The sequence below is a fragment of the Stegodyphus dumicola genome, chromosome 8 (assembly GCF_044657685.1).
Source record: "Stegodyphus dumicola isolate Sdum_Otavi_A_Nest chromosome 8, ASM4465768v1".
In the NCBI taxonomy this organism is placed as follows: Eukaryota; Metazoa; Arthropoda; class Arachnida; order Araneae; family Eresidae; genus Stegodyphus; species Stegodyphus dumicola.
In genome coordinates, this window is record NC_140775.1 from 37,152,102 (window position 1) to 37,728,817 (window position 576,716).

General features: G+C 33.5%; 1 protein-coding gene and 1 long non-coding RNA gene across 3 annotated transcripts; one reads left to right on the forward strand and one right to left on the reverse strand.

The window, feature by feature from the left end:
• Positions 1-48,739: 48,739 nt before the first annotated feature.
• On the forward strand, positions 48,740-317,200 carry LOC118198726 (protein O-mannosyl-transferase Tmtc3-like). Of its 2 annotated transcripts, none has more exons than XM_085821740.1 (21): positions 48,740-48,982; positions 96,222-96,404; positions 103,804-103,940; positions 124,164-124,245; positions 133,667-133,766; positions 144,473-144,588; positions 174,820-174,977; positions 176,516-176,768; positions 217,298-217,440; positions 219,201-219,284; positions 230,024-230,161; positions 232,225-232,318; positions 238,542-238,676; positions 239,451-239,533; positions 239,662-239,734; positions 244,094-244,180; positions 267,987-268,060; positions 275,589-275,709; positions 295,089-295,190; positions 311,622-311,705; positions 316,203-317,200. In XM_085821740.1, the coding sequence occupies exons 1-21, from the start codon at positions 48,857-48,859 to the stop codon at positions 316,491-316,493; spliced, it is 2,664 nt and encodes an 887-aa protein (XP_085677866.1). In that variant the 5' UTR covers positions 48,740-48,856; the 3' UTR covers positions 316,494-317,200. The 2 variants fall into 2 exon arrangements, with proteins under 2 accessions (XP_085677866.1, XP_085677867.1); XM_085821741.1 differs by having other exon boundaries at positions 48,740-48,973.
• Positions 176,428-223,770, reverse strand: LOC146995790 (uncharacterized). Its single transcript, XR_015042544.1, has 2 exons — positions 223,654-223,770; positions 176,428-176,790 (listed from the first exon to the last, which is right to left on the reverse strand). It is a non-coding gene; the product is annotated as an uncharacterized LOC146995790 (long non-coding RNA).
• Positions 317,201-576,716: the final 259,516 nt, after the last annotated feature.

Sequence of the window (576,716 nt, forward strand, 5' to 3'; positions counted from 1 at the left end):
GGGTATTATTCAGTAAATTTCAGAGGCCTTTACATTTCAAGGAGGCAGCAGTACTAGCAATAATATACAATAATATTGTCAGTTATGGAAAGTTAGATATCATTTACTCAGGAACTTAAATGGTAATATAATAACAGTATGTTTTGCATTAATTCTCAAAACAATATTTTCAACATCATGTTTTAAAAGAATAAGGTTTAATATTGTATGTAAACATGCAACAAAAAAGACATCTACAAACTGTTGAACAAGCAGAATTATGACTTCTGTTACAAATTTTAATCTTGATGTTATGTTGATGTATTAATTGTTCACAGACACGTCCATCCTGTTAATTAAATATTATTACCTTCATAATACTATAATCTATTACTTTAAAATTGGCAATTTAAGATACCTCCCCAGTTTTGGCTTGTTCATAGCCATAGTAATGACTGGTTTCAAAGATGGTCCAAGTCCCTAAACCCTAATTTCCCCGCTTCATTTTTGTTTAGATTCTGTGCATATCCAATATTAGGCATTAGAATGTTGAATTATTATTTTGGCAGTTGAAAATAACTGAAGACATCACCATCTAATTGTTTTCCAAAGAAAAAGAATAATTTAAAATTGTGTTCTTTTTATTTGTTTTAAATTTTATTAATTTAATATATATACCATTAAAAATGAATGAACAACAGAAAGAAAATAATTAAGAGAACTGAGTTTTAACTAGTCAACAAATGCTGCTGACAATTTTCTAAACTAAATTAGCACTTTTATAAATTAGTATTTTAAAAAATTTGAAGTGCGGAAATTTTACATTACAGTTTATCACTTAAAAGGGTTAAACTGTAATGTGAAGTTTTCATTACAGTTAAATGTTAAAATTAATGTATTTCTATAAAAATGTTAAAATAATTTAATTGTTTACAACTCTTGCTAAATAAGTTTGGTTTTATTTAATTATGACAAAGCGCACTAGGGCTATCTGCCTAAGGGGAGGGATGCCTTCGTGGAGGACTTTCTAAGGGTAACTGACTCGTATACATGTTACACATGGGGAAAACCACGAAAACACCCATGCAGCCAGCCCGTTTGCGGGATTCGAACCTCAGACCGAAGTACCAGTATTTAGCGACTTTACTTCCTAAATAAGAAAAACAATATCTACTCTTATTAACTCAACATAAACTTGAATGTTGAAAACATAGCAATTCATGTGAAAAATGTGTTTCAACTCTAAAATCTGAGTACTTTTCCTTTATACATTCGCCACGAATAAACACTGTTAGACTCAAGCGATTCTACAAAACATGGCAGTTTGGCGTAATTTGAGTTGTAGAATTGAAATAAAAGAAAAAATTGGCATGTTATTTCAGAAAAAGTCTTATTTTGCTTCAAAACACCTATATTAGAACAATGTTATATATAAATCTAATACATATCTTAAGTCGCGCTTTTGAGACGGGAAAAACGCAAGTTGAATTTCGTTAATCGGCCTAATAGAATGGGAGATATAGAAGTGTCCCTTCTTAGTCCAAAGGGGCTTTGTCCCTGAAGGACTATTGTTTTCGTTTTGCGATTTTGCGTCGGAACCCTATAAACGGCATATCACTTTTCAAATCGTTGCCACTAAATACTATCGCCCTGTATTATATTTGAAGAAATTAAATAATGAAGAATCTACATGTATGTATGTTTCTCGCATTGTGATAAAACAATGGTACCTAGAGCTATCCAAATTTGAATGATGTAATCCTGCTGCGAATATGAAAGCCAAATTTGAAATTTGGAATTTGTTTTATGATCAATTTCATATTTTGTAAAACTTTAACAAATTTTTGATTAACAAACATAGCGATTTAAAAGCGAGCAATGGCAACACTCTACAGGGGGAGTAGGACCTTTTCATCTCCAGCACGCGGAACTGTATCAGAAATTCTAAAGATAGGTTCATTTTAAAATTATTTTGCGACATTGCTGTTGGACTGAATTTTATGTTTTAAGTGCAAAAAACATGATATTTAATAAATAAAAGTAACACACAAAACGTTAAAACAACGCCCCTTTAGACGTAATTTAAAATGTGAAACCTTTATTTATTTATTTATTTTTTTTCCCGCAGCTTACATACTGGGTCGTTCGGTAAGTTCCTGCAGTTTCCTGATGATAAAGCTGGAAACTTCCTTTATTTACACTCATGTCCATAAATTAAGGATAATGCAAAATCAGGCAAAGGAAGAGTTAGAAACGAAACAACTTTGACTTAAGCTCATTTATTAAACAAAAGGTAAAGAGCAAAAAAAGATGCTATAAGTTTGATATTATTAAAACAATTAGCGATTTTTTCTCCCTGGAGCAAATTACAAAAAAAAAAAAAAAAAACCAATTTTACATGGTTGGTATGATTGTTAATACATTGTATGTCTCCCAGACGATGCAATACAGTCCGTACAACGCCTAGGCATGCTGAGTATCAAATTATCGATCTGATCTTGGAGGATATTATACCACTCAAAAAGCAATGCTCTCCGAAGTTCCGGTAGACATGTAGAAGGAGATTGACGGGCTGCAACACGTCGGCCAAGCATGTCCCACACGTGCTCTACTGGATTCAAGTCCGGTGAGAATGCTGGCCTGTCCATACGGGTGATATCCTTCGATTGAAGCCATTCGCTTACGATGTTTGCACGGTGAAGACGAGCGTTGTCAGTCATAAACACAAGTTGTGCGCCCATGGCGCCCCGAAACAAACCTACATATTGTTCCAGAATGACGTTCCAATAGATTTGGCTTGTCATGGTTCCAGTTTGAACATGCAGGTCAGTTCTGGAACCCAGAATAATTCCACTCCAAACGAGCACTCCTGTACCACCGTAACGGTGTCGTTCAATGATGTTTTCTTGGTGGTAACGAGTACCTGGAGCTCTCCATATGAAAGGTCCGACGAGAATCAGACTGCAAGCTAAACCTGGACTCGTCAGAAAGCATCACACAAGCCCACTGCTGCGGTGTCCACAATGCATGCTCTCTACTCCAGGCTAACCGCAGGCGACAGTGAGTTGCAGTAATTGGAACGCATCTGAAAGGTCTATGAGCATATAGACCAATCTGCCCTAAGCGTCTGTACATGGTCTGCCTTGAAATTGTCGTACCAGTGGCTGAAGAGAGCTGACGAGACAGGTCTGAGGCTGTGCTCCGCCTGTTTCTTTTGGCAGGAACTGCTAAATACCGGTCCTCATTCAGCGTCGTTACTCTGGAGCGACCTGTGCTGTAATGTCTACTCACATTACCGTCATCTTGGAATCGTTGCCAAAGCCTGGAGATGACACTCTGGGCAATTCCAAGTTCGTCTGATACTTCCAGTTGGGTATGCCCACATTCCAGATGGCCGATAATTCTACCACGTAAAAAATCATCCAAATGCGTCCTTTGTGTCATAACTATTCGGTTATTGCACCGAAATGCTTATGAAGCACCTGCAAACAATTTTACTTCTTTGCCTGTATTCGCTCTCTTATACTCTCGTCATTGTGACGTACCAACGGTGTCATGTGGTTACTTCTTGAAATTTGCATATGATTCTTGAAGATGTGTAGTGATTTTACAGGTGATATATTTATTTTAGAGGTCGATTTCCGCGTGACTCCGAATTATCCTTAATTTATGGACATGAGTGTATTTATTTTTTTTAAGTTATTAAGTTTTATTTGTAGAGACTTTATTGAAATTCTGTTTGACAGTCTCCATAGAAGTGAACTTTAGAACTAGAATTTCAAAGCGAGTGGAAGAAGGGAAAATTCGAGGCTGGTGTTAATGTCTGGTGGATATTGGGGGGGGGGGGTAAAAACATCCTATCCATGCTCAATAAGATTTAGCATAACACTCATCGAAATGAGGGATTAATCATTGTTAAGATGGAAGGCGATACCTTGAAGATGGGTCAGCTCTGGGCGCTTTGCTTCGATTTCTGCTTTTAAAACTGCAGTTTCGAAATAGCATTTTGCCGAATTTATTGTCTGATTTGGTGATAATAATTCCTAATACACAATTCCTTTGTAGTCCAAAAATTACTTTTTTAGGATGAAGCCTCTCTCTCGATGATCCTAAAGACATAGTCCATAATCTTTTTCTTGTAGGGTTATTATACAATCTCCTCGTTTCATTTCCAGTGCGAACCTTTTAAAAGAAAATCAGTTTTTTTTTTACTTCGTTTTCGAATAAGCATATTCTGCTCTATTCAAACATGGCGTATCTATTTATCGTAACAGCTTACACACCTACTCATCTTCAAATGATCATGTACTGTACCTTTTAGAATCTTTATTCTTTCTGATAGTCCCTGAACTGTATAACGTGGATTTTTAGAAAGGATTTTAGAGGCCTTTGTCAATACAGGATGATCCTCCGGAGTGGACATTATCTTCGAGGGTTTAAATTTCTGCCTTCTAGTTTTGTCATCTGAAGCAGCACTTTATCCATATACATAAAAAGTTTTATAAGCTGTCTGGCTAGCAGTTTTTCCTCTTTTAAAATAAAAGAACATAGGGACAAAAATATGCTTTTAATTTTAACACTGCACTGAAGAAAAAGATGATGCCACAACACACGCTAGAATTATGCAACGTGAGCAGAAAGGATTGTATTTACATACCTGCTTCAATCAAGGACACGTCTTTTCAGCAGTAATAAAATATGGTTACTGCTGAAAGCAAAATAAGTGAAAGAAAACTCGCCTCGATTTGAAAAATCGGCAAAGCTTTCTGGATGATTGATGTAATTTTTATTCCGAAGTTATTTCAAATAGGTAATACAGTCAAAAGTCGTTATTTCGGACACCCATTATCCGGACCTCAAAGCTACAAACTTTCTGCGCATGCGTCCCGTTGACGCATGCGCGTAAGACTTTTACGGCTGAGAATATGCATGTGCGCATGCGCATAAAACGTTTAAGCATGCGCGTTTAATGTATAACGGACGGTATTAAGCTAAAATTATCTAATTCAGTTAATGTTGCAGATTGCGTTGTTCCTTAATCTTCGAATTGGATCCAGCTTATTATTTTTTGCAGACTGTTAGAGCAATTTTAGAAAAGTAAGCTTGAACTTTCGATTATGTCAAATAGAATTTCTGATATATATTTACTATTATGTAAAGGATCTACAAAGCGAAAGTATGCTTCGAAGTCCATCAAACAAAAAGTAGAATTGCTGCGAAAAATGGATAAAGGCATATCCTTTGTTTTTCTAACCATTCCGAAATCTGTTTATCAATATCACGCTGCTCTGCGGGGAAGGCGAACTTCGCGGCGCGCAATGAACTGGAAGTTGATCTGCCAGCACTATCCATATCTTCAGGGCAGATGTTTTTATTCTATTATAGCTTTCGGCTAGATGTTTTCGGCTTATAGTTCATTACTAAATGTAGTATTTCATCTCGATGTACTCTGTCTTTTATATGATTTAAATCAAATTCATTATAAATATCACGAATACACATCAAATAGTTTTCTGTTTGCAATTTTCTAATTTCGACTGTGCGTAATGTATGCTTTACGCATGCGCGCTTTGAAAGAAATGTTTAATAAAGTAAACAAATAAATATTAACCTTTTTTTGTAAATTTTGATACCCTTTAGATCATAATTGTTCTTTATTTCATAAATTTCGGTTTCATATTTTTAATTTTATAATTTCTGACTGCCATCTTACCAGATTTAAACTTATGATCTATAATCCAGAAATATCGATAATCCGGAATCGCCGGAGTTCCCGACGAGTCCGGATTAACGACTTTTGACTGTATTATGAGGTATTTTGTTCCTCCTTTCTGCATGCCTTCGTGGTGTAACGATAGCACATTCGGCGAGTATACGAGAGGTCAGCTTCGAGTCCCGACGAGGGCATTACTCATTTTTCATGTTTCCTACTTCAAAAATACCTAATGTCTGTACCATATTTTGCAAAAAAATAGTAGTAAGTATTCAATAAATTGATAGTTTTAAACATAATTATTTAATTTAATTCGATATTAATCAAATAAATGCATTACAATTTACAAAATATACAGATGATGTTACAGAGAGTATTTTAAACAAAGGAATGATGTCCTAAAAATATGTGAGACTACTACACCAGATGTTTTCACATGAAAAGATGTCATTTAAATTAATGTGCTACATGTAATTTTTATAAGTATACATGCTACTGATAATTTTGTTGGAATTACCATACAGTCAACTTGTTTTAAATTAAAAAGCATAAGTCTGCAATTAATAATAATGTACCTGATTAACTTAATCTATTTAACATTGTGTCATAGATCTTAAATGCTGTTCTGAGTCTTGCACTATCCTTCAGATATGATTAGACAATATTCAACACAAAACTTACTTAATAATACTTAAAATAAAATTAAAACTTACTTAAAATAAATTCAATCAAACCCGAAGAACGGGTTGATTACATGTGGAGTTTTCCACCAGGAACGTAAATTCGAGCAATTTTCTCTTAAAAAGGTTTACACGAAAGCATCCATCCCCTTAAGCAGATAGCGTTCGCGTGCTTCTCCGTAATCCAATCCTAATTTTTATACATTTAATAGTAAGTTGACATACACCTTATTACAGACAAAATAACAACCTTTTTTTAAAGATATTTTTTATTAACTTGTCTGAATTCCCTTTATCTCTTGAGGAGTATAAGAATTTCAGCAAATAAAACTGGATGAAATTTTATACAATGTAACTGATGATTTGATTCAATTTAGAAGTAACGTGAGCTTTACTGATATTTAAATACTTTTTGGCAGATCCCATCCTAAAAGAGGGTCTAAAGATAAATTGATTTTATTTAATTTACAATCAATGAAAATCATTGAAAGCAATCACTGAATGAATGAAAATCACAAAAACTATCATGCATACAATTGTCTCTTACTTATCTCCTGATAAATGAGACAAAATTGCCTACATAATAGAAGCACTTTGAAAGAGTTAACAGTTCTTAAGGGTTTTATGCACTTCACAAAAAAAAAAAAAAAAAAAAAAAAAATGTCAAAATAAAATCTTATTATTCATAAGTATGAAAAGGAAGTAAACGATAAAAGCGGTTTTACCTATTTTCTAGAAGGTCATTAAATCTAAAATATTAATCTATTCTTATTTGTTATGATTAAAAAACATTAAATATGGTAAGCTTAAAGAGCGTGCAAAATCGCTGACGTTTTAATCATAGCAAAAGTCAGTACTAAAAATATTAGCATTAAAATTATGAGACAGATTGAGAAAGAGATGGCCTCTATTTGATTTTCAAGTATATTGGCGCGAGACGAAACCGGCGGTTTTTGCCAAAATGTAGCCAAACTGATAAGAAGAGAGAAATAATGCGTAGCCAGCGGCTACTCTGAGCAGCGACAATGGACCACCCAGAGATCTACAGATAGGCGATTCTCTAAAATGGGGAGGGCATGGATGGTACGACAGTTGTACCAATGCCGGCGTCTGAGAAAGTCATTCTCCTGGTACGACTGCTGTACCAGCCGGCTTCAGAAAGTTAAGTGAAAATAGATCGATGTGCACATGGGCAAGCTAATGTGATGCGCTATGCCGAGGTTGTGCAATTCTGGGTTTTTTTAAAGTGAAAATAGATCGATGTGCACATGGGCAAAGCCGATGTGGTGTGCGATGCCGAGTTTGTGCAATTCTGGGATTTTTTTCTAAGTGAAAATGGATCGATGTGCACATGGGGAAAGCCAGTGTGGTGCGCAATGCCGAGTTTGTGCAATTCTGGGATTTTTGAAGTGAAAATAGATCGATGTGTACATGGGCAGAGCACTACAGACCAGGCTTCCGGCCTCAGGTATAACCAATCGGAATAGTGCCTGACCTGTAGAAATTATCTACTATCTACTTCCGCCACTGCCAGGGCGAGCCCCGCAAACCAGAGGCATTTACTGAGTCTAAGTCAGAAGTTACCGATTCACAGTAATGGTTGTTACAATGGCACCTTTGCAGACGTTGTCTGCTACATGAAAAGATGTAAGTGCTGTACTGAGCTGAGTATTATTCATACGCGCGTGTAATTACAATTGCTCTGATTGTGTAATGTTCCATCGGTAGTAATGGGTTAAGAGCACTGCATGAAATTTAGTACATTGAGTTAGTAAGGTGTCCGGACTTCACTACAAATCGTTATTGGTGAACTTGGCTTAATCTATGCTGCGTATCTGTCCGTGTCACATACTAAAGACATACTGTACATACATACATAGCATGATGATATACATAGCATGAAGATTACATACATAGCATGTAGATTATACATAGCACTAAAAATTACACATAGCATTAAAAAAAATATACATAACATCAAACATTATTACTGTTTTGCTCAATGAACAAATTATGTAACTTACTATCCGCACAAATATTGTACTCATTAGTAGCTGTGCACACAGAATATTATAAACATTAAATAGGTCCTAGCAGCCACACGTTATTTACATATTACATAATATATGCGTTTCATAATATGCGCTTACATAATATATAGGATTATAAGATAAATAATTAAATACTCGAATGCAGAACATTGCAAATTTGAATAGGTAAGTAAATGAATGATACTGAGATACATTAATAACGATTAATAGTGAGTAACTCAAGAATAGTATTTAATACTAAAGCTCATAAGTGCATAACAAAGTTCGCAAATAGTACTATAAGTTTCAAAATTTCTTAATTTAATGCAAAACATACAGCTGTGTTTCAGGAATTTTGTGCGGAAATCGAAATGATGCAACTATCTTATAATTATTAATACTAAGTAAGCGCATGATAAATTCTAGATTAGATGTGCTTGCTTAGTAGGTTACACGATTTGCAACAAGGCATAATTACATAGCAGTAAAATAATAAAGAATATAGGGAAGTGCTATGGCTGACATGACTTAGTGCGCATTTTGATTACATGGCACTTCTTGGTAATATGCAATAAAAACATAAGAGATAAAAATGGCAACATACTGAGATGAATGAGTACTAAGAATGAAGTTTCTGAGTACAGTAAGCAAAGCACAGAATACCATGGTACAATGATTAAACAAGCATGAAATTTTGTACAACTGGCAACACATATTATTGATACGCATACAGGATTTTGCTTACATTACTTATGGCAATGCTTAAATATACATAATATAATACATTCTTAAGATAATTTGCTTATGAAACATACTTATAAGAGTGTCAGTTCATTACTTAATGCTGATGGGAATCCACTTACATATATATACATTGGATTATGTATTTACTACATTCAATTTAAGTGGAAGGCATAAGATTACGATTATAGTGATTAAATTAATATATTAGACACGTTAAGGTGTTGACAACATATACTGTAGCTACAAAATTCAGATTAAAATGAAAGCATATGATATCAATTATAATAATTAAGTTAATACTATAAACACATCGAGGATGATTATTACAGTCAAGTAAAAGTCACATAAAGTGTAGTATTTAAGGTAATACGTTAAATGCATCTAACGAATAGGATAAGAGTATGATGAAAATAATATGGACATAACAGTAGTAAACAGATCTTACTTATCTGGTAGCAGGGTTATGCGCTGGGAGGTATTAGGTGACAAATGAAAAGTGTACCCTGCAGAACTTGATGATCTTGTGAAGCTTAAAGCACGCACCCCTCCGTTCTAGTAGCACTTTTGTCCATTCCCTCCAATATCTATCTGAAGGAGGACGCATGTGGTGCGCCTCTGTCAATCTGCATGTAAATGCATAATGGTCTGGCGTTCCGATTAGTCCACATTCACAGAGAAACGAATTTTTGAAAGTTTAGTTTAAAAGTTTAAATTGTGCTGATTTTTTAAAATTATAGATGAGTTTTATAGCACAATTTCTATAAAGGAATTTTATTTCAATTATATTTCATAATACATCATAGTGATAAACACTTTTGACTCCTTAAAAATTTTTATACATTTAATTCCAATATTAAAATTATATTTAACCGTAATAATTAATTTTGCTTGTATTTTATAGTGATTATTTTTTAAATTTTAGTTCTGCATAAGATTTTCTTTTTATTTACTGGTCATTTAATTTATTAGCTTAAAGGGGCAGTAGCCTAGAAAGGCTGTTACTTTCGAAGCAATATTTTGCGCTGTTTTACTATAAGTGATCGTGTCTCCTTGCAAATTGTTGCAAATAAATATTATCGCCCTGTATTATATCTAAAGAAATTAAATAATGAAGAATCTGCATGAATACATGTATGTTTCTCGCACTGTGAAAAAACGACGGTATCTAGAGCATCAAATTTTCAATAATCTAATCCTCCATCCGAACATGGGCATCTGGACGGCCGAATTTCGAATTTATTTTAATCTATTTCATATTTTGTAAAACTTTAACGAATTTTTTATTAACAAACTTAACGAGATCAGAGCGAGCACTGTACGGAAAATAACAGTTTTATCTCCAGTGCGGAAATTCTAAAGATATGCTGTTTTCGAATGTATTTGGTTTATGGGCGAAGAACATGATATTTAATAAATATAGGTAACACACAAGACTTTAAAAAAAAGGTTCCTTTTGGGTGTAATATAAAATTTGAGTGCTTCTAGATTTTATTTTATCTTTTTTTTTTTTTTTCCTTTCATTACGCTTAGAAAAGTTTATGCTTCGAATTTTATGAATTATTAAAATAACTAACCCACTTTAATGTTAATAATTTAATGATCCTATAATCAAATAAATATGATTGTTTTGTAATGTTATTATTGTTTGGAAAACCACTGCCTGAAAATTTTCATTCAATTTTTTTAAAAAAAGTTATCAGATCTTGTTTAATTTTACTTATTTATTTCAAAGCATCACGTACTATCAATCTTATTTAATTTTACTTTATTTTTACGCAAAATTAAGTTCATAAATTTTGTGCTTAGATTTTTACCGTTTTACCAAAGTAAAGATGTTTTTAGAAGAATTACGCCTGAAAAAAATGCGCGAAATGCAGTAAAAAGTGCTTTAATGAGATATATTAAATCTTATTTGGAAAAAACTGTGGCTTTCATAATCTCATCACTATACAACTTATCACATTTAATAATTAAAAAGAGTTATGTGATACAAACGCCTTAGGTTTCAATGTTAAAGTAAACCAGATCGTCCCTACTCTTTCTTGCCGACATGTCGGTGACGCACACCCCGCCCACTAGGTTAGTCTATTTTTATAAGGTCCATGCTACGGACGCGTCGTATCCTCTTCGTGACGTCATCACGCATTATCACCTCGGATTATCTTGCTATTGCTACGTCAGCCGCATGTTTCGTCCTGTTTGTGTTGTAATCCGGTTTCATGTCCGCGCTTATATATTAACGCAAATCCGCAACGTGATTGCAACATGTAGAACATGTAGATACATGTTAGAATTTCTAGAACATTCTATTTAGTTCAGCAATCACCGCTAAAGGGCAGTAGTCTTTCCCATAGTGCCTTCTGATTGGTACTCGTGGGTACTGACGAAGTTATTAACCATTATTTTTAATTGATTATACTATTTGACTTAATATAGTAGTATTTAATGAAAAACGCTCATGTAAATTTCATGTATTTTGCCATCTATAGCATGCGAAACGTGGACGATAACACAAAGCCGTGCTTTTATCTCCTGAATCCTATTATTTGATCTTATCTATCCGATCGTATCTATCCTCTTTGTTCATCTTTGTGCAGCGGAAAGCAGCATGAGGCTGATGGATTGCGCATAGGGAATACTGTTCCAACTTGCTCAGAACTTTGTACATCCTCGATAATGAATGAATTCATAACTTTAAATTTATTTTGTTTCTATTTTAGGTTAAGATATTTTAAATTTCCCCTGCGTTTAACTTGCAAAAGTAATAGATTTTATAAAAGTAATACGTTTTCACAATTTTAATTTTTTTTTCCCCTGTTTTTATTTTACAAAAGGTTTTTTCCTCTTCAGTTTAATCTTTCCTTCCCGTGTTTTACATTCTTCACATTATTTGTTTTACAAAAGTTGTACTTATTTTCAGACGATTTTTTCTTTCTTTTTACGAACTCGGTCTTTTTTCTTATATTTTACTTCAAGAAGTAATTTTTAATTTTTTTTTCTTTTATATAAAAGTATTTTTTTTAATTCTTTGAAGAATTTTCTTCTCTCATTTCTTTTTTCTTTCTTTTATTTTCCTCTTAAAGTTTTTCTTAATGTTTTAAATACTTATTGATGTTACACCACCATTTCTCGAAGCGTAAAGTTACATATATATTTCTCAGTCTATAAAATTTAAACTGGAACTTACATACATATAATTTCCCTCTAGAGGCTTTCATGGATAATATTTCCTGCAAATTTAAACCAATAAGTACGATGTTCCTTCCATATAGCTTACATAGCACATTATATTTCTTCTCATTTTTTAACGCTACTAGTACTTAAGATATACAAAACTTTCTCTTCTAAAGTATTATACTATTTTTTTGAAACATTATACTGAAACGTCGCGAATTCTCTTTTACGCATCTCATTCTCGTTCAAAGGATTCACGAAATGTGTCAAAAAATGTAAATTTTTAACTTTTTTTTTTCCATTTAGACATTTTGCCTTACATTTAACCTTTATCATTTCTAAAACATATCCCTGTTAATATTTCTGATTCTTTTTTTTCCTAAAAATAAATACAGACTTATACGGATTGTTTAAAGGTCTACTGACTTTAAATTAAGCCTTCTAATTTAGAAATAGTAAATTTTCACAACATAAAATCTACTTGAACTAATATATGGACTTCTCTAGACAGTTTAGTTCAAATACATACGAAACAATATGAAATTTCTTATTATTGTCTACCCAAGTTTAATAAGTACTAACAGCATTTCATTTCTTATTATTTTACAATACAGACATTTACATGAATATATTCAGAACACTCCTTTTTATTGAGCAGAAGGTTTCAGACATATTACAACACAGATTGATTCTTTGAAATATTTTACAAATATATCTTGGATTTTCTTGTACGCATTGTATTTAAATCACCGAACATACGTTAATTTTTGATTTCTATCACCTGAAAACTTCACCCGGATTCTTAATGTGACCCCACCATTTACCGCAGACCTTCATAAACACTGCTATATTTGAAATTAACACAGCCTTATTTTTTTAACAAGCTATAGAATTTTTACTACAGAGAAGAATATCCACATTGTAATGTAATATTTTAAATTCACTATAGAGCCATATTTGTGTAAAACATCTAAAACGAAAGGATGTATGGACAGGGAATTAATGTTCAGTCACGGAAGTGAAACTTTGTCATCTTTTTCCCTACTTAGAATACAAAAATTTCTCAGCTCGGAATATTTTTTTCAAGGAGTATGATCATTATTTTTACAAGTCTCAAACCTTTTTAATATATTCTTTCTAACTTAAGATATGCATTTCAAATTGACAAACACTGAACTCTTACAGCTTTTTGAGAATGATTTTTAAGTTATGATACATAGCAAATAAAATCCTACATAGCAGGGAATACTGACATGAATTTCCAAATAATAATACAACGTAACTTCAATATATTCAATTTAACTGAAGATACGCATTTCAAACTGACATTACTTTACTTAGAGTTCTTACAGTTCTTTGAGTACATCAGATATTTAATTTTTCACAGATATGAGAAACATTTTTGCATAAATACCATACAAAACATATAATATTGACACGAACTCCATATCACGGTCCAACGTTGGTAACTTAAATGAACCTTTAATACATTTTAGTATGAATAAATTTTAAAAAGAAAAATTAAAGTGCAAGTATTCGAATAGAAATGCTTCACAAATTTACATATTAAGCAAACATTCAAGTGAATACTATATATCTAGAGATATTATTTACACTAGTTGGTTATTAGAACAGCCGCAGACGCATAGGAGAGGTATGCAATATCCATGAAAAAACTTCCCACCAAGCTAAAGAACAATAGTGAAATATAACATATAAGAAGGGGGGGAAAATGTCTGAGTATGAAAAACATGAACAAGAAATGAATATTTTTTTCTCAAAATGTGCCGAATGGGATAAGTCAGGAGTAAGAACCTTAACCAGTTTCAGGAATAGGGGCTGAAAAATAATGAAGTATTTTTAATCGTATTTTTTGTCTATAATGCATTTATTTATACTAAAATATTCTATTTGAAGACTATATTCTACACTTAGAAGGAATTTATTTAATCAGAATGATTTCGTTTTCTGAAGATTCAAGTTCAGAAATATTATAACACAAAAGAAAAAAGATTAGAGCGAGAATGAAGTATACCGTAACCAATAAAATTTTTTTTCTTCCTAAAAAAATTGAAATATGAAACTTTTTCCACCAAAAAAAAATTTAAATGAATTTTTTTCGACTTTTCAAAATCAAAGTGGAGATTTTTCTCCCTAAAAACATTAAAGTGAAACTTTTTCGACCTAAAAAAATCTAAATGAATTTTTTTCGACTTCTAAAAATCAAAGTGTAAATTTTTCCCCTTACATTTTGAATTTAACATGGGTTTTCCCATAGACAAAATAAAAGTGGAGATTTTTCTCCCCCAAAAATTAAAGCGAAACTTTTTCGACTTAAAAAATCTAAACGAATTTTTTTTCACGTTTTTAAACTCAAAGTGTAATTTTTCTAACTACATTTTGAAATTAATATGGTTTTTCCCATAGAGGAAATAACACTGGAGATTTTTGGTCTTAAAATATTAAAGTGAACATTTTTCCAATATATTTTTCTGCTTTTCATGCCATTACATTTCCAATGAAATTTGATTAATTGCCAGATAGTTAAATGTTTGTTATATTTTTTCACATCCGAATGCATTTCGTGTCTCACATATGCTCATTACAACCAAGTTAGACGTTAAGTGAATTCTTCCTGAAATACTGTACATTTCATTCCGGAAAGTAACTTCATTTTGAATCCTGTAATGTTTCTTTTTTCCTGCATTCCAAGTAAATTTTGTGCATAAAGTTTTCAGTATCGATGGAAGTTATTTGCGGATGACTTTGATGTTATCGTGTCTCCATAAACCTTTTGAAAACTTTGAGTATTACCATTTTTAATGTTACGGCCACTGATAACCATTGAATTTTCAAATATTTTCTTATTTATCTTTTACATTGCCATGCAAAGATTTGTGAATAAATTTTTATTAAATAGATATATTTTTTTATTTAATAACGTTTTGCATGTTTGGAAGATTTGATTTCAATTGCACTACCACGCTGAATCAGAAAATTAAGAAAAGAAATGTTATTTTCTTATCTTAGTATACTATGGGAATAAAGACTGTTAACCCAGCTCATAAAGAATATTTTCTCGAAGTTACCAAGAATCACTGTCTTGCACTATCATAGATTTTTCTCATGAAGTCTATTTCTTTCTCAAAAGAAGTTTATATAGTAATTTCATTAGAAACATATCTAAGAAAATATCTGAAATTCATGAGAAACATCAGCACCTTGATTTAAATTACTAGGAAACTAAGAATCATTGTTTTGTAAATATGTTTCTCTTTGACTCAAAAGTTTCTTCTTTATCATATTCTAAATGAACAACTAACCATACATAAGTAATATATTGTATTGATGAACCAGGGTTATATTTTATCTTATTGTATTACATATTAAATGACTATGAGAAGAAAGTCATGTTTTCCCCTAAATGCTCATTTTTCAAGTAGAATTTTATTATCACACACATGTGTTTATTGCACTTTTTAATAAAATCTCAAAGGCTGAAATGAGTGTTTCATTACCAGATTTGTACTTTCCGACTTCATTCTACTGAAACGGAAACATTCATAATTTATTACGAAGAAAAATTTGTACATGTTGTACTTTTTGATTAATTTTCATACCACTTGTTTATCTTTGAAAATTTGTTTCCTAGTCCAGTGCTAATATATTGCTAATTTTCGCTTTTTCAGTGCCTTTCGTATGTGACATAAACTCAGTTTACAACCTTTTCTTACTTAACACCTTGCATTGCATTGCTGAACCGGAGCCATGCTTTCATTTTTATTACATATCATGCGAATATTATAAAAAAGGCACATTTTTCCTTCTGTTAGCACAATCTGAACGAGCATTTTACTATTACAGAGACTTCTTTAGTAAAATCTCAACGTGAAACTGAACGTTTCATTACTAATTTTGAAGATTCTGGATATATCCTACTTAAACGTTCATAACTGGTTAGCAAAATAGTTTATACATGTACTCCGTTGTACTCTTGGTTAATTTTAAATTGTTTTTCACCTATAACACTTGATTTCTAATGAAGTATCGAAATGATTATTAACTATCTGCTTTGCAAAGAATTTCGTAGATACATGTGTTCAATACAGAAAAATTTTCTAACTTATCAGTATTATTACTAAAATAGAATGCAAAATTTCCCTAAAAATGTATACATTTATTTCTTCACAAACACGTACAGAATACCCACATTTAATAATTTAATAAGTATTTTTCTATATCAGAACGAAATTTTTTAAATAATGTCATGTTCCATAAAATTTATGAATTTCTGATATCGTTGACGTTTTGCAAACGCTTTGAGAGAGTGTGCTCTCGGTACTCTTTTAAACACTTCGAAACTGTTTTCTCTTTGCTATTAAAAATTATTTTATCTTTGCTATTGATATACGCCAATGAAATCTCGATACGTTTTCTCTTTATTTATCTTCAGCTTATGAATAATTTAAATACTTAAAAATATATTTGTAGATCATTTATGTTGACACTTGTGATAGATTTCCTGGATATGTTTTTGGAAATGTATTTTTTCTCGTGAATGAAACTGATCTTTTCTTAAAATTTTATTATTCAGAGTATTACTCAATTATGACAGAATGCCGGATTTATTCCCAGTATTCAACATTCATATGAACTTCAGTATTCTAAATCTCTCACATAACATTAATATTTCCTATCTATAATAAGAAGACGAATGGAATAAATGCAGGTTATGCAGAGATAAGGTAAAAATCTGGATGTAAAAGAAATTCTTCAGATCTAGGCAATTCAGTAGAATGTGCAAATATTCATCCTATTCGAAGCTTATTATTTTGGAATTACGCAGCATAAAAATGTAAATTTACTGAAAAGAGCTGTAATGAAGTTCAAGTACTCTGCAAAAATCTCGGCGGTAATTATACTAAACTAGTTATATGGAAGATTTCCATAAAGTAGTTCCAGCGAAGAAAGCATGCCAGCAATCTCCTGAAACTCTAAGTGGCCGTTGATCTTCGCTCTTACGTAGAATCTTCAATTCTACTTAACTTTTGTAAGAGCAAAGATCAGGTGCTCACTTAAAGTTTTAGGAGACTGCTGGCGTGTTTCCTTCGCTGGAACTACTTTTATGGGAAACTTTCCATGCAACTAGTTTTGTATAATTATCGCCCAGATTTTGCAGAATACTTGATCTTCATTACATCTGTTTTCAGTAAATTTACATTTTTATGCTATGTAATTCCAAAAATAAGCTTCAAATAGGATGAATATTTGCGCATTCTACTGAATTGCTTAGATCTGAAGAATTTCTTTTACTTCCAGATTTTTACCTTATGTCTGCATAACCTGCATTTATTCCATTCTTCTTATTATTATTGATAAGAAAAATTAAAGTTACGTGAGAGATTTAGAATACCAAAGTTCATATGAATGTTGAATACTGGGAACAAATCCGGCATTCTGTCATAATTGAGTAATACTCTGAACAATAAAACTTTAAGAAAACATCAGTTTCATTCACGTGAATAAAATAAATACATTTTCCAAAAACACATCCAAGAAATCTATCACAAGTATCAACCTAAATGATCTACAAATATATTTTTAAGTAATTAAATAACTCCTAAGCTGAAGATAAACAAAGAGAAAACGTATCGAGATTTCATTGGCGTATATCAATAGCAAAGATAAAATAATTTCTAATAGCAAAGAGAAAACAGTTTTGAAGTGTTTAAAAGAGTACCGAGAGCACACTCTCTCAAAGCGTTTGCAAAACGTCAACGATATCAGAAATTCATAAATTTTATGGAACATGACATTATTTAAAAAATTTCGTTCTGCTATAGAAAAATACTTATTAAATTATTAAATGTGGGTATTCTGTACATGTTTGTGAAGAAATAAATGTATACATTTTTAGGGAAATTTTGCATTTTATTTTAGTAATAATACTGATAAGTTAGAAAATTTTTCTGTATTGAACACATGTATCTACGAAATTCTTTGCAAAAAGCAGATAGTTAATAATCATTTCGATACTTCATTAGAAATCAAGTGTTATAGATGAAAAACATTTTAAAATTAACCAAGAGTACAGCGGAGTACATGTATAAACTATTTTGCTAACCAGTTATGAATGTTTAAGTAGGATATATCCAGAATCTTCAAAATTAGTAATGAAACGTTCAGTTTAACGTTGAGATTTTACTAAAGAAGTCTCTGTAATAGTAAAATGCTCGTTCAGATTGTGCTAACAGAAGGAAAAATGTGCCTTTTTTATAATATTCGCATGATATGTAATAAAAATGAAAGCATGGCCCCGGTTCAGCAATGCAATGCAAGGTGTTAAGTAAGAAAAGGTTGTAAACTGAGTTTATGTCACATACGAAAGGCACTGAAAAAGCGAAAATTAGCAATATATTAGCACTGGACTAGGAAACAAATTTTCAAAGATAAACAAGTGGTATGAAAATTAATCAAAAAGTACAACATGTACAAATTTTTCTTCGTAATAAATTATGAATGTTTCCGTTTCAGTAGAATGAAGTCGGAAAGTACAAATCTGGTAATGAAACACTCATTTCAGCCTTTGAGATTTTATTAAAAAGTGCAATAAACACATGTGTGTGATAATAAAATTCTACTTGAAAAATGAGCATTTAGGGGAAAACATGACTTTCTTCTCATAGTCATTTAATATGTAATACAATAAGATAAAATATAACCCTGGTTCATCAATACAATATATTACTTATGTATGGTTAGTTGTTCATTTAGAATATGATAAAGAAGAAACTTTTGAGTCAAAGAGAAACATATTTACAAAACAATGATTCTTAGTTTCCTAGTAATTTAAATCAAGGTGCTGATGTTTCTCATGAATTTCAGATATTTTCTTAGACATGTTTCTAATGAAATTATTATATAAACTTCTTTTAAGAAAGAAATAGACTTCATGAGAAAAATCTATGATAGTGCAAGACAGTGATTCTCGGTAACTTCGAGAAAATATTCTTTATGAGCTGGGTTAACAGTCTTTATTCCCATAGTATACTAATATAAAAAAATTACATTTCTTTTCTTAATTTTCTGATTCAGCGTGGTAGTGTAATTGAAGTCAAATCTTCCAAACATGCAAAACGTTATTAAATCAAACAATATATCTATTTAATAAAAATTTATTCACAAATCTTTACATGGCAATGTAAAAGATAAATTAGAAAATATTTGAAAATTCAATGACTTTCAGTGGCCGTAACATTAAAAATTGGTAATACTCAAAGTTTCCAAAAGGTTTATGGAGACACGATAACATCAAAGTCATCCGCAAATAACTTCCATCGAAACTGAAAACTTTATGCACAAAATTTACTTGGAATGCAGGAAAAAAGAAACATTACAGGATTCAAAATGAAGATACTTTCCGGAATGAAATGTACAGTATTTCAGGAAGAATTCATTTAACGTCTAACTTGGTTGTAATGAGCATATGTGAGACACGAAACGCATTCAGATGTGAAAAAAAATAAAAAACATTTAACTATCTGGCAATGAATCAAATTTCATTGCAAATGTAATGGCATGAAAAGCAGAAAAATATATTGGAAAAATTTTCACTTTAATATTTAAAGACGAAAAGTCTCCACTGTTATTTCGTCTATGGGAAAACCCATGTTAATTTCAAAATGTAGTTAGAAAAATTACACTTTGAGTTTAAAAACGTGAAAAAAAAATTCGTTTAGATTTTTTAAGTCGAAAAAGTTTCGCTTTAATTTTTTGTGAAGAAAAATCTCCACTTTTTTTTTGTGTATGGGAAAACCCATGTTAAATTCAAAATGTAAGGGAAAATTTACACTTTGATTTTTAAAGTCGAAAAAAATTCATTTAGATTTTTTTAGGTCGAAAAAATTTCACTTTAATTTTTTTAGGGAGAAAAATCTCCACTTTTATTTTGTCTATGGGAAAACCCATGTTAAATTCAAAATGTAGTTAGAAAAATTACACTTTGATTTTAAAAACGTGAAAAAAAAATTCGTTTAGATTTTTTAAGTCGAAAAAGTTTCACTTTAATTTGTTGGGAAGAAAAATCTCCACTTTGATTTTGAAAAGTCGAAAAAAATTCATTTAGATTTTTTTTGGTAGAAAAAGTTTCACTTTAATTTTTTAGGAAGAAAAAAAAATTGTATTGGTTACGGTATACTTCATTCTCGCTCTAATCTTTTTTCTTTTGAGTTATAATATTTCTGAACTTGAATCTTCAGAAAACGAAATCATTCTGATATAATAAATTCCTCCTAAGTGTAGAATATAGTCTTCAAACAGAATATTTTAGTATAAATAAATGCATTATAGACAAAATATAAGATTAAAAATACTTCATTATTTTTCAGCCCCTATTCCTGAAACTGGTTAAGGTTCTTACTCCTGACTTATTCCATTCGGCACATTTTCAGAAAAATATTCATTTCTTGTTCATGTTTTCCATACTCAGACATCCCCCCTTCTTATATGTTATAATTCCCTATGGCTCTTTAGCTTGGTAGGAAGTTTTTTCATGGATATTGCATACGTCTTCATGGATATTGCATTCATGGATATTCCTATACGTCTGCGACTATTCTAATAAATTACATTACCAACTAGTGTAAATAACATCTCTAGATATATAGTTTTCACTTGAATGTTTGCTTAATATGTAAATTTGTGAAGCATTTCTACTTGCATTTGAATTTTAAGAATACTTGCATTTGAATTTTTATTTTTAAAATTAATTCATACTAAAATGTATTAAAGGTTCATTTAAGTTACCATCGTTGGACCATGATATGGAGTTCGTGTCAATATTATATGTTTTGTATGGTACTTATGCAAAAATGTTTCTCATATCTGTGAAAAATTAAATATCAGATGTACTCAAAGAGCTGTAAGAACTCTAAGTAAAGTAATGTCAGTTTGAAATGCGTATCTTCAGTTAAATTGAATATATTGAAGTTACGTTGTATTATTTTTTGGAAATTCCTGTCAGTATTCCCTGTTACGTAGGATTTTATTTGCTATGTATCATAATTTAAAATCATTCTCAAAAAGCTGTAAGAGTTCAGTGTTTGTCAATTTGAAATGCATATCTTAAGTTAGAAAGAATATATTAAAAAGGTTTGAGACTTGTAAAAATAATGATCATACTCCTTGAAAAAAATATTCCGAGCTGAGAAATTTTTGTATTCTAAGTAGGGAAAAAGATGACAAAGTTTCACTTCCGTGACTGAACATTAATTCCCTGTCCATACATCCTTTCGTTTTAGATGTTTTACACAAATATGGCTCTATAGTGAATTTAAAATATTACATTACAATGTGGATATTCTTCTCTGTAGTAAAAATTCTATAGCTTGTTAAAAAAATAAGGCTGTGTTAAGTTCAAATATAGCAGTGTTTATGAAGGTCTGCGGTAAATGGTGGGATGACATTAAGAATCCGGGTGAAGTTTTCAGGTGATAGAAATCAAAATTTAACGTATTTTCGGTGATTTAAATACAATGTGTACAAGAAAATCCAAGATATTTTTGTAAAATATTTCAAAGAATCAATCTGTGTTAGTAATATATCTGAAACCTCCTGCTCAATAAAAAGGAGTGTTTTGAATATATTCATGTTAATGTCTCTAGTGCAAAATAATAAGAAATGAAATGCTGTTAGTACTTATTAAACTTGGGTAGACAATAATAAGAAATTTCATATTGTTTCGTATGTATTTGAACTAAACTGGCTAGAGATGTCCATATATTAGTTCAAGTAGATTTTATGTTGTGAAAATTTACTATTTCTAAATTAGAAGGCTTAATTTAAAGTCAGTAGACCTTTAAACAATCCGTATAAGTCTGTATTTATTTTTAGGAAAAAAAAGAATCAGAAATATTAACAGGGATATGTTTTAGAAATGATAAAGGTTAAATGTAAGGCAAAATGTCTAAATGGAAAAAAAAAAGTTAAAAATTTACATTTTTTGACACATTTCGTGAATCCTTTGAACGAGAATGAGATGCGTAAAAGAGAATTCGCGACGTTTCAGTATAATGTTTCAAAAAAATAGTATAATACTTTAGAAGAGAAAGTTTTGTATATCTTAAGTACTAGTAGCGTTAAAAAATGAGAAGAAATATAATGTGCTATGTAAGCTATATGGAAGGAACATCGTACTTATTGGTTTAAATTTGCAGGAAATATTATCCATGAAATCCTCTAGAGGGAAATTATATGTATGTAAGTTCTAGCTTAAATTTTATAGACTGAGAAATATATATGTAACTTTACGCTTCGAGAAATGGTGGTGTAACATCAATAAGTATTTAAAACATTAAGAAAAACCTTAAGAGGAAAATAAAAGAAAGAAAAAAGAAATGAGAGAAGAAAATTCTTCAAAGAATTAAAAAAAAATACTTTTATATAAAGGAAAAAAAAATTAAAAATTACTTCTTGAAGTAAAATATAAGAAAAAAGACCGAGTTCGTAAAAAGAAAGAAAAAATCGTCTGAAAATAAGTACAACTTTTGTAAAACAAATAAAGTGAAGAATGTAAAACACGGGAAGGAAAGATTAAACTGAAGAGGAAAAAACCTTTTGTAAAATAAAAACAGGGGAAAAAAAATTAAAATTGTGAAAACGTATTACTTTTATAAAATCTATTACTTTTGCAAGTTAAACGCAGGGAAAATTTAAAATATCTTAACCTAAAATAGAAACAGAATAAATTTAAAGTTATGAATTCATTCATTATCGAGGATGTACAAAGTTCTGAGCAAGTTGGAACAGTATTCCCTATGCGCAATCCATCAGCCTCATGCTGCTTTCCGCTGCACAAAGATGAACAAAGAGGATAGATACGATCGGATAGATAAGATCAAATAATAGGATTCAGGAGATAAAAGCACGGCTTTGTGTTATCGTCCACGTTTCGCATGTCATAGATGGCAAAATACATGAAATTTACATGAGCGTTTTTCATTAAATACTACTATATTAAGTCAAATAGTATAATCAATTAAAAATAATGGTTAATAACTTCGTCAGTACCCACGAGTACCAATCAGAAGGCACTATGGGAAAGACTACTGCCCTTTAGCGGTGATTGCTGAACTAAATAGAATGTTCTAGAAATTCTAACATGTATCTACATGTTGTACATGTTGCAATCACGTTGCTGATTTGCGTTAATAGATAAGTGGGGACATGAAACCGGATTACAACACAAACAGGACGAAAAACGCGGCTGACGTAGCAATAGCAAGATAATCCGAGGTGATAATGCGTGATGACGTCACGAAGAGGATACTACGCTTCCGTAGTTGATGACGTATCAACTCACACGGGCTCAGTTCCCTCTCCTCCCGTGAGCTCCACAGCGCCACATGGTCGCAAACCGGCCTTTTCTATCTACTTATAACTGATGAAGAATTCGAAACAGAATTTGAAATAACAGAGGACTATCGAGAAAAGGCTGTTAAGATACAGTTAAAATCGGAGCGATTTCTCGATAATATTAAGAGTAAATTAAACGAAATCTAAAATATATCGTCAGAGAATACTCAGAAATTAGTTACTGAGGAAAATAGTACATGTAAAACTTTGTGCCAACCCCTACCCAAGGTAGAACTTTATAAGTTCGCAGGTGATTTCAAAAATTGGCTTACGTTTTGGAATCAGTTTAAAAACATACATGAAAATAATAACTTAACGAATGCAGACAAATTCCATTATTTGATACAATTCCATTATTAAGGTACGAGTCAACAAATTCCATTATTAAGGTACGAGCTGCCAAGCGTCTGCCTAGGAAATCCCATACATGCTCGATGGGATTGAGATCCGGAGATCGTGCCGGCCAATCCATACGTTCAATATCTCACTCTCTAAGAGCTGTTCGGCAGCTACTGTGCGATGACATGGTGCATTGTCGTCCATGAAAAGGAACTGCGGACCCATAGCGCCTCTAAAAAGACGCCCATATGGAAGAAGAATCTCGTTAAAATAACGGGTCCCGTTGACGGAACCTGCGTCGAAGATGTGAAGGTCTGTATGACTACCAAGCATGATGCCTCGCCAAACGAGAACACTGCCACCTCCATACCTGTCCCTTTCAATGATGTTCGAGGGATGATTGCGGCTTCCCCGCTCTCTCCAGATGAGTATGCGATGAGAATCGCTACTCAGACTGAATCTGCTCTCTCTGTAAAGAGTACTCGTCCCCATTCATTGTCTCTCCAATTCCGGTGTTCCCGGCACCACAGAGAACACCTTCTCCGATGGGCAGGCGTTAGAGGTACACACCGTACAGGGCGTCGTGCAAACAGACCACCACCGTGCAGTCTTCTGGCCACGGTAAAAAGCGATATCGATCGTCCAGTCGCCTGTGTCGTGTGTCTAGCGATTTCTCCCGCTGTCTGCCGCCTGTTTCTTCTGGCCTGTAAGGCAATATACCGGTCATCTGCGAGTGTGGTTCCTCGTGGACGACCACTACTAAACCCCCGGAATACTGTTCCTGTAGTTTGAAATTGTCTCCAAAGTCGTGAAACGATGCTGTGAGCAATTCCGAACTCTGCAACAGTCAACAAAAATTAAATCAGAAGCTAGAGATATTGTAGAATCTTTTCCTGTGACGAAAGAAAATTATCCTTTTGCTATAGAAAGCCTCACTGAGAGATATGACCGTAAAGAACTGTTAATTGATTTTTATGTTCGAGAGTTAATAAAACTTGTTTTGGATAACGCAGCGAAAAAGAAGCAGGATTCTTTGAGTAGTTTGTATAATAAACTTTCAACACAACTTAGAGCTTTGAGCAGTCTCGGTGTGACAACTGATCAGTGTGGAACAATTTTATACCCTCTTGTAGAAAGTGCTATTCTTATTCATGTATTGCAATTATTTGAAAGACAACGAAAAATTACTGAATCTGAACGGAACGTTTCGAGTCTTGATGCAATAATTGAATTTCTGAAAAGCAAAGTTCAGTCAGAAGAAAAAATAAAATTAAGCAGAGTGGATATTTTTTCTGTGTCTGATCGTAAGCACTTGGTAACTAGCCAAAATATTCCTTCCGCGTCGGATTTGATTGAAGCAATACCTTCTTGTTCGTTTTGTTTAAAAGATCATGAAACGCGTAATTGTAAAAAGGCGTTTTATATTCCGTTAGATGAAAAAATGTCTGCGATGAAAAAGAAAGGTTTATGCAGAATATGCTTGGTTAAAGGTCACCTCAGTAATCAGTGTTGATCAAGTGTTAAGTGTCAGATCTGTTTAAAAAGGCATTTGAAATTTTTTTGTCCTTGTCTTGAATGTAATAAGTCTAGTGAAATGCATAACCAGGAAAATGATGAGAAAAAAGAGAAAACAATCGATTCTTTGCATTCGCGTGCTAGCCCACCAGCGGCCGAGCGGTAAAGTCGCTGAACACTGGTAGTTCGGTCCGAGGTTCGAATCCCGCGAACGGGCTGGCTGCATGGGCGTTTTCGTGGTTTTCCCCATGTGTAACGTGTATACGAGCCAGTTTCCCTTAGAAAGTCCTCCACGAAAGGCATCCCTCCCCTTAGGCAGATAGCCCTCGTGTGCTTTGCCATAATTAAATACGCACGCACGCACGCATTCGCGTGCTACGAATGAAGTTTTCCTTCAGACCCTAGTTGTAAACATAGAGGGTAAGAATAAAAGGCGTAAAGTTAGATTAATGATTGATACGGGTAGCTCAAAAGTTATGTTTTAAAGTCTACCGCAGAAGAAATAGGCTTTGACTTGCAATGAGAGGAAGAATTTAGTTAATTATTCGTGTAAATTAGATGCTGTAGACCATGATGTTATTTGTAATGATATTTCAAGCATAAGATACGGTTCTTGGATTCGCGAATTGGGAAATAAAGGAATACGCTTAACTGATACCCAAGGGAATCCAGGCCCTATTGAAGTACTGTTAGGGACAGATGTTGCAGGGAAGTTATTTACTGGCAAACGAGAAGAACTAAGAACAGGTTTAGTTGCTATAGAAACAAAATTGGGTTGGACTTTGATGGGTAAAGTACCTCAATCCGAACATCAGCACAATGTAAATATGACTATAGTTTCTATGTTATCCCAAGAAGACCTGCCTATTTCATCGTTGTGAGACTTAGAATTATTGGGTATCCGAGATCCTGTTGAACAAAAAACTAAAGAAGAGTCGAGTAGAGCTGTTATAGTTCATTTTCAAGAAACAGTTCGTCAATTAGAAAATGGTAGATACGAGGTTGATATGCCTTGGAAGATTGAGCATGCAGTCTTACCTGACAATTATGACCTATCTTTGAAAAGACTCGAATCTACTACGAAGAAATTGGAAAAAATCGGATATCGTGAAAAGTATCATGAAGTGTTTAATGAATGGTTGCAGGAAGAAGTTATTGAAGAAGTTCCCCAAAAGGAGTTGTCTTTACCCGTTGTTCATTACCTCCCACATAGTCCAGTCATTAAGGAAACGTCCTGACTATCTTCCATGAAAATTAGACCCGTTTTTGATGCTTCGGCAAAGCTTCCTAATCAGCCATCTCTAAATGATTGCTTAGAGACTGGAATTAATTTGATTGAAACTATTCCTTCTATTCTAATACGATTTCGCTTACAGGAAATTGGTGTGATTTCAGACGTCAGAAGAGCATTTTTACAGATATCTCTAATTGAAAGAGATCGAGATTTTTTACGCTTTCTTTGGTATGGTGATGATAGTAGAGTGAAGACATATCGTCACACCCGTGTGGTATTTGGTATTACTTGTAGTCCATTTTTGCTAATGGCAGTTATTGGCCATCATTTATCCAAAGAATCGTGGAAAGAAAAATATTCTGAAGAGCTTCTTAAAAAATTTCAAGACAGTTTTTATGTCGATAATTGCGTAACTAGTGTACAAAATAATGCCGAACTAGAAATATTCATCGAATCTGCAACTAATGTGATGAAAGAAGGAATGCTTGATCTCAGAGGATGGGAAAGTTCTGGCATTCCTGCATTTTCAGAAAGTACAACATCACCGGTATTAGGACTGATTTGGGACAAAGATTTAGATACCTTAGAAATAGACACCGAATCTTTGAAATTTGATGACAGAGAAAAGGTAACTAAAAGGAAAATGCTTTCACTAGTTAGTCGAGTATTTGATCCCATAGGTTTCCTTGCACCTGTTATGATCCAGCCTAAGATTTTGCTGCAGGCCGCTTGGAAGAGCAAATAATCATGGGATGATGAAGTGAATGATGAAATAAAAAAAAATTTTAAATGTGGAAAACAACTGAAATACTTCAAAGAAATAAAAATTCCAAGATGGTTAGGTGTGATGAAGGAATCCAATTTAAGTATCCATACTTTTGTCGATGCCAGCAAGACAGGTTATGCGGCATGCATTTGCTTAAGAAGTGAATCCAGTATGGGTTCAGTGACTGTTCAATTACTTCAAGCCAAATCACGAATAACTCCATTGAAGACTATTACTATACCACGTTTTGAATCAATGGCTGCTACCGTAGGTGCTAGGCTGTTTAGTTCTGTGAAGCAAGCTCTAAAACTTCCCAACATCAAGACTTACTTTTGGACAGATTCTTCCACAATTCTTGTGTGGATAACTCGTCGAGAACAGTGGTAGGTATACGTTACAAAGAGAATAAGTGAAATTAGAAAATTGACAATTTCGGAAGATTGGTTCCATATTTCAACTGACCAGAATCCAGCAGACATTTTGTCAAGAGGTTGCGGACCTAGGCAACTTCAGAAACGCAAGTGGTGGCAAGGGCCAGCCTGGTTGAAGAATCCGAAGGAGCAGTGGCCAAAGTCAGCTGTAAATATTAACGAGAAGGAAGTAGAGATAGAGAAACGAAAGTCAGTCATGTCTGCTAGTAACACAGAGCTAGAGTCAATTCCATTACAGTTCGCCAGAAGATTCTCTAGATTTTTCAAAGATGATTAGGGTTATGGCTTGGATACTGCGTTTTCAACCAAAGGCCAAGGACTTAAGAAAATGTAAGGAACTTCAAAATGAAGAATTGTTAAATGCACAAAGGACTATTTTTCGTGTATTACAAAAGGAATGTTACTCTAATGAAGAAACACGAAAAATTTGAAAGGTCTTCTAATATTTGAAGATGAAGAAGGAATTTTACGATTGAAGTCCAGATTGATAAATGAGGAAGAATCGAAAGATTTTATTTCTCCAATAATTCTACCATCGAAACACCTGGCAGTGAGAAGATTTATAGCCCAAGAACATATTGCTAACAAGCATGCTGGGACATTAACTCTACTGACTATTTTACGGGAAAGATTTTCGATAGTGAAAGGGAAAAGAACTGTCCGGAGTGTTATCAAAGAATGCTTAACATGTAAAAGGCAAAAGGTAAAAATCTTGAGGTACCTTTTCCGCCTCTTTCAAAAGACCGAACAGAAGTAGCAGCAGTTTTTCAAGTATCGAGTGTAGATATAACTGGACCTCTGTTGACTAAATCTAAAAAAAAGGTGTGGATAGTACTTTTTACTTGCGCCGTATTTAGAGCCGTCCATCTTGAGCTAATACCTTCACTGAGTACCAATGACTTCATCCAAGCTGTCGCGTTTGCTTACTAGAACTTTACTTCCACGAACGCCCTCTGGCGAAAGAGACTAAAAGTAATCAGTTGAACGGCTGACGCGTCTAACAGATGTATAACGATAGACCGTCTCCGTATAAATTATGCTTGTAATCATTATAACTTGTAAATATTTTGTAGATATCTTTCCTACGAATTAAAATTTCTTAAAAAGTTTATAGCTGTGTTGCGCAGTGAATCGAAGTTCATCATAGAGACGGATATCGACAAGAAGGAAAGAAGGCAGTTCAGGGCAGCCCTATTTAGAAGGTAAGTGAACTTTCACTTATCTATTTAATGATCAAAAAATTTTAATAGTACAAAGTTGATAAAATTTTTTAACATGGCGCCCGAACAGGGACTGCCAGTAACTGCGGTTTTCCTAACTATTGAAACTGTCTAAATTGATATCAGTTATATAGATAATACATAAGCATAAATAATTAGTGAATTGCTGATACTTGTTGAATTGTTGAATATTAAATAATGACGGAATTCATCGATACATTGAAAAGGAAACGCGGCCACATAAGGGCTGCCGTTACAAAATTAATTGGCCGAATCGAAACTGAATTACCAAAAACAGAAGTGAATGCAGAGGAACTAGAAATTTCCTTAGAACTCTTAAATGAAAAATCGAACGAGTTAAAACAAATAGATGCCGATATAGAAAAATTAATAGACATAAATTATCTTGACCACGAATTAAACGGTGTTGACGAATATCGTGAAAGAATAACTACATTTAAATACAAAGCTAACAAAAAATTGAAAGAAATTAATATAGAACAACAAAAATTTAATGTGTTACGAAGCACTGAACAGTTAAGTGAAAGTATTATAGAAAACGTTAAAATCGAAAGTCATAATGTGAAGCTTCCTAAACTTACGATTCCGAAGTTTTATGGCGAGAGCTGCGAATGGCTGACATTTTGGAACACTTTTTCATCAGCCATACATCAAAATAAAACGCTTGACGCTATAAGCAAATTTAATTATTTGAAATCCTTTTTGGGAGGCACTGCTTATAACACCATTGACGGTTTCGATTTAACCGAAGAAAATTACGAAACTTCAGTTAAACTCCTCACAGAACGATTTGGAAATAAAGATGTACTGATAAACGCCCATATAGATAAATTACTGAAAATAAGACCTCTAAAAGATTGTAATGACATTCAAAATTTCCGTAAGTTATTCAATTATATACAGAAACATATTCGATGTCTTGAATCATTAAATATGACCTCAGAAACATATGGAGCTTTATTAATGCCTATTTTGCTTAAAACATTGCCCCCAGATTTGGTTTTGGAGTATAATAAAACAGTTCGGAAATCAAATTACGATTTGAGTCACCTAGTGGAATTTCTTTCTGAGCAATTAGTTGCGCGGGAACGTACATTCCAGACGGTCCAGCCAAAGGCGGCGCCGCAAAAGCATAACAAACTGAGTGAACCCAGACCTATTGCGAAACACACAGCTTCGGAGTTAACGAACGCAAGTTTGCGGGGGGGGACAAACACCATGTGTTTTCTGCGACTCTTCTGATCACGAGTCTATAATGTGTAAACAAGCATCTTTATGGTCTACTGAGAAAAAAAGGGAGAAATGCAAAGCGAAAGGGATCTGTTATCGCTGTTTACGCCCACGGCATCTTAGTTTTATTTGCACTTCTAGAATAAGGTGTGAATTATGTAAACAACGACATGCCACTATAATGTGTTTTAAAAACGAAAACGGAGAAGTTAAGGAAGAACAAATTGAAAATAAGGCCTTAACGAATAATTCATCCTATGAAAGTGTAATCTTGCAAACTTTAATTGCCAATGTTTACGGAGATGGTGAAAGCAATTTTACACGAATAATTCTGGATACCGGAAGTAGCAGATCATATATCAGCACATTTCTTGCGGAGAAATTAAAACTAAAATCTTTAGGTCAGGAAAGTGTGACTCATGGGCTTTTTGGAGGAATAGAAAAAAGGGAAAATCACAACAAGTATCTGATTAAGTTAAATAATCCAGAAACAGGATTCACATGCGAAATGGAGGTTTTGAGCCAAAAAACCATATGCTCACATATTCCAAAATTGGAGGATAGGGAATGCTTAAAGAAACTAAGAGGTTACAAAATTTTTCCCAGTGATGTAACTAATGAGAATTCTTGTTTATTTGAAAAACACCCTAACGAAATACACGTGCTTGTAGGAGCAGATTATGCCGGAAAACTCTTTACAGGGGAAGTAAAACACGTAACGGAGAGTTTAGTAGCGATGAATACACACCTTGGTTGGACAATATTAGGGAGAACGAAGGTAAAGGGAAAGAATTTTAATGAAATTCTTTTATCACTACACATTAGTGACAGAAAAATTTGTGACTTGTGGTCTCTTGATTCTATCGGAATAACTGAACCAGCTCTTTCGCAAACAAAACAAGAAATAGAAAAGGCTACAGAAAATTATTTTATCCGTACTTTAGAAAGAGATGACGCTGGAAGATATCAGGTGTCACTTCCATGGCTTCAAATTCATCCTGAGTTGCCAGATAATAGAATCCTTGCAGAAAAGCGTCTGAAGTCTTGCGTGAAAACCCTTCAGACAAAGAATTCCTTAGAAGCCTACGAAACTGTTTTAAAGGATTGGATAGAAGAAGGAATAATTGAATCTATCGATATTTCGGAGGCAGAAAAGATCAAAGGGCATTATCTGCCACATAGAGCAGTGTTTCGGGAAAATTCGACTACCAAAATTCGACCAGTGTTCGACGCATCTGCAGAGGAGAAAAATTCGGTATCTCTGAACGACTGCCTGGAAAAGGGTCCTAATTATCTTGAATTGATCCCCAAAATTTTGATAAAATTTCGAGAGGGGAAGTATAGAGTAATTTCGGATATAAAAAGAGCATTTCTTCAGATAGGTGTGAATCCAGCGGATCGAGATTTTCTCCGCTTCCTATGGTGGGAGAAAGGACAGCCTGAAAAACTGACTATATATCGGCACCGAAGGGTTGTATTCGGCGTAAACGCCAGCCCCTTTTTACTCGCTGCCACGATTAACTACCATTTGGAAAATGTACCAAAACATCATCAGGAAATAGCTTCAAAGCTAAAGAAAGCCATGTATGTGGATAACTGCGTAGCGAGCGTGGAATCAATTGAAGAATTAAACTCATTTATCAAAGGATCTAAGGAAATAATGGCTACTGCAAAATTTGACCTAAGAGGATGGAAACATAAAAGACTTAAAAATGAAACTTCAATTCTAAACCTTTCTGATAAAGATTATGAAGATGTTGTGTCTGTATTGGGATTGAAATGGGACTTGTTTGACGATACTTTGTCTTGTCACGTAAAATATGAAGAAAACCCTGTATTGAGCAAAAGATCTGTTCTTTCCGAATTGAGTAAAATCTTTGACCCAATTGGGTTTACTAGTCCAGTTACTCTCTTGCCTAAACTGATTCTGCAAGAGTGCTGGAAACAGAAAATTAACTGGGATACTAATTTGCCGAATGATCTAGCAAGGAAATTTTTCACATGGTCATCTCAGTTAAAATATTTGAAAGACAACAAAATTCCTAGATTGCTTCCCAAAATAGACGAAAGTACCACTCTGCATGTATTTTCGGACGCAAGCAAGGACGCGTATGCGACCTGCATTTTCCTTAGACACAGCGGTGAGAGTGGAGTCACTTGTCAATTGATACAATCTAAAGCGAGAGTTGCTCCCCTAAAAGCACTCACCATACCTCGACTAGAGATACTCGCTTGCACTATTGGAGCCAGGCTCTCTCATACAATAAGAGAAGACTTGAAACTAAAAGAGGTTCCAGTTTTTTACTGGACGGATTCCACAAATGCCCTCTTTTGGATAAAACAGAAAGAAAATTGGTCCACTTTTATAGCCAATCGAGTAAATGAGATTCGAAAACTGAGTAACCCAGATCACTGGCATCACATTCCCGGAAAGTTTAATCCTTCGGATTTGCCATCACGCGGTTGCTCTGCAAAAGAATTGAGGAAATCCGAATGGTGGAAAGGACCAGATTGGATTTATCGACCTCCAGAAGAGTGGCCTATTGCAGATGGAGAACATCCTGACTTCGATATAGTAAATGGAGAGAGAAAACGAACTGTGGTTTCAGCCAGCAATAACACGAATGCAGATAAATTTAACCTTTTTGACAATATTTCAAAATTCGAAAAGATCATAAAGGTCGTATCTTGGATCTTTAGATTCATTAAAAATGCTACAACACCACCATCTGAAAGAACTCATGGGAGAATTTCAGTCGAAGAACTAAAGGGAGCTGAAACAGTGGTTTTCCGACTCATCCAACAAGAATCTTTCGAAGGATTGAAAGATAAAAGAATACGTGCTCTAGAACCTATCATGGACTCCAATGGCCTTATAAAAGTGAAAACACGTATCTTTCAGAGAGACGACGATGCTGACTTTCGTTACCCAGTTTTACTTCCCTCAGAACATCCATTAGTATTAAAACTGATCAAATCTGAACATGAAAGGCTAAGTCACGCTGGAGTACAATTCGTTATGTGCGCTTTGCGTGAAAAATATTGGATCATAAAGAGTAGGAAGACCGTACGCAAGGTTATCCAAAACTGTGTACGATGTCGAAGGTTCGACTCTGATTCATATAAGATTCCTCAAGCGTCACTACCTGAAGACAGAATAAGAGATGCTTTAATTTTTGAGATTATTGGTGTTGATCTGACGGGTCCCTTAATTTTAAAAGGAGGCCAAAAAACATGGATCGTCATTTTTACTTGCGCAATATATAGAGCAGTTCATTTAGAGCTAGTCTCATCTCTATCAACTGAAAGTTTCCTGCACGCGTTCAGGCGATTCATCGCTCGAAGGGGTAGACCTGTCACTGTATACTCTGACAATGGAACCAATTTTGTTGGATCAAATAATTTGTTTAAGACCATAGATTGGAATTCTATCTTAGAAAATGCAACAGTTAAGAAAATTGAATGGAAATTTATTCCCCCTTCCTCGCCATGATAGGGAGGGTGGTGGGAAAGATTAATTGGAGTACTAAAGAGAATTCTTCGAAAGGTACCAGGAAAATCTTCTCTGAACTACGAAGAATTGTTGACAATCATTTGTGACTGCGAGAGCATTATGAACAACCGTCCTCTCACGTATTTGTCAGAAGACGTAAAGGATTTAAGAGCTCTCACCCCAGCAATGTTTCTAACAGAAATTCCAGAGACTGGAGTTCCTGAATTAGATCTTTTGGATTCTAAATCCATCAATAAAAGATACCTTTACAGAGCCCAATTGAGAAAAGATTTACGAAAAAGATTTCGATCAGAATATTTAGGGCAACTAAAACAAAGCTCAAAATTCATCCGCGAACCATCTTCTGTGAAAGTTGGTGATCTTGTAATTGTGTCCAACAACGAAAAAAGGATAAACTGGCCCTTAGCTAGAATCGTGGAAATATTTCCATCCCACGACGGACACATTAGATTAGTGAAACTGAAAACTGCACAAGGGGAGATTATAAGACCTACTAAGAACCTCATACCTCTTGAACTCAACTTTACACCTGAGTCAGATATGCAAGTGAGGTACAGAACTCGACGTATGACGAAATCTCAAAAGACTTGAACTACAGGTCAGTTGAGGTCCATCCTCTGTTGATACTGGACCTCAAGGTGGGAGTGTCGCGTTTGCTTACTAGAACTTTACTTCCACGAACGCCCTCTGGCGAAAGAGACTAAAAGTAATCAGTTGAACGGCTGACGCGTCTAACAGATGTATAACGATAGACCGTCTCCGTATAAATTATGCTTGTAATCATTATACAGGGAAGCCCTATTTAGAAGGTAAGTGAACTTTCACTTATCTATTTAATGATCAAAAAATTTTAATAGATAAAATTTTTTAACACAAGCTATGCGTAGGTTTATAGCCAGAAGAGGAAGAATTTCTGTGATGTATTCAGACAATGGTACTAATTTTACAGGACTAAACAACGCTCTGAAACAATTAGATTGGACAACGAAATTCGTTGGAAGCTTAACCCACCCTCCTCTCCATGGTGGGGAGGCTTCTGGGAACGCTTGATTGGGATTTTGAAAGATCTTTTAAGAAAAACTCTTGGACGCTCCTGTTTGTCTTACGAGGAATTGCAGACTCTTGTATGTGAATGCGAATCTATCATGAACAGCAGACCATTAACTTACATATCTGAGGAACAAGAGCTGAAAACCTTGACCCCTCAATGTTTCTTCAGGACATTCCATTAAATGGTGTTCCTGATTTAGATCAAATTGAAAAGACTAATATTGCTTTGAGATGGAGACATATTCAAAAGGTTCGTGAAAATCTAAAACGAAGGTTTAAAAGGGAGTATCTGGGTTTCCTTCGTTCTTCAGTTAACAAAAGGGAAGATAAAATACATGTAGGTGACATAGTGTTAATTAGTACAGATGATAAAAAAAGGCTCCATTGGCTGCTAGGGAGAGTACTGGAACTATTTCCAGGAAAAGATGGAATCATCAGACTTGTGAAACTGCGAACTGAAAAGGGAAACATATTAAGACCAATCCAACGACTGTACCCTTTGGAATTGACACCAAATTACGAGCAAGTCCTATCGGAACCTCAGAAGGTTCCGGAAGTGGTAGCTGAAAAACCTGAGCTTAATACTGACTCTAATGAAACTGTTCGCGTGTCTCGTTCAAGACGAAAAATAAAACCAGTTAAAAGACTGGATTTAGAAACTTCTAAAAAAACTTTTGAACTTTCTGTATTTGAACTCTAAAATATTGATTTCAATTTGCATTCTAATATTTTGAAATATTTCTATTATTGTTATGTACGTTATTGTTATCTCAAAATTGTATGTATGTATTATCATTATGTTATTGTTTTGAGTTTGTATCCCCAAACTCAAGGTGGGGAGAATGTCGCGCCACGATCAAACTGCATAAGAGGTAAGTTTCTCTGTTACGGAATGGCAACGAGAGAGATTGTTGTTCTAAAAAAGATGGATGAACGCATTCCGTTGTAACGATCATTTTTGTGGATGTTGCGTATTGTAAAATGAACCTATTACACTGTGCTAAATAGTATTAAAATGCTATATATTAATAGATCTTTCATCTGATCTAAATTTTAACAAACCGCTCATTATTTTCTCTTATACTCACAATGTTCACGACAAGCTCCCTGATTGGTTACAGAATATTTGTGCATTAACGAGCTGTAATCAGCTTCCTAATTGGTTACTGACTATTTGTGCATTACCTCGCCATTTTAAAATTTTATTATTAATCTCTTCGAATTCCTTAGATTTCATTGGGAATGGATATGTTCCTTTCAAAGATTAATGTTGTTATTGGTAAGTACCAAGAATTATTGGTATCGGAATCAAAAATAATTTGAATTGTCCTTTGAGACCTTATTTTGGCCAACCTAGCTTTCATAATCAAAGATTTATTTATAAATTTTTACAAGGGTCAAAGGAAATTTATGGTACAAGAAGGTACTACTTTGGTAGACGGTTGCACGGATATTTGGCGATTTACGTTGGCGCAATTGTTGGCGCGATTTTTACAATCGTCAGCCATCTTGAAAAACGCTGTTTTTAAGTATAGTAAAGTATTCGAAACTTAAAAAAAAAATAAATATCGTTAAAAGTAATGGATTAATTTTTTGTTGAAAATGTCGTTTTTTAAGATGGCAGGCAAGTGTAAATAAATACATTTACTATGAGTATAAAATACTAAAAATACTAAAGTAAGGTTATTATTACTTTCATATAGCAAAAAAAGAGAATAAAACATTGTGCCAACGTTTAATTAGATTAAAATATTACTGAAATTGAATATTGAATTAAAAACCATCATACCAACATTTAAAAGAATTAGAATATTATTAAATTCAAATACTTTAAAATACGTTATATAGAATGTAATTAACATTAAAAGATATGTGGCAATAATTATCTCGGCAATTTTTGAAAATAGTGTATTAATTTTTTTTTAACAAAAATTGAAGTATACAATTATAAAATAAAATAAAAATATGTGCTTACATTTTTTTGAGTCATTTAACCTGTTTTTTTATTGAAAAGTACCACAGAAGCAATTAGCGAGGTTTCTTTCAAAAATTTAAAATAAATTTTCTCTGACGCTATTAACAATTTATAAATAAATCTTCGATTAGGAAAGACAGATTGGCCAAAATAAGGTCTCAAAGGGCAATTCTTTTATTCCATTACCAATAATTCTTGGTAATTACCAATAACAACATTCATCTTCGAAACGCACATATCCTTTCCATTTAAATTCCGAGGAATTCGGAGAGATGAATAATAAAATTTTAAAATGGCGCGGTAATGCACAAATGTTCAGTAACCAATCAGGGAGCTGATTACATCACGCATAGAATTAAAATTATTTAAATAATCATTCATAATAAAATCATTTTTAAAACAAATGCAAAATTAAATTGTATTTTAATATTTAACAGCCATAAATAATGTTTAAAACATTAGATTAAATTTATAGATATTAATAAAACCAATTACTTTTTTAAGTCATTTAAGTAAGGTGACGTCATTGATTACATCATCCACAGCATAAAATTATATAAAATATTATAAACAACAAAATTTTTATTTCAAATAAAAATGCAAAATTAAATTGATTTTTAGTATTTAGAAGCCATAAATAATATTTAAAACATGGAATTTATGCATAATAAAACACATTATTTTTTTAATAAAATGACAACAAGGTATCGGTTACCATAAATAACTTATCCTGGAATGGGTTTACCATAAGTTCATAACATAATTCAAATTAATCATAACATTAGTTCCCATTCAATTATATTGTGCTTTTCTAAGTACTGCATTATATTCTAACTAGTCTATTAACTTAATTTACTTATTATTTTAATTCTTGCATTAATTATAGTATTAAGTTGGTAGTTATGTAATATTATGTTGAGTTATAAGCTCTACCCTAAGAATATGTGATGCAACATATTGAAATTATGAACATCGTACCGCTATGTATGCTTTAGTATGGAACTGTAAATTAAATTCATAACATTAGTTTCCATTCAATTATATTGTGCTTGTCTAAGTACTGCATTATATTCTAACTAGTCTATTAACTTAATTTACTTATTATTTTAATTCTTGCATTAATTATTGTATTAAGTTGGTAGTTATGTAATATTATGTTGAGTTATAAGCTCTACCCTAAGAATATGTGATGCAACATATTGAAATTATGAACATCGTACCGCTATGTATGCTTTAGTATGGAACTGTAAATTAAATTCTTTGCAATACAGAAACTGGATTATTAGCTGGATTATTAGCATAACATTATAAGTAGTCTTGATTCAACTTGGCATTAACTATTTTATTGAATTACATGCAGAATTTTAGACTTTAGATTTTAGATTTAGTTTATTGATTATATTGAATTATATGTCGTGTATTGCATATTGCACAGAATTATTAATATTGAATTGATCATAAGTATTTTTATACGTTATATTGGTATAACTATATTGTTGCATTGTATCGCATATTGCACAGAATTAATAATATTGAATTGATCATAGGTATTTTTATACATTGCACTTGTATATTTATACTGTTGCAAAATATGTCTTTTTATCCTCAGTATTGTACTGAAGTGTTGCTCTTGTGTATTGTATACAAAGTATTGCATTTAATTTGCTTTAGTTATTAAGAACATTGCCTTATAGGCATCATACTATTAAGAATATATATATTGCACTTCTTTTGAGATACGTACTGAATTAAATATTGTATTAATTATTTTACTAAACTAGCAATTGTGTTAAAATACTGTATGAAAGCAATTGTGTTAAAATACTGAAAAAGTAGTATTTTGGTCTCATTTTGCTTTAAATATTCCATTAAATTATGAATAGTATCATAGACGTAGCTTATCGATTTTATACTGTATCATATGTCTTATATTGCATATTGCATAGAATTATTACCAATTACTTGACAATATGTATTTTTCTACATTGCATTTGTCCATATACTGTCACATACGCTATTTATTTACTCTTAGTATTGTATTGTACCTATTGTTGTGTCTTGTATACTAACCCAGTAAGCATGTTAATTTACCTATTGTATCACATATCTTATGTATTTGCAGTACATTATATTATATCGTATAACCGTATTGTATAATATATATATTAAATTGTGAGCTTCGTATGGAGATGTATCATCTTATATGAAATTGCAATGTTGTGAGCATCGTATACATAATAAAATTGCACTATAAGTCCCGTGCAATACAGGAAATGTGTAGTTGATATCGTAATATAAATAATGTATCATTAATTTTGCATTAACTTTTGAATGATATAGCATCCATTATCTTACGTATTAGTTGTAAATCATATTGTACTGTATACTGTATTATATAATATATACATTAAATTGTGAGCATAGTATAGATTTGTATCATCTTGTATAAAATTGAATTATAAGTTCCCTGCAATACAGTACTGTGTAATATATACTAAATTGTGAGCATCGTATAGATATGCGTCATCTTGTATAAAATTGCACTAATATAGGAAATATACAGTTGGTATAGTAATTTAAATAGTGTTTTATTAACTTTGCATTAACTATTATATTAAACAATATGGCTTATTGATCTTATATTGAATTATCTATCTTGTCTTGCATCTCGTACAGAATCATTAGTATCGTTTTACCTTGTATTGGTATATATCTGTATATGTGTATGTATGTATATATGTGTGTATGTGTGTATATATATATATATATATATGTGTGTATATATATATATGTATATATAGTTGTATAATGCATCCTCTTTACCTTGTATTGGTATTTATATAGTTGCATAATGTATTTATGTATTGTATCCTTGCTTTGTACACTAACTATTGTATTGAACTTACCATCAGTATTAAGATCATTACATCACCGATATTATACTATCAGCATTATTATCAGCCTAGTATATAGCAGCAGTAGCAATTTTGTAATATTTAGCATTGTATCAGTTTGTAGTACTGTTTGTAAGTATTCTAGTAGTAGTTTTGTAGTATTGTAGTATGTAGCAGTAGTAGTTTTGTAATGGTGTTTACTCCTTTGGTTTTCTATTGTTATCGCTATCTGTATGTGTTTTGTTTTAATTATGTCTATGTGATTATAGTATTTATTCAAAACTGGCACTTGCACCTTTGTAATCTTATGCTTTGTCAAAACTACAAATGTATCCTTTATTTATCTATTTATTTTATTTTTTGAGCCCTTGTCTGGCCATGTATTTATTGAACTTTGACTCAATAAATACTAGGCCCGGGCGGTTGGTGTGAACATGCTTCTGGGGGCTTCTTTGGTCTTTTGGACTGCCACCTGAATGGCCTGGTCGCTGGGTTTCGGTGTATGGTGCGAGGCGCCTGTGTGACCCATCTGGCTCAAGAGAGAGGTGGACGTGTTGCATATGCCAATTAACCATTACGGTAAAGGGATGGTGCACACGTCCCCCGTCAACTATCAACTATATTGTGCTTGTCTGTCAATGTAAAACCATAAGTTTGGGACTTACCTGCGTAATAAAAGCTTGGTATTTAAATAGATTTAAGAAGAATAATTTTTATGAACTATGGAATTTATCTGATGAGAGATTTAGGAGTTAAGCATGCTTTTATTTCAGCTCATGAGTCACCGATTTGAAGGAGTTTAAAACTGATATTTCGCAGTTCACCAGGCCACTGAAGAAATTTTCAAATCTTTGTTACCTTGCAGTACAATACAAAAATATTAAGTAATGAAATATGATTAACACTGCCAGATTTCGGTACTCTAATTTAAATGCAAAAATCCTTAAAATTTATTGAAGAAAAGTGGCACGTAAAGGTATAACATTTTTAATATATAGATGTCTCTTTTCCCCAACTACTAACCCCCCTAATCTGGTTGATTTGGTTGCTAACAGAGGTTTTTCTCTCTACTAAACAAATAAGCACAGTGACATCAGAAGAAGTCCACGAAATCCATCGTGGCAAGGTGTGCAAGACTGCAACTGTCGTTAGCAAGAGCCTTGAGCACCATACAGGTGACAGTACGACTTCCGTCATTTCCATCCCCAATTTTGAAGGAGAGCACCTCAGAGGAATGGGTCCGAGTGTCTCCTACTCTTCTTTCACTACCGCCAACAACCTCTACAGAAGATTTTCGGCTCGCCGCATATTTAGAGTGCCCCCATGTCGCACAGGTAGTATACATTTACAAACATCCATGCCTTCTCTGGGATTCGAACTTCGCTATCGTAATAGGCTCCCGTAACCAGTATACCGTCTGAGCGGTAAACCAGTAAGCTTATATCACAATCCATAATGCGCAATATGATGACTATTAGTAGACGCTGAACTCTCAGACTTAGAGCACCGACATTTATGCTTGTAGTGTCATTGTGGAATGGAAAATTTATAATTCTTTTAAATGATGTTTATGAAAGTTTGTGGTGGGGGTGGTGGGGGATAGATAAGATCATTTCTAACTTCATGTAATAGCAGGCTTACAATCATTCTGAGTGAAACTAAGATAGATAGCCTTCTGCTTTGCCTAAGTTAAATAATCCATTCCAAATCCCAGATTTTTGTGACTGTAATGCCAGAGTGGCAGGCGAGTACTTCAATTCTGTTGATCTGAAATTTTAAAACGGAGAAATAATTTCCATGTAGAATAATTATTTTACCAAATTTAAAAATGTACCACTTATTGAAGAAAATATGTGCGAGCAATATACATAGCACAGTATTGTTTGCTAATGCGGGTTTCGTGTATAGGCAAACTGGCAGATATTTAAAATTCAGGGTAAGCGAGCACATATGATGCGTAAACAGAAAAAAGTGAAATCGTATCAATAACTCTCTATTGCTGGAAGGGATGTCTTCAAAAATAACAGCTTTTAAAATCTTAAACTATTATTTGCAATAATTAGCCTCTCAAGTTTAATTTAGTAAAAGCTTCCAAAGTCTTCCTACGTAACATTCTCAAGAATCTTAATCTTAAGAGATTTCAGTTCCAGTTTCAAGCGACTGCAGCTTCCATGTCAAGAATTAAAACTTCTATTACGTTCACTACTTTAACAGCAACGCTTTCATAAACTTCGACTCAAATCCATTGAAACTGCTGTCAGCGAGAATGTTTGCTTATTCGAGCTAATTGTTACACTTATAAGGTGTTTCTCCCGCCTTCCTAGCATGCCTTCGAAGTGTAGTGGTCTGTACGCTGGGCGCGAATTACAGAGGTCCATGGTTGGATTCCCGGCGAAAGCGTCGCTCATTTTTCATCTCTCCTGCTTCGAAATAACCTAATGTTTCTACAGTAGCGCCCGAATTAAAAGGGTGGTGGATAATGATTCTCCACACCCAGGATTTGGTGATTGGATCTCCTAAAATCCCAGTCCCCCTTTAAAAGGGGGAGTATATAAGGTATTTCTCCCGCCTTCGTAGTGTAGTGATCAGCACCCTGGGCGCGTATTTCAGAGGTCCGTGGTTCGATTCCCGGCTAGGGCGTTGCTCATATTTCATGTTTCCTGCATTCCAAAAATACCTTATATCTCTACAACTTAACCTTAAAATCATTCATTTACTATCTCCTGATTCTAATTTCAAATGCCTTAAAACTTGTAATTTTTTTTTTGTGTGTGTGAGTTTGCGTATATAATTTCCATATCGTCGCCCTTATAGGCATAAAGTTTAGCATTCCTGGTTGCTGTATCTTTGGGCTCAAGTTCATATCCCAGAGAAGTCTTGGATATTTGTAAGTGCAGCATAGGGGAACTGAAAACTCTGGGGATTCGATATTCTTTTGAGAAGTCTGGGGACAGGAAAAATTGGCAAGAGACTCTCAGATCTCTTTTCCAGGGTTTTCTCCATTTAAATTGGGAGGGAACTTCGCCATTCTCCAAAGTGTAAAATCGGTTTCCTCCTGTGATGCACCTTGGTAACGTTCTCGGTTATAAAGCAGCTAAATGACCGATAGCTATTGGTTTTCTCTTCAAATGCGTTAAGTTTTAAACTTCCGGGCCATTGGAAATGACAACAATATCTTCATTTCGCTATATCATTGCAATTCATGATCTCAGTAACCTAAAATTTGTTAACTTAAAATTTTCTAAGATTTTTTTATTTTACTTATCTTCAATAACAATTTATTTATATTTTTATGTCGTATTATTTTAATTATAATAAAGCTGTTCAGTTGTACCTGAGTTGTTGCTAGAATAAGTCTACAACCCTACTAGACCTAGCGAGTTATGGCTGTGTCTGAAAACAGTATGACTGAGATTTGCAAAGGCTTAAGCAACCTCTTTATTAAACTGAAATTTAACACAAAATGGCATGACTTGTGATGCAAATAAACCACCACTTGTGGCGGGAAAATTTCATCAATAACAAACACTTAAAATAAAGTTTGATAAAAGTAATCTAAGACTGCGCAAACAGTAAACTAAGCTGGCTCAACTACCTTTACCGACGCGAACGTTAAAAGAATTGGCTACGAAAGAATGTAAAAGACGGGATAATAGGTATTTGATTGAACTAGCAAAAGTTTAACAGAACTACACGAGCGGCAGAAGATGTGTAAAATCCAAAACCCTCAGATTAAATACACTATAAGCTAGTTTGCTCTCTAGTGAAGAATACGGAAAGAAGAAGTAAGGATCAAAATCATAATAATTGGATAATTAATATAAGGACCTTACAAAGCAAAACAATCAACCCCATTCCATAATTAGTGTACTTTTTATTTTTTGCTTTCCTACAAATTATCATACAATAGTTCTGAAATTATTGACTTTTCCGTCGTGAGTGACACGAGGATGAGTATTCTGTGAAGAAACTAAAATTCGATTTTACCTTAAGATTGTTTAAAATAACCTACCAACATAGCAAAGTTTTGAAAATAAAAACAATTAGCCCAAAGGGCGTTAGACCGGAAGGGCTATTAATTTCGCTTTGGCATTTTGCACTGGTTCACTATAAATGTCGGTTCACTTTTCAAATTGTTACCACCAATTGTTTTCAAATTGTTACCATCCCTGTGTTATATTTAAAGAAATTAAATAATGAAGAATCTGCACAAATGCATGTATGTTTCTCGCATTGTGATAAAACAACGGAATCTAGAGCCATCCAATTTTGAATAACGCAATCTTCCATAGAATATGGAAGCCCTAATTTGGAAATTGGAATTTGTTTTATCATCGATTTCATATTTTGTAACACTTTAACAAATTTTCGATTAACTGTAAGGATTATGTTAATTTTATTAACAGTTAAAATTTCTTTCCTGTCAAATTCTTAATTCAACTTACTACTTCCGGCCAGAACGTAGTTTTGGAATCTTTCTGAATTTTAATGCGGAGGAGCGGTATTTAAACCGCGAAGTTTACTTTGAGAGTTAGAGAGAATCAGAGTTTTTGATTTACGCGCGTCTGCCTTTTGGCCACTTTCTCTCTCAAAGCTGTTATTACTCTCGGCTGTACTCAGGCCCTTGCTAAGCTTCGTAGTCAAATAAGTTAAGGGGCCAACTCGATTTGAATCTTGATAGCTTCGGCTATATTTCTTTAGTTAATATTAGTTTTAGTTTAATTCTCAGTATCTTAAGTTCAAGCCCAAGTGTCGGCTTTGATTGTACACTCCAAGATGAAGTTTTGTTAAATCTTATTGAAATAATAAAAGGTTAATTACCCTTCCATCTTGTTGTTTCTTGCCATACGAACTTAAGCGATTATTAGCTAACTAGTTCTTAAGATTTTTCATTTTCTACAGTAAATGAGAATTACACTAAGTGAAAGTCTTACATAACAAACTCAGATTTCAAAGCGAGCAATGGTATCACTGCACGAAAAAAAAATCTCCAGGGCTCGAGACTGAGTATCGGAAATTCTAAAGGTATGCTCATTTTAATATTATGTGATATTGCTGTTGAAGTTAATATTATGGTTTAAGTGCGAAGAACATTGTAAGGTTTATCCTAAGTTGTTAACAGTTATCTTTAGTTAAAGTTACTTTCCTATTCCTGCTAATTTCAGCTTACAAATTTCCGGCCAGAGTGTGTTTGTAGAATCGCGGTTAAATGCAAATGAAGGAAGAGCAATATTTAAAGTCGAAGTTCCGCTGACTTCGTTAGAGAGCCAGAGATTTTGACTAGCTAGCGTTCGCATTTTAGCCACACACTCTAAGCCATTTCTATTTTCGGCCGTATTTCAGGCCCTTGATAGCTTCGCCGTTTAGTTGGTGTTTAAGGGGCCAACTCTTGTAGAATTTTGATAGCTTCAGCTATATCTTTTAAAGTAAGTTTAGTTAAGTTTATTTCTTAGTATTCTTGAGTTCAAGACCAAGTGGAGGCTTTTATGTACGTCCTGAGAAAGAGCCGTCTGTGAACTTTATTTTGAGTAATAAAGGGTAATTAACCCTTCTCAAGTTTGCGTTTCTGTCTACTGAACTAAAGCTATTATTCGCTTACCAGTTCTCAAGGTTCCACACATTTAGCTGTAAATTCTAGGTTGGAACATTACAACATGATATTTAATAAATAAAGGTAACACACAAAAGTTAAAAAAGTCCCTTTGGTCGTAATACAAAATCTGAAAACGATCAGATTTTTTAAAATTTAAATTTTATTTTTTTTTCCTCTACAGTCTAATGAGAAAGCCATGCAGATTAGAGGTGGGCAAAACCGCTCATCTGTGGGATCCGATCAGAACCGTTCCTTCTGAAATGAGTCGTTTCTTTTTATGACTCACAGCTCACTAACAATAAATCTGATGAAAAGATCGGAAACGAAGGGTGAATCAAGAGCTGTTTAGTGTGGATGGAGCCAAGAGCGGAAAGAAGCGAACGAACAGTGGGATAGGGAGTGGTTAGCGAAATCGACCGAAGAACGAACAGAACTGAATGCACTATGGGATCAGAAGAATCGTCTAAATCAAACCCTAACTTCCCGAGCTGATTTCACTTACAGTCTCTAAACTCTTCTCTACATAGAACTAACAACAAAATTATGGAGTAAAATTTTTTCAAAAAGTTAGCTAATGATAAATATTAAAGTCACTTTTAACATGCGAGGATAACCATTCATTTTCCCTCCTTTTCTGGCACGCTTCCAACAAGAGCTCTCGGTGGATAAGTCTTAAAGCACTCAGCTCTTTTTTCCCAAATCAAGCATTCGCTCGCTCGGCAAAGTGAATCAATTCGTAAATGAATACCTGATCTGTATTACTGTCATTCTTCCAACAAGAGTTTTCTCTGAACTGCAAAATATCTATCTCTTCTTCTATCTCTTCTTGGTATAGTGACGACAATTCTTACCTTAGTCTCAGAAAGTAGTCGCCATTCAGTAGTCTCAGAAACAGCACATAGTTTGAAATTATTTAAAATTCCTATTCATCTAACTAGAAAAAGTACTGAACTTTGAAAAGTGCGTAGAAGCACAATTTCTGTTTTCATTCGAATAATATTTAAAAAATTAAACCATTGTTTGTTGCGATGCGAACTGAAATTAAGCAGTCGAAAAGTCCCAATTTTTCCAGCCCAGATAAAAGGCCATTATCGGTCAAAGCGCCACAACAATCTTCCAGTTTAACTGTAAAAGTTCTTTTCCTTCTTTTGCAGAATGGCCGCAGAAAAACAGACTTAGCTTTATTTATGTGTGACTCGCATCTTAGGTGCGTTTCGATTTCCTCTACCTCACTTTGTAAAATGTTCTCACAGTTAAAGTTTGCCAGCGTATAAGATGACACGTCAAGTTGAATTATTTCATTAAAAGTGCTTATTGGTTTAATACCTTGAAAGGTAGTTTCATTTCCTTGTTTTGTAACTTTCGTCTGTTTCAGTTTTGAACAAAATTCAGTACGGAGGCCAAATATGGCCCTTCTAATTACTTAATCCGGCTCGTCATTAAATCCTGTGAAAAGATATTTTCAGTTTTTTCCTACCCGATTTTTTATGCAAGCTACTGAATAACATTCAACATAAGCTAAGATGACTAGAATGCTAGAATGCATGTTCATTTACCGAAAAGTATAGTTCTGTCATTTCTAGCAGCTATAATTTAGAAATTACACAATGGCATATGAATATTGTTAAGATAAAAAGACTGATTACAGAAGGGAGCTTAGGCAAAGAACATTCCTTCTTTAAATTTTGATTCGAAAATGAAACAGTGTACGTGTCAATTACTTTATGACCAATAGGAACAGATCCCGTTTTTGGAAGCAGTTATAATTGAAAAAAAAAAAAAAAAAAAAAAGTATTTTTCTTAATTGCATGTAATTTTAATTATTTGTAATTGTTTTGAAATTTTAATTATTTATAACTGTTTCTAATAGTAATTTTTTAAAAAATTTCTGCCGGGGACGGGTGTTTCCACTCACTCCGCATCACGATATGTAAATAATAACGTAGCATAATAACATCGTCACGGTTTTGCCTAAAAAGCACTAAAAAATCTTTTTGGCCCGCGGTTAAAAATATTTGCCGCCCGTGATCTAACTGAAGGAATCATCAGCGCTGCGTTCTGAAAATCTCTTTGCCTTTAAGATAAATAAAAAAGAAAATATTATATTAGCCAAAGATTTGGAATATACTATCTTTCAATTTCATCAATAAAGTTTTTAAGTGGAAATCAAAAACTGCAATAATAACTAGACAAAGACGGACACAATTTCTAAGAGGATTTTTTTTATTTTTTAACCCTATTAAGGAAAACGGAAGATATAATTAGAATAGTGCATTAAATGTACCGTCTTATTTGAAAAGATACACTTGTTTTTGTTGCCAACAATGTTTTTAATTTCTGTATTTAGTTATATATGATTTAAGGTTAATTTTATTTAAATATATTTTTTTAAACGACAACAATGACTATTATTATTATCAAAAAGAAAAAAAATAATTTTTAGTTTTCTCTTCCAATATCTAAGAAAATCTCTGAGTTCCCACAATTTTGAATTTTTAGAATTCTTCTTGAGTTTGTATATCATTTACAAGTAAGAATAGATTTTTGTTTGCTAAGAGTTCGATCTTGATAGTTCAATGAGTTTCTGTTTAATGTTTAAACGAGTCTGCTTCAAAGTACATAATATATAGCATTAAAATTTTTTTTTACTAATTATATCAATGTTACAAAACTGGAAGATAAATTTAAAATTAAATTATATCAGTTTAAATAAGATGAAATAAAAGTTTAAATAATCAAAACGCTCTTTTATTGCTTTTAAATCTTTCTATTTGTTAAGTAATTAAAGATTGATTGAATGTGAATGATAAATTAAAGATCTTGCATTTAGGCGACTGGCAACACTTTGAGATTGGCTATTTATTAAGAAGCGTAAAAGATAAATTAAAAATTTTCACTCAAACGCCAAACTTGCCTAATCACTAGAATGGTAAATATATGGTAGAGCAAGGAAACATAACGGCAAAAAAAGTTAAATATCTTGCCCGACTAGAAATCAGATTACACTTTCTTCTCTTTCTTTTGTTATGAGAGGCCATCGAATCTAAAATGTGAGAATTCGTATTCCTTGAAGTTAACATATCGATACAAAGAGCTTGGATATTTCAAAATTAGAAAAATAATGTTAGTCTTAGTTTCTAGATGGCGCTACTTCTGCCAGTTCCGTTCGCCTCCGAATTTAACCACGTGCTTTGATATCGAAACTAACTTCTTTCCCCGCCAGACTGAATTTAGTTAGTCTACCGCAGTTACTGAGTCGTGCAACACGTTCTATGATTGCAGTTATTCCATCAGTTATCTGCCGATTAGATAAGAGTTTTCTCCCTCCTAAGGTGTTCCGGCATGTCATGCTTTATATTTTACTTTAGAAGGATACTGAGTTTCTTCGAATATTATTTATTTGGTATTAAAAATATGTGGCATCGCAAGGTGGAAAGTTACAGCGAAAAGCAAGGAAAGGTAAATAAGGTACACGGTTGAGCTTACATGTTTGCATAAGAATTCTTTTGATGTGTAAATTATGTAGGATATTAGGAAAAGAATTAACAAAATATAATTAAAAGATTTAAGTTTTAAGAAACTTAATACATTCTAGTAGAGACAAATGCAGTGAAATTTCTCACAGAAAAACGAGGGAAAATATTTTTAATGGGAAGATATTTTACTAAAAATTAGCTTAGTTGTTTAAAGTCAAAAAGCTTTAGAAAGCAAAATGTTTTGCCAGCTTACGTGTACGAAAAACATATTATACATATGAAGGAAAGTTTGCTTTGTATATGCAAATGATTATTAAGTAGCCAAAGTGCATAACAGTTACAGTTAAAAATTTCTTATACAAAAAATGAGTTAATAGTGTCAATATTCATAATAAAGTATAAATTGGGTACATTACATAAAATAGTAAACAGTATTTAGGAATAATTTATTAGTTATATTTAAGTGAATATTAACGTAGTCTTCCACCCGAATATGTCCACCTAGAAGACCGAATTTTGAATTTCGAATTTGTTTTATGATTTGTGTCATATTTTGTAAAACATTAGTGAATTTTTTATTGACGATCTCAAAGAATTGAAAGCAAGCAGTGGCAACACTTTTCGAAATAATATTTATTTATCTTCATCTCGCGAGACTGTTGCCATTCAAAAACGTATAAGCTATTTATACTTAAGTTTTAATTAACAAACTCGGCTCTATGGAAGCAATGTGTTGCCGCTGCCGGAAATAAGATACTTTTATCTTCCAAGCACGAGCATATTGCTATTCAGTAAAGCCTAAGATATTTTCAAATTTAATCTGGAAGGTTACTGAGTAATAAACTAAATGATTTGAAAGCAATAAACACAGGTCTTAAAACTTTTTTTTTTACTGTTTTATGTGATTAATTTAAATACGCATATATTAAAATTATGAGATGTCTAATAAGAAATATTCAATATTTTTATGAAATTACATTAGCTGGACTTACAAAAATCATTATATACTTTCTAATTTTATAATAACTACTTAAGGCGCATGGCTGTGCAAGCGGCTAGTTTTTAAAGAAATAACATAGCGAATATAAAAAATATGCATGGCATCCTCTAATACACCATGGGGATAAAGATATGCTGCTTTTAAATATTTTTCTGTTGAATATAATTTCATGTGTCGTTAAGCACGAAGAACATGATATTTAATAAATAAAGTTAACACATAAAAAGTTAATAATATAAGGAAAATTGTTTTTGTTTTATTGCGTATTTTTTACGAGTTTAGTGTATTTTAGATTAATAATGTCTGCGATTTCAAAGCAAGAAAATGCAACGTTCGAAATAAAATATTTTTATCATTAATGCTCCAGCCTGTTTGGTAAAATGTAAGACATGTGTTTTGAAATTTTAATTCCCGAACGTCTTGTTTAAAAGCAGTGTGTTGCCACTGACTAACATGAAATACTTTTATCTCCTATCAATTTTCTGTAAAAATTTGATAATACGGTATATTCTGTAGCACTTCGACTTCATCCTTCTTCACTAAAAATATGATTATACATTTCAGACATTACAATGATTGGAAAATATATACGAATTTCGTGACATTTTATAGCGGGATTTATTTAAACGAAATTAGTAACGCATTTGCTGAAATATTTTTACTGCTACGTAAATTTTCATAAATTTGCTTAAGTTATAAAACTATTAACGCTATGATTTTAATATAATTCACACATAGGTACAAATGTTTTTAACGTCTGTATATCGCCCGATTTTTAGATTCCAAAGAAGATGTCAAAGCAATGACTGAATTTTAGGTTCCAAGAAGCTGTCAAAACGGTAGACGTAAACAAAAGCGCCACACAGCTTAGACTATGGGAAAGCTCAAAAGCCCTGCGTCAACGTCAGAGGAAGAAGTCTTCTTCCATTACTTCCTCGGTAGTTGCTAGGAGACGAATCTGTGCGAATTGTTTATGTTTTTTGATTTTAAGCACTTGAATGCAAAGGAAATAACTAAGTTTCATTTGTCACGTTGCTTGGCGAAATACATTTTGCCAATCTTGAGTGCAAGAGGTCGGGTGGAAAAAGTACTCGACTGTATCTCTTTATTAAGTAAATGTAAAAACAAAGGTCACCAAGTAATGCTAATTTATGATGAAATAAAATTATAACAAGTTTTTCCCTCCCACCGTTATAAGGCATTTCTCCTGCCTTCTTGGCATGCCTTCGTGGTGTAATGCTCAGCACACTAGGCGCATATTCGAGAGGTCTGAGCTTCGAGTCCTGGCGAGGGCATTACATATTTTTCATGTCTCCTGTTTCGAAATAACTTAATCTCACTACACCGTTCGACAACTTGTTTTGAAGCCTTCGACAACTTGTTTGTTTTTAATAACTTGTTTTGAATATATTTTTAATATATATTGTTTTGAATATATATCACTTTTTACTTTAATTATGAGAAAATGACTTTAAAATATGAAGAAAACTTTGCTTTTTGTATGCAATGATTATTAAGTAGCCAAAATACATAACAGCTAGTAGATCTGTTTCACAAAAATTGCATTAATAGTGTCAAGGCTCCTACAAAAAATTATCACTTAGGTGCATTACATAATATAGTAAGCAGTATTTATAAGTAATTGTTTGGTGATATTTAAGTAAATTATTTAAAAAGCTCATAATAGGTTTTTCATTTTTCTTTCTTTAATGTATTGCTGTATTTAAAAAATCAATAATAATAAAATTTTTCAATAATTAGCATATGCTATTTTTAATAGCTTTAATAATAAGTAATACGGTATTGTAATAAAAAAAAATAAAGACCTTATGCCAAAAGAATAGAAACAACTTTCGGCCCAAGCTATGCTCGATGCCAAGTGAATGGTAAATTCTATGGTAGCATTACGTAAAGTAACATGTTTCGAAAAATGAAAAGACTAGGCTGTAGATGTTTTGAACGTAAATATCTTAAAGAAGAGCAGTTTGAAATTTGAGTTATCAAATTCTAGTTGCCTGCAAGATAATAGTAATAATAATTAATATTTACATAATTGTTTGGATTTAAATAACTCTTATTTGGATAGTATTATTTTTAATTTCTGCAAATTAATTCTGAAACTAGTGAGTCTATCAGTCAGTTTTTAAACCCACTCAGTTAAGACAATTATAAAGGCTCAGCTCTATATAAGGCGTGAGGAGGCGTGTTCAGCGAAAAGCATTATTTTATAACTCAAAGATTTTCACTGATTGTAAGTGTTATAACGAAAGGTCTTAGCTACTCTTTGGGTATTTCTGAGATTATATTACAGATCAATAAGCACATTAATTGAGAAATCAGTTATTGAACTCATGCTAAGGCTAAGGACCAATACATTCCCTTGAGAATTTAAATGCTATAGTGCAGCGTTTCTTAAACTATTAACCGCGACCCAAATGGTGTCGCTAAGCGAAATATTTCTGTCACGAAATTTTAATTTAGATACGTGAATTCAGAAAAATTATATAAGTAGAAATTAAAGAAATTATATTAGTTATATCAGCATTTTCCAAAGTTTGGGTCGCGACCCGGCACCGGGTGGCAGAAACTTTCAGCTGGGTCGTGGCAAAAATTGTAAAAACACAAAAAATCTATAACATTTTGCTCTAAATTTAATATTTTCAAGTAATGCAGGTGGCAACCCTTTACCACCGTTTCCGGACCGTTTAAATTCGGATACTCTGACTGGCTGATTTCGATTCGTCATTCAGTGCCTTCTCCGGTACATGCGCCGTAAACTCACATGTATCAAAAAAAGGTTATGTTTGAATTTTTGTTACCTATTTTATTTGACAAAAGTTAATATTCATTATTAATAGCAACTTTTATTATTAATAAAAACAATACTTTTTCTTATAAATTAACTATAATCTAATAAACAAATTGTTTTTATTAAAGTTTTCAAACTTTTTACTTCCTTGTATGAAGTAAAAAGAAAGTATTGTAATCGCGAAAAGTTTCAGGCAGCATATTTCAACGAAAATATCCATTTTGACTGCTTTCGAATGCAAGTTAACGATGTTTTTGTGTGATATTTGTACGTAAGGACAGAATAAAAGACTCTTTTCCTCCAAAAAAATTATAAAACTGCTTTAAAATGAATTCTGAAGATACTTTTTCGTAGCATCTGTACGTACGTACGTATCTCGCATAACTCAAAAACGAGTAGTCTCAGAACGTTGAAATTTTGTACATAGGACTACTATAACATGTAGATGTGCACCTCGTATTTTGTTTGCAATCGGCCGCGCCAAACGTATATAAATATATTTATATATATATCCACTCTGTTACTCGGCTCAGCGATCTCAGTTTCTTTACTCTTATATGTTTGTAAATTGTACATTTTTTGCTTTAAAAATGATTGAATTATGTTGTTCTTATCTTCCGGTTAAGGTTTTTATGCCTTTAGTAAATCTGTATGCAATATTTTTAGAATTATCAACAATTTTAAAGTTGTTTAAGTGCCGCTAAGCCTAATAATTTTTTTGATGGCGGCCATTGCTTGTTTACATTTGAAATAGCAGAGTAGTGAATTTGTTGCCAATCTAGAGAAACGTAGTTTCGCAACAACAAACATAACGCCTTCATTTATTATTGCGAATTTAATCATGCTTAATACTTTCTGGAATTTTTTCGAGGAAATAACTGTTTAAGATTTACTTAATTTTTAATAATTTAATTTTTAATAATTATTAATTTAATTTTTAATAATTAGTAATTTTTAATACGGATATTTTGAGTTTTTATGTATTTTTGCCTTGTTGTGAAGTGAGAACTGAATTAATTGAATAAGAAATACTCAATCGTCTGTGAAAAACTAGTTTTTTTTTTGTTTTGTTTGCTTAATTTCTTTTATACATCGTTCTAGCTTTATTATAGTATTTGAATAGAACATGTGGCAACGATTAGATAATTCTTTAAATGATATAAATTTTCTGCATTCTGAGTTATAATATGAACGAAATATAATACTATTAAGTGAATCTAGAGCCAGAGTGTCGCTATGGTAAACAAAGAGCGTGAATTTTAAAGAATGCATTTATTCTATTGTGCTTTATGGGCTGTCGGCGAAGTAGATTTAATTAAATCCAATAAGTTTAAACGAAATGCAAGAAAAAATGCGTATAATTTAATATTCCGTACAAGGAAGTCATGTGGTATACACATCAGATTTTTTAAGATGGATAAATGGTTAATCAAGAAAACCATAGATTTAAATAATGATGATCAACTAAGCACGAGCAAAGCTGAACATCATGATCTTGAAGAAAATGTGCCTGAAGCACCTAAAGCAGTTGATAGTAGTTGAGAGTAGAATCTGATCACCCGTGCGGTTTAGCGCCTAAAGCAGATATATAGCGCCAAAATAACAAGCATAAAGCTACTTGGACTCGCAACCATTGTGACGAATATTTACTCTTTGGGTTCATTGCCGGCGGCAGTCAAAATAATTTGCCGCTATATGTTATTTGCAATGAGCAACTTTCAAATGAAAGTATGAAACCGTCAAAGTTGAAACTGCATTTAAAAACACTCCATTCTGAGTTCTCAATTAATTTTTAACTGAGCCAATTAATTTTTTTACTGATAAGGAAAATGAATTAATTGCTGCTCAAAAAAAAAAAAAAAAAAAAAAAAAAAAAAATGAAAAATACACTCTTATCTCGCCAGTCAAATAAACACCTCACTTTGACATCTTTTTTTTTTTTTTGAAATTTCCAAATTAATAGCTGAAACTGAGTATCCTCATAGTGCTGGAGAAAAATTAATGCTTCCCGCTTTGAAAATTGTCGCAAATAATTTATGCGGAGTAAAGGGAAAATGTTTATTTTCGGCGATACCATTATCAAATAATACAGTTAAACCGAGAATTGATGATTTCGCGAAACATTTATTAAAGAACTAGTTGCTCAAGTAGAAAAGAGCAAGTTTTTTTTCCTTGCAAGTAGATGAAAACATAGATATCTCGAGGATAATGAAATGTAATGTGTTTTGTCTGATATATTGACGAAGACACCATGCAAGAAAATTTTTTGTTTTGTAAAAGGCTACCGACAAGAACGACCTCAAATGAAATTTTTAAGATTACCAGTGATTTTGCCACTAGTCACGGTATTAATTGGATGAAGTGTGTTGGGATAAGTAGCGACGGAGCACATGCAATGGCAGGCTGTCATAAAGGTTTGTTTAAGCAAATTCAAGGATTAGCAATTATTTGTTTATGGGGGCACTGTAGTATCCATAAACAAGCGTTGGCGGTAAAATGGATGCCTTTAAATTTAAACATGACTTTGGAAGAATGTGTCAAGTTTGTAAACTACATAAAGTCTCGTCCATTAAATAGCAGACTTTTTATCGAATTATGCAAGGAAATGGGGAGTGATCATAAACACCTCTTTTTGTATTGCAATTACAAAAGGAAACGTTTTAAAATGTCAATTTGAGCTAAAAGACGAAGCCTTGGTATTTCTGAATGAACACCCACCATCTAAAAAGATGCTATTTTTATATTTGAGGACAGATTTCACGATTTCGAGTGGTTAATATAAAAAGCTTATTTGTGCGACATACTTGCTACATTCAATGAATTAAATTTAAATTTGCAAGGCTTTGGTTTAAATATTTTCAAAGTATCGGAAAAAGTCGCTGCAATAATTTAAACAAATGACTCTGTGGAAACAACGACTTTCAAAAGAAAATTTTAAATCTTTTGAAACATTACATAAATTTATTGAAACCCATGCAAACTACTATGAAGAAGATTTACATCTTGAAACACTATCAGTTTCAATTCAAGAACATCTTTCGGTGCTAATAAATAGTTTTAAAGACTATACTTTCCGGATATTCCTTCAAATAATGTGTGGATTAAAGATCCTTTTTCTGTCGATATTGAAAAGGAAGAAATGTTTAATCTTAGTGAACAAGAAGTTGATTATTTAATTGAAATTTCATGCGACACCGATCTTAAAAAAGTGCTTGAAACTGTACCACTAATTAATTTTTTGTTGCGCTGCCAAAAGGAATATCCAATATTCTTTATGGAAGTATAAACTGTAATCGGATGATTTCAGACTGCAAAACTGATTTTTTTCTTTTAGATTCGCTGACTTCAACAGCAACAATTCGAATGAGTTCTTGTGGATTTATATATCTTGAGTTTTCAAATTTGTTACTGAATTCTCTGGAGTAGAAAAATATCCATTTGCACCGGAAAAATATTACTTTATCAATAACTTATAATATATATGCAATCTGTAGCTATAAAAGTCTGAAAAAGCAGCGTAAATTTGTCAGCAAACGACTTAGATCAATTTATCATAGCACTATTGCAAAAAGTGCTGTTTACACTGGTAAGCAAATAAAAATGACTTATCCTCCCTCCCCCCCTAAAGAAACCTCTTTCCTTTCACAAATTTTCAACTTTTGGTTCGGTGGTTTTATTTAAGAAAAATCGAAGCTACTAACTTACTTTCTGAAATTCTTGAACTACACAAGAATTTTATTTGTAGTAATTTGATATATTCTTTCCACTAGAATGATTTAAATTACAAATATAAAATACTCATTGTGTGAAATAAGGTTTGTGAAATCGATGCACAGTCACAAGGCATGGAAGCTTAAAAATGAAAAATAGTTGAACCTGAAATTTGTATATAAAATTTCTTTGTAGCAAACGCTAGTCAAGATCTATTATGGATTTCATGAGGTTACAGAAATATTAGTTTTATTTAAAGAATGAATTGCATTTTCAAAATTCAAAAGTATCTTTAACTGCTTTTTCGAAATAACGCAGCTGATATATTTGTTAAATTATCATGATAAATGAAATTTTCAAACAGATCCTTAGAAAACATTCTAAAGTAGGAGGGAATTAATCTTTCAGAGCTTGTGTATAACATCATCTAACAAAGATGTAAAAAGGACCAGCTGTTCTGCAAAAATAAGCTACGGGTTACATAGAAAATCTGATATTTAACCACGTCACTGTTTACCCCGAGACAGACTGATCGATTTGAAAAATGTAGGCTGGCGTCAGCAACGGTACGCACTGTTCAGGGTTGAATGTGGCCTGGATCATTACTCCTGAGAGAGATTCTTCGAATCATGATTTTCAGCCCCCAGAATGCAGCGAAAAGAGGTGATTAGTAGTTAAACTGGTCAAAGTCTTTCCACAGCGAAATTGTACCAGGCTCTACAAAGAAATTCACTTTAAAAGACAGGAAATAGGAATGCACTTCTTAATCCCTTTCAGCTGGTATTGCAATGAAAGCACTGCTCATTTGAAAGCCTGCCTTTTAGAGGATCGGCATTGTTCATTTTCAGCTAAGAGACTGGGGAATACAAAAAAATGCTTATCGTAGGTAGGAAGACGATGTTGAAAATCTTTGAATGTGACAAGTGGGTAATTTTCTAAATAGTTTTCAACAGCTAGTGAAAGTGGAAAAAAACATTCTAAGACTAGTTTTAGAAGCAAAAAATTTAGCTTCGGAGAAAAAAAGGATGTAGATACCCAAGTGGTTAAGACCGTTGAATCTGGATGGCTTCCAGATGAGACCGATGAATCTTGGTGGCTTGATGCCAAGTGGTTAAGATTGCTGAATCTTGATGACCGACTCAGGCTTCCAGATGAACGGGCTGGATGCATATGTCACGTGAATAAGAATCTGTTTTCTTTAGAAAGTTTTCCGCGAAGGTATCCTTTGCCTCAGGCAGAAGCGTCTTGTGTGTTTTGCCATATTCAGATAACCTAACCTGTATCTTACATAGCTATATATGCAGATCTATACATTTTCTCTGCAAGTTGGCAAAAGAGTTAAGTATCATTGGAGAACGGTGCAGTAAATGAAATGAGATATAGTTGAGAAATGCCAATCAAATGTTGCATTTATTTCATCTGTGTCTGTATTTGATTTTGTTGAAACAAAATTGCAGACTAAATTTAGTGGTTGCTTTGCATAGGAGATTGTGGGAATCTCAATTCATTTTCGAATTCCTCCAGTCTTTCAACTATTGTTGCGTTCGTACGGGTTCGTAATAGATTGAATGCAGACAGGTCCGATGATAGGTTAATAAATTAATTTTTATCGAAAGAAACGCGTCACAGTTTTGGAACTTTCCACAAAAATACTGAGAACGTTAAACACAGCACAATGAAATGCGCATCTAAAAAAGCAAAGCTCCTTTCGTGATTTCTCAATACTCCGAACTCATGCTGAATTTAACAACTCCCGATACTCTCCCCGGTCTTATATAGTTTTTCCCTGGCTGTCGAGAAATCTTTAGTACCTTCCATTTCTCGAAATTGTTGAAAGGCTTATGAGGACCGGGTACGGTTACAGCTACATATATAGATTAATTACATTTATTCAATCACAGTACGAATTACGGTTATGCATAAACCGGACCATAATGTCTCCAAGTAGTCTCCAAATGTGGGCTACAATTAGTCTCCAAAGCCATCGCCAGCTTGGCGATGTCTCGTGACATCGCCAAGCAATTTAGTGAGATAGCCATTTACTCAGTGTTAAATAGGCTTGCATCTGTGTTGCTACATTTCCAGCAAAGCTTCGCTTCTTTAGATTTTAATGCTACATTATATATATAAAAAATGCTACAATTTCTCTTACAATTCCAGTATGTACAAAATTCGTTGAAAAGCAATAAACACAGTTCTTAAAAATATTTATTTTATCTTTTAGTCTGATTGATTTAAATAAGTATTTAATTCATGAGCTGTCTATTTATAAATATTAAATATTTTTATTAAATTACGCTAACTGTACTTATTAAAATCATTATATACCTCTTTTTTTCTGTGATAAATCTTTTAGGTGGCTAGCCGTTCGAGCGGCCAGTTTTCAAAGATATAATGCAAGGAACATTAAAAGGTGTATGCCAAATTCTTAAACTCTATCGCGAAATCTAAAGATATGCTGTTTTTAAATATTTATGATGTTCTCTTGAATTTTATATGGCGTAACTACGAAGAAAACGATGCTAAGAAATAAAACTAAAAAGACCCAAAAAATATGTTAGCTGGAGTGAGTCCAAGAGCAGATTGGTAACCTGCGATGCTCAAGGAGAGTATAAAAAATCTTAAGAAATCCTGTGGAGCGATGTTAAAATCTGAATCCTTTCAGATTTTCTTTTTTTTCCTTTTGCGTGGTTGTATTTTGCACTATTTATATATATTTTGTTTGTATGGCATGGCTCTGTTTCTCAGTTGATGGCTTTTATGTGTTATGGTTTTAAATCATTGTGTTAGTCGAGTTCACTCAAGTGTCTTTTAGCTTAGAGACAGTAGTCTAACTTCCTTATCTCCTTCCTCTATCATCCCCTTAAAGGGATCTTCAGCTCCAGACTTAAATATTCCATGTGCTTAAATCATGGAGGTAGGAAGTAAGCCTTTTCTACCTCCATGGCTTAAATAATACTGTTTACACTGTGACAGATACGTCATGCTCTATGTGAAATTCACGCCTTACTCGTCAGTTTCATGTTTCATGAACTGTTATTAGAGACTTATCACAGATGTATTTACGAATGAGGAGAAGGTTCACATTACCATCAATGTTTGGTTCCGAAAACGACGTCTGCAAGGAAATGAATAACGCTTCCAGCGCCTAATCGCTTAATGAACGACTAAGTATTCTGTGATGAAAAGTGTTTATTCATATCCCTTAAATCAGTTTTGAAATATTCTATATACTATATCAGTTAAAAATATCGTAAATCTTTATTATGGCAAACAAAGCATTGCACAGAAAAGAATTCAATAACAGAATATGAAACATAATTCATTTAAGCATAAGAAATTCCAAAACGCTATAAAGCTGTTCAGTAACATTTCTTATGAATATGCCGATTACCCCGATCTGACCGACTAGAAGGTTGAGTAACCTTTTTTGCTGAAGCTCACAAGGAGGGATGTGTGGAAAATAAATCATTGCACTTTTTCAGAGAATGATCTCCGTTCGATTGACTGAATGACACTAAATATAACAGCGGGGCTCACTTCCGGGTTCGGTTTTCTGCCACAGTTCATCCATCACCCCATAATCACCACCGTCATCAACTATTATGTTGTCTCCAACACAGACTTTTTCCCATCCCGTTATTGTTACTGCGGGCGTATGAATGGGCATTAGAGAGTTTGTTTACAGCATCGCTAAACAGATCGGGCTTGCCGGATATTATTTAAAAATATAATTTTGAGATTCGGCGATGTTAAATCAATAAAGTTGACGCTACAAAAACAGACCTTATTTTATATTAATATACGCAACTGTAGAACTTCGTAATGAAAAGATTTATTGTTTATTTATTGACAAGGCTATGTATTAGCATTCAAACTATCTAGATATCCAGTAATTTTGACTAATACAACCAATAAAAATCATTTCCAGACACATGTTAAGTCATTTTTATTTATACTATTGTAATTAAAAATATAAGGAAAGATTCATTTAAAATATATAGTGCAAAAAATCGTTTCCAAAGTTGTTACGACTTTTGCCGAAATCAGCCAATAATCTGCATTTCATTTCAGTTTATCGTTTGGAAATTATTAAAGAATTTTTGTTTTCGAGATTTCTCAAATAGCCAATGCAAGGGGTATTAAACTATGTAATGTCTATAAAATTTCAGCTAAAAATGTTTGAAAGTTAAAAAAATGTTTTAATACTTTATCAAAACCACAAGCTGTGAGTCGTAGATTTGTTTAAAGAAGGGAAAAAATACGTTGAAGATGAACTAACGTGTGATAGATCATTTACGTTAATTAATGAGCAGCACTTCGACCAAGTCAGAGATTGGATACTTAGCGATTGTCGTATAATGACTAGAGGCATTATTAAACAGATAGGTTTTACAGACTAACTAAAGACTTCCTTGATCCCATCTGTAAAACGTATGTCACCTAAATTTTGTTGTTGGACGTCTACATTCCGAACTTTATAATTTTTGAAGGCTCGTTGAATTGTCCGAATAGTAGACTAGACGAGGAGTTGTTTAATTTTCAAAGTGCCACTTACATTTGCACGAAACAACAGCCAGAGAGGTCTGCTGTAATATATGTTCGCTTCGGCATCGTTTCCCAGAGAAACCCAACAATCAAAAACCACAATTAAAAACCTGTTTCAGCAGATAACCCCTAGAATTCACAACCTTCTTAATACGCCGACGAAGTTTTCGACTGCCTTTGTGTCTGAGATTATGCTTCTCCATACCTCAGAACACTTTAATGCCACTTCTTCTCTTAAACTCTTAGAACCCTCCATGGCTTGCCTTGAATGCTTCTTCTTCGTCTTTTGATGATCCAGGCTTCTTCGTAATGAGGTCGGCAAAAATTATTTTCGCCTTCTCATTAATCATGTTTTTATTAATAGCGTTTTCTTGCATCTGCTTCTTGTTAATCCACACGAGCAGCAATTTTTCAACATATTCGATTATGCATGGTTGCTGCGCAGAAATTCTTGTGACATTATTTGAAGCTTCCGTCATTGTTTTAATCAATCTTAAACTTGTTTATGAGTATAGTGCAAGTTGCTGATGTAGATCGATTATATGTGCATGCTAGGCCAGCCACATTCACACCTCGTTCTCGCTTCTCAACAATCATGTGTCTGAATACAGCTTTCACAAGCGACACCAAGTTGCTGGATGAAAGAGCGACAGTAAGTTGCTAGCTGGACAGGATGATGATCGACATGCAGGCAGGATTAGCATGTGACGTCACGATATCTCCACGCCGGATGTTCTGTGAAATATCGCTCGTTAATGGAGTCATTTTTTTTTACATTTTGGTTTGCTTAGAGAATTATTCGTTACAAGAGGTGCAAGCAAGATTTGTCTATATTTCAAATTCTAGTTTTGCTTGCTCTTTAGATTTACTTACGATATTTTGTCCGTCTATGTTTGTGTTTTTAAATCAAGTATAGGCTGTAATAAAATTAGCAGGTATATTTTGTTAAATTTGATGTTGTTTTTAACTGTTGGGCTAGATAGATCAGACGAGTATCTTAACCATTAATGAATGAAAAAAACAAATAAAGCAAATCAATCTCAGAATACACAAACGAGCCGCCCAACTGATAGAGTGGCTAGCGTCACTGACTGCCGTCCCGAAAGACCCGGGTTCGAATCCCGGAGAAGGCATAGATGTTTGTACATGTATAGTGTGGGTGCGGCATGAAGAAACTCTAAATACGCGGCGAGCCGATAGTCCTCTCGTGTGGTTTGGTGGAAGAGAAGAGGTGTGGGAGACCCTCGGATCCGTCACCCCGGGAGGCTCTCGATCAGAATTGGGGACGGAAGTGAGCCAAATCGCACTCTCACCTGTTAGGGGCTCAAGGCTGTTGCCAACGACAGGCGTAATCTAGCGCTACCTGCTACGAGGACTTTCGTGGGCTTGGGCTGTCTACGTAAGACAAGGGAGCATAAGCAACAACAACAACATACACAATCGAAATTTATCCAAAAATTAGCGTGCATTATGCTCGACATGTGAGTTAGCTGAAGATAAGGATTGAGTCTTTTGAAAAAAGAAAGATTATATGAAGATTTTAATCAAAATATGACTTGGATCTTGTAAGATTTACCAACTCCAACGTACAGTTTTTCAGAGACCTACTAAAACTGAAGACTTCTTACATTTTCTTATCAATTGATTGAGTCAAATGTTCTTACAAATAGTATTCTTTTAATTAACTAAAGTTTTCGAGAACTTTTCAAGATGATAATGGAAGTTATGTGCGTAGGCATGTCATGCTATGGAGAAAAAACTGTGATAGTTGTACAGAAGCAAGTAGCAGGTAGTCGTCGTATAAAATCTCTTTATTTGAATATAGTTATAAAAAAAGAGTCTGCGCTTATATGTTATGATCCGGGCATTCAGATGCAGACACTTTGTACCTTCTGTACCTTGAGAAAGATAAGAATTTAAACGTGTAAGTTATGTTAGACTTCTCCCTCTCTGAAAGATGAATTTTTAGTATCTGGGTGAACTATAATTTAGCAGTGGCGCACTTCTTGAAAACAGACACATTCATATTATTGAATAAGATTTTAATTTTTATTCTTATGTAACAATAAAAATTAAAGCATTATATAACTGTTCTCGAAAGGATTAATTAGATTAGGTTAGATTAAGTGATTAAAGTCATTGGTTATTGGAATATAACAAAGTCCACAACAGCTATCTGCCAGTGGGATGCCTTCTTGGAGGACTACGTTATTAAGATAAAACACACAAGCGCTGTCTGGCTAAATGGAGGGATGCCTTCATGGAGGGAAAGTGGGTACTAAAAGAAAGTGGTTCATATTCATGTAATACACAGGAAAAGCCACCAAAACAGCAATGAAGCCAGCGCATTCTTTGAGGTTTGAAGCCAAGCTAAAATGTTAATATTTAGAGTTCTTATTTGTTATTGGTGGGCTATTTTGTAAACGAAAGAGATGCAAAAGTATTAATAAAAGAATGTAAAGCTATAAAGGTTATCCAAAAACCGGCCTCATTAAACTTTTAGAAACTGTGGAAATTCTAAAAAGGATATTAATATCAAATTGTTTAAATGGATGGCAACATTATACTACTGTTACTAGTCTCTACATATGTATTGACTCAAACGTATAAAATGGCAAATATCATAATACTACGGTATTTTTCATGCATTCTCCCTCCCATTTTTTAATTTTATCGTCCGAAAATCGAGAGAGGAAAATTACGCGATTTCAAAGGACGCAGTTATAATAAGACCATAACATATTACAAATATTTATGGATAAACTACTGATAACAAATTGCAATGTTCTTTCCTTAAAAGAAGCCTTCATTCCCCAAGAACAAACTCCAGTTTTATTAGCATCACAATATGTTGTAGAATCGTTAGGTATATATCGATGCAGGAACGTGAAAAATGTGAAATGCCATCATTGGAACTTGAAGTGCGCTTCGAGTGCGCTTTCTGTTACATCATGAAAGCATGCGGAAAGGGGGCAGAAAATACCTTATAATGGAATAAGATATCTGTATTTGTATTTCCCTGTAACAGGAACCTCGATCTTTCTTATTGGTGTCTCTACTACAGGCCTCAAACCATCGATAAATAATTAAAGAACTTGAATGTGCAGTTGGTTTGGCGAAATTGTAGCCTGAATCTCAGTTCGTATTTGCTTCTCTGAGATGGGTTGGTTCTTGTACTTGGCAGGTATTAAAATTAACAGGTTCGTCGGGACTTTCAAAGGTTATCTGCGAGGGTTTGTCTTTGTTAGTAAAACGGAAGTAATTCCTACATGCACGAGTCTCTTTTAAAATTTAGTTAAGCTCGTTCTCTGAACGGAGTAAAGAAGAGGAAAATTGAGCGAGTATTTTTAGAATTTTCTGAACCTGGCGCGAAAAGTCTAAAGGGGAAAATACAGGAAGAAAAACAGTGTAGAAAGGATTTCAAATTATGCGTGATTGTTTTTCACTGTTAAAGTTAAAATCCAACAGAAATTATTTGAATGGACTGCTTAAAAAACAGCAATTTTGCAAAGGAAGCTAGTTTTAACTCTTATGGGCTTCAAAATGGAAACAGAGTAATATATTTTTTATTCTTTTTTTAACCTTTCCGTTTTCCATCCTTTTAAACTTTCCTTGTTTGGTTCTCGTTCAGTGGATACGGATGCATTCCAATTTTCCGGATCGTTTCCCGCCCTTTTCCCGTTCCGGAATCACATCTTGGAGGCAGGAAGCCGGCTTCCCTTAACTTGCCGGACAACTGCATTCCCTTATTTGCATTACCATTCTCAAGAAAGATAGAAACTAAAAAGCTGGGAAAGGTTCTAGGAATGTCTTTCGAAGCGGGAAGGGAATTTGTTTTTGATGCAGAAGGGGTTTGATGGATTGGAAAAAAATGGAGCAAAAGGTAGAGGAAGAAAGTTTCCTCAGAGTAGTTTTTGATTCCATTACAGGACATTGCGTTCTTTGCATTTGGTTATAGGTAAATGGTAGAGGAGTGATAGATTCTGCAAAAATTCCATCTAGTTTACCATAAACCACCCGGTACCAATTCTGCATAATAAGGTTGTGTGAACTAAGATTTCGTGATTTGAGTGCTGGAAACTGTCTAGGCGAAGAATTTACGCTTGCATCACTTTATGCAAAGTAAACAACTTATATTTTCTCTTATATTTTCTTGAGTCTTTATTTACAAAATGCTGCATTTCAGATTTTTGCTTATTTCGAGCAGAGATCTCAAATATTCTTTAAGAATTCCTTTGCAGCTTCTACTACTAGAAAATTTTCTGAAAAAATTTCAAAGAATTCAGACATTTTAAAGTTAGATTAGCGGGTTTTCAAACCCTGTGATGCGACTCTCTCCCTCTCTTTATTTCTCTCTATATATAGTGTATTCTTCACTATCCAGGGAAGCAGGGAAGGGATAATTTAAAAACATGGATTATTCAAACTATTAATTTTCATGGATATTGTATGTGTTTATTTCTTAGAAAAGGCAGTAATTTTATTTTGCTTTTAAATATTTGCCAAAATTCAATGTTCGATGGGGGTATTTTATTATCATACTCGAATCACCTTTGTTTGACGAACAAAGTTTATGAAGTTTCCATAACGTTTGAATAGAAGTCATTGCTATTTAATTAATGTAAGTGAGAATATCATCTTCGCTTGGTAATCGAGGTAATCGTGAAACTAAAACCAAGGACGCAATTTTTAAAGCATGCTAGAACTTGCACGTCTTTGTTTTTTACACTCTATATCTGTGCGTGGGTACCGCCACGCACAGATCATCCGCAAACCAGATGATCCTAACCCAGATAATAGAGAGTACAACTGCATATGTAAGATAAAGAATACATAAATCAAAATTCTAGAATGTTAAATGACTATTGAAAATTTTAATTTTCAATAGTTCTTTAACATTCTAGTTTAATTCCGATATTTCTCCTTTCCATCCTTTAGATAACCTTGGTGACACAGCTGATTCGGAACTTAAAGTTAAAATTTTAAACTAAAATCCGAATCCTTTTTAACTAAATCTCCATATTGGAGGCGCATGCATTCTGCTTTTCTTGCGCGAGCTTGCTTCTGAGCTTGCAAAAATTGTTAATGTACGTTTCTCAAAGCAAGGAGATGAGAAGAAGAAATATTCCAACCTATGTTTTGTAATTTGAACATAATACCAGAATGTAAACAGGCTACATTGTATTTTTGCTATAATCTAAACCGAGGTTTTACACTATGTGTATTATTCCATGTATCATCTGTTTAGGGAGGATACAAGCAGGGATAGCGCACTTCCGCTGTCCCTTTAGGAATAACCTGTCACCTCTAGGGAATACTCATATAAAAAATTTCTTTTTAGTAGAGTCAGCTGGCTGCATTTATACAGTCACGAGTCACATTACTCTGGCCATAGATTCAACACAAAGTGCTACCACATATAGACACACGCGTACATGCTATACACATTAAATTTGTTTTAATATTATTATTGTAGTGTTATGTACAATTTTATTCTCTAAATTTATAACACCTAACTTTGATATACTAGTTATTCGTCTTAATTTGATTTGAAATTTTGTATATTTATTTTTTTAATTTTATTTACGTAAGATGAAGAATTTTATGGCTATAAATCGTTAATAGAAATTATGATATATTTAAACAATGCTAAAAGCCTGATACCTTGTATAATGAAATTCTAAAGATATGATCTTTTAAATATTTTGCGATATTACTGTTGGATTGAATTTTATGGTTTAAATGCATAAATAAATGTTGGATTGAATTTTATGATTAAATGATATTTAATAAATAAAGATTAATTAATAATAAATATACAAAACGTTAAAAACGCTTCTTTGGGCCTAATATAAAATATGAAAGCTTTCAAATTTTATTTAATTTTATATTGAGATATACTAACATCGCTTATGTCTGTTGCATAAAGTAGATGTCATTTATTCTTTATTTGCTTCTATGAAAATATTTTTGGCCATCTGTTAATTAAATAGCTTCCAATATCCCGTTTCTGATAACAGAAATAATGTTACCGTAAACTGCAGTATTTGAAATTATATGTATATATTTTATATATAAAACAAAAATTTTATATTTATCTTATTTTTTGCTCGAACTTAATGAAATCCTGATTTAAAAAAATCTCAGCGATTTAAAAGCAATATGTTACCATTCTGCAAAGCATATATTATAGTTGCTGTTCGCACATTTTCAAATTTTTTAGACGATTTTCACTGCACTTATGGAATAGCTTTGCGTTTTAAATGTTCTATTTTAATAGCCCTTATTCTTCACTATCTTTCTACACCATAATTTCTCACGACAATAAATCCATTTGTAGTATCAGAAGAGGTATTTTATCCCATTCCTCTTGAACAATTTTCAAAAGTCCAAGAAGTATTGTAGGTCGACGTTTGAACAATCCGCTTTTTAAAAGTTCAAAAGGTTAAAAATCCATGAGTGATACTTCAGGGGATTTATTAGGGATATGAGTTTAGTCTTGAAACTTGTTTTTTGTTCCATTTTCCCCCAGGAAATCAACAGTGGATTTTGATGTATGATTGTTTGCTTTGTATTGATGCAGTTCTAATGAGAATGTATTTCATATTTTAAAATTGGATATATAAACTGTTCCTGATAACATGCGGAGTTGATCTTAACATTTTTTCCCATTTTCTTTATTTTTAATTTGCGGTTATATGAAAAACCAGCAACAATAATAAATCCCATTGAAAACATTCTTTAGATTCTTTGAGCCATGATTCAAGATTTCTTTCCTCCTCCTTGATGGTAATAAATGGATATCTTTTTATTACGATCAAAGAGGTACACTTTGATGGTAATAAATGGAGTCATTTAAATACAATCAGGATTTATCTATTATGACAATATGTTCCATTGTTGTTAGAATAAATGTTTCTCATAAGGAATTATGAAATGAGATCTGCGTTCGGTGATACGTCGTTAAGAAAGACGATGCACATTACGTTTTTTCTCCTTTTCAAGATTCAAATCTGCATTGATCACTTTGTTTACAACTAACACTTAGCATTTTAATGATTTTGCAACTATCCTTAGACTTAGCAGATTTTCTTTTAATATTAAAGATATTACCTTTGCAACATTCGAAACATTCCGTTTTTTCCTTGGATATGTATTTGGAACAATTTTTCCACTTGAAACCAAACTTTAATATTCTTTTTCTTTCTCGTTAGCAATATAAACCACTGTAGCCCGATCACAAGCATAGCTTTCCATCCATTGTTTCTTTAAAGGCGCCATTTTGCATGAAAACAAAACTGTCGAGTAGCAGAAGATAATTTATACTTTCAAAAATACACTTGCAGTTAAAACAATTTCCAGGTAGACGACTTTTTTATAGCAAAGCAAATTCGTCTAAAAATATGCGAAGAGCTGTTTATATTTATTTTTTTTTTCAAATTTAGTCAGAAAACTCAGCGATTTAAAAGAAATATATTGTCCCTACCCGAAATAAAATATTTTCATCTTCTACTCACCAATGTGCTGCCATTCGACAAAGCATAAGGTAATTAATTTTTCTTTCAAATTTAATTACCTGTTATTAAAAAACTATGCGATTAAATTTAAAAGCAAAAAATTTAGTTGCTCATCTGCATTATTACTAACTGGTATCTGAACTCACAAAATTACGCTTGCTGAACTGATTGAAATCATATTTTTTTTTTATAGCAACTACTTTAGGCCGCTGTCCGCGCAAGCAGCTTATATATATGTATATATATATATATGTGGGTTCTTTAGTTTCAAAATCACAATTCATGTTCAAACAAAACACATTTAATGAAACATTAATACATCTATAAGATCGTTCATCTATTAATACAGAATCTATACCATCTTACATCTATTAATACAAGATCTATATCATCTTACATCTATAAAACAACATCTTACATCTCTTCTAATAAAACAAAGTGGCGAGAGTTCTATCAATTTCACTCGTGCTAACAGCTAAAATTTAGACAGCGCGCGAGGAAAAATATTAAGGATTTAAAATTATGGATTTAAAATCCCACATTCGGCCTTCCTGCTATGCGTCGACCTCGACGACTTTATTCTACTATTGGCATCATAAATCATTGGTCATCTTACATCATCGTTGTCTTCGGTAAAAGAACCATCACCATGAATAAGCCGAAACCTGAAAAGAAATACGAAAGGAAAGGGGAAGATTGTGTGCTAAGGACAATATTGAAAGCAAACATCTTAATTGTTCTTCATCTTTGCAACTATAACATCGTCAATAGTCCCTTCTATTTTTCAGAAAATTTCATCTGAAATGAAAATTATCTTCAATCTTTAACATTTTCGAAAATTTCATTTCATCTTTAACATTAATTGAAAGTCATTATTAGATGAAAAACCACAGTTCGGTTATCAGTTGTATCAATCCAAGTTAAATGTCATAATCAGTATTATTTTATACATCTTCTTCTGCTTGAGTCTATTTTTTTATTTATTCAACGCATGTACTTGTTTTAGTGGGTACTTCAAGATCTCCTTCTTTTACAACATCATAGTAATCATTATTCTTTACTTTGATAATCTTATACGGGCCTAAATACTTTGATTTTAACTTAACATTTGATCCAAATTGTGTTCTTTTGATAGCTACTAAATCATTAATTTCATAACATTTTGAAGAACGTCTTCGAAAGTTAAATGTTTTCTTATTTTCTTCTTGTACCTTAAACAATTGTTTTTTCGCATTTTTTCGGAGCTCTTCTCGGTAAGTTTCAAAACTATTTTGAATTTCTACGTCAATTATTTCTTTTCCAGAAGTATAATCAGTATCTGCTTGAAAATTTAAAACATTCTGTTTGCTTACTCCAGATATAAAATTAACAGCTGATATTGCTTTAGAAAATCTTCTTTTGGGGACAGAAGATTCTTCAAGGAAAGATTTACGCCTCCCATATGACGTTGTCTTATGTTTTGTTGATTTGTAAGTTGATGTTGAAGTCCGCTAGATGGTGTTGGAACAGCATCAGCACCACATAGGTCTCCATAATGTTCCCAATCATCAGCATTAAGAATTTCTCGCAACTGACGAAATTTTTCATCAGTCATACACATCTTTCTTTCCAGTTCTACTTGTTTGTCAGATAATGTCTTCTTCATAATTTCCCTCATGCAATCTTTTTCTAAAGCTAGCATTTCTTGCATGTTCATTTTAACATTTTTAACTTCTTTTTCTTTATCAAACAGGATTTTATCTTTGGTTCTCATCTGAAAATTTGCAGCTTCTACTTCATTCTTTGCTTCTGATAGTTGTTTCTGTAATATTTCTACAGTCTGTTCTGATGCGGAAACTTTTCTTTCCAAAGATCTAACTTGTTGTTCAGGAGCATCCAAATCCATTTGTAAAATAGATTTTTCCTGCTTTAGTTGTTCTTTACCTGTAATTGGTAAACGTCTGTGTCTCAAAGAAATAGGTTGGTCATCTTTTAAAATACTACGCATTTCAATATTAGTAGTAGAATTTCCTTTGGCTCCTCTTCCTTTAAGATGTTCAGATGTACCAGCATCCAGTTCTTTAGCTCGAAGTTTCTCTTGCTGTTTGCTCATTCTTACTATTGATATTTCTGTTTCACCAGCATTATATTTAACTAGTTTCTCAGATTCTGTATTCTTTCTTTTTCTAGAACTCTTTGGCCCTGAAGTGGGTTTTTTGGATTCATTAATTCTTTCATTACTCTTTTTGACTTGCTGAACAATTTTAGGTGGGTTTTTTATTCTTACTTTAGGAATGGAGTTCTTCTCTTCCTCTACATTTTGAAATTTTCCTTTTTCACGTTTAACATCACTTTTCTCTTCCTGAGATACCTTTTCCTTCAATTCATCTAAAGCAGCATCTGTTTCTTCTATAGGGGTTTTCATTTTATTAGGAATATAGCATTCAGTTAAGTGGTTTACTTTGGACTTACATGCTTTATTAATATCCGAATAATTATCTAACGCATCTTCTTGATCTATATTCACATACATTAAATTCGATTAAATTTCATCTTCTACTACTTTCATAGATATCCCGCTCTTGTTCATAATAATTTCCATTTGCGAAAGCAATTCATTTCCAATAACAGCATTTTCTTTCATTGTTCCTTGAGGCACAACATAAATATTTGATTTAATTTCACAATCATCGATTTGTATAGAACCTTTAAAATAACCAATAGGTTTTACTTTATTGTTACCAAAGCCTACTGGAATCAAACTGGAAGAATTAATATTAGGTGAACCAATTATTTTATAAATATTTTCCGATACTATATTTATATCACTTCCTGTATCAATGAGAGCTTTTACTTCTATATTATCTATTGATACAGTTTTATGCATATCATTTAACTGCTTCTTTACAAATATATGATTCACTATGGCAAGATCTTTTATATTCGTCTTATTTTTTATACATTCTGCGGCTACGTGTCCAAATAAATTACAATGAAAGCATTTTTTTCCTTGCTTTTATTTTTGCAAAACTTCTCCACGTGACCAAGATTTCCGCAGTTATAGCAACGAATATTTGTTTTTATTTTACTTTCAAAATGGTCGCGTCTGGTTTTAGAGTTAGGCTTAACGGATTTGTTTTTATCATTATCAAATTTAATTTTTTTCATATATCTTAAGTTTTTCCTGAAATTCTGCCAAGGTTTTACAACCATAAAGAATAGCTTTATTAAATGTAGAATCGTTTATACCATTAATAACATATTCAAATAAAGCAGCGTTTTCAATATTAGCTTTAGAACACATATTTTTAATTACCAAAAAATATTCATATAGCGATTCTTTTTTCTGCATTTTACGTTTTGATAATAATTCATGTAACTGAGCAGAGTTATACTGAACACCATATTCATTTATTAATAAAGCCTTAACTGCATTCCACGAATTAATTTTCGTTTCACTTTCAATAAATAATTTTGCTTTACCAGTTAAAGATCTTTTGGCGAATATCAGTTTCTGCAATTCATTTAGTTTTAACAAATTAGATACATCCTCAAAGTTTTCAATAAATTTGTCAACCGAATTATACGGATTACCATCAAATTTAGAAATCAAAATTTCAATATCATTAAAATTTACATACATATTTGAAAACTGTGAAAACGGAAATTGAACTGACGACTTACTAATATTTTGTTTCACCTCATGATCTTCATCAACAGCAGCAAAAGAAGAGTCGTTGAAAATTCGAGCAGTTGATGCATCGATTGGTGCTACTTTGGTAGACGGTTGCACGGATTTTTGGCGATTTACGTTGGCGGAATTGTTGGCGCGATTTTTCCAATCGTCAGCCATCTTGAAAAACGCTGTTTTTACGCATAGTAAAGTATTCGAAACTTTAAAAAAAAAAAAATAAATAAATAAATAAAATAAAATAAATATCGTTAAAAGTAATGGATTAATTTTTTGTTGAAAATGTCTTTTTTTAAGATGGCAGGCAAGTGTAAATAAGTACATTTACTATGAGTATAAAGTACTAAAGTAAGGCTATTATTACTTTCATATAGCAAAAAAGAGAATAAAAACACCGCTATAAAAACATTGTGCCAACGTTTAATTAGATTAAAATATTACTGAAATTGAATATCGAATTAAAAACCATCCTACCAACATTTAAAATAATTAGAATATTATTAAATTCAAATACTTTAAAATACGTTATATAAAATATAATTAACATTAAAACATATGTGACAATAATTATCTTAGCAATTTTTGAAAATAGTGTATTAATTTTTTAACAAAAATTGAAGTATACAATTATAAAATAAAAGAAAAATATGTACTTACATTTTTTTGAGTAATTTAACCTCTTGTTTATTGATAAGTACCACAAAAAAATCGAAATTATAATTGAATCGGATCTTTTAACCATCTTCATCTGTTATCCAAATATCTCGCACTTCATTGAAGAAGCAATTAGCGAGGTTTCCTCCAAAATTTCCTTTGACGCTATTAACAATTTATAAATAAATCTTTAATTAGGAAAGACAGGTTTTTAAGGTTAAAAAAGGCTTAGCGGCAATTAAACAACTTTAAAATTGCTGATAATTCTAAACATATTGCACCCAGATTTACTAAAGGCATAAAATCCTTAACCGAAAGATAAAAACAACATAATTCAATCATTTTTAAAGCAAAAAAAGGTACAATTTACAAACATATAAGAGTAAACAAACTGAGATCACTGAGCCGGGTAACAGAGTGGATATATATATAAATATATATATATACGTTTGGTGCTGCCGATTGCAACCAAAATACGAGGTGCACATCTACATGTTATAGCAGTCCTATATACAAAATTTCAACGTTCTGAGGCTACTCGTTTTTGAGTTATGCGAGATACGTACGTACATACGTTCGTACAGACGCCACGAAAAATTCTCTTCAGAATTAATTTTAAAGCAGTTTTATAATTTTTTGAAGGAAAAGAGTATTTTATTCTGTCCTTACGTACAGATATCACGCAAAAACATCGTTAAATTGCATTCCAAAATAAAGTCTCAAAGGGCAATTTTTTTATTCCAATACCAATAATTCTTGGTAATTACCAATAACAACATTCGTCTTCGAAACGGATACATCCATTCCATTTGAAATCCCAGGAATTCGAAGAGATGAATAATAAAATTTTAAAATGGCGCTGTAATGCACAAATATTCAGTAACCAATCAGGGAGTTGATTACATCACGCATAGAATTAAAATTATTTAAATAATCATTCATAATAAAATCATTTTTAAAACAAATGCAAAATTAAATTGTATTTTAATATTTAACAGCCATAAATAATGTTTAAAACATTAGATTAAATTTATAGATATTAATAAAACCAATTACTTTTTTAAGTCATTTAAGTAAGGTGACGTCATTGATTACATCATCCACAACATAAAATTATATAAAATATTATAAACAACAAAATTTTTATTTCAAATAAAAATGTAAAATAAAATTGATTTTTAATATTTAGAAGCCATAAATAATATTTAAAACACGGAAGTTATGCATAATAAAACGCATTATTTTTTTAATAAAATGACAACAAAGTATCGGTTACCATAAATAACTTATCCAGCAATGTATTACTCGCCAAAAGGCAAATCGCCAAAAAGTCGCCAAAATCCGTGCAACCGTCTACCAAAGTAGCACCCATCGATTTCACTATTAACAGAAATATTCCTTCTGTCATCCAACATTGCTTCATATTCCTCTATTTGCTGCTTGTAATTTGATCCCGATTCTGACACCAATTTTGTGGGGTCTTTAGTTTCAAAATCACAATTCATGTTCAAACAAAGCACATTTAATGAAACATTAATACATCTATAAGATCGTTCATCTATTAATACAGAATCTATACCATCTTACATCTATTAATACAAGATCTATATCATCTTACATCTATAAAACAACATCTTACATCTCTTCTAATAAAACAAAGTGGCGAGAGTTCTATCAATTTCACTCGTGCTAACAGCTAAAATTTAGACAGCGCGCGAGGAAAAATATTAAGGATTTAAAATTATGGATTTAAAATCCCACATATATATGCATATATAATCAAAAAATAATAATTTAATAAAAATAGTGATTATTACTCTAATATGAAGAACCCATCAGAAATGAAACAATCAAAACAACATAATAAAAAATGAAAATACCATTATGTTTAAAATTCTTTGATGGTGTTTTCAATGGGCAGCTAAAAAATTAGAAAACTACAGCTAATTTTAATTGTAAAACTGTAATTTTAATTGTAAAAAAAAATGTTTTAAAAATTGTTTTAACTATATTTGATGTTTCACTTTTTGCTATAGTTTTCAATTTTTAATGAAAATATTTTGAGTTTTTGTGTATTTTTGTCTTACCGCGAAGTGAGAACTGAACTAATTGAATGAGAAATCTATCTTTAATGAAACTCGAGGAAATAAGTTTAAATGAAATGCAGCAAAAATGCGTATAATGTAATATTCTGTACAAGGAAGTCGTGTGGTGTACACATCAGCTTTTCATTTTTTATTGTTTTCGCATTGTTTTCTACACTATTTTGAGAAATTTTGTAATTAGTAATATCTGTCTAAGGCACATATTTAAGGAAATAAGCCTTTTACGAATGCTATTCATAGGAAAATTAAATGCAGTGTATTAAATGCTTTTGAATAAAGGAGAAAAAAAGGAAAGTATTAGGAAGTAATTTGGCCATTTTTTTCTGCATATTTTGGCATGAAGATAAAAATGAATCATATAATTCTAATTGATAGCTGGTAAGTAAAACAGCGTATAAATTAATTAGGTGATCGAAATAGCATTTGATCAGTTCGATTTGGATACTGTTTCATTTTTTTTTCTACTAACAGTTTCCTCTGAACGCATGGAAAAAATTTCTCACTTCCATTTTTTTCCTATTGATTTTTACTTAATATTTAATTGCCTAAGTGATTCGCTCAATATATAATAAAATGTTATGTTCCTACATAATAATCTTTAAGAATTGACTGAGAATTTTAAACTTTGTTATTGTGTATTTTGTTTCTACATACTTTTATGAATTCGAAGATAAAAAATGAGGTATATACATATTTGCGCAAACTTTCAATACCTACAGACTTTACAAAACTAACTATTTAAGTTAAACTGAAGTGCCCTTTTACTTATGTAATACTGAAACTTTTTATAGCCCAAAAAGGAGGTATTATTCTCGAAATGGGATTTTGCTTTGGTTCTCTATAAATGGCGTATCTGTTTTTAAATTGCTACTATAAAAAATTAAATATTATCGCTTTTAAGATTTGTTTCATATTTTGTCAAATGTTAAATTATTTTTGATTAATAAACTCAAAGATTTGAAAGCGAGCAGTGGCAACACTATTCGATATAATTAAACATTTCTATCTCTGGCTGGCGAGAATGTTACCATTCGAAAAAATTTAAGATATTTAGTATCTTTCAATTTTAATTAAACATTCTTGACTGTATGAAAGCGATGTATTGCCCCTGGCGTAAATAAAATATTTTCATCTTCCGTGCACCAGCGTGTTGCCATTCAGTAAGTTACTTTCAAATGTAATATGGAGGGTTATTGAGTAATAAACTAAGCGATTTAAAAACAACAATGTTCTTAATGTTTTTTTTTTTTAATCTGATTGATTTAAGTAAAGTTCAATGGAAATATTCAATATTTTTATGAAATGACACTCGCTGGGATCATTGATATTATTGTATATTTTTTTATTTTTTATGATAACTATATTAGGCGGCTGATCGCGCAAGCGGCTAGTTTTTGAAGAAATAATACAGTGAATATAAAAATCTGATGGCAACCTCAAACATGCTGTTGGGAATTCTAAAGAATGTTTGTTTTTAAATATTTTGTATTTTTTCTTTTGTTTAATTGTAATCTTATTTCTTTTGTTTTTTACTTCCCTGTACGAAGTAAAAAGGAAGTATTGTAATCGCGAAAAGTTTCAGGCAGCATATTTCAACGAAAATATCCATTTTGACCGCTATCGAATGCAATTTAACGATGTTTTTGCGTGATATCTGTACGTAAGGACAGAATAAAACACTCTTTTCCTTCAAAAAATTATAAAACTGCTTTAAAATTAATTCTGAAGAGAATTTTTCGTGGCGTCTGTACGAACGTATGTACGTACGTATCTCGCATAACTCAAAAACGAGTAGCCTCAGAACGTTGAAATTTTGTATATAGGACTGCTATAACATGTAGATGTGCACCTCGTATTTTGGTTGCAATCGGCAGCACCAAACGTATATATGTATATATTTATATATATATCCACTCTGTTACCCGGCTCAGTGATCTCAGTTTCTTTACTCTTATATGTTTGTAAATTGTACCTTTTTTTGCTTTAAAAATGATTGAATTATGTTGTTTTTATCTTCCGGTTAAGGATTTTATGCCTTTAGTAAATTTGGGTGCAATATGTTTAGAATTATCAGCAATTTTAAAGTTGTTTAATTGCCGCTAAGCCTTTTTTAATGGCGGCCATTGATGTTTACATTTGAAACAGGAGACTAGTGGATTTGTTGCCAATATAGAGAAACGTAGCTTCGCAACAACAAAGATAACGCATTCATTTATTATTGCCAATTAAATCATGCTTAATTCTTTCTGTAATTTTTTCGGGAAAATAAGTGTTTGAGATTTACTTCGTAATTTTTAATATAGATATTTTGAGTTTTTATGTATTTTTGCCTTCTCGCGAAGTGAGAACTGAATTAGTTAAATGAGAAATACTCAATCGTATGTGAAAAACTGTTTCTTTTTTTTTTTTCTTTTTTTTTTTTTTTTTTTCTTTTGCTTAATTTCTTTTATACATCATTCTAGCCTTATTATACTATTTTAATAGAAGTGGCAAAGATTAGATAATTCTGTTCTTTAAATGATATAAATTTTGTGCATTATGAGCTATAATGTGAACGAACTATAATACTGAAGGGGAGTCATCAGTTTTGCGCAACACAAAAAGTGAGAATTTTAGCTGATTTTCGAGTTTTAATAAGTCAAATTTTTTTGTCATACATATATGAAATTTTCAGTATGTCATCTTTATACATAGATGATTATCTTTCTTGATTAATTTATTTACTAGTGTATAAGAATTTGTTTTATAAAGAAAACACTAACTGTATTTTCCGAAAATTTAAAATTTGTACTGAAGCACTGCGCGCAAACTAACAGTAATACAAATTTAGTTACAGTAATAATTTTTAAGTGAATCTAGCGCCAGAGCGTCGCTATGGTAAACAAATACTAGAGTGAATTTTAAAGAATGCATTTATTCTATTATGGTTTATGCGCTGTCGGCGAAGTAGACTTAATTCAATCCAATAAGTTTAAATGAAATGCAAGAAAAATGCGTGTAATTTAATATTCCGTACAAGGAAGTCATGTGGTGTACACATCAGATTTTTTGTTTAATTGTAATGCGAAGAAAACGCTTAATGATAAAGCTAGAAAAACAAAAATAAATAAATAAACAAATAAACAAATAAATACATAAAAAAATAAGATAAAATATAAGAATTAACAAGAGACACTGCAAGAGCAAAACGGTAGAGTGCGAGCTCAGCGAGAGCGTAAAATCTTTAAAAAATTCTTTTGGGCAACTGTTAAAATCTGACAACTTTGAGAACTTTTTTTTTAATATACAGTGGCTCGCAAAAGTGCTCATACAATTTAAGAATTTGTACAAAAAGCGCTGAAACCCGGAACTGAATTTGAATAAAGCCCAATATTTAACAAAGCTCAATATTTTTTAATATCTTCTCCATGAGATTTTGAATAAAACTAAACTATTTTTAATACCGACTTATTTCCTTTTCCTAAAGCTGAAAATGCAAGCGGCATAGATAAAATACACCACAAAAGTGATCGTCCGCCGAAACATTTCCGTAAAATTTTATAAATAAAATCATCGCCTGCCACTTCATTTTATTTTAGCCCAAAGGGGCAATTTGCCCAGAAGGGTATTAATTTCGTTTTGGCATTTTTCGTTGGTTCACTGTAAACGGTCTTTCACTTTTTAAATTGTTGCCACAAAATATTAGAGTCCTATATTATATTTATAGAAATTAAATAACGAAGAATCTGCATGAATGTATGTATGTTTGTCGAACTGTGAAAAAACGACGGTACCTAGAGACATCAAACTAGAGACATTCTGAATAACGTAGTCCTCCACTTCAATATGGGCATCTGAAAGCTCAAATTTGGAATTTGATTTATTACCTATTTCATATTTTGTAAAACTTCAACGAATTTTTGATCAATCAACTCAACGATTTCAAAGCGAGCAATGGCAACACTGTAGGAAAATAATATTATCTCAGGCTCGCGATACTGTGTATCGGAAATTCTAAAGATATGCTCTTTTAAAATTATTTTGTGATATTGATGTTGGATTGAGTTTTATGGATTAAATACAAAGAACATGATATTTAACAAAGGAAAGCAACACACAAAACGTTAAAAAAAAACGCCCCATTGGGCGTAATATAAAATCTTGAAAAACCTTCAGATTTTTTTTTCATTTTGGTGTTCAACAATTCGCTTGGTTTTGTTATTTGCTTGTTTACTTCGTTATATTTTATTTAATATTTAAACATGGGTCGTAGTGCTAAGGAAACAACAAATATCATTCGAAAATTAATAATTTTTTAACATAAAGGTGGGAAATCGATCCGGGATATCGCTGAATTAAATTTTTTCCATTCTACGATACAGTATGTGATAAAACTCTTTAAAGAAGAAAAGCAGATCGAAAATAAAGAAGAGGTCGTCCGGCAAAGTTAACTAAACGGGATCAGAGATTTATAGTTGGAAAATCTGTGAAAAACCCACTTTGAGTGCCACAAAGATTTCTATAGAGTTTTATTGAAAACTTTTCTACTTCAATTTCACCTGAAACTGTCCGACGAGTACTCAGATCAGCTGGATTACACGGGCGCTGGGGTCGAAAACGATTTTTCGTTAAATAAAAAAAATATAAAATAAAAAAAAACCGCTGATTCTTTCTTTCGCAAAATCAATGGTAAATAAGCCCGAAGCGTACTGGAACCATGTCTTATTTGCAGATCAAAGTAAATTGAACATTTTTGGTTCCGATGGGCATATAATTGTATGGAGAAGAAAAAATTAAGAACTTAATCCAAAGAACTTCGTTGGAACAGTAAAGCATGGTGGTGGAGATGTCCTTGTGTGGAGGTGCATGTCAGCATCAGGATTAGATGATTTAGTATTTATTAATGACATAATGAACCATACTGCTTATTTAAATATTTTAGAAGCTAGTTTAAAATTATCCGTTCAAAATTGGGGTATTGTAGCAATTTTATTTTTTATGAGGATAACGATACAAAAGGCATGGGCCATCAAAGTTTGCCTTTGGTGTGTCTATAATTGTCCGCAAGTTCTGAAAATACCACCTCAGTCACTAGATTAAAACCCGATAGGAGGCATATGGAGAGAATTAGACGTTAAACAAAGACACAATATAAAAAAGAAAACCGAACTAAAATCTCGAATGATGGAAGAATGGAGGAATATTGATGCAGATATTACTCAAAAAAGAAAAAGAAAAAAAAAATTTTTTTTTGAATTCTTTACCTAGACATTTGAAAGCTGTCATAAATGTTGCAAGATATCCTACAAAATACTTACAGAAATATTACAATATTTACTAATTTGTGCAGATTTCTTCAAAGTGTCCGAAGACTTTTGTGAGGTAACTTTTTTGTTACATTTTTTATTATATGATTTTACAAAAATAAATAAATAAAATAAACAGACAATAAATAAAAAGACATAAATAAATAAACAAACAGACAAGCATAGATGTCAATAGTATAGATTATAAATGAGACAGAATAAGTAAAGTAATAACAATAAATAAACAATAAAAAGTCTGAAAGCTTCCAGATTTTACATTACGTCCAAAGACGCGTTTCTTAACGTTTTGTGGGTTACCTTTATTTATTAAATATCATGTTCTTTGCACTTAAACTGTAAGATTCAGTTCAACAGCGCTGAAGATAAAGATTTTTTTTTTTTTTTTTTTTTTGTTCAGTGTTGCGATTGCTCGCTTTGAAATCATTGACGTTGTTAATCAAAAATTCATTAAAGTTTTACAAAATATGAAATAGGTACTAAAACAAATTCCAAATTTGGGCTTCCAAATGCTCATATGCGGATGTAACATTATTTAAAATTGGATGACTCTAGGTACCGTCGTTTCATCATAATGAGAGAAACATACATACCTTTCTGAAGATTCTTCATGGTTTAATTTCTTTAAATATAACACAGGGCTGTAATATTTGGTAGCAACTGTTTGAAAAGTGAACCAACATTTAAAGGTTTCAAGGCAAAATGCCAAAACGATATCAATAGCTCTTCTGGATTACCACATTTGACCTCTTATCACCCTTTTGAAGGTTTTTAATTCAAGAGGTACTCGAGTCTGAAATAAATTAATAATAAAATTAAATTATTTTCTATTAAATACTAGAAACTTTTCTTCCTTGAACATGCTTTTCTCCATGAGAGGAGGTCTCGAAATTAGAGTACGAAGAGCACTTATTGGAATGATCGAAATATTCTTGATTCTATAGTTCAAGTTTTAAAACGTAAATAGATTTGTCAAAAATGGTGAAATACAAATTAGTTTTTATAAATTTAATAACTGTTTTTTGAAACTAATTTTCTTGGAAAAGATTTTTGACAAGACCAATAACTTATGCAATATTTTCTGTGTATTACGCTTATTAAATTTGTGAAATTAAAATTGTAACATATGTTAAATTGAATAAGAAAATAGTGTTTATGAAACACAATTTAACAAAAATAACATAGCAATTTGAATTAAAATGTTATAGCCTATAAATGATGGATTAATTGCATTACTGATATATTGTAAAACGTTAATCTTAACTGAATGTGATATAATCGTTATTTATTAATTAATACAATTTTACTAGCATTGTTTATTTTATGTTAGAAAAAGCGAAGAGGAAAAAAATCTGTGGGGCGTAGACGAACGATAAACTGATGTTTAACAATGTTTAACGATGGTTTTAAGGGAAGCTTTGCGCAGAATGTTATTTTTTGATTAATTATTTTATGAACTTACTATTCAGTGTTGCGGAAAGTCTGAGTTATATTGTAAAATAAAACAATAAAACAATTAATCCACCTTCGTTTAATCTTTATTTAATATTACTTATTTATTATTGGTTAATTTTAATTTACTATTATTTATTTGTTATTTATTAACGTTTAATCTTAGTTTAATGTTATCGCCAAGTTTCAAAATGTTTATGCTACCTGAAACGTATGAAACACCGGGCCTTCTATAGAATTATTGTACATAATGCCGGACGATTTTAGGCAAAGTATGAAATATGAGAATTATTACATACTTTCCCTAGGCATTGTATCTAATACCTAGGCATTCTGTAGAATGACAAATACTCTTTAGGCAAAGTATGAAAAAAAATTATGATAAGGCCATTATTTAAAAGACTTTATTCCTCAAAAATACAAATGTTATTTTGAAAAATTAATGAAAGGCTGCCATTAAAAATTATTCCAGATATATAAAAAAAGGCAGTGATTTGATGTTGATCAACATAATAAATTTGTAAGAGGTTTGGTTATAATTAAAGTGACCATAGACCTCTGTAGAACCAGTTCTGCCTATAGGACAGGACTTTGATGAAACTTGGTGTATACGTTATATGGAACATGGGGAAACGATTTCTGCAATATAAAAATAATTCAAACTTTTGGCCACCAAATGGCAATTTTCAAAATTTCCTTGAGCAAATTAGTCAAACCTATAAACGGCCTTGCAGTCAGTGCGAGAAAATCCTTCTGCGTGCCTTTGGCATCGTTAATCATGCCCTTAGACCAAAGATCGAGCTTTACTGAAAAAACTGCTTTATCAGAACGGCAGCAATAGCTTAGTTGGACTGCCTGAATATCGTCGTTTAAAGGGATTGCAAAAAGGGCCCAGGTCGAAGAATAGTTCAAAGAAGTTAGTTATGAAATTTGAAGAGACTAGAGATACGCGTGTGTTGCCAGGAAGAGGGCGGAAACCGGTTGCGAATGAAACTGTCAAAGAGGTTCTCTACTGCTGTGGTGCCTCCAGTTCCTCTTATTCTTCAGCAACTGCTCGATCGGCGTCACGTGAGTTGGCGATTCCTTGGTCGACAGTAAGAAAACTTCTGTGATCCATTTTAAAATGGTATCCGTATAAGATGCACATGGTGCAAATGCTGCAACCTCAAGACCACCAAACACGCTGTGAATTTGCCTGCCGATTTTTGGCGAGAATGGATGTTGACGACGCGTGGCTTTGAAAAATTCTGTGGTTAGATGAGGAGCACATTTCTTTAGATGGAGTTGTGAATAATCAAAATTGCCGCATATGGGAATGTTTCACCTCCTAATGTCCTGCACCAATAACCACTGCATTCTGATTACGTGACTGTATGGTGTGAATTTACTGCTGATTTTATCCTCGGATCGTTTTTCTTTTACACTTTCACTGCTCAAGGTCCTAAAACATGCTGTGTCACGAGTGCATGGTACAGTGAATTCCTTCGACAGCAAGTAAATCCTGCTTTACAGAAACGGTAAAGTTTGCAGACAACTCACTGTCTTCATGCAAGATGGAGAAACTTCCCACATTGGGCGGCAAGTCAAAGAACTGCTTCGTGTTAACTTTGACGAGGAACGTGTAAATATTCAGAGCTTTTCTTGATGCCTGGCTTCCTCGTTCACCCGGTTTAAATCCCTGTGATATCTGGTTGTGTGGATTCCTAAAAGACAGGGTTAATGGAAGAGGAATTAGGACTTTACCCGAGTTGAAAGCCAGCATTAGTCGCCATGTTCCTGAAATACCTCGAGAATTTCTTTCTCGCTACCATTGAACACCCTACAATGTGCTTTGAACACATTATTGATGTCAATGGAGCACACGTTGAGCACATTGTGTAACTGAATAAATTTTAATAATTTTGACAGACCTTTTGTCCTTCTTTAGAGGCCACAATTCCCACTGGTAAACAAAATTTGAATTATTCTTTTATTGCAGAAATCGTTTTCCCATTGTCCATATGACGTATATATCAAATCTAATTAAAATTTAATAAGTAGAACGGGTTCTAGAGGGGTCTCGATAGGGTCACTTAAGTTATAACTAACCTGTATTTTCTATCTGTCTGTGACTGGTAATCAGTATAAATCTACCTGACAACGGAAATTAAATTCGGAAACAATCACGTTTCCAACAATGCCCTTATTAATACCTTTTTGTTTTTTTCTGACAAGGTTCACAAAGGTGGTTGTACAGTTGAGTATCATTACGTGTAACGTTTTTGTATTTGCTTGAAAGTTCTTGCAACATTTTGTCATGTCTACACTGTAAAAAAAAATCTGTAAAGTTACTAAGAAAAGTCGTGGAAACTGGGATGCCATGGATTATTTGAGTAATCAAAACAGGAATGTTCTTAGTAACTTTACAGAGATTATACCTGTAATGGTTACAGATGTTTGACATGTAATGTTACAGGAAGTTATTCTGTAGGCATAACAAAGTTTTTGTATGTTGATTACCGAAGCATATGCCTGTAAAGGTTACAGATCTTTGATCTGTAATGTTACAGGAAATTATCGTGTAAGTATAACATGTTTTTCATATGTGATTTACCAATGTAAACATCTGTAAAGATTACAGGAAATAATAGTGTAAGTAGATCGTAATTTTTTAATGTGAATTACTAAAGGGAATATTTGTAGATTACTAGTGTTCTGCTTGTAAGGTTATTGCAAGTGATTATGTAAGAACATGTATTTTCATGTGAAATTTTAAAGGATATATATGTAAAAGTTGCAGATAATTTACTTAAAAGTTTATCCAAATAATTATGCATATAGAACATATTTGTCTTATACAAAATACAAAAATGATGTATTCCTAAATATTAAATATTTTGATTGTAATATTACTATAAATAATTACACATGTAGAACATATGTTTTATGTGAAATGTCTACAGCTACTGCTTGTAACAAAATATGCTGCATTTATTTATTTGTGGGGAAAGGGAAGTTATGTAACTTTAAATATTAAGTTTTTTTTTAAGGAAAAATACCTTAGATTTTCTAAAAGATATACAACATTTTCTTTCAAAATATTTCCAATGTTAAAAAGAAGCTCAAATTTTATGTTTTTCTTACATCTGCATTACTTTCCTTTATTGAATTTTAAGACATCTCAAAGTTACATATGCATCACGAAATAGCTGGAAAAAAAACTTGTGTATTAGAATTAATGATTTTTTGGCAATAAATTAGTAATGTTCTAGAATTCCCCCGCTGAACACTGGTAGTTCGGTCCGAGGTTCAAATCCCGCGAATGGGCTGGTTGTATGGGTATTTTCATGGTTTTCTCCATGTGTAACATGTATATAAGTCAGTTTCCCTTCGAAAGTCCTCCACGAAGGCATTTCTCCACTTAGGCAGATAGTCCTAGTGTGCTTTGCCATACTTAAGTAAACGAAACCAAATCATTCTCCTTATACCCAACAGTGTAATCTAAAGAGACTGCAATTGGATATGATTACAGTAAAGAAATATTTTAATGAAATTGTTTCAATAAACAATTCTAAATATTTTTTCAAATTCTAAAAAAAATTACTTATATAACTCAACAATGAACTTAAATTCAGTTATCATAAGTTATCCAAAATTATTTTCATGCTTAATTGCATTATTCATTTTAATTACAACATATAATTCTTTTAGGCATAAATGCTTTTTAATCTCTTCTGCTACTGACCATTAATTGAAATAATAGATTAATTAATCGGACAGTTGTACAGGTATTTTTCCAGATTTAAAACTTTATTAATAAATTACATTCTTCTCACTGAATACAAAATTGAAGAATTAGTTAGTCCTAAATTTAATTTTTCAAGTATTCCTTCTACTAAAACATTTATTGCCTACAGGCAGCCAGACAGTAAGCTGAACACTAGCATTTGGCACTAGATTTAAATCCTAGAGAATGGGCTGCCTGTGTAAATGTTTGTGTAACATGAAGTTTTCCTTAAAATATTCCTTTCCTTGGACAGATGGCCCTCTCTTGCTTTGTCATATTTCAAATAATCAATTCAAGCATTTAATGTAGGTATGACTTCACAACTTCGTCCCAAATTCTAACTGAAAAATTGAACAGAATCCCCTGATACTGTGTCTATAATACATGATGAATATAGAATGATCTTAAAAATTTAAGGAAGAAAATATAATGTATTTGGAAATGCCTTGATCCTATAATTATATTTTTCTCTGCTATGCCTAGAAAATTAAGAAAAGAATGTAAAAACTGAAGATAAAGAATTCAGCATTAATAATTGATATGATAGTAGAAATAAACTAAAAATTTTTTAATGAAAAATTGATAATGCATAATGGCTCCTTAAAATTTTAATTTTCTATCCTACTATTAATGGAACTAATTTATCACTATAATCAAAATGACTCAGATTTTCTTTCTTTAACTGATGTCAAAAATACGATGATTATTTCAAAATTCCTGTGGATGATTTAATTGTTCTCAAAATTTTCTATTCATTTATTAAATGGTTCAGATTAATGTTTTTGTTATCATTATTTCAAACGACTTTTTAAATCTTCGGGGAAAATGTTTAAATCTTCATTCAACAAAATTATATTTTTAGATAGATTTTTATGGAATAAAAAATTCTGTAAGATAATATTCATTCACACAAGATATTAACTTAGTATTTGCTCATTACTTTACAAGTATTCGATGAAGCCTTTTAGTGTAACATACAGGTTACATAAGGAACCATTTCATTTTAACGTAATATTCCATAATCATATATTTCAAAAAATATCATATTTTGAAAATATTGGATATTGCAGTGGATTTCGACTTATTCCAATACACAGAATTTGGAATAAAATACAATTCTGTGTATTTTATTCCAATACACAGAATATAGAAACAAAAATAGGTTTATTTTTATTTGAAAACTATCCGAAAGGAAAATAAAATAAAAAATAGGTAAAATTTATATTATTGTCATTTTTAATTAACTAGTTGTGAAGGTGCAGTCCTCTTTTTCTTAGGATTCAAAGCATGGCTCCTAAATAAAGAAAAAATCACATTCGTTAGAAGTACATAACATATTCTAAATTTGTTATGTGACATTTTAATTTAGAATCTCTTCATAATAATTGCATGCACTTGCACATATTCCAAATGATTTAAATCTTTTTTTTAAATTAAATAATTAAATTGCAAACAAGATTCCTTTTGGTCCTTTCATGAAATCATAAATTGCATGTATCATCCATTTTTGAAGCAAAAACAGTACAAATTTAAATAATTCATTTTGCAGAAAATAATTTGAGGTTTATTAGATATTTACTATATTTATTTGTAATATAAAATAAATCTGTAAAGTAGTTTTAATAATGATCAGATTTTTTTTAAGATTAATTTCTCTAGAAATTGAAATGTATTAAGGTAGCACTTCTCAATCTGTGGATCATACAGCTTGCCCTCATGGTCCTCCGAAGTTTCCAAAGGAGACAAAAAAATTTAGTTGAAAAATCTCAGAGTTTAAAAAGTTACATATGACAATCATCTATCACCTTTTCTCGTAAGATAGACATTTTATGAAATTTATTATTGGTTACCCTACTTACAGACTTCCCACTCAGTCTTAGCAGTAAAAGATGGATTTAAAGCACTATAACTGTGGTATTTACCACCATATATCCAAATATACTATCATATATCCACTAAGACTGTGGTCTTACCATCATATATCCAAATATAGAAGAGCCATGCAAGAATTACAAATCCTCCTTCTCATTAATAATCTTGAAATATTAGAAATATAACTTTTCTTCAATGGACTTAATTATGAAATATAACGGATTTTAATTATATATTAAAATATAAGTGTACTAGTAGTAATATATGCTAAAAAATTGCTTTCGAAGGGAACAGCAGCAAGGTGATTCACAAATTATGATAATTCACATAATCTCTATTCGAAAAAAGTTTGAGAAACGCTGAAACAGGAGAATAATTAAATTATGGTTAATACTGGTAATTTCAGCCATATGCTTTAAGCTTGATGATCAACATTAAAAAATTCTCAGAAAGTGTTAGATCAAAAACTACTTTTCCACATAATATGAACTTATACGTAACAGCATTTAATACTTAGCTCACTGGCAAAATATACAAAATTTTGAAATGCAAGTATATATATATAAGGCCAATAATATAGTTATCAACAATTAATGCATGAACTTCAATACTTACACAATTAACAAACACATGAACAACGATGTTACATGCATTCATCCTCTGAATTAATTAGTCAGTTTGGGTATTTTCTATCTTAGATGTCGCAAAAATTGATCGTGGATTTAATATTTTAAATGTTCCTCTCATAGACATTTTAATACTTGTATTTTTTACATAGAGTGTCATCTTTAGTTTTACAGATATTCATTTGTTCACTTATTACGATTAAGTTTTACAGACAGAACAGATGATACCTGATTACATTAAGTGGTATTTAAGACAAACTTACTTACTGGTACTTAACACAGTTGCTAGAAAAATATTACATAGTGAAAGACAGGGTACAAAGTCAGAATCTGAAAACTTATTGACTTACACTAAGCTATTTAATGCTTGAAATATTTATGATTAGATAATATCTTTTACATCATCAATATCTAACAGTGATATGATATACTTTAAGTATACAGTAAAACCACTCTATAACTTTTCCATAATTTTGTACAATTTTGATATTTAATGGAGGTGGTTACTTCACGAAGCATGATTCTCAGTGATAATTAATATCAATGTTTGTATCACCAGAATACTTGACATAATCACTTAAAGAGGTATAGTTGCTAAGGAAGGTTTTTCTATACATCAAACAATGGTTTACATATTTTAAAAAGTATATTTTTCTGACACTGTTATTTAAAAAGTGTATAACTCCTTCTACTCTTAAGCATAAAAATTTGAAATTTTTATGCTTAAGAGTCATTCATTTAGTTGTAACTTACAGGAAGATATCTTAAATGCCTAAAATGTTTTAATTTATGAAAAACAGCAGTTAGAGTATATTGAAGGGTGCTCCCTGTATTATCAAGGGAGCGCAAGTTTGTGCAATTCTCTGATGTTTTCTTAAGTGAAAATAGGTCGATGTGTACATGGATAAAGTCAAGGGAGTGCGCGATGCCAAGTTTGTACAATTCACAGATTTTTTTTAAGTGAAAATAGGTCGATGTGTACATGGATACCGAGTATGTGCAATCTGTCTTCGTGTAGCGGCGGTTTTTGGCACACAAATCGTCGCTACACAAGCCAAAATAACATGGTCAAAGAATTGCACAAACTCGGTATCCATGTACTGCCAAAAATCGCCAAATTTTGCCAAGGGGCACCCATAAATATGCTTTTACCAAAACAAGCTTTAAGGCATACTGTCAATTACATTTTAAATTCCAGTGATTTTTCAACACTAGTTCAAATACTCTAAGCATATGTTTGCATAAGTTACATAACTTTTGCATCAGCAAAATTTATAACTTAGCAAATATGAACTATGAAAAAAAATATTTGAGCTTACCTTGACCCTTGGATTTACTAAATCTATGACACTTTTAACGCCAAAGAAATTCGATGACCGAAAATACGCGATGATTTATTTAATCTGGTTTTAAAATGGGTCATTTTAAGTTTGGCTATATCAACAACATATTACTCAGTATTGTTGGATAGTGAATTTGTAATTCTTTTTCTTTCTTGAAATATATACACATGACAGAATTGGAATAAAAATTTTAGGTTTTTCAGATGAACTCATAGATTGAACTAATTTGTTGAATTTTATCAAGTAGTTCTTAAAAATACAACCAACGATTAATTAAAACCAACTGCAATTCAAATGGATACTCTTTGTCAAAAAGGAGCAGTAGAACTTATTTTAAACATTCAGCAATAAATAGTTTTCTGAATATATTTTTTAGCGTAACGGCAGTTTCAAACTTAATAAAGAGAACAACATTCATTCTAATGAGGATAATTTTGAAAATAATTCACATTAAAATATATCTGAAAGAGATTTTTAAATGAAAAGATGACACAAAATAATTATTTTCAAAAAATACATGTTATCTCAGATATAGAAGAAATTTGGCATTGAGCTGAGTATTGAAATTAATATATGCAACTGACGTATCATTACTAATATTTCCATGATTTGATATTGAATGCTATAACTATTAAATATTAGCAAATGCATTTTATAATGAACTTTGCACCAAAATTTATAGTAAATTTATATGTAAATTTACATTGTAAGTACTAGAATGAATGTTGTACCATTTTATTAATATTTTACTTTTCAACAAGCATAAAGGAAAAAATAGAAATTTTTTTCTTTAATGTTCCTAGTATGTTACATCATAGTTAAAAATATGTCAAAGTCACGGCATTTCGATTGCCTTTTGTAAATGTTGGTTATAATGTAACTTAATAGAAAGTTGGTAAAGACTGTCCTGGATTAAAACTATCTTTAACACAAAAAATAATATACATTGAATACTTTTACAAATATGTAATTGCTATCCGACTATATAATCTTTTAAGGCGAACTTATCGCATGTATTAATGAAATGATATTCCATTTTTAATGTATGTTAAGTTATTTTGTCGAATTTTTTAAATATATTACATTTATTTTTTCTTTTTCGTTGAGATTAATAATAACATACATAGTGTAATAATGCTCTGAAAAATATTCTAAAGCAGTTCACGCTGGGATTAATGATAACATGTATGGAATAATAATGTTACATCTGTCAACAAAATGAAAAATATGAATATTCTAACGCGATATGTTTTAAAAGATACATAAATATTTAACATGAGAAATTATTAGACTATAGATAGAACATTAATATTAAGCTTATTTGTTTTTAAACTAACATATTAACAAATTTGTTTCTGTTTATAAATATGAGCAGTTTAACTGCAGACACCTGCAGATGTAACGAATAAAAGTTGTTATTTTACTAAATGGAACACAAGCTCTGCGATTTGAACTCTAACAATAATTCAACACAGGTTTATTTAGGAGCATTAGAATTATAAGCTAAACATTAAAAGAATTTAATTATAGGTAGTGTAAAGAACATAACAAATACATTACATAAAATTAGTAAAATACACGTCAAACACTATTTCGAACTTACCTCGACCATAGCAAAAATAATGGCTAACATGGCGACTATCGTTGAACTCTCCCGCTAAGACGCTGTTTTTCCACCTTCTTCCTGATTGGTTCTTCTCTCTCAGCCGTTTTAAGCCACGTGATCACACGCTACGGACAAAATCCAAGCAAAACTTCTTGAAAAACTCCTGTAGAGTTTACAGTTTCGTTTGGTTCTGTGTTCGTTACAGGTATTTCCTTCGTAATTGTTCGCATTTCTGTAACTATACAAGACTTTTGTCTGTAAACTTCGAGGTTTCTTTTTACAGTGTATGCTCAGTACTCAAATGAGTTTTCATGAAGTACGCACAATAATTCAGCGTCCGTGACGTAATACTAGAGAGTAATGACGCTTTCTTTAACAGGATTAAATGAATGTAATTTTGTTTTCCACAAACATCACAACCTAGCGATTCAGCAGCCAGTAGTCCCGTGATTCCTTCTTAGTATTCATTTTGGCCTTTTTACATCATTTATTAACTCTGGCTTGGTTCTTCGAAATGAATCAGAAATGTTTTCATACTCTGCCGGTTTGTCATTTGACATTGTAAAGAATGCCTAGGAAATGTGTAAAATATGAATCGTTTCATACATTGCCGGATAGTTTTAGGTATTACATACAATGACTAGGCATTCTCTAGAATGCCGGGTTTCAGAATTTGCCGGTAACCATATATACAAATTTAAAATTGGATGCTTTCTCTACTTTCTAATTTCCCCGTTCTCATTCCTATATAATTCGTATCGTAGAGATTTTCATGCTTTTGCTTATTCGATTCCTTAGATAATCGCAGGTTTACTAGTTAATTAACAACATTATATAAGAATGGTGATTTTGGCATTGCAAAATGTAGAGAATGGAAATACAAGATTGTAGGTTTTTGTGATGTTAAAAATAGCTCTGAACATATATAACTCTTTCTCCTGCTACCTTCCTCTATTTCAAATATCATTTAATCAAATATAATATCATTTGTGATTTTAGACAAAAACTCATATGCAGAAAAATGACGACGTTTTGTAAACAAATTCGTGAATGCGAAATATATCACAGTTTAAAAATTTTTATTAGACTCTAAAATATATTCACAAATTATATTCTTACTTCACCATTTTCCTGCTTCAGAAAGCGAAGCAGACGATTTTGAAAAATGTAAAGACAATAAGTAGTGCAAAGAATAACTACGCTAAAAAAAGAAGCGTTGTTTTAGTTAGAATAAATTATAAAGAGCATTTACATTCCTGATATTGGAAAGTTCTACATTATAAGAACTCTTTCCAATTCTCGTTTTTGATTTTGAAAATATCATGACCGATTTTAAATTTAGAAACTCTATGCAAACTGATAACAAAAGCGCTTGATAAAGAAAATAGTGAATATGATATTTATTTTTGATTTAGAAAAATCTAATTATAATATAAAATAACTTCACTAATTAAGGACTTGCTTCATTTACTGGAAACGCGAAGTAGATGATTCTGGCGTATTTAAAGACAATAAATCGTGCAAAGAAGAATTATGATAAAACGAGTATTGTTTTAGGTGAAATAAATTCGAAGAAACATTTAAATTTCTTTTGTATTACTTCATTAGGGAAAAAATTAACTGATTAGCTGGAAATTGTGAAAGAAGAAAAGGTAGAATAGATTGGATAATAATAAGATTTGATGTGCACGGCATTAATTATTTCTTTAAATAATTGCAGAATGAATTCGGGAGAATTTTTGAGGTGTTGCCAAAATACAACAAGATATATTAATCTTTGCCGACTTTTGTAATTAGCTTTTGTTCTACCACCTTCAACTTTCGTTACTTTTTATGAAAGAATGCTTTTATTAATAACTGTAATTAACAGTTTTGCTACTGACAGGAGGGTATGCGTATGTATACCTCGTTATTTAATTTTACCAAACTGTCATACGTTAGCGTAGAGTAATTATTTATAATTTAGTAAAAAATTCAAATGTTATTTTTCGATAAGTTTATATTTTTCAAAATTTAAGAATTAAAGTATGGAGATGTCATGAATCATACATGCAGGTGCTTTCTTTTAAAAATAAATTAATGTTATCTTTTAAATTTCGAAGTAATAAACTACGTATAGTGAAAGAAAAAATGTGCTGTCAGATAAATGTGAATGCAAATGCTAGATTGGAAATTAATGCATAGAAGTGATAAGAAAATGTGAGCAAATTTGACGAAAAAGAAAATTATTTTTTCCATGAAAATATTAATGTCCTGTCAAAGCTAAATATTTGGAATAAAAATAATTATGTAATTTTTGTCTGCCAAAAAATCATAAATAATTTTTTAATAAGCAGTATTGTAAAGGATCTCTAGGAACGAAACATCTTAACAGCATACGCACTTTCAAGCGTTACTCACATGAAAATTATGAAATAAAGAATTATCTATTAGGAATTATCAAATAAAAGGTAATTATTGCGAAAGAATTTACGAAGTTCCTTGGTATAACAAAGATCTAAGATCATGTATATCCTAAATAGCTATATGTATTTAGGATCATGTATATCCTAAATAGTTATAGCATGTATATTATTAGATATTTAGAGCCATTTTACAGTTTAAGAAGCTGAAGTAAACATATTAACTTCTCAGGTTATTAGTTATTATTTTCATTACTCAGCTATTTATAATTTCAGCCTTTACTAGAACTTCTCTTTTCCGTTTCCTCGCCAGAAACATAAATGGGTTAGAGAGTATTTCAATCAAGGGTTTTGGATTTTAAAACAGAGCGTGTTTCTGCCTCTTACGTTACGTTGTTTCATGCTCTGAAAGATTGTAATTCTTCGCCTTTGTGTCTTTGCTACATAAGTTTAATTGTTAAGCTGATGATGAAGTTGTGAGCGAATTTGAAATCAAATGTGGAGTCTCTGACTACTAGGCTTAGTTTTAAAATTTGAATAAATGATACTTTAAGTAACATTGTTAGAAGTAGTGGCTGATGTTGTAAGCACAAAAAGTGCATTTTTGCGTTTATATTCAAGGTTTGTTTTAATAAAATGTTGTTCTAAACCTTTTCAAGACTGTTGTTAATTCAGGCCAAGCGATAATTCGCTCCAAGTCTGTTAAGAATTTAGAACTTTTATGCTATAAAGCAAATTAAACTCTATAAACTGAATCCTAAATAACGAAATTCCTAAATAAGGAAAGCAAAAGAGAAATGATTACATTAACAGCTCACTGATGAAAGAACAGCTTTGCTCAAGTGTATTAATCAAAAGGAATGAAATAAAAATGAAAGATTCCAATCTTTCATGTTTCCAGATCAGAAAACATGAAAGATTCCAGATCTAAACATTGCACCTGAAAATGTTTTAAGGTTTTTATGCTCTCCCTGAGCATTGCGGGTTACCAGTCTTCCCTTGGACTAACTCCTGCCAACACATATTTTTTGTCTTTTTAGCTTTATTATTAACCATCGCTTTCTTCACACATACGCCACATAAAATTCAAGCTCAAAATCACAGAATATTTAAAAGAAGTACAGCTTAAGGAATTTCTATGCATTTTAAAAAAATATTCGCTTTATTTTTTTTTATAAAATATATTCTCTCTCCTTTCAGCATACCTTCCTGGTGTAACGATTAGCGTGTAACGATCACCGCGTATTCGAGAAGGCCAGGTTCGAGTTCCGGCAAGGGCATTGCCGGGAATAGCCTCAAACAGTAGCCTCAAACAGAATAATATCTCATTATTTCTGTCAAATGAAAAAAAAAATTGAGGATTAAAATTGAAAGATAAATATCTTAAATTTGGCGGAATGATAACAGTCTGGTGCGGTGGAGATAAAAAATGTCTTATTTCGAATAGCGTTGCTACTTCTCACTCTCATATCGCTGAATGTAATTCATTAAATTTGTACAAAATGTGAAATAAATAGAAAAAAAAATTAAAACCTCAGGCTTTGAGGTTCGGGTAGAGGACTACTTGTATTCACAATTAGCTGGCTTTACGTGCCGTCGTTTTACCACAATGCGAAAAGCATACTCAGATACATAGTACATACTTACAGATTCTTCATTATTTAATTCCTTTTAATAATACATGGCAATAAGATTTATTGCAACACCTTGAAAAGTGATTCGGACACAAAAGTGAGTTTAGGTACTAATAGCATCTCTGGTGCTAATAAGTAGAAACTTAAGCTGCTATAAAGTTTTAAAAAAATAATAATAATTAAAAAAGTCTGAAAGCTTTTAGATTTTATATTACGGCCAAAGGGACGTTTTTTAACGTTTTATGTTTGCCTTTATTTATTAAATACCATGTTCTTGGCACTTAAACCATGAACTTCAATTCAACGGCAATATCACAAAATACTTAAAAGAGCACATCTTTAGAATTTACGATACACAGTATCGTGCGCTGGAGATCATTTTTTTTTTTCGTACAGTATTGCCATTTCTAGTTTTGAAATCGTCGACTTTGTTAATCAAAAGTTCGTCAAAGGTTTACAAAATATGAAATGATAATACAAAAAATTCCAAATTTGGGCTTCTAGATGCCTGTATTCGAGTGGAGGAGTACGTTATTCAAAAATTGGCGTCTGTAGGTATCGTTGTTTTTCTCAGTTCGAGATTCATGTAGATTCTTCTGTATGTAATTTCTTTAAGTATAATGCGGCGCTCAATTATTTGGTGGCAACAATTTGAAAAGTGAAATGCCGTTTTATAGTCGACGATGCAAAATACCAAAACGAATTAATAGTCCTTCTGAGCAAATTGCCCCTTTGGGCTAAAAATGAAGATTCAATATTTGAACTCATCAACCATCGAAGTAACCGAAGTCATAATTTCAGCTCTACGGAACTTCACATGCTTAAAGAAACTCGCACGTATGCACCTAAACTATGTGAATAAGCTGTATTTCTCAGATGGTGTATAATTTGGAAAATCTCCGACGAAGATACGATTCATTCAAAATTCATGGTTTAGCATTTAACGCCGGGAATTACTGGGCTCTCATTTACGAAGCCCGCCAGTCGAGACAGCCTGACCAAGAAATTGCCATCTGGAGATATCATTACTCTTACGCAGATATTGAATCAAATTTCGCGAAGAATGGATTTCTTCGGGGGGGGACTCTAATGATTTCTTTAATGTCATACGATATTTCCATTATCCGTTGCCGTATTTCTTTCGCCAGAATGTCGTATCTTTTATTTAAGTAGCTTCCCAGTGCTGTTTAAGTATAATTCTTCTTCGTTTCAGCCGGCAAGAGCTCTGAGTTACGCCCTCCTATGTGCTGGGGCGTGCTTTTGTTACCGCGGCGCCCTGGAGTGTGGGTTCGTCTTCGACGACATTTCAGCCATCCGTGAAAATCGAGATCTCAGGCCAACGAGCCCCTGGTCCAATCTACTCATGAATGACTTCTGGGGCACGCCCATGTATAAGGTAAGTTTTGTGTCTGGATAATTATACTGGCTTCTGTTTTATTAAATTAGTTTAAAATATTAAATACTTGATTAAGTGATTTTAGAAATTACATTGAAATTGCATTTGCATTCAGATCAACAAAACTTCATGCCCAATATAGTAAATTCAAAATACGCCATGAAAGTATACTATTTTAGATTAGTTGTTTTCGTTTTGTATCTCATTATAAAGATATAGAATTTCATGACATCCTTAAAAAATTATCGGACAATGCCCTTAACATTAAAAAATCGTCCCCCAAAAATCAAAAATAATAATATTAAAAACGACACAGTTGACAAAAATGGATTAAAATCTAGCCAATTACATATACCCGTCATTTGAATTTTATTTTTTAATTCCGAATTTTCAACTTAACACAAACATATTACAACTGCATTGGATTATTAAGGGCTCCTTGATGTTTTCAAAAGTAAAAGGTCTTCCGTTGTCAGTATATAAGTTTTTATACCGTGAGAAGCTTCTTTCGACATCTACTTCTACGACAATCTCATTTCGATTCTAAATTTTTAAAAATATACTGCTTGGTACTTTCGAGGCTGAAGAAAAATTTGGCGAAAAATACGTCCCGGAGGTCATTTGCGTTCAGCGCATTCCTGATCCCTTAGTCTCCTTTTAAAAGTTAAAAGATCCAAGTTCATTTGTTAACTTACCGCCGATGGACTATACCAGCTGAGTTAAAAGAAGAAAAATAAAAAAGATTTGATTGAGGTAGAAAAACGTAATCGGCACAGCTGAGAGTGTGGAACTACAAGAAAATGTCCTTTGGAAAAGCTTTTACCCATCTACATGCAATTCCTTGAAACGGAACGTACAGAAAATGTTTTAAAGAGGTAAGAAATGCCGGTGTGGAAAAAAATTCTTAGAAGTGACAGTCACACCTAATGTATGGAAAAAGCCTCTCGACGTGCACATAAGGACTAGCAGATTATATAATAAGTTTTCTGTGGATAGGACATGCGAACCTAGTAAAAATGAGATCAGAGAAGTTCAAACAGTGTTATTTCAAAGGTAATTTTGTTTTCCAGCTTTTTGTTTTCTAGAATATGCCTCAAAATGGTCTGAAATTACCACAAAATGCCATGAAAAGCCAAATATACTCTTTAAAAAATGCTTTAAAGAGGAAAATTCTCAAAAAATGCAAAAAATTGCATATATGATTAAATTTAGAACTTTGCTCATTATTATTAGTAAGCTCATCGAGCAAAACATTAGATATTCTCTCTTGAAGAAGAGAAACTTATTAGAGTGTAGGCACCTAGAGACCATCCATTTGGCTTAAAATCTACAGATACGTGGATATCGTCATTCAGCATCATTATGGAATCTTCTTCCAGAGCTTAAAATTTAATGATTCGTTGAAGCATCTGACCTGTTGATTGAAAATATTTGAATAAAATCTTAAATAGATCTAAATCAGAACTTTGATGGAGAACAAAGTTTTGGTTTGTTTCATTATGGCAAAGCACTCGGCAGCTGTCTGCCTAAGACAGGAGAGATACCTTTGTGGAGTACTTTCTAAAGCAAACTGGCTCGTATACATGTTACACATGGGGAAAAATCGCGAAAACGTCTATGCAGCTAGCCTTTCCACAGGGATTCGAACCCCAAACCGAGCTACCAGTGTTCAGCGATTTTACGCTGATGAGATCGGAGAATAAAGGAGATAACAGACACTGACAGAATGTTCATCATGCAAAGCTATACGTACACGATGAACCCTAATGATGACAGCACGATCGGGTTCCCATTTGTTATCTTCGAACGCAGAACATATTCTTTGAGGTTAAAGGATTATAAATGGTAATCTAATAGTATCTTAAGGTGATGAGCTAGGTTAGATTATTTTTAAAATGGCAGAGCAGACGAGATTTATCTACCCTAGATGATGGATTGATGTCTTCATTGCGGAAAAATGACTTCATGAAAATCCTTTCTGAGAGAAATCAGCATATAGAGATTAATGTTACATAATGAAAAAAAAAAAAAAAAAAAAAAAAACAAGAAACCAAACCATGCAGCCAGACTGCTGTTCGGCTAGGTTCCAACCTGGATCGAACTACTAGTATTCAGCGGTTCTAACCGCTTGGTCGTTAGTGGGACTGCAAAGTGATGGGCCGATTAATGCCACAGGCATATGGGAAGCCTAAGGACACGTTCATTGAATAAAACTGGTATTGTGGGATAATATTTGCATTTTATATGATATGAAAAGATTGAATAAAAACTTTTATAAAGATGAAAATAAAAATTTTTGAGCAAAGAAGAATTTAAATGATATTTTCCAAATTTAACCAATAGAAATAAGTCAATTGCTAGAAGAGTAGTTTGTTTCAAAACTCCGTTTATCAAGATTAAATTTCTTTATTTAAAAAAATAAGTGATTTTTTTGAAAAGTTAATATACAATAATTAATCATGCAAAAAAAAAAATTCCAAAAAAAAACAAATAAGTTATTTTACGCAAAGAAATCAAGGAAAAAATAGTTTCTAATTAACTGTGATTTTATTTATTTATTTTATTTTAAATTTTAATATTTATTTCGAAAACTTATTTCGAATAACTACATACATAACACTGCACGAAAATTGTTTTTAAATTCTTTTAAAATAAAATAAAAGTTACGATAAAATGCAATATTTCTATTTTTATCGCTATTAACAATTCTCCATTTCCTTGGGCTTAAAACACACTAGCCTTGGCATTAACGGTACTGCGACTAAGATAGGATATATTTCGGTATAAAAAATTTTAGAACGAACAATAGAAATATTTAATGTATTAACTCATTCGGAGCATTTTGTTTATTTATTTGTTTATTATTTTTATTTATTCATTTATTATACTTTTTTTTCCCGAAAAGTGGAAGATGAACTGTAAAGCTTTATTAAAAGTTTTAACATTTTCTAATTTATTTTACAAATTGCCAATTCATTCGTGTAAGGATTTTCTTATTTCATGTAACAAAATAGACACAGTTCTATTTCGTCCCACTGATGTATGGTGGTTATTACAAATAAATGTTTTGAAGGATTTTTTGGAGTTAAAAACAATGAGCTCTAAAGTCTTCTGTTTGAAATGTTTCTGAAAGTCACTCACATGAAAGCTGCTGTAACTGAATTTGGCTGTCAATGGTTGCCAGCATTCTTTCCATGGAAGAATGAAAATGACTTTCACTCTTTCATGGAAAGCCTTTTCATTCTTTCCACGAAACGAATTTCCATTGAAAATATTCCATGGACGTCTTTTTGATATAACTGAGTTATCGAAGGTTATTAACGTTCTTTCCATGGAAAGAATTCCATGAACTTTTTTCATGGAAAAGAATGAAAAGGACTTCATTTATTACCTTTTTCACGTGGGCTTTAGAGACTCAGTTTGTATGTCCATTTATCAGCTATTCAGGCGTTCCGCATTAAGTACCGTATTTTAAGCCTCCATACTACATTATATTTCTTTCAGCTTTATTTAAGGTTATAATGGGACATATACAGGGTTTGGACAAAAACATGGAAACGCCGAAATAAAAATATATTGCTGTAATTAATACGCTGTAGGAAAACTGTTGGTATTCAAAACTACTTGCAGTCTTCTCAGAATAAAAAGAGGTTTTATATACTTTCTTGAGAGTCGCTAGTGTACCATTTTTCCTGTAAACCGTTGGCAGATTCAGTTAAAGATGATGGCGGTGGACAGCGCTCACACAGATTTCTCTCCAAAATAACCCACAAAGGCTCAATAATATTGATATCTGGTGATCAGAAAACCAATTCTGGATGATATGAGCTGAGTGAACAAGATCGTCTTGGAATACGGCATCATCACTGGGGAACAAAATTTGTGCCATGGGATAGACGTGATAAGCTAAAAGGTCACACAATCCTTGGCAGCAATGTGACCTTGCATGATACAATGATGGGTCCCATGGAATGCCATAGCATGGCTGCCCAAACTATGACCGAACCCCCGCCATGTTTCACTCTCGGCAAGCAAACAGTGTCTATCATTCGCTTGGGTAAGATAACTCACTCATAAGTTGGAGACAGTGTAAAGCAAGACTCATTCTACCAAATGATAGTCTTCCATTTCTCTACAGTCCAGGATTTAGGATTTTGGAACCACTTTCTCATCTTACAGGCATTTTAATCACGGATGACTGGCTTTTAAATTGCAGCTTGCCCAAAAATACCCTGCTTGTATGTCCCAGCTCTCAAGAAAAAAGTTAATGAATGATATTATGCGGGATAGCATAATCTGCGTTGCAAACAAAGTGAAACTATCTTTCGACTATTTGTGGAGATGTTAATTTTAAGCAAAAGGTTTTGAATAAAGGATCATGATCTTATTTGATTTAAAATTAATACATGTCACAACGCATTTATTTGCTAGACGTTTCATCGTCTGAACTCCTTATCAATAAGATTTTACGCAGTCAGTGTTTCCAAATAATTCAAACAATCCAAACCGACGCTATGGTCAGTCTAATACAGTTATCAAAAATATAATTTTATTAATGTGTAAGATTCTCAATAGTGTATTTCTCAGTTACTGTAGAAAGTGTCGAATAAGAACTAGTTAGCAAATAATCGCTTAAGTTCGTGTAACAAGAAACAACAAGATGGAAGGGTAACTAACCCTTTATTATTCCAATAAGATTTAACAAAACTCCGTCTTGGAATGTACAATCAAAATCGACACTTGGGCTTAAACTTAAGAGACTAAAAATTAAACTAAAACTAAGATTAACTAAAGAAATATAGCCAAAGCTATCAAGATTCTAATCGAGTTGTCCCCTTAACTCTATTTGACTACGAAGCTCATCAAGGGCCTGAGTACGGCCGAGCGTAATAACAGCTTTGAGAGAGAGAGTAACCAAACGGCAGACCCGCGCAAATCAGAAACTCTGATTCTCTCTAACTCTGCAAGTAGACTTCGCGGTTTAAATACCGCTTCTCCACATTAAGTATTCAGAATGATTCCGAAACAACTTTCTGGCCGAAAGTAGTAAGTTGAAGTTAAGAATTTGACAGGAAAGGAACTTTAACTTAAAAAATTTAACTATTAATAAAATTAACATAATCCTTACAAATGTTTCTAGGAATATTAGGGCTGGAAGAAAAATGTGTGTTCCAATAGATATTACTATATCGAAGGAGGTTGTAGCTTTTACAATTCAGATAAACCTTTCCACAATCATTTTCTATGAGTGAGCTTTTTGAATACAGTAGTCTTGATTTTTGATTAAAAAAAATCTTCTTTTGTTCCTGAAATTAAAATAGGGCATGTATGATATTTTAAGAAAAGGTAAATTAATTTTATCTTTCTGTGCAAGGAAAAAGGACCATAATATAATTACTAAATGTCCAATTTCAAGTTTTTTTAAGAAGATTCTTTTAAAAATGAATGCTGTAGTTTTGGGCAACGACATACATATATGTTTATTTTCCTGCTTTATTTTAGCTCAGAAAATAAAATTCTTAAAAAAAGACTCTTCAGCATAAGGGAAAATGTATAATTATATAATTGTAAATTATATGATAAGGTAATTCAGTGTATTAAAAAGTATTTTACAAAAGAGCTCGAAGATAAAAAATGTGATTTACTAGGAATTTAGACTTTGCTTATCTTTCCTGACTATTGTAGGTGACATTAAAAAGAATGAGACAAATTTTTTGCTTAGTAGTAATGAAGTGCTTAAGTTTTGGATACAAAAATATCCTCTATTTTCTCTCAAATGATAATTTGCTGTGAAAGGGAAGTCTAGTTTTCTCAAATTACGACTAGTGCCATTAATGATATCAAATGATAATTTCGAGTGCAATGTCACTGCTTAGATTTATATTCAGTTGTTTTACTAATGATTTTGCTTTTTCAATTTCACTTTGCATCTTATATTTCTTTCAAAACGTTTCTGTTACAGATCTGCACTAATCGTTCGGAGCAGATCTTTAAAATCGAATTCTGTATTTGGAAGTAAAAAGATAAACTTTCTTGGAGTTAAGATCTCCTTTCTTGGACGCTTTGACACTCTGTGAAGTTCCCCCTTGGGACGGGATTGCAACTTCCGGCATCAAAAGCTAAACACTGACAGTAAACAAAGGAAAGAGAAGGTGCCATTAAATTAATATAACTACTTTTAGTGGCTTCAAAAGAATGATTGACATGTGATTTAACAACACCTGAAAGCAATGAGTAATGCAGTAACGTGATGGGGGAAAGCACACTGGGTAGGAAATTATTCAGGCGTTTTGGGCGTCCAAGCCGATGTCTGAATGCTCGGGCGTTTAGGGCGACTTCGATGCGAAAGAGTTAAGTTTATGATTCTGCTATGGACAATTTTCAGCCTTAAGGCTGATGCAAAGTAATGCTAAATCACAAAAATTATTCCTTCTTGAGAACATCTCATCTCCCTCTAGCACCAAACAAACGGTTTTCTTCTCAAAGGTTTAACCAACGGTTTCCTTAATGGTCTTAACAAACAGTTTTCTTCTTAATGTCTTCATGTAACTGAAATTTCTAGCAATATATTTGTTCTAACAGTACAGAAGTGTCATTCATTCAAACAATTTGCCATTAATATCTATTTTGGAATTTACATAATTTTTGAATATTAGATGGGCGCGATTTTTGGGCCGCTCGTAATTTATCAGGAATTGTCAAAGAGTGGAAGTTTGACTCTATGACCGTTGAATTCTTAGTGGATAATCGTATTGACATGTTTGACTTTCAGTGGATCACCGCCTCGACATATTCAACTCTTAGTAGATCAACGTATCGACTTGTTCAACTCTTAGTGGATCCTCGTATGGACATGTTCAACTCACTCATAGTGGATCACTGTATCGAATATAGTAGCTACGAAACTCAGTCAGATACTACTGCCATTCTTAATCTTAGTACATCCATCATAATTATACTATCTTCTTGATGACTTTTCGTCTTTCATTTGCAAATGTCTGACGTGTATTTAGAAAGAAAGAAGAAATGGCAAGAAAACTAGACAGTTAATTATAGGCTGTTACTTTACAATGGGCACTTCAAGAATAGTTACAATAATATAATATGTAAAGTACGAAAATTGGCACGATTGCGTAAGATAATAGAGCGCTTTAATTGTTTTCCCACTGCATTTCAACTTAGGGTACTTTTGTGAAAGGCGCACGAACGAATATGCTGAATTAAGCTGTAGTTTCAAATGAGATGAAGAAAATAAGCACTGTGTGGTCGTGATGACACACATTACGATTATAAATGAAAAGGGTAAAGCGGAGCTTGAAATGTTTTAAAGTAAAAATCTGTTTTAAAGTAAAAGTCTGCGAAAGAAAACATGTCTTACTACTTTGTTTTTTGTTTATAGGAACAAAGCCACAAATCCTACAGGCCTGTATGTGTTTTTACCTATAGACTCAACTACCTACTGCACGGACTGAAACCCTTTGGCTATCATCTCGTGAATATTGCACTGCATGCATTAGTTTGCTTACTGTACAGACGGTAAGTCCATTTTTACATATATATCTAATACGAATCGTAAAAAATGAGAAGATTGATTACAAACATAGCTAGTGGTATTATGAAATAGTTCGGATGAGAAAGTTGACAAAATCTTTACTTGCGTGAATTTTTCCATGCAATACGAAGGTGTCTTGGAAGGTGTCTACATATCAAACTTATTAAGAATTCTGTAATCATTTTGGTTTTCACACATTTGCTGGATTATTTGAAGAATATGGAAACAGACTTATAAAAATGCTAAGTTCTGAAACGCCGAACGTGAATCTTGTAATAAAGAAAACTGAATAGAAATTCAGAAATCAAAAATCTTTTTAAGTGTCGAAATCCCATGTTTCTAGTTTTATCATATTTATTAATTTAATACGAGCGCAGTCTGAAATGTAAAACTGTAAACAAACACAATATGAATTTATAAATATATGAAACGAAAACTTATCGCCTTAGACCTTGATGTGATGTTACTGTGGGGCCCTGTTTAGTCCTATGCCCTGCTTTAACCATTGCTAGACTATCATCCCCTTCCTTTCCATACTCGAAAAATACATGTATAGTTATTTTAGATTATTTCAAATGCGTTTTATAAATTAAATAATAAAAAACCAAAATTTGATTTATATTTTTATATTCATAAACTAACTCTAAATACTTAACAAGTAAATAAAATGCTGACCGCATTTATAGCATCATTAAAATTATTTATAAATATAGTATTTACATAATCTAACGTTTTAAATGAGTATAAATATTTATACACTTTTCAGAGGAAACATCTTCGAGAGGTTAACTGTTTTTACGGTTTACGGATTTCAAGAACAGAAAAATCAAAGCACCGTAAGCGCTTATGTGCTTACAGTACTTTCTGAACTGTTAGCTTTATGAAATATGAAGTACTAACATTTGATGAAAATATTTGTTGTGAGCCTCGTGTGCATGGGATCCAGCAAAATAAATTTAGAACTACTTTTGTATAATTAGCTATTTTTTCTATTACATAAGTACTTAAATCTCTGTGTCCCGTAATTTTATGATAAATGATATCTTAGCAATTGTTTTCTACCATTTTATCCAAACCAACTCATTTATCATACTTTATCCACTTAATTTTTGAGATAAGGAGTTTATAAAGTTCTGAAGTTACTTTAAAATAGGTACTTTAGGCTGTAACCACCCACTCTCATTTACGAGGATAACTTTCATCGTCATAACCGCATAGAAGGAATTAGAGGATTTTAGGAATTTTCTAATTCCCTAAAATCCTCTAATTCCTTCTAAGGGAGTTGTTAAACTAAAGTGTGTCTATCACGATAAGATTGCAGTTCAGTTTTTATTTAATATCACGGATTATATATTTTTTAATTAACCTTTTCTTTAAATTCTTTCACACTTTATTATTAAAACATTAGTTTTAAGTTTTAGTTTATTTCGTCAAATTTACTTATGTTATGCCGATTCTTGTTACCTAATGTTTTACCCCAGATTAACCAGGATAATATCACAGACGACATCCACAGTTAACTCAACTGCAATTAACCAGAGGGCAGTTAGAAAGCACAGGGAACAGATATTAACAGGTTATATCCCAGAAAAATACTAAGAGGAGCGTACTTGCATTTTTAAGCAGTTTAATCTGAAAAACAAAATTCGCTACTTAAACTAAAATAGCAGTTCAAACAAAAAGAACGCTGTAAATAACGAAAGAACCATAATTTGGCATAAAGAAACCAAGTTATTAATGATACTATTGTAAAATTCTGTAAATAGTTAAATCCCTTTGGTCTAATTATTGCTTTTGTGTTTTGTTGTGATATTTTGTATATTATTTTATTTATCTAATATTTTCCTTTTGGTTATCAGCTTTAAAGTTTATTTTATCTAATTGAGTTTATGATCTCATGTTTTGTATATGAATTTTTCGTCTTGTTCATAATTGTAAATCTCTCAATTTTGAGTCCAATAATGTTTAAACTGCAAAAAATAGCTCCATTAGAACACGAGATATGGACAAAAAACAAAAACGTTTCTGCTCGGCTTTAGCAGCATTCAGCCATTTCTCTCTAACTTAGCTACTTTCTTGAAGATTCGGGTAAACGCATTGAAGTCTATGAGCGATTTTTTCCCGAAGCTTCCAGTGCAGTACTATATAAACTCGGCTTCGAGACCCAGGAATATCAGTTGTTAATGAGCTTTGAGTAATTAGCATGCCACGTAGACATCAAAATAACATCAAGCCGAAAATCACGAAAATCAAGCCGAACATGACGTCTAATATACCTAGAAAAGTTACCCAGCGAAATGCAAATTATGTAAGTGTTCCAGGTAGCAAAGCAAGAAATAGTACATCCCAGGAAAAGCTTCCTGAAAATCCTAGAAGTAATAAAACTTTCCATGGTGCAAAAAAACTAAAAAGAACTCCATAAGCATGCTCAATGCCTTCAATCGTATATTTAAAATATACAAAGAAGTTACAAAATTGTTTTTGATTGCCCCATATTTGATGTCATTAGAATTAGAGCTGCGCGAATTGAAGAAATTTGATGTTTGGAAAAGCATATGGATAAACTATTCGTTATAATTAGCATTTTTGAAGGCATATATAGTGGCAAACTGACCCATAGCCAAGCGGGAAGTTTTTTTCGTTTAGTGCATATTTTTATAATTCAAAAGTATTTGAATTTTTTTCTTGTTTAATTAGTTTACATTTAGTGAATTTCATATTTGACATCTTCTGATATTTGTATAGTCCTCCTATTTATGCCCTGTATTTGTATCTTAATTATTCTTGTACTTTCTCTGACAATGCATGTATCTCCATTCTTCTTTTCCTCAATTCAGCTTTCGATAGCTCAACAGCAAAACATTCTTTCTTTTTTAAGCATTTTCGAAGATCTGTATTGTGCTCCTAGGATATATTGCTTATGCTAAAATTTACTGTATTCTGAGCATTAACTTCAATAAAAAAAGTTGTCACAACTTCAATATTCAAATCCAGTTCACACCAATGTATTCGAAAGCATGAGTGTTTCGGTAGGGGTTGGTCTTAGGAACTGGACACCCTGGTATTGCACCGGTTTGAAGGAATCTCTGGGTATTGCGGTTCAAAGAGAGCTAGCTGAAATCTAGGTTTACTTTGCCAGTGACTTGGGGGAATTAATGATATTTCTCGTGCTTTAAAGAGTAATTCCTTATTGCTTCTGTTCTTCTTGAGCTAATTTACACAAATTTAGTTCTCATTCTGCTCATTCGGAATGATTAAATAAAGAGACAGCCAGGAGCACACATTTCGCAACATTATTAAAGAATTACAAAAGAACTTGAAGAATTACATCAAATAATGTAAATTGAACAACATTATTCAGTTTACAAAAGAACTTGAAGAATGTCATTGAGTTACTGAGTTCATACTCACTGAAAAAACAAAGTCGGTTAGAACTTTTTGTTTATTGGTAGGGCTCATGTCGCAAAAATCATCCGTTATTCCTGCTAGTCTATTGCTTTTTTATAATTTTTTTCCATTTTTGTATTTTATGTTGACAGTTTTGCTTGAAGCTGATGTTTTGTGACAATAATTTTTCCATTATTCGCCTATAAATAAGTCTGTTTTCTTATACAGTGCATTTTTAATCTGTCCTTGTTTAATCAAAAGTTAATTTTAGTCGCTTTGACACTTGTAAAATTATGCAAAAAATGAGTAAAAACAACGTGTGTGCGACATATCAGCATTATTCACGTCAATGTTCCGCCTTTTTATCACAAAGCAGCATTTTCAGATTGATAAAGCGACATTTTCGACATCCGTACTAAAAAATTTAAATTTCATAAATCTGAATTATTATTTTTTATTTCTTTCACTCTTATAATTCTCAGCCAAAAATATATTATTCATTTAATGAATAATTTATCAGCACTGAAATCATCCGGAACAGCGTAACGGTTCTCAGAAATAAAGGTTTTATTTTAATTAACAAAAGAATATCGGGAAAATGCAATTTTAAAGAAGACTTTTGATCTTTCACTAAACAAATGCGTGGTTTTCTTTTTTACGCTCTGCACCAGGATATTTATTCCATTTGTTTACATATTTCGCTTCCAAAGAAAGCATTTGAAAAGAATCTTTGAAATGAAAGACTTTTGATTGAGAAATCGGCATTGATTCGTGAGTATGTAATAAAAGATAAATGCAGATGTAAAGTTCTAAATATATTAAAATTAATTTCTAAAGCATGATGAATTGAATGCTTTTTTTCCTGAAGGATGAAAAACGTTTTGATGCGAAGGATTTTATGAATATAAATTGGAATAATTTCTTATGTAGAACAAATTCTACTGGTATCAAACTCAATCAAAATTGTCGACAAAGATTATTATTGTCAAAAGTTAATACTATTTCAGTTTAGTAAATGTATACTTAATTTTGTTGCAAAAAGATATGACAGCTTCACAGATGTCTGCATTTTTTAAGACTGCATTTTTTAAGATATTTTATGTGTAGAAAACATTTGCACATACAGAAGTGTACACGAGAATTGCATCACTCTCATTTTCTGAGTACAAATTCGCAAAAACGTCTTAAAAGGATTGATCGATAATGCAAACTGCATCAGCTGTCAGAGGAAATGAATTTTTTTTTTGAGTGAGCAAGTGACCCACTACCAGTGATTTGGTTGGCCTTACAGTGTTATAAAACTGCCGTGGAGAGAAGGTTTGCTATTTCTACATCTTGGGTCTTTGCTGACAAAATTCCGTCAAACTGTTTCAGTAAACAGGAAAGCCGCAAGTGGATGCCGAAAGTAATGCATGCCGCTCAGGAAAGAAGCCTGTATTTAGTATAAAATGGCATCCAGTGGCCTAAAATGGGCCAAACAATATGCGAAATAGACTTCTGAGCAATGGAAAACAGTTATATTCTCAGATAAATCGAAATTCAATCTCAACGGTCCGAATAGTTAGAGGGTATTTCGTCACCGAGACAATGAAGAATTTAACTCTGATTGTGTTATGTGTGGTCTTGGGATGTTTTTCTTACCAATAGAATGGTTGACTTGAATTTATCCAAAGTATTGAGAATGTCCAGGTATGCAAAGAATTTTGTTGAAGAAATCTTAACTAGTACTCAAGACAATATGTATCTATCTCTGTGTGCATTTTTCAGGAGGATTCATCAGCATGCCATAGATCCAAAGCGATAAGGTTTGGTTTGGTTATGTGATTACGGCAAAGCGTCGAGGGCCTAGCTGCCTGAGGAGAGGAATGCTTTCATGGAGCCCTTTCTAAGGGCAACTGGCTCGTATACACGTTACACATGGGGAGAAACACAAAAACGCTCTTGCAGCCAGCCTGTCCGCGGGATTTGAACCTCGAACCGAACTATCAGTGTTCAACGACTTTACCGCTCGGCTCTCCAAAGCGGTAAACATCACATGCATGAACAATACATATCTGTCACATTGCATAATTTGTTTACTATTGTTACTTCTATGTTACTTTTCCAGTCCCATAGTTAAAAAATTATTGCAGACTATAATATCAGTGTTCTGTACTAGTATAGAACACTATAACATAAGTCATATACAATAGGTGCTACTGAAACATCATCACTGTGTAATTGAAAATTCATAGCATTTAGTATGTACAAGCCAATACTGAAATGGTGCATAGATGTTCAATATCAGTAACTATATTTCAAGAGTAATTCATGTGAGCTGATATTATAGCAAGACAAGTATACAAATGTAAATGGAGTTGGGTTGTGTCATAAATTAGCAAATTAAACCCAGTAAATAGAGAATATTGGTCCAGTGTAAAACTTAAATAAAATTAAATCCAAAACAAAGTAACTAAAATCAAACTAGCGTTTATTCATGGTGATACATTTAAGAATACAAGTTACATTTTAAATTGGTGTTGAGTGGTCATCTAAATATCTGAAAAAACAACGGGAAAAATAATTTGTAAATCATATCTTCTTTAACATATATAAAATTTCACAATTCGCGGATGGGACCCATCATACAAAATATGGATTATTTGCTACAGGGGAAAACAATGACAGGATAACAATCTCGTCGCAGGGAATAATTACTATGCGTAGGGAAAAGCATCTGTAAGAAGAAAAAAAAAATAGGAGATAAAATTAGTCAAAGGCAACCGTTTCGGAGGCCAGGCTCCCCTCCTTTCTGCCGCTTCCAACCGGTAGGACACCGGTCTTCCCAAATCCACAGGTCATTCTTGAGTCAGGAAATAAGCAAGGATTATTGTATCAGTTCGCCTTTCTTCTGTGCAGGTTGTTTAAACGTTCGTCACATCCTCGTCTCCGAAGCTGCTGCCCTCCACGCTGTACCGTAGAAGTGTCATCTTTTTGTCTCAAGAACTTCTAACCGAAATTTCTTTTCTCCGTCTCCCGCTGTCGTCCAAACTGCGCAGCAACTTTTGTACTCGGCGAGATCTTGAAAAAATTGGCGAAGTATGATGATCGGAAGAACGCCAAGCTCAGCAACCCAAACTAACGAAGCATTGAAATCTTCACGGGAAGGGGTTTCCCGACTACCAGAATTTGGCGAACGACGCAGTTCAGTGGTGCAGCCTTCAAGGTCACTATCAACTGAGTCAACCTCCTCTCTGCTGATGTAAGGGGGGAAGCACTAGCCTCGCCCGGGGTGCAACTCCAATATGGCGAGGAACCTATTCGACGACTTTTCACTCCCGAAAACAATCTTCCCATAGAACATTTCTATGCTAGAGATGTCACAGCAAACAGGGTCACGTTTAAGTAAAAACTCCAGATGATGCAGTCCTCAGAACATGTGTTAAAACTCTTGGCAGAAGAATTTCGGGGTGCAGAAAACTCCAGATAAGGAATTCTGAGAAACAAATTCTCAGCCGACAACTTTGGATGTGAAAAATTACAGAGCCAGTGAATAGTTTTTCAACACAATAAACGAATTTAGTGCAGCAAAAATTAAACTATTATTTAACAATTAAGTTCATTAGAATATCAACACCATATAAATTGTTTCTACAGAAGAAATTAAGTATACACACTCATTATCCAGACTGAGTTTCTTTTACAATTGATTTACCTTCCCACCAGTCAGAAAATATGAATTCGATTAACTTTAATAGAAAGAGGGGTAAAAATTAAGTTACCTCAAATAAAATTAAAAAAATTAAATTTACATACCAAAAGTTCAGCAATAAAACTTTGAAATATTAAAAGTTAAACAACCTTAAGGGTCAAAAACCACAAAATTACAAAAACAAGAAACGTAAGTCCCTACATTCAAATTAAAATAAACAACTTCAACTTAAGAAAACTTTTAAAGCAACCAGACCTAAATTTAAAGTTTATAAAAAGTTACAGTTTAAACTTAAAACCAAATTTAAACAACTAAAGCAAAAAATTAATAACTTCAATTACTGATCAAAACTCAATTAAGTAAGTAAATAAAGCTTGAAAATAATAACAATTAATACATAACATCAGTACCTCGATATGGCCTGGTAAGAGTCAGGATTTAAGTTCGATTGCACACCTAACCAGATGAGCCGGAAAGTCTTGAACAAGAAACCCGAGTTCCCTGAGAAAGCTAAGAAAAGCACTTATCCAAGTCTGGTACCTTGAAATACCGCTTGAACATATCCGAAAATTAATTTTACGTATTAATGTCCAGTCGTGGTGCAGGCGTTATAAAGGGATAGGGGTGTCTCCACTAAATATTAGTGGCAGCTGATGTTGTTATTGCATTTCATTATATTTTTATTTGTGTTAGTTGAATTGCATTTTTTTATTTTGCTAATATCCATATTTGATAACAGTAGATACTGAAGTTGAATAAGGACTTTTTTTTACAATTTGTGTTAAACGCATTTTTTATTTTTTAAATTTTCCTTTATGAAATAAAATAAATATGGTTTATTTATTATTTCAACTGTGCGGGTATTTTTGTCTACTATTTGCAGTAGTTTATGATGATAGTATGCAGTGTAATGACTGCTATGCTGCACACTATCATCATAAAAGCCTCACATGCTGCAAAGAGTGCCAAACACTCTTTGCAGCATGTGATGAACTTCGCTTAAACCATATAGAAAGTAATATCCAGACATCTGTAGAAATCCTACTATAATGAAAAGAGTATCTTGAAAGATTCCATAAAAAATGGCAATGATATCAATGTACACTGCGGGAAAAAATTGGAATTCTCTACCTCCCGTTCTACTGGGCCTATTGACGAAATTCAAATTGCTTTTTCATGTCTCGAAAGCGCAACTTATAATAAATATTAGATTTATATACAGCATTGTTCTAATATAGATATTTTGACACAAAATCGGACTTTTTCTGAAATAACAGGTGACAGGTGAGAGCAGGGTCCGGACACCCGGGCGGCTTTCACTGACTATTCGGGTATCGTACTGTCCGCAACTGTCCAGAAAAAGAATATTGCAAACAGGGGCAGATGGTGGAAAACGGGTATTGCGGTTTCCTGCAATAACGATGCTTATTATTCAATATAAAGTTACTTACATCAAAACTTGCTGTTACTATGTTGAATTACCACAATAGTAATACATCGTATTACATTATACATTAAAAATGCACTATTATAACAGTCAACGCAGGGACGATAAATTAATACGTATAATAATAAAATTTCTTGAACTCTACAGATATTGCAGAGCGGTATCCGTCGTCCTTTCAATGCTGCTTTTGGGAAGCAGCACCTGTATTTGCTGCGCATCTATGTTCTGCGCGGTTTGCTTTGCGAGGAAGTCCGCCTTCTCATTTCCCTGGTGCCCAAAATGAGTTTTAATCCAAGGTATGTGGAGTGGAGATGCCGACGATCTAGCTCTCAGGAGTGCTTGGATTTCTGCAATAAGTGGGCTGGGATGATAAGGATTCTTTATTGCAAAGATGCCGATTGGCTGTCGGTGTAAATGCGAAAAGAATTTTTGGCTGTTAGTGGCTGCATAAGACAGCGCATGTTTCTGGGCTGCTGCTTCTGCCTGGAAAACAGAGTTGTTTCCTTTCAGTTTCCCTTTCCATGCTGCGAGTGTATCCCCTTGCCTCTTGGCGAAGAAGCTGCACCCCACTGGTTGCCAAGCTTCGAGCCATCTGTATAAATGCATACTTTTGAGTTATCCTCTCTGCAGGCGATGTGGTCGGTATGCGCATGCACTCCTCTGCCTATTCTGCGGTTTGAACTAGTCGTACTGTTCTTTTTTCTTCAAAGTATGCAGGGATATAATGCTGTCCCCTGTAAAAAGAATGCTGCCTTAATAAGGTGACTTGCGTAATCGCTGCCTCTTGTTCCGCTTTAATGTGAAGGGGCACTATGCCCGCGAGCACTACTGCCGCCATCGTTGCCTTTGTAATGGAAAGTGCATAAGGTCTTTGTATGCTGCTTAGGACTTTCAGTTTCCTGGAGCTCATTGGAGTCGCCCAGACTGCTGCTGTGTAGGTTGCTATTTTTTCAATTACGGTACAGTACAAGATTTTCAAGATGTGCGGTCGGAGACCCCAATCTGCTCCTTTCATCCTCTTTAGATTTTTGGCGACAGCGTGGATCTTCAGTCTAACCACCTTTTAGATGCGGGATCCAGGTGAGTTTCTCGTCTATTGTGAGGCTCAGAAGCCTCAGTTCTTTTATCCTTTTAATTGTGAACCCTGAGTTTTATCACCGGATTTCGGACGACCGTCTGCACCGGCTTGTGGATTACCAGGTATTTTGATTTAGTGTCCGAGATGGTAAGGCGCTTGGTACTGCATAATTTGGGAAGAAGCTCTTTCATTGATGTTCCTCTGAAGCTCATCACGTGTTCTCCCACAGACTACGAATATGGCGTCGTCCGCAAATGCCACCACTTTGGTGTGATCGTGATTTCTGAAATGATATGCCAATTGTTTTCCGTATTTCGATTCTACGGCTCATATTATGCCTAAATTATTATTAATATTAAGTACTTTTCCATTTTGCCAGCGCAAGCCATAAAATCATCAAAAACTTACAACCGATACCAAACGAAATATCCTCGCTGGTAATCTTTTACGCCTCATTTTCAAAGCAAGTCGCAGCCATTTCTTATCAGATTGATTGTTTCTTTCAATACTGGCATACAATTACATAGAAGTTTTACCCAGATAGTTCAATTTTATATCCTAAGGCCATTCGCGGTAATTAAGTGAATTACGATGCAATCACACCACTCACCCGAAGGCGAAAATATTGAAAAGGCAAAGTCAAGGGTTAAATTCATCAATTATAATGAAAATGCACTAGCGAAGTAAAGCACTGCGATTTTAAATAATTTCGGAGTAAGCTATTCGTACGAATTGAAATAATTCTCGCATTTAAACTGGTATGAGATAAGGTCACTTGGGGTCACGTGATAAGAAACGGCGAATCAGGATGTTGTACCATGAAAGCATATAAATTCTTAAATTAATGTCTTTTTACAAATTTATTGTCTTTTTACATAATTGTAAGCGCTATTAAAATGTTCATAACCTTCAAACTAAAAATTTCTTAGAACTAACATTTTTTATGCGTACACTGTGTGTTGTCGCCAATAAAGATTGCTTGGCGAGATTTACGCCGGCGAAACGGAAAAGTACCTATTATTATCATTATTATTATTATTGTGTATTAAATTTTGTAAACTTTGGAAAAAACTTTGAAATTTACTGAGAAATTCAAAAATTTATCTTGGTGCATTTTTTTCAGTTTACGCGAAGAATAATTAACTTGGCGAACTTCTGAATTTATGGTAACCTATTTTCCTTTCCTTTTTTTCATTGTAGACGAGCGGAAAAAAAAGTCATTGTTCATCCCTTCAAATAATTTTAACAGAGTGATAAATGAAACACGCTTTAGAGATATGAGAAACACAAGTTGAGGTTTCGTCAACCGGCTCGGTAGAACGTTGATATAGAACTGTCCCATTTTTTTCGCAGTGTATAAATGGGTAACTTTAAAAAGTTCTGGTTTATTGTTAACAACATTCCTCAACAAACAGGATCAGGTCACAGATAGATATGGATATAGAACTAGATATACCTGCTCGTAATTTTTACAGTTTTATCTTTTCCGCATTGAAGCAAATTAGGCGTTCAGTATAGTTTTTGAAGATAATTAGTAGAAAGCCATACACAAGAAACATTAAAGTGGGATTTCAATTTAAAAAATTACGCAAAACAAGTGTCCGTGGCTGTAAATCGTAAAAATATGAAGCATATGCCAGCTAGAATGCTTCGAGATTATACTCATATTTTAGGATACATAAACGTATTATACGTTTTTCCCTCTCTAAGTATACACGCATATTTCAGAGCAATGCGCTTACGAAGACTTAGAGAAGAAGTTGAAAATAATATTAACACACTGTTATTTCAAATGCCACAGAAAAGAAAAATGTATTTTATGTTTAAATTAGATTAAAAGAAACTGAGATGCGATTTAAGTAAAAAACTTGAAATCGTATAATCTTCCATAAATTACACTCTGAGCGAATAGAAATGTGTATTTTTAGAAAGCTTTTTGCGCCGAAAGAAATTAGAAAATTCAACTTTAAAGTATTTTTCTTCTTTAATGGTAAAAGATTGCGTCATATACTAATTTAATCTACGTACTTAAAAATTAATGAAAGAAAACTGTGGTAAGAAGGAAGTGTTTGGAATTTCTAGTATACAATATATTTGATATAAAAAGAAACAGCACTTATTACTTGGTACATGAAAGTTACATTCAGGGGTATAGAACTGTCCCATTTTTTTCGCAGTGTATAAATGGGTAACTTTAAAAAGTTCTGGTTTATTGTTCTGGTTTATTGTTAAGATCACAATATTAACTCCTTCAAAGTTTCAATACATGCTTTGCTGTTTTTGTTCAACGTAAGTAACATATTCTTCGAGTCAAAATTGGGCTAAACTGAATTTCAAAGCAAAACAGGTTTGTTTGCGTTTCAAGGGAACAGTGACACGTGTTCCTCATCTTTATTAAGCAAAAATAATTCATATCCTTGTTTATTTGTAGGAAATATGTCGCTTAAATAGACAATTAAAATGAATAAATCACAAAATTAGGAAACAACTATAGTATGTATATGCACTAAATAAATTCAAAAAGAAAGAGCCAAAGAGATTTCCAATAATGCTTAATAAAACATCTCAGAATGTGCTATTGGTTTCATTTAGCATCTTTTATTCCACTTAAATGAAGACAAGAAATTGTTGCTGATCGGTAAAATTTAAGAATTTTCAATCATTTATAAATAATTTAATTGTTCTTAAAAACAATTTTGCAATAAGTGTTATTTTATACCGTTAGTATAATAAATAAATAAAGCTCTCATGGTTACGATTAGTGATAAGTAATTTTCTAGTATTCAATAATTTGCGTTGCAAAATTTCCAATTTTTGTTCTTTGTGTCTACTATTTTCTGCATCAAAAAATAAAATATAAATATACTCATTAAATCTATGCAAATTGTAGAACTTTTTATATGTTTTTCTGCTTTTAAATGTGTTCAAGCAGTAGTTATCTTTTTCAAAAAATATTTTTCTTTTTTAGTGTTTCTCTGATCATTCAATTCTGTGTTAAAAAAACAAATGTTCATATGTCAAAGATTTAAAAACTGGTTTTTAAATTAAATTAAGTTCATTTTAAATTAAATGTAATTTTTTTTATGACAGTGGAAGATAGTCTGATTTATTTAATATAGATGTGCTCAACGGCACAGGAATTTACTATTTTCAGGGGGGTGGAGGCGGTCAACCTTTTATTTAGCTGTTAAATATTCAATTTTAGTTTATGAATATAAAAAAAAAACTGTTATTCAAGTTTCGGTATTTGTCAATATTTTCTATACCTTTTTCTTGCTTAATTTATAAGAAAAGTATTAAAAATGACCTAAATAGAAATAAATGCATGTGCACTTTTTAAGTTTTGTAAAGAAGCGGAGAGGGTAGGGTCTTCTAGCAATGGTGAAAGAGGTGCTTGGAATAAAAAGTTTGAGAATTACTGATTTACTGGTATAAATCCTCCCCAATTTGCTAGAATCCAAATGAAATTATTTTTATTGTTAAGTGTTTGTTATGAATAGGCTTACGGTTCAAGTCTTGAAGTGTTTCGCAGGTTGACTATGACCTTCATGTGTTTCATGCAATACCCCCAACCAAGAAAAAACTGAAGGAACTCTTGCGCGCATCAGATCCATTTCCAACATCCTAAGTCCAACTTTTACACCTTAAACCCCTCATGATCTTCGAATATGTGACTGTTGCAAGAATTGGAATATTTTATTTATTTTAAAAGCAATTGCTTCCAACCTTTTACTGCTGACTACATAATATAGCTGCTTTGGAAACTAGTAAGCAGAGAGTTTGTGTTGCCACAAATATTTTTGTAATTTAATCCTCTTTGTGACAAAATATTCCGCCATTTTTCCACCTTGCGCGCATGATATTTTAAAAATGGCTAATGGTACATACTTGAAATTGGATGGAATTCTTTATATGTGCACTATTCTCTAACTGAACCAACAATTTGATGAATATTGAAAAATTTTATGGACGAAAACATTACAAATTTTTTTAATAAAATACATTCTATAAACTCAACTCAAAATAAAATAAAAATTTAACATGAAATTCTTAGAATTTTAGGTTCACAGTAGTTTCCAAATGTTGTAAAAGCTATATATTAAATATGGAATTAAATTATGGAACAGAATGTTTTAAACTGTGCGCGCAAGTTGGAAAAAGGACGAAAAATGTTGTCAGAAAGCGGATTAAATTATAAAACTATTTGTGGCAGCACAAACTTTCTGATTACTATTTCAGAAAGCAGCTATATTATGTAGTCAGCTGTAAAAAGTTGGTAGTAATTGCTTTAAAAAAATAAGTTAGCCCAATTCTTTGCAACAGTCACCTATTCGAACATCTTATGGGTTTTAAGGCGTATGAGTCCCCTTAAGTCCTTACAAGAGCAAAATGTGGAACCTGTCGATGCAATAAATTACACTGATAAATTAATTGACCTTTTAATAAAAGTCAAAGTTTCAATATTGCGTCTGCTAAATTAAATACATTTTCTCTTAAAAACTGTAGCTTGCAAACTATGCGCAAAATATCCCTCATCTTGATAAGTATGGTTTGCTTTGGTTTATTTGTTTGCTGCGAAACACACGAGGTCTCTTTGCCTGAGGAAAGGGATGGCTTCGTGGAAGACTTTCTTTGCGAAAGTGGTTCTACATACGTTACACACGGAGAAAACCATGAAAACGGCCATGCAGTCTGTACGTTCGCTGGTGTTCGAACCCTGGACAGAGCTATCAGTGTTCAACATGTTAGCCTATCGGCCGTTGGTAAAACAGGAGAAGCCCATTTTTTAAAAATTGAGAAAGAGTTAACGATAAGTGATGCAGTTTTTTGCAAGTATGCTCCAGTAACTGCGATAGATGTCGATAAAAGCTTCTGATGATAAAAAAAAAGTTGTTTACTGACAAGAGAAGGTGTTTCACTTTCGAAAACATCAGAAAACACTTAATAATTCAAAGCAATTGTAATGCATTTGTGTAACGCTGAAAATTCGGAAGAAAATTAACATTCAAGTGACAGGTATGTGTAATTGTTTCGGCTTTAATCCATTTGTCAATGTTTGTCAACTGCGTCATTTTTTTATATTATTATTTCTTATTTTTAGCACACTTTTTTATTGCTAAATCAATAAATATTGAATATATTATGCTGTATAGTAATAAATATTGAATGATTTAAAGTAGTTTTTTTTACATATCTTTTTTGTAATAAAAGCGCTTAGTGATTAAATTCCCATTTACTAGTATGATATTTATCACAGACATAAACAAAAAAAGAAAATAAAAATTCAATATGATATCGGTTTTTCTGAACAACCTAACCATTTCCAATGGAAAAGCTAAAAATACATAATGATAAAAATTCCCCCTTGTTAAGCTGGAGACACAGAAATGGATGTCATTTCGAGAGCTACAAGCATATCGATCAGGTCATTCAAAAGTTCTAAATTTTCCTCTTTTGGATCTATATCTGGTGTACAGAATTCCGATATCTGTAGCATGCAAACGACCCCTTTTACAATATGATAAATTTCGATGTACTACTTTGAAACTTAGTCTTATTTTCGGAAGTATCTATATACTTTCGGGAATTCATATTTAATGGATATATGTGGAAACATAAGTTCTAATGCTGCTGAACTGTACTTGGAGGTAAAGGCAATGGTTACATTTTAAGAAATATATACCTTATTAGTTTCAATTAAAAAAAAACTGATTGCCTTTTCCTCCAGTAGAACCTCGATTATACGAAACACTATGTATCGAGATTCATTAAGTCTTATCTGCATGCATTATTAAGAAAAATACTAAACAAATTCTGGTAGTAAAGCAGAAGTATAATGAGCAAAAATTCCTCGAAGTCCTTCCATAGCTAAATGGTTCATTGTAGAAATTAAAATTAGGTGAAACAGTAACGACAGATTAGCAGAGATTTTGAATAAAATGTAATTGATTTCAAGGGTGATCAGACATAGGCTCTTCTTTGTCAGGAGCAAAAATATGTTTGATAAATTCAAAAAGATCGATTACTTAAAAAATCTGAAAGGAGAAAAAAAACCAACTTCCAATCTGCATAGACTTTTAGTAAAACTCTATCAGTTTTGAGGATGATCAAACATAGGTTCATCTCATATTGCAAGAGACACACGCCGATGTAAAATTAGACAAAGCAGAAATTTGTTTTGGCGCAGATTTTGAATAAAACTCTATCGAGTTTGATGGCGATCAGAAAGAGGTCCTTCTTCTTCTGGAACAAAAACAGTTTTTCAAAATGTGAGGAGCATATTTTATTTGGAAAGCAATAGGCGTAATAAAGTAAAATCGAATGTAGCGCCATCTGTTGAGAAAAATGACAATGAAACATGAAACATTACGATATTAGAACTCTGGAGGCGTTAGAAAAGAATGAATTAAATTTATGTTATTATCTAATTTTTGCTAATGTGAAAAAAGTCAAGAAAAACCAGTTTGCCAACTGAAGAAGCTTTATTTTAGCACAAACAAATCAAAACTGTGAATAAATTTCCAGCTAAATTTGTTATCGAAGGTTTCTTTATTTCTCCTTTTTGGGTATAAGATGCGTGTTCCTTGGTCCGAAATATCACCATTCTTTTAGTTTGACCGATATATCTCAAACTACACTGACAAGACATGCTATAAAGTTTCCAAGAATTGTGAAACAAAGTTGAAAAGGGAATCTTTAAAAATCGGAGAACGAATTTTGTTGATATGTGAGAAAATGACCTGATAGTTTAACGTCTGCAGAATCTGTGAAATTTTAAATGTTTTCTTTTATGGTCATTGATTAGGCTTAAAAAAACTTTGTCTTCTCATCAAAGAAGACGTTTCGCTGTTAGAAATAATATTAATAACCTTGTCTGAAAGTTCATATTATAAATCACAACTTCTCAATAACTCGAAAACTCTTATAAAGTGTAGGACGGTAGCTTTATCTCACATCTCTACAATTGTTTCAACACCTTCGCCACAAAGGCGGGAACTCTCACTTCTCCAAAGCGAGAACACACTCCGGGTTTTTCCCATTTTGCACAGCACTGCCTTCTGGAGGCATTTTATACATTTTGCAGTTCATATATCAGGGAGGTAAGACTGAATATTGTCTTCATTTTATTTATCCATCTATCAACTATAAAACTGCACGGATTCTACAGAGCTTAACTTTGTATGGTTTCAAAACTTTGTACTAGTCTTGTATAAATATGTATTGGAAACCTTGCAAAGAATCGTAACTATGAGGAAAATTCGAACACAAATTCATCAAATCAAACTAATTACGCAAATGCATGTCAAAATAAACAAGATATATAATTAATTTGTAGAGACATTAGGTATTTTTGGAAGCAGCCAAAATTGAAAATGAGCAACCGCTTTCCCCGGGAATCGAACCGCGAACCTCTGGAATACGCGCCTACCGTGCAGACCTCCACACCACGAAGGCATGCCAAGAAGGCAGAAGAAATACCTTATCTACTCCCCCTTTTAAAGGGCGACTGAGGTTTTAGGGGACTCAGTCGCCAAATCCTGGGTGTGGAGAATCATCATCCAACACCCTTTTAGTTCGGGCGCCACTGTAGAGACATTAGGTATTTTTGGAAACAAGCAAGATTGAAAAATGAGCATCCGCTTTCGCCGGGAATCGATCCGCGCCTCTGGAATCAATCCGCTTTCAGCGTGCGAAGGCGGGAGAAATACCTTCTAAATTAAAAAGTATGTTTATTTCAGATCCTTCCAATATTATTGCAAATCATTTCTTCCCTTGCCTTTAAAATCATAATATCGCAGTTTTTTTCAAATTTAACTATTATCTACTTGACGATGGCGCTATATTCGTTTACTTTTTGTTCCTCTCACTGATTTGCCTATAAATATGATTGCTGCTTCTTAATCAACCCTTTTGCTGCCTGCGTCAAAAAATTAAGTCTCCCACTGTACGATCGAAACGTTGAAAGTCGCTGTGGTGCACGAGCGTGTTTTGTAATTAAGTCTCTTTTTTTTAGCGAAATATTTCGTTCTTGCATATGTTATTTCTTGTAATATAAACAGAAAATTCTAATACTTATAATTAAAGTAAAATTTTTTAAAATGAACTCATGTGCAATATTAGGGATAATGATTGTATTAGCATATTTAAATTATTTCAGGTCAATAATAAAGTAAAAATCTTATGAATTTAAATATGTGTCTGTTAAATCTTATTGTCATATTTACATATAAAATTTTATGTCCTTTACTACGTGAAACGTTTCTAAATTCTGAACGCGCATGCTAAGCCTCGCAGGTTTTCATTCGTAAAGTAAAATAATAAATAATATTCGTAACAACAAGGGTAATATTTAAGCGATTTCATTCAATAAGGTTTCGCAGCATTCTGACATAATTTAAGCGTATTTAAAATGTCAGACAAAAGCTCCATTTCTGCGTATATAAAATGATACGGTGGGTCTTTGACACTTCACTTCCGTAACACATTTATTATGATCGGCTAAGGGAAGAAAATTGAGTATGTATCATATATGACACGCTGGAAGAGAAGATGTTAAATATTCGGAAATGTTTTCGTTGTCATCATGTTGAAAGTATTTCGCCAAACATAAGAATGTATTTTACCAAATCAGCAAGTTTAATTTAGTAGTATTTTAAGTTCTATTAAATTATTCACTTGCCAGTAACTTTAAACACAGTGTTTTGGAACTTAAAATCTTCTGAAAACTAATATGTACGTATACTAATTTACAATAAAAGTATGTAATGAAAATATAAAATGAAATGCTAGAAGAAATAGCCCACCTTTTTCAGAAGCCTACCTTTGGCTTTGATTACAGCTTCTGTTCGCTACGTTATAAAGATTCTCGCGTGATTGGAAATATTTTGCAAATACTGAAAGTGATGTAATCTGAAAAGAAGTCCACAGTTCTGTTAAGTGGAATAATCGTGGATCCTATTCATGAATAGTTCACTATTCAAACCTCAGATATGCTCAGTTGAATTCAGTTTTAAGATCTTTGGAGGTTTTTTCACGATGCATCCCTCCCGTGACCGATGTGGCAGCATATTATCTTATTGGAAGTTTTCAGAACCTGTAGCATAAATTTGCCGCAGAATGTTAATGATGTCTTTTTACAATTTATATCGAATAGGAAATTCTTCGATTTCTCCCAATATAGCCTAAAGCGACGCCAACTAAAGATATTGTATTCACCATCATACTTCTACCAGCTGTCTAGAGATTATCACATTGTAAGATTGTCCAATAACACCAAACATGTACATATTCCTTTGTTAGAAATAGTTATATCGCGCTTCATTAGAACTAGCGACATTTTATCAGTTTGTAGATACTTAGTGATGACGTCCTGCCATCCAAGAAAAGTGTGTAACTTGATTGGCATCTTCAAGGATCTTCAAATAGATCTTTAGCTGTCAAAGCTAGTACGATGCAAAGAACATCGCTTACTTTTTTGGCACGCGTCTAGGTATCAGCGCTTGAACAGCCGGTCAGTTGTTGGAAAGTGATTCTTGTTTATTGCAGTAAAAACATGCCAACGATAAGGGTTTAGGAACTTGCAAGAATTGCTTTTAGAGACCATAACGTCAGTTGATGGTAGACTTATCTTGCATTTATATATAGTCTAGGTACGCATTTGCCATAGATGTGAAAGAAGTACCCGGCACATCAGCTACTATCGAGCATAAAAAAGCTCATGAATTTGCTGTTATAGTACGCTAATATTTATAATTTGCCTTCTAGAGTCATTAGGTTACTTTTAAAGCAGAAGTGAGGAAAAATGAGCAACGACTCTCAGCGGGAATCGAATCACGGACTTCTGGAATACGCGTACAGCGTTCAGAGCACTACACTACGAAGGCATGCTAAGGAAGGCGGGAGAAATACCTTATATACTCCCCCTTTTAAAGGACGATTGTCGTTTAGGGAACCCAGTCGCCAAATCCTTGTGGTGAAGAATCATCATTCACCACCCTTTAGTTCAGGGCGCCACTGTAGAACCATTAGGTTATTTTTAAAGCAGGAGTGATGAAAAAAGAGCAACGCCCTTGCTGGGAATCAAACCACGGACCTGTGGAATACTCTCCCAGCGTGCAGACTACTACACAACAAAGTCATGCTAAGAAGGCGGGAGAAATACCTTATAGCGTTTTTGAAAATCCATTGAATCGCCTTGTTTATTCAATTTCCGTTAGCCAATGTAATGGTGCATTGCCACTTTTAACACTTCGCTAATCCGATAAGAGCTTTGCCTAAGTAGGTATGGGAATGTTTTAAGGTCAGCATGTGAGAATTAACGGATAATTTTATAAAGGTTTATACGAGAAAAGGATGACAACAAACTTATGCTCACCCATATCAATTCAGCTGGCATTGAAGTTTAATTCAGCAGAGTTTATGGTTAACAGAGATAAAAGAGTAATCCATGCGGTTAAGATTTTATATTTTAATCTACTGCTAATATTGAGTAATGAATAGAAATCGAAGATATGAACAAACTTCTTAGTGCTTATGGACAAGTTTCATTTTGAACAATAATTTTTCAAGAATATTATTGATACATTTTTATATTCTTCTCTTAGGATGTGTGCTATTATAGTGCCAGAACGAACAGCATTTGTTGCTGCCATGCTTTTTGCCGTCCACCCTCTGCATACAGAAGCGGTAAGTATTACTAGCTTTAACATCATTCGTCTGTATAATAGTATTCCGTATAAAATTCTCAGCACATGTATGTAACGTTCCCGGGGTTTCATATGTATATGCTTTGAAGATTTTGCCCCGATCTTGGAAAAGGGGTAATGTAGTACATATTATTTGTATTAATATGACGATAAAAATTATCTATGGTTGGAATATTTTCAATTTTTGCTGCATTTTTTTTTCTGAAACGTTGGGCTGTTCTCACCGGCGGCTGCTTTCTATTGATTTCTTATTTTCTTATATTTATAGCAACCGTATGTCATATGTCAATCACTTGTATCATAATATACAGCAAAATTTACATGTTACGATATAGCAAAATGCATCACCTAAGATTTATTGCCCTAAAAATGTAAATAAGTAAAGATCTATGATATAAATCAGCAAATTATTCAAGCAGACACTTCAGTGCAAAAACGATTTCTGTGGATTTATCGCCATAATGAGGAAAATAAATAATGCACATAAAAAAAAAAAAAAAAAAAAAAAAAAAAAAAAAACAGAGATTTCAGATATTATTAGCGGTCGCTCAAGACGGTTTGTTAAGATTTTTTACCCTCTCACTGGGCTCGTAGTCTACCCGTCTTCTCGTATACTCACGCTTACTAACCCACCCTTTATTTTAACTTTATCGTAAGCATTGTTTTCTTCGTACTTATGCCACATACATTTCAAGAACAAAATCACAAACTTTTAAGCTGCATAACAGTATATGTTTAAAATTCCGAATGCAATGTTAAATGGTGTGGCATATAGTTTAATCTTTCTGTAGTTCTTTATGTTAAATGGTGTGGCATATATTTTCAATCTTTTCTTAGTTTACCACATCAATATTCAGTTTTCTTAGTAAGATATCTAACAAAAATATTTTTTTTGTCATTTTATTAACTTTTCAAGTGTTAACTTCGTTTATTAAATACCACGTTCTTCGAGCTTATGCCACGTAAATTCAATTCAACAGCAAAATCACAAAATATTAAAAAACAGCATATGTTTAGAATTCTCGATAGACAGTCTCGCATGCTGGAGATATAAAAGTATTTTATTCCACACAGTGTTGCCACTGCTCACTTTCAAATCTTTGTTAATTAAAAATTTAGTTAAGTTTTACAAACTATGAAATAAATAATAAAACAAATTCGAAATTTAAAATTCGGTCTTCCAGGTGCGCATGTTCGAGTGGGGAACATTAAAATTGAAATTTCAAAGTTAGATAGCTGTAGGCAGCGTCTTTCTTTCGCAATGTGAGGAAAATACTATAGTCTATATATACTACTATAGTCCGATCATCCTGCTTTTTTATGCCTGTACTACAATACCTTTGTACTGTATTATATTTATACTGTTACATTAATGTACTGTTATTAATGCAGAAGGGCCGCATAAACTGTATGTTCATAGCAAATGGCAAAGTTCGGGTGTTTTATTCATCAACTAGAACCTGGGTCTATATGAAATAATAATTAACAAAGTCGTTGAGCTATCACACCGGTATGTCTAGTTTCAGTTACTTGGTAAGTCTTCAGTCTTTGTGATAGTCTTTTCTACACCGACACAAAGACAAAAAAAGATATTCGTCTAAAAATGCCTCTTCAATTTTTTTAGTATTTATAGTAACCAGTTGTATTCAATCCAGTAAATTAAAGAAGTTATCACGTATATATATTTGGAAATTTTGCGTCAAAGATGACCATAATTCTGTGATCAATGCTAGACAGAATTAACTTTTCCCTCACTAATCCTAATCATCTTGCTTAAAATTGTTGTAAATTCAAATTGAAAATTCAAAAACATCGGAAGCAATATCACTGGAAAATGTAGAACGAAAGTAAATAGAGTTTAAATGTCAATCATCGTCTTTTATTTCAGTTGGAGATGGAGGGGCATACTAAGGCACTACTAACGGTTACCAAGTATTGTCCCCCAACCATCGTTAACTTCTGTTAGATATAAAATCAGACACGTTTCAGGCTTAGGAGATTTTTAACAGAACATAAATAAAACAGATAACAAAAAATTAAGACAAGCCAATGATAGTTGCACATTCGCATTGGAGTGCCAATTTCTGCCAAAAATACAACGCAAAGTTGCTGTTTACTTAATTTTCTAATCAACGTAATTCAGGTTTTCTTAGAGGAGTACACCAGAAAGAAAGCAGCAGAAGATGAGTTTCAAAGTTTTCTATTAACTCCACTTCTATTGATCCTAAAGAATTTAAAATAAGAATTATTCGTTAACATTCAAAAATCGCCAAATTTGAAGGTTGGTTTGGCATGCTTTATTTTAGCATCGCAAAGTTTTTGAGGGCTATATGCCTAATCAAATTTTAAGGGATTTTACGAAATAGTACCAACATGTCGTCAAACTGAAATATGCTAGTTTCTTGGCCAAACGTGAGAGTTTTGAAAACTATATTTACAATTCTGTCTGCCTGGAAGGTACAGTGAAAACTGACTAGCCCAAAACCGAAGGTGTAGGTCTGGTTCTTCCTACATTTTTCGGCGATTACATGACATTAAACAGAAAGGAAATTTGATGTAAACAGATTTGCATGTAGACAGATATACAATAAATTTGAACATGTATCGTATAACGAAATGTGCGCAGATCAAACATTTTTAGTACTGGGATTAGAATTTGAATGATTCTTACTTCATTTTCATAAGCTACTCATTTTGGTATTTACTGTAATTTAGAAATACAACGTTTTGAAATCCGATGGATCAGTTGTAATAATGCCGCTTAATGATACGAATTAAATACAAACAAATATTCATACCACTAACGAAAATATATAATTCTTCTCTAAAACTGCTAATATTCTTTCTGTTTCTAACTCCAACGAAAGAAATTCTTCAAATCCATGAAACCTTAGCCGATGGAATGCCTGTAATGACATCGGGAAAGATTTTTGATTCAATTTCACGCATCGTAGGCTAGGGAGAAAAAAGTCCAGGAAACGATTCCGATGAGATTACGATCGGTTCTTTTTTTTTTCACTTTTTTTCGGGTGCTCAAGATAGGTGGAACCTATAATTTTCTTATCTTTTTAAATCAAATTATCAACAAATGTCGCGAAGCGAGATAAGTATGTGAATGTTCGGATAATCTCATAATTAACTATTAAAGTATAGTCATCCAACTTAAATTTATTAAAGTGGTTACAAAGTTTAATTTCTAGTTTAATAAAGTTGCTTTTCCCCCCTTTTCTTTTCTTCTGGTAGTATTATAAGCTGATTAAGTCTGTAAGGATCCTAAGTTTTACTAACGTTTATTTTATTTTAAAACTGTACTATCACTTTTTATTTTCTACTTCCGGCCAGAATTAAATGCTTTAACTTGTTTATGCAAATTGTCTTGCTAACGCCCAAGTATTTAAGTTGTGGCTTTTTGCCAATAGTGAGAGAGAGAAGGAGATTTAGGAAGCGAGCCGCTTGCCACTGCAGGCTTACGAGTTTTTCATTCGGTTGCTGTTTGCCTTTAAGGCCAGAGGCTTAGCCCTCTTGATAGTTGAAAACGTATTGTAGTTTCAGCAGCTTGGAGTACTACATACGTACTCTTTTAAATAAAGGCCAGTCTTAGTGCTAGGCATTTGTATACTAATTCAAAGTCAGCTTTTAGTTAGCGTTTTAGTTAATAGTTTTATATTTTCAAGTTCAGACCACAAGTGGTAGGTCTCTGTATCCCGAAGTTCGGGAGTATCTGTAAAGTAATAGAGAATAAAGGGCTTCGTATACCTTTCCTGCTTGTGTCGTCTATTCCACGCAATCTGGAACAGAGCTTTAGTAAGCTCACTGTTCATATTCAGGATACAGTATGTTCCCGAAGCAAGTGAAGAGACATACGTCTCCTGACAAGTCTATCTACTCAACAAACCATTTTTAGTTAATCAGGTTTACGGTGAAAATATTATCAGAAAAATAATTAAAAATCAATTATTAAACTGCGAGTTTACTGCGGTTTTTATTCTGTTTGGTTTCGTAATACATTCAAGTTTTGGTAATACATCCTTGTTAGGGTTGACTGAAAATGGAGCAGCCCTTGCAAACTATCTGCGAAGATCACGCCTAACCTTTCCCTTCTAAGGACGAATGACATTCAACTTAAACAACGGACATTCAACCTATGATTTCGCCGAGTCAGTTGCACATTTACTTTTAATTATTAATTTATGTATAATTTAAGGTTTGACAACAATAGAAGGGCGAGATTTAAGTTACAAGGAAGAATAAAATGAAGATATTTTATTAGATATTGTAATCTTAACACAATTATGTATTTTTATTGGACTGTAGGCTCCTTTTAAATAAGTAATATTGTGATAGTTACCTGCAGTTTGTCCCTGAATTCCTTTTATTTATTATGTTTTTACTGTAACCGTATACTTCGGAAATAAAGTTATTCGCATAATTTTTCCCTCTCGATTTTTCGAGCGATAAGATTAGTAATAAAAAGGAATAAAATGAGGAAATACGAATATTACTCTAGCAAATTTCTTTCTGTTCCCGCTCTTGAAAGAGTCCTAAAAAGAAAGAACGACCTTTCAGATATTTCAAACATTCAAAACCAAGTGACGAGGGTTTTCCATGGGATATCGAAAGAAGATTTTGTCCGTGATGTTAGAGACCATAGAATCGCCGTCAACGATGCATTTCAAGCAACGAATTTTAGTTAAAAAATATAAAGTTACTGATTTACTGTGTTTTATTTATGAACATATTGACTGAACAGTTTTGTCATACCTTGCATTTCAAAAACAAATTCTGAGTACTTACGTAATTTTTTTATACTACCTATTTTTAAAATAATATGGGTTTTCATAATTAACAGAGTGCAAATGTATTAAAGACAATAAAGCTGCACTATAATATTGACTATAGTACATAATATGTTCGGTAAAAGAAATGTGAGATATCTAGTATGTTTTCACTTAGTTCAAAATAACAACACATTTAACTATTTCAACATGTAGAATTTTAAAACGTATCAAACATGAACTTCAATTTATCATACATTTTAGAAATTTAAAACTTACAAATTATACCTTAAAATTGTTTTTAACATTTTAAAAATTTTATTAAAATTTTTCTCTAAATTTTACAATTATTGTCATAAACATTTACTTCAAAAGGCGTAGTTATCAACATGCTACGTCTACTTGCTTTATAAACTATATCAACTTGCTATGTCTTTCTCCTGTTATTACAGAAATACCTCTTAATTAAACACTTATTTCACTGAAGATTGCAAATAATTTTTGTTAACTAGATTTAGCTTTGGAAAACTGCGTGATTTGGGTCTATAGACACTCATATGCATAAACAAATTTTCATTGCAATTGACACATTTAAGAAAATATGTTTAATTTCGATTTTGTGGATATACTAAAATAACGATGCACAAATGATTGCAACATGCAGAATAGAATTTAATGCACTTATATCTGTGCCGCTCATAGAGAGATTTAGCCTCAAATGCACACAGAATATCTCAGGGCGCCAGAGATGTAGAAAATAAACTTAACAATCTTTGCCCCACCTGAATGCATATTTTGAAAATTTAATTGCATCATAACCAAATTCATGATATGGGAAGAACAAAGTAGGTAACGAGCTTTTGAGTTTTCTTGAAGAAAACTTGCTTTATTCCATGTTCCTCATCTTTCAGTTGTTTTCATTATCATATGGCTGTCCACGGCAATCTGCAAGAGATAATATGTAGTCAAGTGTCGTATTTACTCGTGTAGTTTTCCCTTTATGCTTCCTTGTGTGAAGTAAAGGAATTATTGTATTCGCGAAAAATTTCGAGTATCATATTTCAACAGAAATATCCATTTTGACCGTTGCCGAATCCATTTGGACGATGTTTTGGCATGGACGTAAAACGTTATAGTTTTGCATATGAGACAGCTAAAACATCTAATTGTGTCCTTTTTATTGTAATCGCTAGTACCGAATGTATATGTAGGCTGTCTGAAAAGTTTCGGACCTCAATTTGTAGACGGCAACTCAAGTCAGTCGAAATGGAGGTACTTGTTTCGACATCACTTGATAACGACGAATCAAAATTTCAGCTATTTTGAACGCGAAGGTTTTGTTTTGACAATTACTTTTGTGAGTTGATGTGGTTGTTTCTGCAAAAATGGAAAACAAAATCGAATATCGTGCTATCATTAGATGTTTATTTTTGAAAGGTTATACGCCTACTCAGATTAAAGAGGAGTTAGACACAGTGTACGGGGACTCTGCACCATCATTTACTACTGTGAAATTATGGGCAACTGAATTTAAACTTGGCCGTACCAACTTGGATGACGATGAACGTTCAGGATGGCCAAAAACTGCAACCAATGAAGAAAACTTCGCTAAAATCCACCAAATGATGTTGATGACCATCGAATCAAGGTTAGAGAGATAGCAGAAACCATTAGCATGTGCAAGAACGTGTTTGTCACATATTAAACCAAGATATGGATATTTGCAAGCTGGCTGCTCATTGAGGTGTCGCGTTTGCTCCCTTTGGACCGAAAACGTGTCCGAATGAATATTTGCATCGTTCTGTTGGCGCAATAAATCTCAATGTTTACGACTATTAATCACTACAGATGAAACCTGGATTCATCATTACAGCCCAGAAGCAAAAACACAGTCAACGCAGTGGACAGCAAAGGGAGAATCGGCTCCAAAAATGGCAAAAACTGTTCCTTGTGCTGTGAAAGTGATGGCAATAGTTTTCTGGGACAGTCATGGGACTGTTTGAATAGATTATATTGAAAAGGAAAATATTCAAAAGGAAAAACCATTACCAGAGCATACTATGCAACGCTATTTAAAAAGATGAAGGCAGAAATACGGAAAGACGGCTACATTTGCAAAAATTGAAAAAAAAAAAATTGTTTCACCAAGGCAATGCTCCATCTTACACCTCAGCGGTTGCAATGGTGAAAATCCATGAATTACGATTTGAACTACTTGAACACACGCCCTATTCGCCAGACACGGCACCAAGTGACTTTTTTTTTCCCGTAAGCTAAAAGAAGCACTTGGAGGACAACGATTTTCGTTAAATGAGGAGCCATTACAGAGAAAGATTCCACATATTATTTGAGCGAGTTAAAAGGAGGAGAGCATCGTTGGAAGAAATGTATAGACTTGCAGGGAGACTATGTCGAAAAATAAAGGTACGTTTAGAGAAAAAGGTATCTTTTTCCTTTGTTAGATCAGGAACTTTTCAAACAGCCTACCATATATATATATATATATGTCTACCCGCTTTACCCGGCTTAAAAGTCCTTACCCGGCCTTTATTTTCGCAATCGTTGGTTGTAGTCAAATCCTTCCAATTGCAGAAGTGTTTTAAATGACGAAAATATTCCCGTATTGCCAATGTAAAATTAAAGAAAATATACTTTTCGGCAAGTAACATTATCTAACTTTTAATGCTGTTCCCCGTTTCCCTATACATATGACTGGGAAAGATTTATACTCGTTATGAAAAAATAAAACCGTAAGAAGTTTGACTCTCGTACGACAAAAATTCCTCAGGATATTTAACTTCAAAATTTGTAATTTTTGATGTCATTTTCAACTTGTCTTGACAGATCGGTTGGAATAATTCGAGGAAATAAATTTAAATGAAATGCAGCAAAAAATGTGTATAATTTAATAGGCCTTACAAGGAAGTCATGTTGTGTCCGCATTTCTTTTTTTTTTTTTACTAATTTTACTGTACGAATATTGAGAGCGGTAAATTATGCGAATAATTTAATTTTCAGAGAGCGCTGTTACAGTAAAAACAGAACGAATGAAAAGGATTCCTGAATAAACTATCGGTAACTATCAGAATATTATTTATTTAAAGGAAACCTACATTGCAATGTAATGACATATTGACATTAACATTTGCAATAGCTAATAAGGTAGTTAGTTCTAAGCACTGGCCCCCCAGCCCACCTAGCAAGCGAAGACTGCCATATGGCTATGAAGGAATAGGCCAGTTCAACAACAAACGAACGTTAAATAACGGAACATAACAAAAATAAATGGTTAAATAACGGAATAGAAGAAACTTAATAAACATCTAGTGATAGGTTGCAAAGCTAATATAAATACCAGATATCATACTGTCACAAAATCTGATAAGGTATCTTCATTTCTACTTCTTGTATCTTGAATCTCGTTCTCTCTTGTTGCTGTCAACTGCTACTCTGCAACTGTCTCTCCTGTTGCTTCAAATCGTTTAGTGTTGCTGGAAATGGTTTTCTGCGCCGTCTTTTATACTTTCAAGTCATCGCTATCGTCACTGTTCAGTCTACCTTTCCACGTGCTATGATCTTCAGAACCATAAAAATGTTAGACATTCCCGTTTGTTTGAAGAAATAGACTATTATTGCTTCATTAGTCTGAGACCCTGCACAAAAAAACGTACGAGAATCACTGCTTGGACGTATTCATTTTTAAACTTTAGGGAAGCTTATTTTCTGATTATTTTGCAGAGAGAGAATACATGAATACTCAATGGAATATCTGTAACCATGTTTTATAAGAGTCAGTAAACAGCTGTACAATTTGCATAATAACAATACTCAACATTCTCTTTTGTGAGTACGCAGTCAAATAATGCTTCAGAAATCATTTGAAAACCAACGGAAACAAGTATAAATACTAAAACAGTGTTTTTTCTTTGTTTATAGCAAATGCAAATTTAAAGCAGGTACGCACTTTAAAATCGCGCACTTCACTCTCAAGTTTATGATAAAATTAGCATTTAGAATTATTTTGTTGTATATTTATACATGTTACAGTGTTCAGCTAACAGAAACGTTACAATGTTCAGCTAACAGAAACAAATTAATGTATTACTTCATTTTTACGAAATTTCTTTTAGAATATATACATTAGGAGTAATTCTTGAACTTAAGGCAACCAGTTAACAATTTTAGTTGAACCGGAGGGGGGGGGGGAGAATGGGTATATTTTTTTCGACAATTTAGGCACCAAAGAAGCTAGTACAAATTTTAATTAATAACTTACTTGTTGTTTACCAAACTATTTCTGGAGATTATATTATCAAGTTCATTTACCAAGTTTCCCCACCACCATTCTCTCTAAAGAACTTTCTTTCCGACAAATTTTACATGACTTTACTCTACGTAGACACGATAATCACAAATGTTCACTCCTTACAATGGATTTGAAACTCGGTTTTGATGATAAAGCTGTTTCCATTACCACCACACGGATAGCAATTGTCCTAACGCTTGCCTAGTATTTACCACGTATTATTTCCACAATATTAAGTAATGCATGAAAATGTATTTGAATGGTTTGATTGCTATTTTACATGTCATATAAAATATACATATAACTTACTTTTCTTGCAGGTGACGGGAGTTGTGGGACGGGCTGAAATTCTTTCTTCTTTCTTTTATCTGTTGGCATTCCTTAGTTATGCTTCAGCAGCTTTCAAACGGAACTCTACAGGTGAAGTTATTTATCCGTTTCGAGTTAAGTAACATAAATTCTTTTTTCGAAGAGTTGTAAACTATCGGATATTGTTTACTTTCTACTTAATAAACAGATTTAATACTTAACACTACAGCAGTATTTACAGTTTGAAGTTTTATTCAGTAATTGTATGCTTACGTGAAGACAATCTGAACATATATAAAAAGCAGAAAGGTTGTAAAATAAAGTGAGAGATAAAATATAGACGCAAAGGGGTAACAAACGTACTCTACACACGGAAACGGCCATCATGCTGCTGTAAGCAAAAACGGATTAGTCAGAAAAGATGATGTCCATGTATGCGTCCGTGTGCATCACACTGAACGCCCCATCATATTAAACCTCTCCATCATATTCCTATGCTATAGTGACAAAAAAAAAAGCTGAAGTATTGGTCGTTTTGCTGAGTAATGATCATCCGTGGCGTTGTGTATGTAGCACGTTGCGCAATTCGCGCGGATGCTTGTTACTGTGCAACATACCCAATCTATTGATCTGGGGTAAGTGATACGGCTGCACTATCCCTAATTGTGATACGGGGAAAATCTCTATCATCTTGGCCATTAAATAATAGTGGCCGTTGAGATCCTGCATCTCGCTGGCTGTGTGTGTCCTTGCTGAAATCGTCTGTTTGCAAATTCCGGCAAGAGTCATTTTATTTTACTGGCGTGGTATGATAATCCGCAGTCCTGGAAGGCTATGATTCACCTGCGATCGAATTCTGAAACGTGCTGGTGTGAGTCCCTTTTTAAGCAAAGCATAATACAATCTTTAGTGCGGCCTTTCCCAAAAACGAAAAGGAAAAAATAAAAATAAACGTAGTTTAGGAATGCATTTCCAGTCTGCATTTTCATATTGTTTCGCGGTCTCGTTATTCTTGCCTGTAATGTACGCAAACTGTGAAATGTTAATCATTTGCATATCTATAGCATGGCATATATTTCGCGCAAATTTCAAATTTGTTATGGGTTTCCCTTATGATAAGAAGTACACACAATTTTATTTATTAGAATCATTTGCTACTGTAGCAATTAATACAGGATATTCTTACGGTACCAATCTCAAGAATATGCTTATATTTAACAAACGAAACGGATATTCATGAAATTTTCTTAAAAAAAGAGTAAAGCATTGTGAAATGAGGCAAAAAATACCAATCTCGAATCAAGTACACACAGTGTAGAAGTACAAAGTACATCCAACGTTTATCCATAGTTAATGTGGGTATAATTTATTCGCACTAACTACACTCATGTCCATAAATTAAGGATAATTCGGAGTCACTCGGAAATCGAACTCTAAAATAAATATATGACCTGTAAAATCACTACATACATCTTCAAGAATCATATGCAAATTTCAGGAAGTAACCAGATGACACCAATGGTACGTCACAATGACGAAAGTGTAAGAGAGTGATATATAAGGAATACAGGCACAGAAGTAAAATTGTTCGCAGGCGCTTTATAAGCATTTCAGTGCAATAACCGAATAGTTATGACACAAAGGACGCATTTGGATGATTTTTTACGTGGTAGAATTATCGGCCGTCTGTAATGTGGGCGTACCCAACTGGAAGTATCAGGCGAACTTGGAATTGCCCAGAGTGTCATCTCCAGGCTTTGGCAACGATTCCAAGATGACGGTAATGTGAGTAGACGTTACAGCACAGGTCGCCCCAGAGTTACAACGCCGAATGAGGACCTGTATTTGGCAGTTACTGCCAAAAGAAACAGGTGGAGCACAGCCTCTGACCTGTCTCGTCAGCTCTCTTCAGCCACTGGTACGACAATTTCAAGGCAGACCGTGTACAGACGCTTAGGACAGATTAGTCTATATGCTCGCAGACCTGTCAGATGCGTTCCACTTACTGCAACTCACTGTCGCCTGCGGTTAGCCTGGAGTAGAGAGCATGCATTGTGGACACCGCAGCAGTGGGCTTGTGTGATGCTTTCTGACGAGTCCAGGTTTAGCTTGCAGTCTGATTCTCGTCGGACCTTTCATATGGAGAGCTCCAGGTACTCGTTACCACCAAGAAAACATCATTGAACGACACCGTTACGGTGGTACAGGAGTGCTCGTTTCGGGTGGAATTATTCTGGGTTCCAGAACTGACCTGCATGTTCAAATTGGAAGCATGACAAGCCAAATCTATCGGGACATCATTCTGGAACAACATGTAGGTTTGTTTCGGGGCGCCATGGGCGCGCAATTTGTGTTTATGGATGACAACGCCCGTCTTCACCGTGCAAACATCGTAAGCGAATGCCTTCAATCATAGGATATCACCCGTATAGACTAGCCAGCATTCTCACAAGACTTGAATTCAGTAGAGCACGTGTGGGACATGCTTGGCCGACGAGGTGCAGCCAGTCAACCTCCTCCTACATGTCTACCGGAACTTCGGAGATCATTGCTTTTTGAGTGGTGTTATATCCCCCAAGATTAGATCGATAATTTGATACTCAGCATGCCTAGGCGTTGTACGGACTGTATTGCATCGTCTGGGAGACATACAATGTATTAACAATCATACCAACCATGTAATATTGGTTTTTTGTAAATAGGTTTTTTGTAATTTGCTCCAGGGAGAAAAAATCGCTAATTTTTTTACTAATATCAAACATATAGCATCTTTTTTTGCTCTTTACCTTTTGTTTAATAAATAAGCTTTAGAAATAAGTCAAATTTGGTTTGCTTCTAACTCTTCTTTTGCCTGATTTTGCATTATCCTTAATTTATGGACATGAGTGTATTTACATTACTCATTACCGCAAGACCCAGCAAGAGACTTACAAAGTATCTTGAAAAATGTTTTGGAGTTGATGTTTTATGCATCTATGAAAAATTTAGAACAGTTGGTGCCTTACTCATTCTCGATGATTTGGAAGAAGGTTGCCTTTCGAACTTATAAAAATTTGTTTTTACGAATCCTGGATGATTATGTGTGGTCTGAATCAAATATACACTTGGTACAAAATATTTGTGCATAATATCTGAAAGGATAGTTAATGCAAAATTTCTTTAATGTAAAATTTTATGCAAAGTTTTTTTTATCTTACCTAAAGTTCTATACTCTCCATAATTCTTTTTTTTTTGTTGTTCCTTTACCCAAAGTCTATCTGTATAGAAACTGTTTCATTAAAATTTCAATTATGTGAAGCTAGATAATGCAATGTAAAGTTACTCTCTGCAACATGCCTTTATGCAGAAATTCTTTACATAAAGTTCTTTTGTGCAAGATATGAAACTCTTATCTAATCATCAATTATTTAACAATACAGAACTATTATTAGTCTGCTGACTTTGAATACATAATACAGTTTTCTATTTAGTTTGGTCCACATGTTTTCTCTCCTGTACTTGAGAGGTAGTTCATAATCGCGTCTATTTTTTTGCTTAATTGTTTATTTTTTATTGCATAATTGATATATTCGCAAATATTGGTTTCTGGAAGCCTTATATGATATTTACTTGTTGGCGAACAACTGCTGAGGAATTGATTTGGCTTACCCTTTTCCCCACATATTTATATATCTAAAAATACAATATTTCTTTCCTGGACCTATGTGGGGAAGGGGCCATGGCCTGTTTATATGGCGATTAAAATAAGCTTGTTCTGTATTAACTTGTGGAAGGAGATAATATAGACATTTCCCAGTTTCTTCGAATTGCCATTCATCTTCCCATAGTTGTTTCTGTAGAAATTTACGACTGAAATGAGATTTCGGCCGAGACCCATCTAAAATTTTTCCTTCATGACAAATTATTGCCAATTTTGCTGCTTCGTTCGCCAGAACGTTGACACTAACGCTGTGCCATCTCATGATCATGTGTTTATGCTGCATCGCCTGAAAATATGCTCTATGAAGTCTTGCGCTCGGCTATGCTTGGAAATTGGTAACGAGAGATTCAGGAATATCTCTAATATCGAAATGCTTCTCGTAGTGCAAGATACGCAGTTTTATATACATATATATATACATAATAATTTATTTACTAATATTAATTTATTAATTAATAATATTGATTATATTATCTGTATATTTACTAAATAATATTTACTAAATTTACTAAATAATATTGATTATAATATAATCAATATTATTTAGTAAATAAATTATTATTAACTTACTTTGCAGCAATTGCGCAAGTAGTAGAATAACTCGATTTCGCACTAAGTGAATTTAGATCATACAACATATATATATCTATATCTATCTATCTATCTATCTATATATATATATATGATAAAATATTAATAATTTTAGTCAAATTCCGACAGCATTAATTTGTACAATGTAATACAAAATATGTAAAAAAATCAAATTAATATCGTAATATGAAGCAATTTAAGTACTATTTTACAGTATAATTGACAACAGGATATGTGTAGAAAGAAAGTTTGCAATTTTATCTCAGACATTGTATGGTGTATTAAATAATAACATCAGAAATCCATTGCATTTTAATATTTTCAAACTTCTGAAAGATTTGATTATGGCTTGGAAAAAAAGGTATCTCTTGTACTGAAAACATGATGAAATTTCCTCTGAGATGTATCTGTGCTTATTTTTGCTTATATGGGAGATTGCAAACTTCGCATGCTATTTTGGTGCTTTATAATATCTTATAACTACTATAGCGTGCAACCTAATTGGGACAAAGTGGCGTTTTTGATAATTAATGTACACGTACCTTCATATACAGTGATAATAATAAAATTAATAGGAAATATATCCTCCCTTAGCAAAAATGACCTCTAGAATGCTCTTAGGGATTGAGTTTTACTAGTTTTGTGTTTATATTTTCTATTTCTTTATCATAGAACCACACTTTTACAGCATCCTTAATCATTCACTCTTTTGTCGTATAATCCATTTTTCTAATGTTTTTCTAAGATGACCCCTGAGAATGTGCTGCAAGTTTTCGATCATATTTAAGTCTGGTGAATTTCCAGGCCAATTTAACACAATGAATTTATTTTCCGTCATGAACCTTCTGACAGATTTCGAATTGTGGCATGTTGAAATGTCGCTGCAAATGCTTTTAACAATGGCACAATCCTTGTTTCAAAATTTCTATATACTTCGATGAATTCGTCATTTCGTCAATAGGACTAGACTTCCAATCCCATCTGCAATGAAAAAATTCCAAAGCATTTGTTTTTAAAGACATTTTACGGTTTGTTTGATATTGAGATTTATGATTAACCCTTGCAACGTCTAACAACCTTAGTTATGTAACCTTAGATATGTAATATACGAGTCTTGTCACTGAAAATGATATTTTTCTGGTCATTCAAAGATTTGTACTTTTTGCCCAACAATAATCACTTTTACTTCATTTAATCCGTCAAAAGTTGCTTTTTAATTGGCTTTTCCGCCTTTTGATCAGCAGTGAGAACTCTACGCCGAAAATTTGAAAGAGCATTATTAATACCAGTAGACAATAGATCTCTTTCAAAGGTCTTTCGTAAGTTTCCGTTGGATTAAGAATGCAGTTTCGAAGTAAGAACCGTTCAGATTTTGGAGTTGTTTTCATTTTCCTTCCACATTCGTCTTTCTTTCATGCGGAAAATGATCTAGTTTCAAGGCATATTCTCAGAATTCGGGAAATGTTCACTTTTCAACACCAAGCATGGAAGCAATATTTTTTGCAGTCATGGATGTATGACTATTATGTGCGATAAGCGTGCTCTCTTTCTAGGCGTTATATCTATTTTTAGTTGTACTAAAATCATTGAATGCGACATGTATTTCAAATGTGCAAAAGTTACTTCATTTTCTCATAAAAATGACATTAAAATAACACATTAATCCTAATTTATTGTTTATTTATTTTAATTTATTTAACTTGTAGTTTTAATGAGTCGAAAGCAGACATTCAGGAGACATTAAGGCAGATAAATCTGTCTTGAGGAACATCCTTTGAGGAAGCTGGGAACCAGCTTAAAACTCTATAAGAAAATCGCTTTGTCCCTTTTGACTTGTACACTGTAGTAGCTCTTCAGAATTTTAGTCACATACGTATTACGGAAACAAATCGTATTCAGTATGTAATTTGTTTAAATAGAAAAATTGCTTATGTCCATCTTATGTAATGAAGAGTAAATATTATTATAGTATTTCGTTTTTAAAATTGACTAGTAGGTAACGCAACTTCACTTTTTTTCAGATATTATTAATAACACACATTGTTCATTCGATGTACAATACGCATGATATATTTTATTCAGAGTGTGCCTGACACATTTTATTTAAAACGATTTCAGACCTGCATTTTTCCAATCTATTTTTTTATCCATTTCTTAAATTTATTTTAATCCTTTATATATTTATTTAGTTCAGAAGTTTATAGGGTCGAACAGATTATTTATTTATAGCTAAAAATGTGGATTAACTAAATTAACAGAGTATTTATATAAAAGCTTTTAAAGCTTTTCTTTAAGAAATTTCTCATCTCGTTTTAAATAGAGACGGGAAAAAAGTTATCATAAACATTTAGAGAGGAAATACATTTTAAAATATCAGTTCCAGAAATTTTAACTTGCCTTAGCAAATTGCTTTTACATCAGGTAACGTTTTTTTCGTGTAATGGAAAGAGAAGTTTTATACTTGACAAAATAGTGAGACATTGCAATAGCATTCCACGGTACATTCTCTTCACTGCGCCATGTAAAGAAATCCCAGCATCTGAGAATATATTCCATGAGAGAAATAAAGTAATATATAAACAATCCCTGGAAAGTTCTTAAATAAATCTTTTGGAGTTTCAATCCCGTTAAGAAGAGGATCAGGTTTATGCTTTCACAATCTCCGTTGGACACAACACTCAAGAACTAATACCTGTCACGTGTTATAAAATATGCAAATTTTGGACGAGACGCAGTGATAATCCGGTAAGTGGATTCCGGCTAATGACGTAATTTTGTATCCAGAAACTGCATCGGCCAAACAGAAAGTCTTTCCCTCTCTTTTTTAGCCGAATTTTTAAACTGCTTATATCAAACTAGCAAAAAAGTGTGCCTGGAGGGATTTACTATTATTTGGAGGTTATGGGCATTCTGGGGGATACGAGAAGGATTTCTAATACCCTTTTCCTTCCAGAGAGAAGAAATTTCTTAGCTTCTTGAGACTAGATCTCTTCACCAATATTTGATTATATATAGTAGAAACGCTATAGCAAAATTTCTAGCTATAGCTATTACAAGTTTTTGTTGCAGTATATGGGTCTTTATTGAATTACATCATGCTATCAACTTTAACATGCCCATATATATTTAATACCTGTGTAAATTTTGCTTATATTTATTTTTTATATATAATCTATAAATTACTGGCAGTGTATGAATATTTTATGGCATACTTAGGTATTTTATAAGATGTATGGCGTTTTCACTAAAGAATTAAATATGAGAATAATTATACACTCTTCCTATGCATTGTGTATGCTATACTTAGAAGTATATATACCCAGTGTATGCTATACCTAATGACAAATGCTATACCTAGAGGGCCAAATGCTATTAGGGAAAGCATGAAAAAATGTCATAATGAGACTATTATTTAAAAGACATGCATTCCTCAAAAACACTAATGTTTTTTGATGAAACACAAATGAAAAAATGCTCAATCATAAAAATTTCCTGCGCTTAGGAAAAATCTCATCTCCATTTTATACCAAATGAAGAGGTTTTAAAACTAACTACATGAACTACAACCGAAATTTCAAGAGCTTTCCTACTTGTAACAGTCACCTATTGAAATAATTTGACATTAATAGTCCAGTTTGTAATTTCCACAAGTTTTATAGGCGCGACTTATGTATCACCCTTTAGTATATGCACCAGTCTAAATTGTACATGCGTGTTCGCGCTTATGGTTGCTATTGTCCTAGGAAGAAAACTGTATATAATTTATGATTAATCTATGTTTCATTGTTTAAATTTATGCTTCACATAACCAGAGCCGAGGCAGTGTATGTGTCGCACTCAAGAAGATAATATTTAAGCTAAATTTTAGATTGCAATATATTCTTCAAGTAGACACATACATCTGTATCTGTGGATATTTATCAGATAAATATAAAAATGTAAAATCTGAAAGTTTTCACATTTTATATTACGCCCAAACGGGCCATGTTTTCATTTACAGACGCATACATGTTTCGAGAGCATTTGAGCTAACGCCGCTTCGTACTGAAAATATTTAAAAACAGCATACTTTAGTAGAATTTCAGATAGGCAGTTTACCGCGCTGAAGGTAAAAATAATTTATGCTCTACAGTTTTTCCACAGCTTGCTTTGAAATCGTTGAGTTTTTTTAAATAAAAAATATGAAACAGACAATAAAACAAATCCAAAATACCAAATTCGGACTTCTAGGTGCTCATATTCAGGTGGAGGGCTACGTTACTCAAACTTTTATGGCTCTAGGTACCGTCGTTTTCTCATAAGGAGAGAAACATGCATACACATTCATGCAGATTCTTCATTATTTAATTTCTTTAACTGTAACTGTAACTTGTGTAGAGCAAGTTTCATGTCCAATATTCTTCAAAGAAATTCCACTTCTTTTCCGAATGATTTTCAAAGAGTGAAACTTCATCAAGACAAACTTTGAAAATTAGTCATACTTTGAAAAATAGCTTTGTTTGTCTTTCTTTTGTTTCTTTGTTTGTCTTTCTTTAGTTATTCATACTTTGAAAAATAGCACTCAGTCCTTGAAAAGATAAAGATTGATATAGATTTTGCATATATATCTTTTTTAGCATATTCCTGCAAAATTCTCTGACGTTTCACTTATGAAGTACTGAGCATGCATTCTCTCGAAAAGAGCTCTTTCTAAGCGGAAACCTACCACAATTGATGGACTGTCGAAAGTAGTGGAAAAGGAATGGAAATCAATACCCCTGGAAATTTTGCAGATAGCCCTTCTATCATAGAAATCAATATGCAGACTAATGATCCGGGGAAAAAATGTTTACCAAATCGAAAATTTTAAAAAAGCACCATTTACATTTTCAACATTAATGGAATGGCCTGGAAATCGTTCTAAAAATGTGTAAACACCCTTTGTTTACACATTTAGATAAGGAGGTACCAACAACTTTGTAGATACCTCCTTACCTTGGCACCTCTAAGCGATCGCTTAAATTAACATAGTGTTCAAAATGGTTTTGCGCATAAGTCTTTAATGGACTAAAATGTTCCTGCAGAAGAATAAAAAGAAACCAATCATTAATTATATAAGGTCAAGGTGTGCTCTGGTGGAAGAGGACAGATCGTTAACTTATGACCTTATTTAAGCATTTAGAATGTCGTGTCTAATAACCGAGGAGATTATTCTTCCAATATGTTACCTTGAATATCCTGGCATACGGAGTGTTTATAATTTATTCACCGAGTAAAGATGTATTTTACATAATACAGAATGAGAGATAGAGGAAAAGACTGACTGAGGTTTACTTAGCACTTCAGAGAATTTTATATTAATATACTTCAACATGAGCACCATTAGTTGCTCGGAAAAAATAAAGTCTGTTTTCGATTTCTCTCCAGAGGTTATTAAACATTTGCGGAGTCACAGTAGCTGTTTCTACGGCGATTCGAGTTTTTAGTTATTCGATGCTGTGTATCTCTGCAGCAGAAACTTGGTTGTCCAAAAAAGAAGTCTAGTGGTGTGCGGTGGTGAATGGAGTGGGCATGAAATTGGTCTACAAAATTGGAACAAATGCTCTACCACTCTAACGATATGGGAATGTTTCATCAAGCATCACATATACATGTGTAGCCCAACGACAGGCGGCCTCATCCTGTTGGAAAAAAACTTTTGGCTGCATTTCTTCTAATTACGGTAAACAATCTCAGCATATAAAAATAATCATCCAAATTAATTTATGACCCCGAGAAAAGAAGGGACCAATCGCTTTATTATGAATTAATGCTCATCAGACATTAACGTAAGGGCTACCTCGCTCAATTCCTCTTACAAAATGAGGGGTTTCTGTTACACAAATCTCTCCTCAAAAACTCATCCTCATTACTGATGCGGTCAAGATTGTCTCTAAAAAAAATTCCTTACTAACGGTTTGATTTGTTTATCTGCAATTTATACTGAATCAGTTTGAACCGATCATGAACAACTTTATGAACACTCGACCTGGGAATTCCAGTTTGTTGGCTGGATGGTGAATCGATTTACTGCGACTGCACACAAATACATCTCGAATATGGAGGAAACATTTCATCACTGATGCTTGGCCAACCTACTCTTTGTGCGAAACACGTTCGGTTTCTCGAAATTGTCTTAAATATCTTTTGATTTATTGTTCCGTTGGTGGAGGTTTATTAAATTTATGTCTGAATCGCCTTTAAACTCTTTTAGGAGATTTCGTTTCCCTTAATCAAAGAATGCACTTCACTTTTTCTATACATTGCGTCATTATATCTATAAACAAACAAATTCTGCGTTGCCATTTCCAAAAATTAGAGTAAATGAAATTCCTTGAACTAAAGATTATATCGATATAAAACATTCCCTCATACTTCAAAAAATTACGTTGCAATTTAATTTTGTTATCCGGTGATTAAATTACGGACACCTGTATTTCATTTATAGCAGTCTTTTGTGTTTTATTCTCAATCTAAATCTCGGATGATTATTTTTGTCCTTTTATAGATTGGTTCTGGTTCGGCTGTAGTTTACTTTTCGTCGCTTTAGCTACATTTTCCAAGGAGCAGGGTATCACCGTCGTGGGCATCTGCTGCGTCTACGACGTTTTCATTCTGCACAAGGTAAGACACTATTTTAAATTTTGTATGAAATAATAACTCGTTTTGGACATGTATATAAAAGGTTTAGATAAAACACACAATCCTTCAAGTCGCAATCAAATTATAAGGTATTTCTCCCGCCTTCTTGGCATGCCTTCGTGGTGTGGTGGTCTGCACGCTGGGCGCGTATTCTTAAGGTCCGCGGTTAGATTCCCGGCGAGGGCGTTGCATTTTTTTCATCTCTCCTGCTTCCGAATTAAAGTTAATGACTTTACAAAATATGGAATCATTAAAGTCTCATTGTAAAATATTGGATCATCGATGGAAATTTTTATACGTTTCTAGATATTTACATAACTAATAACAATACTCGAGAAACTTTTGCGCATGTACGTTTAAGTACCACTGGTTGTAACTTGTGACTTGTTTAGCATAGAGACATAGATCTCTTACAAAAAATCAACTACAAAGTGGATTTTACGCATAAACATGTAAAGCTGCTTCTACTTCCTACGAAGTACGGCATTCATGTAGTCAGATATTACTTCTCGGGAGTTTTTATTTTTATTTTTATTTATTTTTTTTTTAAATACCCTAGTCCGTTTCTTACGAAGACAGAACCATACAATTACCTAATAGATCAAAAGTGGGACAAGTAGTGAAATTTTGCATGTGATACAATATGAAACGGTTTTAAGTATAAATTAAGTAATATAAAAAATATATTGTGCTTAAATTTCATTGGATAGTGTAAATAAAACTAATTCAAAACTGTCTGCGACTATTTCAGTATAGATGTATAGTACTTACTTGCGAGGATATATACATACATATATGTGTGTGTGTAAATCAAATTACTAATTTTAATTTGTAGTAGACCTTTATTTCTGCTTTATAGTTTGGTTACTTCAGTTTTCTGTCCTAAAAATAAAAATTTCTGATAATAAATCATTCCAAATTGATTCATTTCAAAATTAATGTTACTTACATGATTTGTATATAATGTTGGTGACGTAGATATTTAAGTAACGTTTCAATCAATAATAATGTAAAATTTGTGAACCAAAATTTTAAGTTAACAAATCGAAACAAAGAGCAACCAAAACTAAATCATATTTAACCAGGTATTGCGTATGTTTCATGGACATGTCTCATTCTCTCTGCTGTTTCCTTTCTGCTATCTTGCTGTTTCTTGCTGTATCACCAATTTCTAAATAATTACATTATATATACACATTAAAAGAAACAGCTGTAAAATTCAATAAAAAGTTCATGTGCTTTTTTCCAGAACAGCAAAAACGTAGTATAGTAGAATAAATGACTTGTGACAGTCATTCTAAATAGCGAAGCATATGATAGGTGCACAAAGTGTGTCGCAGCTTTTACAAGTAGTTCGTCGAAAAATTCCTTTTTCAAAAATCATAATGAGATCAGTGTCGACAGCAGATAGTCGACAGAATATTTAACTGACATGCGCATTTAGTCGACAGCAGCTAATCGACAAAATATTTAACACACACGCGCATTTAGCCGACACGAACAGTTAGCTGCAAAAACATTTAGCCTACACGGTTATTTAACGGACAGGCCGACACGGATATTTAGCTTACAGGACATTTATTTGACACAGATATTTAGCCGACAGGGCACAAAGGAGAAGCAGAGCTTGGATATCGAAAGACTCAAATTTCAAAAGATCAAACACATTAGATAAGGTTACAGTGAGCTGAAATGTAAATAATAGAAGTAAAGTGAAAACATAAGTTTGGAAAGTTTCTTAAGTGTGAGAATACCTATCACATTCGGGTAGCTTAACGAAGAATCTGCACAAAATTCGTTTCAAGTAATAAATGCAAGTAAAAATAAAATTGATGAAATGCTAGTACAAAAATTCAAATACAATAAATAATACTAAATAAAATAATAATATACTGAATAAAAATAATCAAGAGACTATAATTTAACAATAAACTAGCTTTTACAAGGAAAATTATGTAAAACAGAAGAAGGGGGAAATTATACGAATATTTTTAAAATTTTCAGAACCTAGCGCTTGAAAGCTAGGAGGAAAAAGTCACGAGTAAATATATTACCTAAAAGTTGTACTTTGGATAAAAATGATATTTTAATCTCTGCTTCTAGATCACATTCTGCAACTTTTTTACACTTTTTAGAGTTTAGGCCCTTATCGTAATCCAGGTTTCTATTAACAAAATCCAGAGACAAGCAAAATGTGTGACATTTTATCATAAAGAAAGTTCAAATGACTCAGAGCATAAGAAGATCTAAGCCTTCTTTTTGTTATGCTAATGGGATTTGACAGCTTTACTTTACGTGTTTTTTTATCCGTTAGCGACAACAAAAGAAAAGGAGCCGAAACAAAAACTGTGTATATGTCATAATAATACGATTCTTATAAAAAGACGCGTTGCACAAAGTTATGCCAATGAAGCAAAGGTCTTCGTGGGCAGCAAAGGTTCATACAGTGTAATACGTATTGTTGCGCAATACGGATTAATTAGGATTTCCTTGAGACACTAAGCCAGGTGAACAGAAAAACTATTTAGAAGTATTACGTCTCTTTTAAATAAGATAAGTAACTCTAAGTAGCCCAGGATAAAAAGATGAGACGAAATTTTCTTTTACTCATCAGGAAGACTATACTTTCCATTTTCGTCATAAAGCGACTGCTTTATTATTGTTATATTTGAAAATTTTATTCCAGAATCTGAATAATATATTTTTAATAGTTTTCAAATAAATTTTTTGCAACAAAAATTAACAATAACACCTCGAGTTACGTTCTCATGACTGAAACCAGGCTAAAAAATCAAATTTTTCGAGAAAAAATATGAAATAGAATTGTGATTAGATTCTAAAACGCTATTCTTGATTTTCTAAGGAGTTTTTAGCACCAGATGCGGAAACTCACTTTTTGTCTGTATCACGTTTGAGATTGAATCACTTTTCAAATTGTTACTACGAAATGTTATCGCAATGTATCTCTTAAAAAATGAGAAAAGTTAAAAAAACTTGTGCAAACAGCCTCTGTATATAAGAGCCAGCTTAAGATATATATAAAATTCTACGTAACAAGTCTATTGACTACAGTATTTCTGCACTTGCAATGATTTTGAAACTAAGCAATTTGGTATAAATATATTTCGACTGAAGAAAGCAGTTAATTTATTGAATGTATTAGTTGTGCAAAAATTAAAAACTTATTCCTAATGATTCACTCAAGTGAATATTTCACATTCACTAGCAAACTAAAGAAAATATAATAAAATCTGAAAGGTTTCAGATTTTAAGTTACGTCCAAAGGGGCGTTTTTTAACATTTTGTGTGCTACCTTTATTTATTAAATATCATGTTCTACGTACTCAAACCATAAAACTCAGTTCAACAGCAATATCGCAAAATAATTTTAAAGTGAGAATATCTCTAGAATTTCCCGATACACAGTGTAGCACGCTGGAGATAATTTTTTCGTACAGTGTTGCCATTACTCGCTTTGAAATCGTTTAACAAATTTTTTGAAGTGTTACAAAATATGGAAATGATAATAAAACAAATTTCAATTCCAAATTAGGGCTTACAGATGCCCATATTCGGTGGAAGATTACGTTATTAAAAATTGGATGGCTCTAGGTATCGTTGTTTTATCACCGTGTGAGAAAGATACATACATTTATGCAGATTCTTCATTATTTAATTTCTTTAAATATAATACAGGGTGATAATATTTTGTGGCAAAAGTTTGAAAAATGAACAGACATTTAAAGTTTTCAACGCAAGATGCTGAAACGAAATTGATAGCCCTTTGGACTAATAACTTAAGGAGGAAATTGTACATGTCGTTAGTCGTCTCTATAGGCAGATATCTGAGAAAGTGATTATTAATTTCATCGAGAGAGTACGATGCTGTAAAATAAGTTGTGGAAAACATATGGCAGACATTATTGTTTTTTAAATCGGAATATTTACCTGTTCTAAGTATGTAAAAATTATTTTTCATTTTTTAAAAATAAAGTACTTTACTGAGAATATCGAATCCGGTGCTTTTTTTTGGGGGGGGGGACACTCTTTATCTACATCAACAGTTCACAAATTTTCTCATCACAACACACTGTATTCTATAATCCTCTTCGAAGGACGCTATTTTATATTAAACTTCCGTTTTTCGTGCGGCACACTTTTAAAAAAACCGCGGATCTTCATCATTTCATCATGATCTTCCAAAGTGCTGTATTTAAATTTTAGTGCAAGAACCGCTGAATCTGTCCACCCAGCAACCTAAAAAAGTGCTTCACAAAATTTGCTATTCTTTCCCCACAGAACCATGGTGGCAGCACATAATATAATATCTAGATGATTTTCCAGCAATCAAATTTGGTATTTTCCCTTGTCCGCTGGCAACAAATCTCAACTACATTAATCAACCAGCAAGCACGCCGGGAGAAATTTACACCGAAGTTTCGATCATCGGCTTAGCGTGCGTTACTCAGAAGTTTACTTAATGAATTACCATACAAGACCTAATATATTACTGTAGTTTAGCTTCAAGTTTACATCCTGGTCCTGACGTTAAGTGCTGGTCGTAAGTGCGTTATTAAATGCTACTACTTACTGCAACTTCCTCATGAATATTTAAAGTACGAAATTTCAGCAAATATGTTTCCAGCCCTTCGCTAGTTTCTATATTCGTAATATGTGTAACATGTTATTAATACAAAAAAAAGGAAAGCATTTCTGATTTAATTTTCTTCTATTAGATATAATGTATACTTCAGTAAGTTCATAAAAATATCGAGTACTCATATGTGATGCTGGAAGGGTCTGTAAATTAGAAAGATTTTGAGGTTAATCTTGTTCTCAACTGGAAATATTTACAAGAGCAAATTCAAATTCATTGTTTTTCAGAACGTAAGCAATGATTTATTTATCTCAACTAACCGCTGGTACTGCTATTTGTCTAAACTAGTTATCATAAATAAGAAATATATATGTATATGTTTTTAAAGAGGCCAACTTATATAATTTCAAAAAAGTATTTAATATATCTTTTTGGACATTTTATGACTTGAATGCATGCTTATTTAGATCAATCAGATTAAAAAGGTGTTCTGAAGAAGTGCGTGTATTGTTTTAAATCGCTTAGTTTATAACTCAATAATAGACAGATTAAACTTGAAAGTTAAATATCTTATCGTTTACTAAATGGCAACGCGCTGGCACTGCAAAAGATAAAAGTATTTTATATTAGACAGTGGCAGCACATTGTTTTTAAATAGGCGAGTTCCTTGATTAAAAGTAATGTATTACACTTTCGTGAATGGCAGCAGTCTAGCTTACTGGTTGGTTTGGTTTATATAACTATGGCAAAGGATGCCTTCATGGAGGAATTGTTAAGGGAACTAACTCGAGTACACGTTACAGTTGGAGAACAGCCAAGAAAACGCATATGCAGCCAACCTATTCGCCAGGATTCGAACCCTGGCTTGCTGAGGATCAATATGCTTTACTTTGAACAGTGTTGCCATTGCTCGCTTTCGAATATTTGAACTTATTAATAATCCAAAATTCACTACAAATAAATAAAATAAGAAAGGTTTCATATTTTAACGATCGCCTAAAAGGGCAATTTTAATGTTTAAAATGATTTATCAGTAAAGATTATCGATAGAGATGACCCAGGTGAAACAGCGAAGCATTTTATAGGATATTCGATAAATATGCAATTAGACTAAAAGTTATGTATCTTCTGTACATTTAAAAAGAGAAAAAATATGCAATATAATTATATAAAAAGATCTAATGTTTTAATTAGATATAGCATGAATTAAATGCATTTTTATTTAAATCAATTAGATCAAAAAATACAAAAGTAAATTTCTTAAGAACTGCGTTTAGATAGTTTAATTTCTTGAATAATAACGAACAGCTTTAATATGAAAGAATAATACGTTACGTTTTCCGAATGACAACAGGCTCGAAAGAAAAGTGTAACAATGTGAAATTGCATTTCGAGGCCAGTAGCCCTTTTCGGCTAATGAAAAAGAAATTCGAAATTCAAAATTTCAGGTTTCGAGGTGCACGTGTTTTGAGTACCTGTAGGTACTCAAAATTTGGTGGCTCTAAAGGTGTCGGCGTTTTCGACATTGTGAGAAACATACAGAAATACAAACCAAATGCAACATCTCCTTCATTATTTAGTAGTAGAGAAGAGATAGCACATTTTTTTTTTCACTTTTTTAGTCGAAAAGAACACTTTGTCCCTGAGAAACTATTGCTTTCGTTTTGCGATTTTGCGTCGAATATTATATTTGAAGATATTAAATAATGAAGAATCTGCATAAATGTATATATGTTTCTCACATTGTGATAAAACAACGGTACTTAGAGCCATCCAATTTTGAATGACGCAATCCTACTGCGTATATGGGCATCTGGAAACCCAAATTTGAAATTTGGAATTTGTTTTATTATCAATTTCATATTTTGTAACACTTTAACGAATTTTTGACTAACAAACTAAAATATTTCAAAGCGAGCAATGGCAACACTGTACCGGGGGGTGGTAAACATTTTAATCTCCAGCGCACGAGACTCTGTATCGGAAATTCTAAAGATATGCTCATTTTAAAATTATTTTCAGATATTGCTTTTGAACTGAATTTTATGGTTTAAGTGCAAAGAACATGATATTTAATAAATAAAGGTAACATACAAAATGTTAAACAAACGCCCCTTTGGACGTAATGTAAAATCTGAAACCTTTCGATTTTTTTTTTAATTTATTTATTTTTTTTTATTAGCTCGTCAACTAGTTTGAAAACTACTTTCAAGGAGATAATATTGACAAGTTCACATGGATATAAGGCCGTTCCAGAGCAATATTTTATCTGAATTCACTTCTGCAGAAGAAATTCTTACTGAGCTCTCTTGTATAATAATATACTGAAGACAAAATTTGCATTGATTCACTATAAGCGTTGTTTCACTTTTCAAATGGTTGCTTCCAAATATTATCGCCCTGTATTATATTTAAAGAAATTAAATAATAAAGAATCTGCATAAATGTATGTTTCTCGCATTGTGATGAAACAACGGTACCTAGAGCCATACAGTATTGAATAACGTAATCCTCCTCTTAATATGGGCATCTGGAAGCCCAAATTTGAAATCTGGAATTTGTTTTATTATTGATTTCGTATTTTGTAAAACTTTAACGAATTCTTGATTAACAAACTCAAGGATTTCAAAGCGAGCAATGGCAACATTTTTACCTCCAGCTCGCGAGACTGTGTATCAGAAATTCTAAATATATGCTCAATTTAAAATTATTTTGCGATATTGCTGTTGAACTGAATTTTATGGTTTAAGTGCGAAGGACCCGAAGGTTTAAGTGCGAAGAACCCGAAGGTTTAAGTGCGAAGAACCCGAAGGTTTAAGTGCGAAGGTTTAAATAAAGGTAACACACAGAACCTTAAAATTACACCCCTTTGGGCGTAACATAAAATCTGAAAGGTTTCAGATTTTTTAATTAGTTATTTTTATTTATTTATTATTATTTTTATTTTTTTCTAAAGCCCCAAAAGTGGCTATTAGTCTCAAACCGCTCCTAAATATTTAAAAGTATGCGATGGAATCTTAAGAAATTATTTTTTAATTTTTTATTCTGATTGAGTTAAATAAAAATGCACCTAATTCATGATAAACTAATTAAAAACATTAAGTATTCGTACAGAATTATGTTACATATTTTTAGTTACTTAATTTAAACTTAAAATAGTACGTTTTCATTAAAAAACAGTGTTCATTTAAACTTACACTAAACATTCGACTTATAATTAGATTAAAAGAAACATGATGCGGACACCTCATGACTTCCTTGTACGACTTATTAAATTATACACATTTTTTGTTGCACTTCATTTAAGCTTATTTCCTCGAATTAATCTGACTTAATTAATCAATACCTCAAGGCAGGCCGAAAATGATATCAAAAACTGCAAATTTTGTATAAAATATCCCGGTCGGTTTTTGTTATTTGCGAATCAAACTCCTTAAAATTTTACTTTTTCATAACGAGTATAAGACTTTCCCAAATATAAGTACAAGAATTGGAAGACCGCATTAAAAGTTAGATTTCGTTATTCGCCCAAAATAATTTTTTCAAAATTTGAAATTGCTCAAACATGAATATTTTCATCATCTAAAATACTTCTGTAATTAAAGTATATATTTACGATCGACGATTGCGAAAATAAAGATAGGGTAAAGGGGTGGGTATATATATATATCTATATAATATAATTTTTGTATTTTCGTTTGCAATATAAAGGAAGCTGCTCAGCTAGATAGTATAGCAGTTCTATTTCAGCATTCTACCGCTAATTGTTTTTGAGTTATGCGAGATACATACGTACAGACGTCACACAAAATGCATTTTGCATGCGTTTTGGAATAAAGAGTACTTTATTCTGTCCGTACGTACAGACGTCACGCAAAAGTTTAGTCAAAACGGATTCGGGAACGGTCAAAATGGATATTTCTGTTGAAATATAATAGCCCGAAATTTTTCGCTATTACAATATTTCCTTTATTTCACACAAGGAAGTAAAAAGCTACCAAGTGGAAACCATGAGAGTGTCACGTACTTTTGTATCTTACTTTTAATGTCTTGAACTGAACAAGGAAAAAGGATACACTTTCATTTTCACTGCGAAGAATGTGACATGAAAAGAACGGAACCGTTTACAGTGAAACATTTGCATGTTATCTGCAACAGAGGAAATGAAATACGTGACAAGCATAAGCTCAAGCAGCAAAAGAGGTGAAGGATTCGGTTTAACCAAGGTTAAGAAATTTATTTTCGAAGGAGTATGGGGGAAATTTGACATATACTTCCTTCAGACAGTTTGCTCTGCTTATTTTATGTTACTCGCGGTCACGTTACGGAATACTCTTTGGGATTGTTTTCCAAATCAATACAGACAAATGCGCTTATTTGGCAAGTATTTGCAAAACATAGTTTTAAATTATCTTGATCTTTAGCAGATAATAGTGAGCGATAATTTATTAACAAATTTGAAATTTAAAAGTATTTTGGGAAAAAAAATCAATACTCACATTCGAAAGAAATAATATCCATCAAAATTAAGGGAAACAAAAGCTGAAAGGATTCAGATTTTAACGTAGCACCAGAGGATTGGCTAAGGTTTTTTTATGCTTCTAGCGTCGAAGGTTATAATTTTTTGATTGGAATCACTACTAGTAACACAATAATTTTTCTTTAAATGTTTATTATCAAGTCACCGCTTTCTTCGCCTTTACGCCATGTAAAATTCAAGTGAGAAATCACAAAATATTTAAAACAGCACATCTTTAGAACTCCCGATGCAATACATCTTTTTGTATCCACTATATGATTAATTTGAAAACTAGCCGAACAAGCGATCAGCCGCTTAAAAGAGTTATCCTAAAAAAGAAAAAGTATATAATGATTTGATAAAAATTGAAAGAGAAATATTTTACATTTGTCAGATGGCAATAGTCTGGTGCGTTGGATATTATTTCGAACATTGTTGCTACTTCTTGCTTTCATATCGCCGAGTTTGTTAAAGAAAAATTCGTTAAATTTGTACCCAATAGGAAATAAATTATACACAAGCCAAATTTGAAATTTAAAATTTGGGTTTCAACGTACCCCAGTCTGGGAGGATGACGCATCGCATTGTGAAAAAAACGACAGAACCTATAGAGCCACGGAATTTTTAGTACAAAAAAAATACATGCATGGAGACTCTTCATTAATTAATTGGCAACAATTTTGGAAAATGATTCGGATGTAAAAGTGGTACAGCCAAATGTAAATTTAAATACTAATAGCACCGTGCTAAAACATATAGGACTGATACTCACATTCGAAAGGAATGTCAAAATTAGCTGAATACATCGTTACGGTGAACAAATACTGAGATTTTATGTGATTTACGCAAAGTATATATCACTTATAAATTTAAGAAATTTCATTAATGGCACCAGAAGTACGAGCGACATCTTGGCGACACAGAAATGGTCTTAAATACCTTGGATAGACATGTCAAAATTCTCAGTTCCTTCACATTAAGCCTAATTTTCAACAAACCTGCAGAGGAAGAAATTTTGCTGGTCCATTTTTGTGCATCGAACATTCTAGAAATCGATGTTTCAACTCCTCTCGCTTGATCGTGGTTGCCTTGAACAGAGATGTCAAAATTATCAGATAACCAAGAAAGTTCGCGGAGTTTTCGTTATTCATCAAAAACGGCCCACGAAAATCGTGAACACCTATTTTATTCCTCAGAATATTCGCAATTAACTTTAGTTACATGTTAAAAAAATCTTTTTCTTTTTTTAATTCCTGAAAGTGTGATAAATAAAAACGTGAGTCCTAAAATTGTTATACAGCTTTTGGGGCACTCCGGTTTTCGGAACTCCTGTTCCTTCATGTGATTATCCATGACCAAAAGTAGGTAATAATGAAGATGGGGCCATGTCTAGGGGGTAAGGTGGTCGAGGCAGAACTTCTCAGCTCAGTATTTCGATCACCTCTTTGGTTGCTTTTGCCGTATGAGGTCTGGCATTATCGTGGAGGAGAACTCTTATGCTGATTGATGCTAGCTGCTTCTGGTGCAATGCAGCTGAAACTATTTGTAGGTTTGACGAATAGACATCGGATGTTATGGTTTTTTTCGCTTTCTAAATTTTTCTAGTGGAATATGTCAGCGTTTATCCACCAAGCACTCAGTATTACCTTCTTTTAATAAATGTCCTGTTTAGATGCCAATGAGACTGAGCAAAAGGTCGACTGGTTTAGTGACCAATGACACCGAAACATAAGTAGACCAATGATGTTTCCTCATCCGGTTATCATACATGATCCATTTTTCGTAACATATCAAGATTTGGTCCAAGTACGAAGCTGTTAAAGGTTCGAAAGGAAAGAGAAGCCGATGTCCAACGGTTGGAACTTGTTCTCCTCGGACAAGACGGAAACAACCCACTAGCTTAGTTTCCATGTCTTTCCAAGGTTATGAAGATGTGTTCGAGTGTTTACATCAGATACTTGAAACCTCCTGGAAGGTTTGATGAGGATTCTGGATTTTTTCTTCCAGCTGGACTTTGTCGACGGTGGATGGCCGACAAACACGAGGCTTGTCTTCAAGCCTCTCATCTCCAGACGAAAATCGGCTGAACCACTTTTGAGCAGACCTTTCACTCACTGATATCGCTTCAAGCACGTAGTACATTCTTTAACAACCTCTGCATTTAACAACCTCTGCAGCTTTATTTCTTAATTTGTACTCGTAAAGGAAAATAGGCGTAAATGTTCTCAGAAACCGCACGAACATTCTTGGTTACCTGGTAATTCCTTCCTAAGAAACCTATTTTTTAAGGAAACCGCAGAGGATGAAATCTTGAGAAATAAGATATGTACATTTGTAAGGATCTTAAGTTTTACTAACGTTTATTTTATTTTAAATCTTTACTATCACTTCTTATTTTCTACTTCCGGCCAGAATTATAAGCGTGAAGGATTTTATGCAAAGTTTGTCTGGCGAACGCCAAGTACTTAAGTTGTGGCTTTTTGCCAAGCAAGAGAGAGAGGAAGCAGTGAGTCAACGCAGGCCACTTACCTTAGAAGTTACGCAGTTGCTGTTTGCCTTCCAGGCCAGAGGTTTTAATCCTCTTGATAAATTAAACGTATTGTAGTGTTCACAGTCTCTGTGCTACATACGCTTCCCGTTATTATAAGGCCAATCTTCCACGTGTATTATTCTAAAGTTAAATTAGAGTTTAGTTTTATTTTTATACTTTTACGTTAGACCCCGAGTGGCGGGTCATTGTATTCCGAAGTACGGAAGTTATTGTATATAGAGAAAAATAAAGGGTTTTGTATACCCTTCGTCTGTATCCTGTCTACTTACCACAATTAGTGAACATAGCTTTAGTAAGCTCTCTGTTCCGAGTCAGGTCCTTGTATGTTCCCGAAGAAGGTTAGAAGGAACATTGATCCTGATAGTGGCGCCCAACGAAGAAGAATAACCATGGCCGAGTTTCAAGAAGAACCTGTGCTGCCTGCAGAAACGGCTCAGAATCCAGAAATGCCAGCTGCCGCCCTGGAAGGATTCGGTTACATCGTCCAGACCATGCGCGCTTCGATGAAACCAGAAGCAACGTTTAATGGAAACTCACCGGTAACCAGTTTTTTGGAAAAATTGGATGACCACTTCATGCTCTACCCCGTGCACGAGTTTCAAAAAGTTACCTTAGCTACCAGCGCTTTGAGGGGCCAAGCGCTTAACTGGTTCAAATGTATCGGCAGAAGTCTCTTGGGTCAAGCAGGAAGTCCCACCTATACTTACGAAAATTTCAAGACTGCCCTACTAAAAGCCTTCCCTGTTGTAAGGGATCGTGCGAAATTAGAAACGGAACTTTTTAGTATATATCAACAAAGAATCGAAAACCTCTCGAGCTTTATTTTAAGAAAAATTCACGTTTTCAAGCTCTTGTATGGAAACCGTCCGGATCCTGAAATAATTCAAGTGATTTTGCCGAGGTTACTGCCCCAAGTGCAAGACTTTATTGAATTAAGAAATCCGACTACACTGGAAAAGTTATTTGAGCTAGCAATCCAGTTTGAAAGTAGAAGAACGGCGGACGTCGAAAGAAGACGCCAATATCAACAGCGAAACCAATTTGGTACGCCAAGACTACAACAAACTCAAGCACATGGCTACGGAGAAAAAGCGAATCAGTGGGCAAGGAAACCCGAGCATTCAAAAACAGCCGGCGAACGTCGACAGTTCAATAGCAACCCAGGAAAAAAGTCTCAAGGCCAGTGGAAAAAGAAGGAAAGCACGGAAAGGAAAAATAATTTAAACTAAAACGGATTTCTGCGGACGAGAGGGTGCGGAAATCCGAAGGCCACGAAAACCCCTCTTCCTACAAGTTAAATACAGTAATGGTGAAAAATTTGACTCTTCCGAAGATTGAAGTCTTGGTGAATAATATCCCGGCCACCGCACTCCTGGATACCGGTGCGCAGTGTTCCTGTGTGGCAGAAGAGTTTTTTAGAAAGTATTTTCGCAAATACCGCATATATAATGCAGATAATACGACAGTATTAGCGGCGCAAGGAGAAAAATGTAAGTGCGTAGGTAAAGTACCTTTGTATATCCGTATCAAGGACGAACAAGTAAAGGTGATGTTTTTTATAGTAAAGAATCTGCAAGCACATTTGATCTTAGGAATAGATTTTCTTTCAGAAGGACAAGCTACACTGGATTTTAATGAAGCGTCCCTTAAGCTGACAATGAAACCAGTGCGTGTAGAAAAGGCTGAACCGCCAAGGTTAAATCTTGACCACCTGCCTAATGACGAGCAAGATAGAATCCGACAAGTGGTAAGTGAATTTGCTTCGTTATTTAGTGATATTCCAGGATTTACTCAGGTTACTAACCATAGTATTGACACCGGAGATGCATTGCCAGTTCGTCAAAAACCATACCGGTATGATAAGAATAAGGAAAAAATTATAGAAGGGCATATTACCGATATGCTACGTAAAAAGATCATAACGCCCATCTCAAGTAGTTATGCTAGCCCGGTGGTTTTATGTAAGAAAAATAATGACTATCCTTTGGAGCATCCAAAAAGGTGGAGATTCGCTATTGATTACCGTAAATTAAATTCCATAACGAAATATCCGGTATATCCGTTACCGATCATAGAAGAAATTTTAAGGAACATAAAATCAACCAAATTTATGACGACTTTAGACTTAACGACTGGTTATTTTCAAATAGGGGTGAGGCCTGAGGACGTGCCTAAGACTGCTTTTATAACCAAGTCTGGCACTTATGCATTTTTTGCGTATGCCGTTTGGCCTTTCAGGCGCCCCGGCAACATTTCAGCGATGCATGGACATTGTGTTAAGACCTGTTCTTGGAAAGTCCACATTTATCTATTTAGACGATATCATTATTACTAGTGATAATCTCGACCAACACGTACAGGATTTAAGACAGCTGTTTTCTTTATTAAATGAGGCCGGTCTAAAAGTTAATGTCGAAAAGTGCAAATTTGCAGCCCCTGAATTAAAATATTTAGGTTACAAAATATCTCAAAAAGGGATCGAGACAGATGAATCAAAAATAATCGCTGTACAAAAGTATCCGACTCCAAACACGGCAAAGAAGCTCTCTTCTTTTCTAGGACTTTGTTCATATTATAGGTCCTTTATAAAAGATTTTGCGGCTATCGCTGAGCCATTGTTAAAATTAAAAAGGAAAAAGGCAAGATTCTCGTGGACGGCCGAAGCCAATAGTGCGTTCGAAAAATTAAAGCAAGCATTAACGCAAGCCCCTGTGTTGAAATTTCCTGAAAAGGATGAGAATTTAGAAATTTCAGCGGGTGCTTCGGATTATGCGGTAGGAGCGGTACTTTCGCAAAATCAGCAGCACGTGGCATTTTTTAGCCGAACTTTAAATCAAACACAAAGAAACTATTCCGCGACCGAGAGAGAGGCACTTGCAGTTCTGTTAGCAGTGCAAAAGTTCCGAGTCTATTTTGGAAAGGCGCCGATAACAGTATACTCTGATCATGCGGCGGTAACTAGATTGTACTCAGGGAAAAATTTATCCCCAAGGTTAATAAGATGGGCACTCAAGCTGCAAGAATATAATCTGGTAATCAAGCATACCCCTGGAAAGGAAAATATCGTAGCAGATGCCCTATTAAGGATTAAAATAGACGAAAAAGGCAATACCGTAAAGATGGCAATGCTGACAGCATGTACAATAAATTCCCGAGAAACTGTAATAACCGAACTGGGTAAGGATCCTGAGTTTGGAAGTATTTATGAGTATTTGAAGGATCCTGAAAATTTTAGCCACCAAGATATTGTGGCGATAAGAAATAGGGCGGCCCATTACGAACTAATAGATGGTCTATTATTCTATACAAAAACTACGAATTCCAACAACGAATTTCGACCTGTTATCCCAGCTAGTCTTAGATTAAATATCCTGCAGGAGCTCCATGACAGCCCTTTAGCTTCTCATGCTGGTATTCGAAAAACTATCCAACGCGTACGCGAGGCAGTCTACTTTCCTGAACTGTAAAAGTTAACAAGGGCGTATGTCCAGTCCTGCCCAACATGTCAAGCCGTTAATTATATTAATTTCCGCCCGGCCGGGTTTCTAAATAGTATTAAATCCGAATTTCCAAATGAAATAATTGGCATCGATTTATTGGGCCCTTTCCCAAAAAGTCAGTTAAATAAAAGTCGCTATCTCCTTGTTATGGTTGATCATTTTAGTAAATGGACCGAAATTGTTCCCTTAAAACGAGCCTCCGCGAAATTAGTTACCGATTCTATTTTAAATAAATATATTTTAAAATACGGGGCGCCCCTAAATGTTATATCGGATAATGGTCCTCAATTTGTAAGTAATATACTTGAAGACATGTGCCAAAAACTGGGCATACGTCATTTAAAAATGGTCCCGTATCGGCCGCAATCAAATATAGCGGAACGGGTCAACAGAAATATAGTGAAAATTATCCGTAGTTATGTTAAAAATTTTCATTAAAGCTGGGATAACTATGTCAATGAATTTGCTTTCGCCCTTAGGACCGCAAAACATGATACAACGGGCAAAACTCCTGCTGAGTTATTTCTAGGCAGAAAGATTATAACGCCGTTAGATAAATTATTTAATGTGTAACAAAGAGCCCCAGAATTTAAAATGGGTGATATAGAAAAACTAATAAAAGAAGCAAAAAAGAATACGGAAGTAGCACAAAGAAAACAGAAGCTATATTATGATTTGAAACGACGAGGAGTAACTTATAAAGTAGGGGATGAAGTTTTAAAAATTAAGCATTCACTTTCTTCAGCACCAGAAGATAAAACTGCCAAATTTTTTCCACGATTTGAAGGACCATACGTTATAGAAAAAATAACTCACGCTGTTGTAGTGTTAAAAGCCAGAAATGGTGAAACCTGTTCCGCAAACATTGATCAAATCAAGCCCTACTTCGATCGTAATAAAATGCAAATCTTTTCAGATCTTTTGCAGGATCCGGCACGGCATACACCACAGGTACAAGTTCCAGAGGTGGAAAAACCACAAGTACAAGGGCAAGCCAATGAGAGACAGAAGCAAGTGAAAAGACAATTGCCCCGCGGAAAAATTGAAGGTAATAAGAAAAAGAAGCCGTTCCACCGTCCAGAAAACAGAGTTCACGAACACACCCAGAATGAAGAAGGGAGAAGGACGACGTATGTGAAGAGGACCAGGAGAAATGACGGCAACTATAACCCGGCTTTAAAACGGAAGATCTACTCATCCGACAGAACTCTCCGCAGCAAAAGTCGCCGAACTGCGGAAGGGCCATCAGCGGCGGAGGAAAAAGTACAAGGAAAGTTTGAACGGCCAGCAACGAGGTCCAAGCAAGAACACGGAAGAAATTTCCCGGTTCCGCCAAGACCAGCTGCCATCAAACGGCAAAGACCACAAGCAGAGGAGAAAAGGAAAGTATTCAAGGGTAGCCGTACTGGTGAAAAAAGGAAGCTTCCAGAGGAAAGCACTGAAGGGCGAGCCCGTAGAAGAAGGAGGATAAACCAAACTACTATCTGCAGTACCTTTAAAGACTGGGCCCAGAAAAGGATGTCCGAATATTACAAAGATAAGTAAAATTTTATGTTACTTTGCAAACTTAAGTTAATCTTTCATTCTTACTGCAAGTGGCAGATTTCAAGAAGTTTTACCTCATGCGAGGTCTACCTTTATCGCCAAAAGGGCGAGAAATGAGTTGTGACCGATTTTCGTATTATGTTTTTCAATTACTCGTGCGTAAAACTAAAGTTGATGTATAATAGCGTTGTGTAAAAACTTAAATATTGTAAAAAGTTATTGTATAAATTTTATTTAAAACATTCTAGCAAGAGAGAAGTTTTAGTCTGAAAGACTTTTTGAAATGTATTATTTCAATGTAGAAAGAATTGGCACTTGCTTTGAAAAGAATAGAAGTTAACAATGTACTACTAATGTATGTTTTCAAATCTGTAAAATTAACGGCATGTTGATATGTTCTTATATACAATGTGAACTGTTATTTTTAAATGTTAAGAAATACCGTGATATGGTAAAAGTGAATGTAATGTTAAAAATTTGTTATTCGTGTGACTGTAAAGACTAAATCATGGCGAATATGTGTTAAAGGTTGAATGATGTAGTTAGGCTCTCTGACGCTACACTTTAGAGTTAGCCACTTTTAGAATAGTACCTCAGGGTTTAGAGTTGAAATTAGGGTGTGTTACGAGGTCTTGGTATGTTGAATTTTAACATGTTAGTGTTTTGATTGTAGGAGGAAGTGTGGCACACGTAGACAGAAACACATTCGTGTTTGGTGTTCTTTTACAACACATGTCAGAGAGCACGGGGAGAGATAATTAAAATAGTCATGAATGAAATAAGAATGTTAAGAGAAGTATATTCTATATGTTATTTGCAATGTCATTGTGTAACATTTCATTAAACTAGTTTTCCTTCCAGATCTCTGGAAGGAACCAGAATTGAATAAAGCTCCTGTTTAGATGCAGTACAGATGAAAAAAAGATTGTTGTATATCCTGGGAGCTGCTATTGTAACAAATTTCTTTCTTTTAAATTTTCTAGTTTCTAGCGAAGTTATGTTTGTAAAAGATTGGCCTCGCGTTAGATTCTAGAGCTAAAAGTTTTCAACAAGGTCGTTTTAGACCTCAGTTTCAAACTAATTAACTCTGGCGGGAAGTATGTAAGGATCTTAAGTTTTACTAACGTTTATTTTATTTTAAATCTTTACTATCACTTCTTATTTTCTACTTCCGGCCAGAATTATAAGCGTGAAGGATTTTATGCAAAGTTTGTCTGGCGAACGCCAAGTACTTAAGTTGTGTCTTTTTGCCAAGCAAGAGAGAGAGGAAGCAGTGAGTCAACGCAGGCCGCTTACCTTAGAAGTTACGCAGTTGCTGTTTGCCTTCCAGGCCAGAGGTTTTAATCCTCTTGATAAATTAAACGTATTGTAGTGTTCACAGTCTCTGTGCTACATACGCTTCCCGTTATTATAAGGCCAATCTTCCACGTGTATTATTCTAAAGTTAAATTAGAGTTTAGTTTTATTTTTATACTTTTACGTTAGACCCCGAGTGGCGGGTCATTGTATTCCGAAGTACGGAAGTTATTGTATATAGAGAAAAATAAAGGGTTTTGTATACCCTTCGTCTGTATCCTGTCTACTTACCACAATTAGTGAACATAGCTTTAATAAGCTCTCTGTTCCGAGTCAGGTCCTTGTATGTTCCCGAAGAAGGTTAGAAGGAACATTGATCCTGATACATTTTGCAAGGCATGGGATGGATCCATTCTTGTATGTCAAATGTTTTGGAAGTCGATTTTTCAACTCATCTCGCATGCTCTTGGTGGTTGCCTTGGATAGAGATGTGGAAATTATCAGTTCTTTCACATTAAACCTGATTTTTAATAAAACGCAGAGGAAGAAGTCTTAAGAAATAAGAATAAGGAAATTTCACGGTTTATGGAATAGGTCAATTTTTGTAAATCGACTGTTCTGAAAGTCGATGTTTCAACTCATCTCGCGTATTATTCGAAAAGAGAGACGATGCTTCATTATGCTTTTGGAAGGTGCGAAACCTCAGAGCCCTTCTTTACGATATGTTCAGTTTAAAGGATGAAAAGGTCTGCAGCATGTCCGAGTACATAATGAAGTTAATACTACAGCATGTGCCGCTTAATGTGATCACGTTTGTCCACGGTTATTTTGATAACATTACGCGATGAGAAAAATATCCGTAAAAACAGCAATGGAATTTAACGAATTTAATGTAAGTACAACAAGAAACAACTGAATAAGTAATTTCACAACATTTTAACTAAGAAAATGCAAAATGTTTTTATGGACTATTCATAATAATACATACTTTTAATGCTAAAGTACATTTATGAACTGTTCATAGCATTTCTGGAAGTTATTTGATCGATGCTATACCCGTGTTCTTAATATTCATAGGGCACTGGAAGAGAACATGCAAATGTAAAATCAAAATTAGTCAAGAGAAAAAGGAACTTCGTTTACGTTTAGAGCAGGTGCTTTTAAGGATTTTTTTTCTAGTAGAAGAATAGAAAAAATTCTGCACAAATGTTTTTGCTTCTGAAGAAAAGGGACTTTGTTACCGTCGAAATAACTAGAATTATTCAAAATCTACATCAAACTAAGGTTAGGTTTTCGGCTAATCTTAAGTGGTTGACTAAAATCTAAAATAAGCTGTTTGGCCACTTTAATTCCTTACTTAGAGACATTTTTCTGACAGTTGGCAATTTTTGGAATCAATTTTGAATTTATTGGGTGAGTTTCTTTGTATTTTTCTACACAAACGTAGTTTCTACACAAATGGGGGTATTTTGGCAATTCTACAGCAAATATCCAAATGATAACAATAATCGCGATCGCATTAAGCGGCATCAAGAAAAATTGGCCAAATATTCTGTTCCTCATTCGCCCATCCAGTCCATATTTTTAGGATATGTTTCGGATGAGTCTAGGATATATTTTCATATTACTCATAGATTTTTAGGGTCCTGAATTTAAGGTTTCTGAATTTTTAGGGTCCTGTATTTAAATAAAACAGCAAGAATTGGCGCATCCGAAGGTTTGAAGGATAATGCCTTAGTGTTCGTTTTGCCTGTTGCAGTTTTATGATAAGCATTCAGACAATTAATACAGTTTTTTTCACATTTCAGTTCAAATTTCACCAAAGGTAGTCAGATGTTTAGGGTATTTGAAATATAATTAAAATTTCGAAATATAATTAAATACCATTGGGAATATCTTTTAAACTACTAATTTAATTAATTATGACTAAAATCACCATTTATTTATTCAATTAATTGTTAATAGATCAAAAACTAAATTAGTTTGTTAATCCTGAAATTACAGAATTTTTAAATTTATCACTTTAATATTATTGATAAAGTAATAAATTAAAGGGATGGCACAGTGCTAAATTGTTATAAAACAATTATAGGAAATTATTATAACATATGTTTTCTAAATTTACTTATTAGTCACAAAGGCGCTATAAATCTCGAAACTCATTTCATTGTTCGTGTCACTTTTCAAATTATTGCAACGAAATATTATCAAAAGTACTATTAAAAAAAGTAAATAATGAAGAATTTGTATTTATATATGTACGCTAATCGCGTCGGGGTAAACGACGGCACCTACAGCACCCGAATTTTTAATACAGGTAAATTCTCCCCTCAAACAGGGTCAGCTCGCAGCCCGAATTTTTATTTTGGTTTTTTATTTATTTTATATTTTGTACAAATTTAACGAACTGTTTAACAAAATGAGCGATTTGAAAGCGAGAACTTTCAACACTGTGCGAAATAAAATATATTATATACGGCTCGCCAGACTGTTGCCATTCCGCAAAATATAAAATACTTCGTCTTTCAATTTTAATCTACAAAGTTAGCTATTTGAAAGCAATGTACTGATATTTCCTGAATAGAATAGTTAAATGCATCAACGTGTTGTAATTCAGTAAAGCGTAAGATGTTTTTACTTCCCCACTACTTCTGTTAACCGCAAACTTTTGTTACTGAAAAGCAAAAAAACGCAGTTCTTAAATATACTTTTCTGCTTTTTAACTTAAATTGATTTAAATTGATTGATTTAGATAAAAATGCTTTTAAATCATGAGATGTCTAATTAGAAATATGAAGTATTTTTATGAAATAACACAACTTGGATTAATTAAAATCATTATATACTTTTTCATTATTTCCTTGTACGAAGTAAAGGAAGTATCGTAATCACGAAAAATTGACGGTACCATATTTCAACGAAAATATCCATTTGGACCGCTATCGAACGCAATTTAATAATGTTTATGCGTGACATCTGTACGTATAAACAGAATAAAGGAATCTTTTCCCCCCATAAAATTATAAACCTGATTTAAAATGGATTCTAAAGAGACTTTTCCGTGGCGTCTGTATGTACGTGCGTATGTATGTATGTCTCTCGCATAATTCAAAAATGAGTACCTTCAGAATGTTGAAATTTTGTATATAGGACAGCAATAGAATATAGTTCAGCACCTCCTTTTTTGGTGGCAAACGGCCGCACCAGAAGTAAATAAATATATACAGTACAAAGTCCGTAATCCGGACTCGTCGGGACTTCGGCAATTCCGGATTATAGATCATCAATTTAAATCTGGTAAGATGGCGTGCACAGATTATACAATTAAAAATATGAAACCGTAATTTATGAAATAAAGAGCAATTATGATCTAAAGGGTATTGTTTTGAGGTCGCTGGTTCTACAAATGTTAAAGGCAACTTTACAACAACAACCAATTTTATTTTGTGGACTGTAATATAACTAAAAATCAAAATCGAAAACGCTGAATTCCCGAACATACGGGATCAAAAACCTGTCTGCTACGCTAGGAGTTCGAATCTTAACTAACTGAAATTGCGCAGAAACAATGCGCTGTACATAACTTTCATTGCCGCGTAGAAGGCAACAGGTATCAAATTTTACAAAAAAAAAAAAAAAAAAAAAAGCTTAATATTTATTTGTTTACTTTATTAAACATTTCTTTCAACGCGCGCATACGTGAAGCATAATGTATGCCCATTCTTTAAGCGCATGCGTTAAGTTTGTGCCTTTGAAGTCCGGATTATAGATCATTCCGGATAACGGACGTCCGGATTAGGGACTTTGTACTGTATATACATATACCCACTCTGTTATTCGGCTCAGTGAGTGACTCTTACCTTCCGGCAAAAGCCAGTAAACGGCTAGAACCCGCCATCTGGCGGGGGAAGAGAAATGTTAATATAACACTAATTTTAATGTTGACGACTAAACTATTCCAAAACAACAAAATACGTATTTTCTGAATCTTAACAAATTATCAATTAATGACACCGTACATTAAAAAAATATTATCATATTTTCAATATAATTATTACTAAAAGATTTTGCCCTTATTAAACTGAAGAATAATTGCCAATAATTAAATCAGTTAATTACTACTTAAAACCAAATTAAGAATTGCACAAAAAGTATAATAAGAATTGTATGTTTTAAAAGATGACAAAGATTTAAATTTTGGGTTTTTCGATTAGATATTTAAATTATGATGGCAAAATTCGGTGAAAAATACTAAATCTGCTTCGTAAAATTAATAGCATGAATTAAGGCATGTTGAGTAGTTAAATCGTAAGTTAATATGTAACTTTAATATCTTGTCGCTGGACAGTATTTGCAATTTCAATTCTGAAACAGAACAACCATCACTTTCCTTACTACAGTATACAAAAACACTTTCTCGATAAATGTGCTCGAACTCTTCTTCGTAAGTACTTGCTGCGGCTATAAATACACCCCAATAAAGCCGAGCCGAAAATACTTACTCCGAAGCATGAAATACAAAATTTTAAATATTTACTTCGGCGCTGGAACATGGAGAAGAAACAATTAAGTGAATAAAAGTTCTATCATCGGGGCCTCAGCCCCTCAACATATCCCTTTCTGGGACTTAATTATGCACGATTATGCCACAGAATCTTCTCGAAGAGCATTTCCGACGGAACCTCGCGGGCCATTTCCCCAGATTTCTTATCGAGCGACGAGGAAGGTTTCTTATCGCATTAGGCTAATGGAAGCGCCAAAATTGGGCACAAAGAAGTTATTAAAGGCGGGGCCATAACGCTTCAATGTCATTGAAGCATTTTCTATCTTTCAGCGAGACTGAAAGCTGCGGAAAAATGCTTTTTGTTTGCGCCTTTCATGGCCTGACTGTCTCCCGCCGGTTGAGTTTAGTTGTTAGGGAGCTTGCCTTTCTTCGAAGTTATTTTTATTATGAATATATGAAATGATACTTAGGTGTTTCCAAACTGCTGTTACCATTCTTTCTGGAAACTCTATTGTTTTGACAAAAAGCTTAGTGATATACTACTGTCACCCAAATATATCGAAGATGAAATGAAAGAAACCGTTTGCGAAGGTTTTACAGAATTTTTGCAACTTTCAACCACATTTGCTAACAATTCGAATTTTATTTACTTTTGTTGTTCGTAAATAAATTCGTTTTTAATAAATGCAAAATTTTTGGTCTGGAATTTAAATTTCCTGAAATGGCAAATGTAAACTGAGGACATAAATTAATTTGCTTTCGCAATACGGTTTCTGCTACCAAACATTTGATGTGCTCTTAAAAGCTTTTAAGACAGTGTTTCTTATTAACCTTTTTAGCACAATGAAGCACATTAAAAGTTTTAAATATGTCACGGACACCTCTGTGAAAAAAATTGCTTAAACATTATTTATTACAAAATATATTCTGTTTTATTATTTAATTATTTTAACATTTTTATTTCAATAGTATAAAAAATTTGAAGAAATTAAAATTTTTAATGTGAAGGCTGTTGCTGCTTTTCCTTGATTAACAGATTGAATTGAGGGATGGTTTTCGACAAAGCAACGCGCATATCATGTTCGACATTCAGTCCATTTCAATGTTTTGTATTTAGTGTGACAAGTGTGGAAAATCCCGCTTCGCAAAGATATACTGTAGCAAACGGAATAATGGCTGTCATAGCTCGTTTTACAAGCAATGGGTAGGCTTCTCTTAAAGAGGACCAAAACTCTCCAAGAGTTTTTGAATCGAAATCCATTTCTAACAAGGTTTCCAAATCAATTAGCTCATCTTTGGCAAGGTTCATGTCATTGATACAGTCAATATCACAAAGAAAAGGATTACGAATCCACAACTCATCTTTTATATCCATCCGAATTGAAATATTTTTCAAATGAAACTTGAAGTACTTCTAGGTGTTCAAAGATTTCATTTTACAAGTTATTCAATAACAAACTATCTTTCCGAGATCCATTTTCAAAAAGAACTTCGTCCAACATTTGAAAGTTTGCATATATCCCATTTGAATTCTAATTTTCCAAAGTGACATTTTCAATAAAAATGCCTGTAGTTTCTCAGTGGCATCCATAATTGTTGTAACAGGCCCTTGAATTGAAAGACATATATTTTTCATGTGGTTAAAAATGTCTGCCAGGTAAGCCAATTTACATATAAAATCTTTTTTCTTGAAATATTCGAAGAGTGAGTTATCGTTTTCTTCTAAAAAAAGTGATACTTCTGTCTTCAACATGAAAATTCGTTTCAAAACCTGCCCTCATGACAGCCAGCGCACTTCCGTGTGTTACAGAAGTACCTCATGTTTTGCGTTCATTTCTTGACACAGTGTTTTAAAAAGACGATAATTAAGAGCTCTACTTCTAATAAAATTCACAGTTTTAATAACTATTGACAATACTTCTTTTAAGCTGGTTGGAAGAGTTTTTGTAGCCAGTGCATGTCTATGTAAAATATCAATGTGTAACAATAATATTAGGAGCCTCTTTTTTTACCAAATGGGCAAAACCAGATTTATTGCCAAGCATCGCAGGTGCTCCATCCGTACAAAGTGAATGAAGTTTTCGTTTCCAGTCGAAGTCGTGTTTGGAAAAGAAAACATTTAAAATCGCTAAAACATCAATTGCCTTTGTAGTTTGCAAAAGAGGCTCACAAAATAAGAATTCTTCTTTGATAGTATCAGCAGACACGTAACGAACAAAAACAAGACGTTGACTACAATTCAAGATGTCTGTAGTTTCATCCAGTTGCATACTAAAGGGAAATGGCGATGCTTTCAATTCATCGATGATCTGTTTCAAGATATTAATTAAGATTAATTTAGAACTTTTACCTGTTTTCAGGTATCTAGAAATATAAATTAATTCATTATGTTTGAAAGCTACTGGGAATAGCCAAATAGCGAATTCAGAAATCGAAAGGCAACAACATCTCTACAAGCAACAAAATTATCCAGAAAAACTAAAATTAGTTCAAAATTTAAAATTTAATAATTAAATAAAAATTTAATAATTAAATAAAATTAGTTCAAAATAAGTCAAAATTAGTTCAAAATGAAGCAATGGGGGGTTTTAATTTTGAGTTTTTGTACCAAGTTTGGAATATTTCAAACAATTTTATAAGTGCAGCAAATCTTTTGCTACAGGACACAGGTAAGTATGTTATTTATATGCTGTCTGAAGATTACTGAAGTACATTCATTGGAATCTATTATAGCAGATGTGGCGTAAATGAAAATTTTCACTAAAAGTTTTCTAAATATTGCCTATATTTCAAAATATTAATGAAAATTTCTGTAAAATCCCATTTAAATTCATAGTTTTATATCCCATCTTACTCAGCTCAATAATAAATTGGAAGGCGCTTGAAAGAGAAAACAAGACTAAAAAGACCACGGCAAATTCGGTCCTAACGGCAGTAACTTTATACTATATTTTCTTCGATTATAGCAGAATCACGAACTTCTATTAACTGGCAAAAATATTACTAACAAATATTTTTTGAATTTATTGCCACATCTGAACAGCAATTCGTAGAAATAGAGCTTAACTGAGTGCCCAGTATTTTTATAAAACAATTTCCCCTCTCTTTTTTTGTGTTGTAACTGGTCACTTACAATGCTCTTTTTTGCAAATGTTTTATGCTGGCAGATGCCGTCACACGTATTTTGCTGCCACGACATTTATGATTTTTCAATGCACTGATCCATTTGTGCAGAAAAAAACGTGGGTTTTTTCAATATACATATAATCATGATAGCTGTAGTGTTTTAAATCATCACAACCTCGAGCGCATACCTTTAAATAACCATATCTGAAATTTCATTTCGGTTGGTTGAACGGAAAGGTCGCTAGGGGTTCATACCTTCCCTCGCTAGGGGCAAGATTTTTACAATCCCCCTGAATATGTACATATATATATATATATATATATATATATATATATATATATATATTTATATATGTGTGTGTGTATGCGTAATTGAATATAAAAGATTATAAAAGGTGAACACATTATTAACTTTGGAAATTTGAAAATACTTTTTTTATTACTCATTTTGATTTTATATGTTCCCTTTCTATTTCCCTTTCTATTTTAACTTATTTATAATTATTTTGGAATGAGTCTTTCCATTTCATGCTTGCTTACGTAAACCTTCTGCATTTAGACAGCTCCACTTAGAAAGCCCTTCACAAAGCCATCCCCATCCTTAGGCAGATATTCCTCGAGTGCTTTGCCATAATTAAATAAACCAAACCAAAACGCAGATCCAGAATTTAAAAAAAGTTAATAAATGCCACAGCTACTATTGAGTACTACTTTTTTCCCCTTCGCTTTGCTGGTGCTAAGATCTGTCGCCTGCTGTTCCGCATTGTTCTTTGTCTGAAAAAAAATGTGATATGCTACAAAAAGTTGTGAGGTATTTATAGCACCCTTAATGATGTGCAAAGGAGACTATGTGTTCTGAGAATTAGTCATCAAGAAATAAAATTTGATATGCTACAAAGAGTTGTGAGGTCTTTATAGCACCCTTAATGATATGGAAACGAGAATATGTGTTCTGAGAATTAGTCATCAAGAAATGAAATGTGATATGCTACAAAGAGTTGTGAGGTCTTTATAGCACCCTTAATGATGTGCAAACGAGAATATGTGTTCTGAGAATTAGTCATCAAGAAATAAAATATGATATACTACAAAAAGTTGTGAGGTCTTTATAGCATCCTTAATGATGTGCAAACGAGATTATGTGTTCTGAGAATTAGTCATCAAGAAATAAAATATGATATACTACAAAAAGTTGTGAGGTCTTTATAGCACCCTTAATGATGTACAAACGAGAATATGTGCTCTGAGAATTAGTCATCAAGAAATAAAATATGATATACTGCAAAAAGTTGTGAGGTCTTTATAGCACTCTTAATGATGTGCAAACGAGAATATGTGTTCTGAGAATTAGTCATCAAGAAATAAAATGTGATATGATACAAAAAGTTGTGAGGTCTTTATAGCACTCTTAATGATGTGCAAACGAGAATATGTGTTCTGAGAATTAGTCATCAAGAAATAAAATGTGATATGCTACAAAAAGTTGTGAGGTGTTTATAGCACTCTTAATGATGTGCAAACTAGAATATGTGTTCTGAGAATTAGTCATCAAGAAATAAAATGTGATATGCTACAAAAAGTTGTGAGTCTTTATAGAAATCTTAATGATGTGCAAACGAAAATATGTGCTCTGAGAATTAGTCATCATGAAATAAAATTGTGTCTTGTTATCTACGCCAGCATCTGCAAGTTTCTTCTTTTAATATGTTTTCCATCTGTATATCAGCCTTCGGGAGTTTAATCGAGAGAATTCCTGGAAAGTACTGGCTAGGATCTGTACTTATGCAGTCTCAACCTCGGGATATATAATTGTTCACAGGACTGGGAAATGAATTTCGTCCCACAATACACTCGAAACATGACTCGAAAATATTCACTTGCGAAGCACAACAGGAAATAATTGCAAGGAGAATAACCCTATAATTAAAAATTATAACTAAAATTATAAATAAGTGTAATCTGCACATTCTTCCTCTACATCGCAGGGGTGGTTAAACTACATGTCAGTAAGAGCCGCATGTTGGAATACAGAAATGTTCGAGAGTCACAACTAGATTTTCGAAAAGAGTGTATATTTACATCATTTTAAAAGCAGTGAAACAGGTTTCAAATGGAAGAAAAAAACATCTGATTCTAAACAACAACATAATGACAATATGCCTTCAGCATGTGATGATGCGAAGTTCTGTGGTGCTTTCTTTCCTCTAATTATAGCTTGATGCAGTAAAAATTACAGATTTCGGTTTTTAAATACTCCAACTTTTCCTCAGTACCTTCTTGAAAATGTTGATCTATCACAGCTTTGTAATGATTAAGAAAATTTGAGTTACTCTTAAATCTGTGCCACAGCTACTCAAATCGTTTTTCTGCTACATCAAAATTATCCCCTAGTTCCTCTGCACCCATGTTCCATGGCAAGGAAGCCGTATACATCAGCTATCCTCAAATTTTGCGGAGTCTCCGTATTTTCTAAAGATAACAAAGTCATATAAGCTGTGACTATCATTAGATTTATTAGAAATTCTCAAAGCTTCCAGTTGTCATAAATATCTCAACAGTTCGGACGCCGAATGAACTTCTAAATTACTTTTAACGTGTACCGATTTCTGTAGGATATTAAAATGTTTCTGATTCATTTTATGTTTCCTCTCATATACCACCTTAATTTAGTTTCTACCGCTACTGATGATTCAGAAATTCGGCAAACCGTTCGTGTAAAGCATCTACGACCAAATCTAACTTTAAAAGATTTCTCTTACAGAATTGTTTCATAGAACCACTGCAATATTTTAAAAAAATTTTTGAATAACGTTATTGAGTTTGTAATTAAAAAGAAGTAAAATAAAATAATTACGTTTAGATTAGTTTCACTTTTCTAATAACCTTGTAAAAATAAATTTTAAAAAAACTTTCTTTTAGACACTGAGTAGTTTTAGTTTCCCATATTTCATAAATATACTTTATTTGTGTAAAAGCCGCACCGCTTTCCTGAGAAAGCCATGGCCACCCTCCAAAACTGATTCAAATGAACTCCAAAACTGATTCAAAGACCCAAATCACTTTACTGAGCGAATTTATTCCACCGGAGTTGTAGATCTTTTACTGTTAACCGACAGCTCTTGTTGGAAGCATGCCAGAATTAGAAATTTACCCTATCTAGTTCACGAAGTGATTCCCATAACTGAGGAACAGAATGCCTGTTGGACGAAAAAAGAGCGGAAGGAAGTTGAAATCTTGTCAACTTCCCATTTTAGGAGAGCAAAGAATGTTTATCCTCCCATTTTAAAAGTAAACTTAATTTTTATCATGTCTCAACATTTTGAAAAATTTTTATTTAACATTTTTTTGTTAGTTCTGCGTAGAAAGGAGGTTTTCGTAAAACTCAAAACCACAATTGAAAAAATCAGTTCAGGGTCCCCCCCGCCATTTGACTGATTCAGTTTTTTCTATCCCACGGCTCTCTTGATTCTTTTCGCTCTTTGCTCCAAACTCGCTAACCGGTCCCGATCCCACTGCCCGTTCAATTCTTTCTGCTGTTCGCTCCATCCTCGCTAACCGATCTCGATTCTTTCCTCGTTCCGGATCTTCATCAAGGTGAGTGAGCAGAGAGTCATAAAAAAGAAGCTATTTATTTCAGTGAGCGAACGGTCCTCCTCCGACCCCGTGGTTTTTTCCATTTCGACTGGACAGAAGTCATGTAGCCAATATTGGCTCACTGTCTATGACTATGACCTCCTGAATTCCCATGATTATTCGCATTTAAGGATTGGGGATAAGCGGAATTTATATTATTTCTGAAGAAGAGAAACGACATCATTTTTCTTTTTCCGAAACGTAATGGAGTTTTTCATCTAAATAAAGATACGAAATTCCTTCTCATTTAACACTTCTTCTATAAGCAAACATGCATTAAAACATATTGGGAGTGCTGAGAGTGGTACATAGTAGATTTTTTCCTTCATAGGAGAACTTTGAATAACAAAAAATTTGAATTTCTCTCTTTCTGTATACGTAGCAGGATAGATGAACGATGGACATCAACCTATGACACATGAAAAAAGCAAGATGAGATAAATGTGTGATGACAATGATAACTTCTGCGTCATATCTTTTGGTGTCTTCGTCACATTAGGCCGTTCTTGTCTTCGCACAACGATGGAGAGAACCACAGCTACATCTAGGAAGATAACCTCACGGATAGTTACTACAATATCCAGGACGACTGCCACATGGGAGAGGTCACAAGGAAGATACCTAGCTCTGGCTCCTACAAGGGATTAAATATGGTTGCACTTCATTTTCTTTCCACACTACGCAGACGCAAGGAGGAATGCAAATTTCTTACAAACCACCTATTTGCTATTCCTACAAAACAACTTAAAATTACGTATATGCTTTTTAAGTTAAGTTACTGAAAAAAGACCTTCTTCAGGTTTCTTATAATAAGAAGTATGTGTTACTGAAAGTATACTTAAAAGACTACTGTATTTAAGTTTCATGTGACTGAAAGTAGATAGGATTTCAGTTGCAGCGAACAACTGAAAGGATTGTTTATCATTTTATGTTATCTTTTAGGTCAGATTACCAGACTTAATACCTCGAGTTCTTCTGATGAGCGGCAAGAGCTACTTGAAAGAAGCCGGATTCCGAATGGGTGTCCTGGCAGCTTGGACTTTGTTTCTGCTCACAGTTCGGCTCAAAGTTATGGGAGTTCAGCTTCCAGTTTTCACGAAGTAAGTTGTTTTTCCTTTTCATTATTATTGATTTATATTGAGCAACTTATGTCGAAATCTAAAAATAAATAGTAATTTCTTTAAACAAATATAACTAACTAAATTATGCAAAAGTTATTTCAACAATTTATTGTGTCATCCGGAAAATTTTAAAACATCAGAGCGCGTTTCCCTACATTAATTTTGTTACTGCTCGTAACGAAGTGATCTTGATTCTACCTCATAAGGAAAAAAACCTGATGTGGTCAGCATATAACTCATTTCCAGCCAATTCCAATTCATAGTTAAAAAGCACGTTCCATTCCGGCAAGCTACGATATGGAATTGGAGGATTAGCAACGTGCTTTAAGTAACTATCACTTTCGGTTATCGTATGTAAAATAAAATCCAGTTTGTTTATACATTTTATACTTCAATGTTAATTATAAGTACTATTCATTTTTTATTGTTCTACATTTCCATACAATGGAAGATGATAATGATATGTGCTCATGTACACTCTGCACGCAGAAAAAACAAATAAAATAAAATAAAAAGGGGCAGTTCTATATCTCCCGATCTACTGGGTCGATTGACGAAATTTAGCTTGTGCTTTTCATGTCTTGAAAGCGCGACTTAGGATATACATTAAATTTAAAAACAGCATTGCTCTAACAGAGATATTTTGATACAAAATCGGACTTTTTCTGAAATGACATACCTATTTTTTTCTATGTTTTCACTCTACGACTTATATTACCGATATGACATATTGGAACTGATTATGAAAAGTAAGCTTTACAAATATCGGATTCTTGAGCAAAATATTTATACAAATGAGTTAATTTTGAAGAGCTGTTTTCTTCAGCAGTACTTACTACTGACACAGTAAAATATTTTATGTTTTCATGCTTTACACAATAGTTAAAAACAATTATTAGTTATTTTCTTAGTTTTTTAGGTCTTCCATTGGTTATACTTTGATTCTGAAGAATTTGTGTATGGATAGGGATATGGTGATGTATAGTGGACGGCCATTGTTTAACCGTAGGAAATGAGTGTATTGCACAGGCGCACTAATTATGCAAAGAACTACACTTCACAGGGTCCACAAAGGACCCCGTCAGGTGTTGCTAGGAGTTGCTTTGTTTTATGCTGTGTTGCATAACGCAGTGCATCTTTTAGACAGAAGTTCATTATATTTATGAGTTCCATTCTAAGTTTTTTGTTCTTGATACACTATCTTATAAAAGGATTTATTTCAGTTCCTTCTGAAGGAAGGAACTTAATGCTCAATGCTTTGAACTTTTCTGGCACATGCTGTTGCTCCTTCAAATGGATTTAACGCCGTGTAGTTGTCTAGCATTGAAAATTTTTTGTCTGTTATGGCTAAGATAAAATGTTTAAATGTTGCTGTCAAGGCGCCCTAAGCCGTATAAAATAGGCATTGTAAAATATACTAGAAAAGCAATGTTTTGAATACGAACATATTATTGCAGACAAATAAATTATTGATGATTAACAACTGAACAATGTTTTTCAATTTTACTATGTTTCAGATTCGACAATCCAGCAGCAGCAGCTGAGACTCCGACACGACAGTTGACGTTCAATTACCTGGTCGCCCTTAATGGTTGGTTGCTTTTGTATCCCAGCGACCTCTGTTGTGACTGGACAATGGGCAGTGTGCCTCTGGTTCGATCCTTGAGTGATCCCAGGAACCTGGCTACTCTGGCTGGCTATGCCACGTTGGGGGCTATCTTGTGGAACAGTTTGTGGGTGGATGACAGCCGGTCTCGTGTTCTTCTCATGGTTAGTTCTTTTAAATCTGTGCCTGTTAAATAATATATATTTAACTAAACAGATTTTTATAGAAAAAAGCGTTTTTCTTAGAAAGGGTTAAAATATCTAAAATAAATATCTTAAATCTTAGAATATACAGTGGGGTTTAGTATTACTCATATGCATGGTAATGCAATATGTTTTAAATATTTCTTTTGCATTATGTAGCTGACATAGCTGACAATATACAGCAGTATATTGCTTCATAACTTCTAAAAAAGCACAACAGTGTTCCTGTATGCTCTTCATTGAGAGTCTACAAATCTACGACTAAATCAACGAAGAAATACAAAATAAATCTACAAAGAAATTATTAGTGTCTCAATGAGATTTTGCTCACTTTGCCTTCAAAATAAATAAGTAAATATCAGTAAGAGGAAGATAAATATCTACATAAGATTTCGAAAACCACCACACGTGTTACACATTCAGAGAGATTAGAATGCAACGTTGCACTCACAACACCTATCTTATGCACACGTCAACTATCTTAGGTTTACATTGCCGTTTTCGCTTTCTCATAATTGTTTTTATACAAAAAATAAGCATAAATACTTTTACACAGTTTAAAATTTGAAATAACGTCACCCATCTTACATTCATGTCGCCGTTGTATTCATTCTCACTATCATTTCTTATTAAAACCGTTAGATAAGGTTATGTTCATTTAATCTTTAGAACAGTGTAGAACTGTCCAGAAAATTGTAGAAATTTAAAGCAGAATTTTATGGAATTTTTTTTTCCGAATATAAAAATCTCCTTGAACTAGAATAAAAGGGAAATCATAGTCCACCTTAGATTTCGAAAAATCTACCTTCGTCTTTCTAAAAGAAGACTTCATTCTGCGTAAAGCTCGGGCAACGCTAGCTACTTTAGCTAGTATTGAATAAATATTACAGTTCCTTTTTTCAAGCAATTTGTAACAACACTCATTAATAAAAAATACAGTATGTAATTTTTACTCTCATGATTATTCTGTATAATCTATTTAGCATGAATTGGTTATTAAAAATTTGTTACTCTAATGTTTCTCGTCTACTTCTGAGGGTACTTTGCAATAAAACTATTTATATTCTTGACAAAATTCATCAAAAGTGCTCCCTTTTCCGAACCAAGCAAACTTAATACCCATGACGTGGAAATCGAACAAATGGTAATTCAGCTCCACCCTTTTAGAATAGCCTCTAAATAGATTCTTTATTCCTCTGAAGATGCATGTTTGGCATCACCATTTCGAATGCATGTCCGGTGAATCGAAAATTGAATGCATAGACACATAAATTGGTATATTCAGAATACGGGTGTTTCGGATGGAATATTAAAGCCTTCTCCGTTATCACAGGTGAAACGTTCTGTGAAGTGCACTCTATAGTCATTGGAATATCCTTTGTGAGTTGGACAATACAATAAGTTTCCTGCAAGAGATATCAAACTATTTTGCCTGTGCAATACATTTACTAAGAAAATGAGTTTAAAAGTTTTCATTTTGGCAGAGATAATTATTAAATCAATATGAAATTTTATTATGTTCACTAAATTTATTTAAAAAATTTCATAAGCTTTACATAGGGATGCAAGGACCATATTTGTTCAACAATCGTACCAACACTGTGAAACCGTAACTGTACCGTGATACCGACTTCTAACCTATCTGAATTTCTTGTTTTGAAAATAAGGTCTGTTAAGAATTGATTGAAGTTTAAACCGAGAATTTTGTTTGATATAAGGCAGCTATTACATGCTGTTATGAACTGAAAAATTACTGTTGAAATCATTGAACTTTTCGTCGGATAATGCATTTACTGGAGAAGTATGTTCCAAAAAAGTATAACTGTTCTTGATTATCTTCCTTACTCGTCAGATTTAGAGTCTGCAGTCTAACTTCTGTTTTCGAGATGAAATCCTCCTCCTTAATGAATTGCATCGTTTTCAGAGTGCAACAAATTCTTAACGGTCTGCCAAATAACGCATACTTTATATAGAGTTGTTTCTCTTCTCAAAACAAAACTGTGCTAAATTTTTTTATGTTTTATATTACCGCTTTAAACTATTCGAAAAAGACACTAAATTAACTCTCATTAATTATTTGCTGTCAGTGTTATCGAACGGTTATAACTACTGAAATGCATTAACATAATTTGAACTTTTTTTTAAAGATTGAAATTATTTTAGTCTTTTAGAATTTTTTCGGTGTCAGGACACTGAAGAAATCCGTAGTGCTCTCACAGAAATTTGAACTACGGATCTCCCAAATAAGCGTCGAGTATATTTGCAGTTAGAGCTCGAAGGGATGTGGAAAGGGCGGAGAAAATACCTTATATACTTCGCCTTTTACAGAGCGACTGGGGATTAATGGAACCAATGGCGAAATTCTGGTGTTGACGAATTATCGTCGACAGCGTTTTTAGTTCGCGCGCCACCTGTAGAGTATTGTAGAATTCTGTCGATGTCAGAAAAATGAAAATATCCACAGTGCCATTGCTAGGATTCGAACTAAAGACCTCCCGAATACTCGTTGATTGTGCTTTAAATTACACTACGAAGGCACACGGAAAGAAGGAAGAAAATACTTCAAAATTATCGAATTAATGTCATCATCGTTTCATTGTTCTCCGTACCAGGTAATAGATGAGATTACTGAGGCTTACGTTGCACATCTGGAGAATTATGAAGAACAACTGAAACTTCATTACTGTCATCTCTGTGAAATTCTTGGATCAGTTTCGTAAAATTTTAAATTAGATGTTACTGTTGTCTTTTCAAAGCAAAATAAATGGTAAATAATTATCATTTCGTTTACGGAATGCTCATGAATATTTCCATTAAAGGGCTGAGTTTTTTGCATTTCCCTTCAATAAAGTTTAGTTAATTAGTTTTCTTTTTAGCATAATTTATTTATATGAACCATAAAAGGAAACATTATGGTCACACATGAAGCCAAAGCCAACGAAACTTGTTATTCTTGAAAATGTGTAACATCAGCAGCATTATTAGCATATATTTTTGTAAGATATAGTTAATCATTCGCTTATTTTGCTCTTGATGTGAATATTTAGTTCTGAATTTCATATCAATTTTCGCATATATTTCTTTAAGTACGGAATATTGATGGATTCTTTTTTTAATCTAGGGTAAATCTGAATTTATCATAGCAGTGTTGTCTAATGATAATCGTGAATACTCTCAGGAGTCATTTGGTGTATGAGTCATATGGTGTTTGATAAGTCATGCACTCATATGATGTTTGAGTTATTATTGCTAGCCATGATTTGTTGATGTTTCTTTGAATAAGCGTTCCAGATGATTCTAAAAAGAAATTAACCATATATTATAAAAAATAAGGACACGCAGCAAAATAAATAACTCTAAATAGTTCAAGAATTAGGTGGATGATAAGAAATTTCTCCTTAGCGCACCCCATTAGTGGCCGAATGCTTAAGACAGCTGAGCACTAACTGTTCCACCTACTTTCGGTTCTAACCCAAGCGAACGAGCTGGCTGTATGGTTATTTTCCCCATGGTTAACGTAAGACGTGTCGTTTTCTCACAGTAAGTCCTTCCCGAAGGCATTCTTTCTATTGGGCAGATAGCGTTAATGGCTTTATCTTGTTCAAATAATCTGATTTAATCTCCTTAGCGCATAAGAAATACCATCAATTCCAAAAATCATCTCCGAGTGAACTCTAAAATTCAGCCAGTTCTTGTTAAACCACTAGCTCACAGCTCATTAAAAACTGACTAGCCCTGGGTCTTGGAGTTATATTTACATGGTGTTGCACAGTTTTTGAACGCTTCAGGGCAAAACCAGTTACAGGGCTTCAAAAATGCATTTTCCCAAATCTATCAAAACTTCGCCAAATATCGCTACGTTGGAGCAACTATCGGTACGTCGCCAAATATCGCTCCAAAGCTCTATCAGGATCATTTAACCTTATATCTCGCTTTCTAGTTGAGATATTTGGCAATTTAAGCATTGCAAGATTCAAAATTGAATGATCTACAGTTTTATTCAAAGTATAAACACTTACGTATAAAATATGTGGCCATAAACTCAACCACACACCTGTACAAATAAAACCTAAAATTATTATTTTGAATGCAGCAAACAGTTAAATAATTAAATAAAACAATATTCAGTATTAGAATAATATTCAAAAGCAAGAATGCAAGAAAATGAATTTAAATATTTACAGAAATTTACAGCAATATTGTTTCGTAATAACTGAAAACATTTTAGACTAGAATAGAAGAGAAACACGCTAATGTGACAATCAAAATCGTAAAAATAACCTTGTATTTAGCGTAAGTATAATGAAACACTCAATCGATTTCGAGGGCAGCTAAAGGTCCCTCCTCATCAGGAGAAAGTAATACCTAGAAAGAAGAAAATAAAGGAGAAGGAGTCTCAGAAACACGTGGTCCTTATCAGCACTGCACGTGGTTAAAACTGGATATATCTGGATTGCACGTGGTTGTGCAGTGCTGATAAGGACCACGTGTTTCTGAGACTCCTTCTCCTTTATTTTCTTCTTTCTAGGTATTACTTTCTCCTGATGAGGAGGGACCTTTAGCTGCCCTCGAAATCGATTGAGTGTTTCATTATACTTACGCTAAATACAAGGTTCTTTTTACGATTTTGATTGAAAACATTTTTTGTTTACAGCCAATCTATTGTGCGATTTTTTAACGTTTAACTTCGGGTAAGCATTGATTCCATGAGCATACTGTAGCTTCAATAACGCATGCGTGGGCTTAAAGGTTAAGTATAATCAATTCCATTATTTTTACCTCCCCTAACCTAAGGAAGGTATGTTTTCGGTCCAAAATGTCGGTAGTGAGTATTCAGAGAATAAGCCTCATTTGGCTCCCTCACGACATGATTTACTATTTTTATAATGACTTATGTCTGTCCGTGTATCTGTATATGTGTGACGATTTTTTTCGTCCACAACAACTCTTATATGAAGCTTCCAAAATTTTTTGTTTCCTGTCCATATAAAAGTTTATTAATGTTCATTCATGTAAAAGTTTATTTGCTTGGGGAAAAATTGGACAACCGGAAGTAGACCTTTGAGGAAGCTCGTGAAAATTTTTAATCGAGAACAAAAAAGGCATTTTATTTGAAACCCATACCAGTTTTTAATGAAAAACTATATTAAAATATAATCCAAAACTTTTCAGTTATCAGTTTTCAGTTTAGTATTTGAAACTTTTATATTGATGGGACCAACACATTAGATTTTGGCTAAGATTGATAAACCAGAACTGATACAGTACTTGAAGCTCTGAGCAGACCTTCGTAAAAAATATATTATGAGATAATCCAAAATTTGTCGAAATTTATTTAAAATGGGTATGTGATTGAGAACAAACTATTGTATTCATAAACAATAAATGCATTTGTAGAAGTATGCTAAGTGCAACGATAATAAACTCACTATGAAAACTCTAGTTATGAAACAGTTAAATATATTAACCTGAATTCATAACTCTAGTTATGAAGCAGTTAAATATATTAACCTGAATTCATAACTCTAGTTATGAAGCAGTTAAATATATTAACCTGAATTCATAACTCTAGTTATGAAGCAGTTAAATATATTAACCTGAATTCTGAATTTCGTATTTTTTTCAGTTCTTTCGTCGAATCACTTTTCAAATAAAAGATGCTACCAGCAAATATTATCCTTAAGTACTATTACAGCAATGAATGCAATAATATAGGAAATACAAAATAATATTGCGAGTGTAAAAGAAATGTATGGCAACACTAAACACTCTATCAGGAATTCTAAAGCTATGCTGCTTAATTTATTGATTTGTGAATCCAAAACGCTATATGAACACCGGAAGGCAAACTATGATCGAGGCGATATTTTCACATCAAAGTATGAGAACTGAATTCTACAGATCTCGTATAGTTATCACTGTCCATTTTATGGGAAAATAAAATAAGAAGTGTTTATAAACAACATTAAGTCATAAATTTTATAAACAGATTAGATTTTATTTACAAACAATTAAATTTAAGTAACAGTTTGTTGAGACATTAGGTATTTTTTTTGGAAGCAGAAGAGATAAAAAATGAGCAACGTCTTCGCCGGCAATCAAACCGTGGACTCTGGAATGCGCGCCCAGCATGCAGACCACCACACCACGAAGGCATGCTAGGAAGGCGGGAGAAATGCCATATAAGTTTACTTAGAGCTGTCTACTATTCGGCGAATTCTATATTCTTAATATGAAATTTTCTGGGATTCATGTCCTGAACGCATTAAGGTTTTTTTCTACGCGATATTTTCCCAAGCAACAAATTGGACTGAAATAATTATATTTCATTTCATACTCATATCCAAACTCATGCACCCGGGGACAGACATGTAATACAAATGTGTCACTCCATCCACGAAATTTAGAGACCCGGCATTCGTTACGAGTGAATACATACCGAAGAATTAATCAGTCGTTGTTGTCATTTTTGTCGGAAAGCAATTTAATTTCGCTTGACATTTTACAAAACTAGGAAACGAAACCTGTCTGGAAACAATTACTGCTCAGCTTACTGTAATTAATCACGTGACGCTGAAGGCCAACATAAATTAGAATCCTCAGCTTCTCGTTACGAACTTAAAACGACGTGCATAGGCTCGAAGCACACACACGGGGAATGTTTTCACACAAGTTTGAAGTAGAATGCAATTAAGTAGGATTGATTCAAATATTTGATTATGCTAATAGTTAAAAACCCAATATTAGGCTTCATTTGCTTTAAACATCTTAACCGCAATTTACGTGGGTGTAAATTATCAGCTGGGGTAGACTTTTGTTGGCTGTCTGAAGAGATAAGTAAAATGGTACTCAACGTAAGTGGAAAATTGTTAAATTGCAAATTAATTTACTTCGCAAGCTTAACAAACATCGTAAGTTGTTTACTTTGAGAAGAAGCAAAAGTTGTTTCGTGTACGAGAGGAGTAAATGTTAATTAATATTGTTCAAGAAGTGAAAGTATACTGTTTTGTTCCGCATTGTGTAACAAAATTTAATGAAATGCGCTTCAAGTAACAATGTTAATTAGGGATAATTACTCTTACAGCTAACCGTTAATTAACGGTAGGGTTTCGTGCATCCGACACGGTAGGAAATCTGCTTATAAAATATCGCTAAAATGAAACGAAACTACCACACTACCAAATGCTTATTGCTGATATGTATCATTAATTTCCGATTAACACGCATTTTATACATTACTTTTAACTTCCGATTCCTTAAAGAAGCAAATATTGTGTTAAATTTAAATGACCAATCAACGTACTTATTGTCCTGTCTAACGTTCAAAGCCAGTTTCCCTACCCAGTGATCTCTCCCAAATAATATTTTTGATACCTTGCTATTGATGTTAGAGTTTTCAAGCGCACGGAGAGAAGTAAATATTTTCACTACTCCAATGTTGATTACTAAATCGCTGGGGATTTACAGAGAGAACTAACCTCTTTTGAGTGCTCAGTGATCTCTCTCATATTGTTAGCCCAGAAGGGCTATTAAATTCGTTTTGGCATTTTACGTCCATTCACTATAAACGGCGAATCACTTTCCAAATTGTTGCCACCAAATATTATCGCTCTGTGTCATATTTAAAGAAATTAAATAATGAAGAATCTGCATACATGTATGTATGCTTCTTGCACTGTGTGCACTTGTAAAGCGACAGTATCCAGAGCCATCAAATTTTCAATAACGTAATCTTCCACCGAATATGGGCATCTGGAAGTCCTAACTTGGAATCTGGAATTTGTTTTATTATCGATTTCATATTTTGTAACACTTCAACAAATTTTTGATTAACAAACTCAACGATTTCAAAGCAACCAATAACAACACCGTAAGAAAAAAAAATTAACTCCAGCGCGCGAGACTATGTATCGGAAATTCTAAAGATATGCCCATTTAAAAATTATTTTGCGATATCGCTGCTGAATTTAATTTTATGGTTTAACCCGTAACAGGGGAGATCAAATATTGGGACATAACCGGGGAAGTGCGGTCGCACAGACCGCGTCTCGTTATGGTTTAAATAAAATGTTTTAATCAAAATATTAAAATTTTATTTTACCCATACATTCTATAAACACTTATCTTCGAACAGAAAAAAAATATTTAAAAAAGAAATCAATCAGCACTAGGAGCATCTTTTCTGCAACATGAACTATGTTGCAGAAAATTTGCAAGTTTACCACATTTGCAAGTGGTTTTTATGAAAAACCACTTGCAAATGTAAATTATGCAAAACAAACCAGAATAACTATTATTTTTTATGAATAGTAATTATTTTCCATTAATTTAACATGTGATAGATCATTCAGATGAAAAATACAAATATTGTAGAAACATAAAATATGACAGTACCTTACTATCAGTAATACCATTGTGTTCTTGCGAAAGATATCAACTTACTCAGCATATTCTTGTGCACATTCGTGACATAATTTTTGTGTACTCACCAAACAAACTGGCATTTTACAGCTTACGCATAAATACGAAATTTTCAGTTCTTTCTTTTTCTCTAATATTTCGTTTGTGAAAAGGACTTCTCAAACTTCTTTAGGATCCGTATTTTCACCCAATTTTCTATATGCTCTTAATCCTGGAAGATGAATTATATTATATTATGCGCGAGAGTTCTCACATTTCTTTGAGGTTCAATAGGTGACCACTTGAAGCGGTTCCTCCCATAATAATATTTTATAGATGAAATGGATTCAGTCTCTGGTTCAGTGCATTCATTGTCAGATTCAGAAAATTCTGATGTCGTGGAATGCGAACTTTCATTTGCAAAATCTTCTTGGCATTCATTTTCGTCGCTAAATTCACTTTCCACTTCATCAAGATTTCTTTACAGCATTTCTGCATAACGCGAATTAGAAGGATATATGATATTTCTCAGACCATACCGCTCTCAGATAATGGAGTAGAATTTCACAATGAAGCAGGCGCAAAAAAATGTTAGCCAATATGTGAGAATTATCAAGGCCACAAAAGGAGAAGCTAGCAGTAGAATCCACTCAATCAGACTAAATATAGAATAGGGGTGATAGGAACAACACCTGTAGCGGTCTCTGAAACCGCACCACCCCAGTTACGGGTGCCAAGGACATGATATTTAATAAATAAAGGTAACGCGCAAGACGTTAAAAAAAACACCCTTTTGGGAGTAAAATAAAATCTGAACGCTTTCAGATTTTTATTTTTATTTTATTTATTTATTTTATTACTGTTATTTTCGAAACATATTACTTGTAAACGTAAATATTGCACAGATAAGTGCATCCAGTCACACATATTTTGTTTCTGTTCGTCTTTCTGAATCATATTAACTAAGATGCTAAGGCTAGAAATAATAATTAAAGTAACAATAAGTAATATCTAATATAAACTAAAGTTGGCAAAGTTTAGTTTATATTAGATAAGCTCTTTAATTAAAGCTCTTTAATCTTAAAGCTCTTTCAAATCGCAAAACGAACATCAAAACAAATTGCAGAACGAAAATCATAAAATTAGATCATAATATATGATATCAAAATGATTACAACATCCTATTGATTGCATTACTGAAATCTTAAATTTAAAATATTAAATAATAAGAATAACATCTTAAGTTTTTTTCAAAATAAAAGTTTTGAAACTTAGGGTACCGTTTTAAATTGCTTTACAAATCGTTGCCACCTACAGCTTCAAGCCAAAGAATAATTAAATTAAACGCTTTGATATTTTCCAGTATTTTCAAATATTGAATTAACAGTTGGCATAATATTTGCAAATAAACATGTCTGAATTAACAAAAAATTTGGAATCTTCTTTTACACCTCCGAGCAAAAACAGTTTTTACAGATGATTTTCAATATCCATGTGCTTTCAACAGTTTACATCGCAAATATAAATAGCATACGGAATATTTAAAGGAAATGGAAACACTTAACAGTTTGTAAACGCGAATATTGATCAGATGACTGTGCCTACGGCACTCACATTTTTTTCTCATTAATTATTTAGTCATTAATTATTTAATATTAGTCATTAATTAAGACAGTCATTAATTATTAGCCCAAAGGGCATTAAACCAAAAGGGTTATTAATTTCGTTGTGACATTTTGCCTCGATTCACTTTCCGCGTTGTTTCACTTTTCAAACTATTGGCACCAAATATTACAGCCCTGTAATATATTTAAAGAAATTAAATAATGAAGAATCTACATAAATGTATGCAAGTTCTGGCATTGTGATAAAACAACGGTACCTAGAGCCATCAAATTTTGAATAACGTAATCCTCCAGCGAATATGGGAATCTGGAAGCCTTAATTTGGAATTTGGAATTTGCTTTATTATCTGTTTCATATTTTGTAGACATTAAAGAATTTTTGATTAGGAAACTCAACGATTTCAAAACGAAGAATGGCAAAACTGTAAGAAAAAAAAATTTATCTTCAGCACGCGAGATTGTATCGGAAATTCTACAGTTATGCTCATTTTAAAATTATTTTTGAACTGAATTTTATGATTTAAATGCGAAGAACGTGATATTTAATAAAGAAAGTAACACACAAAACGTTAAAAAAACGCCCCCTCGGGCGTAATGTAAAATCTGAAAGCTTTCAGACTTTTTTTTTTTTTTTTTTTTTTTTTTTACAAACACAGTATACAAAAGAAATGGAAATCTTGCAATCGACCTATTATACTAAGTTAGAAACTTATGTTATACCTGACACTCTTGTCAATAAACGTAACCTATTTCAAAATGCTATTAAGAACTACAATTAAAACTAATTTATCAAGGATTCAACATTTTATGATGATGAACATGTACTGTTAAAATAAAGAAGCAAAATCAAAGATCTTATGATTTATCGATTGGTAACAATTTCTTGTCCAAGTAAAATTCGTTAAATGAAAGCAGTAATATTTCTACGGTGTGCTAATAAAAGGAAAATAAAGAAAGTCTTACAGGAGAAAAAAATGATTAGCAGGAAGTCCAAAATGTAAGCTCTGCTTCTAATCACAAAATAAATTATAAAAGGAGTCTAACAGAAAAATAAAAAAGCTATTTAATAACAACATATGGAAATGTGTATAGAATTTATAGTTAGACTTAGTTTTTCGTTAAAAGTTTTATAGAAAACACTTAGGCATTTCGTGTTAAACTGGTTGGAGACAGCCTTCTTCAAAAAGTCTTCCGTCATAAATTGTTATATGGGAAATAAAACAATCTTCTAGAGTTAGTAATAATCTATATACATATAAAATATTTGAAGAATCGGAAAAGTGAAACGGAAAATAAGAGGCTGTATATTTCATTTATAATGTTTTAAACATTAGCCGAAGAATTTACATCAAACTTCTTTTACGTCTTTCTGCCATCCCAAGAACAAATGGCAGAAATATTTTTCTTTAATCTTATTCTTTTTAACTAAATGTTCTTGGCTAAATGATTCTGGACGTTATATGTGAAAACCATAAAATATTGGAACCACGAAAGAAATTCGAATTTTAGCTCTAGGTAGATTTACAGAGTCTGAGCCATAAGGCGAACGTAAACCTAGAAGATTTCGATTTTCCATCCACCGTAAATCAAAAGCTAAGAATGCAAGATCTAACTGAATTTCTTGCTTTTTCCACGGCCGGTAGTTTGAAGAAAAGGAAATTTGCCGCCGTTTCTACTTAATCATATGTCGTAGTCTTTTGAAAAAAAAACATAAAGTTTAGTGCATCAAGAAGATCATTTGATGTGTTATAATATTTGTAATACGTTACTCTACCACAGCATTAATTATTCACGTGATTTGGAGATGTTGCCATTGCACGGTCGAGTAAGTAGACAATTTCGAGGGTCTTTATTCGACATAGTTTAAGACGCTTATTTTATTTTTCAAATTATAAGTGTAATTATTTAGCAGTCTGAGAGAAAACATACTCCTTAACATTTTTTATTTTCATTTTATTTCTGACACTAACTAATTAATATAATTTTTAACACATCTAGTAATATACTGAAATTGTTATGATATATCCAATTGGTAACTTTATATACATTTGCAGCATTATTATAATTAATAAATGATGTTGGTATTTTGATAAGCAAACTTTTTATTTAAGCAATATATCTATTCTTTCGATGAAATATAATTCATTTCATTAACGTAATTTATAATATATCCAACTGATAATTTTTTATGAACATTCTGCCATATTATTTTAACTATTAAAAGGCTTCTAATAGTGTATATAGTTCCCTTCACACACTATTCTGCTGAGTCCTAGGGTTATATGCAACTCTTCTATGGATTCCGAAAATCAAAATTCGAAAACTATTTTAAATGTTATATGGATACAAAATAGAGAATCTAAAATAATTTAATAGATGATTTTTTTAAATTTACGATATTGAGTTATCTCTAATACAGTAAGTGGTTTCAAATTTTTAGAACTATTTCGGTAAAGAATTTTTAAAAAGCAAATGCTTTGAATAAAAATTTCTCGCAACAGTTTATTATTTGGAATAAAATACCATCTGATACTTTTAAATTTATTCTTCTTTCAAAATGTCTTATATAAACAAGCTATGGATTGAGGGTTTTTTTTTCGCTTTTTGAAGAGAAATGTTCCCTGTCCATAATATCAACAATTTAAAAGCTGTTTAAGTGCAGTGAAACCTAATTTTTAAATAACATGGCGGAAATATTTGTTTACATTTGAAACAGCAGAATAGTAGATTCGTTGCCAATCTAGAGAGACTAAGCTTCACAACAACAAAGATAACGCCTTCATTTATTATTGCATATTAAATCATACTCCCGGTAAAGCAATTTTGAAATGTCATGGATTAGCAGCTCTTCGCTTCTCATTTTATTATATAAACACGTTTGAATTTGTTTAGTGAAAGCAACGAAAACATCGTGTACAAGTTGTCCGGGAGATTCGTTCTGAAGGCGAATTCTTCTTAAACCATTTTATTATCGTTGATAAAACATGAATAAAACATGATGTACAGAAACAACAATGAACTACATAGCATTCGATAGATGAAACAAGATAAAATAGACCATGACATACTTAGTCGAAAATTAAGATAATATTGAGTATTGTCTTTGATTTTTAGCTGTTGCGCATTGAGCATTTCGATTAACTGGCTAAACATTTAACAAATATTTATTATTTGAATCATTTGCGTCTTTTGCATGAAACAATTGTTAGGAAACTACCTGAATTGCCGCTACACAGCTCATGGATTTTTCACTATATTTATGCACTTATTCATAATTACATAATGCTTTTCTCATTCGTGAATATTTGGTCAAATATTCAATAAATACGAATCCAAAAGCCCCCTATTCATTCCATTTTGCATTGTGTGATTTTTTCTGGTTTTAATGGCTGCTTTGCGATCATTGCCTTCGGCTTGATAGGTGGGATAATAGATGACTTAAAATTTAAATGTGTTTCCCAAACAGGCCTTAACTTAACTTACTTAACAGGCATTTGCTTTACAGGCTAACTAACAGTTGCTTACTAACTTAACAGGCATTTGCTTTATTATAATTCCAAAAATGTCTACTTTGTAGCCTGATTCCTTTTCTTCCAGTATTTATATTGGTATATATATTTATATTAGTTTAAGCTTAATTGCATGCATACTATTTAAGGTGCACGACTGTATATTTAAATGTATCATGAAAAACATTTGAAATGTATATATATATATAGAGAGAGAGGTCGCTTAGAGGGGTAAGTCGGTGCCTCCAAATAAAATGCAAAGAATCTCTAACATATTGATGTTATAAAAATTGAAGCAATGAAAAGCGTGGGAAGGGATGTAAGGTAAAAATAGTTAGTAGATAATGTTCTACTATTGCAAAATGTTATGCAGTGATGCGAAATTTATTTTTTTGCTTGTCTGATGGTTTTGTCTCAGTATAGTAGAGTTCCAACTAGCTAATGTTATGTAGACTGATTAGGGCAACTATGAACTCGTATAAATTGGAAGAATAGTGATTATAAATCTGGAATGTTGGTTATAAAATATCTGGTTAGTTTTCTTGTTTAATATGGTATGTTACATTTAAACTTCCTTTCACGGCTTTAAAACTTTCATGATATGTTATGGCAAATTAAAATATGCTGATGCGTATGTTTTTGATAAATTACTTAATACATAATATAATAGTTATATAATAGTCTATATAAATAATACATTAGTTGGGAAAATGAAAGTTATATTGCTATATTTTAATATAAGTGGCTTATCGAACATCAAAATTCTAAATAAATAATAAAAAATAACCAGCAACAAATCATTTTGTAATACATTTAACAGTTTTTCAGTTTTCTTAAAAATGTTCTTTATTGTTTTTTTATATTAAAAGTGCCCTATGAGAAGTTTTTCGGATTTTCTGAATGTTACGTTACACTATACTATCTTGGATATATCATCTCTATCCCTAAGCGAGTCTTAACACTGCGGGAAATATAATGTGTTTTCATCTTCCATGCCCTTCACGTATTTCTCAATAATGCCATTCGGTAAAACATAAAGTAGAATGTTTATTTTATCTTCCAGATTTAATTAGTGTATGATTGTTTAGCAAAATAAACTGTCTGAAAACAACAAGCATATTATGTTAATGGTTTAAGATTTTATTTTATTTTTGTAAAAATATATATAATTGATGTCAATTAAAGTACATTGAAATACACTATCTTAATCAATAAAAGATGTTAGACAATCCTATTTTCTGGTTATATAAAACCTGCTGTCTGATCAAATGTCGTTTATTTAGATGAGAAATCTTCAGTCTATTTTCTGTGCGTTTATTAATATAAGAGCTCAAATAAATCATAATAAAAATAGTAGAAAAGCTATTTTGGATTATTAAGAAGCTATTTTGGAAACCACAATTAATTAGAATTTCAATACACTATCGAAACGTATGTATGTTAAATAAAATTGTAACATTATTCTGTTACAATTGAGTTAAGTTTCCATCTTAATTTGGTTATTTCCCCTTTCTATCATAAATATTGTAACATGATTTTAATAAATATTTCTGATTGCTTTAATTGCAAGCTCGCTCTGTTATGGAACTTTTATACAATGCTAATCAGCATGTCCTTAGGTAATGGAAAAATAAAATTTTCACCCACTAACAATGAAAATATATGCAATCCAAAAGTCAACCAAGAGTAATTAAGCGGAATTATAATTTTGCTGTTCTTAATCTAATAATAATATTGTAATTTTTCATCTTCTCACTCTTTTCTCGACTGCTAACATGTCGTTCGCCATTTCTTATCTGTTACCACTTATATTTATGTGAGTATGTAAAAAGTAAACTAATATTTCTAAAAAACAATTGCAGGGCTTGTTCCAATTTAGCTGCTAATGCGTAATGAATGTTATAATAAGAATAAAGAAGTGTTCAAGCCAGCATGACTGCATTTTATATTTAACCATCTAACTATATCATCAACCTTTACGAGAGCCTAAAAAGTTTCATCATAAATATATTGTTCCTTATATTACACACCTAGGCGCCTAAAATAATTATAAAAAGAAAACTTAGTCAAATTTTAACGTACAATTCACTGTATTTCGGTAATGGTAAGTACTAGAAAATGAGATTTTATAGGTAAAAGGATTGGTCATTTGGAAATGTCAATAAACACATGATCCGTTTGCTTAACTGCAACTATAGCCACCTTGCTTCCACGATACGAGTGCACATCTATTCTATTCGATTGAATTTAGCTCTCAGGATCGAAATTATACAGCAATATTTCAATAAGAGACATAACTCCATGGATTCTTTTCTCGACAATCCCAATGGAAACGTTGACAAAGATCATCACACACGTTCTTCCTGATTTGTATCATCTTCTTGTCAATAGCTGTGCATCCTAGTCGGTACAAAGTTTTCTGTATCACGAATCGTTGGATTAGCGTCAACACAGATCATTTTGCAGCTTCTGGTTAACGATCCATCAGACCTGGTCCTGGGAATAGAAATCACATACCTGAAGTCTCTGAAGTCATCAATATACATTATTTCGATTCATCATGTTGGTAACAGCTGCTATATATAGACTGGTAATAGTACTTACTACGAATTCATGCAGCCATCCTCAGCAGTGATCTCAAATAGGCAACCTGCGAGCCACATGCGTCCCACGAATAAATTTCAGTTAAATATTTCTTACAAATACAGTGTTGCAAAAATTTCAGTACTTCAGTTATTTGAAGTTCGAGTTTATATTAAATCCATTTCCATTAAAAACGAACATGAGTAATGCAGCAGAAAATCTATACATTGCGTTAATTAATGTTTTAAGTGATATAAATCTCTTTAAAAGATTTGAAGATACAGATTTGATTAACTTTCACTTGTACTTGTCAAAAAATAAATATGCCGAGCTAGGAATGCTTGCCCTAAGAATAATCCATTTGTTTGGGAGTAAATTTATATATAAACTGTGTTATTATAGTTGAAAATTAATAAGAAATGGATCCAATTGACCGATGAGCATTTTTAATCCGATAAGATTATAATTTTAGTAATTTCTATCCAGTGCTTCAGACTTTATCAGAATCGTAATGTCATTAATGGGCAGGTATAATAAGTAAATAAAGAAGTTTATGATTATTTACATTCAAATATATTTATTTATGCGTATAAGAAAAATAATGACTAAGAGAAAGATTCTAGTTTTTCATTATATATTCTCAAGATTTTTCCCGCCTGTGGAAAAGTTGAAAAGTTTTCGTAATTTATTTAACTTTGGTTTAAATAAAGTAAGTTATTTAATAATTAATTAAACATCTTATAATCATTTGAAATAAATATCTGTCTGAAAATCTAACATTTATCTGTCAAATTACAAACTGTAAAGAAAAAAATGCCTTGCAGTTACTAAACTTCAGATTTCAGGTAGAAAATAAATTAAAATTCGATTTTTTTCCTTTTGCGATATTATTACTATTGTTTATGTAATTTCTAATAGATATTTAGTAAGAGAATTCAATCTTTCTTTTATTTAAAATATTTTTAATAAAAAGCTTAGTCGTGTTTAAAGAAAAAAACTGGCCCTCATTTGTTTTCAAATCGGGCATTCAGCTCGCATGAAATTTAAATGTCCTATGTTGAATGGAATTCGATCACAGCACCGTTAGAGTAGTGAGGTCTCATATTGATCAACCATGTTGGCTTACTTGCTTTCGGTTAAGTTATGTGATAAAATACTAATGCTTCTTACCTGTAAAATTTCTTTTCTCTGACTCTTACAATTGCAGAGATTCTGTGGATTGTGCGATACGTTTTGACCAGACTTTGTATACAAGGACTTTATTAAGTTCAGCTTGCATAAATTCACTCATTCCGCTAATAATTAATAATGTTTGAAATAAAAAAACTAATTTATGGATTTTGCACAAAATTTTGCACATTTTTCGAACGATTTCGAGGCCGTTTATTTAATGAATGAAACGTAAAGCGTATTTTTTAAAATGTTCGTTATGATAGCCTTTTCTATGGGCTATAAGTCTGCATTGTAATTTACATGATAGAAGGGCTTTTCGTTAACTTTCCAGGGATATTGATTTCCATTCTTCTTCCACTACTTTCCACAGTTCAACAATCTTGGTGGGTTTGCGTTTCGAAAGAGAGAGAGAGACCCTTTCAAGACATTAGAAAAGTTATATATGCAATTCGCTATATCAGTCTTCCTTTTTTCAAGGAATGCATGGTATTTTTCGAAGCATGACTTGTTGCATTGTCTTGGTGAAATTTTGTCATTGGGATAAAGAAATGGAATTCTTTCTGTAAGTATCGGACTAAGATTCTCTCTTAATAGTACGATGAGGTGATTTTAAAATGTTTTCCTCTTTCCACTGAAAAAGAATCTTGTGACAATCCTAGACCCCTTACTGAATCTTTCTTTGCGTTGAGGAACAATGTCTGTACACTTTTTTCTCTTCTTTTCGATAATAAATGGACCTTTTTTAATTGCAAACTTTTAAGTAAACCTATGCTTCATCAAGAGTTACGGAGTATTTCCATTTATCTCCTGCTAATTCCCATACAGGATTCTACAAATTGTGTTAATCCTCATGCCTTGGCAAAAGCTGATGAACGTTATGTTTGTTAGCTTTTTTAAGTTATAAATTTTGGTTCATTATTTTACATATTGTTGCTACAGATGTATTTAAAGACTTTGCAACTGATCTCTGGATCGGATTTTATTTTGTTACCAATGATTTTTATTTACAAATATGGAAAAAGTATACTCTAAACATACGTATTCGTACTTTTTTTCGTATACTCGTTTGGAGTCATTTTTTCACGTACAAGTAATGACTGGCGGTGTTTCCCTTTCCGATTAATGTTGCGCACTTTGCACTTAGGAATTTCAATACACCGCGTTTCACAATATTTTTGGAATACGGAAATATTTCTCTTCGAAAAGCGCAAAAACATAGCCTTGAATCCATAGCTCGTTTAAAAGTTATATTTTGAAAGAAGTACAAGTTTTAAAGTAAGCGAAGCAATTTTTGATTTCAAGTAATAAGTTATTGCTATAATGTTTTTCATAAAATAGTTTTTTAAAACTTCATTATCGAAATCTTTCGAAAAATGTGTAAAACCGCTCTGTAAATCGTTCAGTTCGTTAATCAATAACACATAGAGAATAAATTTGAAACAAAATTAAATATCTTATATTTTTGCCAAAAGGCAATACACTGACGCGTAGGAGATAAAAGTATTTTGTTTCGGGTAGTGACAACACATTTCTTCTAGGCGAAGTTTGTTGATTACATTCGAAAGACAACCACCTTACACTTTAAGGAGGGACAAAACATATCTTTTTAAATCGCTAAGTTTTCCAATTGAATTTGAAAGGCACTTATGCTTTGCAGATTTGCAGCACGAAAAATTTAAATACCTGAGTTTGTTAATCAAAAATGCAAAACTCCATTCAGAACATAAAATAAATTCGAAATTCAAGTTGTGGGCTACGGAGTCGCCCAAATGGTATTAATGGTTAGGAAAGCCTGACTGCGACACCGAAGGGCCTGGATTCGAATCTCGGAGAAGGCATGGTTGTAACTGTCCGTCCCTTCATAGGAGGCGATTGTAGTCCACCTATTAGATGCCTCCATAATAAAGAGACCACCACATCTGGCCTTGTAATAGATTAATGGAGTGTGTTATACTGAACTGTTCACAATCTGTCATTGTAAAAAAAAAGTGGGTTATTTTGGGGTGGAATATTATGTGTGCATAAAATTTGGTGACTCTAGGTAACATAATGCGAGGAAGATACCTACCTACATACGTAATTTTCATTATTTAATAATAAGAAATAATATTGCCTTTCATTGTTCTACTTCCTCAAATAAACATCTGCAATAAATATAATGCTCGAAATTGGATAAAAATCATTGCCACTTCAAATGCCGAAGTACGAACCCGTCATTGTAGAAATCGATTAAACGAGAGAACTTCGCCATAATTCTTCCCTCACCCTCTTCACGTCCACGCTGGCATTTCCGAATTTAGTTTTGCGCCCATCGGTTTGTCTTCGTCAGTCTGCTTCGCAGAAAGAGGTGATAATTTATAATGGGATCAAGTGCACTGAGAAATGCCATAGGGAGTGAAATTTTCGAACCTTCGACATGCTTTAATCCCTCGCCTCGCTTCCAGGAACACTGGTTGGATTTCATACCGATAAAACCCCGCTTTAATCCATAGCTACCCCATGGGAAAATTTATTTGGCAGTCGGAGATGGAGGTAATAGGAATCGATAAGTCTACTTTCATGGCACGGATGTGATAAATATCACTAGCATTCCTAATACTTCTAACTCGTTCCGCTTTATAAGGAATGATGTAGGATTTTATAAAGCGGGTGTAAACAAGCGACTAAATGAATTTACGTTCAAATCTTCTATGAATAATCTATCAGTTTTATTTCAATATTTATTCAGCCTTCTTTCATTACGTGTACATGCTGTGCAGTTGAATATTTGGGATCGTTTATTTAAAATACTATTGAGTTATTTTATTTTATAACTTCGTTTCGAACCAGACATTTTGCTTTTAATATGATACAGACAACGGTGAATGCCATTATGATATACTGCTGAATGGCTTATTAAACAATGACAAGGAAGAAATTGACAATTTATTGCAATTAGTAAAATCGCACAACAAAATAATATCTCTAAACGGTTCAGCGAGAATGCGGGCATTAGATGAATTTTCTCAGCACACGAAAAGTATCCTAAATCCCCAATATCACTCACGGAGGGAACCTTAAAGTGGAATTCAGCTAAATCTCATTGCACAGCAATCTATCAGACCTGAGTATCAACTCCGTACTCCCGATTGTCGAAGCCTTATTTGCATGGCGTTGCACGGGTTTCTGAAAGTTTATGGGAAAATTGGTCGTAGGACTTCAATAATACATTTTCCCGAGACTTCTAGCAAATCGCCAAATTGACGGTAAATTGCCAAATGTTGCTAAGGTTCCTCAGGAGCGTTTTTATTCATACCTTACATTCTACTTGAACTATTTTAACAATTTAAGCGATTGAGAATTGAAAGGTATATAATCGTATATAAGAAATAAAATTTATATATACACATAAATTACAAACAAAATAAACCCTAAAACTACTCTTACCTTAAATGCAAGAATTAAACAAATTTATAAATAAAACCAATGTCCATAGTATGACAACGATATATAAATATAACAAATGGAATCAAAAGGATTAAAATATTTACAGAAATTTACTACAATATGTTCCGATGTAACTAAAGCATTAATTAGACAATTTAACTAGGCAGCTTAATCAAGTTTCCGAATTAGCTTTTGCTTAACTGTTTTCGCCGAGTCACATTTCAGTTGAATCTTGCGTTAAAGTTAAAATTCTTCGAGCATTTAAAACGAAGCGTCGAACTTAGAGGTTTCGTTAATTTAAAAAACTTCGAACTCTCGTTAAACTTCCATCGTAGCTAAAATAGGATACATCCTTCCGTGTTGATTTACTCGTTAAAAATAATTTTTAGCCTGATGCCTGTTCATAGTTAAAAAAACGATTTGCTAAGGCAATGAGATCCATAATCAGCTGCTGATAACTCTGCTTTAGTTGCTACTGTTGGGATAATTTGAGCTGATTTAAGAAAGTGTCACATTCATTTGTGCATACTCTTGTAGTGTAGGTGTTTAGCATGTCCGGCCAGTCCTGAAAAATTCATGGCTCGAATTCCGACGAGAAGAGAGTGGCCGAAAGTTACGATTTTCTGGGGCAGTCCTGGTGTTTGACGAAAACATTTGTTGTTTATTCATGTATCAATGAAATAAAATTTTCGGGGCGTCGGTTTGTCCCGGCTTTTCTTTTTCAAAAGAAAATCTATTTTTGGAACTAATCTTTATTGCCATGTCGTGATTAGTCCTTCTGCCAAATTCCAAGACATTTCAGCTATAGATCGATCTACAGATGGCTCTGAGTAGTGTCAGTTAAAAAACAAAAACCTGTGTATAATGATTTTAATGAATCTAGCTAGTTTTATGAAATATAATTTCATAAAACATGTAGCATTTCTAATTAGGTATCTCATAATTTAAATGAATTTTAATTTGAATTAATCAGATTAAAAATTTAAAAAATAATAATTCTTAAGAACTGCGTTTATGGCTTTTAAATCGCTTGGTTTGTTGATTAGCAACTGACAGATCAAATTCGAAAGTTAAATATCTTATGCTTTTTCCAAATGGCAAATGTTGGCAGGCTAAATGTAAAAATATTTGATTTTTGGCAATGGAAATATACTGCTTTTCAATAATCAAGATCGTTGATTAAAAGCGAAAGCATTTTGACAAATGGCAACCAGTCTGATGGCCTTGAGATAAAAATGTTTGATTTCGAACATTTCAAACAGATGTTTGATTTCGAGATAAAAATGTTTGATTGCTGCCACTCCTTTCTTAAAATCGCTAAGGTTTTTAATCGAAAAGTTATTAAAATTATACAAATGCGAAATAAATTTTTGAAATTTCGAATTTCAGAATTTGGGTTCCGAGATTAACATGTTCGGATGGAGAGATGCCGCCATTTTTTCACTATGATATAAACGAGATATATGAGAAAGATATAAACGTAAATACATACAGATTCTTCGTTATTTAATATTAGAGATAACATTACGAATTCTGTATTCACTCATTTTCTTTCTATAATATGACCTTTAAAATTATGATCTCGTAAATCCTCCGTTTTTGACGTAAGAAAACAGCACACGTACATCTTAGCATATCACGTTTTAAAATAAATTTAAAATAAACTTATACCTCTTTTTTCGTGTCTAGACTAGTTTTACTACACGCCCTATTTATAATTTCTTTCTGCAAGGAATAGCACGGATTTTATGAGCTTTCCGCTTGTAGTAGTTAATTACTCTTTCCTCTACAACAAAACAGCTATGTCAGTTTCATTTCTTCTAAGATCGTTAAATCGGCTAGTAGGTGCTATAAAACGACAGCCACGCAAGCCGGAGCGTGGGCGTTTATTATTTCCTCAGGGTAGTTTGGGAAATTCTGGCAGCTAGAGTGAGTAAAAATTGCCTCATAGATTGGATAAATGTAGTGAAACATTCTTAGCAAATACATAATCTGTAATTAAATATGAAATTACAATAATTTCATCTGTAATTAACGTACATGTTACTATTTTCCCTTTGAAAAGAAAATCACGCCTGTGAAATCCAATAAAATCTTAAATTGTGCGTAGATGCATTTAGCTAATCAATGTTTACGTTTAGAGAGTGCCATACTTTTTTTCATATATAATTGCTTACTATTTATATTTGAGATGCAAATTGATGAAGATATCTGGAATTGCTCCCAATGTCTCCACCTGTAAAAATTTTTACTGCCTGGAGTTATAAAAAGGTTTCAAAATTTTGGTTAATTTTTTTTTAGCCCAAATGGGCGTTAAAACACAAGGTCTATTAGTCTCGGGACGGCATTTTGCTTCGAACCTCTTTAAATGTCTAAATCACTTTTCAAATTGTTGCCACCAAATATTATCGCCCGGTGTTATATTTTAATGAATGTATGTATGTTTCTCGATTTGTGAAACAATGGTATCTAGAGTCATCAAATTTTGAATGACATAGTCCTCCACTGGAACATGGGCACCTGGAAGCCCGAATTTAAAAGTTAAAATTTGTTTTATTAATTGTCTGTTTCAAATTTTGTAAAATTTTAATGAATTTTTGATTAAAACCTCAACAATTCCAAAGCGAGTAGTGGCAACATTATTTTTATCTCCGTCGCGCAAGACTGTCTATCGGAAATTCTAAAGATATACTGTTTTAAAAAATTTTTAGTACAATGTGGAGCCCACCAGCGGCCGAGCGGTAAAGTCGCTGAACACTGGTAGTTCGGTCCGAGGTCCGAATCCCGCGAACGGGCTGGCTGCATGGGCGTTTTCGTGGTTTTCCCCATGTGTAACGTGTACACGAGCCAGTTTCCCTTAGAAAGTCCTCCACGAAGGCATCCCTCCCCTTAGGCAGATAGCCCTCGTGTGCTTTACCATAATTAAATACACACAATGTGGCATTAGCCCAAAATTATGATGTCAGGGTTTCCCTCCCCCAACAACAAAATTTATACAAATTGTTAACAAACAAAAATACCAACTCGGTATACAAAAAATACTAACTCGGCACTCGTAGCCTGCAAAATATCAAAATGTTTCATTTAGTAGTTAGTTTTAGTTTTTGTACTGAGGATGGCAACTATCTGTAATGCAGTTTAAAATGATATCGTAAGTTTTAAGACTTTTATTTTGGAAAATAGGTTAATTTATTATTTTTATATATTTAAAATCGTGAATTTTAAGATTGCAATAATACATTCCTTAGAATAGAGCCGGAAAAAGGGTGAGGCAGTAGCCTGGGGTGAATCATTAAAACGGTCACCAAATTTGTTACGGAAAATTAGAAATTCATTTTAAAAAATAAATTATGATTGTTAACATTAAACTCTGGAGAACATCAAGCATTGTTTTAAAATATTGCATTTTCTGAATATGAAAGTGGACAGTTATAGATATTTCACGGCATATGGGGGCGCGCATTTACTTCTTAGGTGAAAAAATATCTAATTACGGCTCTGCCATAGGATGTTATTATTGTGTTCTAATTTGACGATTTGTATTGTGTGAATTACTTTGATGTTGGTTTTAAGACATTATGAGATTAATGTGCTTCAGAAGATGAGTTGCTCACGTTAGCTATTGTCTACTTTAGTTATTATTTATTTTTTCTTTAGTTATTTTCAGCCTTAACAGTGACGTCAGCATCTTGGTTAATATGATTCACAAAAGTGAAGAGAAAGGAATAGCGAAGAGAGCAGACCAGCGAAGAGGTAAAAATGTGTGTGGTTTGGCTGCATTCAGTTGATCAATATTTCCGTTTAAAAATAATGTTCTCGGAAATAAGAGTAATCAGACACTATCCGAGAGAAATCATTGAAGAGTAAAAAAAAAAAAAAAAAAAATAGTTCTCCGATTTAGCATCAACAGTGCACAGTCAAAAAAAGTTAATTGTCTCCGTGCGCTCGTCGAGTTAGCATCAGTATTAACATATGAAACGAGTTCTTTGAAACAGATCATTGGGGGACTGAAAACAAGCGTTAAACTTTGGGCAGGACAATAGGCACATTGGTTGGTCATTTTAATTTAAAACATTATTCATTTCGTTAGAGAATCGAGGGCTTATTAACAGCAGAATGCTCATAGGTTCAAAAAATTAATTATATAACAACAGCCCACGCTTCTGTAATAATATTAATTTTAAATCAAATTTAACAATTTTTAATATCAAAACCGTTTTCATAATAATTGTCGAACAAAATTGCTAAAGGTATATACTGACTAAAAGCAGTGTTGGGGTACTGCGGTAACGGACATTATGAAGAACCAGTTCTTGGTGTTTTTTCTTGCAAAACTATGTAAGAAGAATTTTATACGTGGGAAAGATGGAGTTTAAGGTGGGTTGAAACATAATTTGGAATGGAAATATTGGTAAAAAAATTCGCAGATTTCTTTTGACATAAGAAACTTATAATTTTTCACTCGAATCTTGGGACATCTACAGCCGGATATTAGTAGTTCGATCCAAGTTCTAAAAGGTCTGGCTGCATTGGAATTTGTGGCATGGTTCTCCCCGTGTGTAAACTGAATTTTGAACCAATTTTCCTTGAAAACGTTCTGCAGGAACGTTCTTCCTTCCCTTTTATTCAAGAATCGAGTGTTTTCCGTAAAATAAATAACTCAACCCAATTCCTGATCATTCATCAAAGACAATACCCATTTTAATATGGCACTGTATGGAGTATAGCTGTATTATAATGTAGTTACTGGAGCTAAATCTAAAATCAAGTTGTAAAACGACTCGTACTTCACTAAAAGTGATAGATTTCACAATGAAAACTTTGAATGTTCATGGGTTGAAACAACTAACTCATTAAACGGTATTTGTTTTATCAATTAAAGTGACAGAACAGAATTATCTATATCCTTCTATGCATGCACCTCGTCTTATCTAAAACTAAACTTTTTTGAACACATAACAGCCAAATCCAATATGTCTGCAACGGGCTCCGAATGTGTTTTAAAACCAAGAGAATCTTCATCACTCGACTCATCATCTACGAACAAAATCATAGGCTACAATTTATGACGATATTGTTGTAAAGTAACTTTCTTTACGTATTTCCAAGCAGGAGACAAAGTAAACTTGGCATCTTTTAGTGTAAATTGTTTTTGAAAATCACGGATATGATCTTCAGAGTTCACACATCGACTCATAAAAAAGAATCGGTAGTGCAGCTTTATATTCTGGTTAATTTCTCAGTTCATTGGTTGGACAAGGTTCGTAACGTTGAGCGCCAGATACACAACTTAAATGTTTGTGTATCTGGCGCTCAACGTCCTAATTTAAAATTGTTTGCCCATTACGTCTTTATCTCATAGGCTTAAATTTCGGATTTAAATTTAGATCTTCGAAAGTGCCGTTTTGATATTAGCGGTTATCTGATATGCATTTGACCGCAGTTTTGTGAATTAAATTTATTTGAGTTTTTATTTTACTAGGAACTTGTGCAGTTAGTCATCTAGAAGAGTTATAAAACCTAAAAAACATAAAAACATACAATGATTCTAACGAGTCCAGTTAGTTGTAAGGATTATGTTAATTTTATTAACAGTTAAATTTTTAGTTAAAGTTTTTTTCCCGTCGATTCTTAACTTCAACTTACTACTTCTGGTCAGAACGTAGTTTTAGAATCACGCCTGAATACATAATGAGGAAGAGCGGTATTTAAGCGCTTTCTGTCAACTGACAACCGCCTCTTTTGACCGCGTCTGGCATCCAGGGCTAATCTATAAGCTACTTCATCTCGGTTTCCCCAGAAATCTGATACTCATTATCAAGTCCTTCCTTGAAAATAGAACTTGCACCGTTGGAGTTGGAAATGCAACTTCATGTGTCAAAAATATTTACGCAGGTATTCCTCAAGGGTCAGTTTTAGGCCCGCTTTTTTACATCATCTATACCAACGATTTCCCTTGCTTTTCCGAGGATACAAATGTTCTCGCAGCCAGCTACGCTGATGATACAGCGATAGCCACCAAGTCTCTAAACCCAGAGTATGCCTTGTCAAGAATTCAGGCGAAAATCCCTGCTATTGAGGGGTGGTGCAGTCGCTGGAAAACGTGCATTCAGCCAGAAAAGTCCAAGATTCTACTCATTCGAAATCGCAGACAGAGGAAACGGGTCAGAACTGAGGTTAAACTCTTTGGCAAAATCATCCCTACAGTTGATAAAGCTAATTACCTGGGAGTTACCCTTAACAAGAACTACAATTGGAAGGATCATATGCTTAGAGTAAGCGGAAAAGCACACGGGATCATTTTCAGGCTTTTTCCTCTCCTAAAGAATGAAAACCTCACCCTCAGACTGAAAAAGAGGATTTATGAAACTGTCATCCGACCCATTCTCACGTATGCTTCCCCAGCCTGGGCAAACTACAAAGCAAACGAAATTAGCAAACTCCAAGTGCTTCAAAATAAGGTGCTAAGAATCATCACAAAAGCTCCTTACTATGTTCGGAATAGGACTCTCCACTCCGACTTGAAAATAGATACTATTCAGGACTACCTCAGCAGAATAAACAACAACTTTTTTAATAATATTATCAATGTGAATCCCGCTAATTTCACGGACATTCTTATCTACGAAATCCTGGCTGAAGACAAAAACCTCCGCCCATTTGCCGCCCACCTCTTGAGTTCAGAATTCTAAGTTCCAGTTTTTCTGGTTTTCAAGCAGCATCAATCGGGGTCAGTTTCTGGGAGGGTGACCTCCCACGTGACTGGCTCCGACGAATGAACAGTTAGTATTCGGGCTATCCTACACAGGTCATCCGAAGTTTCTTTCTCCGGCCCCTGCTTGGCGGATTCCATCCAAGATGTAGCAGTACAGGAGCAAAGTGCTTCTTTTTCTCTTTTTCTCTCTCCAGCACACTTCTACCTCCACGAGAGAAAATTTCTTTCAGGTTTCTACTCTGTCAGGCCCCACATGGGATCACATCAGGAACTGGCAAGAGCAGGACTTTAATTTCCTGCTGAAAGCCAGTATAACCGCAAAGTTCCAAAGTTCCAAAGACAACCGCCTTCGGAAAGGTAGGGAAAAGAACACCAGAGCGCATCGTCTAAACAAGTCTTTAGCAATTTTAGAAAAATTTGGGCTTCGACTATACACGTCTTAAACTTTTTTGGAGCGATTTTAAATTCGTGTAAAGACGTCTAAAACATTTTTAAAGGAACCCTGAAAACGTTTAAACACGTCTTAAGCAGTTAAAGTTCTTTCCTGTCAAATTCTTAACTTCAACTTACTACTTCCGGCCAGAACGTAGTTTTGGAATCATGTCTGAATACATAATGAGGAAGAGCGGTATTTAACAGCGAAGTTCTACTTGCTGAGTGAGAGAGAATCAGAGTTTCTGATTTGCGCGCGTCCGCCTTGTTGGCTAGTCTCTCTCAAAGCTGTTATTACGCTCAGCCCTTGATAGCTTCGCAGTCTATTAGTGTTAAGGGGCTAACTCGGTTAGAATCTTGATAGCTTCGGCCATATCTTTTTAGTTTAGATTAGGTTTAGTTTAATTCTTAGCCTAAGTTAAAGCCCAAGTGTTGGCTTTTCTTGTACACTCCAAGACGGAGTTCTGTTAAATCTTATTTGAATAATAAAGGATTATTTACCCTTCCATCTTATTGTTTCCTGTCACACGAACTCAAGCGATTATTCGCTTATCAGTTCTTAAGATTCTTCACGTTCAACTGTAACTTAGCATTTACGAAGTGAGGAATTCTAGTGGCGCCCGAACTAAAAGGGTGTTGGATGAGGATTCTCCACTCCCAGGATTTGGCGACTGGGTCCACTAAAAACCCAGTCGCGCTTTAAAAGGGGAGTATATAAGGTATTTCTCCCACTTTCCTAGCGTGCCTTCGTGGTGTAATGGTTCTGCACGCTGGACCGGTATTCCAGAGGTCCGTGGTTCTATTCCCGGCGAAGGCGATTGCTCATTTTTCATCTTGCCTGCTTAAAAAAAATCCTAATGTCTCTAATGTTAGTTCACAAAAGTATTATATTTCTAATTAGACATCTTCTGATTTAAATGAATTTTTATTTAAATCATTTGGATTAACAAAAACAAAATATATTCTCAAGAACTGCGTTTATTGCTTTTAAATCGCTTAGTTTATTACTCAATAGCCTTCCAGATTATCTAACCAGATTAAATAAGAAAGTATCTGATCTTTGCCCGTACGCTGGCACGTGGAAGATAAAAATATTTTAATTCGAGCCACGGCAATACATTTCTCTCATAGAAACCAGTTTGTTAATTAAAAGTGAAAGATCTTACAGTTTCACGCGTTTGTGGAAAATTGTTTTATTTCGAACAATGTTGCCATTACTCGCTTTCAAATCGCTGAGTTAGTCAAAAATTCTTCAAATTTATGCACAAAATAAAATATTAAATCAAAAATAGTTTCGAAAATCAAAATTCCCTCTTCGAGGCGCACATGTTCGGGTAGAGGTCTATGTGCATTTAAATTTCTGTGGTTGTAAAGGTGCCCTCGTTTTTTCACAATGTGAGAAAGATACAAACATACATACAAACAAATTCTTAATTATTTCATAATATAGATAAGTATTCGTGAGAATAAATAACTGGAGTATTTAGTAGGATTTTCGCGAATAATGCATGAATTTTATTATTTGTATAATTGGTAAAGTCTGAAAGTTTATTAAAAAAGTGCCTGACGCAATCAAATTTTTTTAGCTTGGTCCTCAACACTCCTTCTCTGCCTCTAAGATAAGCAATGTCTACCCCCCCTTTATCGAGCTCTTCTCAACTACAAAGCTGGAAAACTGTGATCTAAAATAATGAACGAAATCTTTCCTTGTTAACGTATTCCATGATTGTTTAAAGTTGGCGAAAGTTTTTTTTTTTTTTTTTTTTTTTTGACGTAAGAATTCTTTGGAAAAAGAATGAAGATGTTTGAGGTGTAAGGCTTTTTAGAGTACTTTTCAAGTTTTTAAATTATTATAAGGATTTTTTTATAAGAGATTAACAGAAGTAGCACGAAAGAGCTATTTTAACGTTGAGAAAAACATTTTGGTCTAAATATACTTAACATAGATATAATCAACATTCGCTTAAGTTTTCGGTCCTAAAAGAGATTTTTTAAATTTTGTTTGGTCGCATTGTAGAGAACTATTTACATTTTCTGATGCATTAAATGAAAAACAAATATTAATAGTAGTCTCGCCAGGATTCGAACCACAGATCTTTTATTTGCGAGCTAGACACGCTAACTACTTTCTCACAAAGATTTGTCTTTTCTGTTGATAACCAAGCTTTCCAGCGTCTAAGGGGTAAAGTCGTTGACCACTGAAAGTTCAACTTGGGCTCGATTTCAGGAAAACGGGCTGGCTGCATTGGCATTTTCGTGAAATGTTTCTTCATGTGTAACGTAGATGTGAGCCAATCCACCTTAGCATGTCCTCCACAAAGGTATCCCTTTCCTTAGGCAAGTAACCCTTACGTGCTTGTTCGTAACCAAGTATACGAAATCAAACTTTGTTGAGTATGCTGCACCAGTGACTAATGTTTCAACAGCTGTATATTGATGAGATCGAAACCAGGAAAACGCACTGGTTGCAAGATTAGTTATCAGTGGTTTTTCGCATGCGTAATATCATACGAGGCAGTTTTCCATGGGAAGTTCTCCACGAAGTCATCCATTCCCCCTTAGAACAGACCTACATGGAGTGATTTACATATGCAGATAAACTAATCTTATTGGTTACCTTGAACTTTTGGAAGTCGTCATAAAAGCATTCGGTTAGTTTTTCAGACATTTCAAGTCCCTGATATTTTGCCCAGAATGCCCATACTTTTAAATTTAGGCTTCTCCTCATCGAAATCATTTTACGTTTAGATTCCTCTTCATAGGTGGCTCACATTCATTTCCGGGCACTCGTACTTTTTAAATTTATTTTCATAGATGGTGTACTCTATTGTGTAACATAAAGTAAATTTTTTCCTAATATGTATATGATTTCATGCTTGTAACAAATTAAATATTGTCAAAATAGTATTTCGAATGAAATAATTTATTCCAGAAGTGTTAACCAATAACTCACAATATAATTCGTCCACTCGAAAGTTTTCTCAGGCGATGTTTCTTGTCATATTTTTTTAATAAAATTACGTAACAAAAATTGCCCTCTGGATTTGTAAATTATTACTTATTTGGCAAAATATGTTAACAGTTCCGTGTCTGAAGTGAACATAATTAGACGTTTTAAATTAACTCTACAAGTTAGCCTTGTTCAAAATTTAATTATTCACGATTTTAGAAATATGATAAAAGTATTAAAAAATTCTTTGATACAAAAAATTAATCTTTGATGAATTAAAAATGCTTGAAATTGCGTGAAACTGTTCAAAATGCTCTGAAGTCTGGATCACATTCCATGGTAACACAAAAAACTCGAAGATTTATCCTACGAAAAATCACATGAGACTTAAAAAATTAATGCTATAAAACTTGCAGCAGAATTGGAAGAACGGCTTTGCAGTAAATGTTAACCCTGAACCTGTTAGAAGAGTCATTATGGCACATGAATAGAAAGGGCGATCAGCAAGAAGGAAATTCTTCGCCAAGAATAAAATAAGGAAAATACTCCTCGCTTTCACAAAATCGTTAAAACAAGTGACGCATTATATTAGAGCAACGTTATTTTATATATTGGGTTAAAATGCAATACCTTTTAGTCAGATGGAGAAATTACTGTATGGCCAAAGCCGATGAAAACCTGATCCCCCAAAACTTGCTGCCCACAGATAGACGTGTAATGGTTAGGGGATTTTTCACTAGCTATAGGATGGGAAATTTTCTCTTTATAGAAAATAATATGTGTCAGTATAAATATATAAATATCTTTAATGAAAACATGAAAGCATCTTCAGGAAAACTTCGCGAAATATATTCAAATTCCATCAGAATAACGATCCTAGGAAGCAATAAATGTTCGATGTAATTATACAACTGTCATAAAGTTATCAAAACTTCGTATTCTTCAGACTTATCGGGAATATATGGAAACATGACATTTATTCGAAAGCTTTACGAAGAACCATCTTTAAGGAGAAATTGGACAAAACAAGCATTCTTACGTGAAAAAGTTATTTAATCCATGTCTACGAAAAGTGTAATTTAAAATAAACGATAAAAATGAAATATTGATTTTCCCGTTATTTCGTATCTTTATTAATTATAAACTGTTTGTTTAAAGTGTCCAAATACTTTAATATTTATGTGAGTTAATTTTCGGAAGGTTTTCAATAAATTAATTTTTGTTTAAAACAAAAGTGTTTTGAATAGTTTCTTCGAAACAAAAAGATTTTAAAAAGATGAGCATAGGTATTTATGAGAAAACAATAGTTGTTTCTCTAATGTTTAGTAACTGATATTCATTAATAAATTTGAAAAACACGAGTGTCCGAAAATAAATATGAGCCACTGCATATCTTGTTTTGGAATGATATTTTAACGCTTGACCAAAATTCACTTTGATCTTGGTATCGGATCCTGTTTTGCTGTACAGAATGATTTCTTTATTTTAGACATGATAATTGTGTCTATTGAGAAACATAACACATGGTGACGGCGTCCGGTACCACATAAAATGCTAAAGAAAACTTTATATCACCACGCACATACTTTTTCAAATTTCATTGAGACATCTGAAACTTACTGAAACTTTGCACTTCTTTTTTAGTAGCCCTTTATATAAATTATTGCATTATGTTTAATATTATGCAATTTTATTATTTCTAACAGGATGTTTCACTTCAGAAAATGATGCATTCAAGTTCTAAAATTAAAAAATTTATAATTTGTATGCATGTTACGAATATTTCTTGAGTCTTAATGAACAATATAAGCTCATATAAGAGGCCTTGTAAAATATTGTACAACACTACAGATTATTTCTAAATGATTCACTTTATTACGCAGATAACGTTCTGTAATAATACAGAAAGTAAATGAAATAACTTTTGTCTCGCAAATTGACAAGTAACATTGGCTTTAATGTAATATAAACAATTACGAATGATATTTGATATTAGGTTATAACGATGCAAGAACGTAAAAATATACAGGATCCTCGCCGGAATTCGAACTCCAAACCTCTCGAATAATGCCCCTCCTCTGTGCTTCTACTTACTTCACGAAGATATGCGGAAAGAAGGGTGAAAATACATTATAAAGTCTTGAAAATATTATAAAGTGTTCATATTAGAATATGAACTGTACATTTTGATGAATATGGAATAAACATCAAGAACAATAGCAAGTCTATTTAGTCATTAAAAAAATGAAATGAAATAAATACCATAAAACTGAAAAATAGACTTGTTTTCGTTAAAATTGTTGTATGCGTACGGGTTTGTAATGGATTAATTCCACACAGAACCTAATGACAGCTTAATAAAATGTATTTCCCCAAAAGAAACACTTTATATTTCTGGAACTCCATGCAAATAAAACACTCGTACAGCTCTTCTCAGAAGGACAGCATAATCAGCATTTACCACTTCAGACTAGTAACAGTGTTAAGCGCCTCTAAACAGCAAAGCTCACACGGATGTCTCCCAATACTTCTGTTACGCAGAAAAAAAAATAAAATTACTTTTAAACTAAACTTTTAAACTGACTTCTTAACTATTTGTATCTGGTGCCGTGACATAAAAGAGAAAACTAAGTACTCTCTTTCAGATAAAAAGAAACTTATTCTGACACTTTATAATTTTGGTGATTACAACGCTACTTGATGTTGCGCAGAATTCTACGTAAATCATCAACTTAAAAAAATAAGGTTTAACAGACATCAACTCCTTAAATCAGAGAATGATAACAAAATATTCTCCCTAGTGTTTCGGTAAAGATCAAAGATTATCTATCAGAACAAAATGCGAAATGCACTTCCACAACAAAATCATCAGTATGCTACAATAAAGATAATTCATCTCATTACAATAAAGCTAATTCAGATCTCCAACGTGAAAACATATAAATTTCAACACAAATTTAGAGATAGCCCTAAAACCAATTTCATTTAAAATACAACTCAGAACTCTTCAAAACACCAGGGAAAGATAAATCTCACATTAAAGAAGTCTAATTACCAATTCATATAAATTAAGCCGATCGTATAGTCACAAAGGCCCACCAGCGGCCGAGCGGTAAACTCGCTGAACACTGGTAGTTCGGCTCGACGTTCGAATCCCGCGAACGGGCTGGCTGCATGGGTGTTTTCGTGGTTTTCCCCATGTGTAACGTGTATACGAGCCAGTTTCCCTTGGAAAGTCCTCCACGAAGGCATCCCTCTCCTTAGGCAGATAGCCCTAGTGTGCTTTACAGTAATTAAATACACCACACCACCACCGTATAGTCACAAAACTCAAAAATTGATTTTTGTACTACCGCAATATGATTACCCAGGTTCGAATTGAAAATAACCTATATTTCATATGGGTGACCTACAGTAGACCACAGGATAAAACTCAAAGTAAACATACACTAATTAAATCAATAAGCACATTTATTAAATATTCCAAACAGTATAATTTTAAATAGCTGGCCAGACTACCCCTATAAAACATTTTTTTTTTGTAAAAGTTACTCATTTCATTTCAATCTCATTTTTAACATTATTCAAATTCATACAAATATCATAGTGAAAAACCTCACTGTTATTAATCTTTTAAACATGTACTCAAGAATTTAAACTCATGACAATTAAAGATTTAAATCACATAACTAACACTTTCTCAACTATTAATTGACTGATTAACAGCAAATATTCGAATTTTAATCTACATAAAAATGTCAGCTAAGCTATATAAAATATATAAGTTATATAAGCTATATAAATATATAAGCTATATAAAATATTATATAGCTTATATATAGCTTATTATTTAATATATAAGCTATATAAAAATGTCAGCTTTAGAATTTAACACTTCCAAAATCCTAAAAATTCATTGTTAAAAAAAGGCAAAATTGAAAATAAAATAAATCACTCACGGTTGGCTAGATCATCGCTCTCTAAAACCCCAAAATCTGAAGACTCTCACGTAGAAACAATATTCAGTTGATACTTAATTATTTGACAGAACCACAATCAATCTGACAACTGTTCGAGACAGACACGGTTGGCTATTTCATCTCTGTCCAAAAAACATGTCTGAAGAAACACTGTTCTACCGATACGTTGACAAAACCACAGTCGGATTGACGGCTCGAGACACTCACCGTTAGTTATTTCATCGATGTAAAAAAAAAAAAAAAAAAAAAAAACAAGTATGAAGTTTCTGAAGTCGAAAACACCATTCATTCGATACGTGATAGTTGATAAAACCACAGTCTGATAACGGTTCGAGACATTCACGGTTAGCTACTTCATCCATGTCAAAAAAACAAGTATGAAGTCTCTGAAGTCAGAAACACCGTTCAGTCGTGACAAAACCACAGTTTGATAACGGTTCGAGACACTCAAGGCTAGAACTATTTCAACGCTAGAAACTTACAAGAAAGTTTACTCAACTATTTCAACTGCAGGCTATCACTTTTTCGAAGAAGGGAAAAGAGTTCATCTTTTTCAATAGTGGAACAATGATTCTCACCAATAGATCCCTTGCGAGAAGTTCTATCTGCTACTCTTAACTTAAATATGACTGACAATTCATGCGTGGCCGGAACGGCTGGAAGAGAAAACGCGAGATCTAGCCCCAACTCCGCTAACATAGATGACGACAAATGTCACGATGATAGCCACCAAGCGATGGACGGGTCCCCGAAACTCACAGACATCGGAAGGCATTAACAACCTTTAACCGCCACCGCGCGCTCCCTCCACTCCGAAAAGTTGATAAAGTCTATCAGGAAAAAAAATGTCCCTGCCTCACGTGCAGTGGCTTTTGAAAACTCGGAGACGCTCAATACGTACCGCCTCTAAAATCACCATTGGCTCAAACATTAATAAAATTAAAAATAACCAATTTCAAACCAAAAACTTGAACTTCCTCTAGCCAAATAGAACAGAGACAATAAACAAGGACCAAAATTCGAAGAAATTCAGACTCCTAACAAAATGACGTACCCTTTCCCACGAAAACCAGAAAGAATGTTTTCAATCTTAATTCAGTTAAACTTGCGACACCGGTAAGTAATAAACACATCATCCAGTTCTCTACTTCAGAAAGGCCTAAATACTTTCTCGCCTCCACACCCTAAACATGTGGTCAACCCCGCGAAAAGAGGAAATTGCAGCTGGGCAGTCCGACCTCAGACCTCCCAAAAGAAGCTGCCGCGTGAGAAACGGAAATACACCCGCGCCCTTTTATCTTTATCACATCTTTAGCTAAACTTAAAAGAGCTTTGCCGTAAACGAACGAAAAGTTTAAGCAAAACTAAATATTAATTCTTAAATAAGAACATTACAAATTCATTATTCACAGTAAAATAATATAATCACTAAGAATTTCCTATGCACAATAAAATAATACGTAATAATTGTACACAACAAAATAATACATAACATTTTACATAACACTCCGAAGTCAACTCTGAACTATAAACTGAGACCTAATGCTGTCTCCGGCCTTACAGAATTTTCTTCCCTCGGCCGCCGAGAAATTTCCAGTACCTTTTATTTTTCGTAATTAATGGAAGGCCATATATGATTAAAGTTACACATAAGGGCTGGATGCATACTCAGGAATCAATTACGGTTGTTCAAAAACAGAACTAATTATAGTTATACATTCTACAGAGACAATGACCATATTCGAAAATTTCTTGCCTAAGTGAAGATCTTGTTTAATTTTTTTGCTATTTTAAAACCCTTTTATGCCAAAGATTTTTTGGGCAATTTTATTCATTATTAATGAACTTATATCGCTTAATATAAAAGGTATAAATTCACTTTAAGCGTCAAAGTGATCATGCTTTCCAAATTTGCTAAGTAAATTAATGTCTCGTTTATGAGACACTGGGCATATGTGTAAACAAAATGCACCTGCACTCGTAATTGAAAGTTCAGTGTTGCAAATCATTAATAATAAGTAATGGTTAATATAAATAAATTCGATTATATTATTCAAAGCGATGATAATTTTAAGAACATTTTACATATTATAAACAATGGAAATGTAAAAGCAATAAATTAGAAACAATTATTTTTCATGAAATTGTTGAAAGCCTTTATCATGCAGTCCAACTTCATATTTTCACATTTTCTTGTGCTCTTAATCTGAACGCTAAGCATATTGCAGTCGTGTTTTACTTACTTAGCTGTGTTAACAATTGTGTGGCCTATTTGGTCGAATCAAATTTCATTGGTCACACGCTTAGTCTTCTTTGTTGAAGTGGTTGTTTTTCCAGGTTTGGGAAGCATTCCAAATTGTTTGAGATAGCTCTGTGAAATGGTGCTGCGAAATTCTAGTTGATCCATTGTGTTTTGTTTCTTGGCAAAACATGCAATGGATGAGCCATGAATTTTGAATTGAATACACCTGTTTTGAAACTTTCAATTAAAAATATGGTATTAAAAACATTAATCAAAAAACATGGCATGTAGAAACCACCATTTCTTTCCACGGAATCTAATGCGATAATTTGAAACATTATCATCCATTCGATCCGGTACCTCCCATAAACTTGTTGTATATGATAATCACAATCTCCTGTTTCTCAGAATCCGACCAGCGTGTGACTGAACTTATGGATTTACTCTAGTACAATTTGAAACTGTTCTAAGAACACTGTTGTCTTTTGAATGTACAATTATTACACCAGATGACATGTCTTTTTGTAATCGATAGCACCTCTTTCTTTTTTCTCTTAGATTTTTAACGATTTCAACCGGATAGTTTCCAATCCTGTTTTCTCTGTGTGTACCTACAACCGCAAATCCAGAATCTGACAATTCCTTAGTGAGCTTAATGGAAGCTTATATTTGCTTTAATTAAGGTTAAGTATCTGAAATAATTTATCGAAGTTTTCCAGTAAATAATAATTAGAATTTTTTTATATACAAAAAATAATATAAATCATATATTCGTTACAATAATATGCGTAATCTAAAAAAAATTACCTTTCAAGAAAAAATTAAAAATCGATATTTTTGACAATTTTACGAATATTTTTTCTGCACACACAAAGATATTTTAGCAAATATTGTAGAATTTAAGTATTTTGTATACAATAATAGTAATAAGAGAATAGATTTTGAAGTATTATCGTATAAAACATGCATATTTCGAATAAAAATGCGTTTAGGTTATTGATAAGACGATAAAATCTTTTAGGCTTAATGCACTCACAAATGTCTAGTGTCCTATAAACAGGACGCCAAAGATTAAAACATAATTACAAAAAAATTATATTTTTATATTTGCAAAATAACTTTGCAGAAGCTTTTTGTGATCTATTTTATGCAAATCATTTTAAATGTTTTTAGTTTTATGAATAAGAAGTTAGCAAAAAACGCTTACTTCCTGTGGCTACCCATGTGTCGATGCTGAAATGTTTCCTATAAAAGTAACTCGTTCTAAAAGAATTTTAATGTCCATCTAGTGGTTTCATCTTTTGCTAACAGTAAGAAGAATCCTCGGGGACATGAAAAATTGCTTTGGGTAAAGGATGTAAGCTCTAGAAGATTTCCTACACAGGGATTTCCAAGCGTCCCATAATTTAGCCACTGGGCATAAATGGGTTAAGATTGTAGAATCATTAAGTTTATTTCGGAACAGGAAACACCAGAACTGGGAAGCAATTTTCGTTCTAAATGCTTAGTAAGAAAATGTAAAAACGCAGATTTGAAGAGAATCACTTTATTATTACTTAACCTTGGACAGTCATTAAGTTTGTCAAAGCAGAGGCATGAAAAAGTAAGCAATGCCTTCGCCGAGACATGAAATATGGATTTCACGATTGTTAGTTGGACGTGCTTTCAGTTAAACCGCGAAGGCATTCGGCAAGGAAGGAGAAAATGCCTTATTTTTTCTCCCATTTTCCGAAAATGGGACCCTGTCGACAAGTCCCGATCATCCAATGCATTTTAGTCGCGCACCACTTATAATGCCTTTTTAGAATTTATTTGAAGCCGGAAAGGAAGAATTGACAATAACCTCACTAGGATTCAAGCTCCGCATCTTTTGATTGCTAGCCTGACGTGCTTCCAATTCATCACGGTGGCACGCGTAATGAAGGAGAAAACTTCTTTCACCTTGCTTACCGCATGTGAATACCATGATCCTTATATGCTATAATCATGTCCTGTTAAAATATGGAACCATGCCTTATGTGGGACATCATTCAATTTTTTAACTGGACATGATTTGCCTTAATGTTCATCTCTGTCATGTCACATTAAGGAACCCTCTTTTGTGTTCCCTTTATGACTGTGGATAAATCATGGACATTATAACCCATAGACAAAGAACATATAAAAGCGTACTTTAAAATTGTTTTTCTCTAAAGATTAAACTTTGTTAGTCAAATGTTTATCAAAACATGCATAAACAGTATTAATAATAACTCGAAGGAAAACATTTCAGCTTAGTCTTATTTTCTGTCTCAAATCTAAAGGCTAAGATCTAGAAATTTTTGTTGGTTACACTTTTTAATTCAAAGGCATTTGTAAATAAATGTTAATTTTTCAGTCTAACATTTATTTCAAATAATTCTTCTGTGTTGAATAAATCTTTAAATTGCTTACTTTTAACTTCAAGTAAAAATAAATAAATTAAGAAAACTTTTTCAGTGGGTCAAAAATTAAGAATAAATAATGACGAATTATTACCTTTCTTTTATTTAATAAATTTTACTTTGACGCACGTAGGAAAAAATACATCTTTTTGTATGTAAGCAGTTAACTTCTTTCTTATTACAGCTTTCAGCTGCAACATTTCATGGCGTTTCTATTTAAACGAAGTTTTCACATTTGGAGAAAAAATTACCAAACTTCCTTATTTTTATCGGAATAGCCTGGTGTTTGTTTTTTTAACTTATCTTTAGCTGCTGGAGAAAATGCTCACATATAAATATTCCCAGAAAAAGTGATTAATCTTATACAAAATTCGTAACTTAACTAATTAATTTCTTGACAAGTACGAAAAAAGTTTAACAAGTCTGTATTTTAAAATTTTTTAATAAGATTTGTATTGCAGTGTAAATTAATTAGCTCCACTTGAAGATTATTTGGGACGTTATTCCCTTTCACTTTTAATGGTAATGAAAATAATGTAAAATGTGACTCAAAATCATTAAAATCTGAAACATTTCTTCAAATATTCTTACTATAATAAATAATGTCATAATAATTCTAATTAATTTAAAGGAAATGTATTCGCGGGCGGGCTGCACAAAATTGTATCAGAACAATTTTGAACCGCGAGTTTCAGAACACTGGCTTAAAGGCCAAGAGCCAAGCATTTGTAAATAAATAAATAAATATCACCTCCCTCAATGTACAGTTTTAATAAGTTCCGTTCCTCAAACTGGTGATTTGATCAATTTCTTGCAATAATTTTGGTCCCAATAAGCTTAATGCATAGTAGATAACGAATTGCTGTTAGTCTCCATTTCTTTTTTTCCTATTCTTCCCCATTTTTATTATGTATTATATTTTATAATCATCTAACCTTAATAATTTCCATCATTGTAAGGAATTTTTATCGGAAACAGTTTTTGTTTGAAAAACTGACTGTTTTTATGATTTTCCAACCCTTTCTTTTGCAGAGCCTCGCCATGTGTGCCTTTCCATTCCTGCCAGCGTCAAATCTGTTTTTTCCTGTGGGCTTTGTAGTGGCGGAAAGAGTGCTGTATGCCCCCAGCATGGGATTTTGTCTTCTAGTAGCCCAAGGAGGCAGCCTTCTAGCAGCGTAAGCTTCGTTTTAAATCAAAATATGACTGTGATACTTTATGTACTCGTAAAGTATGTCTATAATTAACTTAGACTTAAGTATGCTCTCCAAAATTGCTATCATGATTTTCTAATTATCAGATCAGATCTGATCCAAAGTCAAATCGCAGATCAAATTGTTTGAAATGCTTAATTTGAACAGACTTTTTCATTAAAAAAACAGTGTGATATTTAGTATACATCTATCAAAGAACTTCCTGCAATTTTTATAAAAACTGTTCTAATTTTACGATCAAAATACATTTTTTACAAATCTTTCATTTCTTTAAAAAGACGCTAAACATTGCGTCAGTTTGGCAATTTATCACGAAATTTATGTTAAAAGCAAGTGCTCTTGGCAAATATTCGAGTGACAGTTTGATCAAATATGGTGTACAGTGGAATCTCGAGATTCGATCACCTCTGCATACGAGAAATTAGAGATACGAGGGAAGTATGAGCGAAAAATTTGTCTCTAAATACGAATATTGATTCGAGTAACGAGCAATGATCCAGGCTGTTGGTATGCGTGGCGCTATTTCCCGATCCGGCTCGACTCGGAGTATGCCCTAGTCAAATTACTCAGTGGTATTTGATCTACGTGTTTCTGCGCTTGTGAGTTAATTGTTTTTTTACATTTAATGTGAAAATAATTATTTCACGATGCCTCCCAAGAGGATTGTTGCTTCAGGTAGTTCTGCAAATGAAAAGAAGGAAACCATGGGCCTTTGAAACTAATAAAGAAATCATACATAAACATAAACGTGGTTAAGAGTGGCGGAATTGGCGTTCTGCACTATTCTGAAAATGAAGGAAAAAGTTAAGAAACTTGATGTGGCCAGAGGAGTTACCGTTACTTCCAAGCACCATCCAAAACTAGAAGATGTTGAGAAGCTGTTGTTAGTGTGGATTAACAAGAAGCAGTTAAAAGGTCGGTGTCAGAAGCTATCATTTGTCGGAAGCTATCATAAAGGTAAACTACGATTATATTATTTACCAGTGTAATTTTTATTAGAAAAATTTATTTTTATGTTGATATTTTTGAGGGTGCACAACGGATTAACTGGATTTCCATTATTTTCAGTGCCGAAGTTTGTTTCTATATACGAGAAATTCGCTATACGAGCTCAATGCTGGAATGAATTAAACTAGTATCTCGAGGTTCCACTGTACATAAACTTGGCATTTGGGGGGGGGGAGTACGAATGTAGTTTATCAGCAATACATCTTTTTCTTAAGAGCATAAAATATATTTTAACAATTGCTATAATAGTGGTTACATTAATTATATTTTTGCTTTGTTTCAACTATTATTCTCTACCACCAATAAAAGAAAATTTCGCATATTGGAGTTTTTCGAATAGGAGTTGTCTGTATATGACATTGCAAAAGCGAAATGAAGAGCGCATTTCAAATGAAATATCTCGAAGGCAGAAAAATAACGAACTCAGATAACAAATCTGAAAGTCAAGATATAAGTGTCCTTTTTTTTATTACTCTATGCCCCGAAGTAAAACGTTTTTGTTTTGGCGCCGGAAGCAGTTTCTTTTTACAAAGAAATGAATTACTATTCTCTTTTACTTATTCTCTTTTACTTGCTTGAGTTTCAGAACGCTTCCTGCCCATGAAATATGCTCAGAAATTTTTATGTGCGTATAATAAACTTACTCTTCAATGTTCCACATTTTCCTTTTTACATTACCAAAATAAGGAATAAAATAAATTTGTATCATTTTACAGGCGGCGGTCGACTTTAGTCTGGAGTAGCATGTTGGTTCTTTTATGCATACACACAGCGAAAACGATGCGACGCAACACAGATTGGTAAGACTTCAAATACTTTTTTAATAGTTGAAAATTCTAAAATTCATTTTTATGAAAATAAAACTTTACTTTGCGAAGATGATGTCCAGTTTAATGCAGAATACAGAAGAGAATAACAACGAGTTTGTAAATTATCAGGTGATCATTTAACATATTTAGCCCAAACGAGCTATTAGCTTCGAAACGTGATTTTGCGTTGTTTCACTTTCCAGTATGTTGCCATTCGGCAAATTATAAAATATTTCTCTTTCGAATTTGATCTGTGTGTTATGGATGAACAAACTAAGCTATTTAAAGGGAAAAATGCATTTTTTAAGAAAATATTTTTTTTTTTAACTTTTGAATCTAATCCAGTAAAATAAAATGCATTTAATTCATGATATATTTAATTTAAATGCGTTAAATACTTTTTAGAATTGCATTGTGTGTGTGTTTTATTTTAATGTGTTGCTTCACTTTTCATTTGAGTCTATTGCCATTATTAATTAACAAGCTAAGCTATTAAAATAAAACCGAGCAATGTCAACACTGTACGGGGGAAATATTATCGCCAGCGCGCGAGACTGTGTACTGGAAATTCCAAGATATGCTCATTTTAAAATTATTTTGCGATATTGCTGTTGAATTGAATTTTATGGTTAAAGTTCGAAGAACATGATATTTAATAAATAACGGTAACACACAAAAGTTTATTAAAAAACACCCCTTAGAGCGTAATGTAAATTCTGAAAGCTTTCAGATTGTTTTTTTTTAATCATTTTTCCTTTAATTTTTCATTCTCTAGAGCAGGGATTTTCAGCAAGATCTGAGAGATAATATTTTAATCTTTTTAAATAAATAATTATTTAAAATTAACATTCATGACTACTGCGCGTGTAAAAAACACATTTCCTGCGCATACGTCGATAACAGATTTGCAGTCCATTTTGGTAATGTCAGTAGCATTTTGGAATATCAGTAGAAGTTAGTTCCGAAGTTTCCTAGTTAATTCCGAGTGCATTCTATAGCCATTCTGTATTCGTACCTTTCTCATTTCTTTTCTGTCACTAATAAATAGTGAGTATGCTTATTTTATACGACTTATATTTTGTTATTTTTCTTCCAATCAACTTGATTAGTTGATTATTTCTAATCAACTTGATATTTAGGTTATATTTCTTAAATTATAATTAACGTTTATGATGTTAATCTGGAGAAAAAGGAAGGTATTGTTCCAACTGGCGATCTACCGAATTTCGTTAGTTACTGAATCAGTTAATTTTATACTAGATGGCACCACCTCTTTCTCAGACTATTTTGTTAGTAAAAGCAACGTTTATGCTTATCGTTTTTTTCTCAAGCAATTTTTTCTTTGAATTTGGGAAGAGTTTTTAAAATGCTGTCTTGAATCTTTGTTATCAATTTACTCTCAAATAAACTTCACGTTTACATTACAAATACTAGTTTAAATGAGAAGCAAATGAAATAACTGTTATCTTAAGCGCTAACAATGTTTAATTTCTCTCTCTTAAATTCCTTATATCTCTTTTTAATACTCGGTTTACAACAAACTGTTTGTAAAAAGGTTTTGAAAACTCTAAATATAGCAGTACAAAACCGGTTGTATTTTGTCTTCCCTCTTACCTATTTCATTCACTATATGCAATATGATGCATATCCATAACATTTAGGGGCTCCCTTTTAGTTATATTAATATCGAGTAATTCATTGAATAGTTAAACCAGCTAATCTAATTTTAAAAACTATTTCACACTTTTATTCGCCCACTGAAAGTTTTTTTTTTACGCAGCATAAAACAGAGCAAAAGAAATATATTTTGCAAAACGTAAAAAATATTAATAAGTAATAATTCTGATCATGAAAATTTTGAATAAAATGGCGGAAGAAAAAAAGATGTGTAAAAACAACAATTTTAGTGACGCCACCTATCAATCCGTAAAGTAACTACACAGTTAAGTAAAGTAGATCGCCTATTGGAAGAATACCAAAAGGAATAATGAATACGTGAAGTTTGGTTTCACTTTCAACAGAACAACTGATAATGCGCAAAAGTCGTCCCTCCCCCACTGCATAGTTTGTGGCACTCTCTTTTCAAACACAAATCTTAAGCCGGAATGCTAGGACATTTCAACAACCAGCATGGTGGTGCAGATTTCCAAGCCATGATGTTGAATAATTGAAAGCTAAAAGAGTTTGATTTGACCAAAGAAGTTAGAATAGTTAAGTAAACATGACTTCCCAAAAGTGAAGCAAAAATAAATGCCAGCAACGATAAGTCACGACTTATCATGGCCGCCATACAGCGAACGGGTATGACTTTGAAACATATTGTTAAATAAAATTACACTGACTTTGAGAGCAAATATTAACGTCCGCAAGCCCAGAAAAGTGTCTTTAGGCATAATGTGCATAAAGTACCATTGAAGGTTTCACGGTTCTACCAGGTTTTACCATTTATACATTAGTCTTAAAGTTAGCATTTACGCATTTCCATATACGTAGATGGGAAAATTTTCGTGACGTCTGTACGTACCTACGTATGTATATATGGTGCATAACTCAGAAACGATTAGCCGAAGAACGTTTAAATCTTGTATAAGGAACTGCTATAATGCCTAGTTATACTATATCTTGCCTTTTCGTTGGAATCGGCCACACCAAACGTATATATATATATATATATACGTATGTATAATTCATAATAATTTATAATAAGAAAACTTTCCATATACCATCTCCTAGGAACACAAATTCAATTTAAAACCGTGAATGAAAAAAAAATTAGTCAGAATTTAAATTAGTATTTTAAATAGAAAGTTGAACTTCTTGTTTAAAAATCTGCTAAGAAAAATCTTAAATAGCAAAAATACCAAAACCGAAAGTAAATTCTACGTATATATACACACACACTCATACATATGTATATAGGCGTTAGTATATATACTAAGCCTTTTATCCGGCTGTCTGTTTTTTTGTTTTGGTAAATTTTGCATTTTTGGCTTTAAAATGTTAGAATTAGGATGTTCCTGTGTTCCGGTTAAGGTTTTATAATTTTAGTTAATCTGCATGCAATAGTTGTAGAATTGTCAAAAATTTAAAATTTTAAACGGCGCTAGACCTATCGAGGCCGCCATTAGCTTACATCTCAATCTCTTAGTAGAACAATGAATTAAGTCAGTTGGTGCACCAGGTTCAGTGTTTTTCTACCCAGTGGGAAGAAATTAATTTTCAATTTTATGCACCGAAAATTTTGTTTTTTTGTCCGTTGGCCGCAATGCAAGTTTTTCCTTAAAAACTCTAATTTTAATTGCAAATAACCCAGGGATGCACTGGTGGAAAAAAATGCGGTAAGTGCATGGGTTGGGTCTGTGAGATTCATTATACTTTACATCAGATATATCGTAGTGCATCATTTTAAAGTTAAAACAACTTTATCTTCGTTTAATTTATGACATTAATATCCTCAAATAGACCAACAAAATAAATTTTTATATTCTTGTGAACTTCTTTTTACAAGGTACCTTTTTAGACATTACATTGAAAACAAACACAAAATAAAATAGTTAAAATAAAGTAAACATTTGATAAAGGTATTTTCAATTGTTGATGAAAAGCTGACTCAGAAAGATGATTCATATTTCATTTTTACGTTCACTACAAAAAACACAGTATACTCTAAACAAAGATATTTTTTGCACTGCTCGCACATGTATTGGGTTTTTCTGTCCTTAGAATAGGCACATCAGCCCCTTTTTCCTGTTTCATTTCGATGTTCAAACTCTGCAACTGTTCCTGACAATTTTTGTGCAGCAGTATGAATGTTCCTTGGAATGTTTTTTGACATTTATCTTTTTCTTTACAATGGTCATCTGCGAAATGGTACATTAGTTTTTTAAAACTTTTCTTCTGTTTTTGGCTTTAGCCTTGTCAGATGCATATGATTTGTATATTAAATATAAATTATAAGCTGCCATATTTAGTATGACATAAAAGACGACCATTGACCAATGTTTCGTGTTTCGAGCAACAACATTAAAAAATGCCACTCTCTCGTTGACACAGTCAACACCACCTTTTGTTTCATTACAAAAAGTTATGATTTCAGGTTTCTTCTTGTCATCCATATTTTCGTCAATATTGTCATTATGATGCATGGATGACAAGAGGATCATTGTTTTACTCCACTTTGGAACATATGAAACTAAAGTCATATCATCTTAAAATCCGAACAAATTCCTCAAACAAAGGTCAAATCATCGGGATTATTGAGATTTAAACTTTCGTGAAGTCTTGCAAATACATAAAAAAAGAATTGCGTACCACACAAATTTAGAAAAATGAAATAAAACGAAATTTTGAAAAAACTTACATATTTGAACTGGTTGGGTCTTACAGACCCAAGACAATTAATACGATGAAATAACTCATCTTGAAATCCCAACAAACTCTGAAAGAATCTGCTTTGTTGGCAATGTACGTGTTAAATGACGTACTTAAATATAGGAAGGTAGATAGAACATCAGCGGTGCAGCTGCTGCCACCTGTCTTGAAATAATGAAAAACGCATTGTGTATGGGTCTCACAGACTCAACACGTGCAATGGCGGGTAAACTGCTTTTAACTGTATTCGTTGTTTTAGACTTTTCTGTATTTTTAACAAACTGCTTTTAACTGTATTCGTTGTTTTAGACTTTTTCTGTATTTTTAACAAAGTTAACTGCTTTTAACTGTATTCGTTGTTTTAGACTTTTCTGTATTTTTAACAAAGTTAACTGCTTTTAACTGTATTCGTTGTTTTAGACTTTTCTGTATTTTTAACAAAGTTAACTGCTTTTAACTGTATTCATTGTTTTAGACTTTTCTGTATTTTTAACAAAGTTAACTGCTTTTAACTGTATTCGTTGTTTTAGACTTTTCTGTATTTTTAACAAAGTTAACTAACTGCTTTTAACTGTATTCGTTGTTTTAGACTTTTCTGTATTTTTAACAAAGTTAACTGCTTTTAACTGTATTCGTTGTTTTAGACTTTTCTGTATTTTTAACAAAGTTAACTGCTTTTAACTGTATTCGTTGTTTTAGACTTTTCTGTATTTTTAACAAAGTTAACTGCTTTTAACTGTATTCGTTGTTGTAGACTTTTCTGTATTTTTAACAAAGTTAACTGCTTTTAACTGTATTCGTTGTTTTAGACTTTTCTGTATTTTTAACAAAGTTAACTGCTTTTAACTGTATTCGTTGTTTTAGACTTTTCTGTATTTTTAACAAAGTTACTGCTTTTAACTGTATTCGTTGTTTTAGACTTTTCTGTATTTTTAACAAACTGCTTTTAACTGTATTCGTTGTTTTAGACTTTTCTGTATTTTTAACAAAGTTAACTGCTTTTAACTGTATTCGTTGTTTTAGACTTTTCTGTATTTTTATAATTTTTAACAAAGATTTTTTGAGTTTTTATGTATTTTTGCCTTGTCGCGAAGTGAGAACTGAATTGATTGAATGAGAAATATATCTTTAATGAAATTCGAGTCAATAAGTTTAAATGAAACGCAGCATAAAATGTGTATAATTTAATAAGCCGTACAAGGAAGTCATGTGGTGTACACATCAGATTTTTATTTATAAAATTATCTTCCTTTCATTAAAACAGCTGGCAGTATTCATACTTTTTCTGTAGGTATCTGAAAAATCAAAATAATAATTTATGGAATGATGAACTTATGCTCAGCGCAAACTTTGGGTGGATTTTGAAACTGAAATCGACGCCAACGCTTCGTAATGAGAAAGATTTTTGTTGTCTTAACTTCCCATGACTAGAATTGATTTTCCAAAAGATAAACAGGTATTGCAAAAGATTTTCGAAGTTATTCCGCTCTTCTAATTAAATTTCGTCTTGCCAAATAAGCCTTATTATACAAAGCAGAACAAATTGCATTTCCGGGCCTCTAAGCAAATATTTCACTTTCGTAAATCAACTTATTGTAAAGGATCATTCAGAAGTATTTATTTTATATTTGAATAAATTGAAAATCAGTCGTCCTTCCTCACTGCTATTGAGAAATATGCTTTGATTCGCGAACTAGTAAATGGCTTTCATGATTTTCATTCACTGGAATTAATAAATGTCGCTAATTATTCTAGTAACACAGTTTACATGTATTAGGATAAATTTCAAAGTCTTGATATCAGTCAATAAAATAATCAGAGTTTCCTACGAATTTGTATGGAAAATACACATAATTTCCAAGAATTCCGGAAATGAAGGAAAGAAAATGAGCCTTATTATGTAATACAATACAGCAAGTTCTAATTACTAATATAACATTTTATACACTGGGAAACCAAAAGAATTATATGATTGGTACAGTCATATTGATATATGTCTTTATCTGGTTCAGTGATATACACAGTGTCCATAAATTATTCTATTAAAGATATATTTTAAATAATATAGAATAACTGATAAGGATAAAAGATTTACCTGACTTTTTTTAGTAAGTCAAAGATTTTTATATTCAGGCACTTCAACATGAGCACAATTAGTTGCTCTGAGAGTATCATGCCTATTATCGATTTTTCTCCAGAAGTTATTGAGCAATTGCAGAGTCATAGTAGCTGTTTCTATAGCGATTTGATTTTTGAAGTCTTCGGTGGTGCAAATTTCTGCAACATAAGAGGCCATAAAATTAATCCATCTCTCTCTACCAGTCCAACGATCTGGGAATGTTTCATCAAGGACTAAGTATACATGTGTAGCTCAAAGACAAGTGGCTCCATCCTGTTAAGAAAAGAAAAAACAAATGTTTGGCTGCTTTGGTCTCAGCATATCGAAGTAATTATCTGAATCAACTGATGGTTTCAAAATGACCAGTTACTCTGTTATGAGTTAGTTCGCATCAAACGTTAACGTAAACGCTATCTCGTCAATTTCCCTTACAAAATGCGGATTTTCTGATCTCCGAATCCTACAATTATGTCAATTAACCTCTCCTCAAACATAAAATGTTGCTTCATCACTTAGTACGATTTTCTGAAGAAACTGACCATTTGTAGGACTAGCTGCATGGCTGGTTTTCATAGTTTACCCCGTGTGTAACAGGAATACGAGCCAGTTGCTTATAGAATGTTCTACACGAAGGCAGTCCTTACCTTAGCAGATAGCCGTTGCATATTTTACTATATTCAAATAACCTAATCCAAACAAACACAGGTATTGCTACCAACCAAACAAGGCTGCATAGAAAAAAATACCAGGGCCGCAAATGAACCTAGTTTCTTCTGAAAAGAAACGGAATTAAATCCTGAAACTGTTTATACTTATTATTACTTACTGTTTATAATTGACTTATGAAAATTCTTCTCCAATCGTAGAATCAAATTCTGATTCCCCAGAGCCCATTTTAAGTATCATCTCTATTAGGATTTTCCAGCTAATGTTAGTCGGTCTTCCTGTTTTAAAGTGCCCTATTCAGCAATTAAGATAAACTTTGGGTGTTAATGTTACTCTTATTATGCAGTGAAGTCTTTTTAAAGCAACCACCTTCGATTTCAGGTCCATTTTGATTTCCATGAAGTTGGTCTGTTTACAAAGCAAGACCATCGCTGATCTTGTGAACATTTATTTGATTACATTTTAAAAAATACTAATTACCCTCAAAGGGTTTCATTCTCTTCGGAGATGGTCGTCTTGAGAAGTTTCATTGTATCTATAGTGATAAAAACTTATGTTTTGATACAGAGTTGGTAATTTCTTCAATAATAATCAGTCATGGAGTTTCGTCATGTTTATTTAAACATAATCTAGAGAATAATTAACGCAATGAAGTAATAAAAATGACAAGGTGAACAAGAATATTCGTGAAACTTGTTAAGATAATATAAGGATATTATTATTATTGTGTTATTTAGAAATTTTTACCAAATACGAGATATTACAGCAATATAATTTCTATTATTTTTACCATTTTTATAATTATTGCTACAACCATCTTATGAATTCTGTTCGTCAGGGATCCGATTTACATACGAATCCTATTTTTAAAGATTCTTATGAACGTATTGTCGTATTATAATCTACTACTGTCGTATCGCATGCATAAAGTGTACCCGGAATGACTTAAGTTTCATTTTAATTGCGCATGTCCAAGGAATTGCTTATAAAGTTCTTTAGAAGTTATTACGACTTGCGTCGACATCTGACTACGATACTTAGTTAATTCCTTTTATCATTTGTAAATAAGTTCGTTTTTAATAATTAGAAAATGCTTTTACTTCGACGATATTCCATGGGGGTGGATTATTTTAGTAAAGAGCATATATTAAATTTTATTTTCGCATTAGAGTTTCTGCTGTAAAACGTTTAATATATAGCAGAGCACATTTGAGGACGTAATGTTATCAAAAACGATATAATTTTGGTGGTTTAAGATTTTTTAAATGTAGAAAACACATCAAAGATGAATTACACTCTGATAAAACATCCACTTTAACCAATGAGTCGATCAGGTGAGAGATGTCGTGCTCAGCGGTCATTGTTTAACAATTAGGAATATTATTAAATCAGTTTCCATATCATCTGAATTATAACGAACAATTTTGAAAGCTCATTAATGAATGGCGCTTGAAAGGTAAAGCAATCCTGAAAGTCCAGAAGTCATCAAAAGAGAAGAAGCCATATTCAGCTAAAACTCAATATTAGTGACTGTTTTCTCCAATTTTCGTGGTATTGTATATCTTGAATTACTACCAATTGGCCGAATTCTTAAAATAAAAAGAATATTACTTGAATGCATTGTGATGTTTGCATGGAGCAATTCTTAGAAAACGACTGAAATGTGAAGAGGTAACTCGGGGATTTCACCTCAGTAATACACCTACTGACTTATACGTTTTCGTTTCCTTAGTATTTGGTTCAAAATTGAAGAGCTTTTGCTCCGCAAGCTTCGGATTCATCTTATTAGGTGATACCGTGAGATGGTCTCCCCCTCACCTCCAATGGATTAAACTGACGCTTTGTAGTTCAGTAAAATAAAATTCGCTTGGAATCTCGAAGAGGTTTTTCGAAAACGAATTTAAAGTAAGCTTCGAAGATTGAAAAAAAAACTGACGCATAAGTGCGTTATTGTCGAAGGGGATTTCTTTGTGGTAATAAATATTAATCAATAAATTGAAGTTTTGTGTTTATTAAACCGTTCCTAATATTTTTTAATCATAGTAGTATTTAATTTGTAAAGAGAGGACTGTTTACATAGAGCAGTACCCCAAACAAATAATAGCGTAGACCAGAAATCATCTGATTTTCAAGAAATGCAGGTATTTGTTTCTTTTTATACACATTAAAAATTGTAAAATATCTTTATTTCCGTGAAGCGCATTTCGAAGAAAATTCTCTTTTCAACTATTTAGAAAAACGAAATTATTTTTTATTTTCTGAGCAGCTACGATATGTATTTTGGATTAAATAAAGCAAAATAAGTTGTTTTTAGTTCCACATGCTTTAAAATAAACACATTTTATTTACTCTACTGTAAGCAAAAACTAAATTATTTACATCTGTACAAATGCTTTTGCAAGATAAAATTCCCTATGTACACAGAAAAATAATTATCAAAGCACTGACACATTTGTTTGGTCAGTTTTTAGAAACGGAATATGGTTAATCAATAATGCCTGGAAAATGGTTAATGAAATAAATAAATAACGGTACGCTTATATACAGTATATTTTCACTAAACATTATGGGCTGGGTATTTGTCAAACACTGTAGACATTTGTATGTAATAATATAAATTAAATTAATAGCCTCTTAAGTACGTATACTCTTAAATATATGCATATTCTGCGGTGGAAATCTGTTATCATAGTGTCATCATGTTATATTATTCAAATCAATGTAAAAATTACAAATTTTAAATAGATTAGCGATAAGCTTTAAACTATTTTGCCTAATTAGACAGACTAGCTACGTGGATAGCTGGAGTTCTATTCTCTTTAGCAGACCGTGCACACGATTCAAAAATTCTTCGTAGCTTCATCAGACATTTCTTTAGTTTGATTAATATATTTTATCTTTGATTCCAAACTTCCCATCGAAAAAATTCTAATACGTAGTCAGCTAAGTGAGGAAGATATACTTGGTAAACAAATAATAATTAATAGATATGCAAATGAACTGTACCTAAGCTTACCCCCTAAGTGCACATCGACATCGCAACCGAGGGAGGAGCTTCGAGTACGCACCAATGAACATCTGTCGCTCTTTTGATGTTAAATTTTTGAAAGGCATTGTTTTTATTTTATTTCACATGTTTTTCGCAAATATCATGAGTATCACCCATCATGGATTTGTAAATATGACAGTGAAATCTTCATAATTATTTTACATTATTTTACATTTGATCTAATTTTGAGTTGGAAATCTTCCCGAGAAATCCACGATGCTTTATTTATTCTGTAGCGAAAACTCGGCGACGAAACATTTTCAAGCATCTGATTCACATATCAATACAGAAAATACTACTGGAAGCCCAAGGTCCGTTAGAGAAGCTCCTCCCTCGGTTGGGATACCGATGTGTACTTACCTATAATGTTTACCGCAATATTTAAAACTCATAACCCAAAGATTGTTGCAATCAAATTGTACCTTTTATTAAAGTTTATAAACTAGAAATGATTCATTTTTGTTGCTTTTCTTAGATGTCATAGCCTGTAGTACTGCTTTTTAAACCTGTCGTCTTCCTATCTAGGCAGAGCGAATATTCACTATTCTTATCAGGTCTTCAGGTAAACCAAAGGAATGCTAAACTGTACAACAACGTTGGGCATTGCTTGGAAACGCAAGGAAAGCATGCAGAGGCTTTGAGTTATTTTCATACAGCCATAAGGTGAGATGACTTTTCCCAACTTATATTTCTCAATTTATAAACGCTTGATCCTCTAAATTGTTATTTTTCGACAAGTTTGCAAAAATACGGTGAAGAAAAACCCCGAATTGATATTGTATTAGGAAACGTAAAATTACCATCATTTTATAAAATCATCGTTTTGCGTTTCCTCTTCTCACCTGTTAAAGCAGTATGTTTCTATCAGGCACCTCCGCAATTTAATAATCAGTTGATCATAAACATCAACATCAGTTGATCAAACAATCGTAATTAGTTATTTTCAGTAAACCTTTTCGCAGCGTGTACTATTTGCCGAACGCTATTTCGCATACACGTTGTCTTAATCGTTTCCACTTAACTTGTGCAAGTTAGAATTTCATTCATAGCGGCACGCACAGAGTTCTTTCAGCAGCGACAATGCTTGCTGGCAACAGGTCTGGCCAGACGTTATCAGCAATTTTAAAGGATTTCCATCGAAAGAAATCGTACAAATTGCAAACGCAATTTGTGGTGAAAGATTTTTACACATGGAAAGAAGACGTCATATTGATTCGAATACAGATATAAAAGGATTATCCCGATAAATAAAATATATAAAAGGATTATCAGTCATTATCCCAAGCAAATATTGCTAGCTTTTTAAAAGATCATTGTATCACATACTTATTGAACAGTAATAAAAATCCTTTCAATTAACATTTGTTTGTTAAAAAGGATGGTTGTAACCTTCCTTTTAATTACATCAATATTTAGTTTTTAATTATACATATTTTCATTACCTGAATTATAACCAAAGACACAATTTCACAGGACGTTAATTTCGCAGAGCGCGATTTTGCCATACACGTGCAATATCAATAACGTAACTCTCGCGTTCGTCAGTGGTTTACTGTTTGAAAGATAAATTCTAGTTTGGAAAGATGCATTATCCTCTGTTACTTCCTTGTATAAAATAAAGGAAGTATTGTAATAGCGAAACATTTTGGGTATCATATTTCAAAGAAAATATGCATTTCACCCGCTCTCGAAATCATTTGAACAATGCTTCTGCGTAATATCTGTACGTACGGACAGAATAAAGGGACTGTTTTTGGCAAAAAGGATTGTAAAATGGATTTAAAATGGATTCAGAAGAGATTTTTTCCCTTGACGTCTGTACGACGTACATACGTACGTATGTATCTTATTTAACAGAAAAATTAATAACCGTAGAACGCTGAACTTTTGTATATTTGATTGCTATAATATGTAATTCTTCACATCACTTTTTCGTTGCAATCGGCTGCACCAATCGTATATAAATATATTCCCACTCTGTTACCTGGATCAGTGCACTTAGTTTATTATTCTTATATGTTGTTAAATTGCGCATTTTTTGCTTTAAATGTGTTTGAATTATGTGGTTTTCATGTTTCGGTTTAGATTTTTATGGCTTTAGTTAATCTGCATGCAATTATTGTAGACTTATAAACAATTTAAAAGGTTAAGTGGATAGCTAAACCTAATGAATCGCCATTTTACATTTGAAACTCAAACGAATAGTGAATTAAATTTCTGCAATTTCAATGTCTTTTTGCCCAGTGGGACGAAAAGTAAATGTTCATTCTTAATGCACCGAAAATTCTTCCTTCCTGCACGCTGGCCGAATTCCTTATTTTTGTCTAGAAACTCTTAATTTTAATTGTAAAAGTTATTTTTGAACTGTTTTAACTGTATTTGGTGTTTTGTGTTTTCCTGTATTTCACAATTTGTAATGGATTTTGAGTTTTTGCTTTTCCGCGTAGTAAGAACTGAATTAATTGAATGGTAAATATGAATGAAAAAATTCGAAGAAATAAGTTTAAATGAAATGCATCAAAAATATGTATAATTTAATAGGCCATACAAAGAAGTCATGTAGTATTCACATCAGATATTTTTTGTTTTATTAACGGTACATTTTTGAGAGGTATGTGAAAATACGACAATTTTATATAAAATTTTCTATTTCGAAAATGTAACGGAAGCTGATATCTGAGTAAATAACAATGCTTTATGGCTGAATATTAGATTTTACTCTTTAGAGTGGAGCCGGATGACATTGGAGCTCATATCAATGTTGGAAGAACGTATAACCATCTTGGAATGTATGGAGAGGCTGAAAAATCCTTCAGAAAGGTAAAACATTTACTGACTTTCGAAAATTTTCTTTTTTCTTGAAAAAATATCGTTGAATCTTTATTATGGTACTCAAAAACGTATACTACCAGCTATTGAAATAAGGTAAAAGAAAAGTATGATGGCGAGCATTGCTTGAAAACGAGGAAGTTCTTTTCAAAAAAATCGAAATACAAAATGTTGTCTTCACCTTACATTAGGAATTTTTGGAAGCAAGAGAGATTGAAAAATGAGCAACGCCTTTTCCGGGAGTCGAACCACGGACCTCTGGAATACGCGCCCAAAGTGCAGACCACCACTCCACGAAGGCATGCTCGGAAGGCTGGATAAATACCCTATATACTACCCCTTTTAAAGGGCGACTGGGGTTTCTAAGGGACCCAATCGCCAAATTCTGGGTGTGGAGAATCATCATCTACCACCCTTTTAATTCGGGCGTCACTGTAGGTACATTAGGATTTTTTGGAATCATGAAAGACGAAAAATGAGCAACGCCTTCGCCGAGAATAGAACCACGGACCTCTGGAATACGCGCCCAGCATGCAGACCACCACACCACGAACGCATGCTAGGAAGGCGGGAGAAATACCTTATAACCTTTTAGTTACTTGTTTATAAAAACATTTTAAGTTATAAAATAAACTTTTATTTAAAACTCGTATTAATGAACTGAAAGGAGAAACATAATTTATCATATAGTTTGATGGGAATAGGAGATAAAGTTATTCTCTTTATAAAATTCATTTGCACAAATAATAAAAGCGTGGGTGACTAAATAACGAAATCTAATGATTGAATTGTCCTATTAAAATCACAAGCCATTATCTTTATAATGTTATTAAAGTCGTTCCATGCCTTTTATTCGTGAAATAAAATTATAGATAAATTTTGTAAAGAAAATTACTTAACTCCTGTCCCCATTAAACTGTGTCATTTATTATTTTTGACTTTTATGAGTTCTAAGTAAAAACTTTAGTCTCAATTACCCATTATCAATGAAAGTATTGAATTGAAAAATCGTTTTTTAGCAATGCATTATCACTCTTTTGCTTCCAATAATTCTGTTATTACTAATTATGTTATTACGAAATATATTACTTCCAACTTTAAAAATATGTACATTATATTGTAGAAACATTAGGTTATTTCGAAGCAGGAGACACGAAAAATGAGCAATGCCCACGCCGGGACTCGAACCTCGAACCTCGGGCCTGTCGAATACGCGCTGAGTGTGCTACCGTTACACCAAGAAGGCACGCTAAGAAGTCGGGAGAAAAACCTTATTATATCTGTCACAAAAAGTTTAAAAATTTGATCTTAGGTTACCTTAGACGAAGAGTTCGCATTTTTTGCATCTCGACTTGAATGAGAAAAGTTAGAAATGACGCTGCAGATTTTGTTGCTAATAATTTTAAACGCTAATCAATCCTCCAACTCTTATTATCTCATTTTGTGATTAACAAAATGAAATGGATATTAAATGCAAAATTTGTTTGTAAAAAGGCAGGGAGAAAGCAGAATTTATAAAAGGTGGAGGACTTTTAGAGTAAGCTTAATTTCTTTGCAAATAATTATTTCTAACAAATGGAAGATAATTAATAAATAAAATCAATATTAAAGATAAGTATACAGACGCAAAGGAAATAGTGTGACAAACAATGGCATCATAACTTTGAAACTGTTTTTTAAGCTAAGGCGCGACACCCAAAGAACCACGAAGTCTGCTTAGTACAGCAGTCATTGGTGTATGTTCTTTAAAAAATGTAAAAAAGTTACCCTTTTAATACCTTGTTATCGTTCCTTTAAGTAAAATGGCAATAGATTTGTTTTATAGTCTGTGAGAATTTGAAAACTTTATTATTTATTGAACAATTTTTAGATGTAAAACAACTGACAAGAAATAGTCGAAAAAATAAAGCGTCTTTCGAAAATTCCCCCAAAAACTCAGAAATTATTTTGAAAATACCAAATAAATTTCATTTCATGGATTTCGTTTCTTTATTTAATGGTGTTGATAGTAAAATTCTTAGATTTTAGATTGTTCGTTAAACGAAGATGTGTACGAATATACGTTTCAAACGTTAAATCAAAACTGTTAAATTTAATCTGAAAAATTAGCTTCACCACTTTGTATTGCGATCCTTAAACAGTATATGCGCAAACATTTGAGCTCGATAGCCAAGCAGAAGACATTTTAAAATCTTTCGACATCTTTCGACTTCTCGACATCTTTCGAATGCAGCAACATGAGCTAAATAAAAGCTTCAAATGATGAATTAAAAATAATTTTCTTGTATTTGTCACAGATAAGCATAACTGTATACGTTTATTTTCCTCTCCGGAAACCTAACCAAAGCAATTTGCCTGGCGATGCTATGTAGAAATTTTAAGGTAGAAGGTATTTTTTTTCTGCCTTAGCTAAAAATGATTCGTTTGCGAACAAAAGGCTTTTAAATGTAATTGCTAATAGCTATAAGGTTTTTAAAATTTTACATCGACTCTTGCTGGAATTTTTCTACTGTTGGCTGCAATTTAAATTCAATAAAGGTTAACTAGCCATATATTTGTAGAATTGTAGAATTTGCTACATTATACAGAGGGTGTTTACGCAATTTTAGAAAGATTTCGGTAAAGAATTAAAAAAACATATGTTTTAGAATAAAAATTTCTGAAAACAACTTATTATCTAAAATGAGAAATATCCTCCACTAGGCTTACATTTAATCTTTTTTCAAAATCTCGCATTTAGACACGCTATGAATTGAATTTTTTTTTTGCTTTCCGAAGACAAATCCTTTAACCGACTATTCCATAATTAAAAAACATTGTGAAATGCATGGTATTTAAATTTCTCAAAGCAAAATAAATAACATTATTAATCGTAAAGGGAAACACCATAATTTATCGCTTCGACCTGAAAAGAAGACTCCAAGAAAATATCTTAAATAGGTACATGCCGCTTCTAAGGTTTCTGAAATTAAATCGTTAATAATAAGAGAGAAACCGCTGTCGCACACATCAATTCAATCATCATCAATCAATACATCTGCACCATATAAATAAAATAATAACCAAGATTTACAACTTTAAAAGGGTAAAAAATATAATGTTCAACAGCTTTTGCCGACGCATGAGGTTCAATGAAAAACAATTTCTAGAACTTATGACACGAAATATGAAATATGAAAACTATTGAGTAGCAGATAAAAGGAAACACATTGTAACTCTTGGTGAAGCATGAGTTTACCTAAATGAGTGCCACGAAATAAGGTCTAATTATAACTGAAAACGAACCGAAAAATTGTACAAACCTGATTCCGTCAATGCAAAGATAGTTTGAATGACAATGCAAAAGTCATACTTCGAAACATACCACTGCATTCCTTGAAAAAATAAAGACTGATATTGCATATATATCTTCAGCATATCCTAGCGAAGTTCTGTGATGTTTCACCTATTGAAGCCTTGGTGTTTTGAAAAAAGCTGTTTTCTAAGTGCAAAACATTCACGATTGTCGGACTTCGGCAAATAGTGGAAGAGAAATGAAAATCAATATCCCTGAAACCTTTACGAAAAGCTCTTTTATGATGAAAATCACGGCGCACAATTATAGTCCAGAAAGAAGACTTTAAAAAATGGCCCCAAAACTGTTCTGAAAGTGTGTAAACACTCTCTTTGCATAACTGTGTTTTACATAGGCATTTTTCCTATTACACATAAAAGTCTTTTTTTCCCGTTAATTGCAATTACAATAGACAAATTTGCTTGAAGATCAAAGTAATCAAAATTTGAAGTCAACATATTTTAATGTTCTAAATAAAGAAAGAGCATCTTCATCATATGAAGTGAAAAAGTAAAATGACAAATTTTAAAGATAACTATTTGAGTTACATGTTGTTACTGTTATTAATGTGAGATGGTATTAGCGCGATTTCAAACGTTCTGTGCTTGTGTTTTGCCTTAAGTAAAAATGCACATGAACGGTGTCATACGTAACATAGGGGCCGTATTAAAAATTCCTGTATGAAAATAAAATAAATTTTATCAGCATTGAATTACTAATTAAAACATAAATTTATTTTATTTTTATTTCTTTACTATTATACTATTTCATTATCGCCTTTGTAAAGACAGCTTATTCACTAATAAGCGTACAGTAACAATATCTTACCAGTGGAAATGTGTTAACAAGTGTTCATATCACTATTCTTTTTTTTTAATTTCTAGTTTCAGATTAGAAGACAACTGTAGTCAGAAATACAAACAGAAGAAACAGGTAATGAAACTAAAACTACAGTAAATCTATAAATCTTTCATCCTGTGTCGAGCTTTACAGTATTTCTCCCGCAAGTGCCCCGAGCCCAATGCAGCGATTCAAAAGGTTTGCGTCTATTTCCTCACAAACGTTGCATAATTGACAAAGAGGACGTGGCAGAATTTTTATACGATATATATGCTTGGAGAGGAAATCATAGCCAGTAGCGAGGCGAAAGGTGGCAACAGATCTGTCCTTTGGCCATAGTGGAATATTTGTGATTTCCTCAATCCATTTCTTTTCTTTGTTTGCCTCTTTGATGTTTTTCCAATAGTACCCTATAAAGATCTTTTAATTAACCGTTTGGCGGTATAAAAAGGAATTGGTTTATCTGTTATTTAAGCAATTTTGGTTGCCTTCTTTGACAGGGAATCAGCTATTTCATTACCCTGGAGTTCGCAGTGGGCTCGTACCCATTGCAAAGCAAACTCTTTATGGTTTTCGATTGAATCATGAAGGTACAGACGAATATTTAAAATTTCAGCTGAAACAGGAGCTTCATAAGCGATACATTTTCTTTAATATACAAAGAATGCTCCTCCGAGACTAAGAAACGAGACAAATCAATTATAGCCTTGCAGGTATTCGAACGACAGGTTTTGGAATACTCGAAGGACATGATACTAGTTTAACCGCAAGAACACATGGGCTTGGCGATAATTCCTTACAGTTTCCTCCACTAAAAGGCAAACGGGAAGAGAAAAACAAGACTCAGTCGGCCAAATCCAGGTGATGAAAAAGCCATCCATTATATTTAGTTCAACCCTATTTGTAAATACATGCGTTTAATATTTGGGACCGAGAGATGTGAGAAATCAAATATGTATGTCATCTCTATGATTTAAACCATCGACCTTCCGATTGCCAGTCGGACGTGCTAATACGAACGATGAAAAACGATAAATTCTTACAAATCCATCTACCCATAATGTTTAATTCACATGTTGTATAACTATAAAATATATCTCTCATTGTATACTATTAATTATATTATAAATATTTGGTGATAGTATGAATGAAGGATGATGGACGGAATACTCGATAACAATGGAAAATGCGTGAAAGTACCTGACTTCTGAAAATGCTAAATTGTTTATTTTAAGTATTAATAACGAAGAGAGTTTCGTTTAGTGTTAACCTTTTTAACTTAAAAGAATCAAGTTGTCGTCTTTAGTAATCTTATTTTAGTCTTTTGTAATCTTAAAACATTCAAGTTGTCGTTGCACGACTAGTGGGAAGCGTTATGTCGCTCAGTCCAGTCCTTGATGTTTGGAGACTCCAGAATTTCTCAATCCCTAAATTCTGCTGCTGGTGTACCAGTTCTGGCTGCATCCCTGATTTCCTGCGACCAACGCCGTTTCCCTATCTTATTTTCCTCTTTGCCATTTAACTTTGTGCTTCTCATCTTCTACCATTGTTTTCCAAAGCAGTATGGACTGCCTTTTGTCATCGCGACTCAGACGCTGTTTTCCTTTAAAATAATGAAGTATCACTTTGCATACCCCACGAGGTGCGCAAAACTGATACTTTATACACCAAAAAGAGTAAGCTTTGTATCTCTTGTGATTGTATGACTGAACATGTTATATTATATTATATTACATGAGGTAAAACTTATAATTAATTTCGTCTTAGGGATACACAGTCAAAAAGGTTTGGAGGGAAACTAATAAGGTTTGGAGAGTTAGAGACTACTTTAGAAGACTATATCAGTACCTTTCTCAGATTTTCCACGACTTAACATTCTTATTACATGTCCTATCCCAATCCGGTTTCTGTACTTGATTTCCTTTACTGAAGTCCTATAAAAGAATGGTCTTAAGGAAGATTATTAGGCTTTAAAAATTAATTTGTAAATGTACTTTTTCTTTTCTGTTTACATTATAATTCTTGACTTTTCTTTTTTAGGCAAAGGACTTGCTACCACGACCGCCCTTCGGCGATGGGTATGAAGCTCGAGTCGCTCCAAGTCATTTAAATGTGTTCCTGAACCTCGCCAATCTCATTTCCAGAGATGGAACACGACTGGAAGAGGCAGACATGGTGAGATTCAGATACCTTCCTTAACACTCCTTTAGATTTGTCCTCTATGATAATAATATTAGTAGCAATTCACTAAGTAGCATTAACATGCGAAATATAACTGTTGAAATGAGCTATTTCTAGCACTTATAAAGGTAACAAAACTTGACAGTAGCCTACATTAAAGCAATTTTCAAACTGAAAGCAATTAAAGCCAAAGATTAAAGGGTCAGCACTTTTTAAATACCCTATATTTTGCTTTAACCAAGACAACCTTTGTTATACTGTTAAATAACACCTTGTATATTTAACACCTTGTATATAATTAATACAACGTTTATAAAGCACCTTGTATATTTAACAATATACAAGGTGCTTTATAAACGTTCGTCATGGCTTTATTTTTGTATTGCAATAGTCATGGCTGCATTAATATTAACTATGTTAACATTAACCTTTCCCATTTTATCATGATGTGTAGGTACACACGTCGCAAAAAAATATTACAAATTAAGCAGTATTTTTAAAAAACGTTATTCTTATTAAATTTAATTTTTCAAGTGATAAATTAAAAATAGAGAGTTTAAGATAAATTTAGAGCCATTAGGGTTTTTAAAGTAGGAGATGTGAAAATTGTGCAATGCCCTTGCCCGGAATTCGAACCTGAACCTCTCGAATACGAACCAAGTGCTCCTAATTATATCACGAAGGCATGATGGAAGGAAGGAGAAAATACCTTACAAAATCGTTCTCAAGTTTTCGATTCATAATTAGTTTCTATGTTTTCTTTGTCAGCTGTACCAGGAGGCAATACGTATGCGATCTGATTACGTCGAGGCTTACATCAACAGAGGAGACATACTTATCAGATTGAACAGGTTGGTATGAAAGCTGTGTCATTTCTTAGCTTGATTCAATAGGTTTTAGTTGTTTCCTGTGTTCTGTGCTGTACATCGGGAAGGAATTATTTATATGCTAATGAGATATTCATTACTTTTATTCGCAGGACTCAAGAAGCACAGAGCGTTTATGAAAGAGCATTGCTGCTCGATGAAGCTAATGCAGACATCCATTACAACGTAAGCTTTTCTCTTTCTATTCATATATTCGCAAGGATTAATTAAATGTTCTTAAATCCATATGCATGGTATACTAAATGAGACAGGATGGTATAAATGTAAAGCAATAAAAATTTAGGATTCTGTTTTGAACAATATCCAATGTTTCATGCAAGAGTGCATCGCTTGTTATTTGTTTCGTGATTAGATGATAAGTATTTTGAGTAAAATTCCATGATCTCTATTTCTTTAGTAAAGGTTTTCAATTTCATAGCTCGATATAGCAAGCGTGGTCATTCTTGTATTTCAGCACCACGAATTAACTTACAGAGTTAAATTAGAAAGCGAGGAAAATCAAGCTGAAGTGTACTTATGTATGTTTTTGCGTAGTAAGCAAACAGTTTAAAAAACCAAGAACCAAGAAAAATGGACTAGGCAAACGGCAAACGGAAAAAAAAGGCAAACGGAAATCGTTGTCTGACAGAATCTCTCAGATTGTCAAAACAGAAGATGACAAGCAGAAAGAATGACAAAACAGAAGATGGTTTTCAAGTGAGAAAACACAAACAAACAATAAGTGTTTTCAGCAAAGAACACTATCAAAATACTTAATTAAACCGTAGTTTTGCTGTTATTTATTACTTCAAAATATATATTTTCGAATATTTAAATAATAATTATATGTGCAACGACTTTTTATTTATTACTCTTCATGTGAAACAATGGTAGTAAGACAAACGCTGTTTCTCAGTAAGCATTTGAACACAGTATCTGAAAAGATCAGCAGGTTTCATCATATATTCTTTTAAAGGACTTCAAGAAGGCTATCCAGAAAACTTTGTAAGGGATAATGGAGGGATGAGTCGATCAATTCGAAAAATTTTCGGAAGCGTCGGGGACTGTAGGAATTTTATAATGGTGCCTGTGTCTTTATAAGAAGATTTTCCCACGATTCCTCATAAAGACACTCTGATATAAAGGTGCTAGCACCTTGATATCATAAATTGATAAAATTTTCTTTCTTCAAGTTATAAACTAAATCTAATAGTGGTACTGACTTCATAAGCATGCTAATGCATTTATGCATCGTTGAGGTTCTAGCCCGCTTATGTAAAGGTTCCGTCACCTTTATGACTGAGATTTCTTCAAGGCAGAAATTATGATAAAGCTGCGGCATTTTGATTTAAGTTTCTTTATCTAAATACTAAAGTAAACTTCACAGTGATGCAGGCATCTCGTTAACTATTCACTAAAATTAAACACCAAATGTCAAGGCATTTTGTTGAAGTTTGCATTCTTCTTGGTGTTAACCGAGCTTCCTTAAGATGCCGGTAACTCCATATAACTTGATGAACAATGGCTAACTTGCAAAAGCTGCCGACATCTTAATTTAAGTTGGCGACTGTTTGATCTTTAAAGAAACATCTTGAAATCTTGATGGAGGCTGAATTCTTCATGATATATGCTGAACTTCATAAGGGTGTCAGCAGCTTCTTACTGTTGTACATTTATTCCTTCTTCAACAATGGTCAGTTTGCATTAAAGTGCCGGAACATTTAAGCAAACTGGCCGCGTCGATCACACCACCCCCATCTGCCCCTGTTGGTAACGACAGCTTTGATGCGATCAACTCAATTCCAACCCTACGGCACAACGTGTTTGGAAAACTTTTTGCTTGAAACATTCCTCCATAGAAAGGTATTAGCACATATTAAATTAGAGAAATGCTATCAGAATGAGAAACTAATCTCTGAGGAAATGTCTATAGAAAACAAAGTGCATAAGTGATCTAACTAAGTGTAAGGTTGCCACATCCTGATGCAACCATAACTAGTCTTTATCCTCATTCAGCATTTGTAACTGGGGAGCAAAGGAGCTTTGCACCACTTTTACATAATATTCACCCAGTGCTACTTTCACTAATTTCTCAATCATCTGTGCAGAAAAACCATAATTTGACTAAAACCCTACTCAAACACTGAATGATAAAAAGCATTTACGTAACTACTATTTTACATATGCAGTCATAAATAAAAACAATTATTTGCTTACGGTAGGATTTTATCACCACGCTATTAATTTCTGCCGAAGGCTTAAGGACAGGAATGTGATTCACTTAAAACGCAAGCCTGGGAGAGAAATTCTGGTTTCCAAAATGAGTTTCAGTTTGTTTTATCTGGATTGGCTAAAGCATGTATGCCAATTAATTGCGAAAGGGCATTATATAAGAATCATGTGATGGTTATTTATTTTGAAATTAAGTTGTTTAGAGAGATTTATTATCAGCAATCAGTATTTAAGGAGAGAAAGGAAAAATATCAAAATTAAAATTGAAGGTTAAGGGAGAATTGCAAATTTTTTTTATTTTGCATACATGTAAGATAAAAAAATATGTAAATCAGCTTTATAATTTAATTTATTAATAGCTTCTTAATTCCTCATTTCTAATTCTGTAGGGTTTCCCTTATCTCAATTAAACAGTTATTCAAATTCGTGTTATCTTTTCTGAACTCCTCAACTTACCCTCGCATTTCCTCGCCAAGATGAAAATTTAAAGTGAAGTGAAGTGAAGTGAGTATTTAAACGATCGAATCTCGGAGTTTATTCAAAGCGTGTTATCGCTAGCCAGCGCACGTTACATGTCTGTTCTTTCTGTTACGCGGAGTTGCTGATACTCCTTTCTGCCATTTAAACAAGTATCGCGCCGGGTAGGTTGTTGAGATAAACTAGTTAGCCTTTAACTTAAATTGTTGGTCCAGCACTACACTTTAGCTCTGAATTTATTGTGTGATAACGTTTCTTAAGCTCCACCGCAAGTTTTCGGTGTTATTGTAAGCATGAAGTACGTGCCTTTTCTGTTCAGAGTTTGACGAATAATAAAGAGATATTTTAACCCTTCTTCTGTGCTGGTATTCTTTACGCGTGTGCGAGACGTCGCTAGGTTCCTTAGTAGGATCTAGTAGAGTTTATGTTACCTGGCTATTTCCTCTTCTTCTAAAAGTTAGTAACAACATTACTGGACTGCGTCATTTCTAGATTAATCCATGCCATAGCCCTCGTAACGCTCATGACATAGTTATTTCGGAAGCTAAACTCTGAGAACTGAAACATTTCTGACTTAAACCAAAACCTTTCTCTTAACAGACTGTCAAACTGGATAAATCAGCACTTTAGCTTCTCTCTGTGTGCTCCTTGGAAGAAATTTCGCTGTTCCCTCTTTCTCTACCTACGCTTGCTAGCTTAGCGACGACTCTGGCTTAGCTGCTTCTATTAAACATGTAATGCGTCATCATCAAAATGGTTGGATGCAGATTGGCCCCATTGTGATGTGCTATGCCATAGGGCGATCAGCAAGTAATAAAGAAATATTTGGATTATCAAGTAATTATTTTGATTCGTCAAAAGTTCTCCTCATCTTCTACAATGTAATTGATATTTTCAGTGATGATCTAACCTCAATCCGCTCGCAACTGCAAAATAACTTCTTCCCTAGTCTCGCACTTATCTCTCATCAAATTACTGTAAAGAACTAAATTATAGCATCACACATATATACACTGATCATAGGCTAATTCTGGATCATCAGTTCATCGGCTAATTCTGGATACAGAAAAGCAAGGATTTTTGTAGAAGAGAGATTTCAATTGATTTCAATGTTCCTTCCCCCCTGACGAAGTGTCACTGAAGTTGATTGAATTCCTCTTTCATTTTGTTCCTTTTTCTTTAAATATTTTAATTGGGATATTGCTTGTTTAAAAGTTTTGGTTTAATTTTTTTGTTGTATTTATAGGGCTATTTGAAATTTATTAATTAAGAATTTCAATTTTTGGTCTTTGTGAAAAATTAGTTCTAAATTTCTTACTTTATGTCTATATATATATATATATACCTGGAAATAAGATTCTAAACATATCTTTTTCTCTAAGTTTTATTCCTAAAAATTCTGAATAAATTTTAGAATGTGAAAATATATAACCTGGAAATAAGATTCTAAACATATCATTTTCTCTAATTTTTATTCCTAAAATTTCTGAATAAATTTTAGAATGTGAAAATATATAACCTGGAAATAAGATTCTAAACATATCATTTTCTCTAATTTTTATTCCTAAAAATTCTGAATAAATTTTAGAATATGAATATATATATATATATATATACTTGGAAATATGATTCTAAACATATCTTTTTCTCTAATTTTTATTCCTAAAATTCTGAATAAATTTTAGAATGTGAAAATTAATACCTTTCCTTTATTCTTGTGCCCAGTGCAGTATAAGCTGCTCTAAACCATAGTCGTCTTAATTCCTAACTGTATAAATTACATATTACTATTTTTCTCCATACCTACTGATTACATTTCATTAATTATCTTTCTAGCTGGGAGTTGTTTTCCTGGAACAAAGAAAAACAGATTTGGCGTTGCTTTCTTTCGAAAAAGCGCTGAAAATAAATCCTAAGCATGAGGTAAGCCGACGCATTAATTATCTTTGGAAAAAATTAAGCCAAATTTAAATAAAATAGAAAGGTGGAATTCTCTAGATAATTCATTTTTTCTTTTCTCATTCCCTAAGTTTTGATAAAAGAAATAAACGTAACTCTCTACAAATAAGAAACCATTCTGTTTGATTGAAATCTGCATGCCAAAAAGCAATTAGTTTAATAGTTAATGAATCAAAAAGTTAATTAGTTCTTTTTAATTTAATTAAAAATAACTAATGAAATAATAATTTTTCTTTTTAATGTCCAATCCAGATTTAATTTTTTATTTCTAGCTTCTAATTTAATAGTAATTATGTTCGCAAGTGTATCAGTAAATGGTATAAATTCACCTTGGAAACGAAAGAGCAAAACTTGTACTGGATTTACTTCGAAGAGTTTTGTAAGATGGCGTAATTTTAATTTTGATATGCTAAAATTTTTTTATTCATCTATCTATAGTCTTCGCTCATCAGTCTCCTGAGATAATTTGCTCAGTATAAAAAAATATGATGCAATTTTTTGTTTTATTTTCGTAGGAAGGCACTTGAGAAATATAAATAACCAGAATGCAGACATTTATAAATAATAATCAAAGCACTATATAAAACCCTCTGCTTACATTCTATAGATTTTATTAACTGCAGAGAGTCCCAATAAAAGCGCCGGATTTAATGTGCCCGAAAGAATAATTTATTCTTAAAAAATGAAAAATATTTTTTCATACTTACACCGTGTAAATGCTCCGATTTAAGAAGGTTGCGTTTGATTTCACATGGTAACATTGGCATTTTTTCACTGCCAGCTCATTTTACTGCTTAGATGACATGGAACACTACGCAAAGGTTTGATCTGGTTCATTTGATAACGGCAAAGCAAGCTATCTGGCGAGATGCTTTCGTGGAGAACTTTTCAAAGAAACCTGGCTCGTATCCATGTTACACATGGAAAAAACCTCGAAACCACCTACGCAGCCAGCCCATTCCCCCCATTCTCGAAACCGGGTCGAATTACCAGCATTCAGGGATTTTACCGATCGGCCACTAGTATTGCCCGCTACACGGGGGAACAGAAAGTTTTGATTGTGAAAATACATTGCAAGAATGGAGAATATTATGAATAGACTGTTAGAATGTTTATAAGGTCTAGTTACATCTCCCGTCTTCTTAGCATGCCTTCGTAGTGTAGTGGCCAACACGCTGGCCGCGTATTCCAGAGGTCCGTGGTTCGATTCCCGGCGAGGGTGTTGCTCATTTTTTACATCACCTGCTTCCGAAAAATTCTTAATGTCTCTACAAGCTTTATGAAATCTTTGGCCGTGAAAGGACACCTAATGAAACAACAGTTCACTGACTGACAAAGAAATTTGACAACACAGTTTTTTCACAGATATTCAATCACCACGCTCGCGATCTAACCGGTTTGTCGAAAACATAGCTAGTTTGCGTGACAGTGTTATTGTTGTCTCCAAAATTCCGAATTTAAAGAGAAACAAAACTGATTGTGGCATTACCCACTCCAACAGGCATATGCGCATCTAGAGAGTGCGATGTTGCAGAACACGTCATGAAAGACATAATGAAAATATAGCTAGTTTGCGTGACAGTGTTATTGTTGTCTCCAAAATTCCGAATTTAAAGAGAAACAAAACTGATTGTGGCATTACCCACTCCAACAGGCATATGCGCATCTAGAGAGTGCGATGTTGCAGAACACGTCATGAAAGACATAATGACAGACACAGATTTTAATTCTTAAACTAGTACAACATTTACTTGTAAATACGTACAAATATTTTCCATTTCCTAATAAAGTATTTTTATTGGGCATATTAAATACGGCGCTTTTGTTGGAGCATACTATATCGTATCGCCTCTACTGCCTCTGTTACACTAATAACCAATTTTACGTTGATATTTGAAAGATGCATTAAAGATTTAAGTTGCCGGTAATGATAGTCGAGTTCTCAAGGTCATTCTTAAGGTCACAGGTTTGTCTCTTTCGTTCTAGATGGAAAAACATTATGTCCCTTTTAGTTTATGTTTTTCATACAGGAAAAGTAGCTTAACAACCGGAAATGTAAAAATTTTTTATTGCAATTTGGAAACTTCATGTTACAGCCTTAGATCTTGAAGAGTTTATCTTTCGAATTTCAAAAAGTTTTAAAATTAGCGAAGAAAAATTATAAAATTTTAAAAGTTCATATCCAAATTGCAGTTTAAAATCTGAAACAATTTCGATTCAAATAATAACGAAGTATCTCAATTAAAAATTAATCTCTCAAAAATTAAAGTTATAAAGCATAAAATCATATACGAGTATTTATTATGAGTTGTTCAAAATAGCAATTCTAGATAAAGGCAAAATCTTGCTACGATGCTCTTTCATCATATAGAAGATTGCGCACACACTTGTTTAATACATTTATCGTTCGAAACATATCTGAGCATTTTCTTCCCTGTCTATATGCTCGGATATCAGATCATTCAGTTAAAAGGAATAAACACCTGTAATAAATTAATTCAAGTTTTTTTAATTAATCTGATAGTGGAATTTTCAACTTTTTGAAAAATATTTAGCCTAGAATTTTATTATCACTCTATGTAAAAAGTGTTTTACGAAATCTCAAAACTATAGCTGAAAGAAATCAGTTCAGGGAGATAGCGTTTGATTGAATCGAACCTACCCATCAAAATACTCGTTCGAATTTTTTCGCTCCTCGCTCCAACGTCGCTAACCAGTTCCGAACCCACTGCTCGTTCGATTGATTCCGCTCTTTCTTCCATTCTTCCTAAACGCTCGGTTCTGATCCGGTCCCATAAAAGTCCCGTTTTTCGCATCTCTATGATAAATGTACTTCTTGATCCCGAATTCTAATACGCGAATCTTACTGATGTACAATTTAGACACTCCTGAATTATACTAATGACAGCAAGCCGCTAAAAAGCCACTATCAAGTAATATCAAAATATTTTTAAAAACGCACATTGTTTTTTAAATGGCTCGCCTTTTTTTATTCTGTTAAGTATAGACGAAAAAAATAAAAAAAGAAACTTTTATCCAGTATAGATCAATTGTAGCTTTCTATTTTCATCGGATGTGAATTTATTCGAAACATAAAAGTACCAATTCTATCAGAAGTTAAAAACAGTTGGAAAATGTTTTTGAAAGTAGATAAATAAAATTTTACCACAAGCACTTTCACCCACTTGAGTCTGATTTCTCGAGACTACGTCTCTCTGAGCTATTTATCTTCATACTCACGTGTGAAGACAGATTCTTTCCGATTGTAACCTTTGCTTTTGTTATTCTTAGAACGCGTCAGGATTGAAAGTTTCCAGAAAACCTTTTCCTTTAAAATGGAAACTGTTACTTCATAAAGAAAAATGTTTACATATCTCCCAGTATTGTCATTTGTTATCTCCAGCAATTTATCTTCACATCACAAAACTTAACACACAAACGAAATGTAAAACGAAAAAATGTGAGGTTCGATATGTCCCCAAAAGTAATGTATTTTTCGAAAATAAAAAGCAATTACAAAAATGGCGAGTGTCATGTGCAGTCAATCAGGAAGCCTCCGACAATCTTTTGACGTGAAAGTGCAGTTAATGAAACAACAGTTCGAAGATTATTCAATAAATCTGAGAACACAGTTTCGGCAGCAGACATAAATTCGGGTCCGTGACACTTAGCCGACGGGACACTTAACCGACATCAGTTAGCCAACAGGACATTTAACCGACACGTACACTTAGCTGACAGGACATTTAGACAACACGGACACTTAACCGACAAGTACACTTAGCCGACAGGACATTTAGCTGACACGGACACTTAGCTGACAGGACATTTAGACGACACGGACACTTAGCCGACAGGACATTTGGCCGTCACAGAGAGTTCGCCGTCAGGACATTTAGCTACGGGACACTTAATTGTCAAGACATTTAGTCAACAAGATACTAAGCCGACAGTGTTAACTGACACTTTGTTGTTCACTGGCACGTACCCAATAATTATTAAACTATTAATTACAAAATTTCTCGACTTCTCCATAAGCTCAATATTTAAGCTATTTTTTTCACTTATCAGTAAAATTCATTTTTCGATTCTTAAGAATCTCATATGTGCTGTTAATTATTGTGTTAATTTAGCATTGCTTGATATGTATCGTGTTGTTTGGTGTATATTGACCAAATTGAAAAAGCGCTGAAATTTCTTCTCAGAGAATATGACTGAGATTTCGAAAGAAAAAAAGAATTTTTTTAGCTAACTATGGCGGTCACTTAATTACATTTTAATATGGGATCTTCAAAAATTATCCGTAAAGCTTCTTCATTTAATCAACTGGGTTCTTTTGAACACTTTCACATCATTAATAATTTTCTTGTTTACTTAATGATATAAATTTTCTAATCTCGCTCTTCCAAATGCTTTCAAATTTATAATACCTTTACGTTTCAATTACTATTTTACTCAATACATCATGTTACTTTCTTTCCCTTACAAAATCGTTTCGCTCCTCCCACTAATGAAATTTTCTTTCTCTGTCATGAAAAATCTGAATAATGCAAAAATTATTGTTATTCTTGAATTATACTTTTTATAGAAACATATGGTGATGAAGGGTTAGTTTAGCAAATATATCTTATTTTGTTGTTAAAAAGAATTTTAAAAAGTGAGTTTTTAAGACAAGTAAAGGTATAAATTATTTATGACCTCTATAATGGGCTGTTCAAGTTCATTCTTGAGATAAAAATTCTGTAACATTTTTTATTGACCACTTGTACCTGCTCCGATTTCCTGTCTGGGAACTAGCTGATAGTTGACACTCTGATTGTCCTTAGGAGATTAGATCAATATAGCGTTATAAGTCGAACTGGGCTAATATGCATAAGCAATTAGCATTTAAGCATTAACCACGCCTCTCTCTTAAAATACTTACTTAGGTTAATGTTTATAGTACTAAACTGCTACTTAATGTTTAATTTAGAAGTAAAATATTCTTTAAAGTTTTGTTTTATTCATAACTTAATAAAAAAATACATTTCTGTAAAAACTACATTTTCACTCTTCATATATCGAAAACGTTGCTGATATGAAATTCCAGAAGTGGGAAAATCTCCGAAGAGAAACCGGAGGAAGCTGCAGAGGGCGGGGCCACAAACTAAGCAGGGTGGAGCAAAGAGAGACATCCTGAAAAGTCACCGTAATGTAGTGCCATATATCGAAGCTAGATTTAACTAGATCAGTCAGTCATGTAATTAGATAATATTATGTACTCTGTTTTAAAATTCGCGATGTGTAATTTTCAATATAGTATGTTATTGAAAAGACATAATTATTCATTTTAATATAACATATTAATGTTTTTCTTATAAAATGTAACTTTTCTCAATATCTGTTAGAAATGTATAGATTTTCATTTCATTTTTCATTAATTTTATTTTTTTTTCTCTTTCATTCCTTCCCTTTCTCGTTTTCGGTTTAGCTACATGGTAATGGGAAAATTTTTGGTGCCCATTTTCCTGAATGCATTTATAAAGTTCTAAACTAAAACCGCAATTTTCATTAGAAAAGACTGGTTCATTGGAAGAGACTGGTTATACACTGGTGTGCAAAAATTAAGGACGAGACGGTTTTTTCAATATAACTTTGTACAAAAGCTTTCCAAATCAATACATTTAATACCGTAAGATCCCCAATACGTAAGGACATGAGCAATGTAAGCAACACTTACTAAAAGAGAAATCAGAGGGATAAAAAGAAGCTTTATTGAAAAAGTAGCATGGAGCGCAATGCGACTGAAGGCCGAAACATCCCTGTGATGGGTGTCCAGCAAGAAACATCCGGTCTTTAATAGGGGATATGATCTCCCCTGACTACTAGGCAGGTTTCACAGCGTCTGCCCATGCTGAGAATGAGGGTGTGAATGAGTTGTTGAGGCATTGCTGCCCATTCGTCTTGCAGCGCCAATCGAAGCTCCGGAATCGTTACTGGTGTAAGGTACGAGCTGCCATGCGTCTGCCTAGAAAATTCCATACATGGTCGATGGGATTGAGATCCGGAGATCGTGCCGGCCAATCCTTACGTTCAATATCCTCACTCTCTAAGAGCTGTTCGGCAGCTACTGTGCGATGACATGATGCATTGTCGTCCATGAAAAGGAACTGCGGACCCATAGCACCTCTAAAAAGACGCACATATGCAAGAAGAATCTCGTTACAATAACGGGTCCCGTTGACTGAACCATCGTCGAAGATGTGAAGGTCTGTACGACTACCAAGCATGATGCCTCCCCAAACGAGAACACCGCCACCTCCATACCTGTCCCTTCCAATGATGTTCGAGGGATGATTGCGGCTTTCCCGCTCTCTCCAGATGAGTATGCGATGAGAATCGCTACTCAGACTGTATCTGGTCTCATCTGTAAAGAGTACTCGTCCCCATTCATTGTCTCTCCAATTCCGGTGATCCCGGCACCACAGAGAATGCCTTTTCCGATTGACAGGCGTTAGAGGTCTGCCGCCTGTTTCTTCTGGCCTGTAAGGCAATATACCGGTCATCTGCGGGTGTGGTTCCTCGTGGACGACACTACTAAACCCCCGGATAGCTGTTCCTGTAGTTTGAAATTGTCTCCAAAGTTGTGAAACGATGCTGTGAGCAATTCCGAACTCTGCAGCCACACTTGTCACACTGCGGCTTTCCTCCAACTTCCCAATGATTCGACTTCTCGTAAAAGCATCCAGATGTGGTCTAACAGATTGATTATTCGCCATTTCTCGCTGAGTCAGCAACTCGGTGTGATTTTAACTGCTATACGGCGTGCAATCTCTTTGCCAGAAATACTGATCTTACACCGACAACATGCTTTATACTACTCAGACACTCCCCCATTACGTCTACCTGCATATCTGCGCATGTGCTACCGTACATCCCCTTACTTAATCTCCTGATTGGTCTTTCTGTCCGCTCTGCCTCTTCTTTCAGCTGATATGCTATTTTTTCGACTTCGTTCTTAATTTTTGCACACCAGTGTATATTAAGTAAAACGGTCCCTCTATTTCTGTTAGGCCCAGCAGCGGCCGAACGGTAAAGTCACTGAACACTGTCAGTTCGGTCCGAGTTTCGAATCCCGCGAACGGACAGGCAGCATAATTATTTTCGTGTTTTTCTCCATGTGTAACATGTATACGAGCCAGTTTTCCTTAGAAAGTCCTCCACGAAGGTATCCCTCCCCTTAGGCAGATAGCCCTCTAACTCTGCCGTAATTACATATACCAATCCTACTTCTATTAGGTTGCCGCAGCCCACGAGGTATGAATTCCAGTGCTGGAGCTCTATCCCAGATTAATAAATATGCGATACCTAACGTGTAAATAGCATTCTGAGGGTGTAAATAGCATTTTAGAAAAAAGCGTAGTCCCAGTGTGGCGAGGATTAGTGCGAATCACTCTACTTTCTGACAGGGAAAGGAAATTTCATTAGTGGAAGAAGCGAAACGACTTTATACGGGAATGAATTTAGTATGATGTGTTGAACAAAGTAGTAATGAAATGTGAAAGTACTAGAAATCTGAAAGCATTGGGAGGAACAAGACTCATTGTTGGCTTAATGTCCTGACAGTTAGCTTTCTATGTCGGCAATATATCCTTTCGGCTAAGTGTCCATGTCGGCTAAGTGTCCGTGTCGGCTAAATGTCCTGTCGGCTAACTATCCTTGTCGGCTAAATGTCCTGTGCTAAGTGTCCGTGTCGGCTAAATGTCTTGTCGACTAACTGGTGTCGGTTAAGTGTCCCATCGGCTAAGTATCCGCTACCGCATAAATTCACCATGCTTTCAAACCAGTAGATCTGCTGAAAACATCGCAGTTGCATATGTCACTGTTGTTGCATGTCTCCACCCAAAAAAAATCTCGAATTGAATCAGTAAAATAACTTAAAAAACTAAACTGAACGTGTATTAGCCACTTCGATAGAGAGATACGTGAAAAAATTGATTACGAATGATACGAAATGATTACAAAGATCAGAACAAGCTCACGACGTTCATCATGCAAGAAGTCAAAAGCTCCAGCCGTTGGCAAGAGCCTTGAACACGATATAGGTGGTAGCCCGGCTTTAGCTCAGTTACGCCCCCATTATTGAGAGACACCACCACTTAGCCCTAACCTCTCAAGAGGACTTTCGGCTCTCTGTATATTTAGAGTGCCGCTATGCCGTACAGACATTATACGTTAACAAACATCCATATCTTCTCCGAGATTCGAGTTCCAGTCAAAGTCACTAACCACTATCCCGGTTGGGTCTTAGAACAACTCATGGAGAACATATGAATGGCATTGTTCTTTATTCTTAAATTAAAACATTTATATATTGTAAGCTCCTAAAAATATTTTCTATTTTCAAAAAAAAAAAAAAAGTATTTTGCTGGGCGTATTACACCTAACACTTTTACTGGGCACAATCTAGTTGCGTTTTAGTCTCTCTGGTAATTTCTAAATAAATAAGTCAGAGAAAGAAGAAGAGATAAATTGTTTGCTGGATTTAAGCTAAAACAATTTTTACAGATGAAGAAAATCATTTGTAAAGTCGCGCAAGGGAAAATAAGCAACGCCCTCGCCGGAAATCGAAAGGCGTACCTCTGTAATACGCGCCCAGTGTGCAGATCACTGCACTATGAAGGCATTCTAAGAAGTTGGGAGAAATACCTTATATACTCCCCCTTTTAAAGGGCGACTGGGGTTTTAGGGGACCTAGTCGCCAAATCCTGGGTGTGAAGAATCATTATCCACCACCCTTTTAGTTCGGGCGCCACCGTAGAGTCATTAAGTTAATTGGACGCAGGAGAGATGAAAAATGAGCAACGCCCTCGTCGGTAATCGTACCGAGGGCCAGGAATACGCGCCCAGCGTGCAGACCAGTACACTACGAAGGCATGCTAAGAAGGCGCGAGAAATACCTTATAATAGCTTTGATTTGCTTAACAAAAGAACTAATAGCATGAATAACGAAACAGCTCATTTAGCAACGATTAATAAGTTTTAGCAAATATGCATGTAACTGACAATAGCATATCGATATGGGACTCAACAAATGGCAGATAACTCGAAATTAATTTTGGAGCCTCAACAAGTAGCACGGTTGTAGTATTTACACTCGCGTGCGAAATCCGTTGAGAAGAATGTTCGTCTAGTACAAGGATAGTCAACTTTTTTATACCTACCGCCTACTTTGTAGACGTTTTATATTTACTTATCGCCAACCTTTTCCGCAGTAACTTAATTTGATGCAACTGCAAAGTAATTTTTTGAGTGAAGAATTAATAAAAACAATATGGCTAACATACAAAAAATGATAAAAAAGATAAAAAAGTAACAAAATGCTGCTTAAGTTGAAGAAAATAAAAATTAAATGTAAACATTTTTAATTAACCGTTAATGAGAACCTCGGGTTTGATGCCGAGAAACTAAATATTTGATATTCCGGTTGAACTTTCCCGAGAAACAATTGAAGATCTTTTTTGGAATTATTCAGACGATGTTTCTCTGATCATGATTATGATTAACAGCACTAAAGCCTGATCCTTCACATGAGGTAGGAAAAGGTATCCAGAAATTAATTATAATTCTCCACATGTTTAGATGTAACGAAGACCTTTTTTCCCTATTTAGCCAAAGGTTTTCGCATCCACCACTATCAAAACTATATCTACTTTCCGCATGATATTTGAGTTTTACAACACAGCAACTAAGAGATAGTTACACAACAACTAAGTGAAACGATAAAGTCTTATAAATGTATGGAAGTAAGAGAGTGCTGAGCGCTGTTACAGAACTGAACTTTCACGTGTTCATCCATGTATATATGCATCCTTGTATGTGTGAGTGTGTTTTGATCTTGCATGATCGTACCAAAACGTCTACCGTCCAACGCGAAAGCGTTAATAAGCTTAAATCGCCCACTAGTGAATGATAAGGACCAGGCTAACTATTTCTGATTTACGTCTACAATAGATACGTTTTAAATAGATTTATAATTTTCTCTTTGCTTAATTATTCCCATAATATAATAATATCATCATAAATAACACTCAATATATTATCTATCTTCATCTAAATGTTCTCTTTCCTGATGTTTTTCTTGCCGTGGCTGTTGCATGTCATGTTACTCCTGCTACTCCTCCTGTTGCGTTTGTTTATATTTTTCTTTCTTTTTTATTTAATCGTTGGGCGTCCGTATCATAGTGTTGTTGATTTTCTTCTTTTCCTTGTTCCCATGGCTGATGCCATGTAATTCTGCGATTCCACAGAAAGCGTTTCGTCCTTTTTTAAAGAAATTCGTTAATGTAGGCATTTTTTTCCAGAAAGATGTTACGCCTTAATTAATTAAACCTTAATTTAAGCCTTAGATAGCCTTAGTAATTTAAAGCTTAGTTCACTAAGCGTTAGTTAAGCCTTAGATAGCCTTAGTTAAGCCTTCGTTAAATTTCTAAGTATGAAATTCAGAAGAAAGCGGAATAAATTTTATTTACATTATAATAGTGTTTTACAATCATAATTTCTATGTATGTGCCTTCCGTGTTTTAGGCGTAACACCTTTGTTCTTGCATTGCTAACGTTAAATAATAGAAGCACTCCAAAGGCAGGACGCCCGGTGAGCACCCAACTGCTGGCGTTATCAGTTATCACAGCATGACTAGACGACGTCTCAATTTTGATTGGCTGTTGGATAAATTCGTCATGAACGCCGTTCTTAAATGCGGTTTAAGTAAAATTGTAGCGGTGCGTAGCGGACGATACAGGTGACTACTTGAGACGCCAAATATCACGAAAGGTGTGTAGTACATACTGTCATCGCAGAGCAGGTTTAATATCATCATACCTCAGAGAGAAGAGCTGCAGGCGAAACATTTTTCTCAACTCCATAAATATCCCAGATATGTGCATGCGCAATTGATCATCGAGCGCAAAAGTTTCGACCAGAAACAGTTCTTACCCCGTTCTTCTCATTCTAAATAGTGCTGAGAGAAATGCGTTTCTCGGAAAAGTTTCTTATAGCTTCCCGCATCGTTATGTATGATAGCCCCAACAGAACTGAAGATTTTTCAGATCAGAACCTGCAAAATGTTTCGAATTTCTAATCTAAATATAATTGCTTTTGATGCTTGTAAATCAAACGTGGTTAATAAAATAATACTTACTACTTAGATAGTTTTGTCCGTCCTTACTGCTTACCTTCTTGGTATAATTGAAAGCACATTCGGTTGGCAATCCAGAGGTCCGGAATTCGAATCCCAATAATGGCATCGCTGATTTGTCATGCTTCTGCTCCAAAATTAACCTAATGATTCTACAAATGTTATCCGAATTAAAATGTGGTGATAGATAATTCGCCACTGCTTGGATTTGGCGATTTAGTCTCCTTCCCCAGTATCCCCTTACCGACTTCGTTAAGAGAACGGTTTCCAAAATGTTCTCTTTCTTAATTCATGTGATTTTTTATGAATGTAGTGAAACGTAATAATTAATAAAGTGAGTAAAAATTCATTATTTTAAGAAATTTATACCAAAATTTTGCATCGAAATAAACAAAAATCTCAACCTCCACCAACATGAAAATATTGATGATAGGAGCTTGTTTTTGACTTAATGTTAAGTATGTTAACATAATATACAGTGAAACAGAATAATCGGAACATATTGATTCACTAATAATATGCGGCCAAAGTTGTTAGTCAACACTCAGAAATTAAAAAAATAGACAAGTTATTTAAAGAATAAAGGTATAATTAAAATCCTCGGAGGTTAATGTTTTAATTTTTATTGCACAACATGCATAGTTATGTACAAAATCTGTGTGCGGAATTTTTAATTATTCTGTGATGAACTTTTAGATTTATTATAGTAACCGTGAACATAAAATATTAAAAACAATTAGTTCAACGTTACACAAAAGAAAAAGATCCATAACTGAATATAAATAAAACAGTAAGTTTGATACATTGTTCCCAAATGAAAATTTTAAAAAATCTATCGAAAATACTTTGCCACTTCTCCAAACATACTGAAATACTTAAAATCATTTAGTTTAAAAATAACACAGAAAAAGGAGGAAATTAGAGCTTTTATTTGTTTTTCAAACTTCAGCTTCCGGTGTGACGCGCAATTACTTTTGGCTTTTTGTTCCCTCAGAAAAATTGGTATATCGCCACTTCTAACCAAAATATCCAAAAATGAAAAGTTTTTCTTACAGCTAAGAATAAGGCCTTTAAAAATATGAAATAAAAAATCAAGCCAAAATCGGCCTTTAAAAATATGAAACCAAAAATCAAGCCAAAATCGGCCTCCTGAACGAGGTCTTTTAACCTTAAATTGGAGATAATGTAATGAATTTTTTCCTTTCTCACGGCTTGCCTTTGTGGTGCGGTTGATAATTAATTTGGCTAGCAGTCACCAGATTCGGATCCCGGGAAGTGTATCGCTGATTTTTCATATTCTTTACTCCAAGATAAATCTAATGACTCTACATAGTATTTAGTGTTTTATTCCATATATTTTATTTCCTTAAAATCAAAAATCTTCCTTTTCTTAGTAGTACTGAAATTAAGGCTTGCGCTTTCCATGCATCTTAAACAAGAAGAAATGTGGTCTATTCGGCCTAATAAATTATTTATTAAAGAAATCTTAGTTTGGTTTACAACTAAAAGTAAAAAAGTACATTAAATATACTCCGCTTTACTATACTGAGTATTTTTATAGTTATGAAGAATAGAAGCAATAATAGCCGCAAATAAATGGATCGGTATATTTTTACTCACTTATTATTACTTATCAAATTAAAAATTTGTTTTAGCATTTTCATTTTCTTTCATTCGCAAAATGGTTTGATAAGTATACTTCCCTTCCAGATTAAAAAATAAGTAAAACTCCACTTTTCCAACTAAAATTGACGAAAGTGCCATTAATTTCCATATGTTAATTAAATTTGGAGAATGGCTCTAGAAATAGCAGCCCACGATAATTTTATAAGTACAGAATTTTTGAATTAATTTCACGAAAATATAATTAATCTTCCGAAATCGCATGACATCTTGCCTTGGAAAGTTCATTAAGAGCGCATTTCACATTAGTCACCGCGACCGTTAACTTTGTTCATTGGTTTTCAGATTTTTATTTTGTTATTTCCCCTTGTCGTATGAATTTAATTTCTGCCGTTAGTTTCTGAAACACGCTTCCACAAGACATCGTACTTTTCTAATGCATTTGTTAGTATTACAGGAAACTGCATGTTACTTAATTGGAAACTGCAATATGATCTATATCGATTTTTCATCTCGCTACTTTGTTCCATAAATAAAACTTCCAGGCAAAATAACATATATTAAATCATGTCGAATCCATGTAAATATAGCAAAATCAACATTAGCTATACGCTGTGTATTTTATTCTACGGTTACAGATAGAAGCAAGGCCAGCATTCATGCATTTTCATAAGCGTATTAGGTATCGCTGACCCTAACTAACTGTGAAATTTCCGTCCCAGTTAGAATATCTCGAAGAGAAATCAAAGGATCTTTCACGCCTCTTTTCCTTATTACCAACCACTCTAGAGGACATTTTAACTGCCCAAAATTTTGAATGCCTCTTAAGTGCGCAGACACGAAACGCTCACAAATATTCCTTCTTCAGAATTCGAATCTAGTACCATCGTTACGCAAATCAGTGTTACTAACCGCTTTGACATTTTATGTGCAATACTGGTGCAATTTTTATATCATGTCACACTAAATGCTTTTCTGAACGGTATAATTTCTTGTCTATACTGTAAATATCTACCTGTAAATAATCCTAGGAATTCAATGCAACAAGTATTGGTTTGTAATTTTGTGAATCTTAATTATTTAGCTGTGTATCCTTTGTTTAACGTATAATATTGTAAGAGTCTAGGCTCGTTTAGCTAGTTGGAAAAGTCTAAGCTTGTATAACTCTGGTTGGAATTGTCTAGGCTCGTAGATTTTTATAGTTATAACAGTATAGGCTCGAATAACTCTAGTTGGAACAGTATAGGCTCGAATAACTCTAGTTGGAAAAGCCTCGGCTCGTATGACTGTAGATGGAATAGTCTAGACTCGTATAACTGCAGCTGGAATAGTCTAGACTCGTATAATCTAGTTGAAATAGCCCAGGCTCGTATTAACTTTAGTTGGAATGGTCTAGGTTCGTATATTTTATTTGGACTAGCCTAGGCTCGTATAACACTATATGCAATAGTCTAGGCTCGTAAAACTCTGATTGGAATAGTCTAAGTTCGTATAACTCTAGTTGTAACAGTCTAAGCTCGTACAACTTTAGTTGAAATAGCCTGGGCTCGTGTAACTCTAGCTAGAATAGTCCAGGATTGTAAAACTCTAGTTGGAATAGTCTAAGCTCGTATAACTTTAGTTGGAATAGTCTAGGTTCGTATAACTCTAGTTGAAATAGTCTAGACCCGTATACTGTAACCGTATAAATGCAGCTTTTATTACGTTGCATTGTAAATATTCATCTTAACATCACTCTACGAGGATAATACAAATGATGCTTCGCTGAGTTTCAAGAATCGTCTATGTGATAAAATATCTTTTCACTTTGTTTGATATGAACGTTTATGACATGATTCATTGCAAAGTGGAAACAATAAACACATCTAGGCATATTTTTGAACTGAAATTGAGGAATCAGTTTCTAAAACTTGGAGGGTTATCTAACTATGTGCTGTTTTTCGACAAAAAAAATTACAGTTTGAATGTTTCAGATTACAGTCTAAAGAGTTTATTATTAAAAGCTATAAAAAGTTCCTAAATATTCTTTAAAAATATAAAAAGAATAAACAGTCTGATCTTGGCCCACAAATATCAATTCCAATAACTGGTTTAATTTAAGCTTTATGATAACCTAACAGTTAAAGAACGAGTTTCCCAGAAATTGAAAATATTGTACACTCTACGGGTTCCTGGATATCTCTTTAAATAATCACTCAATCTGAACGAGAAAAATTAGAAATTTATTATAATTAACAAGGACACAGAAAAACAATAAATAGCCGAAAGAGAACGCAGATACTTCTGAGTATTATAAGAAACGCCGTTAAATTATTCATATCACTCTCACGGTAAACTCTAATACGAAATTTAGCTTTCCTTCAACTGCAGTTTCTCAGACCTAAGTTTTTGTTTGGTTTCGATTTTTTTTTTCATATAGGGCACTAGCCATATTTAAGCTTTCACCACTACTAAGGCCAGAGGTGGTGGTCATTTTATTTTGGAGGAACCTAGTAGACAGCCACCGTTACCTCTTATGAGGGAACAGACAATTTATATCCATGGCTTTCTCCGGGATTAGAACCCCAACTCTTCGGGGTCGCAGTGGGCTCTTCTAATCACTATACCGTCTGGGCGGCTCTCAGACTCCTAAGTACCAATTAACTTCTTGATACTTTGCTGTTACGCTAATTTTAGCGCATACGCTATTACTAGCACCTTAGCGAAATCTCAGTAGGAAAAGCATGCCTACGAATTCTAAACGAAGATCCGAAGTTAGAGAAATGCAGGAAGCAAAAGATATAAAATGAATCCCAAGCATCGTGGATAAAATGGACTCTTGCCAATGAGGAACATAATTTTTCCTCACAGAGAGCTGAAGTTATCTCCAAACAACTAGGGGTGAGAGCCACGAGCAAGTGTTGTGTAAGTCATATTTCAGACCTCACAGAGAGCATAAAAAGTTCACCGATCATTTGTTATGGAGAGAAATTATCTGATAGCGTTATAAAAATTAGGTGAATGATTTTATGATTTATGGAAATCTTAATTTTTATTTGATTATGAATTATTTATTTTAAGGCTTTAATTTTGGGGAAAAACAGATGCTTCTGGAAATATTATTTAGTTTAAATGAATATTATTTATTTTCTTTTATTTGCAAATCTTGTACAAACTTTTATTCATTGTGAAAGAAGCAGGGAAAGGGAGGCAATTTTCGCCAAGTCATGATTTCGCGCGCTTTGTCCTTTAGAATGTTCGAGAAAGAATTTTCATTGTTAGTTGACCTTAAGAGAGGAAAGTACGTGACCAAAAAGGTCAAAGGTTGCTACTTGTCTTTCAATGTAAGTCATTCAGTTTTTGGCGATTGAGGGTCCGGTTGTTGGCTAAGTGAAGAAGGGCGCGCATGCGCGATCACCCTTATTTCCGCATTCTGGAGTTGAAAACGAAGATTTTGCCATAATTAAGGGGGCGATAAGTGAAGCCATAGTGGAAGCCCGTTTTGTGAAGGAGACGAAGGAAATTCGAGTTGGATTCACACTTACTCTTGACTCACTCACTCTTGGACTCGCGGACTTTCGGGCTTGCTGGACTTGTGGACGTTGCTCTTGAAAACCGGCTGGAAAGAGATCGACAATATGTAGTTCACTACGAGAGATGTTTCCCGGCGGGGAGCGGCAAATATGCTCCCCGGCCGCGTTTTGGGTTAAGAGGCGACTCTCTCTTGCTGACTGGCGGGTGGAACTTACTTGGGACGTTACTCGTGAAGCTTGCTCTTGGGATGAGTAAGAACAGGCGAGCCGTATTTGCCTAGAAAAAACGTTTCTGGCCTGAAGCTGAAAACACTCTTCCGTGCGGCGTGCTGGTAAAGAGGCGAAATTTGAACGAGTTACCTGCGTGTGGACTTTAGACTTTCAAGACCAAGCGGATAGCCGTCCTGGGCAGCAGTGCTCCTGTTTCTGTTCTACAGTGGAAAAATAACACACCAGTGTAACGATGAGCCCGGTCGACCTTCAAGATGTCCACTCAAGATATGTTATATATATATATATGTATATATATATATATATATATATTTTGAACTTTAAATCCTCTTACGGCAGAATTTAACATTTGGTGCCGTGACCTCTGCTTAGTGGGGGATCAGATCGAGAATTGAACTTGAATTTTCCTATTTTTAGTAATTTACTGTTTTAATGAAGGAGTTAAGTCTATGTGCTAGGATTAATTAGAGTTTTTGATTTGTGTTTGCTTATTTGTTAATACGAGAGTGATAAATTTTGAAAATGTGTGTAAATTTCAGGAATTTTGGACTTTAACGTTAGGCAATCAGAATTGAACTTTAAAATTAGGAAAAATATATTTTTTAATGTAGCAGAATAGGTACTGTACATTTTTACTGTTGAAAATCCTTGACTGTTTTCTGGATGTATACTTTTGATTTCTGATTTCTGATACAAGATGGAAAATGAATTATTTCACGATAATCCTATGCTATTTGTGTATCCTTGTATAAAGTTTCGAGTGCTTGTCTTTAAAAACTGGACTCATTTTTTGAGCACTTCTAAGAGAAAGAGATTAAAGACTCTAATTATTTTACTGAATGAGACAAGCCATAGCTATGCGTAGCTAGAAAATTTTTTTTGTGTGTGTTTTTGCTAATTATTTAACCTAGAATCTTGTGAAATGTGTAATGGTGAGGGGTAACGTTAGAGAAATTTTGATTTTTTTTTGACTTAATTGAATAATATTTTGTGAAATGTATGTAATGTTTTCATGATTCTCTAGAGTAGTATATTATTGCTTTTTGATTTACAATGTTTTGATATGATTCCAGTATATTGTGTAATGTGTTAGAAAATTTAATTTAGTATTGAGCAATGAATTTATAAGTTCTTAAGGCAAAATGATACAAATGAATGAGTTAGAAAAATTGAAGATTTTTTTTTCAATTGCAAAATTCTGTTTTAAAGTGAACATGGGTTAGATTTGAATTTTAGCCTGAGATCAGCAATAGTGATGTTTGCATACTTAATTTTTTTTTTTTGGATTGAATTCTTCAGCTTGAGTGAAGTTCTAATTAGTTTAATGAGTCAGAGTAATTGAGATTAGTTATCTTCTGAGTTTTAAGTTTGTGAAGAGTTGTCATGTGAGAATTGTTTAAACAGTAGAAATTGAGTTAGTCTTGTGAATTGTAGAAAGGGAATTTTAATGAGAATTTTGTGACAACGAGAATTTGTTTTGTGAAAATGTTTGAAATAAGTTTGAGAAGATTAGTTATTTTTGCTCTGTACTCATGTGTGGGAATTTTCTGTTGATTTCAAGTAGTTTGTCTTGAATTTGCTAGTGAATCGTAATAGATTTGATTTGAGTTATTGAATTTTCTTTCTTGGTTGGACTTGTTGCTGAATTTGGAGTTAATTCTTGTTTTGGCTTAAGTTTTGTATTTGAATTGGTAGTAACAAGATAGTTGTATCAGGTTTTTGTTTTGTTTTGGTGGTTTCTGCCAAGGTCCGTAAAATGTAAGTTCTCTGACGTTTAGTTTCTGTGGAAGAATTGAGATTTCTGTGGTCATAGGAGAATAGTAGAATTTGAGTTATGGATTTCATTTGTGTGATTTTTAGGGATTTTTGAGTTACGAGTTATGAGTATTTTTTTTTTTTAGTTTAGCACTTTTGAGAACTTTGCATTTGTTGCTTGCAGTTAGGTCTTGCGTGAAGTTGTAATGTCCTGAAAGCTCGTTTTATTGTAAATACTTGCACTTCATGGTGGCACTTGACCTCTTACACCGGGAGAAACAGGAACTTGTTATCTGAGAAAACTATTGTTGTATCTTTTTCATTGTGTTGGTTCAGAATTGTAACGTTTCAGTCAGCGCACTTTTCTTTCCGAGATTAGAGATCTTTTGTTCTCTTTCAACGTGTCTGGAGGTTTGCTTGATACGTAAAGTTTGAGTCTGTCATTTATAATACAGCGCTTTTCTCAGCTTACATGGACGCGGTAAAGAGTTACTTTGTTTCTTTTGTTTGGGTGGAGGTGTTGCTGAAGGCTGCTACTTAGGTTACTATACAACGTTTTGGAAGAGTCTGATGCAGAATAGATCTCAGTTTTTGCCTAAAATTGGGGGGTTGGTTTTGAACACTTTTTTGATTTTTGATATTTTATTTAGTGTTCTAGTAACGTGCTTCAGTCCAGCTTTGATTGATTTCTTTGACTAGTTGAAATTTTTTTTTGTGGACCTAATGGATTTTTAGAATTACTGAAATTTTGGTTGTCTTACTAAGGGGACTTAAGTTTGGTGTTGTTACTCACTAGTGTTTACCGTGAGGTTTGAAATTTTTAGCGGCACTTCACTCTTGCTGGTTGATTTTTTTTTGGCTTGATTTGAATTACAGTGAAATATTTTTGACTTGATATGGTTTAACGTAATGACTATTTGTGTATTTGTCTAGGTTATGCAGTTTAAATTTTTTTTTAAGTATCACTGATCTCATTGCTCATTTGAATTATTTACGAAATTTTTACAGTTTAATTGTATTTTCATTTTATGTGTATATGTGTATCTTGGTAGTATTTGTTTGTAAATATTGGCCAAACGTTATTTTGTATATGCATTAGGTTGTATTATTATTATTATTTTTTGTGTGTCTTGGATGAAATTCTAATTGGTATTTGCACAGCGTATTCTGGATGCTATTTTCGGAATTGATTTTGATTGGATTGAATTTTTGGACAATCACGTTTTCTTTCTTTCTGATTTTTTGTGTGGGGTATTTTCGGCTGGTTCCAAGGTTCCTTGTGTTGTAACGTTCTTTTCTTTTCTAATGCTTGGCCCTGATCAGGCCGCTTCTGTTCTTAGACGTGATTGTTTGGGATTCATTCCGGGAAGTTATTCAATTTCGTAGTACTTAAGGGGGTCTTTACTCCTTATTTGAATACGTTCATGTGACATATTTTATTTGGAATTGTTTGAATTATAAGTGTGTTTATTTTCTCAGGAATGTATTTTATGTATCTGCGGCGCGTTGATTATCTTATTTTTATTTATTTATTTTTTTTTTTTTTTTTTATTTTTTTTTTTTTTGGTGTGAACAATTGGATTAGATTATTTCTTTCTTCGGGTGTGAGTATCCGAACACATTCAGTGGCTTATCTATCGTAAGGGAAAAATTGACAGATAAAGTCTTCTTCAACTTTGAAAGAGTGATTGTTCTTCCTTGGTCGAAGGTGAGACGTAGGAGGGTGAAATCTGGTTTCTTTTAAGGTCAAGTTCCTCTACTAAGGAGTATTGTGGTGCTGAGTTCACATTCCGGGGTTGGTTGCTTTCATTTTCTCGCGTTGAAGGCTGCAGGGGGGAGTTTGTTAACACAAGGATTTCTAACTACAGGATTTTCCCTCGCTTGCATTGACAACTCCGTACTCATTTAATGAACTCCATGATTGTGCTCAGCAGAAATTGTCACAATAGTAGAATGTGTTCGACCTCAGGTGAAATTGTTTATATTAATGGACTGAAGGGAAAGAATGAATAGATAAATAAACATTCAGAAATGTGGCCACACAGAGACTGCAACACTAATGTGATGCAATGGAAAAAAAAAAAAAAAAGAGAAATTCTTTTTGTCATTATTGATTGATCTTAGACATATTTTGTTTGTGATTAACGCCTTATTTTTATTTTTATTTTTGTATGTGTTCTGAGTATTTCTAGGTTTAATTAATTAAGTGATTTAATTGATGTTTTTGATTAATTGTTTTTGATGATCTTCCTTGAGTATTTTAATTAGTAATTGCTTTGATTAATCTTGTTGTTTTACTTGCACATTGTGGACTTGAAATTTAATGTGTCAGTAACGTCACTGTTACCAAGGAGTCGTGTGAAATATTGTTACATTATGTTATTCTTTAGCCTTATTGCACAGTATGAGTCATGGTATTTCAAGAAGTGTCTGTCTGCTAAATTTTGGTAAACCAAAATTTAATTCCTTAGGGGAAAGGAATGTTATGGAGAGAAATTATCTGATAGCGTTATAAAAATTAGGTGAATGATTTTATGATTTATGGAAATCTTAATTTTTATTTGATTATGAATTATTTATTTTAAGGCTTTAATTTTGGGGAAAAACAGATGCTTCTGGAAATATTATTTAGTTTAAATGAATATTATTTATTTTCTTTTATTTGCAAATCTTGTACAAACTTTTATTCATTGTGAAAGAAGCAGGGAAAGGGAGGCAATTTTCGCCAAGTCATGATTTCGCGCGCTTTGTCCTTTAGAATGTTCGAGAAAGAATTTTCATTGTTAGTTGACCTTAAGAGAGGAAAGTACGTGACCAAAAAGGTCAAAGGTTGCTACTTGTCTTTCAATGTAAGTCATTCAGTTTTTGGCGATTGAGGGTCCGGTTGTTGGCTAAGTGAAGAAGGGCGCGCATGCGCGATCACCCTTATTTCCGCATTCTGGAGTTGAAAACGAAGATTTTGCCATAATTAAGGGGGCGATAAGTGAAGCCATAGTGGAAGCCCGTTTTGTGAAGGAGACGAAGGAAATTCGAGTTGGATTCACACTTACTCTTGACTCACTCACTCTTGGACTCGCGGACTTTCGGGCTTGCTGGACTTGTGGACGTTGCTCTTGAAAACCGGCTGGAAAGAGATCGACAATATGTAGTTCACTACGAGAGATGTTTCCCGGCGGGGAGCGGCAAATATGCTCCCCGGCCGCGTTTTGGGTTAAGAGGCGACTCTCTCTTGCTGACTGGCGGGTGGAACTTACTTGGGACGTTACTCGTGAAGCTTGCTCTTGGGATGAGTAAGAACAGGCGAGCCGTATTTGCCTAGAAAAAACGTTTCTGGCCTGAAGCTGAAAACACTCTTCCGTGCGGCGTGCTGGTAAAGAGGCGAAATTTGAACGAGTTACCTGCGTGTGGACTTTAGACTTTCAAGACCAAGCGGATAGCCGTCCTGGGCAGCAGTGCTCCTGTTTCTGTTCTACAGTGGAAAAATAACATACCAGTATAACGATGAGCCCGGTCGACCTTCAAGATGTCCCCTCAAGATAAGTTTTATTTTTTTTGGTGTGTTTGAACTTTAGGCAAGTTTTTCAAAAACGTCCTTAGCAGTAAAAACAACGTCGAATCTAAAATTTAACTCTCAGGCTTAAATTGTTTCCCTTTCCTTTTTTTAAATTACCAGACAAACCTTAAGTTTTTTGTGAATTTAAATGTAAAGACTCTCAGATGAGGTTAAGATTTTTCTTATTGTGATGTAATTGAATAAGCTGATAGTTAATCTGGAACCCCTTACAGTATGTTTTCTTTATATATTTAATATGAACTTTTCCTTTATATCTTGTATATGTTTTATGTTTTCGATCCTCTCACGGCGCGGTCCCGGGATGCATTTTTTTTTTCACAACGCAAAAATGCTGTACACGTTTCACTATACGATCACTAAAAGCTTGTTAGTAGGCAAATTCTTAAAGTTTAGTTTTCCTCCCTAAGAGGAAGAAGAAACCTTTTCACGGCAAGTAGTTTCATATTGAACATTTAACATATAGGAATTTCAGATATAACATTAGATGTCTTAACAGATAAGTTATTTTTTTTTTGTGTTTGAATTCTCACGAAACTTTTCTTCATAACACATTCAGGAATGAGAGCGGTTATCAGGCTATGACTATCAGGCTCAAATTATGGATGTAGGAGAGAGCTGAAGAGATTCACTTCTGGTTGTTTCTAGTCGTATTTATACAATGTAGCTTACGCTTCTGGACAATACAGAAAAAATCATATTCCTAGGGCCTTGAAAAATTATTATCTGAAAATTTCCAGAGAGCCGCCAAAATGTTAAAAAATTGCCAAATACCGTTAACATAGACACAAAAATTGTGGCCGAGTCCCGTCAAATGTGTTTTAGGCACATAGATTGCGTTCTAGTTGAGTTAATTTAATAATTTAAACGCTATTGAATTCAGAATTAAAAGACCTCAAATTCTGCATTATGCATGATTCTGCATTACACAAAAATCATTCGACCACAAATTTAATTGCACCCATTATAATTCATAAAGCTATTATCTTTAACGGGAAAATTAAACCAATAAATACATAAAGCAATACACGATATTACAGCAATGCTCATAAACAGTTAAAAAGATTTAAATATTAACATAAATTTACAACAGTATAAAACATAAGATCTTTTATTAAAAATGTAATTTAAAATGTTCAAAATTTCAAAATTAAAGGAAATAAAAAAATTGCACTTACAGCATTTCATCGTAAACTGACTCTAAATGGAGACTTGTGCATGTGTTTAATAAATAGAATACTTAATTATTCAATAAATAGTTATGTATTTATTTAACCGGTTCGCTTGTGCATGAGATTTACCAAAAAACGATTTAAAAAAAAAGGTTTCCTTCATATAGCGAAACTGACTAGCCTGCCAGGTCATCAAATCCGTGAAACCAAAATAATGAACATCTCTAAAAGAGAGTTATTATTCTTTTGAATTGTTTAAATAAACAGACAGAAAGGTACACGTGAAAAAGTTTTATTATTTTCATCAATGATATGTATGCTCTTTATCGAAAGTTAGTAGGTTACTTAAATCTGAAATGTATATCCATCGCGTCTTAATTATTCATTTCTGCGACTTTTGACTAATCATAATTTCAATATCAGTGAACATCCAAAATATTTTAGAATGTTCCAGTCTGATCACAGGTTTTATTCATTGTATAGTATCCCTAGAAAGAATATATCATACAAAATTGTTCCTGGGAAATGTAACGATTTACCTTAAAATAATTAAATTATAATTTAAACTTTTATAAATCTTTTTATTTATATCGCAGGTTTTTTCGTGGGAAGCCGACTTTGAACCAAATTGTATTTAGCCTGGCAAAATGTGAAAAAAATGCAATTCTTATGATTACCTTATGATGTGTATATTACATCTAGTCTGAAATTTCTGTTTTATTTCCTCAGCAAGCTCTTCTGAATTCTGCTATTCTGATTCAAGAAACAGGAGGACCACATATGAGGAAAACAGCTTACCACAGGTAAGCTGACTTAATGCTTTCATGGGTTAAATAGTTTTATAGTACATGGTTTTAACTGGTTTTTGTTTGTTTGTGTCTTGAAATTAATTTCATTAAGAATTAAGCACCATGTACACATACAGATTTCTTTTAAATGTTTCATTTAAATACAAATATAGTAAAAAAATATTCCACAAGAGTATTTTCCAAAATTCTATATAGCATTCTAACTTTTTTATTTTAGTTTATATTTATTTTATTTAAAATTTATTTTAGCTAAATTTAAATTAAATTAAAATTTTTTAGTTGTACTTACTATTTAGTTGAATGTCTCATACATACCCTTCTTTAACAATAAAACTCATTATCTTAGAATTTACATTTTTATACCATTGGATAGTTCGAAAAATAATTCTCAAATTAATGTTTTCCCTTTTTTTTTATTATTTTAGTAATCGTGTGCAGTGTTTTATTTATTTTTCAGTTGCTAACTATTAAAGTTTTTCTTTAATCAAACAAAGCCCACCAGCGGCCGAGCGGTAAAGACGCTGAACACTGGTATTTCGGTACGAGATTCGAATCCCGCGAATGGGCTGGCTGCATGGCCGTTTTCGTGGTTTTCCCATGTGTAACGTGTATGCGAGTCAGTTTCCCTTAGAAACTCCTCCACGAAGGCATCTCTTCCTTTAGGCAGGTAGCCCTCGTGTGTTTTAGCATAATTGAATAATCCAATCCTTTAATCAAACGATTTTATTCTTAATTGTTAGTTGTACTCCTGTGATTTTAAGTGCTCGGATTTTCTAAATCAAACATAGATTTAATTTATTTAAAATAAATTTTTTGCCATAGGACAGATCGAAATACAGAGAAGGAATGCAATTGCATATATTTCTTTGTTACATTGATTACAAAGAAAAATTTTCCTTATTTAAAAATGTAGATTTGATTTTTTGCACACTTTTTCGATTTTTATAGAAGAAAATGTATAAAACTAAATGCATTAAAAAGTTTTCTTATTTACACCGTTTAAGCTAAATGCACTAAAATGTAAAAAATATCTTTTGACTATAATAATGTTAGTTGCTTAAGTATTAACGAAATCATCTTAATAGAAGTCGCCACATTTTCAGAACGTGTCAAAATCTGGCAACCAGGCGCATAACCATTTTCCAGGTAACCATGCTCATTATTTCAGTCAAGTAACGTCGCCATTTTCGTATAGGTTCTTTTTGTTGGATTCCAAATTACAGACTTTGTTGTAGACAAACTGTGTTATTTTTTGCCTTAAACAGAATTTTAAAGTATGTGCTTGTGGAATGAAAGAAACTAGCTAGGAAAGAAGCAACATTTCCTAAATAATATAGTGTTTTGCAGCAAAATCGTAAAGTGAATAATGATGAGATTCGCTTGGTAGCTAGTGCAATGCCTAGTTTGTGCAATTCTCTGATGTTGTTTAAGCAAAACAGATTGATGTGTACACGGAAAAAACAAACACTGCAAAAAAATTACAGAAGGTTTTCGCAAAAAATGTTTTGATTGCTTAATGTATCGTATATTCCTTATTTAATAATTAAAATTTGTATTTTATATTGCTAAAGAGTCTTTTCAGGTAAATATCGATATTTCAGCTACGTCGCAGAAATCGCTAACTTGTACCTGATAACGTTTACCTTTTCATCTAAGCATTCCCAAATTACTCCAACAAGTTTGCGATAATATCTAAGCATCTGGTATTTAAGTCATATGCAGAAAAATAAAATCATGGGGCATCCATAAACAAAATGTACTGGAACATTAACAAAGAATTACGGCACTATACGGAAAGGGAAGGATGATTCCATGGAGAACATTTTAAGGGAAACTGACTCGTATCGACGTTACACATGAGAATAACTACGAAAACGCCCATGCAGCCAGCCTTGTCCGCGGTCATTTGTGGACAGAATAATTGATTGCCTAAAGCGCTAATGTCAGAAGCACTTGAGAGCGTTATTATGTTTATTTTTAATATTCCTGCCATAATAGCGTGTATGGATTTGTTGAAGATTACCATAATGAAAAGTGCAAGTCCCCCCCAAAAAAACAAGAAATAGAAGGGGGAGAAAATAGTAGCTGAGAAAAACATTAAATATCACATACAGACAGTATCAAAATATTCAAGCGCTAGGTTGTCGCAGGGATGAATGTGTCATGGATATCTTTCTGAGAGAAACTGGATCATATCGACAGATATGCTGCACCATCTTACTTGTGTTCCAGATCGATTTAGCTAGCTCACTTGCAATCAAATTATGGTGTCATAATGCATTCTGTTAAAGAATTTCTAAGACAAATAGACACAGAATATCTTTAAATTTATTCTACCTCACCGCTTGTAAAGTTTAAATTAAAATGTACAATGCAAAACTGACAGTCACTTTCACCTGTCAAAATACGAGTTTTCTTCCAGCTGCAAATAATTTCAAACTATTTAATCTATTTACAATCAAGAAGTAGAATAAACTCAAGGGTTACAAGCTTCGTTTGTGACAAAGATTCAAACGTACAACTTACCAACCAAAACTAACTTTTTACAAAACGGTAGTTACGTATTATCCCGTCGACCCTCTAGTCTAGTTACCAAAAACAATGAAGGTTGGCGGAGATCACGTCAAAGTTGAGCCAAACGTTCATGCGAAATTCTGAACACGACCTGATGCCTCTTCAATTAGGAAATAATCAGTTTTCAACCCGTTTCGTTTTTTCATTTCCTAAAAAAGGTTTTGTAGATTTCTAATATAGTATAACTCGCTTATAATAAGCGTTGATTTAACGATTAAGTCGGCTTTAATGAGGAAATCAGAAGTATTTGTTTGGTACAAAGTTGAATATATAGTAGTACAGCTTGCTTTCAAGGAGCAAAACCCGGTTATTGCGAGCAATATTTTTTTGATTCATAAAACTTCTATTGATTTCCATTTCTCAGCTCAGCTAACCTTTTCTTGAAAACATTCCTGTAACATTCCGAAGTCAACCAGAAGTTCGTGATGAATCATAAATCCTGCGAACACGTGATGTCGTTCTTGTGTCTTTTTAACTTGAGAAATGCACGTGTGAGGGCATCCTACGATGAACTTGAGAAGACTGAGGTCGCTGATCGGACGGCCGTTTTGGCTGATCTTTGGAATATGGTAACTGGTAGTTTGGCGACATTTTGGAAGCGATAAAGGTTACTACCTAGGACTTTAGTAATAATGTGAGAAGTACTCAGTTCCGATTACGCATTATTTTGTGTGAGGGAAATGAGAGATCATGAGATATGTCATGTGACATTAATGGACGAATTACAGTTCTTTAATCTGAAAAGGGGGGGGGGATTTGGAAAACTGTAGTACTATATTATTTTGTATTAAGCTTCATTGTGTGTTGTGTGAAATAGTGGAAGTGTGCGTGCCACGTAATGAACATTCTGAAGATTAGGTAAGTTAGTATTTTTAATCATTTGAGGATATTATTTTAATGCATTGTTCTAAATGTAAGGAGTAAATAAATTAATATGATATTATTGGAAAATTTTTATTAGCAATGATTTAGTTTAAAGTAATTAGGATTGTAATCTAATTTTTATTAATTTAATGTATGTGCTTATTTATATTTTAAGTAGTGTTTTTTAATTTAATTATATTTTAATTTAATGATCGTGATTTTGTGAGTTATATGTTTGTAGTATTTTGGAATACGTTTGAGTAGAATACGTTGAGTATTTTCATGCATTTTCGTGAAATTTTTCTAATTTATGTGGAAAAAGCAGTGTACATGGATGTAGTGAAGAGTGTGTGCAATGCCATTTTTGTGCAATTCTGGGATGTTTTTTTAAGTAAAAATAAGTCGACGTGTACATGGTTTATGCGTATGTGTTATTGTGAAAAACGCGCAAGGAGTTTGCGATTGTGCGCTTTTTCCCAATTTTGCAGTTAATATTTGTCATGATTAAGCAGTTTTGTTACATAAAATTTCTAGCATAAGTGTAATTCGGCTAGTAGATTGTTGAAAAAAGTGTTCAGTAAATAAAAAGAAAAGAAACATGTCTTTACTTCGTGAAGACAAAATGGCGGCGAAAAAAAAAATAGAGGGTTGCTGTAGCAGAGTTGTTCGCCAAATTTTCGCCAAAAAATCGCCAAGTTACCATAATCCAAAGATCAGCCGAAGTTTTCTCTGCATAGGAATGGCAGAGTAGGGGACTTGTATGGAATTCATTCTTTGATCTGTAATCATAGATTACTCTCGTTAAATTTTCCCTGACGAAGTCGAAACTTAAAATTTTATCTATAGGCCGGAGTAAGAGGACGGCGTAAAAAATTCCAAAATCTGCAAAACGTACAATTTATCTTTTGTATTCTTTAAACAGTGTTTAAAACACAAGAAAAATTAAAGGCTGCGTCCGATCAAAATAGGAATGATTGTAAATGTTTAAAGAAATATGCTAAAGATGATCTGCTAAAGAGAACCACGGTCGAATAGGCGTCGAATGTGCTGACCACTACACTACGAAGGCATACTAAGAAGGCGGAAGAAATATATTGAAGCAGAAAGATTTGCTAAACAACTTGGCTATACTTGTTCGAACGGATGGCTTGATCGATTCAAGAATAGACATGGGATAATATTTGCAAAAATTTTTGGTGAAGCAAAGTCTGTAAACATGGCGGATATCGCAACATGGATGAGTCCAAAGTTGCGAGTCATTAGAGTCAAAGAAAGATGTACAAAAGATGACATTGATTAAGCGGGCATTTTCTACAACGTAACCGCACAGTAAACTTTTAAATTCAGGGGTGAAATGTGCATCGGTGGCCAGCTCTCCAAAAATCCATTGATAGCTTTAGTATGTTCCAATACATCTGGCACTAGCAAGACGAAATTGTTGGTTATTAGAAATCCAAAAACACTAGATGTTTTAAGCATGTAAAATACTTCCTGCTAATTATGACACAATAAGAAAGCCTGGATGACTTTGGACGTTTTCATAGAATTAGTTTCAAGATAGGGAGGGAAATTGAGGAAAGAAAAACGTAAAATTTTTCTTTTAACTGATAATTGTAAAGCGTATTCCGAAATCACTGGATTTACAAACATCAGGATTGAATTTTTACCACCGAATTTTACAAGTTTTATCCAGCCTATGGGCGAAGGAGTCAGCATGAATTTTAAATCAAACTTTCGTAAGCATTTGATTTTGATGCTTCTGGATAGATGGGAAAAAATAGGGACAAGCTTTAGTGCTAAGGTAAACGTACTCGAAGCGAGATGTTAAATGAATGATGCACGGAAAAACGTTACATCAACACGCATTACCAATTGCTTCAGTAAGCCTGGAGTGGACATTTCTAAAAGAGGGGCAAATCCTTCAAGAAGAAGAAAGGTAATAGATACCTTAAAAAATTTGGAGGGAAAAATAGATCTCAGGGTACCCTGTGGCGAAAATAGGCGATTTTTTGGCACCATTCCTGTTTACGTGCCACGCCCTTCCCAGTAAAATGCAATAAAACACAACCAAAGGAAAAAATATATAATCTCAATCATTTGCATTTGAAATGAAACAAGGAAATAACATAAGACTAAAAATACATGTTATCTAATCTACAAAAAGAAAATATCGATTTACCTTACTTAGAAATTTCTTTGTCTGTGGTATGGGGCAAACAGAATTTCTTAACAGCATCCGAAAACTGTCTAAAATAATCTGAACTAGAATCTGTATAAACTGTCGCCACATAGATTCACAAAAATAAGAATAACAAATATACTCGCTAGTACCGGACTGTCGGACTTCGTAGTGTCGGACAAACACATTCAAAGCCAGCTGAACGATTTTTACGTTCGACCACACACATTTGTTTCGTTCAAACAGGATACTTATAACGATTACTGAGTAAACCTTCATTTACACACCAGTCAATTATTTCTTTTTTCCCATTCGTTTCAAATCGTACAGAAACTTCAGATTAATCTTATCACAGACAGTCATTTTACTGTGTAAAGCACGAAATAAGCAACGTACTTCTTAAGTGACATCCAACGCGAAAATAAGCCCTGAGAAATCAAAATCACCGCGATCACGCATTACAACTACACACGTCATGATAGGGCTTTCAAATCCTACAAAGTTTTTAAGTGCTGTGTCACGTTTATACAGGCGCAAAATCGTCAGTTTTCATGGTATACGAGACAATATGTAAGTACACACAAAACTAAGTAATTCAAAATCAGCATCAAAGTCACCAGTAGAAAGCAAAACTTTACATGGCCGGGCATTTGCGGTAGAAAGACGAAACCTCTCACCGACCCAACTATTCGTAATTCTTCTTACTTTATAGAAAAAACTACTTGCCACTCAAATCTACATAAGCACTAAAATGAGCGAACCTCGGGCAAAATAAGGTAAATAGGTAAAATTAACTAACATTTTGTTCGTAGAACTTAAACATAAATGCCACACTCTTAATCACTTTGCATTAACACTGCGCATTGCACTGCACTTTGCACTGCGCATTTTGCACTGCGCATACATCCCGAGTAAAGTAATCGCGGTTAATGTTATCATTCGAATATTGTTATCGAATTGTCGAAGTCATGCCTATTTGTATACGAAATCATGGAAGTTCTTGACATATTGCGATCAATAATTCGGCTAATATGGCCAAAATTTTACAGAATGAGTTTTCTTAAACTGAAGTAAAGCCGCCAGATAAGGTGACAATAGATCATAAAAATTAGCAAGTAACAAAGAAAAATCGTCAAGTAGGGATTAAATTGCCAAATAGCTTGCTTTCAATTTTAACCAACCCTTTAAAACTAAGTGAAAAAAGCAACCTTAGTTTGGCATATATTTTGCGCAATATTATCGATTCTAATGGAGATCAGACACAGGTCCTCTTCTTCAGGAGGAGGGGAAAACAAAAAATCTGAAGAAATTCTTCCCCTTTTCCTTGTTTCTGAAAAAAATCCATTAAACATCTACAGAGTTTACTTTTTAAGCCTAAATTTAAATTTTACATTGTCATGTTCTCTTTCAACGAGGAATGCTTTCCATGTATCAAGAATAAAGGTTCATTAAAATGTCATGAAAATACCCATTTATATGTTTCTGATTATATTTATGTAAAATTAGTTAAATTCCACTGCTACGTATTTTGAACTTCATTTTTTTCTCGTTGTTTAATATCAAAAATAGTCACGGATAAATGTGATCACATAGAGCGGCGTCTACTGTGTATTGTTAAATTTACGCAATTAGTGCAAATTTTTTATTTTTTTAATAACGCAATTATTTATATTATTTTCGGCAAGTAATGGGATTATTTTTTATGAAGAACATATCTAGAATTTTAAAAGAGAAATAAAATTCAATTGTCTGTTGAAGGAGAATTACATACAAAGTTACCTGATTATTTATAAAGATTATTGTGAGCTCCATAATACAGATGTTGACGTCTGATATATAGTGTTACAGATGTTTATTTTTCTGTATTTATCACTTCATAAATGTAGTAATGTATCTTTATATCAGGTTACAAGCTCTACTAGAGGCGAGAGATGTTAACGAGAGAGTATATTTCCATTTAGGGATGTTGGCTATGGATGACAAAAATCTGACGCTCGCCGAAAAGTGGTTCCGACGAGCCGTCGAGGTGAGTAAGTTTTAGCTGTTCCCTAGAAAGTAAAGATTTCGATTCGAACGCAAAACTTGGAAACTGCCAGCAATTTTTGGCGTTAGAGAATATATAATTATATATATATATATAAACCGTAAGTGGAATATGTTTAAGAGTTAACTACAAATCAGTTACGTGTTGAGTTTATTGGGATGCGAAGGAATAATCGATTAAACAACAATTAATTAGTGGATAGCATTATAAAAGTAAGTAACTCCTATGATATACACACATATAATATAGATATTCATTTACCAAATCCCATGTTATATATTTACTCGCTGTTCCATATAAAAAAATTTCCAATAAGAATGATATGATTTTAAAATGAAATGCTAACCATATTTAAATTGCTATTACTGTTGCTGATTCAAAGTTACATGTTTAGTATGCTTATGGCTAAATACACGCTTCAGAAACGTTAATTTTGGATAAAAAAATTATCTTGTCAGATGATGCTCATTTCTGTTTGACGGGATATGTTAACGAACAAAATTGTCGTTTTTGTATGAAAGCAATTCATAAGTTTGCAGAGAAGCCTTTGCGTTCGGGAAAGATCATTAAATGGTGTCATTTATGGCCTAGTGATATAATCAAACTTTTTTTTAACAAAAGAAGATACAAGATAGTGGAGATACAGTTTCAGTCACTGGTGAACGATAGCGCTTGATGACAAATATTTTATGGCTAAATTTGAGAGACATTTATTTATTGCATACGTAGTTCCAACAAGGCGGTGCCGCAAGTCAAGCTACTAAATCCACTATCGACGTACTGCAAAAAACGTTTGGTGAAAGGATAATTTCCCAAAATGCAACTGTGAGATAGACTTCTTCCGTTAGGGTTTAGGGTATTCCTCAGGGTTACTGCTTCTGTATGGTACTTCGTGAAGTTATTTGAAAGCAGTAATCAAGGCGAACTAACCATAGCTCGAGTTATTACATAAAGTCATCGGAAATTGGGTTCCTCGAATTCGTTCGCGTGCACTCCGGGTGGACACTTAAATGACGTTTTATTCAAAACATAATGCCATAAGTTTCACTTCAAAGTAATATAAAAAGTTCTGTTTTATCTCAAAGACTTTAATTTTATTTCATTATAAATCATATCAATCTTACTACAACACCATATATATATATATATATATATATATATATATATATACGAGGCGTATATGAGCGCAAATAAATACGCGTATCTTTATTTACCTTTGTACGTAATGTCACTCTGCATTTGCTTAAATACCGAAGTAATCATATTTATCCCATTTTATTATCATATGATTTGTGACTCATCGGTTAGGGACAAAAGTCATTCTTTGGCACTAAAATTTCATCATTCATCACTGAAATTGAATTCCTCACCCCAGATTCCTCTAATATGATAAATTACGCGAATTAGATGTTTTATGTGCTGCATCAACAGAGGTATAAATGTAGCATAAAGACCCAGTTAGAAAGGGCATATAACTGATTTACATTTATGAATTTTATCAAATAGAGTTATAAAAATTAGATAAAAACCCAATCAGGAGGACATATAACTGCTTTCAAATTAGTAAATTTGTTAACTATCACAGTATTTTAATTGGAGAGGTAAAGACCTTGGACTACACGCAGCTAAAATTGACAATTTGATAACCTATTTGAGTAACAAATAAAGTACTTATGGACCCTCGTGAAATGCCAATACTTGCCACGCCACATATCATTTGGTGGTTGAGCTAGACCATGATTATTGTTTCTTTCCACCTTTTTGAATTAACACTGCTTAATCACTACATAATAACATATTTTGAAGCAATATCCGTCCGAAAACAATAAATATATATTTTACTCGTAACAAATTTATAACTTTCTGTCGCATAAATAGAAAAAAAAAATTCACTTTTGGGATAGAGTGAGTGAGTGAGTGAGTGCACCGCTATGATGGCTTCCGACCACAGACATGAACCAAACGGAATTATATACCATCACGGCGGAGAAGACTCCAGAGTAACAAGACTGAATATTATATACTAATAACGGTTTTTACATATTGTTAACTGCAAGGCATTAAGCGTTATTCTGGTTATCTGCTTTAAGTTCTGAACATTTGAAACATTATAATATTATCCACGGTTGTTTCTGCAACAGTAAACCTTTGCCGGAGGAAGAAGTTACGTCATCAGGATATTATAGTTCGGTAAAATCCCGTTCGGCAAAGCTAACTTTCAATGGGAAAATTGCATTAGGTATAATTCAGATTGAGGCCCGGTGGCGCAGCAGTACTACAGGTGTCCTTGCCACAAGCTGATCTTCTTGTCCAGGGCATATGTTCATGCATCCGGGACTCACTCTCCAGAAAGCAGATATCAGAACACTGCAGGCCATGGCTCTCTAAGGGCTGTTGTGCCACTGAGTTTAGTTTAGTTTACTTATAATTCAAATTAAGAAAGTAATTGTAATGAAAAAAACCTAAATATCGTTGTAATTAAAAGAAACAAATATTAATTGAAAGTACTTTTACTACTGCTCAATAAATAGGTGATGAAATTATTTTTTAAAGCTGGTATTATTACTTGGGACGATAAGTAATGCATTTCTTAACAGTTTTGAGGAAAAGAGCGCCAAAGATTTCATTCGGTCTCTGCTTTCTTCATTTGGGTCGAACTCCATCGCGAAATCAGGTAATTCATGTGCCTTTTATAGCAACTCGTTTAACATTTTGTAAATTGAAGGATTTTTATCTTCTTCATTAACACTGTTTTAACTGTTCACTGGAGTTAAAGGATAATCCAGTTCTTCATCACATCTCTGTACTTAAAAATACTGCACTTCTTCCATATTTACAAAATTCTTTGCCACCAATTGTTTTACAATTTGTAAGATTTTTTTTGGCTTCATTTTCAATGTATGGAAATCCTTTAAAACTGCTAATTACTTCAGTCCAGAGCTGATGCATGCAAGCATTCGCTGTTGATGAATGAACGCTGAGCTAAGGATAAAATGGAAATTATAATGTTGGACAAAATTAAAACGATTAAGAAGGAGTATATTTGCAAAATCGCATTTCTCAAATCATAGTTCAGCAAGGGTTTACAGTTCAGTAAAAATCTAATAATCCGGCACGCATATATTCGCTATAAGTGTTATGTGAGAAACTTGTGTTATGTGAGAAACGAATGCATCGTTCGGAAATTATCCGAAGCATTCCACATTTGCTCCACCATCATCATAGCTGAATGCTATGAGTTATATTTATGTTAAAGAAAACAAAAGTATTGACAATCCTATAATTAACTCCTGTGATATAACTAAGCTGTTAAACTCAGTCCAATGGATTTGTTCTAAAAATTCTGTAGTCTCGCTGTTTAAAGACAAAATCCGCAAAATCGATTCAGAAAGCTGAACATGAACCAATTGCGAAAATCTTCGATAGTGTGAAAAATTATACAAGACAAAGAGGACGGTTTAATATTGGCGTAAGATTGCTGACGCATGCACTGCATTGTTGAAATTAACTGAGCATAATAACCACAAAGTAGCGTAAAGATAATAAACTTTCATAAATTCTCCTCATTTATAGTTTGAGAAGAAGGTAGAAATTCAAACCCTGAAGTCTTTGTGCAATTGCGTTAAAACAGATTTCAAATTATAAATTGATAAAGTACAATAAAGTATGTATGTTCTGTCGTTTATCTTCTAATGTATTTTTAGTCAATAAATGCGATTGCAGACTTTACGTAGGGTTTGATTTCTTGCAATGAGTTAGATTTAATTAAAAAGCCTGTTTTTTACCGCAATTCTGTGAATTAAATTAAATTTTTTATTTGACCTGCCGCTTGCGCGGCCAGTCGCCTAAAACAGTTATTTTAAAAAAGAAAAAATATATAATGAATTTAATGAATTCAGTTAGTATAATTTCAGAAACGTACCTTATATTTCTAATTAGACATCTCATTTAAATGCATTTTTGTTGAAATCAATTAATGTAGAGGAAAAATATTGTCGTCAACTGTGTTTATTGCCTTTATGTCACTTAGTTTACGGTAAACATCTTACGCTTTACTCAATGGCAACACACTAGCACATGGAAGGTAAAAGCATTTTATTCCAAACGGTGGAAACGCATTGCATTTGAATAGTTGAGTTTTCCTGATTATAACTGAAAGAATAATTCTTAACATTTTACCGAATGGCAACAGTCGTTCATTACAGTATCTGCTTCCAAATCGCTGAATTTATAATTCAAAAGTTCATTAAATTCGTACAAAATATAATGTAAATCAAAGGCAAATTAAAACTTCGGCCTTCGAGGTGCCCATCTTTCGGTAGAGAACTATTTGTTTTCATAATTTGGTAGCTCTACATATTGCCTTTATTCTTAATTATTTAATCGCAGAGAAGACAAATCATCATTATTTGATAAGTCTGACAATCCGCTATATTTGATAATCCGGCATTATCGAAGTCCCAAACTTGCTGGATTATCGAACTTTTACTGAATATGATTATCTTCCAAATAGATATTATTCCACTTGAAAATAAAATTGTAATCCTTAAATGTGATTTATTGTACGCTGTAGCTTCGAGACCAAATCTTTACAGTAAAATCCAAATACTTACTATATTCCGAATATTTTACATTAATTCACTCAATAGTATTGTGTAATAGTTTATATTTATTTCTTATGCAAAATAGTTTATAAAAGTTAGATTTTCGGCGTTATCCTTCTATTCAGTATCAAGAAAATTCTTCAAACTATTCAGCTGAATTTTTTTAATAAAAAGTTGAATTTCGGTAACTCAAAAAGATCGTTCACAGCAACAAAAACGGAAGAAAGACGCTGCACTTTATTTTGGTTTTCTTATCTTCTTTACACGTGTTTCTATTTTTCTCCGGAATAAACTCTTTCTCCAAATTTTCATACTCTGTCTGATACTGCTAGATTAAAAAAAGACTAAATAAATAAATGGAAAGAAGTATTGAATAGGAAATAATATATATACTCCAGCATAGAGTATTTTATCTCTGAATAATGCAGTAGCCCTAGAGACTGTATGTCTACTGCTGTTTCTGAAGGTTTCAATAAAACTTAAAAATAGAATGTAACCAGGACAAAAAAGGATAATAAAAAGAAAGAAAAAGGAAATCATGTTTTAAAGCAATCTAATTTTCTTTTGGAGAAATTCCAAAATAATAACAAAAAAAATGTATTCTGGAGATGGTGTATTTTTCATTCTTTTCTAATCCTTCAGTGTATAAAGTATTTTGGAACACTTTATTATTCTCTTGCAAAGTTGGGGAGATGTTTTCGATGCAATTGTATCTAAAATCTTTTTAGGAAGGCAAGATTTCACGCATGCGCAATTCAAGAGCAGCTGGCGTTCAGCAATTTCAGAACGCAGTTTTGAAATGGCTGTTCTAAACAGAACAATAAAGAAAGCAGAACAGAAAGTCTAGTAAACAAACACAACACAGCCGCAAACACTGGACAAAGGAAACAATGAATTAAGAAAAGAAATGTAACCTGAAATAAACTTCAAGCCTTGAGTTAAAGTATACAACATTAAATATTTGTGATGTTGATTATCAAATAATGATGATGCAGTTTTCAAAAAACATTTTGTCTTGAAAAAGTTTCTGAAATTTTTTCAGATCAAAATATTATGCCTAAAGCTCGAACAGAGCTTCCTTCCACTCATGTGGAAATTCCTGGAAAGTGAGCCAAATGAAAAATGGCCAGGGAAATCAAAGAAAATAAAACCTTTTCTTAAATCAGTCAGAGCAATTCGGAACTTTTTCCAAAATTCAAGGAAATTAAAAAAATAACCAAAAAAATGCAGAAAAGAATTAAGATTTCAAAGTTACATGCTATTTGTCATGAGCGTGATACTTAATAAATAAAATTAACGCATAAAAACTTAATAATAAAAAGAGAAAAAAAAATTTTTTGTTAGCCATCTTACTAAGAAAACTGAGTACTGATGCAATGAAATGAGAAAAGATTAAATAAAGCCTAAACATGTATGACAACACTTGACACCGAATCGGGAATTATGAATATATGCTGCTATGCCGATTTTAAATATTTTATGATTTTGTTCTCGAACTGTATGTGGTGTAATTGAGAAAAAAACAATGCTTAATAATAATAAAGCTAAAGAGACAAAATAAAGAGCGGGTTGGCAGGAGTGAGTGCAAGAGCAGACTGGTAAACTGCGAGCTCATTCAGAGCGTAAAAAACTTAAAGAAAATCTTTTGGGTAATCGTTAAAATCTGAAACCTTTCAGATTTCCTTTATTATTGTTATTTTGTGATTTAATTCCACCGATGACATCTCTTAAATCGGAAATTAGGAAAAGTATGGAAATATGAAAATCGTGGAAGTTCACCCCCTCCTAAATTTGGATTTAAAATTTCGAAATTGTGAACGCCCCTGGAGAACCTTAATAACTTATGAGCGAAATGAATCATATATAGATCAGAGATTTTAATATTTAATTTTTAACTTTTGCAATCATATATAGATCAGAGATATTCGTTTGCGAATTGATTCAGAGAACCGATTCACTTTTCTGAGCGAAAGCTGATTCGTAAAAGAACAACGGTATTTATTTTAGACTTAACCGAAGTCTGTTGTGGGAAGTGTGTCAGAAATGTTCCGATTCCCACGAGAAAAAGAATGTTTATCTTCCCATGTTAAAAGTGAGTTTAATTTTGATCATTTCCCTACTTTCTTAAGAACTTCTTGTTCTAGAATTTTATTATTAGTTCTGTAGAAAGAATATTTAAGGCAATCTTAGAACTACAGCTGAAAGAAATCAGTTTATGGAGTAAGCGTTTGATTGAGCCGATTCTACCGATCCCAAAGCTCGTTCGATTTTTTCCGCCTTCCGCTCCGTTCGTGCGTACCGATCTTGAATCATTCCCCGTTTCCGATCTTATTCATCAAGGTTACGTTTAGTGAGTAGTGAGTCACACAAAGAACCGATAAAATTCAGTGAGCGAAAGGTTCTGATCCGATACTATGAAACAACGTTTTTGGCCATTTTTAATCTAGATGCTTGGCAAACTAAACAGTACAGCTTTAATACACACCTATTTTGTTTCTCTCTTTTTTCTCGAATCTGTTCCCATCTGTTATCTAATTGTATGCCAGTGTTTTTCTAATAGGAGTTCCCAACATGTATAATCCTGTACGACTTCCATTAAATGTAAGAAAATCATTTTTGATGATGACCTAGATGTTAACGATGAAAAGCTCAAGATCAATTGAATGTAAAATTGCACGCTATCCAATAGATCGAAAGCCTGAAAAGTAAGACGATGCCATGTACTTTTATTGAGGCCCACCAGCGGCCGAGCGGTAAAGTTGCTAAACACTATTAGTTCGATCCGAGTTTCGAATTTCGCGAATGGGCTAGCTGCATGGGCGTTTTCGTGGTTTTCTTCATGTGTAACATGTATACGAGCCAGTTTCCCTTAGAAAGTCCTCCACGATGGCATCTCTTCCCTTAAGACGATATCTCGAGAGGCTTTGCCGTAATTAAATAACCCAAACCAAACCATGTACTTCACTGACGAGAAAGATGACACCACATAATTTATTGCTATGTCATTAAAGGGATTAAGGGATTAATTTTCTTACCTTTATAATAAGCATTTGTCGTTTTAATTATTTTTCCCTTTAATGAATTTCAAAATGTGTAAACCAAAATATATATATAAACTTTTCACGTTATTGGATTTGAATTAAATGAGCTAAAGAAGTAAAATACACGTATTTTTTTATTTAATATCGTAATTATTTTGGTCATCTACGACAAAACATAATACGGCAGCATGCCCAAAAATCACTGTACTGAGACATTAACAGAGTTTGAAGAAGAAAAAGTTGCAACATAAAAGACGCATATATAACGAATGATCACATTTAATTCATGAATTTTAACGGAGTTCAACATCGCGACTTTAATTTTGGTCGTACAATGGCAAGAATGTTGGCATAGCATACAAGCAATATAATTTTAAGTTTTTTTTACTAAATTTATTTAAGATTTGACCTTAAGTGAATATATTATTCAATTTTTACAACTTTTACATGAAGCGAACGTTATTTTTTGTTTTAATGTAAACATCTTTCAAAAATTTTATTGAATTTTTCTTCCAAAAGCAAATTCCGGGAGCACTCAAAGACCAGGCGAATTTCTATAGCAAGAATGTTCTTGTCAAGAACTTTTCCTTCTTGTTTGAAGAGGATTCTAGTGTTAAGCGTCAGTGAACGAATCTTAAATGTCACAAAGTCATCGACTGTATAATTTAAAAATAGAGTTTCTATTTGTGGATTAGAAAAGCTGTAAAAAATGCTGTTGACATACGGATTGCTAAAGGTCATCTTGGATATTTTTCTTTGAATCAAATGCATTTCAAATGATCTTCGAATAAATTATAGCAGGCGTTTTTGCATTCTAAATATTGCACCCCTTCATGTTTTAACTAGATATGACCAGAGCCCGAATTTCTATGACTTAAAGGTTCACTGAAAACCTCTTTAAAAATGGTCTAAAATGTATACTTAAAATAGAAAAAAGGAAATTAAAAACATTTTAAAAAAAGAATGTCTCCAAAAAATAAAAAATAATAGTACATAAAAAGACACAATTTGTTACAATTTAACTTACGTTTAATTCTAAAAACAACTATGATAAATTTTATCTCTGCAGTTCCTTATGCGTTACATGCCGATGAAATCTGAACCCAAAATCCTGTAAATTTTTTACTTTTTTTTAAATAATGAATGTAACATTTTCTAAGTAAAGGAACAAACATGCATCTAAAACATTCGATTGCGTAATTTTACAAAATTATTTTTTTTTAATTTAAAAGTAACACAAAATGTTATATAAAACATTTTTATAATTGAAAAAAAAAATGTGTCTATGGGCAACGCTAGCGAAATAGAGACCGGATAATGACATTTATGGACACAGTGTATAACTAAACTTTTATCAAACAACACTTTTGAAACTCCTAAGAGTTCCCTGGACTTTGAAAATTAAAAAAACCTCTAAAAATAAATATTCAATAATGCTATATATGCAGAATCATACTTCTTTTAGATGGCTGAAAAACACTGCTCTAAAAGAAATCGCTCAAAAAATTGCAATTCGGATATTCACTCTCTCCTTGAAACGCTGCGGCAATGGAAGCAAATTTAATGTTTTTACGACTTAAGAACAAGAGTTCGATAATATCGATATTTTGTGTCCGATATCTTACGCTTACTTTATCGATATTAAAATTCAAATATTTTATTTAAAACTTTAAGCTTATTTATATGATTTTGATATTATCTAACCCGTGTATTTCGAAGATTGCTATTTCTTTTAATATCAAAGAACGCTAGAGAGAGCTCGGTAGAGATAGCATTTAAACAAAAAAAATCATTTAATAAAATGCAAATAAAGCTGCTAAAAATTTTAATTTAATTCTCCCGCGGCACATATGCTGTGGTTAAAAAGGCCTCAAATTCTAATTAAAGATGTACTCGTAAATTCTAAATGGAATTTTCTTTTAGAACCGGGGGAAAAAGTTATAGCTCCACCGTCACCCCTGACAGAAAAAAAGCAGCGAAATTTCATGGCAAAACTAAATTGAATATTTAAACTAAAAGCCATTTTTTCCCTCCTTCCGCATTTCTTATTTTTCGGCGAAAATATGAAGTTTTCCGCTTTACAGGGCTCTCTTACTGTCTTTCTTTAGCTATCTTATCTCCCTGTATATCAGGAGTTCTCAATCAGGGGAATTCCCCGCTTGGGGGAGTTTTATATTTGCAGTTGGGAGGGGGAATGCAGTCAGCCTTTTATTTAGTTGTGAAGTATATTTAGTTTTATTTTATGAACATAAAAACTATTTTTATTCAGGTTTGGGTATTTTTCAAAATGTTCTATACCTTTTTGTATTTTAATTCATAAAACATGTTTAAAAATAATTTAAATCTAAAAAAACATATATATGTGTTTTTACAAGTTTTGGAAAGGAAAAGGACATTTCTCTAGCAATGGTGAAAGGGGCATGGGACAAAACAGATTGAGAACCGTACCTCTCTGTATATACTTTATTTATTTCGGCGAGGGAAAATATATTAAACATGCATGGCTTTCATTTTTAGAAAAAAAAATTGTATCTTAAACGCAAAATTAATCTATAATACGTTTACATTTACAATATTGCAAAGGTTTATCCCATTCTTCCATCCGTGCTTTTGTAATGTAAGTGGGTATCAAGAAAAAGATATCTGTTTCTAATCCCTATGGACTAAACTTGGTTTAATAAATTACTGCAGAATACTCCATGGTTATCTATTTAAGGAAAAATATGCTTTGGTGGCTTGCTTTCTAAAGAAAATTAAATCGTATTCACGTTAAACATTAGAAAACCACGAAAATTCTCAGGCAGATGCTCGCCTAACGAGATATGAACCCAAGTGAAACTTCCAGGTTTTAGCGATCATATCCGCTCGGCCGTTGGCAGGCTCCTATCCCTGCGAGGTTACAGTTCATCTATTAACCGAAAAGATGGCGTAAATTAAGGCTGAAACAATAAACCTAAAAACCAAACCATTTTTTTATATAACAAACTATATTTTATTTATATATTATTCAAAATTAAATATATACATTATTATAAATATCTGTATATTTTTAAATTCCTTTTACTGCATTTTTTATTGTTGCAATATTTTGCATTCTTTTACTCAGTTATTTATTTATTTGTTGCTGTTAGCGTGATAATTTTATAGTTTATTTTATATTTAATCAAATTTATAGCTACATGTTTCGTTTTTAGTGTTATTTGTTAATAGAATTTTAATCTCTTAATTCCAAGTGCAACAGCATTTAAATTATAAAAGTAGCTCAAACAGAACACGGGATACGAGGAAATATGCTTCTAGCAGACTTTGGCAATAACTTTTCATCAGTTTGGAAATTTTCTGGAAGATTCGGGAAAATGCATTTTCAAAGATCTACAACCGATATTTCCCGAAGCTTCCAGACGTCTTTGCAACACTATATAAATAAGGCTGCGACAGCTAGAACGAGTCGGTTGTTATTCGGGTGTGAGATTTAGCCTATTGAAAGAAAATTAGCTGAATTGTGCTATATAGTTTACTCTGTGAGCGATTTGGGGAAGTGATGATATTTCTCGTCATCTAAGGACGAATTGCTTAATACCCGAGTTCTTCTCGAGCTATTTTTAAGCTATTCATTGTACTGTGTGTGGTGAATTTTTATAATAAATTATCAGTTTCTTCATGCTTATCTGGAGAAAATACTTAAGACGATAATAAAGAGCCCGTATCCCGCAACAACATGCTACAATTCAAATATATATTTCCTAACATGTAAACTTTCCAATGACTTCAATACGTTTCAGTATGAAAATTAAAATACTCGTATACATTTCTGAAATCACAGAAAGCAGATCAATGCGCATTGTATTCATCTCTTCCTGACTCGAGTAGCAAACTTTATTAAATTGTATAAAATAGTTTAAATTCTATGAATAGAATGTATGAATACATATATTTATCTCTTAGATAAATATTATCTGTTCATTATTTCAGTTGAAAGACGTTTCATAGCTAAGATAGACGTTCTGAACTTGCAGTATTATGTGCATTCAAATACTCCTCGATTGGATGAGCGAAATAAGCTCAAAAATACATATATTCATAGATGCAAGTGAGAGGCTATGAAATGTTTGACTTAGGTAATACCGTAAAATATTTTCATTGAGAAAAGGGCTTTTCATTACCAATTTAGCAAAGCAAAATTTAAATAAACAAGCAAAGCTATTATTTCATACTAAGAAATGTAATGCATGATGTCAAAAAGATGTTTTATTAGTTAGAATTATGCTGCAGATGTTTATTATAATTATTAATTGGATATACCAGTTAATACTGTTATACCATAATGAATTACGCCATTTAATATTATATATTATAGCAGTTACATATATTATTAGCAATGAAATAAATGTTCATATTATTAAGATGTGTGTTGTCTTTCAAATCACTTGATCTTTTAAGCAATTACAGTTATAGTTTGAAAGATAAGTTATAAATCTTATGCCACCTCGAATGGCAACTGAGGGAAATGGTTGTTTGTTAAGCCGCGTGTAAGATAAAATAAACTTGCCAGCTTCTATGATGAACAAAAGCATTTGTAATGTAACATAAATTAGTTCATCCCCCCAAAAAATTGCAAAAATTCATCTATAGATATTTCTAACTTCAGAACAAATAAAATGACCCTGATATACCTAAAGGCACTTTAAGAATCCTTAATTAAAATTTAAGGAAGCCTGCAGGATTATATAATATATATTCCTTAATAATTGAATACTATATAGCAGCAACAATCTGAATAGCCACTTATTGTGACTATACTCTTTAATTTATTTTTCAAGTTATAGTTACATTGCGAAACTATTAGGTATTTCTCCCGCCTTCCTATCGTGCCTTCGTGGTGTAGTGGTTCTGCACACTGGGACGGTATTCCAGAGGTCCGTGGTTCGATTCTCGGCAAAGGCGATTTCTCATTTTTCATTTTGCCTGCTTCCAAAAAATACCTAATGTCATTATATTAATGTCAAAATACCTAATATACATTGGCGCCCGAACTAAAAGAGTGTTGGATGATGATTCTCCTTACCCAGGATTTGGCGATTGGGTCCCCTAAAAACCTCAGTCGCCCTTTAAAAGGGAGTGTATAGAAGGTACTTATCCCGCCTTCCTAACGTGCCTTCGTGGTGCGGTGGTTCTGCACGCTGGGCTGGTATTCCAGAGGTGTTCGATTCTCAGCGAAGGCGCTTGCTTATTTTTCATCGTGCCTGCTTCCAAAAAAATACCTAATGTCTCTACAAAACAAACTGAACAATTTAAAAACAATAAATGAATTTCTTAATACTTTTAATCTTTATTTTAGTTTCAAATTATCTGTCTGGTTTATATATTCTAAAACAAATTTCGTTTCGAATTTATGCAGTTGATAATTATAAGCATTTGCAGTATTAATGCAATTAATAAAAGATATTTTTAAAACGCCCTATATTATGTGTCTGGGTGCAGAGTATTTTGATTTAAATTCTTTATCGAATTTGAGATTCATATTTCTAGACTTAAGATTGTAGAGTCATTAGATTGTTTTGAAGCAGGAGATGTGAAAACTGTGCGGTGCCCTTGCCGAGACTCGAACCTGGACCTCTCGAATACGCTCCGATTGTGCTACCATTACACCACGATGGCATGCTGGAAAGAGGGAAAAATACCTTATTCATTCTCCCTCTTAAAGGGTGACTGGGGATTCAGAGATCTAATAGCCAAATCTGGCGGTAACGAATTATTGCCCACCTCCTTTTAGCTCAGGTGCCATTTGTATGGTCAATAGATTTTTCTGAAGCAGGAGGGGTGAATAATGTGCAGTGCTCTCACCGGAACTCGCACCCTGGATCTCTCGAATGTGCATGGAGTGTGCTATTGTTACAGGACGAAGGCATGCTGGAAGGAGGGAGAAAATACCTTATAAGGTATGCAGTAACTCTATAATTACAATTTTCAGCCTACTTTATTTCGATGTTTTAGTAGTATTTTAAAATAAAAAAAAAGCTTCCTAATTGGAAATTTTGGATTGGATTCACGTAAAAATACATGGCTTGTATATTTTTATTGAAATTGTGTATCGGGGTGAAAATTTGAGCAGTATGAAAGTGAGCTGTCTTATTTGATCCATTCCCTAAATTAGAAATAGACCTAAATTAGAAGTATCCATTTCCTAAATTAGTAGTAGTAATAAAAATACAGCCAAATGTTCAAATAATACTCACACACAACCTTGTCCACATAAACTTGTAATGAAACTGATATATCATTTTGTTACTAGAACAGGACACTAAAATTAGAGATACAAGTGTAATTATGTAGCACTCAATGATAGAATAGCGACAATTAAATAGGTCCCATGAATTGTATTACCACGTCAGCAATACAGTAGGACGTGGTTTTCGGAGCCACGATGTCAGACCCAGATACTGCTGCTGGATTAGATGCCAGGAGATGCATATATAAATGCATTTTAGATTACGTTATAAGAATACACTGGAATTCATGAAAACAGGAGTGTCTGCGTAGGAGAGTTTTTCACTTGTACAGTGTTCACAAATGTTCTTACCCGGCCAATATTTTCTAGACTGTTGGACGAGATACATGGGCGCATACGTCCAATGGCAAAAATGTTTTAAATGAAGCAAAAACTCATATTTTATTTAAGAATTTTTAAATTGATAGGGATCAGTTTTTGTAAAAATTATAAAAGCTTACTTTTTACGCTTTCCTGTGATCCTTACATTTATATTTAGGAAAATTTTGTATATATAATTGTCATATATTATTTCTCTCTATATATATATTTGCATATATTTTTATATATATTTATTGTTTGACCGAGATATTTGATGATAAATTCGGGAATTATATTCAAGGACCGTACGCAAGTTGAAAAGCAAAATTTTTGCGTTTGTAAATAACTAAAAATAAAATATCCTTTAAGAAAAGTTTTTAATGTTAAGAAGTTATATTCCGACCATTTCAGTACAATTGGCTTTGAAAATATTTATCAATAAAAAATTTTTAGTGAAGATCTTACTCTTAGAATCTTATATAATTTGTAGTCTAGAAAATATTGGTAGGCTTGAATATTTGCACATAGCAAATATTTAAGCACTTGTGATATTATTTGCGTATATTAAAAAGGAAAATATTTATACTTTAATGAATTTTCTGTACAATTATCATATTATGGTTCTTAAGTAATAAAACTTCATGAGAATATTTATTAGTTACGTATTTTTAGACTTTGGAAGCTTATAAATTACTTCTCTGAAAACTTTGATTTGTGAAAATTCTTTCGGCATATCAAATGTAACAAAATTGTCAATTAAAATCACTGATAAATAACGAAATATCATTGAATGGCATTAAGAAGAGGGGCAAAATCATTCAAAGGAAAAAATCAACCTTGAATTATCCTAATTTATTTATTAATTGACCCTTCAATGCAAACTGGAAATGGCATCAAATATCGCAAATTTTTAAATTAAAATATCTGGGTCATTTTTGGTCTCACACGAGTCACATTTTTTGTGGGTTTTTTTTAATAGAGTAAATAATTTCCTAAATATAAGTATAGGAAGCAGAGTCATATTTAAAATGTTAGTTTCTTATTTTATACAAAACTGATTTTTCTAAATTTAAAATAGTAAAATATGAATTTTTGCGTCATTAAAAACATTTCTACAAGTTTGTATCTACTAACAACAGCTGCAAAAATTAAGGGCGGGTAAGAACTTGCGAGTTTGTAAGACCTTATTGATTCCTTTAAAATTGAACCGCCGTATGGAATCATCCACCATCGGATGCATAATTAGTGTATGTTGCTTTGCATATTCTTGTCTCATGAAGCCATACTTCTGAATATTTAGATGCATGTTTTTATCGTCATTTAAAAAGATTGGAATATTTCGTTTTCTTATTGTTATATGAGTATACCCGATTTACATGAAATCCTGGGTCTTAGTTTACTTTTCGACATATTTCCATTTATATTAAGGCAATCATCGCATCGTACTACCAACTTCTGAATTCCATCTTTGTAGATATCTGCCGCCTGGTTTGATAACCACTCTTTTTTAAAAATTTCAGAGTAAGCACAGCTCCAGATACTCTTGTAATTTAAGCGTTCTATCAAAATTCAAAGAACACTTTTCGTGCAGAAAATTGAATTCTTGAAACTTGAGTAAATTTTGTAGATAACGATGAAATCATAAGGCACTACGAAAATAACAAAGCGGGCGACCGTCCGTCATTATTGATGATCTGATGCGAAAAGCTGAAGAAAACGATCGAGGGAACAAGAGCTTTACGACTTCATTATTATCCCATGCAGTTTTCTCGAGAAGATAGGTTGAGTATGAACTTGTAACAGAATTCTTAAATTATCAGATATTAAAGTTATTCTGGGTATCAAAAATAGTTATCAAATCAAGGAGCAGATTTTTATGGAGATAGAATTCAGAAGCTAGTCATACATGAGATAAAAGCCTTAATGCAAGTAAAAATTATGTTGAAACTTAGATTAAGTACTTTCATGTACAAATATTTTTAATAGTCCATGTGCTTATGTGAAATAAAAATTTTAGTAACTTAAAAACTAGCCTCATATATTCGTAGGAAAGGAAAGCGTGCTACGTTATTTGCTTCAGAGTTTTACTGCTACAAGTCCTTCAACGTTTTAACAGCACTATTATGTGGTACTGCATGCCTTCGGTTATAATACCTACAAGAAGCTAAATCTATTTCTTGACTTGTTCAAATACAACTTCCATCTGTCAAGTGTTACATGCGCCCAGCAGCAGCCAAGAGGTAACTTGCGGAATGCTGGTAGTTCGACTTGGGTTCGATTCCAGACGAACATGCTGGCTGCATAGGCATTTTCATGTAACGCGGATACTCGCCCTCGAGTGCTTCCCCATGATCAAATAGACCAAACCCAAAATAACTAGGTGTTATAAAAAAGCTAACTTGGGGATTTCTTTCTATTAGCTTAAAAGGTTTCTGAAAACAGACACACGTATTCGCTTTATTTTCGCTCACCACTTGCGAGAGCTGAGTTAAAATATTACGCAACAAAGTTGCCAGTCATCTGGAGTGAAAACGAAAACTTCAAACCTAGCCTTAAACTAGTAAACTCAAATCCAGCCTTTAAATGCCTTTAGTTATAATATTTATTTACACTTTAAAAGAAGCTACAAAGTTACACCAAATTATCATAGGATTATTAGTTATTCCTCGAATTTTATGCTAAACTGTTTGCTGCTCAAATCTACATAATTTCTGGAATGAGCGCGCTCGCAACAAAATGAGTTAATAACAAACCTGAAATATAATGCCACAATAAAATGCATTTTGTAAGTGATATATAAATTTTGCTGCGTGTTACACTTAGTGCGGGTCTTCTTCACGATGCATGGTTGGAAGTCTGGCCATGATTTTTATGATTTTGTTGTAGAGGCATACGTGGAGCCTATATTTTTAATTCTGTGTAATATGAGTTTCTTTTTAAGTGCAGGTTAGGTGTCAAAAGGCAATCGAGCAGTAGCTATAGACTTCAGCTCTACTCGCTTAGATAAATTACCGTTTGGTTTAAAGAATTCCCTTGCTCAAATGCTGTTATTATCCGCAGTAAAAATAGTAAAGTTACCTATCTCCTTAAGTGGGTCTTCACTTTCATCTCCATCTCTTTTACCGCAATTTATCTAATCCTGTATCTTTTGCCCTTTCACGAGCCATTTATTCGGAGCCTTAGAACAACGAAGGCCACTTCTGAGTTCGCACCTAACACACACACAAAAAAAATCAACTCGGAAGAGGATCAACAACACAGGAGAAAAGCCCGGATGAAAAATCTCAGCAGCTTCTTTGCGATCACTTACTTAACATCATTTTGCGCTTCCTCGTGCCGGCTTTGTATATCGATGAAGATCGAAAATAATAAAAGGGGTGAAGTTTATCGATTCTATTTATTTCGGAAGCTAGACAGACTGAATAATTTAATCCTAGTAAAGTACGCTGCAGAGGGTTTCCGCAGAGAATGTTTTGTTTTATAGCGAATGGAATGGAAGAAAGAAAAAGAGATATTTTATAGATTTGTATGCATTCGATAGGAAGTTTCCTGTGCTACGTTTCGTGTAGTATACTCCTTTTATAACGTTGTTCAGTAGACCCACTTCGGATATTATGAGAGAGTTGCCCATCTGGTGTACTAATTTAATGTGAGCGTGAAGTTTCGCGAAGAAATTCAGGATTTCCAAGATTTCGCGACTCCCAAATTTTTTCGCAATTGTCAGATAAATTAGCAAATTTAAAATGATTTTTTCTCTTGCTTTCTAATTTTCATATTTTGGAAAACTTTTGATAATTAAATAATTACATATATATAATCGTATATATATGTACGCATAGAAAGAGCTAATTATTTAATTAATATTATATATATATATATATATATATATATATATATATATATATACGATGCAGTTTAGAATGAGAGAAAGCACACACACATACGGAAAAAAAGTTCGGTGTGAATACCATATGGCTTCCTTGCTCGGTCTATTAAATTATGCACATCATTTAAACCTATTCCCTCGAATTATTCTATTTTCATTAACCGATCCCTCAAAGCAACTTAAAAATGGCTTCAAAAACTGCAGATTTTGAAATTAAATATACTGGTTAATTGCTGTGGCAGAGGAGTCAAATATTTTGTATTTTTATAACGAATTTTGTATTTTTTTCATAATGAGTATAAAACTTTCCTAAATACTGTATAGGGACCGGGAAACTGCATTAAAAATTAGATTTCGTTATTTATGCAAAACTAATTTTATTTTAAATTTGAATTTATAGGTTCTAGCTCTCATAGGCTACATAAACTCATCTAGATCCTACTAGTGAACCTAGCGACTTCTCACACAGGCGTGAAATAATACCAGCACAGAAGAAGTGTGAAAATAATTCTTTAATTATTTTCAACTATGAACAGAAAAGGCATATACTTCTTGCCTTACAGTAACACCAACAACTTGTGTTGGAAACTAACAATTTTTAACGCAGATAAATTCAAGTCTCGAAAGGAATAGTGCTGGATTAGCACTTAAGTTACGGCTAGCTAAATTGACTCAACAAACCTAACAGGCAAGGTAATTATTCAAAATGGCCAAGAGACGTATCAGTGTAACAGCAAGATCAGAAACGAAACGTACGCTGGCTAGCGAAAACACGCTCTAAATAAACTCCAAAATTCACCCGTTTAAATACTCACTTCACTTAACTTTAAATTTACATCCTGGCTAGAAAATGCGAGGGAAAGTTGAGGAGTTCAGGAGAGATAACAAAAATCTGAATAATACGTTAGTTGAACTAAGGGAAACCCTACAGGTTTACCAAAGACAAGAATAAAATACTTCTGCAATTGGAAGTATATAGCTATGACAACGATCGCGAAGGGGGTGCGTATGTATATAATACACACACATTTAGTACTACCAGTTGCCACAAAAAAGGTAGGTGAACAACTACATGTTATGGCACAAAAATTCAACTTTCTACGTCTAATCTTTTTGAGTCATGCGAAATACATAAATACGTGCATGCATTATTTTTTGATTCAGGAATATGCATATTTATTGAAATAATTTTCTTATGTAGGAATTGAATGCATTAAAATATCACCCAATTTTATTTGCAGTTGAAAGCAGATTTTCGAAGTGCGCTTTTCAACCTGGCATTATTGCTTTCAGAAGCACGACGGCCTCTCGAAGCTCTGCCTTTTCTTCAGCAGTTGAGAAAGGTAAGATTTAGTTACTATTTTAAATGCGGAAGATGAAATACTTAAAAATGCAAAAAAAAAAATAATAATTATCAAATGATGTAATTAGTATTTCAGCAGTATCATGTACTTATCAGCGGCAAAAAATGTCTTAGCAAAAATTTCATCAGGTAATGAAATTGCAGGGGGAAGTATGTTTTATCCACTAGTTTTAGTTGGTAACCCTGCCAGAATACGAGTGAGTATATTTAGCATACCTACATCCACGGAGAGATAGGAGTCAGACAATTAGGCCATGGAAACAATAAGCACGGTGCAGTTACGGACTGCAACGAAGGATATCTATATTCAAAGAGGATCGATCATAGATGCACAACTGGCATTGTAGCGGACAAATGAAAATTGCCAGAATAGTGGGCAATACAACTGGAGATACAATTTAGTTTCAAGAGGACAGCAGAAGTATGACTGTAATCCAATGCGTATTTCCTTCCAAACTGTCTGGTTTCCCGTTTTGCCGATTTGACTTCGTCATCCTGCTACCCAGATTTAAAAGTTCCCACCTATTTCCTTTACCTAAAAGAACCTAAGAACCTATAGCCTAAAATAACCTTTCCTTTACCTAAAAGAATGAATCTCTGAACTTCAAGGCGGTACTGACGATTGAAAACTGAATGCTATCAGAAAGTACAAGCTGTTTCCCAGCATATGCCATGAAAGCTTCCCTGCATTGCCTGAAAAAATATACCCAAGTTGAAAGACAACATTATTATCAGGGTTCGCTATGTGTGCAATGCCCATATTATAGACTGTATTAAATGCCTGTATGTGTACTACTGTTTCGTAGAACGAAGTTACTGTTTTCCTGTGTCTATTTAAAGTTGGTTAGTATAATTAAATACACCAAATACACACCTCCTGGCCCTTGCACAGAAATTTTCCTTAGCGATCCTCCGTTTCGTTCACCAGAAGAATTATTCACAGATGTTGCCTTACGCTTCTACTACCCATACTTTCGAAGATTCACCTTCCGGATTCGTGCAGCTGGGTTCTGCTTTATGCTCATGGACTTGCTGTATTTCTCTCCATATTGTAGAATTTAATCCGGTTCTTGCTGCTGCCACCTGTTTTGAATCAACGATCAATATAAGTCCATTTGATGTTGAAATTTTAATTTGTTAATCTTAATTAATTCATTCATTTCTAAATGAAGACAGATAGATGTAAGTTCATGTTATTTTGTTTAGCTTAAGACTGTATTGAAAATTTACGAGAGAAGAAAATTTTAACTGTTGCTGAAAGGATATGAAATTTTATTCTGTTTTATTTACAACAGAGTTGCTTACGGGTTAGTTCTTGTTTAATACTTAAATTTTTAATTTGACTGCAATTTAGTGTCACGGAAAACTTGTGGATTTGAGAGTATGCATGTATGCCTAAATTAAGTTTCTGTAAGGTATAACCACCTTATTCTAAGGTACGCATTTAATGCAATATAATAACACTTTTATATTCTAATGGATATTGAAGGGGAGTTGTTAATTGTAGATCAGCAAATGTCTCTAATGAAATACTAAATATTATCTAATTTGTTTTCAATATATTTTGAGTTAGGTGTCAAGCTGCCCTGATATGATAAAAATAATTACATGAATACTTAATTGTTTCTTGTTTACCATTGGTTGGTTTACCTCACCGACATTAGTGTTACATAGTGCAATAGGTGTTAATTAATTTGTGTAATAGATTTGATTTTAATGTAATTTAAGGTTGTAAAATTGAAAGTTTTCACAGGAATATAGTAAGAAAACTGTTGAATAAAAAACTTGTGTATTAAGGGAATTGTTAATAATAATTAATCTCCCGGGGGGGATTTTGTAATTTTATAGTATCAATAGTTTATGCTAATTGTTTAAATTACTATCAAGGTAGAATAAAATTCAAGATTTTTTTAAAAAATTGGATAAATTTTGTATGTTGTTTATTTATATTGCCTTGCCTGTATACACATGATTACCACCAGTCATCATCAAAAGGTTGTTCGAGTTTTTACATGGGTAAAGGTTACACAACGCATTTCTGAAATTATTACATGATTGATTTTACTAAGGTTAACTTGTTTGGTGGTCTTCTAAAAAAGCCACATACAACACAGTTCTTTTTAGACACAGCAATGATTCGCTCCATGTTTGTTAGGAGTAACATACTAGTTTATGCTATCAAAGAAATCAAACTCTTTGAGTGTTACACAATTTAAAATGTCACAATAGAGACTCGTGTAATAATGAATAAGTCAATTTATTTTGCACCGTAATAAACCATCTTAAGCCCAGTCGTGTTTCATTCTATACCTAGAACTCGATTTTAGGTAATTTGGTTACGTACTGTAGTTATGCTGTAGTAAGAACGAATTCTAACTTGAAGTCGCAGTAAATACCCGAATTAAAATCTCAATTCGCATCCTTCCCAACCTCTGTAGTGATAACAAGTTGTCACTAGAAAGTACGCAGAAGTACAGATGCTCGTAGATACTTCGCATTTTTGTTGTTACTGTTGTTGTGACGTATTCCACCCGATCGACAGAAAAATCAGATCTGGTCTCTGAAATCAGAGAAAGCCAGTGAAATACATCGTGGTGAGAAGTCAAGATTGCGCCTGTCGTTGGCAACAGCCATGACTACCATATAAGTGACAGAATTTGATCAGCTCCGCCTCCAAATGTGATGGAGAGCGCCTCGGACAGGTGACAGATGACGGAGGACGAGGACGCCTGGTGTTTAACGGAGGTAAACAGGCATATGTCCCACGCCCTCTTCTATATAGATACAAGAACTCCCTGGGGTCCCACAAGGGCGCACCGGGAGTTACTGAGCCTTCATGAAAACGTTTACATGGCCATACAAGGGCTATTCCAGTTTGACATTGGTTCTGTACAGATTCTTATGTTAATGGTTGACCTGGGTGTTCATAGGCCATAATGCATACATGAAACATAACATTACATACATGATATATGACATGACATTAAACTTATACATAATACTTGCATGAATTAGTACATACATACTTTACACTTCACATGACATTACACTACACATACATAATGCATGACATTAATCTACACTTAATAGAGTTATAACCTGACTGTATACTACGTTAAGCTAATTGTATTGCGAACTTGCTAAGTTACTTTATAACTGGATTACTTATAGTTTACATTATTGCTATTACTTCTTAAATCACATTATGCAATATAACAATATAGGCACACATACTTTGCCTTATAATCATATATGCGTTACTTAAAATAATACACATGGGGCACGCGCTAATGACTACATTACCGATTACGTTATGTTAAAAGTACACATAGTACGACGTATTACACTCATTGATTAAATTACTAGGGGGGACGGGTCCGACGGTCTCCCACCCCTCTTCCCTTACCACCAACCTCTCGAGAGGATTTTCGACTCGCCGCGTATTTAGAGCGCACCTATGCCGCCCAGACAATATGCATGTACAAATATCCATGCCTTCTCCGGGATTCGAACCCGGGCCCTTCGGTACGAAAGTAGCGTCACTACCACTATCCCGATTGGGCGGCACTTTGCATTAGAATAAATCCGTTTTGACGCGTTAAACGGACTGCGGCTATTTACGGTAACATGTATATATCGAATTCAAAACTTTAATACTGTTAAAACATTTGAAAACTCGTTGTTTGTAATTTATTTACTCAAGTTAAAACTCAAAATGTTGGTTATTGTCAGAGGAAAAAATCAATTTGACCATAATTCAGTAAAATATGTGTACATAGTTATATCCTAAATGAAAATTACGTACTCTAAACATTCTTTTAACAAATATATAATATGTGGTGATAGTGTAATATGAATTTACAATTGGTGCTCTATAAATGGGAAATTTAATTAAAAGTCAAAATCAATAACACAATCAAGCAAAAAAAAAAAAAGAAAAAAGAAAAAAGAAAAAAGCATGCTTCTTCATAGAAAATACAGATCAAACCTTCTGATACTATAAATCTTTCTTTTAAACATCTGTATGAATGAATTAGTTGAAGTCTGTATTACTGCTAAATTTAACACTAACTAGATTACTGCTAGTTTCGCAGATAATCTGAATAGCATCAATCGATTGCCAGTAAAACTGGAATGAATTTTATAGCTTTCAAATGAATTTTAGCCAAATCAAACGGGTTCATTTCCTTTCCAAAGAAATTTGGTTTAGATTTCGATGTGCCCTCGTAATTGAATACACCTTTTTCATATAACTGACTACTTAAGCATCCAATCCCATTCGTATGTTTATTAACTTTTCATTTCGTTCCAGTTTAATTTTATTTTTGCCAAGATCCTCTTCTTAGTTACTTAGATAAATAACAGCCATTAACTAAATTTCGACTTCATCGAATATTTTAGAAGACATTAAGATAATTTTAATGACTCACATAAAGTGGTGGTGGGCATAATAAACATCATCTTAATATTTTCTGACCTGGAGTAAACACATTTTACGTCCTAATAATTCTTAGAGCGTTCTGGATATTTTTTCCTTCGCTTTTAATATGCCTCCAATCATTAAATCCGCTCTTCTCGGCTATTTCAACAACTCGTATCCGTCTCTAACAAGAAAAAATAAGATTTATATTCCAAAGAAAATGAGAAAATTCATAATTTATGACCCAGCCGTACGACAGCAATATTTTCGAATAGGTTGAAGTCACGATAGTTTGTGTATTCGCAGTTACTAATTAGTTAATCTTTCATCTAAAGATGCATAACATCGTGTGCTTTTTCTTCTTCTGCTGCCTTTTGGATTTGTTAATTGCATTTTACGTTTTATAAAACATGATTTTTAATTTTTTCAACAAAGAATAGTTAACGTAATAACAAAGGTTATCGCAAAAAAGGTATTTAATGTAACTCTGTTGAATAAATAGGCAAATTTGGGAGCTTTTCTCTGATGTCTAAAATGATTTTATTTAATCCTTTATTCTTATGCTCAGGCATTTGAGGAATGTCATCAACTACAACTGTGTGGGTATCTGAATAATATTATCTTAGGTTCGACTTCGCGTGTGCCTAAGGGCAAAGCCTTCGTTGAGAGCTTTCTAAGAGAAACTGTCTCGTATTCACGTTACACATTGAGAACCCGGCAAAAAGCAACCTTACAGCCAGCCTGTCACGTGGGATCCAGCCTTGATAGAACTCCCCATATTCGGCTGTCGTAATCATTCGGGCACTGGTGGAACGGATTAATGACGTATAAATGATCTAATGAAACCAGTGCGTATTAGTAAACAACAAACGCGAAATAGACTAGTATAGTTATATTACATCGAAGATACAAAAAAATAATCATTATATCTAGCACTTTTCAAACGTTAAAAACACCTCTTTTTTAGCCGAAAAGGGCTATCAATCTCGAAACGCGATTTTGCGTTGTTTTAATTCTCATTCAACTCTGTTGTCATTCGAAAAAAATGTAAGACAGCCACCACCGCTGTCGGTGTCACCAGTTGTCCTATCTTATGTCCGGACCTATAACATGACTGAAAATTTACGGTACAGCATTTAAATTGAATAGAAACATAACTGTTCAAATTACACCAAAGTTGATTTGGTGAAGTATTTGTTATCTGTATTTGCCTACAGGCAATTAGATATTTTTCAATTTTGAACACAGATGGCATAGACAACAGTTTATGCAATTTTTTCACATGTACGTATTGACTCATATGCATAACATGTAGATATGGACTCAGGTATGTGATGTGCATTCAATGGTTACAATGAAATTTCACTAATACGTAATTTATTATTTGCGCACAACGGTTATCATGCGACTACACTAAAACTTAATTTATTATTGACGTTTTTGAACGGGTGGACCAGCTTATTTGCGAATTTGCTTTCAGATATTGAGATAGCCTGTAGGATTTATATTTATTTTAACTAACATTTATTTTAAGCTATCTTTCCTGTCAAGCCTTTACTTTCCCCTGGAATTGCCAATGCCAGAGTATGTAAATTTTAGTAGAACGCGCAGAGTATTCAAATTTTTAGCAGAAGTAATTTTGAGTTAAATAGAAGGGAAACGAGTTTGTGGGTGTGTTTCTTGATTCACGAGCGTGAAGGTTGCTAGGTAGAAATTTAAGAACCGCGCGTTTCGGCCTGTGTGCCTACTCCGGCAGTTAGTTGAAACTTTCAACTTCTCAATCCGAAAGTTTGCTGAATCTCAGTTGTAGCTTAGAACGCGGTTAAGATAGTGGCAATTATAGAGCCTCGTAGATAGTGACTTCATTAGTTATGCATCCTGTTATTCATTTTTAGTTGTACTTTCTTATTTTTATTTAACCGCCGGGTCGGAGTAGTTTGTGAGCGTCAAGTGATTGCATCTGTAACTTCTAAAGTGAAATAAAAAGGGAGTTAAACCCTTCTTAAGAGTTTGTGTAATTTCCAGTTCATAGCAGTCACTACTCCTGTTGCGGGCAAGTTGGGACCACGCAACACCAAATTGGCGCCCGAACACTTTTCGAACTGAAATGGCCGAAAACTGGATGGAAGCTCCTGTACAAGTCCAACAACAAGAAATGGTGAACCAATTAGAAGGATTTGGATACCTGGTCCAGACGATGAGAGCATCAATCAAGCCAAACGTCAATTTCGACGGAAAAAATTCGGTGGCGATATTCTTAGAAGGCCTAGAAAATCATTTCCAGCTATACCCTGTGCCTGAAAGACAAAAAGTCGCCATTGCCACGTCTGCACTAAGAGGACAGGCCTCACTATGGTGGAAGAATATAGGCAAATTTTTATTAGGGGAATTCGGAGGCCAAACATATACCATTGAAAATTTCAAAAGATCATTATTAAAGGCCTTCCCCATAGTGAAAGTGATAGTTCGGTCCGAGGTTCAAATCCCGCGAACGGGCTGCCTGCATGGGTGCTTTCGTGGTTTCCCCTATGTGTAACGTGTATATGAGCCAGTTTCCCTTAGAAAGTCCTCCACGAAGGCATCCCTCCCCTTAGGCAGATAGCCCTAGTGTGCTTTGCCTTAATTAAATACACCACACCACACCACATAGTGAAAGACCGAGCAAAGCTAGAAGCCGAACTGTATAGTTTTTATCAACGTAATATAGAAGAGTTGACGGACTTTATTCTGCGAAAAATTAAACTAACGGATATGCTGTATGGGAAGAAACCCGACGCGGAGATTATTGAAATAATCCTACCAAGATTGCTACCTGCTGTTCAAGATTACTTCGAAATTCGAAACCCAAGCACCTTGCAGGAACTCTTCGAGTTGGCGGTCAAGTTCCAAAATCGCAGAATAGCGGAAAACGCTAGAGGGGCATCGTATTCTCAAGGTCTCCGAAGGCAATCCTCAAATGAACAGACCTGAAACACAAATCGCTCTTCTGGGGGAAAGAGCTATCAAGCTAACTCATCGAAGCTCGAAAGTCAAGGCCCAAAAAGGAAATTTGAAAACAATCGTCCGCGTACCCAGAAGGCAGAAGTTGAAAGGAAATCTTTAAACGAGTAGAGGGGCCTGTAAAAGCGAGGGTCCAGACCCCGGAAGTTTCGAAAAAACCCTCAAGAAGATACCTAAATACGGTCGTGGTAAAGAACTTACAATTACCGATTATACAAGTCCTGGTTGCCGATGTACCAGTAGAAGCTCTCATCGATACAGGAGCAGAAGGTAACTTTATGAGTGATACATTTTTTAAGAAGAATTTTAATAGGTTACGATTATTTAAAAATAAAAACACAGAAATCATAGCAGCGCAAGGACAAACTTGTCAATGTATTGGGAAATTATCATTACAAATACGGGTAAAAAATGAAAGCCTTCTAGATGATGTTAAACAGAATCCGGCAAAATTTGTTCGATTCCATGGGGCAGTATTTTTTTTAATTTGAAGTTTTGTTACAATAGTTGACTCAAATAGCTTTTCTGAAATACGAAAATGTAATTTATATCTGCAAAGAATTCGAAAGACAGCAACAGAAGAAGAATGAAATGCCAAATATGCATGACCATTGACCAGAATATTCAAATAACCTGCGTGCCACTCCCAGATGTCAACCATCCCCCTCTCCTCACCAATTTTTCCCTCCGTCTTTTTCTGCATTTTACGTTTTTCCAGAACTGTCACGACCATTTTTCTCATACACGCATGCGTCATTCGGACTAGTATGTTTACTACGTAGATTTGGTCTCTTCAGAAAGTTGTTTTTATGCTTTTAAAATTTTAGTTAATGCATCCAAATTTTGAAGGATTTAATCTATGCTGACAACTCATCTATCATCTATGTAACATAGTAAATATCCCATTGCACGAGATGTTATATCTCTAAGCTATCTTTCATGCTGCCTGAGAAATTGACACTTCACAGAGTGATGCCATTCGACAATGTATACGGCCTTTAATTTATCTTCCGAATTTGAATAAAAATTTCTTCAAAATAATGAATTTAAAATCAATAAGTGCCCTATTTGTAAACTTATACATAATCTTCATACCTGTACGACGTTCAGGGCTGGAAGTCTTCACGGGAATGGCAAATTTACGCCCTTAGAACACTTTTATCTCCCGCTCAACAATGCCGTGTACCGTTTCAATGTGCCATTTGGACCCACACATTCCATAAAAAATCTGCTTATTTTGGTGCCTTACTTTGGCCTTTACACTTTTACTAGACACTTTTGAATAACTCTGTATATACATATATGTAGGGTGTTTCAGAAAATCGGTTACAAACTTTGAAGAGAGATATACCTAGAGTATACCTAGATGATGGAAAACCACATAGCAATGAATCGTCAAAAAAAGGTTTCTTGGCCCACAAAACACAAAGGAAGGAGAACAACAAGAATAACACAAAACACAAGAAAGGAAAAACACGAACAGGGTGAGGAAACATGTTTATTATGCTTATTGGAGCGAAAATCAAGAAATAGGCATAAAAATAGATGACTATCGTCATCAAAGAAAGTGCCTGAAATTACAACCCTGGACCCTGATGCAAGCCTGATGTTTGCAGCATATAGAAGATGTGATGTTCTGAAAAATGCCCGCCATGTTCCGGATTTCCCTAGCAGCTGCCACAGTGCTTGCGACAAGTTCCTGAGCACTTCTAACGTGAGGTTGCGTACACTAATATCTTAATGTACCCCTAAAGTAAGTAGTCAATGCAAGTGAGGTCTGGCGATCTTGTTTGACAATGCACCGTACCACCCCTGCCGATCTCATTTTGAGAGTATGTTTCGAACGTAATTTCGAACACCTTTTTTATAACGATCGTCTGTTTTTATTCTTATTTCTTTGTTTCCACTGCACTTAGCATAACAAACATATACTCTCATTCTGTTCGTGCCCTACCTTTCTTGTGTTTTGCTTCGTAAAAAAGCATTTCCTACCATGCATTGCTATGTGTTTTTCAATGTGTCTGCTATATGTTTTTAAATGTACTCCATCTCTCCTGAAAGTTTTTAACCGATTTGCGGAAACACCTTGGACACACACTGCCCAATGAATTTGAAACCTTTGAGATACTCATTTGAATGCGTGCTAGGAAGGAAGTATGCAAATTTTTATTATGACGTGGGTTACACGTGGTTAGAATGCTAGTATAAAAAAGACATAAGTATGCTTTTCATGATAAATGAAGTAAAATGGGAAAAACGACAGATATTTTACCATTTGAAAAAGGGCTTATTGTTGGTGCTCGTTTAGTAGGTGCCTCGATTTCGAAGACAGCAAATCCCACTGAGTTCTCAAATGCAATCAAATCAAAGGTTTTTCAAAATTTGGAATCAAAACCTATAGCCATTCTCTAGAACACGTAACTGCAGTTCGAGCACAGTTTTGTAAGAGAGTGATCGACGTCGTCTCCGACGAACTGCATGAAAGAACAAGGACTCTACTGTGCTTCAACTGACACAGATCTTCAACTGAGGCTCTTCCCAATAGATTTCAGCTCCAGCCATGTTTAGGGAATTACAGAGGATATAAATGTATAGTCGGGTGCCTGTGATAAAAACCACTCATTTCTGCCCGACATTCAAGGATTCGTTTGCAGTGGTGTCGGAAAGGAAGACATTGGACATCTGAGGATTGGAAACGGGTAATGTGGTTGGATGAATCACGCTACACCTTATTTTACACTGATGGAAGACGTCGAATTTGGCTAGATGCCCATTGTGCAAGGGTCTGGTGGGAATATTATGATATGGGGCATGTTCTGATGGCATGAAAGTGGTACCCTGGTGTTCCTCGAGAGTAAACAAAGAGCCATGAGATACCCAGATATATTGGAAGATCAAGTGCACCCTGCAATGTTTCATTTTTGCCCTGATGGCGGCGGATACTTCATGGACGATAATGCAACTATACATCGTGCCAAAAGGTTTAAATATTATTTCACTGTGCATCAGTCCAACACCTTCCCTGGCCACCGCATAGCTAGGATCTTAACACCATAGAAAATGTGTGGAATATGATGGTAAGACGCATCCGACAGCCCCAAATTCCATCTAATTTACAATATCTAAAAAGATCCATAGCCAATTTATGGTATTCGCTGGACGTAAATGCACTCCAGAAGCATTTAGACTCGATGCCCAAACAACTCAGAGCAGTTATCCATGCAAAAGGTGGTCCAATAACATGTTGATCTTGGGTTTCTACTTCATTGGGCAGTGTGTATATATATATGAGAATTTCATTCAATTCACTTAAGTACATTTTTGACAATACCAGCAGAAAGAAAACCAGCAGATATTCTCAAAACATATGTATCATAAGTAAATCAAAAGATGTCAACAAAAACAGTGTTCAAAAATATAATTTGATCTTTTTCAAACTATTACGGTAAAAGAGCCAATAATGTCAAGTCGACACTATAGGAGAATCGGCAGTCTTTTTCATTTTTTTGCAATAACAGAGACAGTAATTTATTCTGGAAATAACTTTTACTATTTTAAAGTAAAAATTATATATCGATAAATTGACAGAGCCAGTGATGATTTCAAAAAAAGAACTTTAAATCAAAAGAGTCAATAATATTTTTTAAAATATAAAATGTGCTATAAAAACAACAATTTTAATCGGTTTCTTTTTAGCAGGGTGATTTAAAAGAAATCAATTTTAATAGAAAACGCATTACTGTGTGAACACTCCTTTCCCACCAGCCACAATAAAAAAGTCAGCAATTATTATTATTTTTTTTCTGCAATCATTAAAATATTTCTGACTTATTTTTTATACTCAAAATACTATTTGAATTTATTTCGGTTTTTATAAACATGAAACTAGCGTTTTAAATACACAATTCGAGAAGAAAATATTAGAACACAATACATAATAAAAAAATAAATGACTGAAAATAAATGAATAATCCTTGTTACACCTGAATTGGCCGGATAATATGAAACAAATTTATTGAAATATACCTGGATTTTTCTCAGAGTAAATTTACATAATATTAATGAATGATGATTTTATGCAAACTTTACAGAGTGAATAATCATGGCTTTCATTTGGTTTCGGACACTTTTAATTTTTCAATTTTATTTGCAAATATCAGTTAGTAAGTATTAGCGATATTAATATTAGAATACTATACATATTAACGAAATGACTTTATTTTTCTTTTACGTATACTATTTATCATCTTTTATGAAACCTTCTTGTTTCAAAAATTTTATTCCAAATTTTTTGTGGTTAAAACAGAGAATTCTATCAAACCTTTCTAAAAATCGACTGATGTATTCAGACACTTTAAACAAACAGTTTATTTTTTATAAAAAGTAACTTTTATAAATTATATAACGATAAATTTAATATAATGTGGACACTATACGACTTCCTTGTACAGCCCATTAAATTGCACACCATATTTTACTTCCTTTCCATTAAACTTATTTCCTCGAATTTCAATAGAGATATACTTCTCATTCAATTAATACAGTTCTCACGTCACGACAGGGCAAAAATACATAAATATCAAACCATCTTTATTAAAAATTGTAAAATACAGGAAAACATAAAACACCAAATACTGTTAAAAGCAATTAAATAAAAAACTTTTACAAATAAAATTAAAGTTTCTTTGCAATAAGAAGCAATACCGCCAGCGGTCAGGAAGGTGCACAAGATTGAAATTTCATTTCCGGTCCCGCTCGACAAGACTCGACAAGTTGGTGCATAAACGTAATTCACTATTCTATGAAATGTAAACAAATAGCGGCGTCGTTAGTCTTAGTACCATTCAAACAGCTTTTAAATTGTTTATAATTCTACAACTATTGCATGCAAATTGATTAAAGCATAAAAGCCTTAACACGAACATAAGAACAACATAATTCAGTCACTTTTAAAGCAAAAGAAGCAAGTTACCAATATATAAGAATAAAACAAATGAGCTCACCGAGCCGGGTAACAGAGTGCGTATGTATGCATATATATTTCGTGAGGCCGATTGCAACCAAAACGTGGAGAGCACAACTACATGTTATAGCAGTCCCATATACAAAAGCTCAACGTTCTCAGACTACTCGTTTTTGAGTTATGTGAGATATCAGTACGTACAGACGTCACGAATTTTTTTTTTTTTCTTCAGAATCCATTTTAAATCCATTTTTAATTCGTTTCCTAAATAAGAAACCTTTATTTTGTCCGTACGTATAGATGTGAAGCAAAAATATAATTCAGGTGAATTCGAGAGCGATGAAAATGGGTATTTTCGTTGAAATATGATACCCAAAAGTTTTCGCAATTAAAGTATTCCTTTGCATTGTACAAGATAGTAAAAATGTACTTTCCCCCCTCGCGTGGAATGAAAGGGAAATTGAAATAGGTTACTATAAACTGAATTCACCAAAGTGAATTATTTTTGGCACCAATGGAAAAAAAATGCGCCAAATTACATTTGTGAATTACTGACAAAATTTTGAAATTTAATTAAATAAAGTTTAAAATTAAAAACCAAACTTTAGTTTAATTTGAGTCGTAGAATCGAAATATGAAAAAAATCTGTTGTGTACACCATGTGACATCCTTGTACGGAATATTAAATTATACGGACTTTTTCCTGCGTTTCATTTAAACTTATTGAATTGAATAACGTCTACTTCGTCGATAGCATATAAACCACAATAGAATAAATGCACTTTTTGAAATTCACTATTTAGTATTTACCGTAGCGATACTCTGGCGCTAGGTTCACGTAACAGCGTTATATATATTTACAGCCGGTACAATCAACGTCAAATAATTTTAATTTATTTGATAACTGTCCCCTCCACACAAATTCAAAATTACCTCAAATCTCGCAAATTTTGAAATTGAACATCTCAGTCAACTTTTATCATTTGGGACTCAAACCTTTTGGTTTTTATTTTTGCTTCCATGTATGAAATAAAAAGAAAGTATTATAATCGCCAAAATCTTCGGTTATCAGATTTCAATGACCATTTCCCGAATACACTTTTACTATTTTTTTTTCTTGATTTCTGTATGTACGGACAGAATAAAGGATTATTTATTGCAAAATGAATTGTAAAATGGACTTTTTTGCGACATCTGTACGCAATTACGTACGTATGTATCTCGCATAACTCAAAAAATATTAATTCCAAAAAGATTTCAAAACGTTGAAATTTTGTATATGGGACTACTATAATACCTAATTTTGCACCTCCCTTTATATATATGTATATATATACATACACATAAATGTGTAAATGTTTATCTGATATATATATATGTGTGTGTGTGTGTATGTGTGTATAGCCACTCCCATTACCCGACTTAAAAGACCTTACCCGGCCTTTATTTTTGCAGGCACTGGTTGTAGTCGTATACTTCCAATTACAGAAGAGTTTTAAATAACAAAAATATTCATATTCTGGCAATGTCAAGTTAAAATGAAAATTATCCCGAACAAATAGCGGAATCAAACTTTTAACGCGATCTATACTTATATTTGAGAGTTCTATACTCGTAATGAAAAAATAAAAATTTAAAAAGTTTTACTTTCGTACGACAAAAATTAACCGAGGTATTTATATAATTTCAAAATCTGCAGTTTTTGATGTCATTTTCGACTGGCCTTGAGGAATCGGTTAAAGTTCACGTAACTCGAGGATATAAAGGAAGCGCAATAAAAATTATGTATTATGTAAATAGGCTGTATAAAAAAAGTTATGGTGCCCACATCAGATTTTCCAAAACGAGTGCAAAACTTATCTAAATATAATTACAGACAATGAGGGAACTTGTAAAACATTAGAGTAATTATTTTACATAAAATATTTTTTTTCTATCTAGAAAATGCAAAAACATAAATCGCTGCGTCATTTAAAACATTTTTGTAATGAAAATATATGTCTGCTACCAACGGTTATGTATACCCGTATAAAGGCCGTGTAAGGACTTTTGTGGATACGGTGCATAGATATTTCATTTGTAATATATGTAATACAATCCCTAATTATGAATTATATATCTCACTAAAATATGAAACATATGTCTCTCTGAATTATTAATACTCATTTTGCCTTCCATTGTTTTAATTTTTAAGCAAAAATAGATAAAAAATTTGCAGTGATTTCCACGCATGGATCCATTTAACTTCTCAAAGAGCACGACACCAACCAACCAACGAGATAAAAAATTTAATTACTAAAATGGAACATAATGCTATCAGCTGATTAACTAACCCCCCTCAACTTTTAAAAACATTTTCACAGAAAGAAACGTAATTTGAAATATTATTAATCTACCACTTGCTAGATGACTATGCCCTTAATCTTGAAAGCACACACTAGAAAAGCAACAATTACTTATCAATGTAAGAAAGGAATTATCCCTTTCTAATATGTTCATCTTCCCCATAGTCGTATTTTACTAGCCTAATTTAAAAGAAATGTCACTCTTGATGACATATGCATAACAGAATGAAAAATCATTTATTACTAGCCACAATAAATAAGTCAGAGTTTTTTAATTCCTGCCGTGATTTAAAAAAATGCAGACTTATTTTTTAAACTTCAAAAATTATTTTCATTTATTTTTCTGAAGCTTAAAATGAGAGTTTTAAATTCACGTTCTCGAAGACATTATTGGAATGTATAAAAGGGTGACTAGGGAGACGCACGAAACCAGTCAACCATATCCAGCTGGTGACAAGTTTTCATTCACCACTGTAGATATTATTAGAGTTTATTTTATTTTTTCTTCGAGCACGAAATCGAAAATTTCGGTTACAAATGAAAACACTGCGGACAAAAACATCGCGTATGAAACAACGCAAAAGGAAAATGTCATGGTATAAAACATCGTAAAAGAAATTAAGTAAATGAAAACATCCTGATAGAAAATAAAGCCGTGAAAAAATTTCCAGTTTCATGGTGAAAAAATTAAATCATCTACGAGTGATCGCATAATGACTAATTTTTACTCATTTCCAGATTTTTTCTTGTTTTTTAAGTTTATATAAAAAGTTTTTATTAGTTCATATAAAAAATTTGAATATAGGGGTAGAATATCTTCAATCTTAGATGTTGCTAATATCTTCTTGTGCTCAAAAATTACTACCCGAAAATTCAGTTAGAATTTATTTATCCAGAAAACGCATGTGTACATGTTATCTTCATGCGACGATTTGTAAGTGCTTTAATTTTTACCATGGTACCTAAATGTTTTTATTATTATTATTATTATTATTGCGAATTTTTTACCCCACTTTATTTTCTATTAGAAGTTTCCCAGTTTTAGAACTTCTATGCTTTTTTTTTACTTTTATTTCTCCCATGATGTTTTGTACGACATGGTTTTTCTCTTGCTGACTGGCTTTATCAGGTCATGAGATTTTTATCACTTGATATATATTAGCTTATAATTTAAGACATTTTGCTTTCTTCCTTTCTTTAACAATGTAAATGTCATCTTAATTAATGTAACCCTATGAAAATAGAAAGTAATTACACAAATTTAGCTAATAAATGCTGTTATTCATAAACCCGCATCTCCCAGAGAGCTAAACAAAACACTTACACCACTACAGCACATATGGGACAGTGCTATAATTATTTACTTCGAATGCAATGATTTTAGATAAAGTAAGCAATTATATTACTTATTTTATCTGAAATCGCTGTAATTTAAAAGCCTAGCCTTTTTTCAATGGCCGCTAATATTAATTCCGTATTATTTTATACATGAGATAGTTTTCATTGCGGAAGATTTAAATGATTGCTCTATCCACTTTACTGCTAGCAAAGTGGGAAAATCTGTCCACTTTGCTATGAACGTTGCCTCTTAAATGCTTTAAAACCTCTTTTCCAATCCATAATCTATCTGTGCGAAGTGAGTGATTAACGAAGAGTGATGGGTTTGTCATTTCTTCCTTCCAGCACCATCCAGACCACGTGAAAGGCCTGATCCTCCTCGGCGACATCTACATCAATGCTGTGAAAGACCTGGATGCCGCACAAGAGGTGGGTACTTTTCCTTTCCCCCTACCACACACCAGCGCCTAGATAATCCGATAATTCACCCCATCTTAAGCAAAGGCGTCAATCTCCATTAACGTCTTAAGTATAGCCCAACATAAAGTAAGAGCTCCCGAAGTATGCTCTCATTAATTTAATTGTCTTTTCTTCATCTGGCTTCTTGATTACAACTTCGGTTCTCTGATGTGTGTTCTTCAAATAAGCTCGGCATGATTTGGTTTGTTAGGACGTTTTTTCGTTATTTAAAGTAATATCATTAGATTATTTGAGTTGTCTTATGTATGTCTTATGTTACGTGTCTGTGTACGTTAATCAAGATGCATTCGAAGTCAAGTTATTTGCACAGGAAAACAAATAACGTTCTTTAACAGTTTGCTCTCGTCTTTATCTCTAACATGTGTACTCGATTAAACTCGATATTTTCCTCAAACGTATGCTAATTATACACGTTTATATGAAATGAACAATAAAAGTGCTGTTATGATATCATTTCATCCATTTTGACGTGTGGAATCATAAAGATTAGTATTAATGTATTGCTGAATATTGTACTTTTTCAATTTTTTATTTTGTTTCTTGAGATATTTTTCAAAATGTTGTGTGCTGTGACTTATTAAGAAGAAATATTCAAAGCTTTTAATTTTTATATTTGAACACATAAAAAATCGTTTCTGTTTATTTCTCATAAAAATCAAACCGTCCATAATTTTTTTCCCAGTTTTGAATAACCGTTCATCTATCTGATACAAAAATTATGCTAATAAACATCTTCGTGCATTCTTCGTTATGTTAAACAAAGCATGATGAATAATTTCACATTTTTTTATTATTTTATTATAATATTATTTCTCATCTTCAGCAGCCAAAAAAAGTATGTGTTTCCCTTTCTAGCCCCTCTGGGATATTCGTTTGATTTGAAAAATCTACACTATTACTTCAGTCTGTTTAATAAATAATCATATTTTTATTATTCTGTATAAATTAGCAAAAATCTTTGCTAAGCGAACATCTTCAGGTTAAAATGTAAATTCAACAGATATTCTATCTTTAATTCACAACTATTAAAATAACCGCAATTTAGCAACAAGTTTTTTAATGCACGCCATGTCCAGATGGAAAGTATATAAAATTATAGCATTAAAATCAAAAATATTTAATATTAATTTCGGTTTGCTTCATCGGAGAGGAAATGTTTTCAAGCTTGACTATGCAAGGGCCCCAAATGTTCTCGCTCAAGCCTCAAGCAATGTTAGTGACTTCAAACAATCTCAGTAATTACCTTAATGTAGCAGGCGATGAACCTGTTTTACTAGCCAAATTTAAATGTGCTACAGTTGATAGAATGCAACATAGCACACACCTCCGTAACCGAAGTAGAAAAGGACTGGTTTGTGGAATTACGAATATATCGTAAGGCTTTCAAATTTCTCTAGAAGCATACGTTTTTAATTTAACGAATTTTTTGTTGTAGATTTATGACTAGATACTAGATTCAGGTCAATAATTTTCAGCATCTGAAAGCCCATATAAAGGATGTTGTGGATTGATTATTATGTGGATGTTTGTCTTGGCATCGGTATTGCCCTAAGTCGAGAAATTCATTGGCAAATTGCTGTGAATATTAAATGTGTTGTCACTATTAAAAATTTAAACGCAATTCTTAAAAATAAATCTCCAATGAGTAATGTGTTTTGGTTACAGAGCTAGGGAGGTTTGCGTTTTTGGCTTAACTTTGTCCACGGAGGAGAAATGAATTCGATGAACGAGTACTCTTTTAAAAACTCAAAACAGTATTCTGGCATAAAATTCTGCCGGCCTGAGCACAATCCAATTGCAGCAGACCTTATGAATTACTTAAACTCAGGAGAAAAAGCACTGGAAGTAACGCCTGCCCAGAAAGTTCTCAGATCTCAGCTAGGAACCCGATTCGCGATGCTTCTCCCCTTCCTCACCTAAAGGTACTACTCATCGAGTAGTACCTTTAGGTGGATTTGAGTAAACAATTGTGGCAAATTTGAGCAAAAAAATTGTAATCCAGGGAAGCAAAAATGGTAATTTTTCTTTATAAATTAAATTAACGAAACTTTTTTTCCAACGTCAGATTTAATTATTTAATGCTTTCTCTCGAGGCGCTCGGAATTGCAATAATATAAGTATATATGTAAAATACATAGGTATATAAAATGAACGTAAGCAATGTATCCAATACAAGTTTTGATAATAAAAAACAGATATTCAAATGAAGAAAGACAGGCTACGTCTGTGCAAAAACCATGAAGTTAAAAATTAACTACATCCTAAATCTTTGGGGTCCACCAGCGGTCGAGCGGTAAAGCCTCTGAACACTAGTAGATCGGCGAACACTCTAGCTGCATAGGCGTTTTCGTGTTTTTCTCCATGTGTAAAGTGTACAATAGATAGTTTCCCTTAGAAAGTCCTCCACGAAGGCAACTGTTCCCTTAGGCAGAGACCCGTCAAGAACTTTGCCGTAATCAAACCAACCAATCTAATCCTTTGCGATTCAAAAAATCAAGGAAAATCAAGGTCTTTAAGTAAAGAATTCAGCTTAGTGCAACTGTAGATCGTTATCTTTATAATGGATGGCTGTATCTTTACACAGGTGGTTTTAAGCTTAGCATAGAGGGTAAAGACAATACTGGTATTTTCAGCTCTCTTTTCTTACATTATTTACTTCTTGATTTTCAAAGTACAGCCTTTGATGATGAGGTTGAATCCATTCTGCCATTATCTGTCATATCTGAAACATGGCACTTCTATATTTTTGCGGTTTTGCAGCTGAAGATGTTGGTTCGGTAAAACCATCGAAACTAGTCCTGTGAAAATTTTGCAAATTAACGCTGATTTTTGTTGTTTGACTTCTGAATTAGTATTTATTCGGCGTGTTATTGTGTCTTAATTATTGTGTCTTAACTTCTATATTTCTTAACTGCTGTTGTTTTTTAGATTCATCAGCTGCCTTAAAATGCATAACCTATCAAGATAAACAAGCCTCACGATTTAAAGTTCAAGAACGCCTATCATTACTCATATTCTTATATGATTTCTAACAGAGAATCTTTCTATAATGGATGAGATGCTTGAAATGACGTAGTGGATGATTTATCTTTCCAGTAAACTTTTAAAACAGTTTGTAAAATCATGGATAACAAAAATAGAACTTTCTTTTATTTTTAATCTCTATAATTGCATTAAAACAAACTTTGAAGCACGGATTTTAACGATTTACCAGATTTGTTGCGTGGCATCTCTGCAATTCTTCTGTCATCACAGATGATGATCACTTCCTTCTTTGTTCTTCTCCGAAAGAAAATTCTGCTTTTAAATGTTATGGAGAAGCTTAGGGTCGTTTTTCCTTCATATTATTTTTAACATATATTCTTCTTAATTTAGACTTTTGATGCCTCAGTTCTAGTTCGGCTATTAAATTCTATTTGTATGTTTATACACTGTATTTTATTTGTATCTTACCGCCTAAGGACAAGTTTCCAAAGGCATTTTGTTTATCGGAAATTTTTAAAAAATAGGTAAATAAAGCAATGTAAAGCCTGTGAGTCATGAAAAATATTAAAATTAAGGCGATATAATTTGCTGTGGCTGCGGGCTTTCACTCAACGTTCGATCGCCAATGTAAACTATCGTCTTGTTTTAAATCAGAGAGGAGTCTATGAAATTTTGCAATTAAAAAGGCACTGTTTAGTTAAAATATTAATTATGATTTTAGAACAAGGGAGCTTAAACTTTCCTTTCATGTGCCTATTATATATTTATATATAATTCTGTTCCTAATGTTAAGGATAAATTGCATAACTTTTGAGGACTAATTTTGAAGGTTAAATGCAATCTTCTTTTGTAGCTTCAGGAGTGAAATAATGAACGAGAAGTATGTGCTCATGCAATAATAGAAAAAAATTCGGGAAAATTCCAGCTAAGAAGCGGACCAAAGCTTCTGCCGCCATCTGTTGGTAAAAATGAAAACAACTGCGAAATAATTTATTAAAGAAGGATTAGAATCAGGAGAATTAATTAAAACTGAAATATTTTTCTGAAAAGATCACATTTTCGATTACTCTGCAGTCGAAATTATTTCAAAAATATCTTTCGCTTGTGAATGAGGTTTCCTAGCGTGTTTCACAATTGTGAAAAAATTTTCAGTTCCAGTTAATTATCCTACTTCTAATCCGTCCTTATCTTCAGATTTTAAAGAATTTATTTCTTAGTTATTTTAATTGTTTTGTCGATAGATGGCGCCAATAGTTTTCTTTCTTTTCTTAGCTGGAACGAAAATTTTTATCTCTTGTTACTGCATTAGCACATGCTTCTCCTTTGTCATTTTCTCTTCTGCAGCTTAAGAAGTTTCTATATGGGTTTCCAGATCTGCAAATTTGTTTCTTGTTGCATTTGTATCTTCAATATTAGTTTTTCGGTGTATTATTTTAATTAATCTTATTCCTTTTCTTCCAGTGTTACAAAAGCATCCTTGTACAAGAACCGAACAATGTCCAGGCATTGCATAACTTGTGTGTGGTTCACGTAGAAAGAGGCCTCATGGCAGAAGCCGAATCTTGCCTGGAGAAGGCGTCTGCACTGGCACCGAACGAGTATTACGTCACACAACACCTCGAGATCGTTCGATCGAGGAGGCTACAAATTCTAAAGCGAAAAACCATCGTCCGCAGTCCCTACTCTAAGTCGAAAAGCCAGGACATTGACTCTAAGGAAGGTGATGAGGTAATCGTGAATTTGCCGACGTAGAATACCTAAATATCTTCTGTGTACCTTATGTCTGAAATCCCGCAATTTGTGCTTTGAAAGACATATGAATTACAAGCAAGTCAATGGATGTCATTAAACAGATGTAGATGAACTTTGCAAAGAATTATGAATGTGATTTCTTGAGTAATGTTCTGCCGATGTAAAAGAAACACCAGTTTAGTCCCATTTAGTGGCTATCGTTAAACAGCATTATCATTCTATCTGATAATTATACTTCCTTTATTTTATCAACAATGGAATTGGTCTTTTTTTCCATGAATTTCATTATTGTTAAGCTACCTACAGAAAATTCTATTCATATTTTACAGCAGCTTACATTCATATGAATGCAAAATTTTGGATACAGTCAAGAATAATTCCCAGAACTGATTTTTATGTGCTTATAGATTCCTTGGTTCAGCTATACATGGCCGGTTTTGTTTATTCATTTTCTTTGGGAAAAGAATTATTAATAATTCTTAGAACATTCAAAACATTCATATGTGTTTTCTAAATCGCTCTCTACGTTTACTGCTGATTTTTGCTTTTAAATTGAAAAAATCTTTAAGAGCCTGAAAACTGTTCTGGTTACTTCATATTGGAAACATTTTTAAAGCTGTTTGTTATGTTTGTAAGAATATCTATACTCGATAATATATCGATAATTGTGTACAAGTTATATGTTCTAATAAAGCTCAAAGCTATAAGTTTTGTGTGTTTCTGAGCTATTCTCTTACAGTAAATTTGTCATTTAGCCTGTCATACAGTGAAGGTAATTTTAAACGAGACTCACTGATAAAAGTTGCTATATCAACAAAATCAGTAGAATCAAACATCCTTCAAAATCACATTCTGCAACAATATTAACCTGCAACTCTGGCTGCAATTTGCATAATTAACCAGACGCTTAGAAATAAAATCTATCCATGTAATATGAGTTTATTACAATCTAAGCGTAAAAGTATTTCACGAGATTATTCAAAATCATCAACCAGTGTCATATTTCATATTTCATAGTCATATTTCATAGTCTTCAAGCATTTTCACAGAGTTCACTGACCATTCGGAAAGAGTAGGTTTTAAAGTTTCGAACAGTTATGCTTTCTGAATGCGGAGCACTTCGGAAAAGAATCGAATAGAACAAAGACAAAAAAAAAAAAATGTTTAAAAATAACAACTGTGGCTAAAAAATATGATATGAGGTAAAAAATACATGTGAATGATAAAGCGATATTTTTCTGTAGTGTAAATGAAAGGAAAATTCAAATAGATTGCTATAAACTGAGAAGTTCACCAAGTGAATTATTTTGTGCAGAAGGGAAAAAAATGTGCCAAGATAATTTTTCGAATTATTGATTAAATTTTGAAATTTAATTAAATTTATAGTTAAATAAACTTTAAATAAAATTAAAAAGGAAATTTTAGTATAGTTTGAATTGTAGAATCGAAGTATGAAAAAAAATTGTGATGCCATTTCAGAAAAATCTGATTTTATGAAATTTTATTCTGATTTTATGATAAGTACAAATGTTAGAACAAAGCTATATATAAATCTAATATATGTCCTAAATCGGGATTTCGATACATGAGAAACGAAGTTGAATTTCGTCAACCGGCCGAGTACACAGATGGAAGATATATAAATACAGAACGTCTTTTTTTTTTCTTTTTAACTAAGCGTGCATAAGCGAAGCACTGCACATTGTACCATAAATAAATATTTTTCTGCTGTTGAGATAGATCACAAGTGATTTTGCAACATGCTCTAAGTCTCTAATCTTTATCTGCTGGTAATGGGTATCAGTTCATTCGCAAAGTTAGCCGATTTAATAGCATTTTTGTTTTTCCCAGTCGCAGTATACACTATCGCATAGCTAAGCCTGGGACACGCATATCATCTTCATACTTCTCAATAATCTCTTTCTTTCATCTCAGTGGAGATCCTAACAATTGTTTTTTAGTCCAAAGGGGCTTTTTCCCTGAAAGACTATTGTTTTCATTTTGCGATTTTGAGCTGAAAACTTTAAAAGGCTGTATCACTTTTCAAATCGTTGCCACCATTATTAATCTTAATTATTTTAATTAATCTTATTCCTTTTATTCCAGTGTTACAAGAGCATCCTTCTACAAGAACCGAACAATGTCCAGGCATTGCATAACTTGTGTGTGGTTCACGTAGAAAGAGGCCTCATGGCAGAAGCCGAATCTTCCAATTCCAATTGTATGGACTGACGGCAATCCAATTCTATGGACTGACTGCTTTTCTTTAAAAGCTATTTAAAGTCATGCTTGCTATAAGTTCTTTTATGCGTTTTATTTTTTTATTTCATTTCAATCATGCAAACAAAGTAAAATATTTAAAACTTATTTTTAAGAAGTTGTTAAATTACTTTAGATAAATTAACACTGTATCTTTATGAACCTAAAAATAAATATTTTTTAATCCTATTAAATCAGTATTATGCAGTCTTTGCGCATTCATGTCATTCAGCAACGTCGATTTCGTACCACCTTTTCTTCTCCTTATAGTGGACTGTGTAAAGCACATTTACGCTGTTTAATACCTAGATGACTATCCAACAGAATAATGAAAAGACACTTGTAATTAAATAATAATCTATTGCTGCTTCTTAATTCGCTTCACGTAAGTCACTACCTTACTAAAATGAACAAAAAACTCCATAGTCTTTCGCTTCTTAAAATTTGCCATTTTCAAAAAGGGAAAGAATTACATGATTGGAATTATAATAATTAAAAGAAAATTGAATTTTCACGTGCTCGAAATAAATTGGAGACAACTTTCATTAAGAAACTGGAATGTTTTTTAGCTTGTATAGGATAAATAATTAATTTAGTTTAAAGCATAAAACTGGAAAATACCAAAACGCATAAGGTACAATTTACTCAGATATGTATAGAAGAGTAATTGCTTACGTTATACAGACGTTTTGTTCTTTCTATTGCTTGAGTTATATGTGATATTTCAAAATTAAATCAGAGGCAAAGAAACATAAAATTTGCCTACCTAATTTCCTATGAGTTCTTTGCGACGTTCTGTGCTTTGCTCTAGGCGATCTTCATCTTTAATCTAAATTCTTCAAGGAACATTATTCCAAATAATCAATGCATCTCTCACACAAAACACATTTTAATGAATGGAGCATACATTAATGTTAGCTGTTGCATTGTATATATGCGATATTAAGAACGTCTCGGTGAAATCTTTAAATAATCAAGTACGATGCAGGATTCAAGTCTCAACGTTCCTATCGCGATCTCGAACTATGTGTCCTGTGAGTTCATAGTTCCAACATATCACTCTATCCTAATGACGTCACAGACGACGTCTTGAACCATCCTCCGCCCTGGATGGAAAACTGCTGAAATAGTCCTTAGTGCATTCTCGTTCCACTGGATACAGTAGCTGATAGTCTTTTAATCATATTTCCATTAAGGATACAAGCAGTACAGCTTTAGTCTTTTCGTCCCGGAAAACTTTCCGCTATGATACCCATTTTTCACATGAACTCTGGCATCTTATTTTCAAGTACTAATACAACAGTTCCTTCTTTAAAATAAATGTCGTCTTTTGCAAATATGGAATCAGGAACAGATTATAAGTTCATCAAATAATGTGTCCAATATTCCCACTGCAAATATTTGTTGATGTCTAAATCGATGTCTAAGACTGTCCTTTTGTTAAAGTCGATTTAGAACATTCTTGTACCAGTGCCAGTAACCGTCTTCCTATTAAAACCTGCGATGGAGTAAAACATTTTGGTTCCCCTTAATCCGAGTATACAAACGTCAAAGATCTAGAACACAATATAGTTTCCACTTCTATATTACGACTCTCTCTAATTCCCTGAATGTCAAGTAGGATTTGCCTAGGATGTTCTTCAACAGGTTTCAGAGACTTAGCTATGCGCTCTCAGAATACTTCTCATCAGCTGCTTATAAATTTCCATTTAACTCCTTGTTTAGAAAATTCGTCTAGAATTTTATTATCCTTCATCACCTGGATCCATAAACCTAATTCTGTTCAATAGTTTTCAGAGACTAAGCTATACGCTCTCAGAATCCTTCTCACAAGCTGCCCTCTCACTTATAAATTTCAATTTGACCCCTTGTTTTGAATTTTATTATCCTTCATCATCTGGATCCATAAATCTAATTCTATCCAAAAGTTGTCAGAGACTGAGCCATACACTTTCAGAATCTCCTTCTTCTTCTGCTCTCTCAATTATAAATTTCCATTTGCCCCCTTGTTTAGAGAATTCTTCATCTTGAATTTTTTTATCCTTCATCACCAGCGATATTTACGTTATACAACTTAAAGTACCATCACTGAAATATTATCAAAAAATTCTAGTTATCCTCGAAAGTCCTTCAGCAGTGAACTATTTGTGTTCAAATTCTGTATAATATTAATGCTTCGTATAAGTGTTAGTAGTGTTAACTGATTTATTGTGTCATTAGTGCATAAGATATTTCTCTCGCTTTCTTAGCGTGGCTTCGTGGTATAGTGGTCAGCACACTGAGCCGGTGTTTCAGAGGTCCGTGGTTCGATCCCGGCGAAGGCGTTGCTAATTTTTCACCATTCCTGCTTCCAAAAAAAAAAAAAACCTAATGTCTCTACAGTTGCGCTCGAACTAAAAGGGTATTGATTAATAATTCTCCGCATACAGGATGATTTGGCGGTTGGGTCCTCTAAAAACTCCAGTCGCCCTTTAAAAAAGGGAGTATAAGGTATTTTCCCTTTTTTAAAGGGAAATACCTTATATACTCCCTTCCTAGCGTGCCTTCGTGGTGTAGTGTTTATGCACCCTGGGCCGGTATTTCAGAGGTCCATGGTTCGATTCCCGGCGAAGGCGTTTGCTTATTTTTCATCTCTGCGGCTTTTCCAATTAACCTAATGACTCTACAATGGCGCGCGAACTAAAAGGGTTTGGATTAGGATTCTCCATTTGGATGAGGATTCTCCACACCCAGGATTTGAGGACTGTGTCCCTAAAAACCCCTGTCGCCGTTTAATAAGGGGAGTATATAAGGTATTTCTCCCGCTTTTCTAGCGTGCTTTGGTGGTGCAGTGGTCAGCACACTGAGCCGATATTGCAGAGGTCCGTGGTTCGATTCTCGGTGAAGGCGTTGCTAATTTTTCATCTTTCCTGCTTCTAAAAAAATCCTAATGTCTCTACAACTGAAATATCAGTGTTAGTAAATTATTATTTCATTAGTAAAATATCAGTGCCAGTAAATATTTATTCATTAGTAAAATATCACTGTTAGTAAATTATTATTTCATTAGTAAAATATCAGTGTCAGTAAATTATTATTCGTTAGTGAAAGCTTTCACCAGTGAATTAGTTGGGCTTCCATCTAGTGATTTATGAGTATTCAATATTAGTGTTACTAGTGTTATATATTTCATAGTGTCGCTAGTAAATAATGGTGACATTTATAGTCATCACAAAATCTTACAGTCTCTTCATCAAAAGCAAAAAAAAAAAAAACTTTTTTTTTTTTTTTTTTTTTTTTTTTTTTTTTTTTTTGTGCTGATGGAGAGGGATTTGTACATGAACACCCTCGAAACTGATTAAGGTTTGATTAAAATCTACGCAAAGCATAAGGTTGATGTTTTGCCTAAACTTAAGTGTTACATTTTATTTAACAGATATAAAAATGAAGTGAAGTGGCTACCACCTCACTAAGACGAGCATTTTTGAAAATGATCAGTATTAAGAAATTAAACTATAATTTGTATTGTACATGCGCAAGACGACCAAGCCCCCCCCTTCCCAGAAGACTAAACTCAATTAGCACCATGTGTGGTCGTTTCAGAGAGGGCCCACAGCGTTTTATTCGTTTTAATTACGCGACCTTTGTCGAAATAAAGCCACATCCAAAGAAAAATAAAATTCTCCCAATTGTATTGCAATAAATAACCATCGTATAATGACATAAAAAGTGTTTTTTAAAAAATAAGCTTTTAACTAAATCTCATAAAATAATTAATGTATTAAAAGGAGAAAAATTAACTGATCATTTAATGATAACAATGCATTAAATAATTTTCTTTACAAAATTTCTCTACAATTTTATATCACAAAAAAGGTATTATTAAAGGAATATAAGAAAAATAAATATTAGTAAAAGATATTAAATAAATGACACTGAAAAATAAAAGGTATTGATAAATTTAAAAAGATAATAGATTATACTTTTGAAAATATAACTAAATGGATACATTTCATTATTTAAGCATACAGGCTTTTATTATTCGTAAAAACCGTTTTTTAACATTTTTTATTTTTGAAATATAAATGCAAAGCTATCTGTACTAAAGCGATAAGAATCGTGTGACATAATAGCATCATAATCTTAAAAAGTTATACGTCTCAAAGCGATGCGATGGCCTAAAAAACGAATTCCCTCGCCTTCTGCCTGAGATGGCAGTTTTTCCCTTTATGCTTGAGACTGTAATATATTTTTAAATAAAGGTAGAAAATCATCCAATTAATACTTTTTTTATAATTTTTGTTTTAAAAGAGGGTAAAGTGTTTGTTTTATAATATGTGGAAATCTCAAAACTACCCCATAACTTTAAAATCATAGACGTTAAATATAATTGGCAGATTTGAGTGATATTCGAAAATATGAAAAGAATTCAACAAGTAATTTTCAATTTTCAAGAAAGTTTTATTTAAAATATTTTTTCTGCTCTATACAATGGTTCAAAACATTAAAAGAATAATTTAAACATTGAAGTTTAAAAAAAAATCTAATCTAATTTGGGAAAACTCGCTTCACCACATCGTACTGTCATCGAGAAGTACTGCATGCACGTAAGTTGAATTCTTTAGGTTGCTTGGAAAGAGCTAAAAATAATTCCTCTTACAATGAAACGCCATGAAAGAACTGAATAAAAGTTCTCAATAAAAAGAACTCGAATTTGTTTGATTTTACAATTATACGGACATGCTTTTGTCTCCGTTAATCCGGATAACTAGGCTTCTGCTGACATTGTAAATTTAAACTTCTGTAGTTTTGTTAATTGATGCCGCATAATTTTGTTTTCAACCTAAAAGGGGCTATTAGTTTCGAAACGGGATTTTCTGTTGTTTCACTATAACAGCGAATCACTTTTCAAATTGTTGCCAGCAAATATTATCGCCTCGCATTAGTTTTAAAGAAATTAAATAATGAACAATATACATATACACTGGTGTGCAAAAATTAAGGACGAGACGGTTTTTTCAATATAACTTTGTACAAAAGCTTTCCAAATCAACACATTTAATACCGTAAGATCCCCAATACGTAAGGACATGAGTAATGTAAGCAACACTTACTAAAAGAGAAATCAGAGGGATAAAAAGAAGCTTTATTGAAAAAGTAGCATGGAGCGCAATGCGACTGAAGGCCGAAACATCCCTGTGATGGGTGTCCAGCAAGAAACATCCGGTCTTTAATAGGGGATATGATCTCCCCTGACTGCTAGGCAGGTTTCACAGCGTCTGACCATGCTGAGAATGAGGGTGTCAATGAGTTGTTGAGGCATTGCTGCCCATTCGTCTTGCAGCGCCAATCGAAGCTCCGGAATTTTTACTGGTGGTAAGGTACGAGCTACCAAGCGTCTGCCTAGAAAATTCCATACATGCTCGATGGGATTGAGATCCGAAGATCGTGCCGGCCAATCCATACTTTCAATATCCTCACTCTCTAAGAGCTGTTCGGCAGCTACTGTGCGATGACATGGTGCATTGTCGTCCATGAAAAGGAACTGCGGACCCATAGCGCCTCTAAAAAGACGCACATATGGAAGAAGAATCTCGTTACAATAACGGGTCCCGTTGACTGAACCTACGTCGAAGATGTGAAGGTCTGTACGACTACCAAGCATGATGCCTCCCCAAACGAGAACACCGCCACCTAAATACCTGTCCCTTTCAATGATGTTCGAGGGATGATTGCGGCTTCCCCGCTCTCTCCAGATGAGTATGCGATGAGAATCGCTACTCAGACTGAATCTGCTCTCATCTGTAAAGAGTACTCGTCCCCATTCATTGTCTCTCCAATTCCGGTGTTCCCGGCACCACAGAGAACGCCTTCTCCGATGGGCAGGCGTTAGAGGTACACAACGTACAGGGTGTCGTGCAAACAGACCATCACCGTGCAGTCTTCTGGCCACGGTAAAACGCGATATCGGTCGTCCAGTCGCCTGTGTCGTGTGTCTAGCGATTTCTCCCGCTGTCTGCCGCCTGTTTCTTCTGGCCTGTAAGGCAATATACCGGTCATCTGCGGGTGTGGTTCCTCGTGGACGATCACTACTAAACCCCCGGATAGCTGTTCCTGTAGTTTGAAATTGTCTCCAAAGTCGTAAAACGATGCGGTGAGCAATTCCGAACTCTGGAGCCACACTTGTCACACTGCGGCCTTCTTCCAACTTCCCAATAATTCGACCTCGGGTAAAAGCATCCAGATGTCGTCTAACAGATTGATTATTCGCCATTTCTCGCTGAGGCAGCAACTCGGTGTGATTTTAACTGCTATACGGCGTGCAATCTCTTTGCCAGAAATACTGATCTTACACCAACATGCTTTATACTACTCAGACACTCCCCCATCACGTCTACCTGCATATCTGCGCATGTGCTACCGTACATCACCTTACTTAATCTCCTGATTGGTCTTTCTGTCCGCTCTGCCTCTTCTTTCAGCTGATATGCTAATTTTTCGACTTCGTCCTTAATTTTTGCACACCAGTGTATGTCGGTATGTTCTTCGAATTTTTAATAAACGACAGTACCTAGAGCCATCAAAGTTTGAATAACTTAGTCATCCACCCGAGCATGAACACCTGGATGCCCGAATTTTGAAATTCGAAATTGTTTTATTATTTATTTCAAATTTCGTAAAACTTCAATGAATTTTTGATTAAAAAACTCACCTGTTTGAAAGCGAGGAGTGGCAACACTGTTCTAAATAAAGCATTTTTAGCTCCAGCTCGCGACACTGTTGCCATTCGAAAAAATGTAAGATATTTATCTTTCAATTTAAATTAACAAACTCGACTTTAAGAAAGAAATGTGTTGTCGCAGCCAGAAATAAATACTTTTATCTTCCACTCGTCAGCGTTTTGCCATTCAGTAAAGCCTAAGATACTTTCAAATTTAATCTGGAAGGTTACTGAGCAATAAACGGATTTAAAAGCAAGAAACACACTTATTATGATATGGGTTTCTACTTTTTATTATGGTTGGTTTAAATAAAAAATATATGAACATCGTGAGATTCTAATTAGGAATGTTCAATAAATAATAACTGAGAATTCTAACGATAGGCTCTGTTTAAATAATTTGTGATTTTGCTGTTGAATTGAATTTTATGTGGAATAAATGTGAAGAACGTGATATTTAATGAATACATTTAACACATAAGAACTTTGTAATATAACTATTAAAGAAATTGTGATAAACTGAAAAACGATTGAAGAAATAATAAAACTATATGCCAACATTTTAACACGGTATTGAGAATTCTAAACATATGCTGTTATGCAGCTTTAAAAAATTTGTGATATTTCGTTGAATTGTGAGTGGCGTAAGCATGAAGAAAAAGGTGCTTAAAAATAAAGAGACTTAAAAAAAGTGTTGAGTACGAGGGAGTGCAAGAGAAGACTGGTAGACTTCGAGCACAATTGAAAGTATAAAAACCTTAACAAACCCTTCTGGGGGCCGTTAAAATCTGAAAATTTTCAGTTTTTTATCAATGTTTTACCTAATAATGGCATTCTTTAAAAATTTAAAGATAGGGGATTGTTTATTCGTTGTAAATACTCTTTGGATATTAAGTATAAAGAACGACTTCCTGGTTATTAATAACTGTAAGTTAGAATAGGATAACTACTTATCGGTATAATGCCAGTATATGGAAACTGATCACGAGACTGGAATGTATTAAGTAATCCCCCGCAATGTATCTTTCTGAGATAACATCAGATTAATGTTTGCAATACGTTCAGCACCAGAATGGTTAAAATTGACGAGCCAAAGTACACCTTCTGACGTGATGAACGCGTTAGTTGGGATGGGTGTTCATTTCTGTTGGGTGTGGTGCCTATTCTGTTTGTTTCCAATGACCCCTAGTCATTAATCTGCTTAATAAGCCAGAACAACTTAAAGGTGTTTATTCTAGAAATGCTAAATAAATTAAAGGTAGGATTCGTTTGATAGAGAAATTAATTTTTGTTACATTTTGTTCCCGAATGCATCGGTATTGTTAAGAGAAAATACGTTAAAGAAAACTGTGAAAGACTTTGATCAAGAATCTGTGATAGCTTATGATAATATTGCTACATTATATGCTGCTAAATGTGATCGCATTTTTCAACTGCTATTTTCATAAATTAACCGAGTCATAACATTAAACGATGAGACGAAATAACATTCAAACAGCAATGGAATATAACTCACTTATTATATAAATATAACCAGAAATACATGAATATGTATTTTCGCAGCAATTTAATTAGGCAAATGCAAAACTTTTGTTATGAACTGTTCATAATGTTTTTATTGCGAAAGATCGTTTATGAACTGTTTATGAAGTTTCTGGAAATTATTTGACAGCGACGTTGTACCTGTAATCTTAATATTGGGAAGGCATCCTTCGTTAATAGAGAAAATGCCAAACTAAAATTTTTAATTAATCAAAAGGGTAGGGCTAAAACGAAGATGTTTTCAAGAAATTTTCTTTCTAAGAGAAAACAAAAAAAAATTCTGTAGAATTGTTTTTTGCTCCCGAACAGAACCGGGACATGGTTGAGGTAAGTGAGGCACTTGCCTCAGGTGAATTACTAGAAGGGGCACCAAATTGGCTTTAAATATGTTTTTAAATTACTTTAAATATGTTTTTAAATTTGCCAGTTATTATTAGGGGGAATAATGGCGCGCATTTACCTTTTTGCCTCGGGTGCAAAAATATCTTGGCACGGCTCCGCTCCTGAAGAAGGAAGACTTATGTCGTATCGTCCTAAAAATCGACTGAGTTATTGAAAATCTACTTGAAATAAGGGTTGCTTTTGTGCCTACCTTTAAAACGGTGGACTGAAATGGAAAACGACACTTTGCGACTCGATGACATTTCTTTGTTCCTTGGAAAATTTATAATCTATTTCGATCTCCTCTTTGGCGAATTTAGTATCTTTGACTTGGCGATTTTATTTTAGTTAAGAAAATGTATTCTTTTATTTTGTTGATCACAGTCAGCAATCCATTTTGTATGTTTTCGTATACAAAATCGGCTTGACTTCGTAAAATTGATAACAATATCCGAATGATAATATTAACAGGCTTCTGCAGTACTGAATAATATTTTTATTCGAAGTATATCAGAAATAGTATTTTTGTGTCACTGTGAGGAATAGTAGTTTTGTGCTAATTTGTACACATTTGTACATTTACGAATGCAGGGTTCAATTCATAAAAAATTTAGCTTAATGGAAAAGAATCTTATCCTAGCTTAATCTTCCATATAACCCATTCTGATGCTACATATCCATAAAATGTATAAAGTTTTTAAAAGCTCGCTATCCTACCTTTGAAACCAAAGAGGGTTTTTGATTTCGCATTTACTGTTCTCTGAAATGATCTCAAAATGGGGCTGTCGGTAAGATTTCGATTCGAGAAAAGAAAATAACCTACAGGTTCTGAATATGGCGAATAAGTAGATTGATTAAAAGAAATTAATCATTTATTATTATTTATTTGCACCTAATATTCCGTCAACCGTGAAAGTTGACTACCATCGAATCATGAAAGTTGATGAAGATCCCATTAGAGTTGTGCCAGCCATTCCTGCAGAATTCTGAAGGTACTATTGACACCTAAACAATCAGTATTCAACCTGTTTCGTGGTTTTTTGCACCGTAAAATGGCTTTCGTTGATTCCTACTACTGTATTAGGTCCTCCGCTTTTATTGGAAAGTCTTTTTAGAACGCTACGAGTACAAACTTCGGGCAGGTGATTATTCCAGTCTATTACCTTTTCGTAGGTCATATTCAACATACCATATCATTTCCATTAATACACATTTTTGTACTGATGGTAGGATCCTATTACTGTGCAAATAATCCACTGGTTGTCATTCTGTAAAACGAGGTTTTAAATTTGAATAATGTAAGAAAAATGCCAGCAATAAGAGTTCATTTATATCTTTGTTCACACAAACAAAGCGTGGCATATCGAAAATTAGTTGGTATTAGAGAACGAGGTTAAAATAAGTGTAATAAGCATGATGTCAAAAAATGAAAACAATGTGACTTCACGACTTATCATGCCACTCTACAGAGTGCAGATAACTCTACGAAACAAATTGTTAAATAAACTTACACTAACTTTGAAAGTAAATAACAAAGTCCGGAGGATCAGAAAAGTGTCTTTAGGCATAGTTTGCGTAAAATATTATTGAAACTTCCGCTGGTTTTCTATGTATTACCATATCGTATAGTTTCGGATAGTTAACGATTTATTTTCATGTACCTAAAGCTTATTGTGTTTCAAACAGTTATTTGTAATTCTTGTGATTTTATTATGTACTAAGTAATAAATCATTTATGCTCAGTATTAAAATTAGAACGGGAGATTTTATAATCATTCGTTGATGAAAGGTAAGATGTAAACAACAATGATTAGAATATAAACAAAATCAAACAGAAACTCTCCTATGGCAGCGGGCCATTATAAGTCTTGACGTCATTTCATGACGTTTCATGGCTTCATTTGCATTGCACGGAGCATATGGAGGAGGCTTATTCATTTTATTCTAATATCCTTGGTACTACATCAGACGAAAGCAAGTTTTTATGCGTGTGTTATTAAACCACGTTTATCCATAATTTGCCCTGAATCGCGGTGCATGAAATTATCAACTACGGTTACAGACCCTATATGCCTCAGTTACCAGACGCAATCTAATGAACAACCTCAGATAGAGCTCTAAAATGTATCAACATATGATACAGGTTGGTTTTAGGACTCATGATTACGATTTACGTATGATGATTATCATGGACTCGTATATTATCGACCTATGTATCATGGACATATCATGATTATTCTGGACTTGCAGATTGATGATTAGAATCATGAACTTATATAACATGGACTTTAATGCTATGCAATTATGTATGTATGATGTAACGTATTTCACATACATAATGCTCAATGTAACTGTAAATGTATATATTTTCGAAATTTAAATAAATACCCTCTGTTCTGCGAACCCTTCTCTTGGAGTGGTCTTGCTAGTATCAAGTGGTATATAGCAGAATAACTAAACATTGACAGACTTTTACAGAAAACGTCAGCACAGTGGTCATCCTCGATGACGCCAAAGTTCTTGGATGCATAAATATTCTTCATGTGTAAATTTCGAGTCTCTATAGTGACTTTATACTAAACATCAGAAGAATAGTTCATAGTATGATAATTACCAGTGCACCAGTATAAATAATTATTTGAGTAGTAGAGTCTTTAATTTTGTACAATTAATTGCTTAATCTAAAATATAATATATGCTAGAGTATGTTCGGACCGTAATGCAATTCAAGTACTTCAAGTGCATAGCGCAGTTCAATTCCAGTGAGCAGCTGGAATCCGTGACAACGTATAGAGGACGGCTGCATATTTTTGAAACAATTCCTAAATCTTCCAAACAACCTCGAAATTGTATTTCTGAAGGTTCCGTAAATCTGTCAAAATTGGCTTTAATTCCCCAAATATCATGCAGTTGGAGACGAATTATTTATTACTAAGATTATGATTTAATTTGGTTATTCATTTATTATTTATTAATTTATTACCAAGATCAAGGCCATAATTTATTACCAAAACATTAAGGGACATAATTTATCACGAATTTATTACCAATACGAATTTCGCTATTTTAGGTTTTTTTTTAATTATTTATAATTTTCCAATAGTTATTCCTCAGAACACAGCATACTTAAAGCAGCACTCAAATTACAGGCGCAAACAAGCAACTATTTTACACATAAATAAAAAAAAGCACAAAAGAAAAATAGCAAATTTACGATGATGTAAGAAACCTAATAAATATACATAAAACACTTCTATAAAATTTTAAGTGTATGAAATATACTGGAATTCAAAATTAAAGTTGCAGACGTATTTTTTGCAATAATTAAAAAATAACTACCTCTGATATTTTGAAAACTCATGATTTATAAAATTGGGAGAATAATAAAAGTAGTGTAAACACCTAGTGGTTGCAAAATGATTAAAAAGATATGCTGTTTGAAAAAAAATTCCAAAGGAACCGGTTTTGGAATCTGTGAAGTACGTCTCTAGAATTTCGTTTCGAGTATGCAAAACTATTAGATTGAAACATTTCATTTAAAATGAGTTCTTGCAATGGCTGAGAGGTTGCATGAGATACAGAGCAATACCTAGGCTAGACAGACTATAGCAGAAAATCTCTCAAAGGTTGCAAATGGCTCGAACTGCAATATTCACCAACTCTAAAGGACTAACTCTAAAAGATGTATATTATCATCAAGCGTCCCAGCGAGGCTCATTCAATAGCCACAATATCTGAGGAGAATTCTTACGTCACATTAAATGCACATCAGCCTAGAAAGGTGACTATCTGAGAAATCTTTCAGAACTTCGCTTTTATGTCTGGAGTAATAGTAACAATTATTTATACGCAAACAATATACAAACGTCCCTTTCCGTTCAATGACCTGTGATATCTATTTGTTTCAACAAATCGCAGGAGGAAGAAAATCTTTTGGGGAGCTAACGCACATTATTCTTGACATAGCAAGACTAGGTCCATGTTATCTTTAGCTGTAAACTTAAGATTCAGTATACAGAGTGATTATCGACGAGGCTTCATTTGGAGAGACTCAAGGAATATTATAGCTCCATCCAGTATAAGAGTAATCGACCACTTTTATAGAAATGGAATACCTGTGTGGAGAGACTGCCACCTCTCCGGTATAGTGGGTAGTGACTCTAACTGATATACTTATGGACCTCGGTTCAAATCTAGGAGGATCCACGGCTGGTTGTAGGCGTATAGTGTTCTGTGTTCTGTGTGGCAAGGGGACACTCGAAATAGATGGCGAGCCGAATGTCCTCTCTAGAAGAGAGAGAACTCCCACAAAACTGGGACTGAACAGTACATCTAATGCGATGGGACTATATCTGTATGGCCAATTGTGAATTTCCAATGTTCCACTCACTTCTACCTGTAGCTGTGGAGAGGCAACATATCGAACGATCTCACACTCCTGTATATATTAGAGTGACTGCACATAATTATAGAGATGAGGTTCTTGAAATGAATCTTTTCTGAAGAACTGTTGGTTACGTGAGACTTTTCCAATGAAATGTAGTAAAGCACTTTAATTTTGTGGGCAATAACATTCAGAATTCAACTGGAAGACCATTTTATGGAGAAAGAGGGATAAGATCTGACAAGTGCCGTTACCAAACCTAAATCTTATTGTCTGGAAGTCTTTAGAAGAGCCACTGTAATTCATAAGCACCCTCTGAGGACCCTTCACCAATTACAATTATCGCGTTTAGAAGAATGGGATTTGTTGCCACAAGCTTTGATCATTGATGTAATTAGAGGATATGTAAAGCTGTGCGAAGTTGTGTCACACTTTAGCCGGTTTGGAAATGTGAAATGCTATGTTTTGGCCGTTTTGAAGTTAATTTGCGTATCACGAAACATTTATTACCTGATTACTTTTTAAGCTCTTATTAGTTGCTTCACAGTAGTGCACATCTATGTATTAAATCTTATTACAATAAAATAATTATTTTTCGAGGAATCACATTTTTCTGTTTTTAAACTTAAGTTTGGATAACAGTGTATTTAAATGTTTTTATGGTATGTTATCAGGTTCAATGTTCCTTCTAACCTTCTTCGGGAACATGCAAGGACCTGACTCGGAACAGAGAGCTTACTAAAGCTATGTTCAAAACTGTGGGAAGTAAACAGGATACACAAGAAGGGTATACAAAACCCTTTATTTTTCTCTATTTACAATGACTTCCGAACTTCGGAATACACCGACCCGCTACTTAGGGTCAAAACGTAAAAGTATAAAAATAAAACTAAACTCTAATTTAACTTTAGAATAATAAACGTGGAAGATTGTCCTTATATTAACAGGAAGCGTATGTAGTACAGAGAACTGTGAACACTACAATACGTTTAAATTTATCAAGAGGATTAAAACCTCTGCCCTGGAAGGCAACAAGCAACTGCGTAACTTCTAAGGTAAGCAGCCTGCTTCGACTCACTGCTTCCTCTCTCTCGCTTGGCAAAAAGCCACAACTTAAATACTTGGCGTTCGCCAGACAAACTTTGCATAAAAACCTTAACGCTTATAATTCTGGCCGGAAGTAGAAAATAAGAAGTGATAGTAAAGATTTAAAATAAAATAAACGTTAGTAAAACTTAAGATCCTTACAATGTGAACAATTAATGTTTTCGTAAGAGTACCTTTCGTAAGTACGGTATGGTTTTAATTCTAACCGCATCTCCGTATTTTAATAATGGAACTCTACGTTTGTTATTATTTAAAAGAATACGTTAATCTTAAAGTAATTTAGAATTTCGCTCTTCACAAATTCATACATCTAACTTCATATTATTTTAATAAATATTGGAATAGGAAATTATACTTTAATTATAATTCCCTTTCTAAGACTTCAAACCTCAAACGTGAAACACTGTATTCGTGTGACTAAAACCCATATTCTTCGCACATTTTCGGCTCCTGTCACGCACAGATACTCTCTCTCTCTTCTCAAAGACCACATCCCAGGTAGCATTCCAATATCGAATCCCTTTTTGGCGCATTATCACGCAATCCTAAAGGAGAACACAATTAATTTTCTGATGAATAGCATCAACTGACAGAAGTTATTTGCAAACCGATAGCACCCGATTTTTCTCTGAGCGCCAGAAATCCATGACATATCTTGATTTAAATAGACAAATGCAAAAGATCTAGACAACCATCCAATAATGAAAACGAATATCTATTTAGAGAATTACAATATTTTGAAATGAAAATCTATAGGAAAATTTTAAAAAAACATGCGTTTTCAATCCTTAAATCAATACTGCCAATTTTACATAAAATGGTACTTGACCGTCCTACGAAACTCATATATTTTTTGCCCTTTTCTTTCCTTTAAAGAAAATATTTTGGGTCTGAAACTGGCCTTAGAAATATTTCTTTCCCCTTTTAGCAACTGCTAAGATCTAGTCTACTTCAGACTTTCATGGAGGTTGAATATTGTCCCCACACCCACGAAAAAAAGTTCTTTTATTTCTCTAGTCTCTTATTTGAAAACCTGAAAGCAATAATAATCACCTAAAACCTAAAGGCACGCTATCATATCAGCAGTAGTTCCATTACAATGCCAGCTGAAACAGACTCGATATGCATTTCTCTTTCCTGTCTTTTTAAGTGAACTTTCGTTTGGATGATCCTCTATTGTTTGATATAGGCACGCTGTGTAAAAACCAACTAAGCCATCAATCAGATCTTCGTTTTCTCTACATTCCTTAATAATTCCACCCAGAAGAGATATAAACCCATCTCGTGTTGTGGGGAGGGGACAAATAGCTTGGTGACATCTTAACCGAGGGTAACAGAGTTGACTGTTCTAGCTTTATTAAGTGCTCTCTTAGTTCATTATCATATTCTGATAGAAGTTCAATCAGCTGTAGAAAATTTCCTTTGCTTTCCGCATGGTCCCTGTGGCTTCAAAATTTAAGATTTTATTTAGGCAAAAACATAGTAATGTAGCAATCCTTTTAACAGATGTCTCCATTTCCTTTTTTCAGTTTCAGCAGCTGCCAGGTTAACTGGATCAATTGTTCTAACTAGCAGTTAGACTTGTTTTTAATGTTTTCCATTTTTCAAAGCAAGCTTCATGTTGTATTGAGGTTTTATGGTTGGGAACACTAGAACTAAGTTTCATCAAGCTTGAACAAATTTAGATGTATTATTCAGACTTATATCTGTGCTTAAGAGCTTGTCATGTCTTGAACGTGGGTTTTGGATGTATATTTACTAATTTGTGGATGTGAATGTAATGTGGGCAGCTTACATAACATACATTTGATAGCAATAACATATAACATATATTTGATATAACCTCATATAACATACATTCGATAGCACGAACACTTTATTATCACATGAACAAAACAAATAGTTTACACAAAAATAAAACCGTGTGATTATTTTTACCGCTGGCGTTGCTCTCGTTACTATCACATTCTCTTCTGTTTTATTCTAAGTCACGTGAGAAAGAGGCGACGTGAGCCGTGCGGTTAAAATGCGCATGAGTGGTCATCAAGTCATCACAGAGCCTAACTTCTCCTCTTGCCACTCAACTGAAACAAAGCTCCATCTTTGCTTCGAAACGCTTCCCTTCCTCTTTTAATGAAGTCCGCTCTTAGATTATCTGAAACAGAGAACGACCAATCACAGATGTCCATAAAACTGAATATTACTATTAAATTTTCCTTAATATTTTCTTCTTCTCCTCCTTCCTTTTTGTATGATGCTCTGTGTTCTAATTCATTTTGTTCTTCATTATGATTATCTCCAAAGTTATCCTTTTCTTCATTTTTTTGAGCTCTTCAGTTTCTTCGTGAATATTCTCTCTCTAATTTGCTCTTCACTTTCGTGGCTTCTATTAAGTGTACCTTTAACTACAATTTCACTCTCGGAAAAAAATCATGTTGACAACGTCTTCTTCCATACTTGATGATGTCGAAGGTTTACCGAATTTCAGCATCGAGCCAACCAGTGACTTAGCTTCCAAACTTTTAGACTTTTGTTTCCTTCCTTGCTGTGCTCCACTTGGATGCTGTTGCTTCATGGTCATATATCTGAAATATGAAAAAAATGTGCATTCTTTTTTTGTTTTATTAAAATTTTTTAGTTCTTAAAACTTCATAAATTAATTACTTAGTACTGATTATAGCTATACATACGCGCACACATACAGATAGACATTTTATAAAAACCATTTTATCTGCTTAGGATACGGTTATTTCCCCGAAAATGCTAAATTTTTAAGATCAACGCTGCTGCATTTACCCCGTACTTTCTCTATATCATAGAACAGAATTTTCTCTATGTTACAGAATGTATTGAAAAAGTAATATAATAATGGATTTATTTTATTCGACAAACGCAAAACTGTATTTACCAAAATCAATATCATAGAAGCAGAAGACAAGAATGATTTTATGAACGAAGTACCGAATAAATAGCACAAAGACATGTTCACCGTTTCACAAATGGATATTCTTGGTAGAGTAAATGTGATTAATTTTTAAATAATGAACTACAGCAAGACAGACTCTGATACTGTCCTCATAGAAGGATCCTAAAGTAAACGAAAACAAATACATCTGCATCGCTCTTATGTAGACACGTGTAATGTTGACATACCTGTTTATTTTATGGTCAGTTTTACGAGCAAACGGGCAATATCTCCCCATCCCACTGCCTAAAACTTTTCCACGCACACTATATTAATTATTATGTTTTTTGGATTAAAAATACATCTTGTAGCATAAAACGACTTAGGGCAAATGATATTGTGGCATAGAGGAGAAGATGAGTCACCAGGAATGGTTGTGTGTTTACTTCAGCACCCACATAGCATAAGGGAAATGAGACAGAACATCCTCTCTCCCTACCTACCACACAATAATACTAAATCATTACAGCATCACATCGTTTATATGATACAGTTAGCCATTACAATGGCTCATGTATAATATCCGAATGATAATATTAACCGTGATCACATTAACATGCAGTTATTGTATATACGGTGATTTAAAAATATCATTCAAAAGTATACAAGGAACTGAAATAAGCAGAGCATTTTCATGCAGTGTTGAGCGTCTTCTAACGTAAATCATCTTTTCTTGTGCGGATTTGAACTTTATGCATCTCTACATAAGCGCGGAGTCGCTGATATGCATTTTACTAATAAGGCTGCTAACTGAAAAGAAGCAGCTGCTGAAACAGGTACTTAGGTACTCAAGAATCGTCCTCTGTACTGCGCTTCTCTCTGCAGTCCCGTAGACTAAACGCATGTCTTCAAGTTTCTTATTTGAGCATCGATACAATAATAACAAAAACGTGCCTACATATTTCAAGTAAGTATATTATTTTACAAAGTATTTATGTAAATTGTATACATATTTGCTCCACACATTTCCGCCCGCTTTACGATTCTCCCTTCTCATTTGTTTTATTTTAGCCTGCGCTCATTTTTATCTAAAAGACTAAATGGATTATCTCCATTTTTTAAGAACGAAAAGCTGCAGCTTTCGAAATAGAATAATTTCCGATACTGTCTCTCTCAAACGAGAAATCGATTTTTTAACTTTCCCCCGAGGAATACGACAAAGAGAAGTCGAAACACGTTCCCAAAATTCGCCTCGAATTTCATTATCTTTTACAGACCACAACCGTACACCTGTGGTGCGCTCGCTCGTGAAAGAATTTTAAAAATTCTATCAATTCTCGCTGCCAAGAGCGTTGCCACCTAAATCAAAATAAGCCGAGGTAATTACTCCTCAAACCCATTACATAAACGATGATTTTAAAATTTAATAGTGCACCGTGGAAGTGAAGCTTCGTTATTTAATGGAATCTTGTTCGAGATGAATAAACAGGCAGTGTTTCGAAACCTGCCTCTGATCGCCATTTCGCGTGACTTAATTTTTAAGTTCAGCCAATCACGAGAATGGGTGTATTCTAAATGCAGCCGTAGATTTAGCGCAATTCGTTTCCCGCCGTCGGCTCGAATTCTTCATTCGGTTGTTTTAACGGTTTAAAACTAATGGAAAGGGTTAAAGTAAGATAACGCTGTGAGATATTGCTACAACACTATTAAAGCCTTTGAACAGACGCCATTACATAATAATACGTTAAATGATAATGTTAGATGTTAGAATGATGATAAAAGAAGTTTAAAGATTATTGATATTAGGCTGACGCATTGAAAAGCTGTCCATCAATTATTTTAAAAGAATGTTAAATTGAAGATAAAACACTGAGTGAGTCTAAAAGTTTGTAACAAGCATAAAGAGCCTAGAAAAAAGCCAGAATGTAACAAACTTTTAGACAGGAACCGAAGATCACTTACGCGATTCGGAATTACTAAAAGCTTTTGATATTAAGGATCTATAATGTGAGATTAATCCCTGGATGCGAAAAGGCATAATGCCAGGTGGCTGTTACTGCGATTACTGTACTACAAGTTTACCTCTTTCTGGCGGGAAATATTTGAGCGTATGACGTCACTGACTCATGTCTGCTCTAAAGGAACTACTCCCTTGGGAAACTAAATGTAACTGTGTCAGCGTTTCTCTCACTTCTCTAAGTCATATGACATTATTTAACTCGACCGTTGGAGAGAGCATAACTTTGCTTGTCTACTCTTTTGTTGTTACTACTGCGAATGGTAAAGGGGTAGAACAATAAAGTGAACAGGATATCAGCATTTTGAAGTTAACCATACGTGTATACTCCTCTTTACTGTGACATAAATTTAGCAAATCGTAACAATGGTGCAGAGACAATCGTATAGGACAGCTCGCTGTACTATTAGTGATGACAGGCATGTCCTACCACTCTACTGTATTAGAGATAAAAGGTAAATGTGTACATATATGTACTTCAGCTTATATTATAAGAATATACTAGTGCACATGAAAACAGAGATGCATTCTTAAAGAAAGAGTTTTTAGTGTGTACATATTTGCAAGTTAGTGATCACCTAATTATTCAGCAAAAACGGCGTTGACACATGGGTTGTAATCGGATACGTAAGTAGTACGTAGTCAACTGTATATTCTTGTCTGATTTGGCCACACTGAAAATTTTAGACATGTAATATATGAACTGATACGTTTAGAGGTAACATATCTATAAGACATGGTTGCATGCTGCTTTTAACTGTCTGTTTGATATGCATTATTACTTTTATTTGCGCGTTTGGTGTAGTATATCTTAGGCAATGCATCGTGCTATATAATAATATGTATTCATCTCTATTATGGCTTGACACAGATTTTCATGAGCCATGGTAAATTTTGCCCTAAGCAGTATACTGAGCATATATTTCTAATACGTTGTAAAGATCAGAATTTCATTTTTGCAATTTATACTAGATATCAGGCAAGGTGCACATATAATGATCTGGCATGCCATATTCTCCCAACGTAATCATTATCAACAAGTAGAAGTAAAGATCGAAACACAATTAAAATTAACTCTCGATTTATACCGTTATAAATACTGTAACTATTGTCGTATTTCTGCCTCTTCCCAGAATACAATTTCTCTCATATTGCAGCTCCTTACTTTGAGAGAGTTATGCTGACTCAGAATGAATTCGGAATACATTAACTGTTACTGAAACCTACTACCTTTCTGAGCAAGAACTTTGGTCGCCAAATAAATCCTGCATTATAGAATATTTTCGATATAAGGAAGTGTGGTGTAAAACTAATCGCACTCTCCGTAGAGGCATTGTAAAGGTTACTGTATAATTTGTGTCTGACCAGTTGCTTTTCACTTCTTTGTACGAAGTAAAAACGAAATAATGTAACCGCAAAAAATATCGAGCATCATATTTCAACGAAAATATCCAATTTGATCGCTATCGAATGCAATTTAACGATGTTTTTACGCGACATCTGTATGTAAGGACAGAATAAAGGACTCTTTTTCTCAAAAAAAAAATATATAAAACTGATTTAAAATTTAAAATCAATTTTGAAGAGATTATTTTCGTGACTTCTGTACGTATCTCCCATAACTCAAAAACGAGTACCCTCAGAACGTTGAACTTTTGTATATAGGACTGCTATAACATGTAGATGTGCGCCCCCCATTCTAGTTGTAACCGGCCGCACCAAAAGTATATATATATATATATATATATATCCACTCTGTTACTCGACTCAGTGAGCTCAGTTTCTTTATATGTTTGTAAATTGTGCATTTTTTGCTTTAAAAATGATCAAATTAAATTGTTCTGGTTAAGATTTTTTATGCCTTTAGTTAACCTGCATGCAATAATTGTGAAATTATCAACAACTTAAAAGTTAATTAAGTGCAGCTAAGCCTAATTTTGGATAACCATAGCAGCCATGTTTGTTTACATTTGAAATTTAGCAGAATAGTGGATCCATTGGCAATCTAGAGGAACTAAGTTTCGCAACAACAAAGTAATGTCTTCTTTTATTACTGCGAATTAAATTACGCTTAATTCATTCTAGAATTATCATTTAAATTATTAGCTTGTTTTTGTGTAGAAACTGTAATTTTAATTGTAAAAATTGTTTTTTTTAATTGTTTTAACTATACTTGGTGTTTTATGTTTTTCTACGTATATCTTTCAATTTTTAATGAAAATATTTTGAAATTTTATGTACTTTTGCCTTCCCGCGAAGTGAGAAATGAATTAATTAGTAGCTCATGAGCATTATGCGCTACTAATTGATGAAACTTTATGAGAAGTAATAACAGAAAACTATCTATCATTAGCAACAACTGTTCGATAATTAATTCATTAAAAACAGTACATTTCTGAAAATAAATATTAAATATGGAGTATATTAGAAAGAATCCCCTTTTTTTTGATCGGAATGGGAAAAGTTTTTATCAAGAGAAAGAAAGCAAAACTGAAAAAAAGATAAAGTTTACGCTAAAAAGGAGAATCAAATTAAAATCCTTGGTGAATTCCTAAAATTTGATGGAAAAGTAGAGGTTTTAAAAGATTAATTTTTTTAAAAAGAACTGAAAAAACATCGTAATTTATATCCATGGTTTGTTAGATATCTTTTGAATCAACTTTCGGACATTAAAAAGACCAAAGGCGTCGTTATGATGGAGACCTCAGTATGAGAAGATAATTTTTTATTTAATTTGAAGTTAAAGGTGCAATTTAATATATTCTAATTACAACTGTATTTTTGGAAAACATAATTCTTTTAACGTAATATTCACTAAAAATTTATTTCGCATGAAATAAAATTTTACGAATACTTATCACGAAACTGATTATGTAGGCATAGTAATTGAATTAGGTGTAATCGTATATGCTGTTACTTGTCGAACATCAGAAAATGCCCAAGGAATTTATCGCGGCGAGGAGGTAAGAATACGTCTGTCTTTTGCAAGAACATTGGAGATCATACCGGTGGTAATATGACTCAGTTCCGTCCCCAATTTTCAGGAAGAACCACCAAGGGGGGATGGGTCTGAGGGTCTCCCACCCCTCTTTCCCTGTTACCAACCTCACGAGAGGACTTTCGGAGGGCAGCATATTTTGAGTGCCCCATGTTGCACAGGCAATATACATTTACAAACATCCATGCGTTCCTCTGAATTCGAACCCGAGCCCTTTGGTACAGCAGTCAAAGTCACTAACCGCTATCCCGGTTAGCGACCTTGTGTATTCTATATTATTTTAACATTTTCATTATATTAAACACACCTTATGCATTTAAAATTAGATTAAAGCTAATTACATATAATGTTCATTAACTAAAGATTAAAAATGATTTAATTGGTGCCTATCTAAAATATCGTGGCAAAAAAATCACTAACATCAAAAACTCACACATAAAATAAGGGAAAAAAGCAGTTGTACAAAAGTATCGAATAAACAAAGATATGAATTATAGAAGTAAATATATTACTTAATTCTTCTTATGCTCACACATCACTACACGAAAATTCACTAAAATATTTTTTATTCAGAAAACGTATGTCTGCGATGTTACTAGTAGGATTTACTTTTTGTCAGACGATATTTTGTCAGACGATATTTTAAAACAGAGAACTCTTGACAATGGTTTATTTTCGACCACGATATTTTAGAACTGCAACGTTTTATCTTTGCTTTCTTTCCTCCCACGAAGTTTTGCATAACGAAGTTTTACCCTTGCGTCGTTCTCTCCGCGATGTGTTTGCTGCGATATTTTCATCTGTAATCATTTGTTTTCCCAATTTCATCTTTACTATTTAGTATTCGTATTTAGGTCGAATTATATCTCGTTTGTGAACAAATTATTCATAGTATGAAAAAGTATTTACCTCGTACAAATTTTATTCTCCTGATAAACAAAAGAAAATCGAAGACTTTTAAATCCAATTCACAATTTCTTTTAATCTAATCCTTGTACTACATCTAAATTAATATTATTAGCCAAAAAGGGCGTTAGACCCAAAGGCCTATGAGTCCTCCAACCGAACATGGGCACTTGGAAGACCGAATTTTGAATTTCAAATTTATTTAATTATCTATTTCAAATTTTGTAAATCTTTAACGAATTTTTGATTAACAAACTCGACGATTCCCAAGCGAGCAATGGCAACACTGTACGGAAAGAAACACTTTTATCTCCAGCACTTGAGACTGTTGTACCGGAAATTCTGCAGATAGGTTTGGTTTTAAATATTTTTTGATATTGCTGTTGAATTTAATTTTATGTGGTTTAAGTGCAAAGAACATGATACTTAATAAATAAATGTAATACAAAAACATTAAAAAACGATCTTTTGGGCGTAATATGAAATCTGAAAGCCTTCAGATTTTTTTTTCGGGGGGGGGGGCTGGGTTACTTTTATTTTTTAAAAACAAAGCAATGTTTCAAATATCATTTTTGAAATAAAAGGAAAGTACAGCAAACTAGTATAGAATAGGATTTCTCAAAATGTTAGTTATGCTAGTATTTCTTAACTAATCCTGCTTTCTTTACTAGTAAAGACTAACAGAAATATCATTACAATGAAATCCTATCATATCATTTTAAGGCATGGCTTACTTTGAAAACAAAAGTAAATAACGTAATGTTAAATTTAGACATCATACCTAAAACTCTTGTTTTCTGTGTACCATAATAGGTAAACTCTAGATCCTTTGAAAAGCTTCAGTTGCCCTTTTCCTCAACATTTCTTTGTAAAATTCTAATAAAACTTGAATTTGTTTAAGAGTTAGTTAGTATGGCAAGGCATCACCTGCTGACCCATGGTACATCTCTGTTGTCCCCCATACTTTTACCTGTTCCATGTACCTTTTCTTTCTAGACTAATTAAAATTATTTTTAAGGTTAATTTATTTTACTTCTTTTAATTTTTATAAGCTATTAAATTAATTTATAGTTCAGAAAAATATTTATATTATTCGCGGAATGTTGCAGAACTCTCTAGATACAGAGTTCTGATGAATATAAGCTTATTGTTCTTTTAAATATTCTTTTCGAGTCTTTACATCTGTAATAAAAATCATAATTTTCAGGAATTTTGACAAAAGAGTAAATGTTCTTAACCCTACGCTTCGCAAATAATAATAATAATTTTTAATTGAATAATCTTTGTTGAATAAAATTAAATTCGATAAACCAAAAAATAAATTTCTTTGTGTTTATTTCAATAAATCTGAATTTATCTTGCAGAAGAAAAAAATCTGAATTATTCCTGAGCTCGGAAATGTTTTAACCTCATTTAACCTGGATAAGTTCTACTGTAATTACTTCGATTATCGCTACATGTATTTACTGAGCTGAAAATAGATGTAAATATCAATAAATTTTCAATTAATTCGTCTCAATTAATTTTCAAGTGTTAGATTTATTTAATGAAGATATAGGGTTTTTTTTTTTTTTTTTTTTTTTTTTTTTTTTTTGTTCCCAAACTTAGATGCCACATGATGTATGGTTGAAAGCAAAGAGGTCTGCGCAAAGTGAAAAAGGTGTTATTAATTTTTTACTTTTAAAACATTTTCCCCCTGACAGACGGAATCTAATAATTTCTGTGGCGACACAAAAGCGATGGCTAACGATTGTTGATCCTTTATGAACAATCATAAATATTAGAATTCTAATAATTCCTAAACGAAAGATATGTCTTCCATTATGTTGTGTTTTGTGTATCTTTATCTTTCATGATAACTGCTCTTTTGTGGTTTCCATCATATCATATGTTAATTGGTCTTATCATGGCATTACCTGTTTCGTCTTCAACAGCGTTACACCTAAGTATCCAAATCGCCTGAATGCTGCATCAAAATCTTTTAAAACCGTTAATAACAATGAAACTTCTGATTCTGAGATAAATCAAGAAAATGAAATTGCGGCCAATGGAAATTTATCTTATACTTCTAGAATAGGTGGCGTTACACATATTAATACTGTTAGGAATACAGTTGATATTTACCTCCAGATTGTGAACGACCTCCTGTCTTTTGGTATTACTTTGAGACAAATCATTCAGTCGTCCATAAAAATCTACCTTTCAAAGGTAACCATATTAAGTAGTGTTTTTAGGCATACAATAGAGGATTCAGAACTATGCTGTTCCTCCTTTAATGCAAGCCTTTGCAAACAATACACAAGTATTGGTAAACCATATGCAGCGCATCTACAAAGTTTATCCGAAATTGGACACAGAGAACATGATATACTGGGAACTACGCTAAAATAGTTCCAGGGACAGAATTAAACATTTGAATATCTACAAGCATGAAATGAGTTTTGTCATGTATGGGACATTTTATCGGAAAGCCAGCTTGAACATTAATGACACATATAAGGTTTACAACTCATAGTAACTTTGCCAAAAAGAAGCTTTAACTCTTCTAAGAGTGTTAGCTTGACGAATAATAAAATTAGAGATACTATCTGACTAGCAAACCAAACTTAATTCTTCATAAACAGCAGTTCAAAATTTGCAGCAATGTGAAATAATAACCATACAATTATGTTGTTTCTACTACACGAAGTAGTATGCCATATAATGCGAAAATGCTCAAGCAATAAGCTGAGTTTTAGTATAATTTGTGATCATCAAGCTATACGTGATAGTGCTGTTTCGTTATATTTTGAATATTTCTATAAAACATTTAAATGTTTCCGCAGACACAGATAACTCACCTCATGTTTACAATAACTATAAAGAACAAATGGAAGCTATTAATTTGAATGGCGAATTTCATTACCTTAACAGTTTTGGGATAGCATCAGCAGATGGTTTAAAAAATTATCAAAAACGGTTTACTGAGGCTACATTCTAAAGGGACGAGATCTTAGCTTCCATTTTTTGGAAAAACTCCTGTTGATTTTTCATAAAACTTTAATTCTCAAAAGCGAATTTCGGATTCACGAATAGAGCAGAGACGTTTATCTGCGTGTTGTATTTTTGGAGAAGAAGGATCGGTAATGGAAAATTTCAAGCTTACGTCATACTTCTAAAGTCAAATGGAATACAAAGAAAACTAAATACAATGAGATACAAACTAAAGAGCTTTTATCTTGCATACAATTATAGTAGCTGTAACAGTTTCAACTGACTTCCTTAGTCAGCTAAACATCCAAACATATTCTTACTACGAAATTTAATTTCAACCAACGCACACTTAAAATTGAATTTTTTAAATTCTGTTCAGCTAAGTTATATGAAGTGTATACCCTCCATATAACGTATCTGAACAACCCACTGTTTCCACATACTCTGAGATCTTTCCCGAAGTATAACACACCGCCAAATAATAGAAGGGCTGCAAAATAATAGAAGGGCTACGTTTTCAAACAACAATCCACAAACAATCATTTAAACAGATATTTAAAACTTAAGGTTGGCATTGAGAGAATTATTAAAACCCGCCGAGGTGGTTTAGAGGTGGTGTGTAACTCTAATGATGACGCCAATGTCCTTGAAAAAGAAATCCAAAACCAGGACATCCCAGCGGAGATTAGCCGTCCCCGCCGGCACAGACCTCGATGCGCAGTTCATGACCTGCCCGAATCCATCAAGCCAGAGGATGTCGTTGCCGAAATCAGTGGTGCCACTGGCATGCCCAGTAACATCTTCAAGCCTCTCCATCGACTTAGAGAGCGCCGTAAAGGGCACGTTAAGTGGATCTTTGAGTGCGAGCCCCGAGGCTTCTGTGCACTCATGCAACAACACAAGATCTTCCTCGGCTGGCAGGCACATAGAGTCTCGGAACACATTGGAATTAGCAGATGCTTCCGATGCCAGCAGTTCGGTCATCTACAAGCCAACTGCAAGAGTCGAAAACAATTTTGTTCCTACTGTGCTGAGGAGCACGGCATTTGGAACTGTACAGCGCAAAATCCACTGTGTATCAACTGCAGTGATGCCAATGCTCGATTCGGAACTGGTTTCGACTACGACCATCCTGTATCCAGTACCAACGTCGTGTGCAATCCATCCGAGATAAGACAAACTATGAGTACTAATAATCAGTCCTTGTCTTCTATTGGAAATGCATCGGCTGATACTATAGACATGGATTTTATCCGCAGTGGACTTTCAATTAAATGTATACAGATCAATCTTCAAAACACTAAGGCTGCTGTTGCTCAACTTACGCATTACGCAGTAGAACGTGAGGCTGATCTCATCTTTGTTCAGGAGCCTTATATTAAGGACGGACTTGCTGTGGGTTTCCCGCTTCAGTGGTCTATCTTTCAAGCAGGCGATTTGGAGAAACCACCCAGGGCCATCATTATCGATTGCAACAAGGATTGGAAACCGACAGTCGTCGCAGCTAATAGGGATAATGTAGCCATTCTTCTTGATGTACAGGAAACCTCCATGCTTTTTATTTCACAATATTCATCTCCATCCGAGTCCATTCTTCCTTCATTGACTTTTCTATCAACTACTCTACAGCGCATTAAATCCTTCTTCAGTTTATTGTGGGTGATTATAACGCCCATAATAGAACTTGGGGTTATGCTTCAACGGATGAAAAAGGCCATTCTTTGGAGGATTTTCTATCAGCACATCATTTAATTCTGCATAACTCAATTGATGCCCCTCCAACCTTCGACAGAATACATTCACGTGGATGGCCGGATCTGACTATTAGTTCCACTTCTGCGGCTTCTCTCCTCCAGAACTGGACAGTTGAAGATGAAATAAGTCTTAGCGACCATCGCTATATTACATTTACAATAGCTCAGCCTACAACCATTCAAATTATGCGACGCTACAATCTGTCAGGGAAACGGATACGTGCCTTTACTGATCGTGTGAAAGCATTAGTAAATGACCTCGATGGTCAACTTTCTTCAGCCAATACTCGCGCTGATTTGGAGAATTTCACGGTTGTTCTACAGAAGGGTCTTCAACAAATCTGTAATGATCTTTTACCACAACGCCATGCCAAAAAGCTTAATAATATACAATGGTGGAACAGTGAACTTCGTTCCCAGCAGAAGAAATGCCGCGCTTTACGACGGCGAATCAAATATGAGCGACGAATGCATCTACCACCAACTTCGCTCCCGCTATATCAACAGGAGAGAGCAAAATATAAACGTTCAATTTTACAAGCGAAATTGAATTCCTGGCATGCCTTCTGTACCGAATCGCATGATACATATGGGATTCATCATAAGATAATGACAGGCAAATTATTCAAACCTGCTCAATTATTTCTTCCTCTTGGCTCAACAGCCTCACAAGATTTTACCAAAGATACTCTGACTCATATCTTGGATACTGTTTTTGGACCGTCTGATCTCTATGAGGGTACTTCCCATCACTCATCGATATCTGAAGAAGAGCTCTCATCCACTGCGTCTCCGGACAAAGAAATTACTTTAAAAGAATTAAAATTCATTGTTGCCCATTTGCCGAAACGGAAAGCTCCAGGCCCGGATGGCATTGACTATGCCATCGTCAAAACTGCTATCTTGGCTTCACCAGTATTTTTTGTTATATTTTTCAACAAGTTATTGGCAACTGGTACTTTTCCTAGGTCTTTTAAAATAGGCCAGGTTGTCTTGTTTTTAAAGAAGGATAGAAACCCGACTGAGGCTACTTCATTTCGACCCATTTGCCTACTTCCAGCGCTTGGGAAAATTTTTGAGAAGATACTGATGACTCGTCTGCGTTTTCATCTACATCAGCACCAAATTATTAGTTCTCGGCAATATGGCTTTCGGCCCGGTTCATCTACATTACATGCACTGCATGATATCACACAAGACATCCTAAATAATAAATTCTCTGGCTACCACACCGCATTAGTCAGCTTAGATCTTAAAAGCGCATTCGACAGTTTGCAAATAAGTTTACAAATAACATCTACTTCTGTAGGTTTGCTCAAAAGCGTTGGATGATTCGTGTAAGAAAGCAGCTTAGTGGAAGACTGAGTATGATATTATGATATTTCGGATGCAGAGCCTGGTGGTGGAGAGAATTATTAACTATCATTTCTCCTCACGTATGCATTACTGAAACTTTAAAAGTTTACAACACAAAGTAGGTCATAAAATTTCATTAACCTACGGCTGGGCTGTAGCTGATTAGCAGACCATCCCAATTGTGGGATTTACCTGAAGAACAAAGTGTGATCATTTGGGGAAGTATTATCCGACTGTACTAAGAATGTGGCCAGATAGCTTCCCTGTTGGCTTCTGCCAATTTCTTCTATATTTTTCGCCAAGCGCACATGTCTGGTCCATGATCATATCATGACTAACATGATAAACAACATTAACTGCTATTACAGATAAGCTGAGGAGAATTCACAAGAACTGAATGACGAACTCAAATTCCCATTAAAAGTGTTTGTTCTCCATGTTGGCGAATAATTCCTGCTTATACAAAGTACTAATCATGCTGCCAAAATATGAGGCTTAATCCTATAGGTGGCAAAATATATGGGTCACTCACGTGATACGTATAGCATATGCGGAGACCTATTTTGTCTACGACGTTTCTGATAATCCTATAGTTGTCTAACAGAATTGTCTTTGTAGTTAATCCTTGTATACTGTAAGTCACGTTTTCTGTATAAATTTTCTGGTCTGTACTATTAAAAGTTAGCAGCGTATTTCACCTATAACTTCGGGATATAATGCATAAATAAAGGAAAGAGCAGCAAATTTCGTGAATGGTTTTGCAAATTATTTCAAGTGCTTCAAAGCAAAAACATAAAGCAATGGTCTTTCTGGACAAGAAAAATGATCTCTAATGTTAGAATAAATAGTACCTGGTTTTCTTCTTCCTCCCTACAAATAACTACTAGTTTAAAGTGGTGCATCTTTTATTTTCAAAGCAATCAGTTGGATGCCTTTTTTCGATGTACTTTTGAAGGGGTATATAAGATGTTAACCCTCCCTCCTTCTTTTTTCTCCTTCTCTCGCACTACCACTAGATGCGATGGAAGTCATTCCATATTCCAGTCACAGCTGAGACTGCTGGAATCAAAATTCATGCTCTCAAGAAATGTTTCGGATGTTGAGGACGAATCTGGGAAGAAAGTTCCATTACTCCCCCTTCAAAGAAATGTTTCATTTTTTTCAGCCCAAGCACGAAGGAAATTCCTTTGTTTTGCTTTTACATTTGTGTGCATTGAGCCTCCAAATACAACTGATCTTAGGATTTTAGCCCATGGGGGGTAACTTTCTCTGCTATTAAGAATTTGCACTTCAGTATGGCTGGCCTGTCCAACTTCAGATGAAGATGAAAAATAAGGAAATAAGTGAAAGTAAAAAAAAAATGTTCCTGGGACAATATATTCTTTGTGTGTTAGGGGAGTGTTTTTCTCATTTCTGAAAATGTTTCAAAAACACTAAAACAAAAGACTTGCAGAACCATCCATTTTTCCTAATGCAGTTTGACGCGGAGGAGGGGGTTGCAAGGGGAAAAGCGCTTTTTCTCTTATTACGTTTTTTCATTCGTTTGTCGGAAGCATTACTCAGGTCTTGTTGAACGAAATGGGAGTAGGAAAATGCTTCCTATCTAGAATTTATTTGTGGGGAAAAATTCATTTCACGTATTTGGAAAGGTGTATGTTAAGATCAGTATGTCAAATTGTCACAGAGTCGTGTTGGTGCTAGCAATTCTCACTGATGCTTAACAAATCTGGGAGCTCTTTGAAATTCGAGGTTAATAGTAATTATTCATTCAAACAGACTACTGTAGAAAATTCAATATACCAAGATTAGTATGCCAAAGTTTCACAAAGTCGTGTTGGCGCTAGCAATTCTCATTGGTGCTTAATGAACCTTGGAGTAAGTTGTTAGTAATTATTCTTTCAAACAGGCTAATACAGCTCTCGGTTATACCGCATTTCCTTGAGTATTTTCCCCCTTTATTTTACTAATTTCATTGTTCTAAAATTGAGAGGAGAAAATTCAGTGAATAATTTATTTTGCGAAGAAGACGATTACGGTAAGAATATGAGATATGAAAAAGTAGTCATGAATAAACTGCAGGTGACTCATATTATTTCTTTTTAAAAGAAATCTACATTCCAATAAGAATACATGGTAATAATATTAACTACAATAGTACCTGGTAATATTAACTATAGTAATATTAACTATATAATTAATATTTAATAATATATCCTCGTTTCTTACTTCCCTATAATTTGAATCTCGCCCGGTGTTGTCTCTTCTCCTCCTTAAGTCCCAAATCATTCATAAATAATTAGAGAAGATAAATGAGCAGCTAATTCAGCGAAATCTTAAACTGTATGTCAATTCGTATTTCCTTCCATGTGGCCGGGTCGGAAGTATGGACTGTTAGAAAATAAAGGTTCGGCGCGACCTTTGCAGATATTTTGCCTTTGTTAGTAAGACGAAGACGATTTCCACGTGAGCAAATTCCTTTTTAAATTTAAGGAATCTCGTTCTCTGAACGCATTGAAGGAGAAAATTACTTGAATACTTTTAAAAGTTTCAGAACCTGGAGCTACATTCTAAGGGGAAAATACTCTAGGAAATACAGTAATATATATATTAAGAGTAGTCACCCTGTATTTCAAATATGTTCTTAGAGCATTTATTTTTTTGGAGTGTTGCCAATATCTCAGGCCACCATAGGCAGTCAAAGATCTTTTGAGGTCTAAGTACACTAATGCTGAATGAAGTCCATGGTGTTTATTATTAACAACTTTTTAAGTGCTTCGTATACTATGTTTATGCTGCTTTTATTAGATATAAATACAAATTGAAGACGGTTGATGTTATTCGTGAATTTATGTTGGTGCCTACGACGACTGCTAAGGTTGTTTCTAGAAACTTCCCCAGTGCGCATAGAAGGTTTATAGGTCTAAATGATGATGGACTGTATGCAGGTAACAGAAGATTAAGAGACTATAGTTATTTAGCTCGCCTGGCTATGATATATCTTCCATTAAAAACGACTGTGTTTCCCATCGCTTAAAGTTAGTTATATTTTCAAACAAACAGGCAAAGAGGTTTGCTTTCTCCTCACTTATCAAATAAGATTAATTAGGAATGATGAGCAAACGTAATAATAAATAAAGAAGCGTCATTTTAATTTAATTATCTTTTACATTAAACACATGTTTAGTTACCAGTAATCGATGACTGAGTGAAACATGGAACATTCTATAGAGACAAACTTCGTTACCCTTTGGTTATTACATGCCTGGCTTCTCGACTCTTATGAAAGAACGGTCAAGAGCGGAATTTCTTCTTGCGGTTCAAAACCGGTGCCGATGAAAATCAAAGCTACTAAAATGGGAAGGTTATCCTTGCACCAATCAAAAGAGCCAAATGAATTGAATGAGGTCAATGCGCGTAACCGTTCTTTCCTGTACATTATTATTTAACCTTTAAAACCAAAGCTCGCTTGAGATTTCAAGCCGTGTATGAGATATACGCTATAAACGTGTCACTGCTTAATGATGAATGAAATTTCTTTCAAGACACACAAATTTGTTTCGACTATGTACAGTTACGAGATAAGTTATTTATGCCCTTTACGCGCATTTAAGAGATTGAAATAATAATTTTTTATTATAGCGATAGTTGATGATGCTTGTAATTAATAAACTCGAGTGATACTGAATAATTCACTTCTGATTTCATTTTATCTGTAACTTATCGATTCTGAGTTCACGGCGACTTAACTAAATTTCGATCTCCAATTTAATTTCATTTTGCTTTACTTATATTAGTTTAGCTACTTTTATTTTATTTTGCTTTACTCTAGTTTATTTTATTTTTGACGTGTCAGCAACGATATTTATCGGATATTAACGAAACTTTTCTTAGCTTGAATAACAAATTAGGATTCTGATTCGGAAATGAGTAAATAGAATTAACGATTCGAGAATGATTTTTGTGTCCCTTGAGATGACATATGAAGAACGAAACAGAGGAGCACATCCGTTTACTATTGTGGAAGACAAACACGCAAAGGCAAACATCTCTAATCGATGATCTTTTTTGACTTTTGCAATACAAATATATATTATAATCCCTTAAATGTAAATGAGTAAATAACAGCGGTCTCCGAAAATTTAGGGCTGCACTATATCCTAATGGAACGGTACAGTTAACATAATTATCAGCACACGTATCTACCTTGTATGAAATATTGCTTCACGTTATTTCACTTTTAAAGAAATTCGAGAAAGGGATCGCTTTTACAAAAACAAAAGCCCAAAACAAAAAATAGCGTTCATTTATTATTTTATGTGCAAACCTTTCCTGAAAGGGAATTTTAGGACAATTAGAAGGATGTTTTTATTGCCTATGAACAATTGTAGTGTAGAAAGAATGCGTTGAGCTACATCAGAGATTCTCATCCTTTTTCTTGCATCGATCTCTTTGAAAGAATCGTTTACTTCATTAACCCCGTTATATTTTTCTCTACAGTATAACCATAAAGCAAGTAATTGTTGCACATAAATAACTTTAAAAAACCAATTAGACTAAGAATATGAAAAAGCGTTCTGAGAAAAATTATTTATTAGATCGAATTTTTATTATTGTTTCCATTTCTAAGATTACAAATACAGACAGATTTTAAGATACGAAATCAAAGATTCCAACTGCACGAAAGTTCGATCTTAATAATGTCACAACTGGGCTAGATTTATTAATACAATTTTTTTCAATATTTGGCATAAAATTGCTAAACTTTCTAGAGTCATTAGGTTATTATTTTGAAGCAGGATATATAAATAATGTGCAATGGTCTCACACCTGGATCTCTCGAATACGCGCCTTTACACCACGAAGGCATGCTGGAAGGAGGGAGAAAATATCTTACATACGGCCCCTTTTAAAGAGAGACTGCAGGTTAGGGGATCCAATTGCCAAATCCTGGTGGTGACGAATTATTGAACACCACCTCTAAATTCTGCAGCCATTTGTAGAGCCATCAGGTTATTTTGAAACAAAAGACATGAAACATGTGGACTGCCCTCGCCATTACTCGAACCTGGACCTTTAGAATACTCGCCGAGTGTGCTACTGTTACACAAAGGCATGCTGGAAGGAGGGAGAAAATATCTTATAACTTAATTCTTAAATCCATCTCGTGCAAAAATATTCAGCTTGTTTCTTGTTTTCGGTAAGAAATTATTTACTTGACCCAAACTTGCTTCATATCCGGAATAAGTATTTGCTTCAAAGCAAATGTTTATTCCGGATGTGAAGAATCTTTTGCAATTAGAGATTTATAGGCGGCAAAGATCAATGGAATTTAATAAACGTATTTCTCTTGATAACGGCAATGTATTTCTATTGATTAGTATAGTTCGACCACCGCCTTATCCGCGACCATGAGCGCAAACACGCATGCACAATTCCGACCGAATTATTCACAAAATAGGGGGGAAAGGATGGGGACTTTCTTTCCTTTCAACATAGCTCTTTCCGGAGAAGAGAAAACCTTTTACGTCGCAGCAAGTAATAGCGCCCTTTTGGGCGAGTCTATGTGTTTTGGCAGAATGCCAACCAGGGTTGCGTTTGAGATGGTCGAACTTTTATATATATATATATATTGTTGCATGCGTACGGGTTCTTAATAAATTGAATGCACAAGTCCGATGAAAAGTGAATAAAATTCATTATTATCACAACGAATAAAACCAAAATGCTGAACTTTCCTCAGAGATATTCGTACAATATCGCAATATCTCACAGTGGTTAAATATTAAACTACTAAAACGTTTTACAGAACACAATTCAAAACAGAGAAAGCTAATCCGATCTCGCCGCGAATCCGCTCAGTAAGCAACAGTCCTCCAAACGACGGAACTGAGATATTTTTCTCCAGCTTTTATAAGCTTTTTAAATGTAAAAGAGCATTCTTGTATTTTCTCGATTTTTCTGGATAGCAAGAGTACAATTACGACATATCTATTCATTAAAATGTTAAATGCGCGTGCTCCTGTATTTTAATTTTTTCCGGCGTAGCTTTCGCTTCAAATAAGTCTCGGGCTGAATTGCAAGGGAATATAAAACAATTTTAATTACAAATTCTACTAAAAATAGCTAAACAAATACAAAAACCGTAAAAATATATTTGTTTAGAAATTTGAACTTCATAAGCGGCTGAGTTTATTAACCAGTGAATTTAATAAGTGGCGGGTACTATACAGCCCAAGCAAAGAGTAGTCGCGCATGAGTCTGTATGGGCCTCCTACCTAAATACATGCCTACATCAACTGCCTCCGACATAAGGCAAAATGAATTTTCAAAATATTTCTATTCGTTCATTTCACATCTATACCAATAATTTTAGGTTCATTTCTAAGTGAATCACTAAGTATATGTGTATGAGTAAACGTGAATCACTAAATATAAATAAAATGTTAACCAATATTTATCTACCCAGAGTTGGATAGATAAATAGGTAAAATATGCTCGATGATTTACCTCAACTTTTTTATACATCTCATAATGAACAGTCAGTTGTTAGGGGATTACTATATTAATTATAGTTAAAAAGTTAGATGTAGGCTCCACATCGTCTTTTTATACTACCTATTTAATTATACACATTTTTTTTTTTCATTTCACTTGAACTTATCTCCTCGAATTTCATTAGAGATATATATCTCAATGATCTCAATATCTTCGGTTCAATTCTCACTACGCCGCAAGCCAAAAGTACATAATAACTCAAACATCTTAATTAAACAAACATCTTGATTAAAAATTGTAAAATACACGAAAATACAGTTAACAGATTTTTCGGCGAACAAAACTGAGAGTTTACTTTTGGTTCATTCGCCAAAAAGACACTGAAGTTGACACACAAACTGACTTAATTCACTATTTTGTTAAGCGTTTCAAATATAAATACATAGTGGCTTCATTAGCTTAGTACCACTAAGTCTAATGATTACGTTGTTGATAATTCTACAACCACCGCATATATATAGATTACTTAAAGGCATGGAAACCTTTAACATAAACCACTAGAACATAAAAATCACATAATTCGATCACGTTTAAAGCAAACAATGCACAATTTACCAACATATAAAAATAAAAAATTGAGCTCACCGAGCCGGATAACAGAGTGGGTGTATATATATGCGTTCAGTGCGGTCGATTGCACCCAAAAAGGGAGGTGCACAACTACATGTTATAACAGTTCCATTGTAAGGATTATGTTAATTTTATTAGCAGTTCAATTTTGAGTTAAACTTCCTTTCCTATCGATTCTTACTTCAACTTACCACTTCCGGCCAGAACGTAGTTTTAGAAGCACGTCTGAATGCTAATGAGGAAGAGCGGTACATAACCGCGAAGTTATACATTCTTAATGAGAGAGATACCAGATATTCTGGCTGCACGCAGCGCCTTTTTAGGCTACTGTCTCGTAAGCTATTATTACGCTCGGCCGCACTTTAGGCCATTGCTAGCTTCGCAGTCTATTAGCGTTAAGGGGCCAACTCGTTAGAATCTTGATAGCCTCGGCTATATCTCTTTAGTTAATATTAGTTTAGTATTAGTCTCTTAAGTTCAAGCCAAAGTGTCGGCTTTTTTGTACACTCCAAGACGGAGTTTTGTAAAATTTTAGTTGGAATAATAAAGGGTTAGTTTACCCTTCTATCTTGTTGTTTCCTGTCACACGAACTCAAGCGATTATTCTCTTATCAGTTTCTTAAGATTCGTCAACAGTAACTTAGAATTACACAGTGGCGAATCCTACACCATATACAAAATTTCAACGTTCTGAGGCTACTCATTGAGTTATGCGAGATACATACATTACGTACAGATGTCACAAAAAAATCTCTTCTGAAATCCATTTGAAATCCATTTTGACAGTTTTGATTGAAACAAAATCCTTTATTCTGTCCATACGTATAGAATTCACGCAAAAGCATCGTTCAGATGGATTGTAGGGAGGTTAAAACGGATATTTTGTTGAAATATGACATTCGATATATTTCACGATTAGAATACTTCCTTTACGTCGTACAAGGAAGTAAAAATTACTTGTCGGCAACTATTGATTAACAGGAGTAATATCGGGGTTAACGACACGATTTATTGATAATTACGGTTAATATGAGGAAGTTAGCAAAAAGAAGGGGAAAATGAAATAGCCGATATGATAACTAAATCATTAACAGAAAAATACTGCTGATGACTAATTATTTTGGTTTCGTAAATTAAACCAATATTAGAAGCTCAGTGTCACTCTCAAATGTCTTTTATACTCTCTGTTTTTTCCTGCGCATGTTAGCCCAAAGGGGATATTTGCCCTGAACGACTATTAATTTCATTTTGGCCTTTTGTGTTGGTTCACTATAAATGTTGGTTCACTTTTCAAATTGTTGTCACCCAATATTATCGCCCTGTGTTATAGTTGAAAAATTAAATAATGAAGAATCTCCATGATGTATGCATGTTTCTCGCATTGGGATAAAACAATGGTACCTAGAGCCATGAAATTTTGAATAACGTAATCTTCTACCGAATATGGTCATCTGGAAGCCCAAATTTGGAATTTGAAATTTGTTTTATTATCGATTTCATATTTTGTAAAACTTTAACGAATTTTTGATTAACAAACTCAACGATTTCAAAGCGAGTAATGGCAACACTGTAGCAAAACAAAATTATCCCCAACGCGCGAGACTGTGTATTTAAGGTTTTGCTCATTTTAAAATTATTTTGAGATATTGCTGTTGAATTGAATTTTATGGTTTAAGTGCAAAGAACATGATATTTAATAAATAAAGGTAACACACAAAAAGTTAAAGAAACGCCCTTTCGTGCGTAATATAAAATCGGAGAGCTTTCAGGTTTTTTTCTATTTGTCTATAAATTTTTTTCTCATTCCATCGTGCACATGCTGTTTCTTTTTGTTTATACTTCTGTTTACATTGAAACAGCAATCAGTGTGAAACAGAAGGTTAGCGGATGCACGTTTCATTTACGTATTTACTTTCAAAATCAAAATCAAACATTTCACTTTTAACGGTTAATTTGAAATTATTTATATGTATTCCGTATTACGAACACCGAACTACGTACTGTTACGGATAAAAGCAGTTCTCGAATACAATAATCCTGCCATCATTAATGTTATGCTCGTATTTTCTTTCTGTTATTGTATTTTCTATAGACAGTTTTGTTTCTCACTGATGGTGTATAATAGTAACTTTTCAATTATTCCACAATATCTTTTTACTTCTTATATTATCTTTCTTTACTTATATTATCTTTTTACTTCCTTGTACGAAGTAAAAAAGAAGTCCTGTAATCACGAAAAGGTTCGGGTATCATATTTCAACAGAAATGTTCATTTTGACTGTTCTAGAAACCATACGAGAGATTGCTTTTGCGTGGCATCTATACGTACGGGCAGAATAAAGGATTCTTTTTTTTTTTTTTTTTTTTTTTTTTTTTTTTTTTCGAAATAAAATGAACTTTAAATAAATTCAAAAGTTTTTTCCTCGTGATGTCTGTACATATTTACATACGTACATATGTATGCATCTCGGGTAAATCAAAAGTTATTAATCGTTGTATGTTGAAATTTTGTATATAGGATTGCTATAACATCTAGTTGTGCACCTCGCTACCCGGTAATTCGGCATAAAACTATTTACCCGGCCTATGTTTTCGCATATGGTCGTAGTTATATAGCTGCAAATACAGAAGTGTTTTAGCTGACGAAACTAACAGGATATTTAATTTCAAAATTTGCAAATTTTGATGTCATTTTCAACTTGCTTTGAGGAACTGTTTAATAAAGTTAGAATAATTCGAGGAAACAATGCTAAATGTAGAGCAACAAAAATATAGTACTGTTTTAAATGAGGAAAATATTCATATATTGGCAATGTCAAATATAAAACAGAACTGATTTTGGTAAATAAAGAAATCTGAACTTAAATGCAATCTTCTGGTTGCTACGCTTGTATTAGTAAAAGTTTGATTCTCTTAAGGAAACACAATAAAAATACAGGAAATTTGATTCCCGTACGACAAAAAATTGACCGGGTATTTAATTTCGAAATTTGCAGTAATTGATGTCATTTTCAACTTGCCTTCAGGGAACGGTTTCAATTTATCACGTTAGAATAATCTGGAGAAATAAGTTTAAATGAAGTGAAGAGAAAAGATGTATATAATTTAATAAGCCGTACAAGGAAGTCATGTCATGTCCATATCAGATGTTTTATAGAAATCTATCAGATGTTTTATAGAAAATATAATAATCCACTCCTGGACAATCGAAAGTTGATTGAATAGGCTATATGATTCGCATTTAGTAATACCGTAAATTTGTTTGGCGTTGTACTTTGTGAGATACAATTCTATTAAACTATAAAATATAAAAGAAATTTCACAAAAATAGTTAAAAAATGGGTTTTTTAAATGTTTACATGAATCCTTTAACTAAGTAAAAGAAACTAAAAACTAAATAAATGAAAATATAATCTTTGGCATATTCAGCATTACTGTGAATTTTCGAAAAACTGGTATGCGTTTTATTCTATTATGTGCATTGTTCCCATTTCTGCAAGACAGACCATCTGCAAGACGATTCTTGGTTTCGCCTGAATTCGTTTATCTTTCCAAGGTAGCAGCATTTACCACGGAAGTCGGCTGATGACAAAAAAAAAAATAAATAAATAAATAACAAAGGCAAACTGCAATTGTTTAACCGAAACAATTGGCCTTTTGTTGGATTGGTTCTTCCCTCTTCTTTCCCGCTACATTTGTGGGACAATTAACAGGAAAGTATCATTATTTTTGCCTTTTCTTCTCTGCTGTTATTCTTTCTTTCCTTTTGCACCTACAGAAAAGAATTGGATCCGACCACAAAGAATGCTAAAATAGGAGTTGATTAGACTGGTAATTATTTAGTGTTAATTCATTTAACTCCGGCGCTTACTTGACGTGGGTGTTTGAAATATTCTGTCGTGAATTACTTGGGTTCATTTTCTTGAGCTCATTTAAGAGAATAATCTTTTTTAACCTTTAACTGCAAAACTCTCAATGGTTAGTTTTCTGCTTCAGAGACACCAGTGGGTTCAAAATACTCTGTAAAATTAATTAATTATTTTTGTAATTACCTATTAAAAATAAAATACGATTAATATGATATTTCATAATAAATCATCCTTATTTTATATCAAAAAGGATGTTTATGTGAAAGGAAATTAAATGTTCGGCAAAATTACTCACTGCTATTAAATAATGAAGAATTTGTTTGCATATATGTTTGTATGTTCCTCACATTGTGGAGCTCGCCAATGGCCGAGCTCGTGTACATATCTAACAGTGACAAAATGTTACAAAGAAGCATATCTTTAGAATTCTGGGTAGAATCTTAAATGTTGCCATTTTATTTATTTATTATTATTTACGTGTTCCGCCCTAAGACCCTATACAGACAGGAGGGAAGGATGCCTTCGTGGAGGACTTTCTAGGGTAAACTGGCTCGTATTAACACATTACACATGGGAAAAACCACGAAAACGCCCATGCAGCGAGCCCGTTCACGGAACTCGAAAAATGTTGCCATATATTTCTTTTTGTATTCGTTATGTTATTTATATTTGCCGTATTATTTCTTTAAAAATTAGGCATAGCGATAATATTTGGTGGCAGCATCATTTTATTTGAAAAGTGATTCCATACAAAATTGAAATGAACATAAAATTGAGGAAGTGCTTCATAAGAACAGCTCGTCTTCTTAATTACCTTATTATCGTTATTATTTCAGTTCCCAGAAAACTCGTCACAATCATCATCTTCCAATCAACGAAAAGAAATCCTGATACCAATTGTTACTTTAACTTGAAAAGTTTCCCGCTTTCATCACCTAATTTTCAAAGACATACTATTTATGTTCACAAACACCATCGTGTTGCCACTGCAACAAAGAAAAAAGTAATTAGCACAAAATGAAGACTTGAGTTATGGTTCCCCAAAGATTTTTCGAATGGCGTAAAAAAAGCAACCGGCAGGAAAATTAAACATGATGCTTTTGGATGTTTCGTCATTACGCCCAATTTCTTTCAAGTCTCTCGGGCGAACTCCTAATTAATAGCAATCGGCAGCAGTCTGTGATATTTCGACCGAACTGATAAAAGTTCCGGTATGTATTAGTTCTTCTCGAATTTCTTTCTCTCCAAGTAATGACGAAGTTTTTACCAAGAATTTGATTTAACTCTTTTGAAGAAAGTTTTATGTTTGATATGAAAAATACAAAAAAAAAAAATTCTTTTGCGTTTGTCAGATTTATTTCCTTGCTGGTGACTGCGTTTTTAACTATAACATATTTTTATAATTACTACGTCTTTGAAGTTATTTCCTTTTTTTATTTAGTTAACATTTGAAGAGTTATCACGCAAATAATTCATCTTGCTTTTTTATGCAATTTTCGAAAGCTTTAAATATCATATTTTTAAAATAAGAAATTACATATGAAGAACATTCAGTAATAAATGTGACAATAAAATATGAAAATTTTTAATATAGCCATTTATCATACATATTTCTTTGAATGGAAGTTGACCCAATCCTAGGCAAGTTATGAAAAAATAATTCGTAGTACAGTAGTCCCCGCTTAATGTGATCACGTTTTTCCATGTTTATTTTGCTAATTTTAACCTACCGGACAGCCGGGATAGTCATTAGCGTCGCTGACTGCCGTACCGAAGGGCCCGAGTTCGAATCCCGGAGATGGCATGGATGTTTGTTAATGTATAGTGTCTGTGCGGCATGGGGGTACTTTAAATTTGCGGCGAGCCGAAAGTTCTCTCGAGAGGCTGATGGTAAGGAAGGAGATGTGGAAGACCCTCGTACCTGTTCCCCCTCCCGGGTGCTTGCCATCAAAAGTCGTACTATCACTTGTATGGTACTCAGGGCTCTTACAAGCGACAGGTGCAATCTTGCACTCCTTGCGACGATGAATTCTGTCGATGGCAAAAAGAAAAAAGAATAACATGAAAAATAAGGAAAATATCTTCAAAATATAGATTTAATTTAATTAATTTAATATAAATAGTACTAGAAGTGTGTAAATATTAACTTTCACAACATTTTTAAATAGGAATCCCTCATTGATAACTGATTGTCTGCAAATGTTATGCTAAAGTTCATTTATAAAATGTTCATATTCATAATGTTTCTGGAAATTATTTGACCGACGCTGTATCCCTAATCCTCACAATTCATATTAGTATTTGAAAACGTTCTTTATTTCCTCTATTTCATTATTTACTGATTAGAAAGTCCTCCACGAAGGCATACGTGTCCTTAGGCAGATAGGCCTCGTGTGCTTTGTCATATTCAAATAACCAAACCGTTATCATTTATTAAAAGGCTGGAATGATTATATTTTCTGATAGTATAGTATTTCAGTTATATTTTCTGAGATGCGGTTCCAAGACATATTCAACAAATGCGGTGAATCGATAAAGATAGTTTTCTAGCCTTGCTGGCTAGAAGAGTTTTCAAAAAAAGCTAGTCCAGTCGATCTTCATAAAATTTGGAAAATGAGTTCCTTTGTATATGGTTACCTTAAATCAAAATCAAGAGTTTTGGTGACTTAATCTCCTATTCGGCGACATCTCTTTGTCATGTCACAATTTCTATTTTGTCTATTATGTGTATATATATAAAAGAAATAATAAAAACAATAGAAATCTTTGTCATGTGAGAACTATTTCGACTTCATTTGGCAATTTTCCCTTTTATTTGGCGATTTTATACTTCAGTTTAAAAACTTCCTTTTGTAATATTTTAATAATATTAACTGACTTCTTAATTGTAATAACTGGTGTATTTTCCCTGATTCCGTATACAAACTTCAGCAGTTCGATAACAATATTCGAATGATAACATCAACCGGATACATACTAAGGGGTGCATACTGACTGACATATAACTACAGATTTATATTATGCTACAGAGTCAAGTACTAAATAAGAAGTAGCAATATTTTTCATTGTACAATGCAATTTTGTTAAACAATTTTGTGTTAAATTAATAATAGTAATAAAATCAATTAAACCCAACTGTTTTTCATTTGTTTACTTACTCGTCTAATTTGGCGCCTGCTGATTAGTTTATGATTTCCAAACGAAAATTTCTTTTGATGCTACTTTGGTAGACGGTAGCAAGGATTTCGGCAATTTTTTTTTTTTTTTTTTTTTTTTTTTTTTTTTTTTGTCGAGCCATACGACTTATGGTAAACCCATTGCTGGATAAGTTATTTATGGTAACCGATACTTTTTTGTAATTTTATTAAAAATATAATGCGTTTTATTATGCATAAGTTCCGTGTTTTAGATATTATTTATGGCTTCTAAATATTAAAAATCAATTTAATTTTGCATTTTTTTTATTTTGAAACAAAATTGTTATTGTTTATGATATTTTGTATAATTTATGTTGTGGATGATGTAATCAATGACGTCACCTTGCTTTAAAAGTAATTGGTTTTAATATCTATAAATTTAATCTAATGTTTTAAACATTATTTATGGATGTTAAATATTAAAATACAATTTAATTTTGCAGTTTTAAAAAAATGATTTTATTATGTATGATTTTTTTAATAATTTTAATTCTAGGCGTTATGTAATCAGCTCCCTGATTGGTTACAGAATATTTGTGCATTAATGAGCTGTAATCAGCTCTCTGGTTGGTTACTGACTATTTGTGCATTACCGCGCCATTTTAAAATTTTATTATTCATCTCTTCGAATTTCTTAGATTTCATTGGAAACGGATATGTCCCTTTCAAAGATTAATGTTGTTATTGGTAATTACCAAGAATTATTGGTATCGGAATAAAAGCATTTTCCTTTGAGACCTTATTTTGGCCAACCTGGCTTTCCTAAGCAAAACTTTATTTAGAAATTGCTACGAGGGTCAGAGGAAATTTATTTTTAGTTTTTGGAGGAAACCTCGCCAATTGCTTCTTCAATGAAGTGCGAGAAATGTGGATCATAAATGAAGATCGTTAGAAGAGCCGATTCTGAGGACGAACGGATATGATATTGTGGTCGCGGTGGAAGAAATAACCGCTGTAACGGTAAAAACAATATTAGGCATTCCTCCTTTCTTACCGACAATAAACTAACTGCTGTCATTTTAGCTCTAGCGTTCTTATTTACTTATTTTAAAGTATTTTAATTCAAGTAATATTTTTATTCTTTTAAACGTTGATATGATGGTTTTTAATTCGATATTCAATTTACGTAATATTTTAATCCAATTAAACGTTGGCGCTATGTTTTTATAGTGTTTTTATTCTATTTCTTTGCTATATGAAAGTAGTAATTTAACCTTACTTTAGTATTTTATACTCGTAGTAAATGTATTTATTTACATTTGCCTGCCATCTTAAAAAACAGCGTTTTCAACAAAAAAATTAATCCATTATTTTTAAGGATATTTTACTTTTTCAAAGTTTCGAATACTTTACTATGCACAAAATACATAAAAACAGCGTTTTTCCAGATGGCTGACGATTGTCAAAACCGCGCCAAAGTTAATCGCCAAAATTCCGTGAAACCGTCTACCAAAGTACCATCTTTCTTTTAAAAGGCAATTATCAAAATCAAATTAATGAATTCAATCAAATTAATGAAATACTTAAAGAAATGTTTAAAAAGTTATTTCTGTAAATTTACCCAGAAGTTATATGAAAGTGCCAGAATAACGCATTATATTTAAAATAGTGTAGATAAAAGGTTAAGCAATAACAAAATTATATTTTTCAGATTAATATTTTTACATTTTTCTCTTTGAAAATTTAAAGTTTATTAATATTATTAATATTTTTAACATTTATTACAATAATTATCAGCATAAGCATTAGTTTACTAACATTTATTAATATATAACATTTATTAATATATAATATTTATTAACATTGATTCTTTTCTCTAAATATTCTAACAAGAAAATGCTGATTTACAGAATACACCTAAATTTATTTTGCAGGGAAACTCATTTCAATTATATAATGAAACCAGGAATTTAAGAAAAGGCTAGCTCATTTAGCCTTGTAAAATTTGTAATAGAAATTGACTTCGAAAAAGTATTTTATTCTCATTATGAAAAATTAAAATTAGGAGAAGTTTTACTCCCATCTGACAAGAAATTGAGCAGGATATTTAATTTCCAAATTTTCAATTTTTTATGTCACTTTCAAACTGTTTTCAGAGACCGGTTACTTAAGTTAGAAAGAAGTTTAACTGAAGCACAGTAAAAATGTGCATAATTTAATAGGCCGTACAAGGAAGTCATGTGGTGACAACATCAAATTTTTTTTATAAATATAGTTATAGGTGACTTGCCACTCATGCAACAATAAAAGTAAATCGATATTAAAACTTAATATATTGATTCTATTATATATAAACCTTTTTACGGCACTATCGTAATGAACACATTTTCAGCTTTCCTGTACAACAGTTTTTGTAGCAAGTTCAGACTACCAGCAGGCAAACTCAGAATTAAGGGTGGTTATCTTTTCTGAACACCCCTTAGCTTCACATTTTAGTCCAAATTACTATCTCTACAAAATTTATCGACAGCGAGGGACTTATTTATTTTAGCTCCACTGCACCTATTAGCTTTAATGTTCCATTAATTTTCAGCTTATATTGTTAAACGAGATTTCCATTTCATTAAAGATGATGGGCTGGTGTTGGCAGTTTGCCTAAAAGATACCAAAACGAAAATATTTTCAGTTCTTAGTTCCCTTTCAGGCCCTTGAAAGAAGTTATCTTCATCTCATTTTATTACTATGAAATACGTATTTGGTATGAATTTTTCCCTTTATAATTTTACATCCGCTTGACAGAAGCTTTTAAATTATTAAAATAATTGATTAAAAATTTTGTTTATGTCAATAATTAATTGTTAAATAGTTCATTATAATTTATCGTTATTACTACTATTAATTATTAATTAAATATTAATTAGTCACTTGTATATTATAAGTATAAAACGTATAAATTGAATTATTATAGATATTTATATACAATTACTTCATCCTATTAGATAATTTGAAGCATGCCATTTATATATTACAATTACAGATACTTTTCTATTATCAGGACGGATTCAGAAATGTATCTATGTATACATGAATTCATGTATGTATGTATGTGTGTGTGCATGTACGTATGCATGAGTGTTTATATACTGACATATATGCACACACACACACACACACATATATATATATATATATAAACATACGTACGTACGTAAATACATACATATTTTTCTGAATACATACATACGTACGTACGTAAATACATACATACATACATATGTACGTAGGTAGATAAATACATACATACATTTCTGAATCAGGTACTACTCAATTTCAATGTGGTAACTACCCAATTTTAATCATTCATTTTGTGCACCAGAATAGTGAAATAGTTTGTCTCTAAACTAAATAAATAAAAACTCTAAACTAGTAAAAAATAGTTAGTCTCTAAACTCACTTTCTGTCCAAATCAAATTTCAAATTATTACTACTAAGTGTTGCCGTCATGAATGAAGAACAATGAAGAATCTATATGTATGTATGTATGTAAGTTCTTCGCACTGTGGACAAACAACAGAACCGACAGCCATCAAATATTGAAGGCACAGTCCTCTTCCAGAACATATGCACCTGGAAGCCCTAATTTTGAATTTCGAGTTTGTTGTATTATTTATTTCATACTTTGTACATATTTAATGAATCTTTTGTTAACAAACTCAGCGATTTGAAAGTGACACTATTAGAAATGAAACATTTTTTCTCAGCGCGTGAGACTGTTGCCATTCGGGAAAAATGTAAAATATTTATCTTTCAGTTTTAATTAACAAATTAGGCTGTTTGAAAGCAGTGTTTCCACTGACGGAAATAAAATACTTTTATCTCTCACGCACCAACGTGTTGCCAGTCAGTAAAGAGTCAGATACGTAACTTTCAAATTTAATCTCTCTGTTAGTGACCAAGGACTGAAAATCAATAAATGCAGTTCTTAAAAATATTTTTTCTATGTTTTAATCTGACAGGATTAAAATAAAAATACATTGAAAACGTGAGATACCTGGTTAGAAGTATTAAACAGCTTTATTAAATTATGCTATGTGGATTCATTAAAATCATTGTACCCTTTTTCTTTCTTACGTTACTATTTCTGTCTGGTGGGACTTTAAAATTTGAAACCTTTGCAATTTTCTTTTTAAATATCCAAAACGTTTCATCTATTATTACAGATTATGTAATAACAGAAAATTAATTTTAAATCAGGTTTCTATTGTTGAAGAAAGAGTTCTAAACGCAATACTCAAAATGACAACATTGCTAACAATTTGAATATTATTGAATTAAATATTGTAAATTGCACTTTGATTTCATGTTTGATTATTACTGTGTGTTCGAAATGCTTTCAATAAAGCATATCATTTGTTTGAAACTTTATTGGGGAGTTTGGTTGTTAGGTAGTATTAGACTACATTTACAGTAGAAGTGAATTAAATGGCATCATCTGGGACAACCTATAGAGGCACTTAGGTTTTGTGGACTAGGAATCCTGCAAAATTATCTATGCTTTTATCGGTATTCGAAACAGGGGTCTTTCACTTTCACTTAGATGTACTATTCCCTCACATCACGAGAATACACACAGAGAAAAGCGAAAATTCTTTACATTCTTATTCGCTTAATGGGGGAATGTGAAAAAGAACTAGACCACTTCAACCAAATATGTTCTCTGTTCTCCTTTCATTAAGTATCGTAACGCACACCACAGAGGAATTTTAGCTAATGAGAGGATTCGACATTTTTTCCTCAGCAGTCATTGCCATAGTTATGAGTAGTGGTGGGAGGGTGGAAATTACTTCAATTGCCTATTTTAAAGTTGCAGAATATATAAGCTGCTGTCGACCTTCCATTAATTAGGGGTTGTTGTACAAAGTTTTAGGTTTTTAAAAGCAAGATGCATGAAAACTGAGTTGTGCAGTTCGCTGGGATTCAAATCAACATAGTCTTCTACTTACCAGGTGCATGTGATAAACACTTATGCCAAGTGAATCGGTATGAGAAACTGAAATAATTTCATGAAGCGTTGCAATGCAAGCGGAGCTAAGCATCTTTTGACAATTTAACGTGATGTCTGACGAATGCCTTCCAGTATGAACTTGTAGTAATAACGTCTATTGTTAATACTATGTGCTACGTAGAGATGTTTGTGAAATTATGTGACACAGATAGACGAAAATGACCTCATAAGTAGAGCATGTGGATTCTTCTGTTCTGCAACGCCACCAGTCAGTTAAGGAATCCTTAGCAGAGATACTGAATCTTGTCCTGCCATAAGGCTCTTACTCTACGATTAAAAAGTAGTTTAGCTTTGATTTCACATATTTACATCTCGTGAAAAAGCTAAAACATTATATTAGCACCTGAATTCAAACAGAGTATACGCCACCTCGTGGCTTAGACTTAATCAAGTTGATTTCGTAGTCTCTTGCCGTCGCCCTTCAAGTGGAGCAGAGTAAGTACAGTCAAAGTCTCTCTAATAACCACAGGTCACAAATACCCATCTTCCGAAGTATATAAATTCCGCTACAAATTGTAATATTCTATAGAGATTTTTGGCTAGGCCTAGCGACAATAGAATGCTCCACTAATTGATTACAAATGCTGATAGTCATATAACAGGCGATACAGTATCTCAGCTGGTGATAAGTAAGTAAGTAATTGGAGCAGATTATAAAAGATTTTTGTTACTTAGCAATTTGACCAGGAAAATGAAATGATTCTAATTGCTATGTTTTCATTTCCTAGAACGAAAAAAACAATTAATCCGAAAAACAAAGAAGACGTAAGATATCGTCAAAACACTTTCCCTTTTAGTTCCGTGCATCGAAGTAGAGGAACGTGTTTTCTTGCAGTCATTTCTAATGAGTTAAATTCTTTAGAAACTCGTTGGCTGACTCCGTGGAAATGACTCCGTGACATTTCCTTGGAAAAGAAAATATTTCTTCGTGCATGACTGCCGAATTAAATTAGGAATTTAAATAAAATAGGAAAGTAGTTCTTTGTAGGTGATGATGCTGTACGTTTTCCTTAGTTTGCATAAAAAATTATTTTAAGTTTGGTACCGTTCCTGAACCTCTCATTTTACCCTCGCATTTCCTTGCTAGGATGCAAATTTAAAGTCAAGTGAAGAGAGTATAAATACAGACGAATCTAGAGGTTTATACAGAAACGAATCTAGAGGTTTTATCTAGAGGTTGGCTTATTTCGCTAGTCAACGGACTTTGCTATTTTGTCCTTGCTGTTACGCTGAGTTACTAACATGTCTTTTTGGCCATTTAATAAGTATATCCCTGTGTAAGTTGTTCAGCCAGCCTATTTAGTCTGAAATTAAATTGTTAATGCAGCACAACACTTTGTGTTTTGAATATATTGTTAAACTATTCCTAAGTTCCACCGCAAGTCGTCAGTGTTTCTAAGCAGGAAGTACGTGCACGTTTTAAGAGGTTGACGAATAATAAAGGGCTTATTTTACCCTTCTTCTGTGCTGGTATTATTCATACCTGTACGTGAATTTCTTAACAGTTATTTTTAATTTTGAAACCATTTCCTTTACTTTCTTGTTTCCCACCTACAATTCCCTGCCATAATAAGGTTTCAGTATCGCGTTTTATGTAAATGAGGTAGAACGAGTATTTAATGGGAAGTTTCAGTAGTTAGAATTAGTTTAGTTTCTTACTTTCTATCTTAAGCACAAGTGAGGGCTTTCCTGTAAACCCGAGAGGAGCCGTCTGTCAAATATTTCTTTGAGTGAATAAAAGGGTATTTTATCTCTGGTTTGAATTTGTCTTGCAGTTTAAGAAGGACAGCGAATAGTCGCTATACTCTTCCCTAGTTGCCAAGGGCACTCATTTTAACTAGAACACTAAAATATATTTGACTCTATTTATTCTTAGAATTCCTCTTGGACTTAGAACAAAAAAATAGCAGATTGCCTACCATTCGTTTCCTTAGAATCGGTTGGGGATGAGCCTTTGGTTTCCCGCCACGCGAAAAGAGAAATGCAGAGAGAATTAACTTTAGAGTCGCTCTTGTTGCTGTGGGAAAATTATAGTTGCTTAATTTTATTTCCTCGCCATGAGTCTAACAAGCCTTCTATTAAGTGGCGTAACAAAACCCTCGACCCATGTAACAGGACATGAGGCGTGATTAGTAAAATGTAGTGTTGACTGATAATTATGAAAAGGAATTCAAAGCGAAGATTTTATCGAAAAAGGAAAAGGAAGAAACAGGGAGCGATAAAAAAGGAAAAACATCTGATCAGTTCTGAGTGATGGCACAAAAATGTTTTAGTTTTTGGTATAAGGAATACATAATAAGGAAAACATTATTTGAATTCCGCACTGAACTGAGCGAGTCCCTTTGCATCCTATTGCTTCCTGTGACGACTTTCCAATCGCTTTTCGAGGGCGATGGATTTTGATGTTAGAAGAAATAGGGAACATGATGGATAATGCGATGTGTTTTCCTGCCTACATTTCAGAACTATTTAATTGAAAGATTTGTGCATTATAAGGGACGGTTAACAGGACTTCTTCGAAAACTATTGATGACAGCCCACATAATTACTCCTTACTTCCTCCTAGAATGCACATAAAGAATTATAAGTCCGGTAAACATATAAGGTATTTCTCCCTCCTTCTTAGTATGCCTTCGTAATGTAGTGGTCAGCACCCTGGGTGCGTATTCCAGAGGTCCGTGGTTCGATTCCTGGTGAGGGCGTTACTCATTTTTCATCTCTCCTGTTTCAAAAATATTTAATGTCTCTACAGTGGCGCCCAAACTAAAAGAGTGGTGGATGATGATTCTCCAAGTCACTCTTTAAAAGGGGGAGTATATAAGGCGTTTCTCTCACCTTCTGAGCATGATTTCGTAGTGTAGTGCTCTGCACGCTGGACGCGTATTCCAGAGGTCCGTGGTTCGATTCCCGGCCAGAGCGTTGCTCATTTTTCATGTTTCAAAAATATCTATTGTCTCTACAAACGAATTTACGTGTAATTGTAATTAGATTAAGGTTTTTCGACATTTATTAAGAATTTGAGCAGTGCTTTCACTCATCATTCACAGGTTGTTACTTGTTATTTAGGTTTTCCTAAGATATTTAATTTATAACTCAAATGTGACATGGTTATGGTCAACGTAACAAATAATTTTAAATGACTGAATAATCTAGTGAAAGTGTTAAAAATGATAATGTGTGTCTGTGTGTGTGTGTGGTATCAGTTAGTTCAACACAGCCACCAGAAGGCATCACGTGTGCGCTAACAACGAGAGCGAGATGAAAGATAGACAGATGATTGATTCCACGCGAAGGTGGTAACAAACGAACTCTGATAAAATAGCAGGCGCGAGTAGACGCTGAGTAGCTATTTAAATACTTAAAGTCATGCAGAACTATATTTGTATCTAACAAGAGCGAGAACGCGCAACGGTACTGTTATTATATAATTCAAATCTGTAGCTATTCTATTATCAATTATTATTCATTAAATGTCTGTGGTGTGGAAATGTTATTTACTTAAGGATATCATCTTCAACTCCACACCCATATATATATATATATATATATATATAACAGTATATATACATATGTATATATGTGGGAAATCATAACATCCAATGCTGAATTAGAATACCAGGATTATGACGTCATCAGTATAGCATCACCCAGCGCAGTAAGAATCATCCCAGACAGCGCTGAGACCTGGTCGAGAGTGAAGGGCAGACGTAAGCAGACGGCTCACACGTCTTCAAGAGTTTATAAACTTATATTGTGCTTTCGATGTTATGCCTTTACATCATTATGTTAATCCTGCATACCGTTAACTTCATCTTTATTTACTTTTCTTATTTACTTTTATTTCTTTCTATTAAATAAACCATTTAAATATTACTTCGTGCTCTCATGCTGTGAATCAAGTCAAATTCTACAAAAAAATATGGCGACCAACCGTGCGGCCTCGAATTCCAAAATGTTCGAGTAGTAGAACTGTCCTTTGAACTACTGAGTGAAAGTTATTCGATTTATTGGATTACTCGTATAAAGTGTGGATTACCCAATTGACGACGATCATCTGTCGGGTGAGTACAAAACTTTCTTTCCAATATGAAGTTAGTATAAATTCCAGAATTGGAAGCAGCTTTAAAGAACAGTAAAAGTTCTGAAATCAAAAGTTTGCATAAGCTTATTTTTAATACTGATGGAGATCGAAATAACCGGAAAAGATTACGTGAATTTTCTGGCTTTATATTTAAACCAGATTCTGAAGAATTTAATAAGAAAGTAGATGCAGTGCAGAATAGTTTTACTTTGAATGAGTTAATTAAAGTTTGCAATGTACTGTGCATAAATTCAGAAGGTTTAAAAACGGAAGTCGTAACCCGAATTGTCTCTTACCTATGTGATTTATCTGTATTATTTGAAAATATTTTGCATGAAGAAAATAGTGATATTGAAGATGAAACTATTAATAAATTTTCTGAAGTAATGCTTGATGATAATCAAAGAGACAATCCTGGTTTTAATGAGTCTCAAGTAAATAACAGTATGCAGCTTCCAATTCAAGATCATTTTAAACCTCATCTTAGTTTTTCTGATATTGAAAGTATTGTTAATCCTTTTTCTGGTAATGCATATGAAAATGTTGATAAATGGATTGATGAAGTTGAAGATGTTATAAATTCTTTTAAATTAAGTGATTTGCATAAATTAGTTTTTGCTAAAAGATCATTAAAAGGTAAAGCGAAACTATTTATTCAGAGTGAACCTAAAGTTAATGACTGGTGTAAGTTAAAAAAGCTTTTGAAATCTGAATATGGTAAAGCTTTTAATCCTACTGAGTTGCATGAAATGTTATGTAAACGTAAATTAATGCCTAATGAATCTTTAGATGAGTATTTTTTGAAAATGAAAGAAATGTGTTCGCGAGGCAACATTGAAGATGCTTCATTAATTAAATATGTTATTGATGGTATTCCCGATTCTGTGGTTAGGAAAACTATACTGTATGGTTGTGAAACAATATCTGAATTTAAACAAAGGCTTAAAATTTATGATAAAATGAGATCGGACAATGATAAGTTTAAAAATCCGAAACTAAGCTTTCGTCATCAAACCGAAATCAATCTAACGTTAATAAGGTCAAATGTTTTAATTGCCAGGAATTTGGGCATTATTCAAAGCATTATGTAAACAAATCAAAGGGTGTAAAATGTATAAAATGTAAGAAGTTCGGGCATTATTCAACGAACTGTCCAGAGCAGACCCCCGAGACACAACAAGCAGCTTTATTACAACGAATTTGTGACAAGGATAGAATTAGGAAGACTGTAGAAATAAATAATCATTTAGTTAATAGTTTAGTTGACACTGGTTCAGATGTAACGATATGCAGCGTAGAGTTACACAAGCAGACTGGTTCTCCTAATTTAAATTGTAGCGATATCACATTAAACGGAATTGAATCAAAGCAAACGTACCCCATCGGCCTTTTTCATTTCTGATATTTCAATTGATAGTTTTTCACTGCTTACGAAAATTTATGTTGTTAAGTCATTATGTAATCAAATTGTATTAGGTTTGGACGTATTGAGTCAGTTTAACTTCTCTTTTACTGAGAATGGCCTTCAAATAATTTCTCATCGGAATAAAAGTAATGTAAACTTGATAACTGCTGAGTCATCTCGAAATTCTAACGTGCGTTGCGTTATGGGAAATTTGAATATTGCTATCTCATTGAAGAATGTTTATGATCCTTCGCAATCGTCTGGCGTCTCTGTTAATGTAAACAAAAGTCCCGAAAGTCTCGACGTTTAATTACCTTTCACATCTGGTGAATGCTATTTCTGTCAGCGAGATTGATTTATCGCATATTTCAAATGCAGAACATAAAGAAAGACTGTGTAATTTAATTAATTCGTACCAGCCTCGGAAAAATAGACAATCAGACTTCAAGATGCAAATAAATTTATGCGATGATATTCCTGTCTCTCAAAATAGAAGATACATGTCTTTCGCGGAACAAAAAGTTGTTGACGATCAAATTAAGGAATGGTTGAAAGAGGGCATAATAAAGCCTAGCAATTCTAATTATTCGGCGCCTATTGTTTTGTGTAACAAGCGTAATAATTCGAAACTTTTATGTATAGATTATAGGAAATTACATAAGAAGATTATTAAAGACAAATTTCCACTGCCTTTAATTCCGGAAGTACTTGATCGCTTAGAACAGTCAAAAGTTTTCACGACACTAGATTTGAAAAATGGCTTTTTCCATGTAGACATAGACGAAAATTGCACCAAATATACCGCATTTGTAACACATAATGGTATCTACGAATTTCTTAAAGCTCCTTTTGGTTTATGTATTAGTCCAAATGTTTTTCAAAGGTATATTTATTCAGTATTTCGTGACTTGTTAAATGAAGGTGTACTAATTATTTATATGGATGATATAGTCATACCGGCTAATGATGAAGTTGAATGTTTAGACAAATTAGAAAGAGTACTCAAAACTGCTTCGGAGTATGGGTTACAAATAAATTTCAAAAAGTGCCAATTCTTAAAACGTAAAATTGAATTTTTGGGACATGTAATTGAAAACGGAACTATTCGACCATCACCTTCCAAAACTGTTGCTGTTCGAAACTTTCCACAACCGCGTAACTGTAAACAACTACAAAGCTTTTTAGGACTAACAGGATATTTTCGTAAATTCATTCCTCAGTATGCTAAAATAGCTAAACCTCTTAGCGACTTGCTTAGAAAAGGTATTGGTTTTAAGTTCGATTCCGAACAACAGGAAGCTTTTTGCAGATTAAAAGAAATTCTCTCTCAGGCACCTGTTCTACACATATTTAGGCAAGGATATCCATTAGAACTCCATACTGATGCTAGTAGTCAAGGCTTTGGTGCGGTATTACTCCAATTGTCTGATGATGGTAATTATCACCCAATCCAGTATATGAGTAAGAAGACTTCACCGCACCAAGAGAAACTCTGTAGTTACGAATTAGAAACCCTTGCAGTAATAGAAGCTCTGAAGAAATTTCGAAACTATTTGTTAGGGACTAAATTCAAAATTGTAACTGATTGCAGCGCTTTTCAGAAAACTTTAGATAAGAAAGATTTAACTCCTAAAATTGCGAGATGGGCAATGTTTATTGAAGAATTCGATTACGAAATTGTACATCGTTCAGGAAGCCAAATGAAACATGCTGATGCTCTAAGTAGAAACGCTCTAATTTTAACATCATACACATCCGATGTAACTGAGAAGATTCGGTTAGCACAACAACAGAATGAAGATAAACATGTGAAATTGATAAAGAATTTAGTTGAGAAGGGAGAAGAAAATGTATTCTTCGTGAGAAATGATATTTTGTACAAATTTGAAAATGCTAAAGATCTTTTAGTAGTGCCAGAATCCTTACAGAATGAAATCATACAGAAGGTACATACAAAAGGTCACTTTGCTGTAGATAAAACTGTGAATGCTGTATAGCAAGAATTCTATATTCCCAGACTGAAATGCAAAGTTGAAAAAGTAATTGCTAACTGTATAGAATGTATACTGTACAACAAGAAGCAAGGAAAAGCAGAAGGATTTCTTCATCCTGTACCGAAAGAAAACGTTCCCTTGAGTACGTATCATATCGACTTTATTGGACCTCTTCCATCAACGAACAAGAGATACCAAAACATTTTAACTGTTGTCGACGCTTTTACGAAATTTACTTGGTTCTATCCAGTGAAATCACTAACTACGCAAGAAGTTATTTCAAAATTGAAGCAACAACAGACTGTATTTGGAAATCAAGCCAGAATCATTTCAGATCGAAGTAGTGCCTTTACATCGAAAGAATTTTCAGCGTATTGTACTGAAGAAGGTATAGAACATGTCAAAATTACTACCGGTATTCCAAGAGGTAACGGACAAATTGAGCGAATTCATAGAATTTTGATTCCTGTTTTGTCAAAATTATCACATGAAGATTCAACGAAAGGGTTTAAGTATGTTTCAGATGTCCAGAGGATAATCAACAGTACAACTACGAGAAGTACAAAATATTCACCGTTTGAGCTTCTCATAGGCACGAAAATGAAAAATAAAGAAGATTTGAGAATTAGTGAAATATTGAATGAAGAATATTTAAAGCAATTGATGCAAGAACGCGATGAGATGAGAGAAGATGCTAAAAACAACATTTTGAAGATACAAGAAGAGAATCGAAAACAATTCAACAAGAAACGTAAGAAACCGAAACTATACAAGATTGGCGACTTGGTAGCCATTCAGAGAACTCAATATGGGATTGGTTTGAAACTACGACCTAAGTTTCATGGACCGTATAAAATCATAGCTGTAAGATTAAATGACAGATATGAAGTCGAGAAAGTAGGATGCCATGAAGGACCAAATTTGACATCTACTGCGGCTGACCATATGAAGCCATGGTCAAATTGATTTAATGCTTGTATCAGCTCAAAACCTAAGGACCTGATACTCTCTTTTTCTTTTCTTTTTGTTTTTTTTAATTCTCTTTGCAGGTACATGATAGTGATGTCCATTCAACAGACATCGAGGACGATGCCTCTTCAGGCTGGCCGAAGCTGTGGGAAATCATAACATCCAATGCTGAATTAGAATACCAGGATTATGACGTCATCAGTATAGCATCACCCAGCGCAGTAAGAATCATCCCAGACAGCGCTGAGACCTGGTCGAGAGTGGAGGGCAGACGTGAGCAGACGGCTCACACGTCTTCAAGAGTTTATAAACTTATATTGTGCTTTCGATGTTATGCCTTTACATCATTATGTTAATCCTGCATACCGTTAACTTCATCTTTATTTACTTTTCTTATTTACTTTTATTTCTTTCTATTAAATAAACCATTTAAATATTACTTCGTGCTCTCATGCTGTGAATCAAGTCAAATTCTACATATATATATATATGAGAAATTACATTTCATATATATACTACCGGCTTTCTGAAATGTAATTTCTCATACATTATTTGTTTTGTGCAGCCGGGGCAACAGGAATGAGACAAATTTTGGAAATCAGTATTCTTTTCATTTCGTCGAAAGCTTTTTGACATTGGTCATCCCATTCCCACTCGACATCTTTTTTCAAGAGTCTGTTTAATGGAGCTCTAATAGTTGCATAATTCGGAATGAATCTATGATACACATTCACACTTCCCAAAACTCTTTGTAACTCTTTGGTGTTACTGGGGTTTTTAAGTTTCTTAATAACTTCTATATTATGGTTATCGGGAATTATTCTACCATTTTTTTATTTCATAGCCAAGAAATGTGATCTGATCTCGGGCGAACACACATTTGTTTCGATTCAATTTAATATGCTCCTCTTTAAACACCTCAAATAAAATTTTTAAATGTTCTAAATGCTCCTTCTCAGAGGAAGAGTAAACGATTATATCATCAAAGTAACTGCAAGCGAAATTAATTTTATTTTTTGTTAATATTCGTCTAATTGTTCTGTTAAAAATTGCAGGAGCATTTTTGAAACCAAAAGGGAGTCTTAACCATTCGAATAATCCAAAATTCGTGCAAAAAGCTAATTTCTCAGTATCTGCAGGGTGAATCGGGATGTGCCAGAAACCAGATCTCAAATCAATTGTAGAAAATACTTTTGCTTTACTTAATTTGTCTAACAAAGTGTCAATGCGAGGAAGAGGGTTTGCATCTGTTTTAGCCAGGGAATTCAATTTTCGATAATCTATACATAATCTAGTTTTCTTACCTTCCTCACGTTTAAGTACTAAAGTCACGGGGGATGAATATGGGCTACAACTTTCTTTAATTATACCTGCTTGTAATAATTGATCAATTTGGGTCTTAATTTCCTCTTCTTCCATAGGGGATGTTCTATAAGGTCTTAATGATACAGGCAAATCAGAATTTAAATTAATTCGTTGAGGTTCAATATTAATTTTTCCTACATCATACTTATTTTTAGAAAACACAGATGAATAATCATTTAACAATTTTTCCAAGTTATACCCTTTGTTATCGACAGTATTAGAAACAGCATTTTTCACATAAATGTTAGACTGAGAAACTAATTCCTTTGGATTTGTAGTCCGAGATTTACAGGTTGGAAAATTTCTTACATCATCATCATTATTATTAAAACATGGATAAACATTTGTTGTACCACCTTGAAGTTGGAGGTGTAGAGATATGGGTCGGCTGTCAAAATGGCAGTCATCATTAAGTACAATAGCTCTCTGTTTAATTTTTAAATTAGTACAATCAATACTCAACTCAAATAATTTGCATTCATAAAGTCCTAAAATTACATAATTCAAATTATTATCAAGAACAAACAAGGTAATTTGTTTACTAATCCGTCCAATTTTCATTTGTATACAACATATTTTGTTGAAGATTATTTTTCCTTTAGTTTGGGTTACTGAAAATGATCTAACTCTTTGTACTTTTAAACGTAATTGTCTAGCTGTTTTGGAAGAAATTATTGATATGGTGGCACCACTGTCTACAACACACTCTAGACGTTTCTTATTGGGCAAATATCCCGACACCTTTAATAGTCAACTACTGTGAGGGGTTTCTGGGGTTGGTTGTGAAGTGTTCCTGATCGATCGTGCGCGTAAGTAATTTTCGAGTTTGGTTTTTGATTTTTGCAAGCGTTTTCGTGATGGACTTGCCTTTCCGTTGGGGACGGTAGGCTTTTTGGACTGTTGCAATGAATCCAAATTTAGAGTACATTCAGACTTTAAACTTAATTAATGATAAAAATGTTATCGAAAATCTTATTGAAAGTGGTTCAGAAGAGGAATTAGATGCTATATCTACCTATTTGCAAATCCAAAAAAATCTTATTGATAGTGGTCAAAAAATAGTTGATCCAGAAATTGAAAAATTATTTCAGGTTATGGTAGCCAAACTCTTCAGTAAACGGCAATTAAAAAATGTTAAATCTTCAAAGGAAATTGATGAGATTGTAGGAATTGGTCAGATTCTTACCCAACAAAACATGAATAATGTCAATGTGCAAGACAATAACTCTCTTAAGCAGGGCGAAACTTGGATTAAACCCAAAAAAACGCACAAGCGTACTTTAAGTGATAGCAGTAACTCATCTGTTACAACAATAAAAAATAGATATTTTACCCTTAATAGATGACAGCATGGAAGTCAATCAAACGCCCAACACAAACCCTCAGGATATGGATCAATCAGAAGAAGGCGAATTCATAGCCCCTAGAAAAACTGCAAACCGTGTACCGCCGATTATAATATCTGATGTTACGTCTTGGAAGCCCCTTAGAGATGAAATTAAAAAATTTACCACAGCTATGGAGTGCGTACAAAAAGGTGGAGACATCCACATAAAAGTCAAATCTGACGATGACTATCGCTCAGTCACAAAATTTTTGGATAATAAGGAAATACCTTATCACACTTTTCCCCTACCAAGGGATAAGCCCATTAGAGTAGTAATAAAGAAGCTTTCAGTGTATACTAAACCTGAAGAAATATTAGAAGAACTCCAACAATTAAAAATTCCAGTTAAAACGGTTAGACAGATAACCAAAAAGATTGACAATGAAATAGTCAAATTGCCAACTTTCCTTGTAGAAGTCCCACGGACTGTTGAAGGAAAAAAGATATTTCAGGTAACACATATCTTGGACCTTGCGGTCAAAATTACCTCTTTCCAACCAACCCCAGGACATAAACAGTGCCATAACTGTCAGAGATATGGACATAGTCGCTCCCACTGCAAACATAAACCAAGATGCTTAAAGTGCGGATTAAACCATATCACCACTAGCTGTACAAAAGATAGAAATCTTCCAGGAAAGTGTTGCCTTTGTGGGGGACCCCACGTCAGTTCCTACAGGGGTTGCGAAATGCACCCTGACAATATTAAACGTAAGATTGCTGAAAAAGAAAATCAAAGAGATGCCTGGAGAAAGACAAGAACAAATCCTCCAGAAAACAACTTGGAGAACTTCCCCCCATTACCGAGTAGGAGAAACACTAACGAAAATGTTAATGAATCCAGTCCCTCATCAGTCAACCAGAATGAAGCTCACGAAAGAGAACAATCAGGCTCCGCCCCGGATTTCCTGAAATGGATCAAAAATCTATTTACTCAAGGCAAAGCGCTATTTGAACGCTTTTTTAAAGCCAAGTCAATAATGGAAAAGCTCCAAATAGGGTGGGAAGCCTTTGAACTTTTAGCAAATTTAAATTATGAGTGTTAATATTGTAAATAACTATGCAAGCATCCAACTTACTGCCTCCAGCAGTTTAAATTTCGCCTTCTTTAATGCCAACGGAGTTCGCGGCAAGAACACTGAGATCATAAACTTTCTTAATTGCCATGACATTGATATTTTCTTAATTAACGAGACACATCTTCGAGCTAGTGATAAATTTAACATCCAAGGTTATAGAACCTTTAGAAAAGACAGAGAAAATAACAGGGGTGGTGGCACCCTGATTCTCATCAGAAGACACTTGCAGGCCACCTATTTTAATCTCCCAAGTTCTAGTAATATTGAAACTACTGCCATCATAGCTCACTCTCGCACTAATGAACCTATTGTGATTATTTCTGCTTATAATCCCCCGGGACATAATATCAGCAACAGTGACATGAGCATCTTTAGCGGCATTATGCTTCCCACAATACTAGCCGGAGACTTAAACGCGAAGCATCACTCCTGGAACTCTCGACGTGCAAATGCAAACGGGAACTTCCTTCATAATTATGCCCTTACAAATGATTTAAGTATCTTTGGACCAACGGATCCCACCAGATACAGCCATACTGGCAGCGCTGAAGTTCTTGATATTGTTATCACAAAAAATATTGCACAAATTCCCTTCCTACAAGTTTCACACCAGCTAACTTCCGATCATCTCCCTGTCAGATTTACTTATTACGGCTTTGAAAAAAATATTCCACTTAGAAAAATCACAAACTGGGATAAATTCATTCATTCTCTGGAAAAACTACCAGCGCATCCTGCTTTAGCCGATATTACTGACATTGAGTATCAAATCACTAAGGTCAATAATTGTATAAAAAGTGCTCTTGACAAATCTACTAAATATGAAGAACATAAAAAAGAAAAACTTCCGGATGACATTATTGACAAAATTAAGGACAAAAATCGCACCGCTAAAATTTGGCGCCGTACTGCTGATCCTAATATCAAAAGAATTCTTAACAGAAAAAATAGGAATATTAAAAATCTTCTAAGTGAATACAGATCTGATAGTTGGAATAATTTATTAGACTCAATTTATTAGACTTCAACCCTGATACAGTGTGGCGTATTGGGAAAGCGCTCAGAAAAACTCATAGCGACAACATTGGACCGTTGCACACCGATACTGGAATCGCATATTCTGAAAAAGATATGGCAGAAGTTGCAACACACCTTGAAAAAACCTTCACGACAAATAACTCACAAGATGAAGATATAGAAGAGGAAGTTTTTAATTTCATCATTCACCTTCCTGATAGAACAGATGGACAGCATATTGGTTACACCTCGCCCATTGAAATTCAAAACATTATAAAAAATCTGAAAAATAGAAAGGCCCCCCGGCTACGACGGGATAACAAATAAAGTGCTCAAAATTCTCCCCAAGGGATATATTGTCCTAATTACCAACATAATTAATGCCTGCATAAGGCTTAACTATTTTCCGCAGCAGTGGAAAATGGCACATATCATTACTTTTGTTAAACCTGGCAAAGATCCAAAAAATGTTAACTCTTATCGCCCAATTAGCCTGCTTCCAAGTCTTAGCAAAGTTTTTGAGCGAGTTCTACAGAAACGGCTGACGAGACACTTGGAAGATAGAGGGATAATTCAAAATGAACAGTTTGGTTTTCGCCCACAGCATAGCACAGTACATCAACTTCTCAATGTTACTGAATTTATTGCCGATTCCTTTTCCAAAAAAAATACTATTGCAAGCTGTTTCCTAGATTTAGAAAAGGCATTTGACAAGGTGTGGCATGAGGGACTCCTCTTTAAGCTACACCTTGCTCATTTGCCTATAAATTTTATCAAACTAATGCAAAGTTATCTAAAAAATCGCAATTTTCATGTCAAAATCAATAACACTTTATCCTCAAGAAAAAGAATCAAAAGCGGTGTCGCCCAGGGAAGTGTTTTGGGGCCAATTCTCTTTAATATCTTTACTAATGATATGCCAATCCCACTAAATTCAAAACTTGTGAAATATGCAGATGACACCGCTATTTTTACAAAATCTTTAAAACCACAGTTTGCCGTAGACAAATTAGAAGAAGCAGTTAACATCATCGCACATTACCTCAAATCTTGGAAACTTAAAGTCAATCCGGCTAAATGTCAAATTCTGCTCTTTAGAAGGTATAGAAAATTTACTCCAGTAAACGTAAATATAAAGATAGAAGATCAGCCACTCCCCGTCGTCAATAGTACTAAATACCTGGATGTCATTTTCGATTCACAACTCCTCTTCAAGGAACAGACTGCATATGCCTTACGGAAAGCTACAGTCGCAAAAATGGCTCTGTACCCTCTCATCAAAAGAGACTCAAAATTAAACATTCAATTAAAGAAAAGAGTTTACATGATGCTGATTAGACCGACACTACTTTACGCAATTCCCATATGGGCTACAGTGTTCAAAACGTACAGACACAAGTTACAAATCTTTCAAAACAAGATTCTAAGAGAAATAGTTAATTCTCCTTGGTTCGTTAGAAATTTGCAAATACACAAAGAATTAAAAATCAGACCAATTGCTGACCAAATTATTTCAACCTGCCACAACTTTTATAGTAAAATTGAACAGTCTCAATATGATCATATTAAGGAACTAATCAATTATGATCCAACACTTGAAAATGCTGCTAAGCGTCCTAAGAGCATTTTTCATAATCCAAGGTGGTGAAACTTGTAAATAGCTGTACATACTGTAAATATTTCCCCACTAGAGACTTTTGTGTTTTTTTCAACTTATTTAGGACTTAAAAAAGCTCAGTGGATTACTACTTTATATCATTATTTTCAAGAATTTTATATTTTATTAGTGTTCCTATAAAAAGACTTTGTTAGGGACACACAAACTGACTTAATTATGTGTGTTTCACCATCCCGCCTTCTAAACTGTGTGTGTTATGCTGAAATATTGTGTCTTTTAAAATTACAAGTGTTTCTTAAAAAGTGTGTTTATTCCAGGACTTTGTACAGGGTGAACTGTTTGTGAATACTGTTAATTTATATGACTTTAACATTTCTCGTACGAGAACTCTTGAAATTCACCAGAAATATGTTACTGTTGACTTATTCCTCATTTGAGCCGCTCCCACCAGTATAATTACGATCCATTTCATTCTGAACCTGTTTCAAAAGCATACTTAATTTAAATTACTTAATGTTTATTTTTTCAAATGCTTTATTAAGCAAACTTTTCAGCTAGTTATATCTTTCGTCACAGCTCGAACAGCTCCCAGATGCTTTTTCATTCTACATACCTTTGTATTTGCTTCAGCTTCGCCTAGTAGGCGCGGCGTTACACGCCCATTTTTGCAATCATATATACCAACGCCTAAAGGCATTTTTTCAAAAGCGGTGGTTAAAGCAGCAGAGGCTGCTAATTGCCTCCTAACCATTCAAAAGACAAGACAAGACATGGGGTTGGTTCTATTGCAAGGGGCGTAACATTAGGTGTATCAGATCTCTCCCTTCTGAAAGGACAAACCTGAAACCAGTGAAAAGCATTTGGGATTCCGTTCCGGGTGCAAAGTCTACAGGGACTAGGTGGCAATGGCAATCTATTTTGAGAATTATAATTATGATGGCTTGTAAATCCTGGACCACTGAACCGATTATAAAAATTACTTGGTCTCTGAAAACGTTGGAAATTGTTGGGTCTAGGAGAATCTTGTCTCACAGTAGCTGAAATTCTACTTCTATTAAATCGATTGTAATCTTGGGGACTGTTCTCAATCGGAGTAACAAATCTGGGAGGTGCACTTTTGATTTGTTGATTTTCTCTAATCTTAGTAAGCTTATGGACATGAGTAAGCCAAGAGATGGGGTCAGAGGGTGCGTTGATCGTCATTAAGGATTTTAATTCTGTAGGAAGGCCATCCGTCAGACCCTCCAAGATCATTTCATGAGTTAGATTTAATTTTTTACCAATATCTAATTTTTTGCGAAAATATTGCGTTATGTCCTCTTTATGATTGTACTTGTAATTGGCAAAATCACCAAACGTAGTTAAAGTGGGGTCGAAAAAATTTTCCTTTAAAATTTGGACTAATTCCACATATTTAGTAATTTTATGGCAGTTTTTGACATATACGCTAAGTGCATTACCTTTTAGATATCGAGCTACATTATTAAGCTTCCACGTTTCATCTTTATCTAAATGAGTTTTGTTAAAGTACTCAAGCCATGAATTTATATCCATATCATTCTGCGCGTCAAAGGTAATTATACTTGTTTTAGGTTCAGCGCTAGCTGCCCTTAATGAATCATCAGGATCAGAGAGGTTTTCATTAGCCATTATTCTTTTAATAATACTTTCATAAATAAAACTAATAATACTTTATAAATAAAACTAATAATACTTTCATAAATAAAACTAATTCAAAAATAATACTCTTTAAATTTTCCCAAAACAATATTAAAACCAAAATACATCCTTTAAATACCAAATTTAAAATACATTTATACCAAAATAATACTTTTTAAAATTTTCAAAATAAAAACACTATTATTAAATCAGTAATTATAACTCAATAGCAATAATATCATTTGCATCGCCAATCTTTTTACTAATTGCTTCTGTTTGACTTATTGTGACGAGAATACGAGTGATGAAATCGACACGAAAATACACATTTTTGTGCACTCTTGTTTAGATTTTTGCAAAACACGATCAATCACCACACAAGCACAAAGCTCTCGAGAGCAACACAGAACGGCGTAGACGTAGGGAAAGATTTCCATCCTCAAAAGTAAGTCAACGGTAAGAGCACATTTGATGAACGACGAACTTTCGATGGAAACACAAATCACACATCACAGGGGGCAGAAGGATGCTTCTCTGGACGTAAAATAATCTGCAGAATACCAGAATACAGGTAACAGAAGGATGATTCTCTTGAAGCAAGAACGCCTACAGAAAAATGTAGAAACATAGAAGTCGCAATGAGTAACAGCAGAAGCCCTACTTATACATATGTGTACGTCACGAAGCTCCTCCAATCAGCGATATTAATTGAAATCACGAGGCGACGCTATCTTCTCATCAGAGGTGTTCTTAAGTACTTTATGTAATATGACAGATTTATGAGTTTGGCGATTTGGCGGGCGCCAACAGGTTAATATATTTTATACTAAAGAAAGGATTTCGCCAAAATTTAGGAACAGGGATGCAATTTAGGTAGAGAATCGCCATCACATTATTAAGCAATATTATTAGAATTTAATTTAATCAATTAATTTAAAAATATCATTACATATATATATATATATATATATAGTGTATATACATATGTGTATATATATATATATACATACGTATATATGTCATACCTTAGTTTCAGTTTAAGAACCCAAAATTGTGTTTATCAAACTGGACCTGGTTTGTGTCTTAAAATCTAGATTAATATTATAAATTTTTTATCCGTTCATCATTTTCTTTGCAACATTATCGCACACTATTATCCATAAGTGGTTAACGTTACAAGCTGGCAACTGGAAGATAACTGTTTTAAATCCCAAAAAGTGCTTTTATATTTCTCTTTCAGCTCTCTCTCCTCAAACAGTTTTGAAAGGCCATTACTTTTTACATTACTAGTTTCCTCTGGCAACGATTCCGTACGTTGAGAAGAAAGTAAATTTGAAGCAGTAATTTATTTTAACGTCTTAATATTTTTTGTGCTTTTTTCATTATTTACTATAGATTATATTTGACTTTTTGAAATCGTTATCTAAAATCTTTGATCTTTTATTTTTTCTTGAACATTTTATTCCGTGCAAGGCCATTAATATCAATTTTTACTTACTCTTCAAGCGATAAGTAACTTAAACATTAATCTTTGTAATGCTGGTAACAGACAGTTTCCTACGTTTTCAGCAGTGATAGCGTAAAGTAAAACATTTATATTTTTGGCTCTAGTGTAGAATTGGGTGCCCCTTCGATTAGCGACAATATTTATTAAATTTTGGCGATGAAATCTCACTTCTGGTTACCATGATAGTTTTAACAGTGTTTTAGCTTCCTGATTTTATTTAAATGAAAATAGATTGATGTGTGCATGGACAAATTTAAGGCAATGCGTAATGCCTAGTTTGTGCAATTCTATGATATCTTTAAGTGGAAACAGATCAATGTGTACATGGACACAGAGTTTGTGCAATTCTTTGACATCTTAGTTTGGTTTTGTGTAGCGGCCATCTTGAAATTGTGCCTTCCTGGCGCCGATCTTGGCGTCAAAAAAGAATCGCCAAGAAACAAGGGGCACCCAGTTGTAAACTTTCACCACATTTTTATTTACGTCACGACACATAATAAATAGACTGTGTATAATCACCTACAAGCTTCAATGAGCTGAAATGAAATTCGTTTTGCAGTTTACTATACCTATTGATCAGGATCATCTTCCAGAAATCCATTAACAAGTAATTACTGTTTTGTTTACTAATCTAAAAGACGCTCCTTAGCTTTCTGTTAACATTTAAGAAGTACGCAGTACAGTCAGATCTTATGCTATTGAATTTTCTTTTGCCAAAATTGCAGTTTCTCGCAAGTGACCGAAGTCCCCGGATCAGTGTATCGTTCATCCTTAATTCGATTGAGTGACAGATTGCACGAGTTTTCATGTTTTCTCTCATCTAACAAATGCCTCATCTAACAAATGTCCATCAGTGCCGAAGCGAATAAGATAGCTGAACACTAACAATTTGATAAGATTCCACATTTTGGTGAATGATATGGCTGCATTTTCGCGATTTCCCCATGCATAATGTGAAAACAAGCCAGAATAATTTCCATCAAAGCATCCCTCCCTCTAGATAGATACCCTAGAGTGACTTAGACCTTATTCTAGAAAATAATTTTCCCATCTTGTTCATAATTATACTTAATTCCACAATAATCTTCATAAAGACGAATACACTTTAGCAAGTTGCGTCTAGAATTCTTTGTGATTAATAAACCTTTAGAGACATTAGGATTTTTTTGGAAGCAAGAGAGATGAAAATTTAGCAACCGCCTTCGCCGGGAATCGAACCACGGACCTCTGGAACACCGGCCTAGTGTGCAGACCATCACACGACGAAGGCATGCCAAGAAGGTGGGAGAAATACCTTATAAACCAACCAATCAAGTTTTAAAAGACTATCGACCTGTTTAGCAAGATCTTAGAGCGCATTAATTGTGTTGAGCCTTCCATAAAGAAATTCAGTAATCAAACATTGTGACAGCCGTTAATTTCTAACCAACCACACATTTTAAATTATACAATTCTCAATAAACTGAATTAGAAAAATCAGTCTATTTTCCATGTGGATTTTAACGGTATTTATCTTTTAAAATATTAAAGTATAATACAAATCTATACTTAATGTAGGACTTATAAATAAAGTGTGTAAGAACAGATACTAAAACGTAATTAATACAAATGAAAATCGAAAATGTTACGTGGATAATAAACATTAAAATTAAGCAAACATTTTTACCTTTATGAAGGAAGTTATATATATTTCTTCATTATTTATAGCAAGATTCAGTAGCTGTTGTAATTGCTGAATTGCTGAATAATAATATGAATAATATTGCTAAATCTTGGTGATGAAATTGGTAAAATGATGTTACTGAATCTTTTTGTTAAAATTGGTAAAATGTTGCTACTGAATTTCCGTGTTAAAATTGGAAAGCGATGTTACTGAATCTTGGTGTCGAAATTGGCAAAATAATATTTATGAATCTTGTTTTTGAAATTGGTAAAATGATGCACTGAATCTTGGTGTTAAAATTGGTAAAATTATGTTTCTTAGTCTTGGAGTAACACCAAGATCATTTTAGTTACAAATAAACCCGACCTTCTATATAAGACCAATGGAATTTGTTATCACTCTCATTAAAATTGTAAACTGTCTTCTAGTCGCTCCAAGCGGAAAAAAGACAATTTAATTTTAATTGCTGAAAGCGACTGTCATTTTAATAGATGTTATTATTTCATTTCATATCTAGAAGGTTAATTCTTTACACAAATGTTACATGATTTCATTTTAGTAAATTTTCTATGGGTTATAAATATGTGTGGAACAAAATAAATGCTTTAGCGGTTATGCTAGATGGACTAGTTAATATTATCCTAAGTACTTCTTGACTTTTCGATGATTAGATTTTATTTTTATTAAACTACCCGCATGTTCAAAACACCATAAACAGAAGCAGAAAATTTAGCACATACACTTCAGTTATCAAACATAACAGCAATTTCTATTCTCAGAAAGCTTAACTTTGGTCATACTTCTTCGAAATAATTTAACTTGATTATTGGTTCAAAACAAAATACTGAGTATGGCATTTCATTTTTGTAATATTTGGAATAAAAATGGAAACTACATGATGATGCTTACTGTATCTACAAACTTCAAATAATAGCTTAAAGACGATGGATGCTAGCGGCAACATTATAGAGTTATGAAATACGGTATACACGTAGGTATTTAATGAAATTTCTTAATATCGGAAATACAAACATCAAGTGAGCCATGAAAATAATGTCCTCTGAATTCCCTCCCTCTGCTTAGGTAGATTTAAATGTGAGAAGGCTTCCATAACAAGTCTCAACATGCCCCAGGAAAAATGCAGAATCCAAATATACTTGTGCTTGGTCCTAGGTCTTCGTGACTGGAAACACTTGTATCCTCTGAAACTCCCGCCCACAGTTTTGTCACATTGGATGTTCCGTCGAAGTACCCACTAAGCGTTTGTCACAGAGAATGTTTCATTTAAAGCTATCACTCCCGCAATCCACAACTGTAGTCTGTGGTATACAACTGCTTAGTTACGATATCCATTTATGTTATATCCAAAGGTTTGTACTGTCCATCGATCTGTGGTTGGTGCAGCAGTCTTTTAGTGTCTGAATCCTAGATCTCCTAAGAATACGGGTATATTACTCATTCCCTTATATATTCAGTGCTTGATTCCTAGATCTCGTTGGATACAGGTATATCATGCGTCCATTTACATATTCTGTGCCTGACTCCTAAATCTCCAGGTATGTCACTTATATATTCTGCGCCTGACTCCTCTTTAGATGCCGGTTCTGTTACACGTACACTTATATATTCTGGAACGATAGTCATTACAAACTTGATACAACACGCGCCACTCTTTGTATTAGGTACAAATAAGTTTGACGCAAAATGAAACTAAAAAGGAACGAGAATATGTAGACAAAAGAAAATTTCAAACAATCTAAATAACGTAAACTGCAGAAAGTGAAAGTAAAAAGAAAACATTATCAATTCGTCTGTTTTCCAGCGAGATCAAGACACAGCCTTGCAAAGAAAGCACTGGGATTTGATATTCCTTAAATGTTCAGGAAATGTATGTCATGAGTATTCCAATCATAATACACTTGATTGGAGAACTTGCAAGCAACAGCATCTTGTAGCACACTATTAGCATCTTTGTCAATATTTCTTCTTCAGTATTTCTGACACTCTGAAAGCATTAGTAGAATGCTTTTGGTATCCTTTACCGTCTGGTCGTCGCATTATCTGGAATAACTTGTACTGTCTAAAAATGTTAATCTCATAGAACCATTCAAATAAAAGAGAACAGTGGTGTTAGATGGAGAAAAATGTGGTACGTGAGATGACTGTGCCTTGGTAGAAATCTGTTTCTATTCAAGCAAACCCAAGCTTTTTGTTTAATGCTCAAAATCTGATATTGTGTCGAATGATCTAAAGATTAATAAACTCCCTTTTAACTACAACCACAAACTGTGTTTACTCGGCTGGTACCAATGGATAACTTTCTTCAGTTAAGAATACGCTAAGTGTTAGGAATCCAGTTCAAACATTTTTTTCCTTCACTAGATGGCGTAAGGGGTCCATTAGTGAGAGACACTTCACCTTTTTGTTGACATACTTGCATCAGTTCACTTAGTTACGTTTCTTCCCCATTCTGATACAAGTATGTAGCAGATGTTAAGTTAGGCCCGTCGCTTTTATCTTTACAATCACTAAAAGATAAAATAACATAGACAGTGTGCTGCAGTATTCAACAATAGCTGCTAGTATGTATTTTCATTTAATGATTGTCATTCGTATTTATGTGATATGCATCGTAATGTGAAGTATCGGCAAAATTAGAAGCGTATGTCATCTAATTCCAAAAGATATTTTTTATAGCTGAAATACCACCACTACAAGGAACTTCCTGTCATTAAGGAAGAAGTGTTCTTATATAAAAGGTAATAGTAGTCGAACCTGTATTTGATTATGAATTCTGAAACTATTTGTCAACGTTATTTGACAACAGATTATGCTGGGGGTCCAAACGCCAAAGCTGGGGGGTCCAAAAGGATTATTAGGGGTGTCCAAAAGCCAGACTCAATTACTGCAAATTTAACGCCACGTGCTCGGATATTTCCAGGAGCTTTTTGAAATAAACAGCTGTTATTAAGCCTGTTTCCAGCCCGGAAAAATAAAACTTAAGAATTCAAATCCATAGCTATTTTTTCGGAACATATATCGTTTTCTCACTATCGTAATGCTAAAAAATATCTAGGTTGAAGACTGCCCGTAAAATATTGCAAATCACTACTGAAATATATCATATTTCTTCGCATATTTATGTCCTATTTTTTTAATAATTTTATCGCCAGAAAATAGACAAGGAAAAATGGTGCGAGAAATTTAAATTTAAAACACGCAGTCACGGTAAGAACATAACAAATGAAAAGTTGTCATGGACAAGCTACAGGTAATTATCACAATTTCTATTTCTTTAAAAGGAACTTGCATTCTAATAAGAATACTTAATAATATTGACATTGCTATTTCTAATAAGATATCTTCATTTCCCCTTCCCTGCACCTTCAATCTCGCCCGTTTTTATTGTTGTTTATGCTACTCCCTAGGCCTCAAATTATCCATAAATAATTTTAGAAGGAAAATGTGCATATGACTCACTGAAATCGTAGACTGAATGTCAGTTCGTGTTTGATTCGCTGTGATGGGTCTGTTCTTGTATTAGTCTGGTATAAAGTTCAACAGTTAAAAGGAGGAGTTGGCCTTGACTCTGTCAGGGCGTTTGCGATGGTTTGCTTTTTCTAGTAAGACGAAAATAATCCCTACTTAGGCGAATCCATTTCAGAATTTAGTAAGCTTCCTTGAGATTACTGAAAAGAGGAATATTACGAGAGTATTTTTTAAATTTTCAGAATCTGGCGCTAAAAGACTAGAGGGAAAATATTCGAAGAAAAACGAAAATTTACTTTACTATTTATTTAGCACTCGAACAAAGTGAGTTAGCGTAATTCTGTAACAAAACAATAATGATTCCTGAAAATAGTCAATTATTACAAACCTTTCTTTCTGAAGTGACCGAGGAATAAATCGATCTTTTCAAATATTATCTTTCTGTTGAAGTAATTTTACTAAAATGCGAATTTTTAAAACGTTAAAGCTAAGCATCAGCAAAGTTGTAAACTTCAAAGTTTCTGGAAAGATTAATTGGCAATGCTTTAAAGGAAGTTACAAAAGAAGACATACCCAAGAGATTACATGAATCAAGAAATGAGCCATACGCTTTTCTTCCTTCTGTTGTTTCTCTGAAAAAATTATTCTGTCGGTTATTACTCTATTCGACCGCCATTAATTACAGTTGGCAGACAAAGTATTAAAAAGAACCGGTTACGGGTAAAATGAAAAATGGCTCTAGACACAACAAGGAATTGGGGAGGGAGGAATTTGCGGATTTGAAATACAAAACTTCACAGAGTTTGAACGAGGATGCGGCTAATCGGTCCCTGGATCTTTTTTTACTGCGTTCTCTAAAGTTATTCCTTTTCAGAGATGTATTTCGGAAAAAAGGATTTTTTAATACTGGAAAAATGGATATTTCGGAAGAATGAAAAAGGTCTTTGTAAAGTGAACAAGTACGTAAAAATAATTTTTCTGCTCTTTGAATTTTTCTTTCATTCGATCTTTTTCTTGAATAAAAATGGTCTTTTGTTATTTTCGTAAGCTTTGTTATTTAAAGCTCATATTTATCAATATGACAATTGTAGAAGAAGCTTTCAAATTTGAATTTTATTTGAACTGTTAATATAATCAGGCCATTTCAAAATATTATCTTCCAATCTGCATTTTTTTAATTATTCAGTTTATTTAAACTGAACAAAGGTCTGTATTACGAGTAGTAATCTTTTATTCTATAGGTATGTCTAAAACAAAATGTTAATTTGGCTTAAACTAAAATAAGTTTTGATGTACTACGCTGAAGCTTGGGCATATAAATAATTTCAATGAATGAACATAAATTGTGCATGAACAATCCGGAAACATGATCTAGTGTTTCAGATACGTTAAGAATAAAACATGACAAACTATTTAACAAGTCATGAACGTAGGCAAATCTGTTTACAGAAAGTAAATTTTCTGCACGTTACGTTGAAAGAACAGCCATTAAGAATAGTATAGATTTTTTATAAAACTTTGTAATATTTTAGCTAATTAAGTAGCCCTTGAAGGCTAGAATACTTAAGAACTGTGTAGCGAATTCTCGCCGAGTTCCAGTACAAAAATATCAAGTTCAAAGAAGTGTTACATTTACTCTTTATTCCCACTCAAGGTGATTCACAGTCTCTTCTCGGGCTTACATTCAGCCTCCACTTGGGCTTTAACTTAAGATAGAGAATAAGAGACTAATATCAATCTATTATGAACCCGTACGCACGCAACATTATATTTATCTTCATATTTTATATATTTCTAAACTTTAGCAAAGTCTTACCGTGGTCGAAATGGGATAGTTACGTTGGATGATTTTAAATTTTTCTGTAACAAAAGGAAGTGCTAAGATTTGTTTTCTTTTAGATTTAGGTTTATGCTAGGGATTTCACATCGCGAATAAATAACACAAATTATTAGGTACGTGCACACACAAAATAAATCCATACTCAATAAAGCGTAACAGATAATATAGAAGCAAAAGAGAAAACTTGAAGGGGTTTATCAAACGCATTTGTTAGCACGTTCGCCAAAGATGGCCTCCACACAAAATGCTGTGAGGATACGATGTTATAATAGAGCAAATTTAGTTGGGCTAATACAAAGGTGTGAAAACCATTATTTAGTAAAGAAATACTCAAGTTAACCATGTATTTGATTGGTTAAATTTAGCATGCAAAAACAGCGCTTCTACAACTTTATGCCTGTTAATATTTTCCAAGGTGTACAAAACGTCTGTATACTTTTGTAAACGACTTTTCAACGAGTAAACCTTTTAATTATACATTTTGAAAACAGTAATAAAAAATGACATGGATATGCTATGGACATTAAAAGCAAAACACTGTTAAAGAATTCTATCAGCAAATTATTGAAGTACATTCATTATTAAAAGGTATGACATCAAATGATAAATCACTGCAATGTTATGAAAGCATTTTGAAGAAAATAAATTTTTAATTTATATTTATGTTTGAATTTAATACGGAATATTAAATAAAGCCTTGCAGCCTAAACTTGCATAAAAAGCCTTGCAGTCAAAACTTGTAACTGTTTATATAGCCCCACGCTTACTATAGGGAAGATGCCTTTCTTTATGGTACATGAGAGCAAATTTGTCTGAAAGTACTTGTGGGAAATGTAAAAATGTAGCTTTACAGATAAATATATCAACAGAATTTGAGCAGAAACACAACAGAAAGTTTAATAAATTAGGTTGCCAAGAATCAATTCATGAGAAAACTAATGTTTCAGAAAAATGTTGTTTTCATAACAGAAGTTAAAGAAGAGTTAGAGATTTTAATTTCACAGAGATAAAGATAATAAAAATTGAGAGAAGCAGCTTCCGATTTTAAAAGTCTAACAGGTGAAAAATAAAAATAATTTAGATTTAGAAGCAGCGACTTATATATTTGCGCTTATTAGCCAAATGATATAAAAGCCACAGACATTTAGTCCGAAATATTTAATTTTAAAATCCATACTAATTTAAAAATTCCTGATATCAAAGGAGATACGATTTTAAATCGTTTTAAAATAATTCACTAATGTTGTTTAGTTTAATTGCATCCGAATTTAGAAACAGGTTAAGAATTTTTTAACTATGTTAGTTAAAATCACACTTTTCATTCGCTCGGGGAAGGATTTAACTAATGTTTCGTTCTAAGAATATTCTATTTTATTCCATTGCTCTGTAAGAGTTGCTTTTGGTAGATCTGTCGAAAAAATGCCATGCTTCCTTATTCTTTTCCCGAACTCACTTCATACACTTTTGATAGGATTTAAGTCCAAAGAGGTGTAGGAATTTAGATAACTTCTGGTCATGGTCATCTTCTGTTCTGGTTGTGTAATAACCACAAGCGAACATTTAGGGCTGTATGTCCAGGATCCTCTTGCTGGTAGAAGTAGAACAGATACTTTTCCACTCCAATCTTTCTTGAATATTCTATCTTGAATATTTACATGTTAAGACACAATAACAAGCCGAACAAATACTAATTCAGAAGTCAAACAACAAAAATCAGCGTTATATTTTCAAATTTTCACAGGACTAGTTTCGATGGCCGATCCTAATTCCAATCCATCTTTGCCTTCGGCCGTTAAAGAAATTATGTTTTAGTTTTGGTTTCATCAACAGATGGCGCCACTTGCTTATTCTTGTCCAGGATTCTTATCTTATCTAATCATTATATCCTATCTCGTTCATTTGTACTTTTGCAGCTGAGGATGGTTCGGTAAAACCATCGAAACTAGTCCTGTGAATATTTGAAAATATATCGCTGATTTTTGTTGTTTGACTTCTGAATTAATATTTACATGTGTTTACTAATTCACATTAATTTCTATAAAAACTAAATTTCACATTCCTGTGGCAACGAAGGATCCTGAAACCATTAACCCTCGTGCTTAACAGTAGGCAAAAGGTTTTTCGGACTCAATATACAATTCTTCTTTCACTTTTCGCCATAACGTAATTCATCCATCGGACGCAAATATTAAATTTTGGCCTGCAAATACAGTTGTGTTTCAATATGACAAATATTTGCTTAAATTGGATTTTTGCGAATAATACACGCATTTTCCTTGTTTTCTTATTCCTAATCGCCCATTGTATCCATCTGCTCTAATGACGCTTCTGATAGTTTTGCGGTTAACTTTTTTTGCAAAAAAGTTCTTTGTAATTCGCTGCAAGTTCTAATACTTGGGTTTTGTTTGATTTTTCCTAGGATAAATCTTGCGTTCTTTCGTCTTAGTTTGAAATGGATCCAAACTTCAGTGCAGTTTGAACAGTTCCACGCAATTTTCATCGTTTTCATACACCAAAGATAATTGAACGCTTTACACCAAGGATTTAGTTATTTTGAATACTCTGACGATCATCGTAATGATGAGTAATTATATTTCTAAAAACTTGTTAATTTGCAGCATCTTTTCATGTTCACATCAGATTTTGGAAATGTTAGTATATTATGCTGAACAGGTAATAATTTCCAATAGCAAATGATAATTCTTGTGATGCCAGTTTCGGTTAAAACAAAACATTATTACAAGAAACATCGCCTGCCAAAACATGTCATTAAAACTTTCGTGTGTTTGTATAATATAAATTATCGAAAAATACATTTTGAACAAATTATCTTATTACAAAGAATATGTTGACGATATTTATTTTGTCATAAAACAGAGAAAAGTAATACATTAAAAGATAGTTTAGTGTTTGTGCTTCAGTATTTAGCACAAGATGTATGCAAATAAATTTCTAACGTACAAATGTTAGGAAAAATATATGAATCATTGCATGTACCATATCCTTCGCTTTAATTTGCTACTTTGTCCATAATTACCACTGGAATAATTAATTTGGAACTGCGTTAATTTATTTACTGGTATTCTAATTGCCTTAAGCATTTGTGAAAAATTATATTCCTGCTAGAAAGTTTGGGATCTAGGATCTAAGACATCATAGAAAACAGAAAACTCCTTCATGCATCGTCTGCAATCGACAAATGGCGATTTTGACAAATGGCGCTCTAATAACTAAACCTTCTGTCGTCTCGCTTTGTTGATGGTGGATGATCATGGCTCCATTAGCAGCACCTGTTCCGTGATATTGCGAAGCTATCTCTTCTGGTTGGTTGATTTAGTTTCTAAATTCATTTTGAAACATGTCTGCAGAATATTAGATTCCCAGTTAGGGAAAAAAGGATATTTACGAAAGCTGACTGTAACGTGCTTAACAGAGAATTTTGGAATGAAATTCGAATTTTTTGTTATCTATAAGCAACTTATAAATAACGTTAGATAATGAGTATTGTAAATGGGAAACATTTTAATAATGTCTTTTATAATATTTAATTTTATTTTTGTCTAGTATTCATTTCGTAGCTTATTTTAAGTAATAAATTAGGATACCTACACATTTGTTTGATATTTTGAATATGCAATGTATATTGTAAGAAAAGAAAGTAATAAACATTTAATTGAAAACTTCCAGCGCTTCAGCTGCAAAGGACTGAATTAAAAGCAATTAGTACCAAAATATTATTTCAAAAAAGTTATCTTAAGAAAATATATGTAGGGTAGTTAATTTATCTCATGTTAAATGGAAGTGAAAAAAATTCTAAAGATATGCTGTTTTTAAATTTTAAGATAAGCTAAGATAAGATAATTCTAAAGATAAGCTGAATATATAAATTATTCCTTTTAAATTGTTATTAAAGCTAGAAGAATGTATTAACTAAAAGAACTAATTACAATTAAAATAAAAAAAGATAATAATTAGCCTAAAAACTATTGACAGGATGATTTTAAATTTGCTTATATTCTGTGCTCTTAACAAATAGAATAACGAACGGCATGTCGGAGTAGTTCTTGACATTACGAGACTATTATAAATATTAGAGTTTCCAAGGCATTGTTAAGTGTTGGAATACATTTTTATATTTTGTTAAACAAAATATACATTTTTACATTTTGTTCAGCTTTTTCTCAGTTCATCATATCAATATTTAATTTTAAAAAAACATTTTTATTAACTTTTCATGTGATAAGTATATTTATGAAATATCAGATTCTTCGCACTTGACATAAAATTAAACAGCAAAATCACAAAATATTTAAAAACAGCATATCTTTAGAATTCCCATTAGAGTGTTAGAAGTTGCCATACATATTTTAATATTCTTTGTATTATTTATTTAAAAATAGCCGCTGGCACCGCCTAAAATAGTTATCATAAAAAAGAAAAAGGTGATGTTTTATTCCGTACAGTGAATCCAGTTAGTGTAATTTCATAAAAATATTGAATATTTCTAATTAGGCATCCTATAATTTTAATGCAAGCTAATTTCAATCTATCGAGATAAAAATTAATTTTTAAGAACTGTGTTTATTGCTTTTAAATCGCTTAGTTTATTACTCAGTAACTATCTAGATTAAATTTAAAAGTGTCTTGGGCTTTACTGAATGGCAACTCACTGGCGAGTGGAAGTGAAAAGTATTTTATATTGGCCACAGTAACACATTGCTTTCACAGAGCCAAGTTTGTGAATTAAACAATAAATATCTGTCTATTAAATAATAGATAGATATCTGTCTTGCATTTTTCGATTGGCGACACTCTAGCGTTCTGGAGACAGAAATGTTTTATTCCATACAAGGTTGTCACTGCTCGTTTTCAAATCGTTGAGTTTTTTAATTAAATATTCATTAAAATTTAAAAAAATAGTAAATAAAAAGGCAATTTCAAAATTCAAAATTCGTGTTTTCAGGTGCACTTGTTCAGAGGAGTACTAACGTTATTCCACAACTGGTGGTTGTAGATATCACCATTTTTTTTTTTCAGAATGCGAGGAACATACATACATGCAGATTCTTCATTATTTGGTTTATAGTGAACCGAAGCAAAGTCCTTTTTCGAGCCTAATATCCCTTTGAGCCAATAATAATTTATAAAAATAATATAATAAAATAAACAATTTAAAATATTTGGTCTTAATGAAGGAGGAGCCAAACATGTTCCAAAGGAATCACACTGGTGAACTGTATCTGAATGATTATGATTAAAATGATTAAAATTACAGTTTCTAAGCAAAAACAAGCTATTCGGCCAGCAGGCAAGAAGGCACAAAATTAAAAGTTTTCTTTTGGTCCCACTCGGCAAAAAGTCACTGAAGGTGCAGAAAGACTTAATTCACTATTCTGTTAAGTTTCAAATGTAAACAAATATGGCTGCTATTGTAAAAAGAATTAGGATTAGCCGCACTTAAACAACTTTTAAATTATTAATAATTCTGCAATTATTGCATGCAGATCAACTAAAGGCATAAAAACCTTAACTGGAAATTAAGAACAACATAATTCAATTATTTTTAAAGCAAAAAGTGCACAGCTTGCCAACATATAAGAATAAAAAACACTGAGATAACGGATCCGAGTACCAGAGTGAGTATATATATATATATATATATATGTGTGTGTGTGTGTGTGTGTACTTCTGTTGTTGTCGATTGCAACCAAAAATGGAAATGGACAACTATATGTTACAGCATTAATATGTACAAAATTTCAACGTTTTGATGCTACTCGTTTTTAAGTTATTCGAGATACATATAGACGTAACGTACGTACGTCTCGAAAATTCTCTTGTGAATCCATTTTAAATCAGCTTTACAATTCATTTGGGGGAAAAGAATTCTTAAACATTGTTAAATTCAATGCGGTCAAAATCTATATTTTGCTTAAATATGATACCCGGAATTTTTCGTGATTTCAATACTTAAGAATTTTTGAAACTAAGAAATCACATAAACAATTGGTCAAATTAGAAGCAAAAGGCTAAATAAATACTTTTCAGAGCTGCTAAAATGACCTTATGAACTAAAATTAAATTTTGAAATTCAATATCAAAAATCAATATATATATGTATATGTGTATTTGTACTTTGTTTGAAGAAAATAAAAATAAGGTGATTTAAACTAATTTTACCGAAAAGAAATAGGAGTACTTAAATTCGAATTATAATTGTATTTTCGTTGCTAACATGTATTTGATAAGCATGTTTGAAGTTGTAACTAAAAATTGAATTCCTTTTTTCCTGTGATTAAATTTATACTATTGTCATTAATTAACACTTGTCAGATGCATTCGCTTTACCTTCCGTTACTATGCAAATTACGATATGATTACTTCATAAAGTCCCAAAGTCGTTAATATTTAAAATGATTACGTTAAAGTATTTGAATTGCAAATATCCGAAGCTTTAATTACCCGAGCAGCTTATTTTTAATCTTTAGAATAAATAAATCAGATTTATTGTTAATTTGGTGCTGCGTTTTTGTTAATATATTTCTGTGATTTCGTTGGTAATTTATTTAATTGATACAAAGCGATTATATACAGTATGCATTTTTTAATGTTAGAAACATTTTCCATATTTCTAGACCATTGCATTATACGTTATCATACTTTTGTCATCCACATAACTCGGCAAATTTTCATTGAGCGAATCGCAGGATGTTTAATTTATTCTAAGGCTTTCTACACAGCCTCGCAATTAACGTATTTGCATAATAGACATCAGGCACATCAGACAAAAAATCACGTTTTAAAATTATCTTTCAGATTACATGAACTGGTTAAAAACTAAATGCAAAATAGCAATGCAAATATTAAATGCAAATATTAATAAATAAATGCAAATATTAAATGCAAAATAGATGCAATTATATTAGTCCTAGCAACATTTCATGAAATGTGAAATGTGCCCTCCCAGAATTCGAACTACGACGCTTCGACCAGCTACACAACGAAAACACGCATGGGAAAGGGATGCAATAAATACTGAACCTTCACTTAAAAGATGACTGAGGAAAGACACGAAACCCAGTTAATCACATCCAAGATGAGGCGCTTATCGTTCACCAAGATTTAATTCCGAAGTTACTGTACAGACTTAAGGAGCGTGAAAATCAATTTTTTGCCTTGCCGTAACTCGAACAGACAGCTCATTTACGAAATGGAATAATTTTACATATTTGTAGTTTCTAGACGACCATCCTTGTTTCATTGCATAGTTTTGGTCAGTTGAGATTTCAGTGTAGTATCACCGGAGATCAAATTTTCAGTCAGTGTAATGGCATTTATGATACTTGCAAAGAGTTTAAAAATTCTGTAGGGAAATTAGCGTTTTCTTCAACGTTTACCATCATGTCAATTGGATTGTATATTCTCTCTTGACCGTCAATTTTCTTTTGAATATTAAAGTTGTTATCGTCGACAATATTATTTTCAGTCGCCAAAATTGCCCATAGCTCCGGATTGGTATAGTTGTCAACAATGTTTGGATAAATTTGGTCAAAACAATGAGTTCGTTTTCAGATGTTGCAGAAATCAGTTAAGTTCAATGAGGCCGGTTATCTGGTCAATAGCATATGTGCCTTCGCCTACTGGTAAAAGTTTATGAGCAAATGTACTGTTGTTTCTTCTTTTGATAGTTCAACTCTCATATTTTTTGTTAGTCGCCGTACTTAATGTGTGTGGCCATAGATGTAATTTTCTAAGCATGCATTGATTTCATCTGCTGGTGTTTACTTGGGGATAACTGGAAGTGTTTGTCGAAAATCTCTCGACAGTATGAGTAGAGCTCCTCTCATCACTTCAGAGTTTCCTCGCAAGTCTTGTAATATTCTGGAAATCGAAAGAAGTCATTTGGAAGCAGGTGTTGTACGCTTTAACATTTTGAAGAAAGTGTTTGGGTTCTGAAGTTTTCCCGGTAATGTAATAAACTCATTCCTGCGTTAATCGAATTTTTCCATTCATGCAACATATTCTTGGTCTTTCTGTATTGAATTTTTTCGCGTTGCAAATTTAGCAGATGTTATCCATTTTTTGCGATTACGACGTGTTTGTGTTTGTTATAATTTTTCGTCGGGTCGTAGTGTAATGCTCCATTTGTTAGATTGTGTTGTTTACTTGTCCGTGCTGCTCGTAGCACCATTTGCGAATTGTGTCGCAATTCTCTGATTCTATAATTTGTTCATTTTGTTGTTCTTCGTTTTCTCTGCTTCTCATGGTGCTCCTTCTTCTTCGTTGGAAACGTAAACGTGTTTCGCCCTGTTCGTCTGTTTCGTTTTTTCGGTCTTTTTGCTTTCGCTTTTTCGTATTTTTGCTCCAGAACTGGCGAGAGCTCCTTCTCTTTTAGGCTTGGGCATTCTATAAAATATGAATCAAATCAAAAGATCTCCTCTTTTAGGTTTGGGAATTCTATAAAATATAAATCAAATCAAATTTTAATTCAGAAATACGCTAAGTACACTTTTCATGCTTCATTTTTGATTTATATTCACTGTAGGACTTTGATTACTCACACTTCACCGTTTGTTTTTATTCACTCACTGCACTTCACCGATAAGAAACTGACGTTCAAACCCACGACGGATCTTGCTTTATATGTTTTTACCAATGGGTAGCCCCATCTATACAAAAAAGGCCTCGAATGGCCCACAGTATTCCAGAAGATTCCACAACATTTGAGAGTGTTCTGGAATGTTACCGAACATTCCAGGCTATTTCCAACATTCCACAACATTCCAGAATGTTCCGGGATGTTCTGGAATGTTGTCGAATGCTCTTTAATGTTCTGGACGCCTCTAGAAATTTCTAGAGGGCGAAACTTCCGGCACTTATATCTTCAAAAGTACGCCCTTCAGGTAAAAACGGGAACCTTTTCTTCATCCATAGGGCATAGAGGGGTACCACACCGTATAACTCCCTTGATCATATCGGGACTCGTTTCTGAGTTTTAGTGGCACACAGATTGTACACTTATTTTTATAATAAATATTGATTAACTGATAAAAGTATTTCTAATGCCATATGTTATGTTTCTCGGTACATTCCAGGTAAAACGTTTCAATGATTATGATAACCAAGATATTTTTTGCACTCTAACATTTTGAAAATATGTAGGCTATAAGCATTTAAAGAAAACCAGCTACATATTTTTCAGAATTTACTCTGTGTATCATTACTGGAGGTCACCTAGTTTTTCCTTTTTTTGCAATCGCACTCTACAACTCCACAGCAATATGCAGTTTTTTAAGCCCAAAGGGTCGTTACCCCAGAAGGGGTATTAGTCTCGAAATGGCATTTTGCGTCGATTCATTAAAAGTGTTGAATCACTTGTCAAATTGTTGCCACCAAATATTATCCACGCGTATTATATTTAAATAAATTAAATAATGAAGAATCTGCATGAACGTACGTATATTTCTCGCATTGTAAAAGAACAACGGTATATAGAGCCATCAAATTTTGAAAAACTTTATCCTCCACCCGAATATGGCCGCTTAGAAGCCCTAATTTGGAATTTTCGAATTGGTTTATTATCTATTTCATATTTTGTAAACCTTTAATGAATTTTTGATTAAAAAGCTCAACCATTTCAAAGTGAGCAGTGGCAATACACTGTACGGAATAAAATATTTTTATCTCCAGGAAGCGAGACTATCTGTAGAAAATTCTAGTTATATGCTGTTTTTAAATATTTTTTAGCCCAAATGCTCTCGAAACATGCATGTGTGTTTAAATGAAAAAAAAAAAACTTTCTGGCGTAATATAAAATCTGAAAGCGTTCATACACACATATATGTATATATACATATATATGTAATATTAGCTCAACAAATTTGAAGCACTAAAAAAATGTAAGCACACTGTGAGATGCGCAGAAATGCTGATAGGATACTTGATGATTAGAACGTCCATTCATTTTAAAGAAGAAACAGGCGAGCTGGATTAAATTCCATTATTTATTTAAATTCACTTGTGGTCACAATCACTTGGCACTCTACTCGTGCCTATTAAAGAACATTTACGATTTTGATACCATGGGGGTAGAAGTTAACATAGCAGCACATAGATGATTGCAGCAAAGCATCTTAACAGGATGAAAACTTAAGCGAAAAGAGGAAGAATGTCGCAGTAGTAATGCAGAGAAAGAGGGGAGGGAGTCTAACAGTTTCAATTTTAAGTTTTGCTTTACAATTTGGTGAGTGGGAAAGAGATATCTGCTTCAAGAGATACGAAGATCGCATGACCAATTTGAATGACGCAGTTTAGACCCACAACGCCACTATCAGGACAGAGAGATGAAGTTTCCAAATGAAATAAAAACAAAAGAGATCACAGCGATTTAAAATTAAAAGTTCGCCTTCGTATTTTCTATCTTAGATATATATATATATATGTATACATTGCTGGCCAATAAAATTGCAACACCATGAAGCAAAGCAAATACAAAAATGATATTTATTGTGAGTAAAAAGTATGGCATGAAGCAAAATGATAAAATTTGTAAGCAGTCTGGGGGTTTACAGGTTTGCCAGGCCTGGCAGATGTTTCTACGAATTGCGGCAGGCCTGGCAGGTAAAATGGCAGTTACCCGGTTAGGCACGAGGTCAAACTGGGCTTGGATGACAAAAACGGGCAACTCATTCCATGCCGCTTCAAGTCTATACCACACTTCATTAACTGTATCAACTGGAGAGGGGTGGCGGGCCACTCTCTCGACAACCCATGACCAGATGTTTTGAATGGGTGATAGATCTGGAGGCCGTTCAGGCCAGACAATCGAATATCCTGTGTATCGAGGAAGGACAGAACACGACATGCGACATGTGGTCTTGCATTATCTTGTTGGAAGATGGCGTCTGGCAGGCGTCGAAAATTGGGCACAACCACTGAACGTAAGATGGCATAAATGTTCCAATCTGCATTCAAATTACCGTCGATCCGACCTAGAGATGTGCGTGTCGTGTACCTAAAAGGCTGCCTAAACCATCACACCACCTATGCCGATATCGAATGGAAGCAGGCGACGTCCTTTCTCCTCGGAGCTTCCAGACACGTATACGGCCATCAGAATACTGCACGCAGAACAGGGACTTGTCTGAAAAAGATGACATTATGCCACTCCTGTCGCATCATAGTCGCCGTCTCTCTCTGTGCTGCATTGTCAAAGGAAACCGAAGTAATAGTCGTTAAAACCATTAAACTCCTTCCACCAAGTCCGACTACCAACACAACACATTCCAGGAGCAGCGGATTATCAAACACCCGCCGAATCGACACAAATCCATCGAAATAACAGACCCTTTATATATAGGTCTTCACGTCAAAATACCTTCGACCACACCTTCACAATCAAATGACTGTATTGTTTGCACCATTTCAAAAACACATCTTCTAAACCACATTCATCAATGGCTTGGTAGTAGCAACACAGCCAACGATAAGCAATGTTCGTGGTTTCGTAGCAGTAACATGATCATAAAAAGCAAAGATTGTAGAGACTTCCAGGTACTGGCCTTTGCATTGTAAGTCACGAACGGAGGTTTTTGACTGAGTTGCCTGGTTGCTGCGATCAGTTAGTTTCTTTGACGTACCAGAGAAATGACGTAGTTCGGAGCTTCTTTGACATTTTCATTTGAAAAAGACACTGCTAACGGTGGATCTGGGCTGTTTAATTGTTGCTCTTCGAATGAATATCGGAATTTATTGGCTTCACCATTTACGTTTTCCGTTCAATTGTAAATTTCTCTATCTATTAGTATAGTATTATGGCTGGTCATCTAGATTTTTCGCGATTTCTACATCGTAAGGTATTTTCACACTTTTTACAGGGTGTATTAGTAGTGTGTCTGAAGAACACCTCCAGCTAGTAGTCAGTAGGTTGAAAATTCGAAGCTTGGCGAGGGCACTGACATTTTTCATATTTCCTGCTTCGAAAAACCTAATGTTCAGAACCTCGGATCACAGAATCAATCATGCGAGCTCACTTAGAGCCAAACATACATACATTTAAGGTAAGATAAATGTTTTCGAGAACTAAATTAATACGAAATGAAGTTTGTTTGTAGTTCAAATCTAGGAGTGCGGTACGTAGCGAAGCATAGTTTTCTTTCAGTCTCGTTATTCAATAAAACAAAGATATTTTTCAAACGTCCGATATATTGCGAAGGCGTTTCATGAAATTAGTTAAATAAAAATGCGCAGTGCATGTATCATTTAATAGCAATGTGTTTCGGTTGGCTTTATTTAGTTTTTCTATGAAATATAAGAGATATTACATGCGCACAAATTGTAGAGAAGAATTTCAATAAATGAGATATCATGGAAACAATAATAAAAAAAACTCTGACCCAAGCGATTTTACCAAGGTTAAGAAAAATATGAAATTAGAAAGGTGTTTGATGTGTTAAAATAATGCTACAAATTTTCAACAAAATTATCCACCGAATATTTACATCTATTTTAAATTATATCGGTTAGATACGTTATTGAAATATAAATTAAATATCTTATACTGTTATTAAATTGCTAACCTATGACTGCTTGTCATGCCTGTGGAATATAAACTAAGGATCTTGCAGCGACAACACAGGCCAACTTGCGTTAACATGGAAGCATAACACAATATAGCATGACGTGACGTAACTACCCTGTGACTTACAATAGCTCTTCCAAACACATTTCCAGCGTCAAAACTGACAGTTCCTTTGCCTGGAGTTGAACTAAGGATGTTCAAAATGACGGATCTATGTATTACTATTACACTATAGCATCATAAGAGAAGAGAGAAACGTTTTTGCAAATTCATTTCAAAAGAGAATTAACGGAAAATTACTCTAATTATTTACTTCTAGATAAATTTAAAGTAATGTTAAAATTAGCTTTCATGAGGTATAATCCTTATGTAGCTTTATTTTATTTTCATAAAAATTTGCCTTATTTATTTTTTGTTTTAAATAAGTGTCCCTTGATAAAAGTATTTAGTCGTCATTAAATAGCTCAGTTGATACAAATAGCAATTAAATTGTAACCAACAATAAGATGCATTGTGCAATAATATAATTTGTATTTTCTGTGTGAGAGATCTAAAAATGGCTAAACAGATTTTTCGAGATAAAAGAATGGTCTCCCTTCTTCAGGAGCAAATTCTTCTGCTTGCCCTGTTTTAAATTTATATACTATACTGGCCTGTTTAAAATTAATATACTTTATTTAGTACTTGTTAGATGTATTAGTTATACATCTAACAAGTTTGTAATTATTTTCACTTTATGCTGTAGTATTATTCTAAAGGACTAAACTGAAGTTTTTAATTTGCATACAGCCAACAACTTCTATATTAAACTAAAATCTCCTAATTTTTAACTCTTAAGCTCTTCGATAAAACAGTGAGATACAAATTATTAAGCCTGTAGATTAGGAGCTTGTTCTCATAGAAATTTATCGAACGACCAGATTCATCTTTATATTTAACTAACAGCATGCGAGGCTAGCGACCTAAAATTGTTAGCATGAAACATAGAAAAAATATTATACAATAATGAGTCCAAGTTGCGTAATTTCATGAAAATACTTAATATTTCTAATTATATATCTCGTGATTTACATGCATTTTTATTTAAGCTGTCAGATTAAAAGGAATGTTAAGAACATCTTTTATTGCTCTTAAATCTCTTGGTTTTCCCTCAATAATAGAAAGATTAAATTTGAAAATGAAGTACCTTACGTTTTATTAAATGGCAACACGCTGGCGCCTGGAAGATAAAAGTATTTTATTTCATGTAGTGGAAATTTATTGCATTTAAATATTTGAGCTCGTTGTTGAAATGTGAAAGATAAATATCTCTTTTGCGAATGGCAACAATTTAGAGTGCCGAAAATGAAAATGTTTTCTTTCAAATAGCGTTGTCATTGCTCACTTTCAAAGCACCGAGTTTATTAATCCCAAATTCATTAAATTCGTATAAAATATGAAATAAATGTAAAAGCAAATTCGAAATTCAAAATTAGGGCTTCGAAGTGCAGATGTTCTGCATGTGTTCAAAATTTGGTAATTTTAGGTGCTAACATTTTTCCACAAAACGAGGAAAATTTAAGCATACAATACAGACATATGTACAAAAGCTTCTTCATTATTTAATAGTACAGTCTAAGACTAGCAACTACTGACAATTTTACTTGACGGAGATCTTTTCCTAACTCGAGTAAGTGAAAGAAAAGTTGAACAAAACGAAGACAAACTCCTATCTTCCATTTACGTACTATTTCTCCATTTAGGACCCGCATAACCTAAACCATTCATCCGATTAGCCCTAAATTAGGTCTTTATCTGGTTTTTACGTTTTCTTTTAGGAAGTATTTCTCTTCGATGTGATTCAAAGTGTAATAAAAGAACACGAACTTTAAGGTCAAAACCCTGTTCTGAAAATGTCGAGGCAATGTTGTGCTTAGGTATCTCGTTTACATACAACTGATTTATTCAGGTTTACTTTGACATTAGTTTTATAAAATGCTTTATTCATTTCTTAACAACCAGGCACAAAACACTATTCTTCAATGCCTTTTGCACTGGTATTATTTTAAAAGACATATATTCTTGACTTTGAAAGCTTTCGACATCGTATTGTTCTTCATAAAGAAATGAATTTATTTTAAATTGACATTAACTTTTAGTAAAATGTTCAAAAGAACAATGGAACACAGTTTTCTAAGGGAGTAAAAGCATTCCGCTAAATTTGTTCTTTGAAGAACAAAAAACCGTATCAGAGTCTATCAAAATGCATTTTTTCAAAATAAAAGCGAATATAAAACTGAATTTGCTTTTGAACGATCATGTAAAACATATACGTCTTTTTACAAGAAATCCATGCATAAACTCAGAAAAATACTAGAAGATTTTAAGTTAATGAAGAATTAAGTTTTTTTTTAACTAAATATACTATGTGTACTATGTATCGATAATTAAGCATAAAGGCCTGTTGTTCTTTTTGCGTAAACATGCTTAAGTTTTATCTGTTTTAACATATGTTTATAACATATGTTTAACAACATATCTGTTTTAACATATGTTTATCTGTTTTAACATATATTTAATATATATATAAGTATATATATATATATTAAATAGTCTCTTTTTACAAGTATCATTTTTACTATTTATCTTATAATAGTTTTGCATTTTATTTAAATGTTTATTCATAAATTAAAATATCATGTTTAAAAGGTTTAAGGGGATTAGAATTTTAAATTTACTCTTGAAGAAGTGAAACTTCTTTTAATTCCTGTATTTACCGCAGTATTGTGGCTAGAGATACTGGAGCAGTATCGTTTGATACATTTTCAAACCCCGAAAAAGGGGGGTTCGATTAGTTATAAGTATAATACGTTTCTCCCTCCCTGGGCGGATGTAACTCTGTCGCCCACTACAGTTCGCCCTAGCAGCCCAAACGGGATAGTTTGTTAGCGACGCTGAATGCCATACCGAAGGGCCCGGGTTTGAATCCTGGAGAAAACACACATATTTATAAGTGTATAGTGTTTACACCGCAAAGACGCACTCAAAATACACGGCGAGCCAAAGTCCTCTCGAGAGACTGGTAGTTCGGGAAGAGGGGTGGAGACCTTCAGACCACCTTCTCGATGTTCTCCCACGGAATTCCAACTAGGGCAGAAACTTCGCAAGTTAGCTGAGCTCGGTAATACCCACTATGCCCACATGGATGCACATATGCCATCCTTGCTATAAACTGTACCAGTGTGTATCCTAGCCAACATTCTCGGTAATGAAACGGCTAAATGGCAGATGAGTATTGGCCATACTCAACGAATTCATTAATTTGCAAGTGTCACGTTCTTTGGAGCAAAACAACATTTGTTGTATCTAGAAGTTTGTATAATAAACAAAGAATTTTCTGCCTTCACCGTATTTTTCTATGAATATGTCATTTAGTTTAATAATAATGTTTTACTTATAATAATTTCAAAATACAGTTGTTAGATTGTTAAAGAGGTGTTATAGAGGTGTTATAGTTGAGATATTATAATTTGGTTCAGATTCAGTGCAGTGAAGTGAGTACGGCAAGAAAACGAGTCGCGAGAATTTCGAACGTTTCTTAAAGGCGCTTATCAATTCCATATTGTTTTAAATATATTTAGTCTGCACAGGCGAAAGGAAACTCAAAAGACTCATAGGAGAAGAAAATAATTCTTTTTCTACCAATAAAACCTGTTAGCTATGTATGACATAATGAATGATTTAAGAGTAAACTCTCCTTCTAATTTATGATATTACGTGTGTATCAAATGATACCTTTGATTTTCCAATAAAGCTGTCCTTGTTTTTTCGTTGGCTACTGCCAGCTCGACAATAAAAATCTGTTATAAATACAATTATTGGCAGTAGTCATACACAAAATCCTCAATACAATTACTTAACCTCATTTTATTTTAATCGTTAGTCTATGTCTCTAAGTTTAATTTTAACAACTGCCAAACTAAGAATATAACCAAAATGTTTTTATGAAATATTACTTTTTTATATAATTGTTGGAAAATAAAAGCTTACAATATTCGAGAAAATTATAAATTGTGCTGCTCATAATATTATAAGTATTGGGTTACCCAAAACAAAATTAAAACTAACATCGAAAATATAGAAAAGGAGAAGAACTTCCACAAAAAGGAGTTTAATTGGTGCGCGAAAGGTGACAATTAACTCATAGGGTATTCAAACGTTCCACCATTGTACATGTCAAAGCACTCATTTCGCTAAAAACGTATCGATTTAATAACAAACAATGAGCTGGAATATACAGTGGGTGATCGGTTAAGTGTGTGTGTGTGTGTGTGTGATTACGGCAAAGCCTCGAGGGCTATCTGCCTAAGGGGAGGGATGCCTTCGTAGAGGACTTTCTAAGGGAAACTGGCTCGTATATACGTTACACATGGGGAAAACCACGAAACCGCCCATGCAGCCAGCCCGTTCGCGGGATTCGAACCTCGGGCCGAACTACCAATGTTCAGCGACTTTACCGCTCGGCCGCTGGTGGGCGGTTAAGGAAGAGTTCGTTACACTTTCAGGAAAGATTTTTTGTGTTCGAACAACGAGCAATATTCGGATAACGAACAAAACCTAATTCTATCGAAAACCTATCGGCTCTCGGAACACCCGACACCAGTCCTCAATTCGTCCTAAAAATGGATGTGCGCTTGCGCTGACACGTCATCATTCATACTATGTAGCAGTAAGGAGTGCATACTATGTAGCAGTATGGTACACAATTGACAAAATGTGCAATGACATTTTTGTCAATTGTGTACCATAGTTGGTTTCTGTCCTTGTGATTTTCGTATGTGCTTCTCTAAACGCCTTATAAAAAACCTGAAAATCTGACAATATTACGGGACCTAAAAACGAATGGAGTGTCAAGAACTGTGCTCACCATAAAAACCAAGTAAGCGATTATAACTAAAGTATAGAGTGGACAAAAAATGACTGATGTTGCTAGGCAGTACGGCTTGAACAGGTCTACAGTAGGCACAATCCTAGCTAAGAAAGATATCATCAAGAAAACTCAAGCCGCTAAAGGAGTAACGAAAATTACATCTGGGAAGCAAAGAAGTGTCATCCATGAAAAATTGGAGAGTTTGCTTTTAGTTTGAATTTTTAGAAGCTCCAGAACGAATTAATCGAATTCCCATTAACATATATGGTAAATCGGTGATCGGTTAATGAACAATTCGGATAGCGAACATAATCTTGGAACGGATTATGTTCGTTAGCCGATCACCCACTGTATAATAACCGAAAATTAACAATAAAATTTATGTTCAACTTCGACAGAAAAGGAGTTGATGCACTAGGCGCCGGATAATGCAATCACTTTTTTCCCCGATGGCATAACATAAATCGAATTATAACATTACACGATGAGAAAAATATCCTTCAAACCAGAAACGGAATTTAACTAAAATTAATAAATACTTTTACATAATTTTAATTATTGAAATGCAATAATTTGATTATTTATTGTTCATCAAATCATTAATTAAATAATTCATTTATGAACTATTCATAACATTCACTGGAAAAGAACATGCGGATTTAAAATCATAGAAAAAGCAGCCTTAGGTTGGCTTAAATGTTTTCAGGTGGTTATTTGAGCATAGGAAAAATTTCTACAAAAATATTTGGCTCCTGAAAAATAGTCTGGGTGTGATAAACTTCGGCCGACCAGTTGCCGAGCGGTAGAGTCGCTGAACACTGGTAGTTCCATCCGAAGTTCGAATCCTGAGAATGTTTTGGCTGCATGGGCATTTCTGTGGTTTTCCCCATGTGAACATGCATATGAGCCAGTTTCCATTAGAAAGTCCTCCACGAAGGCATCCCTTCCCTTAGGCAGATAGCCTTGAAATGCTTTGCTTTAATAAAATGAACCAAACCAAACCGATAGCATTATTCAAAATTTTAGCCAAACTAAAGTTTTTTTTTTTTCTTTGTTTTAAATAGTTGTCTAAAATCGAAAACAAACTGTTTGGCAACATAAACCTTGCTCGGCGGCATTTTTCGGACACGTACTAATTTTTAGAATATACTTTTACCATGTTCGGCTATTTTATCTTTTATTTCGAGACTTTACTTCAGCAGAAAAATGTTTTTCGATAATACTTTGATCATAGTAACCAGGCCCACCAGTGGACGAGCGATAAAGTCACTGAACACTGGTGGTTCGGTCCGAGGTTCGAATTCTGCGAACGATCTGGCTGCATGGGCGTTTTAGTGGATTTCCCCATGTGTAACGTGTATACGAGCCAGTTTCCCTTAGAATGTTCTTCACAAAGGTATCCTTCCCTCCAGGTAGCTAACCCTAGAATGCTTTGCCATAAACAAATAAACCAAACCATCATATTAACCGAATTGTTGATTACAATCAGCTATGCATTCTCCATGCTTTTGTATACAAATCGGCAGGACTTCGGAAGTTTTACAACGAAACCCGGACAATAACATTAACCGCGATCGCATTAAGCAGCGTCTACTGTAAGACTTTTCAACATTTGCTAGTTTATTTCAATTTCACTTTCTGTCGAAGGATGATAGCATGGAGGTTTCGGGGTTTTTCACATGCATAACGTGCATACGAATAAGAAATATGTATTCAGAATGTAAGGTAAAAACTTTCATTAATATTTCATGTTAAAAAAATTAATCGAAATTTCAAATGTTTTTTTAAAAATTTCTACTTTTAAGAAGATTTTAAGATTTGAGGGGGAAAATGTAACCCGAATTTTAAAAACTTTTAATGACATATAAAATTCATTTTCATAAAATATTTTCTTCTAACATTCTTACGTAGACGACTTTCTGTCAAACTATTAACTGTTTAACAGAAATCAATTTTAAACAATTGTGGTTTTAAAACTATAGGTTACAGACTGATACCTGAGAAATGGTTATTAATAAAAATTTAAAAAAACCTGGGGAAAGGTTTTTAAATAATTAAAAAACTTAAAGTACGGTAAAAAGTTTTAATAACGATTCTATATCTTACAGTTATATAACATGTTGAATCAAAACCTATTTTATTAACTACCAAAAATAAAACTTCAGTATTTATAAAAGTCATCAGTTTCCTTAAACTTCCAGTATCCATAAAAGTTATGCAGTTGGTTAACCTTTTCTAGAAAAAGTCTGATTTATCCGCAAGTCGGTTAATTTTTCTGCGTTTATTAAAAAGTCGACTGTACCATAAAACAAGGTATGCTTGGCAGCACATTCTTCTATTTTTTCGTTACCTTACAAATTTTAACTTTATCGTCTGCGATCTTTCAGATCTTTCGTGAAGTATTTTTGACTTTGTGTGTACCGCATAGTACACGCAAAGTCAAAAATACTTCACTTTTTGAATAAAAATAATATACTTCTGCATACGGAAAATATTAATCAGCTAGAGCTGTAGGCGTTTTGAATTAATTATTGGAGCTTCAAACTTGTTAAAACGTATTAAAGCAAACTGAATTCCGACATTTTATGGCAATAACTAGAAGCGCAAAATTAAAGACTAATTTAATATATTATCTGTTTCCAGTATTTTTATTTAAAGTAGAATCATTTTGTACAAACTTCCGATATACTATTATTAAGAATAAAATAAAAAAGCAGCAATTCAATTACTTGCATCGTTAATTATAAAGAAGAATGTTTATCTTTCCTTGCAATGTTAAAAAAATGTATAATTATTCACTACTGAAATATGATATTTCCTTATCCGATGCGAAAGCTCCCTGTATGAAAAGAATATTAGACATTTAATAAAAGCAATATCAGAATAACGCGCATTGTGAAAAGAAGAAAGAAGAAAAAAAGAAGAAAAAACGCATGTTTCTGTTACTTATAATAACAACAACACAGAAATGAAGGAGCACCTTGCGATCAAAGAGAGGCCCTGAGGGCGATTGTAAGATTAATGAATTGGTAGCGAACGAAATTGCCTATCCCAGAAGAGTTGTTATGAAAACAAGAACGGAGATAATGCGTTATTACTACGGATATATATGTGCATATTTTCCTATGACAGTCTTTCATTTTTATGACTGTAAAGATACACTGGGGTGCAATATCGTAATCTAGTTCGGTTTTTAAATATATCCACTTTTTCTTTGTGAATCGTTCGATTTTGTGCTGTACTGCGCGCTTATGCTTTTATTTGCTCGTTTTGTTATTGCTATTTATTGAGCCTGATGTTAACTAAAGTTTCTTTCTTTGAATTTTATGCGTATTAAGCGTTGAAGTGTAATAACTGTTCATCAAATTTCTCATTTCGTTTGATAGGTTTGCAGTTTGCGTAGAAAGTAAAGATCAATTCCAAATTAAATTCTGAAAAGTCTTTTTTGTAACCTATCACAGTTTGTTTACGACTGTGATATTATATGCCTACTTCTGAAATATAAATAATAAAATGCAATGTTAGGCGGCATTAAGATTAGGACAAGATGGCGTTAATAATGATGCATGTGTTAATAAAAATGATGGATTAGATATATCCTAAATCACATGAATGAGTTGTATTATATATAGTTCAAAAATAAATAAAGACGTTAAGAAGTATGCAGATTGCTTTTAAATCATTTAGTCAGATAATTCAAAACAGTTAAATAATGGCACTGATATATATAATAGCTAACTAATAGCATTAATAGTTATGAAAGCCAAATAATTTATACTATAATTTAATTAAATAATGTCACTAATAGATAAATTAATAATATTATTAAAAATTTATAAAACTTATAGATTAATGCTTGCTTAATATGTATAATTTAACTCAATAATGAAATTATTAGATATAATAGTTAAATATGTCTCTATAACAGTATAATACTTAAATATAATCATACAGTTAGCTAAATAATGTAACGAGGGCATCAAAACCCGTCTGTTCGCCGTAGGTTTATTTTAACTAACACATCACTTTATATGTTAAAGCTTTCTTGCACGTTTGTTCCATCTATTCTACTAGAAAATGGAAATTATATAAATAAAAATAACTAGCCTAAGTTTCGGCTAAGAGCTTTGGCAGCTTAAATAATACATAACGCTGTGATTCTGCTTCTTTCTGGAAGGAGGTACTGTATTTACGTGAGAAGACATATTAATATATGAGGTTTTTATTAATTTGTAAATAATTGATACATAATTGTGTTATCAGAAGAAATTAAGTTTTGTTAATACTAGTGATGCTATTAGTCTTAAACCTTCCTTTGTTGTCCGCAAAGAAATAATACAGCTAATATATAAAAAATAAATGGCAATACAAGTAAAAAGATGTTGCCACCAAAGGCTATCGACATGTGTAATTTTTAAAGAAAAATTATAACGAATGCAAGAAAAATATATGGTGACATCAAGCACTTTATGGAGTATTTTAAAGATATTTGATATAAACTCAAAAATAAATAAATAAACTTGATACAGACACCACATGACTTCCTTGTACGGCCTATTAAATTGTACACGTTTTTTGCTGCACTATTGTTAAATTTATTTCCTCGAATTATTCTAACTTAACTACTCGATCTGTCAAGGCAAGATGAAAATGACATCAGAAACTGTAAATTTTGAAATTAAATATTCCGGTCAATTTTTGTTTTACGAGAGTCAATATTCTTATAATTTTGCTTTTTCATAATGAGGGCAAAAGTTTCCCAAATACAAGTATATGAACTGGAAGACCTGTTAAAAGTTAGATTTCGGTATTTGTTTTACATTGCTATCGACAACTGCAATAAAAAAGAGAGGTACACAACTAAATATTACAGCAATCCCATATGGAAAACTTCGGTAAATGTTACGGTAAATCGTTTATGAATTATACGAGATACATACATACATAAGAACGTACGTATAAAGACGTCACGAAAAATTCTTTTTTAACTACATTGTATTTCCCTTCTATAATAGGTTTTGAAAAAAAGAGCCCTTTATTCTGTTCGTACGTGTGGACATCATACAAAAAAAAATCGTGCGAATGGACTTGAAAATGGGCAAAATATATATTTCCGTTGAAATATGACACCCGAAATTTTTTGTGATTACAATATTTCCTTTACTTAGTGCAAAGAAGTACTCAAAATTTCAAAAATGGCTAGCGTCCTATTGTGTACGATAGAAGGAAGTTAATTTTAGCCGTCCAATGGAGGGGGAAATGCTATTCGAGGTTCTACTGACGTCGTGCTTGCCTTCAGTCACGCACTCTGTAAAGAGAATGGTAAATTTACTACGCCCTTGCTGTGGCAAGGCTTACACTAAGGAACTTATTATCTCGTATATTAAGAACGAAGCGGAGTACACCAACTTGTGCCGTTACATACATATAGTTAGGTCTTACATGGAACTTTTGAGTACTCTGTCCTTCAGTTTTGCCAATTACTAACCAAATATTAAACTTCATTACCACCAAGCGTATTTTAAATTCAGTATTTACCAAACACTGAGCACAGATTTATGTATCCTAAATATTCATCAGCTGGGGGGTCTATCTCACTTGTCTGACAGTTGTATCAGATCAAATGCAGGATTTTTTTCCTAGCCAAAAGCAAGGATTGCTGCTGTCGTTGGACACCTAATAGCTGATAGTAGAAATTTTGTCCAACTTCGTCCCAGCTTTGGAGACGCACCAGAAAGACTGGTCTGATGGTTATTTCACTACTGCACCATCATCCTCTCGAGATAACTTTCTACTAGACAATATTCTAAGTACGACCATGCCGCAATGACACTGTGCACTTATAAACATCCAAGCCTTGTCCAGGATCCAAATCCATTCCGAAGGCTATGTTAGCAGATTACCCTACCACCATACCAACAGAGCAGTACAAAGTACATTTAAGTTAATTAACTATGTAAAAATATATCAGGTATTACATCATTTTAGTTAGAACAGGAAAACATTTAAATCGCAATGAATATTCTGTACTGAAGTAACTAATATATTCGACTGGAAAAACTTTTCATTAATTACAGTACTAATGCAAATGCTCACAAAAACTATCAGTTATATATATTATGTATAATATAAATTAAATGTATGTAAGTTACATTAAATATATGCATTTTTAAAGAAATAAAGATATTAATTCTGAAGTACTTTTATTGCTTTCACATCCTTCTGTCAGTCAATTGACTGCAGTTATATCTTGAAACATTAATTAAAAATCTTATGCCACGTCGAACGACAGTATTCTGAGAATTCATTATATACCAGATCACATGAAAGACAAATTTAAAATCTTACGTCTTACTCATTAACATCATATGCCACCTCATGTGTAAGGTAAAGGCTCAATAACATAAACGCCCCAAAAATTAATAGAACTACGATGGAGTCTTTTTCAACCTCAAACATGTAAATTGGCATGTTACATTTTAATTGCTTGTAAATAAGTTAAGCTTTCCGGTGAACTGATATTCGAGACAACTCGTGTCTAAATAACTAACGTTTTACTTTATAAACTCACAAGATATAAACCCAAATGCGATCTTAAAATTGCACCAAACAAGAAGTTTTAGGAATTTTACCAAATTTGCGAAAATCTGACACCTTAATTGAACTACTCAAAGATTGCATTTCCCATGAAATATGAAGTTCTAATTCTTTTTTCCTTCAACTTTTATTAAATTTTATATTTTACCGGTAGAAAAAGATTTTAAAATGTATTGCCTTGAACAAATTAAATATTAATATGAAATTTTGGATTTTTTTTAAAGTAATAAATGTTTGACAGCAGTTCTAGGTTTCGTTACAGGCGATGAAATTCAATATACTCGATTCCATTTCAGAAGCTCTGATACCTTCAAAAAAGAAAAGTAACAACTTCCATCAAATCGCGCTGCTGACAACTCAACTTAAGATGGAATTCGGATGTATCTTTTGTAGTGGCGGCAGGTGTTGGAATTCTTCGAAATCGAACTCCTATCGTACATAAAAGAGAACTTTGATAAAAATTTCCAAAGCCTTCGAAAGTTATATATATATGCCTTTTTCAGACTTTGCTAACTTGGGTGTGTCTTAAAAAAATAATTTTTATATTTTTGTTAACAATTTCTGCACTTACAATTTTCACTAAGTAAATTATATCTAAAAAATACCTCAAAAATGCCTCATCTTGAAATTAAGACGGCGAATTATTGGTGCATGGTTTGGTCGATTGCTAAAAAAGCATAAAAAGTTGTATGTTTTGCTAATATTTTTGAAATACATAACAAATCATTCACGAAAATGATGAGTAGTCGCATTTTAATTTATAATAAGTTCAATATTTACGCTAAAAATGGTGAGATTAATAACATATTCCTGATGTTCATCAAGTTAAACAAAAAAAATTGCAAATCAATGGAACAGCTGCAAGGAACTTACAAAGTCACTTGAAAGTCATTTGTGGTGAAACTTAAAGTCACCACTGAGGGTGATTGAATTGAATTTTAATCGATATTTAAATTTAAATTAAACTGAAGCACAACCGTGTCCATCATTACATGTAATGGTCACCAGTGGTGACCTACATCTCAAAAATGGGCACTCTCTTTTATGGGATCGGTCCTGAACCGCTAACTCACTGAACTGAATCAGATCTTTTAAAGACTCACTGCTCACTAGCAATAACTTTGATGAAAAACACTAGAGGAATCGCCTCCTTCAAACGCTAACTCCAAGAACTGATTCTTTGCAAGTGTAGTAGAACTGATTTCTTTCAATTCTAAGGTCATTAGTGACCTTACAGTTTAATGATCACTAACAATAACTTGATGAAAAACACTGGGAAAATCGCCTCCTTCAAACACTAACTCCAAGAACTAATTTCTTTCAACTGTAAGGTTATCAGTAACGACCTACATTTCAGAGATAGGCAAAACCTCTCTTTTATGGGATCGGTTCAGAACCGTTCACTCACTGAATTGAATCAGATCTTTTAAGGACTCACTGCTTACTAACAATAACTTTGATAAAAATCACTACAGAAATTGCCTCCTTCAAACGCTAACTCCAAGATCTGACTCCTTGCATGTGTAGTAGAAATGATTTCTTTCAACTCTAAGGACGTTAGTGACTTTACAGTTTAATAACTCACTGCTCACTAACAATAACTTTGATGAAAAACATTGGGTACGGGCATGGATCAAAAGCGGTTAACGAGGACAGAGAGAAAAGCGAAAAGAATCAAACGAGCAGTGGAATCGGTAAAGGCTAGCCAGTTCTGAGCGAAGAACGAGAAGAATCGAATGAGCAAGAAGACCGGAAGAATCGACTCTTCAGACGAAGACGACTTCAGACGACTCCAAGAACTGATTTCTTTCAACTGCAGTTTCGATATTCCCTAGAAACCTCTTTTCTACATAAAATTAACAAGTATAAATAAAAACAAAGGTATGATAAGAAAGTCGGGAAATGATAAAGACTAAACTTATTTTTAGCGTGGGAGTACAAACATTCTTGTCTCCTGTAGAATTAGAATGGAACTTTCTTGGCACGCTTCCAGCGAAAGATCTGCTCTTTTTTGGCGAATCAAGTATTCGTTCGCTCAATAAATTGAATTAATATTTTGCTAACACATAGCATATCTCTCTTCCTGGCATGTTTTCAACAAGAGCTCTTCTTGGACTTTAAAAGAGCCACCACTCCATTTTCCAGAATCAACTGTTTAGTAAACTGTTCGCTCAAATGAATCGGTTCTTTGGTTAAAGTGAATCAGTGAATTGGTTCTAAAGCGAATCGTTCAACTCCACTACAAAATGAGGCCCGTTTCAAGTCAACCTTATTGAGCCTTAAATTAAACTGCGTAGGAGCAAAGGCTTGGCTACTAATGATCTGCAGGATAAGAGTCACTGTCCAGTGACTTAGAGGTTACGAAGAACGCCTCACACAGCATCTAATGGATCATCAGTTTGAGACACTGCAGCAAATTTAAATAGTAGATTTTTTTAATTAAATTGTCAAGCCAGTACCCGTCAAGTTTGTTGATCACTAGCGACTTACAGGTTGATGGTTACTAGAAGTCAAATATATGTCATTAGTCTGAAGAAGATAAGTATATTTGAATGAATTTTTAAAATAAAATTAAGCTGAATGATACTGATGGCCATCGAAACTCCTGTCACTCTGGTGACCTACAGTTTAACTGCAGATCAGTTATGTTGCTGATAGTCAATCCATAAGCTTAGCAGTGTAGAGCTGTGCAAGTAAGTTACACAATTTTTTTAAATTAAATGAAGCATAAAGACATCTTTGACAATAATAGAAGTACGCGGCTGACAGTCAAATTCAGGGTTACCAGTAGTAAATTAGCTAAAACCATTAATCACTGGTGACATACAAGTTTTCTGTCACCTGAGTAGCGCACTGCATAATTGTCACAGTGGCAATATTTACCAGAGTGTGGTAAAATACTGCAGTGGCAATACTTACTATGGCTACTTAGTAAAGTAACCTAATCTCCAGAAATTTTGAAAAAAGTTCTCTAAAGACATTTCTAACCTTAAAAAATTTATCAGATAAAATACAAGGTTCTGTACCTCAAACACGAATTGAAACTAGTTGCCATTTATTTATTACATTTCAGTTTTTTTTCTAATGTCTCCTACGTTTCAAAATAACACACGGCGAAATTGTTTTCTAAGCGCCATTAAACCTTTTTTAAGAACTGAGCTTAACTATGTATTAGTTTCTGGTTGGCGGATTATCAGTTGAATGTAATATAATTCAAGCATTTATTACAACAACATTCAGTGCAGGAAAGAAAATTACCATTGGCAACCTCCTTGTTATTCTGGAAATTGAATAATTGGCTGACCTTTCATCCCGCATATTCACTGCTCCTTTAGTCATATTACAAAAACATATAATACCTGACGATTATTTTCTCCAATAGTATCATCTATAGTATGATCGTTATATAATGTTGAAAGCATAAGAATAGTTTTTCCTTTTTCAGGAACATCAAGCATTAATGTTTTATCTTTTTCAAAACCAAAACAGTGTAGAAAATGTTCCTAGTTTCATCTTCAGTTTCCGAAATCCAATCTTCATCGCTTTCAAATATTTCTAATAAATCTCTCAGGCGTAGCATCTCCAGTTCATAGGGAGTCATTCTTTTTACCATAATGCGGTTAGAAATTTTTAAGAATTTAATGTCAAGTACTTTAAAATCACTTGCGAGTAGAAATATTTACTGTTACACTCTAGAAATAAATTTCTGAACTAAATATTCAGTCAGAAAAACACTTACGCGGACAGGCGCATGGCGTGTCACACCCCAGTTCCAACAAAATACCGATAAATCTTTTTCTGAAACACACAGGCAAAGAAAAAGCGATTCTGAAAGTCAACCACAAGTAGAAACTCAGCTACTGAATGCAGCACAGAATTTCAGTTTTACAAGTTAGGAATATTCCACTTTTATGTAGGGGTGGGGTATGATACACCCCACATGCTTTCCCGCGGGTTAATTTAAGCTACACTTTTTATTTAAATTTAAAAAATGTAGTATTTAGGATGCGGCTCAGATTAAAAGCAAATATTTTAACTTATTTCTTCCACTTCTTAACTATCCGTATCTTTAATAATGAAGGTTTTAAAAATTAAAATGGTTTCGTAATAGTTGTTTTCCATTATTAATTATAAAATCGTATTTTTTGTTATTCTTTCAATTTTAAAATCCTACTACCACTTAATTTCGAAGTAATTTGGTATCTCTGGTAAGAATGCAATCTCGGCCTACTATGTAATAAGCAGTTGTGTTTTCAGTCGACTAAATTATCGCCCATAAAAGGAAACAAATTTTCTACAATAACGTCATAAAATACTCAAACGAAAGAAACTCTCGTATTTTTACCAGTGTCAACAACCCATTTTTGATCGTGCGACAGGAAATCAGGAGTGTAGGCAGTCATGATTTTAACATCCTTAAGATAAAAGTAAGCAACTCTATTAAAGTGTCGGAATTAGGCATACTCATTTTTACCTGCCAACTTTGGTCATTATGATAGAATTTCAAAAATTAATACTGAGAGAGCTGAATTATTCCATAATTTTTTAGGAAAAAAATGATTTTATATACTATATATATATATATAGGGAAGAAAGATGATTGTGTATATATATATATAGGGAAGAAAGATGATTGTATATATATATATAAAGGGAAGAAAGATGATTGTGTATATATATATGTACATATACTAGAGTTTATGTATTAAGTTCCGCTTACTAACACACTTTGTTCTATGCTGTTCTATTATTCGTAATCTCTGTAATAGGGCGACGCTTCGTTCTGCTATTTTTAAGCTAAGAATAAGCAATTCGTCTCATGCTTCTGGGATTAAAAATCTTGGAATTAAATACGATCTGTAACATCGATTTTACTAACCACACCTCTCGCTTAAAATCTTAACTTAGAATGGTTTAGGTTTAGAGAAATAATCTGTTTTATAATATCGTATCATGATAATTTAGAAGAAAAATATGATTAAAAGTCTTTTTATTATTCAGTATTGAAGAAAAACCTAAATTTTCACTCTTCGTATTTCAGAAAAGGTGCGAACATCCAATTCCCCTGTTCAACTCCAGCTAGACTTTCTTTTACTTTAAACTCATCCGCTTAACAACTTGTGTCGGGTTGTGAGCAGGTATTCTGAGTAATTTACCGAAATTCGATGGGACTAAAAACATATCTATAATTGTTAATTAAAGTAATATTGTGTATTACGTTTTTTAGGTTGTAATGAGTATTTTCAATATAACCAGTTATATGAATTTTTTTCATATAAAATGTAAATTTTGTCAATATGTGTTAAGAATTTATAAATATTCATGCAGTTTAGCAGCAAAAATACGTTCTGAAAGTAAACAAAGTTGAGCATTTGCAATAGTCAGATTTAAAATTGGTAGTATAAGCCTGATTTTGAGCAAATATATTTTGTTAAGTTTGATAAATTTATGACAAAAAATAAGAAAGAAATCACTTATTTATATAATCATTAGTTAACCAACGAATCACACATTGCTGAACGATGTAAATATTTCAGGGACATAAGTTTGAATTTATTTACTTATTTTTATTAATTTTATTTAAGATATCAGTTTTTTATTTTTTCGGCAAATTCTTCAATTACGCTGATTTGTTCAATTTCAGCTACAATTCTCTATTGAGTGTTATAGTATGACAGTCGTACTTAGCTAAAAAAATTCTTCTTTCGTTTCTAAAGTTAATTCATATTCTCTGACGAGAAATGTCAACGCTTTTCAATTTGGCCAATATACTCAAAGCAACATGAATGCGTAATTTAACATCAAACTATGTTAAATTACGCAAGAATTAAAAGCACATATGCGATATACACCAAACAGCCCGTTGTGTATCAAACTATGCTAAATTTCACAAGAATTAAAAGCACATAGATATCTTTAAGAATAAAAAAATGAATTTTACTGATAAGTGAAAAAAATGACTTAAATATTGAACTTCTGGAGAAGCTGAGAAATTTTGTAATTGTTAGTAAGTTTAAATAATTATTAGGTACGTGACAGCTAAACGTCACTGTCGGTTTAATGTTCTGCTGACTAAATGTCTTGACAGTAAATGTCCCGTAGCTAAATGTCTTGTCAGCTAACTGTCTGTGTCAACTAAATGTCCTGTCGGCTAAGTGTCCTTGTAGGCTAAATGTTCTGTCGGCTAAATGTCCTGTCGGCTTTGATACTTTAAGGTAATCAATCATCTGCTTCGTGTAGTATGATAAAGGGTTTTCCTTTTTATGGCACCAATGAATTTTCTGTTACAAAGAGCTTCAAGCTCGTCTTTGAGTTTTTTCCTACCTATATTTTCTTCGGATATGTCTATGGGTGGGATTTAATTCGCCCCCTTATCGGTGTCAATCTGTAAGACAACGTGGAGCTATGAGCTTTGGGTGCTTAGGCAAATAATTCAGCGATTAGACTAAAGGCATGCTTCGAACCTCTAATCCCTTCATTAACCTTTTCTGCAAGCAAGCGAGATAACTGCAGATATATCTTTTATTAACTAGCTGCTTGCCAGTCCCTAAAATACTTATTATAAAACGGAATATATATATATATATATATATATATACATACATACATATATAATAATTCTAATGAGTCCAGCTAAGTGCCATTCCATAAAAACATTTCATATTTCTGGTTATACGTCTCCTGATTTAAATGTAATTTTATTTCAATCACTTAGATTAAAATGTAGGAAAAATATTTTTAAGATATGAGTTTATTCCTTTTTTATCACTTGGTTTGCTACTTTGCAACCAAAAGATTAAATATGAAAGTTGAATAGCTTACGCTTTACTCAATGTTAATAGGTTGACGAGCGGAAACTGATTATCTTTTATTTCAGGCAGTGACAACACGTTGTTTTTATAGTTGAATTTGTAGATTACAAGTTAAAGATAAATATCTTTCATTTTGCCGAATGACAACAGTCTGGCGCACTGGATATAAAAATATTTTATTTAGAACACTGTTACCACTGCTCGCTTTCAAATCGCTGAGTTTATTATTCAAAAATTCCTTAAATTCGTACCAAATGTGAAATATATTAAAAAACAAATTCAAAATTCTGTGCCCGAAATGCACATGTTCGCGGAAAAACAATGGGTGTTCAAAATTCTAGGTGCCATCGCTTTTCCGCAATGCGATACGAAGAACATGAAAGCGTATATATAAACAGATTTTTCATTATTTAATAATAGAGGTATTACAAACGTTTAAAATATACGTTGCGAAGTGTTACTTACACTATAATTGCTTACAACTTATGCATTTTTAAGCTGATTTTGAAATCACTTTAATTATATGAGATGTAAATAATATATTAGCTACTTCATTGAATCTCAGAAATTTCCCCATTTTTTTCAAAAATGCAAATTACGCATTTGAAGCTTTCGGTAAAATTCATTGTTAAAGGGGAAACGACAGCATATGATTTTAAGTATTAATAAATAAAAATCTTTATCAAAACATAAATCCAGCAGCGTCAAGAATAAACTATTTCAGTATTTGAAAGAACAGTTTCTTCCCTTTTATTTTCGCTAAATGGCAACTGTAATGTTTTCGACTAATATCTACTAACATGCATTTTTAAATATAGTTAACCAAAACAATAGAAAAGTAACAAAAATCAGTAAATGTAATGCATTCTTCCTTTTTATTTTAAATCTTTGCTTTTCTGAATCTGGCATATGTAACTAAGAGTCACGAGCAATTTTCTTTTTAATAAGCATCGAAAATGTTTCCATCGATGTAAATTCTACTCTTAAACGTCAGCAAAAAGAATATTGTAACCGACAGCACTTTTAAAGCATTTTTATTGTATTTTCCTTTTCAAAATAAAATCTCATATCATAAGAGAGAAAAAATAAAAGTTTCTGGCAATCCATTAAAATGCATTAAGTCTTCAAATAGAAAGTAATTGGAAATGTTTGACATCAAATGGAATTTCTTAGTCCGAAAATGCCTTATGGCGGAGCTGTTTAGTGTGAAATAATATACTTGCGTTCCGCGTTTTTGCTTTAGCGTTCGTCGAAATTTTATTTAAAAGATAAAAACAAGCTATACGAATATCAGAGAAGTTATTAGGGAAAACTGGAGCTTTCAGTGGCTCACATTTGCTTTTTGGGCCCCTGTATTTTTGAAATTTATTATAATAGATCTTGTACTAATTATTGAAAATGGCTTTTCTGTTTCTTTCTAATGTATTTTCACCATTTTAAGCCTTGCTTCTTGTAAAATAAATATCATCAAAATATTTCTTGTAGTAAAATAACTTATTTAAGACGTGTCAATCTATAACTCACATAATATTTCGGAGACTCATAATTTTTGTTGTAATATTTTGGTAGACAATGTTTCTTGCCGTAAATTTTTGTTTTAAATAAAAATATCACAAGAATTATAGCTCGAAAATCTGAGATGTCGTGCATGTAACACAGTTAAAGCATTTGAGTACACTATCCTCTATTTAGCACAGATTTATTAAAGAATCATAAATTATAATAACTATGAAATCTTTATTAACAACTTACAGAGTTTTTTTAAATCAAATAGAACACACATAGAATACAAAACATAGTTAACAATCTTTACAAACATTTAAATTGAAGTGTTGAAATAAACGAAGGATCCAATTAATTCCATTAGTTGAATTCCAAAAGCGCATGAAAAGTGTAACTTTAGCTAAAGGATTGGATTGAATTATTTAATTATGGCAAAGCACACGAGGGCTATCTGCCTAAAGGGAGGGATGCCTTCGTGGAGGACTTTCTGAGGAGAACTGGCTCGTATACACGTTACACATGGGGAAAACCACGAAAACGCCCATGCAGCCAGCCCGTTCGCGGGATTCGAACCTCAGACCGAACTACCAGTGTTCAGCGTCTTTACCGCTCGTTGGATATCCTTTACCCTTTAGCTAAAGGATATCCAACGAGGTACTGAATGCCGGCTATTTCCATGTTTTTATCAAATACACCAGTAAACTGTTTATTCAAAGTATCCGAATATTTAAGTGAATTCCTGTTCATAACATTTTGAAAAAATTATTATTTTTTTATCCAAAACATTTTGAATACCTTTTTCAAAACAAGCAGGTTTTAAAATTGGTGATCATATGTGAAAGAAAAACAAAGTCGTTTTCCTAATATTTGAGTAACGGGTATTTGAAAATAAAACTGAAAAATACTTGTCCGAAAACAAATGTGACCATTGTAGTAACATTCAATAACATTCAAAGCATTTTGCTTTGCGTTTAAAGAAATGGAAAGCTTATATTTATATTTAGCTGTTTTCAATAGTGTTTTCGAGATTAGTTTATAGTCACTGATATTTGATTGGTTCTTTAGGTCTTAAAAATACAGTTTATAAACAAAATCATATACTTTTCTAGAAAATAACCTGTTTTTGTTTCTTTACGTAATTTACCAACGGCCAAGCAAATACGACCGCTGAATACTGGTAATTCGAACTGGATTGGATTCGAAGATATAAATAATGGCAAAGCACCCTCGAGGGCTATCTGCTTTAAGGGAAGGGAGCCTTTGCAGAGGATTTGCTCACATTAACATTAACCACAAGCAGGAGCGCATGGGGTTATCGGAAATTCAGGAAATTTCTCGTGCCGTCGATGGCTATACTTCCGCTTTCGCACTAGATGATGGCACCTGTATGCAATTCAGAGATTGTTTGCCAAGAGAAAGCCATTGTAAAGGTGTTCGGACATAAAAGTACCGGCACTTCAACGAAAGGTGCTTTTCTACAAGTTATAAACTGAACTTCATAATGGTGCTGGTACCATTATAAGGAGATTTCGCCAAGACTCCTAATAAAGATGATGTGATATAAAGGTACTAGCATCTCGATGAAAGTTGCTATCGTCAACTCATAAACTGAACTGAAATTGGTCGCCGGCTTCTTAAGCACTGGGCTGGTAAATGCTGACACCTTTACACTGGGGCATCCTTCGCAGACAGAGGTGTTCGTTTTATAATGGTGCCGGCATCTTTATAATGACCTTCGCCAACACAGAAACCATCATAAATGTACGGCACTTTAGTGTAAGTTGCTTTCTTCAAGTTCTAACTGAACTTCATAAGGGTGCGGGCACCTTTATGCCCTTTGGTGACTATTCATTAAAATAAATAGGCACCTCATCATGAGACCATAGGTGTCCCGCCAGCTTGATGAAGTTTCCCTTCTTCGGGTCCTAAAATGAAATTCATTAGCGTGCCGGGCACAACTTACGTCTCGATGAAATATGAATAGATTTGAAAAGGTGCCGGCACCTTAATTCAAGTTGATAACTGTTCACGTATATCTTCAAAAGGAGCGTCTTGGAATCTTAACTAAGGCTGCATTCTTCATGATATAAGTTGAACTTCATAAGGGTGCCGAACAGCATTTGTTTAATGCTGAGGAAACCTTGTACCTTTAAGAACAATGTTCAAATAGTTTAAAGGTGCCGGCACATTTATGCAAACTGGCCACGCCGGTTAGATCACTCCTATAAAACAGATGGAAACTTCATGAAACATAGGAAAAACCACTAAAAATCCCTTGCAGGCAGCTTAATGCGTAGAATGATCAGTGTTCAGAAGCTTTATAGCTACAGCACTGGCGTCCAGCCTTACTGGTATTTCAATCAAAATTTAAACTTCAGAAAGCAGCTTGGCTATTTGGGTGTTTTTGTAGCTTCGCCCTCATTTTTTAACATAAATACAGGGTAGATTCCACCAAGAAGTCTGTCAGAAATTTTCTACTTCCATACCGCCTGCCTTCGAGTTATAACTGAAAGCACATCCGGCTATTAATCGGAACGTCCCGAGTTCGAATGCTGTTGACGGCATTATTGATTTTTAATGTTTTCTTTTTCTGATGAAAATCTAATTGCTGTACAATGGAGTATGATTAAAATACGGTGGATAGTAATTTGTCACCAACTGGATTTGGTGACTGAATTCCCTCCTTCCTAACAGTCTTTTAAAGAAGAATAAATACAGAAACTTTCTCCTGCTTTACCGCGCGGTTTTGTGGTGTTATTGGAAGTACGTCTGTCTAGTAGTCGGGAGATCTGATGTGCGAATCCTTACAAAGCCTTTGCTAATTTTTCATGTTTCGTACACCGAAATAAACATATTAGTCTACAAGTCCTTCAAGAAGATATCTTTCTCTTTCGGCAGATATGTCTATTAATGCAGTAAATCCATTCCAATCTTCTTTATGTATTCAAAGAAACGTAATAAAATGGCATCATTATATAGATACTTTCATTGCTTATTGAATAATATTAACTATATTGTATAAAAACCTTATTGTATTACTAAGTGTTGCAAATTTTAAAAATCGTGTTCTTCGATAAATTGGAACTGTTTGAACTAATCTGTGAAAGTCTTGGAAAACGCAATTTCAATTTCGTCAATCGGCCTAGTAGAACGGGAGATATAGAACTCCCCCCCTTTTTGGACAGTGTACATATTCTTATTCTATTTATTATCTGTAAATTATTTATATGCAACTATTTGCATCATAATTATGTTGCATGCTGTGTATTATAGAGAAAAATGTAAGGGGGTCAATGAAGAAAACCATTCTTTTTAAAGGAGTCGATGCAATTAAGGTTTGGAAATCTGTTTTAATGTAACAGACTATAAAATAGTAGTTTAAGAAACACCAAAAAGTATGCTAATTATTTGCGCATATCCTGCTAGTGTGTTTAGAAAAGGTAAAATTGAAAAATTTAGACATCTATTTTCAATACTTTCAGTCTCCATAATTTGTACAAATCGAATACATTTCTTTCGTTAACATTTAAAAATAACATAGTTTAATAAATTAGGCTAAACTTACTTCACGGACATTTCGACTTAATTTAAGTAGAAATAAACTGGCTTAATTTAAGTAAAAATCTAATTTTCTGTTCTGGCAGGCAATTTTCGTCCCTGCTTTAATTAACAAAAGAAAATCTATAAATAAATACAACAAATGTAGTAAGCAATTCAAAATTTATTGTTGACTTCAGCTTAATTCAGTAACACCAATTTACTTCCGTTTGCAATAGAAAACAGACACGAAATTCAAATTATGTAGAATTATACTCAATATTAGTCCGTAAATCAGCTATTTTATTAGACGGCCAAATGTTGCTATTTCGGCGACAAAAATTGTCGCGAAGATTTGTCAGAAGCATTTTTTTGCGTATGTCTCGCGTTTTAACTAGCCTATTTCAGCAATTTAATCGTTGTTCATTCAGAATTGAAAGATTTACACATTTAGTTGAAAAATTTCTGGCCAGGTGTTGCGTATATAAGTTTTTGTTTCTATTATTATTTTTATTTGTTCTGGGTTGCTGTGTTAAGAAACAGACTTAAAACTGATATACAAAACATCTGGCCTCAATTTCGACAAAATGCAAAATGAAACCTAAAAATCATCACCTGACAGAAGCAATAAAAATAATTAAATAAAAACAATATAAAGTATTACTACAATGCATAAAATGAATAATGCAATTAAAACCGATTTAAATATTTACCGAAATTTACATTATTCAGTTGTAATTATCAGCAAATCAAATAAAATACGTTTTTAAATACCAGTACGTATTTGACTATATATATAATAAGCAAAATATTAGTTTCCATTTCTTTTTTGCTTTTGACTAAAATATTGTTCCGTGATTCATATTTTCAGTTCACCGTTTTTTCTTCCTCCCAAATGAAACTCTTTTTAAATTTTCCATATTGAGAATCGTAGATTCTTTGTCTCGTCTTGTCACAAAATGAAGACTTCCGGAGCTTTGATGCTTCAGGATTAAAGCGGCCACATCGGTCAAACGCCAAAATCGAATAATCAGTCACCAAGCTTAGTAAATATAAACTTTTAATCTACAACGGATTGATTTTTAGACTGTTTTGATTGCTATGTAGTCCGCGTGACATCATCGATTTAGTCATTCTTTTAAATGTTTATGGCATTTTAATCTTATAATAAATAAAAAAAGAAGCAGTAATTTTCCTCACATTTTTTATTTTCTCTTTGACTATATGATATCACTTTTGACTACGTGATATAGACCTATCTTTAATTATTTCCTTTTTAAATGTTGGAAGCTTTTAACTTCTATACCTCGGATAAGTTCAGTAAAATACATACAATGAGCTCAATAGAAAACTGTTTCTCGCATTTATTTGGTGCTAAATGAATAATGTTTGAAGAAAGGAATCTGCATCCTTTGTCTCTTCGAAACGAATTGAGCCTTGCCATTATAAACTCTGAGCTAATGCAAAATTTCTCAAATTATAAATACTAATTTTCATTTATTAAGCTATTTCGCAGAGAATTTAACGAACCTCTCCAAATATTTTGCTAACTTCATGGAAATCGTCTTAAAAAAAGGTTTTGTTTTAAAGAACGTCATCTAGAAAGAGACAGAATAAATTCGAATAAACATTAACTTTATTCTACAATCCAAAGAGAGAAACACTACACCACTTGCTTGATTACAATAATTTTTTTCCTTTGCACTGATTTTTCCTGTCTTTTAATGGTCGGCTAAAACAACTCGTTAGCTTTAATTAAACGTCAGCCAGAAAGGAAAACAAAAGAAAGAAATACATCCCTCTAATCTCATCAGCACTCATCGTCGTCCTTGCCGTTAATTACTACGATATGCATCAAACAGTGATTTATTAGGTAATTAATTAAGCAATGTTTCTCAGGCTGATCTCGTACGGCAAGCTTATTTGTATATCTCATCTTGCCATGTTAAAAACAGCTTTTACCCGCTTTGCCTTAATACACAATTAATCTTAGGCTTGGAGTTTAATTTGGATTATTTAGAATCCGGCTTTTCAAGACAGTATAAACATTTTTTATCCCGATAAATTTTCTGCACAATTTTCTCTGGCTAAAAATGTTAGAACTGCTAACTTAGTTTGTAGATTAATTGCATTCGCCTTTCTCCCATTTGTTTTAATGATTTCGCAATGTACGTGGATTATGAATTAAATCTAAGAGATTGCTCAAAGTGGGTTGATGATTCTAAGGGTCTGAAATATGTAAGTAATTAGAAAGCTGCTTAACTTGAAATCACAACTTGATGCACAGGTATAAAGCATATAAAACAAATATATATATCACATGTTATTATAAATATTTATATATGTATATTTCTGTATAAAATTATATTTTATTTATTTTCGCATAAATTAGTTATGTTGCACACAAAATTCGATATTTTAGGGAACAATAAGAGCATAATTTCATAAACATGAAGTGCTATCGATAAAATCATGAGACAGCTTAAGAAATCAAACGACAGCAGTACCTCGGTATATGTTCCCAAAATACGTCCAGCTTGGTTGTTGTTGCCTCAGAGCCTCATAGAGGTTGGACTTCATCTTCCATCCCAGTTTTGAAGAACCTGGTGTTTTGAAGCACCAGTGTGTATAAGATGTTAGTTTCTGTACATCTGCGGGTAAATAATCTAATCTATTTCCTTCTACGCATGTAATCATTTTGTAGTTTGTAGCAACTATTCATGTTCCCATTAAATATTCAAGTTATTTGTAAATCGGACTAGTTTATTAGCCACTAGACAACCATCTCTGAAGTAAGTTCATAGGCATCATACTCCCAGACCTCGACAGTAAGTACCGATCCTACATATATTAAACTTAAATTCTGCCATAAGCTTTGGCCCATCTCCACAACACAAAGTAAAATGGGAACATCAAAGCGAAAAACATCTCAGTTCAGTTGTTCACTTAGTGCTGTTATTGAGTGTAGCGAATTCGCGGTGAGATCGGATTAGCTTTCTCTGCGCTTTGGATTAGGTTCTATTTAACGTTTTAGTAGTTTAAAATATTATTACTGTTTGATATTGTGATATTGTACGAATATCTTTGAGAGAAAATCTAGCATTTTGTTACATTTCATGTGATAAGAATAAATTTTATTAACTTTTTGTCGAGCTTGTGCATTCAATCTATTACGAACCCGTACGCACGCAACAATATTTTACAAGAATTGTTTGCTGAAAAAGAAAAAAAGATTGATACTGAAAAAAGTACAGTTCAGTTTACTGAATGAAATTAATTTTGCTGTTGGCAAAAATCATTTATTATTCTTTCTTTTATTATTCAATAGTCATTTATAAGAGAAAGTACAAGTACAACAGTCATTTATAAACAACTATTAAACTTACTTTGTAAGACCTTAAATAAGTGTCACCCAATACGGATGAAACAGCCTGATAAGAAATTTTGCCGTCACCCGAATAAGGAGGATGCAGCAGTCAACATGTTAAACTACAACCTCCATTTCCTGAAAACCAGTTCCGATGTCTGCACCAGGGCTTAATACACAATTAAGTATAATTTAATTAATTATTGAACTGAATCCAATCCTTTACAAGCAGAAATATAAAATTATCCGGGCTTAGAATCAACTCCTTGTCTGCAAAACCTGCACTATGAGGCACACGCCCAGTTTGTGAAGTGGGTGAATTTTCTTGCAATACTCGAGCGCACTGCTTAAGCTGCACTTCAGCACCTTCCATCTCTGCATCACATGCACTTTCAGATGGTTCAATACTTACTGCCTGTGACTTCGTAACTTCACTATCAGTTTTGACGAACTTAGCAATCGCATTCTTACTTTCTTCCACTTCAGGCACTTGTGAATCAATAGCTTCTTTCCCGTCTTGTATTTCTTCATGTTTTTGATCTCTGTCTTTAATCTCGTTAAATATTTCATCCTTCATTTCGGGATCTTTCTCGGACACTTCATTAGCTACTTCCGTCATTTCTTCATCCTTTGATTCTTCAGATCCCACTTGTCTCATTTCTACATCGTCTTTTATGCCCCCAGTTTCATCTGTAAGCTCCACTTTCACCTGTTGGAGTTGCTTTCGCACTTTTTCTTGGCCGCCATTTATTTCTTCTCGTCGGGCTTTCTTCTCTTCCAGTTCGGCTTTCATCTCTTTCAGTCCAGCTTTCATCTCAGCTGTCATGTCTTTATATCCAGTTTTTATCTCATCATATCCGGCTTTTATCGCAGCCAGTCCGGCTTTCATGTCAGCTCTCATCTTGGCTAAGAAGTCCATCAAAGTCTTCGTTTCTTCCGCCATGGCTTTCCTCTGCAACGAGTCACTAGCGTTCACTCGCAAATCCCACTTCTGACACCAGTTGTTACGTTACGTTCGTACGGGGTTCGTAGATTTGGTGTGAATAACGACGACACTTGATGAAGTATCGAAACACGCTTTATTTAGCCAATATTAATCAGGACAGCTCCAAAGTCGCTTTTTACAGTCGTCCAAGACCTACAATAAACTCGCTGGAACAATCAGCGACACAGCCTTCACACTGTCAGGCAATAAAGGTGGAGACAGCTTCCTGCAAAGCACCCGACTCTGCTTTCCGGAGTACAGCTCCCGACTCTGCTTGGTCGTTCTCGGAACTCCACGTACTCTCGAGAGTCTCTACGCTACAACTCACGATGCACTCGACGACACACGAGCACAGCTCCCGACTCTTCGGTTCAGTCGTTCCCGGAGCTCAACACGCTCTCGCGACGATGCAGTAACCGCGATACACTAAGAGACTCCTTCGGTGAACTCGACGACCCTCTCGGACACTCTAACTCGATACTATCTCGCACTCTACACGAGGCGCACACACACTGACTGCGGACCAGCAGGGTTTATATAGTTTTCGGCTTGTGGTCGAGAACATTCTGGGCTAAATCGGTAAGAATTCGTTCCAGACGATTCTCCATCCGTCCATAGCATATCGCCAAATGGGCGATTTCTCGCAAAATGTGACAATCCTGCCTTCCTTTGCCATTTTATGGCAACCCTAAAACTGCTTTGGGGGAAGCCATCTTACCGCGCCTGTAAATTTTGTAACATTATATTAAACTGAAATTCTGCCATAAGCTTTGGCCCATCTCCACAACACAAAGTAAAATGGGGACATCGAAGCGAAAAACATCTCAGTTCAGTTGTTCACTTAGTGCTGTTATTGATTGTAGCGAATTCGAGGTGAGATCGGATTAGCTTTCTCTACGCTTTGAATTGGGTTCTATTTAACGTTTTAATAATTTAAAATATTATTACTGTTTGATATTGTGATATTGTACGAATATCTTTGAGAGAAAATCTAGCATTTTGTTACATTTCATGTGATAAGAATAAATTTTATTAACTTTTTGTCGAACTTGTGCATTCAATCTATTACGAACCCGTACCCACGCAACAATATTTTACAAGAATTGTTTGCTGAAGAAGAAAAAAAGGTTGATACTGAAAAAAGTACAGTTCAGTTTACTGAATGAAATTAATTTTGCTGTTGGCAAAAATCATTTATTATTGTTTCTTTTATTATTCAATAGTCATTATAAAACAAAGTACAAGTACAACAGTCATTTACAAACACCTATTAAACTTACATTTTAAGCCCTTAAATAAGTGTCACCCAATACGGATGAAGCGGCCTGATAAGAATTTTCCTGTCACCCGAATAAGGAGGATGTAGCAGTCATTTTTTAATTTTTTATTTATGCCATTAATGGTATATGTTGGCTGTGTGCCAACATTGAAATCTGTCACTCTTTTCTAAAACACGAATTCTGACAGATTCTAAGAATAAGAACTGTTTTTTGAAATGAAAATTATATTGATCAATACTTTTCTCACAGTAAATCTCATATCAGTGCTCACTACTTAATGTATTTATATCAGGAACCTTCTAAATTGATATTTTATTTTTTGTTTCACACAAAGGTAAATCTCTCTCTCTCTCTCTCTCTCTCTCTGGTTTTTAAACTGAAAGGGTAACGGAACATGATTTCGAAATTAAAATTAAATATCACAGTTAATATTTGTGGTACAAGAGTCAACACTTTTGTGTTTTATTTTTTAGAAAGATTATATAAATTTTTACCAAGCATAGGTATAGACACAGAGAGGAATCGTATAAAAAGAGGTGTTTCATAATTTTTATAAAATTAAATTTCTTAACTCTAAAAATGCGTAACATGAATATTTTCCTTACCTAAAGCATTTTTATAACTAGAAAATATATGTCTATGACCAACGGTAGAGAAAATAGAATTCGAAAAAGAACTCTTAATATATAATAATATAATACTCTTAATATAGTAATAATATACATAGAATTCATCATCAATATTTGATAGGGAGGTAGGGAATACGAAAAGAAGGCGATTTCACATAGGAATGCATGGGCGCGTATGCCATGTAGTAAGGCAAAATGGCCCCAGTTCAATAACTGAAAGAACACATAAGAAGGAAGTGGTAAGGAGAAAAACATTTATTATCTTACATGTAACATTTCTTTGCATCTGTTTTACAGACTTACAAGAGGTGCCCGAACTGCCGACCATGTGCTAAAAGACATGACTCACAACGGCGTTGCATGGACAACCGGTTCTTCTGGAATATGTCTCGCATTTGTCGGACGTTTGCAGCAGCAACCGATATGCATGCTACAAGGTCCATAACATTATCAACAGGGGTCTCGCACACCATGTTTTTCATAGCACTCCATACAAAGAAATCGATTGGACATAAATCCGGTGAATGTGGTGGCCAAGAAACCGATCCACCGCGACAAATACATTAAACTCCAAACTTTCTGCTTAGGTAAGCATGCACAGCATTTGCGAAATGCACCGTCATGCTGAAACTACATTCGCCGAATAATACCATCAGGAACCTCGTTCAGAAGATCCGGTAACACAGTCTGAAGAAATGTTGGGTACTTACGTCTTCAAAAGAAACGTCCACATGGAACGGCACCGTCCAAACGGGACGGTATAAATACGGGTTCGACAAACGGTTATCAACAATCCCAGTCCACACATTAACAGAAAAACGTTGTTGCGCAGCTCCAGGTCTTGTACGGTGTGGGTTCTGATGAGCCCACACATGCAAATTGTGTGTGTTGAAGACACCCTCTCGAGTGAAAAACGCTTCATCAGTGAAAAGAACAAACATTGGGAAATTAAGATCAATGGCTGTTCTTTGCATGAACCACTGACAAAAAATAACACGTTTGGGATGGTCGTCCACTGCCAGTAATTGCACTCTTTGCAAATGAAACGGATGTAGACCTTCATCGTATAATATCCGCCACGCAGTTGCTTGCGAAATTTCAAACTGCCGAGCCATACCTCGTGTGCTAGCATCAGGCTGTGCATCGATTTTCTGTAGGACAGCTTCCTCTACTGCTACTGTCCGTGACGATCGGCGCCTCCCTCGATTACCATTACTAGCAGCAACTGTTCACACATTTGTCGATGAATACGTGAAAACATGGGATGCTGTGGCACACAGCGGTTGCGGAAGCGCGCTGCATACAATTGCCTGGCTCGATGACATAGGATTCGATTCCTCCTGCCGCACCGTAAGTTACATGCATATCTGCAAGTTCATTCCATGTATAGTGGTTTATGTTACTTCTGCAAAGTCTCCTAGTATAACGACGACTGACTGCACGCGTTAAACAGCTCTGCTTATGTATAGAAGTTGTGTACACACAGCGCCCTCTACACCACCATGGGTTCGTCTGCGCCCATGTTTTCATATGTGAAATTTCTTTCTTTTCTTACTCCCCTACTCCCCACCAAATATTGATGATGAATTCTGAATCACTCTCTATAGTTATTACTAAAATATCGACTAGATAATAGTGTACTAGATCTGAAATGGGAAAAGGTTTCATTGCTTCACCACTATAAAGCGCTTCGAATTCGAGCGACTGGAGGTCCCCAGGTCAGATACAAAACGAAGCTATAATCTGCGAGGAAATTCCAACCATACATATCCTGATATATATCTTATTTATTCACAATTTTCACTGAGTTTTAAACATTAAATTAATTAATACTTGATAATTCCATCATTATTTTGTTTATCTTATTTAAACAAAAAATATGACGTGTCGCTAGGCAACGTTACATATTTTACCGCCCATAAGAAACAATCACCCCTTTGCCTCCCATGAGATGAGAATACCATTACAGACAGTTAGGAATGATTTATATTTATTCTTGTAAATGTTTTAATCCTTTTTGTAAACGTTTTAACCTTTGTTGTAAATGTTTTAATCATTTTAATTGCATTTTTTGTTTTTGTGCATTACTGTAGTATTTTTAGCTCAAAGGGCGTTTGCGTCGAAACACTATAAACAGCTTATTATATTTCAAATTGTTGCCACCAAATGTTTGAGCCTTGCATTATATTTAAAGAAATTAAATAATGAATAATCTGCATGAATTTGTGTATGTTTCTCGCATTGTGATAAAACAACAGTATCTAGAGCCATCCAATTTTGAATAACGTAATCCTCCACCTAAATATGGGCATCTGGAAGCCCTAATTTTGGATTTGTTATGTTATTTACTTCATATTTTGTAAAACTTTAATGAATTTTTAATTATCAAACTCAACGATTTCCAAGTGAACAATGGCCACACTGTACGAAATTTTAAAAAATAACAATTTATCTCCAGCGCGCGAGATTGTGTATAAGAAATTCTAAACATATGCTCTTTTTTAAATTACTTTGTATCTAACCGTCATGCAGCCAGCCTTCGTCTGACATTTAAATGTGCTGGAAAACAAACGCCCTCTCGACAAAACTCTTGACAAACGTCGTATCCAAGTACCTCTCAACAAACGTCTAGTATCCAAGAGAAACATTAAATTTAGTACGAAGAACATGATATTTATAAACAAAGATAACACACAAAAATAAAGTCGCCCCTTTGTGCGTAATATAAAATCCTAAAGCTTTCAGATATTTTCCCTTGTATTTAAGTGTTTATTTGTTGCACAGAACTGTAGATCTTTTTAATTTTAAATGCAACGGTTTTGGACTTTTAAACTTAACTCAATCAGAAGGCGAGATGTAGACCATTTCGTTTATAATGACAACGAATTTTGTCGCGAAGTTGGGTGAACTGTGTGACCTTTCTGGAAGTACTGCGAAAAGACATTTTTGAAGTCCTACAACCGATTCTCCTTACTATTTAGCCCCAGAGTGATTTAAGAAACTTTACGATTTATTTCATACGTTAAGTAGGAGTTGCTGAATATCCGAGCTCTCTTTGAGTCATTTCCAGCTGTAATAAAGCTAAAATAGGTACGATAAATAGCACACACAGCACAATAGTGCTGTAGGAGCTATTTATCGTACTTACTTTCCAAATAAATCGTTCAATTCTTCTTGATTATCTGGACTTAGCATTTAAAGAATCCTAAACGATTTCTTAGCTCGCAACAATATCAACCTCAGAAATGTTAGGAATTGACGTACTTTATGTTTTTACAACGATTATCAGTGCAACTAATTTGCATATAATTTAAAATATGACCGCTAGGAACGCTACAAAACATGTGTCATAGATATTCTTCATTTGTGAATTTAATTTAGAGAATACTACTAAACTAATAATTATTTTACTGGCAAAACACTATTAATAATTATTTGAATGAAACACGTTTCAATTCTGAGACTTGAAACTTGAGCCCCTCTCGATTTAAGACACTTCAAGCACGAGCTTCGTGAGGATATGCAAAAATCTGCCACTGCCCATAGTTGTATGTTCTTATTTATTGGCTTTTTGATACGCTTATTTATTGTCACTTTTAGGAGCACTATTTCAGATGCTGCTGACGAATCAGAGAGATACAATGCAACTTTACTGTTAAATTGAGAAATATGATATTGATATTTAAATTTATAACAATATGAGATTGATAATTAAGTTTATAACAATTTTTTACTATATTTTAAAATATTAATAAAAAAATTCTTTAAAAAGTTTGAGAGATTGATATTGATATTGACGTTGATAGAGTAGTTTAAGACTTCACATTCAATAAACTAAGATATAACCTAGTTCAAGTACTTTTAGCTGCGAGTACGTTTAAAGTCTCGTCTGCGAAAAAATGCAAATGTGAAGATAATCACTTTTAAGTAGAATTTGCTAAATTGTAGGGGCGCAGCGTGAGTGCCAGGAAATCTCTCTCTCTAAGATTCAAAAACCCTCACCTTATATACGCTAAAATCTAATTTGTATTCTGCTAAGGAGTACGAGAGAAAGAAGTCATACTAAATATCAAATTCGAAAGTTATTGATTAATTAACATAAACATGGTTTATTAACATAAAGTACATTACGTGATAAAACAAAACAAAAATTATAAAACGTACTCTTCTTACTGTTAGTTCCCAATTTTGCTTTATCTTCTCTTCGTTAGGAGGAATTTCGGAAATAAATCTGTAGTTTTACTCTAGGCATGTTTCGATAAAATTAAAATCATGGAAAGGAAAAAGCTATTTAAAACGTTCTAACTAAAACCGAAAGAAAGCAATACTTTTTAAATTGTTCAAACGTTAATTCGATTAAAAGTCTTTTTTCTCTCCCTTCTCTTTTTTTTTTTTTTTTTCATTTCCTCTCTCTCTTTCACTTTTTTCCGCGTAGAAAGAAAGAAGCCGTAATTTCGAACAGCTATCACAAAAATGATGTAAGGAAAAAGCATTTGGGAATCTCCATTTTTCTTTCTCTGTTCAGGGCAACAAAATTCTACACTAACTGTAAAAAAAAATTTAAAAGTGTCATTTGGTACTTGATGTTCTAATTTAAATATTTATTTTCAACGCAATTCTAATAGGGCAAGAAACTGAATTTTTGTTATCAAAGAATAAGAAACTGAATCTTCAGTTTCTTAAGGTTTTGTTGAAAATTAAAAAGTATTGAATTATTTTGAGAGATCTTTTTTAAATTTATGAAGCACAGTTCTTTATTTTATTAAAACTTTCAAAATAATTTTATATATTTAAATTTACATAACACCTTTATTATGCTATTTTTAACTTATTTATTATGTTAACTTTAAATCGTTATGACGTGATGTATGCATGACTTTTCAAAATTTAATTCAGACATCCAAAGTATCAAACATTGCGTGGTCAACACGAAATACAACCAGTGTATCACAACTGATCTCAGCCTTCCAATCAACTCGAAAGCAAATGGCATAATCCAGCGCTTACTGCAAGAGGCTTTGCAATACAAAACGGTTCTGAATTTACAAAACAGAAAACAAAACTCCCATATCACGGTTACTAATGAAGGTTTTGCTAGCTGATAATGTCGAAATATTTAGAACTTAAAAGATATGATGCTATTTTACTGATGGGAAAATATGTCTCGAAAAATAAATCCCTCAAGCCACAAGTGGCACACTTCTTCTGGGAACTTTTTTTTTCGAATTATGCTGCACGAAGTATTCCTTACCCCTTAGAAACGTAAACTCATAAAGAGAAATAAAGTGGAGTAATTGCCTAGATAAGCATCCTGCACTATCGCGGATGGCCAAAATTTATAAAAATTAAACCAGATAAAGCTTGGGACATTAAATCAGACACCGTCATCCAGACGGTATAGTGGTTAGCGGAGCCTACCGGGGTACCGAAGGGCCCGAATTTGAATATTGGAGAAGCCATGGCTGTAATTGCCCATCCCTTCATAGAAGGTAACGGTGGCCTACCTATTAAGTACGTCCACAATTTAAAGTGACCACCACTTCCGGGTTTAATTGTGGCCAAACCTATGTCGGCTAAGTGCCTGCCAATGGTATAAAAAACATCAGGCACCATTTACTGACAGGCTTTAAAACACCAACCAAAAATGCCAGTTCGCGTAAAAAATAAGTTGAAAATAGCCAAAACTCATCTCTGATTGTATTTGCTAATCCATCAGACAGAAATAATGAAACCAAAAAATTTTCAATTTAAAAACCCAGTCGTAAATGAATGTAATAATACTATTGGCCGAAAAAAATTGTCGGTAAAAATTGTATGAACAGTATCTTTAAAACATGTATGCCCAAACCAACTCAAATGATGCATCACAGACATCATGTATGTAATTATTTCAATTTGCGCCCATACAGTTTAACATTTCAAGCTGTTTATCATGCAGCTTCTGTTTTTCATATAGCTTATTAAATTGAGAATTTTTATCTCTCAGCAATAGCAGTAGGTGCATGCTCATAATTCATTTGTGTCCGGCTAACAGAACAGTACTCATTACTATAAAGATCTTTCTCTTCTTCCTTAATGACAATTTCCATTACACATTTAAATAATTTTTTATACTATCTATGTACTAGAAGTATCACTAAGTACAAGTTATCATTATCATACTCACCAGGAATGGAATGTGCAACCTGAAACTTGGCAGATTTCCCTCACTTTTGACCTATGGTGTCTTTGCTAATTTTGAATGAGAAAAATTTATGGCTGAATTCTCCAAAATCATCAAGAAGATTCAAATGAGATGATGTTTGCTACTTTTGGTTTTAACTAAGAATATAAGGAAAATCATCCTCTCTACTAGCCATTATTAGCTGCGTTTATAAAGCATTTCTCCCTCCGCTTTAGCATGCTTTCGTAGTGTAGTGGTCAGCACTCTCGGCGCGTATTCAAGAGACCAGTGGTTCGAGTCCCGGTGAAGCCGTTGCTCATTTTTCATCTCTCCTGCTTCCAAAAAATGCTTGGTGTCTAAGTTTATGAAAGAATATGAAGTATATAGGCAAGGTATATAAAAGTATATTTCGCAGTTTATCACATCTAGAGAGTACTAGAATGCCAAATACAAATTGTATTCCGAATTTTAATTTCTCGCAAATATTATAACACAAAATAAAATAACGAATATTGTCTAACAAAAAGTTACAAGTATGTTGTTATGTGGTAACAGTATTTCAGATGTAACTTATCAAAATAAAAAATATTTGTGATCGAAAATTGCGAAAAACTGCATGGTTTTGATTTCCATTAAAATAACTTTAGAATGCAAAAAGTAAACTTTCAATAGCAGTCTAACACCTCGGGGGGCGAGATCTTACCTATCTGATTTGATAAAACAATACCTACTGATGAAATTAAGTGTACAAAGGATTGCAATCTGTCTGCTACTGTACTAAAATTTCATCATTATAATTAGATTTTATTTTTAACATAGTTACCGTTTGCACGAGAATTAAGTTAGAAATTTTGCAATTAATATATTGCAAGATGTTAGAAACCTATTTTATTTATTACACTATTGCCATAAAATATTACAAATTGTTGCAATATATTTTCAAAATGTATAGCTAAAATCATTTTAAGTGATTCACTTTTGTTGGTCGATAAGCAGCATAATTTTATAAAGGGCTTAAGCTTTGTAATTTTTTATTTGCAGAGAACAGAAACAGCTAAGGTAAAGTAGTAACACCCCTTCAAGATGTTAAGAAAATAGGTAAAGGTTTAAAAGATTTCATTGTCGCCACCCAAATATAATAAATCTAAGTTTGGTTTATTTGATTACGGCAAAACAAGAAAGATTTATCTGCTTGACGGACGTAATACCTTTGTGGAGGACTTTCTAAGGGAAAGTGGCTTTATCTATATTATACTTAGGGAAAATGACGGAAAAGACCACCCAACCAGTCCGTTCGCCTGGAATCATACCCAGCTAGTCAGACTGTCAGTGTTCAGCGACTTAACCGTTCTACCACTGATGGGTCTAAATGAATCTAGAATTCTATTATCTGATTATAAAACGCTATGTGAAAAACTTTTCTATAAGAAGAAGAACTTCACATTGTAATTTATCTTTCCCACTCTTTTTTTCTTTTAATTTTGGGGATGTGCGATCACTCGCGGACGGATTAAAAAAATGGTTCACTTTACTGAGAAGGCAAACGATGGTTGAAGAAGAGGTCAGCGACCTCTTTAAGAGCGCTTATTCGAAGCGTGCCAGGAAAGTCTTATTCCGAGTTCGAAAAATGCTTCACCTCCTGCGTTAAAAGTGAATTTAATTTTTACCATCTTTAAAATTTCTGATGATTTTTCATTCAAGATATTATCCTTTTTGATTCTCCAATTATTGTTAATTCTATGTAGGAAGGACATTTTAGGGAATCCCAAAATAATAGCCATCGAAAAAGTAAACGGTTCGACTGATTCGATTCACCTGATCCCATTTATTGTTTGATTCTTTTTAGCTTTCACTCCATCCTTGCACAACGCTCTTGAATTACTCCCCGTTCTTGATCTCATTCATCAGGAACGGGGAGTATCATATTAAAGTTATTATTAGTGAATACTTAATCATGAAAAAGAATTCAGTGCAGTGAGTAAGATCTGATCCTATAAAGAGCCGTTTTGCCCACTTCTATTTAATTTTACTATCAATTATTTTTTGTGATTTCAATAAATCGGATTAATATCATTTCCATAAATGTTATATGCTTAAATTATTTACATTTATTTACATTACGTACATCAATTTGTTGTTCGATTTGGTGTTGGACGGCACAAACTCTTCCTTCTATATGTTCTTTCTGGCCCAATTTCATTTCTTCTTTAAATGAGGCAAAGGCTGATATTAAATGCCTTAATTGCTCTTCCATCGCTCTTGTTATTGGCATCCAAGATCCCACTTCTGACACCAAAAATTGATGATAGGGTTTCTGCAGTAGCCAAAGAAGTGGATATTTTAAAGAAATTCGTAGCGACGGCAGGGAACAATAGTGATGGTTTTAAATTTTTACCCATGCCTGCTCGTCCCTCTCTGAAGTTATCCACTTATGATGGGAAGACCTCCTGGCAAGTGTATAAAACACAATTTTCTATTGTGGCGGATGCGAATGGGTGGGATTCCCAAACTAAGGCCTGTCATCTCGCCGCTTCGCTGAGAGCAGACGCAGCGGATATCCTGCAGACGCTTCCTGAAAACCAAAGACTTGACTTCGAAGCTCTATCCGGCGCATTGGAGCTGCGCTTTGGCGAGAAATGTTTAAAAGACTACAGCAGGCTTCAATTAAAATCCCGTCAACAGAAGCCCACCGAATCACTCCAGGAACTCGCCACGGATGTTGAAAGGCTGTCCCACCTCGCCTTTACAGAGTGCCCGAGAGAAACGAGGGAAATCCTGTCGCTGCAATATTTCGTCGATGGCATCCGGGACCCTGAAATACAGAAAGTACTGGAAAATTCTAGCGCGTGATTTTAAAATCTTATAAAAGGAGGAAAACATCTCAGTTTGTAGTAGTTGCTTAGTTTGTTGTTGTTTAGAAAACTGCTGTTGTTGATTATAGCGAATTCGCGGATTAGCGTTCTTTAGCTGTTTTGAATTACGTCCTATTGTACATTTGAGTAGTTAAAAGATAACTACTGTGAGATATTGTAATACTGCATGATAATTTGAGAAAATTTAAGCATTTTTGTTGTGATAATAAAAAGTTTTGTTCATTTTTCATCGGACTTGTGCATTCACTTCATAACGAACCCGTACGCACGCAACAATATTCTTTTTATTATTTCACGCGACTTTAACCCTCTAAGCGGCAATAGAATCAGAATATTTTTTGTGATATCTGTAAGAACGCATATATACGTGCATATAAAAAAAATGACAAAGAAATTAAGGTAATATATCAAAAGTACACAAATCCAGGTATGAAATACAATACACAATACCTTTGTGGGGGACTTTCTAAGGGAAAGTGGCTTTATCTATATTATACTTAGGGAAAATGACGGAAACGTTTAGGAGAGTTATAGGAGAGTTTTTACATTAAAATTTAAAAAAATAATTTGTTCTCATAGTAGTTTGGGGAAATTTTTGCTTTCTGGCCGCTCAGAGGGTTTTAACATAAAATACTACAATGAACTGCTTTCCTTTACGTTTCTATACCGTCATTTCCGCATATTTTCCTAGCATTGTCAACAATTTAGAATCAATAATATTATATCGCAAATTATATTAGCCAGCAATTTCTAACATTACTCTTCTTCGTAATTATCATTTTTTTTTTTTTTTTTTTTTTTAATTTTGATCACTATTTTTCGATTCTATTCCTCTGAACTAAAAATTAAGCGTTCAGGTTTCTTTTTTTTTAAAAAAATCTTTTTATTTTTTAATAAGCCCCGGATTCTGCAACAAATTAAATAAGCGAATACATGAAACTTTGCCAAGATACTGATAGCACGATTTGCACTGGAAATAATAACTAAAGCAACAATAAATAATAATTAAAGTAACGAATAACTAAAACAGTCTCTTACCTCAAAGCTCATTCGCCTCATAATATCTCGAAACCAAAATCAAAACAGTTCGCAGAAGGTTTTATAATAAGGCTTTATAGCCTCATATTGACTGCATTATTGGAATCTAAAAATTCACAGTTTTCATTATGTAAAAATAACATCGTACTTAATAAATGTCTTAAAATTAAGAATTCCATTTTAAATTTCTGTAGAAATAGTTTTCATCCTCAGCTTCAAAGCAAAGAATAATTAAATTAAACATTTTGGTATTTTTCCGGGATTTTCAAGAATGGAGATAGTATTTTTGTGCAAATTGTATAAATTTTGTGGATAAAAATGCCAAAAGAGAAAAAATATAAACCAAAACTTTGGAATTTTTTTTACAATTCCAAGCAATTATAGTTTTTGCAAGTGAAGATATTCGGAGAAATTCCGGATATGTTCATTTAATTATTTCCCGAATATAAACGGAATAACAAAGATAAAAAATTCAGTAAACAAAAGCACTGACCAAATGAGAAGCGTCTGCGTCACACACATTTTCTTTCCTCTTTGCCTTTCTTAATATGAGATTTTAATGCAATTTACAAGGTATTTTATCTTTTTGGATTAGTGTCTTACTTTATCTTCTGTTACTATTTAGTATTTTTTTTTTCAGTTTTTCTTTATTTTCCTTTTACATATTTTCATTAGCTGCGCAGCGCTTTCGACATTTTATTTTTCTTTTCTGTCTAAAGGCCCACCAGCGGCCGAGCGGTAAAGTCGCTGAACACTGGTAGTTCGGTCCGAGGTTCGAATCCCGTGAACGGGCTGGCTGCATGGGCGTTTTCGTGGTTTTCCTCATGTGTAACGTGTATACGAGCCAGTTTCCCTTAGAAAGTCCTCCACGAAGGCATCCCTTCCCTTAGGCAGATAACCCTCGTGTGCTTTGCCATAATTAAATACACCTACACCTTTTCTGTCTAAAGAAATCATTAATAATTAATGACTGTAACTTTAGTAATTTTATATAAAGGCTATCGTAGAAATCCGTTTATTTGTCGATTAAAATTTAAAACTTTATATCACCAATTTTAAAAAAAACGAGGTTTGATGCAGTTGAAAAGACAAAAACCATTTAATTTTATAGTCAGCAAAAGGTTTTTCTGAGCAATTATAATTACTGGAAGAGTAATATGGCATAATAATTTCATATATTTAATAAGTAGACGGAAGAAGTTTTGGAATAAGGTTCGTTAATCATTCAATATAGAAGACTGTAACAAGAATAGTGTGAAATTCTTTCCTTACTGTGTTCATTGCCATCTCTTAATCTACCTTTCCTTCAACAAAATAAATAAATAAATAAATAAATAAATAAAGACCTAGCCCTTTTTTTTTTTTTTTTTTCTTTTCTTCGGCTAAAAAGCGTTTGAAGGTGTGTTATTTAATTCCATTGGTCGTGCTTGTCCAATCTAAATTTCTTGTCTTCAATTCTTTTATGTTTTTCTTTTTTTTTATTTAATTGATAAGGAATGTACTTAGGAGCTGTCGTATACAATGTAATAATCCTTCGATAATAAGAAGCTGTATTTCAATAACCAAGGAAATTTACTTTGTTGAAACGAAAACCTAATTTGGATATACTTCGAATAGTGGTACCGTATTTGCTCGTGTATCCCCCCCAGCTCTTTTAGCATATTAGCATATGGTTTCGAAACTTCTGATTTATAGAAAAGTATTTTAGTGAAAATGGGAAAGTACTTTGTATAAGTAAAAAAGTACTTTTAAAATTGAAAAATTCACTAACATATGTAATGTAACAATATTAGTGTATACTTTTTAATGTTCCTTCTATGTTCTTGCATTTATAATTTTATATATGCTTTTCATTGTGCTATATTTATATGTTCCTTTTAATATGCTATGTTTAATATTTGAGCCATCTCTTCAGAAATAGTATACACCGCGTACTTTTGATATATATGTGGTTTCAAGCGGTAAAATTAGTAGGGAAAGGGGGAAATGCATAATAATAAACAGAGTTCACCTCTTTTATCTACTCAGTCAGTAGTGGCATAAAGTACAAATGACAAGAAAGCCAAACACAATTAACACATCGTAGATCGCAGTTATGTATAATGCAATTACACAAAAAATTAGCACCAAGAAACGAAACATAAACTCAACGTTTCTTGTTGGGTATGTTTGATGTTTTTCACCATTCTCGCAAACGTTTTAAGCACCCGGTATTTAGCATAACTGCTGCTGTCTGCTGAGTAGATAAAACAGGTAACTCCAGTAAATAAGGTATTTATTTCGTTACCTTTAAGCAGTGCGTGTTTAATAAATAATCAACTTTCATGGAAAAGAAGAACATGCAAGTAAACAAAACACACATAATGAAAGTTATTTGGTACTAATTAAATCCTTAAGGACTCGAATTCTGTTGTAAATTACTGGGGAATTTACAGCATTTCTTGTCAGTGGGGCCATATTGGTATTCGTCAAGCCAAACTACTCTTAAAAATTTCACAACTAATAATATGGGTTTTATATTCGAAAACAAATAAATCATCTATTGCACAGTATTGTTGGTCTGCAAATAAAAAAATTAGGTTTGTTTTTTTAAAATCATTTACAATTTTTTTTAGGAATTAGATTTCCTGGAGGCTTTTGCTACCATTAAAAATATCTTTACAGTAGTCCTCATTTCTCACCAATCCATTAAAGCTATCCTTTTTAATCTGATTTGATTTTAATTTCAAAATCATTGATTCATTGATTTAAAGAGCACACATCAAGTTTTTATGTTAATTAGTCTATCACATTATATTTTCTATTGGCCGTTACTGCTCAATAAAAGCAGCTAAGGCATTAACAGCTTCGTCTAGTTGTGTTACGCCTAGTTGTGTCTGAAAGTTGTTTAGTAAGAATTTAGGTTACTCGAATAGACAGCTAAATTTTTAACTTGCCATGCTCCTTTGCTTCATTTCTAACTCAGCCCACTCCGAGGTGTGCAAACTTAGCTATTGCGTAATATGATAAAGCTAACGTCAGAGTACATCATTTAGCAGTAGCACTTATCCTAAGACATCATGAACAAAGTATAATATATTATATGACTGCAGAAAAAGCAGGAAGATAAATACAAATATCTTTCAAGTCGAAAAGCATTAATACTGAGAAATTGTATTTACTTGAAGAAGAAAGGGTGAAAAACATGTTATGTTACTCTGAAAACAACACTGAAAATACATTTTCCTATCCTTGTTCGAATTCTTTTATTATTTTTGCCGGACTCGAGAAATAGAAAACAAATGAAATCAATGCGATGTTGGAACAAAAATGCCTCGCATGTGAATGGGTAAGATATTGGAAAAGAAATAGGAAGGAAGAAGAAAAGCACTGGCATTTTGAACTACCCTCCCCCCCACACACACACATGTTAAAATTCATTTCAACATGGGATAGAGAAAACCTCCTTTATATCTTCTGAGAAAGATCATATATCAGCAAATTTTAAGACTTCTCCTAAATATGCTTAGTCCTCTGGCTCTTGAAATGAACGAACAGATAGTATAAAAACTGGTTTAGATACTTTTGCGATATTTTTCTCCAAGTGACATTTAAAAAAGCTGTATCCTGGATTGGATTATTTAATTACGGCAAAGCACACGAAGGCTATCTGCCTAAAGGGAAGGATGTACCAGTATTCAGCGTCTGGAAATACCAGTATTCAGCCTCTTTACCGCTCAGCCGCTGGTGGGCCGAAGCTGTGTCCTGCATTTTCATTCATTTATTTATTTAGTTATTTTTATTTTAATAACAGAAAAAGTGGGAAAGTTATTGTAAAAATGTGTCATTTGAATTTTAAGCTAGGGTACTTGTTCTGTCATGCTACATGAAAATCTAATAAATAAATGGCATAGTTCCTATAAGACAGCTTAAAATATTTTATTTTCGTTCAAAAATTTTCTGGGATTTAATCCGTATCTTAATATTCCGTTTATTTTCCCAACAAAATCAAATCTTTTGGTAGTAAAGAAAGTCAATCATATGCTAAGTACTGGGTGCTTAAAACGTTTGCGGGGAATGGTAAAAAACATCAAACATACCCAACAAGAAGTGTTGAATTTATGTTTCGTTTCTTGGTGCTAATGAACATGTGATTGCATTATAAATAATTGCGATCTACGATGTGTTAATTGTATTTGGCTTTATTACCATTTGTACTTTATGCCACTAATGGCTGAGTAGATAAAACGGGTGATCTCTAGAACAGTATAGGGATGTCATTCATCGAAGTAATTTACCATTAATATTCCTTTTGGAATTTTAACATTTTTTTTTTTTTTAGTTTTTGAAATGCGCAACTTTTGGTTCAATAAAAAATAAAAAGTGCCAACAGATAGGAATTGTTCAATCTCTAATAAGTTTAAAGCCATTCAATCACTGTTTTTCAATAGCTCCAAATCTGTACTATTGAATCACAATACTCTTAACGTGTTTTACAGCATCAAGCCCGCAAATGTGTTATAAAAATTACCATATAATTATTGCTTCTGAGGGGGAGAGCGATTTCATAAAACGGTGGAATTACCGTTAAGCGAGGTACAGAAGAATCTCTCTTAACCTAAAGCAACAGAACCTCACAGATTCCGGATAAGAGATTTTTGCGGATAACTAAATATATATTATGGCAAAATGTGAAATGCGCTGGTCGAATTTTTTATCTATCTACCACCATATATAAATAATAGCAAAACTCATGTAAATTATTAAAAGTAAAACATATATACATAAATTTATATTTCAGAAAAAATTTTGAACATTTTAAAATTATCATATATATTATTACATGAAAATTACATTTTTTAGTGTGATAACATATAACTTTTAGTATCAGCCTGATCACATATTGTTGCCGGTTATGACAATTTGCCTTGTGTATAGTAATAAAGCTTACCATAGCAAGTATGTACCGGTATAAGCACGCAAATCGCTTCAAACTCTGCATTACGTCCTCAGCTTTCTTTTATGTAACTCTCTTTTTCCGCTAGTCTTCCTCTTCGTGATCTCCCTCTTTCTCCTTATTTTTCTACTTTCTCAGAACATGTCCGATTATTTCGTCGTCATATCGAGAAAATGTGCTGTAAACATAATTCTCTACATCCCTAATTAAGTCTTCACCTGCTCTTCACTAACACTAATTTTGTTTGAACATGCAACTAAATCCGAGATGGGGGCACGGGCGATGGAGGGAGCCACGGGTGCCCTAACGCGGGCGCTGGATGTGTTCTATTTCACAGTCCTACAAAACTCAAATATTTACTTCTTTTTCCCCCTCCAGACATTAACTTTTTGAATCTGAAGTTGGCTTCAGAAATGTTTCTTTATTATTTTTAACAGTTGTCAAGACCTGTTGTTATACCGCCTACTTGTCACATTCAAGTACCCAGCAGAAAACTTTCTTTTCTACTTCATAAGCTCTTATCTGAAAGTTAATAAAGACGATCTCCTATAGACACGCTTTTAAATCAGCAGTAGTTCCATTCCAGTGCCAGCTGAAAGGGTACCGGGAGTGCATTTCTGTTTGCCGTCTTTTCAGGTGAACTTTCTTTCGTGTGATTCTGATATAACCCCGCTGTGATGAGAGCAGGACTAAATTAGCCATCAATCACCTCTTTTCATTTTATTTGCTTTCTGTGGTGTTGGAAAACACTAAGCGACGAGTGTCTCTCGGGGGTAACGAGCATTTATCACCGATGCGTGTGTACCGTTACTGCTTCCTGAAGACATTTTCCTAACCGACGAGTCTGTCTCGGAGAGGAAAAGATGAAGTGGTAACAACCAAACTTCGTCACTTGATTCCTCATGTACGAACATGATCACAGGCTACAGTCTACGCGAACATCTACGTAACGTTCTTTATTTTTGTCCAAGCATGAGTCAAAATAAGTATGGAGTATTTCAATGTAAATTGTTTCTGAAATTTGCCGCCCAGACGGGATAGTGGTTAGTGTTTCTGACTGCCTAAACGAAGGGCCTGTGTCCGAATCTCGGAGAAGGTATGTCTATTTTTTCGAGTGAAGGGAGCACTCAAGATAAACGATGAATCAAAATCCTCTTGAGAGATTGGTGACAAAGGAAGAAGGGTGAAAGACTCTCGGACTGCACCTCGGAGTGTTCTCCCTCGAAATTTCGTTCGAGACGGAACCTTAGCAGTTGGATATTATCTTGAACATTAACACATAGACGCATAAAAATGGGCTGATAATTCATCATTATATTCTTGATAATTTATTAGTTCAGTAAGGCTTCTTACATTAAAGCAACAGAAATTAGATTATTATCCCATTATACATTTTTAATCTCATGGACCTAAATTTGGGATACAAATTTACGCTTTTAAAAATGCTGTTATGTTGATGTTGCTGATTAACTGGGAGCCTGTTATAAAGGATTTTACGGAATTTGCACACGGAACAATGAACACGATTTCGAATCTTTTTTATGGAGGACTTCTTTAAAATAAAGCGAGAATTACGGCACGAAGTGTTAAAAATATGCAACTAATTCTTTTACACATTAAAATAACGAGTTTTGAAAGTCACTAAAACGTTTAGTTATAATTAAAAAAGGAATCGAAAAATTGATTTTTACCTGCACAAGTGCAATAATGGATATTGGTTATCTGTAAATATTTAAGAAACGTGAGTTTACTCACAAAAGTTACTTTTACTTCCTCTTGAACAGAAATAATTATTTCTAAAATTTATAAATTATTTATCGCTACTGCTGTTTCTACTGAAAATTAAATTCTGCTTTTTCCGGTACATTTATACTTTATTCACGCATTCATTTCAATGGATTTTCATGGAGATTTTTTTCCCTCCATGAAATTCATTTTTTAGTTTCAAATCAAATCGGTAGGACGAAAAGTGTAATCAATTCGCATTCTGTTTTACGCACTTGAGAAAAAACTATTCTAATTATAGGAAACTAAGAAGATTCTTATTTCCTTGTAATGGATTACTGCCTAAAGAAATGGAGACCATTAATTAAATTCAGATAGGTTTGGATTTGAAACAACTCATCGGCGTTCAGAATTTCATTCATTGAACCAGTTACCAGTACGCTTGACGAATTTTCAATATTATTTTGAGATTTAGGATAACTTCTGAAACGAATTGTAACTCATAAAATTAGGAAAAAATCTTGTGTTTGCCTTAGATTTAAGATTCTGTCGATTTCCAGGGCAAACATGTACAGATCTCTCTTCATTTGAAACAAAGAATTCTGCAACGAAGAGAAAGCCACTGTTGTATTTATGACCAAAAGGAGTAAAGAGAAGCAGAAAGTAGCGCTATCTATCGGCAGAAATAGTAACGAAAATGAAAAAGTAAGCTAATAGAATTTTAAAAACGTCTGCCTCTTCTTTGCAGATTTCTTTGCTTCTGATGAAGAGGGACCCGTGCCTGTTTGTCCTCGAACTCTTGACTGAAATCTGCGCCAAATCCAATGTCGTCTTCAAGGTTGTTGCTTTGCTAATTTTATGTTGTTTTACGTTGGCGTAATTCTCTTCTGTCTCGAACTGTAATTGCCATATAATATACGCATTCTTGCCGTATAATATACGTACACTAAATTTAATTGTTTAAATTAAATATATATTTAAAATATACGCATTCTTGCCGTATAATATACGTACACTAAATTTAATTGTTTAAATTAAATATATATTTAAAATATACGCATTCTTGCCGTATAATATACGTACACTAAATTTAATTGTTTAAATTAAATATATATTTAAAATATACGCATTCTTGCCGTATAATATACGTACACTAAATTTAATTGTTTAAATTAAATATATATTTAAAATATACGCATTCTTGCCGTATAATATACGTACACTAAATTTAATTGTTTAAATTAAATATATATTTAAAATATACGCATTCTTGCCGTATAATATACGTACACTAAATTTAATTGTTTAAATTAAATATATATTTAAAATATACGCATTCTTGCCGTATAATATACGTACACTAAATTTAATTGTTTAAATTAAATATATATTTAAAATATACGCATTCTTGCCGTATAATATACGTACACTAAATTTAATTGTTTAAATTAAATATATATTTAAAATATACGCATTCTTGCCGTATAATATACGTACACTAAATTTAATTGTTTAAATTAAATATATATTTAAAATATACGCATTCTTGCCGTATAATATACGTACACTAAATTTAATTGTTTAAATTAAATATATATTTAAAATATACGCATTCTTGCCGTATAATATACGTACACTAAATTTAATTGTTTAAATTAAATATATATTTAAAATATACGCATTCTTGCCGTATAATATACGTACACTAAATTTAATTGTTTAAATTAAATATATATTTAAAATATACGCATTCTTGCCGTATAATATACGTACACTAAATTTAATTGTTTAAATTAAATATATATTTAAAATATACGCATTCTTGCCGTATAATATACGTACACTAAATTTAATTGTTTAAATTAAATATATATTTAAAATATACGCATTCTTGCCGTATAATATACGTACACTAAATTTAATTGTTTAAATTAAATATATATTTAAAATATACGCATTCTTGCCGTATAATATACGTACACTAAATTTAATTGTTTAAATTAAATATATATTTAAAATATATATCAAAACATAAGAACGAATTGATGTTTCTGTGTTTGTAGTTTCATCAGATGAATATCGTTTAAGCAACAGACAGATACTTTTGCATGCAGATTGACAAGATTAAGGAATACTTGATCCAGTATTCCGGATCTCAGCCCTGTTCCCAACCGAAAGATTGACAGATGATAAACAAACCTGTTTTAAACATCCCTGAGTTTTAATAAGTGCAAGACAAGTGTCATAGATTCCGCGCTTAATCATTTATTATTAATAATATTCCCTTTTACCATGATGGCAATGATATGGAGAAATTATATGACATGGTTGTCCAGTAGAGGAAGTAGAATGCTCTCGTAGATTAAATTACCATTGCAATCATACTGACAATCACAAGTATATGAAAAGTTCATATGATGTTTTGATTCTGTTTGAAGCAATCAACAGTTTAGAAGAATACAATAGCATTCAGATCCATTTACAAGATTTTTATTTTAAGGTCATGTGATTATTAGAGAGGGTCCGAAAATCTCATATACTAGTAAAATTATATTTTTACTTGTGCGAAATCCTGTATAGAGGTTACATTAGCTTTGCTTTGTATAAATATGACGAGAAAATCAACGCATCTCATTAAAGAACTAGAAAGTCTGGAAAGTTTATTTTAAATAATGTGTTATTCTGATATTAAATCTTTCCTGTACTCTGACTATCTTCTCACAGCTCCAGTAGGTATGTAGATTTAGTGCGTTTAAATAGGAAGCCAAAGTATAAAGTATGATAGAGGATTTAAGCTACTCTTCCAATCATGCTGTTTTCCTGCTTTCCGCCCACTTCAAACTGCACTGAGTTCCTACTACTGTTCAACAGCGCCCGAGCGTAAAGTCTCTGAACACTGATAGTTCGCCCCGTGGTTTGAATCTCGGCGATCGGATTTGCTGCACTTTTGTATCCCGTCGAACGGGCTAGGGCGTTTTTGTCGTTTTCCCCGCGTGTAAGATGTATACGAATCAGTTCCTTTAAAATGTCCTCCACGAAGGCATTCCTCAAATCAGCAGATAGCCCTGGAGGTGTTTGCCATAATCAAATATATCAAACATTGCTGAGTTGCAATGCTTATCTTTTGGTTTTTGTTACTTATTATGCTTAGAAGGTTCTGCTTACGTTTTAGAAACTAAGTTGCTAGACAGGTTTTAGCAACATAGGTGTCTCGAAACTCACTTCCAGTGCAAATCACTTTTCAAATTGCTGCTACAAAATGTTATCGACGTATTATTTAAAAAAAATTAAGTAATGAAGAATCAGTATGTATGTATGTTCTTTGCACTGTAGGAAAACGACTCCACCTACAGCCACTGCCTTTTTAATATACGTAATTCTCCACCCAAACACGATCACCTCGAGGCCTAATTTTTGAAATTTGTTTTTCGATTAATTTCATATTTTGTACAAATTTAATGAAATTTTGGCGGTTTGAAACCGAGAAGTAGAAACACTATTCGAAATAAAACAATTTTTCTTCATTGCGCCTAGACTCTTGGCCTATTTGGCTATTTGAAAGCGATGTGTTGCCACTGCCCCAAACAGAATATTTATTATCTCCCCAAATCAGCATGCTGCCATTCAGTAAAGCGTAAGATGTGTAACTTTAAAATTTAATCTTTCGGATACTCATTAGCAAACTAAGTGATTGAAAAGCAATAAACGCAGTTCTTAAAAAACATTTTCTACTTTTTAATCTGATTTATTTAGATAAAAATACGTACATTTAAATCGCGAGATGTCTAACTAAGAGTATTAAATATTTCACGAAATGACACTAGCTTCTCGTTAAAATAATCATATACATTTTTATGATAATCTTTTATGTGGCTGGCTGCTCTAATTTTCAAAAAATAATATAGCAAACATAAAAAAGTTTCTGGCAATCCCTCACAGATTATTGGAAATTCTAATGATTCGCTGTTTTTAAATGTTTTGGAATTTTACTCTTGAACTGTAATGTTATTGTGAAGAAAGCGATGTTTGATAATAAAACTAAAAAGATAAAAGAAAAATTATACTAGCAGCAGTGAGTCCAAGAGCAGTTTTGTTAATTTGCGATGCTTAGTAAAAGCATAAAATACTTTAACTAATCCTCTAGTGCAAAGTTAAGATCTGAATCCTTCCAATTTTTTTCTTTGCTACTGTATGTTTGTAACATATTTAACTGAATACCTTTTTCATGTCCTCAAGCGGTGTTTAGTTTGTTATATTTTAGTTTGTAAACTACGAGGCGTTTGATGTTATTCTTGATGTATTAAATACAAACAAACTAAATAATCCAAATGAAAGACAAATACGTGGCGAGAGTATTAAGTTTAACTCTAAAATTTCACCTTCGCTGATAATAATACTTACCCATTAGGAGCCAGATAGTGCTGGTGGTATTTTTATATTTAAGCCAAATCACCTTACATCGAGCTCGCTTATACCGAATTATTGTATGTATTGAACTTAAAATATTAACACCGAAAATACTAATAGAAACCTGTTAGATCCGGAAACTTTTATATCGAAACTGTATATTTAAAAGCTGTTTTTAATACAACAAGACATTCTATCGCGAAGGCTTTTCTTAAGTATTCGACTTATTCCATTTTGTATCAAGAAATGTAACGACAAATCCATTCGTGTTATTTTGTGTTACCTGTGCATATTTAAATTCTTTGGAAAACGACACAAAAATATATGCTAAGAATATCGTCCGTCTGCAATAAAATCATTAAAACATAACAAACCTTACAGCAGTGGCTCGTAAAAAATTGTTTCAAACATAATATTCTTTAAAGATATTCAAAGAACTAGACGCTATCCTTAAGATATACAACCCCAAATAAATAAATATATAAAAATCAGTCACACATACGTAACAATCGCTAGAGCAGATAATAAAGTACGCAATAAAATCCTATGGGTGTTACCATAATAGAAAACGAAAACTGCTCATACGCCAATAGAAGACATATGTCTAAAATTCTGCAATATGGCCAAATAAGATAAAACCGTACTATGTATTACACACTGTTTATATATCCGATGACGTCTCAGAATCGTTAGATTCTAATGAACTCGCAAATATGTACAGTGAAACCACCGTGCACGAATTTATTTTGTTCTTGAGGGCCGAAATGTTCTTAAACAGAAACTGTTGCCCCCATAGGAATTTGTGTAAAATGAATTACTACATTCCTGGACTACATATGTTTATTTATTTAAAATTTACAACAGTGCAGTATACAACACGATTATGTTATACTGCAGTGCTCCGCAACCGGTGTGCCGCGGCACACTGGTGTGCCATGAGTAGGATATAGGTGTGCCGCAATCAAATACATGTATTTGACATTTTGCAATATTTTATCATGTATTTAATACACAATGACAATTTGTTTCCTTAATAATGTCTATTTTAAATGTTTTTATATATTTCACTGGTGTGTGGTTGTGTGTGTGATTGTAAGTGTGTCAGCATTTGAATTTTTTCGGCACTTCCTTGATAACTCGGAACTCTTTGGTGTGCCACGAAATTCCAGAAAGATTTTTTGTGCGTCATAGGTGAGAAAAGGTTTCGAAGCACTGTTATACTGTATATTATAGAGAAAAATGTAACGAGGTCAATAAAAAAACCATACCATTTAAAGGGGTTGATCCAAGAAAAGGTTGGAAATCTCTGCTTTAGTGAACATTAAGATCTTTAGAAACATTTAGCCGTGTTTGGACTATCTCTAGCCTCCACGTCTAGCCTTCATTAAATGATGTCTTACAGCAGTAAAATAAGTAGTTTTATGCCAAATACTAAACAAATTATAATACATCAAGCTCAGTGATAACGTTGACTAAAATCGAATTATTGCGTAATTTGAATCTGTGATTTTGCTTTTGAAAACTTGTTTATATTAGTCAAATTAAAAATATTAATAACACAAAAATTCATTTAACATAAATCTAATAAAACTTTTTAGTCAAATCTTTTATTCGTTTCTTAATGTAACTGATATCTTTCAGTTATTTCTAAATTATTTTTATTATGATTATGTTGTATACTGTATATTATAGATAAAAATGTAAAGGGGTCAATGAAGTAAACCATACCTTTTAAAGCGGTTGGTGCAAGAAAAAGGTTGGGATACTTGTTTTAGTGAATATTTAAGATCTTAGGAAACATTTAGTTCTTTCGAAACAATGTTTGTAAATATATAGCTTTGTTTGACCTACCTCTACTGATCACTCCCCACTTCTTGCTTTCCATTAAATGTTGTCTGTCTTTCATACATGATAAACATAAACAGCATGTGATCACTTACAAACTCGCAACTTTAACAATGAAACGTTCGCAACATCAAATACGTTTCTGTTCAAAATTTACTAGTTTGGTGCTTTTATAAGTTTATCGGGTATCTTCTCCCTTCTTTCCGCATGCCTTCGTGATATAAAGGTTGCAACTCGACTCGCATTCGAGAAGTCCAGGGTTCCAGTTCCGACGAGGGCATTGCACATTTTTCACGTCTCCTGCTTCCAAAAAAACTAATGGCTATACAATGGCATCTGAACTGAAGCCGGTGGAAGATAATTCGTCACCACTAGGATTTGGCCATTGTGTTCCCTAATCCCCAGTCGCTTCTTTCCGAATGCCGCTAGCACACTCGGTGCGTATTCAAGAGGTCCAGATTCGAGTCCTGACGAGGACATTGCACATTTTTCACGTGTTCTGCTTCAAGAAAACCTAATAAATCTACACGTTTTTGGCAAATATTTGTGCAGTGGTATATTTGTATAATTAGTAGCTTATAGTTACTAAAAGCGGTTACACTCATTTTAATCAATATTTCCTATTCAGTCACACTGCGCTTTTACAGTTTTCTCTTGATTTTGAGCACGAGTATATGTAGTAGCATTCCACCAATCAAATCAGACGAAATGTTTTTAAAAACCTTAAATCTAATGTACACATAAACTGAAAACATACTCTTTCTATAATTAGACCAGAATTTGAAAGATCGAACTCAGTGATAACTTTTTGTTTATTTATAGCATAGATAGTTTTTTTATTATTTTTTTTTTATTTCAGGATAAAGCTGCAATGGTGTCTTTGTCTCAAAATGGCATCCATTATTTATTTTGGCAAGCGATCTTTCACTTGGATCTTTACAATAAATTTCAACTAAGCTTTTGATATAGTGCTGAGGACGAAAATGGTTTCATCTTCAGCGTAACATAAAGCTTCATTTCAAAATCTTGAAGCGAAGTAATTAAATGTGAAACAGCCAGACTTCATTCGAAAATATAAACTTACTGATATTTATTTCTTTAGTAATGTTTAAAGCACGAGCAGTAGTGATTTAAGTTTTAAGATTTTATAGCGTGTATTATACACAAACTTATTTTCAAATGTGTTAAATTAACTGAGTACTGAGATCGAATTTTATGTGTATCTTTCTTACACTCAACTCCAAAATTAAACCTTAAGTTATGCTAAAAGTTAAAATGTTTCTTCGTGGAGCAAATAAAATATTTACTCTTTGGAAGATTAAATTCTGTATACAGTGTTGTTATTTTATATGTAGATGTATAGTTACTTGTTTGAATGTTTAGAAATGTATTCATTTAATTTGTATGGTTGTATATGTTTTTATTTATTAAACATCTCGAACAGAGGTTTATTATTTTCAATAAGCGGATTTCGTTTTCTGGCAAAATAAATTTTCATCGAACTTGAGGGAAATATTTGTTGTAAACCATGCACAAACGACCCAAAGAAATATTACAACAGTCAGTCTTAAATAAGAAAATCTTTTCTTTATTAAAAAAATTCACTATTCTACCAGTGGACTTAATTTATCCCGAAAAGTACCCTAATAGCTTTCGCTCGAGCTATTCGATTTTCGCTCTTCAGAAGTTTGTTAGGTTAGGTTATTTAATTACGGCAAAGCCTCTAGGGCTATCTGCCTAAGGGGAGGGATGCCTTCGTGGAGGACTTTCTAAGGGAAACTGGCTCATATACACGTTACACATGGGGAAAACCACGAAAACACTCATGCAGCCAGCCCGTTCGCGGGATTCGAACCTCGGACCGAACTACCAGTGTTCAGCGACTTTACCGCGCGGCCGCTGGTGGGCCCGCTCTTCAGAAGACTCGTTTTAAATACAAAATGTTATATTCTACACTTTTAATTTTTCATAAGCTGATTCTTCACCTTGTAAACCTATCATAACTACCCAACTAAAAACTTAACTACCTAACTTAAAAGTGCTACAGGGTCTTCAACTCCGTAGTGCATGTAAAATCAGACTACAGTTTCTTTTCAATTGGTTTGTTTTTGTTGTCGAGTCTATATTTGATGTAAGAGTTGCCAAAGCCTCGAGGAGGTTGGATTTCTATTTCCGTAGTTTTGAGGGAGAGCACTCCAGGGGATGGTCCGGGAGTCTCCCAGCCTTCTTCCCTACCACCAAGCCACACAAGAGGACTTTCGGCTCGCCATATATTTAGAGTGCCCCAATGCCCCGCAAGAAAACAGTACATTTACAAATATCCATTCCTTCTCTGGGATTCTACGACAGTCAGAACCACTGCCCACTGTCCCATTTGGGCGGAAATTTCTTTTTAATGTTATAATTATATAGCTTCCGAATTTTATTCAGTTTTTTTAATTTTAATGATAACGTTTGATGTGATATATTGTTCTTTGAAGTTTTCAGGCTCCAAATTTTAAGCACCTCAAAGGAAACCTCTTCGGCGTATTTATAGTTTTCAGTTTTCGAATTTCGAGTCATGGTTTACAAAATGTAAATATTCCGGTTTTGAGAATGAAAATAGTGTCTGGCATATGTCCCCCAAGACTTACATCTGAGGCGCCTCATTCTTTCGAGAAATTTCGTATTTGCTCTTCCGTATGTCAGCCTATCGAGGGGGATTAATGACACGCTGAATTTCCTCTTTATGTTCTTTCGTTGTTAATCGTTTTAGGACTCTGAAGTTCGGATTTTTTTGGGACTTTCAATAACACCGGCACACACAATAGCGATGTTTTCAGCAGACTAGCTGGACAAAGAGCGCGCTGCTTTAATATCTGCTATCGAACCTGGGTCATCAAATTCCTTTATCAGTCTGCGAATTGTAGTTTTATTAGGTGCATATCCGAAGATCCCACGAAATTTCTAACAACCTAACAACTTCCGGTACTTATGTATTATCCCGCCGTACTTTAGCTCAAAACTTTCTCCAAGCTGCAAGATTTAGTGCCAGTATAGATAAGATGATGTCGCGAGGCATAATATCTGCACTTTCGTTTGACGTAATCCCAACTGATTCTTGATAAATAGTTTTCGTTTTCATGAAGAATATAAATAATCGTTATTAAAAATTTGTGTAGCAGTTAATTTATATCCAATTATAAAATTTCAAAATAGCCTGTATTTTGATATTTGATTACTGTATTTTGAAAAAAAAAAAAAAAAAAAAAAAGGTGTAAAACCACGTTTGTGATTCACTTGGGTTCATTTACAGCTCGAGAGAATTAAAATTTATTGAACGAGCACCACCACAGCTGGATATAGCCTACATAACAGAAGGATATAGCCTACATAACATAATATAGAAGGTCTGCAACTGGAACAATCACCTGCGGAAAGTTTGCGCTGATAGCGTTCTAAAATGACCTTCCGGTAAAATCGGAGGGCTTAGCAAAAGAGTATAACTTCGACAAAATCGTTTTACGCAGCGTAAAACGAAGCAGTTCGAAAACTTTCGCAGCAGCCACTGTTTGGTTGTTTAGCAGAGAGGCTGACAAATGTATTGTCGTAAGAGTTGACGTTAAACGTTCGCCTTAGGATCCCGCAGGAAAGATTGGCGCAATTTTTTCGGAAACTCTACTAACTTTCATGGTCGACCGGATAATAAGTAAGTACCCAACTTCCTAACAATTTTCTTTCTGTGCATAGCACTCTCTATTGCTGTAATGAGTTTTTACAACTAAAACTTGTTGTTCCTTGCGTAACGTTCCATATCTACAAAGCTGCAGATTACCACATCAACTCCACATTCTGAAATCAGAACATTTGCCTGTTTTGTTGGAACACCCTACAGAAAGTACTGCCACTTTAGGTAAATGTTTGCTTATTAATATTTAATTATTCGGATATTTCCTCGTTACAGTGTCCACGCCATACGCTTTGATACAATTTTGCGACATTTAAAATAAATTTGCTAAAATTTGGCCAGCATGCCATGCTTCAAAATACGGAAACCGCATTGTGCGGAAGAGTGGGATAACATTTATTTACTTTTGTGGTGGCCGTAATTCGGCAGTTGCTGTTATTATCTAATGAAATAGTCTTGCCTTGCATTGTCGCCACATAAATTCTCCTAAATATAAACCCCACATTAGCGAATCTTCCTCGTTGTCTTTTGTTTCGCCATTTGGCGTCACCCCAGAATCATTTGCTTTTATGTTCATTTGCGCCAGATGTTAAATCTACGAAGTTATATTTACGATTCACTGTAAAATGTTGAAAACTGGTCTTTCTAATTTTCCGCTCTGATAAAGCCGCCAGAAGTCCGCATATATATTGTACATCATCCATGCACATGCTCTTTTATCATTTTCGTTAGAGTTTTGGCCCTTGTGCCGTTATTTGCACAAGAAAACCTCCTTTCGTTTCTCTGCAGATTACTCGCAAAACCCATTTTTTGTCAATTCTTTTTCGTGACGAATTCTCTCTCGAAGTCAGTGGAACTTGGACTTAACTACTACTCTTACTCATTTGCATTAAACGCAATTCTAAAATTACATTCTGGTAGGAAATTATAGGCTGAAAGTAGGATGGACAGGAAAGTAGCTTTAATTTAAATGACTGTTAAAAGCTTAGGATAAACCTTACAACATATTTCCATTTTTATGTTATTTCCTTATTTTATTTTGATTTAAAATGCAGTTTATTGAGTTTATAATATTTTTATGTTCTAATTAGGTTTTATTGCATTATCGTTTGGCCGCCATTTTACTTGGGAGGGCGTTGCGCGTAAGTAGGAATGGGGCCAAAAAATTGCCAGTTTTGTCCCACGAAGAACGGAATTTTGTCCGTGAAATATATTTTCCCCGAAAAATCAAATATACCCTTCTTTGAAATTTAGCTTTCGAGTTTGCCATTTCATAGCTGAACATGCTAACCACTGTGTAGTTAGCATGTTCAGCTATGAAATGGCAAGCAAGTTAAAGTTACACAGAGGTTTAATTAGAAGTAGCGTTTTTAATTTTCATTTTATTTCAGCAAATTTACTCTTGCTTCATGATTTTCGCTGGCGAACGAATTTTTTTAGCTCTCTTACAAGTGTAATTTAACATAGTCATCACTTGACAACCACTCACATTCTTGATTGGTCGGAGAACGTTTACAGCTCTACCTCAGTTCCAGGTCCGGAATAGTAATGATGCATACATCGCTTATTCGTCGCTTTCGGTCGTAGTTGTTTTCAGAACTTCAGTTTTCAATGAGGAAAAACTCTGCTTTTACTGGAACAACTTTTATGAGGCCTGGTTTTCATCTTATTATTTTTTTTTCTGCATTTCTCCAGTTTTTTATTTTTATTTAGGATTCCGTACGCATGGTTTCCCTAGCGGGATTACGTTAAGGTGCTAATAATAGCGTATGAAATTATGCACTGAAATTAGCATAACAACGAAGTGTCAAAGTGTTTTTAACTTGAATCAAAGTATTAAAGTGTTAGTGTGAGCTAAATTGCATAACAAACTCATCAAAGCTAATATAAAGTCAATCACTTATTAATGTCTAAGCATTTGATTAAACGTATATCTTTATGAGAAATTAAGTAAAACTTCTGAATGATGCTTAATTTGAACAATAAAAACAAAACCATCCTCTTAGGTGTTATAAAATTCTTTAACTGATTCATTATTCACTCAGAACAGGAATGTCGCATCACTTCTTCTGGTTATGCTAACTAAATATCGCTCGTGCTGAACTCGCGTTTAATGAAATATTCATAACAAGTGATTTTAAACATCATCTGCGTAATGTCAGGAAATGGTACATTCTTTTAAATCGAAAGACGCTTTAACAGGAGAATTTTGTTTTGAAAGAAAAACGCTTAACACATTTTAATCGATTACCTCGTAGTTTGGGAATTGTAATTGATATTATCAAGTCTTCACAACATCTGTAACATGTCAAAAATTTGCATGTTCTTAATTCTTATACCACCTTTGGCAGAACGCGTTTCGAAAAATCCCCCGTTCTCATCATCATTTGTTGCTTTTGCTCAGCTTCATTGTACTATTAAATTATTTTCTACATTAGTTCTAAAAATACGCAACGTAAAAATTTCATTACTGAGAGAATTTTCATCGTTTATCTTTGAAACTTCATTGTGTGCTACTATTTTGTAAAAGTGGACTAGCGTTAATCTTCACCGTTGCCATTTGCGACTGCATAAACTCCTAAATGAAGTTTTATCTTTTAGATTACGATGCATAATATAATAATGCTTTTCGCTGCGCCGAAAAGACTTATTTAAAAAGTACTTTGAATGAAGTATCTCGACAATAAAGACTAACTATAAAGCAAATAGTTTGTTCCCAAAAAATTAGGCATGGTTCCCACTACGTTATAGATAGCGATATCTCTAGTGCTTTGCGTGAGATAAATAATTTTCTAAAGCCTCTAATAAATCTTTAAATAATTATCTCCTTAGTTGGTTAGCTTATTAAATTCTTTTCATAAATTAGTTTTAAAAATTCTGAAATCATATCTGGATATAACGAAATTCTAGGAGATCAGATTTTATGCCTTTAGTGCATTTGAGAATGTTGCAATGGTGTTGCAAAGCAGTAGTTCCTGGTCTACTCAGCTAGATATATTAATGACGATGTTTTGAAAACAGACTTCGCCTGTCAAGGTCCTGTTCTTTTGGATGATGCTGCTGGCCATAATAGAACTCATGAACGTCGTACCTTAGCTTGCTCTCGCTAAACCGATAGAGTCAAAAACAGTTGCTCTCTCTCTGACAAGAGCGATTTTAGCGATATCTTTCTCGGGTGACAAGCGAAGCGATCCCATTCGTTTTCCTCAACTCTGTTTCTTTTCAACCTATAGAGATATTAGGTTACTTTGAAGCAAGGAGAGATGAAAAACAAGAAATGCCGTCACCTGAACTCGAACCACGGACATCTAGAATCCGCATCGAGCGTGCTGACCACTACACTACGAAAGCATGCTACGAATGCGGGAGAAATACCTTATAAACTCCCCCTTTTAAAGGGCGACTGGGGATTAGGGGATCCAGTCGCCAAATCCTAGTGGTGGAGAATCATAATCCACCGCCTTTTCAGTTCGGGCGCCACTGTAAAGACATTAGGATTTTTTTCGAAGCAGGAGAGATGAAAAATGAGTAATGCCCTCACCGGGACTCGAACCACGGACCTCTCGAATACCCTTCGAGCGTGCTGACCACTACACTACGAAGGCATGCTAAGAAGGCGGAAGTAATACCTTATAGACCAATTTCTTAACTCATCCCCAGTGTCTTTTCTCTAGCTTCTGAATTCCCAGAAAGTTTTCATAATAAATTATTTAATTTGGAACTTTTGTAGAATACGATGTATAATACTGAATTATACTTCCATATTATGCACTATAACCATAAAAGCCCCTAAGCGATCTTTACGTTTTCAATAGTCAAGTCACGACCGTAGAATAGTCACAGAACTAACTGTAAGAGCAAAACTATTGTAATGTAAGCATATTACTATCCAGTTTGTACGTACTCGAGAAAAATAGCATTGTAAAGCAATTTAAAATGACACTGAAAATCCAGTCAGAGTGTAAATGAATTACAAGTTGACTTTGATTATCTCAGTAAAATTATTGTAAATATGAATTCAGATAATGTTTAAATGTACACATAACTGTCATGATTTTATGTAACTATCACAAGTAACTTGTACAAGACAATGTTTGTAATTAACATATCTATGTTTATGCACAGGCCTTGTATGCCCATGTAAAATTTATATTTATATATTTATACAGAAGAAATTCTCTTCTGCCAGGATGACTATTAACACTGTAAGACTTTTACAACAGTCAAGTCAGTGGTCATCTCAGGCGGCGCTCAGCCTTTAGTCGTAGTTCCAGTTACAAAAGTCTCTTAAAGATGCAAATATTCATGCTTTGCCATTAAAAATTTAAAAGAAATTTTGTAAAAACTACGAAATCTAATTGATAAAAGATAATAAACTCTAAAAGAATCATAGACCGAAATATACACGTAATTTCAACTTTTAGAATGTCTCGTAATTTCAACTTTTTAGATAATGCTTTTTGAAAATCAGAGTTCGTTCAAAAACTGAGAAGTCAGGTGTAATGAAATAACACAAGAAAAAGTTTCTGATGCATATCTGACGAGCACCCATACGCAGATTGTAGAGAAAAATTTTCATTAATATAAATTTTGTCATAAAGGTGATCTTATTCGTAGAATTCGCATTCAAGAAATTTATGGCAAGCTTCAAGTACTGGCTCATAGCCAACTCATACTAATATCGGCGTAAATCTTTTTTGCCCATTTTCCCTCTAGGCTCTGAACATTTTGAAAATTATTTGCCTAATTTTCTCTTTCCTCTATTGCACAGATTTGCCTCTCTGTGGACTAGATTATTGGTAAATTATAAAGAGTATGATGCATTATTTTTATTTTTATTCAGTGTATTCAATTTATATTTGCATTTTTATATCAGCATTTCCTCCATTTTTCCCTTGCATTTATTACTTGAAGTTTATTTTATGCAGATTCTTTAGTTATTAGTATGTGGCAGCTGTTTTCACACTTAAGAAACTTTCCAAACATGTGATTTCGCCTTACTTTTGTTATTTACGTTCCAGATGATTGTAGCCTTATCTACTTCAATGTGCTCGATTTTTCAAAATCGTGGTCTTCTGTTCGCATCTTTTCTCCGTCATCTTTCCAATGTCCTTCTTGGAACTACAGTCATGACTTAAAAATACTGCCTGTTCAATGCTCTTCGGATTTTACAATGTAATTGAGTTGGCTCGATTACCGTCAGATATTGTAATGTTAATATTACTGTGTATTCATATTGGAATGTAGGTTTCTTTTATAGGAATAATATTGTGGTAGTTACGCATAGTTTATCCGTGAGAACATTTCATTTGTTATGTTCTTACTGTAACAGTGTAGGCACTGTCTCTTCTTTTCCTTTCCACATAAACTAAACTAGATCCTACAATGAACCTGGCAAATTCTCGCACAGGCGTGAAGTAAATTTCAGTACAGAAAAAGGGTGAAAATAACCCTTTATTAATTCCAACTATTAACAGAAAGGCACGTACTTCGTGCCTTACAATAACACCGACTACTTGCGTTGGAACTTAAGAATCGTTACACAATAAATTCAAAGCTAAAGAGTAGTGGTGAACTAACAATTAGCGTTATTAATAATCATAGAATCATAAAATAGAATACATACATTACATAATCATAAAATAGAATAATGCTAGATTAGCACATTAAAGTATGCCTAATTTAGGGTGACTCAACAAAACCTAACAGGCGTGACAATTATCCGAATTGTCCAAGGGGGCCTAATAGCGTAACAGCAATGTCAGGAACGAAACGTGCGCTGCTTAGAGAAAACACTGTGCTGCTTAGAATTCTAACTAAACTCAGTGATTCACCCGTTTAAATACTCACTTCACTTACCTTTAAATTTACTTCCTGGTAAGGAAATGCGAGAGGAAAATGAGAGGTTAAGAAAAGGTATCAAACTTAAAATAATTTGTCATGCAAAATAAGGGAAACCCTATAACCGCATTCTTTGGAAATTAAATGAGTCGCATAATTTACCCCTCTCGTTTGTCAGACGATAAAATTAGTTAAAAAAGGGGAGACTATGTGAGGAAATGTGGTATTCTATAGAAATGCCATCCTTGAGCAAAATAGAAACTCAACTTCGCCTATATAAAAGTAAAATGCTATATTATCAAAGTATATAATCATGTACAGTAAATAAATGAGTATAAAGAGTGAGATGTGCAATAAATTTGCGTAGCATGGGGAGAGGGGATGAACTGTTTCTACGTTTTTATCTTTTGGAAACAGTTACTCTAATTTTTTTTCATATTGTTCAACAACAGTTTTCCAACTACATCCTCAATTTCGTAAAACTTCCGACAGCCTTTTTCCATTCATTCAAAAGTTTTTGTTAGAATCTGCAGTGTTTTTCTAGATTTGATTAAGATGGCATGTCTTCGCTGCATTGTTCTCGCAGTCGATTTCTGTAGTTCTTTTAATACAGTGTTCCATACATGTCTGTTTTTATATGCATTGAGTCAAAATTGTTGCGAACTGACACGTGAATACTCATAACTCCTTTCACTGATGTCTGAAACATTAGCTATATTTTTCGATTCCTTTGAGACTTCCTCTGCATAAAAGTCACACCTTTTTAAGACAGCTTTTAAATTATTTTTAAAATATTTGAATTTGTAATATATAGGGCTTCTAGCAGAGATATTGACTTACTTATATACTTGAAGTACGTACATTTTCGCAAAATTGACTACCGTTAATCATTTACTGAGGCTCCTTTTTTAATGACAATAGAAAATGTTATAATACCCTAAAATTAAAGCTTAAATGTCAGAGGTGTGTATGCTGCATATTTATCTAATTATTAAAGCTATTTTTTCATTTATCAGGTGGCTGTCCCATTCAAAAACACATTAAGTAAAAAGAGTGTGCACAAAGTTTCTGAAGTAATTTAATAGCTTTTGTTTGAGGAATAGAACAAATTATACCTTTGGTAATGGTTATATTTTCACAAGCAAGTTTCAAAGTTTTGTTACAAGCGACATATTACACAACCTTCACATGACATAAAATGACCTCTGGATGACTATCCTCCAACTGTAGGCAAATATCAATGCATCGAGGTACATGCTGGATGTTATCGTTTGCTCACTGAAGAAAAATAGTCCAAAAAAATTTTTTATGCAACATCTCACACCAAGCATTCATTTTCGGGCTGTCCTGCTTCAACTTCCTTGTAACTTGGGGAATTTTCACCTTATGTGTACATTAAACCAAAACAAATTAATGGAAAAAAACTGTAATGTACATGTAATAACACCACAAAACATTTACAGCACGATATCTTACGGGGGTGCTCACATTAATAGGCTAAAGTTGTTCAGGGAGCTTGAGATGTCCTTAAACCAGTGATTCTCAAGCATTTTTGACCCTTGCACCACTTTCACTATTGTTATACAACTATACCTCTCCATCCTTTCAAAATTTGAAAAATACATATGCATTTATCTAAATTTAGATAACTCTTAATGTGTTTTATAAATTAAACAAGAAAGGGTTATTAGAAGAAATGAATTATGAAATCAGTTTTCGTGCCATCAAAAAGTGCAAAGGTAGTGTCAGGATAAAAAAATCTAAAATGGAGAAAATTAATTCCTAGACAATTTGTCCTGAAATACTATTATAAACTTTAACCAATACAGAACTGAGAGTTTTTATTTAATTGACGCATTTCTTGCAAAATGGAGCAGAGAAATCTTGCTTCTTGAGAACGAGGCATTTGTTTCAAATTTTCTGGAAAATCATAGTATTTTTTACTAGACCGGTGTTGTCTAAAGCTGAGTGTTAGCTAATTTTTAAAGAACCTAGTAAAATACGTAAATCAGTTTACAGATGATCTTAACCTGTATGACGAACAAACACATTAAGTACTTTAATTGAATATCTAGCAAAATTATTAGGTAAAACTCTTACGTTCATTGTTTCCCTTTATAAACTTATAAGATAAGACATTATCCTACACTTTGCGATATTTGTAACGAACTAAGCATTTTCTGCACTTTTCGTTGGTATTTGTAAGTTCCAAATATTTTATTTCAAAGTTCTGAATGTTAGAATTATTCATATTTAAAATGAATTTCCTTGTTGAGTCTTATCAACATATTCTAAGCAATAAATTCAGTAGCCAAGCCTTACATATATTTCTGTGCAATCTACAATGTTGAGCTACTTTTAATTCTTCTGAATTTACGCTTAAATAATTCATAAAAACAAAAAAATTACTAAAATCTTTTCGTCATATCTTTCGTCAAATTCAGTTAGCTCTTCGAACGACCCTTAAGAGATGATGAATATCATGGTATTATTATTTTTGTTACATCGATTGGTCTACGAACGTTTTTATGCGTATGGACGATTCATAAGCTAGTTTCAGAACGATGCAGAAAAAGGAAAATAAAAAAAATGAAGCATGAAGGAAAAACGAGAAAAATATCCGCTTCGAAATAATTCTAAAGACAAATGGAACCACAAATATACTTAACGAAATGAAATGACTTTTTTCCCATTTTTCAACGAGATCTATAATCTAAACGAAACTCTACAGAAGAAACGGATGTAAAATATTTGACATTATTCCAATAAATTATCGAAAAAATGCTTTTATTTTAAGTAGTAATAAGTTTCTTTGATAGGGAAGCTCAGAGGCCAGAAGAAGTGCAAGAATTATTTTCTTCGATAAGATTTTATATTGTAAAAAGAGGAAGTATTGAAGTATTTTGATGCTTTTTTACAATCTAGATACGAAATCTTGAGTCACCTGTCACTAGATGAAAGTTATGGTAGGAGATATAAATTGTATCCAATAGGGTTCTCAGATAATGTAGAATTCGTGATATTCAGACTGATATAATAACCATATATAAAAACAAAATGTTATCTCCCCTCTAATGCAAGTTAGTGAAAAAAGTTTATCGTATTTTATTTTAAAAACTATTTTGCAATTAAAATGTGTTACACTTTATAGTCTGCGAAACAATCTTCAAGAATAAAAAAAAGACGCTTGACAATTTTTGCTTAAAAAGAATACAATGAGTTGGTAACGAATACGTAATATTTAGCATTAGACATATCTTACAATAAAACGACAGTTGTTCATAAAATTTATGAATTATGATGTAAATTAGATATACTGGGTGATCCGAAAGTCTGTAGACATTTGAAAATTCAATAATTCACATGATAATGAACGTAGAGAAATAAAACTTGACATACATGCTTGAAATGACATAGAGTCTTACTGAAACCTTAAAAAAATTAATTACAAAAAATGGTCAACAGATGGCGCTGGACAATATATTGCGCAGAGTTAGATGCAGTGTTATCGGAATTAAGAATCTTTACAGCTATGTTATATATGTTAATGCTTTATGTTATATATGTTATGTTTGTATGTTATGTTATGTTTATGTTATGCTTTATGTTATGTTTATGTTTTGTGTTTTATCTTATGTTATGTTTTATGTTATGTTTATGTTTTATCTTATGTGATGTTTTATGTCCAATAAAAAATGTTGTATGTCAAGAATGTCTACAGCTTTGCTATTTTACTTATATAAGGACATTCGAACAGATACAAGTCCTATGACAACTGCAGATGTGGTTAAGAAGTTTGATTGGGTTGTTTAGACTAGCGTTCTCAAACTAGGGCTACTTGCAGGCCCCGAAGCAATTTTACTCTGTTTGTGAATGTATTCCAATTATGCATTTGCTGTAAATACGGCACTTACAGATTTACAAGTACGGAATGATATTATATGCAATGATGTTATAGAAGGGGGAAAAGGATAAAGTGAACAGATTGGCCTTTTTTATTGTATACGTGTATGCGATTTTGGTAAACTGGGAGACTTCTCACATAATACGTAAGATCAGTAAATTTACTTCGCCAGTCATAGCTAGTGTCGCGTCATTCTGCTGTTTTTTTTTTTTTTTCCTATTAAGCTGGTACTTCTAATATATACTTTCTTTAAGACACTCACAGGTTTGGTTAGCAGGGCGAACCATGCCCAGCTGCGCAGGTCTTTCAGTTTTGGATGTATATATGAATTAATATATTCACTCTCATTTTATTAAAAAATTTTATGTGTACACCACATGACTTCTTTGCACGGAATATTAAATTATACGCATTTTTTTTTTTTTTTTTTTTTTTTTTTATTTAGAGGCAACACTCCAAGTAAGCGATGATATATGTAAGAATGGGTCTCAAGATAGATGCATAGATCCTCTTTTTCTACGCAAAGTCCAAAGACTTATTCTTCACGCAAGGAGAGAATTCTTTATACGTTGCGACCTCCTACTTGGCAGTCGTTCATGGTACTGACTCGGATCTGTATTTGGTGGTCTCGTCACCGGCGTATAAAAACACGACCCCGGTGGCTCTAGAGCCCGAGGGAAAACTGTCTGCACGGTTAGACCGAGGGGAATTCGCATAATCCTAGAACTGACAGCACTAGTAGCTCGATTATGGCGCGGCCGAGTTTACTGCGTAATCTCTTCTTTCTTCTTCCACGTAGCACTGGTGGGCAGAAATTAGGCAGCCTGTCAGATTTCCAGGCGAACAGAGCTACATTTTTCCCGTGTTTCCTTCTTAACCAGGAAGTGGGTTCAGAGACCAGAGAGTGTGGATCCCTCGAGTCCTGTTCTGCCGCGAGGTTTTTGAAGAACTTTAAAAGGCCGTAGAGTTCTGGTCTGGGGTCCCGACAAGCTGAGTTTGTGTTATCTCCAAGGTGGCTTTTTGGCTGGATTTCCACCCCCGCCTATGGGAGCTTTCAGCTTAGATTCCAGGCTTCCCTAGTTGCATTAAATTGCAGGACGAGCGAAAACAGTAGATTTATACTTTAGGAATAAGCTGGAAGTAATACATTAGCACCTGGCAAAGTCAAAAATGGCAAACGTGGTTGTTTCGGAAACATTAACTCTCAATGATGAATACAGACTTTTTTACTAAGAAATGAAGGTATTCGAAGATAACTTTCAAGTAACTTGTAACCACTAACTAACTAATTTCTATCATGACAGATTACAAGCTTGAAGAAAAACTGGACACATGATATAACGAAAGCAACAGGGAAAAGAGAGGCCAAAGCGTCCTCCTGCCGTGCTTCTGCCGTTCAAGAGAATGGGAAAACCGGCTCGACGACAATTTAAGAACTCGTTGAGCGACTTTGATGACAATTAAATAATCGAAGTTCAAACGTGAATATATGCGTTGATAATTATCATAGTAGGTTTTATTTTCTAGTGCGAGTATTTTCTCTAAAATGCCCCGGTTTGAAAGAAAAATATTATGGTAAGCCTATATCTATTAGGTAGTCCAAATCTAAGTTTCAGGCTTAATTTACATCCGAAATCTATTTATAGATATATAGCGAATATAAATCTTGATTATTTAAAACTCTAACTATTTTAATGCTTTACGAATAAAATACTATCCACAGAGTTGGAAAGCTAAATATGACATTCGGCTTATTCTTCTTTTCATAGAAGCATTTCTTTCAAAATTCTGTTTATTAATGCGATTCGGAGTTTTATGAAAAGTCCTTCCTTTTTGCTAACAAAATTTGTTATGACTTAGGAATTCATATGTATAAATAAAACATGATAACCTTTGATCTTATCAAAAGGAAAGTTTCATAACTTGGAACTGTGTTTTCAAATTTCTTTTCTTTGAACCGTCTGTTACTCATCGGGGAAATCAGAAAATGGAAAAAAATTAATTTTTTCCTCTTTATTTACCATATAAATCTTAGAATTTCCTTTGATAAAATATACTCTAAAATTTTCTTTCCTTAAATGATATATCTTCTTCATGTTTTACTTCCCTTCCGTGAAATGAAATGAAAATATGTTTACAGAAAACTAATATTCTTTCTTCAAAGAAATCTATGAAAGAAAAATGTATTCATCAGAATAATACATATATCAAAGGAATATATATTGAAAATAATATTACTTTAGAAGGACAGCTGTATTGTGTTATTATTATCTAACTTCCTTATGCATTAAAGATAATGATGATTAAAACTTCTGTTTACAAAACATTAAATGATTTCTTGAAACTTTAAAGATTAAAAGTACAAAGTAATCAAATGTCAAAACTACACAAAAAGAATAATCGAACGTAAAAATGCTGTAAAGTGTTAGTATTTCAAAATCGTTGGGAAGAATTGGTATCGAATTAATATTATTAACTAAAGAAGGTAAATTTTTGTGAATATGAATGGCTACAAGAAATTCCAGCTCATCAGTTGAAGCTTTGTAGATAATGTTTCTCAAAGTCAAAATTGTGTTTCCTTGACCAACTTAACATCGAATGTTTTCCCCTTTTAAAAATATCATAACATTTTCACATTCCGTTATCCTCTATTAGATGACGTACATTTTATTTCTTTCTCTATTAGATGACGTATGTTTATTTTATTAAAGAAAATAAACGTGACGTACGTTTATTTTATTTTCATAATAGATTTTTTTTCTAAATATGTTTTTGTTTCTTCCACCTTTGAAAGGCGTTTTTTTCCCTGAAGAAGATATATTTATATCTAATAGCATTCGAAATCTATATCTACGCCTGTCTAAGGTAGATTTTTTTCTGAATTTCAAATTCTACATTGAAGTGATTCTCTTCTAGTTATATACCAATGGCGTGCCGTGGTTTATACTGTAGAGGACTAAATATGAAGAAAAATTATAATCCTCTTTAAGACGACCGTCCACGAGTGGTGGTAGTGGTTGTCTTAGAGTGGAGAAATTCGATACTAATGTGTGTTTATGTTTTCGGAAATACTGGTCACTTTTCAAATATTGTTCATCTGAAGTGGTTGTTAAGACAAGTTTTTATTGTATCTTGAATACCAAAGACTAATGAGCGCAAAAATGGTTAATATGCTCTAATGGATGTCATAATAAATAATTAATTAAAATCCTTTTGCTTAAAAAATGTCAGCAGAACAAATTTCTTAGTTTTATAATTAATCATTTTGAAATATATCATATGACAGGTAAAATGTTTCATGCCTATATAAATGAGAACATGCGGAGTAGATCTACCTTTTATCACTATTTTTGTATCTTTTGGAAATATATTATCGCAAAGAAAATATGATAAGAGATCGGCAGTATAAGATTGTAATACTAGCAACTATTAGCACGTTGTCATAAAACGATCTCAGAGGTTACTTGCGCATACTCCATAATGACCTAAAATAAAGCGCTGAAAGTTAAATTAATTTCTCTTTTGAGAGTCATGAGAAAATTCAAATTTCTTATCACCTACAGTATATGGACGGTAGTTAACAGTATATCTACGATCGCTTCGCAAAAGGTTAAAGCGAACTAATCCTTCCTGGTGCCAATGCAGTTCGAACTCTTTTCTTTCTCAACAAAAGCCGACTATACTCAATTGTCGCGCAGTTTCGAAAGTGGTAAAATGATGTTCCTTTAATTCTTTTGAATATTAGATAAAAATGCATTTCAACGTTTTATTACATAAAATGTTACGGAACTAGCTTAGTCCCTCTAATACGCTGACGGCATGCAACTGCTAGATACCATTACATCCTTATGCGATTCGTACTTCATCTTCCCCAACAGTCCAAATACGAGAAAAACGTGATCTGCAACGAAATTTTGAAATGGTAACTTCAGCTTAACGAATTCGGTATAGAAGAAACCAGCTTCATTATTGCTGAAGATACTATCGGTAAATCTTGGATAAAACTGAAACGAATTGTTTTCTCTGTTCAAAAATGCATTATATTATTTAACTCCCAAAGGACAAAGAAATGAGAAGAAAAGCACACTAACTAGAATCATTTATGTACATTAAAAGTTGCACTGAAATTCTGCAGTCCAGTTGCAGTTTCGTTCAATAAACAGAATGAAATTAACAGCAATTCCAAGCATTGAGGCGAACTGTCTTGTGTAGAACATTTGAGCCAATTTCTTTTGTTTTTTTTACGACTAGATTCTTTCCCTTACCATACCAGTGGCCGAGAAATTAAGATCATTCGACCATAGAATGCTGGTACCTCCGCCTGATTTCAAACTCACACATAGGTTGGTTTACGTGGATGGTTTTCGCCGTTTTCCTATGTGTAAGGTGAATAAGAAAGCCCTTCACGAGGGCATCTTCCTCGTGTGCTTTTCCATATTCCAATAACTTAACCAAACATAAAAAAATCTTACGAGTATGCTTAAGACCCCCAGTGGACAATAATTATCATAAATTCTCTTAGACATCTTATAAAGTATCTCCTTTTTCATCTTTCCTGCTTCGAAATAACCTAATGTCTTTACAATCTCTCCCGTCAATAGACACGTATTCAAAATGAACAATATATTAGCATAGTGAAGGAGCCCCGAAACATTTACAAGTTCCAGGTAGGAGCTAAGCCATCACCTCTGTAGTATCACAGGTGTGAGGTATTGCTGTTAAGCCTTCGTCCAGAATATCCCAAGGAGGATGTCCAGGGTCTCTCCTTTACCACTGTCACAGGGTCTCAACCCTCTTCCCTTACCATGAAACTTTCGAGAGGAGTTTCAGCTCGCTATGTATTTTGAACGCCCTAAAACATACACATGACGAAGCGCCCCTTTCATTTAATATAGCAAAAGGCTGAGAGAAAGGAAATTTCACCTTTCTTTGCCAGTCCGGCTTATTTTATAGTTTTCTTTACTCTGCTTCTTTATTCGTAATTAAATGTGACCCTTCTCGGCGTATGCCAGGCTCATCGCTCAAGGGGCCACTTAACCGGGCGTTCAAAAAAGAATAGAATGGCGCAAGAATACTTTGTCTGACAATTTGGAAAAGGTGGATTTCAACATTTTTTTTTTCTGACCCTATCCGCCATATTTCCATATACTCCATCTGAAAGCTGAAAAAAGCTTTGAAAATTTTCCAAATTTGACGATATTTTCTCAAATTCTAAAAGCGTTTCATCAGCTTTGTTTCCTTTTTGATAAATTTCTAAATCCACCGTTTTTAATTCCATCAGATATTATTAACAATTTTATGGATGGTTTCATATATTCAAATTTCAGGAGAATTATGTCTTTGTTTGAAATATTAGTTCCCAAATGCGGTCCTATTTCTGGCTATATTGCAAAATTTCTACCAAATTTCATAAAACTATTGCATGAAATTAAACTGAACTAACAATAAACTGAACATGTGTACCTCCACATTCGTTATTTTTCGTGATTACTGACAGCGTAGAAACAGAATGAAGAAAAGGTTTTTCCCTATCTTAAAATTAAAGCATGCATTTAATAAAAGTTGAGTCCATTTCTAAACATTTATTGCTATAAATAAGGATTATTTAAAAAAGCGCAGCTTAATTCATTAGATGTAAACGAATTTATAGAATATCTTTAAATTAAAGTACTTTTACATCATTTTAGTTGTATTAGATTTCTTACAGATGAAAAAGAGAAAAATCTTTCGACCGTTGAAATGAGGTAAGAAAAAAAGACCACTGATAAGAAAACATCGGGGGGTCGATATTTCGACGAGCTCTGTCAAATGAAAGACAGATTACAAAATCAATTTCCCCTGTAATTAAAGCGAAATCTTTCCGCGATTAAAAAAGAAATTTAAAGAAAAAAAATTCTGCCCAGGATACGGGTCAACGTGTTCCTCACAAATTATGTTGGAAAAGTTTCAAAAATTCCTTTCATACTTCCATTTAATATTACACTAAAAGAATTATTTTTATTTTTATTTCCGATTTTAGTTCTTTAACTTTAGCAACGTCTATCGTAGTCTTTCCAAAGTATGTGTCAGAACCCAGCAGAGACTTCTTGTTGTTGGATCGCGATCTTTTTTTTTTTTTTTTTTTTAGTCCAAAGGGATTTGAATCCCGAAGGACTATTAGTTTCGTTTTGGCATTTTGCGTCGGACTCATAAATGTCGGTTCACTTTTCAAACTGTTGCCACAAAATGTTAGAGTCCTGCATTATATTTGAAGAAATTAAATAATGAAAAATCTGCATAAATGTATGTATATTTCTCGTATTGTGATAAAACAACGGTACATAGAGTCATCGAATTTTGAATAACGTAATCCTCCAACGAATATGAGCATGTGGAAGACCAAATTTGAAATTTGAAATTTGTTTTATGATCGATTTCCTATTTTTTAAAACTTTGACGAATTTTTGAATAACAAACTCAAGGATTTCAAAGCGAGCAATGGCAACGTTGTGCAGAAAAAACATTTTTATCTCCAGCGCGTGAGTCTCTGTATCGGAAATTCTAAAGATATGCTCGTTTTAAAACTATTTTGCGATATTGCTGTTGCACTGGATCTTATGGTTTAAGTGCGAGGAACATGATATTTAATAAAGAAAGGTAACACACAAAATGTTAAAAAACGCCCCTTTGGACGTAATTTAAAATCTGAAGCATTTCAGAATTTTTTTTTTTTTTTCTTTAGAATTAATTTACATGTTTATAATTCTTAGTTAGTTTATGATTATCAAATTATTGTTATAAGCATATAGGTTTATCTGTTTCATTGTTGATTTATAGAAAATAGTTTCTTTTAATTTAATTTCTATCCTATGTTTATTGGCTCATCGCAATATTCGCTCAGACCAGAGACTTATGCGAAATGAGCAGCAAGTTTGTGTAGTTTAAAAGTAGGATACAATCTTAACAGCCTACTGAGGCTAGTTCCATGACTTTATGCCATGCCTGTAACATCGCCTGATAAAGAAGTGCCAAAAAGGTGTAGCTGATCCCGTAACCTTCCGCGAGCTCAGCCGAAGATAATATTCTCACGAAATATTCAATGCATTTGCAAATATTTGTTTAAATAAGTAAACAAAAGTCTTAAAGGATGTAAATTTTCTACTTCAAATCGTTGCTGACTTAAAAAATTTAAAAAGCATTAAGTATTTTTAGTCTTTTAACTGCAAGTTATAATTTTACATTTTTCTTACTATATTTCAATTGCAAATACTATATCATTTGTGCTTTTTAAAAATTACTTTTGTGCAGTTGTATTGTAGGTCAGTCATTATCTTATAAATAAATAGCAAGCTTCAGGTTTTCTAAAAATTCAAACAATACTTTAAATTAAAATAGCCAACCAACATACTTTGTCCTGTGCAAGAATAATCCTTATGTTCAATTCTCAATGATCTGTCTCGAATGCATATTTTATTTATGCGTGTGTATGTGTACGTTAATATTGATGTTAATTCTTGTTGAGATCATGAATGCTCAATAATCTCTCTCATATTAAAATAAAATAACACGCCGAACAAGTAGTAAATTAGAAGTCAAACAACAAAAATCAGCGTTATATTGGCAAATTTTTTACAGAACTAATTTCGATGCACCGAACCATTATTCTCAGCTGCTAAAGCGCAATTAAACGAGATAAGATATAGTGATTATATAAAATAAGATAAGAATGGCTAGTAGGAGTTAAGCTACTGGCGCCACCTATTGATGAAACGATAACTAAAACATAATTTCCTTAAAGGCTGAAAGCAAAGACGAATTGGATTTAGGGTCGTTAACTAGAATAGAAAGATATTTTTGAATATTAAACGTCTCTAGAAAATTTAATTCACCAATAGATGTTTTTTGAATAATTTTGGCTGCGGAAAAATTGAATGTGTGATTTTTGGACCAACAATGCTGGGCAACAGAGGACTTCTGTGTTTCCTTTTTTCTAACATATGCCTCATGTTCTTTAACGCGAAATTTTAAGGCTCTCTTAGTTTGCCCAATGTAAATTAAACCATACTGGCAAGGAATTTGTGAATATCCCAGGAATTCATATCTGGAATGGGATCCTTGAGTATGGAACTCGGAATTTTACTGATGGACTCTTTAGGGGACCTTCATGTCTTTCCACGTGGAACCGTGAATGCTCAGGCATATAGAGATGACATCCTTAATAGTTTTGTGTGCCCTTAGGCCGGGACAATAGGTGACGACCTGCTACAGGACGACAATGCTAGACCGCACAGGGCTTGCATCGTGGATGATTACCTTGAGCAGCAAATAATTCAGCACATGGAGTGGCCAGCTAATTTGTAATGCTAAATAAAACAAATAGCGGTTTCCTAGGCTGCTAAAAACCGATTTACTTTTCAACCGGATGCACAAGTAGGAAAGTTTATGAGCTATTATTGTTTTGTTTACCTTGTTGAATTGAGAGGCTTGAAACTAACTGAAGTACCTCAAAGCACATGAAGGGAAGGAAACCTAAGGGAAGGAATGCCTTCGTGGAGGACATCTTCAGGGAAACTACCTTATACTCAATTACACATAGAGAAAAACTACCTTAAATGGAAGCAGATCAGGATAATAATTCTGCAGCTCATCATCATTAAATACATCACTTAACGTCGAGGTATGACTTCGAAATATTTTGTACAAATTCTGTTTTAACTTTTTATTTTATTCTCTTGGAGCTTCTGGTAGTGAATAGAAAAATATTGTCGCATCAAATTTTGTTGAAACTAGGTAAACTAGATAAAAGACACTCTTGATTACCTTCGGACAGTTTCTAGGGATGGTTTTGGTTTGGTTTATTTGATTACGGGAAAGCACACGAGGGCTATCTGCCTAAGCGAAAAGATGCCTTTATGGAGTTACTTAAACTCCTGGCTAGTTTACAAATTACACGTGGCAAAAACCAGTAAAACTCCCTTACAGGTAGCCCGTTCGCAGGGATTCGAACCTTTTGAAGATGATATTTTAAGATAGATATTTGTTTATAAATGTTAGAAGATATTCAAACTTTCATCCAACTGTATCATTGCATCATAATCTATGACTTTGTAGATAATGTTGGAAACAATTATAACATTTTCTGAAAGATTTGATCAGAAAATCTCAAACTACGCCACACTGCCAAGAAGTTTCGGTTTCTCTCTTGCCTACACATTTCTGAATGCTTGCATGTTTTAGCAATTTTGCATTTTTTTGCATTTTTTTTAAATAACCACGTGGTTTTGTTCTCCACGCTTTCTTTTGACGCGAATTAATTCCCTATATGTTCATTTTGCTCTTACTACTGAAACCCAAATTGAAAGATTGACGTTTTGTAAATGTATCCAACAAGTGGCCCTCAGCAGATTCAAAGAAAATGATTTCCTCAATGCTTTTGAAGCAGGAATAAACCGATGGATTAGTATATACAGATGTTCCTAGGGAGACAATTATCAAGGCGATGACAGTCAAAAGAGAATAAGCAAACACAAATCTTATTTTATTTCAAGTCCAGCAACTTTTCGAAAGCCCTGATATGTAGTGTTAGACACATTTATCATTAGAGTTTACGATGTTCCTAACAGTTTCCCATTAGATGAATTATGCCAAATAAATTTATTATTCATAAATAAAATAAATGTAAAATTATAAAGAACTATGTGAATTGGTTTTATTTTTCCTTTATTTTATCGCTTAATATATTAATGAAATATACTGCTACCGTTTAAAAATAAACTGAAGATCTTCTCCAGTAAGACTGCTAGCTCAAAACTATTAATTTAGAAGTCAAAAATTTAGAGTTATATTTTCAAATTTTTACAGTATCACTATATCTGAATTAGCTCTGTTTCCGCGATTCCTCTTTCTGCGTTTTTCAAAATTCTTCCTGTTCCCGCGAAATCGGAGAGTCTCTCCCACAGCTCATCAGGAGATGTCGCGATGAGTCATTAAGAAGAGCTGGGCAGTTTCTTTGTGAATAAGTTAGTCTTCGTTAGAATGAAGACGTGTCTTAGTTTAGGCTCCTCTCGAAATGTTTAGTTTCATTCCATTTGTAATTCTGCTACAATATTATCTGTAATTTTCACATCTTATGTTAATCAGTTTGGATGTTTTAGACATTATTGGAACTAAAAGGGAAAAAAAACCTATAGCCCTTTATAAAGGTTATCAGTATCGAATTCAGAATAAAAATAAGGAAAATGTACTTTATTGGATTTGCATAACTGAAAGAATTAAAAGCTGCGCCAAAATCATAGCAGAGTTTGAACATCTCTCACTCTCCTTTTAAATACAGTATTATCTTCATTCATGCAAAGATCTGAGATCTTAAATATTTTTCAATTATTTCTTTTAAAAATTCTTCTTTTTAAATCTAAAAGGTTTTTGCTTTCCTACATTTCGGTAGAGGCCAAGGTCCACTTGCCCCCCCACCCAACTATGTAACCTCTTTGGGAAGTGGTGTAGTGAAGATGGATGATTTCGCAGAAATAGGAACGTCCGCGGAAACAGGAATTGCGGAAAAAGGAAAACACCCTATATTTTATCTCATTCATTTGCGCTTTGGCAGCTGAGGATGACGGTTCGGTAAAACCATCGAAACTAGTCCTGTGAAAACTTGAAAATATAAGGCTGATTTTTGTTGTTTGACTTCTAAATCAATACTTGTTATTGTATCTTAGCTCATAACTAGTATTTTTTTCTCGGAAGTAAAAATCTTTTCACTCAAAAATGGCAACAGCTGTTACAGCTGGTAATACAGTGTCTCAAAAAAGTGTTGGGGCACTTGTGCTTTACAAAAGGAAACTGTAGTAAAATAAATTTTAAAAACAGTAAAAATTTTTGTGGGTGTGTTTCATACTTAAATTTAACAATTATTACATAACATACATTTTCTCATATTAAAATATTAATTTAATAAAAATGCAATTGTTTAGAACGGAGCAAAATATGGCACACATAAGTGATGGGACACTTACTTTTCCATCAAATATTTATCCAAAAATTTTACTTTTTAAAAGGTTTTAATATTTTGTTGGATTTCCTTTTCCTTTTAAAACGTGATTTAATCTTCTTGGGATGGATTCCACTAATTTTTTTGTGATTTCTGGAGTGATTTTACCCCATTCTTCTTGAAGCACCGATTTTAATTGTTGTTTTGAAGAAATGGTGTGTTTGCGAATTTTTGATTCCAATTCTTGCCAAATATTCTCTATGGGATTTAAGTCTGAAGATTGTGGTGGTGTTTTTATTGTTTCAGGACAGTTATACAGCAGCCAGAGTCTAACGTTCAAAGCAGTGTGCTTAGGGTCATTGTCCTGGTAGAATTTAAAATTGTTATGAAGGTTCAATTTTCATGCTGAAGATTTCAAATTTTGATTTAAAATGTCAATATACTTGTACTGATCCATTATACTGTCAATAAAAACAAGATTACCAACTCCAACGGACGACATACACCCCCATACCATAACTCCTCCTCCACCATGTTTTACTGTTGGCACCAAGTTCTGTTTTTCCCTGGGTTTTCTCCACACCAAGATTCTACCGTCAGAACCAAATATATTAAATTTACTCTCATCAGCAAATATAACTTCATTCTAGTAATCAGAATTCTTATTTATGTTGGATTTTGCGAAAGCCAGTCTGAGTTTTCTATTCTTTTCACTTACGAAGAATTTTTTCCTGGCTGCTCTACCGTAATATCCAGCAAATCGAATTACTTTTCTAATAGTCTCAGGATTAACAATTACTCCATATAATGCTTGTAAATCAGCAGCAATTTTAGGAGCACTCATTCTTGGATTTTTTTTAATATTTCGAACGATAATTCGCTTTATTCCATTGGATAGTTTTGATGGTCGGCCAGGTCTTCTTTTATCCTGGATCATATGATTCTTTTTATATCGTTTAATGATACTGAAAACTGTTGAAGGACTCAAGTTAACTGTTTCAGCTGTTTCTCTAATAGATTTTCCACGTTCAATATGCAAATTAATAACTAATTTTCGAATTTCAGGCAAAGTTTCTTTTCGTTTAACATTCATAGCTGCACAAAAATTCCAAAACAAACTGGAGAGAAATACTGCAGACGATTTTATAAGTTATTGCCAATTGCTTTTGAGTAAAAATAAATACCCCAAAAGATATTTTTATTGCTTACTTCAGACGATTTTTGTTGCATAGTACGTAGTGTGCCATTACTTATGTGAGCCATTTTTTGCTCCGTTCTAAACAATTGTATTTTTATTAAATTAATATTTTAATATTTTGAAAAAATGTATGTTATGTAATAATTGTTACTAAATTTAAGTATGAAACACACCCACAAAAAATTTTACATGTTTTTTTAATTTATTTTATTACAGTTTCTTTTTGTAAAGCACAAGTGTCCCATCACTTTTTTGAGACATTTCATGCAACTGATAACACTGTGCTAAAATAAACCAGCGAAAAAGCCCTTTTAAAACATGTTTCTGATTTCAAATTTTTAGAAAATACTGGTCTAAGTTTTCTATTTTATGAGTTAAATTACACTAACAGTCCACTGTTAATTACCTTTATCTTACAATAAAGCAATCATTCATGAGATCTGACATATTGCTCATTTAGAAAAATGTTGTCAATTTGATACGCATAAATTTTTTTATTTATCTTTTATAAAATTACAAAACTACATTGCTTATCAGGGTCAAAAAACTAGACGATTTAACTACAATATATCTATTTATTAATATTTTAATGTGACTAATTTACGCGATTTAGAATATAATATTTAGAATAGCTGATAACTTATAAATATTTGCATCCCATTAATGCTGATAACTTATAAATATTTACATCCCATTAATACTAATAACTTATAAATATTTACATCCGATTAATGTAATTACATAAAAGTCATTACACATAATGCTATACGTTACTACCTTCGACTTTGAAACGATCGTTTCCGCATCGTCTAGCAATATGATTACAAAATTTCGTAATGAAGTTTCGTTTTCTTCGCCACAAAATTCAACGATTTCAATCTGAGTGAAAGTTTTTTAAGAATCTCCTCTACCAGCGAATTCCACCAGGAACTATAGAGGTTTAAAAAATATCCAGAAGAAAAATACTTCTCTTTTTTAACATTTTACTCAAAATAAGCACGGCAGGTTTTAAGCATTCCCTTTAAAATGTTCTTTATAGTGACCATGTAACGATGAATAAGACACTCGATTTGTTGAAAGGCCGGAAATTCTCAGCAGAAATTCCTTCTACAAAATCAACTACCCCGATTTCAAAAGCAAACACTATTTGCAAAGATATTAGCTTAAACTTACTGAACATAACTAGGAAGAAAGGTTACTTAAGCTGGAATTTTATTCAAAGGCCTTCAATTTATTTTCACTCATTTTTATTAGCAGAAGTCAAATCTCGATGGTATATAACCTTTAGAATTGACTGAAAAGTGAAAATAAAAGTTACATTTATAGGGTTGTGTTTCATGTTTTAACGACTCAAGAAACACATAAAAATTATAATTTTGTTTCCTCTTGGTACCCTATATTTTGGTACCCATTTCTTACACTACTATCCTTGGAAAAGTAAATATTAAGAAAGCACACCAATATTGCTTGCACTTAATAAGGAATAAAAAAACTAATTTCACTGTAATTTTCCTTATAAAAACCGAACTCCTCCGTACCTTAGTTTAGAAAAGGCGAAGAGAAAAAACTGTGTTTCGTGGACGCACTCGACTGATCAATGTTTATGTTTACAGAGTGTACTTTGATACCATACTATTTTTATCTTCGCTGTGCTATTTATATTTGGGATATAAACTGATGATGTTATTTGGATTTGCTTCGGATATCTGCACCTCTAAAAATTGTTACTGCTTGTAGTTTTCTCCTCCTCTCTTTCTTCTGGTCTGTTTATTCATAAAGCACAAAGTCTGTACGAACTGTAAAGTGAAAAAATCCTAACTCGGTACTTGGAAACACTGTAAAATAAGAAAATGTTAAATTTAATTATTCTTCGTTTCGAAGCTGAAGATGCCAAACTTCAAATGTAATCCTAAGACTTTTATTTTCGAAAAGAGCTAAAATGCAATTTTCATATATATAAAATTAGGAATTTTAAAATTCCAGTAATCCAAGAAATAGAATATTATGAGCCTTATTATCATGATCTAGTTTTATGATTTGCATTCTGCCAACTGCTTCGATGCTACTTTTAAGATAATATGGGATGAATGAGCTTTAAGACATGAGTTGCCTACTTTAGTTATCACTTGTATTTCCATCTTTAGCAGTGGGATCAGCATCTGGGTAATACGTAGTTGGATTAAATGTGTTAAGTAAAAGTCGGATTTAATGTAATTACATAAAAGTCATTCATAAACTCTGATTCCCATTAACTATTCTCACTCCCATGCAATCATACCGTAGTGAGGTTTATGCGTCGCTTATTCGATTCGTTACAGAATTCATTAGATCTTACGAGGTTAACGTATAGAAACAAATCTACTTCGTATTATTTTAGTAACGTTAACATTACAGCAATAAAAATTAATTGATTATTTGTTTTAGATGTTCATTCTTGCTGTTCATATTTGTAAGGAATTACCGAGTTCTTCTACGCAGCCTTCAATGATATAAGAGATTAATATCCCCAGCAAGCGAATTGTGTGAACTATGCCTCGAATCCTCGCGAAAGCATAGTTTCATTTTTAAGTTTCTTCATCCAAAATATAACATATATATAATATATATAAAGAAGCATAGTAATAGGTCAAAAATTAAGAACAAAAATTTTTAACCAATTTAATTTTAACTTTAGATGCTTTAGGTTTACCGTGGACCTTATAAGAAATAGACTAACCCAAACGGGTTTTCTCCCTCGTCTGAGGCGTTGGCGGCTGTCACCTTGATCACATCCGGAGGAGTAGGGACGACTTGCAGAAAATTAACATTGGTTGCCTATTGCAGCTTGTATAATTGTCAAGAAAAAGCTGGTTGTAGCGCCTCATTTCACAAATTAAAATTTCTACATATTTTTATTTTTGAAATTGAGATTGATTTTTAAAAATTCAGCATGTTTATCAAGCATAATTAACGTTCCAAATAATTATAAAGCTATTGCATGCTTTCAAGGCTGGATATTTTTTTAGCTTTTCCTATGCTGTAAGGAAATTTGTAACTAAATCTTTTAGAAAATAATATTTTAAATCTGAACTAATAGAAAATTTTAAACAAGGAATTTTCTCTTGCAATTTTTATGCTTTTTATTGGTGTAAATATGTAAAAAGTTCGAAAATATTTAAAAACGAGTTTTTGAAAGTTTTGTTTAAAATTCTAAATTGTGCTGCTTATTTTAAATTATAGATGAGTATTATAGCTCAATTTCTATAAAGGAATTTTATTTTAATTATATTTCATAATACATCATAGTGATAAACACTTTTGACTCCTTAAAAATTTTTATACATTTAATTCTAATATTAAAATTGCATTTAACCGTAATAATTAATTTTGCTTGTATTTTATAGTGATTATTTTTTTAATTTATTTTTAGTTCTGCATAAGATTTTTTTTATTTACTGTTAATTTAATTTATTAACCCAAAGCGGCGGTAGCCTAGAAAGGCTGTTACTTTCGAAGCGGCATTTTGCGCTGTTTTACTATAAGTGTCCGTGTCTCCTTGCAAATTGTTGTTACCAAATATTATCGCCCTGTATTATATGTAAAGAAATTAAATAATGAAGAATCTGCATGAATACATATATGTTTCTTGCACAGTGACAAAAACGACGGTATCTAGGGCCATCAAATTTTGAATAATGTAATCCTCCACCCACACATGGGCATCTGGACGGCCGAATTTCGAATTTGTTTTAATCTATTTTCTATTTTGTAAAACTTTAACTAATTTTTGATTAACAAACCCAACGAGTTCAGAGCGAGCACTGTACGGAAAATAACAGTTTTATCTCCAGTGCGGAAATTCTAAAGATATGCTGTTTTCAAATGTATGTGCTTTACGGGCGAAGAACATGATATTGAATAAATATAGGTAACACACAAAACTAAAGAAAGGTTCCTTTTGGGCGTAATATAAAATCTGAGTGCTTCTAGATTTTATTTTATCTTTTTTTTTCCCCGTCATTACGCTCAGAAAATTTTATGCTCCGAATTTTATGAATTATTAAAATAACTAATCCACTTTAATGTTAATAATTCAATGATTATATAATCAAATAAATATGATCGTTTTTTAATGTTATTATAGTTTGGAAAATCACTGCCTGAAAATCGTCATTAAATTAAAACAAATTTTTATCAGATCTAGTTTAATTTTACCTTATTTATTTCAAAGCATCACGTACTATCAATTTTATTTAATTTTACTTTATTTTTACGCAAAATTAAACTCATAAATTTTGTGCTTAGAGTTTTTACCGTTTTACCAAAGTAAAGATGTTTGTACAAGAATTACGCGTGAAAAAAATGCAGTAAAAAGTGCTTTAATGAGATATATTAAATCCTATTTGGAAAAAACCGTGGCTTTCATAATCTCATCATTATACAACGTATCACATTTAATAATTAAAAAGAGTTATGTTATACAACGCCATAGGTTTCGGTGTTAAAGTAAACCAGATCGTCCCTACTCTTTCTTGCCGACATGTCGGTGACGCTCGCCCCGCCCACTGGGTTAGTCTATCTCTTATAAGGTCCATGAGGTTTACACAGTGACGTCATAACTAAAAAGGGGTGGGCAATAATTGGTTACTACCTATATCTGGTCGGTTGGGTATTGTACCGAGTTGCCTTTTAAGCAGACAAGCGTGTAAGGAATTATCGAATCCATCCGTGCATACTATGGTAGTATAAAGAATTTAGCACTGGAAGAACCGTTCTAGCTGAAATGGTTCTTCCAGTGCTAATTCTTTTTGAAAACCCAGAAAATTCTGCTAAATTAACTGAGAAAGGGATAGTTTTGTACAGTATTCTCTCTCTCCCTCTCTCTCTCTCTCTCTCTCTATATATATATATATACTGAAGAGCCAAAACATTATGACCACCTACTCAATAATGTGTTGCGCGACCTTTGGACTTCAAAACAGCTGCAACTTGCCTTGGCGTGGAGGCCACAAGTTCTTGGTAGATGTCTGGAGACATGTTGTACCAAATGTCTAAGAAACAGTCACGCAAATTCGAGTTATCGGTGGTAACTAAGCTCTAAGCTTCCGCTCCGTGGCATCCAAAATGCTATAGGGTTAAGATCCGGTGCGCTAGGTTGCTAGGATATTAATTAGAATTAATCTTTATACTTCTCGAACCACTCCAACACAATTCGAGCCTTGTGACTTGGGGTTTGACTTGCTGCATGATTCCACTTCCAGTTGGGAAGACAGACGCAGTGTTAGTGTGCAACTGATCCTCAATTATGTTCAGATAATACGCAGCTTCCATGGACTGTTTATCACAACTAGGGGTCCCAGAGCCGCCCATGAAAATGCCCTCAATAGAACGAGATTGCCACCGCCAGCCTGTGTGTGATCTGCTGTACAGAAAGAGTATAACAGTTCGTCTGTAAAACGGAATACCCTGACACTACCATCGATATCATGAAGGAGAAATTGGGATTCATCTGACCAGGCAACTGTCTTCCACGTATCCATGGTCCATTCTTATGTTCCTGAACCCACTGTAGGCACAGTTGACAATGTCAGCAGCAGTGGGACGCAGCAGTAGTCAGCAGCAGTGGGACGTCTGCTGCGCAGTCCCATAGTCATCAGTGTCCACTGAACTGTGCTTTCCGAAACACTTGCACTTGGACTTGCATTGTATTAGGCTGTCAACTGAGCCACTGTCTGACACCGATTTTGCTGTACCAAGCGGTCTCCGACGTCTTTTTCCTTTGATGACGCGTGGATGTCCAATACCTTGATGTCTACTGTTCGTTTCATCGTCATTTATCCACTTTGCGTAAAGCAACGACAGATCGTGAACAAACTACCAGTCGTGCAATTTCGGAGATACTCGTTCCGAGTCTTCGTGCCATTACAATCTACTCTCTCTGAAATTCGTTTAGATCAGCAGGCTTTGCCATCACTCGCAAAAATAAGTGTAAGAATGATTCCTTATCTTCTCCCAGCAGCAGTTAAATATGATTCCTACTTAATCACGTGTCCTCCACATCATTCAGACAAGTTCATTGAAAAATGTGAGGATGGTCATAATGTTTTGGCTCGTCAGTGTATATGTATGTATTTATTTACGTACATAGTAATTTTTTACCTTTCACACAAGAAAAGTCTGAATGGAACTCTCTAGGAGGCTCATAAAATAAAAACGTGACTTAATTTATTCATTTTTGCCAGATTCATAATCTAAAACAAATGAGCATTATTAGAATCTTTCTTTAAAAATTTGTCAACTTGGTACATAAGAGAAAATTTTAGAAACTGATCTATTTCTTAATATCTAAAAAGTGAAATTTTATTTTAAATAGTGGGAAACGCACCAAATGTTAGGATAGAAAGACTCCATACTGGGGTTACATTGTAGAGACATTAGGTTATTTTTTTAGAGCAGGAGTTGTGAAAAATGAGCACCGCCTTCGCCGGGAATCGAACCACGGACCTCTGGAATACAGGCCCAGCATGCAGACCACTACAACACGAAGGCACGCTAAGAAGGCGGGAGAAATACCTTATATACTACCCCTTTTAAAAGGCTACTGGGGTTTTTAGGGGACCCATTCGCCAAATCCTGGTTGCGGAGAATCATCATCCACCACCCTTTTACTTCGGGAGCCACTGTAGAGACATCAAGTTTATTGGAAGCAGGAAAGATGAAAAATGAGAAACATCTTCGCCGAAAATCGAACCACGGACCTCCAGAGTACGGGCCCAGCATGCAGACCACCCCACCACGAAGGCACGCTAAGAAGGCGGGAGAAATACCTTATAACATATACTCAACTAGCATATCAGCTGAACGAAGAGGCAGAGCGAACAGAAAGACCAATCAGGAGATTAAGTAAGGTGATGTACGGTAGCACATGCGCAGATATGCAGGTAGACATAATGGGGGAGTGTCTGAGTAGTATAAAGCATGTTGTCGGTGTAAGATCAGTATTTCTGGCAAAGAGATTGCACGCCGTATAGCAGTTAAAATCACACCGAGTTGCTGCCTCAGCGAGAAATGGCGAATAATCAATCTGTTAGACGACATCTGGATGCTTTTACCCGAGTTAGAATCATTGGGAAATTGGAGGAAGGCCGCAGTGTGACAAGTGTGGCTGCAGAGTTCGGAATTGCTCACAGCATCGTTTCACGACTTTGGAGACAATTTCAAACTACAGGAACAGCTATCCGGGGGTTTAGTAGTGGTCGTCCCCGAGGAACCACACCCGCAGATGACCGGTATATTGCCTTACAGGCCAGAAGAAACAGGCGGCAGACAGCGGGAGAAATCGCTAGACACACGACACAGGCGACTGGAAGACCAATATCGCGTCTTACCGTGGCCAGAAGAATGCACAGGTGTGGTCTGTTTGCACGACGCCCTGTACGGTGTGTACCTCTAACGCCTGCCCATCGGAGAAGGCGTTCTCTGTGGTGCCGGGAACACCGGAATTGGAGAGACAAGGAATGGGGACGAGTACTCTTTACAGATGAGAGCAGATTCAGTCTGAGTAGCGATTCTCATCGCATACTCATCTGGAGAGAGCGGGGAAGCCGCAATCATCCCTCGAGCATCATTGAAAGGGACAGGTATGGAGGTGGCGGTGTTCTCGTTTTGGGAGGCATCATGTTTGGTAGTCGTACAGACCTCCACATCTTCGACGTAGGTTCAGTCAACGGGACCCGTTATTGTAACGAGATTCTTCTTCCATATGTGCGTCTTTTTAGAGGCGCTATGAGTCCGCAGTTCCTTTTCATGGACGACAATGCACCATGTCATCGCACAGTAGCTGCCGAACAGCTCTTAGAGAGTGAGGATATTGAAAGTATGGATTGGCCGGCACGATCTTCGGATCTCAATCCCATCGAGCATGTATGGAATTTTCTAGGCAGACGCTTGGTAGCTCGTACCTTACCACCAGTAAAAATTCCGGAGCTTCGATTGGCGCTGCAAGACGAATGGGCAGCAATGCCTCAACAACTCATTGACACCCTCATTCTCAGCATGGTCAGACGCTGTGAAACCTGCCTAGCAGTCAGGGGAGATCATATCCCATATTAAAGACCGGATGTTTCTTGCTGGACACCCATCACGGGGATGTTTCGGCCCTTAGTCGCATTGCGCTCCATGCTACTTTTTCAATAAAGCTTCTTTTTATCGCTCTGATTTCTCTTTTAGTAAGTGTTGCTTACATTACTCATGTCCTTACGTATTGGGGATCTTACGGTATTAAATGTGCTGATTTGGAAAGCTTTTGTACAAAGTTATACTGAAAAAACCGTCTCGTCCTTAATTTTTGCACACCAGTGTAACTAACTAACTTATCGAACCAAAAGAAATCCTAACATTAAGAAGTAAAGATGTCTATCAAACATAAAGAGGTTCAAAATAAAACATATTTCACAAAAAAATCTTCTTAAATTCAATCAAGACGTACAGGAATCCAGGAAAACGGATCAATTGACTTACCTAGGTAATGTGAAGGTGACGATCTGAAAATGGTAAAGGTGATGCTTACGGTAGAATTAAGAAACGAACGAGGTTCATTCATTTATCAACACTTATGTTTTTGTCACAGTACAGAACAAAATTTTACAAGAGTGACTGATGCAATTCATTAAAATAATTAGATTCTTAAGAATTTTCCAGTCTCAGAATTGTAAAAAAGCGGTTTAAAATACGTTTTCCAGAGCTTTTTTATTAAGCATTTTCAAAAAATAAGGAAAGTTTCTTATAAAGTCTTTTGATCCTCGGTTGTCCAGTGCTCTTCTCTTTGGACATGTTTATGAAAACACTGATCAGAGTTTCCCAATACCAACTGTGGAAGTTCAGTATTAAGTAACTGCAAATATAAGTAGTACTTTAAATGGTATAACTAGATTTTATTCTCTTAACTGCACGGTTACCATTGAAATCGTTTACCATACGTCCAGGTTCTTTATTGCGGAGAAAAATAGTTAAAGGGAAATACATGATATTGCCTCCTCACGTAAATAGATTTTAGATGCTAACTACTTTTGACAAAACCGAATTATTGGCAGTATCATTCAGATCGTTACAATAGCACATCTGTCATAACCATCACTAAATTGACGAAACATCTTGTCCATAAATTTCTGTCCTGTAAAATATATATCTCAATATATAATAATTCTTCTGATTATTCTATCATAATAATTCTTCTGATTATTGATAATATCTTCTGATGTTCTGATTATTTTATTAGGTAAATGATGATGATTTAGGTTAGCAAGAATCAGCGTAATGCTTGCAATTACAAGCATTACGCTGATTCTTGTTGCTTAACTTCACTAATGATGATGATCTTGAGCTCAATATTTAGCGCCAAATAAAAAAAACTGACTTAAAAATTTTGAAAGATTTCCGCTAAACTGTCTTTGCCGTCAAAAGCCGAACGAATTCTGTACAGTGGTACCTAATACATAATGCTGCAGACATCTTTTATTATTTACAACAATACCGTAAATGTAAAAATTATCAACTAGGTTTATTATAAATTAAAGGAATTTGAAATCATCAGTGATAAGGCATGATATTAAAAGTAAGCTTTTAAATTATTAAATGCGTTTATTACTTTTAAATGGTCCAGCTTGTTAAGCGCCCACAATCGGCCAAGCGGTAAAATCGCTGAACACTGGTAGTTCGGTCCGAGGTTCGAATCCCGCGAACGGGCTGGCTGCATGGGCGTTTTCGTGGTTTTCCCCATGTGTAACGTGTATACGAGCCAGTTTCCCTTAGAAAGTCCTCCATGAAGGTATCCTTCCCCTCAGGCCGTATTCTCAATACACCACACCAGCTTGTTAAGCAAATAATTATAGTTTTAAACATGAATTAAAGATTTCATCGAGAAAAGTGGCTACATAGCAAGATGTGTAGAGAGTAAATCTGGTTGATATATCTGGAATATTTCGCACAATGAATGATAGAACAGTAAACTGTGCGATTGATCACTTAAATCAATATACTAAGATGTGAAACACCACTTGTAGGATTTTTCTTAATTTGCATAACAAATTTATTTGAAGTTTTCCCGTTCTTAACTTTTCAAACTTCCCCTCACATTCTCTCGCCAGGTTGTAAATTTAAAGTTAAGTGAAGTGCTATTTAAACGTGTGATTACCTCAGTTTATTCAGAGCGTGTTTCGCTAGCCTAGCGCACGTTTCGTTGTAATTTCGCGGTCACTCTAGTAAGCCTCTTGGCCTTATCAGTTTAGTATCACGCCGGTTAGATTTCTGTGAGTCCATCTCTTAGGAGTAATTTTGAAGTGCGTTCTTGAACTCGTTTATTTATTTATTTTTTCTTTTTTTTAGATTTTGATTTGTATTCTAGTCTACGTTCAGTTATCGCCGCAAGTGAACGGTGTTTTGTAACGCACGAAGTGTGTACTTTCTGTTAATTTATTTTGAGTTAATAAAGGGTTATTTTGCACCCTTCTTCTGTGCTGGTATTTAATTCACGCCTGTGCGAGAATTCGCCAGGTTCATTGTAGGATCCAAGTTAGTTCATGTGGACAAGTAGAGATAGATCTTACACATTTATCACGCAAATGTACAGCAGGACCCGAAATATATAAGGACCCGAAAGTAATATAAGGACCCGAAAATGTTCAAAAGTTTCTACTAAACACTTTTCTAACATGAAAATTTGGTATCATTTACATAAAGCGTGTAAAAGGTAGTTTTTTCCTCAACTATCAGGAGTGCAAAAACGATGGTTATGATAGAACAGCAAACTGTGTGATTGATCACTTAAATCAATATACTAAGATGTGAAACACCGACCTTTTCCGTACAGTGGTTAGTGCTGCTAACTATTGTATCTTTGGCTCCGACTTCGAATCCCGAGAAGGGAGGCTGCTTGAAAGTACAGGGTGGTCATAAAACAAACTTCGCCGACGTATGAATCCCTAGCGGCTTATCCGCTCAACCAATCGAAACAGAATTCCAGGTATTGTTATTTGAAGTTAGGTGCTAGAGATTGTGATGATTTAAAGCAATGCAGCTCTCAATGTTAAAGTTACAGGAGAAACATTTTGAAACTTTGGTATGACAGTACTCTCTTTTTTCTTGCACAAACTGATCAGCGCCCTGAAAAGCCATAAATGGCGTTTGAACCATACACGTATGACGAAAATTTCCAGCGTAAAACAAAGAGTAATTGTAAAGGACCAGTGAATGACAACACAAGAGAGGAAAGAAAAAAACACTTTTATTGGCATTACAAGTTGTCAAGGTGACCGCCTTAGAATATGATAATTTATTGTATGGGGGAGATTGTTGATAACAATGACGAACGTAACATCGCAGGAGGAATCGTATAACTTCCGGTTTTCTGGCAGCTTTCCGTTCTGAGAAATCGGCTCGATTTCATACCGTACATCTTAGATTTCAGATAACCCCTGACCAGAAATCAACAGGTCGTGGGATTGCTGTGGCCACGAAATTGAAAAATTACAGGATATGCATCTGTCTTCAGACGTTGTACATGTTCAAAACTCGTAATTCCATAAAAAAAAAAAAAAAGACTAGCCAACGGCTGACACGATGCTGCTCTCCTCCCCACGACAAAATTCGCGAACTAGGTTCTGATGTCACTGCCAAACAAGTTACAACAACTAATGGGATACTTTTGTTATACTGTCCTCTCTCATGTTGTCATTGGTCTTTTACAACACAATTCTATGCAAATATTTTATGCCTGCAATTTTCGTCATGCGTGTTTCGTTCCAACCCCATTTACGGTTTTTCAATGCTCTCATTAATTTTTGTAAGAAAAAGTGCATTTTGCTGTTCGAAAATTTTGAAATTTTTCCGTTGTACTCATAACCGTGAGAGCTCTATTGTTTTAAATCATCACAAACTCTAGAGCATATTTTCAAATAACAATATCTGAAATTTCATCTCGAATGGTTAAGCGGTTAGGTATCTAGTGGTTCATATATCGGGGAAGTTTTTTATGAGAAACGTGCATATAGTGTCTTTGCCACATGGCGCATTTAAAAATAGATGGCGAGCCGAACATCCTGGCGAGTAGTTTGGTGATTAGCAAAGAGAAGGGGGACACGCCTGGGCCCGTTCCCCGGAAGATTCCCCTTTAAAATTGGGCAGAACTGAGTGAAGTTTTTGTCTCCTGTGAGGTGACCAAGGTCCATGCCAACGACTGACGCAATGCTGTTTTCTTCCCCACGACAAAATTCGCAAACTAGGTCTGATGTTACTGTCAGACAAGTTACAGCAACTGTTGTTATACTCTTGTTATACTGTGGAATATAGTTAGAAACGAATCTCATACTAATCGTATATGGGTCAAGGAATAGATATTCGTTGGTTAGATATTGGATATCGGGGGCAACAGAATGATTTCATGTCTAGCCAACCGACTTTTTATTGACTTCAAGGAACCTCATATTCCTCTTTTTTTACGCTCAGTTTCTTAAGAGCATTTTTCGGTTAATCTGCTTGCCTGTTTCAACGCAGCAAAGCAGACAAGAATTATCTCCCTAAAGAGAGAAATGCCTTCGTGATGAATTCCTAAGGTAAACTGTCTTGTAATACAGTAAAATCTCTCTTAAATGACCTTACTGATTCAGGATAAGAGATTTTTCACGGTTATTGAATATGTATGTCTAGAACTTACTGTTTATGTTTTGTGATGCCATATGTAGGAACTGCAACTTGTAAGGCAATTGGTCGTAAGCCACTATTAAATAAATAATAGTAAAAATCATGCAGATTAGAAAGCAAGAACGTAATATAAACTTATGAATTTAAGAAATAAAAAAATCTGATGTGGGCATCCTATGGTTTCCTTGATATGATTCTTTGATTCCCCCATACGATTAAATTATAGATATTTTTTCCTCCACTTCATTCGAACTTATTTCATCGAATTATTCTAAATTAATTAACCGATCCCTGAAGCAAGTTGAAAAGATTTTTAAATTAATTACCTTCAGTTAATTTTTGTCGCGTAGAAGCCAAGCTTCTCATAATTTTATTTTTTCATAACGAGTATATAAAATATATAAAACTTTCCTAAATATAAGACTCGGGAGACCGCATTAAAAGTTAGATTTCGCTATTTGTCGGAAATTACTTTTTTTTAATTCGGCATGGCCAAAATATGAGCACTTTCGCCATTTACTACTGTAATTGTACCATACACATATACATAAACACACATACATATAACCCTGGTACTGTTGGTTGCAATAAAAAAGGGAGATATCCAGATGTTATAGCAGTTCCATGTCCTAATTTCAACAGTTTATGGCTAATCGTTTTTCAGTTATGTGAGATACATACGTACGTACGTAACAGACGTGACAAAAATTCCATTTTAAATCCATTTTACAATCCGTTTTTTGGGGGGGGAAGTCCTTTATTCCATCTGTACGTAGAGAAACCGAGCAGAAAAATTGTCTAAATTGATTCAGGAACGGTCAAATGGATATTTTCGTTGAAATACCATACCGAAAATTTTTCACGATTCAATACTTCCTTTACTTCATAAAAGGAATTAAAAAGGGAAAATCAGTTAGACATTCCATTTTCATAACATAATAAGTACTTGACTGCTAAATTAACTCATTAAAATTATAATTTATTTATTTTTTACACGTTTTTGTATTTATTCATACTCTAATCAAAATATTAATCCTTTCAAAGGAAATAAGCTTTCTCAGCAGTATTTTCTATTTATACCAAAAACCTTTACTTTAAGCAAGCCAACTAACCTGGATTACATGAATAATACATATATTCAGTTCTACACCGAATTTCAAAAACACTTTTAAAAAGTAATATATGTTCACTAAACTAGGGCGAAGGAGTGTATATATGAACCCGAGCGGTGAAACTATTTGATGCCACTGCAATATTTCAGTCATTGTGCAATGTACACGACCCTCCGGGATCCAAAATCCTTACATATCATAAATACATTTGCATAAACGGAATGTCAAGATGCAATGACATATCGTAAAATGTAAAGTAATGACAAAGGTTAGAGAAGAAACTGTCGGATCTAAAAATCGATTTTCAACGAAAAACTTTTTCGTCGAGCTCTCATATTTTATTCATTTCCAAGATTTCTTTCTTTTTTTGACTCGTCTTTTTCGGACTTTCCCAGAACCTGAGGCGTCGATATATCGGTAGCTATTGAAAGAATTTCATTTTTCCAGCGTAGTAGAGAAGCCTCTTTTGCCTGTAAATAACACAAAAAAAAGTTGGAATTATCTATTTTAATTATGTTTGTGTAATGACGTGTTTTCTGACATATTTTCTGTTTCAGCAATAACTTTGATATCAAAATGTCTGACATGAAAATTAATGAGCTTGATTTATCTAAAGACAGGAGTTGCGTTTTTTGATACGGATGTCCAAAAGTAATTTCTCAGTAATCAAAGAAATATTATTTCTTAAACTCGATTGAGTAAAAAGGAAATTAAATTAAATTTGAGATGAATGGTAAATAAATCTTTAACAAAAATTTGTTAAAAACTCAGATTTTATTATAAAAAATGATCATTAAATAATGGACCAAAACGTTTAAAAAGATGGGGTTCAAATTAATGACTTAAACAGAACATTTTTATTAATAAAAATTATTTTAATTGAAACAACTGCTTCTGATTAGATTTCTCAATATTATTTCATGTTATATTTTAAAATATTAATATAAATTTATAGTAATGAGTTCAATGCCTCTAATTAAAAAAACTACTGGTCTGATCGGTGAAGTGTATAGCATTGCTGGCGGCCTTATCACTGGGCTCTGGCTCGAATCCCGAAGAAAACTTGAATGCTTACAAGCGTATAGTGTCTTTGCGGTATAGGAGCACTTAAATTGCACGGCGAGCCTCTCAAGTGGTTTTGTGGTATGGGAAAAGGAAGAAGACACTCGGATTTATTTCTCAAGAGGTAATTATTCTTCAGAATTGCGACGGAAATGAGTAAAGTCGTACTGTAACATGTAACGTGTTCGAGGCCCGTGCCAAAGACATACGCAATCTTACGCTCCTCGCCATGACAAATCGCAAACACTAAATTCGATTAACAACTTCACTGTTTCCTCCGAAACAGATTCTTTGATTTGAAAAGTGTCGCCAAGCATCAGCAACAAAATAGCCGTCGAGGTTAAATGCGGCCTGAATCGTTACCTTTAAGAGAGAGTCTTCATTTCGTGTTTTTCAACTCCCAGAATGAGCCGAAAATAGAAGATTTATGGTCTAAATGTTCACGCTTTCTTCAAAGTGGGGTTGTATCATACAGAGAAATGTTCACTTAAAAAAAGATGAAAAAAGAAGTGCGCTTTACTCGTTTTCGCTGGTATTGTAGTAGAAACTTCTGCTCGTTTGGAAGCTTGCCTTTACGGTATTGTCTTCGTTAGTTTTATAGATAAACGTCTATTGAAGACAAAAGAGTTTCCCCCCCCTGGGAAAAGTGACGCAATTAGACATACTTAAGTGTGACAAGTAGGTGGTTCGAGTTGATTTGGCGCGAACTTCTAAATAGGTCTTGACAGCTGTTGAAAGGGGTAAAAAAAAGCATTTCTATCGTAACCTTAAATTAAGTTTCAGAGGCAAAACGTTTATCTTTGCAGGGGAAAAAGGTGTGCTTTGTAGAACAGTGAAGTGGTTAATAGCAATAACAAGAAACGCCTCGAAAAGCATGACCTCCCATACTTCTCTAATGTATGCTGTTAACCCATAAAAAGACATTGAGCGGTCGGTAGAAATATGTACAAACTACATCGCTCACCTACCGAATTTTCATCTAAGATCATTTATGGCAGGTTTCATATACCACGTGTACCTCGGAGGAATATAATAGTGAAATGAAACGTGAGGGTGTTATAAATCTCTACCTCGTCCACAGAGACCGAAAAATATCGGCAAATAAGATCCATCGAGGCCTTCAGTTTGTGATGAAATGGAGAAAGCATCAAGCCTCGTTAGAAAATGTCGTCACAAACTTTCAGCTGGCATCTGAAAATTATGATAGTATTCGTGCCATTCATCGAAAGGATTTGCATTTAATTCCATGGGAGAGTTGCAACACATAAGCCAACGATCAATAAACTACTCGTTGTTAATTACAGTAGTGCAAAACACATTCCTGTGGACTATAGAACAAAGGATGAGCATCAAGTAGATTGACGAATCATGTTACATATATTCCGGCATTAGGATGGACGTGTATGCGCCTAGCAAATGACAGCTGAGCGTTACTTGCGAAACACAATTTTTCGCTCTGTGAAATTTGACAGAGAAAAATTCATGGTGTGGTCACATTTCCTTTGATTTGGGTCGGCCCACTTTTTTTATTCTTGCTTCTCCCTAAAAGGTCTAATGAATTTTAAAATTTTATAAATTGTTGGTGTTATTCAAAAGTTATGCATCTTATTACAACAACCCTGTTCTATTTTGTCTTGCTTTCAAGTCACATATATGCTCTCTAAAATTCATATATAATAGTAATTGAAGTTCACACTTTGCTGAGTGAAATGCTGCTGTATTATTCATGACTGTTAACGCCGCTTCAACTACCTGAGTTGGAAAAGCTTAATTTTGACAGAAGCCACATAGATTCTAGTTGCCTTCTGAAGTTAGTAAATGCTGCCTACTAAATTGATTAGCAAGATTAAAATCAAGTGTCTTATCACATATATCTCTGAATTACAAAGCAAAGTTTCTGATATTTAAAATTTCTTCTCTATAAGTAATGAACCCCTCACACTGTAAATTAATTGAGTGACATCTTTAGTTGTAAGCCATCATGAGTGACCAAATACATTTGAAGATTTATCTGTGCTTGCGTAAATTAACTGTAGTCAGCGTGTTAACTCACTGTCATTTAGGAAATTACTGTTTTTTGGCACAATGTTAGATGAACATAGATTTAAAATTAGTTTAAATAGAGGAAAAGCAAGTATATAAATATATTGCACCACAAAATATAATGTCATTGTCGTTCTTATCTTTGCTTAATAATGTAAGTACCTACTTTTTTTAGCTTTAACTGCTGTAAACAATTTCCATGGCTTATACAAAAGTAGTATTATTCGCAAAACTTTGTAATTTGAGATAATTTGAATCTGTAAGTTCAGATAATCAAAGTTTCACCGTATTAATTTTAGTAATTTAATTACTGATAAACATTTTAACTCATATCAACAATGTTTCATCCATTCATCCAGTCATGATACCAATTTGCTTAGAAGAGCTTTCCCGCGTAATACTCTTCACCTGGGCTTGTAGTAATTTATGCCAATGATCACTGTTCCGGAATTTTCCCATTCCATAATCCCCGATCCTTATCCTGGTCCGGATTTCGGACGAACACTCCCTTCTCCCTTTCTGCAACGTCCGGAGATCCTCTTCTGAATGTTTAATGAAGTGTTAAAGGTCCGAAATGACGAGGAGATTATTTCAACGTCCCAGGCTTGCGTAATGAGCTCAACCGGATGAATAAATCATTGGATGTTCTGGCTAATAAGTAACAGCTGTTAACGCCCTCTAGGTGCACACTTCAGTAAAATTTGTTTGCAGGAGGACTGTGATTTGATTTTGGAGCTGTCCAGCTTGCTGATATTAAATGAATGGTGGAGTGGTCATACGGACATAGAACGAGACGGATATTCCTATCCTCATGAAGTTGAGTCTCAAGTGATGAAATCGATTTAAATTCACCGTATTTTGCATCATAGAATCGTTTGTACTGCATTCGTTTTCAAGTAAATCTATTGTTGACCCTTGAACAACGCGGCCTCAAACTTCGAGTTACAGGCACAACAGTTGTCATTTCTCATCCGTCATATAATTATTTTCCTTTTATTCACAGCTCTTTCTAATTTGAGCACGCTATTTTAATTGATCCCATTTGTCCGCGACTATTCTGATAACATTACGTGATGTGTAAAATATCCTTCAAATATCAACGGAAATTAACTAATTTAATAGAAATATATTATAAATACTTAAGCAACATTTTAATTAGGAAAAACATCATCAATAATTGACTGTCTTGAATTGTTACGCAAAATTTCATTAATGAATTTTCATATTCATAATGTGTGTGGAAATTATTTTATTAATTTTGTACCCCTAAGCTCAGTACTCACAGAATATCCTTCATATTAATATTTATAAGAAATTCACTTCTCCTTTTCCAATTCGTCACTCGAAATTGATTCCTCATCAGCTTCTACAATTATTTAATTGCATAACATGCTTGGATTTGTTTCAGATAGCAACAGACTTCCTGGATCTTCTACGTCTTTGTTGAAAAACTCGAGGTTTTTCTTCAATTTTGAAACAAGTGTTACATTTTTCACAATTCGGGTTAATTTAAGACATTTTTAGTTTTTCAGATGACTTTATTTCATTATTTATTAAAAGATTGGAACAGTTGTTTTTTGTCTTTTCTGACAGACGGTTGGTTCTAAAACTCAAATGCTGGCTTAGATCAAAATCAAGATGCTTGGTTATTTAATACCTTACTTGGCAACATGCTTCTATTATTTGACAATTTCTGTATTCTATTTCGACCTTATTTGGCGATTTTATGCTTTATTTAGAGATTTACTTAAAACATTTATTCTATAGTAATTTGATAGCATTAACCGAGTAACTGATCGCAATAAATGATGCAGTTTTTATATTTTCGTATAAAAATGGGCGAGACTTCGACTATCTGATAACCATACCCGAATTATAGCATTAAATCGGCCATACTATATCTTACTTAACTGAGATATTTACATAATTAATCCTCTTTTCGAGTAGAAGGATGCTTTGAATGCAGAAAGAGTGGTAAGTTTAAAGTAAAGCTTAAATCAGAAACGTTAACAAAATTTATAATCTGCTAATGATAAATAAGTTAATATGTGTAATGTTTGCTCATATCAGAATTGTTTGAAATTAATTAACTTCGGACATTCTTTCTCCCATTTAATGAAAAGTAGTTGTACAAATTTCGATGACATTCCACATACTACGCTGCTAGAAGTTATATACGGTATAACTCTAAATATGATTCATCTACCTAGACAGCATTTATCAACCACTTCCCGTCATTACAGTACTATGAAAAGTACTTATAGGTCACCGTCCTTTCCGATGTAAGGGATTCGGCAAGAAAACCTCAGATCGGCGTCAATGTGAAGAGAAGGGCAGTCCCAACGACTATGCGTTTGCTTGCATCAATATAAGGAAACAGTATATTGCAAAATCCAATGCTTTGAACTTGCCACCATGGCCTGAAAAAATTCTTTTCCTCACAAAACTATTCCATAATTTAAATTATAGAAGAGGCTCCATAAAATAATCGAGGTTAATATTATTATTCGGTTATACTTATCGATTTGCCGAAGTTCTGCAATTTGCATGCGAAAACATGGAAAATACAACGCTTAATGTGAGCAAAAATCCGTTAATATGATCCAAATATTATTGAATTTTATTTTAAAATTGGAGGAAAGTCACTAAATTAAGTCAAACAGATTATAAAAATGGCAAAGTTACAGAGAAATTTCGCCAAGTAAGTTTATAGCTTGGTTTCAATTTGAGTCAGCGATTTAAAGTCAGACAAAAAGCAACTCTAGTTTGACGTAGACTTTTCGGTTTAAACAAATTTTTCTGTTTTGAGGGCGATTAGAGATCCCTCTTATTCAGAAGCAAAAACGAAAATTCTTCAGAAGAGAATAAAAGATTCCCTGAGAACATTTACGCTAAATTAAGGTTGCCTTTTAGCTAATTTTAATTTTATATTGGCGTGTTAACTTCCAATGAGATATACCTTCCGAGTATTAAAATTATAGGCACAGCAGTGATCAAATAATTTCCAGAAACGCTCCGGATAGTTTACGAATGAATTTTTGCATTAAAGGCATTATGAAGAGTTTATGCAGTTTGGTGTTTTTTGGTAGCGTAAGCTAAGTCCACACTCCGCGTAGACGTAGTGCGAATCACTGCTGTGCCTGAAATTCACTGCAAAGTCTTGAAGGTTTAACAAACCTTTTTATTAAATCAGAACTTGAACGTAAAGTACACCTCTTGTGCTTACAAGTCAGCCAACACTCGTAGCGATGAAACTTAAAGTAGCAGTATTCAAATTTAAATTTAAAACCAATTCAAATTTAAAACCAAGTATAGTAACCAAGTATTCAAATTTAAAACCAAGTATAGTAGCCAAAAGGCTACACAATTGGATTAAAGCGAAGTTGGCTCAAAACTTCTCACTGGCATAACAATTTAAAGCTCAGCAACTATAACGCCAAGCCAAATAATACAATCTTTTCTGATCTAGCAGAAACCTAATAAAAAATGTAAATTGAAAAATATTTTTAATATTTTTTTAATAAATATAAATATTTTTAATATTTTCCACTGTAAAATATTTTTGCAAACTTACAACAGGCGAATAATCTGATTTAAGAACGTTGAGTTTCATTCCATCTGACAAGACTAACATTTTATCACTGTCAGTTCATTTCGTATATGTGTCGATCTAGAGAGTTACGCAAAGGAACAGCTAGTTTTGATAGCGAAATCTGTAGCAGTTCACTATAAAAATGGTAAATGTTATGCACAATTTATTAGGAAATTTCGAGCAAACTTTTTGATGTGAAAATGCTCCTAACTTAACAACAAATCGCAGACTAATAAAGAAATTTGAGGACTCAGATTCGACAGCAGATATTAATTCACCACTCTCTTGATCCAGCCAGTTTTTTGCCAGTTGTGCATGACAGAATTATTGCAGTCCCAAGGAATCCGAATTTAAAGAGTGAAAATAAAAGATCTAACAGTGAAAACTGAACGTCTCAACTGTCACCTCTATAGGCAGGTGTGTGAGAAAAGTGATTACGAATTTCATCTAGATAGTACGGTGCTTTATAACAGGTCGTAATAGACATCTGCCAGACATTATTTTTCATTCTTCAATCGGAATATTTACTTGTTATAAGAATGTAAAAATATTTTCCATTTTTTGGGTATGTTTAATCCGACGCTTTTATTAGAACACCCTTTATTAGAATGCGAATCCATTTACCGGAGTTAAGCAATTTAATATATTTGGCTGTTGGTTTCCACCTTTTCTTTTGAACAATGTGGTGTGGAATACCTTCTTCGGGCAAAAATATTCCAAATTATTCCAAATAATAAGGTTATGACAAATTGAGCCGCCCAACCAGGATAATGGTTAGTGACTCTGAGTGCCGTACTGAAGCGCTGGGTTCGAATCCCGGAGAAGGCATGGTTGTTTGTAAATGTATAGTGTTGCACTAAATATGCAGCGAGTCGAAAGTCCTCTCGAGAGGTTGGTGGTAGAGGAAGAGGTGTGAGAGACTCTCGGGCTCGCCTTTCCCCGAAGGTGCTTTCTTTCACAACTAGAGACAGAATTGAGAAAAATCGGTCTGTCACCTGTGTGATTCTCAATGCTCTTGCCAACGACAAGCGCAATCTTGCACTCCTTGCCACGATGAATGTTATGGGCTTGTTGTGATGTTACTGTCACACAGCTGAGAAATGTCTCAACAATAATTTGGTGTTTCTTGTGCAGCTTTCCATAAAAATAGGTAATAAATACTGTTCTCAAAATTTATTGTGAATGATTCACTTAAAATATGCATATCAAAAAATAAAAGTTGATCGAATTCTGCCAGCAATCATGTCTTTTTATCATTTGCAAATGTATTCATTTTTAAATGAATCAAACATTTTCGCCTTTTATTTTGTTGATGAAATTTGTCTGTCGCAGTTTGTGTAACAATTTAGTAAGCTATTTCCTCCCCCTTACCGCGTGTTGTTGGGGTATAACTGGAACGCATGTTCGGTTAACAATCTGAAGTTCGAATAACGAAGAGGACACTGAGCTTTTTCTCACATTTCCTGCAGCCAAGAAGCTAATTATTCTACAGAATGTTTTCAAATAGAAACTTTTAAAATGTTGAAAAAAGCCTATAAAGATGTTTTGGCCTTATTTTTTTTCTGTGGTATAAAATATTTAAGAACGACAGAGCATTCGAGCATGCATTCGAACATCAACTCCTCTCTGCTAAACTATCCACTTCAACTTTAAACATCACTACAGTTATTAAAACAAAACATCAAAACATCATGCTTATCGATCATCTTCCTGTAGTTAGGAATATTATTGAACAAGTTCTATACCATTTGGATCCTATCAAATAACCTGAAAAATCATTTGAGCTCGCGGCTCAAACGTTGAAATTTTCTTTAAAAAATAAATCATATGCAAATGATCCAGAAGATGCTTTCTTGAGGTTAATTCTTCTTTAAATGCATTCTTGCTGGTAATGAAGCATGGATCTAAATTTTGGGTACAGAAACAGCTCATTAATCAAAGGAATGGCACTCGAATGAGATCGAGAAGACTACGTCAACGTCAATCAAATTTCAAGGTAATATTGGTTATTTTCCTCGATTGCTTAACGTTGCGCATCACGAATTTCTACTATCTGCCCAATTTTTTAATAAAAAGTACTTTGTGAGTGCTTTGTGTCCATTTACAATTTATGGAAAACGACCTGGCAAAGTAATTTATTGACGCTTACAATATTTTTGTTCTTCGTGAAATTTTTGCCGAAATCCAACATATACGGTTCCGCTATCTCTGTTTTCCCGTTACAAACCTGTGTGACACGTCTAACAGTGACACGTCTAACAGTGGAAATAAGGAAATACTTCCTTATTTCCACTGTTAGACGTGTCATTTTGTGTTTACAATTTTAAGTCTTATAATAGAAAACTCTCTGCACCTTAAGAAGGAGTTCTCGACATAAACGTTCTTTAAAGAATGTCTCCAGGAATAGAAAAAAGACGTTTTCAATATGTGCATTGCAGTCGAAAGGAATTACATAAATTTTCTTTTGACTCAAGTAGAACAAAATATACTCATGTCCAAATTTGTTTTTACATAGCTAAAAATAATGATATTCCGTGAAATATCCAATCTAGGCAACCAGTTTTTGAAAGTAATGCGTGAAAGACAAGCCTAATTAACATTATCCAATCAAAAGGGATCAAACTATTTCTGCTATGAAAACCAAGGCATTGTGACATCTGACGGTGAATCAAGTGCTTTGTGCAAAGTGAACATCTCAAAGAATTTGCTTGTTATCGCATCGAAGTATGATTCGCAAGAACCTGCGGAGCGACCATCAAGAGTTCAGAAGCAGGCAGACAAGTCATAAACGGATGACAACTGCTTCTCAAGATCGATGTCTGACAATAATTTTCCGTCGTAATAGGAAGTCGACTGCTCGGTAGTTTAAGTTCAGAAATTACAGAGGCCAGTGGAATTGTTGTGTCACGTCAAGCTGTATACGGAAGGCTTACTGAAAGAGGCCTTTATGCTAGAAAGCCAAGGGTACATGTTTCACTGTCTTTATAACAAGACAGGAATCGCTTTAATTGGTGCAAAGACTGTCATAATTGGAATGAATATCAAACGTATCATGTTTTCTTTACTGATGTCTCGAGATTCAGTTTAACATTTGGTTTCAAATGCGTTTCCTCTGAGAGACTCGGGAATGCGAAATAGTCCTTAGAACATTACGAAAAGTGATCGTTTTAGTAATGCAAGTGTGATGGTTTGGTTTATTTGATTATGGCAAAGACTCGAGGGATATCTGCCTAAGGGAGAGATGCCTTTGTGGAGGAAATTCTAAGGGAAACTTGCTCATATACACGTTATACACATGGGGAAACACAAAAATGCCCATGCTTCCAACTCGTCCACCGGGATTTGAAACCAGGCTAAAATTGCCTGTGTTCAGCCACTTACCAATCGGCCGCTGGTGGGCCCACAAGTGTGATGGAATAGAAAAGAATGAATGTACGCCTCTATACGTTTTCGACAATAGATCTGTGCCCGGCCAGACCTATCAGGAGGATATCTTAGACTCTTATATAACACTTATCAGAGATGCATACGGATCTGACGTTATTTCAGGATGATAATTCTCGTTGACATCATGTAAACCTTATCAATGAATTCCTTGAAAGTGAAGGTATTAAGCGAATACTGTGGTCAGTAATATCTTCTAATCTTAACCAGATAGAGAACTTTTGGGACTACCTTAGAGAAGCAGCTGCACAGAGACATCCTCCATCTGCAGACATAAAGGTCTTGAAGACCGCAATGCTGGAGGAGCGGAATTTAATTCCCCAACCGTGACTAACAACAACGTGATCTCCATCACGAAAACACGTAGCGATCTGTGTGTACAACTCGGGAAAGACCACATTCCATATTAAACTCATAAGCCTTAGCTTTTTTTCTGTTTTAATGTTTTTCCCCTGAACTCTCTTTCTAATATATTATTACCATTTATAATGTTTTATGCTACAGTTTTATATCACAAGCAATGTCCTTAAATTGTGTCCTTTATGTTTATGTGTTATGATGTTATGTACTATTCCCCGAAAATTCATAAAATTATAGTCTGAAACCATAACTTTCCATACTTACTTGCTTCAAAACTTATTGAACGAAGATATTTTACTAGACATAGTACCAAAGAATCATGTACTATGTATAGTTTGATAATTACTGGTAAATTAAAAATTTAAGAACTTAAATTAATAAATAGCTGATTTCTAGTGAAAATGCTACTTGAATTTGAATTTTGAATGAAATGTTTTATTATAATTCTTTTTAATGTTTCCCATACTTTATTATTTCCCATTCTCTATAATTAATATTGTTTAAATCGTTACAAATACTATGAGAAACTAGAAAGAAGAATAATTACGAGAAACGTGTATTATATAGATGCGTGGACCATTAGCTGGATTTTAATTAAGATTCGTTTCGTTGTAGAACAGTAACAGCATTATAATCTATGATTTAATGTACGTATATTTAGCTCCAAACCTAGTTTGCCTGCTGAAATAATATGTGGAATCAATCGGGCCTTCAAAACGCAAAGTTTTGTTTTATTTTTCTAACTATATTGGAATGTTGTTAATGCATAATCCCTTCCAGAAATGGTTTATTAACATAAAACAATTTGCTAACCTTTCTGTTTGATTACTGCATATCTGTTTTAGTTTCAAACGGAAAAATTTCTTCCAATCAACAAACGAAACCTCCCTTCATTATAACCAAGTCAATATTTGAAGACCATTGGAACATTGAACCGAATTATTCCCGCCCTGCGATGCCGATTGGGAATACTCGTAACATTCGCAGAAAGCAAAATGGTTACTCACGCCAGAAATAACACTTCATAACGCTACAACAAACCCTCTTAAAAAGCGAATGCTGCCCATTTATTGCAGTGAAAGGTAGATTGGGAAAAACCGTTACTAGCAGAACTGATTAATCAAACAGGTGTGGCTGCTGCAAACACACCTAAGAGGGTTATATTTTACCCCGATTAGTTTTGTTCTTGTCAAACAATCTATCCGATTTTTGGAACTTTTTCAGCTGTCTAAAATAGCTTTCGGAAGATATTGGGGTAATTCATAGGCGAAGCTCAGAGGCCATTAAATGTTCCCTGCCAGATGGTTTTTGCATTCAGAAGTGCAGGGGGTGTTTGTGTTTACTAATTTTTAGAACGTTTTCGATAATTTCGACTTTTTAAAATTGTTTTGGAACAAAATTTTCTGGCAACAGCTTATTATTTGAAATACGAAATATCGTCTTATTATCTTATCGAAGGCAACAGCTTACTATTTGAAATAAGAAATATAACTTTAAATTTAAACTCTTCTTTCAAAAGGACGCATATCAACAAGCTGTAGATCGAAGGATATCTTTCTGCGCTTTCTGAAGAAGAAAATTCCCATTTCTCAATTCAAGAGCGTTGTCAAATCCATGCTATTAAAATTTCACAGTACAAAATAAGCAACATTATTCATTGGAAAAGGAAAAACATTGTCAGTCATTACTTCTACATGGAAAGAAGATTCCAAACGAATACCCGAAAAAGGTACGTACTGTTTTTAATATACCTAAAACTAAATCGTTCGCATCAAGAGAAAATGTGCCGACACAGAATCAATTGCAAAACCTTTAAATACCCTTACATCTGCAGCAACAATAAAATACTAAAATAATATACCAAGATTTACAACTTAAAAAAGCTAAAAACGTATTGTTCACCAGCTTTTGCCGAGGCTTATGGCTCAAGGCAGAACAGTTTGTAGAACCTTGTATGAAAGCTTTTTAGCAGGAGGTAAATGGAAATACATTGTGACTTTTAATGAAACAGGGTTTAACTGAATAACTGCAACAAAAAATGTCTATTTATTATAAAAAAGAAGGAGAAAAACTGTACAAGCCTGTTTCCTACAATTCATAGAAAATTTCAGTAAGGAGTTTATAACTGTCTCAGAATTGTCAACAGTGGAAAGTTAAATATAAGAAGAGCGGGGAAAATGTTAAAATTAACTCAACGTACTATCAAGAGAACGTTTTATATCCGATATTTATAGAAGAAATTCTATTTGTTTATCCCAGTGACTCTCAAAGAGTGAAATTTCGTCAAGACAAAGAAACATGTAATACTTCAAAGAGTGCTACATTCACCAAAACACTATATTCCTTGAAAACTGAAGACTGATACAAGTTTTGCATATACATGTAATAATAAAATTCCATAGTCCAAAATACACTTAAAATTCTAACTATATGTTCTTTTCATTTTTTTTAATGGTGACGGTCTCTTATTTGAAAGTACGTGGAATTAAATCCACAGCCCCGTAGTCAAGTTGTTTTTCCCGCCTTTTCTACACGTACAGTTATAGGATGTTCTGGAGATATTTAAAGCGAATTGGAATGGCTGACGAGGCTGACGTCATTTCTTGGAAGCTTCGCCTTTCCAGAGACTATAGAAGGACTCACAAAGGAATATCGGGGTCTTTTCTTTAATGTAACAATTCAGTAAACTTCATACAAAAAGTTATTAATAGTTCTTTTTTATTTACTTTTGTAACTGCTATTTCTCCTGAATAATAATAAATGGATCCTGTTTTTTAAACTTATCGTCTGATACCTTGAGCTTCGACTACGTCTATGATTCTTCACCAATCTATTTATTCCGTACAAAAGCTGGTACATCACATATATATATATATATATATATATATATATATATCTTTCAACGTACCCCTGCGAAGTCTCCTGACATTTTACGTGTTGTACCTTTGGTCTCTTGAAAAGAGCTCTTTCTAAACGTAAACTCAGTGCTATGGATGGACTCTTTAAAATAATGAAATAGGAATGGAAATCAGTACCCCTAAAATTTTACAAAAAGACCCTTTTGTGATGGAAGTCACTATACATCGTCCACGAAAACGACCATCAAACTGAACATTTAAATAATAAGATTTGCATATTAAATATCAATAAAACGGCCCGAAATCATTCTAAAAATGTGTGAACATTCTCTGTTATCAGTAGAAAATACATCAACGAAACAGCATACCCTCACTTTAATTTGATTAACTTATTCACATTATTATTATTAGCTTTTATTAGGAATTTTTTTTTTTTTGAGAGGAGGATCACGCTTAAGAATTATTTCATTTTCGAGGGCCATTTCTCATGTAAAGGAATGTAGGATTTAAAAACTAAAGCATAGTTCACGTGTCTACAGAATCTTAACCCTTCATTTATTTTCGGAACCACTGGTCGTAGACGTTTACTTTCAATTACAAAAATGCTTTTGAATGACGAAAATGTTTAGGTTTTGGCATTTTTAAAATTACAAAAATATCAGTTTTGTAAAAATTACGAAATACCACTTTTTACACGTTCCTTTGGTCTATATATTTATTTTTAAAAAGAATTATGTATTCGTTATAAAAAATAAAACACAAGAAGTTTGACTTCCGTACAAAAAATTGATAGAGGTATTTAATACGGGATCATAAGACAAAGTGAAGAGAGAAATGCTTATTTGTAGGTAATTAAAAATAAAATATGATTTAAAAATGTGTTTTTTTATGTTAAAAATTACGTGTCAAGAATTCCTATGCATATTATTGTGACAAATATTGATTAATATAATTTCATTTTCAAAAAGGATATCTTATTCACTGAAGCTTCCAGAATTCTTGTTCAAAAAGACACTAGCACAAATACAATATTATTTAAATCAATTAAAATTTAAAAATTTTTAAACTTTATTGAGTTGTTTAAGATTGCCAGATTTTGATAATATTTAGGTACTTTAAAATTCAAAGAAACCATATAGAAAAATAAGAAATCTAACTTTTTTTAACTAACAATCACTAAATTTAGGAAAATTTTATATTTATTATAAAATATAAAGCATAAAAAATTTATTTACATGTGAAAAAATTGGCAGTACAATATACAATATTTAACGTGAGGCTGAACTTTCCTTCAGGGTCCGTTAATAAAGAAATTAGAATATTCTATGGTTGATGTTTTTTCCTTAAATGTCAATCAAACAAAAAAACTTTTGTGGTTGAGTAATATGAAAATACTTTAATTTATAATTTTGTTACACATGGTATGCGGAAAGATTTTTCACATAAGTTCTCAAATTATTATAAAAATGTGTTATTAATATTCTCATCCAGTTTTGTTATTTTAGAATCACAATCTAATAATAATAATTGATTAAACCAGAATTTTTAATTTATAATTTACGCAAATAATGTTACGAATTTACTATGTGACAATATTGAAACCCGACAGTAGTTTCTAGAACATTCATTTTATAAGATTCTGTGAATAACATTGCTTTTTTGAAAAACAAATTATATTAATCAATACCTTTCATCATAATCTGCAGGGAAATGAACGTCATTTAATTTATCAACATCATAAATCATTTCTTCAAATCTGGTATTTTATTTATTTGTATACAGATGCAAGCATTTCACTCTGCAATTCGCGTACAGCCCTTTATTATGATTTTCAGCTTTAAAATTAAATATTTCCATAAAATTTTGCCATGAAAGTGTAACACGTTTCTTTGTAATTTTTTATAATGAGAATAAAATTTTCCTAAATGTAAATAGTGGGACCGGAAAATGCATAAAAAGTTAATTTGCATAATTTTTACAAAACCAATATCTTTAAATTTGAAAATGCTGCTAAAGCATAAATATTTCTCTTATTTGAAATAATCTTTGTAATTAAAAGTATATTTACGACCAACGGTAGCGAAGCTAAAGGCAAAGTACAGACCTTTCTGGACACTGTGTATACTGAGTAATGTAATACACAGCATTAGAAATATCTTACAAGAATTCTAAGCATCTTCATAAACAGTATCAGTTGTTAATAATCTTGAATGAAAAATTATTTACCCCACCATAATTCATAAAGCTCATCTGACTAAAATAATCAAGGGGGTAATGAAGATTCTGCATAGCACAGTTTATGTAGTACTTCGAACGGAAGCTACTGGTTGAATTATATCGAGTACTTATGATAATCACACGAGATAAAAAATTCAATGAACACAGTTCATAAGTATTCAGGCTCTTAGACATCATCTAAAACGAAAATTTTCCATGTTCGCAGAGTGCTTAGGTTCCTGTTATAATGAAAGCGAGATTTTCCTTGGCAAAATTGGTACAGAGATAAGTAATATACCCCGTAAAATAATAAGGTAATCACGAAAGAACGAACACGTTTCTTCCTAAAGTTCAGGGTCATGATAATCACGAAAATTAGATTCATGGTAATCACGGAAGAAAGATGGTTCTCTTTTTAAAGCTATCAACTTTTAATAAAGGTAATAAAAGCAACATTTTATTTAATTTGGAAAGTGTTAGACGAGTAGAAAATTATTAACATTTGAATTGAAATATCCTTATCAGTATAACCTATATACAGTTTCCAGCTGAGAGCAGAAGAGGGCATCAATGTTTTAACAATGCTTTTTTTATGCTTTAGCAATGCACCTTTGACTGCAATTTGCAATTTGCTGTAAGAAAAAACGGTTTTTCATGTTGCGACGCTTCATCGGTACTAGTGCTTGACAGATCTGTAACAGCCAATTAGTAGCATAATTGCAGGCCTTACATTTTTTATGATACATTGTTTGTGGCGACTTACCTTAATGAATAATTGTCTGGTATATACCTAGCGTGTTTCGAAAATTCTAGGAATTGAGCTATATGTCGATATCTAGAATGTTATCGACCCAAAGACAAGTCTTGGCAGGTTTATGCAGCTATCTTGTGCAATACTGTTCAGTTCCATCTAGTTTTTTTATTAATACAGACGCACTTTTAGCACTTTCTTTGCAACCATGAAAGATATAAAAAGCAGTCCTTTTTTTTCCCCAAAATGAGAGCGTGAAAACTTCAGAGTTGTTAAATGTCTACCAGAACTATCTACATTTGAAAACACATTTACGGGATTGTTCGATTTGAGAGTTTAATCATGCCGTTAATAATTGGACTGAGGATACACCGAAAATAATCTTTGAGGACGGGTCAAAAACTTAGTTTTTCATTAGGATACGTGTATCCATATAAATGGGAATTATGTTGGAAAACTGCATTGAAATATTGATGTAAACTGACGAAATAAAAAATTATACCTAAATTACTAAAACGATGAAAACATAACTCGTAGTTTACAGAACTTGTTAAATGAAATGTAGTGAGTGACTTAATGCGTTATATACGTGCAAAAGAATGGAGAAGAAAACAAAAAGGAAAATGGATCTCAGAGCACTCGAAATTTATCATCAGATAGAAAGGTTCGTCATCATGAATGATATACACTTGGACCTTGACAATAATGAATATGTTTGCTATCATATTCATAACTTTAAACACGTTTTATTTTGTGATTTTTTATTAAGAAAGCTATGCAGTAAGAATTTTAAAGTACTTTCATAATTACAATAACCCAAAATAAGAGATTAAATTTATCTAGATATCTTTATAGCACGTTAGGATCAGCAATTTCTTAAGACGCGGATTCTGTTCACAAAACCGACAAACAGAAAACCTTTCTTCAGAAAAGTATCTACAAAAGAAAACTGAAAATAACCCTTCGGCATACTTTCAATTTTTATATCATTTTCATTCTTGTTTTTTACGTTTTCTCTAGTAAATAAATTAAATTTTTAATAATAATCTTTCGTCCGTCTCTTTGTGTTTCTGGTTCTCATAGAAAGTTGCATTTCTTCAACGTATTTTTGAAATAGTTATGTGCTGCCAACTCCTCATTAGCCGGGGGCGGTTTAACAGAGCACTGCTTAAAAACAAAAGTTTATTTACTATGGAACGGTAGAAAAATGACTAATGCAAACCATTAGAATAAAGTACAATTTCTTCAGGAAACATAAAAAGATAAACAAAATAAATAGGATAACAACACTGATGCTAGAAAATGTCACATCATTTAGGAAGTGCTTTTTATCCTCAACAGTACGTAATTTAATTGTATATAGTTTGCTTTGTATAAGCATTGCAAAATCATCCGTCAAAAGTCTGATATAGCCAGCACATGATGTCCCGCCAGTTCCATATCTAAACATGACTGGCAGGAACTCATGTAGAAACAAGCTTTAAGTAAACTATCACTTTCAGTTGATCGTTCGTAAACAAAATATAATTTGTTTATAAACTTTGCAGAGTCATTGGGTTTTAGGTTTTTTTGAAGCTTCTCGGGACTCGAACCCTGGATCTCTCGAGTGTGCTTCCAGTTACACCACCAAGGCATGTGTGAAGGAGAGAGAAAATACATCATACCTTTATGGCTCAGTGTTAATAATAAACACTACTGATTTTTATTATTTTACTCTACCATACAGTTAACGATAATGACTATATGGGCTCATGTACACATCCGTTCACATGCTTAAATTTGAAAAATCTCATTTATCGTAGTATATCGTCTGGTTGTATAGTGTTTCGGATGCAAAAATCGATTATTATCACAAGCACAGAATTTTTAACAGTAGACTTTCTTTGAATTCGAAACAGAATGTGTGTAAGAGTGCATTGGCACACATTTTCTTTTTCAATCTTTTCTCAATCTGTGATATCAATGTTCAGTTCTTAATAAAATGACCAACTATATTATTTGTCGTTTTAGCTTTATTTATTCAACACCATTTTCTTCGCTCTTAAACCACATAACATTTAATCACAAAATCTTTAAAATCATCATATCTTTAAAATTCCCAGCAGAGTGTTTACTTGTTGTCATATATTTTTTATATTCGCCATATTATTTATATTTTCTGTAGTAATTCTTTAAAAATAATACATAGCGATAACATTTAATGGTAGCATCCTTTTATTTGAAACACGTTTTGACACAAAAGTAAAACGAACACAAAATCTAAAATTTAGATTAATACATTAAAGTAAATAGCTGCTGTTGGCAAATTTTTTTTTTGTTTCAGGTTAGTATAATTGACACGATATATTATTGGCACGTTGTTTCTTTTATTGATATTGAGAAAATGTTTTTATATTACATTAAATTTCACGACGTTATACATATTAACCTGAAGACCTGAAGCGTCAAAAGTTTTTTTTTTTCCTAGTTCGGCAGTAAAAAAAAATATTTACGAAAATTGGTTGTTGCTTGGAAAGAATGAACTAATTTCTTTCATATTTAGATGTTTTCATACATTTAATTTTCAAGAGCACACAGAATTAAAAAATTTTGCTTTGACTACTGCCAGCTCATCTGGCGGGCTTGCCCGTTAGTCTATACTATTCAAATTTGTGCTCGTGTGTCTGTTTGTGGCATTATCTCCTCCGGAACGGCAGGGAGTTGAGTTTCGGGAGAGGTACTACCGGATTCCAAAAATTCGTGGGAACACATTTTGACCATTCTCAGCTTTGTACGACTTTAATCAGCCTACATATTGATTAAAACTCCCGAAAACGCTAGTTTTCGCCCTCATTTTTCGAGTGAGAACAGTCTCGCACGCTGGAAATAAAAATTTGCTTTATTTCGAAAAATGTTTCCACTGTTCGCTTTCAAATCGTAGAGTTTGCTTATAAAGAATTTGTAAGTTTTATAAAATATAAAATAAAAATATCATTGCCTTAGATTAAATATATTATTCCAGATTCCAAAAATTTCGATGGAGGCCATTTCGACCATTCTCATCTTCGTACGAATTTAATCAGCAGAGGTATTAATTTAAAACACTAAAACGTTAATTTTTGCAAACTTATTTTTCCGGGTGGCAAGATTCTTCCACGCTGAGAGCCAATGCTTGCTTTCAAATCGTAGAGTTCGTTAACCAAAAATTTGTATTGATCATTGGTCATTGGTCATCAGAATGCAATAGGCATTTAGCATTTAAAATATGTTTTTTCTATATTTGAAATTTTTCCCCGATGACGCTGGCTTTATTTAAATGTTTAAGAACACAGGAGTGCTCACGCCGAAAAGACGAATCCATGGACGAGTGCCGCTACTAGCGACTAAGTCTTTAACTGAGAGCGAGAGATTTAATCACGAGCTTGAGCTGTTGTGTAGAGGGAACTCGGTCAGTTTAAGTACTATGAAAATATAATTTACAGATGAAGAGGACATATTTCTTGTAATATTCGGATTATGCTGTAATTTAACACTTGGAACCATAACGGTTTGAAGATGAAAATACACAATAGAAATCACTAAATCCTGCTTCGTCGGGTATTGCAAAGTCTATAACCCGATTTGTCGTGCGTTTTAATAAAGCACATAAATTTGAAAAGCGCATTTGAAAATGATGATAATACATGAATACATGAAGAACAAAGTCTCTGCTTTGTAAAAATTTGAGGAAACACAGTCCATACCCTGGTCTGTCAGATTGTAAACAAATGTAAACACAGAAGAAAGAAGATTCGTCCGTAAAAGTCACGTGGGTGGTCACCCGCCCATGTGCTGACGACGGCAATGATGCTGGAAAATGAGCGTGAATTTGAAGATTTAAGCTTGAGAAACAATTAAAAATTTTTAAAGAATGGTTCTTGGCCTTTTGACACTATGTTCAATAGTTGGGTCCTACATAAAAAATTTGTAAGTTTTACAAAATATGAAATAAAAATAGCATTGCCAAATATTAAACTTATTATTATTATATAAGTTCATATTCTGACGTTGAAAAAGTACACGATTTCAAGTGACGTCATTATATGTCAAGAATGTTTCCTTTCGCTAATGTCAGCATTTTAAATAAATAACTGCTACTGGCAACTTTGTTGCTCCAGATTGGAATAACTAACACAATATGTTATTGCCACATTAATTCTGTTATTGATATTGAGGAAAAGGTGTTATATTAAATTTAATTTAAATCATGATGCCATACGTATATATTAAGTGCATATTAAAATGTGAGCAGCGTTTTTTTTCACAAGTGAAAATTAATAAGAAAAGAACCTGATTGACCGATGAGCATCGACAGTCCGTGATGAAAATAATTTCTAGAAATTTTTTCCCAAGGCTACAAATTTTAAATTGAAACACTTTCAAATGTCAAGCTATTGAAGGAAATAAATTTATAATTATTTACATATAAATATATACTTTTTTATTATGTGCCGAAGAAACATTTAATGAATAAGAGAAAGACACATTGTCATTATTTATTCTGAAGTTTTGTCCCACTCGGAATGTTTTTCTGAAATCTTAGAACGTTTTATTAATTTATTTTTAATTTAATTTAAAGTAAGTTACTTAATTGATTAACATGTTTAAATTTATTTGAAATAAATGTTAGTCTGAAAATTTATTATTTAGCTGTCAGCACGTTTGAATTCCAAATTGTAGTCAATAGGTTTCTTCCAGATACCAACTATTAGATTTCCGATAAAAAATAAATATAAATTTGGTTTTCTTTCTTTTGAGTTATCACAGTTTATGTATGTTTTGATAAATATTTAGTAAGCAAAAATTTAGCTAAAATATTTATATTTTTTTATAAAACAATTTTTATTATACAAAACACAAAATGTGGCTTCTCAGCTGTTTTCAGATCTACCATTTTGCCCACGTGCAAACCCAGTGTAACTAGCCTTTCCACTAGCCTGGAACCAAAAGCGAAATGAATTAATAGTGTTCCATTGTATGCATCCTCTTGACTACTGAGATGATTTTGAAAAGAATGGGGAAGAGTTATGTTTAAATGTATTCTTAGAAGGTAATTGCACTGATTCAATTTTTATTTTTCAATAGTTTTTACTTCATAATGGCCAATGCCAAGTTTAACTTTCAGACTTCAAAAGCTTCAAAAGCTTTTCAACTTCAAAAGCTTAGAATATCACACCAAAATGATTTTGTAAAGAGTGCAGAAGCTGTTTAAAATATGCATCGCTTTTTTATAATATGGCAGAATCATACTTCTAAAATATATCATCAGTTCAAAATGTACATCAGTTATAATCTCGGGAATTCTCTGGCATCCGTTTCGAAAAGAATATTTTACCTTCCTAAAAATAGTTGAAATTCTTTGAATAGTCGTGGTTGCAATGTTAACAAGCCATTTTGAATTCTGATCCCTCTCGAATTCATGAATATCAGAAAGCGGATGTCAGTTGCACCGGAAGTCATCAGTTGTGACATACTGTTCTCGGTGTCTTATCACAAGGTGAAAGAAGGGATTTGCGATCTGCAAGATGGAAAATTCGCAAAGAGTTTCATTTGGGAGGAGGGTAAAAAACTGAAAATATAATGCACAGAATATTTTTTTAACAATACCGAAAAAGTAATAGAAACTTATATTTTGCTTATTATATAATCAATTGTTTGCTCGTATTTAACACTATAAAATGTGTATACGTTAAATTTGGATTCTTTATTTTTCTCTTTACAATTTATTGGCTGCTGATTTTAAAAACTATTTCTTTAAATGTTCGATCTGATAGCCTTTGTATGGACAATATGTCTGCATCGCGAATTCCATGATAAAAGGGCTATTCGTAAAATTTCTAGTGATATCGATTTCCTTTCCTCTTCCTCGAAAGACTTTACAGAATTCATCAATCGTGGTGGGTTTGCGCTTAGAAAGAGCTCTTTTCAAGAGCCAAAAGATACAATAATTTGTGCATGAAACATTAAATGACTTTGCAAGAATACATTGAAAAGATATATATGCAATACTTGTATCAGTTTTCAATTTTTCAAAGAATGCAGTGGTACCTTTTTGAAGTATAACTTGTTACGGTACTTTCCCGTTTCGCCGGCGCAAATCTCATCAAGCAGACTTTATTGACGACAACATACAGTATACACATAAAAAATGTTAACAAATGTTAGTTCTAAGAATTTTTTATTTTGAAGGCATAAACATTTTAATATCCTTTAAAATTTTGTAAAAAGCCAATAAATAAAGACAAAGTTGTAAAAATACATTAATTTAAGAATTTACTATGCTTTTATGGTTCAATATCCTGATTCGCCATTTCATATCACGTGACCCCAAGTGATCTCATCTCATGTAAACTACGCAACAAAAATCTAATTCTCTCAATAATTATCTACACTAATTTCAGGTTAAATCTTAATTTGGAATACAAGTTTAAATACAAGAATTATTACAATTCGTACGAATAGCTTACTCAGAAATTATGTAAAACCGCAATGCTTTACTTCGCTACAGAATTCTCAATTAGAATTGATGAATTTAACCTTTGAACATTTGCCTTTTCTATATTTTCGCCATCGGGTGAGCTGTGTGATTACATTTTAATTGACTTAATTACCGCGAGTGGCCTTAAGGAATAAAACTGAACTATCTGGTAAAATTTGTACGTAATTGTATGCCAATATCGAAAGAAACAATCAATTTGATAAGAAATGACTGCGACTTGTTTTGAAAATGAGGTGTAAAAGGTTACCATCAAGGATATTCTGTTTGGCATCAGTTTTACCATTATTGGCGAGTTTATCACCTGCGCCGGCAAAACGGAGAAGTACCCTTGTGACTTTGTCTTGATGAAGTTTCTCCCATTGAAAGTCACTGAGATAAAGAAATGAAATTTCTTCCTTAAATATCGGATTCCTGCGTCGACGGATTTTCTCTTGTTACCAACGATTTAACTTTACAAGCAGTACGTACCTTTTCCGGTATTTGTTTGGAGTCTTCTTTCCGTCTAGAAGTAATGATTGGCGGTTTCTCCCTTCCCAATTAATAATAGTGCTTATTTTGCTTATAAGAATTTTAAAACAATGCCTTTCGCAACGTTTCTGAATTATGGAATAGGAGTGAATATATGAAAGTATATATAGTGATATATGAAATTTCATCGGAAGTGCAAAAATGTATTCTTCAATCCACAGCTTTTCTAAATAATAATTTTTAAATATATCGTTTTTTTAAAACGATTTTGCTCATTTTAAATAATAAGCTTTAGCATTTGCTTTCTTTACAATTCTTTATCGAAATCATTCTAAACACCCTCTATAACAGCTGAATAGTTTTATTGATATGTGTAAATATTTAAGATTTTTTTGACTACATTGTTTTTTCTTTTTCTGTATCGTTGTAATATTGTGTTTTATTTTACTTATTCTTTTATTCCTTTTTACGGTGATAATTTTAGAATTTATTCTGTTTTTAATCCAATGTTTAGCCACAGGTTTTGTATATCAGTATTTATTTATAAATAACAGTAGATCTTTCGAGTTATGAATCCAAGTACGTTTTAAAAAACAGTTCAAATAGAACACAATACAAAGAAAATGCAGTCATGGCGAAAATTCCTGTTGCCAATATGGTAACATTTGGATATTTTCCGCCAACTAGGCGATTTTATAGAAACTCAGCGCTTTTTCGAAAACATACGACAGATATTTTCCGAAACAGTCAGCAGCCCTTACTACACAACCTCCCTACAAACCGAATATTTTATTCCCATACATATAGCTGTCTAAACAGCTATATGTATGGTCCCATACATACAGCTGTCCACATAGCTGTTTACAGCTATTAAGTTCTGAAATTTTTAAAAATATTCACACAATTTTCCTCTTCCGCAATGAAATTCCCTTTCAGAAAACGAGCTTCCCTAAATTTTAAAATGGATTCGTTCCCTTGAGATCGTTTTCGTCTTACTAACAAAGATGAAACCTCAACTATTTTCAAATCTGACACCGAACCTTTACCTTCAATTTGTTGAACTTTATGCCAGCCCAACACAAAAACTGACACATCGCAGCGAAGCAAACACGAATTTGACATTCAGTCTATAATTTCGCCGATTCGGCTGCACATTCACCTCCTCTAATTATATGTAGATGATTTGAAGCGTAAGAAGTAGCAGAGACAACAATCAAATTGAGCCAGATTCAAGTTATAGGGAAGTAGAAATGAAGATATCTTATTAGATATTGTACTGGCAATACTACTGAGCGTTGCAATTGGAAAGTAGGGTTTTCTTTTAAAGAAATAGCATTATAACAGTTATCTGCAGTTTATCTATTACCGCTTAATCATTTGTTATGTTCTTACCGTAACGGAGTCGTTCGAAAATTAAATTATTCGCATAATTTTGTCCTCTTAATTTTCAGTCAATAAAATTGGTAAAAAAAGATGGGAGAAATACTCGAGGAAGTACCGTAAATACGGCTATGCAATTTAATATTTTATATAGATATTTTTATAGAATTACGTTATATATTTTTTCACTTTTAGAAAAGTATATAAAGCATGAAGTATATATATGTGTGGAAAATATATAACGTTGTATATTCATCTAGTATTCTATAAGAATATTTTGCTATTCCACTTAGCCCATCTCTATTGATAATCTCTACTGATAAACCATATTAAACTTTAAAAGAGTCCTCTTGGGCAACGGTAAAATCTGAACCCTTTCAAGAAAACGTTTTTTTTTTTTTTTTTTTTTTTAATTCTTAGTGAAACATTTGCTATTTTATAGATATATTGTGTTGCATTTGATAAACGTTTAGCTTAGTAACGTTTTTATTAAAAATTAATTATGTTTACAATTTTATCTCTAAAAGCATTTAAATTGATTGCGTTTATGTTATTGTTATCTGCGTGGCTTCATTTTCATTCCTTCCCTGCTTTAAAATATACCAAAAAAACCTTCCTGCCTTTTCTTTATTTCAAAATAGATCATACTAAGATGAAATATTAAATAGTCCATATTTCCAGACGTATAAAAAAAACGAAATCTAAAGCTATGTAAAATGTTTATTACTACCAACATGGGCTAAAATCGCGAACATAGCACGGGCATTTTATGTAAAATGAGCATACTGCTTTCGTTTACGCGCGTAAAATGCAACCTTTACTGGGGTAATCGTAATTTTTATGCCCGTATTTGACACATAAATTATTTTTCGCATATAATTCATCAAAAAGTGCAGTTTTCTGTTAAATTCCAAAATTTAAAAATAGGTCATTTTTGAATCGTTTTTCTGAAGTTTATTGAGCTGAAAAGTGGATATTTAGCCCGCATACATATTATATGATATTGAGTTCCTCACTCGGTAATTACTGCTTTATAGTATTTTGCTCTACGAGTTATTTTCTTAATTTGTGACACTCCTAGCATATTAAGTAAAATTTCTCAGTACCGCTGTTTTTCTTTTCCTCCTTGAAATATTTATATCGCATGTAAGAGTTGTTTTATTTATCTCAATAAAAGTGCAAGTTTTCTTGTTTAATGGCCTAGTTATTTAATCTTTGCAAGGGAATCTTTGCAAACCCGTAGTACGCAACAATACATTAATATCATTTGTGATAGGCTAATTATGAAACTTAATGAAAAAATAGAAAGTTATTTAGATTTATCGGATATGCTTAAAACACTTTTTCAGGAAAGATGCAGTCTAAAATTAGTGAAAGGAAAATTTTACAAAATTATACGTCATATACCGTCTTAAAAAATGTATTGGTGAAATGAATCAATTTATAATAATAATGGAAGAAAATCCTTCATTAAAAATGTACACAAGTTCATAAATTGTGGGTTAAAATAATTTTCTAAAAGCAGAAATATCATTAAAATAGTTTGACAATGCATATTTCACATGACAGTGTTTTAAGATCATTTTCATTTTTGAAACTAACCCAAAATATTTAAAGAATAAAACTAGAACAACAAGCGGCCTGTTATCATCATGCATTGAACAAGGTGTAAGGGAATCAATTAAATATGCCAATTTTATAGCTGTATTTGCTAAAACCTACCGCCAGGGGCGGGAAACTTTTCTAAATATTATTTTTGTTAATTTTATCTGATTTACATTTACATGTTTTAAGACAAATATACCTTATAGCTATATATATATGTGTGTGTGTGTGTGTAAGATAAAAATTATGTAAATCAAAATTATAATTTAAATTAACGGGTAAAACTTTTAATTCCCCCTTTATGTTCTAAAATTCGTAATAACTTCTCACGATTGCGTCATTTCTAGACCATTCCTGTTTGCAAGGCCCGCGCAGCGCTGATGACGTAATAATTGGGAACTGAAACTTTTAACTCGAACCAAAACCTTTCTCTTCGTGTGCTTCCATATTGCATAACTACGCACTTCAGCTTCGTTCTCTGCTCTACTTGGACGTAATTCCGCTATGCTGCTTCCTATTACAATAATATCAAAAATGTAAATGTTCTTGAATAGACACGATCTGAGTGCCAAGTGAACTGTGGCCACAAATATCAATTAGAAAATAAAACGGAATTAAAACTCCCTCGACTGCCAAGTTCTTTAGATATTACCAAGTCAACATATTAGCATACTACGCAATCAGAAGTCTTCCTCTTCAATATGGATAGACGATCTATCTTATCTAGGTATTACGCTTCAACAGTGTTCCAGCTTTTCCTTGCTTTTATTATGTCATATATACATATAAAATACGAAAAAACTTTTACGAAATTACTAACTTAATTAGAAATAGCCCTTTTAATTTCTGATTTTAATTTAAATATATTCCCCGTCAAAGAATCCGTACTGCGCCATTTGCGTCTATCTGTAACGGTGTAAACTTTGATCAAATAACCATTCAAAACTGAAGCAAAGAAACCGAGTTTATAAATACTCCAGCTGCTTTCTACGCAGTTTCAATATTTTCTCGAGCCTGAGTAACCCACGTTTCTTTCGTTTATACTTACCTGCAATTTTTTAAAATGTGACCTGTGTATGCAAAATTGTGGGGGGCTTGTAGCACTCCTAGTGTCGTATCAGCCATAACGATCTGTCTTAATGGATTGGTCGTCAAGAAATAAAGCGCTTTGTTTTTAACTATCAAGCTAATTATGCTTTCCAACGTTCCAGTCATCTGCAACCATCATGTCTGTCCTTTCTATCACCACTCTGGCTTTGATTACAGACTTAATTAATTTTTTCATCTGCATAACGCATGTAATGTATGTAATTTGTAGGTAATTGCATGTCATAAGACAGCCTGAAATTGTTGCGTAGACGGAATGAAGGACTTGCAGCCAAACGTGACGAGTTCAACATGAGAATTTATTGATGGATATTCTTGATACATATCTTCAATCACACATCGTTAATTACTTTAAAACCTATATTCTTGATTGAAGCGCGACTGAAGTGCTATAAGCGCCCCACAGTTTTATAGATTCATATTACATTTTTAAAGAATAAATGAAAACTGCAAATCGGTGAATAGATGCTAGTTAAGAGAGGAAAGGGAGCAAAAGGACTACATATTGTAGATACATTAGGTACTTTTTTAAAGTAGAAGAGACGTGAAAAATGAGCAATACCCTCGCTGGGACTCGGACCACGGACCTCTCGAATTCGTGTCCAGCGTGCTGATCACTACACCACGAAGGCATGCTAAGAAGTCGGGACCTTATATACTCCTCCTTTTGAAGAGCAACCGGGGATTAGGGGACCCAATCGCCAAATCTTGGTTGTGGAGAATCATCATCCACCACCTTATTCAGTTCGAGCGCAGCTGTAGACTCATTAGGATTTTTGAAAGCGGAAGAAGTGAAAATGATCAATGCCGGGACTCGAACCAATGACCTCTCGAATATGCGCCGAGCGCACTGACCACTACACCACGAAAGCATGCTAAGAAGGCGGGATAAACACCTAATAATATTAGCATCTGGGATATATATAGTGCAAAAACCCTTTGCTTTAATTCTGAACAAAGATTGGACATGAGCTTTCGCATTGCAGATGAAATTAATTCATTGAAATCATTAGGGAAGAAATTTATAAGTGACGCATGTCAGAGTCCAGGACAGGGATGCAGCCAAATTAAAAACAGGAATTAAAAGGGTTATTTTCAATTTAGTAATTTTCTTTCATATTTTATATATTATATGTATATGTAGAGGCTATAGAGTCCATATATGGACGGTAGAAGTTAAATCTGCTGTGCTTCTTGATTTACAAAGAAATTTCATATGGACCAAAACGCACACCAAATACACATACGACAAACAAAGTATTAAAAATAAAAGACATCAGCAGAAAACGGCTGACGTCTTGTATATAGTTTTGAATTTTAATTCTTGCTGCCAACTCTTAAAAAGAATTCCTAATAATTCTATATATAATTAAACTAAATATTTCTTACATTTTTTGCTAAGCCGATTATTTAATTTTTTGTCATGTGTAGGTATGTATGTATATATATATACATAACCGGTATTAGTATACACATATATGTATATATATATATATATACTAATCCCTTGAAAATTTCTATTTGAAGCATTAAACATAGGAAGATTAATAGCTTTTATTTGTTACTACAGTTAATAATTTCTTTCTCAATTTCATTGTCTGTTTAAATATTTTTTCTTCACCTTTAATTTTTTTCACTATTAATTAACACGAGAAAATTTCACTGTCGTGTATAAATTTTCCTAAGGTAGGATAATCTTTCAACAAATGTTTAATAAAAAGCATTTTTTATTAAAAATTATGTTTTTTTCTCTTCATTAAAATTAGTTAATATGAAAATATCGATTTTTATTCTCAATAAAATAACTGAAACAACTTTTTTCAGGAATGAAATACTCATTTGAGACCTCATATTGATATTTACACTTAGAGACTTAGTATTTGTATATTTAGACATATAGAGATTTAGTTTCTAACTTAATAGACTCTAAGTTACAAACTAAGATGCAATTAATTGCTTCAGTTTACGTAAGATTATATAACAATATTTTACTTTCATATTGCTACGTAAATCTACATTAGGTAATACTGGAAGAGCTACTACATTCCCCCGCTTGTGTTCTCGTCGTGTAAATGGTTAGCGCATCCATCAACAGCTGGAAGAACGATGGTTTGAATCCCAACGAAAGCAGGATTTATTTTTAAGTTTCTTGTTCTGGAAACTGTAACGACCTCTAGAGTAGCGCTTGAACTAAAATGTAGACGATAATTCTTAACCACTTGTATTTGGTTAGCTGGGCTCACTTCCTCTACTCTGTCGCCTTTTAAAGGGGGGAGGAGAATATAAAGAATTATCACATTTTCTCGTGCTTGCTTTTGTGAGCTAAGCGGTTAACATGCCCAGTTGGCTACTGGAAGATCTGTTGTTTGAGTCCTTGCAATATCACAATTCATTTTTCATGTTTCCATCCTTAGAAAATTTAATGGTTTTTACAATGGTGCCCAAACTCAAACATGGCATCACATGAATTCTTCCGATTGGATCCTTTGCTTCTCATGCCAATCGACTTATAATTGGAGAAAGAGTGTTACGGGTTATCGGAGTCCCCCTTCCCCGTACGTACTGCCATTGTGTAAGCATGTCCAGCTGATGGTTGGAAGACTCGTTGCTAGAATCCGAACGAAGGCAGAGCTGATTTTCTCATTTTCATGCCAAAACTTAAGCCACACTACTTTGTATGAAAACATCTACAAAAAACACAACAGTGTAGCATTTACAGTAGTCTAAAATCCATAATAATCTCAACAGAATTACTTAAAATTACGGATGAAATATTTTCCTTAAAGTGCATTTCTTCCTCTCCTTGCAAAATATTTTGGAAATAGTTTCTTGAAATTTATTCTACGCATTCTTTAAAGAGATTTGTTATTATCTATGGAATACCGATACAGTATACTTTTTCACAAAGTTTTCTCAACACGTCTATAAGATTTGTAGGGAATGCGGCGGTGTTTCAGAAAAATAGAGTTGATTTTTTTTTTCTTCTCTGACACTATTATGTCTTCAGCGGTGAAATGAAAGAAGCTGCACAGAATCAGCTATTGCAGTAAGAAGCCTATCTATTGTTTATAGCTCTGCCGCTATCCTAGGAGACTAATTTTGAAAGCGAGAGTCTCTGTTTGAAAAGAATACTTCAGCAAACACAGTATTTATTTCCCGAACATGCTACTTTTGTTGAATTGTTTTTCCTTTGTATCAGCTTCTTCGCACGTATGTATTTGTTTTTGCTGAATCCGAAAGGATTCTTTCAACGAGTTTACCGTTCTTTAATGCAGTGTCTTTTCCAGAAAAGTGCTACATTTAAGTAGGATTCATTTGAGTTTAAAATTTTGTTTTGTTTCGCCACTTTTCATCATCAACTCAAGCAGCATCTGCGCAACAAAACTTGTTGAGTTTCAAATGGCATCGAGAACAAGTTCATGGCGTAATGTAGCTAGATATAATTATTCCTTTGTTTCAACCTAAATTTTGTTAACGTATTTAAGTTTTTTCTAAAAAGCATTGTCTCAATTAACGCTGAGGATATGTGCCTAGAAAATATAGCGCTAAATGAAACGTCGTTAAACTGGGTCATTTTAATCCATCGCAAACAGAGACAAAAAATGCGCAACAAGAAATGGACAAGGGTTTCTTTGACTCTATTTGAATTTTTATACTAACTTGGATAACGATATACATCAAAATTCTCGGAGCCGCATTTACATGGTGTTGCATCGGCTTCTGGAAGCTTCGGGGAAAATCGACCTTCGAAAATGCGTTTTTTCGAAACTACTAGAAAGTCCTTAAGTTGTCAAAAAATCGTCAAATGTCGCCAAAGGTCATCAGGGGCGTATTTGCCCATATCTTGCATTCTATTCTACATTTCCCAATTTATTATAATAGGTTTTCGATTAAAAATTGTGCCTGTTCTCGTGGCATGAGTAATGTCAATCTTGAGCACTCGTTATTTAGATGGTCTTTTATGAAAAATATTGTTCTAAGGTTTATTTCAGATATTGTTAAATTTAATACTCTAAAGGATCTATGTAAAAATACAGTTACTAAATCGAAATCGTCAAATTTCATAAAATATGCATCCGTACATGAAACGAATTTATATATTCATTGTGTTTAAAAATTTCTTTGTCTGTTTTAAGAAAATTTATGGTGTTTATGCTATTCTCTTAATAACATATTTTTATGCATGTAAGTAACATGTGTTATATTTTGTTTTACAAAGTATGTAATAATGTGTTATTTATTAGAGTAGCTGGTGAATCTCACCAGCTTCTAAACTTTAAGTTCATATTTTAGTTGTTAATTCTATTTAAAGTTATTTCAAGTAATATGGTAGTTGTTCTGCTGCTTATGGGCCTGATTTAGGCCTTATTTTAGATTTCAATGTTTCTATATTTAAATAGCACCACTAAGTCCTGTTAAGCCTCTAATGGCGGTATAAGGAAGTTCAATCATTCATATCCTGCATTCTAGTTGAGCTATCTCATTAATTTCAAAGTCGTTGGATTAAGAATTGAAAGATCTACAATTACATCTACACTTATATTCTGAGCAAAGTCGTTCTGTCGCCTATATGGCGCTCAAGGCTCATCTCAGTGATAGACATGATCTTGCATTCCTTGTTATTGTTACCAATCTCACTTCTCTGACAATGCTCAGCACAAGCACACCACATGTGTCCAAGGAGTCCAGTACGCCTGTCGTTGGCAAGAACTTTGAGTATTGTATACGTGACGGCCTGACTTTAGCTCAGTTTCATCCCCAATTTTGAGAGAGAGGATGTCCGAGAGTCTCGCACCTCTCATCCCCTACCACAACCTCTCGAAAGGACTTTCGGCTCGCCACATTAGAATGCCCCCATGCAGCACAGACACTACGCATTTACAAACATCCATGCCTTCTCCAAGATTCGAACCCGGGTACTTCGGTACAGAAATCAGAGCTATTATCCTAAATGCAACAATTTATATATAAAAAAGCAGTATCACAAAACAACACGCAAAAATAACAACGCAATAAATAGGATTTAAATATTTATAGAAATTTATAACAATATGTAACTACAAAAAAGATCTACTGAATTATTCGGAAAATGTTTCAGGCCTAATTTCATTGACACGTAATGCTAATGCTATGCTATCAAACGATGGAAAATCTTAAATTCCTTTGAAGATGAAAAGCGTTGTGTCCCACTAGGAATCAGATCTGAGAAATATATAAGTAATTAACTAATTAATTCAAGTTTTCAGCCAAGAATTACGAGTATTTCAGTATGAAACAATAAGGGGAAAATGTGTTAAAGTAGTACGATTTCCTAATGAGTTCAGACCAAGAAGTTCGGTACTTTTGAGACAGTTTCCTCAATGTCTGGCGAATTTTGCAGAAAACTTAGATTTTCAGTTATCAAAGTCGCGTTTGGATCAATCATGTTTCTTTATATCTACATTTAGAAAGAGTTTGTAGATAAAAAATTATTTAATTATATTTGTAATTGAATATTTTTGTTAATTTTTTCGAGATAAAGATCTCTCGACGTGCAAATAAATAGTTCTTCACATAATCGTGAATTATTTTAGTATATACATATATGTTATATCATTTTACATTTTACGTTTAGGATGTAATTTATTTTTTTATAAATGTGCCCAATAAATTTTGAATAAAGGATCTGTTTCTGTAAGAGTTTTTATTTATATTGAAATAATTTTTGGAAAAAAAACAGCGTACCGGTAAATTACTGGTAAACAGGTTAGGCTAAGGCAGGAACGAAAAAAAAGCGACACGAGAAGAAAATGTGTTTATGTACAAAATCAACGCAAAGTGCTTCTTTGTAGCAATACGTATTCACAATAAATGTTCAAAATTGCGACCACCAGCAGTAATACATGCTTGGTAACGTCGTAGAATGGATTGAAGAACATTTTGAAAAACGACAGGCAATTCGCGCACGCTTGCAGCCGCAATGGATAGTCGTGCAACGAGGTCCTCCAATGTGTCAACGGGAGTCTCGTAAATGATGCTCTTCAGATGGCCCTATAAAAAAAAATTAAGCTGGATAAATCTGGCGAACGGAATGGGCATCGAGCGGGTCCACCCTGGCCAATCCATCGGCCCGGAAATGTCCCATCCAAGTAATTGCGCGGACTCGCACGTGGTTATGGGCTCGTGCACCATCATGCTGGAACCACATGCGATCACGAACGACAGCCGGAACATCCTGCAGTAATTTCGTAGCACCTATTGCAGAAAAATATGATAACATAAGCCATTTGTACGTGCAGGTAAGAAGTGCGTATTTGTACTCACGGGTCTGTGAGGTAGTCGTTAACAATACCCGCTCACACATTCACGGAGAAAAGGCTTTGGAATGCAGGTGGACGTGTGCCGTGTGGATTATGAGTTGCCCACACGTGCATGTTGTGGCTATGGAAGATGCCGTCCTGTGAGACAGTTGCCTCGTCCGTGAATCATCCGATGGGAAATCCACCTGCGCCGCACACTGCTGCAAGAACCAATGACAGAAATGAACTCGAAGAGGGTAATCTGTCTCTTGCAAGTTTGGACTCTGCAAATGGTATGGGTGCAAACCATTTTCATGCAATACTCTCCAAACGGTGGAATGACTCAGCTGCAAACGACGTGCAATAGCTCTTGTACTTGTCTGATGTGGTTAATGCACAATGTTCAAGATGGGTTCTTCAATGCGAGGTTGTCCTGCACTTCTTCTTCCATTCCTAGTGTCAGAGGTGGCTTCAAATGACCCGTTTTCACACAGAGACCGATGCAACCTCTCGAACATTGTGTGCTTTGGCATACGCCTCTTCGGAAATCGTTCCTGGTACAATCGTTAGCGCTGCTCTGCCGTTCCCATTAGCAGCACCATACATATGATGCATGTCAGATTTTTCCCTGTGCGTAAACTCACCTATCAGCTCGACATCAGAGTTGCGAATGATTCTCTGATGCATCGGATCGTGGCTTGACCGGTTCACTGCCGCCCTCTACCGCTGCATTGCCAGCCAATCATAGCTGTAGTTCTTATTACTGTTAGTGTTCCCTTTTTTGAACATTTATTGTAAATACTGTATTTCTGCAAAGATGCACTTTGCGTTGATTTTGTACATAAACACATATTCCTCTAGTGTCGGGTTTTTTTTCCTGCCTTAACCCGTCACTTTAGACCCTACATTCCTATACAAAAAATGCATGTTTTAGTACTCTCCACCACCCTCCGTGTTTGTCCCGTGATCTATGAAACACCCTGTATAACTTTTTAAAGTAGGCATGTAGAGACATTAGGTATTTTTTTGAAATCAGACAAGATGAAAAATAGCAAACGCCTTCGCCGGGAATCGAACCACAGACCTCTGGAATACCGGGCCAGCGTGCAGAACCACTACACCACGAAGGACGCTAAGAAAGTGGGAGAAATACCTTATAGGCATAAAAGCAACCTTAGTTTGATGTAGATGTTATCAGGAAAGCTTTTTTTTTCCCTAGGAAAAAGGGGGGAATAATGCAGAAATGATTTTGTTCCTGAAGAAGAGTGACTCGAGTCTGATCACCTTCAAAATCGAAGGAGTTATTCAAAATCTACGCCAAATTAAGGCTTTTTTTTTTTTTTTTTTTTTTTTTTTTTTTTTTTTTTTTGCTTAAGTGGTTGACTGAAAGATGTTCCGACTTTAAAATGTTAATTTTTAGGAACTTACTTGCCTATATTTTTCTGACGTCTGGTAATTTTTATAATCTGGTAATTTGACCTCATTTGCAGACTTTACTTCAGTTAAAAAAATTTTTGTTCACAATAAGCGATGCATTTTCCATGTTTTCGTATGCAAACGGGCCTGACTTAAACAATTCGGTAACAGTATCCGAATGATTACATTTATAGCTATCATGTTATGCGGCGTCTGTTGTAGATAGACAAACATTCCGTAATATAAAACGTAAATGTAATATACATTTTTGTTTAAATTTTAAAAAAAATAACTGTACCTTTCACTGGCGAAATGAGTAATCATAGATTACCCAAAAAAAGTGCAATAATATCTCTCTTCCAGTTAGTTCGGATAAGTGGGACTCTTAAGAGTATGTGAACATATTTCATTTCGGAGGATGGGTGTATATCCTTAGTCTAACAAAGAGAGAGTGTACTAAGTATTTCTTTTCTTTAATAAAAGGGTTTAAAAACTTGAAAAAAAACCTTGATTAAAAAAAAACCTTTTTGGTCATGATTTTACTATTTATCTAAGTTTTCATATATTTTTTACATTTCTGATTTTAATCATAGTACAAACGGAAATTCTAGATACTAAGTACAAATTAACAAAATCAGAACGAAAATAACGTGATATATATTTTATGACCTTTCTCACAAGTAGAAAAAAAGCGTGTTTTCTTAATACCTTTCAAAAAATATTTTTCATAGATCTTTATAAAACAAGGGTGCTTATTTAAAATAATAGTCATTACAAAAAAAAGGAATATCAAGTGAGCTCCGAAAAAAAAAAGGAATCGCAAATACTCGAAGCTAATGTATAAAGGAAATTTACGATATATTTTCTATTAAAAACCTCATAAATTTTGAATGGCATAAGTTTGAAAGAAGTATCCCTTTTATACTTTTCTTTCTCTAGTGTTGAGAGTAATTGAAGTAATTTAGACTTTCAAGAATTTCCATCTTTTTCACAGCACTTCATAATTCAAAAGAAGTTAAGAATGCAAATTTACTGTTTTGGATGCTTGAAGATACTTCTAAGGAGGGAACAAAAAGAAGCTAATTATCAGGAATCAGTCGAACACTGGCCACGTTAAATTAAAAGGAAAAAGGAAAGAAAATGAAACCAGTCATATATTATAAAAACCGCTTCACTTGCAAGAAACACCCAAATGGAATTATTTGCATTTTATTAAACGCGGGTTCTATTGTCCATGAAATGCGAAGTGTCATTTAAAAGCAAATTCAAGGGTCGAAAAATTTAAAACTCTTTTAGGACAATTAAAACAAAAAAATGTATTTAAACATCTCTTTGCTTATATTTTGCGCTGCCGTTTCACTTCATGGTATTTTATACAGATAATTATTCTTTTACATAATTCTTTTGCATTATCTGTATTCTTCTTTGAATACAGATAATAATTCTAGTTTGTCAATCGGTTGCAGTAGTGTAACCAGATTTTTTTACCGCCAAAGATGGTCTATCTACTGCCTCTCTTTATACTTCATAAAAGTTATAAAATGCCAAAAAAAGACATACAGAAAAACCTTGCCGATTGCGGGAATTACACATTCTCCAATCGGCAAGGCAAAATACATTAGTACAATGCACGTAAGGCAAAATCCTTTTTCGTACGTGCATTGCATCATACATTAATATATTGCACGTAAGGCAAAATCTCCTTCCGCAAAGTTAACTTTATACGTAAAAAATGCGTTAGGTAATATAAGTCAGATCGTAATATAAGTCGTCGTATAAGTCAGATCAAAAAAGTACGTATAAATTAGCTGCCCAATTGGAATAGTGGTTATCGACGCCGAAAGGTCCGGGCTTGAAACTCGGAGAAGGCACGGATATTTGTAAATGTCTAGTGTCTTGCGGCATGGGGGGCACTCTAAATATGTGGCGAGCCGAAAATTCCCTCGAGAGGTTGAGGGCAAGGGAAGAGGGGGCGTGTGAGACCCTTCGACCCGTTTCCCTGGGGTGCTCTCCATCAAAATTGGGGAAGATGAACAAAGCCGTACTGTCACCTGCGTGGTGCTCAAGGCTGTTGCCAACGACAAGCGCAATTTTGCAGCCTTACCACGATGAATTTTGTGGACCTGTTCTGTTGTTACTTTCAGACAAATGAGATAAGACACAACAACAACAACGTATAAATTAAACGAGCCTAAATATTGTTGCATTTAAAAGGAAAAACGAAACAATGTTAACTGAAGGGATTTTTATTATTGCTAAATAAGAATCTGATGCGGATTTGTTCCTGAAAACCTGGTGATTTTTGCATGGGACCGTGACTAAAACACCTCTTTGAAAGATTCGCGGTAAACAGCGCAGAGATTTTCAGTGCCTGTCATAAAGTTTCCTCTTCTTGTTTTCATACGTGTTATCTCCACTGGCAGTTCCTAAGCCATTTTTAATAATTCGTTTAACTTTAAGTTAAAGACGCTTTATTTTCTTCACCATTATATTGCTAATTTCACTGTCGGCTAGTGTTAGAGTATCATCCAGTTCTTCATTTGCCCTTCCTCGAAAATTTTCTTGAATTCTTAGTCTTCCACATCTGAAGATTCACCAAAGGCCGAGCACTAAAATCTCTAACACTCGCTGTTCAACCTAAGTTCGAACGGGTTGACTTCATTGGCGTTTTCGTGGCTTTCCCTGTGTGTAACGTGGATACAAGCCAGTTGCTCTTAGAAAGTGCTCCACAGAGGCATCCCCCTCTTAGGTAGACAGCCCTCCTGTTGTTGCCACCAAATATTATCGCCATGTATTGCATTTAAAGAAACTAAACAATGAAGAATCTGCTTGAATGCCTGAATTTTTTTCGCATTGTGAAAAAGCAGCGGTACCCAGAGCCATCAAATTTCGAATAACGTACCAAAGAATACCTGGAAGCTCGAATTTTGAATTTCGAATTTGTTTTATTATACATTTCAATTTTTTTTAAACTTGAACAAATTTTTGATTAACAAACTCAACGATTTCAAAACCAGCAATGGCAACACTCTAAAGAAAAAAACATTTTTATCTCCAGCAAGCGAGACTGTGTATCTGAAATTCTAAAGATATACTGTTTTGCTGCTTTTAAATATTTTGTAATATTGCTGTTGAATTGAATTTGATGTGGTTTAAATGCGAAGAACATGGTATTTAATAAACAAAGGTAAAGCACAAAACTTTAAAAAAATTCACTTTTGGGCGTAATATAAAATCTGAAAGCTTTCAGTTTTTATTTTTATTGTTGTTTTAAGGTTAATTAATAAATTAATTATTAGTTATTATTTTACTTAAAAAGTTTTAAAATGATATCACAGTTTGCAATGCATAAATCACAGTTAATTAAACTCAGCCACAACTCGAATATGTTTGGAACGGAAATGATTTTAATAAGCGGCAGGTACTGTATTTCTAATTAGACACCTCATGTTAATACATGTTTACTGAAGAACTGGCTTTATTGTTTTTAAATCGCTTAGTTTATTTCTCAGTAAACTTTCAGGTTAAATTTGAAAGTATTTTATGTTTAACTGAATGTCAACACGCCGCCGCGAGGAAGATAAAAGTATTTCATTTTAGGCCGCGGCGATATATTGCTTCGCGCTGGAGATAAAAATGTTTTATTTCGAAAAGTGTTGCCTCTGTTCTGCTCCGCCAAACTCGGGGGGGGGGGGTTCGGACGGGGGATAATTTTAAATTTTACACTGGCAAGTTCTCTTGCAATGAGCCATAACCTGTTGAGGTTAGGGGCACAGCATCCGTCAAGATATTTCCAGAAACGTTATGAGCAGCTCATTTGCTGTAAAGACATTTTGAACAGATCATAAACAAACTTTTACCTTTTCCTAATTAAAATGCTGCGAAAGTATTAGCATTTCATCCATTTTAATTTCGTGACCATTTATTATTTGCAACAGCGTTTTCTGTAGATTCTTCGTTAAGCTATCCAGACGGGACAAGTGTCTCACACTTAAGAAATTTCTCAAACATATGATTTCACCTAACTTCTACCAGTTACGCTCATTGTAGCGCATTGTAGTATTATCTACTGCTGATGTGTTCCCTCTTCTCCGTCCTTTCTCTGGTGTCATTCTGAGGATCTGCAGTCAAGACTCATTTATGTGAGGTGCCGCTGAATTTTACAAGATATATGAGAGAGTCTTGACATATTATCTCAATATCCAATAAATATTGTCATATTAATAATATTAGTATGTGTTTGCACTGGAATGTGGGTTTCTTTAAAAACATGACATTGGGATTGTTACCTGTAGTTTTTTCATAACTTCTTTTCATTTGCTATTTTCTTACTGTAACCGCATTCTACCGAAATTAAATTATTGGCATAATTTTCCTCTCTCCATTTTCGCAGGATAAGACGATAAAACTAATTTTAAAAAAAGGAGAAAATATACTGAGAAATATTGTATTTAGGGAGTACAAGGCGATGACAAAAGCTGTCCGCCCAACATAATAAATGTACTTGAAATCACAGTCTCATACTAACAATGGTAACTATTGTAACTAATCGGTCGTATCAGTCTACACGGATAGTAAATGGTAAATGTCTACAAAACAGCTCGAGAATGCAATAAATCATTTGAGAAATATTGCGACACAAACGAGCTTACAAGATAAATTACTTTGCTCACAGATAAAATAATTTTACGTTTCAAAAATGGGCTAAAATCTGTTTTCTATTCTTAACAAAGTAGCTTTTCTGTTGAAGTTACAATTCTAAATCTGTACCGGACTTGTAACTATTTTTTATTTTGATTATCGAAACTAGATGTTTCGGTGTAATTATCAACACCGATGCGTATTTATTTTTTCATAACGAGCATAAATTTTCAGAAATACAAGTATTGGAGCCAGGAGACGATTTAAAATTTAGGTTTCGTCGTTTATTCAAAATTATTTATTTTGGGGGTGTTTAATTTGATATTGCCCAAAACGAATATTTTTGTCATTTAAAACCCTTCTGTAACTGGAAATATATGTCTAGGAGGAACGATTGCGAAACTATAAGCCAAGTAAGGACTTCTAAGCCAGGTATAGGATATATATATATATATTTGGTAATGCCGATTGCAATAAAAAGAGGGACGTGCACAACTAGATGTCATAACAGTCTCATACACAAAATTCCAGCGTTCTATGGTTTTATGCGAGGTTAAGCGTAGTTAAGCATCGTTATGCGATTGTTTTTGGTTTGATTTAATTTATTTGATTACTGCAAAGCACACTAGGACTACCTCCCTAAAGGAAGGAATGCCTTCCAGAAAGAGTTTCTGCAGGAAACTGCTTCGTATACGAGTTACAAACGTAGAAATCCACTAAAACGCCATTATAGCCTTCCCGTTTGACTGAAATTTAACCCAGTCAATAGTTATGGGTTTTTTAATTATGCGAGATATATATTTAGGTACAGACGTCATAAAAATATCCATTCTGTATCTATTTTGAATCCATTTTACAATCCGTTACGGAATAAAGAGTCCTTTATTCTGTACGTGCAGAGTCCATACGTGCAGACATAAGGGGAAAAAATCAACAAAATAGATTCGGCAATGATTCAAATGGATGTTACCGCGGATCCGAAATTTTTCGCGATTACAATATCTCCTTTACTTCGCATAAGGAAGTAAAAAATAAAAACATATATAGTGGAAACGGTGTGCTGTGTGTAAAAATTACAACCGAGGTACGAAAATCTACTTTTAAATAATGAAGAATCTGTTGTGCTATTATTACACTATACAGAGATAGCGCACACAACATGATAATAGCTGGAAAAAACTTAAGAGCAACCCAGATAAGAAGCAATTCTTTCTTGGAAGATGAAATAAATCGTAAAGTGCTTCATATAATTCTCAAGATAAGCCTAACTCGTTATTCAGCAACCCACTAAATCTCACAGCTGAATCACATTTGAACATTGCTAACTTTCCAGTCCGTATTTTACACGATCACATGGGCTCTGGACACTTCTGGAAGAATCGATCGTAGAGATTCGAAAATGTGTTTTTTCTAATCTTCCAGAAAATCGTTAAGATAGGCGAGAAATCGCCAAATGTTGCCAACTTGGCGATTGCCTATATTTTGCGTCTAATTGAGCTATCTTTATATCTTGAATTCAGAATTAAAACATCTACAGGTTCATGTAAGAAATAAGCACTTAAACCCAAAACATGTACCTATAAATTGGATTTAACACAAAATAAATTCAAGAAAGTTATCAGCCTGAAGACATCAAATAAATAAAACGATAGAAAATACAGAAAAACAAAACTACAGTTAGAAAAGATTCAAATATTTACAAATATTTACACAATTTATAAAGCATGAAGAACAATATCAAACCAGAAAGTTCCCAAGAATTTTTCTTCGTTCAGTAAAGAGGGGCAATTCTTCGTAACCAACCAGTTTATTCTTAGCTACAATATCCATTTAAAGTTTTGCGCTTTCGAATATTCGATAAAATTTTTCATAAATACAAAAAAAGTAAGGTTCGATCCATCACGCAAACAGCCGGATTTAGAAGAGAGGAATCGTGTGCAGATTCTTATTCGATTCGGTTGCCTTTAATCGACTGTCGTCGAACTATTAATCTAGTAAATTACTCTTCAATCGATCAACTTTTTGCTTCATTGTGTGGCAACAGCTGCTGCGTTTCAGTGAAGAATGGAACGGAAAAATCTATCAGTGGCTGAAAAGCTGTAACGTAAAGACTTTGCTTAAATTTGAATTAATATTTCATTTTAATAAGAAGCCATTCTTCTAAACTGCGTCTCTCTTAAATCTTTTAAAATAACGTAGGTTGTCTAAAAATGAATATTACGTAATTCAGAATATTTGTCCATCATATGTATGAACAAGATTTAGTTTTCCATTCGTTAAACTGAAAATCTGTTATTTCTGTAAAAATGTTTTGAATTTATTGCAAAATCTTTTACAGTCATTCACGTTTTTTGGAATACTTTTGTTTTTCAGTTTTATTTGCAAATATTTGCTTATTAATAAATATTAGCAAAATGTCTTTATTTTTCTTTTACGTGTTGTTTTTAAAACCAGCTTCTTTTGAAAATAGAAGTTATTTTAAGTATTCATTTTGATGAAAAAAAAAATTCATTCATTCAAAACATTCTGAAAATGAACTCACATAAGCATTCGGAAGCTTGAATAAACAGTTTATGTTTGATAAAACATGAAAACACAGCACTCAATATTTTGCTTGATATACTTTAACTAATATTACACTTTTTATGCTCTCTGACATGCATTCATCCAATATCTTCGAATAAGAATGTTCCACTTGTACGTAAGAATTGCTTTTAGTACAGCTTTCGAAGAAATTTCATGTTTCCTTATTCTTTTCGCCAACTCACTCCATACGTATTCCATGGGATTCAAGTCTGAAGAAAAGGCAGAAGCTTCGATGGACAGTTGTACAGTAACCACGAGCGAACATTTAGGGAAGCGAATGCTTAGGATCGTTTCCTGATAGAACTTGGATGTATCTTGCATTCCAAGTTTTCTTGAAGTTGCTGTCAGGTTTTTCACTAAAAATTTTTATATACTTATACTAATTCATATTACTTTCAATAACTCTAAAGACAGCAAAACATCCCCAAACCATTATGTCTCTATCCCCGTGCGCAATAGGTTTATCGAATTCAATACTTAATTCGGATTTTATCACATATTAATTCGCTATCGGACCCAGATATATTAAATTCTGGCATTTCTTCAAATATAGTATTGTTCCAATACGATAAAACTTTGCCCCCTTACTATAAAGTTTGCCTTGTTTTCTGGGTTTACGAAGAGTTTCCTTCTTGCTGGATCCATGCACCCTAAATTACTCTTCTAAACGATTCAGGGTTAATATTTATTGCAAACTATTCCGTTAAATATACAGATCATTTTAGAGTACTAATTTTAAGTCCATTTGTGTCTAACTTTCAGTAGAAAAAAATCTGCGATTCCTTGGTATTAACTTGAAAATGTGGTCTTGACTTCAGTGCACACAGTTTCCGTCGCAGTTCCAGGCTATTTCCATCGTTTTATTACATCAAAGATAGTTAAATGATTTACATCAAGGATTTTTTGGATATTTCGAATAACTTTACCATCTATAGAGAGATGAATTTTTTAATTTCTAGCAGAACTGGTCGTGAATTCGTAGAGTTTTGCTTCAAATATGAAACTGTTGATGTATTTTGCTAAAGAAGTAAAAATTTACAAATGCAGACGATGATTCTAGTGACGTATTTCATTTAAAAGACAAATATATATATAAGAAAAAAAAAGAACATTGTGCATTTAAAGATTTTAACAAAACTTTAGTGTGTCCGAATTTTTATGTCAGTTACTAATCAAAATTTTGTTGAACAAATCATTTTATTACAATAAATATTTTGATGATAGTTATTTAAAGCATGCAAAGCTTAAATTACAGGAAAAATAATTTATTAAAAATCTGATGTAGGCACCACATGGCTTCATAACACGCATATTACATTACCATATTTTTTGCTACACTTCATTTCAACTGATTTCTTAGAATTATTCTAGTTTAATTAAGCTATCACTCAGGGCAAATTGAAAATAACATCAAAATTTTGAAATTTTGAAATTAAATATTCCGGCCACTTTCTGTCGTACGGATGTAATACGTCTCGCATTTTTATTTTTTCATAACGAGCATAAAACTTTTCCAAACATTAGTAAGTATAACCCGCAGACTGCATTAGAAGTTATATTTTGCCTGAAACGAATATAAACAATAGCATCCTACATTATTATGTCTTTGCATCTTAGAACATGATCAATTCTAAGATCTATTGCCAATCGTCGAGAGATGTCAACTTTGTTCCTTTGAACTATAACTGTGTACCTATACCTTGCTTAATAAGTTGCAGATTCATTTAAAACAATAGACATGATTTTTTAAAAGTCTGTTTTTTATCATATTCGTAACAGATGTACTTTACAATAGTATATCTAACTTCTTATTTATCTAAGCATTTACAACATCGCAATTAATAAAAGATGTTCCTAAAGTCATATATTATGAACCCAGCTTACGGAATAACCATTTCCAAGTCATCTGCGGACAAATTAGACTCTGCTGTTTCTCACTCTCTCTTAATTTATCAAAGATTTTTATAACCCATTTTTTAACAAATGGTACGCACTCAAGTAGTTGTTGTCTTAGAAATATCAAATTTTGTACACATGTATATTTACTTATTACAGTTGTACAGTATACATCACTAATCCGTTCCAGGTATTTGAACGCTTACCAAACGAACTTTTTGAATAAGAAATAAAAGGAATAAAAAAAACTGAAAGCTCTCAGATTTTACATTACGCCCAAATGGACGTTTTTTAACGTTTTGTGTGTTATCCTTCATTTATTAAATATCATGCTCTTCGCACTTAAATCATAAAATTCAATTCAACGGCAGTATCGCAAAATCATTTTAAAATGAGCAAAGCATTAAAATCTTTATTTAGAATTTCCGATACACAGTCTCACTCGCTGGAGGTAAAAATGTTTTTTTTTTTCCTACAGTGTTGCCAGTGCTCGCTTTGAAATCGTCGAATTTGTTAATCAAAAATTCGTTGAAGTGTTACAGAATAGGAAATCGATAATAAAACAAATTTCAAATTCCAATTTCGGGCTTTCAGATGACCTTATTAACTAGAAGATTAAGTTATTCAAAGTTTGATCGCTCTAGGTACCGTTGTTTTATCCCAATGCGAGAAACATACATACATTTATGGAAATTCTTCATTATTTAATTTCTTTAAGTATAATACAGGGCTCTAGTATTTGGTGACAAAAATACGAAAAGTGAACCGACATTTATAGTGAACTAACGTAAAATGTCAAAACGAAATTTATATTCCTGAAGGATAAATTGCCCCTCTGGAATAATAATTAATCTGGGCTTATGAAAATCCTATTGTTATTATTATAACTACTGAAGTACATATGTAGTTAGTGAAATATATACTGTAATTAAATATTTTTCTGCTAACCAGATCAAAAGCAGTTTTTCAGCATACCGACTGTTTGGAAAACGGTTTCACCCCCCTTCGTCGCAACATTAGCCGATTTAATAAAATCTTTGTTTTTCACAATCGTAAACACCATCGCGTTCGTCAAACGATAAGCAGCAGCTAAGATCCGGATACGCATGTTTTCTTCATTCTTTTCAACAATCTCTTTTTATTACCTTGTAGAGATTATTAGGATTGTTTTCAAAGGAGGGGTGATAAAAAATCAGCAACGCCTTCGCCGGGAATCGAACCACGGGCTTCTGGAATACGCGCAGCGTGCAGACCACCGTACCACCGTACCAATAAAAGTTTTTAAAATAGTCTACTTTCCACCAGTTTATTTACTCTTTGTTTTAACTCCACTTCTTTTTACCTCCCCCTTAAATTTAATTGAAAACCGTAACAGATATGTTTTGCTATATCCATATCAGAAAAAAATTCTGGAACGTGTTTACTCGGGTACGCGGAAATAAATTATTTCTGTGTACCCGAGTTAATGCGGTTGAGTGAATTAACCCTCTCGCTGCACATCCCGCGATTTCCACGGGCAACGTAAAAGTAGCAAAATTTGCGCAACCCGATGAATTTTTGCCGTTTATTTAACTGGGCAACCCATTCTTTCCTCGTTAAAGGTTTCCTTTCGGATTTTCTGTGATGTTAATTGTTTATTGAGTTGTTGACTAACAAATGCCGTTAGTTGTCCACATTTCTGCCAAATATACAAGAATACGTAATATAGCATTTTGCGCGCGCTTTTCAGAGCTCAGACATGTCTGGCAGGAAAAGTTCCGCGAGTGATATAACCTGTATTCCTGACGATATTCCCGACACTGATAGTAATTCTGACTCTGATTTCAAGTATATTGAAAATAGTTATAGCGAAACTGATGAGAATTTCTCGGATTCCTCTGAAGATAGTGATAAATCTGAAAATTCAATTTCTATTGAAAACGTTCGACAGTACCGCAAAATTGACATGCAAAATACTACATTATGCAAATATTTTCATTACTATATATGTTTTACCTTTGTATTTTATAAAATAAATCATAATTTAAGCAATATTAATTTTCAAAATTTTCCTTTTATATCATATTATTTATATATAATATTATATTAATTTTTTCAATTTCAGTATTCTGACTACCTTTTTCTGTGATCTAATTCTATATTGAAAAAAACTCTTTTACAAAAAATTTTAGTATATTTTAACTCTAAAATATATGTAGATTTGAAATCTATAATAAAAAAATACGCAATTTTTGAACCTATTTTGATAAAAAAAAAAAGTACGCAGAGAGAAGGTTAAGTGGTCAATTAGTAGATTTTTAAACGGCTTGTAATAAGCCGTTTAAAAGCTTCTTATTGAAAAATGTTCGTGTAATATATATTACGAAATATTCACCGCTCGCCATAGGGAAAACTACGCTTGTACGCAAGCTACTTAAGTCCGGAATGTAGGTCACTTCGAATCTAAATCTGCTTTCTGGATGCTTCCACGAATTGCAACGCTCTAAACATTACAACGCTTATTTCAAATGTCTGAACAAGCCGAAGTTCCATTCATTTTAATACTAAGAGAAATGATAAATCTCTCTCTTTCCGATTCCGACACATCTAAAATAAGACCACGGGCTTTCAGTGAAGATGTGTACTGGGAATTGGATCTTCCTTTTTTCCCCCTCCGCAGAACTGAAATGAAATCTTGAAGAATGTGTTCCGCGTTCGGTTAGAGTAGCAGACAACTAGCTATGTGGGATGGAAGAGACTCGGCGGAGGTGGGTGGTGGATGAGTGCTAATGAACGAATGGCGTGTCCCGATTTCCAGAATGGAACATCGAGCAATGATCGAAATTTTATCGAAGAAAATCCAGAACGGCGTACCGTCGAAAAGACTCAATTTTGTAACTTTCTCGACAGCTTATCGAAAGGTTTTCCATATTTGCCAGAGCGTGCTGTTCTCGTAGAAGTTCTGGACAGTTATTAAGAATAGTTAAGTTTCCTTTTTACTATCTCAAGGGGATCGAAGAATATGAGAAGCAACATCTGCCCGTTTTTGTCATTTGGCGAATGTTCGATTTCTTTGATACAGTGATTGATAGTTACATTATACAAGTACTAGACACACGTTGGTTCTACATCATGAGATTTTAAATTAGGAAACGCCTATATAAGTTTAATTATATATTTATCATGCACTTATGAACGGCTGAAATTTTTGTAGGGAGAATTAAAAATAAGCTAAATCATAGCTACCAATTCTACCAGTATTGAGATATTCCCGATTTTCGTTCACATCTCCCAATCTCCTAGTAGATCATCGAATCTCCCAATTTTTAATTTTTAGCATTTACTGTTAAAAACGTTTCTCGGCAATTAATGAAATTTACTGAATTCGTGAAAATAAAATTGTGTAAATTCCATTCTCCCACCTCTATTGATTTTTCTTATTAAATCATTTCAATATAATTTTTTATTGTTACATTGTATTTGATCTTAAACGAAATTAATTTTACTGTATACATTTATAGAAATTTTTATCAGTAAGAAATATTGCAAAGTTTTGGATATTTCCACAGATATTCGTACAGTGTTCACAGTATCACACAGCAGTTACACTTCAAACTACTAAGAACGTTTAACACAATGCAATGTAAAGAGCACCTAAATAGAAAGCTATCCCAGAAACATCTACGATCTCAGTCTGAACTAACAACTCGCAACAATATCAACAACAACAACTGAGAGAAGATGTTCTCTTGAGATATTTCTAGTACTTTCTGCTTTTCGAAATTACTGGAAAGCAATATGAGGATCGAATTACGGTTGCAGCTAATAGAGTGATCAATTACATTTATTCAGCTACAATACTTATTACGGCGATACAGGAACCGGACCAAAATGTCGTCAATTGTTCGCAAAATTTGGCCACAAAATAAGTCGCCAAAACCGTTGTCACCTTGGCGATATCTCGCTAAATTACCAAGATACCTATTTACTCAATGTTAAATGGACTTGGCCCTGTATTCTTACTTTTCCGGCTTACTTTTTCTCTTCAATTTTTTTCGCCTTACATTACATTTATATCTCCCATTCTACTGGGTCAATTAACAGTTTAACTATACACACTGCAGTGCCCCTGAATTAGGAATAGACATGGCTATGCAAATTTTATAGCGCTGCGCGGCATCTGTGTTCGCGTGAGGAAGTTGTGCTAAATGTACATACAGCTAGTACAATGGTTGTTGTTAATCAGTCGTTTCAATTACCAGTATGGATAAAACTTCTGATTTAGAAAGCTTCAATCTCGGACAGATAGTAGGCACTCGACGCATGGGCCATTCGATTTCCAAAATCCTCAGCGGGCTAGGATTTTCAAGGTTGACAGTTGACAGTGTCAAGAGTATACAGAGAATACACGGATGGTGGGAAAAAGAAAGAGCGATCGGGCAAATTGCAAAGGACAATTAACCTAGAACAAGCGTGGTGTGAGACGGCTCAGCTGTATTGTACATAGTCAAAGAAGCCAAACATTAGCTCAAATTACCACCCATCTGAATCAGGGCGACAGTCGTACAATCAGTAAAAGGATCGTGCAACGCCCGCTTTAACATATGGGCTTCGGAAGCCGTAGACCCACGGCAGTACCTTTCCTGGATGCATGCCATCGAGCTGCATTTCTTATCTGGGCAAGAGAATACAGAGAACAACCTCTAAGGACTTGAAATAAATAGCAAGGAATGATGAGTCTCGATTCCGACTAATTAATACTGACGGGAGGCTGAGAATATGGCGTCAGACTCCAAGCCATGAATCCTGTATAGCAGATTGAAACTGTACAAGGCCATGGTGGCTTAATCATGGTCTGGGATGCTTTCTCTTGGAAGTGTTTGTGGGATCTTTGGTACTTGTACCAACATCCCTCAATATGATTCGGTACCTAGAATTGCTGGGCGATGATCTCCATCCATTTATGTTGTCCTGTCATTCACACGGAAATGAAGTATTCCAACAAGATAACTGCACCTCTCACAGGTCCCGGTTGGCTATTACTTGGTTGGATGAGCGTTCGTCTGACTTTTCTATCATAAATTGGCTATTTAAATTCTACTGAGCATCTTTCGGACGTTTTGGAGAAAGGTTTGAAACCTCATCACGCAACACTAGCGACTCTTCCTAAATTATAGACAGCTCTATCCGATGTTTTGCAAGCCACTCCCGTAGAATGCTTTCAAAAACTTATTGAATCTATGCTTCATCGTTTGGCAGCCATTATAAAGGCCAGAGAAGGCCCAACTCGTTATTGACTAGCTATCTCTACTTCAGTGGCATTTCAGTATATATATAGCACTGCTCTAACATATGTATTTTGACACAAAACCGAACTTTTCTGAAATGACACGCCGATTTTTTTTCCATATTTCGATTTTATCACTCAAATTATGTCAAAATGCCAAGTTTTGTAAAAACCGCAAGAGTAAGTTTTAAAATATTAGTTCTCAAAATTTTAGCTCCTTAATGTTAGTTGAATTTAAAATATATTTATTAATATCTCTTTTTTTTATTAAACTTCCTTGCTTTTTTCTTTAACAATTCGAAATTTAAGTTCAATCCAAATAAAATTCGTTTTAAAAAATAAAAATATTTTCTGATTTTTTTTTAATTTGAACTTTTTAGTAATTTGTATAAATTTTCAAAACGTTTTTGAACTATAACCTATGAAAATTTTATAATCATCTTAAAGTAGATGACTTTAAGATGTAGGCACACCTGCAAAAAATTCGAGTCAAAATTTCTCACGATATTTGTGAATTTATATATCGCTGCATTTTGAAATTTGACATTTATAAGCGATAATAACGCCAAATGTGCTTTACGCACTTTATTAAAGTTATTTGAAAGTATGAACGATGCACCATTTTTTTTTCTCTCGTTCGTACACAGTGAGAAATGAAAATAGGTTACCATAAATTAATAATTTCGCCATGTGAATTATTCTTGGCGCAAACTGAAAAAAGTTCGCCAAGTTGAATTTTTTAATTTCTCCGGAAATTTCTCACCAAATTTTATAAAACTTAATACTTAGGCATAATTTGAGTCGTAGGATCAAATCATGAAAGAATCATGTCATTTTAGAAAAAATTCTTATTTTGTGTCAAAATAACTATGTTAGAACGACGCTATACAATTGTCCCAGTAGAACGGGAGATATAAAACTGTCGCCCTTTTTATTTTTATTAATTTTTTATTATTTTTGCCAGAGAGTGCGTTAATTGTTAGCAACAGAAGAGTTATTATTCTCGAAACGCTGTTTGTCCGTATCACTTTTGCGCTTTTCAAAATATTGTCACAAATAACACTTGTGTTAAATCACAACTGTTACTTAAACAGTTAATAAAGAATTTGTCACCCAGAAATCGTCACATAGACAGACACGTATCATTGTAAAATTAACAAAATGTGTTGTGGTGACTCGTGCTCATAAATTGAAAATTCACTATCAAATTTTTGGACCGAAAACATTACCTCCCTTACCTATGTATTTAGGTTGGAGGGAGGTAGAAAATTGTCTTTAATTTAGTTTGCCCCGAAGGAAGAAGAAGCAATCGGGATATCACTGCTTTCTCATCTCGAACAAATATTTACTCGTGAGGTACTTAGAAAAGTCACTATATAAAATGTTATTGAAACCATTGTCTGAACATATCACATAAACAACAATTCTTGTGGCTGCATATACGACAGGGAGATGCATATATGCTTGCACTATTTATTTAACACATGCTAAAGTTTTGCATTGTAAAAGAAACTTGAAATTTAAAGAATATAGCCGAGAGAACTATACGCCGAGACCACAAAGTAAAGAATGGTTCAAAGCAAAGGAAAAAAGATATAACTTTTCCCTTTAGACTGCTAGAACTATTATCGAGCTTCCACTAGAAGATATATGGCTCCCGGGTCCACGTGTTTCAGACAGAGCGTAAGATTTAAAAAAAAAAGTGAGGAGATATATCGAAAATAACAACGTTATATTTCATATAGAATTTTCGGGTACGTTCACATGCGAAAAACGTGATCGAAAAATGTTCAGATTCTTTTGAAAAGGGAAAGCAGAAACATTTTCAGATACGTTCTGGCATCTTATTGAATATATTTTGAGAATGTGTGTTTTTTCGTGCTTCCCTGTTTGTAGAAATATATTATTTGTCTGAGTCTATATATTTGCTACAAAAGCGAAGCATTGTAAATGGCTTTTGTCGTCGCATATGTTAGTATGAAAAATTGTTAATATTTCAAAATAATGAATTTTTCAACAAATACGTTAGTTTAAAATGCTAAGTAACACCCGTTAATATTTATGTTTTAAACAATTTATATTTTCATTCATTAATGGCATAAATTTGGGTAAACATTTGTTTGCATTTCATTGGTATATGAAGTCCTTCGCAGTTTGTTTTGCATATCCTTTCTGTGTAAAATTACGTAGTTAGGTTGATTTTTGATTTTAATTTAATAATGCTTTAAACTCTGTAATGTTCCAACCTATAATTTACTATAATTTATAAATGTGTGGAACCTTAAGAAATGGTAAGCGAATAATCGCTTATTTCAGTACACAGAGAACAGTTACTCAAGAAAGGTTAATTACCCTTTATTGCTCAAAATAAAGTTAACAGACGGTCCTCTCTCAGGGACGTACAGAAAAGCCTCTACTTGGAATTGAACTCAAGAACACTAAGAATTAAAACTTCACTGAACTTAACTAAAATGATACAGCCGAATCTACCAAAATTCTACAGGAGTTGGCCCCTTAACGCTAACTAAGCGGCGAAGCTATCAAGGGCCTGAAATACGGCCGAACGTAGAAATAGCTTAGAGAGAGTGTAGCCTAAAAGGCGAACGCCCGCTGGTCAGAATCTCTGGCTCTCTAACGAAGTCAGTAGAACTTCCAATTTAAATACTTGCTCTTCCTTCAATTGCATTTAACCGCGATTCTGAAAACACGTTCTCGCAGGAAACTGTAAGCAGAAATTAAGAAAGATAGGAAAGTGGCTTTAACTAAAAATGAACTGTTAAAAACTTTGGATAAACCTTACAACTCTAGAGGATAATACTTAAATATCATAAATACCATATTTTCTTGCGCCTTTTTTCTCTTGCGTATTTTCCTCTAGCTTTTTAGCACAGGTTTCTGAAAGTTTTTAAATATTTATGTAATATTCCCCCTCCTCAGGGCATTCAAAAAACGATTTCCCCTAAAATTTAAAATGAAATCGTCCATGTCCATATTTTCGTCTTACTAATTGATTTGCTCTTGGTTTTTAGGTGCATGGACTCTGACTGTTGAAGCAATAAATGTAAAGAGCTTTAGGTAATGGTCATGTCAAGAGCTAATGATCTTGATGGTTCTGAAAATTATTGCAGAGATAACAGGCTTAATGGTGATATAGCTGATAACAAGGTGACAATTTACAAGTTGTAGCATACGACAGAGACAGCAGTTCCAGCAACAGAAATGATTTGAGGCCTAAGGAATAGCAGTGGGCAACAATGAGAGCGGACGAGATTCAGTATGCAGGGAAATAGACATCAAGATGTCTTCGTAGGTACTGTAAAGTTAATGTTAGTATGCATTCTCATTTAAATATAGGTTTCTTTTAAATAAATAATATTTGGATAATTACTGGTGGTTTATCCATGAAAACGTTTCCTTTCTTTGGAATAAAACTCCCGTGTAATACGAGGTTAAAAGTTTTCACAGACTGTTCGAAGGAGGCAGACAAGGTCGGTGCAACGTTTGTCATATTTTATAACTCAGAAGAACTACATCACGAAAGCTTTCGGCTCAGTGACCACACAATAGTATTCCAAACGGAGTCCTTAGCTCTACAACAAGCGGTCTTATGAGCAAGCAGCTCACACTGCACCCGCATCTCCTTTTACACAGACAGCATGAGTGTTCTCTAAGGACTGAACAAAAAAGGTACAACCTTACTTCACATCAGCTCCCTTAAGGAACTTCTCCCCACCCTCTCTCAAGACAAGCAAATCTCGCTCAACTGAGTAAGGGGACATCAAGGTACTCACAGAATGAAAGAGCGGACATACTCGCTAAAGATTCCACCACCTTTCAAACCATCGATTTCGTTCTGCCTATCTATCAAAAGCTAAACATCTAATTCAACAGATCTACGTATTCTAATGGCAAGATAGGGACAGGACATTAGAGAAGGATCCCCTTCCTGGTACAGGACAATGCAGATCCCGGGAGATATACATACAACATCTTCCCAGACGTGAGAACATCACGACTAAAGTCCAACTTCTACTCGCTACAGGCGCTCACCAACCACTGGAAGTTTCCTTACTACCTAGATAGGTTCCTCCATAAAGACGTCAGCTGCGCATGCGGGACGCCAGCCACAACAGAGGATGCCCTTCACTACATTATATAATGCCACCTCACAAGATCCTTAAGATCCTCCTATAATATGAAACCCTGTTCCGTGAACAAAGCCTGAAAGACCTACTAACCGACTTCTACGGGCAACAAGAGGTGCGACGAATTATAATCTTCTTAAACGAGTCTCAAAACATCATACAAGCAAACTAACCAGGCACAAAATGCCTGACGAATTGTAAAGGCAGCATGCCTACTGTAAATATGTAAATAGTTCTTATTATCATTATTACTATTATTATTATTATTATTATTATTATTATTATTATTATCAATTTCTGTTATTATTCTACTAATCAAGTTTGCTACTAACCACAAAAACAAAAAATGTAAGTTGGGTACACCAACCGCATGAAAATAATACATGTAATTTAATTAAATAATAAAAGCGAGGTAGCGCAGCAAGCTGAACCAAAGCTTGCTGCTGCGCAACGGCCAGGATGATATGAGTGACCTGTAGGTTCCCAATGAGAGGCGAAGCAGGCAAAATAATAATTGTTATTATTATAATCTTAGTGTAACCTCTTTCTTCGGAAATTAAATTATTCGCATAATTTTCTCCTCTTGATCTTTGTATAATAAATTAGTAAAAATAAAAGGGAAATACGCAAGTAAATAATTTAGCACTAAAGAAGAATCTGTCATACATCCTGCAAACATGTATTCGAGCAATAGCTTAAATATCACTAATATCATACGACTAATAAGATCCAAGCATTACCAGGAAGGTTAACGTTATAGGAAAACAGGGAATTACAGTCTAATTCAAAGCCAGTCACAAACGGTTAATCTTGCAACTACTTATCTATGTTCAAATATCAGAAAATTCTGAGTATCAGAAAATGTACGTAGCGTATTCGGAAACTAAGTACCGTTTCATTCTAGCGCCGTCGCAGCGCTGTGGTAGGCGTCCCGCGCATGCGCACTAGTCTTTCTTGTTCACTTACTTTCAATTGTCGCCATTTTGGTTGGTCTATGTTGTGTTTTCAGTTTGCTGTGCACATTCAAAATGTTTAAGACAATTAGTTCTCCCGCTGACTGTGAGATTCGTGCCATGATTAAATTTTTGAACGCGAGGAATGTTAAACCGGCCGAAATTTATCGTCAAGTGACAGAAGTTTACGATGAATACGCGATAAGTGATGGAATGGTGAGAAAGTGGGTAAGAATGTTTAATGCAGGTCGAACAAATGTCCACGCCGAGGCTCGGAGTGGTCGGCCTTCTGTTGTCACCGATGATTTGGTAAGGAAAGTTGATGAAGCAATTCATGAGAACAATCGCTTCACAATGCAAACTCTTTCAGAGGCATTTCCACAAATTTCACGTACTGTTTTGTTCGAAATTGTGTCTGACCGCTTGAATTATCGCAAACTGTGTTCCCGATGGGTTCCAAAAATGCTCACTGATGTTCACGAAACAAAGCGACTTGGTAGTGCCCTGACATTTCTCACGCGGTACAGTGATGAGGGAGAAAACTTTTTAAACCAAATTGTGACAGGTGATGAAACTTGGGTGTGTCATTTCACACCAGAATCGAAACAACAATCGATGGAGTGGAGATACACTCATTCTCCGAAAAAACAAAAGTTCAAAGTGACAGTGTCATCACAAAAAATCATGTGCACTGTCTTCTGGGATAGGAAAGGCGTTTTGCTTACTGAATTTCTTCCCAGAGGTGAAACCATTAATGCGGCACGATATTGTGAGACTTTAACAAAAACTAAGGCGTGCCATTCAAAACAAACGAAAAGGAATGCTCAGTAAAGGAATTGTGTTGCTCCATGACAATGCTCGGCCCCACACTGCTGGTGTCACTCAATCGTTAATTCGACAGTTTCATTGGGAGCAGTTCGATCACCCGCCGTACAGCCCGGACTTGGCGCCGTCCGACTATCACTTGTTCCTGCACATGAAGCGCGAGCTTGGTGGCAAACGCTTTGGATCTGACGATGACACGTAAAATGCTGTGGAGTCGTGGTTATCGAAACTGGCGGGAAGTTTCTTTGACGATGGTATACAAAAACTGGTCACCCGCTATGACAAGTGTTTGATCATTGGCAGAAACTATGTTGAAAAATAGTATAAGACATGTATTTTCATGTAAAAATAAAATTGGATTCGAAAAAAATTGTTTTACTTTTTTTTTTTTTTTTTTTTTTTTTTCCGAAACGGTACTTAGTTTCCGAATACGCCTCGTACAATGCGCAAAAAAATGGGACAGTTTTATATCTCCCGTTCTGCTGGGCCGATTGACGAAATTCAAATTTCGTTTTTCATATCTCGAAAGCGCTACTTAGGATATATATTAGATATTTTTATTTGAAAGCATACAAACTTTCCTTGCACAACAGATATACAACACGGGACTTGTACATCTACTAACTATTGAAGGCATTTGGCAAAAAATAGTCGAATTTGCCAACATTTTGGTCTGTTCTGCAAATGTTCTCTTGTAGGCATAGGAGCGTTCTCATATATTTTACTCACGAAAAGATCATTAATTCTTTACACTCTCTGGCTCGAAATAAAAAGCCACTGAAACACTCCTGTTTCACAATCGAGTAAACGTAATGTTATGTTGAGTAATTAAAGTCATAACAATATATTCAGGCATTTAGTTTATTCAAAGAGTTTTTTTTAGTTGCGTCTTTTCAACTCAGATATTACGAATTTTTCATAGTAAAAACTCCTGAAGTTATCGGATTTGTCGAATCAAAACAGCAATATTTCTTCCTGTTCCTAGAGGGATTTTAGAGGTATTTTGGTACTAATTTGTTACACCGTCACAAGGAAAGTCGAGTGGAAGACTTCAGGTTTATCACAGACACGATGCGAACTGAAATCAAGTAAACTTAAAATAAACAGCAACTATTTTCTATTCTAGAAGTTCGGTAGTAACCTTTCTGGAACAATTATAGATTGCTGGTGTTACTTTACCCAGCTGCAGAATTACAGAAAGTCACCGTGGCAACCACCACTCTTCGAGGACAGTTACTGATCTGGTACAAAGGCACCGTTAAATTTTTGTTGGGTGAACCACACAGTGAGAATTGTAAATTATATTTTCCTATTTTCTTCATTCGTACTGTAAATGAGCATCTACTGCTTTGCAGCTGTGAAAAACAATTATATTTTCCTTTTTCATATGCGCTTGCTTGGTCAAAGAGAATCATGTATCAGGCAACTATACTATAAAATGCTGAGTAATTAAAGCGATAAAGCTGGGCAATACTGGCAAATGGCTTGACAAGTCTGTTACTTGTATGTTCTAAGAAAGCTACTCGTTCTTTAGCTCGCTACGGGTTCGTATAGAGCTTCTAAATAACTATTCCAGACGAACAGAGAGAAACTGATTCCTTATTAAAAGAAATCACAGCTCAAACAGCACCAAAAATGCGTTATCAAATTAATGAATATTTATGTGCCTAATAAAGAATGCTCCATCCAGCATCTAATTGCGATATGCTAAATAGTTTTGCTCAAGAATTACTGCACACTGAAAAGAGCAATACTGACATAAAGTTTCAGGTAGGAGAGCATCGTTTGACTCCAAGGTAAAACACTGGATACTGGTGCCCTTGTCTACTCTCAGTCTCAGCTACAGAAATGTAAACCGCTATAAATAGCTCAAGGAGAGTAACAGAAATACGTCAGATTCTCCTTAGATCACAGGTCACTCATATCACTCAAATGGAAGCAGTAAACATCAAGTAAGAGCTCAATATAGTTGTGTGACTCTCGGCCTCAACTGAATAATTGGACTAATTGATTCTCGCTTCCAGTGCAGATGATATGTATAGAGACAAATCGCAAAATCCGGACCTTTGAAACACCAGCAATTTTTTTCAACAATATCTGCGACTGGAGAATCTAATAACAAATTAAAAGAAAATTTCATGAAGAATCAAAAAATAAATATATAAATGAAATCTGAAACGTTTCAGATTTTAACGATCCCCAAAAAAGATGTATTAAGTATTTTTACGCTATCGCTGAGCTCTCTGTCTACCAGTCTGCTATTGTATTCACTCCTGCTATACCATTATTTTTTGTCTTTTTCACTTTATCATTATTAAGCATCATTTTCTTCGCTTTTACGCCATCCACAGAAAAATTACAACTTAAGTGTTTGTAAGGATCCTAAGTTTTACTAACGTTTATTTTATTTTAAATCTTTACTATCACTTCTTATTTTCTACTTCCGGCCAGAATTAAAACCTTTTAACTTATTTATGCAAATTCGTCTTGGGAACGCCAAGTACTTAAGTTGTGGCTTTTTGCCAAGCAAGAGAGAGGAAGGAGTTACTAGAAGCAGGCCGCTTGCCATAGTAGTTTTACTCGGTTGCTGGTTGCCTTCAAGGCCAGAGGTTTAATCCTCTTGATAATTTTAAACGTATCGTAGTGTTAGCAGTTCTCTGTACTACATACGGCTTTTTGTTAATATACGGCCAATCTTGGAGTTAGGCACTTGTTTGATTAATCCAAAGTTAGTTTAGTTAGAGTTTAGTTAATATTTTTATATTCTTACGTTCAGATCACAAGTGATTAGTCTCTGTATTCGGAAGTCCGGAAATCATTGTAAAGAGAGAAAAATAAAGGGTTTCGTATACCCTTCCTGTGTGTATTGTCTACTTCCCAAATTTATTGAACATAGCTTTAGTAAGCTCCCTGTTCCGAGTCAGGACAGTTAATGTTCCCTAAGCAAGTAAGGAGTAACACAGAACCTGATAGTGGCGCCCGACGAAGAAGAATAACCATGGCCGAGTTGCAAGAAGAACCTGTGCTGCCTGCAGAAGCGGCTCAGAATCCAGAAATGCCAGCTGCCGCCCTGGAAGGATTTGGTTACATCGTCCAGAGCATGCGCGCATCGATGAAACCAGAAGCAACATTTAATGGAAACTCACCGGTAACCAGTTTTTTGGAAAAATTGGAGGACCACTTCATGATGTATCCAGTACATGAGTTCCGGAAAGTCACCTTAGCTACCAGCGCTTTGAGGGGCCAAGCGCTTAATTGGTTCAAATGTATAGGCAGAAGCCTCTTGGGTCAAGCGAGAAGTCCCACCTATACTTACGAAAATTTTAAGACCGCCTTAGTAAAAGCCTTCCCTGTCGTAACAGATCGTGCAAGATTAGAAGCGGAACTTTTCAGCATATATCAGCAACGAATCGAAATTCTTTCCACCTTTATTTTAAGAAAAATTCACGTCTTTAAACTCTTGTATGGAAACCGTCTGGATCCTGAGATAATCCAAGTGATTCTGCCGAGGTTACTTCCCCAAGTACAAGACTTTATTGAATTAAGGAATTCGACTACACTGGAAAAGTTATTTGAGCTAGCAATCCAGTTTGAAAGTAGAAGAACGGCGGACATTGAAAGAAGACGCCAGTATGAGCAACGAAGCCAATTTGGAGCGCCAAGACCACAGCAAAGTCAAGAAAACGGCTACGGAAGCAAAGCGAATCAGTGGGCAAGGAAACCCGAGTATCCAAAAACAACCGGTGAACGTCGACAGTTCAATAGTAAGCCACAAAAATGTCTGAAGGCCAGTGGAAAAAGAAGGAAGGCATGGAGAGGAAGAAACAAGATTTAAACTAAAACGGATTTCTGCTGACGGGAGGGTGAGGAAATCCGAAGGGTGCGGAACCCTCTTCCTTCAAGTTAAATAGAGTGATGGTGAAAAATTTGACTCTTCCAAAGATTGAAGTGTTGGTGAATAATATCCCAGCCACCGCACTCCTGGATACAGTTGCGCAGTGTTCCTGTGTGGCAGAAGATTTTTTTAGGAAGTATTTCCGTAAATACCGCATATATAATTCGGATAATACGACAGTGTTAGCTGCGCAGGGAGAAAGATGCAAGTGCATAGGTAAATTACCGTTATACATTCGTATCAAGGACGAGCAAGTAAAGATTATGTTTTTTATCGTAAAGAATTTGCAAGCACATGTCATCTTAGGGATAGATTTTCTTTTAGAGGCAAAAGCAACGCTGGATTTTAACGAAGCGTCCCTTAAGCTGACGATGAAATCAGTTCGAGAAGAAAAAACAGAACCACCAACGTTAAACCTCGACCACCTGCCTAAGGAAGAGCAACAAAAAATTCGACAAGTGGTAAGTGAATTTGCTTCTTATTTACTGATATTCTCGGATTTACTCAAGTTACTAACCATAGTATCGACACCGGAGATTCACTGCCAGTTCGCCACAAACCATACCGATATGATAAGAATAAAGAAAAAATTATAGAGGGGCACATTCGAGATATGTTACGTAAAACGATCATAACGCCCATCTCAAGAAGTTAAGCTAGCCCGGTTGTGTTATGTAAGAAAAACAATGACTATCCGGTAACACATCCAAAAAGGTGGCGTTTTGCAATGGACTATCGTAAATTAAACTCCATGACTAAATATCCGGTATATCCGTTACCTATTATCGAAGAAATTCTAAGGAACATAACTTCTACCAAATACATGACTACTTTAGACTTAACGACTGGTTATTTTCAAATAGGGGTTAGACCGGAAGATGTGCCTAAGACTGCTTTTATAACCAAGTCTGGCACTTATGCATTCCTGCGTATGCCGTTTGGCCTTTCAGGGGCACCGGCAACATTTCAGCGATGTATGGACATTGTGCTAAGGCCTGTTCTAGAAAAGACCACATTTATCTATTTAGACGATATCATTATTACTAGTGATAATCTGAACCAACATGTACAGGATTTAAGACAGGTGTTTTCATTATTAAATGAGGCCGGTCTAAAAGTTAATGTCGAAATGCGCAAATTTGCAGCCCCTGAATTAAAATACTTAGCTTACAAAATATCTCAGAAAGGAATCGAGACAGACGAATCAAAAATAATCGCTATGCAAAAGTATCCGCCGCCAAATACGGCGAAGACGCTCTCTTCTTTTCTAGGACTTTGTTCATATTATAGGTCCTTTATAAAAGATTTTGCAGCTATTGCTGAACCATTGTTAAAATTAAAAAGGAAAAAGGCAAGATTCTCGTGGACGGCCGAAGCCAATAGTGCTTTCGAAAAATTAAAGCAAGCATTAACGCAAGCCCCTGTTTTGAAATTTCCTGAAAATGATGAGAATTCAGAAATTTCAGCGGATGCTTCGGATTATGCGGTAGGAGCGGTACTTTCGCAAAATCAGCAGCCCGTGGCATTTTTTAGTCGAACTTTAAATCAAACACAAAGAAATTATTCCGCGACTGAGAGAGAGGCACTTGCAGTTCTGTTAGCAGTGCAACAGTTCCGAGTGTATTTTGGAAGGGCGCCAATAACAGTGTATTCTGATCATGCGACGGTAACTAGATTGTACTCAGGGAAAAACTTATTCCCAAGATTAATAAGATGGGCACTCAAGTTACAAGAGTATAATCTAGTAATCAAGCACACCCCCGGAAAAGAAAATATCGTAGCAGATGCCCTATCCAGAATAAAAATAGATGAAGAAGGCAATACTGTAAAGGTGGCAATGGTCACAGCATGTACCATACATTCCCGAGAAACTGTAATAACCGAACTGGGTAAAAATCCTGAATTTAAAAACATTTATAAGTATTTAAAGGATCCTGAAAATTTTAGCCACCTAGATATTGTGGCGATAAGAAATAGGGCGGCCCATTACGAACTAATAGATGGTCTATTATTTTACACAAAAACTACGAATTCCAACAACGAATTTCGACTTGTTCTCCCAGCTAGTCTTAGATTAAATATACTGCAGGAGTTACACGAATGCCCATTAGCTTCTCATGCTGGTATTCGAAAAACCATCCAACGCGTACGCGAAGCAGTTTATTTTCCTGAATTGCAAAAGTTAACAAGGGCGTATGTCCAGTCCTGCCCAACATGTCAAGCAGTTAATTATATTAATTTCCGCCCGGCCGGGTATCTAAATAGCATTAAATCCGAATTTCCAAATGAAATAATTGGCATCGATTTATTGGGCCCTTTCCCAAAATGTCAGTTAAATAAAAGTCGCTATCTCCTTGTTATGGTTGATCATTTTAGTAAGTGGACCGAAATTGTTCCCTTAAAACGAGCCTCCGCGAAATTAGTTACTGATTCTATTTTAAATAAATATATTTTAAAATACGGGGCGCCCCTAAAAGTTATATCGGATAATGGTCCTCAATTCGTAAGTAATATATTTGAAGACATGTGCCAAAAACTGGGCATACGTCATTTAAAAATGGTCCCGTATCGGCCGCAATCAAATATAGCGGAACGGGTCAATAGAAATATAGTGAAAATTATCCGTAGTTATGTTAAAAATTTTCATAAAAGCTGGGATAACTATGTCAATGAATTAGCTTTCGCCCTTAGGACCGCAAAACATGATACAACGGGCAAAAATATTTGAGTTATTTTTAGGCAGAAAGATTATAACGTCGTTAGATAAATTATTTTATGTTCAACAAAGAGCCCCAGAATTTAAAATGGGTGATATAGAAAAATTAATTAAAGAAGCAAAAAAGAACACTGAAGTAGCACAGAGAAAACAGAAACTTTATTATGATATGAAACGACGCGTAACGGGGAGTAACTTATAAAGTAGGAGATGAAGTGTTAAAAATTAAGCACTCACTTTCTTCAGCACCAGAAGATAAAACTGCCAAATTTTTTCCACGATTTGAAAGACCATATGTCATAGAAAAAATAACTCAGGATGTAGTGGTGTTAAAAGCCAGGAATGGTGAAACATGCTCCGCAAACATTGACCAGATAAAACCATTCTATAATCGTAATAAAATGCCAATATTTAAAGATCTTTTGCAGGATCCGGCACGGCAGGCACTGCACGTAGAAGCTCCAGAGGTGGAACAATGACAATCACATGGGCAAGCCATTAGGAGGCGGCTGGAGCAATTGAAAAGAAAGTTTCCCCGTTGGAAAATTGAAGGTAACAAGAAAAAGAAGCCGTTCCACCGACCAGAAAAAAGAGCGCACGACCACCCCCAGAATGAAGAAGGGAGAAGTACGACAAATGCAAAGAGAGCCAGGAGAAATAACGGCAACTATAACCCGGCTCCAAAACGGAAGATCTACCCATCGGATAGGAGTCTACGCAGCAAATGTCGACGAATTGATGAAGGAACACCAGCTGCGGAGGCAAAGAAACAAGGAAAATTTGAACAGCCAGCAACGAGATCCAAGCAGGAACGAGAGAGAGTTGTCCCGGTTCCGCCAAGACCAGCTGCCATCAAACGCCCGAGACCACAGGCAGAGACTAAAAAGAAGGTCTTCAAGGGTGACCGAACTGGAAGGAAAAGAAAGCTCATGGAGGAAGGAACTGAAGGGCGAACCCGCACAAGAAGGAAGATAAACCAAACCGTAGTCTTCGCTACCTTCCAGGACTGGGCAGAAAAAAGGATGTCCGAATATCACAAAGATAAGTAAAACTTTATGTTACTTTGAAACCTTAAGTTAATATTTCATTCTTACTGCAAGTGGCAGAATTCGAGACGTTTTACCTCATGTGAGGCCTACCTTTATCGCCAAAAAGGCGAGAAATGATTATGTTTTTCATATGGTATTCATGGTATTATGTTTTTCAATTACTCGCGAGTAAAACTAAAATTAATGTATAATAGGAATGTGTAAATACTTGAATATTGTAAAAGCATTTATAGTCTTTGAGAAAGGTACCTTAAGAAAATTGTAAAAGTTATTGTACAAAATTTTATTTAAAAGATTCTGGCAAGAAAGAAGTTTTAGTCTGAAAGACTTTTGAAATGTAATATTTCAATGTAGAAGTATTGGCACTTGCTTGGAAAAGAATAGAAGTTAACAATGTACTACTAATGTGTGTTTTAAAATGCGTAAAATTAACGGCATGTTAATATGTCCTTATATACAATGTGAACTGTTATTTTAAACGTTAAGAAATACTGTGATATGTTAAAAGTGAAAGTAATGCCAAAAATTTTAACTTATTTGTGTGACTGTAAAAAGAGCAAATTATTGTGAATATGTGTTAAAGGTTGAATGAATGCAGTTAGGCTCTCTGACGCTACACTTCAGAGTTAGCCACTTTTCAGAATAGTACCTCAGGGTTTAGAGATGAATATAAGGTGTGTTCTGAGGTCTTGTTATGTTGAATTTTAACACGTTAGTGTTTTGATTGCAGGCGGTAGTGTTGAACACTTGTACATTGACACGTTCGTGTTTGGTGTTTTCCTTTACAACACATGTCAGAGAGCACGGGGAGATAATTAAATAACGTCATGAATGAAATAAGAATGTAAAACAGAAATATAAGTATTCATGTTACTTGCCATTTAATTGTGTAACATTTCATTAAACGACCTTGTTGAAAACTTTTAGCTCTAGAATCTAACGCGAGGCCAATCTTTTACAAACATTTCTCACTAGAAACTAGAAATTAAAAAAAAATCGTTTTTACATTATAAACTCCTTGGACAATTACTTTTCATCTGTACTGCATGTAAACAGGAGTTCTTAGTTGAAATCTGGTTCCTTCCAGAGATCTGGAAGGAACCAGACTTCAACTTTCCAAGAAGTTGATAATGTAAAAACGATTTTTTTTTAAATTTCTAGTTTCTAGTGAGAAATGTTTGTAAAAGATTGGCCTCGCGTTAGATTCTAGAGCTAAAAGTTTTCAACAAGGTCGTTTTAGACCTCAGTTTCAAACTAATTAACTCTGGCGGGAAGTATGTAAGGATCCTAAGTTTTACTAACGTTTATTTTATTTTAAATATTTACTATCACTTCTTATTTTCTACTTCCGGCCAGAATTAAAAGCTTTTAACTTATTTATGCAAATTTGTCTTGCGAACGCCAAGTACTTAAGTTGTGGCTTTTTGCCAAGCAAGAGAGAGGAAGGAGTTACTAGAAGCAGGCCGCTTGCCATAGTAGTTTTACTCGGTTGCTGGTTGCCTTCAAGGCCAGAGGTTTAATCCTCTTGATAATTTTAAACGTATCGTAGTGTTAGCAGTTCTCTGTACTACATACGGCTTTTTGTTAATATACGGCCAATCTTGGAGTTAGGCACTTGTTTGATTAATCCAAAGTTAGTTTAGTTAGAGTTTAGTTAATTTTTATATTCTTACGTTGAGACCACAAGTGGTTGGTCTCTGTATTCCGAAGTCCGGAAATCATTGTAAAGAGAGAAAAATAAAGGGTTTCGTTTACCCTTCCTGTGTGTATTGTCTACTTCCCAAAGTTATTGAACATAGCTTTAATAAGCTGCCTGTTCCTAGTCAGGAGAGTTAATGTTCCCTAAGCAAGTAAGGAGGAACACAGAACCTGATATGTTGACATACATTTTTGCCCTTTTTTCAGTGTTTTCTCAGTTCATTATATCAATGCTCAGTTTTCTTAGTAAAATGGCTTGTAAAACCTTTTTTGTCTTTTTATTATTAACGTTTATTATTAATAACTTTATTTATTAAATATTACGTTCTTGGCACTTACGCCACATTAAATTCCATTCAAGAGCAAAATGACAAAATATTTAAAAACAGTCTTATGTCTTAAGTATTTCCGATAGGTAGTGTCTCCGTTTGTGAAAAACAAGGATGTTATTAAGTCGAATAATGTTGCTCCGAATTATCGAGGGTTGAAATTAATTACCAAACAAAGATCAGAGACGTTACAGCATGTTGAAAAATTGCTTTGATAGCAAAAAACCATTTATATGCAGTATAATATGCAGTGCCTTATTACTGTACAGTACATATTTCATTCACTGCATTTGTATTTTACTATTAAATAGTGTTATAATTGTAAAAAATAGAATATTTTATAAGAAAAGAATAATCATTTTCCCCTTATTTCTCATTGTAAAAGTTTGTTTCGTACAATCCAAGGATCTGGAACCTATTAATAACGTATACCTAGGTACTCCTTAATTTATAAAAATATACAATAGGATCTTCATATAACAAAAACGAATATATCAGAAAGTTTACATTATCCACATCTTGAGTACATTCTGCAATTAAATGTTATGTGTAAGAATCAAATCAAAGATGTTACCTTAAAGAATTAAATGAGTAAAGAACGCCATCTTGAAAAATGTATAATTTGTACAGCAGGTAAAACGTTCCTCGAGTGGCCCATAAAATTTATGTTCTTACTTACCAAGCAACCACGGCAAATATATTGAAATAATTCAGCCAGCTCTGTTCAAAATAATTCGCCAGAATCTTGGACTTGAAACAACATTAAATCATCGCGATACATTAAACATTAAACCATTGCAACATTAAAGCATCATGAAAAGAAATACCGATTTGAAAGGAAAATCAATAGCACATAAATATCCTTACAATACAGTTTATTCTGGAGAAAAAATGGAAAACTTCAATCGCGCTATATGAAGCATTGACCTTTTTCAATCGAGGCATGGTAGAGAAACTGCATGAAATGGTAAAAAAGGTTTTATTGCAAAATTGTTTTCTTATTCGCAAAGCAACTGGGCATTCCCAAATATAATGCTTCTTCATTTAGGTCTCCATATTTACAATATGCATTTACTTTGAAGAAACGATTGACATATGATGGAAACTTTCCATGTCCTGTTATAAGCAAACGCAAATAAAAATCAGATCATTAGCAAGACCAAATTAATCCAAAGTTACTAAACTAAATATTAGCTTAATTAAGACACAATAACACGCCGAACAAATACTAATTCAGAAGTCAAACAACAAAAATCAGCGTTATATTTTCGAAAATATAACGCTGATTTTTGTTGTTTGACTTCTGAATTAGTAAATATTAGCTTTTCATACACTTTGCTTTGTGTATTCCCGTTATTTTATTATCCTGCCTAGTTCCCTGCCCAGTTTTTGAAAATTGTCTCTACATTATCTAATAATGCAGAATTTGTATGTAGGTATGTATTCATGTAATCTCCTCGCATTTCAAAGCAAAATTGCAAAAACATTTATAAAGAATATCCTAAATTTTGCAGAACATCTAAAGAATCCTAACTCTCATATTAAGAAGACAGAAGTTCGAGAACATTTAAAAATGCTGAAACAAAACAAACTGATAAAGATAAAAATTTTTTACTTCCTAAAAGACCAGTCACCTGCATAGCCTCCAATTCATAATAATCTAATCAATGCTTTTTCTTTCCCTGAAGAGCAAAGATTTTTAATTTCCATCATAGCATCAGCCTTGAAGAGATCTCTGACATTTAACAAAAAACTGAAATGGAGTCAGACAGCCCATTCATGTTCTTTATCTCAGTGGTCATGGACACTGTATCATGTATGGTTTTTCAGAACTAAAGGCTACACCTCTCCTTGCTCGTAATGTTTCGAATGTTGGCGAGGAGTGTCTTGAATTGAGAAATGCTTACCTGTTAGCAGAAGTTAACTGGAGAAGTTCTGAATCTCTGATATCTTCAATCGGGCTTTCTCAGAGCGTTTGCGTCTATTCCAATTATATTCCTAAATCATTCACTAATTTTTGAATGTTATAAGTGATTCTTCTACATCACATGTCGGTGGACAATATAAGGAGTTGAGTTTTGTATATGCATTTTGACATTCTAGAGCTATTGTTACTGAATAAAGAGAGGAGTAAAGAAGAAACGGATCATGTGAGCCAGCATAAATTCAACCAGCTTAAACCGTTGTCGGACAAGAATGCTTTCCAGGCCATAATAAGGCCTTTTAGAGTACCCACAGACAGATACGATTCTTCTTTGAAAGCAACTGTAATTTAATTTTCTGTCATAAATTGGATTGTCATTATTGTGGCTGCTAAGGCCCTTTGGAGATTGACTTTGGGGACTGTTATTGAGGAGCCTCACTGATGAGCTTCTGCTGCATATTCGTCCTGAGCAGTTCTTTTAATGAATCTCTGTATTGTTGCACAGATTCTCTCGTTAGCCCCGTGATCGATGCTGTAGATTACTGCTTTTTGGGCATTGTGCTTTACACAGTTTATACATGTTTTGTAGCCCAAAGTGCAGTCTCTGAAGAAGTGTTCATCTACATAGATTGAGCAACAGGCTGGGCTCATCGTATTGACTGCTGGTATACCCTAAGCTTTCGCAATCGTAGCATAGTGATCAGTTTATATGTTTCTAGTAAGCACTAGGATTCTGCTTGGACTTCTAAACTGCTAGCTGGAATTACATCTCCCAACCAATTATTCGTGTCTTCCTATTTTCTCAGTGATGGTTTCGGAAAAACTTGCGCTCTTCAGCATTTTGAGAGAGCAAGTGAGGCATTTGGGGATAAGCTTCCTTCAGGTCCTCTGTTGATGGGACGCTGAACGCAATCAGCCAGGTCTTCTTAGATTGGGAATTCACTGATGTATACTAGAGGAATGAAGAGAGTCTCCTTCAGAGCCTATTGAGGAATAATTACATCTTCTTTCTTTCCACAGCTGATCAAAAGCCCTTTAAATTTGGTAGTTTAGATAAGTTTTAGTTGCGCTTTGCTAACTGGGCTATCAGTTACTCTGACGATCTTTCTTTATCCTTAGGCCTTAGAAGCAGAATGTGGTTCTGTTTGGGTTTTGAGACTCGAATGGGCCAGCCTCGGCCTCTGTTTGACAACCTTGGGACGCTGTTTGGAACAGGAAGACAACTTGGAGCGTTGCGTAATTTTCGTTTCACTCTTTTGTTGTGGAAAAAAAAAAGAGAACTTTCTTTGTCTGCGTAACGCAGGCTTTCTGTGCACCTATAAAAAGTTCTTGCTCTCTTGCTAAGTCTGGGATATCTTTAACGTAGCTCTGCAGTTTCGTAGTGTCTGTAGTACCGAATTTTCTTTTTAGTTTGAATCTATCCAGATGTTCTAATACACTATCTGTAATTCACTGTATATGGCTGAGCCTTGTAGATGAGGGGTCTTTTGTTGGACTTTGTGGTTCTGATGCAGCAGTGCTCGAAGTGAAAGTGTTGGAGAAATTTTGCGTAAGCCTCTGTGTGATGGGAAATAAGTAGCTTACAGGGATGAAGTCCACTCTAAGTCCAGTAGCAGGATAAGGGAGAATGCGGTGATCTTGTGAATTTTTCCTCGAAATAACACTAAATCGGAGCACAAACGCAAAAAATCCACAAATCGGCCAGCGGACAGAAAGGCTCGAATAAACGATCCAACCCAAAGATAGGTGTGTCAGCCTCTTTAAAAACTTAAGATCATTGTGCACCAGAACCTTTCAGGCTAAAAGCTTGAAGCTTATGCAAAACACATACTCTAAGCCTAAGTGGACATTGCTATAAGCAACTTAAAAAACGTTAATTATTCATACATTTTCACTCAAAATAAAAAATAATTAGTCACTCTAGATAATATATCACTTAAATTACACTTAATACACACAATTACAATTCTAATAAGCATAGTAACACAAAAGCAAAATAAAAGCATAAATTGGAGAACTCACCAACTTCGATGCAATACATACCGCTTCGTGCACTGCTCTCTTCGTCATACGGGCTCAGCACCTGGTGTGCTGGTATTGGGTGCCATCGTGGTCACCTATCGTTCGTATAGCTGGTAATGTATGTACCCGCAGTTATATTTCTGACGCGTTAAGACCTGACGCGTTTGTTTGCATAGCAAAATTCAGGAAAAAAAGGGAAGCGTAGTGCTCGTGACTCAGTATTTATACTTCGTAGGTGCAGAGAGAATTTGGGATAATCTCGAATTTTGGAGAACAGATGAATTTAGGGGAAGAGTACCAAATTTAGAATGTTAATTTTGATATCGCTAATTCTTTTTTAAAGCAGCCATCATATTTCGTTATATCTTACATGTATATTTATATATAAACAAGGATTTAGAGCTTTCAAAATTAAGATTATTAATTACTAAAGTTGTGAAGTACTCTGGAAAATTAATAATGTAATTATGAGATTAGATTATAATTAAATCAAAAAAATAGCAGCTAACCAGCTGACAAGAACACAAATCAAAATTGAAACAAAAAAAATGAATAACATACAAATATAATAATATAACAAAAAAAGTTGAAAATTCTTTGGTCTTTTTCAAGGAGATGAAAATTTTTTAAGAAAGCTACGTTTTTGAGTTTTATCTGAATGATTTTTAAAAACAAATTCGTGAATAATTCAAAATTAAGTGCAAATACAAAAACAAATTTAAAGTAATTTAAATTAAAACTGCAAGGCCATTAACAATGTTTATACAATATTAATAAAGTATGCTAGTACATTTTAAAAAAGTTTTTTAATTAATCATCAAACTATAATCTGCTCAGCGTGACTCTGAACAAATTATGTTGTTACGAATTGTGTGCATATATATAAATAATTTTAGTGAATTATATGTGAAATTGTTGTATTTTGTCTGTATCATGCAACTTAAAAATCTAAAGAGATGGTGCTCTGCGGAAAATGAGAATACAGGGGCAAGAGCATTAACATTAAGTAAATAGCTATCTCGCTAAATTGGCGAGATGTCGCAAAGCTGGCGATGGTTTCGGCAACTAATTTTTGTCGTCAAATTTCGCAAGAAATCGCCAAAAGTCGCCACACTTGGCAACCATTTGGCGACATTTTGGTCCGGTTCCTGTAAAATTGTAATGGGTATTGTAGTTGAATAAACGTAATTAGTCTGTGTACTATATGTATATATGCAATTGTAACTGTATCTGGTCCTCAGGTACAACTTTAACCGTATATGCCTTCTAGTAATTTAGAGAAATGGATTTTACTAAAGGTTTCTCGGCGGCCGGGCGAAAATATTATTAGACAGGAGAGAGCGTCTAATATCAGTAATTTTTAGTTCAGACCGACTTCGGAGTACTGAAATATGCATAACAGCTTCGCCTTTTTCAGTTGCGCTTTGCATTCCGTTGTGTTTAGCGTTATTAGTAGTTTGAAGTGTAACTACTGGCTCTGTGATATTGTGAAGAGCTGTGCGAGTATTTTTCTGAAAAGTTCCAGAACTGTGAAGTGTTTCTTTCTTTTAATAAATTAATTTTATCAAGCCATCATCTATTCTGTGTGCATTCAGTCTTAACGAACCCAAATGCACGTGACAACATTGTACAAAATTTAAACAGTACGAAATTAGAATTCTCGAAATTAGAAATCAGAAGAAACAAAAAGTAATATTTTTCTAATAAATGTTGAATCTATGAAATGGAAAAACTGCTAAATAATTGTTACAAAACAAAAGCTATTAAATATTAAGTCAGAATTTAAGAAAACCAAACTAAGTTATCTTAGAAGGAAATTTCCCTATTAGTGAAATAAATCAGAACCTTTTATTATAATATTTTGCACAAATGAAAATTTCCCAAATTAAAGGAAAAAAGGAAAGACCATGTTAAAAAAAAAGGGGGGGGGAGGGGGAAGCAAAAAGACCTAAATTAGGAAAATAATTCAAAAGGTAACAGGTCCAAAAATTAAGGAAAAGAATTGAAAAGAAAGAAAATCCTGTTAAAAAGCTGTTGTTGTATCATGTTGAATACCAGGCATGTTGTTTGACAAAATCGAAAATAAAGTTCAAGAATTAAGTTGAGTTGTACAACTGTCGCGTGGGAAAAAATAAAAATTAAAATGGTAGAGAAGGGAGTAAAAGCAGTGATTAAATTCTTAAATTTAGTACAGAAACTAAATGGTTTTAAACGTGAACAATTTAAATCAAAATTTAAATTAATAAATTATTTTGTAACCTGGGAATTGTTAATTGCTAGATAAATTTAAAATAATATTTAAAGATGTAGAAAATGAAATTGTAATAATTTTAAAAAAATAAATAACAAACAAAAGAAAAATAAAAACGAAAATGTGAAAGGTTTAAGATTTTAATTTACGTCCAAAGGGGCGTTTTTTTTAAACATTTTCTGTGTTACCTTTGTTTATTAAATATCATGTTCTTCGCACTTAAACCATAAAATTCAGTTCAAGAGCAATATCGCAATTTTAATTGAGCATATCTTTAGAATTTCCGATACACACAGTCTCGCCCGCTGGAGATAATGTTTTTTTCTCTACAACGTTGCCACTGCTCGCTTTGAAATCCTTGAGTTTTTAATCAAAAATTCGTTAAAGTTTTGCAAAATATGAAATCGATAACAAAATAAATTCCAAATTTCAAATTTGGGCTTCCGGATGCCCATATTCGCAGTAGGATTGCGTCATTCAAAATTGATTGGCTCTAGGTACCGTTGTTTTATCACGATGCGAGAAACATACAGACATTTATGCAGATTCTTCATTATTTAATTTCTTCAAATATAATATAGGGCGATAGTATTTGGTGGCAAAGTTTGAAAAGTGAAACGGACATTCAGAGTGATTCGACGCAAAATCGCAAAACGAAAGCAATAGTCCCTCAGGGACAAAGCCCCTTTGAACTAATAATTTAAAAGGAAAAGTAATTTGTATGTAATGGGATGTAGAAAATTTTTGAAACGGATAACGGTAAGTAACAATAAAAACGCTTCACTTATTTGGCGTGTAATAGGACCAGAAGAGAAACGGCCATTTTTTGTTAACAGAGATAGAGGGACTTGTAGAGACATTAGGTTATTTGGAAAAGCCAGCAAGATGAAAAATTAGCAATCGCCTTTCGCCGGGAATCGAACCACGGACCTCTGAAATAGCGACTCAGTGTGCGACTCTCCACTACACCACGAAGGCACGCGAGGAAGGTGGGAGAAGTACCGTATAACTAATCGATATTTATATTTACACTTACATCGATATTTATATTTTTTACTCATCCAGCAAATGCCTCTAGACTTGGTTTAAGTATTTCCTATAATAATTCACTAGAAAAATTAAAATGACTTAATATATAATTTTCGAAGCAGTGAGTTAATAAAATTAAGTGGAATTCTACTATTAATAAGCTTAATTTTAGATACTCAATTTCTTGATGAAGGTCTTCAACATCATAACAAATATTCCTAATTCTCAGAATCTGATTGATAATATTAGAATTATAGCATTTAAGTTTAATAGTATGAAAGTTAAAAAACCGTTTTTCATCTAAAACTTTAATTTCTTTACATTTGAGAATTTTTAGGTCTAGGTAATCAATTGCGCGATTATTTGAAATGATTAAGTTTTAAACATTTATATTAAAAATTAAGAGTTTCATTTAACCCAGAATTATTGAAAGTTTTTCATCTATGTACCTAAAAGAAATATTAAATTTTAAATTAAAATTGGTTATTTTAATTCTTGAAATTCTTGAAAGAATTTGAAAGAAAATACTAAATAAATATTTAAAAATTTTATATTAATTCAAATAACAATAAAACGCCATTATAAATTAATTATGATTGCATTCATTCTCAGTAAACATTTTAATGGCCTTAAAATATTATTTTAAGTTAATATATTTTTTAAATTTTTATTTGTCACTTTTATTTCAAGAATTTATAATTATCTAGATATACAGGTAGTTCGGTCCGAGGTTTGAATCCCGCAAACGGGCTGGCTGCATGGGCGTTTTCGTGGTTTTTCCATGTGTAACGTGTATACGAGTCAGTTCCCCTTAGAAAGTCCTCCACGAAGGCATCCCTCTCCTTAGGCAGATAGCCCTATTGTGCTTTGCCATAATTAAATAAACCAAATTATCCAGATATAATTCAGAAAATGGTTCTGTTAAAAATTATTCAGCTGATCCTTAAAAAAAAACAAATAAATTTCAGCAATTTGCTATATTATTTTTATTATGTTTATAGAGACATTAGATTAATTGGAAGCAGGAGAAATGAAAAATTAACCACGCCTTGGCCAGAAATCGAACCGCGGACCTCTCAATTACGCGCTGGAGCGTGCAGACCACTACACTACGAAGGCTCGTTAAGAAGGCGGAAGAAATACCTTATATATTATTTTACTGACTTGCTTTATTTTTCAGTAAGATGTAAGTTCTTCCTGTTAGACTAGTAACCTTTATTTTGATTCGGTTATTATTTCTTGAGTATTTAATTAATTCCTCACAATACTGAGCGACTTAATAATTTATAATGTTAATACTAACTTTCTAAACTTATATATACATATATATACTCTAATAATCCAATAATTCATAATAATTTATAATCAGAAAACTTATATATATATATATATATAAGTATAATATATATATATATATATTATGTTGTATGATCTTAAATTCATTTAGTGCGAAAACAAGTTATTCTACTACTTGCGCAACTGCTGCAATAATATACATATATCTATCTTATTTCCGCTTTGTATTCCAAAACGAGTTACCTTTTTCTGCACTGCGTCATTTCGAGACTAATTCATACCATATGATTCTTACATAACGCTGATGATGTAACTGGAACTAAAACTCAAACAGCCATAATAATTGTAAATCGGTATTAATTATCCCAATCAAATACACCGAGAACCGAAACTAACTCTTTCTGAATTAAGATTTCATCCTGAACGCAACTTACTTGCTTTCTACACTTCGTCCTAGCTGGACTGCTGCTTTCTGTTCTCTTCTTGCTACATAGCTACCAAAAATGTAAACGTTTTGAAATAGACACGAGTAGTGTGCCGAGTGGTTTATGTCCGCAACATGTTTTTTTAACTAAAGATGAATATTTAATCTTCCTCGGCTGCCAAGTTGCTCTTCATTACGGAGCAATATCTATGAAATGCAATAGTTTTATATCTACGCTATCAGTGTTTCTACAAATATATTACATCTAAGTCTGTTCCATCACAATGTCTAAGTATATTTGTTCATTATATATATATATATATATATAAGTAAATAAATTAATGAAGCGTTATAAATTGCTTTATACTTACGCAAATGCTGCAAAAGTAATAAAATAACAATTTAGTTACTAATGGATTATTTAGTATATTATCCCCTTTAATAAAGGTAGTAGAATTTTAGTGGAACGAAGTAACTTATAAGCATATTTAAAAAAATGAATCTTGAAATTTGTTTGAAATGAAACATCAAATATTAATCATGAATAAATTGAAAATGTAAACTTTTTAAAAAATGAAAATGTAGTCAACAAACCAAGTAATTATCGTCATTGACCGGAAATGGGTTGACTTTCCAAAGGGAACAAACCAACTCCCGATCAATTAACAAAAAGTAGTAAATGCGAGAATGCTTCGTCTTTTACTCAAGTAAAAATGATGCCTAACTGGTATTTAGTAACATGAGTTTAAGCTAAGTAAATAGATTTTTGAAATGAATTTAAGTATAATATAGAATTCATTATGAAAGTGTCAGTTCCGTTCAATTTAAAATAAATTTCAAAATCGTGAGATATTATTGTAAGAGTGAGTAGTAGTATTATTTTCTTACTTGAGTAAAGTGTCCCCCTACACGCTCGCTTTTAATCACGTTAATTCAAAAGTAATCTTTATAAACATAATGAACAGAACGCAATCTTTGCAAAAATTTATTAAATATTAAAGAAAGAGAAAAGTCGAAGAAATGTATTTACAGAAGACAAGAAGAAGATATTATACTAAATAATCAATTAGTAAATAAATTATATATATATATAATTATTTAATGTGTATAGCTTGATTTTTTCTAGTTTATCTAAATAAATATGTATGTATGTGTAGTCTGATAATTTATTTAATTGCCGTGCGCTGTGTATATATGATATTGAGGCATTTAAAATTGTATTTCTAATCGATCGTAATTTCTCACAATTTCGCGCACTAGACTGACTTTTAAATTAATAACTCGTATTACCCTCTTTACTGTAGGCGAACCAACTTTCAGCAATTAACGAGCAAAATACTCCGGACAGTAATTTCAGAATTCTCGACATTACCTTTCCACGCTATGTTAAGTAAAGTTAAATTAACAAGTTGGTATATGCCCTTCATTCTAAAATATCTCTGCACATTACAATTCAGGCCAACGGTTCGTCCGAAGCGTAAAAGAGAATGACGTCACTGGACGGGTCCCATTAATTTCATATTCGCGGTGAGGTGAATTAAAATTGAATTATCAGCTGAACCAAACGGCAGACGAAATTATCCAGGCTTCATCATGCGCAGGACATTAGGAAATTGCTAAATGATCTCTGAAACGGAGCCATACGGAAAAGTAATTACTCGCTTGTTGAGAAGTTAGGATTTTGTTATTACAGTAGTTTAACATTTTTTATTGCTAAATTTGCGGAGATAAATTCGTTGAGCAAAATCGATTAAGCTATCTCCTAGCTTATGATTATTTTTATGTTTTCTGTTATTTTGGAAAAGATTAAATATTAATTTGTGCTGTTTTACTGAAGTCTGGAATTATTGAAGTATATTTTAATTGTTACCGAATTTTTAAGATAATGCGATACAAGTATAGAAATTCTTCCGATGTTTAACATAAATTCTGATTTCCAATTAATGCATTAATCGATATTATTTTATTTAAGTGATGTTTGTTAAATTGTTTAATTTTACTGATTCTGAGGATAAAGAATATGTATTCATTCATTTATTATTATATTATGCATATACATAAATAACTTATTTATTATTATATTGCATACATTATCTTACCACACATATAAAAAAAATTGCACCACCTAAACTTTCAGCATTCAGTCACTGAATATAGTATAGTAGCCTTGCTCATACGCATATTTGTGATAATAACTCACCAAGCATATATATTTTGCAATATATATGGAAGTATAGAAATGTAATCAACATTCAAAATAAGCGCAAATTTACTTCCAGTGTGCTAATTATTGTTATTTTACTAATTGTTGTTTATCATGCCATTAACTTTACAGATTCTTTGATTTTTAAGCCCAAAGGGGCAATTTTCCCAGAAGGGCTATTAATTTCGTTTTGGCATTTTGCGTTGGTTCACTATAAACAGCGTTTCGCTTTTCAGACTGTTGCCACCAAATATTATCTCCTTGTATTATATTTAAAGAAATTAAATAATGAAGAATCTGCATGAATACAAGCACGTGCTTAAGGCAGCAAGCAAAGGAGGCACCATGGAGGAGGCACTGCAATAAAAGCCTTAGGTATTCAGAAAATGGGGCACCAAAAAATGTCCCGTTACGACAGAATGTAACAGAGAGAGAGAATAAAGAAAAGTTTCCTAAGAACGAAAATCTTTTAGGTGCTTAGGGCCTTTAAAGGTCTTAATCCGGCCCTGGTTTTTACGCACTAAATGACCTTTTCATGAGAATAAATTGTTTTTAGTACTATTTCGATTGTAATCATTGCCGTAGATATGACAAAACGTTAACAGGCGGTAAATAGTTCAATTAAATGGCAAGGAAGAAAATAAACTCTTCTTAATCTATTTTCGTTCGCTTTTTGATTTATTAATTTGTTTAATTTTGGAACTTCAGACCTTGTGTCATTTTATATCTCTAATATTAACCAATTTTATAATTTAGAGCGCGTATAAGAAAAGCGCAGTTTTCTTATTTCTATATGTTAATGATATCATTAACATCATTATACAGTAAATATGGCTCAGCTGAAGAGTAAACATGGCTCACCTGAGAAGTTCCGTTAAAAGTGGGCACAAAACTTTAAAAAAAAAAAAAAAAAAAAAAAAAAAAGGGGGGGTGCAAAAATTCTCAAGACAAAGAAAACGCTATGCTAAACTCTTTCGTCAGCCTCTCTTGATTACACTAGATACGGTAGATTATGTATGCATTCATCATACAAATAGTTCACTGTTCCTTTAGAGCCTCAGATAATACATGAAGAAAGGCGATTCCTTAATATAATAATATGGCGATTCCTTAATATAATAATATGACGATTCCTTAATAATAATATGAATCATGAAGAAAAAAATCCGATGTGGACACCACATGACTTTCTTGTACGGCCTATTAAATTATGCACAGTGTTTGCTACACTTCATTCAAACTTATTTTATCGATTTATTCTAACTTAATCCAATGGTCGCTTAAGACACCTTGAAAATGACATCAAAAACTGCACTTTTTAAAATTAAATATCCTGGACAATTTTTTGTGGTATGAGCGTCAAACCTACCACGTCCGGGTAGCTTAACGAAGTATCTGCACAAAATTCGTTTCGAATAATAAATGCAAAGGAAAATAAAATGGATAAAATTCTAATACAAACTGAATACACTGAAATGCACGTACCTTTTTTGTAAAACCAACAGCAATGCAAGGTGCATTTTGCTTGTTTTTAATAATAGCTAAAGCAGAATAATAGCTCCTGAATAATAGCTAAAGCAGAAAGATAAAGCTGTTCATTAATGTATACTTAACTCTTCATTATAAATATTACTGCAGAAAGAAAAAAATATTTTCTAAGTTTTCATTTTAATCAAATTTTATTACAATATTATTGACTTTGTTATAAAATTTTGCATTTGTGCTTCAAGATATTACCCTCTCATTGAAGGATAATAAAAGTTACTGAGCCACACGGAATCGTGATAGAAATTTTTGTATTTAATTTTTTTTATATACTTCTGTCGTTTAGTATGCATTTATACAACCGCAAACATAATTAAAATTCTCTGGAAGATGGCTACAGTAAGTATAGCTATTAAAATTTTAGAATCCAAATTTTTACAAAGCTTTATTTTCCTTTTATTTGCAGCATTAGTTTAGTTTAACATAGATAACGATAGATGGCGTTACTTACCATATGACCGTTTTCTTAAAATTTGTTTCATCGTTAATTTCTCACGTTGCTTGTTGCTGTAAATTTTCTTGATTTAATAAATAAATGATAAATGGTTAAAAGACAAAATAAAATATCCAACCTTGTCTTACTGGAGAATCCAGCTGAAATTACATTGTCACTAATAAACTGAGAAACACCACAGCAGGGATCTGGATGAATGACGTGGGCACCATCTGACTTTGACTATTTGACTTGACTTTTGTGCATTCAATTTATTACGAACCCGTACGCACGCAACACCCTTTTAACTCCATTCTCTATCTTTTCTTGGAAAAAAGTCTCCTTTATTCTGTCCGTACGCGCATACGTCATGAAAAAAAAAGTCCTCCAAATGGATGCGGGAACAGTCAAAATGGGTATTTTTGTTCAACTAGGATATCAGTAATTTTTCGCTATGACAATATTTCCTTTACATCGGACAAGGAAGTAAAAAGGTAAAGGAGTTAAAGCGTCATTAATGAGAAGATAGAGAATGCTAGAAACAGCATAAGAGCATCGAGATCATTTTAACTGAGAATGTGTAGGTATGAAAACAAAGAAATAAGAGTCCACTTTCTGACCACTACCCTCTGCCGATATAAATCTAGCAGTCGAATGGAATGTGACATAGAGAAAAAACTTCTCTTAGATCTGAGGGTTTATTTGTAAGCTAAGAAGAGGTGTAAAGTTCTGTGTAGTTTTCTTCTCCTACTTAGTTAATTTTTTCGAAAAAGGTCTGCATATGTTCTTTTTCGTGGGACGTCACTAGTGTTAGACGTGCACGAGCAGGGTGAATTTCAGGGGGAACGAAAAATTTACCCGCTCGATGAGTTTTCTTTCCTTATTAGGTTCAACCTTTGTCAAAGGTTCTTTTTTTTTCCCTGGGAAAGACAGGCATGCATTCAGAAGTTAGAATTAAGGAAATTAAATAATGAAGAATCTGCATATATGCATATACGTTCGTCGCATTTTGAAAAAACGATGTTACCTAGAGCCATCAAAATTTGAATAACGTAGTACCCCATTCAAAAAAAGTACCCTTTTGAAGCCCAAATTTTGAATTTGTTTTATTAGTTTTTCATATTTTGTTAAATTTTAATAAATTTTTGATTAATAAATTTTGATTAAAATTTTAATGCAAGCAATGGTAACACTGTTCGAAATGAAAAAAAAAATTTCGAAACTATTGCCATTCGAAAAAATGCAAGATATTTATCTTTCAATTTTAATTAACAAACTGGGCTGTATGAAAGCAATGTGTTGGCCGCGCCCGGTAATAAACTACCTTTATCTTCCCCGCGTCAGCGTGTTGCCATTTAGTAAAGCTTAAGGTATTTTCAAATTTAATATAGATGGTTACTGAGTAATAATTTAAGCGACTGAAAAGCAATAAAAACAATTCTTAATATATTTTTTCTACTTTTAATGTGATTGATTTAAATAAACGTATATACTAAGATCATGAGATGTCGAATTAGAAATATTCTTTTCGTGAAATGATACTAGCTGGACTTGTTAAAATCATTATATATTTTTTCCTTTTTCACGATAACTATTTCAGGTTAGTTTTGAAAGAAACAATTTAGCGAATATAAAAATATGTGTGGCAACCTCAAACACTGTATCTGGAATTCTTAAGATATGCTGTTTTGAAAAATTTTGTGAAAAAAATTTGTGTTTTAAAATATTTTGTGCTATTGAACTGAATTTTATGTGGCCTAAGTGCTAAGAACGTGATATTTAAAAGATAGAGTTAAGTTATAAAAAGTTAATAATAAAAAGACGAAAACAATTTTTTGCTACTCACCTTACTAAAAATTGAATATTGATACGATGAACTAAGAACAGACTGGAAAA

Coding starts and splice junctions, on each gene's coding strand:
- LOC118198726 (XM_085821740.1), top strand. CDS start 48,857: ATGTCATGCTTTATATTTTACTTTAGAAGGATACTGAGTTTCTTCGAA. Junction 48,983..96,221: donor AGCAAGGAAAGGTAAATAAG/GTACACGGTTGA, acceptor TCTTCGTTTCAG/CCGGCAAGAGCTCTGAGTTA. Junction 239,534..239,661: donor ATACTTATCAGATTGAACAG/GTTGGTATGAAA, acceptor TTTTATTCGCAG/GACTCAAGAAGCACAGAGCG.